This window comes from Rhamphochromis sp. 'chilingali' (assembly GCF_963969265.1).
Source record: "Rhamphochromis sp. 'chilingali' genome assembly, chromosome: 1".
Lineage (NCBI taxonomy): Eukaryota > Metazoa > Chordata > Actinopteri > Cichliformes > Cichlidae > Rhamphochromis > Rhamphochromis sp. 'chilingali'.
Window position 1 is genome coordinate 21,668,631 of NC_137929.1, and position 576,716 is coordinate 22,245,346.

Sequence of the window (576,716 nt, forward strand, 5' to 3'; positions counted from 1 at the left end):
GCAAACATCAGCTGATAGTAGAAATTAATATTAAATAAATTCTAACAACAGCTGATCAAGCTTAAACGTGTTGCTGTTGTTTAGCGCGACATCCGCTGGTTTCCTCTTTCTGGCGCAAAGTGGGCGATAAACAAACAAGAGAGACGATCAGCTGATCATTGATCAGTTTCATGATTGAAGTAGCAATAGAAGAGGCAGCTGTAAAGACAGAATAACTCCAGCTTTGTGTCTTTTTCCATCCTAGCTGAAGTACGGGACAAACTGTGTCTCTTCTCAGCTCAATACAAAATGCATAATATTTTCTCTGAATGAGGGACCATTCCATTTTTTAAGGAGCTGTTGGCAACTCTACTAACTAACCTTATGAATAAAATAAAGTTCACTATCAGTAACATCATAGTGAACAGCTGTATAAACTCGTCATGCTAGCTCACGCAGTATGAGGTATTGTAACTGACTGTAAAAAGTCAGCACAACGAAAATAAACTGCACCTAAACTTGGTTTATATCTGACCCAGATAGACTGCAGGTCATAACTTCTTACCTGAAGTTCAGTTCACCTGACACTCGGACCGGTGTTCCAGATCTACTGGCGTTTAGATCAACTGGCGTTGGTCGAACAGATGTGTGGCAGTCTTGCGTTTCAGTAGCTCCTACCGACAAACCAGCAAAAAAAACGCCAAATGTGTCATCTGTGACACTTGTGAGGTTGTCTCAAACACACTCCGTCAGTCTTGATGCTGTTGAACAACAAAATGTTTAAAAATGTGGCGAGTTTACCTGGTGATATCCTCGTGCGCGACGCGATCGCGAAAACAGCAAACAAGTAACACCACGCCGTTGTTGTTCATGGGACAGCAAGAGTAAACGATCGGGAGACTCTTGTCGTCGTTATCGTTCCCCTCGCACGGTTTATTTCTCCGAATTCAGCGTTTTTGCTTCACAACTACAGCGTGCAGTTTACTTTGTGCACTAACATGGACTCGAGTCAACCAGCGCCACCTCTGGCCAAGTGCCACAGCCTACAGCCAGATCAACCTGTGACACATCTGCACCACGTTTGAATTCGTGTCATGCACATTTGTACCTTTCAATTGTGTCTGTTTGTGCGTCATGCAAATAAACCTTTGGAAAGAATGAAATGATATCATATATTCCTTATTGGCCTACATTTGTACAAAATTCCAAATTATATACACAAAGTCATAGAAATCACCACTCCAATTGGTCATCATGATTTTAATATTCTCTTTTTCCATAACAATGAAATACGCCTTGGACAAATATGACACATCAATATTTCATTAGTGTCGTCACATCACATCCTGTAAGCATCGTCTGTCTGTGTCTTTTCCCTGAAAATGAATATTTCCAGCCAATATAGGCAATTCATCAACATGGCTGGAGTTATATACAGTCTGTATAAGTGTGGTTAATCTAATGAAGATTTGTAAGGAGACGGCAGTTACTGTGAATTCACAGCAGTTACACAGTGATTAGTAATAAACAGCCAGTGAGAGTGAGTGGATATGACTGTTCCCACCACTAACACATGACCATAGGCCACTACTAGATTAACTTGTGACACATCTGCACCTGCTGCTATGATCACATTGAGTAGAGGCTGAGTGGCTGCACTTACCCCTGGTACATCCAAATCTGCCCACAAACATGTTGAAAGATGCAATGCCAGCAATGTGGATTGTCAACACTGAAAACAATCAGTAAGCAAAGACAACAGGGATCACTTTTTTCTGTTTATTTAGCACCCACAACATTTGTAGTCGCCTTCTGCACAAGGGAAGTCCACACACACCGTGTGGTACCACTTTCCACAGAAGGTGCAATCTGCAAGATTGAATGAGATTGTCAGGGTCATTGTCTGACTGTTTATTACTAATCACTGTGTAACTGCTGTACATTCACAGTAACTGCCATCTCCTTACAAATGTTTATTAGATTGACCACACTTATGCAGACTGTATATCACAACCAACTCTAACATGTTTGTTTGCAGAGGGAAGACACAGGCAGACTATGCTAACGACATGTGATGTTACAACACTGGTGAAATATTAGTGTGTTCACGACATTTTTCGTATGGGCAAAAGTATTGATATCAGGATGGTGATTCTTATGTGTATGTCATTTGGCATTTTGTACAAATGTAGGCTGATAATAAATACATGATATCATTTCATTCATTTCAAAGGTTTATTTGCATGACGCACAAACAGACACAATTGAAAGGTACAAATGTGCATGACACGAATTCAAACGTGGTGCAGATGTGTCACAGGTTGATCTGGCTGTAGGCTGTGGCACGTGGCCAGAGGTGGCGCTGGTTGACTCGAGTCCATGTTAGTGCACAAAGTAAACTGCACGCTGTAGTTGTGAAGCAAAAACGCTGAATTCGGAGAAATAAACCGTGCGAGGGGAACGATAACGACGACAAGAGTCTCCCGATCGTTTACTCTTGCTGTCCCGTGAACAACAACGGCGTGGTGTTACTTGTTTGCTGTTTTCGCGATCGCGTCGCGCATGAGGATATCACCAGGTAAACTCGCCACATTTTTAAACATTTTGTTGTTCAACAGCATCAAGACTGACGGAGTGTGTTTGAGACAACCTCACAAGTGTCACAGATGACACATTTGGCGTTTTTTTGCTGGTTTGTCGGTAGGAGCTACTGAAACGCAAGACTGCCACACATCTGTTCGACCAACGCCAGTTGATCTAAACGCCAGTAGATCTGGAACACCGGCGGCCGCCTCGGGTCTCTCCTCCTGCCTCACCTTCCCTCATCCACCTGTTGCCTCTGTGGAAGCTCCGCCATAGCCACCACCAAACAACTGAGTTATTTTTACACATCGGCCAGCATCTGGCCAATCCACCACCTCTCATAAATAAGTCACCAGCCCACGTGCAAATGTCCGATGACTAGTCCAGCTATGTTAACTTGTTAATCTTTTGCCGAAAAAATGTTTTCTGCGGTGCCGTCTTTCGTGCTTGGCTCTCCTACCTTTGCTAACATGATGCGCATAGTGCAGAAGCCGGTGCTGCATTCACTTACCCTCGGATATCTGAGCTTCACTGTGAAACCATAATCGTACATTTGATATTTCATTAAATTTTATTGTTTTAGCTTCGGGGTGGCACCTGGGGTGGCCAGTCTGGTTGGGGGGGTGGCCTGTGCCCCCCCAGGCCACCCTGCTGGACACGCCATTGGTCTAGATGGGTTCTCTCTGGGTACTCCAGCACAGTCTAAACACATGCAATTAGTGAGGTGAGGTTAATTGGTGATTCTAATTTGCTCATAGGTGTGAATGTGAGTGGGAATGGTTGTTTCTCTGTGTTAGACCCATGACAGTCTGGCAGCCTGTCCAGGGTGTATCCCACCTCTCATCCTATGGAAGCTGGGATAGGCTCCATCATCCCCGCGACCCTGATAAGGATAAGCGAACGAGGATGGATGGATAATTTTACATGCATTTAATGAAAGCTTTGTGTGCTTTAGCACGGTTGAAAATATTAGTGGATGTTCGAAAGAACATATTTATTAATAGGAACAGTAGCATTTGACAGCTCTCGTACCAGTTTGCTTCTCGTCTAGGTGTCAGGATGAGTTTTCACTTTCTTTATTGAAAAATGCTACTTTAAGTGCTTGATGATTTGGTGGACTTCCACTATGTGGCTTAGAGACTGAAACAGTGTTGTGTATGTTTATTCTTTCTCATCACAAATTGTTATTTAACTTATTTGGAAAAAAAATCTGGTTAACACGATTTAGCCTTTGCCTCAGATTTGATAATTATAAGTATCCACCCTACAAATGGTGTATTATATTAAAATCTGGGATTAATTATTCTGAATTCATTTTAAACACTGCAATAGTTCATCCAACTATCGAAATTGATTTTGAAGGTAACATTATAATATGTACCCAACTGAAATGATGCTTACAAACGTGAATAGAGTTAACTAGAAGTAGCACATTCCTTTAATATTAATTGCAAGGCAATGTATGCATGACATTCTGACTGGGAGCTGAGCACCCCTAAATCTTTAAACCTAGATTCCCCCCCCTGGTGAACACGATTCTGACTGCTGGCAGACAGTAAACATTTATATCCTACAAAACCATTCAAAAACACAATGAAGTCTACAAAATAGATTAATAGTTGAGAAGCAGCAGATACTGCTATCAGGAAAGGAGTTTAATTTTCATGTTGTTGCTTTTTATATTATTGCTTTAATACTCTGTTGGATATTTGAAGTAGTCACCACTGGCAACCAACAAAATGCAATGTAATCACATAAACCTCAAATGATCTTGTATTCCTTCCCATAGACCTATAAATTTAGGCAAAATACCTTAGATATTATTTGTATATATGAGCTTGTATGGGATTTCTTTTTCAACTCTTGGGAAATATATTTTCTTTTTCTTTCTCGTTCTTGTTTCCATTTCAGATGTGCAGTAATTGGGTATGCAGCTTTAACGAAATTATATAGGAAATTGAGGACAGTTAGCCAAAAACCAGCTAAAGCTTGACTGTAAAGAAAAACAAAAAGATAACTGACTTTTTCAACAAATTTCACTAACACAAAACAAGGTTGATGCCTGGCAGATAAAAGCGAGAATGTCCATGTTATTGGCTAGGACCACCTCCTCCTTTGCATTTCTTATTCAATGTAGGAATCTTGGTGATTTACCTGACATACTTAAACTAGTTGAATTATGATTTGATACAGTCACAGGACGTGTGACACAGCCCTGGAGTTTGGGCAATTTGGTTTTTTCTTTTCCTTTTTTTTTTGCTTGGGAAATAAAAATCTTCATTAAAACCAAAAAGGGCAACAAAAAGAGAGTATTTTAAGCTTCTCTATTGTTATGTTATTCCTATCAGTCCAAATTCAATCCATTTTTTTATTCAAAGCAAACCATCTGCCTATCTATCATCTTTCATTTTTATTGGTCTTTAGATCTTTATTGGATTGAGAGTTTTCCAGGAAACCTTTTGTTTTGTCCAGTTTTTAAAATAATAACTATCTTAGCAGAATTGAGACAGTAATATGAAACAAGTAGAGCTGTAACTGAATATTAAACTGCATTATTATTATTTTTTTATTGTTTCAGTATTTGCTTTTTAATTGTAGGATTGAAATTATGCGTGTATGAGACTTGAATGGAGGTTTAAACATTGCTATCACTGATAGCCAGCACCAAAAATGCTAGTCGGTTGAATATATTCTAATTTAATGAGTGTACAACAGCAGTTACTGGATCAGAGGTATTACAATGCCAGGCAGTTGTGCCCTTCTCTCAGTATTTCTTTGAAAGGAAGCTGTAAATGAGCCAGGGTAAAATAAATAGAACACAGCCATGACTTTGATGTTAAAAAAGCAACCATATAGACAGAATTTTTTTTCTTTCATAGCAACTCTGTCAAGAGGCTCAGGGTTCAGAATCTGAACATATTTTATCTCTTTAATTTTACAGTTAGTTCGAGGTAGATGCACTCTGACACTGTCAAAGCAGTCCTCATAATTGGATTTGTCAGCCTGAGACTTGGCACACATGAAAATCTAAATGATAAGCTTCATTTTGCAGATGATGGTCAGTCCCAGTGGAAATGTGTTTATATTGCAAGTGATTAGCCGAGGATGATGTCTGTTTTTATGAGTCCACAACAAGCATCAGCAAAGCAGTAGTAAAATTTGCCGGCCATTTCAAGTGTGTTTCTACCCCATGGGGGAAAAGAGACCAACCAGGTCCACAAATGGAATAAAGACAGAACATGAATAATTTACTCACTTCAAGTGCAATGAATACAACATTGTTTCCCCAAAAAGTTGGGACGTTTGGTGAAATCTAAACAAAAGGAAAATGCACTAAATTTCCCTAACATTTTAGAAAGACATAGTCTGAAACAGAAGCTTTGTATTTATCTGTTTTTCACACACCACACACACATGAAACAGTCAAAGAGGCACAAAAACAGAGAGAAAAAACCAAAAGAAAGAAAGAAAGAGAGGGAGAAGAGAGTGAGAACAGAAAATGAGGCAGAGATGGACAGAGAACAGGTTGGTGTGCTGATCTAATATGTCTGAGGCCCCTTGAGAGAGCTAAGCCTATTAGCTAATAAAAGGAAGTGGAAGGAAACAAGACAGAGGTGGCCTAATCAGGTTGGCCTGAGGTATTGAGATTTAAGTAGCAGCGACTTTAGAACCCCAAATATGTAAGTCAAAGACCTCCCTCACAGTCTTCTCTGAAACTGACACCCGGGCTGAGCTACAGAATCTCTGCTTTTCTGAACTCGAAGGAGTTTCACGTTTAATTATTCCAGTGCTCTGTAAAGGTCAAATTCACTTTTCTATTTTCTCATTTCATCAACAGAATGGATAAAATAGCAAACATTGGGAACAACTATGGGAATGGAAACTCGTCTTAAAAGCATGAAATAAAGGCAAAGTCATAAATAACTATCTTCATAGACAACAAGAACAACAAGCTCTGCCTCCCAGTGTCAGTATAGGGTTAGATTATATTAGATGGCTGAGAAATATACACGTTAAATGCTTTTTAAATTATTTTATTCACATTATTTCACTAATTTGTGATCTTGTCTCAGTTCAGCACAGCGCAAGAATTCTACTATACTATATTTTTGCAGGTGATCTATGCAGTGAATTATATTTCTAACAAGTGGCAATTAATGTAAAAGACAAAACCTCCCAGTCTGATGGAAGGGAAGCTACTCAGGTAAATGGTACTAGAATTTCTGCAGCTGAACCACCCAGAAAACACAGGACATGCTTGGACCTGCACCTCATTTTAAAGACAGAGGACGCACCATCCAATGTTCTTCTGAACAAAAAACAGTGGGCTACTTTCCCCAAAGCACACAATTTCATTCCTCATAAGGACTGAGACAATTATCCAACACTTAGGTAGAACAACTCGCACCCCGTGTACCAAACTAATAAATCAAAGTTTGCCTGGCAAGATCTCGCAAGTCTCGCAAGTATCCAGATATGATCAGATGATGGGATCTGGTTTTGAGGATTCCACATTTATCATGTGATTAAAAAATACAAGCAATGAATCATGTGTTAAAAATAATTCCCATGTTCTATTACATTGTGTTGTCAAAACCACTTGATATTACCAATAAAAATAAAGAACGCACCCTTCATTTCTTAATGAATTATCACATAGTCCTTTCCTTTGTCATATTGAGACTGAAAAAACAAAACAGATGACAGCTCACCACAGGATTTTGAATCCATTGCACTAGAGCTCAAGCTGTAAAAGCAAAAAAGCCATTTTTTTCTGTCAAGACTTGCCCAACAGTGTATATAAGTTAAATTGTAGGGCAAATTTCCACAAAACACTGAAAGATATTAAAGACAAAATTGCCTAGTGTCTTTTACGTACTGCGCACGTGGACATTTAAAGCAAGTTCGTAGTTAAGACTTATGAGAGCACAACAGGCTGTGGCAAGACGAGTGCAGCTACGGCAGCTAATGCTTCCATGCATGTATAAGTACACTCCAGGAGAAGAAATGGCAGTTAGATCTTGCACCAAAAAAAAAAAAAAAAAAAAAGGCGCAATGAACTTCCAGTTCTCAAACAGGAAAAGGCACTCAGGGATCTCAGGAAACACTATGCATATTTCACTTTGTGCAATATAAATAAATAAATAAATACATAAAAAGGACAATCGTCATCTTCGAGGCATAGAATCCAGCACCACTGTCAAGGATTTGTCCACACCCCTTTAGTGCAGTTCTTAAAAAAGCATCTGAGAAATCGCATCCACACCCAGCTTCTCAGTCATTTCAGCTGGTTAAATAGGTGACTGTAAGTAAAATTTAAACTTTTGACTTTGAGACGATGACTCATTTGGCACAGTCACAGGAAAAGGGGCAACCATTAAAAATTGACACAGGTGCTTTTCCAGCAGACATTTGATGTATTACTTCAAGTGGAATGAAGAACTTTTATTTTGGCAGGTGAATAATCAATTTTTAAGGAGTCTTAACAATTGCCTCACCTTCTTTTTATGCCTTTCATCCTTTCATGTCGTCCATGTTGCAGTTAGGTCTACTGAAGATGTCTAAGAGCAATCTCTTGTTTTTGCCCTCAGGCGTTAAGGGCTGTAAGTTATATGCACCTGTGTGTAATTACAGGTACATCTCGATGCAAAATATTGACACAGTTTACTGTTTACAGCTCTGAAGTTCATAGAGTTGTGCTTTCAGATTCAGTCAGTAAGGTTGTTTCGACAGCATTTCGCGAAGAAGATGGACAACAACCCAAAACATACAATCAAACTAATCCGGGACACTTTAAAATCAGAAAAATTCCAAATCATTGGCTACGTCAGTCATCTGATCTCAGGATGTAATCAACCAGAACGTCACTTGCTGAAAACTAAAAGCACAAAGAGCCAAGAACAAACAAAAGCTCACAGTTGGAGTAAAGGCCTGGCACAACATCCCAAAAGAGCCTTCTTTTGTGTCCAGGGGTTCCACAAATTAATAGTCATAGCCTGCAAATGATTCTCAACAAATAATTAAGTAATAAACTAGGGCTGTTTTGTAACACCCCTAGAACATGTACTTAAAGCCTTAATTTACATGTCTGCTTTGGTAAATGGCTGAAAGAGCAAAAACTGTCCCAAAGTAAAAAAGAATAATAATAACTGAAGAAGTCCTCACCACCAGTCCTCTTTACTTCAAATGATCTTAACCGTGTTACTATGGAGATACTGTCATAAGGGTCTTTCATAGAGAGGTATACACTCGCTATCAACATACACTCCTTACATTCACTTTACACACACTTCTATTGATCTGAGATGTGGAATTTTACTTTTCTGTGAAACAAAACGAGGACCAGTGAGTGTATGTGGGGGGTTTTTAAGTGAAAAGAGCTTTTTTCCCCCCTTTTTTTTCAACAACCACAAGCCTCGAGCAGCCCCGAGTCTGTCACTGTTAATGTCAGCTGCAGTTTAAGCTACATTTTTGATTTTAAAGGTTCCTAGAGACAACATAAAACAAATGTATTACCATAATCTCTTCCTCCCTGTGAAAAACATCTTTCAACTTTCAACTTTCAACTAAATAAGCAAAAAAAAAAAAAAAAGGACAAGGAGAAGAGCATCAACTACACAGACAGCTGGAGCTGCTTTTTGCCCCCCTAGGATTTCAACTGTCCGTTGTGAGTGTGTGTTTGTTTGTTTTGTTTAGTTTTTGCTACTCTCTCCCCCTACAGTGTGTTTCATGAGCTTAAATCATTTGTCACACTCCACTGAATATGATAGTGGAAAGGTAAAATGTGATGCCAATGAAGAACTATGAATAATTCAAAAGTTTTATCCCCCCCACCCCCCACAAAGCATTTGCCTTTGTAATCTTTGAGCATACATTTTTCCAGGATTCATAGCTATATTTTGCTCCTGTGCTGTTAATACTTTTCTGGGGATGAACGCAATTAACTGCCATTTTTGGCCATAACTCATTGCCAACTCACACACCTGGTTCATGTCAATGATAAATTGTTTTGGAATTATTTATAAACCTAACATCACATTAATAAATTTACTCGGTCCCTGCTATTTTATATAATTTTTTATTTTATGAGCCGGCACTCCTCCCATCCAGGTCAAATTTGTGCTGTCCCTTTTTGATTTTACATGCACTTTGACACAGACAGTGACAGGAGTTCATTTTTGTGGTGCAGATTTCTTGTATTGCATTTATTCTAAAACATTTCTATCTTCTGATTATGGCAGGATGACACCGCTATCTTCAACAAGAAAACGGGAACAAAAACAGCCGACCCTAGATGACAAAATTTTAAATGTGACAGGTATAACATGTCATATCTTAGGTGTCGGGGTATGCTTTTTATTGGCTCAAACTTACACCTAGAACACTCATTTTAGTTCTTGCTGTTAAAAAGTGCCGTAAAACCATGTGTGTACTTAAATTTTACATGCATCTAATGTCTAATTAGATGCATAATTTATTTAGAATAAATTATTTATGCTGTGAATTTTATGTGTCATTTTAAAAGGCTAAAGCAACCACTTCTGTTGGATGCACATACGTTTTTACAGGTCTGTATAATGGCTCAGTCACACTGGAGGAAAAATACCAATGCAACCACTTTGGAGCTATAAAAAAAATAATTAGCTTTAAAAATGTAGTTATGGCGACTGTCTGACGTTGATCATGCAATATCCTCAATGCCTGGACAGCCACTTTTGATTGCAGGGTATCTGCACAGGTCGCCTGTTACCCAACAATCACAGTTTGTTTCCTATTGACTGCAGTCGTTCTCAGACAGATTGGCTAAAGTTTGCAAATTACTGGCATTTATTATATATATATCAGTCTGCACCAGTGTGTGCAACTTGTCTATGACGCATCTCTTTGCAGTAGGTAGACTTAACTCAGTTGGTTGCCAAATCAAATCTTAGTAGTTAATGTGAATTTCTATATTGATAACTAGCAAAAGAACCCTATCCCAGCTACTATAGGGCACACCCCAGGCTGGCAATCTGACACAGGGCGTACATGTCTCAGTATGAACAAATTAAAACAAACAAAGAGTGTACAGAAATATTTTTAACACTGGCATCAGTAAACCATGTTCAAATGACTTGTTGTGATCTTGCTGCAGTAGCTATTGACAGAACTTGGCTGCTAATTAGCTACTAATGTTTGATTATGTCTGGAGTCTAATTAAATGGTGCTTCCGAATTTTAACAGAGATTTGTTCTACATATCCTTTCCTGGTGGAACAATTACCACTTGCCAACGTTGCTGACAATATTTTGACAATTTTGACAACACTTTCTTTTATTAAATAACAAACAAGTTACTCTAAAAAGACTGTCGAGTAGACTTTTCAGTAATTCAGTGGATAAGGTGACACATAACTTTGTATAAATTGCAAGTAAATTCATTCATAATACAACAAATGTACTTTTATTATATTTTTTCAAATATTCACCTTAAAAAAATCCAGTCATGGCACTTCTAAAGCTTTTCATATGTTCATGTAAATCTCTCCTTTTTGGAGAAGAATTAATGGGTGGATAAAACACGAGTGTACGAGGTGGGGGCAATAAAGATGATGTCAATTTTGTAACATGAGCGCCTGGCCCAAGATCCCCTAGTGGAGGGAAACGGGGCCCAATCCAGGAGTCCTATTACTCTGTCTGCATGGGTAATGTCCTCAGATGATCCCTACTAGCAGTCTCTGGATGAAAATCAAATGACTAAACAGAAGAGAGGAATTAAGCGAGTGGAGGAAACATACTGAAAAAGACAGCAAGGAAACCAGTTCAGCTTTGGACTGAGTACTGTTGTCTGCAAGAGGAAAGCAGAATTAAGCCATTCTCTGACACATCCCTCCTAAAATAAACATCCAGATATTGTGATCAAAGCTATTACAAACTCTTCTGCCCCAGAAGAATCACAGTGCTATTCTAATCACCTGCCTGCTGTGGGTACAGCATCAAAGTGATACAATGAAAATGCCACCGGGCCTCCCAAATAATTATGCACATTTAAAATCCCAACACAAACAGACATGCGCGCACATCGCAGGTTGAAACACTGCCTTGCCCCAATTGAGCAGATGAAAAAGTGATAACAATGACTCCTTCAGCTGGATAATAGAAAGAGGTGTACTTACAAGTTCTTATCTTTCTCTCCATCTGCAGCTTTCACTCTCCCTTTCTGTGTCATACCCCTTCTCCCCTCAGCACTGTTCCCACTCATGTACATGTGTACACTGGGGGGAACCTGAGAAGGATCCATTACACGCACAGTAACTGATGCCAAATTAAGTTTATGCAAGCGTAAGCTCAAATATGTTTGTGCAATGAGTGCTAAGGGTGTAATAATACATGCATTTGTCTTGAACCATTCGCCGTGTGATTCAGTGTGAAATATTCTCAGATCGGTGCACTTTAAACAGCCCTGTGTACAGTCTACTCTTACTGACAAGTGTGCAGCATCTGGGAGGTTTTTTTCTTAGGGGAAGAATTGTGGTCATTTCAGACTCTTTTTATATAAAAAAAAATACATGCAATAATTTTATTCTTTTGTACAAAACTGTAACTGGATACTTCCAAGTGAAACCTAGGAATAAACGAAGAGAAACGCATGTTGATAGAGAAATCTTTAGAGCGCCGCCCACATCTCTAGAGGAGGTTTAGTTAGCAGAGAGCGAGCAAAGCTCATAAGACAAAGCCCTTCTCTAACTAGGTTAAAGGGTTTTCCTCTACATCCATTAGCCTGGTAATGAACCACTGGCCCTTTTATGACTTCCCACAGTGGTGCTATCTGTATCTCTCACCAAGTGTTTATGCTATATTCAGGGGGAAACGTTATTTGTTGAATTGAAAGCCTTACCTTAACAAAAGAAACAGAATAATTTATATTTTCACACTTTATATGCTTCAAGTTGTAACATGCAGCAAAGTCAATAATCTAATAAAAAAAAGAAAACTTATTTTCTTGCCACTGCCTTGTGATCACGCTTTTCTGTAGGAGAAAAAAATGAATGAAAACTCTGGGTACCATAATTCAGATTACTCAAAACATTATGCGCATTGTGACTAGGGAGGCAAGCTATATCAACACACCTCCCAACTTTCCTTATCTTACAACACTAACAACAAAAAAGTGAAAAAAGAGCAACATTTTAAGGCTACACAAAAGCTAGTGCAAGAGGTAAAATATGGAGAGTATATTACTCCATATCCGTCAATTCATACAAAGGAAAAGAGGACATGTCAGCGCTGACGTGACAAGATACTATCATCCCAACACCTGGAGTATTACTTACAGCAGTTTTACGTGGTGCTGTTTAACCCAGTCGGGCCTGTTTGATTGACCCATCTAGCAAAGTGTTGTTCCACAACCTTTTTGCACTACATTGACAGCAATAAGATGATAGGATCAATAGCAGGCCTGCAGATTGTTTGTGTGTTTGTGTGCTATGTGCACGTGTGTCTTTCTCTGCCATCAATCTGCAGCAGGATAACTGCTTATTCTGCTCTTAGGTTACATCAACTTCAATGGCTCACTGTGGGAGAAGGGTTCCAAACCAACATCGATACAGAGCATGCTGAGACACAGGGAGAATGACTGATTGAATGAAACCTTGGACTGGTATTTGAGACCAAAGTCTCTGACAACAACAGCTCAGGCTGTCAGCCTTCCAAATAGACAAAAAAAACCCTAACACAAAGCTTCAAGGTTAAAAGGAAGAGGGCAAAAACGATAGGAAAAAAAGAACAAGGATGGTTTGTTTGAGTAACTGCTAGCACTGTTAGCTAGGAGGTGAAAAAGGCAGACAGCTCATATAAATACACTACAGTGTTTTGAGGGTTTAATATCAACTACAGTGGTTTCTCTCCAGAAGACTAATCTGTGCTTTCAGTATGATGTCAACTGCTGAAACACTGAAAAGCCACTGGTGGCCTTAAGTATCTCTTTTTACAAGAGACATGCACAATATGCTGGATTGTAAATTTGTTACAAATTAACAAGAAATACCAGTTTTCCTGAACACACACACACACACACACACACACACACACACACACACACACACACACACACACACACTATAAAAGCATGAATGATTAACTTAAATTGCCTTTTCAGGGATTCCACAGGCATATGAAATACAGACACTCATCACTGGCATCTGTGCGGTGATGATGTGCAGAGTATTGGAAGATAACGCTCTCTTTTCATTTCATTTTAGTTTTCTTCAAATCATTCAAGTTTGTAAAAGCTTTGAACGAGTTTGCATATTGCAGATAACAACATTATGCTACTAAGGGTTTGTTGCTTTACTTGAGGTGTGCAGAATCGCAATATTTTAAATCAACATTCAAGCAAACCTCTTGCTAGACATTAAGAAAAAAGATTGCCGTTCCATCAATCAATTTTTTTTAAACGTGCCTCCAGCTAGGCTTAACTAATCAAGATCAGAATGCAATCATAATTTTGGAGATCAGAATCATTAAATAGGGGTCTTTTAAATACGTTCCTCTCTGCAGTCCTTTTACTTTTTCAAGCAAATGACTGAACGATTTCCAATGGCTGAAACAAATGAGTAAATAAGTGAGTATTCTACAGTATCATTTAATATTGTGTTCAGTATTTGTTTTTGCTATTCAGACCTTTTAATTATTTTTTTTTGGGGGGGGGGGGGGCTAAAGATGATGTCAGTAAGAGGGGGAGTCCTCTTATAGTGTTCTAATTAGGGCCAGCTCCAGGCAAGGCCATGAGAAATGCCTTGTGGCTGAACAATACATTTATAGCACCTGCACCAAAACTTACGAATTATGAATCAGACCTTGAGAGTGCATTTGTTTTCCTGTTTTTATTGCATTCTAAATGAAAATAAAGGAAGTTGTAGATGAAATACAAAATCTTAGTTTTAACAAATTAAAAAAAAAAAAAAACTCTGATAAACAGAGACATTCGTCATTCGTATTTGCCGCATGGCAGACAATTAATTCTGACAACATAGTAACTTCATTCCCTTGCAAAATCCTTCCATTAATTAATCTCAAATGCAACTTTCTCTCATCTCCATGTGCAATGCTGCTGCTTAGAGTTTGACAAGACCAGCTGTCTGGGATATTATAAAATCTTTTAATTACAGGTACTGACAGTGCAGTTTTCTTAAAACATCATTACCATGTAACAAGGTCTTTTTTGTTTGGCACTTTTTCCATTAATTTTGTAAATAAAGAAGTTAGGTAAGTGACATGATGTTGATATTCGTAAATTATTGTCTTATTTAAATTATGATTTTTTTCCTGTTAATGATCACATTGGATCAGGCTGAGCTTGCTATGGAACCCACTGAGAACAGTTTTAGGTTATTATTCCCCACTGACATCCACAAGGGTGGGATTGAGTGCCTTTCCAACAGAGACACACACACACACACACACAAAGTGGAGGCCTCAGTATTTGAAAGAGTTGTATCTTATTTGGATGATTTTAAAAAAGCGATAGTGCAACAAAAATGCAACAGCAGACTGTGCAAACAGATACAGTTTTTAAAAAAAAGCATTTTTACTTCGTACAGTTTAACTCCAGCAACAGTGTCCCTGTTCTAAATCTGTTACACTGATGCACAAACACTAAACTGCCCTGAAAGACAACCCTGATGCCAAAGAAGTTGACGTGGTGTATAAAGTGGAATTCACTGCAGCTCTCATGAACCTATATTTGATACACAATAGACTAGTGAAAACAGATCACATATTTAAGGAGACAAAATGTGGTAATTTTGAACTTCATGCCAATAACACTTTTTAAATTTTCATTTATTAGCCATTATTTATATAGAGCCAGTTTACCAGGCTCTATACTTATTTTTGGTTAATTTGATTTTGAAGCTTTGGACTGTTAATATAAGTTTATATAAAATGCTGTATTAATAAAATCATGTCTTGCTCTAAAATGAACCACTAAAAAAATATTTGCTAATGTTTTACTGAGTTACTTCCTGCATATTAGATGGCTCAAATTAAAAAAAAAGTAAGCTAAGTAAAACCAATAGTGATATAAGGAGAATGCTTCCGACACTGACTGCTACACTCGAAGTGCCAGAGTTTCTTGAGGGATCCCACGGGAAGGTCAAGCATAAAGCAGAAAGGTTCCTGAGGTAACTGAGCTGGTGAAGACCATGCCGTCATCTTTTGTTGTGCTGTTGCCAGCTAACTGCTAACCGTCATCGCAAGGGATTGGCACTAAGAACAGACAGCGGGAGAGCGGTGATGTCCAAGTTCAAGCAGAGTGACAGCTAGTGCCTTTTGAAAAACTGGCCGTGGTGCCACCAAAGGGAACTAGAGGATAGGCAGTGAAAAGTTCAGCCATCTCATCCTGGCTCACTATCACTCTCCCTCCACTAATCTGACAGCTGATTCATGCCAGCACAGGCCTATTTCTTTCTCCTTCAGTCTTTTTCTTTACATTGAAATATTGTTTCTCATTAAATAAAACTTTTATTGTGACTTCATGCTGTATATCTACCACTCAGACCAAACTTTCTGAACATGTCAAATGACATCACTATGAACCATTCTGACCAGCCATACATAAACTCAGCACAAACACAAACAGTTCATTAGACTGATTGAAAGACTGCCTAAGGGAAATGGCTCGGGTATAGCACCACTGACTGATCGATTCATTGACTGATTGATTTTAGGGAGTGGTGCCACTTTTCCCACTCTAAAAAATGCTGATGCAGTCCCCTCACTTAATCGCTGACTTCATACCTCATTGATTTATCCTTTTGTACATTTAAATGAAAACCAAATTGAGTGCACAATCACTCACACAATTCAGAAAGACCAGTTGCATTTATGCAGAGAAAATATTCCATCTCTCCTGATATCTCTTCTTGTCTTTCCCCTCTCTTTGCATTTCAGCCCTCAGCCTATCTGAACTATTCACAGAGGGACTGCTAACAAGATGTTACCTATTAGATCCTAGGATGGTGGAAGCCTTTAACTATGATGTGTCATCAACATGCCTGTTTTATAGCAGCTTGGTGATTGGAATATTCCCTACCACTTCTCCAATAGTTGGCTAATTGAGAATGAGGGAGTGATGATTAATTATCTACTCCCAGTGCACTGTTTACCTAGATGATCATGCTGATGAGGGGTGATTAAAACTGCACTGCCACTCAAATTCAGGCTTTGTGTCAAGCATTGTGTAGATCTGGCGATCTAAGTCATTTTTCTACTCCTTTTACCATAGCTGCTGTTTGTAAAATCCTCCTTTAATTGTATCTTCCGAGTCATGTTCAAGAAAATAGTGCATGAACAACCAACAGCTGATTTAAGAGTATTACAGTTTCATTCATATATTGTGAATTCTTGGAGAATCCTGAACAGCTTAAGGAAAGGATGACAGTACAGAAATTTGCTAGTCAGTACCAATACCATTGAATTACCAAATAAGTGTGAAGTGTGATCACTCCAACAGTAAACACACACGCATGCTCAAGTAGTGTGTGCGAGAGTGAGAGAGAGAGAGCTCAAGCGGTGAGCGAAGAAGGTGTTTGGTGTACACCCTGGACACAGTCTGTTTGACCTGCTCCCCTCAGGCGGGAGGCTCCGGTCCATTCGCACCAGAACCTCTCGCCATAAGAACAGTTTCTTCCCCTCTGCTGTTGAACACATGAACAATAACCGTATGACTGTTCCCACCACTAACACATGACCCTACGCTGTGTTCACTGCATCATTCCATGTTTGGCACTGATCACCACCTGCACTCATGTATATATCATGTATATATCTATCTATCTACTTAGCACTTTTAATTCTTATTCTCATTTTTATTTTCATGTCTATTTAAGCTTAATTTATAACAGTATGTTTGCACTGAAGCACCGCAGCAATTTCCTAATGTTGTAAACCTGCTCAACATTTGGCAATAAAACCCTTTCTGATTCTGATTCTGTAACCAACACCTTCTGCAGAGATCAAGCTGGAAAGGATGTGCAGCAGGTCAGGATGATTAAGGATAGAGAATGAAATAAGAGTATGCGGAAAAGACTGAAATAGTACTCGGAGAAGCTGTTGGATGAAAGAAATAAGATGACTGATGGACCATAGCTAGTGAATCAGGAAGAATCAGGTGGTTGGTCCAGATGTCATGCCTGTGGAGATATGGAGATGTCTAGGAGAGGGGGCAGTGGACATTTTATCAATGTTCATGATTGTTTAACACCTGAGGACAGTGTATAGCTCTGTCTTTTTCAGAAATCATTACTCTAGTAACCCCCATCACATCAAAAACTTCACTGACTTCACCAACAAGTTTCAGAAACCAACCCCAGGGTCCAAATGAAATCATAATGTTGTGATCTCACTCTTCACTTGCATACCTACAACTGAGGCCGTAGAGACTGTCAGACAGCTTCTTAGAAAACAGAACCAGCTTAACTCCTGATCAGATTTGCACACTGTTAGACCTTTGCTGTACCACTAAATATTAAAAAAAAAAGGGTTACTACAGACAAAAAGGCAGATGTGCCATGGGCTTCACACTGTCACCTATAGTACCCAACCTTTACATAGACGAAGTGGAAAGTAAAACTCTTAGCTCTTTCAAAGGGACAGCATCTAGCCACTGGTACAGATATGTTGATGATACCGGGGTCACAATCAAAATCCAAGAAGCAGAACTCTTCACTGTTCACATCTCAGTTTCTGTCCACTGAGTTCATCAACTCAGTGGACAGAAATATAAAGTTCGCCGGTGAGGATACAAAGCAAAATAGTTTACCATTTCTGGAGACCAGTACCTACAACACAAACTTAGAGTAATCAGGACGTATGGCTGTGAAGGTTCTCAGTCATCCAGGTCATCTTAGTCTAAGGAGCTTGGAAAGAAAAGCGTCTGGACTTCTTTGAGTTGCTTGAAGACGTTTCACCTCTCATCCAAGAAGCTTCTTCAGTTCTAAGGGTCAAATGGTGGAGAGTCCCACTGGATTTAAATCTGCAGGGTCAAGTAATCAGGACCCTGCAGCACCGGGGAAAATGTTCCCTCCAAGCCAGGAGGGAAAGAAAGGTCTTAAAACATGTGGTTATCCCATTTGGGCTTCTGCAAATCAGCAACGATACACCGTAAAGGTCAGACACCAACTAGGGAGAAATAGAATGACAAGCAGAACACTGTCATCCCTTATGTAACAGGTTTACCAGAGAAACTCGGGAGATTCTTCTCCAAGCACAAAATCCCAGCGTACTTCAGACCCAGCTGCATCTCAGACAAAAACTGGTTCATCCCAAGGAGACAACTCCCAAACACAAACTAAACAACATAGGGTATTCTGTGCAAAGCAGCAAGGAATGCTCAGACCTCTAGATTGGAGAAACCAAACAGCCACTTCATAAACAACATAGAAGAGTCATCTCGACGGGACAAGACTCAGCTGTACATCTGCATGTAAAGGACAAAGGTCAATCTTTGAGGATGGCAATGTTCACATTTTGTACAGAAAAAACTGGTTTGAAAGAAGAGTGAAAGAAGCCATGTATGTCCACTGTGTACGACCATCCTTGAACCTACAATCTAATTTTGAGATTCCTTCCCAGGCACCTTAACACCCACTCATATCTTCTTTCAGATCATCTCAGTAGGCCAAATGATAAGGTCTCACAACCTCTGCCGATAATGACCCACACCCTTTTTCACATCTTGGCTCTTGTCATAAGGCACATGATCAATAGTGGGTCAAAGACCCTCTTAAGGGACAACTCCCACTAGGGCTTAAATACCTGGGACTCTTCACCATTTCGTCCAAGAACTGAAGAAGCTTATTAGAGGTGAAACATCTTCAAGAAACTTAAAGAAGTGCAGATGGTTTTCATTCTAAGCTCAGATTTGTGTGAGAAGGTGCACTGCCAGTGCCTTACAAAATGACCTTCAGTTAGCTATTTACATGCATGTTTCAAACCAAACTGTCAGGCACTGTTTCCTTGAGGAGGGTATTACAATCAGACATCTTTTACAGGGACCTCTGCTCATAGACCAGTACCGCGCAGTCTGGGGAACACCAGAACACCAGAACTGGCAGGTCTGCCACTGTGACAGAAATGAAAGAGTCTGGAGAAGCAATGGCATCTGTCACATGTGCTCAATGTGAACCTGCTCTCATCTGTGAAGAGAACAGAGTGCCAGTGGCGCAGCGTTGTAGTTGCTGGGTCAACATGTAATTCTAGATCAGCTTCCCTGGCACTGATCTGACAAGTCTCTGGATTTGGAAAATTGGGACTTGATTCTGCTAAAATAGAGAGTACCCCATTTGTGGGGTTGTTGTTGCTGGTGGAAAGTTTTTTATTCACAGTGCACAATCCATTATTGTGACTGTTAAAACATTCGACAGTCACATCCAAATTAGCTGGGTAAGGGTGCACGCCAAGGACATAAATAGGACTTATTGGATTCTAATGTGCCTTCCAAAACAAGTCTTGAGGAGAGTGGGGACTGGCCTCTGTTTTTAGCCATTAGTGATTTGATGCAGGTCTTCAGCGATGCCACATAGAAAGGAACATGTTGCCCAAGTGGCAGCCAGCCATAATGACTTGCTTCAGATCATATAAACAGATCAGTCAATTGCCAAACCAAACAGCACCAAACGATGGGTGACAGCCTAGACTAACTGCTTCCATAGTTTATTTTTACCCCTTTTTTTAAAATTATACTGCTGTGCAATTCATTTCTTGAAAAAAACGGAGGAACGTGCATTAAACTGAGTCACTGTGGAATGACAGCACCACACCTGACCTTTATTAACACTCCATTACAAATGACACAGATGTTTATGAGCAATTTATTTTCTTTTATTCAGTTGCATTTAGGTAGACTGGAAATATCATCTAACATTTGTGGGAGAAATTCAGAGTGAATTGAATTAAGATGGAAAAAAAGAATATGAAAAAAGATACTGCTGTGTATCCAGTAGTGGACACTACTGAATTCATCACTCCACAACACAGTCTGTAAGACTCAAAGTACCGCTTTGGATCATCAGTCCTCACATAACACATTGTTAAAGTCTTGCTCAGTGGGGCAGGATAGACACAACAGTCAGAAAAGCCAGAAGAAGGGGACAGGAAAAATGGAAAGGCCAGCAGCTGAGAAAAAGCCAGAGGGTCTGAAAAGCACAGGCTTTTTTATTTGAATATTATTTGAATGTCAAATGATAGCAATTTTCTATGCCCATCTCTCCGCCAGGACTTGTGAACACAGAATACATTTGTGGAAATCACAGACACCCCAGTACATTTCGACTTTATTTTACTATGAGTTCCAATCTCCTCTCTCGCCAGTTTTTCTGTCTTCCTGTCCATTTCCTGTCCTCTCTTCCTCCTTCCTTCTGTCTGAACCAACCAAAGGGTCCAAAATTGTCATTTGTTTTCAGAGCTAAATACATTTTTTGTCATTAGAAATGTTGTAGAGGGTTAATAGTTTGTGTGAAATAACAGTTAATGATAGTCCATTATTTGTCATTAAAAAACAACAAATAGTTATTGTTTTAAAACAATCCATAAATTGATGTAAAATTTATCATTTGGTGTAGTTTTAGCAAAATAATGACTGACTATATACTGATTAGGTAGGCTGGCTCTGTGATTGGCTGCAAACTAGACACTCATGAAGCTGTGGTGGACAGCAGGTCACCGAAAAAACTATCCATCCTGATCACCACAGAATGATCATAGATACAGGACATTATTTATACCACATGTTCTGACCCTCTATCAATCACTTGCAATAAAATAACAATAATAATAATGTTCAACTGCAAGTAAAAAAGTAACAAACAAGTATCTCTTTTCTTATCTTAAGTACAGGTCTCATTAGCCCACTCATGCAGATCCATTCCATATGAGTGAACCCTCACTTGATAACAATCTCATCCATCCAATCCACCCAGCTAAGCACATGACCAACAAAATGATTTCTTCACGCTAAATTATGCACAATGACATCTTACACATGCATTATCTGCTGTGCCGTGGGGCCTGAAATGCTTGGCCTCCTCATTGTGCAAGTGTGTGCACAAAAATCCAAACCACAGCAGCGCCTCAACACTGTAGTAAGAAAGGCTCCCGACCCATCTATGATTTAATCCTCATTATACATGCTGACATCCTCCACAGTAACGCCTTTTCAAACCACAGTCTACCAAACCGATTGTAGGCCATTACAAGTGAACGTATTACAGCAGCCACATTGTGCGAGGGAGAAATGTATCTTAAGCATATTTGGTGTGATCTGACGCTAGGTTGTTATGCAAAAAAAAGGCATCCGGTGAAAGCAGAGACATGCAAATGCACCGATTTACTGACACACAGAGGAGATGTCTAGAAGGGCTGAAAATGCTGAAAAGAAACGTAAGGGAATTTGATGGATGAGCTGTGGTGCATTATCTCAGAATGATGTAATGCGGAAGACACAGTTGATCAAGGGAGGCAAAGTGCTGTTTAGCTGATATCTCTGAGTAATGGAAAATCTGCATACATTTTTCTTCAATCCTCAGGTGGCTATGCTAAAATATGCTAAACTGACAGAAGGCCGATTGAAATAAATGATTATGCCCCAGAATTTTCAGCTGTAGCCAGCACCTGTGGGCAATCGCTGTGCTCTGTGTGTTTATGTATGGGTTTGTGTACCAGCTTGACTGTTAGACCTTGAAAGTGAGAGCATTTAGGAAGAGAGGTATACCTGGCAGCTAATGTACTAGTAACTTAAATGAGAGAAATTAAGGAAAAAATCAAACCAGTCACCAAGGGTGGGTGTGAGAAAATACTAGGAAAACAGCCGTACGTTAGCACGATCTAATGGATGAGGTTAAACACCAGCATTAAAACTACAGTGTGTATATTGTGGCTCAAGAGTTGGGAGTTCGCCTTGTAATCAGAAGGTTGCCAGTTCGAGCCCCGGCTCTGACAGTCTCGGTCGTTGTGTCCTTGGGCAAGACACTTCACCCGTTGCCTACTGGTGGCGCCAGTGTCCGGCAGCCTCGCCTCTGTCAGTGCGCCCCAGGGTGGCTGTGGCTACAATGTAGCTTGCCATCACCAGTATGTGAATGGGTGGGTGACTGGATGTGTAAAGCGCTTTGGGGTCCTTAGGGACTAGTAAAGCGCTATACAAATACAGGCCATTTACCATTTATTTTTATTTGTGTACTTTGCTGTAAACACACACAATTTCAGATCCATTTGTCGAGGTTGGCTACTGCAAAATCATTATCTTTTTTGCATGCATGTGCAGAATATGCTAACACAAAGCTTTAGTGTTTGCATGTCTGTTTATGCCTTGAGGCAATTGCTATTGCGATTCGTTGCTATATAAATAAAAGTGAATAAAATTACATTGAATTGAACTGATTGAACGCACACTAAACACAGCTGCCTTGTACCATGCCTGAGCATGATTGTTCCCTCTCCCCCTGCTCCAAGGTCTGTGCTCATTCGGCATTTAAAAACTCAGACACAACCTGTTTCTGTCTTTCATGCACATGGACATTTGAAAATAGAGAGCTTTTTAAGCTTCACTGTGGAAGTGGTGACACGCTGTCCTTTAAATATATTTGTCAATTCTTTCACAAAGTGATAGCTGAGAGAATGTTGGAGTTCCATGCTTGGATGTGATTAGTGGTCACAGGTCCAACTGAACTGCGCCTGTTCCTACGTTTCAAGCAAGTGCATTGTGCAAGTGCATAGTAAGAAAATGCTTTTCCTGCACATCTGCAGAACACATTGTTAAAACATCTTTGAGTTTATATCTTACACTAATTTTCAGGCCCCCAGTGGGCCCCAGGTGTTCTGACTGATGGACACGACCACCAGCCACAGCTACAGGGCCTTATTATTAAAGAAGCATTACAGAGCACTGAAGTAAAACTAGTAGCCAGTCATTACATTCATACACATACTGCACATGGTTCAAAGGCAGGGCAAGCCTTGTTCAAGACTAAGAAAGTGAAGTAAGTAGTTCTACACTTTTTTTTCCATAATGCATACATCTCTGTCATAAAAAAGTCTATCCACTTTCACATGCAGTTCTTCCTGACCTCTTTTCATAAATCATGAGTGAACATTTTTGTTTTGGAAGTCAGCATAGCTCCAAAATAAGTCCTGGCACTAATGCAATTATGAGGCCTTCACATACCAATAGGCAGCAGCTGTGCAGAAGGAGTCTCCACTCTGAGACATCCTCTCCTTCTAAACAAGATTGTGTGCCCTACCAAGATCCAACGATGCAGGAATGCTTCCTTTTATTTCCTCATACCAAGACACACTACACAGCAGCACAAACACACACCTGAGTAATATGTTTCTGAGTTCAGAAAGGAAAGTGTATATCTAGGGATGACTGACCTTTTAATTTGGCACCGCTGGGCATTTTTTATTCAAGACATTGCTTGTCTAGTCATGACATTACCGATGAGCCAACACAGCTAAGTCATGGGGTTCAAGGCAGTGAAAATGTTGCTGCGGCTTTTAAATTAACTCCAAATGCACTCTAAACTCACATTTGAAACTAATTGCTTGTGCTGTTTTATAAAGTACAAACAGGATGCTGGTTTTTATGATCGTTTATATCCATTCAACCTGATTTAAATCAATTAGAGTTCATGGCAAAATCCCAAAACCAAGAGCCTGGGCAAAGGATGTTTCAAATATTCATTGGATATCAAAACAAAAGCTAGGATATTGTTGTTTGTTATTGTTATCACTTTGGTCAGCTGTTAAAAGCCCATTAAAGCTCAAGGATGCTTTGATTTGATGTCTTTTAAACCGGACTTGTGCAAACTTGTGCAAATGGGTCATTCTATCTACAAAAAAAATAAAAATAAACACTTTTCACTTAACCGTCAAATTTAAATGAAAAAAGTGCCTTGGGAAAGACACATTTTAACAGTTATTATGCAAAATTTCAGGTCATGAATGACATTAGTTTTCTGAGGAAAAAAATACTTTAATGGATGTTGATAGGAGCATTTTTCTACCATCCCACCATTTGTTTGAGGGGCCATTTTTAAAAAACGTTTATTATGCAAAGAACGCAATATTTTTTAAAGCACTCCAAATCAGGAGAATGATTTCACAAATATTATCTTGAATATGGGAAAGTGTGATATTCCCCAGGTATGACACCATGTATCAAATCCTTTTTAACTTTTATAAAAGGTTTTTTTAATGATATTCTGGGAATATTATATCCAAAGTCTGTAAATGCAACCTCTCTCATTTTCACATTATTAATATATTCATTTTGAAATTATACATCAAAAATAATGTGAGCAAAAAACATAAAATGAGCAATGAGAGGCAATTGGTCTAAGTCTCAAAACCCACACTGATACTGCTGAAGTTACTTTAATACTGTGAAAGAACCACAGGGTGTCCTTTATAAATGAGATGTCAGGGCAGACACTGACATAAGGTTACTAAAGAATCCCCCAAAACTGCAAAGACAAAAAAAAAAAAAACAGGTTGAGAAAACTGAATGTTTTGTGTTGGTTCAAAGCTGTTTGTGAAGACACACAGCACACAATAATTGACATAGTCAACGACACAAAACAAATCATAACTAAAGGCATGCTTATCGGGTTTACCATGGCTAGGTCTGCACCAAAATACCAGTGCCGATAAATCATTTCCAAAAGGCCAACTACACCTGCAAATCTTGTAAACTTCCCACTGCATGTGTATATGCTGACACACCCAACAAAGTGAGGAAGATCACATCCATTGGATTATCCGATTATTCCCTGAGATCAAAAGCACTTTTCACAACAGCTGGTTGGGAATCAAACTGTCCTGGCTCCTTCATAATTTTTTAGCATGTTTGCATTTACATACTGCTACACTTCTAATCGCAATAACACGCACCACTTCTTCCTTTAAAATGCATCTGTTCATTTTAAATGAAAGACATTACAGTTACAATCCACATACACTTAAAAAATCCAGCAGCTGAACTTACGTGAAGAAAGAGTGAAGCACATTTGCTTATTTCAAACCACATGTTAGCCTGTACTAAGTAGGAACCTGCCAATGTCAAGCTGTGACTATCTCAGTTAATACAGCCATGTTTCCTAAATCATCATCTTAAGAGGCTGACATAATAATGTCATATAGCCTATAGGAGAGGAAGTGACTCATTCAAGCAGATCAGTGGTGTAAGAAAGGTGCCTTTGGAACTAGATTACTGAGGTACAAGTTGGATCAAAACACTTGATTAAATATGTTTCTTTTTGATCAAAACAGTATTTTAAAACGTTCCTATATATTATATTGTTTCTTTGTTTTACTCAGTGAAGTCTTTATTCTCATTAACCTCAGACACAGTGGTAGGCACTAGACCTCTATTTTAAGACAATGATCATTTCCATGTGCTCTAAACCTCTGATTACACGTTTCATGTTGGGAAAGATAATAAGTTGAACTATCACAACATATACAGGTTATTTCCTGGAATAAACAGCACTTACTTACAGCATACTGGAGATAAAAAATGCACACATACACTGATACCACCTTTTAAAATCTATTCGTTTTCAATCAAATGAGGAATGGTAAACGGCCTGTATTTGTATAGCGCTTTTCTAGTCCCTAAGGACCCCAAAGCACTTTACACACTCAGTCATCCACCCATTCAGACACTGGTGATGGCAAGCTACATTGAAGCTACAGCCACCCTGGGGCGCACTGACAGAGGCAAGGCTGACTGACACTGGTGCCACCGGGCCCTCTGACCACAATCAGTAGGCAACGGGTGAAGTGTCTTGCCCAAGGACACAACGACCGAGACTGTCCAAGCTGGGGCTCGAACCAGCAACCTTCCGATTACAAGGCGAACTCCCAACTCTTGAGCCACGATCGGCCATCGAGGGCACATTTGATGACTTTATACAAAACAACACCCTGATGTTGCATCATATTGAGAAGGCAGCTGCGCAAGTTACACTGTGACAATCACCAGTTAACATGGGCAGCTGTCTACTGCCTATGTTAATGTGTTTGCTAAATAAGCAGCAGCAGGTGTTAACCAGCTGACAGAGTTAACAAGATATATGCAGGTAAACTCAAGTCTCCATTGAGTTGGTGGGTGGTGTCACACGGAAAGCACCCGCTTCTGAATTATGGCACGGAAAAGCACTTTTTTATCACTTTAAATTTATTATGAAGACAATAGTAGGACTATAGCATGAACTGGAGCTCAGTGAGCTCTTGAAACTTGTCAAACCTTATGATATACTGACAGGCAGAGGGGACTACTTATTGAAAATGATGAATCTGCGGATGCAACATCTGGAACATCGAGTGGACAATGTAAACAAATCTCAGCAGTTAACATGAGGATATCAGTTAAACTAAAATAGCAAAAGTTGACAAACACATGCTAAAATGAAAGCTTTTTACCTCTTCACTAACTTCACAGCTGGCAATATAAGCAACTAGAAAAAAACACCTCTGTGTGTAAAATTGTGCACATTTAATGTGAAATGACTTTTAGTATTTCAGTTGACATCTTGCACATTTTTATCCTTGAGCTTCATTTTCACACGTTGTTAGCTTCAAAACAATTAAGCTAGCAATCTGGGAATTCAATAGTCTACTTCAACACTGAACACTTAGCTTGTACCTATATGTATTTTTAGCATCCCGTTCAGTAGTTCTGTTCATTTGTCTCTGTCTGTTCGACCACCATCACAAAGTCAAATTAAACCATGTTAAGTACTATCTCAGCATGTCAGGTGAAGGTTGGACTGTACCATTACTGTATGAAGAGGAGCCACCCATTTAGCAGTGAACATTTTTGGCCTCGGTTGTGTTGAGGCCAAACAACACAATTTAAACCATTGCTTTACCATCACAATAGAGTAATCCAACACTGAGGAAAACTGTCAGTAATTTTCCTTTCTCTTAATTTCTATACACCCCCTAGCAAACCCATGCAATCAGTCCATCCTGTCAGTTTTATTCTACATTGGGAACCAATGTTGACACTAGTAAAAATATGAAATCCAAAAGCAGTTACATTGCAACTGAACTATGTTAACCTGGGAAAGACGGCGAGGGAGATGTATCTCTTAGCAATGTCAGACAGGCAAGCAGCTTTCTTTGAACCCAGTGCTCTGCCTCCTCACTCCTCCTCCTCCACTAAGGAGTCAGGCACAAGGAAAACACCCAAAGGGTTCAGAAAACCATGCTCTGCAGTAAGCAGAAACATCCTTAGCATTTAACACTGCACAAGAGATAAAGATCTGTCTCTCACAGTTTAGCCAATCTTTTCTTTCCTTCTCATTCTGAGCTTGTTTTCTCTGCCTCTCATCTTTGCCACGAGTATCACTATGACTGATGTTCCATCCTAGGCTGCCATATTCTGTCCCCTCACACTGACTTGTTGTCTCTCTCTGTTTCCTACTGGCAGTCCTCTGACCCCTCTTTTCTCTCTTAATAGGAACGGATACATTTTGCTTCCTCCTTCACATGGCCTTCCACAACAGTCCCATTGCCCCTGCACTATGAGATCACAATCCCATCTTCCCCTAGATTCTCTGTACCCCTGTTCACAAGATACATGTTTAAAAAGCACCATCAGTGGAATGGTTTGGTAGTGATAGTCCAAGCATGCAGGCAAGCAAATAGATCAGGAAGTGATATTTTAAACAGCATGTGGGATTCATCATGCTATTAGGATTACTTTGGTAACTTTCTGTTTGCTATCCTGGATTTTTTTAAACATAAAAAAAGAGATTTTCCAATTAAGACATTATATGGACCTAAAATAAAACTCTGTGGACACATAGCAAAGGTCATGATTTGAATTCAAACCTACTAAATGGTAACCAAATTGAACATGGACACTTGCTGACAAGACTACTTGGTTCCCTCTATGAAAGAACAGCTGTGGGGAATTTTGCAGCCACCTTTTTTCTTACCTACATAAACAAGTGCATTAGCCATTCCCAAGACCTCGGTAAATTCATTAAAGCAGCAGGGAGTGGACCAAGGGGAGACAGATAACCTCTCCTTCCAACTGTCAGACAGCCAAGGTTAGCCAATGTCAAACCACAGGTTGCACTCGGCACCAAACCTAATCTCCTCTCTGTCTCTGTCTGTCTTTTTCTCTGGTACAGTCTTACTGTGTTCAGTTTTTTTAAATGCAGCATTATTTCCCACCCTACTTTCTCAACTGTTTTAACCTCCTTCTTAACAAATAATTTCTCCTCATCATCCTCCCCCAGAAGTCCCCCATTACTTACCCAATTCTCTCCTTATTTATTTTTTTTATTGTTACCATTTCTCTTTCACCTTTACCTAATTTCTCCACCCTCTCAGTTCATCCCTCATTCCATCTGACTTCATACCCAAGCCCAAGCTAACAATGAATAAGAGCAAAAGCTCCTGACTGACTGAACTTTGCCCTTTTTGTGCCCTATGTGCATTTGTACAGTGGTGGTATATCACTGTACAGCACACAGAGATGAGGTCAGTGCAGCAGATTATAACACGGGGTGAACTACTGTGTGTTTTTTTTAATCATTGCGATATACTCAAAACAAATCTGTATGCAAACATAATGCTACGCAAAATCTGCAAAACTCACCTGACATATTCTAAGCGACCAGAAAACTCTGGAACGATAATCACAATTGAGCTCCTCTCCTCTTAAAGAAGTAGTTATTTTGCAGTTTCAGCATAACACATAAAAACTAGTGTCTCATAAAAGAGAGTAAACATGAGATAGTTTACTTTCCATAATGTAAAGATCACTTTAACTGGTCTTTATTCTCTTTGGGATGTTCATTGTCACAGATCACTAATATGTATGAAGTGGTAAGATAAAGTGGAGAAACAGTAAGAAGTAAATCAGATCATGCACTCCACAAACACAGCCACCTTAAACAGTCCCCTGCCTTTGCTTCTCTCACACCCTCTCACTGCTATCTCGTTCTGTTGCTGTGACACTCAGCAGCTGTCCCTGGGCCATGCCATGGCCTATCAGGACCATCTGCAGGCATGAGATGAGAAAGGCATCGGTAGCCACATGAGAATCAGCTGACTTTACTCAACCCGAGGTCACAGGTGGTGCCAGGGGACATAAAGAGGGTTTGCATATGAAAATAAATATGCATGCAAAACCTTATCTAAAACACATTCTATGGGATGTGATCATTCTTGTTGAAATTGGGATTAGATGGTGTGTTTTGTGCAACAACAGAAAAATGTATTTAATACTACATAGATAGCATTTTTTTTATTTGTTGCATTCACAAGGATGCATTCTATCACATTTACCTGCACAAGTGCATATTATGGCACTGGGCTCTTATTGCGCACTGAGCACAAATGCTTAGCTATGATATTCCATAAATCTCCACAGTATTTCCTTCAGTGAAAAAGTTCTGACGTTGCACATGCCATCAGACAAAATTTATGCACTTCAAAAGAGCTTACATAGATATTCTGCAGCTACCTTAAGTGCGCTAAGAGGCTTGGGCTTAACATTGCATGACCTCATCACTACATTTACACCATGACCTGACGAAAAACCAGCAGCCCAAACATCAAAGGGCTCCAGTCAGCAGTTCTTGCCCTGAGCCTCGATTATGCTTGGCTCAAGTCTAGTTCGATATAAAAACGAAAAAAATAAATAAGAAATGCTAGATGCAATACAAGACTGGGGTAAGAAATTGGTGCAAAGAACTAGGTGGAGATGAGAGCATGTGTGTGGGGGGTGGGGTAGGTATGCACAGTCATCACTAACACATCTGAGGACTGTAAATCACACATAATCATAGCAGTTTTATCCCACCGAGGCTTCAGGTCCCTCCCATTGGCATCACATAAGTCAATAATTCATTTTAAAACAACAACAGCTTAAGCTGTAGCCAGCCCAACACATACACTCACACACAAACCATTTTTGTGTTGTACTTAGAAATAGACCTGACTAGGTTGTTTCATGGTTATTTACTTCCTAAGAACATTCCCTTAATTTCTGCAACAGTGGTGAGTGAAAGTATTAGCACTGGCAGGAGGGTAAACAACAACAAATAATACCAGACTCAGAAAAACCTAGAAAGGTTGACATAAAGAGAAAAAAACCAGATCATAGTTGTAATGTGTGCAGTTAAGCACACACACACACACACGTACGCACCTCTAAACCATCACAGGAATCCTGCAGCAGTGGTTATGTATGGAGCTGTATGGAGCTCTACCAATAGCAAAGACAGGGTACACACCATGTCTGCTACACACACTTGCATTCATTCACACAGACACTGAGGATAGTGCTGGAAAGTTTGGGGAACGAGGTGCTGAATAAACAGCTCCTCTGTGTTTGAGGGAAAAAAATGGCAGAGGGACAGTGAGCGGCAGTCCCAGAGCTGGAGCTGTCCAAGGTACTGAAACCCTCTTACTCCCTCAGACACAATTGGCTGGTTTTGAAGAGAGCGGAGGCAGAGTGGGCTGAAGAGAGGAGCTGTCCAAGGTACGGAATAAACAGCATGCCTTTCCTTTCTGCACCAGATATATTTCCATATACAGAGTAAGCCTCTGTCAGACTGTTTCCTTATACCTTTGATACCATCCAACTGAATTTCCATGCAGCCATCAACGCTGGCTGTTCACAGACAAAATGGGCCGTCTGATGAGCTATAAAAATTATCCTCTGGCTGCATTAAATAGAATCAATAACAACAGAAATTTAACCTTATCTTAAGTTCTAAGAACAGGAATGGTGCTTAGCGCTTTGTTTGTTGACACATCATGTCTGTGTCAACACAGATAAATTAGAAGAAAAAAAACACTGTGTGTATTTTTTTGCTTGGTAAACAAGCAAAAAAATCTAAATTGTTAGAAGCAAAGCATCACCAGAACACAGCAGACGTAGTGTGCTTGCCATTATCACTGTGCCGTGTATCGATTCTGTTAAAAGATTTCTATTTAAAAAGTTGGTCTCATGTTCTCCAGAGCTGCAATGATGAAATATGAGGGCAACAGTTTACACTGGACCAATCGATGTTGGGCGTTTTGTAGCACAATTAATAGTCTAATTTTATTTCATTATTGATGTTTACGCTTTACCAACATCAGCTCTTAATGTGTTAGACTCTACATTTTACAGCTGGAAAATGTGAAACATTGACTTGCTCTTTCAACATCATTCAAATGATGTTTTAATCCTGAACTGAATCATTTATGGAGAATCTGAGCAATGATATTCAGCATAGGTTACCAGGGCGATAAGCTGCCATTAAAATGAAGGCATCTTCATGCAACAAGAAAGTCAGTGTTAAACCCAAGGTTAGCTGACTAACGTAATAGTCTGGCATTGTGAGACAGGCAGCAGTGTGGGAGAGAGGAAACAAAGCATGTGGGTAGAGATCTTTCCATGGTGCTGAAGCGACGGCAGCTCTCAAAACAGTGGCAGCACTAAGAGCTGTATGCCAATGGACCGTGTGCACAAAGCATGTCCTTCCTTAATAGTCATGGAGTCCTTGTGACTTGTGCGCCATGCACCCATTGTTTCTGGTTCAGCTGCACTGCTAAAGTGAAGAGGCAGGAGGTGGCAACGCACTGTGGAATGTGCCACAAACACTTAATGACATCACGGAAGGTCACTGAAATACTCAGAGCTAACACTCCACATTTGACTGCAGGCAGCAGATGGAGAAGATCTGAACTGACTAAACTCTGTAGCTTAAGGAATAATATGAAGGAAGACTGCACATTTATTCTGGACATCTCAAATTTTGGTTAAGCATTGTGGTTTTGGTTAAGGGCCAATTAAGAATTTTCATGTAGTTTGCACTTTAACTGATGAAGGAAAGCAAGGATTGAGGCTTTTGGTGGTCAGTTTCCTTTCAAGTACTCTGATTTACAGTTTTCCTGTTTGCCCACATAAAGTAAAAATGCTTTCTGTCGCTGACTCGATGAATACAGCAGTTACTGGGCTACAACTAGTTTTAGTTTCCATATTTCAAATGGTAAAAAATATAGCAGTTGTTATGAAATCCTTTTTTTTTTAATTTTCCACTATTCACAAACTTGGTTCCTGCCACAGATATTTGCATGTTTTAAACCTGTAATCCTAAGAATGCTGTGAAAACTACATGAGCCACTTCACCTCAACAAAACAGTCACTTCAAGGCGCGTTATACTGTAAGGTAAAAATCCTACAGTAATACAGAGAAAGGCCCAACAATCTAATGACTTCTCTGTGAGCAAGTATTTGTCGACAGCAGAAAGGAAAAACTGCCTTTTAACAGGAAGAAACCACTGACAGAACCAGGCTCAGGGAGAGGTACCATCTGCTAAAACTGTTTGGGGATGCAAATGCAAAGCAGTGTAAAAACACACAGACAATCAAACAAGGTGAATGAAGAAGAGACATTCAGCCCATCATGAGACGCTCCCAGCAACCTAGGCCTATTCGAGTAGAACTACTCCTGATCACCTGATCCAACCCTAACTATAAGCAGTATCAAAATAGAAAGTTTTACCACAAGTAACCCAGCTGTCTGAGAGCAAAGTGCTCCATTGGGGTGAGCTTATCTTAAAAACCTCATTGTGGTACTATGAGGTCTTTAAGATAAGATGAGACCTGGATATTTAAGAGTGTGTATGTGGTATATTCAATTGATCCAAAAATACAAAATGAAGCCAGAAATGCTTTTTGATGCCATGCCATTTGTAAAGCGAGGCTGTTCAGCTCTCAAATGCACATAAAATATATAGCACCGCTTCCAGCTTCAAAGCAGCATAAGTTAAACCTCCCCATCCATAAGCAATGCACCTCAGTGTCAACTTTCTACCAGCCATGTAGCCTAACAAGTGAAATATATACATCTTCTACCATTTATAATGTTGATTACAACTGCTGGATGTGATCACTTTGCAAATGTGTGAGAACTCCAAGAAATTGCTTCTACTCAGAGGAGAGAACAACACACTCTCTCACTCTACTCGCTGACTTGCTCCGGGCCACACAGGTGTGACTAAGTCTTACAGATTGAGAGTTGAGCTGGGTTAGCCAGTGAATAGTGGGTAACTAGAGCAAAGTGCACGGCTTGCAGCTAGCGGCATCCTTGGAGAAAATGGCTTGGCAAGAGTGTTAGCTTTCAATCGATAATGCTCTGAAGAAGTTTGATAGGTCTTTGGAACGGCTGACTTTTCAGCACAGCTTCTGTGTTTTGGAAAACCTAAGAGGTCCTCTGGGCTCCTGTAATCTGCCTCTGTTTCCTTCTTTTCTCAATTTATGTATTTTTTCCTCTCTGTTAGTATCTGACTCTCTATCAGCCTGGAAGCTATCCCCTGTGATGATGTTGGCCCTTCTTCTTACTGTAATGTGGGTGTTATTATTCAACTCCATCTCTGGTTTAATACTGTAAGAGCAAAATCAAATAAGCTAGCGTTTGTTTGTCTTTGTCTTTTAGTTCATGCAATGTGTCTTGTAACACTTACAATTAAAATACACAAGGTAATAAATACCAGTGAATTAAAAACAAAATAATACCCTATTGTGGAAATCCAGGTTTTGATGACTGCTATGTTTCTTCAAGACATGCCAAGGTGACAGGCTGCTGTGCCATATGAGAGGTGGAAAACACCAATACATTCTTAGGGATCTGCTTTGTCAAAACAAGTCCGAGCGTTTCTGGCGCTAATACCATCTGTGACACACATGCACACTTCCTGTCTCCCACACTCTACAGCTTGTTGTACACCGGGGGCCATGTCAAATCACATAGTTATTCCAGGGACTCGCTGGGGAGTGGGAGGAACGTGTCATCGTATATTCCAGTCCCGGAACACCCAGGCCAAATGGTGTGACACACCAGCTTGGAACATAGGGAAAACACTGACTGCTCCATTTGGAAATGGTAGAGAGACAGACTTGGAAACCTGGTAAGTGCTAAACCCCCATAATTAGCACCATTGCAAGGAAGAGTGGCTGTGATCCCAAAGCAGTCAAGTCTGGGCTTATTTAATATCCAGACCATGATCTGAGAGGCTGCAGCTTTGGACACCTTCAGTTTCTGCTGAAACCAATCCCAGAATGTCTTAAAATACAGATAGTGTTCAAAATCATGACAGTTCAGATTTTACACTCGGCATGAAAATACACACACTGTTGATGTGGTTTCAGTTAATATCATCTCAAATTAGTTGTTATTCTAATTAAAAAACAAATACCTGCTGGAAACGTGCAACATCTTTTTTTGTGCAGTAGAAGATGTTTTGCTGGGGGACAGCAAAAGCAGCAAAAACAAACTGCATCATTGTTGCACTATTATTGCATTATGTCTTTAAACAGAGTTTATAAATTGGGGCAACGACATATTTAAGGCATATTCAAGTCAAAATAGTAAGGAATGAGGATTTTATATTTCAGCTCACTGATTCACAACTAAATAGAAGCATATGGGACAGAAATGCAGGAAAAAACAGTAGACTGTGCATTTTCTTGGAGAAGCACACAGTCCGACAAACTAAATAAAAAGTCTGTACTGCATCTCAGCAGTTAGTCAGCAAGTCTCACTGAAGCTATTTGGATGGATGGCTGGACTGAAACAGCTGGACTAAGATGGAGGAAGGGATGGATGGCCTTCGACTCAGCTCTCCCTCTCCACACACCCTGCTCATTCTCTCTTCTCCGCCTCTTTTCCTCTTACCATCATTCTGACACATTTAGCCTTCACATCTTTGCTTTTCTCCTTCAGAACAGGAAAGTGGCAGCCAAAGTGGCAGATTGGCACAAATGTGACACAGGTCTCATTTGCTTTTGACAAATAGGAAAATGGGGAGAAAAAATCTGCATCGGCAACAGAGAAGTTACTAAAACGGAAATTTGAAAGAGTGCAAAGAAAAATTAGCACCGTGGCTATCAGTGAGATTGTTTTTTTACTACTAAAAACAAATATTCAAGAAACACAGTGCTTGAAAGCCTGATACATTACAACTATACAAATACAATAAAGCTAAATGTGACTGAACTCGATGCCTGTTTTATGTCTGTTTTTACTTTGAATCTCAAAATTGTGCCAGCAGTCATTGCTCAATGGTGCTTCTGTATTCCTGGCTCATTACAACTGAGAGAATAGTATTGGGTAATTGTTTGACCCTGTCTGCTCAACCTGTGCCCTTGGCTCCTGAGAGCGCTCGACATGAGAGTTCTGTGGGATAAATGGTGGCTAGTCCCACATTCTGCCCTGTGGCCGCCTGCGAAAAGAGTGCCATCGTATCAGTGACAAGAGAAGCCTGATGAAGGTACGCTGGCTGCACAAACCCAAAGCAAACCCCGGCAACAGCAGAACCACCTCTCTAAAAAGACCCATTGTGCCCTGCCAAAGCCTTTCCCTCTCTGCAGTGAAGTGGCCATTGTGGCTTGCAGAATAGTCACTCCTTTCCATTGCCTGGTGGGAAAAGTGCTGTCGTGCTGGGGTTGAGTGTGGCCGTGGTTGCAGGAGTAGACAGTATCTCAATATCATGACCCCCATCAGCCCCCGAGTGCCCCCTGTCGCTCAGTTCATTCATCCTGCACGTAGGAACAATCCAGACCTAATTTCAGATGGTGAATAAAACATAAGGAACAGCTGAATGCTGGGACTGGAAAATAGTTACACTTCAGAACGGGGCTAGAGCTGGACTTGTAGGCTAAGGAGCTTTTTGCACGAATAACTCATGTTTGAATATCTCGTATTGATTTGGCTGCAGGGATGGCTCCATGAAAATATGTTCATTTATGACAGTGCGGACAAAAGCTTTATGGATTTCTAGAAGAGGAATAAACTGTGGGGGAGAACAACAATTCTCTTAAGGGCACTTGACTGAGAGCAGTACTTACAGTTATTCAAGTTGGTCTGTTGAGATTCACGAAAGAAGGTGGGAGGAGGTGTACAGAAAAGAAAGAAAAACATGCACAGAGACAAGCTCGGTTAAAAACGTGGTCTGAGGAAACCTGGCTCGCTGGAACTCAGCGGCCAACTCATGAATGAATGGAAATATAGATCTGTGTTTGGGTTGACGCAGACGCATTCATATTGATAAGTGATGACTGAACTCTCCACACTCCCTGCATCTTTAAAAATGGTTAAAGAAAATAGCCTCATACTGTGCTTTGATGTCTAAATTGTGTGTAAGTGGTTAATGTTAAAGTCCAGCACTTATCTTTGGAAGTAAATGCTATTGTGTGCTTCGATATGCAAGTGTTATGCAAACAAACTGCATGATTATAGAGAACTAGCAATAGTGTGGATGACTGATATCCCACAGCATAAGGATTAGTTACTTACACCCACTCCTCAATTATGAGCATAAAACTCTTATGTGGGGTTTTTTTGTGTCCCATATCCCTGTTACGCAACCTGCTCCACTTCGAAATAGGATCCTTTCACGGCTAGCTTCATGTTAGCATACCCTGGAATAGATGGGTATAGCTGAAAGATGGAGGCAGCCTTGCTGTTTAGATATAAGGCTCAGAACTGTTCTATTGGTCTTACAGGTTCTGCAGTGCCAAAGACCTCCAATCATTGGCTGACTCTGAAAGGAAGGGCTAACTTTAGGTTGTTGATCATCATGTTTTCCCCCACAACATGCCTTTCCAAATAAGGAAGCAGCCATGATATTTTTAAACCTGAGAAACAGCAGCTACCTTTGTGCTGCTCGAGTAATTTAGGTTAACTAGCTCGCCTGCAGGTGCTAAAGAGATGTGTCCCACACCTGAAACATAAATTCTCAGGCCAAGAGTTCTTTTAGGTCTAGACTTGGCAGCACCTGGTGGAGACGACATTTGAGGCGAGCCCAAAGAAGAGACGGGAAGAGAAGTTTTATTTGTGTGTTACTGATACTTCACTATTCTCTTTAATGAATTCCAGCTAAACTGTAGCACCAAGGATCTTGGTTGAGGCTGCTAAAAGGCGAGCAATATGGTAATGCAAATATTTCACATCAAGCTCTCACTGGAGGCTACAAAGAACATCTTCATTAATTCATTGGAAGAGCCTGCTTTTCGGGGGTTACTCAGATATGAAAAAAGAGGTCTGGGATTACATTACTTTCAACAATTCGTGAGGGGGGGGGGGGGGGGGGGGGGGGGGGAAGAGAAAACCATCATCCAAGATTTAAATGCACTTGCAAGCTCTGCTGAATGAATTCATGACCCAATCTTTGTGGAATACAGTAGGGTATATGGCACAGTTCCAGCTTTTTTCAACATAAAACTCCTTCTCATTTAGAAAGACCAAAGGCAACTTGTTAAAAACCACACAGAGCTTTGAACTCAAACGGCTCCATCACATGACAATTTTTTTTCCCCTCTGCATCTGACAGCGCTCTGAGAGATGTATTAGCTTTGATATGCTCAATAATAAATGTCCTGCCAGGCTGACTAAGATTAGTCTCAATCTAGGCACGGATATCCTACCGGCAAGGCCACACAGGAGGCAAGGGCGTAAACTGATAGGATCGATAGGCCATACTGTATTCTCTCTCTTCAGTCTGTGTGCTGCTCCATCTCTTTCACTTGCAGATCCATTCATGCAATCACCGTGAGACAATGAAAGGTGCTTCACTCTGTCTTTGCCTCACAGGCTCTTCTTCTACAGACTTTATCAAAGGAGCTAACATTATAAGCAGAACACATAGCAACCATGCTTATCATCGTCCCCACAGCTAAAATGGAGGGCATGAGGGAGAGAGAAATCTTTCTTTTCATATTTCTGTTGCATTTCCTCCTTCTTTTCTAACAGAAGCGCAAGTTTCTACCTTGTTTCTAGCTCCCCTGTGCACCTCTATAGCATATAGCATCTCTTTTGTCCTGCACTGGGGGCGGATGGTGGACAAATGGACAGAAAGATGGATGAGAGCCACGCGGCAAGCAGCAGAATAGTGAGTTAATGAGGCAGATTGCTCTCTTTGTGGGATTACAGGCAGATTACCCATTCCGATTCTCTTCTCTTCCAATTTTACTCTCTTGGTCTCTTCGGTGGTAAACCGGAGGGGCCAGGCAGGGCAGAGGGGAGGCGTGGGGAGAGCATGAGTACCCGTGTTTAGTGGGAGGTGAGGTAGAAGACAGTTTCTCAGCTCTGTCTTGCTGTCAGAGGAAAGATGTCAGCTGCTCAAAACACTGACCTATGAGTATATAGAATTTCTGAGTGATGCCTCAGCCAGCTGCTTCAAGGGCTGGATCTGAGCTAAAATACACCCAACCTAAGACTGAATCTCTCATTAATCACATTAAGTCTAGGTCCTTTATTAAATCTATTCCCTGATAATAGCTCTGCTAATCTTTGTCTACAGATTTCTCCTACATAGAGTAGAGTCTTCTCAATAAGTCACATTATACTTTTGCAAAGGTTATTTTCCAGCATAAAAACAGGCTGATGGCTGTGTGTTGACCCAGAATGATGGCATTTGAGTTGAAAAGCTGGAGATTTGTATTCAGGAAAGTTGGTGGAAACCTCATGACAGAGGAATGAGCGAAAACAAAGAGAAGCACAGGACCTCAAATCCACTTTTTGCACTCACTGAATAACAAACAGTGAAAAGGTCTGGAAAAATTATTCAAATTGCAGAGGAATTTGCAATTATTATAAGTCATCTCTACCCACAAAAGCAATGTTAAGCACCCTTCATGAAGTGCACTGAAAGCTCTGAGAACAAAAGTGGAACTGTATACAGGCCCATTTTCTGTCGAAGGTGTCTGCTCAGTGTGTATTGTTATAAAATGGAGAAGCTATTTAGGTATTTCTAAAGCCATTGTCAAAGCTGGAGTCATTAGACTGTGTTGATGGTGTTTCTTTTTACAAAGTGGGATTTAACAAGAAACTGCCAGAGTACAAGTATTTCTGGGGAAAGACGTGTGCTGTCAGTGTTGATTGAATAACAATAATAATGACAAAAGATGGAACAAAAAAAAAGATTTTGTGCTGTGAGTTAAGTGCCGCTGGACTTCTGTAGTGTGGACTTGTGTCCTACATTTCTAGCTTGACAAAGTAACCAGGAAGTGAGTCATATCACCTTAGTGGATCTCTCCTGCAGGGCTTCATCTGCATTAAGAACATGGGTGGCTTCATAAGAAATACCACCTCATGTGTGGTCGCCCCTTCGAGGGTTTCATTTACTCCTTCAACTAATGAATCCAGGTCAGTGAGTAAGAGCTGGGACGCTTCTCTCTGTGTTCTTCCAACTTTGATAAACAGTGAGCATCTTCTTTGCCACTGATATTTCGCAAGGTCATAAAAAGGCAACATAATATGCCCCCCAAAAAAGAAAAAGAAAAAGAAATAGGACTCGTTTTTTATTAGTAATCAAGATGCAAGCAATAAACATAACGGCGAGCTAATGCTCTCGTATTTATTAAAAGTTCACTGGGCTTCATTTTAAAAGCACCGAGCAGGTCAGCTTCCCGCTGGCGTTCACACAGACGTTCATCATGTGGCGTCTGCTTTCCTCTCTCTGGTCCTTCCCATCAGCGTCCGCGTCTGCCTCTGCGCCGCCGAACAAGACAGAGCTCAGTGCTCAGTTAAGATATTGGCCAGTACAACTAACAACAACCCAGCCTTGAATCTGATAATCGGGGATTTTACCGATCTGTAGCACTTGTTAATTACTCTTTTGGCTCGGGGATTTTGTGCGGAGACACCGTTAAGCACCCCAGTGGGCGTTTGGCGACACGGTGGCGCAGGAGTCTCGTACGGTCGCAGTACACTACTCGGCGCAATATAGAGTCCAAAATACCCACGCACCTGCGTGCGTGCATTTCCAACTCGTCGTGCGGATCAGTTTTACTTGGAGAAACACTTCTGAGGTCGCTTTAGGGAGGAGAGTTACAGACCATAGGATTTCTGTCGTTTAACAAATAAAAAAAACCCCGCATCTGTTCATTCAAGAGTATACCCTCGGGGGGCACAATTGTCCGGGGCATCTTTTCCTTTTATCCTTGCATTTCTAATAATTTGAAGTAAAATGTTGCTGGATGAATAATTCCAGCGGATAAAGCCAAAATCAGAAACCGACTACTCAGTGAGAGGACTCCCAGCAAAATTCGCTCTTTTTGGACTGAAGAAGTGCGTACAATTAATCAGGCTGTGCGCGTGTGTGTAACGAAATAGGCGAGAAGTATTATCCCACAGCGTACACTCGCTATAATTCAACCATATATTCTGTTCTAAAGCCGAGCAGCTAATTTGAAACAAGACCTCGGGTTTAACGAAGGTCGGAACCTGTAAGAATAACCTCTCAAGTCATCTGCACGTTGCGTAAATACAGCCACAGCTCACCGAGGCACAAAAACTGACTTTCCAATTAACCGTCACCTCGGTGAAATAGAAAGATTTTTGTTCCCTTTATTTTATTTTATTTTATTTTACTCGATTCCCACACTCTGACATTGCTGTCACGCGTGGTTTCAAACCACATATGTCCATCATTCCCCCCCGCACGCCAAATTCAGCGTGTCTGCTCCAAGAGCCGCAGAAAACAAACAGCAGACCTCAAATCCACTCGCCTCCCAAATCTCCTCCAAATATTGACCCATTACGCATCATTTGCTGCTCGCTACATCTCAACAGCACAAAGCGAGGAGTGTTTTAGTGTAGCTTTTATTTTTTCCTGACATCACCTGTCACCAATTGAAAAGCCTTTCCACAGAAGGACAAATCCTTATGGCCAAAAGAAAGAAGGTAAAAAAGAGCGCACACGCACACACGGAGTGACACACAGAGCCATACAGTCACCAAAGCAAAGAAGAAAAAAAAGTCCTTACTTGTATTTTGCGGCAATCCCTTCGATATTATTCTCCAGACTTGGGGAGGTTTGTAAATATCCCTGGGTATAGTCTGGACGTAGTTCAGGCTTCTACGCTTATTTTCTGTTCAATTTTTATCCAGAGCGTTGAACAGACCCGAACGCAGGTTTTCTTCCCCCCCTCTCTCCTTCAAGACAGATGTGAACGGTCCTGGCCGAGCCGCTCCACCTGCATCCCTGCTGTCAAGCTAGCCAGAAGGCAGGAAACTCCGCTTTAGATTCTTCTTTCCAAATTAAAACATCCACGCTGATGTGTTCCGTTGTGACTTTTATTGTGAAGGTCCTGGCACCCCGTTTCTTGTGGTTGCTTTAAGGGCCTTTTGACGCACCTCCACCTGCATCCACTGGAACAGAAGACAGCGGCATCAGCAGCAGTGGCAGCGGCACCGCACTGAAGAGGCCGCCCACGGAGACACGCCCCACTCCGGCTGGACAAGGCTACTTCACCCCGGGCGAAGAGGGCAGGTGTATTGTGCAGATACTTCTCTCCCTCAGGAGTTACCACACATAGAGAGTGAAGGATTTAGAAATCCATAGACACGGTTATCAAACAACAAAACATAACCCCCTCCCCCAAAATGGGCCACAGATTTTATAGGTTGAGAACCATGGTCACAGGTTCATCCAGTAATGCAAAGATGAGAGCCAATAGACTGCCATAAGCTGTTTGTGAATGTAATATACATTACATTTGTCTGAGTCAAAATGGAGCAATAAAGCCCAGACTTATTTAAGATACAACAATAGAGTGCACTGCTGCTATTATTTTCTAATGACTGCTCGCAAACTGAAACATTTCTGCAGGCAATTATGTAAACAAAAGAGCGAGTCCACAAGCTCCTTTTGAACTTCATAATTAAAGGGAAAACAACATAAAAGGGATCTTTTTTCTTCTTCTGCAGATAGTTTGTTTATTTGAATCCACACAGAAAAATACCCCATAATAATTTATGATATCCCAAATAGGTGAGTTAAAACGAAATACAGCGTATATATAAAGAGAATATTAAAATCTTGGATTACATAAGGGTGTGCTTTTTTGTTTATGATAAAAAAGAAAAAGAAAAAACTGAATGAATGTAAAAGTATTTACTTCATCTTACTTAAGTGATTTAAAAACAAACCAAAACCTGGTGTTTGCAAATCTACTGAGATCTACAAGACCCTGGTCAAAAAGCATCCCATTCTGCCTGTATATCTGTATCTTGTTTGTTTCTTGGAGTATGGACACTCTGTAAGTCAGTTTGAAGGGATAAAAGGTGCATATGCTCTGAGCATGGTCTAATCACAGTTTTTTTTAAAAGCTATAACTCCTCACAGCAAAGGAACAAAATGAAAATTTCATGTTTTTCATAATCACCATTGTTAATATTTTCCACAGTGTCGGATGTACAGACAGATGCATATATTACTGTAATGTAAAGTAATTCTAAATTAAATGATCTATTCCTCGGAGTTAGCTCTTATTATTACTTATTGCATTTTTGTTTAAATCTTTGATGCATTTTGTGTAAAGTCAGCATCTGCAGTACTGCAAATCCATTCAATGAATGCAGAATAAATGCAGCTTTCTGCTACAGTTAAGCACGGATTTACTGATGTCAATTGATGATCAGGTAGCCACTTTATTTGAACATGATGAAGCTGCAAAGAAGTTATGTTTTGTTGACCATGATTATATTTGGAATCAAAGAGAACACAGATATCAGGGCAGACTAGGATAACAGTTAAGGATAAGAAGGATAAGTGTCTATGTGGTATAAATATACCATTAATAGTAAACATCTTACTCTGTGTGAGTCTACTAAATGTTTCCGCTGTTAAGCTTTTACTGTGATAAATATGTCATTTTCAAATTCACAGTATATTTCAGCTGGTCAAACATCAGCTGCATTCAAAGGTTTTGTAATGTTGAGAGGCAGAGCTGTTTGCTCAAGTGGAACTTGAATAATTTGCTGAGATGATGTGAATATCCACTCCTTTATAGCTTCCTTTTGTGCACCAGCAGGGTTCAAATCTTTGTATTTTCTCAAGTCAACAGAGCACTGATTATTTTTAATCCTACCAGTTAGTTTAATTGCATTTAGTTTACATCTAAGTGCAAATCAGCCCCCAATCAACAGCTTAAATTAAAACCAGTAGGGTTCTTAGCCACACTGGACTTAAACCCCACTGTTGTTGTTGTTGTTTTGTTATTTTAGACCACATGCAGGATGAGCTTTAGATAGCCAGGCCACTCTTTTTCTGCTGTGCTGTTATGTATTACCTTAAAGGCTAGCCCATTGCCATTGCTCCTGACAAAACCTAAGTGTCACCTGCACAAGTGGGAACATTTGATCTGGGCACAGATGAGGGTCATTTGAGTCAGGAAGACCACTGGAGGGTGAATGAACTGCATTTCTCTCTGCTCTTACTTTCTTTTTCATGTCCTTTGTTAATCATGTCAGACTCTGGGCTGACAAAGTTCCTCATTAGAAGCCTCCATTGCCTTCATGTGGTCCATTGCTCTGTCTTGCCTCAATGGAAGAACGGCTGTGTCTGCTCATCACATCCTACATCTTGTGAGCAAATTGTTGTAGAAGAAGTCTTCATTTCAGCCTGAGATACTCTTCACAGGAAATAGTTTTTCCTTGGCCAGAACACCGTGGTCTTTCATTTAAAACACATTGCTATGCTGTAGTTCAGTATTCACATATAAATATAATTTACTTATAGGATGGCTAACTGGCTAATTTATGTCCTCCCAAATGATCAATCAGAGCCCATTAGGAACACACATGCACGACTTACATGTAAGCCAGTAATGTGTTTTTTTAAGTAGTAGCAGAGTAGTTCACTCTGTCCAATCAATCTAACCATCAGCATGTTCTGCCTTGAAGGTCTGTCAACAATAGAAAAACCAGGGTGTCGACAGAGAGAAATCACAGTCCTAGTCAATGAACCTGGAAGGGTGGGTATCAATCAGCAGTTTATTGAACAGCATGGCGTGAAAGAAGCCTTTCAAAAGAGTACCAGAACCACAGGAGAATTGATCTCCCCAGTCAAAATGTCAGATTTAAAACAGTGGGATTTGAAAGCACATTACAGATTGTGTCATTGTCATTTCAAGTTTTTCAAAGTTACACCTGCTCGTGTTTGGAAGACAGAAACGTAAACGGTCAGCCCTCTTGTCTCTCAGTGTAGGATTTTAGAGGCCTCCTTTTGGGACGATCCCTCACTGTAATCTTGACCCAGAATATTCATCAGCCAAGGGTTCCCACTTCTGATACTAAATTGTTATAAAGATCTGAAATAAACAGATCTACAAAAACAGGTTGTCTTAGTGAGATTTGAATTTGCCTTTGCAGAGGAGTCAAACAACAATACAGAGCACAATAGCAGCCTGCGTGGCTTTTCACAAGGAAAAATAACAAGCATAGAATAATTTATAGAAACATGTTATCTAACCACCATGGTCGTAGAATACAATCAGAACATTAAGTAAAAAAGATAGCTTGTACAGTTGATTATATCTTGTATTACAAGATTATATAAAGACAAAGCATCATCATCATTTTTGCCAGGCCTGTGGCGTTTTTTCACATTCTTCATTCTGTATTTTTTGGTGAGTTGAACAAAGTTTTGTCACAGATGTTAGTGACTGTTAAGTTACGTACAGGCGGTGCATGTTGAACGTGACGTGAGGCAACCACAAATGGTTGGGGACGTGGAAATAAACATAAAATACAAAAAAATAATCCAAAGAATTTGTATTTGTAATAAATCTGGATGAAACACATTGAGATGTACATAATTTGTGTATTTGTGACGATGTAAAGCTTCATCCAGATTGTCCCACCTTTAAAGGAGCAGATAGGGTATAGAAATATGCATGCAGCATGTTGATTATAGTAAGATTACTAATCCAGTAATTGGTCAGCAGCCACTACATCCTGGAAACACAGTCTAACACAGACAAAGATGGTCATTCCCACTATAATGAAATAGTATTTTGGTCAAACTGCTCACAAACCTTTATTTGAGATGTAATTTGAGGTCACAAAGAGACCTGGTGAAGGGGCTTATCTTCCAAAAAGGCCAAAAAGCACCAACTTTATACATCCCATTGTTTGTTTGCAAAAATGCCCTTTCCCACAGCTCCAGAACGTCTTCTGATATATAAAAGTCTAAGCTATCATCAGAGAGTGTTTTTTATGAACAGTATATGACATTTGTCAAAGTCCTGTCTTTCACAAACTGCTGGTCTCTGCGGTCATTGTTAGATGTAACCATCAATCAAATGTGAGTCAGTGTTGTTTAGCCCAACGAGACTTTTCTATCACAAGCGCCATCTAAAAATAAATGAAAATATCTCACAGCAGACAGATGTCAGCTGAGTGTATAACACAGCAAATAGCATCAAATAACGACCAGCTTGTTATCATGATCTGATTTGAATCCAATAGAGATTTCATGCCTTTTAAATATCAGTATAACTCATTCCAGTCATATGTCTTCCAGCGCCTTGATTTAATATTCTCTACATATAAATCTGGCTGATTTGATAAGCTTTCACTCATGAGTAATTCATTTCATTGGAGGACCCAGTGAGGTTGTTGTTTTTTCCTCATTCTCTCCATTGAGCTAATTAAAACTAATTGAATTGAATTGATGGTACCAAGCCCCTGAATTGCAGTGCAACCATCTCGGTCCTGCTCATCCTTGAAATGAGACAAATCAAGTGTGCCGTGTAATCAGACATGAAAAAAAGTCAACACGCCAAAGAAGTTATCTCCCTTGTTTGTTGTTAGCACATTATCCCATTTCCATCAAATTCACAAATAATAACTTGGCAGAGCTGGCGTGGAAGTTGCTGTTTGAACACAAGTAAATGTTTTTTAAATTTTTTTGGTTTATATTTTCCTGTTCTTAGTATACCCAAAATCCTCCCTTAGTTACGCTGTGATAGGTCTAGGGCGCTGAGTGAGTCTTTCTTCTTCAGTCATCTTTTTCACTCACTATGTGTTTTTGCACCTCTCTGCATTTAATTATTAGTTATTATTAGTCTCTGGTGGACATCTTTGCATCTTTGTCATGTCTTCCTCCCCTCAACCAATCAGTTGCAGCAGATTGCTGCCCCTCCTGCCCCTCCCCTCCCGAGCCTGACTCTGCTGGAGGTTTCTTCCCGTTTAAATGGAGTTTTTCCTTCCCACTGTCACCATATGATTGTTGGGTTTTTCTTTGTTTTCTGTTATTTATTATTGTAGGGTCTTTATTCTACAATATAAAGCACCTTGAGGCAACTGTTGTTGTGATTTTCTACTCTATAAATACAATCATATCAAAATAAATACAGCTGCCTCATTAAACTGAACATAAAAAAGGGTACAAGCACCAGCTTATATTCTTTGATAATACATTCGAAGAAAGTTGAACTCAGTTACCCCAACAAACACTTAGAAGTTTGACCTGGTGCATATGTGTGGTGTCAGCAGGTTAGAACTTTAAATTATTACTTCAATAAATGAGCTCCTACAGGATACAGTAATAGTAAACAGGGCAGGACTCATTAAAGGAATGTTTACCGATCAATGTGTACTTACTGTAAATTGAAAGTGCTGTTGTTGTGGTGAGAAACCTAAAAGTTTCCTTCCAGATCATTAACTAAGAAGTGAAGACCAGTGCTGAGACACACTGGTCCAAAAAACGAATCTGTCTCCACTGTGTAAGAAGGATGTTGATTAATGGTCAACAAATGACAGAGAAACAGCAGAGAAGAGGTTTGCATGCTGAAATCGTTGAGAGTTTAATATTGCTGCAACAAATCTGTGCTGCTACCCTTTGAGATACATTTGCAGAATGGCTTCCTGAAAAATGGTGCAGTATTTGTTGTTTTAGTAAAAAGAGCCTCTGGAGCAAATGAGAAAATAGTGTTTGATACCATTATAGGGCCATACGTCCACATACATAGTTGTTTGGTCAACAAAATGTCACATATTGATTGTTTATTTTCTTTTAGGGTTATAAATCTCTAAACTTGGCAGAGTTATGCCAGTGATACTTCAGCAACATTTGCCAGATTGTTTCTGTAGCCTAAGCAAATTCACTCACGCCAATCCCAATGTAAGATAAGCAAATTATTTTGATTTGACTCTCTAGTTTTTTTGTTTGTCTTTTTGTGATAAAATTGATAGGATAGACAGATCATACAAAGGAGCATTTTTTATATAATTAGTAATAATAATGTATTATAAACAAAAAGACAAAAAAGTAAGGAAATTTCTATTTTCTTTTATTATTTCTTTCTTATAACAATGTCTCTTAGCAACCTTATAAATCCTGTTTATTTTCCTATAAATGGTGCCACTGAAATTGTATTTTTGGCTTGAACCATAGAATTGAGTATGTGAGTTGTGCTCATGACAAACTTGCCAAATCTTTCCAAATCAGCAAATGTGGTTGTGTTGGTCACTTTGGTATAAATGACATGTCCACGCTAATCCCACAAGTGTTCATTGGGTTTAAAGTCAGGACTTTAGGCAGACTATTCCATCCTCTCCATTCCCGGCTAAACCTCGCACTGTGAGGATGAGCATTATCATCTTGGAGGATGAAGTTCTGACCGGACTGTGGAGATATGGAATTGCCACTGATTGAAGAATCTCACCTCAATATCTCTCTGCATTAAGATCGCATCCAATCATTACTTGTTTGTTCAGTGAGGTAGATGTCACCCCACCATCACACTACCTTCACCAAAAGTTCTTACCCTATCAATGCACCACTCAGGCCTACAGGCACCCCTATGAGCCCAGAGATTGGTTATGTGCAGTCTGTTCCAGATTGGCTGGGTAGAGAGCAGTCGGCCATATCATCCTTCAAACCTCGACTGCAAATCTGCAGAAGACTCCCTATGATTTTTAAATTTAGAGATGGTACTTGGGCTCTTTCCAAATGTTACTACAACTCGGTTTTGAGGAACATCAATTTGAAGTTGCTCTATGGCATGGACTATATTCAGATCAGTAAAGCATGGCATGCGCCCAGCTCACAGGTGCTGCTGATCAGGCACCTGATTGTCAGTTACCTGTAGTAACAGAAGCTCAAAAAAAACCAACAACGAGAGCAACAACAGCAGGATGAGCAGTTTGGAACTGGCAGAGAGGATCTGGCAAGATTTTCATGGGCACAACCCACATACACTGCTGTTCAACCCACAAATGTGTTTTCCTTTCAAATGTGACACAGTTTTTCCAACAGTATAAAATTAATTGCCAAGAATCATTGGTACAACAAAGAAATAATCAACCAAGCACAAATTTTGTTACGTTTGTTGATAAGTTTATTAAATGGTACTTTATGAAAGACAAAAGCATATTAGCCTCAAGGAAATTAGACGGAAGATTGCAGTTAACAAAGACTGCTTTTGGAACATGCATGGCAATTCTCCTGACTGGGAACTGACTCATTATCAGTTTCATTACTTCAACTGATGCAACAAAGTAGACAGTAGCAGTAAAAGAAAAGGTATTTCTCTCATCAAGATATTTGTGGAAATTTTATTTCAGACTGAAAAAAGCACTTTAACTGAACAATAACTGAACATGTAAGCAAACGTTGATAGAGCTGTCCGATGTGTCTGAAGCAGAAGCATGAGATAGTACCTTTGATGGAAAAAGTCGAGATACATCAATTATCTTAAAAAAATTGTCAAAGCAGCACTTCATTCATCTGGCCACAGTAGCAAACCACTCCTCAGATATAAATCTGTAGTGTTGAAGGGCGTTGTGGGAGAACTGTGTGATCAGCATTTATGATGAGGCAAAAAGCAAGCATGCTCTCTCCAAAGGCCTAGTTATGATTAGATGATCAGGCACAATGGCTCCGAACATATTTACCCTACAGAGCCCTTTGGACATGGTATGTGTGTGTGCATGTGTGTAACGCAAGAGTGACAACATCAGCACATTTGCAGATAAACGCTTCTACAGAAGACAGAGAACAGAACACAGATATACAGCCGAAACAGTCTGCTGGAGATTTGTATCTGTTTCTATAAATTGTGTGTTTGCATGTGAAATGTGTATCAGTATTTTTATGTTCTTTTTCATTTTTTTTATTGTTTTTTACAGTGTAAAGAAAGGGAAAAAAGCCATATTGCTGTAAAGATTACAATCTGGACTGAGACCTAAATGTATTTATCTCTGCGTGGTGTATTTATGAGCCTCTCCAGACTCTGTCTTCTCACCACAGCGTGTGCACAGATGCACATCAGGGGGTGCTATTTTCCACGGGGCCCCTCCACTGATTGCTGTTGCTGCATCGAGCACAGACAGCAGTGGTCTGTGTCTGAGCAAGGTGGGGGCAGCGTGGCTATTGCTATCATCATCATCATCATCACCACTGAAGGGGGGATGCACTGTACACAAAGTGTGTTGGTTGACAATTATTCCTTCTCTCTCTTCTTCTTTTTTTTTTATCCCCATGAGGTGGAGACTGCCAGCCACTGGTGAACAATGCTGCTTTTGTGATGGACTATCAAGACTGAGAAAATCAGAGCCGAGCTTCCCTCTGTCAGGCAGCATGTGTACCTGTGCTGGTATTCATGTGTTTGTGTGTGTGTGTCTGTGTGCGTGTGGGTTTGTCTAGCTCTATTTAATTTAGAACCTTACATCTTCAAGGTTACACCATAATGTTGCTTCTGAGTGTTACAAAATTTCAAGACACAAGATATTTTTGCAAAATATCACGGCGTATCTGGTAGAAAGCACCTGCATTTTACCAGCAGGCTGAAAACGTTTACACTTGGTGTGTATGTGGTTTCTAGAACAAGAAAGAAATGAAAGAAAATGCAAACAAATAAACAAACATCATCAATAACGATACAACTGGTTACACTGTACCATAAACTTGATTTATAAGCTATCAATCCAGCTTCAGCTGACTGTAATTATCTGAAAGAACAGAGAGAAACGTTATTTGAAATTCTCATACGAAGTGAAAAGACAGCAAATATTCATATTCATGCTTTTTTTTAATTTTATTTCTGTCATACATGCTTTATCCAGTGGCAGTTATTGAAATTTTCAATATTTTAACGTTTTAAACAATGTGTTCAGCATTTTTGCTGTTAATCCTTGTCAGCCAAAACCAAAAGCAGTTTTTTTCTTAATCTTGGCCCTAATATGGTCTCCTCAAACACACAACTGACTGGAAGCACAGAAGCCCAAATCACCTGCTCAGCAAATCATAAGATATTTGGCTCAAATGAAGGGAGAGTGGAGGTAAAAGGACTTGTTCAATTCAATTCAATTTCATTTTATTTATATAGTGCCAAGTCACAAAAACAGTGGCCTCAAAGAACTTTATATTAGATAGATAGATAGATAGATAGATAGATAGATAGATAGATAGATAGATAGATAGATAGATAGATAGATAGATAGATAGATAGATAGATAGATAGATAGATAGATAGATAGATAGATAGATAGATAGTAGGGGTGCAACGATATTCGTATCGATATTGAACCGTTCGATACAGTGCTTTTGGTTCGGTACGCATATGTATCGAACAATACAACATTTGTAATTTATTTTATCAATTTTCCTTCTGACGATGCTGTCTGTGTTGAGCGCTCAGTGAATCTGCGTTCGACTACTCCGCCTAGGCTGCACTGTCGAGCGCAGATCCACTGAGCGTTCAACACAGACAGCATCGTCAGAAGGAAGAGCGCAGGGCAAGCTAGCGAGACAGAAGTTAAGCTCTCCTTGCAACAGGCAAATTGAACCTCATTCAGATCTGGCGTTTGGAATTATCTTGGTTTTCATGTGACGTATGACCCTGAAGGTAAGCGAGTCATGGACTAAAGTAAAACAGTATGTTGGATGTGCCATGCAATGCTCACTTACATTGGTGTGAACTAGTGTGTTGGCCGTCTAGCCCCATGCACGGAGCGATCGGCGGTAGCTCGTTAACGGAGATTTGCCGTGTTGTGGTGTTAAGGTCATTTCAACGAGATTAACCTGAAAGCACTAGTGGGAACACAACGAATATGACTGCACATTTACGCCGACATCATCCTAGTGCAAAGACCAAAACAACAAGCATGCTACTAACTTTAGCCGAGTCATTTAGACAGCTGTTAGCACATGATTCTCCTTATGCTGCTGAGAATATAGCCCAGAAGAAGCGGATAGTATAGCTTTTATTTTGGAAAGAGCCATTTCTCTGTAATAAACTCTCTTTTCCAAAGATGAGTGATTCCTCAATCAGATACAGGGCTTGCAATATCGCTAGCCCGACGTCCCGGGGCTAGAGATTTTTTCAGTCGGGCTACCAAAATCTATCTCTTCCCTGCCCGTCGGGCTATTGTAGGAAAAATATATGTCAATGCTTTTGCATTCTTTCAGAAATGTAGCTGGGTAATTATGTCATTGGCATCGGTGAGCCACTGTCAATATGTGACATATTGAAATCGCGTTTGAATTTGCGCTTGTTTTTTTGCTTTCACTTTGCAATCGTGCAAACTGTGTATAGAGAGCGACAGCACTGATCTGTGAGTGATGATAATTTGTGCACCAATTCCTCTGACATCGTCTTATTAATCGTTAGCTTACTATGCAAACATGACAAGTGAAATCTCCCGCAGCAAGCTTAAACATGTGAGAGGTTGATCGCGCAGAGAATCGCTGAGCTTATGTGAGTGCGTGTGTAAAAGCATTTCAGTTCTGCTGAGCCAAATAAGACAGGTCAGGGTGAAGAAGTGACAGCCAAAGAAAAGCTTACCACAAAACGGAGAAGTTATGACAAATCAGACTATAAGGCAAAAAGAAAGTGCAGCTTTATGGTTTCATGGACAAAAGAATTTCTGTGGCTGCAATATGACGAGCTAAATAACCAGGGCGGCACATAAGTGGTCCGCAGGTGCGCATTCGCTGTCAAAATAAAAAACACGCACAAGGGTTAGGGTTAAATTTAAAAACTGTACTTTTGAGTTAAAATATATATTTATAATTTTAATAAATGACAAATTAAAAATGCATGAACATTTTTTTGTATCGAAAAAATATCGAACCGTGACACCAAAGTATCGAACCGAACCGAACCGTGAATTTTGTGTATCGTTGCACCCCTAATAGATAGATAGATAGATAGATAGATAGATAGATAGATACCAATACCAACATTGAACATCTTAACACAAGCATCAAATGTTTGTGGAGAAACTGAAACAAGAGAAAGTACATAAGCAGGGGCGATTTTAGCCCATTTTTGATGAATGAATCAAAGCACCCCCAAAGATTTCTTCCTTTTTTTTGACAATATTTGCTGTTTGTGTGACACACTACTAAAAATATAAAAAGCTTACAGTACTGTACTTGTTTGAGACGTAACATTTTAACAACAAAAGTATAGATAACCCCCCTCCCAAAATGGTTTGTTCCAGCTCGCCTCTCCCCTACTCTGGCTCTAGCCTCTTGCTGCCAGAGCGATGGTGGCTGAGACGCAGCAGAGCTGAGGTGTTAGTGCCTGGCTTAAAACAGGACATATTCACTGCATTTAACCTTCAGTTACTCTTTATATAGTTAGGTAGGATTCAGACCATGTTTATTTTTAGCTGAAAAGCATTACACCAGGTAACCTGCTGGGTTGAAAATGTGTTTTCCGACAATGTTTGCTACCCTACAATCCGTCCTGCTGTGTAGTAAATTCAGCGACATTTGACCCTCCCGTTGCTTCCATTGAAATGTATACAGTCTATTTAAAATCTAAAACTTAAAATTGTCCGCAGCCTACTGTTGTTACCACTGTCCTGTTTGAAATGGATACTAACTAGCTAACTGACTGAATGCCCATTAACCTTATAACTCCTGTTGTGTGTGTGTGTGTGTGTACAGAGACAGCCAGGTTCATAATGGATATAAGGAAGTTTTTTCAAAAAAAGGAGCCACATTCAGGTGAAAGTGTAAAATCAAATGATCCGTCAATCAAGAATAATGTTGGATCAGTGTTTCAATGTTTATATCTTTTATTAGATGTTCATGTGGTTTGGTTATTTGCCTTTTGGTTGAAAGTACACTGAGAGAGGACTTTTTGTTAGTGATCTTAATAGAATTTTTTTCATATCAATGTAATTTTTCATCTAATTGAATACAATCTATTTGTGTATGATTGTCAGTCCAAAGAGGGAGAGAGGAAAGAGGGAACGTGAGGAGAAAGTACAAGGTCAGGAAGAACCAGGTAAGAAAACAGACAGGAAACAGTGACAGGCAAAACAGAAACTATTAAACTGACAAAGAGAAAAAAAAAACTAATTTTACTCACAGTGTCGAAGTTGTGTCCTCCCTATATTAAAACTGCTATACAGAATCTGCAAAACAAACTGGGTTGAAACATTTTTGACCCTCTTTAACAACATTCCAACATAACATTATCATTGATTGGGGAGATTAAAATTAATTATATATTTTTATGTGGTTCAGCCACAACTCTACTAAAACCTCAGACAGTAATAGGTAGACCAACTTTTGGACCGTCCACTTGTCTGTATGACTGCCGCAGTACATACGTCACATTTGTGCAATCAGAAAGTGCCAAACAGCCCTGGTGGAGTGAGGAGCTGTAAAGAGAAGCAGATGCTCTGTTTATATTCGAAAAATGTTTTAAGCTTGTTTCAAAGATTCTGTACAGCAGCTTTAAATGTTTTCCAAAAGCACACATACACTTCTCAGTGTTTCTCAAACTTTTTACAGTGTGTACCACCTGATAAAAATGTCAAGCTCTCCTAAGGACCACTATGAAAGCATGACAGTCATAAATCTTACAACACAAAGTTATTATTATTAAATTAGTAAAATTAGTATCTGCAGTAAAGATTTTTTCATACATTGTATAAATTCTACCACAGGCAAAGTGGCCTCCATTTTTATAGCTTTTATTAATATTTTGTAATAATTTATTCTGTTTTGGGAGTGTTTTTTTATGTGTCTGTATTGTATTATACATACACATTAAAAGTGAATCTCTGTCCAAAAAATGCACTCAGTTTACTTTTTACTCACTATGAGCATCATTCATTATTCTCCCACAGTAATTAAGGTTAGGTGATATTTTTTTTTTTATTCCAATCCATTCTTCTTTAGCAGCATTTAAAGAACCGTTATCAGATTTGATGTTTTTGTTACAGACTTTTCAAAAAAGTGTTTTGCTTTTCTTTCACAAATGTGGAGATTAAATTGTGTTAAAATGCACAAAACAGTGATGTCGTGTTTTGTGACGAGGACCCAGGCACCGAGAGACTTGATGAATTTAAGAATCTTATGATTTAATAAAGAAATTTGCAGACTAGCACAGAGATGGTAAAATTATGATGACTGATAACGGAGACTAAGACAACAGACGATGAGGACAGGGAGGAACAGGGGTTTAAATGCACCAAAGTGACAGTCAGAGAGAACTCAGGACAACATTTAAGGATGCAGGGACTGACAGAGACAGGTTTATCTTGCCTGGCTGGGCAGCTCTCTGGGTGCTCAGCACCCCCAAAGCTCTGATCCTAAAATCGTCCCTGTACATAAGCCTGTTCACAGCATACTTTGTAACCATGTTGTCTAATGTGACTGATGGGGGATGCACTTTCTGAATCTATGTCAGCTGCAGTCCTCCGCAGCAGATATCCTGAAGGGTTCATTTTAGCACATTTTCTGCTAAGATCAAAACTTCTCAAATAAATATCGCAACATGTTTGGTAAATTTCCACATTTCCTGAGATTTTTTTCCCCCAACGATTAGTTAAATTCTGTCATCTCTTTGCATAAATGCAGGTGTAACATCTATTACAGTCACACTAACTCCCCACCCTATTCAGCAGGAGTTCTTAGTGTCAGGAAATTAAAGATTGTTGGATTGTATGATGCAGCAATAAGCAGTCAGCTTGTAGCAAGTAATTATTTGCCCCTGACTCTGCTGTGTCATGCTTTATGTTGATTGCTACTAGGTATAGATTGGAGTGAGGCCTAACCTCATACTCAGACAGTGAATGTAGAGCTTATACATAGCAGATAAATGACACATGGGCCTTTAAAGTATAGGAAAGCAGACTTGCATGCATGAGTCTGGTTTTAAAGAGAAACTGAGATGGCCTCCTTTGTCCCTGATTGCAAGTCATTCCTTCAATCTCTCGGTCAATCTTTTTCTCCCCGTCTCACTTTCTTTCTTTTTTTTTCTCCGGGCCATCTCTCACTTAATCTCCCATTCTTTCTCTCTCCACCTTCAATTCAGTTTAATTTGCTTGGTTGGCATGGGAAGTATGCATTTATGTCAGCCAGGCATCTGCAGGGATAAATGATGGCGCAATAACCATAGGGAAACAATGCTCTCAAACAGGAGGGAGTAGGTATCGCTATTGAACCATTAAATAAGGGAAGGCTCAATGCTCCCTGTGACTTTCTAGGACAGAAATGAGTGTCTTTTTTCCTCCAAATGACTCTTCTATCTGCAGCAGGGCTGGCCTAAATCAAAGTGATGAAGTAACTTCTAATTTGTGCAGTTTTGCCGCCGTATCCTATGAAAACCCATTTATAGTGGAAGCTGAGTGTTAAACAGTGTGGATTTACTGAATGCATGAGTGCCACTGATGGATGGAGTGTGGCTCCATTTTGACTTAGAATAGGGATGCATGGATGGGTTTTGGATGTTTCATGGAAAGTGTTGTTAAGAAAAAAATATAATATAAATATAAGATATATATACATATACATATACATACACACACACACACATATAAATGTATGCAGATAGATAGACAGATAGATATTTTTCAGGAGACTGCTGTAAAGCACAGATTCAAAACCTTCCCCATGTGCTTCATAGGGTTAATAGTTTCTAAGAAGGCCACAGCATATGATTTACATTATTTTCATATTCAAATCAAAACATTTCTTAAACCCCCAATGCCCTAAAGTCTGTTTTCCATGATTCACACTTGAATTTTTAGAAAGAAAAAGTTCTGATGTAGAAGCATATTAGTGTTATTTTTATGACCTCTGTTTATTATATCATCATGATGAGCAGAAATGAATCGGGTCTTATTTACTAAAACTTGAAATATAAAGTGAATAATAATGAAAACATCTTGAAAGTATAAGATATTTATATTTACGGTATTTTCTACTTCCTCTGAGTTTACTTCTCGTGTCCACGTGTCTGTCTGGTCTCTCTGTGCCCATGAACACATCTGTACTCCTGTCCCTGTCTTTTCTCCCGTCCTGTTTCCATGTTTTTATCTCTGTGTTTTGTCCTTTTGTCTCCATGTCTGTTTATCCCCAGTAATGTGTCTTAGTTTGAGTCTCAGTGGGTGTTACTTCCTGTTTTACAGTCTCCTGACTCGCCGGTGAGATGTTTAGTTATGATTCTCTTCAGCTGTGTTCCCCATGTGTATCATCTTACCTTAATCAACCTCTTGTCTATATACTGTATGCAACGTCTTCTGGGTATTGTTCTTTTCTCCTGCTTTGTGGGGTCACGTGTCTGTTAGGTCAGCTCAGTTAGTAATTAGTTTGTATGTTTCCATGTTCTAATTTAGTTTTCTTTTCTTTTCTTTTTGCCAGTATTTAAAGTTCAAATTTTGAGGTATGTCAGTCTGCTAAGCCCCGCATCAGGGTTCACACCCTGTTTGCCACACACCTTTAATTTAATCATGTCTGTGGCTCTTCTTATAAACCTGAGCAGGTCCTGCACATTCATCCCTCCTGTACGCTGTGTATGTGAGATCTATTACAATTAGGTGATACTGCACTTATTCTGAGATAAGGATATACGCATCATTTTCTCTTAATATGATTTACTCACAGTGTGATTAAAATGGATTAAAGGTATTTTAAATTGGAATGAGGTGCAATTTGGATTGCACCTCATTCCAACAGCTCAGACCAACAGCTTTTTTGTACATGGATTTAAGATCCTGGTAGAAAAAGATCTTTAGTAATAATACGAGCCTTTCTTATACAGTTATCGTAGGTGAAGGATTTCCTGAGCATCAAAATATTTACTTTTATGCCAACATACCTTGTGATCACAAAAATTAAAGAGGGGATATAATTAGAGCCATTTCATCTCCAGCTGTCTGTAGTTAATACATCTTTTTAAATATTGAAAACCAGAAATGAAGCAAAGATAGGATCTTAATAATCCAGGCTCATTTTTATACCTAAATAGAATATGACTTCATTACAGGTGGTCTAATCAAAAAAGGGGAAATTCACCCTGAAAACACAATACACCATGTGTAATATATTCCTGGGCCCTTTTTGAGCTCAGTTGCATATTTTTCTTATTCCCTTAGATAACTGAAGTGATGCAGATGATTTGAATATCAGGCTTGGATATTTCCTAGGTAGATATGACAGAGTCTGATAACAGCTTTTGTTCAAAACTTCAAGTTAATGGCAGGTTGTGGTACCAAATAGCAAAAGCTTTTTTATAAAAGCCCCATTTCAAAGTGACATTTAACAACCACAATGTAGATACAGTTCAGAATATGCTACATTTCTCCAGGGACAGTGGCTTGTTGTACCTGGATTAAGTGCAGCTCTTGATTGTTAGCGGTGTGACATTTTCAGAAAATTAGACTTAAAATAATCTGTGATATCTGAAGTGTTTGTATTTATGCATGTGAGCGTGGCTCATAACAACATGCAACATGTTCTTACATACAGTTTTATCTAAGGTGATATACATCCACTACTTAGACCTACATACATATATTGCATATGACTAACAAAGTCTCATCTTCTGCAAATACATATTTGCTTTCAAACGTCATTATGGGTAATTTTCCCAGTAACCATATGCTGAAAAACACCTTTGTCCCTTTATCATTAATTTTACGTGAGATGCTCACACAAGCCAGTTATTAGTGACAACGTGGCTTTCGATAACTGCAGATTAGAAAAAAGAATTCAAAGTTTTCTCTGTACTTCTCTCAGTTTGCCTTTACAGGAAACCATAAACCCTGTTCGTACACCGCTCCAATTACTGCAACACTGAAAATGGTCCATGTATTAAAGTGTGCTGCGCCTCTATATTTTCCAATGTCATTTCATTTGTCCAGTAAAATTAAAATGACATTTCTCATACATACACTGGCTGTATGCAATCAAGTGTTCATAAAAGATGCCGATGCACGAATAGCAAATCAACTCACTTGAAATGCTCACTGATAACTACAGGTGCACTGAACCTCTCTTATAGACCTGGTACTTTGTAGCTGTGAACAGCAGTTCTAAAGCTTGTTTTTAAATAGAAGAAATACACACACGCACAATTCTATACATACACACATATATATGAATTTGAAATTCAGTGCCTGAAACTGTACCAGTGACCTGCACATCTGTTTAAGGCTTCTCTTGTGTTACTTTGTGAGTGAAATTTCAGCCTCACACTTCCCATGAGGCGCTTTCTGGCAGTTGCCTTCCCCATACACCTGTTAAATGTGCTGTAATTGTCTGTTAAGTACTAGTGAGCATTTTGGAAAGGCGTAGATGGAGGTAAGGGAACTGAGCCAAGTGGGTTTTTTGAGTTTTATTGCAGCTGGTTTGAGGCGAAGCAAGAAATGGAGAGATGGTGCCAGAGGAGGAAGATATGGGGAGGCGACGCTGTTAAGTTTTCATCTGTCATTGTGTCATGAAATGGAATTCAGAAAGTTAGAGAGCCAGTCAATGTGCTTACAGGTACAGAATGTCTGACACTCGCACACTCAGCGTCAAAAACTGCTCACAAAAAAATCTGGAGAAAGTTCCACATCCACTTTCCCAAACATTACCATCGCTCTGTTCCTAAAATGATATTTAATTCAGCTTTTTCACTTTTTATCCAGCCAGAAAATAAATAAGAATTCATATCGAGCAACCACAGGTGTGTATTTGTGCATTTTAAGGAAGATTGTATGTCTCCATATAATATATTAATATATTTCTTGAACTTTTGGAATTACAGTATGAATGCTTGAAAACAACCTTTTAGTAGATGCAATGTCTTCTTTTCCCTGACAGTTGTCAAAGAAAAGAAAACAGATGCAGGTAATAGCAGGATGGAGAAGACCCTATTAAGTGTAATGGGGCTCTTCTTTTAAGTAGAAGTAAATAGAGAAATATATGTACAGCAGAAGGCAGGTCAGAGCTGTTCACTGTTTTTGGAGTCATATTGGGTTTGCTTAGCTAGCAGGTCCAAAGCCAAACATAATCGACTGGAAAAATACCGACTTTTATCCAGTGTGAAACACTGAGGATACCAAAAAACAAGTGATAATTGACAGGCACTGAAAAACCTCTCAAAGAGGTGGAGCCCTCAGTAATGGACACCACATTGCCTCATATCACTCTTACCTGTCATTTACATCAGTACAGAGAGAATCCAGTAGACCTAAACTCTTTCATAAGATTGTGTGTCTAAACCTTCAGTAAGTGTCTGAACTCTCGGACCAATGCAGCAGATACTTTTTATCTTCTTTGCCAGGCAGCAAAAAGTCCAGCATTCAGCAAGTGCTCACTTCTGCTGAGACCAGGTGACTGAATCGGCCAATCTGCCCCCAAAAAGCTCTCAGGTTGTTTTGACTGTATTTTTTTAGGTTTTGCCGCCCAATGATTTTTGATGCATTTGTCTGAATGAGAGCACACAGAATGTTCCTGTACACCTCTGCATTCATCCTGTTTCTTCTGTCAGCAGTGAAATCATCAATAAATGGCAGAGTGCCAGTTCCATTGGCAGCCATACATACCCAAGCTGTAACAGAAGCACTGCCATGTTTGACAGATAAGGTGTTGTGTTATCTCATGAGCTGTGTTTTTCCAGCACAATTTTTCCTCTCTCCAATATTTTGATAGCGGCTTATTTTTGTTTCATCACTTTGTTTCTGCAACTCTGCTTCCTGTGTGTTTTGTAGGATGTGTGAACTTTAACCTGGTGTTTCTGTATTAAGGGAACAATTTACAACTTGTTGTGAAGCCCCCCTGAAGTTCTGATCAGGGAATCTTTCCTTGGTTGCTGGCGACGAATCATTCGCGCCCACATCCTGGAGCACATTCTTGACTTGTTGTGTAATTATAAAAGTTTTTTTCTTTTTCTTTTTTTTCACCATACAAATCATTTTCCACTTACCTACAAGACATTTGCTCTTCAGCAAAAGAATTCACTAGACAGCTTGCTATTTGAACATTTCAAAGTGTGCTAACCTTTAGCATACATCTCCCATACAGTCTATACATTATTTACTATGTGCCTTTATTTGCTGGAGACATTTTGCATTGAAAATGTAATAATAATGCTGTGACATGCAATGGATACCTGCATATAGTTGTTCAGTATTATTTAATATGCGGAAATGATATTAAAACTGAAAAATATCAACCTGCCTAACACTAAGAGGTACAAGGCTTTTATTTAGCCTTTTCCATTTCTCCAAAGCTGTGTTGAACAGCAGCTTTTCTGTCTTTTGTTGTTGAAACAAAGATCAAAATGCCTTTTGACTTGGATCACAACACGGATTCCCCTGTGCTCCTTCTTTTCCCCTTTTCCCCCTTCTGCTTTAAAATAGAGTCTGGAGGCTTACTAATAACTCCCATAAAGACTGCATTTTCACTGTAGAGGCATGAGGGAACAGGATAGATTTCATGCTCTGTGGCTTTAGTGGAATAAACAGGTTAGTGGAGTGAATTTTTGAATTGCTTTCACCTTGTCTGGCTGTAACTTTGACCCTGTTATTCCACCATAAGACACGACTAAAGTCAGCTGGGATTAGGGATAAGTCAGGACTTCTATTTAAAAATTTTACTGTCTTATCAGGCAAAATTATAAATCAGATCAGCAGTAGTAGAGAACTCTCCACATGACTCTATATAGATCCATCCATTCGCTTCCGCTTATTCTTTTTCAGGGTCGCGGGGGGCGCTGGAGCCTATCCCAGCTCTCATAGGGCGAGAGGCGGGGTAAAACCTGGACAGGTCACCAGTCTAACACACAGAGACAGACAGATTTGTGCTCACATTGACTCCCGCATTCACACCTATGGGCAATTTGGGTTATCCCCACACACTGCATATCTTTGGAGAGTGGGAGGAAGCTGGAGGTAACCCACACAAACACGGGGAGAACACGCAAAGTCCACGGCCTGATGGTGGAATTGAACTCAGGACCTTCTTGCTGTGCAGCAACAGTGCTAACCACTGTGCCACCGTGCTGCCTGACTCTATTAAAGAGTCTAATTTCTAAGGCTACGTTCACACTGCAGGCCAAAGCGCATCAAATCCGATTTTTTTGACCCTATGCGACCCATATGCGATCATGGTATGACAGTGTGAACGGCGCAAATCTGATATTTTCAAATCCGATCTGGGTCACTTTCGTATTTGGTACTGAATCCGATACATAGCCGATGTTTTAGAAAGCGACTGCTGTGTGAACGGTCAAGTCGCATTAAATCCGTCTTTTACGTCACCGACACAAGACAGACGCCAATTATCAGCGCCAGAGAAGCGTCCGAGAAGACATCGCGAACGCTTCCTGGCCATCCGGTGAAACTGCTGGGAAGACAGCGTTGGAGAAACGTTAACATTTTATTTGTACTGTATAATCTTCAGATTCTGACAGAAATCTGCAGCTATCCTTTGAAGCACTGCTCCTCTCTAAAACAGCAATAAGGTTATTTACATTATTATGTAAATAGCCTAATAACTTAAAGCAAAAATTGGGAAACGCAAAGTCCGAAGTCTTTATATTAAGGGCCATCAGTCAAACAATATTGTTTGCTCTGGGTCTAAACAGAGCGTGTTGTGTGTGACATCTTCTTTTGTGCATGCGGGCCGCTTTGAGGGTTCACACTAGAGCACGTTTGCTGTCGCATTTTATTTGTAGTGTGAACAGGCAGACAAAAAAATCGGATCTGATCAAAAAATCAGAATTGAGCATTAAGACCTGCAGTGTGACCGTAGCCTAATTCAGCCTAACTTCTAAAATGTAAACTGACTGGTTTACACAGAATCTTACTTAGTTTGAACATTTAAAGCAAGAACCGCGTCCGTGGAATCGTTAGTCTGCTTGTCTAGTGATTCCACTTATCAGTTCTTGGACTTGTGCGACAATCAGTTGATTTCAGTCCAAAATGTGGATATGGACATTACTTTTATTTTTTTGCACAATTGGATGACAGGGCAATGATAAAGTGGAAGCTACATTCAGGACATAAATAGCTGCATTGTGTTGCTAACACAATTTCGGTTCTTTGCAAGCATCTGCACAGACAGCATGCTAGCTAAGAACCCTGGGTGATGTTAAAGGTGAGTGAATGCCGACCCCAGCCCAGCAGCCAGACCCTGTTGTTGCTTTTGTTTTCATACCTCAATACTAAGAGAAAGATTATATTTTTTTCCTCATTTAAATCTCAGTTTTTGTTGGTTTGTGTGCCTCAGTTTATATTGGTTAAATGGTAATTATGAGACAGTGTGTTTCAGCTAGTTTACATTAAGATGTAAATATCTTAATATAATCAATTACTTTTTCCTGGAAGTAATTAAGTAATATACTGTTTTGTTTTTTTAACAAAAGCAATATGTGTAATAATTCCTTTTTTGGGTAATGACCACAACACTGATCACAACAAAGAAGGGAAATACCTCCAACATGGACAAACATTTGATCACACAGCATGCAATTAATCTGCACAAATGCAAAGTCTTTGATATGCTGATATGATGGTGGTGACTGTCAAAGCGGAGCCATTGAGAATCGGTAAGGAATCAAATCCCACAAACACAAACAAACACACTGATGGCCCAGGGATACTTCAACACATTGACTGAAAGTGCCATTTGTGTTTCAGATATGCCACATCATTACTGGACACATTTGAAATGACAATTCAAAAATTAAAAGCTGGACTGCTGCAAAACATACACGTTCCCAACCAAACTTCCCAAAAAGGTTTTTAACAATAAAACAAATATTTTAAACGATTTAATGGCAATTGTGGTTCAAAATCCAATCAAATTTGATTTGCAGCATTTTAGTAGTGGAAGTATTTGTTTCTCATGTAAAGCAGAGATACAGCAGAGACTTTCACACTACTCTACCTACTCTGTGTGTTTGTGTCTCACTAGACACCCAGTGTGATGTTGAATGCATCACACTATTAGCAGCGGTCTTCACACATTACAGCAATCCAGCACCACCGAAACTTTTTCCCCCCTAGGGAGTTAAATACCAGTGTGTGTGATGTGTGCACTCTTACATTTAGCTTGAAAAGATCAGACCTACAGGCATTTGTGAAAACAACTGTATATATAATCTACTACTCATGAAAACAAGAGATGCACACCACATGAGCAAAAACCGTGTGTCCCTAACCTGAAGTTTTTTCATTGAAGAGTTTTGACAATGACTGTATGAGTTGATTGTTGACTTAGCGAACCACTGTACTTGAGCCGATGAAGTACATGCATGTGTGTCTGTGTGTGTGTGAGCACCTTCACCTGTCTGACTCCCTCTCAGTGGTGAAAGAACTAACCTTTCTTCGACAGGTTTCCCATAACAGCTTTGCATAACTACTTATTATGCTAATTAGAAATGATAATGATCCAGTAGAGTACACTTTCCTCCATCATGGTGTGCAGTATGCGTTATCCAAAACCACCCCCGTCATCCATTTGTTTGTCACTTTTGTGGAAAACGCCATCCTAGGCATCTGTATCCAGCAAACAAAGAAGAGAAGAGCCGGAGCTGTGTAGACACACATGTGTGTGCTGAAGCAGCTGCTTCTGCTGCTGCTCGGCTAATGTGCTGCTCAAGCAACGTTTCCTGGGTAGACAAGGTGTTGGATGATGAATGCTTTTGCTTTAACATGGAGCCACAGAATAGCCTCACACACTGGATACTGTGCAAGATTCTATTTTTAAAAATGAAGAAATCTTAAGCCTAGTAAAAAAAACCAAAACAGTTATTTCAAGGTCAAGAAAAGTTGTGTTTACATGTATGGACATATCTGGCTTGTTTATCTCCAGTAACAACAAATACTAGTCATAAACAGTCTTGAACCATAATGTTAGGTTGCCAATGCCGTACTTGCACAGGCTGATTGAAATCAACTCTTTGCAGTATGTTTCCAATAACTGTCTGATTCATACCTGAAAAGCTAGTAGCATCCAGTCAAGTTCATTCAAGTGTATAGCTGTTATAACTTGTTACTTCTTTCTGTTACTCTCACTATCAAACTCATGCCTTCACTGTTTGTGAGGAACACCCCCACCTTGACCTCCTACACTGCACATGGTGTTATTGATTTAACCATGATTTAATGTTTATGTATGCTTTTATTAAGGAGGATTAAACTTTCTCAGCAGAGCCCTAGACACTTTTCTCCAATGTAAACTTGCTGTATGAAAAGGAAATGTCAACGACATGAAAACAAAAACAATGAAATCTGACATTATTGTGTTATTAATTGCTTGTAATTGCCACTCTCCTACTGCTCTGTTTACCACGTATAGCTACACTCTGCCATTCACTCTCACTGCAGTGCCTCCAAATAAAGAAGCATGGCCATACTGCTTGCCCCGTGTTCGCATTAGAACGAACAATCGCCTGAAGAGTGATGGGGCTTTCAAGGCAGCCACTGTAAGTGGAAGAAAGGAGTCTAGAGAGAGGGTGATGGTGGCAGAGGCGGTGGCGGGACTCCAAGATTGGTTGCAGAGGCGGGATGAAAAGGATTCTTCACTCACTCACAATGATGCACGCATACAGGTGCACACTTTAGTACACATGAAACACCACTTCCTGCAAACAGCAATATGCCCGAGATGAATGCTGGCCTTAAATAAGTAAAGGTTAGAGCAGTAGAAGGGAGGTGGTTGGATGTGTTCCTCTGAATATGCGATCATTTTATTTTGACCAGTGGTGGTAGTCCAGTCCCATTCCCTGTCCGCTCCTTGCTCTGTCTTTGTGAAACTGCTGATGCTTAGCTGTTGCCTCCATGAGTAGATACCGGTGGCTCACCAGGATAGAGGCCCTCTTTGGAAAGGCATTTTCCTGGCTCATCCTCAGGATGATTGAGGATTGAGGGTTGTGTTTCTGGGGCCAGTAAAGACGTCTCAGGGCACCTGTTCAAAGCACCAGGGACAAGGGCTGCTCTTTTGGCCACTGTTCCCAGGATCAGGCATCTTTCCAAGGGATTAGCAAAAGTTCAAGTTGGCTTGTCAGAACCAGAATGAAGGCTTTTAAGGCAATTAAGTCTCATGGGATCTACCTTCCTTAAGTGGGTCCACTGGTAACCCCAAGGCTGCAGTGTTAAGCCAACATGCAAAGTTTTAAATACAGACACAGGCTGTAGAATCAGCCATAGAAATAGGACAGAGAGAAAAGGGCATTCATACAGTATGCTAACATGCAAATAGCAGGATTACACAGGCAGACTAATCATGCTAATCATACTCTTTCCTCATTATTTCCCCTGGGTAAGAGAATAAGACATCTTTGGTGAATTTAGGTCACTACAAAGAGATTATATGTGAACCACAATCGCTCCCTCCTCCTCTCCCCTCCTCTGTTCTCTGTGCAATACAAACAACCACATTATTGAAAACAACAAATATTTTTGGCAAAACAATTCCCTCAGCAAGCTGGGAGCCTTATTGCCTTGGATGTCCTCTCTCAGCGGCATGTGGGGTTTTTAAAAAAATGATTTGAGATCCGGAGCCTCATTCCTTGTTGTTTCTTTAATTTCCTTCCTCAGAGCTCCTGTGCTGAAAAAGAGCCAGAGAGTATTATTGCTGTGATTATTCTGCCACATGATCTAGCTGAGAGCAGCGGCAAAATAAGGTCGCAGTCGCAACTATCTGTACCCTAACTGAGTGCTAGCCGCCCCTATGGACTAACTGATAGCTGCTGCTGTATATGAGATTTATGCTGGCCTCTGGCATCTGGCCTCATAACTGAATGGGCTGAGAGAGACACAGAAGCCAGGCTGGAGCTGAGGTTGCTGCTTGTCATACAGTCGTACCCTGATCAGACCCCCATCTCAACTTGAGGTTGGGGTCTGGTCATGGTCAAGGTTTCAGGGCGATTGCATATAGGTTATTTATTTGAAAGCGGCGTCCATCCACTGTGTCACATTTCCAAGGGAAAGACAGTAACTGCAGAGCTTTTGGGCTTGATGAATATCACAGAGGGTTCAGTTACAGATGAAATCCACTAACGGGTAATTTGATACAGATAACCTTTTTCTACTGTGATATTTTGATTAGATAAATAGCACTTGTGCCACAAAGCACACTTTAGTTGTTGCTGCTTAGTTGTTTGTAATATGGAGGTTGTTGGGACTTGAAACATTTTAGATAATGTTGGCAAAAAGCACGTTTATATTTGAAATGTGAAAAGATTTGACTTCTAATGGCAGTTTCACAACTATGACCACCAATCATCATTAACCTATTTTCGCCCCAATTTTCAAATTTTAGCTAAAATATTATAAAAGAAAAGAAAAGAAAAGAAAGACACTGTCATTAGTGAAACAGGTTTAATCTGCCACATGGGAACATTTGTTAAGGACCCCATAGCCTCTGATTGTGGTATTTTTAAATAATACCATAAAGTTCTCAGGGAAATTTTTACTGTGGTTTTCAATTCAATTTTATTTGTACAGCGCCAAATCACAACAGTCCCCTCAAGGCACTTTATATTGTAAGGTAGACCCTACAATCCCATATGGAAAATATATATATAAAAGTTTGTATCTGTCTTGTGTGAAGCATACAAGAATGAAAACAGATATAAGATCCCTAGAAAAATCATATAAATGAAACTTGTATGTTTTGGATACTTACTAAAACAATATATGAAAGTGGCCACTTTCATGAGTAAATCATATAAGCCTTATATGATTCACGATATGAAGTAGGCCACATCTGATGCAAATCTTTTATAAGTTTTTTCTATTTCTTTTCCATATGGGATAATACACACAGAGAAAAACCCAACAATCATATGACCACCTATGAGCAAGCACTTTGGCGACAGTGGGAAGGAAAAACTCCCTTTTAACAGGAAGAGACCTCCGGCAGAACCAGGCTCAGGGAGGGGCGGGGCCATCTGCTGTGATCATTTGGGGAGAGAGAAGTTAGACAGGATAAAAGACATGCTGTGGAAGAGAGCCAGAGACTAATAACAGGTAACAGATAAGTTACCAGGAAGCCATTTCACCATTCAGCCACACAACAACTTCTTTTTAGTAACAAAGAGTCACACCCTGCTAGACGTTTAAAGCGCGTCGATGTTTGCTTCTCTTTTCAGACCCTGAAACTACGTCCATCTAATGTCACTGGCATGTCTTAAACTAGAAACACATTTCACTGGATTATTTACATAATATCTATTATGTAGCTCCATAGTGGCTAACATATTTACTTAACATGCAAAAAATCCTTGCTTTGAGACCGGAAGGAAACCCAAATTTGTGGGAAGGCTGTGTCAGGAAGGTCATCCAGTGTAATTCATCCACTGTGACAACCGACTGCAAATAAGGGATCACCCAGAGGAAGCTTCTCTTTTCATAGTATTTATTTTAAAAAGTTGGCAGCCTACGTGCTTAATTTTAGTCAAACGTGGCTATGGAAATGATAAGAACATCTGAATTTAGTTATGAGGATGGATGAGTCAATACCGTGTAACACCTGCTGTAAAGAAGATACTTATGTGGCATAGAAAGACTCATATTCATATCTGCGTTTGAGTTGAACATTAATCAAAATACTGTACAGGGCAAAGGGTCCAGAAAACTCAGAAAAGTAACAGGGGTGGCTGTAGCTCAGGAAGTAGAGCAGGTCATCTACTGATCGGAAGGTTGGTGGGTCGATCCCTGGCTCCCCATAGTCTGCATGCCAAACATCCTTCGGCAAGATATTAACTTCAAGTTGCTCTCCGATGCATCCATCAGAGCATGAACGTGTGGTAGTTAGCAAGCACTTAAATGCATAGAAGACAGTGCTGGGGTGAATGTGGCATGTTGTATAGAGTGCTTTGAGTACTCTGAGAGAGTAGAAAAGCACTATACAGTGGTCCCTCGTTTATCGTGGTAGTTTTTTTTTTTACAATTATTATAGCTGTTTTAAGGCTGTAAGATCCCTCACTACACACTTAATACAGTTTTCTCAGACAGGCACGAACATTTTCAAACATTTCTCTCTTTAAACACTCACAACGTTCAAACCTTCGCAGAAAAATAAGTCCAGTATTACAGAAAGAAACCAAAGGCAAACATTTTGCCTTTGACGGTGCAAAGTGTTTCATCGAGATGTTGTGTTTGTTAGGGAGAAAACATAGAGTACAGCTCTTCAGAGTCACACTGCTCAAAGATTTATGTAAATTTGAAAAGCTGAACGCATTCTGTACTGTACAGGAGACATGGCACGAGATTGATTGACAATGGTCTACAGCCAATCAGGATGCAGAACACAATACGCATTTAAAAAAAAAAAAGCATGCGAGGACGCGAAAGGTGAACTGCGTTATAGCGAGGGAGCACTGTATGGGAATGAGTCCATTTACCTTTACCATGCTGGAAAGCCATATCCCAAAGCAACACAGACATAATATTAAATTAAAGTTAAGAGCTTGATAATAGCATATACACACTGAGGAGGATGATCAGGTGAGTGAATTGGGTAGCTGGAACAGATGCAATGGGTTTGACATGTAAGATACTACGCAGAGAGGAACACTGCCACATTTTACATGGCGCCTACTAATCCGAGCATAATCGGTTTAAAAACTCAAACTAAATAAAAAATCTCTGTATAAACTCAATCACGGGGAGGTAAAGCTTCCAAGCTGAACTGGTCCCAGGTGTAGAGTCTGTATTAAACAAACTCTCAAAGAATTAAGAGCAAGACAATAAATATCCGCGCTCAGGTTGCTGATCAAACAAGATAATAGATCGGCTTCACGTATTAATCTCGTTTACATGGATCACACTTTTCTGATTGGACGTCTGAGTGCGTGTAAACACCAGATTGTATTAAATCATATCACGTGTAAACATTTCTGCTGTCCCATTTTGCTTCCCTTTCAGAGAAGTCAAAATGTCTGCCACAAAAAAAACAGCATTTATTTATTTAATTGGGATTACTGTCAGAATTTTTTTTGTAAAGGTAACTGCAGCTACATCTTGTGTGTGGGAACAATTACCTGAACAACTGACAAACAGTAAGCACAAATATTATGCTAAATCAAGCAATAATTAGCTCAATTATGATCACATTAGCATAACGTGTGTTGACTAGTTGTAACATGTGGTGACTTTATAAGAATGTAGGGTGGCTCACGTCTGCTTGATCACTGAGAGGTGCAACACATCATTGTAACTGTTCATTGCATTCATTTTCATTCATTCACACAATCACCTTAAGCCACCATCTAAACTTAGCACAGTAAGGAAATTTGTGTTTTTTTTATTATTACTTTGTTGTAACACCTTATCCTATTGGAAAGACTGCTTATTTCCCTTTAAATTGCTCCAGTATGTTTTTGGATGAGATAATTTTTAATATTGTACCTTCAGTCTTCAGTTGCAGAGAATTTCTAACAAAATACTCATGAGAAGAACTCCCAGCACTCAGCAGATGGTCTGGAGGTAAACCCAGCTCGACTATGCATCACATCTGGAGACAGCTTCACATCAAGATATGCAGCAGGATGCTACTGATTTCTTTATGGCTTTTCACAAAAAAACATCTGCGATCCTGTGGATGTTTCAACATCGAGCAGTCAGTTGTCTAGAAAGTGAAAATGTTTAACGGTGATAGTAAAGTTCAGAGGTTCACTTTTTCATATCATAACCTCTAGAGTGCGTTCAACAACAGCAGTGCTGAGGCAGAATTTGATGCTGTTTTATTTTTTGTTTATTAAGAGAAACGTGGCTCAGGGGGTTGGGAATCGCATCTGTAACCGGAAGGTCGCCAGTTCGATCCCTGGGCTCTCTGTCCTGGTCGTTGTGTCCTTGGGCAAGACACTTTACCCTACTTGCCTACTGGTGTTGGCCAGAGGGGCCGATGGCGCGATATGGCAGCCTCGCTTCTGTCAGTCTGCCCCAGGGCAGCTGTGGCTACAACTGTAGCTTGCCTCCACCAGTGTATGAATGTGAGAGTGAATGAATAGTGGTATTGTAAAGTGCTTTGGGTGCCTTGAAAAGCGCTATATAAATCCAATCCATTATTATTATTATGAGCCAGCTGGAGCGCAGGCCAACCCCACCATGGCCCTAAGTTGTAGTTTGTTGAACCTGCTTTCTGCAAGAGACCTGTTAAAAAGGTGGAACACTGTACTGCAATATGATGTATTCACTTTACATGTAATTTGATGGGGTTTAAGCCATATTTTGGACCATTTTTAAGCTTTTATGTTTGAATTTCCTGTGTAGCTAGTTTTCACTAGATACTTCATTTAACCCATTAAAACCGGTCGGAGCGGGCACGCTCCGTTTTGCGTAACTATTTTTAAATCTCTGTAGAACTGGAACCACGTAAGCTAGCACAAGAATTTTTTTTGCATATGAAACCGGAGGAGTTGTACTTACATCTTATGCCATCAGCTTGTCCTAGGTCACGGTTTCCTTCCACATATAGCTTTGCAAAAACTGCATAAAAAGCACTTGCAGCAACACAAACATTATATTCCAGAAACACGCTTTGGCGATCCGATCAGCTGTTCATAACGCTTCCTAGGTTGGAATAGATGTCAGCGCGAACTATCGTATGTCTGCCATTACCTGGCCGAAACCGGAAGTGACATCATTTTCGAGGAAAATGTAGTTATTTTTTTTTCACCTTCAGGGCCTTATAAGCCTATACTGGTGTTTTTAAAAGTCATATTTGGCTTTATGCTTTTCTGTATAGTTTCTGGCATGCTTAGAACTCAAATTGCACTGCTGGAAATAGTTTATTTTGATGCACATGCTGTTTTTTTTGCAAATTTGCATTATGATATTTATTTTCGTTTTTCCTGCAGTATATAAAAATTGGTGTATCTCAAAAATATAACTATGAAGACACTCAAAATAAATTTCCTGTGATTGGAAACTATTTTGTGCAACTTTTTTGTATTTACAGTTTTGAGCAATCAACCTCTTAAATTTCTCTAACTAGAAATATATGTAAAAAAACAAAACAAAAACGATTTTTTTTTTTTTTTTTTTGCAATTTATGTAGTTTCTTTGGACTTAATGCATACATGTTTTTAAAATTTGGGCTATAACGGTTGTATTGATGTATAGCAACTTGAAATGCTCCCAAAAATGGCACTACAGCATGTAAAAATATAAAGATAAGCGCTGGCGGACTTGGTTCTATGGTAGGTCTTAAAGGGTTAAAGCACCAAAACTAACTAAACTGAGCAAGAAAAGTTTTTTCAAATTAGAGTATTTTGCTATGTGAACTGCATGTTTAAATTTCCTTTTCTTTTGCTGATGACTACAGCTGGCACACAAAATGACCCCTTTAGATGAAAACAGTTTTAGGAAGGGATGAAAGAAAATCTTTTTTTATGCAGTCCCTGCTGCTGCATGCTTTTAGCATATCAGACCTCTCTTGCTCTCCCTCCAGCCTGGCTTTGGGTCTCACCAATGCAGAATCTTGTGGCAGCTAGTTTTTAGCCTCACCGCTAATAATCCTGTGTACTGAGCCTTGGGAAATTAGTTGCTCATTGAAGCATGCCGCAAGTAGCCTCATGAACCTTTGTTGGAGGAAGAGCAGCCACACATAGGTCAGAGGAATCAATGTCCTTTAGGGACCCAGAGGCCAAGCTAGAGAGCAATGAACTCTCTCTAACCTCAAACAGTGGCTGTGGCGTAATTGCACTGATGCAATGAGTGAAATAGGGTGGGAACTGCCAAGAACTGAAGCTACAGAAAAGCATGCAGGATTGTTGTTTACTTGACGGCAGGATGCCACGGCAAAGACTTATGAAATTAAAACAAAACCTTGCCAATTGTTTGAAAAAAGAAAAACCCACAGGCAAACTGTGCTGTGCAGGACTCCTGAAATTCTTAGCTGAATTTCACATAATCTCTGTGCAGGTCAGACGTAGCATTAAAAAATATATAAATAAATAAAATCAACAACTTTAATTTCTTCTGAGAAAAAAAAGTTGAAGATGGTGTTTTGTAAAAGAAAAAGAAAATTAATTTAAATTACATAATTGTAAGAACAGAAAACAAAAGAACATCCAGTGCATTTTCAAAACCTATTATTTCCTCCTCGGGAACCATGTGTGAAGTGCAACTTATTTTATCCAAACTACAGTTTCTGGAAAGCATCATCGTATTACTGTCTTATAATGACAGTGTTCCTACCTGTAGCTGAAATCAGCACCAGACTACATAACTAACTTAAGACTAGTCTGAAGTTTTCAACTGAGAAAAAATACACAATTGTAATTTTTTGAGATCCAACAATCACCTAAAACCTTAGATTTCAAACATATTTGGCACGTACTTAAAGTTAGATCTATTCTTGATGCATAGATGTATTTCTTGACAATATGATTTCGTCCTGCATTGCAGCTGACAAGCTGCCCACGATCAGCTGATAAATGTGCTGAGTAAATGGCCAACAGTCAGCTCAGTTTTCCCTCTAGAGTGTTGGCGAATGAGCCATCCCCAAGCAAGTGACCTAGGCCTGGTCAGACTCAGTCACCCAAGGAAGCCATCTGAGACTGCCTCCACTCAGCCAGAAAGCACAAGGGAGGTGACTGAGGCATGGGCACATCAGTAGAACTGCAGCTCCCATAGGCCAACAGGGTTAGAGATCACAGATGCGGACAAGAGGTGAGGGAGTGTTTACAGTTTGGGGAAGCTGATGGAAATTAGAAATGATGGTGGCAAAGGGTAGGAATGCTCTCATCTCACTGATACAAAGAGACAACAAGTAGACACTGTACTATGAAGTGAAGTCTTTACTAAAGGAAGTTGAACTGCTTCTAAGAAATCAAAAAAATTCACTCCTGGCATCTAACGGTTCCTCGTAGACATTCATTTAATTTTGGAATAAAGCGATAACTACTGGGATTCCATTTTTAGACGGAAAATATAAGTGAAATTAACATGTCACCTGACCTTCATAGAATTCTCAATATTACTGATGAGAATATTATATACATATTAAATACTTGCTGCCAGTGATACTGGTTAGAGTTTGATATTTTTGGAGAAACCTTTTTATATCATTGAAGTCCATCCATCCATTTTCTGCTGGTTAACTGGGTCCTGGACACCCAGACTACCCTCCCTTCAACCAGATTACATCACCATTATGTTATAAATAGTGAAAAATAAATAAATAATAATAATATAAGTTAGAGTGATTTTTTTCTGTTGGTTGAATCAAATAAGGAAAAAAAACATGGCATATCATGTAACAAGATGCAATGCATATACAGCAAAATCAATTAAAATTAGAATTATGAACTTTATTCTTCTATTTGCTGCTGATGCCAGAAACTTAAGTAATGATTCTGAGGAAAAATAATAAAGAGTTTAATGTAAGATGCTTGTAATGTAAGAAAATCTTGTTATAGTATTATAATTCTTCAGATTCAACTTTAATGTTTAACGGGCATAGTATTGACTGTACAGTGTTTACTGTTTGCTTTTCATTTGATAGAAGAAATGTAATAATAACAATGCAGAGGATTAAACTCATGTGCTCGAGCCTGCTCTGGCAGATATGGAAAATCTAATAAAAAACACAAACCAAACTGTGCTTAAAACACAATAATTTTCATCAATAAGCATAAGCTTAGTGACTTAAAGTATACTTCTTCAGGGGTTTTTTTTTTTGCATCTAAATTTCAGCCACTGCAAAAAACTTTGTCGAAAATTACAGATTTAATCCTGCTTTCCACTCCTTTATGCATGTCTAGTTTGGTCTGTTTTTGAGACATTTCACGGGCAATATTTACTTCAGTACGCAATGCCCATGACCAAATTGACTTGTTTTAAAGCGTTAATCCTGTAACTACTAGCTCCTACAATATTTCAGCCTGCTAGCTATGCTAACAAGTCTACTGATGCTGACTTGAGTATGACTTACGGCAGCTCATAATCCAGTTTTCAGTCACGTGACTGACGTTTGGGAAAAACATTGCTCCATGGCCACTAGTGGACAGTCAGTAATACTGCAGGACAAAACTGATGTTTTTTTCCACTGTCTTGATCCAAGACTACTTGGATCAGCTGTCCATGGTGGAAAAACAAAGCTAGGAAGAGAAACCACGAATTTTGGGTACTTGTGATTCATATTGTGCCTTGGCAGCTTCATTTAAATCCCATCTCTCCCAGAGCTCCATTTTGGTGACATCTACATGTATCTTGTACAGAATCTATCACCTTACACTGCTGCCAGGAAGAAAGCTTTCAAAGTACGGACAGCTAGGTGTATTTTCAATCTGGATGGGCAAACTAATGCTGCTGTGTGAGGTGAAGAACAAGCAAAGGTAAGCACTTCATAGCTAGCTTAAACAAGCTAGCACACATAAGTCTGACTTTTACAGTGTTGTGCCAAAAAAAGTTCTGGTAGTATTAATTATAATTCGACTTTATTGTTAATTAGCTGGAAAAATCCCACAGCGAGCCTTTGGGCTAAAAGCATTAATTTTATAGACAGGACAGTATTGATTCAATGGCTCACCCACTTTCTAATGACCCATTACATCCAAGAAACCTGTTTGAACATGTGCAAATCATAATTAGCAGATCACAGACGTTTTCCTGTTACACTGAATCTGCTGCTTGCATAAGGATCAGTGAGGTAAGTAGATTTCCCTGAAAAAACTACAATTTATTTTACCAATAACCACTACTTTCTGAAAAACAGTGGAGTTAGGTCTTTGTCACCCATTAGAAGATGAAATACATTGACAGCGCACTTAGATATCGGCCCCTACTGTGCAATAAAACTAACTGCTGTTGTTGTCTTTTCAAGTTTAACAAAGAAGATAAAAAGACCCTGGGAGAATGTCAGAATTTTCTCTGGCATATCAACTTTAATGACTGAATTAATTGCACAGCACTTCACAGAGAGGCATGAACACGTTTCCCTTCATAGTCTTTGAAATCAATTACTGGTGCCCTACAAAACAACAGGTAAACATAACTCCATGTTTATTACTGTCACAGTGCTTAATGCTATCACTCCTCATGAAAAAGGAGTATGTTTCAAATCTCAATGGGAGCTATTTACCAGAGATACAGAACTAGAGATTACAGAACTAGACAGGCTCATTTGCGATGTGAATTATTTCTGGCAGTGTGATTAATAAGCTAGAGTTATATAGCTGCCATTGCAATACCAATGAGGAGATATTAATAACCAAATGGTGAAGATTGCTTTCCAAATCTTAGCTGCAGAAGTACTTTTATTTTGTAATACAAAATGTGTTTATTTTAAATTGCAAGGATTTCAATTGCCTCCAAATTCCTGCTGGCATGTATTTGAGTAAATATTGATTCACACAAATAAAAAAATAATAATTTGGAAGACTTTTTTGGTGACAATTTAATTGGCATATACAACCACAAGTCATGCCAGCGAATTCTATCCTGCATTTCTTCTTTTGCTAATTTTTTTCTCTTACTCAGCTCAGAAATGGCATCAAAATGTTCAAACCAGTGAGCATCAGCAGGCTTAGGAGGACATCTGCACCCTTTGTCAAGAAAACAGGTTGTTGGGTCAGATATCTGGGCACGTAACAAGTGTGATGAATGCTCCACTTACCTGAAACTTGGATTTAACTCGCCTTCCTCCAGTGCCTCATGGGCCCAAATTCAATTCTAAGATTTAAACTGTCTTCATATGGGAAACAAGAGAGTAATGCTAATTCAAAAACAAATGGCGTTTGAGTAGATTTTGTGCATCTAAGTGTTTTTTTTAACAGACAAATTTCAAACATTACAATTAATTGAAAAATGTTTTTTTGTACCTTTAGTAACTCGTTATTGATCCTTTAAGACTAGATTGTAAGAAAACAAAGATTCCCAGTGTTCGTTTTGATGACGCTGTAAGCCACTAGCCTGATGGTATTTATTGAAAATGCGCACCAGGAAACTAAACTGCTCTGCTCAGCCGAGCGCATCATGTGGATGAGTTTGTCTGTGGAGGAGAGAGAAACCCTCTTGTTGTGGTGACAGGGGTGACATTGCTGTTAGGCTGCCTTTTCTGATCGTGACTTCGCTTCCGAATGCTGCCTTTGACTGACTTACATTACTGTGCAAATGTCTTCAGCCATCATTTCTTTATATTTTGCTTCCAAGGAGCTGGACCCCTCGGAAGGAGTCTTATTTTTTTTTAAACTGAGCAATAGTTCTGTGGACTTTCTGAAGGTCCTTCAAAGTCTTTCTTTGGAGATTGGCAGCTTGTTTGTTTTCTGTAAGTTATACCACTTAACACTGACCTGTGAATCATTCACGACTTCCTTCCCTATGGGATGAACCAATGTTGTGTCAACACATAAAACACAGATTAGCAAAAATGTAAAATTTAATGATTAGACACTTTCTTTAGGTGATTCTTTGAAAAGTATCAGGTCTGACTGACATAAATTAATATGTTTGTCCTAATAAGGTTATTCCCAGAAAGCTACAATGCATCTGGAAAGTATTTAGTGCTTCACTGAGGGCATATTAAATACTTTTTTCACCTCACTATACCCACACAATACACCATAATGACAAATTGAGGAAATGATTGATTGAAATACTTGTACATTTATCAAAATTAAAAAACAAAACAAAACAAAAACATGTACGTAAGTATTCGTAACGTTTGCTCAATACATTGGTGAAGCACCTTTGGCACACTGAACGAGGGGAGGACACAGGAAGAAGTGTCAGGCCAACTATCTACAGCAAATGAACAGTATCATAAAGTGATGTCCTCAAGAAATAAGAAAAACCCATAAAGGTCTGACACAGGACCTGAGTGATGCTTTTGGCCTTTCAGCAGATCTCCTTACAAACAGTTAAAGAGTGACTGTCAGGAGGCTGTTTTTAAGGAAGGCAAAAAGGGAGGAAAACTTTGAGGTCTTGAAAATCAGTGTAAACAGGTTTTATAAAATATTGAACCCAAATTTGAAATTGTTGGTTTCATATGTAGAGATCAGGCGGGCTCTACAACAGTGAGTGTCTACAGTCATCTGTAAAGCATGGTGGAGGCCGTGTCATCGTTTGTGTCTGCATTTCAGTCAGTAGTTTTTGGGATCTTGTCAAAATGTAAGAAATTTTGAACACATTTTTATTTTGAGCTACTATGAAACATGTGTGATTGTCAATAGCTTCATTTTACAACATGATAATAACCCAAACACACTGCGTTGTCAGTAAAAGCATAACTGGATAAAAAAAACATAACAGAACACTCTCAGTCATAGATTGGCCTCCCCAGCACCCGGGCCTCAACATTGTTGAAGCTGTGTGGTCTTGACTGCTCTGTCTTGACACAGAATAGGGGAAAAGTCAGCCGACCTATGGAATGTCCTTCAAGATGTCTGGGTAAATATTTCTGAACACTATTTAAAGAAATTACATGAAAGCTGAAAATGCTGTTTTTTTTTTTTTTTACAATATTCATTCATTTACCAATTGGTGTCAAACAGTGTGTGGCTGTGCGTCTTTGTGGACTTTTCACTCCCATTTGGCCTTTAGATGATGAAACTGCTTCTCCTTTGTTCTGACACGACCTGTCCCTTCACATCAGGCTTCTGTGATGGAGACTGTCAGCGTGGCATGCTCGCATTTGTCCCTGACTCATAAAACCCTCTTACGCATGTGTGCTCTTTCTTTCTCTCTCTCTCTCTCATACACACACACAGAAATCACCTTTGCTCTCCAACAACCTCTTGTCTGTTTGTTTCCTCACATGACTGTCAATCACAGCCCCTGAGATGAACAGACCTGAGATGAGACAGTAAATACTTGATGCCTTGGACAGCCCTAAAAATGGACACACGTGCGCACACTTAGGCATATACTCATCTCCGTGTTTACGCCTGGCTTTGAAATCCAGTCGTCACGTTACTGATCACAGAGTCAGCCCTTTGCACAGAAATATTTCATGCATGCCTGCATAGAGTCAATTCAACATCTGGACGTTCTTATTCTTTTGAAATAATACATGGCTCAGTTGTGAGTGCTGCTTGATTGAAGCTGTGCCTGCTCTTCAGCTAATGACCGTTAAAAGTACCTTTCATCTCCCGGCAGCTTGTTGCCCAAACGTTTTCCTTTTTTCACAGCAGCGCTGTCTAAGGGGAAGAGCAATGATAGCATGGAGGAGGAGGACGGCAGGAAGAAGATGTGGCGTAAAAGCAGAGGAGAACCTTAATAGTAGCACAGTTGAAGTAAGACAGGTTTGATCATAAGGGGATGGGGGCGACTCAGATTTTAATGATTATTCCTTCCTGTAAAAGCTCCATGGTTTCAGATGTCAGTGCAGAGATCTGTATAGATCACTAAAATTGGACTTGTGTGAGCCACCGTCTATAACTGGGGAAATAAAACACAACTGGTCTCAGGCTGCTAACATTTATGCCCTAAATGCTTTTACATGTGTGGCTTCAATGAAGAATTGCTGATATAGTAGAAGGATTTGTTTTCACACATTTATTTGCTTTGTTCAAGCTGCAGAAGCTCATTAAAGACATATTGTAGAGAAGTGAGTGCCAATCACTAATGGTTGTCTTAAAGAGAGTGTGGAACAGTTACACAGGGTGAACAGTGTGAATTCAGTTAAGTGGGGTCAAGAGTTAAACTGGTAACCAACAACATCGATACATTTCATCCTCCCTTTATAGTCAATCATATAAAACTCTCTAAAGTCATTTAGCATAGATAAAAATAAGTAATTAGGGACACTTTATATAGGTCAGTGTAAACCCTAATAATACAGACGCAGATCAATAAGGAGCAAAGAGAAAAATTTGTTACAATGTGTAACATTTAAGTAGTTTTGGCAGTTGCTGATGACAAGTGACATCTTAGAGCAGACGCCCAGATAAAGGTAGGAGAAAGTGATTGGCCCACCCAGAGTCTTGACCCTAGTGGTGGTACAGAGTTAGTACATAGCCGATTTGCCAGGATAACCTGGATAAAATTAAAATGAGGCCTGATGGATGGATGTATTTTTTTTTTTAATTTGAGTGAGTGGTATTTAAAAACTATATAAAAAAGAAACACACATTTGTGGTTAGTGATTCTTTATTAGGTCATGAGCTGGTATTTAAGTCAACTGCTTGTGGAAGGTGAAGACACTGGCCATCCTACCTGTGTCAGGAAAAAGAACCTGAGTTAGAGCAGTTCATGTCGTCTCATTATCATTGGTCTGTAGCCTAAATTATTTTTGTATAAAGAGAAGTGTGTTAACATTACTCACCTTTCCTGGTTGCTTCCTTTGCAGGATGTGGAGCAAAAGAGTAAACACAGCTCAATCACCGCTTATGAGCTCCTGGAGCAAACCAAAGTGCCAGGTTAGGGGAGTGTTTTAATTTATGTAGTGGTGGTTGAAGTCTATATGTTATTGAATTAGATATAGGACTTGGTACAAATCTAAATATTTCTTTCATGTGTTGTATTGTGGTTTGATGTTTGCTCATGTGTTTATGTTTTCATTTGGTTTGCTAACCCCAGACTTGGGTATTCCAGATGCTCACCTGAATCGGTAGAGTATAAAAGGAAGTACGTTGGTTTTAGAGTCGGGTTCTTTTGCTTTGTGTTGGTGTGTAAACTCATGTTCTCTTTAATAAAGTCTTCCAGTTGCTGGATACATTTTATTCCAGTCTCATCCCATTTTGTTTGAATTGACACATGATCGACGGCCAAAACTGATAAGCACTGATGTCAGATTTTTGAATTAGGGATGGAAGTGAGAATGGCCCATATCGTGGAGGGGAATGGAGACTGAACTACAGAAAACAGATCTTTATTAAATTCAACATAGCAAGTTAAACTTATCACAAGGACTGTAGTTTAAGTTTATCTGCTGATTTGAAGAAAGAAAACTAGAAGGGAATGTAATGCGATTGTCGGTCTTACACACTATGGTTGTTATTTCAGCTGTAGCCATTTCTCTGTGGCAGTATATCTGTGACATCCTTGCTCTTTACCCACATATGTGAAAAGCCAAATGTGGTGAAAGCACACCTCACTGCCTTACACACGGATACCCAGCAAGCACCCTGGGCGACTGTTGATGTGAATTGGTTTTATATAAATGAAAATGAATTGACTCAAATACCTGGAACGCATAAAGGCAGGGCTAGCAGCAGAAAGACTCCCACACAGAACAAAGCAAGTCTTAATGACAATGCAAGATGTCAGAAAGTCAGAAATAGCTGAAAAGGCATGGATAGGAGGGGCGGCAGTGGAGGTGGGCTTGTGAGGCAGTTTGCAGAGGCAGCATCAATTGTATTCAGCCTTAAGCAACTTACAATAACATATCCAGTATAAGATTAACCAATAGAATGCATAGGGGGACATCATGTGATGCAGGCAGGAAACGATATTAGATTATCTCCGTTTAAATAATGTTGAGAAAAATTTGTACTAAATACAAGAAATATTTAAGAAAAAAAAACAGTTTTTTCTTTAAGTTTCATGAACAGCTAGAAGCTTAAAATACTTTGTAACAGCTTTAGATCAGATGTAAATTAAGCGTACACACAGATGATTTGCACCTTATTATTATGTTTCTGGATTTGACTGTTTTACAGCGCTCTAAACTTTTAATCCTTAAATTGCTTGATGTAACATTAAAGAGAGAGAGAGGATGTCGACACGTCTTTGTTTCTGTCCTGACAGGCTTCACCTGCTTCACCTGTCACCTGTTTCTCTGCTTCCCCAATTAACAGCACAGTGGTGTTTAGATGGAAAGGACTCTGAGTTTAGGGTTCATAATCTAAATTGTGCAAGTTTCCTCCTCTCCTTAATATCTCACTGTCTGGTGACAGCTACATTGCGAATTAAGTATTCCTTTTTTTTCTTATCCAGGTTTTGTCAGCAATTTGATGCGCCGCCTTGCTTGGCAGTGGAAGACAGAGCAGCAAGCAAGCACCGGCTTTGAGGGTTTTGATAGCTCATGTACAAACCCTTATGGATCATTCCTCGCAGAGCCAAAAGCTTTAATCAGTGCTCCTCCAATATGTTGGAAAGGGGCGGATTTGGAAAGAGCTTGAAATAGTTATTGAACAAACAAGCATGCTTGTTTATGTCCTCGGTGTAGGCTTGCCTCCCAGGGATGAATTACATGGATGTCTGCAAGATGGCTGCCATCTCGATAACATCCGAGTGTGGGAAAATGTGATGGACAGATTGTCTCACATGAACACGCTTCCACACTGCTCACCTCTCTCCCTGACAGTTTGAGAGGTGTCACAGTCTTAAGGATGCAGAGAGGGGGCAGGAGAAAGCAGGTTTCTGCTCACGTCTTCTCCCTGTGTGTCTGACATGTAACGCTTAATGAGAGATGCACATTTGGCACCTTGTTCTGTCTGTACATTCTTTTTCATCCTGGCTCACGTGCTGCTGAGACACTACGAGTCTGGCTTGTTGAGTGAGCACATATCAAAAGAAAGTGGCGTGTGCAGCGTTTGTTGATTGATGGTGTCTAGCCACTTAAAGTTGTGAGTTAAGCCTACATTTCAGCCCGATATGGGCTCTCTGTGATCTATATCTCTTTTTTAGTCAGACCCTCAGATACCTGGTGGAAGCTGTGATCATACTGGAACCCCAGTATGCCTGAGCACTGCACTTCACATCTCTGATCTCCTTCTCTCTCTCTTTTTTTGTGTGTGTGTAATTGCTGTGATCCTTTGGAGTGAGGTGGTGTGTTTATGCCTGTGATATTCAAAGATACTGTTAGTCATTTTAAAAAACCTCAATTTCAGAAGAGAGCACCCCAAAAAGCTTGTGTCAAGTGCAGATTTTCCTAAACAGGCCATTTATTGATGTGGTTCACTAATGATCACGCTGGTGTCACTCACTGCTTATTTTATTGATTGATAGCCACTGTTTCTTTCACTGGCAGGAATCTTGTTCTTTCAAATATAAATTCCAAGCTATCATTAAACTGATGGGTCAGTGCATACATTACAAACACAAAGGCCAGGAAAGCCTCAAGATGAGTGAGCGTAATGAGAAAAACCAAGCTCTAGCATCATAATATTAAGATGATGAGGGCACTGACAGAGGCACACATCTTTTTTTTTTAACAGTATGTTTATTGAGTTTTATATTACAGAACAAGCAAAGAATAATAGTACAGTTAACATGAGATTTATATTAAAGAACATAGTCCCCAAAATAAACAAATATAAATTAAAAGAAACAACAACAACAATAATAAAAATAAATAAATAATAAAATAAAACAAAACCGATGCACAGCATGGGTAAAACAAACAAAGCAGGACGTGAACGAAAAATAAAAACAACAAAAACAAAGAAACAGACAACAAAGAAAACAACAACAACAAAACACACACACAAACCCCCCCCCCCCCCCCCCCCCCAAAAACTCAGCACCAAGTATCGCTTCCTAAATTAATTCCCTTCATAATGTCTCAGAAACTCAGTTAAAGGTAACCATATTTCTTCAAAATCTACTCCCTTTCCTCTGACAATATAAGTAAGTCGTTCCAATACAATACATGATGCCATCTCCTTCACCCACATATGACTTGAGGGTACATCCACTTTCTTCCAATACAAAGATATTAAGCGCCTAGCTTGCAGGAGGCCAAAGTCAATCAATTTTAGCTGTCTGGTGCTAAAGTCACAGCTCTTTGGATATATACCCAACACACACATTTTTGCTTCAACGGGTATATTTACTCCAACAATCTTAGATAAAGTTTGCGTGATTAATTTCCAGTACTGTTGTAATTTTGGACAGCTCCATACACAGTGGAGCAGAGTGCCCTTCTCGTCTAAACATTTACTGCAGCTATCTGGGATGACAGGCGACCAGCGATTCAGTTTGACTGGGGTTATGTAAGTTCTCATCAACCACTTATATTGGAGGAGTTTCATCCTTGTATTAATTGATTGTCTTTGGGCTTTTAAACATGCAGTTTCCCAGTCCACCTCCTGCGTCCAAGTTGTCAGTGGCAGATTCCTTATCATGTGTTAACAAAGCTGTATAAACTGAAGAGATGTGACCTCTGCCCACTGGCTTTTGAAGTATGACATTCTCCAAGTGTGATAATGGTGGCTCAGATACAATCTGTTTATATTTTGACATAATGAAATGTTTAACTTGTAGATATTTAAAAAAATGTTTTTTGGGGATCCTGTATATTTGGCATAGCTGATCAAATGTAAGAAGGTTGCCGTCCTTATAAAGATCTGCCACCTTCTGTACACCTTTATCTGCCCAGATTTTGAAACCCCCATCAGCTCTTCCTGCTTTAAAACATGTGTTGCCCCAAATAAGTGAAAAACAAGAGATAGAAGACTTATTTCCCATATACTGATGAGCCCTATACCAAACATCTATTGTGTTTTTTTAAAAAAGGGTTGTAATTTTTTTTTTAAATTGGGGTGTCTCAGTGGAAAAGTAGAACATGGCTGAGCACAGTTGCACAGACCAGTAATACAGTCTAAGATTAGGGAGTTGTAACCCCCCTCTTTCATATGGTAGGTACAACAAGCGAAGTCTTAGTCTAGGTTTTTTATTATTCCAAATAAATCTATTAAAGATACCGTTTAGTTTATCAAAGAATTCTTTTGGAAGAGGCAGAGGAAGTGACTGGAAGAGATGTAAAAATTTGGCCAATATATTCATTTTAATCATGTTTATACGGCCAATCACTGATATGGGCATTGTCATCCATTTATTTAGAGATTCCTCCACTTCATTAATCAGAGGATCATAGTTTGTTGCTACAATGGTATCAACGTCTGGGGTGATTTTAACTCCAAGATACACAAATCCTTCTTTTGCATTAATAAACGGGGTTTGTATAATAGGATTTAGCCTTTCATCCTTGTTCAGAAATAGGATTGAGGATTTTGAATCATTTATATTATAGCCAGAGAATTGTCCGAATAACTCCATTTGTTGCATTAATTTTGGTATACTAATGGACAGCCTAGTCAGAAACACTATCAGGTCATCAGCATACAGAGCCAATCTATGCTCCTGATCTCCTATCTGGACACCAAATATGTCAGTTCTCATTCTAATTGTCATCGCCAGAGGTTCTATAGCTAAGATAAATAGCATTGGAGATAATGGACACCCCTGGCGAGTGGAACGCTCCAATGTAATAGGGTTAGAAACTATGTTATTTGTTAAAACACTAGCTTTGGGATTTGTATACAAAAGTTTAGCCCATTTGAGAAAATTGTTTCCAAATCCACATCTTGGGAGAACAGTAAATAAATATGACCACTCTATCCTGTCAGAAGCTTGATGTGCGTCAAGTGATAATAATGCTGTATCTTTAGCATCACATTTCTCGTGAATTATATTTAGAACCCTTCTTATATTGTGAAACCCGTGACGTTTTGGCACAAAGCCATTTTGATCATTATGAACTAAATGTGATATATAGGGGTCTAATCTTAAAGTATTTTAGTGTCAACACCCATCAGACTTATTGGTCTAAATGATGAACGCTCTGCAGGGGGTTTGCCAGGTTTCAGTATCAAAGGAATCATTGCCTGTCTCAGAGCGGGTGGGAGAGCTTCATTTTGATACGCTTCTTCATACATGTTAAAAAGTGGAATTAATAATTTGTCTTGGAAAGTTTTATAAAATTCAATCGGAAAGCCATCTGGCCCAGGTGCTTTACCACTGTTAATGCTTTTGATAGCCTGTGATATTTCTTCAATAGTTAGTCTAATTCCTGCTTTGTGTTTTCTGTTAGCGTCTGAAACTGAAGTTAATCTAAGAATATGTCCTGTTCTTCTGAGGTTTGAGCACATTCTGATTTATACAATTTTTCATAAAATTCTCTAAAGCTGTCATTAATTTCCACTGGATCTACTGTTACATTCCCTGAAGAGGTCTTTATACTATTAATTGCTCTTTCACTCTGCATTTTCTTAATTCTCCATGCCAAAAGTCTACCTGCTTTCTCTCCTTGGTCATAATAAGATTGCTTCAGCCACATTAGACTTTTTGCTGCTGCATCAGATGATAATTTATTATATTCAGTCCTCAGACGTAGCAACTCACCTTGTTTTGTTGAGTCGTCGCTAAAGTTTAAGTCTAATTCCAAAGATTTAATCTGTTTATCCAGGGTTTCCATTCACTTTCTTTGCTGTTTATTCTTTGTACTCGTAAAGCTAAGAATTTCACCTCTAATATGTGCTTTGAATCCTTCCCATCTCACTGAGGCACAAGTTTGATCTGTATTTAACTCAAAGTAATTTTCTATTTTCTCCTCTATAAATTTAACAAATTCTGGATTCTGCAGCCATTTTGTTTGAAGCCGCCAGTGAGGGGGGTTATGGATAAACTTTCCTAGATGGATACTCGGAGGTTACACGGAGCAACCACTTTATGCTGCCATCTTGGTCTGCGGCTCCATAGCGCCCCCGAGGCACACATCTTTGATGTCATTCAAAGGACACTTACTCTCTGACTTAATCTACAGCGTGAGATTATTTGTATGTTTTTGTGTGTGTTAAAGCAAGACTTCATTTTGCAGATTAAAGAATCTCTGTTGAGCATCTTCGTTCATTGTCATTTTGTATATGACTGTGTCGAACACAAAATTCCTTTCACTGCGTCAACACCACGGTAACCCAATAAAATGATGCAGGGTTAAAAAAAATGGTTCAAAGCAGCTATCTAATTTTGCATGAGCACATATCAGCCCTCCAGGCAGATCAATTTTCTGCCCGACCTCATCAGGTTTAAAGAGGTGAGACTCTGCTCGCAGTCCATTAAGCTCATTAGGAAATGAGTGAGAAATGCTATGTGAGAAGAGAGTAATCTGAGAGAGTATACGGTGTGGTATCTCAGCTCCAAAGCCTCCCTCTCCCTCTCCCCAACTTGATCCTGTCAGTCCACATAAACCAGTGTCATATAAGTCCCTTAGATTACTTCAAGTATGCACAATATTCTTTTCATCTGGCATGATGGAGGTGTTTGTCACAACACAGACTCACAAGACCCCTAAAAGGACGTCATTTGAATATTCTTTAACATTGTGTAATTGGACTAATGAAAGCTTAAAGGTCTGTTCAGTTCAGTTTCCCTAAACAGCTTCACCCTCCAGTAGGAAAACACTGGAATATAATAAAATGAAGTACAATAGTTACATGTGTAATGCAATGCCATGACCTCCTAGGACAAGGCATCCACATATGTAGACATTACATTTTAGGTTGTCTGGACCACAATACTAAATTTTGATCTACAAGGGCCTGGTATCCTCTTCTCAGAAACTACATCAGGTAAAAAGATAATTCTTTGTTTTTACATTCATCAGGTCCCAATCAGCCCAAATAGCAAAGAGAAATTGAAGAGTTTGGGTCTTAGGTGGATAAAGGTGTGTCGAAGTGTTGACTGGTCAAATTTCAGCTGCTTTACCTTTTTAATTTGTGGCTTTTTAAAGCAATGTGCAAAATCCAACAGCTCCAAGATATCAAATCATTTGTTTGTGTGGTGCTGAAGCTAGAACATCAAAGAACATTTGAGTCAAACTGCTTCCCTCAAGCAGGGTATTTCCTAGCTCCTTTGGTCTTTTAAGCATTTTAGTTGTTATTTATCACATTTTAGATCCTAGCATGTCAGTTTTCTGTCTAACTCACGATAAAGAAGCTCTTTTAGACCAACTGGCTCAAATTCTCTAACAGGATTATCTAAACAAAATAAATTAAAAGAAAAATGAAAACGTTTTTTTCCCCTCCATTTTTCCGGCATCAACCACAAAGAGGAAATAAAACAGAAAAAAGTAGAACGCAATGCAGACTTAAAGAAGCTTTGATGAAAACTTTCATCTTCAGCAAACATCTTTGTGTGTTATCTAATTATAATTTAAGGTCATATACATTAAACTGAACTAACAAAAACAACATATTTCCCAACTTTAAATGTATGTAAAAGTCACAACTGTAATTGAATATAATGCATTTCTGAATGTATTTCATTACAAGAGCTAGACTCTTTCATCCATACACATACAAACATAATAAGTGAACTACACTTAGACTCTGTGGGCCCAATTCATATGCTAAACAGGGAAATGATGGTAAAGAAGAGGTAATTAGGGAAGGAGCAGGGGAGAGGTGGTGAAAATGAGAAAAGTGGAAGCACTGAAGCAGAAAGACTGAGGCATTTTAAAAAGAGACAAATGCATACACACACACACACACACACACACACACACACCGCCCTGCACGCACACACGTACACATGCACATACATGCACAAACATTCTACACATGCAGTGAAAACTGAACATCTCCAGGGCTGAGTCCCAGACAGATGTTCTTCTGCAAAGCAAATGCCAGCACGCTGTGTAAAATTATTAATGAGGAGTAAAATGGCATTTAAAAAAATAGCACATTACAACAGCCAAACTGCACCCCTCACATTCACCTAGATTACCATAAAATGAACATTTGTACACAGATGATTGTACACACACACTCACACACACGCTCCTACCAGCACTCTCTGATGGAAATGCCAGTCTTGATCTGGCAATCTGGTGAAAATAAATTACAAAAAACATCAGTCATTTGCTGAAGTTCTGATAAGGCTGCCATCTCTCACAAGACAGGCCTGTTGGCTGTTGGCGTTCTCTGGCTGCATAGAGCATCAGCACAGATAACAATATCGTCTCATGTTCCTCTACACATGAGGTGAGTCTGTCCACCTGCAATCAATTTACCTCAGCTTGCCTCGCCTAGTTGCATGTTATCTCACTTGGTAAAAGTCTGAAGATTATTTACGTCTGTTTTTTTGCCGAGAAAAAAAGATCCTTGCGCATGTTAGGCATAAAGATTGTCTGACGCTCTCTCTTAAATTCCTGTTAAGTGAAAAACATTGTGCCTTTGGTAGTGGAAGCCACTACTTTGAAATAAATAAAAGAATTGCACAGCTCACTGAATCTCTCTTTTAAATCTTTTCAGTCTTTTATTGTCAATTCAAGTTTTAAAATATTAATATGTACAAAAATGATCGTGTCCTGATGTATTGTGCCATATTAACACAAATAATATAAACTAGCATCTCCAAAAGTTGATTCTGTTCATCTGGACGTAGCGTTTTGTGGGAGAAACGTTTCGTCACTCGTCCAAGTGACTTCTTCAGTCTCAGCTGACTGCAGGTTTCCCCAAATCTTATAAACAGTACATTTGCATAATGACTGAAACCAGCCCACTGAAGGAACAATGGGCTGGGAACTAGCATATGCAAGAAAAATGCTGTGTGGTATTTGGGTCATTTGTTCCTTTTTATTCATTTTATTCTTTTTATCCAGCAGATTTCAGCATTACTGCTTAGTGAATTCTCCAGAGGAAACTGGACCACTTCCTTGAACCCATTTTAGGGATAATTATTTACACTATTAGTAAAAATAGTTGTGCCTTACTCTCTAGCAAGTAAGCAGATTTATTCAGTCTGTAAGCAGCTCACTGCTTGCAGAACAGAAACTGCAAATGCAAATTTCCTGTTACTTTATTTTACAAAACAATGGCTAGTTAACATTTTGAAACCAATAGGCAGTTTTTAGTCAGTTAAACATGTAGCTTAAGTAGTAGCTTATGCTGATAGGGGGAAACCACAAGATGTTACATAAAGTTGTACATGTGTATCAGTTTTAATGATCCATCCATCCATCCATTCACTTCTGCTTATCCTTTTCAGGGTCGCGGGGGGCGCTGGAAGTTTTAATGATAATTACTATAATTAATCCTCTTTTAACTAAAATAGATTAATTTATGAAATGCCACTCGGGGGTGACATTTTTAAAGCTCTAAAGGTGCTGTCTCTGTTTTACAGTTTTTGCCCGTTGCTTGAACACTATAAACCCATGCTCAGACTAAAGTAACACAACGTGAAGCTTTTGTTACCATACCTCAAACACATGTACCCATACCTTAAACAAAAGCGCTGCTTTGCACCCCAGTACCAATTATGCAACACTCCTACTCCTTTATGCAACACACCTACCCCTTTATGCAACACACATGGTCCTGCATGCTACACTCTATTTCATACATAAGACACTTCGCTCACAAAATGAAATCTCAGGGTGCCATTCGGAAAACACATGTATCCAAAATACAAAACACATCGGATAATTGCAACCACTCAAATACACACCTGAAGGCACGTACTTGCAAAACCGAACACCAATTAGCCAACTACAAAAAGCCCTCAGCGTAGCCATTTCAAGAACTTTGCAAGCATGGATGGAGGGAGAGCAAGAGGAAGAGGTAGAGGAGGAGGAGGAAGAGGAGGAGAAGGCCGAAGAGGCCATGAACGGACCCATATTTCTGATGAAATAAGAGCAACTTTGGTGGACCATGTCATCAACCATGGCCTGACTATGAGGGAAGCTGGGCAGAGAGTCCACCCACATCTAAGCCGCTTCACAGTGGCATCTGTAATACGAACATTCCGACTAGAAAACAGGTCTGTCTTCACCTCCATACCTTCTGCTCTACTCAGATGGTTTCATAGCACTGTTCTACAGTATATCACATTACCATATCAAGTGTACGGGGTGCTAATGCTCCTTTTGCAGCCAAAGTGGCTGATTCCTTATATTGAAGTACAGTGTTGTACAGTGGATGACACAGTACATACAGTAAAGTACTGTAAGAAAAATAAGCAAACCGATGACAATATGTGGTTGTATTCCTCCAGAATGACCCGAAGACCTTCTGGGGGAGGACGGCAACGCCTGTTCACACAACAGCAGGAACTTGCCGTTGTGGACCTAGTGAGGGCAGACAATGCCATCCGTCTCCACCAGCTACGACGGAAAATACTTGCAGACAGGCGAGTGTTCAGCAACATAAACCATGTGAGCATCACCACCATCAGACGCATCTTGGGTAAACTCAGCATCACCATGAAGCAGCTCTACAGAGTCCCATTCGAGAGGAACAGTGACAGGGTTTCGACATGCAAGAGGATATTTTCCCCGGTGCCCAGCGGGAGAGGACACTGCTTGCGATGTTGATGAGGTCCTGTGGCCAGACCCCAACAGACGGCGGGATCCATGAGCCCACTTATGCACAATTGTCATGGTTTTTTGTGTTTACAGTATAGTGTTTTTTCTATTGCAGTATTATTGTGTTGTGGTTTTTTTTTTTTTTGCTTTATCTGAATTCATGGTACTGCGATGTACACTATTGAGTAGGTCTATTTGCGTTTTTGGTTGTTTGGAAATGTGTCTCCTGTAAATGTGCCTTCTGAATACACAATGGAAATCAAGGACGGCAGTGTTTTATGTAAAGAAGACTAGTGTGTTCCCCCTGATCTGTAAGTGTTTGCATATGATGCAAGTATGTGTCATTTTGTCAACAGAGTTACATTTTGACAGAGGAATGTTAGGTTTTGACAGCAGAGTTTAGGTTTTGGGAGTGGAGTTTCATTTTGGCACAGATGTGTATGGTATATTTCCCAGTGTTGTGTCGTGTTTACTTGTGTTTAGAGTTTTGGCACAATGAGCGACGTTTTGCCAAATGTGTTCAAGCAACGGGCAAAAACTGTAATTTCTAGTTATATTTTAGTGGAGCTTGTTTAGTTTTTCTGCTGGAACACTGCATCCCCACACTGCAAAAATTTGTAATATAAAAGTATTTTACTGTGTATTTTACAGTTTTGTACTGTTCTTCTAGAATATCATTAAATTTACATAAATAGACTGTGATTTCACATTTCAAATGTAAATTAACGTAAAATCACTGTAAATGTAATAAAACATAATTTTCTTGTTTTTAAATGTATTTGTCTGTACATATGCATATTTAGATATAATGCAATGCTATGGACAAATATATAAAATGATTCTTATAAAAATTTTTTTACATCAAATTATTATTATTATTTTTATTTAGGGCGATCGTGGCTCACGAGTTGGCAGTTCGCCTTGTAATCAGAAGGTTGCCGGTTCGAGCCCCGGCTCGGACACTCTCGGTCGTTGTGTCCTTGACACTTTACCTACCACCTACTGGTGATGGCCAGAGGGGAATTGTAAAGTGCTTTGAGGGTCTCAGAAAGCGCTGTATGAATGCAATCCATTATTATTTAAACCAACTGTTAACTGTATATTTCTGTACATTTAAGTATTATTATTCATATTGTCACATTCATTGACCTTGTTTATAGGTAATTTCATTGTTTAATCACATTAAAATGTTCCTAATTTAATGTTTAAAAGCACTTGAAAAAGGCAAAATCCCATGTAAAATTAGGGCAACAAACTGTATTGTCATTACTGAAAATAACCGTATTTTCATGTGAAAATTATTTTCTGTTATTTTCTGTTATTATTTTGCTGCCGGAATATTACAGTTTTTTTAGGATTTGTTTTTTTACGGTGCAGCAAGCATTTTGACAAAACAGAAAAACTTCTATCTGATCCACAATGACAGCTGTTACAGTTTTTTCTGATTGCTTAAGCCCTTTTTTTGCAACTATTGGCTAATTTTGCAAAACTCTTCACACAAATAAGAAAACCTGTCACCCAATAATCAAAACATTGTAGTTCTCTTGCAAAAGCAAACACAGCTAGATTAACTCTTCACACCTTCGTAAAAATGGTGTTTCCGTATCAAACAGTACACACAAGCCATCATCTACTAAGCACACAATGCGCCAACTGCACACTGATGGTATGAATACAAAACACATCTGGCATTTGCCTTCCCTGTGCACAAGGTAGGCTATGTCAGTTTGAGCTCATACTTCTGTCATAGATCCATAAGCATAGAGGGATCCAAACTTCAAGTACTGGTGTTTATTCAAACACATCAAAACAAACACAAGTGTTTATTTCCAAGTATAGGATTATTTGCAATCGCCATAATGACTATATGGGTTACGTGGTCTGCAGTGAACATGCTTCCTCTGCCCCCTCCTCATCTTCCTCTTGCTCCTCCTTGTCCTTGTCGTCCTCTTCATCCTACTTCTTCACCTCCACGTCCTCTTCCTCGGCCTCCTCTACTTCTCACTCTTTCTGCTCCCTCCATTGTACTCCGCACACACAGCTTACCTGTATTATAGTGCTTAGGCTGATTGCAAAGTGAACGAATTATCTAAAAACGTTTTGACATGTGAAAGTGTGCCAGACAGTTGGCAAATTAGTGTTAATGATAGCCATACATGTGTATACTTTTGCTAGGAGTGTGTTGGAAATTTGGAAATTGAGTGTTGTGCAGTGAATTGTGCCTACAGTTTTGCAAAGTGTGTGTTACGAAATTGCAAACTGAGTGCAAAGCAGTTTTTGTGCTTTTGGTTTTGCAAACTCAGTGAGTGGTTTTGCTATAAGTCTGAATAGTTTTAGGAATTGTGCTACAGGAATCACAGTTAGAGTTTAAGCATTCAGAAAAAACTGTAACAAAACAGCTGAATAGAACCTTTGTGAGTGAGGTTGTGAATTTCAAAATTCAGAAGTATTGTAATTTACAGTTTTTTCTGATTGCTTAAGCACATTTTTTGTAACTATTGGCTAATTTTGCAAAACTCTTCACACAAATAAGAAAACCTGTCACCCAATCATCAAAACATTGTAGTTCTCTTGCAAAAGCAAACACAGCTAGATTAACTCTTCACACCTTCGTAAAAATGGTGTTTCCGTATCAAACAGTACACACAAGCCATCATCTACTAAGCACACAATGCGCCAACTGCACACTGATGGTATGAATACAAAACACATCTGGCTTTTGCTTTCTCTGTGCACAAGGTAGGCTATGTCAGTTTGAGCTCATACTTCTGTCATAGATCCATAAGCATAGAGGGATCCAAACTTCAAGTACTGGTGTTTATTCAAACACATCAAAACAAACACAAGTGTTTATTTCCAAGTATAGGATTATTTGCAATCGCCATAATGACTATATGGGTTACTTGGTCTGCAGTGAACATGCTTCCTCTGCCCCAGCATCTGGTCATCTAGCAATTCTGTAAAAGTAACAATTTCAGTATTTTTACATCAATGGTATTGGTGTGTTTCTCATTGGCATATGGCAGTGCTACAAATCTTTGTGCAAAGTGACTGTACTCACCGATTCTCATTTCAAGATGTCCCTATGGTACTTGCTACAGTGTAGCGGCTCGAGTTAGGCTGGACCCGTTGGCCAGCTACCCTCAGGGTCATTCCACGGTTGATTACATGGTCCACTATTGTAGCTCTGATGTCATCAGCAATTCTATTTCTTACTCTTCCTAACCTTCCTCTCCCCCCTCCTCATCTTCCTCTCCCCCCTCCTCGTCTTCCTCTTGCTCCTTGTCCTTGTCGTCCTCTTCATCCTACTTCTTCACCTCCACGTCCTCTTCCTCGGCCTCCTCTACTTCTCACTCTTTCTGCTCCCTCCATTGTACTCCGCACACACAGCTTACCTGTATTACAGTTTTTTACAGTCGCTAACAAGCGTTTGTCCAAACAGTTGTCACATTTGCAAAACTCTAAACACAATTAGCACAGGATCGGTCTGTTGTGGCCATACCATTCACACATTTCATGTCGTGTTCACCCAATATGCAGTCAGTGAACACATTTCCACAATGCTTACATTTTCTTAACAGACAAGTTATACCTCCCAACAAAACTATGGACTGTTCTTGTAGTATCTACGAATGTTAACACACAACATCCCACAATAGCAAAAACAATATTCCAAACCGTAGATACAGTATAAAAACCTCTGCCCCTGCAATGATATCAGTACAAAAACAATATCAATATCAAAAATATATCTCAGCTGTAAACAAACAAACAATTGAATAATTGACACACAGCTGATTTATGTTGGGTAAATTGGGCCAACCACACCTTCTTCCATTCTGGCTTAGACTCAGTGGGGTTCATAAGGCAAGACCTTGAGGAGTGATGTTTTTGGAAACAAAAAAAAGACAAACACTGTAATGTCTGGTCGAGGAGGAGTAAGAGCAAGGGGCCCAGAGAGAAGAGCAGGCCCAAGGAGAGGGCAAGGTAGAGGTGTAAGAATGCGTGGTGGTGGCATTCCAAGGGCTGCAAGAACAGTAGTCAGTGATGAAATCCGTGCCACTATCATTGACCATGTAATCAACCATGGTCTTTCACTAAGAGAGGCTGGTGAAAGAGTGCAGCCCAATTTGAGGCGGTCAACGGTTGCCTCCATTATACGCACCTTTCAACAAACCAACAGGTAAGTATTGCATTTTACATGGATTGTTCCTATTCTCACTTGACATGTCAATATGGTCATACAGTAATGCATATGTTGAATTGTCTGTCTTTCTAAAGAATGCAACGTCTTCCACCCTCTGGGGGAAGAGGAAAGCTCCTCAGTAATGATCAGGAGCTTGCCATTGTGGAAATGGTTACTGCAAATAATGCAATAAAACTGCGTGAAATACAAACCAGAATTGTGGCGGACCATGAGATATTCGACAATATCGATAGAATCAGCCTCACAACCATTTCGCGGACATTGTCCAAACATAGAGTGCGGATGAAGCAGCTCTACACTGTTCCCTTTGAGAGGAACAGTGAGAGGGTCAAGGAGCTACGACGACAATATGTCCAGGTATAGTGTATATTCAATCCAATGTCCAGTTCTATAAGCTTTGCACTTTGCAAGTAGGTAACCTACACAATACTAGGTTACAGTACAGTATGGTATACAGTACTAACATGACTTACATAAACTTTGTTTCAGAGAGTTATGGAATTGGAGGCCAACCAGGCCCCTCATGAATTCATATACATCGATGAGGCAGGATTCAATCTGGCCAAAAGGCGTCGACGTGGACGGAATGTAATTGGAAAAAGGGCCACAGTTGATGTGCCAGGACAGAGAGGGGCAAACATTACCATGTGTGCAGCAATTGCAAATGCAGGATTACTCCTTCACAAATGTCAGGTTGGACCCTATAATACAGAGCGCTTGCTTGCCTTTCTCAATGATCTCCACCAGCGCCTGGTTCCAGAGCAGGGTCAGGAGGGTGAAAACATGAGGACCTTTGTAATTACCTGGGACAATGTGGCTTTCCATCACTCGCAAGCAATAACAACATGGTTTGAAGTCCACCCAAGACTGGTGAGTCTCTTCCTTCCACCCTATTCACCTTTCCTCAACCCCATAGAGGAGTTCTTTTCTGCATGGCGGTGGAAGGTTTATGACCATCAGCCACATGACCAGATGTCCCTCCTTGAAGCCATGGATGCTGGCTCCAGGGACATCACAGTTGACGATTGCCAAGGGTGGATCCGACATACCAGGCGGTTTTATCCCAGGTGCATCGACTTGGCTGACATCAGATGTGATGTTGATGAAAACATGTGGCCTAACCCTGAAGATCGCAGAGATTAGATGCAACTTTTTTGCCTTTTTTTAGCCCCCCTCCCCCCCTTTTTATCTTGGCTTTTTGCTGTTGTTTTTTTGTTCAGAATGCTCTTGTGTGTTTCATGGATATTTTGTTCACTGTAAGCAATACTGTAAAACTTTCTCTGTCCTATCATACCGTGTTTCTACTGTACCTCCTGTGGTAAACAGTAAAGAAACAAAAACTTGTTTGCTTTTTACTGGAATGCTTTTGAATGTGAACATTACTGTACATGTGGACATACAGTTACCAACCAAGACATTTCTGGTGTCAATATGGTGGATTGCATGTTTCGCATGCAAATACCTGTGAAACTGAAACATAAAAGTCTATGCAGTTTTTGTAATGTCAATAATAGCCAGTATTTTGAAACCTGGTGTACTTTGATTGACTGCATGTACCTTGTGAAGTGAAAACAAGTGTTATTCTTTGACAGACTAATTTCATTTTGAGTCAGATTTATAGTGTTTTTGTACAGTTAGTGTGTGCAGAGAACGATGTGTTCTAATTTTGAAATGAGGAGTTAGTATATATTTAACAAAGTGTATTTTTGGGAAGGATATTATCCATTTGGCCAATTGTGTTTTGTAGGTGTGGGTCTGTGTTAAGAGTTTAGAAAAAGTATCTGAAGTATGGGTAGGCGCTTGTTAGCGACTGTAAAAAACTGTATAGTGCTTAGGCTGATTGCAAAGTGAACTAATTATCTAAGAAAGTCTTCACATGTGAAAGTGTGCCAGACAGTTGGCAAATTAGTGTTAATGATAGCCATACATGTGTGTACTTTTGCTAGGAGTGTGTTGGAAATTTGGAAATTGAGTGTTGTGCAGTGAATTCTGCCTACAGTTTTGCAAAGTGTGTGTTACGAAATTGCAAACTGAGTGCAAAGCAGTTTTTGTGCTTTTAGTTTTGCAAACTCAGTGAGTGGTATTGCTATATGTCTGAATAGTTTTAGGAATTGTGCTACAGGAATCACAGTTAGGGTTTAAGCATTCAGAAAAAACTGTAACTGGTTTGAAAAAAACAACAAACAAACAAACAGAAAAAAAAGAGTAGAAGTGTGCCTTGGTGATGTACATCATCAGGACCTACATGGAACTGTGACAGTGAAGTCAGAGTCAAATAATTAATGATCCTAAAATGAAATCACATTTTAGTTTAACTATCTATCCCACTTTCGTCACTTCATAATTGGTTTCTTCAGTACATTTTAATAAAGCCAGTGTAGAATACTTATCAGACTGGGCTTTAGCTGCCTTTTCCTAACAACAAGCCACTTTGATGCCATAATGATTACCTCCATTGTCATTGTGAATGCTACATGGGAGGCTGTGCACCCTGCCAAGATAGCAATTGTCAAGCACTGTCATGCTTTGGTAAGTGCCAATCTACTGTTGTGAGGCACATTACATTTTGCACATTTTCTCTCGAAAATTGGCTTTAACATGTTTTTGGTGGCATTTGGTACACAAAAGAAATAAAAATCCACCATCAAAGACTCTATGGTGCTGAGCCAAATGGTTTCCAGGTCTATTTCACAGCACGTTTTTTTTTTTTTTTGTGGTTTTGTTTTTTCAGCTGGATAAGCCAAAGACCCTAAAAATGCCATTTTTGTTCAGATATGTCAAGAAAATGTATTTTCAGTTAAAACTATTTTCCCTTCCCATTATACTCATTTTCACTTACAGTGATATTAAAAAAAAACTTACTTAGTAGTTTTGCAATTGCCAGATATTTTCTACATTTTTCAGGAACTACCTAACTTTTAAATTTGCTAAGTTGTGCTAACTTCCCAGCAGACATTAATACATAACCACTGCATTTTTCCTTTTTTAAACATCTCAGTATGCTAGGATCTTTTTGTCATGAATCATTCAAAAATGATCTTACTTCTAATGACTTCAGTTTGACTGTTTCATGAAGTTATTTGCATATTCTCCAAAGTTGTACTTATCAGTAGGTAAACAATAATTTTGAAAAATTTAGCAGTATCCATGTAGGGCTCTTTCTCAACTCACTTTTTCTTCATCTTTCTCAGGGATTTTCCTCTGACATATAGAGCTTTCCCCCCCTCATCTTCTGATGCTTTCCTCTATTATTTTTCTGAATTTCATTCTCTAGTGCTCTGTGTATAACGAGACCCCTTTTTATCTGAGATTTCTCACTTTCTTAATAGACAACAATCCAACTTTTTCCTCAAAGGCGGAAGAGTCTAGAGCCATAAGTGGCAAGCTCTAGGCAAGTTAATGTTGAGCATTTTTACTTTTTAAAAGTAAAAATATACATTTTAAATGTATTTATGAGGGAATATCACACATTGTTTAAACATTGTTCTATAACTTGTACATGGATATATATTTACTGAATAAGTATTTATTTACATAATAAATAACTATCATGACAAATTAAGTGAAAAATAAGTATGCACAAGTACAATAAAATCTTCCCAACAAATGTTACCTAACAGTTACAACAAGAGTGCAAGTGAGAGTCAGATAGAAATCTACAGAGAAAGCTCTGTCACTGTAAGAGCTTTTGAGTCATGTCAACTTACTTGAAAACAGTTGGTGGTTGTGTCAAAAGCTATTGGAAACATGTAAAGAAATGTTGGTGAAGCAGGTCTGAAATACTCCAAGCTGCTGGCCCTTCACTCTGTGCTCTCCCACTAGCTACCAGTGTAATGATGATAAAACATATTTTAAAAAGAAATTCAGAAATTAAACAGACTGTACCATTGTCACTAATAGTGACCCAAACCAGTCAGGACTGAACCAATATCCAATTCAAATATTGGGCTTTGGTGTCAATGAAATCATAATTTAAAATAAAGGGAATTTGACCTTATGCAAAACTTTAGAAGTGCTAACATCATCACCTCCATAAGTGGACAGTGGTTTCAAATATTTTAACAGACCACATGACGGTGTTTGAGTAAAATTCATGGAGTTGGTAAAGTCACTAGGCTATTGGGACACAACATTTTAAATCCAAATTACTGGTGGTGCAAGTAGAGGGAACCTTTGGAAGTCAGAAGTTAATCCAGCATTAACATTTAATTTTTTCTGAGTTTTTGACCAGAATGTGTCCTTCAGCATACATAGGACAAATACATAGGACTGCTTTCATGCATTTGTGCAATATGTCTGAAATTATATTCCAACTCCAAAATTGGATTTAAAATCCTTTTTCTCACATACAACAATATTAAGACTTAATAGTTCCTTATCACCCCAACAGAGCACTTTGCTTTCAGACTGCAGGCTTTCTTGTGATTCCTATGGTATTTAAAAGTAGTATAAGAGCCTTCGGCTTTGAGGCCCCTCTTCTGTGGAACCAGCTCCCAGTTTGGACTCGGCAGACAGACACCCGCTCTACTTTTAAGATTAGGCTTAAAACTTTATTTTTTGAATAAGCTTATTGTTAGGGTAAAAACAGGTGACCCTGCATCATCCTATAGTTATGCTGTAAAAGACTGCTGGGGATCCCCATGATGCACTGAGTATTTCTTCTTCACTCACCTCTCTTAAGTCTCTGTGTTCATACACCATTTTGTATTTAATCATCACCACTCCTCACCCACAACCTGTCACAGCAGATGGCTGTTCTGACAAAGGGTTCTTGTTGTTAAAAGTAGGGATGCGAATCGAGAAACAGTTTTCTACAAAAACCAGTTCCGGTTAGTCTGCTTGCCTATCGATCTTGCTTATAAATTCTTGCACTCATGCTACAATCAACAAATGTCAGTTGTCGGCAGAGGAAACTAGTAGGGCAGTTTACTGCGTGGATATGGACCTTAATTTTTATTGCACAAAAGTACGAAGTGTGATTTTAAAGTGCAAACTCCATCTATGACAGAAACAGCTGCTAACACAACTTCAGCTCTTTGCAAGCACCTTCACAGATAGCATGCTAACACTAAGCTAGCCAGGTACCCAGAGTGATGTTAAAGCCGAGAGAACGCCAATCCCATTTTGTTGTGTGGCACTGTAGCTACAGCTTTATGTTGTTGAATGGTAATTATGAGACAATATGTTCCAGGACATTTTACAAATAAATGCAATAGCAATTCACAAATGTGTTACAAATTACTTACAGTAATGTAATGTAAGTAATGTACTGCATTACTTTAAAAAAAAGTGTTCTGTGCAATACGTTACTTTTTTTTTAGTAATGAGCCCAACGCTGATCACAACAAATAGGGGAAAAAACTCCAACATGCACAAACATTTTGCCCACAGCATGTCATTAATTTGCATGGATCTGGTGTCTTTGATATGCTGCTTGTATGCTGCTTTGATATGCTGATGGTGGTGACTCCCAAAGTGGAGCCAAAGAATCCATAAAACAAGCAATGAAAAATCCAATCAATAAGTGATATCGATAATGGAATCGGAATTCTTATCAATTCCCATCCCTAGTTAAAAGGGAATTTTCCTTTCCAGTGTTCCCATCGTTTGCTTATATAAAGTGCGTTGATGTGATTGTTTTAATGATTTGGAGCTGTAGAAATAAACTGAATTAAATTGCTTTAAAATAGTCAGTTTGAACACTGATGAATAACAACCATTATTATATCTGAGCATTAAAAATATCAATTTGATTAAAGAGTTTTCTGTTCTCCATTTCCTGTTTCAAGTATTTTTATGGCCTATTAGTAGTTATACATCTTACTCCCCCCCCCCTCCCCCCCCCCCCACTTTTGCAATAACATGGCTTGTCCTCATTAGTTTGACCTGTGCCTTGTTTCCAGATCAATTCCTTTGTGTTTGTGGTAACTTGTCAGTCTTGCTCTTCTTCTTTATAGATAGATAGATAGATAGATAGATAGATAGATAGATAGATAGATAGATAGATAGATAGATAGATAGATAGATAGATAGATAGATAGATAGATAGATAGATAGATAGATAGATAGATAGATAGATAGATAGATAGATAGATAGATAGATAGATAGATAGATAAAACTTTATTAATCCCTCGGGTGGGTTCCTCCGGGAAATTCGGTTTCCAATTGCACAGCACCGACAGAAGTTACAGAATGTGTAATGTAACTAACATTTCCTGTCTCTCTTTGTGCCACTTTCTTTGTTTCTTCACTTTTGCCTATTAGACTTTTGCCTTGTTTTCTTTTTGGATATTATTTTGTTCATTTTCTGAACATGCCAGCATTTTTGTTTATCAGTAAATTTAATTAAACTTTGTCTTTGTTCTTCTCTGCATCTTGTGTTTCCATTCTTAACCTGAAACCTTACAGAATTCATGCAAATGAATATGATCGTTTTTACAGCTACAGTCAAAGTAAAGATTCACACTAAAATTCTGCATCAACTGAAAATGTTAACACAAACAAATGTGAACCATTAAAGTAATTAAATCACACAGCGGACCCATGACATTCAGTAATTTCAGAATACAATATAGATAGTAGTCACAGTATCTGTAGAAACAGGAGCAATGATAAAACTGTAATGTGAATGAGGAAATGGGTTGATTGATTTGAGAACTGATTTAGAGCTAGTGAGAATAGGGCTACCTGATCTTAGATTTGCACCAATGATACACACAAGTGATATGAACAATACTATTAAAGTGACAATCATAAATTCAATTATGCTGCAAGTTTGTATTTAACAATTAAATAGACAACATAGAAAAATTTACACGCTGGCAACCTTCAGTGATAGATCACATAGCCAATCATCCTCATATAGCTATTTAGATCTATGAAGCTCTATAAAGATCCATTTACAGCAAACCTGTCTTACGTCTTTCCTCAAAGGGTTAACAGTTCATAAGGTTCCCCCATCAGGTCTTTCTAACAATACAGTGCATTGGCTCATTGTCTATGGAATACGGCGATAGAGCAGTATAAAATGCAACCATCAGATTCACAGGATTATCATTTATGTCTCGCAATTATGTCATCTTTATTGTCACCGAGTGTACACTTTAGGCACATTAAACGTATGACTGCTCAGCTGAAATTACAGATGGGACTTGCAGCTGACCATATGGTTTTAATAACAAAGCTGGCCAATTAGCATTTGCTTTAAAACTCATCCTTCAGCATGTCCTCCAAAATTGCATGTGAACAATAGGTTTGAAGCAGCAGACTTAGTTTCACCTTTATCTTCATAGACAAGGGTAAGATAAGGGCAGCGATATTAAGCAAAACTGTCCATCTGTCATCATGTTTTATTTTATTGTTTTGCTGATCTTTGCTTTATATAAGCTCTCCTCTCTGTGTGCCCCCTTCACTTTCTATCTATCTCCTGTCTGTACTCTGCGTACCCTAGGTAGAGGATTCTCGTGAAATGCCAGCTGTCAAAGTGACAGACGCAGTGTCACCTCTGTGAAGTCATGTCACAGAGGCGACAAGCCGTCAACATGCATGGGTGAAGCATTAAAGAGAGAGAGAGAGAAACAAAGCTTGATGCAGTGTGTGGGTGTTTGTTTGTATTGCTACATTTGAGAGGATGAGTTTGTGTTTGTGGTGTCAGAATTGTAGGAAAGAAAGAAAAAACAGGTCAGGATGAAATTAAATCTAGGGATTAAACATGTATTGCTCAGGGGCAAAGATGAGAAGGGGTTAACTAGAGTAATACAGTATGTACAGTATGCAAGGTGTACACAGCATGCATGTAACTGATGAAAAGGCAAGAGCAACAGCCTGGGGTGAAAGGAGGTAAAGTCATGACAGAAGTGGACAAAAGGGGGTTTCGGATAAAGGGAGGCAAAGTGTCTTGTTGCACATGGCAGCAGTGGACGAGGAATACATAACTAAAGAGGGAGAAAGTATAAAGAGATTAAAGACAGTGCATTTTAAGAAGGCACAAATTTAAGGAAAGAAGGAGGCTCAGAGAAAAAGAAAGAGATGAAAAATACACTAAATACAAGTTCAAAAGACTACAGAACAATTGGATAAAATGAGAGAAATGGAGTATACAATTTCAAGCTGAAGGAAAAGGCAGGGTGAAGGGATTAGAGTCTAAGTGAGTATAAAAGACAGGGAAGTTGGTGAGGTAGATGGATTAGAAACAAAAAGGACAAAGAGATGGGATTTGTTATGCTTAGAGAAGAAACGTGAGTGACTGACCAGCAGCTGAATTTGAACTAGCTTCCTTACCAAGCCTGTGAGCATGACCACTCACACATAACAGGAACATATGTTCTTCTTATCTTCACTGTAAATGTATTTTCTGAGCCACAGAGAGTCGAAAAAAGCTATTGCTATAGCCTACTATTGCTACCCAGCTGTAGGTTCTAACACAGACATGATCCTTCACTAATTTCTAGCATAGAGACAAATTTCAAGTAGAGTAATCTTGGTCAAGAAACATTTTTCATATCTTATTAACATTTTATTGGGTTGTATGGTATATGATGGCATACAAGGAGCTGAAATGAGCTTGCAGTGATGTGTGCCTATGCCTGTCCTTGGCGATAGGGTGAGGAGCGTCATCAGAGGTTTGAGCCAGTGCACCGCCACATAAACGAAACCAACCCCACATAGCAAGCTGGTCTGGCCCAGATCTGGTATAAAGCCGGCACTGCTGGCTGACTTCTGGCTTGGTGGTATGTCATCCAGATATGGGCCAGGCCTGGCATAGATGGCTCTGTCTATGTGATGGCATGCCATATCTGGCCCGATTGTGGTTTGGTGTATGTGGCCCAGGCCCATAAAAAACAGGTCTAGCCCAGATCTGGCATCAAGCTGGCACTTCTGACTAACTGGTGTCATGACAGAGTGTATGTCAACCAGATGTGGGCCAGGTCTGGCAATGATGGCACTGTTTATGTTCCTATTTTCCTGTTTTAGTTAGAAGATCCAAATGCCATGTTGCAATACTATACTGCTATGGTAGCCAACGTTTCAAATGCAGGTTTGACAGGTTTGTGAGTGTACACTTTATCCAATATCTAATATGGGCCAGCACAGGGCCAGCAGTGTGTCTGCAACTGGCCTTGTGCTGACCCATGTGTGGGCCACATCTGGCAAACCAGATCTGGGCCACCAAAGGGCCGTCATTCTTTGCGATGTGTGGGCCAGATCTGGGCCATACCAATTTTGCTATGTGGGACTGGAGTGATTTTTATGATTAAGATGCCTCCAAAGACAGGGTGCAGGCTGTATTTGGTAGGAAATAGTGGGTGAGACCTGCTGCAGGACAGCCTGGAGAGCTTCTGCCTCTTGGGTGGCATGGGAACACATTTGTTTCCCCTACAGAAGATCTAGAGGTGGTGAAAGGTAATGAAAGGGAAACCTGAGCAGCTCTGCTTAGAGACAGATAAGGAGTAGGAAGATGGATCGATGGATTCCAGACTTAATGTGAGATCAAGGCTCTTTGGTGGTTTGTATTTGAGGCTCATATGATGCTGTAGAATAATCTGAAATTGATAAGATTTTTTTTCCGCAATAATGGTGTATTAGGAAGAAATACAGGCGTGCCCTGTCTGGGGCACTCCTCAACTCTTTTCTAGGTGGGTGGCATGACTTGTCCTCTTTGGGCTTTCATACTCTCGGGTGGACTCTAGATGTCTGGGGCCTGGATCTCCTTCATGCCTGCTTCATGTCCTGGGGGGCAGGGCTATGCCCCCCTACACCTACATGGAGAAACCTTATGAATACAAGCGCGCTTGCACACACAGGTGTACAAACAGGTACTCACAAACACACACTAGCTTGGTTGGCTGCTGCCTCTAAACATATATGTGTTATTAGTCCTCCATGCTGCTCAGTAAATTTCAATATTTATTATTTACTGTTACTTATGCATATGTTGGTTGTTGCTGTGGTTTCCCTACTGTGTTGTTTTCTTTTTGCTTGTTTTGTTTTTAGCAGGTGGTAAAGCAGATTTTCTGTCTTTTCTCTTGATCCCCTTTCTCCTCTATTTTTCTTTCCTCCTCCTTTTGTAAACTCTCTTTTTGAGATCAAATAAACTATGACAATGAAGTGGACCAGTATAGCAAAAGCCAGTCCACTTGGGAAAATAAATCGGCCATTTTTGTGGCCTTCAGACAATAATGCTGATTGCTACTGTGTCAGACAGGACAGGCAAAAAAAGTGAACATATATTAATGGCAGACAACGACAATAACACTTCTGAATTTCTTCACTGCAAGTGCAAAAGTGCAAGTGAAAACTATTCACATAAGCTTATTTTACTACCTTATTTATATAAGAAAACCTGCATCACAGCAGCATGATGAAGCAGTCATAAAGACTAAATCATGAAGACTGATTTCCTCCCTTTGTCCAGTGTTCATCTAGCAGGACAACATTTCTGAGCCCATTTATCAAGCAGGCAGTTCAAAATAAATATATAAAAATCTTCTAGTGTATGTTAAGTGTTAACCTAATATTTTTTTATGACATTATGCTCCAACTGGGAAATCATTTCTTGGGGCAACATGATGAAAATGGGGTCAAATCAATTTTGTTCAGGAGGAAATGAATGTGTATAAATAATGACAAAGCTCTCACTAGTAATGTTTGGTCCTGTAGTGAAAATTTGCCAGTTGATTTCATTAACAATAAAGAATAAATAAATAACAAGTGTAGTCATTTTAATAACGTCTGAGTATTACAAGCCGTACGCCGCGGTGAGTGTCCACTTGAGATTAAAATCTTAAGAAAATAAAATGGAGAGACAATTTTTCTGCAGTCTCTGGTGGCATTTGGCTTATTCATAAGCAGCAATCACTCCTGGGTTACCTGACCTGGCCCTCCATGAATACTAATGACCGCAAAATGATAGAGCAGCAATTCACTTTCTTAGCAACCAAACAGAAGGGTAGAGCAGATATGAAAATAAGGCAACTGGCAAGTCAACAAAATGCCCCGACACTTCTCTGTGGTGTCAGACGACAACACTTTCCCCGGGGGTCTGGGAGGAAACCAACTGGCTTTTATTTACCTGGGAAACGCCGAAGTGCAGATAAGTGCAAAATGAGAAGGAGATGGTGGTGTGAGGAGAAAGACAGAGAATTAGAGAGAGTGGAAGATAATGATGAAAGGGCTCTTTTAGCCCCAAGAAGGCAATGAGTCATCCAATCATGCATCCTGACTCACTGTGGCCTGGATACAACCCAAGCCTCAGGACATCTTTGGTCACCGTGGTTACAGGGCACACGGGTTACAACACGCTGGAGGAGGAAGTAGAGTGGAAACTCATATGTCTATATTTATATGCACTTTACAATAAACACTTCCAGAAGACCTTGACTCTCAGACATGGTAAGGAATATGTAGGTTATGCATGGTGCCCAAAAGCACTTGGCAGCATTTATAATTGCTCTGTGGTCGGCTGTTATTTCAGTATCTGGCCAACAGGGATATACACCGTTAGTATTGACAGACAGACCCTGAATGACAGCTCTGCCTTCCTCTCTAGTCTCCCTCTTTCTCTCCATGACATTGCTCAGAATCTTCATCTCTCCCTTGCTCTTTCTCTCAGTGTTGCAGGGCCTTATAATGAAATTCATTACTGTTACAGATAGGAGAGTAACACCCGTTTAGAGATCTGTGTAGAAAATCAATCACTGGCTAGTTCAGTGTGGGGAAAGTTCACTGAGGTTTCTCTCTCACTGTAGTTGTGGTTAATGTCTGTGGCCTCTCCAGCTTTGGTATTTGGTATTATCAGAAAGGGGATTTCTTGCATCAGCAAAAAGATACCTTCTTTGACCTTGACCACCTCTGGTATGTGTCTGCACAAATAAATATAGAGTGCTGGGGGAACTATTTGATTCAAGAGAATGAGGCATGGTAGTCAGGTTTAATGCCGCCACCTACATTGATTTCTGATATAAAAGAAAGAAGGAGGGAAAAAAAGAATCACGGTCATGGTGTGGTTTCTTAAAATAAAGAGGAGAATGAGATTTTAAAGTCAAAGGTTTACTCTGCGAATGCATTTTTAATGAATCAAAGGGAACTGGCAATGACACACTGCTGTATACGATGAGTAATGGTGTCTTCTTAAAATGTAGGCAGTAACATCAGTGAAATACATCTTAGTTTTGTCTTGTATGTGTTTTCTTGAATCTCATAAACTCATGATTCATTTTGTAGCTGGTTGCTTGACTTCATGGCTCAAAGTGAGAAAATTATTATGTACTCTCTGGGCCTGTGAAAGATGCCGCAGCCGCTATTCAGCTCTGTATAGACGGCTCCCCACCTTAAGAATTATATTAACAACCACATATGACCAGAGGACCTTGTTTATGCTGGTCAATATTTTATTATTGCTTCTTGGCCTGGTCTAACAATATACAGCATCAATGTGAAAGAGGCTTGAAAAAATATTCATAAAAAAGCTTCAGTTTAAAACTTAAAAATATTAATGAAACTGAATAAAGGAATTATCAAGTGGTCCTAGTTGAGACACAGGTAGATATAATGATAAGCTAGCAACAGTGTGACCATTACATGTTCAACTAGAAAATGAAATATGAAATCTGGAATATATTTTCCACTCTGTCAAGTTTATTTCATTATCCTAACCCTAATCCTCCATTGTTAGAATAAATAATATAAAGTAATTGAGTAAAAAAAATTGGCCTGACAATCACAGGATAAAAAAACTCCCCAAAAAACCCCAACTTTTTTTTCCAGCTCTGCGTCAGGCTGGTGAAGTGTCCAGGGTGTAACCTGCCTCTCGGCCTATGATAGCTGGGACAGGCTCCAGCTTCCCCGTAGCTCTGATAAGGATAAGCAGAAGAGAATAGATGGATGAATGGATGGATACTTTTAACTTGTTTTCAATTGATATATCCACTGATGAAAATAGGTTTGAATTTATTTTGAGCTGAACATTTTAGGGCCCTCATGGAGTTTTGGTCCAGATAGGATGCTGAAGTGTTGTAGCTTTGGTGTCAATCATAGGCACATCTGAAATACCTGACTTTTTGTCTATTTCATACTAATCAGGACTATAACTTACAAAAAGAACATGGTGCTGATAAACTCATTACCTAGACACTGGAGTCATAGATGAAGTAAGTGGTGAATAATTGTGTTGAACTTACATAAATGTCAGTACAACAGGTTTTACACCTTGATAGTACCTGTTGGAACACTCTTTACCTTCAAAACAACCTTTATGCCACTGTCATGATGCTGGGCCATGTTGGCCCAGCATTCTTAGTTTTCCTGTGTTTTGTTCTTTATTTATGCCATGGTTTCTAGGTTGTTCTGTTAAGATGTTCCTTATTTGATTACCCCCTGTGTGCCCCTCTGTGTATCTGTGAGCCCTCGTTTCCCCTCCTTGTGTTTTATTCCATGTTTTCCCAGCCCGTTATGTCCGTGCTCACCCTGCTCCTGTCTGAACCTCTCTGTACTTCCTGTTTTACTTTGACAGTCTCCCGTTAGTGTTGCGTTTACTCCTGCCATGTCTTGTTATGATTATCAGTGTCACCTGTGTTCCCCGTGTGCTCCCACTTCCCTCGTTAACCCTCTGTGTATTTATGTCTGCGTCTCCCTCAGTTCTGTGAGCTGAACATTTTAGGGCCCTCATGGAGTTTTGGTCCAGATGGGATGGTCTCCCTCATTCATGGCCGTGTTTCTCTGTGTATTACGTTATAGTTTCCCAGTTAAGGTTGTATGGTTTTCTCTCCAGCAATAAAGCTGTGTTTTGAGTTCATTCCTGCCTCCGTGAGCTTGCGTTTGGGTCCTCATCCTGCCTGCACACAGCCGCATTATGACAGCCACAGATTTAACAAAGTCCTGAAAACATTTGGTATAAATGTTGGTCAATGACATTAACACCAGCATTACACAATTCCTGCAGATTTGTCAGCCCAGATGCACTCTACTTTGAGATTTCGTGACTGAATGGTCGACTTGTTGCCTTCTGAGGAGCCTTAATTCTTCATAGCATAGATTCAATGAGGTGCTAGTAATATTCCTAATTATAGTACATATAATTAGTAGTTTTGGTCCATACTGATATTATAACATCATGCAGTTGCTGCAGATTTCTAAGCTGCACATCTATGATTCAAATCCCTCATTCCACCACACCACTGGTGACTGTGGATGAGGTTTTAGTACAGTGAACTGACTGGAATGTTCAAGAAACCAGTTTGAGATGAGCTTTGTGACAAATTGGATACTCTGCTGGATATAGCCATCAAAAGATGGCTTTTAAATGATGCTCAGTTGGTCCTGAGGGGCCTGAAGAGTGCCAAGAAAATATCCCCTGAAACCATTACGCTACCACCAGTATAGTATCTGTTGTATAAGGCAGGATGAAGACATGCTTCTATGCTGTTTACACCAAATGGTATTATCTGAATGTTACAACAGAAGTCAAGGCTCAACAGACCTATCAGTGGTTTTCTAATTTTCTGTTGTATAATTTTGATTAACCAGCAGAATCTTGATTCAATGTGCTGTGAGTTCAGAGATGGTCTTTTGCATTCTTGCATATTTGAGTTCATGTTGCCTTCATTGAGTTCATTCTCCTTTGACCTCTGGCATCAACAAGACATTTTTGCCTAGAGAACTGCTGCACACTGAATATTGTTTTCTTTTTTAGACCATTCAGACAATTTTCTGTAAATATAGAGAAAAACATAAAGACCAGTGACAGATAAAGTGAATAACACTGACTATCTCTTCATCATGGCACCTCTTAGTGGGTGGGATATGTTGGGGAGCAAGTGAACATTTTGTCCTCAAAGTTGATGTGTTAGAAGCAGGAAAAATGGTCAAGTGTAAGGATTTGAGTGAGTCTGACAAGACCCAAACTGTGATGGCGAGGTGACTGGGTCAGAGTATCTCCTAAACTGTACTCTTGTGGGTTGTTCTCAATCTGCAGTGGTCAATATCAATCAAATGTGGTGAAGCAGCAACAGAGTCGTTGTAGAGACCCTTTCATGGAAATGGTATTCCCTGATGGCTCTAACCTTTTTCAGCAGGATAATATTCTGCCACAAAGTAAAAATGGTTCAGGAGTGCTTAAAGAGTACAATAATGACTTTGACGTGTTGACTTGGCCTCCAAATTCCTCAGATTACAATCAAATCCCGCATCAGTGGGATGTGCTAAACAAACAAATGTGATCGATGCAAGCCCGACTTCACAACTTAGGCTACGTCCACACTAGCCCGGATATATTTGAAAACGGCGTTTTCGTCTGAAAATGCTCCACGTCCACACTAGCGTTTTCAGTCGTTTTCACAGAGTCGTGCGTCCACATTGAAATGCCCAAAAACACTTGTGTTCCAGTCCTGCGTGTGCGTGAAAGCGAGTGAGAATTAAAGAATTTGAAGAAGCTGTCTGGAGCATGTAGAAACTGATATTAAACTTTTTTAGGGCTGTCAAAATTGAGAGCAATCAAAGCAACTGCTGTATTATGCACTCCGCTATCGTTGTTTGGTCACATGACTGCATCACATGACTAAAATGCGTCATCGTTTTAGAAAGTCTGCGTTTTCGAGTGTCCACACTGTGACGGGACAGCTCCATTTTGAAATGTATGCGTTTTCGAAACGCTGCGTTTTTCCTTGGGCAAAACGGAGAGAAAACTGTGTTTTCAAACAAAGACGCATTAGTGTGGACGTAGCCTTACAGGACTGAAAGGATGTGATGCTAACAGCTTGGTGTCAGATACCACAGCACACCTTTACAGGTCTAGTGGACCCCTAAAGGGTGCTAGGGTTAAGGCAGCAAAACCCAATATTAGCTAGGTGGCCATAATATTGTGCCTGATTGGTGTACTTTCATTAATGAGGAGTTACTCATTACTCATTACTCTTAATTGCCCCTTAGGGATAAATAAAGTCTTTCTGAGTTGCACAGATCGTATCTTTGCAACCAGAGAGGAGTCTCCCCTTCTAGCCAACAGAAAGAAATTCAGGTTTAAGGCAGCTGTCCATTAGTTTTACTTACAGTGCTGGAAGTGATGTTCCCCTTATATACAGTATGCACTTGGTATGTATCAGCCAATTTACACCACCTGTACAAATTTCACAGCTAAACTAACATCCAGTAGAAATAGCAAACTGTTTCTGCACAGATGAATAACAAAGAATAAATATGTGTGATATCTACCAGTTCAAGCTCTTTCTTACAGCCTTTTTCTGAGAAAAGATAAAGCCGGCACATAACATATGAGACAATGACCTGCTAATTTAAATAATAATTTTAATTTCTGTTCCTAGTCAGAAATTATTACAGTATCATGCTGGGCTGCACAAAAGTCCAGATTTCCAGCACAGCAATAATTTAAGCTGCAGAGACTCTAAGTGGTCTTTGTAGAGAGAGGAAGGGGAGAAAAACAAATTTAATTAGTGTGAAACATTTCTTACTAAAATGAGCTCAGTTATTATTTAGAATGTCAAGAGTTACAGTAAACAGAAACAAATGGACTTGAGTGTTTTGGGATCAGAATACGTAATTCTTCCAAATTAATCACTAAAAAATAGAACAGAGAAGGACAGCACAGCAATTGTTTTTCCTTTTCTTTTACACTGCTGTTTGATTGATTTTTGCAGTTATGTACCAGCGCAAGTTTCCTATCCTTGGGGATATTGTATTGAAAACTGTTACTTCACAGCAACCATATTTTCCAGTGCAGAAAGAGGGGGAAAAAGAGAGGATAATTGCCACAGCAAATAAAGACGTTCGGAGTCTTTTAGATGTTAAATAATTACAACACAAGCACATAAGTTTAAAACTGCACAACAGATTTTATTAAGAATGTATTTTTTAAATGGGTTCAGCACTAAAAGTCCTTGAAATTCTAGTCTGACAGACACAAAGGTGGCCATTGTTAATTCATTTCTTTTCTTTAAGCCCCAATCTGAATCTGAAGAGCTTGCCTGAGTCGAGTGACTCTGCTTTTTAATAACCGAGTGTAAATGTGTGATTCAGAACCTCAGCCTTATCAGCTCCCAGAGACTAAAATAGGGGCCATCACTCTGCCTGCTTAATACTCACCCTAGCACCTACAGGGACAGTCCAGGAAGTTTGTCACTGCTTGTCAGCTCTTCCATCAAATCCCCAGAGGGCTCTGCAGTCACAAAACTAAAACTATATTTCTTTTCTTTTTTAAACCCTATTGTAAGTCTGTGATGATAAGGGATCATGACAGGTCAGGACGCTTTTTTATCAACTGTACTTTCTTGTTGAAGAGGGAGGAATATAGATTTAGAAGTGATGCTCCCATGACACTTTGTGATTGATGGAATTAAAGCAAACATCTTATTTATTTATTTATTTACTTTTTTCAACAAGAGTGTTAAAAAAGAGTATTGACAGTTTGTGAAAAGTATGTAATAAATGTGAAGGTGACATAAACTGCGCTGTTTTCACTGTCTTCACTGTGAGCGCTGTAATATTTTTTCTTTCTCACCTTTTTTGCAAGATTCTAAAAGGGTATGAAGGGTTAGAGTATTGGACAGAAAAAAGAAAGCAAACATGCAGTCACAAGGGTCCTATTACCTGTATTACATTCTGTCTGTGATTAAGGATGAAATGCAGTTGGAAAAACAAACAAACAAATAAACAAAAAAATTCTGGCCTTCAGCTGAGTGGTTTGTTTGTGTGCTTCTGCAGAGAGCGGCTTGATTTACCAATCTCACTGATGCTGGCTGCTCTGTTCGAGTATTTTCCCGCCTCCACGGGTGGTAGGCTGGTATAAACTTTTCATCAGTTCAAATATAATAAACTGTTAATTGCATGGGAGCAACTTAATGCATTTAGACATGTAGGAATGGTGAAGACGTCCTACTCAACTAAAGAAAAATGACTTCAGGGACTTTGAAATTGCCATGAGTATTTCAGATGATCTGTTGGGATTTTCCCCACACAGTTATCTCTGGGATTCGTAGAGAATGGTCTGGAAAAAGAGCAAATATCCAGTGCACAGATGTCAGAGGAGAAGGACCAGAGTGCTGTAAGACAACAGTAATTTAAATAGACGCTTGTTCCAAAGTGATGCAGAAGAGCATATGTGAGCACACAACATGTTGAACATGCAGATGGCCTGCACGAGCAGAAGTCCACAGCAAGTGTCGCTACTGACAGCTGCTGTGACATTCAGATGGTAGGTTTAGAATTTGGTGTGAACAACATGTAAGCATGGCTTCTTCCTGCCTTGTATTAACAGATAAGGGAAGGAAATTTACTCCCTTAAGGTGGTGTCGGAGAGGCGGATGTTGTCCAAGATAAGGACGATGCTGGACAATACCTCCCACCCACTCCATGACGTGCTGGCCAGTCACAGGAGCATGTTCAGTGAGAGACTGAACTTACCCACAATGCACCACTGAACAATAAATATCATATCATACAGCAAATATAAAAAAATTTCAAATTCAGAGCCATTAACTGGAGTAGCAGTATTTGTACTATGCAAACGTCAGTATATGTTTATTTATCCCAAATCAAGCTAAGTTGCAGAATAGATGTATTGCAGGTGTATTGGCCCCTACAAGTGCTGTCATGGTCAACTAAGTTGATGACAGCTTAAAAGCTCTGCTAACAACATGTTTCTTGTTTTCCTCTCTCTCTCCCTCTCTCTCTTTGTCACGTTGTTATTAGATTTACTGAAGTTAACCACTTGCTGGGGCGATGTTATTTCATTTACGGCAACAAAACAAGTTTTCTTTAACTTGATTAATGTTATCTTCACTTAACCTGTGTCTTGCCTGCTTTACTCCATGTCTGCAGGGGTGCACATGATATAAATCAGAGATTAGAGAAGAGAGCGGAATTAGCACAACTATAAACTCAATTCAATTCATCCATTCAGTTCATTCACAATGATTAAATGCAGAGTGGTTTATAAACACATAATGAGTGAAAAAAAAAAAACACTCACTTGCAGCCTAGACCTATTACAGTGTATTTAAGGGAGGATTCAGGGTCATTTGATCCAGCCCTGACTACAAGCTTTATCAAAAAGGAAAATTTTAAAGTTAATCTTAAAAGGAGAGAGGGTGACTGTCTCCCGAATCCAAACTGGGAGCTGGTTCAATTTTTAAATACCTGAGAAACTACAAATTAGCCCACAGTCTGAGAGCAGTGCTTTAATGGGTGATATGCTGCCATTAGCAATTAAGATAGGATGGGACCTGATTATTCAAGACCTTTGATGAGAAGGATTCCGTTCTGGATTTAACAGGAAGCTAATGACAGCAAAACATAGTAGAGACTTTCACAATCAACTAAAGTGAAATTAGCTTAAATAAATTAGGTAAATAACATACAGACAATATCTTTGTCATCTATGCATTAGTGATAAATATCAGTAAATGTATATTGTATGTGTTACAGCTTCACTTTAACAGATGCGGCCATAAACACAAGCTGATACTATGTTGTGTATGCTAACTTATTAGAAAACAAAAGCAAGTCACAGCCATGATTTAAAGCTTTGATATATTTATTTATGTAGAGATAAATTATCTATAGAAATCAAGGCATGCTTTTTTTGTTCCTAAACACAAACAGAATATTTAACATGGTGATATAAGGAGAATTGTCTCACTTTTGGAGCCGTTCTCAGTGGACACTCAAGGAACTGTAGGAGAAAAAGTACTTTTTACCTCCACCTAGGAAGTTCTGCTTTTGTCAATGCTTGTGAAATCTTTTGAATGAATTCTGATATAACTTTGTAGGGGTCTAGAGGAGAGTCGTGTAAACAATCCATTAACATTACATTAACTTTTTGTCCTGTTGATATTTCTTTTACTAAACAATGAAATGATACACGAGTACTATATCCACCTAAATAAAAACCATAAAAACAAATCATTCTGAAAATGATGATCAAATACTGGTTTTAATGGGGCAAATAAGCAAAACAAGCACTTTGTAGTTGTTTTTACTGCACTTACTGCACTAAAAAAAACAAAGAAAACAAAATTAAAATGTACAAAATAAAATACTTTTTCCCTTAAACTGTTCCCAGAGCGAGTCACCTTGGCGGAGGTTTGCTTCTTTATTTTCAGTTTCGGGTTGTTACTGCACCACACACAGTATGAGGAAAGAAAGAAACATCTTTGCATGTATTTGGAATTAAACTGCTTGCAGTTGAAAGCAGATGTGTATTCATCACATTATTTAAAATTTAAACAACTGATTCTTTGTATTTGGGAATCATTAGTGTAGCATATGTGGTGTAAACATCATAGCATTTTGCATATTTCATGCAGGAGTCATTCCCTTTTTAATATATGCTAATAGATGCTGGGAATGCACAGAAACACGTATCAGTGAAATCTTGTCAGGCTAACATGCTCTCTATCCGCAGCTAAAACTGCCCTTTGAAACTATCACTCACATTTGCATTCGCACACTAAGGTCATCTCACATTTCTTGGGAAAGGTCATCTGTGTTTTGTTGCTTGCCTCAGATTTACATCTTCTCACATTATCACATATGTCGCTTTGGAAATACTCTTCCAAGCAAAGTGTGGAACACACTAAGGTGTTTGAGCTGAATATGCATGAAGATCACACGGCGTGTTCTGGATGCCTAGGTGTCAATGATTTCCTCCTGAGCCATTATCATAAACTGTGATTTATTGCAATAGTAGCACGGCTGCACCACTACATGATTACCCAAAGCAGTGGCATATAATATTCTAACCTGCATAATCAGAATCTCTCCCAAGAAGCAATATTACTTGAGAGGTTCTGACGCTTAGTGTTGTTTCAATTCCTCACTCTACCTCAAGTCTGCAGGGGAAGAAACGCCTGTCAATTTTCATATCGCCTCTTGATTTATTTTGAGCAGTTATTAAAGTTCACCTCCCTCTGAGAATCTCCATAATGATCTCTCTTACATTGGTATATATGAAGCACAAAGACTGCCTGGGCATACCAGCGCGTCTTTTATTAAATCTGTTGAGCTGTGAATTTACTCAAAGGCATGTATGATTAATGAAGGTAAGGATTCAATACAATATTGGAGCCTGTTTCACAACTTTGTTATGGCGTGGCGAGATGTGTAAGGGTGAGCAGACATTTCTCTCATCCTACCAAAATCATCTCAAGGCACACTTGCTGCTTTTGTTTCGAGGTCTCACTGGAACTTTCAACACCAGAACGTTATTAGTGTATCAAAAATTATGCTTCTTGTTCTCAGGCGGTTAAATATGCAAACCTGTGACCCGGCTGCCATTAAGGGGGGATGTGTTGTGATTTCGGCTACAATTTGCATTGCATGCTCTTTTTCATGTGTGCATTCAACGCCTTGCGTGCTTGAAACAATAAGCAGCTTCAGCATTCAGACGACATACAGAGGGCCAAATACAGTGATTGATTGCCCTGCATGTGTCCAGAGTAGAAAAGTGTTTCTGGTAGCAGGGGGATTGCCACTGCACTACATACTCCATTGAAGTGCTGAAAACTGCCTTTTTTTTCTCCCTTCCTTCCTTCTTGTCTGCCAGTCATCTCTCAGTACGAGTTCAATCCCACGCAGCGGACAGAAACAAATTAAGCAATACATAAATGCTCAGAACGCATATTTGCCACGGTGGGCTCCTGCCTCAGATTTGTCAGTGCTCCCCAGGAGGCAACTGGAACGTAAAGAGATGAAAACATCTAGACATCCAGATGCGCTTGCCTCAGGATCCCAAAGCCCCCTCCCCAGCCCCCATTTGATGCAGGAGGCAAGCCGTAGCAACTAATGCTTGCCACTACTCAGTCAATAAAACCAGAACCCCCGTGGCATCTCACTCCGTCACCTTTTAATTACAGCCCTTTAATTTTTAAACAGAATCGAGGGAAAAAGTTCAAGTCCAGGCAGAAGGCAACACAAACTTTTTAATGTGCGCTCTTTATCTGTCTGGCTTTCTCAGTTCTTGTCACGCTACTCCATCTCCTCTCCTTTTACCTTTTCTCACAGAGACTTTTATTCCTGCACTTCACTCTCACCTTTTTTTTTCTTGTTTTCATCATCCTCACTTATTCTGCTTGCCTGATTTCCCATCTTATGCCGTCTCCGGCTTCAGCTATGGTTTTATAAAGAAACAACAACAGACAGATCTTCACAGATGAGTATTTTGAGAGAAAGTCAGTGTGCTCACCTGCATCCATCAATGTCACCGTTCACAGTTGGTGAGCCCCTGCCAGCATCCTGACATCACAGCGGGAGTTACAAATGGATGTGACACTCTTGTTCCTTTTCTCACAGCCCTCTCCCTTTGCTCGCGTGCCTTCCTGGCTGCAACGTTCTCTGAAATACAGTGGGTATCTCTCACAGCCACTGCTGTGAACATCTACTTTTAATCTTTAACCTAGAGCATTTTAGAGATTTGAGGTTTTATCTTTGTCTTGGATACCTGTGCCGTGGTCCCTGCATTTGGGGTTTCATCAGCAGCAAAGGTGCTACTGATATCACTCCCTTCCTGGACGTTACTGAAAATTTGGATTCTGTATGTGTGGGATAACAGGGTGACCTTCGGGTGTAATGATGTTTGATTCTCATAGGAGCAAATTAATCTGTAGAAAAGAAGATGGAATGAGAACTTTGTGGAAAGAAGTAGAGCTGTAGAATCCACAAAAGGTCATGATTACAGTCACTAAGAAAACACAGCAGATGGAGGAAATGGATTAAATTACTGCTGTCAAACATATTTCTAAGAGGAAATGAACAGTTCAGATTCCTGTTGTCAGTGCTGGGTTTTGTCTTATTAAATCCCAAGTTTTTTGGTTGTATTTAGTTGATTTGTTGGGTTGGCAGCAATCACACCACCACACAATACTGACCCACACATATAGTTCTTACACACACACTGGACATTGTTTTCACTTCATCACTTAAATAACTTTAAGCATATTTGGACTGCACAAGACATAATGTGGATTGCACAACACTGGACATTATATTCTTCATTTCCAGTTAATACTTGTACAGCTGCTGTTATTGTGTATATATTTATTTATATTTCTTCATACATTCTTATATAGTTCTATATTGTGTATTTTGTTGTACAGTTATTTCATTTTCAACTTTAATTTATATATTTTATCTTATTCTTTCCCAGTTAAATTTACCCTTCATTCTAATTTGTGTTGTACAGTTATTTCATTTTTAACCTTAATTTATATTTTATTCCTTCCTAGTTAAATTTACCCTTTTTAATTTTTCATATTTATTTCCTATCTTATTCATAGCCTTTTCCTTTTTTTCTTTAGGTCACGAGCAGTTGTCCAAGCATTTCACTACATATCGTACTGTGTATGACTGTGTACGTGACAAATAAAATTTGAATTTGAATTTGAATTTGAATGATCATGAAACTAGGAAGTCTATGCAGTTTTCAGTTCCTTCTAAAGCCGCAGCTTTAAAGATAAACATGGTCATAAAGGTGCTGTAATTTTAATAGGATAGTTTTTGCAACTTATGGTTTCATCAGTGGACACATAATGATGTTTGGTTAGCTAATTACCCATTTTTCCATGTGCCAGGTAGTCAAAAAGACTAACAGTAATCCCTCTCTGAAAAGGATATCGCCAAAACCAAAAGTTCTCTACAGGTTTTGTCACTGTTACAGAACTTCTCCTTGGATAATGAAGCAAATCAAGAAGAAGCCTAGATAGGAGAAATATCCTTTCTGACATGATAAACAATGGGAACGTGTGCAGATTAACCAAATCCAGAGCGGTTTTGATTACTAAACTTGACCAAAACATAAATCAAATAGTCAAAAATGCCCAAAGTTAGGTCCTGTGCTATATCTCTCATGCGTATGGACATTTTTTTTACTTCCCTGTCAGATAAGCTGACATCTTAAACTAATTCTAATGAGGTTGATTAAAAAGGCAGTCTCTACCAGTCAGGGTGGGAATGTGCTCCATAAAATGCTGATGATGATCAGTGTGGTGTCAGCTCTCAGGTGATCTCAAAGATCAGCTGTCAAAGAAGCTACAAGCAAAAATATGATACAAATATGTCTGTCTTTCTGTTTTTGTACTTTTATTATTCTGAGGAATCATTCACTGGAAATCCAATTATGTGTCCAGGCTAAAAATTTGACTTTGCCAACTGCTTGTTAGCCGATTCACTTTCAGTCCAAATAACGATTTTACACCTCTGCACTTGGCACAAAGCGTTATCCACCATGACACTCTGCAGAATGCAAATGGAGACAAACTAAAGCTGCTAATAGGAGAGCACATCCTCCAGCATGGCTGATCCTCCGTTTAGCATTTTGGAAAATTCAGCCGGTTCTTGGTTTGCCCACAATCCACCTTTCCACTAAGTATCCTGAAACCTTAGCCGGTAGTTTTTTGCTGAGAGACAGACAAACATTGGATCAGCTCTTGGCTTGGTTGATGCTTTCAGTGTAGTGGGGAGCGGTATCTAATTTTGCCATTTAGTTTAGTTGTTCTCTTTTGACTAAAAGGCTATTTTGTTTTAATTCTAGTCTACTTTAAGTCGTTAAATACCATAAGATTAAATCCAAAGTTGATATAAATATAAAGTGTAAAAGTTTGTCCTGTTTTTATCATTGATTTAATTTCCATGAATTCAAATGTGAAATGTCTACAATTTCCTTCCTCCCATGCGTTGACATTTTGTTGAGTTTTCATGACAAACAGAGAGCATGGGATCTCCTCCGCCTGGCCCGGATTGGCATTTGTTGGCGACAGATCAAATGTGTGTATCTGTCCTCACTGCACAGAGAGGTTACTTCTGATTGAATCTCGTCTCTCCAGGACATTTTGACCTTGTTTGTACTTGTTGATGAAAGTGTCATATCATCTTATCATAGTTTTTGCCCTTAAGCATTCGTTTTTATTTAGTTTTTGTCTTGTTTTCATCAGGAAAAAAAATCGTTAATGAAAATTCTAAAGAAAATTATTAGTCAGTCAAATTAGCACTGGTGTGGAGCAATGGAATATCTGTTAGATGCATCTGTTTACTTCACTGTGTATCCAGTTCAGAGTAGCATGGGACTGAAGCCTGACCCACCAGTCAATCACAGGTGTGACACAGACAGAACTGCTGACACTCACAGTCTCACATAGGGCCATTAGAGAATCACCAGTTTACCTAACTGCATGTCTTTGGACAGTGGGAGGGAACCGGAGCACCCTTGAGAGAATCCACACAAGCAAAAACAAAACACACAAACTCTTAGTCTGTGTGGCAATTTAGTGTGGCAAAACAAGATCAATCAGTTAATCTGCAGTGATGAAACTGCAACGTTATTGAAATCATTTGCTGCTTTTTTTTAAGTGTTTTTAAATCATCTGTAGACTGGTTTAAAAGCAGAAATTACCGGTGCAAGGTCCATAATATTTTTGTAACTGAATGGCAGCTGCTGATTTAATATTTGCTAGTGATGATGTAGAAATGTTATCAGACATCCAGGTACTTCACTGCAAAAAAATAACATATAAACAGTATTAGTAATGGTGATGGTTGCTCTTGTCTAGGGTATTTCAAAGAATTCACTAAATCTTCTCCATCAAAAAACTGATGAGATGCGACTGTGAGCCTTCAGTCACCCACAGTGAGCATTACCACATCATTGCCATCAGATAGCAGTCACCTTGAATTAACAGTTGCCATCATACCTCAGCCTATTTTCCTATGCAGTGTGTGTGTGTGTGTGTGTGTGTGTGTGTGTGTGTTTTCTCACATATACATCTTTCTGAGGACCAAAAATTCAACTGTTACAGTACTTGTGGGGATCAACAGTCCTTTATGGGGCCAAAACTCTTGGCAAAATTCCTACAGTTAGGTTATGGTTAGGTTTAGGCATTCATTTTGGATGGTTAGGGTTGGGATAATTGGCTAGGGAAAGCATTATGTCAATTAGATGTCCTCACTAAGATATGAAGGGCACGTGTGTGTGTGTGTGTGTCTGTGTGTGTGTGTGTGTGTCTGTTGGGGCACAACGAAACACTGAAAGTAGTGATTTTAGATAGAGCAGCAGTGATAAAACTAAACAAATTCCCACATGCAAACACCTATATGTATAATTGCAGAAGACACGCTCAAAATCCTGTGATTTTGAGTGCTGCCATAAGGAGCCAGATGTTTACTGTAGTACAGCGCTTATGAAGTTATGAGTTGATGATTGTCTGTTAAATGTCTCGGTAGCTGATATACCACACACCCTGCTGTTACAGATGCTATCTAATGCAGATTACCAACTCCCTCTAGAATTAAACATAATTCTGAAGCATTCTCAAACCTTTAAAGATTATGTGCTACATCCTAATTTGTGCTTCAACTTTCCCTTGGAGTTCTGCTGCCCATAATGAATGCTATGGGGAGATACCCGGATCCCCAGTGCTGCCAGATGGTTGCCATTTTCCTGGTTGCTGTCTAGTCAGCTGTTCACAGAGCAGCCAATTGCACACGTGAGGAGAACAAGCTAACACCTGAGGGCTTTCAAATAATGACACATCCAGCGGAGCGCAGTCCATACAGCTTGCAATATTGTGTCCTTCTGTGTTCTTGTTGTGAAGGTCATCATTGACTATAGTCATTCTCTAAATCAAGATAAAGACTAGTGCAATTTACTGCAGCTTGGCCTAGTGTAATGGGCAAAAAATTGGTTCTCTTAATCCCTGACTTTAGGGCCCCTTGGCATCTCAAATTGCTCTTATATTTGTATTTATCTTCTCAAAATGTTATTCAAATATGGGTTAAATATGATTTCTGACATTCCAATGATGGCAATATTTCCTCTGCATGTAAGGCATCTCCAGTCCATATTTAGAAGCAGTGCACACAATTAAAGGAATCTGCAGGAAGTGGAGACTACAAGCTAGATCTAATTCAGATCATGTTGGTCCTTTCCTCTTATAAAAAAACTTCCTGGAACAAAAGAAAAATGTCAACAAATCTTCTGAATGAATTATGCTGGGATGTACATACATGCACTCACTGAAAACTTTAATAGGTACATCTTCTAAGTACTAGGATGGACTTGGAGACAGAACCTGAACTCAGACTTTATTGCTGGAGCTCAGAAAATGAAATACAAAATAACGGAAAACTCAAATTAAACTGGGATCTAGGACTCACAGTTACGTAACTGAATGAAAGGAGACATGACAAAGATCAGGGGAAAAGTCAGACAATAAATACACAAGAATCAGGGCAGAGAGGACACACCCGGGGCACAAAGGAATCTAACTGACAAGAGACAGGAAGCAAAGCAGAACATAACACACATGACGAGGAACTGTCAAAATAAAACAGGAAACACAATGTGACACAACTGTGACTATATTCAGAAGAAGGATAAATAAATTCAAACACAAACACACACTCAGGCTCAAACTTCTTTTTTAACCCTGTACGATGTCAAGCAGAGTGGATGTGCCTATGGTCATCTCAGACATGCAGAGCCAACATCCAGCTGCTGTGCAAACCTTTTGTTTACAAGGGACAGCCAATCAGAAGACAGTTCTAGACAGCGGCTGTGCCAAGTTTAGTTATAGTATAAATAAGGATTATTTAAGGGTCCAAGCGTAAAAATATTGAGCTGGAAAATGAGCATTATTTTCCTCCACTGTGGTGTTACATACGTGCAAAATTGCCTTCATGTATAGACAGACTTTCAAACTTACAGACATATATGGAAAAAAGGCTCAACATCTAAAACCTTCCGGATTTGGGGCTCCTCTCAGGAGAGACAAACCAATTAAAAACGACAGCAGAGTCTTATCCGATTTTTGTCTTTGTATTGCTCAAAAATCTCCCTTCCTCATTTCCTTCTCTTCACCCCTTTCTCCTTTCTGTCATTTGTGGGAGATGGTCTAGTTTTAAGGCCAGTGTAAGGCGGGGGTGGGAGTAGGTTTGGGGGGCATCTTTTGTGTCTTTGTTGCTCAGGATATTTGAGTGTAATTGCTGCACTTGCTACTAATTAACAGTCTAACAGAGATAAGCTGGCAAGAGGCTCAGAACAGTATCTGTGTGGATTCACTGATAAAGGGACACTTTCAAGAGGAAGCAGAAACCCACATGACAACCTATCAGACATGGACTAACTGAGAAGGAACACTACTTTTATTATAATTAGCTGGAATGCATTGGTTTTAGGAGAGCAGAGCTAAAAAGTTTTGGTTTATGCACTATTTGTTTAGAAGTGCTTTAAAAGACCATAAACAGTTGGTGGACTCAAACTTCTAATTAGTTTTGGTTGTCACAGCACGTGAAAGAGAACGTACGTTTTAGTACGACACACTGACTTACTGGGTTGAACGGGTCAGAAAGTCAATCTGAAGCAATGTGCTTCTAGTGCTGTTGTTACTTAAATGTGTTTTGAATTCCCACTCAAAAGCTCCTACTTCATCTTAGTACAAAAACACAAACAACCCAAAGAGACACTGTGGTGGCTGTGACAGTCAGACATGGCTCATAGTATGTTTTAGCTCTGCATCATCCCTGAGAAATTCAGAGGAATTAATCCATCAATGACAGCAAAGCCCTAATATGGAGGCCAAGGAGGAGAGGGAATGTGTGCTGAGGGATTATGGATAAGCAGATGAGCAAACATTAGACATTACAACAGTAAACACTGATGTATTCCTTCTTTCTTGAAAAGGAAAAAAAAAACAACGACTAGGGGATCAGAATAAGGGCCTCAACTGAAACTGGAAAAGGAGGGGTGTTGATGAAGTGGTTCCTCCTGCTGTTTGCAAATGTGAAAACGCTGTTTTTCACAGTTGCAATTTTGGATACTACAGCAATCTGGTAATACTCATCCCCAACTATTTCCAGTCATTACAAAGCAAATTATAGCTGAATGTCAAGGCAATTTCCAGATAATCACTGGTATTGCAGAGATAGACATTGGTTCCCACTCGGGTCCTTCTTTTTTCCTGCTGATGGCAGTACATTTCACTCCAGTAGAAACTCAAAGTATAGCTCCATTCTCTCAGCTGGGGCCTATTATTCCTTCCTTCGGTTTTGTAGAGATTCAATTCCACCATCAGTCTCCTGAACTTGGCATCAACAAATAGAGGCCCAATCCCAGTGGAATGCTGCTTTCTCCTACCTATCTTCTGTCTTTCACTCGTGGCTTTCCTCTTAACGGAGCCCCTTTCCTTCTCTCCATGATCGGAAGCGATAATGGAAATGAGCTGCAGCACGCTGATTATTTTTGTCACATTTTACCTCCACAGGGGGTTCAATTTTAGAGCTGCGATCATTATCTAGGAATGGAAGGTCCTATGGGCGACACAACATGACAGCGAGTGCTTAATTTGACACTCACTTGCTTTATATCAGATAAAACACAGGTTCTTGTATTTGCACTGATGAGGAAGATAGAAATTAAACATTTACGTGGACTCGTTCAACTCGCAAATGCTTTTCAGTGCGTAGCTGAGGCAGTGGAGGCAAGCTGGAAGAGCAATTGTGACAAAATGCTGTGACAAGACAGGGAGGAGGGCTAGTGCCAGTGACAGACAGGTGAATTACTCCTGAACCTGGACCTGGGGGATACTTGTCCCCATAGCTTACTGACTGGGTTAGGAAACAAATGTCATCATCACAGCACAGAGCAGCCAATCAGCTGTTGGACACTGGCAGGCTGTGTCAGTAAAAGGGGGTTAAAGAGACAGAGCAAAGTGTTTGTGCACCTGTTCGCAGGTATGTTAGCTCATGTGATCACTGTCTTGATACATAGGCAGTCGTATTGTATCACACTTAAAATCCAAATCCAGAGAAAAAAACCCTGCCCTTGCCATCTGTTTCTCCTCTACCTGCAGTGCCTGCTCCTTCCCCTCCACCTAGCTACTCGCTTCACATCTGCTCTCCCTGCAGTGTTTGTGTTTACTCGTTCTGCGGCAACAGTTTCCCTTTCCTTCCTCTCTCCTCTTTCCACTTCCATTCTTTCCAAGCCACTGGCTGGAGCCTTTAATCGTCAGTGGCACCTGTCCCCAAGAGCCGTAATGTCCCCCATCCATCAGAAGTAGATGACAGGCCATATGCCCCCCCCCCCCCCCCCCCCCCCCAAACAGACACACACACACACCATCCATGCCTCTGACCAAGCAAGGTGGGGAGGGTTCACACTCTACCAGACCAGAGCCGCTGTAAGGTGTTTGTGTAGTAGAAGAGGACACTCATGGTCATTGGACCCGGACTCTTAATCATTGAGGCCTGATGTGTCTGTCTCACCCCTCCCGCTCCAGCCACTACAGCATTTCCCCCACATCCCCACAGGATGAGGATGGAAAAAGGAGGTGGACAGAGGGTGGAGGACATGCAGAACTGTTCATCTGAGGGATCTGTGTGTGGCATTCACCAATGCAGTGAGTGATACTGTCTATGTCTTGCATTGCTTCATAAAAATCAATTAATTTATTACACACTAATTCTAGAATACACTGATTCCATATACGTAAACAGAATTATCTTGAATTTAAATGCTATTTTTAGATATTTCAATCTTGGCACCAAACATATTCCAGAAAGTAAATGGTTTAGTTCCTTATAAAGCAATTTTCTAATTAGTAACTCAAAGCACATTTAAATGCTTTCTATCTAGCAATGACAATGAATGCCAGGAGAGAAACTGGAGGTTTATCATGGTCAAGAATACTTTGGCATGCAGACAAGAGCAGCCAATGATCAACCCACCAACATTCCGCCTAATAGATTAGCTGTTCTACCTCCTGAGATACAGCCACCCTCAAAGCATGGAGACTCTTGCAAGTGGTGTTATAAGTGACCACTGACACTGAAATGAACGTAAGTGTTTGAAGGTGTTTTAAGATGGTTGCCAGGTTTCCAGACTTACTCTTTCCCTCTTTTAATGGCTTTGACCACATGGAAAAACACCAGATTGAGGCATGAATAATGCATATGCATTAATACACGCTTTACAAGTAGGTGTTGCTTCAGTGTGTGATGGTGGGGGAGCCTATGTTGTTTTTGTCTGTTTGTTTTTTTAGTTTTTTCGTTTGTTTCTTTGATGTGCATTTGTCATAGCAACAACAACCAATTATTCGCAAAGCTAGCAAATGAGCAGCACCGTTAAACTGATAAACTCCGTCAGTTTGATGCCAGACTTTTTAATTCAATTGCTCTTTATACTGTAAATTAAAGAACCTTCAATTATACAGATTAAACAGAAAAAGCCCCAACAATTGTATGACCCCCTCTATGAGCAAGCCCTTTGGTGAAACTCCCTTTTAACAGGAAAAAACCTCTGGCAGAACCAGCGAGGCAAGTGAGGGAGGAGCCAGTTGGGGTTGAGGGGAGGAAGATAAGACAAAGAGAGCCAGAGATGAATAATAACTCATTACTACAAAAGCAACGACTTCAATCTCGAGATATCTTCATAATGTGATCCAATTGGTTTATGCCTGTGCTTGCACTTGAAACGAGTGCTACAAGGCTATTTGTTGTTGTTGTTTTTAACTGGGGAGTGAATCATTAACTATATTCCCAGGCAAAATAGTCAGATAGAAAAATTATGTTTAAAGCTGAAAATTCTTTCTTTTTCTTTTTCTTTTTTTTTTTGCAAGCAGTCTCTATCTGTGCTTTTACCCCCAGGAAAAGTAATTTTCTACTATGAATATATACAAACAAAACTAAGGCTGTCCAACTGCTCGATGTTCTGCTTCATTCTGAATCATACTGATATACGCCTGCTCAAATGAATGAATTAGGTGGGTAAATTGGTTAGGATCTACAATTTCTGGAAATATAAGAATATGTGCCATAATATAATCAAAAATCATGTTGTTTGGCTTTTTTACTCAGTATTCTTTCAGCGGGAATATTTTCAGGTAATATGACCTTTAGTCAGATCAATGCAAACACAGTCAATAATCACCATAGACTTCGCTATGACTTGGTATGACTACAATTTTAATTCAGTGAAATTTATACAAAGAGTACAGAACCTCTACAGTCCAAATATGATTTTTTAAGAATAATAAAAATATAATTAAGGGCTCTGAATGTTTAATCTTCATAAAACTAATACAATAGGGTCTGAACTACTTTTTAGCTTTTTTTTTTAGCTACTTTTTTAATAGTATTGGTCATAAGTATATGAAGTGGAGTAACATCAGTCGAATGTTTAAACAGAAATTAGGTTGATGGGTCACTACTCTTTTGATTCATTTGAAAGAAGCAGATGCAGTATATCACTGTTTGCAGCTGTGGCAGCACAAATCATATCACCGTATTTTACAAGAGAAAGTTTAAAGTGACAGAATGTAGATATTTAGTGGTCCTAAAAATTACAAAAAAACAAAGTCTAAAAACAGTGTGATCAAAGCTGAGCAGTTGTTTTGAAAAATGGTATTTTATTTCATCACAATTAGACGTGTCTGGAAAGCACTTTCTCAGAGATATCGTCGCTTTCATCTGCTCTCTCACAGAAATCACATAAATAGATGATAAAAAGCTCATTAACTGATGTCTGCAGTGAAAACGGGTGCCAACAACTTCACCATTTGCTACATTACATGTCACTCAGCCATAATTGGAAAAATCAGCACAAAAAGGATGATCTGACAAAATGTGAGATGTTTCTCTTTCTCACTCACTCTTTTCCTCTATCTCTATATTTAGACCCAGGAGATGAACAAGAAAAAGGTTTGCAGTAGGAAACTTGCTAGAAATACATTTGAAAAAACATGGAACTCTCAGCTTGGCTGAATATACACAGCAAGAGAAACATTTTTAGGTCTTTTCCCCCATTTCAATCCTTCCTGTTACCATGGGGGCCCTTTAAGGGCTTTGTCTGCAAATTGCAAGCCATTTTTACTATGTGCACATAGTGTAGCACATACTGTGAAAATCCAAGCTGCTGCCTGATCCAGCAGAGATTATGTGAGGAAAAATATATATAGCATGAATAGTGCATGAGAGCTTGAAACCTCTACGAAGTTTCGGAGCTATATAGTTCATGGTAAAATGTCACTGCCTTTTAACATCAAGTGTTGTTCTATCGTTCTGTTGCGTAAGTACAGATTACTTTTACAGCATAGAACCCATAGAAACAAAACTATGAATGCAGAATAGTGTTTTGTGGTATTTCCACTAAATATTGATATTTGTACTATCTAGTAAATGCGAGGAGACCGTCACAGCCCTGCACAAGCAGAAGCAGTTAGTTAAAAGCAACCAAAGGGGTGTGCGTCGTGATCACTAAACTCGATATGAAAATAATCATAAAGCTGTAATATGTTCTACAATCAAGGACAGATGAGATGAGGGTGTTGTGGAAGTTTTCCATTTAAATAAAGCCTGCAGACAAGCGGTGAGCGGTAGCTAACATTCTTTAATCACAAACAAAGAACAGAAAACCAAGCTTGGTGGAGAGCCTGTATGATCGCGGGGCAGACGGTCAGCAGAGTCTCACCTGAGCCTAGCATGGCTCTCAGTTAAATACCTTCTCCAGGAACAAAAGGCAGTACACAGCTGTTTCACACCTTAAGGTTCACACTCCCTTGCTACCCCAGAGTCCTCGAAGAGACAAAAGACTCTTCCTGTGGAGTGTCTGCTTCCCCCCAACTTCCTTACCAAACACTGACAGCAGCAGCAGACCTGACCCTGGCTTCCAAAGCCTGTGACATTTGTGTTTGTGATTCTCGTGACTTACTGAGCTTTGTATATAGTGTGTACATTAGTTGTAAATAGCACATTGTAAATAGCCACTCACCTCATCTCCTGACTTAGCTTGTTTTGTTTGTTATTTTGGCCTTTGTTCACCCCAGAGCTTCATTTTCAGTGTAGACAAATAAACCACCATTCACTAAGAAATTGTTTTTTCTGTGTATGGTTTTGGGGACCAGGGCGGGGTGACTTCCTTTTTTTGTAACTCTTATGCTACGTTCCTGTACCCCTAGACTGGTGCGTAACCTATATTTTAGTGAATACCTTAAATTTCGATTATTTCCACAAAAGGTGGTGTTAAAACTGTTATGTTAAAGTAACTTTTGTCGACAGTGTACAGGAACATTCTGATGTACTTGTTATATGCAACCCCATGTAAAAGTATGTGTGAACTTACCCAGTTATCCTTTCAGAATAACATACTCTATGATACAAATGCAACAATGTCTGCAATTTACCCAACTGATCAGTTAGTCCAGTCAAATCATTCACTGTTATGACTATTTTTTTCCCTTGTCAAAGATAAGACTCTCAGGCAAGGGTGTGTGTGTGTGTGTGTGTGTGTGTGTGTGTGTGTGTGTGTGTGTGTGTGTGTGTGTGTGTGTGTGTGTGTGTGTGTGTGTGTGTGTGTGTGTCTTCATGTCTTCTGTTATCTTTGAACACAGGGACCATGCAACTCGTTCGCAAAATTGCTCAGCACTTATCTCAAAGTGTAGGCTTTAAAAACAAGCAGCAGTCATCAAGCAGACTGGCTTTTATAAAGCTGAATAGGAAAATGCATTAGAAATGGTGTTTGCAACACACACACACATTCATTTGAATAATTGAGTTTTACAATCCATCAAAGCCACATTTTGTTGTCTTGTTTCCTAGAAGAAGCAAGGTCTGAAACAAGGAGATGAAGGTACAATTTGAATTTTGACCCTGTACAGGGTTATGTTATTGATATATAATGAAAATATCAATCAGCTACATTTGTATAAACATGTTTTAATACCAGCATGCCAGTGTTATTGTCATGCAAATGTCTTAAAGTCTGGACAGTAAATCACTGGACAGTAAAACCTCACTGGCATGTAACAAACTATATGCAAGTTGGCTTGTGTTAGGGTACCAATGATTACTAAGACCTAAACGCTTGGTCTTCTGGCTGCAAGCTTTACCTGCTGAAAGTGTTGATTCGATATTTATTCCCCAAAGGGGGTACATGGATCATGTGTGCAATTTGATAGGATTTCCCACAAATCAGATCACATGTTTAATGGTGAAACAGGATCCCCTGTGTGGCACTATGTGGAACCGTGTGTATAAGTGTGTCTTGACAGTTGCTCCCTGGATGCCAGCTAATGTGTTGTCATCAGGGTTTTTCAAGGTGGGATCACTTACCCATGTCCTCCACGAACCACTCAGATGTGTGACCTTCACCACCGTAGGTGCCTTGGGTGCCGGCTAACCTTTCAGATTCATTCACTGTTAGCGAGGATGAAATATGTGTCTGTGTACGGTTACAATATTCAGCCCAGAACAAATGTAATTTGGAAGATCCTCATGCGCCTTTGGGTCTTATAACTTTAAACACATTGTAATTTAACATCATAGAGACCATGTAAATGCAGGTCAAGAGTAATGTTTGATCACTTACACTTGAAAATATTACCACCTTTAAAAAAAAGGAGGGAAAACTGAAAATATGGTAGTAACAAGTAACAAGAAAGAACATTAGGCTACAAAGTCACTCATCAGAACTTATTTGTGCTTAAATCGTATGTACAAACAATTTAAGAGAACTCCAGTTAGAAAATACAAGAGGTAAATGAGAAAATAGATAATGAAGTGTGTGTTAGGATGTGAAGTGCACATCTGTGCACTCTCATGCATGGTTGTCTCCTGCTAACTGTGGCCTTAGGGACAGAGTATGTGAATGTGTCCGCCTGGTGTTCACCAAGCAGAGTCGGTTAAAGGCAGACGCATCTCAAGGTCAACCTCCATCAGGAAACTAAAGCCAATCAGGCTTGACATGACCCCTCCATCGCCACATGGCTGGGCATCGGTACCACGGCCAAATTCTCTCTTTCTCCTCCGACTCTCCCTTCCCCTCTTCATTACCTCTGCCCACGAAAGCGCTGCTTCTGCCAAAAACCTGCTGCCCTCAACACTGGTGGAGACATGTCTCTCACTCTGTCTCTCACACTAACATACAGACTTGCTTACTCACTGGTTTGCTCATGCACAGTCATGCACTGTCACACACACACACAAAAGCAGCCACTGATTTTTTTTGTTCTCAGGTTATCCCTTCCAGATCCTCTGTTGCATTTCCTTCCCTCCTGTGCCTTACTCTGTTTATGTCTCTGTGACCTCTACACCATCCCCACTGCCACCATGACTGCCCACCATGTTGCCCATGAGCTTATTGTTCCTGACAGCAAGTATAAACACAGAAGCTTTGCTTAAGTAATTCAGAGTGCGTACTGTGAAAGGACTGCAGTTCAAAGTCGTTATTCTGACATGGAGAACTCTGAATGACATCTGAGTTTATATTTTTATAGCTCTACTATTTGTTCCTTTTCATTAGCTACTTAGAATTACGGATATACAATATTTTTACCATTAGAATAGCAAAAATGTACCTTACCCGAATCGTGGCACTTACTCATAGCTTTTAATTAGCAAGATCCCTTAACAGCTGTTGGATGTTGCAACTTCAGGTGTGTCTGTTTCCTGTGGAGGGTGGTGATTCAGTAAATAAACCCCAATGGGGAAGCAAAGAAATGACACCAAATGCTCTGGTTGTGCTAAAAGTTACATCCACATAAATAATACACCCAGCTGAAAATTCATTCATTTTCATTTATTTATTCATTTTCAGGCACAACAAATACCTATATTGAACATAAAATACACAAAACAAAAAACAAAACTTGCCTGAAAAAGGAGTGGGACGAAGAAAACTTATTAAATCCCACCCCTATACTCACTCATCAACAAAAAAAAAACAATAAACTTCCCGCAGCTACGCCCATCATTGCATACAGACCCATCAACAGCCCCGGGCAGATACAAGCATCTAAGCGGCAGCTCGCAACCAACAATTAGAGCCTTCATAACTGAATACAGAATATATAAATTATAAATTGCATTACCACAGGTAACAGGCAGTAATAACTACAAGTAACAGACACACATACATATACATACATATATATCTACACACACAAGTACATATATGTACATACATACGCACACTTTATTTTTTATTTTGGAATCCATACCAGCAATGGTAAGAGGACAGACATTACAGAGCACACTAAAACCCATCATTGAGTATACTGTGACCAGACCAACTGTTTGTAGAGAAATTTAAATCTATGAATATTTTTGCATTGTTTCAATTGTAAACTCAGACTGTTCCAGATTTTCACACCACATACAGACACACAAAAGCCTTTACGGGTTGTTCGAGTTCTGGGTAATTTGAATTCTCCAAAGCCTCTCACATTATAAACCTTTTCTCGAATTTCAAATCTAGTTTGTAAATTTGCCGGTAAAAGTTTAGTAAAAGCTTTATACAAAATTATGGATGTATTGTAATTAACCAGATCCTGGAATTTAAGTAACTTTGCCTGAAGAAAGAATTTGTGAGTATGATCTAGATAACCAGCCTTGTGAATAATACGCAGTGCTCGTTTCTGTACTGTGACTAATGGATTAGTTGTATTTTTATATGTATTTCCCCACACTTCCACACAATATGTAAGATATGGAAGAACCAGAGTACAGTACAGAGTACGAAGTGCATCTTTATCAAGGAATTGTTTCACTTTGTTCAAAACTGCGAGGCTTCTGGAAATTTTGGTTTTTATGTGTCTGACGTGGGGTTTCCATGAAATTTTGTTATCAATTATAACTCCCAAAAATTTGTTTTCACTCACATTATCAATTGGTACACCTTCAATGATAATTGGTAATTCTATATTATATTTTAAATTACCAAAAAACATTGCTTTAGTTTTATTTATATTTAATGATAATTTATTTATGTCCATCCATTTTTTTTATTAATTTTAGCTCCCTGTTTACAGTCATTACAAGATCAGTATAATCATCGCTACTGAAAAATATGTTGGTGTCATCTGCGAACAGTATGAGTTTAAGTACTTGAGAAACATCAAAAATATCATTTATGTATACATTGAAAAGTTTTGGTCCCAACACTGACCCTTGGGGAACACCACATGTAATACCAAGTTTCTTACCTAACATATTGTTCCCGACCTGTTAGGTAACTTTTTAACCAGTTACCAGCTTTCCCTCGAATACCATATCTTTCCAATTTATCCAGTAAAATTGAGTGATTGATTGTGTCGAAGGCCTTTTTGAGGTCAACAAAAATACCAACTGCATATTTATTTTTATCCAGTGTATCAGTAATTTCTTCTACTGCCTCAATTATCGCCATTGAAGTGGTTCTTTGCGTTCTGAAACCATACTGACCAACATTTATTATTTGATGTTTTTCAAGGAATTTTTCTAATCTTGAATTAAAAAGTTTTTCTAGAATTTTTGAGAATTGAGGCAGTAGAGAAATAGGCCTATAATTGGCAAAACTGTGTTTGTCATTACTTTTATATAGTGGTATTACTTTCGCAATTTTCATTTTTTTTGGAAAACAACCGGACTGAAATGATAAATTACAGATATATGTTAAGGGACTAGCAATATTCAGAATAACCTGTTTAACTACAGACATATTTATGTCATGATAATCCATTGAAGACTTACTTTTACATTTTAATGTGATATTTATTACTTCTTGCTCATTTGTAGCTGAGAGGAACAGTGAAAAGGGATTTGATTTTATATTACTGATATTTTCATTTTTATGACACGGGATGTCCGCTGCTAGTTCAGGGCCAACATTTATGTTGAAAAATGATTTCAAGCTGGTGTTTGGTTAATTTGAGTTCGTCTCTGTGGAGGAGGTACCAGTGGAATAAAAGTGTCTAAAGGAAATGTAGGTCTTTTGTTAGGTGGGAAAACATGTTTTTATTAATGATATAAAAAAATCAGTAAAATAAATGATGTGCTTGTGAATCAAACGAGGGTGCTGAATTGAGGGATCAGTGTTTCAGCATTAGATGAAAAAGATGTGAGGTAAACACATGCAGCTTATTTAACTGTTCCCCAGAATTCATTAAAAATCATGTTTAAAAGCGATAAAACTCGACAAAACCAAACGATTAAACTGCTTCAAATATTTTAAAGGTTTTAAATGCAGGGTAAAAGTATTGGCTCTCCCAAATTTATTCTCAAGCATGACAATGACCCTTAACATTACCACCAGAGTCTGTATGACCCCACAAAATGATACGAGCATCCTCAAAGTAAATTTGGGCTTTGATGATGATAAAGATGCATTTGAAAACAGCACAGATATGTGTAAGAATCTGGACAAATTATCCAAGGCACCCAGCAAAATAAACACATATTGCTGTGAGGAAGTGCTGACCACCATGCTGCTGCTATTAGACGCATTATTGTTTACACTTCTTACCTTTATTATTAATGCCTAAAACATTAAATGGTGCTAAAACTCAAATGACTCATTCTGGTGTTTATTTAGCAAATGTTAAGGCAGATTTTCTTTTACTATATTGACAAGCTACTAAATGCCAACTACTGCTACTGACTAAATGTGACAAATACACACGATCATCTGAAAAAAGCTAAATAGCCTTTTAATAAATGTGCCATGCACTGTTGAGGAAATAGCATTATTAACATTATTAAAAATCTTGGAAATGTAGTGAAATTTAAACGAAACAATTTGAAAAAGGTAATCATTGGCATACAATATTAGTTGTAATGATAGAATATGCTTGCTGATGGGACAGTGTTGTGTTTTTCTTTAGCAGACAGACAGAAAAGAAGAAAATAGGCCAAACAAAAAGAAAAGCAAGAATTTAATCACTTTTAGAGAACATAAAAAATAGTTCTGCAGGGAGGTTCAGGAAAATAAGTTCAGAACATAGAAGGAAAACAAGAAAAATAAAAACAGACAGCACAGCAACTGCACAGGTGAACAAAGTAAAGAATGAGGGAAGCCACAGAAGTAAAATAACCTTCAAAATAAAACAGGAACTAAATGAAAGTGTAACAAAGATGAAGCCCACACAGACAAACAGGAGAGCACAGAGAGGGCATAGAAACCATAACAAACAACTGTCCACAAAGTTTATGGGCTGAGAAAAACAGCATCAATATGCAGTGAAGTTTACCATATGATTGGCAAGTCAGATTCACAATTTGGTACATTTCATTTCAAACAAGGTGGGTGACATGGTAGTGTGCTGGTGAGCCCCACACATCCTTTTACTCTACAGGGTCCTGGGTTGAAATCTACCAACCCGCTGGAGCCTTTCCAGGTGGAGTTTGTTCTCCCCGTGAACTTTCTGTCATTCTGTGAGACAGAATGATGTTTATTCAGTTTAATATATTCACAAATGAAATGCAAAATCCAAACATGATGACATATTATAACAGTTGTTTGTGAAATGAACTTCCCAAAAGCTATAATTCCCAAGATACATTACCATAGTAACCTAAATCACTAAAAATATCTTAAAACTACCCTAAGGATGCTAACATTTAAATAACACTAATTCAGTTCACCTAGACAGTGGCACATGAACATTTTAGTATGAATTATTTAAAGTATGAACTTTAAATTGAAAGCTATTTGCATTCCGTTCCCCTCAAACGTTTTCCCATGTATCCATGTGACAGGAAGATTATATTGGGATAAGCTGTAGTTAAGCCTACATACTATATTACACATTGCACAGGCATTATGAAAACATGTTGCACTCAGTTAACTTCAGACATTAGTAGCGATGAAAGAGGATGACAGGGAGCATCTACCTAAGGCCGTGATATGGCATTCATTTGTTAATTCATTCATTTACTTTGCCAGGACGCCTCTGAAAATTATAACAACAAACAAACAACAACAAAAATAACAACATTCAATATGCCTATAATAAACAATTTTCTTCAGTTGTTTGGAAAGAATGAGTAGTATAGATATAGGACAGTCATACAGACCGATAGAATAAGAGATGGCTTTTATAATGTCACTACAAAAGCCACCCAGATCTGTTTAATGGGAGCTCTTCGTTGTCACGATTTCATTAATCAGTTGGTGTCAAGGAAAAATCCTTTAAATAATTAGCTTGAAGATATTGTTTATATATGAGAGTAAATACTAATAGTTTTAGAAAGATTTTTTTCTAAAATTGTCATTAAAATTGTTGGCAAGATTTTCATTCAGTTAATTTTGGGTATTTTCCTCAACTTTGGTGTGAGGGATCACAGAACAATGACGTCATTGGGCTTAGTTTAATGTTTAAGTGTATTAATTCAAAAAATGTGTGTCAGCATATTTATATTTTTTAATATATAGGTGTTTGACTTGGAGCTTTAATATGGTATTTTTAAAGTATGTTATTTTTAAATTGATTCTAAAATACCCCTTTTAAACCATTTTCATTTCATAATAATTTCAGGTATGGTAGAGTTTGTGGAGTCAGTTATTTCATCATTTAAAGTATTATGTGCAGCATCTTGACCTTTACAACTACGGACTGAATCCCAGTTTTATTAATTTTGTATTTTGGCTATTTTTGCTCTGGGCTTAAAGCAAGCTATCTTTTTTCAGTAGATAACAAAACACGTGGTACCTCTACTAGAGCATTGATTTTCCCGGCTTTGAACTTTAAGTCGATCAACTAGCTACTTGCACTGTATTCAAGCTAAAATATCTATATTTATCTATGTAATAACATCACATTTTGAATGACAGCGAAATGTCCTGCAAATATTTATGTTCCCTATATAGTCCTTCTCTTTTTCTTTTTTCTTTTTCTTCTTAGCTTAGATGCGTATTCCTCTGGCACAACCAAGAGATTTAAGAGGGTTTGAGTTCCAACTATATGTTAATTTACCATGAAATTTGGAATAGATATTCATGTCCCACATGAATCCAAATGACTGTGAAAGTCCCCTGACTTGCTGCCTGGTGCCACCAGCTGGCCAAAACTTTACTTGTCTAGGGAAATATGTCAATAACAAGCAGATGACACAGAGGAAATTTGTTTTCAGCAAACAGCCACGATTCCAAGAGGATACAGACATGACAGCTATTTAAAAGTGTAATGGATTTACACTGCAAAAAATGTTTAAAGTTTATGAACAAAGGAAGCTGTGTGTATTTTTACGTTATGATAAAATGTAACAAATTAAAATAAATGTCACTTTAAACATTGTGTAGCTTTGTGTATTACAGGCTCGTGGACACTGCAGCTATTAGAGCGAAATGAAAGTTTTGTTTTAGGGCACAAATTCCCTTAATTGCCTATGAGAATACACAGGTTTTGATTTCATTTGTGGTATACTGCAGCCTTTATGCTACTTATGACTTAAGGTTTTAAATCAATTCAGGGCAGACTATTATTTAGAAAACTCCCACCATCTCTTAGAAAAGAAGACTTATCTGAGTGTGAGATTTATGTTTTAAATCTTCGCCTTGATGTGGTTAGACAAGAACAGCTGCTTAGCGCTCCCTAATGAATTGAATACTGGCTTGTGATTCAGGAGATTCACTTAACCATGCTGCGTGTGTGAATCTGTGTCTTGCTCACTTTCCTCTTTCTACATGCATCTTTGTCTGCCTGCATATCACTGAGTGTGCTCTTGCATGTGTGTCAATCAGTGCCCGCGTGAGTTTAATGCTTTTGTTATTGTGTCTATGTGCTTGCCAAGGATAAAAGATAAACAAAGTGGGAGAATAATGACCCTTCCTCCTTCTCTTCTCCTCTCTCTCACCCTCCCACTTTGTCTCAGCCCCTGTGATGACAGTGCTGTCTGCTGGAGTGTGCTGCTTCTTGTCTCTCGGCACATTGTGTACCCATTAACAAGGCTGTGTGTGCATACACCCCCCCGCTGCCAGCCACTCCACCCCAACCTCCAGTCCCCTCCTCCTCATCTTCCTTTCCTCTCAGTCGTCACATCCACTGAGGGCTGACATGTCTTGGGTAAAGCTAAGTGCTCTGCCGCAGCGTACTTTCACGAGGGAGCAGTCCAAATGAGAAACTGGTAAAGGGGTGGAACGGTGGAAGCAGTGGGTCTGTCTTTAGTATTCAGTTTTATAAAAAATTTGAATTTGACAGAGTTCATGCTTGTTCCCTCCCGGGCCAGACAGCAAGAGCATTAGCATAGGGAAAAACTGCATGGAGTGCTAATCTTCTCCTTTAGACAGATGAGATAGAACTGAGAAGAGGGAGGTTTTGGTTTGGCAAGAGATGGTGACCTGACACGTAGTTATGTCCTTATCTTTGTGATGTGTAGTGTCAAGGGTGTAATTTGCTCGCTAAAACCATATACAATCAAAAATGCATCGATATCTAATACACCTTTTAAACTGTCTGAGGCACCCCAGAATTGTTTCTTTTATTTTAAAACCACCTCTAGTGGTTGATTTAGCACTGAAAAAAATAACTGGAACTTAAAAATGAATAAAGTGCCTATGAAAGTAAAAACACACATAAAATAATGACAAATAGAGAAAAGTGTTGCAGAAGAGAATAACAGCACATATTTGTTGTGCACTGCCCCTCCACTGGTATTATGAAGCATGTTTAGCAACAAATCAGGGCACAGGTAGCTGTCTAGAACAAAGAAATCCACTGTAGTGCCAACAACAAAAATGTGCCCATTAAACTTGATGTGTAACCTTTATTCATGCATTGTCATTTGTTAATATCTTAGACCGATGGGCTAGTCCTTCTCATTACATTTTTAGGGGAGCCTCTGAGATGGATGCAACAACTTCAATAAGTACACTTAAAATACTCTAACTGGAGGTATTAGAGAAAGCATGGGTAAATACATTAAAAGACTTAAAACTTAAGAAGGTCAAGCATGCTAATTATGCTCTAAATCACTACATTGTGGTGTTAGCATGTCTGTGTATTCTCGCTATCATTCAGTTTTAATGATGTATCACTGTTTTCCTTTCCCTCTCTCTCCCTGTCTTCCTGTCTTCTCTTCAGCTGTCACTATCTATTAATAGCAGAACTGACAAATAATAAATCTTTGCATAGATAATGTGTCAGTTTGGTTAAATAACTTGCTTTCTAATTTGCCTTCCCCCTAAGTTTCTTCTTATGAGTAGTCACAGTAACCCTTTGATTTTGTTAAGTCACAGTGGTGCGGATATCAATTTAGAGAAATTGAAAAAGAAAATATGGACTTTTGGCATCAGTTTATTGAATTGCAAGAAGATGCTAACCAGTATATTTTATTAGCCTTAATAGTCATGCATTCAGTGCTGACTCATGAGATTCAGCTGTGAGGTATTAGCCTGAATACAACAGCATGAATCATCTGAAGGGAGGGAGCACTAAGTCTTATAAAACTTTGGAAACATTATTTGTGTGTAGTTTACAGAATTGCTCTTGGTGGGTGTTATTAAATTGCATCTACAATTAGGTTTTGAGAAGAAAAACTTTCACCACAACAGTGTGGTAATATATAATAAAAATTCAGAAGGGTTGAGGGAAAAAATAACAAACAAACAAATCAGGTGCTCTACAAATATTGCTTAAACTTCTGGCTATCAAATACTATGAGCAGAGTTACTTGTGACTCGTTACTGTAATCCGATTACTTTTTTCAAGTAACGAGTAAAGTAAGGGATTACTATTGCAAAAACGGTAATTAGATTACCGTTACTTTCCCGTAGGAACGCTGCGTTACTGAGTTACTAAAACCTTGATTTTTTTGCGAGAATGTCTCATGACAGTGACGTAAGCGAGTGCGACGTTTGTGGCAACAGCTGTGTGCAGATCAACAATGGATCATATATCAAGTGCAGGAGAGAGTGTGAGCGTGCAGCGTTTAAAGCGTGGAAGTACTGACCTTATTTTGAGTTTGATTCCATAAAAAGTGACAAAAACATTAGTGTCCGTTGTGCGTGGGAAGAAAACTTTTTACAGCGAAAAAACCCCCCCTAAACTTCCAAGCTAGCACCGAGTGCGCTACGACGTAATGGGAAACTCACAGAGAAACTCGCGGATTCTTCCACTGATCGCTGCGGCACACCTGCACCAGGATAAACCTCCGCCTACGCCACTCCTGCTTTACAGGTGAAAATAGAGCAACAGGACCGCTAGTCTGTGACTTTATTTATTTTCTGCTGTGTTTTACTTGCATCTATTTGAAAGAGTGAGTGTAAACACACACAAAAAAAATATTTTATGTGCTGGAATGTGCAGAAAATCGGTTTAAATGTTAAACAAGTTTCTTCCAGTCAGAGAATGTTGCATATAATTACATTTTTGCTTGATGCATAAAGTTAAAAGACTAAAACTAACAAAACAAGTTTTAAAAAGAGACTTTTCCATTTGATTACATTTTGTATGATGGATTATGTAGAAAAAGTAGAATTGGGCTGAAAGATCTATCGATTTATCACCTATTCAGGTCGTAAATCGTGTTTTTAAAAAGTAACTAAGTAACTAAGTAATTAATTACTTTTGAAAATAAGTAATCAGTAAAGTAACGGGATTACTTTTTTGGGGAAGTAATCAGTAATTAGTTACTGATTACTTTTTTCAAGTAACTTGACCAACACTGACTATGAGTGACAAAGGGCTATCCACACATTAGTGAAAAGATATCATATTTGCAAGTGCCATTGTCCTCTCAATAAACAAAAAGGCAGAAACTACTGTTGCAGCATCTTTGCTGAGTTTCTACGATGACAACTAAAACTAAAACTAAAAAAATGCAAGTCACTATATTTTAGTGACTTGCATTTTTTTGACATATAAGAAGCTCTTGCCTGAGTATTTGGGGTCAATATAACCTGAATTTGAGAATGCTGTACTAGAGCGATCATGCTGCATGTTGCCTCTCTCTCCTTAACAACATTACGTACAAAAGCTCCCTTCAGTTGTTCACCAACAGAAACAACAAAGTCAGATGGGAGACTTGATAGCGTCACCCTACACTGAAAACGTGTATGCAGTCAGATTGAGAGATTTGCAATTTTGGAGTACAGTCAACTTGAAAGTGACTCAGGAGAGGCATATAATCTGCAGTGTTATCTGTGACAGGATTCAAAGGCAGCGATGAGAAGGGACCCCAGGACATTATGGGGACTAAATAGCTCTATCAGGTCTAAGCTAGATCAGCACATGGTGGTGTAGGGATGCTTTGATCATACACGCTCGCGCAGACACATACAGACACACACACATACACATACACACATGAAATACTAGGTAAAAAACACCCAGCATGAATGTTGCCTCCCTACTCTTGAATGTTTTGAAAGCAAGTGAAGAAGCACATGTGGAGAGGCATTTGTGATTTACATGTTATTTTGGACTGCAGTTAACAGCCCTGACATGGGAACAATGACATATCATCTATATTCAAGCGAAAATAAAGGGAAGACAAACAAAAGAGGCCTGAGCAATATCACCGCATTGTCTGTTGTTTAGATGTTTGCTTTTTATTCTCTGAACATTCTCATCTTACCAAAACAAAAACGCTTGTTTTTGTCTTTGATCCACTGTTTTGTGTACACTGAAAGGCACTTTGGTGCCAAGTTCTCTCTCAGCGGGGGAAACTCGACTCCTATCTTACGCTGAAAAAGTCACAATATTGTGTTCATACTGTGCACACCCAATCAGCAGAACACTCCTTTTTGTTTTTGATAAAGTTCCAAGTCTCTTCTGGTGATCGTTGTGTTATCCAGAGCAAAATGAGGCGAGAAGGTGAAAAAGAAATAAGGGATAAGATTAGACAGGGGTCTGGAGCTCGACTCACACTCATAATGACAGGAGGACATGGTATGTGCCTTAGCTTGAGGTTCAATTTCAGTTCATTTGGAGTTTATACACTTTATACACACCTCATTTAATGGTTTTTCTTCATTTTCATGACTATTTGCATTGTAGATTCTCACTGAAGGCATCAAACCATGAATGAACACATATGGAATTATGTAGTGAACAAAAAAGTGTGAAATAACTCAAAACCTGTTTTATATTTTTGTTTTATATTCAAAACAGCCACCCTTTGCTTTGATTACTGCTTTGCACACTCTTGGCATTCTCTTTGTGAGTGTCATGATGAGTCACCTGAAATGTTTTTCCGATTGAAGGTCCTTTTACCTTCAATCTTGGGTCCATCTCATCCCAAACCATCTCCATTGGGATTAAGTCAGGTATCTGGCGCAGCACTCCATCACTCTCCTTCTTGGGCAAATAGCCACAGCCTGGAGGTGTGTTTGGGGTCCTGTTGAAAAAAGAATGATGGTCCAACTAAAAGCAACTCGAAAGGGATGGTGTGTCACTGCAGGATGCTGTGGTAGCCATGTTGGTTCAGTTTGCGTTCAATTGTGAATAAATCCCCAAAAGTGTCACCAGCAAAGCACCCCCACACCATCACACCTCCTCCTCCATGCTTCACGGTGGGAACTATGCATTTAGAGACCATCCGTTCACCTTTTCTGCATCACACAAAGACACAGCAGGTGGAACCAAAGATCTCAAATTTGAAGTCATTAGACCAAAGCACAGATTTCCACTGGTCTAATGTCCATTCCTTTTGTTTCTTGGCCCAAACAAATCTCTTCCACTCATTGCTTTTCCTTTGCAGTGGTTTTTTAGCAGCTCTTTGACCATAAGGGCCTGATTCACGCAGTCTCCTCTGAATCTACTGGAATTCTGTGTGGCATTTATCTGGGTTCTAATCTCAGGTGCTGTTAACTTGCAATTTCTGAGGCTGGTGACTCTGATGAGTTTATCCTCAGAAGCAGAGGTGACTCTTGGTTTTCATTTCCTGGTGCGGTCCTCATGTGAGCCAGTTTGGTTGTAGCGTTGATTTTTTTTTTTTGCGACTGCACTTAGGGAGACATTGAAAGTTTTATCAATTTTTATTGATGTAGTATTGATGCACTGTCATTTTTTTTTTTACATTCTTTTACTCAGCTGATTGGTCCTTGCCATAATATAAATTCTAAAAGGTGTCAAATAGGGCTGTCAGCTGTGTACCAACCTGACTTCTGCACTAAGAAGGCATTTCCCATTAAGAAGGCAAGAAATTCCACAAATGAACCCTGACAAGGGCAAATGAAACCTTTTCAGCTCATTGAGAGACGGCCAAGACTTTGCAGCGCTGTCAACAAAGCAAAGAGTGGAAGACTGGAAAATATTCTGGAGAAAAACACAATCAATTCCAATTCCACAGTAAAAGAGTCTGATAGGTGAATAATAAAATAATAAAAATAAAATAAGACCAGTTTGGAGACATTCAGACCTTTATGTCTTTAAGAGATGCCTTTAGTTTAACTGTATCAATTTGTAGATATATAGCTGTGTACTATCTGTATTGTAATGAAAATGCAGTGTTTTCTAAAAAATATTTGCCTCAAGGAATATTATATCAAAAACATCGGTCCCAGTACGGAGCCCAGAGGAACTGCATGCCTGACTTTCATGTGTGAGGAAGACTCCCCGTTGACCTGCATAAATCGAAATCTATCAGATAGATAAGATTCAAACCACTGCTTTGCATTGTCTTTAATATCAACAGTGTATTCAAATCTTGTGTCAGGAGTACAGAATGCTATATTTGGGTTTAAGAAGACAAGCATATAGACATGTGGGCGACTGTGGAGAGACTGTGGGTGCTCCACAGCAACTGTCCCAGAATAAAATATGAATAGTAGACAGCAGGAATAAATAGCAAACAGGGGAAATATATAGAATCAATAGGGATATGTACAAACCCAAAGAATATATATAAAAATGAGAGAACAAAATTGTTGCAAGAAGAGACTTGGTCTGAATAGACTCTGTGTGTGAGTGGCCTGAGTGATGCAGGTTACACAGACCATGGCTCAGATTAGTGAGGTGGGAGGGCAGAGTCGTGTGTGTGTGTGTGTGTGTGTGTGTGTGTGTGTGTGTGTGTGTGTGTGTGTGTGTGTGTGTTGTGGGGGGAGGTCACTTGTTTGAGGTGGGCAGGGTGCAAAGGGTCACCTGTGGTTGCCCTGGTTTTCCTCAGACAGAAGAAGCTGGTGGTGCCTCCAGGGGTGGCAGATGTCAGCCAGTGATTTTTTGGGCAGTGTTAATTACTCTCTGTTGAATCACACTTGTTATAAATCTCTCTATTAAGCCCCTCTGTTCTCAGTACTGGCCCCTGCGTACCAAACACCCAGGCAGTAAGAGAACAGGCACTCCCCTCACACAGTGACAGTGGGCAGTCGAACTGATTGAGGCCACTTGAGGAAATCTTTGATCCAGGAGCAGGTGGCAGGGGGCATTATTTGCAGCATCATATGCAGTCAGGATGTGAGGATTTTAAACATGTATCATGAAATGACACATGTGGGACTTTTTCACTGAGGATTACAGATCCATGGGGAAGAATTTTAGTTTACATGAAAAACAGAGTGACTTGTGTTGGAAGGGGAAAAGGATGAAATCACCTGTGAAGGTATCTCAAGTCCTTAAAACATGATGGAATTTTTTTGCAAAACGGAAAAGCAAAATCATACACGAGAAATGCAGACACCATATTCGACCTTCAGACATCACCTAGAAGAATTAGAATTGAATTTAGTGGGTGCTGAGAGGAAGCAAACAACAATAAAATGTTCAATACAATAAACTTTAACAAAATAACCAAAACAAACTTAGTAGGAACAATTGGATGGAATCAGATCTTGCCGAGGGCAAGAAAGCAAAGAAAAGAAAAACTCAGTGGAAGTGAAAACTGAGGATACAATTTACAGCTACTAGATACTGTTTAGACTTGTCGTGATGTCAGAGTTTGCTGACAGTGCCAGCAGGGTTAGGTTTATCATTTTTAGCCAGTTCAGTGCCTTCGTTTGCTACGACCTTGTGTTATAGACAGGACAAAACTACTGCAAACTCTTGTATTCCTAACAAAGAATTCAGAACTCCAAACAAACATCCTAAACACAAAGCTATACTTTGTGCAAAAGATACGCAGTGCAAATAATGAATTGTGCTTAGAAAAATTATATCTCAAATTAGGAAAAGCAATTATTCCATATAAATTGCACACTGCTGCAATGTGCATTTAAAATAGGCTGTAATTTAAAACAATTTATTTCATACGACTTGCTCTGGAAAAATACACTTGTTCCCATAAGGCAAAGACCTGATACTGCAAGACACAACCGACTTAAGGTATTGAAACTCATCTGTTCTCATCTTCAGCTGTTTCACAAATAGATGGCTCTGCTGTGTTATTTTGACAGCTAAAAGAACAGAATTTATGTTTGGACAGTCTGAACACAATGGGAAAGTTTTATGGAGTGCCATTCAGTCAAGGCAGCTGCATGAGGGAACCTGGCTTGGATTCATTTAAAATTACTCCCCATTTTCACTATTTCTGTAATACTGACAATGCTTTTACTCATATTAAAATAGTATTTCTATGCACAAAACACATCAGCTACAAAAGAAGTATTAGTCTGACATATAATGAAAAAGAGTCAGCATGATTCTGTGCTGTGCCATGATGAGTTCTCTAGCTCTTCAGGCCTCTTGGAGGTGAAAGATGGTGGGTGTCTCACAGAGCGCCATCTGTTATGATTATGGAGACCCTGAAGGGGTGAACGGTGACTAAAGTGGGCTTCTAATTGAATTGGGTGTAGAGGTAATCTTGTCAGAGTGCCTGGGTGGCTGGCACTACTGCCAAATACTCCTCCAAAGCCTTCTCTTTACCCCAGTGCTGGTACAATGGATGACAGAACAGTTATGGTAGATCTATACCATACATGTATGAGTGGCTGTGGATAGAGAGATGTCTGTGTGAGTGTGTGGTAGAGTATTGAAATAAGCAAAAACTCTCCTGATTCTTTATGTCAGCCGAGACACATTTGAATTTAGTGAAGAAAATTCTCTTTTTTTAAGCTAAGCTACTTAGCAGTAGCAAATGATAATCGGGATAACCTATTAGTTTATTGTGAATGGATTCCTCTGAGATGATTTAGATGCACTGCACCAAGTTTAGTGAGGTGCAATAGAGCAGAAACAAATGAATATATGTTATTCTGCAGGAGATTGATAGATCATGTGTCAGTATACAAAATACATCACTGCTTAAAAGTTTGTGGTCTTCCAGAAAATGTCACAATTTCAGGAAAACTCATTCTTCCATTTATCAAATAAGTTTCAAAATGAATACAAAATATAGTCAAAGGGTTAAAAAAAAGTTTAATTTTTACATGCAAATTATCTTTAATCAAATAACCAATATTTTCCAACATAAAGTGCACAGCCTTGACTTTTTCTATTTCACTTATGGACTTATTCACCATTCATTCAAGTTCTTCCCACAATAATCCAATCAGATTCATTACATCACTCTTGTTTTGTCCAGTGTCTGTGTTCTTTTGCTCATCTTAGTCTTTTCTTTGTACTGGTCAGTGTTCTTTGCAACTTTGCCCAGAAGGCCAACATCCTGGAGTTACACCACGACTGTTGGTGTTGAGTCTGTTTATTTGTGGGCATTATTTCATGAAGCTGCCAGTTAAGGACCTGTGAGGCATCTGTTTCTCAAACTGGGGACTCTGATGTACTTATCCTCTTGCTCAGTTGTGCACAAGGGCCTCCCGCTTATCTTTTTCAGTCTGGTTAGAGTCAGATTGCACTGTTCTGTGAAGGGACTAGTAGGCACTGTTGTAATAAAATCAAGTAGTTTTTTGGGTTTTTTTAATCACCACAACAGTTTTCAGCCATACAGAGCTGGAACGGTGGTTCATGTGATGATCAAATATCCTTTTAACATGACAAATTTGCATGTAAGTAGCACTGTGTCATATATAACAATATTACTTTGCCGCTTCCAAAGAATGGTAATTAAAGCCAGGTACTTTAGAATGTAACTGAAGAGTTGTTAGCAGTGTTGGGCAAGTTACTTTGAAAAAGTAATTAATTATAGTTACTAGTTATTTCTTCAAAAAAGTAACTGAGTTAGTAACTGAGTTACAATATTCTAAAAGTAATTAATTACTTGAAAAGTAACTATCCCGTTACTTTAAAAAAAACATTTAACCCTCTGGGGTCCAGGGTATAATTGGCCATTTTTGACTACTTTTGATTTTCCCTCCACATTTTCCCTTTAAAAACTATTTACTTTGCCTTGTTTGGTATCATCCTTTTCAGCACAACCTCGAATGTCTGAATTTGCAGTTATGTTTTTATTTTGACATACTGTATTAACACAATTGATCTAAAATCAGACAAAAAATATAAAATCCGAGTAGAAAAATTTATATTTTTTACTGTAACAACCACAAACATGTTTATTGAATCATATTTCATAACTTTAAATGCAAACATAAATTGTCAATTTCAAAATCATATACACAAGTTTTGCAAACAACAAAGTTATTTGCATCCATTTACCTTTTACCCTTTTTTATAACCATTTCAAACTATTTACATAACAATCAGGTGTTCTACATTCAACAAGATGCCACACAAATTATTTGTGCCACTCCAAAAGAATTATTTGTCCACCATAAAGGAAAACATCACAGCCTGATACCTGCAGACAGCAGCTGCCTCATTGTTCTAACACACAACACAAAACTATCCACAACACTACACACTAACTACACGAGACAACACATTAACTACACACTCCAAACACACTAAACGTCACAAATCTCTCACATCTCAAAACTTACTCTCTTTTTCTGCTCTTTCTTTCTCTCTCTCTCTCTCCCTCTCTCTCTCTCTCTCTCTCTCTCTCTCCTAAAACTTTTTTTTGTTTATTTGAACAATTGAACAACAAATATACATAGTAATGTAGTTATAGAAAGGGTATGAAAAATTTCACATCTTGCAGTATCTTTTACAAGTCATGTATACAAATACAAATACAAATACAAATACGTAAAGAAAAAAGTACTTTAGTACTTAAAAATTTTGTACAATGTATGTGAAATTTGGCAAAAATAATCAGAAGATTGATAATATATTTTTTCCCTGGATTTATTTTATCGGTATGTGAGAGGCCGAATAGAATATGTTGAAACTTCAGTTTGCATGAGGGATCAATTTTGGTGTTTATAAAATTATTTAAATCAATCCAAAAAATATGTGTATACGTGCATTCCCCAAATAGATGACATATTGTTTCCTCTGCATTGCTGCAAAAAGTACAAAGAGTATCAATATTTTTCTTAAATTTAACCACATATGTCTTTACTGGATAACATCTATGGATCAGCTTAAGAGTAACTTTTCTTACCTTATTAGTGATAATAAATTTCCTTGATAGGATCCAAGTGTTTTTCCAGTCTAGTCACTCCTAAAACTTCCCCCTCTTCCTAAACAACCAAATGTCATGTTGCCATATCATTTTTTGATTGGTCGACATGGTGCATTTTTCCACCAACAGGAACGGGCTGGGTTTTTTTTTTGTTTTTTGTTTTGCTCAAAAGCAGACGTTAAACGTGCCGAAACTATTCAGGAAAAAACACCGTGTATATATTGTTTATCATGACTCTGGTTTTACGTGGCCTAACCCTTATATATCACCTTGTTGCTTTGTCATCTTGAAGTGGTCATGTGATTGGCTTACCACGACTACTTTATTTTTCCTCAGTCAAACAGCAGCACTCACGCAATTGTTTTGCCCCCCTAGCTACAGCTGTTGTGCCAAAAAGTGATCATGATTGCCGTCCGCGGGAGCGCGCAGCTGCTTAAAGCTGTAGCGCCCAGATTACTTACAGCTACTTCTGTGCAACTGATATAAGATGCGGTAAGATGAACTCAGCTTCAACCGTCTGTTTGTTGAAAAATAGTAACGCGACCCCACCGCATTTTCTTGTTAGTAACGGTAACAGCGTTGTAACGATAGGAATAGTAATTAGTTAGATTACTCATTACTGAAAAAAGTAACGCCGTTACGTGTAACGCTGTTATTCCCATCACTGGTTGTTAGTCTTGAGTTTACAGAAGTCTAAAGTCTTAATCAAAAGGAGAGACAAGAATACTAATAAATAATAATTATAAGGGAGAAACTGAGTACAACTACTACTCTAATTGGTAATTTGTTTTAGCATTTCTGTTGCAGTCTCTGATGAAAATGTATTCAAAGTTTGATTTGGTTAAACTAAATGTTTATGATATCGTGTTGGATGGAGGACTGATTCTCCTAAGCTAGCCCTTTTTCATTTGTTATGAAGCCCTGTTTACACTCTTTAGCTTTAGTTGACACACATGTATAATATGTGGCAATCCATCACTTCATGCGGATTCCATCACTTCATGCGGATACCCTCTCGGCGCCAGCTGCGGTCGCAAGGCTGGAGCCGAACAAAGAACACCCTGATAACGACTGTCTTTAGGCTGTTCCTTCCCATTCCATGCAAGGCCACCTGGGTTGGCTGGAAGACTGTTTAGGCAAGGCAAGGCAAGTTTATTTGTATAGCAAAATTCAACAACAAGGTGATTCAAAGTGCTTTACAGAGACATTAGAAACAAGAACAAATAAAAAGCATGATTTAAAATTGATTAAAACAAGCAAATAAACTAACTAACTAATTAACAAACAAACAACAAACAACAGTATATAAAATCAAAACAGATAAAATCAGAACAGTAGATAAAATCAGTAGTTAAATGTAAGTTTTGAAATTTAAGCTTAAAGTGTGGATTTGGTGCTTTATTCAAATGCAGCTGAGAACAGGTGAGTCTTCAACCTGGATTTAAATAAACTGAGTGTTTCAGCTGATCTGAGGCTTTCTGGGAGTTTGTTCCAGATATAAGGAGCATAAAATCTGAATGCAGCTTCTCCGTGTCTGGTTCTGACTCTGGGAACTGATAAAAGACCGGATCCAGATGACCTGAGGGATCTGGATGGTTCATACTGGGTCAGGAGGTCACTGATGTATTTTGGACCTAAACCATTCAGAGCTTTATAGGCCAGCATCAGAACTTTAAAGTCTATCCTCTGACGGACAGGCAGCCAGTGTAAGGACCTCAGAGCTGGACTGATGTGGTCCACTTTTTTGGTCTTAGTGAGGACTCGAGCAGCAGAGTTCTGAATGAGCTGTAGTTGTCTGACTGATTTTTTAGGTAGACCTGTAAAGATGCTGTTACAGTAATCAAGCCTGCTAAAGATGAATGCATGGACTAGTTTTTCCAGGTCCTGTTGAGACATCAGATCTTTTATCCTTGATATATTCTTGAGGTGATAGTAAGCTGACTTTGTTATTGTCTTAATGTGTTTTTCTAAGTTTAGGTCTGCATCCATCACTACACCCAAATTTCTCGCCTGGTTTGTGGTTTTTAGATGTATAGATTGAAGTTCTCTGGTGACCTGTAATCGTTTTTCTTTGGCGCCAAAGACTATTACCTCAGTTTTGTTTTTGTTTAGCTGGAGAAAATTGTGGCACAACCAGTCATTGATTTCCTCAATGCATTTACCAAGAGCCTGTACAGGGCCTCGGTCTCCTGGTGACATTGTGATATATATTTGTGTGTCATCTGCATAGCTGTGATAGTTTATTTTGTTGTTGTTTATAATCTGTGCCAGTGGGAGCATGTAGATGTTAAACAGAAGGGGTCCCAAGATGGAACCTTGGGGAACTCCACATGTGATACTTGTCTGCTCAGATGTGAAGTTACCTATTGATACAAAGTATTTCCTGTTTTCTACGTATGTTTTGAACCAGTTTAGTACAGTTCCTGAAAGACCTGTCCAGTTCTCCAGTCGTTTGAGTAATATGTTGTGGTCAACTGTATCAAATGCTGCACTGAGATCCAGTAAAACTAAGACTGACATTTTTCCACTGTCTGTATTCAGACATATGTCATTAAACACTTTGGTCAGAGCGGTTTCAGTGCTGTGGTTCTGTCTAAAACCTGACTGGAAGGCATCGTAGCAATTATTCTGTTTTAAGAAGTAACTGAGCTGTTGAGAAACTGCTTTTTCAATGATCTTACTTAAAAACGGGAGATTTGAGATCGGCCTGTAGTTGTTCATTTGTGTCTTGTCAAGATTGTCCTTTTTCAGTATAGGTTTGATTACAGCAGTTTTTAGTGATTCTGGAAACACACCTGATAATAAAGAAAAGTTGACGATCTGTAACAGGTCTGACTCTAAAGTCTTTGAGACCTTTTTGAAAAAACTTGTTGGCAGGACATCTAAACAGCAGGAGGAGGAGTTCAGTTGACCTAAGATGTCCTCCAGGTCTTTGCTGTTAATAGGTTGAAACTGTTTCATGGTGTTTAAACAGTTTTTTGGTGGACACAGTACATATCCTGGATCTGCTGTTGATGTACCAATTGCTTGTCTAATTTTTTGGATTTTTTCAGTGAAGAATTTGGCAAAGTCATTGCAGGCCATGGTCGAATGAAGTTCAGCTGACACTGACACAGGAGGGTTTGTTAGCCTGTCAACTGTAGAAAATAAGACCCGAGCATTATGGCTGTTTTTAGTGATGATGTCAGAGAAGTAGGACCTCCTTGCATTCCTCAGTTGTAAATTATAATTGTGAAGTTTCTCTTTATAAATGTCATAATGAACCTGGAGGTTTGTTTTTCTCCATCTGCGCTCAGCTTTCCTACACTCTCTTTTTTCATTTTTCACCAGTGTGGAGTTTCTCCATGGAGACTTTTTCCTTCCAGAGATAACCTTCACCTTAATGGGAGCAATAGTGTCCATTACATTTAACATGTTAGCATTGAAGCTATTGACGAGCTCATTGACTGACCCTCTGGGCAGGTCAGGTGTTAATGGGAAGACCTGGTTAAAGATCTCACTACTGTCTTCAGTTATACACCGTTTTGTGATCACTGTTGTTGATATATTTGTGTGGGCTGAGATTTTACTTTCAAAGAAAACACAGTAATGATCAGACAGGCCCACATCAGACACAGTAACCTTTGAAATGCTCAGGCCTTTGGAGATCAGTAGGTCAAGAGTGTGTCCTCTATTATGTGTGGCCTCTGTTACATGCTGAGTCAGCCCAAAGTTGCCCAGAGTGTTACTCAGGTCTTTAGTCCCTTTGTCCTGAGGGTTGTCCACATGAATGTTAAAATCCCCAGCAATAATAACACAGTCAAAATCAACACAGATCACAGACAGCAGTTCACTAAGGTCATTAAAAAAGTCTGTGCAGTATTTGGGAGGCCTGTAAACATTAAGAAACACAACTTTGGATGGGGCCTTCAGCTGTAAAGCCACATATTCAAAAAACTGAAAAATTCCAGGAGATAGCTGCTTACATTGAAATGATTCATTAAATAAGACAGCAACCCCTCCTCCTCTCCTGCTCGCCCTGACCTCACTGATAAAACTGTAGTTAGGAGGGGCCGTCTCGATGAGAACAGCTCCACTGTTACTTTGGTCCAACCAAGTTTCAGTTAAAAACATAAAATCAAGGCTGTGCTCAGTGATTAAATCATTAATTAAAAATGTTTTCCCAGCTAGAGATCTAATGTTTAATAAAGCCAACTTAAGTGTTTTAGAGGTATTACTTGTCCCCTCGTGTTTGGGAGCAGTCTGTGGCACACAAGGTATGTTTACTATGTTTAAAGATCTTTTAGAGTGCAGCTCTCTGTGTTTTGACCAGGCCACATGTCTCCTGTCACCTAAAAGTACAGAAATTTTAAAACCTTCTAGTAAACAGGGTCCCAGCTTCTCCTGGGAAAAGTCACCACTGCCATAATCCTCACAGCCCTTCACACATCACGCATCAGACTGCGGAGACAGGGCATGAAGAGGAACTAAGGGGGGCGAGGCTGGGCAATGTGACTTCGATTGCTCTGTTGAGGGTGGGGCTCGATGGCGAACCTTTGGCCGCTCTGGTGGGGGGTTTATGGGGGACAAAAAGGGATTGGGATGGGGGGTAGATCTGAGCCCAGCATTGACCCGCTCCATCATCTCCTCAGTGAATTTCAGGTGTGGGGAGGAGGGAGAAAGGGAGGGGGAGGAGGGTGATGGCCTGTCAGGGGTTTGGGGGACTGGGGAAGGTCGTGGTCCCTTGTCCTGGTCGTTGGTGTTGTTGAGAGAGTTGGAGGCAAATAGGGACCCCTCTTCTTGCCTTAGATGTCTCTCCTTTCTGAGGCTCTTCCTCAGATGCCATGGATGTCTCTCCTTTCTGAGGCTCTTCCCGGGTGGGGGCAAATGGAGCTCCTCCTCAAGGTTTCTGCTGGGCTTTGTCTGTTCTTGGAGTACTGTTTGTTCCTCTTTATGAGATAACTCCTCGTTTATCTCAGCCTTGGCACCAAGCACGGATGGATGACGTATGGAATAAAACAAGTTGGAGGTGAACAGTTTCACCCCTGACTTGTTAAAATTAAATCCATTTGCTTTGAACAGATGCCTGCGTTCCCAAAAAATATTAAAGTTGTCGATAAAGTGCACTGAGTGGTCAGCACATGCTGATATAAGCCATTTATTCAGTGTAAACAACCTGCTGAATCTCTCGTCTCCTCCTCTGACCGGCGGTACAGGTCCACTGATGAATACAGCTGCATTCAGAGAGTTTACAGTATTTAATAATCCAGTAAAGTCCCATTTCAGAACCTCCGACTGTTGTTTGGACACATCGTTTGACCCTGTATGCAGAACAATGTTTGTCACAGTTGGATATTCATCTGCAATTTGAAGAATTCTCTCCTTCAGGTTGTTGACCATATCGTTAGGAAAGCAGAGGACTTTAGTGTTCTTACCGCACATCCTTTGTACATCCTTTACGGCAGAGTCACCCACAATCAGAGTTTCAGGCCTAGCCTTTAGCTTTCCCTGTGGCCTTTCACTTTTCAACAGATTTTCAGACCTTATTTCGCTGCTTTTAGATGGATGGTTGTCCGATATAGATCCAGGGTCCTTTGATAGTGGAGCAAATCTGTTCTGCAGTTTCACATTCAGTTGTTTTGGAGGTTTGTTGTTAACCTTCCTATTCACGGTTGTCCAGTCCTGTTTCCTCCCGTATACAGGGGTAGAAGAGCTTCTCTGTCTCGTAGGAAGTGAAGGCCAGTCGGTTTCGGAGATTTCAGCTCGCTGTGCCCTGCCTGTGATACGTCCTCCCCCTTCCAGGAGACATGATTTATGTCTTGGTTTTGCACCAAGACAGTCTAAGGGGGGATTATCACTTGAGGATTTATAATAATGCACAGTCCACTTTCTTGGTCATGTTATCTGTGCTCCTTAGCTGTGTACTAGCTTGCTCATCGCCATTGTTTTGAATCAAAGGCAAGGTTGTTTCATTTCCACACAGTCCATTTACCTCCACGTTTACTTCTAAGCGATGAATTTTTGTCTCCAGTACTGCAATCTTCTGCAGGAGGCTGTGGTAGTCATCTGTGGAGAGGGAAGGCATCTTGTTGCTAGTTAGCCTAGCGGTTAGCACCTTTCCAGGCTATTGAGGCTGCTCGGTGCCCAGACGCTGTAATCAGGCTTCAGCTGTGTCTAGGCCACAGACACACGGAGCGCTGAGGACAAGGTAACCATAAAATGTTGCTGTTTCTGTTAAGAACACTTTAGTCCTAATGATCTACAAGTGTCCAGAAGTTATCGCAGGTAAGCTCACACGGAAAAAAGGGAAAAAATCAGCATAAAAATCAATAAAAATCAATATAAGAAGCAAAGCATTCAAGAGCAAAGAGATGAAGCGTCCACACTCACAAAGGGGAGGAGAAAAAAAGCCTAGCAGGGCGAAGGACACTGTCTCAGCTGAACTCTGGACACGCACACACATACATATACACTGATATGCACACACTCATCCCCCCTCCCTTTCCAAACGCCTTCGACGCTTATTCCCTTCCAATGTTGACGGTGGATCAAGGAGACCAGCGCACGCAGGCCCGGATGTACTGTCTAAATCGGCTGTCTCTCACCCTTTACCCACCCCTGTTGCTTGTCATGTGTTTCTTTGGTGTATTAAGAGTTTTTTCATGTGCTATGTGCAGAGGTGTTTTTTTCTGTTCTCAAACTGATCTCCCTGTTGGAGCTCAGTCTGGGGGGAGTTATTTTTTTCTCCTTACCTTTCCTCGTGTGGTGCATTTTCCATTGTTATACCTCTCTGACCTGTCTTCCCCATGTGATGTTTTGTGTTATGTATGTATGGTCGGTGGGTAAGATGGCGCCGCCATTGCGTGCAATAGGTCGGCAGCCTTATGAAATTTCCTCTTGTGGGACTAATAAAGGTATATCAATTCAATTTAATTCAATATTCGATTATCTTCAGCTGTTCTGCACACGAGGAGGGATTTTATGACAGGGTTGTACCAATAGGTGCAAAACATGGAGAAGATTTAATATGGTGTTTAATAATTTTCTCTGGCCACTTGGAGAAGTTTCTTTTGATTAATGTGCATAGCTCTCCTGCACCACTGTCCATGCTTGACCTTAATGTCAGCTCATTACCAGCTTAATTGAAAGCAGGAAGTCAGAGTTGAATCCCTTGACCATTGCACAACTTTTATGATACGTGAACAAGGTTTTCTGCTACACACAAACACATATGCACTCTTCTACACAGTTATTACTTTGCATCACACAGTTGGAGGGATGAAGAAGTGTCCTCATTAGTGTCCCATGAGTATGTGTGGGACTTGAAAATTGCTGATAATGATTGTAAGCCATAAGCTTGTTACTGCAGCTAAAGCACATATAGTTGTGCAGCAAAGTAGAGCTAGATATACAACAGTTATATTATAGTATAGATGGTTTATGCTGCACATCTACTGTATCGGTTGCTTGTCATCAGGACTTAATTGAATGCAGACGTACAAAAAATGCAAGTAAACATTTTGAGCACCACAAATAATTTAATGCAGGTGACATGAACAGTTTCCTGTTATTTTGGAAAACAAAAATACATTCAGTAACACCACTGAACGCACACATCTCATACCTCATCCACACTCGAAACTGACCTTCGTCTAAGTGTGTATCCTCCCAGGAGGCTGTCATCCAACTTTTGACAAAGTGCCGATGGCCTGGCTCCAGGTCTCCTCATTCATGCTGTCTAGGTAGGGGCTGCAGAGGCCACACTGTATTGTACTAAGTGAATAGTGTAAGTCATCCATGGGAGCATAATGCAGCAGTGGCTGAATGAAGTGGAGGTGATCACCCTGAACTTTCTCCAGTGAAACCCTTTTCATTTCTTTTCTCTCAAATGACCTTCATGACAGTGGCTTGTGTGGAGATGTCAAGCTGGGCATGGAGAACAATACCCAGTGGGTTGGTCAGATAAATGCCCTGTTGATAAACCTCCCAGGTTTGAATCATGACCAGTTTTACCCTATTCATTTTATTCATCATTTTATTTTGTCCTCAAGATCACACCTCTTGAATGTCATTTGCACTGCCAGCCTGCATTGAAATGGGACAAAAGCTCTGTTCTCTGCTTTGTGCCCCATATCTTTTTTTTCTTTGTTTCAACTGTGCTGTGTATAATTGTTCTTCGTTTGGGCCCATTTATTTGTCCTCATTTGAAAAATCAATAATTATCAGAGGTGCAATTTTCCTGTTCCTCCTTTAGCTGATCTCACAATTCTTTAAATTACAGTTTCTTTTTGATTGTCCCACCTGTAATTACTGAGTAGACGCGCAGAATCCACAGTTAACACAAAGCTTTTACTCCAACGAAAAAGGCTGGGCTAATTAGGAGTATTTTAAAACCAGAGTTATAATGAAAAGTTCAGGTTTTAATAGCGCTGAGGCTCATTAAATGCTGCACTGGGTGCTTTTCACTTCTGGAGAAAATAGAATCAATGTCAGTTTGTGTAACCGGTCTTGGTTAAAAACTCCACAGTGTGTTTGAGTGCTCAGAAAAAGCAGTCTCATAATCAATATGAACGAAGCACATGCAATAATACTGACCTTGTTATTCGGCCAAGCCTCACGTTTCCACACTCCATTGCTCATTATTCCCTTATTTTATTGGAACACTTCTGGAGAATGGATTCTACAGCTGACCACTCAGCACGCTGGTCCCTGAAGGCAGATGTGCCTTAGACTCACCAACATCTATAAAAGATGACAAGTTGAATCACTAAGGTGGAGTTCTGCTGCCCTAAGCAATCTTTAGACTGCCACTAATTGATAGGAGCGTTGAAAGCTCAGAATGTAATCTGATGGAGGGGAGGTAGCACCGGGGGTCCATGCCAATTATAAATGAATGTATGAAGTAGAATATTCTGATTCAGAGTTTGGAAGCCCTGCGGGGCCATAGAACCCCACCTCACACCCTACGCTACTCCTCTTTTTTTATTGACACCAAAGTTTGATGTTATTACGTGGTGAAGGGCACCTATTTTCCTCACATGGGTAGTTTGAGCTGGACAAATATGAAAAGATTTTAAAAAAAAAGAGGGTGAACTTAAAAGCATGTGTGAGAAAACACTGGGAAATGATTATGGTGATTTAGACCTCTCCTACCCACATGTCTCCTCCCAGTGGTTTTCAAGGAAGAACTGGAGTGTAAAGAAGACGGTTCGTCAGTCCATGTTTTTATTTAACCTCTCCACTTCACACAGTAGCTGCGATTAGGCACCTGTAGGTGCAAGTACATAGTGTACGTTTTAGAGAATCAAAGGGATCAATTCCTTTGTGTGCAGTATCTGTGCGCCCACAATCTCTGTATGTTGCTTTATATGTATGCATGCCTGTCTACGTAAATCTGAGCTTCATCTCTCCTCCTTTCCATTTTCCCTCCCTCTGTCTTGCCTCTTGTTTTAATGGCCACAAGCAATCGACTGAAACGACAGGCTTCAGGAGGAGCAGGAACAGAAGAAGCAGGCAAATTAATGTTCCCACATCACTGCTCAGATAAGGGTTACAATGTATTTCCCCCTAAAAGCTAGAAAAAAGAATAAAAAGAAGCCACCTGTTTTAGACTGTCTACTCACTTTTTCTCTAAAATCTTATCTGTTGTCCTTCTTCTCTCCCTTGATCATGCCTTCACAATGCACTGCTGCAGAACAAAGGCAAAGGAGAGGAAAACCTCACAAGGAACTGTTCACTCCATTGGTCCAGGGCAACATTTATTTTTACAGTGAGAAGATCTATCTATCTATCTATCTATCTATCTATCTATCTATCTATCTATCTATCTATCTATCTATCTATCTATCTATCTATCTATCTATCTATCTATCTATCTATCTATCTATCTATCTATCTATCTATCTATCTATCTATCTATCTACATCAAGTCAAGGAAATCTTTTTGATTGTCACTGTCGTACTCATATATGAAAAACAAACTTGTTTACTCACACCACACAGACACCTGCTCCCATAACCCTGCTCACCATGTCAGTGACAACTGTTGAAGCTACTTGTTTATTGTCATTTCCTAATACACCCACAGAAAAGCACAAACTCAGACAATGTAATGAAATACTTATTTTTACAGTATTTCTGCCTGCATGCCTGCCTACATGGTGTGAGCAGAGCCAAGGCAGTCTGCATGCAGCCATCTATGGCAGTGTATTGAGCACAGGGAGCCAAGTGAGGGTAGCCCCATGGCATAAATTGATTGCTAGAGACATATGTTGGCAACGTTGTATTTCACTCTGTGTGAAATCTCCCCTATGGGGCGGACAGACTGAAACAGGGAGGGTGGGAGGGAAGGGAAGGGAAGGGTGCAGTAGTTGTTGAAGAAGCTAGAAATGAACATGAGGAATGAGCCTCAGCACAGGCAGGTGTGCAGTGTGTACATGCATTTGTCTGTGTGCAAAAAGAAAAAAAAAGCGTGCACGCAGAGCCAAAGGTTTCTGAATGTGTATGTGTGTGCGGTCTATGCAAATCTATATTCTTGCATAAATCCACAGCTGTGTGCTTCTCTTTTTGTGTGCCGGTGTGATGTCTACGCAGAGAGCAGACCTTGATGATAAGCGAGTCATCTTGCCATGCTGAGTGGGCCATTTAAAAGACAGCCATTTTTCTGGCAGCTCCGTGGAGAGAAGTATGATGGAGGGGGAAGGATGGACAGGGAGGCTGCTCTGAAGTGTGTGTGCAGTGCAGAAGAAAAAGAGAAAATATAAACAGCCTGTGGGGACAGAGCACCAAAGAACACAGTTTTCCTCTGCATCAGACATGAGCACACATTTAGAACACACACATATTCACGTGCTTATACAGAAAATCACATACATGCAAATGACATGTCTCCACCCACACACATGAAGACAAGCAGACGCAAATTATAGATCGCTTTCAGCCACAGCACCCCCTCACCTTGGCTGCACGGGCACTCAGAAACCACATACTGCGCTTCCATTAGCTGCCCTTTTATGTTAACAGCTGTCATTATAGAGATCTTCAAGAAGTGTTTGTAAGTGATTGTGCTGAATCACATGGGAATTGCACTTACACAAATCAGCATATTGCTGATACTGGGCATGTTGGTAGCTTACCTGACTCTGACTCTGAATTACTGATGTATTCATATTTATAGACACTGTCTCTGGAGAGCACGGAAGTGTTCTATAAGTTGGCAGCCCTGTGATTTGGCCGAGGAAGTTACATGTTTTCAGCTCAAGTTGTTCTTAATTACACATGTTCAAGTACTTAAAAATACAAGTACACGCATGTACTAGCACAAGTAAGACAAAGGTGGACACATGTCAAAGTAAATGGATACGAATAACATGGATTTTATGCATGAGTTGTCAGGCGTCAGCCTCCTGGTGGCAATTACATGAATATTTTAAAATTCTTCTCTTCGCTTTCTTTTAGCTCATTTATGTGGATTTTATTTGCTGTGTGAAGAATTGAGCACCAGGCTCTTATACATGAAGGATTCCTTGTATTCTTTATGTAACCCAGAGTAATTTCCTGCACTTATTTCCTGCCATTGAACGCATCACAAATGCATGACTCCAACCACATGACTTTGCTCAGCCAATCGAATGGCATGTAGGTCATAGTAAGCCTGTCCCGGCTTCCTCCCGTCAGATGCGTGGAGGCAAGCCAGGTGACAGAGCTGTTGCAGGTGTGTATTGGCAAACATTTGCTTTTCCCGTTTTAATGCATTTTTTTAACACCAACTAACTTATGCAACTTAGATGCTGATTACTGTGAGCCAGAGCCATAATGTTGTTGTGCACTGAACAGAACGGAATTGGTGAGTTTGAACTCTTAATTGACTGTTTGTATTGCTACCAGCTGACCCTAATCGGCTGCTGCCGGTCCAAACAGTTTGATTTTGATGTGACTGATAGTTGTTGAATAACAAATGTTGTGGAGCTACATAGTATGTATGTATGTAGCAGTTGAAATGGTTTCAGTTAAATCCTTATTGGTTAGAAATATTATATTTAACCAATATATTGTTTGTTTATTTTTATAAATTGTGTACACAGGAACAAGAATAACTTAATGTATTTAGCTTAATTGGCTGACATTTTTGTATGTTATTCTTGTGATTTCTTATTGGCCTTGTTTATTTAATGCAGGCCAGGTGAACCTTTTTTGGGTATGGAAAAGGATGGCGAGCCAATGAACGGCTAGGAGCAGGACTCACTCTGCATTGAAGCTTCCACTGGACTGGTAGGAAGCTATCAAAGGCGACGCTCTGTCCCGTAATTTCCGAATACACTGATTTCCACAATCATACACACCAGTTCCCCCGTTTATGGACAATAGCGCTTGGACATCTCTCATGGATATTCAGATAAAACTCATGGACTTCAATGTGGATCAGTGTTTTCGATGTTAACATGTGTTATTTATGGGGAACTTTTTTTGAGAATCTATATTGCTTGGTATAAGCCAGAAGAATTTGCTTAGTTGTCTTTGTGCACCCCCACTGGGTTTTTCTATTAATTAAATAGCTACAGCAGGAATGATTATTTAAGCTTTCATTTTCTTTTCTTAATTTTCTTTGCTTTCGGTTAAATACATGGTACCTGCAAAAGCATTTTGTGTTGTGTGTATTTAATTACTGCCCATCAGCTCCAGTAGCATTCCTAAATCTTCTGATTAATAATAACCACAAATTCACACTCAATCCCTAGCCTGTATTAATTCATCAGCGCTACATCAGTGTTACATTTATATGGTAACAATTGAGGTGCTTGCGTGCGGATCACTCCTTTTTCATATATACTAGATTTATTTTTATCCAACCATCCTCTTATTAAAGAGTAAAATCTTTTTGTGTTATTTTTTTATTAGTATGGCTAAATAACAAACAATATATCAGTTAAACAGGGGTGGCTGGACACAAGAGGACCCTAGGGAGCTGCCCAGCTTAAGCCACAAAAATCCATTTAAGCGTCTTAAATTATTGTTTTAATAACAAAACCATGTTTCATTTTTTTTGTGCCTTTATAGTTCAGCGCTTTCACGAGAATACTCACTTTCCACAGGATGATGTTTTGCAGGAAGAAATGCACAGGTGTCATTAACAGCTTGGAAGCATTTTGGTTGTTTGACTGTTACAGTGAAAACAGTGTGTAGTACACAGTTATTCTAGTATGAGCGCCTATGGAGAAAGGAATGGATACCTTTCTTGCTGTGTTTACTCTACTATTACGACACAAGAAGCTAATGACAATTGCTGCTGCTTGCAATATTGACATCTTGATACAGTTTCCAATATTTAAATCATGTAGCTCTGTGCTTTCGAACTAAATTAAATTGACTGATGCTGTACAGCAGATACAGCAGCAGAAATTTCACACAGTCTATATTTGGGTTACTTAGTGTCAGAGGGTTAAATGGAAGAAGTAGGACATGAACAAATAATGTTTATGTCATGCAAGAAACAGCAAAAGGTGAGATACTAAACGCGGATCCACGAACTAGTGGGTGACAGAGTAATTTATTGGTGAGCCAGTATTATCAGCTAATATTTATAACAGACGATGAACAAAAATTAAAAATAAAGATGTGAAAATTCAATTACAGTTTTCTCAATTGGTTTGGCTCATTTCTTGAAACCGAGATGACATTCTCAAAATAACATGGACAAATCTCCAAACCACCTTGCAATTGTTCACAACAGAATGTCATTTTTCATTGGTTTTATCAAATTGCAAATGCTTTAGTACATGTCTCAAGTGACTCTGTGCATTTCTTTTCAAATGATTATGTACAAGTAGCTACAGTTAGCACAATGAGCCCACATTTAGCACATTTTCCAAATAAATAGATCTTGGCGATCTAAACTGATTAGTTGATTTTTCAGTGAAATGGTTACTCACTCCAAAACATATCAGCATGGTTTCATTGTGTAAGTCATCATATGCACAATTGTCTGTTCAACTGTCAAAATTAGTCAAAGATATAATACCATGAAAGAATATCTTGGAACATTTGATAAAGTTATGACAGTACTTGACAATCAATCAGGTGAAATTAGAACTTACGAAGGAGCAGTTTCCCACATCTCAGATGACCAATCAAACAGGTTGTTTAGATACCTGACAGGTGTTGTCTATGATTATGACTGCTGCCAAAAGTATATAGACAGAGCTTGGCCCGGGGCCAGTTTCATTTGCAGTGTGAACATGGAAGCACCTCGCCAAGTACAACCGCAACTTCCTGCTCGAGGAAGAGGAGGAAGAAGAAGAGGAAGAGGAGGAGTGAGAATGCGTGGAGGAATAGGGGGAAGAGGCCGAGGAGCACGGAGGCACCATGATGTCCCAGATGAAATCCGGGCCACCCTTATTGACCACGTTATAAACCATCGCCTCACAATGGCAGAGGCAGGTCGCCGAGTGCAGCCTAATGTGCCTCGGTCTACAGTCTCCTCCATCATCCAAACCTTTCGCAGGGAAAACAGGTACAGAACTATGCTATTGAACTATTCAGTGTTGGTGTGTGTGTAGGCCTAGAGTACTGTAATATCTTCATGTGATGTTATATGATACTATAAAAATGACAAAGAAAAAAAATTGAGAAAATACTGTGAATAGTATTCCAGTCACTGTGCAGTGCATCACACTTTTAGTACCATAAAACAGCAGTACAATTACATTGGTAACTCATTTTGTAACAAATTTACAGTGTTGACCTTTGACTTGTATGTCTAGGATTGGACGACAGCCTCAAGTGGGTGGCAGAAGTAAACTTCTTAATGAACAACAAGAACGAGAAATATGCAACATGGTCATTGCAAATAATGCCATCACACTGAGACAGATTCGTAATGCAATCCTGCTAGACAATGTAATGTTCCAAAATATAAACTCTATCAGCATCTCCACAATAGACCGGGTATTGAAGAAACATCAGATGACCATGAAACAGATTTACAGGGTACCATTTGAGAGAAACTCTGACAGAGTGAAAGGGCTGCGGTACCAGTATGTGCATGTAAGTCAACTACTGGTTGTCTATCATTGTAACACTATTACAGTAAGACATGGTTACCACTGTTTTTTTTGTTTTGCGTTATCCTTTTTACCTTCAGAATCCAGCTTTGTGTGACTAGAGCATTTTGCCTAGAAATTGTCTTCAGTTTTCCACTCCCTGTTTTTACAGTACTTTAGATCCTCCCTGCAGTATCTGTCTCTACTTGACTGATTAGATTTATTTCTATTCTATTGTAGAGAATAATGGCATTAGAAGGCAAACCCCTCACATCCTAGTGTTCGTTGATGAAGCTGGCTTCAACCTGGCCAAAGGTCGAAGGCGTGGCCGTAACATCATTGGCCACCGAGCCACTGTGGATGTCCCAGGCCAGCGAGGAGCAAATATAACAATGTGTGCCGCTATATCAGAAAGAGGTGTGGCCACACACATTTTCCCAGTTTAGGGCCCTACAATACACAAAAGCTCCTCAATTTTTTGGACCACCTTTATACTGATCTGATCCCAGAAAATGAGAGAGGTGAAGAAGGACCTCAGCTACCACATTATGTCATTGTGTGGGATAATGTGAACTTCCACCGCGGCCCACGCATCAGAACCTGGTTCACCACCCATCCCCGGATGCTAATGGAGTTTCTTCCACCTTACTCTCCTTTCCTAAATCCAATTGAGGAGTTTTTTTCAGCTTGGAGGTGGAGGGTGTATGAGCATCAGGCTCAAGACCAGAGGGCCCTGCTGCATGCAATGGATGCTGCATGTGAGGACATCACAGGGGATCAATGTAGGGGATGGTTGAGACATTCACGCCGTTTCTTCCCTCGCTGCATCGCAAGAGAAAATATCCGTGGCGATGTGGATGAGAATTTATGGCCTGACAGAGAGCAGCGCGTCGATGGCCAGGGGGATGAGGATGGTGGCCAGGAAAGAGGGTGACAATGGTGACCACTGAAAATATTACTGTACTATAGTTCTGAAACTTTATTTACAGTATGGTAGGCTAGAGGTTTTTTTTGTTTTTTGTTTGTGTTTATAACTGTTCACATTTACAGAATCCTGTATATGTTTTCTTTTCACAGTATGTTCTCTAATGTTAACATTTCTTTGTACGAATAAAAATGTTTACAGTTTCCTTGAGTATGAGTGGTTTATTGGGGGCTGATTTTACTGTAAAATCTTTTAGTTTTATTCATAGTGGTATTCTGTTGCTAGACCTGTGCCTCAGTGACATAACGTCTAAGCATTTTGACTTGCAGTGCTTAAACAATGCCAAAGGTATAATGCATTTTGGGGGCATTGACTATTTATATGAGAAGGATATTTAGTTCTGACACATGGATAAACTCTTTTGGGAGAGGTGTGAGCTTTTGCAGGGGATCCATGGTGTTGTGCTAAACCATCCAGGTTATTTTGACAAAAGCACTAAATGAATGCTATGTGCCAAGGCACTTGAGAAGGATCTGTGCTATTTTGACTGTACTGACCTTTTATATGGGAAAGGAATCTGCTTTTGAAGCATGGACGAAGAGTTTGGGGAAAGATATTTGATTTTGCTAGTGAGCTATAATGTTGGGCAGAACTGTAAGACTGTTTGGCCAAATGACCTTATGGTTTTGAGAATGTCATCTCGGTTTCAAGAAATGAGCCAAACCAATCGAGTGAAACTGTAAAGAAGAGATGGGAGAAACACCCTTCAATCATGTGATGAATGTTGACACTCCATAGTTTATCCACCAGAGGGCACTCTGCAGCCAGCTGATCCTAGCAGAGGTAAATAACTACACAAAACAAATGCAAGAAAATTTTCATGTGTATGATAGAAAAAATATTGGCCAATATATCAGATTATCAATTTTTAAAATCACCAAATATTGGTATCAATTTTGTTATTGATCGTAAACTACATCCATATTCCATAATCTTTCTATCCACCATTTATAGTGAACAACTGAACTTGCTTCATCTAAGAAAAATGAGATCTGAAACTCAAAAGACTACGGAAGATTTGGGAAAGATAATATTAAACTATTTTATGAGATGGGTTGAGTCAAAAGAGTGCATAAATAAATGTTTTCTAAAAATAATTTTAAAAATTAGAATACAAGAGCATGCAAATACATCAGGAACAATACTCACTGCACTGTAGTTCAAGATTAGAATGAGTATTTCTGTAGATAGAATATATAAGATGAAAAAGATGTGAAAAGTTGCTGTCAATTGGTGAAATCCTTGAAACAACAGATGTTTGGCTTGCTGCAAGAGAGAAAATCCAATTACTAAAATAAGATGGGGCACAGTGGAGTGTAGAGATGACATATGGAATGGCGAGTTGTCTCCTTTGTTGGTCAAAATACTTTCCTCTGGAGTATGAATCTGGGGATGGTGTGTATGAAGCAGAGATGAAGCAACTGGTGTAAAGAAGTGGGTGAAAGTGGAACAGTATTGTCAGGAAAATAAGTGGGTGGGGTTGGTGGAGGGATGTGTCTGTGATGAGAAAGGAGATGGGCTTTGAGTTAGCTTTTTAGATCTAGACAAGAAAAGCTAGTAAAAAAAAAAAAGGAGTAACGTGAGCGACAGGTGGAAGTAAAGTGATGTTGACAAATGCACCAAGGCACTCAGAGGAGAGAAAATTTTCACGCCCTTTTTCTTTTTTCTTTTTAAAACTGAAAGCTTTTAGTCATCGCTATCATGAGCGGTCACTCAGAGGAGCAAATATTCAAGGGGCAGGCAACTGAGAGCTACAAATTCCGACCATGCAGACAACATTTTGATTAGATGTCTTCCTAACGAAGTAAATCGTTAGGAAGCACTCCACACACTGCTTGCACTCCACACACTGTTTGGAAACTGTTTACAGGTAAATAACCACAGATAAGCAGCTGCCCACGAATGCTGATGTGACTTCCAGCCAGTTCTATAGCAGTGAATGTATCCCAAGACGTAGTTGGATTGGCTTCGACAATGACGGATGGAAGGTTTTTCTCCCACGGTTATAATTTCCATTTCATAAAAGAACACGGGCGATAAAGAGTGCTTTGTGAAATACCCCCCAGTGTCTGCACCAGCATAATGAAAAGCAGAAATCAATGGGAAAGGACTTACTCTGTTCATTTCTCATTGGCCACGTGAGTGAAACTATGCAGTGTCTCTGTATGTTCATCTCAAAGCATACAGTGTGAGCATTTGAATGTGTAGAAAACCCAATTAAAAGGAGAATTAAAAGTGGAAATACATAAATGACTGCTATTTCAGTCATACTGCCTTTGTGCTATTGAAGGCAGCAGCATGTGGTGTGAGTCACTAAAAACCGGTTGCGATAATGCTCAATCTGTGCTCTCAGAGCTGACAGACACGCAGGTTAATTTTGATCCTACCTCACTGCATTATTCTACCTTGAGGGAATAGAAGAAGTGATAAGGATGTTTTTAAATGAAGAGAATATGAAAACAGCATCTTTCTAGTGACATGACAAGGAAATGTTCCAATTGTTTTCCATTATATCAATGCTGTGGTCCCCTCTTTATACATATACTTGTGTGTGTGCGTGCGTGCGTGCGTGCGTGTGTGTGTGTGTGCGTGTGTGTGTGTATACAGGAAGATAGCGCTCCGAGATAAGCTCCTCTAAGAATGCCTCAGGCAGCTGGAGACAGACAGTGATGAGGAAAAGGAGGAGGAACTGACAATCCAACCCCTACATTGGATATATCATCGACAGATGGTATATCCCATCTGAGCAAGTAGCTGACATCAAGAAATCCTTACAGTGGCTGGAAAAGGCCAGCTTGAAGGACAGCACAGAGGCCCTCATCATGGTAGCACAAGAACAGCACTGGGTCCTTAGAGGCAGGAGTTTACCATAGCCTACAGTTCTAAACTTTGCAAAGGCGCCTCAGACACTATCCTACACATAGTAGTAGCATAGAGAAGGAGGCTGGGACAGCATACAGTGAGAGGCACAACCAAGTGGCAGGGAAGCATACAGGAACATCAGTGCAACATATGAACTAGAAGACTCCAAGTCCTGATGGGAAACACCACCAAAGATTGCTGAGAAAACCAGGGCTGTGGGACTGTTCCAGAGAGACAAGCAGCTGCTACCCAACCAGCCAGACATAGTGGTGGTGGTTGACATTATTTATTTATTTAATTTGCACTGATCAGCACAGAACTATTTGGCTGAATCTGAGCAGGGAGTGTCGCTCTGAACACATCGACATTACTTTACAACACTTCTATCAGCAGTGTGATGTCCAAACCCATGACCAAGCTCTAAAGTCACTAACTCTTATTTACTTTTATTTATTCCTTCATGACCTACCATTTATTTATTCCAAACAATGACCTACGTTAGTTTGCAGTACGTTTACTGATTGGTTTAAACACATTTGTTCTGTTTGTAAGCACGCACATTTAGTTTACCTAATTCATTTCTCTTTTTTTGGTTTGTGATTGTGACTAATCCTTGTTTCTTTTACTGGTTCCTTACCTACAATCATCCCTCGGAGTCGCCAGACAAAAGATGATGGCCAGGGCTTAGAGTACTTAGAGGGGACTGCACCACCAGTTCCTGCTTGAGGGGGAGAATGTGTATTTTCTTTAATTATCTAGCCTTTGTATTTAACTAAATATTTGATCTTTAATTAGATTTTTCTGTTTTTGAGAGTAACCAGCAGCGTGTACCTTGTTGTAAATCCATGCACACCTCACTGCACTGCACAGCATACACTGCATTGTTTAGCTTGTGTCTTTTGTCCTTGGCATAAACCGCTTTTTGTCTGATGGTGTTGCTTGTTCTGAAGTAGACTGGATTGTCATTCTTTAAAAAAAATTATTGAGTTTCTCTGACAAACCTGTCAGATAAGGGATAACAGTGTTGTTCCATTTGTCTTTGTGTTTCTCCCTGGCCAGTGTCTCAGGTTGTTTTTTATGTGTGTTGCTGATTTAATGGAGGTCTAGTTTGGATAACTACATGTTTTAAGTGTTCTATGTCCCTTCTGCACTTCCCTTTGACTGTATATGTCTCCTGATAAGCCTAGAACTGTTTTCCAGCGTGTGCAATGCAAATTTGGGGGTTTTTGTTACCAAGAAAATTCATCAGAAAGTTGTCTTTTGTGGTCTTTCAGGACTTTTAGTATTGTTGAGCTGGCTGGTACATTCATTCTTCTAAAAATGTAGCAAATTTATTTATTCAGCCACTACTTGTCTGATAGGTTTATTGTGGGCCTTTAAACTAATGGTGTGTCTTTGTCATTGTCCAAAAAGGGACCTAGCTGTAATTTTTTTTGATTAATAATAATAATAATAATAATAATAATAATAATAATAATAATAATAATAATAACTAGTGATTAAATCCAAAATGGCATATAAATAAAGCCTAATCTTAAAAACAGATAGGGTGTCTGTCTCCCAAATCCAAACTGGGAGCTGTTTCCACAGATGAGGGACCTGGAAGTTGGAGGCTCTGTCTCCCATTCTACTTTGAAATAACCTAGGAGCCACAAGTAACCCAGCTGTCTGAGAGTGAAGTGCTCTATTGGGGTGACACGGTGACATGAGGTCTTTAAGATAAGATGGGGCCTGATTATTCAAGACATTGCAGGTAAGAAGCAGGATTTTGTATTCAATTCTGGATTTAACAGGGAGCCAATGAAGAGAAGCCAGTGCAGGAGAAATATGATCTCTCTTTCTACTTCCTGTCAGTACTCTTGCTGTAGCATTTTGGATTAGCTGAAGGCTTTCCAGGGAGTTTTTAGGACATCCTGATAATAGTAGTCCAGCGCAGAAGTAATATATTCATGAATTACTTTTTCAGCGTCACTCTGACAGACAGATGTGATGCTGGATGTTTCTGATATTGCTTAAATGGAAGAAAGCAGCCCTGCATATTTGTTTAATATGAGCATTGAAGGACATCCTAGTCAAAAATGACTCCAAGATTTCTCACAGTGTTACTCAAGGCCAAGGAAATGGCATACAGAGTACAGATCTGATTTCATGGATATATAAAGCTGGGTATCATCTGTGTAGCAGTGAAAAAGTATGCATGTATGATGTAAAGAGAATTGGTCCTGAGAGAGAACACAAAGAAGTGCTTTCTTTTTTAAAAACAAAAAAAAAGCCCCTTAAAAAAGAGAAAAAGACAAAGACTGGTCAGACAGATGTTATTAGTTTAAAGGCCACAGAAAAACAATATAACCTTTTGCACAGATGCAAAATCACAAACATACAGTACAGTCTCCACAGCCTGTTTCCTACAGCACCGTGCCTATGCATATGCTCAACATCTATCAATTTAATATACCTTTATATCTGAGAGCAACCACAGCAACGCCAACACTATGGAACTGGGCAATTAGACAAATACATCAACCATGGAGATTCAACAGCACATGCTTTTTATGAGTCTCCTTACATCTACTTTCTACAAAATACACAGATAAACACTATTACAGGAGACATCAAAGTGCTGAGACTAGATATCGCTCCCCTCACGTATGTCTCCAATGAGTTGGTTGGGAGCCATTTGTCACTGATGAACCCCTCAGGCAAACACAAGGGAGAGATTTATTTGATGTACCTCTAACATGGTTTCTCCATTGCTAGAATGCTGTGAATGTTCAAAAGCATGACTATAGCTCTTGCAGCAGAGATAGAAAAGAAAGCCACATCTGGTCCATTTTCACTCATTCAGCTCATTTTTCCTTTCCCGGTATCTTGTAAAAAAAAAAAAAAAATCTTCCTACTGTATTATTCAATCTAAAGGCTTCACGGCTTAACATTTTTGTGGAATCCAAGCCAGCCTTGAAAGTCACAAAAAGATGTCATGATGTCAAATTCAGCTCTTATGTGTTTATGTTATTTTTCCTTCATTTTTTTAACCATTTTATGAAGCTAAATGTATTAGTGCGACATGTTCCTATTTCAATTGAAAAAGCCAATATCTTTTTGTAACTATTAAGAAAATGATTTTAAACTCTGCTGTCCTTCACATGTGCAACAAACCAGCATAACCAGGCCTAACTCTAATTTAAAACTGTGAGCAAGCTGATTTAAGCAGTTGGTGCTGAAATGCTTTATTCAGTGGAGCAGACTAATAACTTTACACTCGAAAATCTCACATTGAATTCTTTCATAGTTAGTTATTGGAACTAACTTAACCAGGCAGCTTTTAAGGTTTAAAATGGTTCCACTAAAATGAAAAGTAGAAAGGAGGAAATATACCACTTGTAATGATATATATACCGTCATCAACTTCAGAGTTAGTCCCATATTTAGTAAGGGTCTTCGGTTAGGATCTGTTTGTCTGGCACGACGATGGGCCACAAGGCCAGCCTAATTACTTGCTAATGGTGATGTACCAGATGTGGTTCCTTATCTGGAGAGTAGAAATGGGAGAGGATAAACAAAGACCATACTTGCTATGCTGTGTGTTTATATTATTTGCTCCATTTTCCATAAAAATGCAGTTATAGAAAACGCTATTTATCTACCCTTCCTGCATGATTATTTCTGCATGACAGTAAACCTTATCACATTGTCATTTCGATAATCCCGTAGGATTTATGTTATTATAAACTCAAATACTGTCAATAGTGCCTAACTGCTATAAAGCAGTCAAGCATTTTGAACATTATGAAGCGCCTTGAGGCGACTTTTATTGTGATTTGGCGCTATATAAATAAAATTGAATTGAATTGAATTGAACTTTTACATTTATTTGGAGCCTTTAAATATAACCTACAGCAACTGTATCGCTTTTTGCATTTCTTTGACATGACACTTTTGAGTGTTACCTGATTACCTGCCTCCTAAAATAAGTAAATATTGTCTTTACTGCAGCTGCCTTGTCAATGATTTGTGATTTTTGAAGGAGATGCACAAAGCAAGACTACAACAGTTTTCTGAAACTGTTTTTGTGAAACTATATGTTTGCACAACTCGGTATTTGCTGGCATATTGGACTGGTTGGTCAATCAGTCAGGCTCTGCTCACAACTGACATTTGAGGATTACCCGAAGCAATTCAGAGACATTAAGTCATAGCATCTGCTGTATTATGAGAAGTGTTGGGAAGGTTACTTTTAGAAGCTATTCCACTACAGATTACAGAGTACAGTATTCTGAATACTTTGGATAACTTACTATATTGTCATGCTTCTTACAACTACATGAATGTTACTGTGTGATTTATTACTATTACTGAATGCTACTCGCCACCAGGCTAACATTGTTAGCTGGCGTTAGCTGAGGTTAGTTCATAGATCGCAGACTGTTAGACTTTATAGATGGCATTAACAACCTGCTAGCTGCAAAAAATCACGAGCAGTTCTGAAAGCAATCCGAACTATTTTTAACTCCTAACCCTCTCAAGGCAGGCGTTGCCGATTTGCAACAGTTAAAAACTAACAACCTGATTACCCCACATACATATTTTGAGTTTTTTTTACTCAGAAGTACCACTGCAGGACTTGGTTGTGCCTTAGCAACAAAAAGTTTAATTTGAGCCTGAGAGGGTTAATATAAAATGAGTAACAGTAGGATGGACATTAGGTAAGGCTAGACTTTTTTGCAGTGATCTTGTATAGAAAACTATTTCTGTATCAGTAATATGTTTTCTTTTTGTCTGACTTCAGAACTGCACATTATTATTTGCAGCTAGCAGGTTGTTAACACATCCTTCAGTAACAGTAATAAATCACACAGCAATAGTACATCAAAGATACTGAAGTGGCACATAACCTGGGTAGCTATACTAAAACAAGGTACAGTGGAACCCCGGCTTACGAAGACCCCATTTAAACGAAAAATTCAAGTTACGAAGGCACTTAACGGCAGTATTTCTGCTTGTGGTACGGCAAAATGCCCACGTAACGAAATCCGCTGGCTCTGATTGGCTGAGCCCAGAATGCCCAGAATGCCTTCCGAATCATGTGATGAGCTCTTGGCTTTTGTACTTGCGTCGCTGTTCCAAGTGAAAGGCGTACTGTTGTTGCAGTTAGCAATTAGCCTGCCGTTCATTCATAATGAGGCCGTACACGTACATGTATGCATGCATACGTATGCTTTCTTCAGCCTCCACCACCTCCGCCACCTCCTCCTCCACCAAGAACTTTGTCTTCAGCCAGCATCGCCTCAAAATGGGGATGGAAAAAGGCGCTTCGATTTACGAACATTTTGACTTACGAAAGACCCTCTGGAACGAATTCATTTCGTAAGTCGGGGTTCCACTGTAGTTGCAGTAGGCTAACCTTGGTTTTAAAAAAATAACTTATTTCCAGATGTTTCTTTAGGTTGGAGGCGGAGTGTTTTGATGCTGAGAGCAGCTTGGTTGCTGGCAAACAGAGTCGCATGGTCAGCTTTCCCGTCGGAGCCTATTATTGTGTGTTTTCTTTGGGTTTCCGGCATTACCGAAATTAAAGAGGGCATAGCCTAACATATGAAACAGGAAAGGACTGCCATGTAATCCATTTATTTCAACAAAAGTAACTGTATTCTAATTATCACCTATTTAATGGAATACAGTTACTCATATTTTATATGTTAAATACGTAACACCAGTACATGTATTCCGCTACTCTCCAACACTGGATGTAAGTTGTATTTAGGTTCTACTTTATTAGAACTTACTGGAGAGTAGACATAGGAGAGGGTATACAAAGACCATTCCTGCTGTGTGTTTAGATTATTTGCTTGATATCAAGTGATATTTCATAAAAATGCAGTTATAAAAATCACTATTTCTGTTCTCTTTTTGCACGATTATTTCTTTTTGTTTGTGGTGTAGTTCGTTGAAATCTATATATTTGCTGTTCACCAGTTTGTAGTGTGCAGCCACTGTTTTTTCCATTAGCACCAATAATAAACAAAGTATGCTTGGAGCAATTATTATGAAATGCTCAACTCAACCTGAAATTTCATTTGATTGCAATTAAAAACAAAAAAAGATATAATGGTGGATGAGTGAATGAATGGAATGTAAGCTGAATGCATAGATCCTCAATGCAACCAAATTGCTGAGGGAGGCAATCATATTATATATGGAGCATTAAACACAATCCCATTTCTAAATGATCCTCAGCACATAAAACACTGATTTATACACATTATTTACTTTTTAGAACCATGTGACATTTGGCTGGCTGGAAATGTTGGTAAAATCATAGTTAAGTGTTAACTCTGAGGTCTCACGAGCAGCAAAAAACGGTTCTGACTCAAACCAGATCATGACTAAAATTATTTTTATATATATACCCCAACAGCTATTTCTTTAAGTAGCCATCACTGCATTTCCCATTGTGTCACACTGATTTTAAAGCTATTACAAATGGAGCTATTTGAGAGTCTGGCAGTAGTTCTGTGTACAGTGAAGAGATAATTGCTAAAGAACCCGTGATGCTATGTTGTGACAACATCACTGCTGATAGTGGATGAGAGGAATCACTTGTGTGTTAAAATTACCATTCAAACTTGGCCAATCAATCGTGGCAGGCATTTAAATGTTAACGGTTAAAAATGAACTGCTACACTGTTGGTGGACAAGTGGTGCTTCCTAGTCAATGCAGTGTTTATTCACAAACCGTTTAATTGCTGACAAGGGCATGTACCTTCAAGTGAAGTGACTACAGAACAAGAGATATTTACAGCTATTTTTTCCAACTGAGAAATCACCAAATAAAAAAAAAATCAATCTAAGAGAGGTCCCGCATTCATCATTATATGACAGAGATATATGTCATGCATGGGAATGGCGCAGAAAAAAGCCATTATCATATGTCATATCAGCCATGGAGTGCTCAGTTTCAATCTAATGAAAAATCTCACAACAAGATCTCAAACACACAGTTTCAAATGTCAGAGACTGCAGACCACTGCTTGTGAAGTGCACAGCCTTACAATACGTCAGAGCCAATTGAAATGATAGAGAAATGGGAAATCCTAACAACAAAAGGTCTTATATCAACAGTCATTTCATATTAGAAGCAATCCACCCTTACTTTAAGGCAGCGAGCTGTGACGAGGGTCAGGAGCTTGCAGTATAAGCTGTGGTGGACGGGAATGTGTTTCAGAGAGGATCAGAACGGAACAAGAGAATTCCATTAGCCTCAGCCTCTAAAAAGACATCATATTTATCTTTTGTACCATAAACTACCCTGTATCTTTTCCTTTTCCCTTCACTCAATTCACTACTTTTACTTTTATACCACCCTTTTCAGCTAAATGCTTTGCACTTGCCTGCCTTTTCTCACTTTTCCCTCAAATGTCATGTCATCCCTTCCCCTCCGCCTTAAATTTCTGTGCAGGAAGAATTCAACTTCCACCTACACTGAAAAAAAGGGATTGGTCATCGCTTGGATTTATGTAAGCATCTTGCGTGTATTTAACACAATTACCTTATGCTTTAAAGTTAAGTGTAACTATATAGTGTAGAAACTGCATGATATGCAGAGAGGGTAGATTAAATTGTTCATATTATGTTCGAGTGAAGTAAGTCAGTAATATAGCAATGTTGAATCTCGCGACAGCGCAAGGAATATCAGGTTTGAGGAAGGCATCCATCTCAGTCAAGTCGAGCAGCCGCCTCTACTTTTTTTGGTATACTGAAAAAAGTAAATTGGGTGGTTGTTACATTAAAAAAGTCTACCTTGTAATTTGAACACAAAAATTTCATGTTTCTATCTTGAACGTAACTAAATCATGTAGGATCTGTACGAAATTCAACAACAAGATGACATGATACAATCTAGTATGAGTGGTTAGTTGCTGGACTCGTGAAATTCACAAGATTGCACAAGATTTCAAACTGCAGGAAAATCACTGGAGTTATAAGAGGCAGACAACTACCACACCGCGTGTATGCTATCGCTATTTACTCTATTTATTGTGGTTTAACCTGTCAAGGACAAAAACACACAAAAGATTCTGCATCAAGCCTTGAAATCATAGCTTTCCTACTTTTGTTAAGCCTGGCTTGGTAGCATGATGGTTAGTGCTGTTGCCTCACAGTAAAGAAAGTCCTGGGTTCAAATCCACAATCTGGCTAGTTTGCAGTGGTTTCTCTCTGGGTATTCTAGTTTCCTCCCACAGTTAAAAGTCAAAAGAGTTAGGTTAGGTTAATTGGTGATTCTAAATTACCCATGAATGTAAGTGAAAATCGTTGTTTGTCTCTATGTGATAGACTGGTGAGCTGTCCAGGGTGTACCCTGCCTCCTGTAACCTATCACTTCAGGGTTATGCCCCAGCCCTTCTGCAACCAGGATAAAGATAAGAGGATGGTAGTTATTGTAGATCCATTTCATTTTTATGCTAACCAGACTCTAGACTTTGTTGAACATTATGTAATATGAAGACAACATGTAGTATTTAAGTGACCAAGTAGTACTGGGCTAAACGTTATTGAATAGTGTTGAAATAAAATAACAACATTACGAAGGATTAAAATATTCTTAGAGCTCACCTTACTTCATCTAAACATGTTTCAATCACGTTTTATCAACACAAAATGCACAGGTTTATTGAATATGAATAAGTTGTGTTGATTTAACTCAGTTGTTTAAGTTTCTGCCAAAGCAAAACAGTTGTGTGCAACCAATGTCCACTATTGAACTAAGTAAATCCAACATGGCCTTTTTTTCAGTGTGGGTTACATTTCATTTTGCTCTATAAGGTATTTTTTTCTGCTAAAAAAGGCAATAGTAAAACCTTAACAACAAATGGCTGGTACTCAGCTGAAATAAACAAAGGCATTTACATGAAGGTTGTTCTGTCAGCTTAATTAAAGCACTGTGGTTTTAAGCAGCTTTGCTATTTTTTTTTTTAAAACAGCACCACTAAAAATTGCAAAATGTTTTTTAAAATGTTCCTGAAATACAATCAAATGTCTGCTGCCTGTGATTTATCTCTGCAGAGTAGCTACTTTCTCAAACATTGCTTTCTTCTTAACCAGTGTTCTAAGTTCAGCTGCCTTTTTGCTTTCTATACAACAACATTATTCAAAAGGCAGTGACAGTTGTGCAATTCAGGAAAGCTGTGGCTGGCCCCTCAGTAAATCTAGTAGTGTTGGTAAACACACTGCTAAATTTAAAACTCATTTTCAAGAAAATATCTTGCAACCGCGACTGTAATTTTCATATGTGTGGTAAAAAGGAGAGAACCAGGAAGAACCTTTAGAGAGGAAAGGGAAAATGAAATAAAAAAATATTTATATTTAAGAATTCTATATTGTAACTGCATTAAAAGTGACACCATCATGCACAGTTAAAAGATATCTGTCATAGGTTTAACGACCTAATAAAACAAATCATCTGTCTTTAACTGGATCTAAGATTATTTAAATAAAATTTCAAATGAACAACACCATGTCAACATTTAACAAAAACTAAACCAAAATGCAAAAGCAATGTGTGTAAAATTAAATACACCCTTCAAAAGCTTGTAGAGCTACCTTTAACTTTACCTTTAACTTGATGTAATCACTTTCAGCACCAGTCAGGCTAGGTAGCGAGGAAAAAAACATTGAAATGTGTAACACAGAAGGATAATACAGGAATGCACAGATATCAACACACCATAGCACAATAAACACAGACAGCAACATGTGAAAGTGTTCCAGTGTGTACATCTGATCTGGGACCGCTGCAATCTTCAACTGCACCTCCAGCTGACCCGATGTCCACATCAGAGGGGAGGTAAACAATTAACACCCGTCCACCACTATGGTTTACAGCTGGTATGAGTCATTCGTGCTAATATGTTTTTTTTGTTTGTTTGTTTGTTTCCACCAAATTTGGCACCATTATGGTCAAATTAGATCACTCAAAAAGAAATTTAAAATCAGCAAAATGATTGAAAACTTTTGAAGCATAAAACCTCAAAAAGAAAGAACAAATGCAGCATTCTGAACTGCGCCAAAGAGTAAAACACTCAATTGTTTTGTCTCTCTTCCAAAGGAAAGAAAAATGACTCTCTTCAAAGTTTTTGTTATTAAATGAACTAATATTTAATCAACATATTGATTTATCTGCTCTTACAGAGACCTGGTTGTTGAATATGTGAGCGAGTCATTCATTTAACATTCCTGTGGATGCTGAAACCAACAGCCTCAACACTACATTTGATCAATTATTAGAGTCAATTGTCTTGATGCCTGCTCAATCATCCAGGTAAGTAGATCTCAAAAGGTTGATTCTGTTCATCTGGATGTAACATTTTCAGTGGGAGAAACGTTTCGTCACTCACTGCAGGTTTCCCCAATCTCATAAACGGCACATTTTCACAATGAGCTGTGAGGTCAGTTGCTTGATCATTAATTAATATGAAAATTGTCATTACCATTGATCAACAACAACTGATCTAAGCCCATCAGTCAACTGGCTTCTCTCAAAATGTAAATGAGCCCAGCTACCACTTTAATCACACTCTGGATGCTGTTCTGACATATGTCATAGAATTTCTTAACAACACTTACATTTACAATAATGGATAACACAGCAGTGGGCAATACATTTCAGTATAGTAGATGTCTTGCCAACAGTGCTACAACTATGTTTAAGGATACAGTTTCTCCAGTGCTATCTTCAATGCAATTTGCCAACACAAGCCAGAGCAGCTGCCTAAACTCTACTTCTCACTGCAACAATGGATACTATGGCTCACAAAAACGCAAACAAATGTGCACTTTGAATCAGATAAATCATAAGCTGGAGACGAAATAGCATCTCAGTAATTTAGAAGATTAGCCTGGAAAAGGAGTTTGTTGCTCTATAAAACACAGCCCTCTGTAAAGGTAGGACATCTTACTGTTTATCACTGATTGAGAAAATAAGAACAACTCTAGGTCTAACAGCTGACTGATCATCTGCAGAGGAATAGTTTATTTCTCTTATTCGTGAACAAGATCCCGAGATACTTAAACTCCTCCACTTGGGGCAGTAAACCCATCCCTGACCTGGAGTGGGCACTCCACCCTTTTCCGGCACAGGACCAGGGGACCAGACTTGGAGGTTTGAGCTCATTCTCGCCGCTTCACATTTGGCTGCGAAACTGGAGGCTACCACCTGATGAACCCAATAGAACCACATCATTAGCAAAGAGTAAACATTAGTAAAGTACATTACTTCGTAATTGTTAGCTGCAGCAGACATACCATATGATTGGTGTATGAACACTGGTGCTTCCGGCAGACTTTGCGTTGTGCTACAAATTTATGTCAAAAAATTCCTTCTCAATTCTACATTGATTCGCAGCTCTGCATGCACATTTTGATTAAATTGTTTGGAGCTAGATTACATGTATTTATTCCCCGTGTTTGTGGCAATGAAAGCGGGACAATTCTCTGTTTTGCGTTCGATTTGAGAAAATAGATCATGCAATATTTTCCCTGAGACATGATTACAACAGCCAGGTAATGCAATAGAATGTAACATCAACACAAAGGAAAGCTGGTGTTCACATCTGGAGGAAAAAGGGTTAAGTCCACAGTAAACAAGTTGTAATGAAAGACAGACGAGATGGAGAGATAGAGAGAGGAAGAGGAAGAAGGGGCAGGAAGGGCGTTCAAAGGGTTTGTTCTCGCATTTGAAAGGAGAATTTACAACAAGAAGGCAAACAACACACAGCAGCAGGGCTTTGAAGTGTCTGGCTATGTGTGGAGATGCCGGTGCTTACATGCCTTGATTAGCTGGAGAGAGTTTCACACCCCCTGCTGCACATGTTGTTGCTGTGATACCCTCACCAAGCAGGGGATGTGGTGATAGTCAGAGACTCAGCTGGAGCTGTCTTCATGAGTGTGTGTGTGTGTGTGTGTGTGTGTGTGTAGATGTGCATATAAACGTCTGCAGAGTTGGGTTACGCATTAGCATGTGTGCACGAGCAGCTCCGGTAGGTGATGTAAGGCAGTGGTGTGCAGTGGCGGAGAGTGCAAATGCGTGTATTTGTGTGTGTTCGTGGGCCAGACTGTCGGCATAATTGGATTGACAGCTTCAACTGTGAAGGGTGCAGCAGAGTCAACTGGTGTGTGTTCTTCGAGAGCTCTCCGTCCTCCACCTCCTCCTCATTGCCGTTCTCCTCTTTTCCTCCCACCTCTTTCTGCTGTGATCCTAACCCTTAGGCGTTCCTCGTCAAAAAAGTTACCCTTTTGGGTAACTTTGGATTTTTGATTTTCAATATATCAGTCATTTTAAAGACTAGTTGCATGAAACTGACTTATGATGTGCATTTTAGGATTATTTTTAAAATTCATTGATCCCCTCTATGGTGTGGTGTATAGTAAAGGAGATTCACATAAGTGTTACCTTTCGCATCCCTCGTACCCTTTTGGGTCCCATTGACTCCCTTTATAATCACATATTTTCGATATACTGTAATCCTGACATGTGATAATTTTTTTCTCGTGAATACCTAATGGATCTAAGCCTCAGCCTTCAAAATAAAGGAAAAATAGGTTTTGGATCCAATGAGCACAATATTAGGTACAGCACCACCATAGACATTTTCAGTGTTTTTGAATGCAGGACATGGTTATCTTATTATGCAAAATACATGACAATAAAACAGCTGACCACCATAAAATAGTCTCGATGTAGTGGAACTGATATAAGAGAGTGGTGTGAATGTGATTGAGAATATATTTATATTTTATATATATATTTATAATATATATTATGGGTTCCCCCCCCCCCCCCCAAAAAAAAATAAAAAAATAAACAGGGGTCTTTATGACAATAAAGCTATAAAAACATAAAAAATATTTACAAAATTATGAAAAACTTTATATCTGTGGTTAGGTCTGAAGTTGTTTAAAAGATCTGATGTGAAAAAAAATGAAAAAACAATTCATAAAATTCATTGCTATATCACCTTTTGGATGGGGACCATTTTGGGTCCCGAGGGATACCAATGGATGTATAATGCAAAAACTCTTATTGCTCCAAAAATAATAATGCAGCCAAATCAATTCTGTTATGAATTCTTTACCCATCCAAGGCTCTAATAACCTCATGCCAAGTAGTTCCATTTGCAACTCATTTTTTTGAAAATATTGCATATTATGGTTTTTTACCCCCCAAAGAAAATAAACAGAGGTCTTTATGACAATAAAGCCATAAAAACATAAAAAATATTAAGAAAATTATGAAAAACTTTATATCAGTGGATAGGTCTGAAGTTGTTTAAAAGATCTGATGTGAAAAAAACTGAAAAAAAAATTCATAAAATTCATTGCTATATCACCTTTTGGATGGGGACCATTTTGGGTCCCGAGGGATACCAATGGATGTATAATGCAAAAACTCTTATTGCTCCAAAAATAATAATGCAGCCAAATCAATTCTGTTATGAATTCTTTACCCATCCAAGGCTCTAATAACCTCATGCCAAGTAGTTCCATTTGCAACTCATTTTTTGAAAATATTGCATATTATGGTTTTTTACCCCCCAAAAAACAGGGGTTTTTATGACAATAAAGCCATAGAAACCTAAAAAATATTAAAAAAAATTATGAAAAACTTTATATCAGTGGATAGGTCTGAAGTTGTTTAAAAGATCTGATGTGAAAAAAACTGAAAAAAAAATTCATAAAATTCATTGCTATATCACCTTTTGGATGGGGACCTTTTTGGGTCCCGAGGGATACCAATGGATGTATAATGCAAAAACTCTTATTGCTCCAAAAATAATAATGCATCCAAATCAATTCTATTCTGAATTCTTTACCTATCCAAGGCTCTAATAACCTCATGCCAAGTAGTTCCATTTGCAACTCATTTTTTGAAAATATTGCATATTATGGTTTTTTACCCCCCAAAAAACAGGGGTTTTTATGACAATAAAGCCATAGAAACCTAAAAAATATTAAAAAAAATTATGAAAAACTTTATATCAGTGGATAGGTCTGAAGTTGTTTAAAAGATCTGATGTGAAAAAAACTGAAAAAAAAATTCATAAAATTCATTCCTATATCACCTTTTGGATGGGGACCATTTTGGGTCCCGAGGAACTTAAAAGGGTGTAAATTGTAAAAACTCTTATTGCTCCAAAAATAATAATGGGTCCAAATCAATTCTGTTCTGAATTCTTTACCTATCCAAGGCTCTAATAACCTCATGCCAAGTAGTTCCATTTGCAACTCATTTTTTGAAAATATTGCATATTATGGTTTTTTACCCCTCAAAAAACAGGGGTTTTTATGACAATAAAGCCATAGAAACCTAAAAAATATTAAAAAAAATTATGAAAAACTTTATATCAGTGGATAGGTCTGAAGTTGTTTAAAAGATCTGATGTGAAAAAAACTGAAAAAAAAATTCATAAAATTCATTCCTATATCACCTTTTGGATGGGGACCATTTTGGGTCCCGAGGAACTTAAAAGGGTGTAAATTGTAAAAACTCTTATTGCTCCAAAAATAATAATGGGTCCAAATCAATTCTGTTCTGAATTCTTTACCTATCCAAGGCTCTAATAACCTCATGCCAAGTAGTTCCATTTGCAACTCATTTTTTGAAAATATTGCATATTATGGTTTTTTACCCCGCAAAAAACAGGGGTTTTTATGACAATAAAGCCATAGAAACCTAAAAAATATTAAAAAAATTATGAAAAACTTTATATCAGTGGATAGGTCTGAAGTTGTTTAAAAGATCTGATGTGAAAAAAACTGGAAAAAAAATTCATAAAATTCATTCCTATATCACCTTTTGGATGGGGACCATTTTGGGTCCCGAGGAACTTAAAAGGGTGTAAATTTTGAAGATCGCCCAACTAATCAAGAGAGAAAAGCCAGCTTGTGGTCGCAGAGGATCTTACTCTCATGGAAATGAAAATAAAAAGGAAGAGGACAGACTTGAAACATACAAATATCTTCAAAACTCAAAGTGTGTGTTTGACATGGAAAACTGAAGAAAGTGTACCAAACCTGAATCTTGCAAGAAAACCAACTCTACACATGTTTTTAAACATACAAACATGGACTTTTCTAGGAAGAGGTGCCTGTAAAAACTGAAACATCCAATGCAGTTGGACGTTAGCTAGCATTTAACCTGCCAGCTCACGCTTAGCAAATTGGTGTGATGCTGGATTGCACTGATGGACAAATAGAGCAGGTAATCTGGTGGATATGCTACGAGTGATCGGGAGTCTTATGTGCTGCCTTTTTACATTCTTCTAAGCAGAGTCTAAAACATTACTTTCAGCAGCGCAAACTCAAGCGAAGTGTGCTATTTTCTGCTATGATCTGTAGAAAGGACAAATGTAGAAAATCCTTTGACCTGTTTGTCCGAAGTTTGCTCAAAACTTTCAGTAAATTACAGGGTGTTGCCTTGCTGAACGTGATAAGTTTGGTGTTACTGTTGCCAACAGGCAGTTTGACCAGAGCCAATACAAACCACAGTAATCGCACCAGAAGATAAAAAAGAAACGTTTATAGTCTTTTGTCAGCTAAATAGGGTGAAAAGCCAGAAGATGTGATAATTACTGAAATGCGTGCATACTTTTACACAGTCTCAGAGAGAAATGCACATGTAAAGAATGGAAAAAGAGCTGAATACAGAAGTCCAAACCACTTAGTTTTCCACATTTGTACACCTGCTTCACTGGGTGGTGTCAGAATATTGCCAATGGTTAGTGTATATTAGCAGTTTTTAACAAATCAAATATAATTCTTGCTTAACTTCTATTTCAAGTTTCTCATGCTAACCTTTTTACATGATGATAACACAAAATTTGCCCATGACTGTTGAAGGCAATCACATTTAGTGAAACACTCCTAATATTGATCGGCTAATTTCTTCAACTGTCGCACACAGTAGAGCCCACACATTTCTGCGGGTTCTTTCTGCTAAGTTACCCAAAATAAAAGAATACATGTAACGCAATTGCTAGACATATTGAACATATAATCCAAATATATTTTTAGGAGCAACCGAGGTCAAGTATTGTGTGTGGTGGCGTACATGGGTGCAATTTGTATCCACTGAGAACATTGCTATGGAACTTGTTGTATGTAAACATAAAAACATTTCTATCTGTGCTCAGATGGCTGTAACTTGTTGAAAAAAAGATAATGTATGAAAGAATAAAGGCAATAAAAAGTTCTACAGGACTACATGATATATTTGAGTCATGGCTGTGATTGAAGAGCAAAGCACTAAAATGGGTTATGTATGTTCATATTGGATCATGATCATTTTATTGTTGTGAGAGAAGTATTTCTCTAAAATGATTCCAGGGATCCAGTTAGTGGACAAGATTTAGTTTTGATGGATACATCTCATTGCATAAACTGGATTACTGCCACATCAGGTGACACGGATACTGGTTTGTGTGTGGACACTTTTAAATTCATGGTCCTTTTATTATATGCCTTTTTTCAACATTGGACACTTAAGAAGCAAACAAGGCTTAATGGAGGTTGCTACACAAGTCAACAACTCAGCTATCAGAACATTCCTGCCTGCATTTTTCTTGCATGTTAGACTTGTTACTCCCTGTCCCACCATGGCGTTGCTGTTAAGGCCACTCTCATATTGGCAATGGAACAGTGGGATGCTAGTTACCCGCTCTGCATGTGGCTGATGGCCGGAGCCTAACAAGAGCCATGGGTGATTGAGATGGATAGGATGGGGATTCAAATTCTTTTGCTTGTGTTCCTGCTTGCCAGGGATCTCCACTAACTGCCAAAAGGTTGGGAGGTTCTCTTTACGTTTGTTTGCTTATTAGGTTCTGTATGTGTTTCTCCGTTTCTCGGTATTTTTGTAAGTTATCCCCATTTTTCATATTTTCCCATTTAGCCTTGTTCCATCTGACTACTGGAATTTTAACCTCTGTAAACACAAACTTGTGTGCCCGCACTTTTTATCTGTACTTCCCTTAGCAAAGAGAAGCCTTACCCCAGATTGCCTAGTCACTGGGGGCAACACTGCTTACTACCAAATTGGCCAACATATGTCGCTCTAATGAAACTTTATGACAATGATGCATATTTAGTGATAGCTGTTTGACTCCTCTAGTCTACAAGTAAACTTCTAGTTTAAGTGCTTCTTGTCACTTTAATATGCTCTGTTTGAGTCATATAATGCAGCATAAAGAGTCGAGTGAAATGATAAAGTTCCTCTTCGGTTGTTTGGATATGTCAGTGCAGTACATCTTTCAGAGAGCAGTGCTGCTACAATAGATGCATATTTAGCTCTAAATGACTTGTCACTAATGTGTATGTTTTTGATTTAGAAGATGAATTACATCAATACATAGTCAATATGCTTTTGGAAGTAAAGCAGTGGAGCAAAGGCATACAGCACACCGTTGTCACTGCCATCAGCTTACTTATAATGGCTCTTCTGTCCCCCAGCTGTCCCTTCCACAGAGACTCTGTGTGTGTGTCTCTCTGTGCGCGTGTATGTGTGTGGTGGTTATTATGTTTCTCTCGCATGCTCTCTCCTTGACAACCTAATTACTACTTTCAGCAATACACTGACATACAGATCGAAAACTGCAATCTGGAATGTGGCTCATTTTTGACAGGGTGGTGGTTGATAAGATGTTTGTATAGGAGATTTTTTCCCCTCTTTTTTCCCCCCTGTTTTTGTTTTGCTTTCTCCGTACTATGCATAGTTATGTACATTGGCAGTGTCACTGAAAAGGATCGAGTGTGATTTGTGATTTAAAAAAAAAAAAAAAGACAATGCTTCCTCTTGCTGACTTAGAGTGAACTGCATTTACGCTGCATGCAATGTGGTTAATAGAGCGGTCAGTTTTTACCCATGCGACAGTGTTTTATCTATAAATGTGACATAACATCACTAGTGAGGTAGAAGTAGGTGCTATATACAGCATAATTAAAGAAAACACTATCATTTGTGCATGACTCTACACTATTACTGAAATGTGTGCTTTTTCTAATAAGAGATTACACTGTTTGGCTGTAGATGGAAGGGAGCACGTCCTAATCTAACAGTTTTTTCAGACACTTGCTGCATCTTCTTGTTGTTTACTAGGTGTTCTTTGGTGTTGGTGCTCATCAACCATTAGTCTTGGCAATATTGGTGACTGTGCATAACACAGACTGAAAGAATGGTAGATGGACTGGTTCTTAAAGTTTTGCACTTTTCTACTCTTCATACAACTTGCTTCATTCAGACAAGCACTTTTTTCCTGATACAAGTGCTTTCACACTCCAACAGATGCATCAGAGAGCATCATCTCAGGGTTAGCATCTTGCCCAAGGATATTTAGCATGCAGACTTGAACAGACGGGGATCACACCACCAACTTTCCAATCAATAGGCGATGTGCTCTACCTCCTGAGCCACTGCCACCAGAGCAATAGCTAGATGCCTGACCAAAAAATGACAGAATGACTGCAACTGACCAAAACTGAAATGAATGGTCTTGCAGCCTCAGCTCAATGCACAGAAACCAGGAGAACAAAAATGACTTTCTTCTGTCCTGCAGGTACAGTTTCAGGTAGGAACACACACAGTAGGGGGAACATGCACAAATGTGGTATTCTAAAACTGCTCCCAAACAGCCTAAGAATATACAAAGCACACAATGGAACATAAAATATAAAACTAAAACTTTAGTTGCTGAATAGTTTGTACTTTCAAACAGAACAAATGAGCCAAGATAGCAAAATAATCAAAGTGAAAAATGAGAAATAAAACTTGTGTTGTTCTCACAGTGAAAAGGGAAATTCTCCGGTGGGTCTTACTCTGAATACTGCGCACAAGAACTATACTTCTGGTGGCTGCCACTTTATTTAAAGAGAATAAACATTGGAAGAAGAGCAGTACTGCCACAGCATTACCTCCCTCTGCAACCCCATGGAAAAGTCCAGAATAATAGGCAGCTATTTGTGATCCCCATACAGAGTCAAAACGACTATGGCCCTAGTATAGAGACATAAAAGTGTTTATGGCCAATACACTGTTTAGTTGAAATTAAATTGTATATCACAGCAACCAGCATGTGTCTGCAGTTGTCATCCGAGTAAATGCTACACAAGAGAGTGTTTTTGTCCTTAGGGGTATGCAAAGATTGCAAATGAAATGTAGCGTTTTTACAAAAAATGGCAATATGCGCATTTGTTGCTTTAATCACGAAGTTAATGTTTATTGCACAATTTAATGGCTACAGGGACATAATTAGTGTTTAGATTCCACCTCACTTTCACTGTACAGCTCTAACAAAAGACCCATGGTGCAGCCAAAGAGGAAGAAAACTGCCCCTTTTAACTTTTGATTTGCTCTTGCTCTTAATGTCTGAGTTGTTAGAACTGACTTCATTTGTGCACCTAAACACTGCAAACACAGCTCTCGAGCTGTGTTGCGTGTAAGCCGTGATTTTTAATTTATTTATTTTGTGAAGCATCAGTGATGCGTTTGATGTGTGAGTTTGTGTTATACATGGTAACATGCGTAACACCCGCTCTAAATACCCCCGTTAATCTCTTTGGTCTCTGGCTGAATCCTTTTGACCTGCATTTATCACGGAGCGCAGTTACAGCATTAATCCATATTAACCTGTGTACTTTTCTTCATGAACTAACTACTCCATCTCCAGTCTATAGCCTAACTGAATTACTTCACTGCAGGCTGAAGGCCACGTTTCAGTTATTTGCATTAATTGACTGTGGAGGCATCACAGGGATTCGCTGTCCAGCACTGCCGTGGGTGTTGACTGAATATCTAAATAAATAACTGCATTCATGTCTATCACAGGAAATAAATATATTTGCATTCTGCCTATATGGAGATCATTAAATTGCAGTTGCATTTCCAAGCACATTTGAAACATTCTCCCACTGTAAGGTTGACAGGTCTGAACAATCAATGGGGCTTTAGAGAGACTTTTCATAAATGTTCCACTTCAGAGGTTATTTTTCTGCTTGCCTGCTTTTACTTTGTATTGCAGAAAAGAGACTTAAATGTGTGAGTTCAAACTGGATGCCACAGTTCAGCTTCAGCAGGTTGTTTTCAAAAGCAAATGTGCGGACTGTTTTACTTTACTGTACCACAAAGGTTATTCTGGTATAGAAGGATTTCAGCTAATCTTAGCTGGGGGAAAAAAGTTTTTACAAAGTAAGTTTACTGTAGCCTCTTGTGCTTATTTTATGGCTTCACAGATGATGTAATATTCCTTTGTAGTCTCATAATTATGTCACCATTCAGATAAAATGGTTTATAAATAAACATCTGAGCAAATATTGAACAGTCTGCTGTCACAGATCAAAGGCATCAGAGTTTAACCGCCGACTATGACTACGCCATACCTTTTCTGATGCTTAGAAACCTGACAGCGCTGCACTTGTAATTATTTAATTCTTTTGATTCACATAGTAATGGCTATTGGAAATATAGTTCAAAGCAACAAAGAAGCCAACTTTAGTGACACTTCAATAAAAAGCGGGTTCAAGGTTACAATAAAACAGGTTAGCAATCAAAGACCAGGAAACCCTGCTGAGGCAAAATCCAAAGACAAGTTTCACAAAGCAAGCAGAGACTATTCTAGATGTACCCTGAAAAGCTCAGGCACAGGGGGAAAGAGATATCTGGCAACTGAGCAGTGGAAAGCTAGGAGTGTATACACTGATGGGGCTAATTGGGAGAATGGAAACAGGTAAGTAGTTGGGTGATCGGATCAGGTGATTCAGCGGGCTGGCGGTGAAAGCGGCCGGTCTGAAGGGGTGAAAGAGTGCATCAATTAAACACAATAAATCAATGGCAAAAACCCAAACGTGTGACACTCTCGAGCACCGATTCAGAGATTTTTCCTTGTATAAAATGTTTGCCTTACACCTCTGTCCTTACACCTAGCATATATAGGAGGAGAAAAACATTTGTGTGGTGGTTACAATGCCGTGTTACGCTTGACTGTTCACGCATGTGTGGTTTAGGCATGGTATGATTTACCACGCTGATACACCACCATATGGGGTGTCGACTGTTTTCTCTCAGTCAGCGATCCAACAGGAAAACATCTTCTTGTCTGTGAGTCATCGGTATGAATAATGACGCTTTGGGCTGAATGTTTGTTCACAGATCCCCAAAAGAGCTGCAATTTAAAGAAGGCAACATGAAGGACAGCCCGCTCCTTGCCTTGAGTGTTTGAAGGGCGGCGGTGACGACAATGCATACATGCTGAGAGCACAGGTCTGATCAGGAAAGTAATGTGTGCTGCGGGTGGAAAATAGACTTGGAGGGTGCCTGCATGCTCGTCGGGCTAAGAGAAAGAAAACAGAAGCAAATAGGAGTATATACCAGGCTAAAGCTGGGGACTTGGATGCACAACTCCCTGCAGAAGCTTAGCTACTATTTTAACCACGGAAGGTTTAAGCGTTTACCTCCCTATTTTTGACTGTGTCTGTTTGTAATGTATTCATCTGTGATTCATAAACATGCTTCAGCTGTGTGTGTGTGTGTCTGAGGGTGTGATTGACTAAATCAGTGTGTACTTGTGTTTATTTCAGAACCACCTGAATCCCAGTCACCTCTCTGTGGCGAATTTTCCACTTAACATGATAGAAATGCCTTTGGCCATGAATAACACATTTACTATCAACTGTACCTGAGGCGAAGAACTACATGATCAGTTTCCTCTGCTAGGATATGCTAAAAATGAAAAAAAAAATTCTGTCTTCCTTGCTTAAGGAAGCAGAAGCTAAGGAAGCAGCACAATTTTAACGATTAAGAAAAAAGCTGGAAGAGATAGATCAACCCCCAAAAAAGAGAAAAACAGCCTTAGCAGTCAGTAATGATTTGTGTCGCCTTCAGAATCACAGTTGCTGGGAGGGTAGTGTGCATTTGTGCGTACTTGTGTCTGCCAGCGCAAGTGTGTGTCTGTGGGTGTCAGTGCATATGTGTGTCTTAGGGCTGAGTGTGGAGGGGCTAATGGAGTGTTGATTGCCTGGCGGTAAGCAGGCATCAGTGGGTAATTGCAGCTCTACGGTGTAACAGTTCTAAAATGAAGACGCATTTCACATTCAATCACTTTGCCTCCAGTATCGATGCATGTACATTTGGTGATTGGTGATAGAGGCTTAGAGTGTGACCGCGGTCCTATATCTACACGGAGCTGGGTGACATAATTGGCACAGTGATACTGAGCTGCAAGCCACACTTATACTCACCTTAGCTGCTTGGCTTGTATTAGAACAAGCAGTTTTTCAGGACGCTGCCAAACTGTAGATTTTAAATGGACTTGACAAATTTTTCTGGGAGTAAATGTAGAGCCGCGCGGAGAACAAACCGAAAGGTAAAAGAGCTCGAGGTGGAACCGGAGTGTCCTGCCCTTTCTTTTTCCTTCTGTTTTCTCTCCCTTCGCGCCTGGTTTAAGTCTCCCCTTGGTGAACCTCACTCGCGTTGCCAAGCGACAAGGTTGCCTGGGAGCAGGGCTTTGATGAACAGTCACAGTGTAATGGAGGTAGCCCTGCTAACACGCTGTACACAGGGACAGACAGGTGGACAAACACATGCATGTGTGCAAACACTGTGTGGCATGTGTGCAGCCAGGGCGGACAGGACACAAATACAGCCACTGGAATCGTGTCTGGTGTTTTTCTTTTTTTCCTTTTACAACTGCAGCTTTGACTCAGGCTAACAATCTGGACATAAGTATACAGTGATTGGTACTATGTCTTAAGATTAGTGCAAGAAAGGCAATTTGCTATTTAGTTTCCTCAATTAATTCCTTTGATGAATAGAAACTGATGTCGGGGCCAATGTCGAAAGCTACAGCGTGCTGAAATCTATTACAGTTATCCATGACCTCTTTAAGTAATTAGCCTTCTGTGTTGTAAAAGATGTGTTTAAAAAAGGCTATAAAACATTCTGCTGCTTTGGCAAATCCAGGATATAATTTAAAGTGTAAAAGGCAAAATTTTGTCTGACCATTACCTCAAACGGCTTTGCTTCCACATAAGAGAAAAACAAAAGATATACTTGTATTTACTTCCTCTATACGAGGCATGTCAGTGGGATTGAGGAGATCCTCAAAGTATGACTTCGAAGACCCAACTACTGTATATCCTTGGTTGAATTCAGGTCAATCACTGAATAGATGAATAGACACCACATTGAACCTTGAAGCAGATGTGCTGCAGCAGCAGAAGACCACACCCAGGTACCACTGCTGTCAATTAAAAACAGGAAACTGAGGCCCTACTTTGCATGGGCTCACTAAAATTGGACAACAAAAGAAACACCATTGCTTGGCCTACCTGAGCATAGTTACTGACCATTGTGACCACAGTGTATCCATCTACTGATGCCTGCTTCAGCCCTGTGGCAGAGCTCAAATCATTTCAAACTGCTTTCTTGACTATGACGATGAGTTCACGGTAGTGAATCCAACAGAGCACCTTTGGGATGCGGATGAACATCAGATCATGGATGTACAGCCAACAAATCTTCAGCAACGGTGTTATGCTATCACATCAATATGGTCCAAAATCTCTGAGAAATGTTTCCAGCACCGTGTTGAAACTATGCCATAAATATTTAAGGCCATTCTGAAGAGAAAAGGGATCTAACTCCACATCGGCAAGGTGTTTTTCTCAAATGCTACTCACCCTTTTACACATGATTTCTGGATCATCACCAAATGTGTTTAGAAGAAGAGACTGTGGCTAAACAGATGTCCAATTAGCCTGACTATTTCATCACAAACCTTAGTTAAGAAGGTAAGAAGATTGCAGACAGATACCTCAGTTTCCTCACCATGACTGTCACCTAATCCTCCTTCATACACGGAGCTGCTGCACTTTACGATGTCTCTTCTTGTCAAAACCCTATCATGTCTCTATTAGTAATATAATGAGAGCTCAATGGTAACAGCCATCGCAACAGGTCATCTGGGAGGTGATGCAAAATGGGAAAAGAGAGAATCATAAATATGGACCATCAGTTTCAGCCCTGTGTAACACTGACACTGAATCTGCACTGATGGGTCAACTAAACCGCATAAAATATGCACAAACGGACAGATATGATATCACCGCATGCAATCAAAGAAAAGATGGATGGAAAATGACACGAGCACAGTGGTCAACACCATCAAAGCTCAGTGTCACAGTCTGCTGTAACAAAGTGTCTGATTGAAGGGCCCCAGCATACCCATGGATGTGGTAATTAAGATTTAAAAAACGTTTGATCAGTCCAAGTAATGAAGTGTCTAACCCACACAGTCCACTGCCTGAAGCCCAGCTGCTCACATGTAGCTCCCCTATCTCTTTGCATTCTTAAAGTAATAGTCTAGTCTACAACTTTTTCAAATAATTGGCTATTTTCTCCTTCTTACTCTCTTTGTGTGGAACATGATAGTGATTCAAACTGGTTCATAAAAGCATTTACAGTTGCTCTAGGAAATGTTCCTCTGGCTCTCATAAGTGGTTTACATTTCCGATGACTGCAACAGTACTTCAGTTATAGCTGCAGGCTCACACCCAAAACTCTCTCAGCCTTTCCAGTCAGCTGCGTACATAGATGCACACACCATGGACTGTCATGTTTGGGGTTATGATTAAGGCTTGTGAGAGTGCCGCCTGCAAACATAAAGCTACTGGTGGAAAAATTGCTGAATCTGACTTTTAAAATTATCACTACCAGGGAATAAAACTCCCCAAAATGGCCCCGTAGTGAAGATTGTAATTACTGATTTTTTTCTTCTTCATAAGCTGTAAACATGGCACAGACATAAAGCAGATAGGGATTCACACTAGTATATATTTTGACTTAAATTTCTGGCCACCTGATAGATGAAAGCCCAACATTCACTCATCTTTTCATGGTTTGTAGCTAATCTGGTTTGGCCTCTGGCTTCTGAGGGAAATATCAGAACCACATTTTCCCGCAAGTAGCTGATTTTGCTGAGGCGATCAGGTAGCGTATGCTGAGGTTTTAGGACTTTTTCACCCGCTGTGGCCAAAACAAACAACAAAAAAACAAATCTACGAAAGCGAGTTAACAATGATGATAACAATAGTAACAGTAATGGGGCAAGCAATGAGCAAGGGGATGCTAGAAAACCTTGCACTGTACATTTATGACATGTCCTTCCATTGCTGGTATCAGTAACTGTTAGAAAAAACAGCATATAAATCATATAAATTGCCTTTTGTCACCATAAAGCTTCAAACACATAAAGCTTCAAGGACATTCAAGGACGGACTGAAAATGAAAGGAGAAAAACAGTCAAAGTAATCATTTGTTCGATAACTTTGATCGATCTTCCCTGATAACTTCCTGTTTATACAACCTAGATTGCTACAACATTGCTGTAAGACAGACATTTAGCTGCTAAACCTGGCAGTCCAGTCAGGTTGTGAAATAATATTTGCAATGCCTATATCACATAATAAATTGTCAGTCTAAATTGTCAGTCTAATATGTACAGATGGGGTGAAATGATGTGTGTATCTACTGCAATGCGAGTATTCATAAGTGTGTGGGGTTGTCTTTATCTGTCAGTCTAATTGTGATTATGGCATTTAATTAAGCCTGATGATTTGCACTTCTGTAATAATCATTAGTTGTGTGTGTGCATGCGTGTGTGAGTGAGTGTGTGTGTGTGTTTGTGAACATGTGTGAAAAGTTTTGGGCCGTGCCATTCCACTAAGACCAAGGATGAAACTCTCTGACTGTCTATCTGTCTCACTGCAGGATTAGCTCCGTGTCATCGCTCTTGGAAAAGAAAAACTCTGTTGACACTGAAATCCTCATCAAATCATCAAATGTCCTCTGGCTAAAAATAGTCACCTCATGTCAAGCCATGGAAACATTCACATCTTCTACAGCAGCTACAACTCGCACGGAAGCCACCGTGGTAAATGTCAGTGCCATCTTAGAACAGCTGCAACATCCACCTTTATAACCACATAACCTCTGTCAAAGGATTTTTCTACAATAATACAATGACAGCTTAGTTGTTTGTGGAATTTGTAAAAGCTTGACTCCCTTCTGGCAAACTAAATGACCTGTGAAAGCTGGTATGAGAAACACATAGTTGTGATACATAAACAGACTGCTAACTAGCCAAGTGTGAATATAGCTAATTAGAATAGCAGTGATGTAAACGTCCCCACCGCATATGCGTGGGCGCATTTGTGCATTTATGGGTTTGACACGCATGAGTGGAGAATTTAATGTTGGATTTCCTGTTTTGACTGTCAGCAAAGGTGTGATGTGGTATTTTAGCCAGAACCTCGTAATGTCCTCTATTATTTTCAGTCAACAGCACATGCACAGTCAGTCATTTACATAAAAGCTATAAGAACAAAACCAGCTGGCTTGCCTATTTTTTTTAAAAAGTATGCTGCCTGTAGAAAAACACAATACTTTGAAGTTTATATTTGGTATTATTGAAGTATTTTGAACACACTGAAAAAAGGAGAAGTAAAAAAAAATGTTCATTTTTGTTGTCTTGTTTCTGTTGAAATATGAAAGAGAAATAAGACTTCAATGTCCAGCATATATAATGTCCAAACTTTGATATGTAAATTGACACCATGTTTCATTAAGGCAGCAGTAAACAAACCAAGTGCTTTTCGGTTCTTGGAAGTGGAAGTCGTTGCAAAGAAGGTGCTGCACCAAAAATCTCCTCAGGATTGCTTTTAGGAAGTTGCTGTGGTCACCTAATGCAATGGGCATTTGTCCGCGTGGAAGATGCTGACTTGTCTGCAAAGTTCAAAAACTATTTGGAAACGGTTTGGAAAATGCTAGTTCCCAAAGAAGTTGCTAGGCAGATTTCAATGCAGCAGTATGCACCTATTTGCCACTATTTTAATGCTCGCAATTGCTAGCACTTTTCAACCGCTAACCAATTGGTCATACAATACATACTTTTCCCTAGCAACCACTGGTTGCCAGGGGTTCACTGACCAGTCTCTAGACCTAAGTGATCAGGGCACTAGCAATCAGTTTTGCAATGACTACCAGCAATCTCTCAAAACTGGTCAGGGGATGCACATTTTGTGCTATTGGCTGATGGTTTTTAGAGACAGTCACTGAGGGGCCTAAGATAGCGGACTTTTGAATACAAACTTTTCTTTTTACATTATATAATAAAACTAGAACAAATGCTGGCCTACAACAAGATATTGAAGGCCAAATTTATCCTGTTGAATACATACATGTTCCATACATGTGTGTTAATAATAATGGATTGGATTTATATAGCGCTTTTCAAGGCACCCAAAGCGCTTTACAATACCACTATTCATTCACTGGTGTAGGCAAGCTACAGTTGTAGCCACAGCTGCCCTGGGGCAGACTGACAGAAGCGAGGCTGCCATATCGCGCCATCGGCCCCTCCGGGCCAACACCAGTAGGCGGTAGGGTAAAGTGTCTTGCCCAAGGACACAACGACCAGGACAGAGAGCCCAGGGATCGAACCGGCAACCTTCCGGTTACAGATGCGATTCCCAACCCCCTGAGCCACGGTCGGTTGTTAGTTAAACTGCTGAATTTTGCTTCAGTAATCCATCAGACTAGAAAAACTAAATAAACATCATTTCATTCCTAAACCATTGTTTAAAAAACGAATTCATGGATTACATGTGATTTTTTCCTGATATGGTTTATATTTCAGTATAGTGATATCTACTACTATTATACTTAAACCCATACTAGTACTTAAACGCATCTTTATCTCTCTTAGCCACAACAAGTTGTTAAATATATATATTGCATTTCCTTAGGTAGTCAGTCAGGCCATCCTATTTGCTGAGACGCTCCCTCCCTGTGTTATGCTGGAGTCAGGAAAACATCTGGAAGTTAATTATGAGGCTTTTCCTCAGGATGTAGTCAGGCAGGTTTCCCTCTCGTTCACTGACTCCTTTGTCTTGCCCGGGGCTTGTGTATTGGCTGTCAGCAAATTGCAGTGCAATCTATGCTGGTTTTAATCATGTTTTGAAACAACTACAAGGTAGGCTATGTGTTCTCCTCCCCATATCTTACCTTTTCAGAGAGTATTGTAGTAGTATTTTATTCGCTTTTCCACATTCTTGATTGGGGTGTGATTGTCACAGAGGAGGCAGGTAGATGCTTTATAACCTGCGGTCGCAATACCGTGTCTCTTTATAGATAAGCTGATTTTGAGGGCACTTTGATTACATTGCACAGCCTGTTACATCTGAGCTAATGCGTAAATTTCATTTCTACTCTACTTGCTGTCACCTTTACAACGGTTGTATAACCCACAATGACCATTACATTTGTCCCCAAAGAGTTGGTGTCTTACCTGATACTGTCTGGCCTGAAGCTGTCTTGTATGGTGTTTGTCTGGTGATAGTAAGATAATGAGCTGGCTTTTGTTTCATATGCCCACTGATTAGTGCTGTCCAGCCATTCCTTCAGTAAGGTGGTCAGTCCTAATGCAAAAGAAATGTGATGTAGACGAGTTGTGTTCTGACTAAGCTCATTTGCAATGTGTGGCTGGACCGGAATTGTTTAGTGACAGGTTACCTGTCATGGTCCTGGGTCGTTGACCCAGCGTTTTGTGTTTTGTGATTATTTCCCTCTGTTCTAGTTATTCTGTGTCCTCCCCCCTTGTGTCCGGTTCGGGTTCTAGATTTCCTGTTTTGTTCTGAAAGTCTGTGTCTGTTGTCATTGTGTTCAGCTTGTGTCCTCCAGTCATCATGTGTATTCAGATCAGCTGTTCTTCCCTCCTGTGTGCGATTACCCGATTACCTTGTGTGTGTGTGTGTGTGTGTGTGTGTGTGTGTGTGTGTGTGTGTGTGTGTGTGTGTATATATAGTGGGTGTCGGTCTGTGTTCGTTGTCGGCTCGTCTGTGTTTCTTGGTATCCTGGTCCTTGGTCTGCGTCTCTCTGCTCCGCTCTCCGTTTTGTAAGATTTCAGGTTTGCTCTTTAGTTTCTCCCAGTTTAGGTTTGTCATTACTCATGCTTCATTGCCTGTCTTTGCCACTGCCACCGTGTAAATAAACTTCACTCGTATCATCAGTTTGCTGCATTTTGGGTCCTCCTTTTCCTCCACACCACACGGCTCACTCCGCCAGCCGTGACATTACCTGCCACCAGGTGACGTGTACAGTTGCCTTGGAAATGAAATTAATCACCCAGAGGTTGAGGCTCTTGCATGCGTAACCTCTGAGCAACAAGCTGGCTGCTTCAACTACTTGCAAATGGACTCAAACAGCAAAACAATTTCATTGCAATCACCAGGCAGCCATCAGTTTTTCCAAATTGCACCAAAGTTGCTGTCCTATTGTTACTTTCTGATTGTGCCATAAATGTAACTATTTCTGCTTTCCTTCAAACATTTGTGTTTTTAACAATCACAGAATTGTATTTTTATTGTAGCAGAAGATTTTAAAAACTTAATATCCTGTGAAGTAAAATATTAAGTTCCTTCCTTATGTTTATTATACTGTTTTACAATATTTCAGTAAGGAATTGTAGTAGATACTAGCTACTTTATTTGAAGAAAATATGACTTATGTACAAGTTATTTAAGTTTTAAACTTCAGATACATTTTACTAAATTGCTGTCATTATTTAATTGTTACTTAATATTACTTGCTTTTTTTGCCTTCTCAAGCAAAGTGGCGCATTAATAGATCCTAAGAGGTCTAGAACTCCTTCATGAGAGTGCACACGGAGCAGCTAACAATTAAGTAAGTTAATGTTAAAGGTCCTTATTTCTGTGGTAAGTGGCTGATTTCATTAATCAGGATCTACTAATGAATACATTTACAGTATATCAATTTATAGTTATTTAAGACAAATCATGACCTAATGTGTTAATGTGTGTCTGACTGAGTCATTTCTCAGGCATTCCCTAGTAACTACTTATTGAACACTAACAGTTTCACACATCTTTGCTCTTTCTTATTGGAAAAGATCACTTTTCCAATCTAATTAGTGATCCGCTCATATATAAAGGCCTCTTTACTTGTGTTTTTTCCAGAAAAGGAGAAGTGTATGCTCAAATATTTATCAAGCGAAATGATTTGCAAGCTGTGATTACATTTGCAACAGCCTTGACATCAAGAGCAATAAGAGATTTACTCACTTTATCGGCATGCTCCTCTAAAGGGAAGTCATACCTGCATTGCACAGTTTCATTTCATATTCCTTTTCATATAAAGTGCATTTGTTCACTGAATTATTGAACATTTTATGACTGTTGGGGAAATTGTTTTAGGTGTTAGCTGTACAGCATCGTTTTCTAAATTAATGTGCTATCTGTTTCATACTTTTTTTTCTACGTTTTCCAAGTGTGCATTTTACCTGAAACATTTAGCACATGTTCCAGTGTCTAAGAGACGGACTGAGCATTTGTTTAGAATAAAAAATGAGAGGAGTGAGAGGACCAAAGCGTATTAAACTCCAACATATATCCAAATTAGAATTGTAGAAGCTTTACTACGATTGCAGGTGAGTTTAGATATAGAATTGTGTGAGCCACAAATGTGAGCTTATAGCCAAAACTTAAGTTGGAAAATGATACAATGTCAAGATCAAAGGACACATTATAAAATCTAAAATGCTTCAGTCGTCTAATCTTTATTTAATTCTTCAGTTTAGAAACTTTAGCACCGAGCTGAAGAGCTTTTATGGGATTTATTAGGGATTAATGCGAGCAAATGCTATAGGAAAGTCAAGCAGTATGCCCTACAGCATTTCCAGTTTAAGTTCACTTCTAATTAAGAAAAACAAGGTGACAGCATTTCTACTTAAGTAAGATATTCTGGCAGTCTTTCCAATCAGCAGCACTGTCCTCCCTAACCCGACCCTCACTTGTTTTTCTCTGTCCTGTCGTCATCTGACAGCAACAACCACAGAAGTAGCAGTGGCAGCAGTTGTGACAGTGCCAGAGGCCACACTACTCTGCCACACAGTGATCTGGCAGTCTGTTGCCTCCTCTGCTTCGTCCTATCATGGTTCTCCTCCCCTTCCTTCCCCCTCACCACCTCTCCTGGCGCCCTCTCTGTCTAAGCTGATAGACACTGGAGCAAGACAAAGGGTCAGCCTGGCCACCAAGCATGTTTGCCCACTTCCACCTTTTCACGGAGCATGAGTAAACGTTTGTGTGTGTGTGTGTGTGTCTGCATGCGTGTGTGAGTGGTTGCTGTAATAAATGAGTGTATATATTTAGCATGCCTTTTTTCTTTCTGTCCTCTTTAATTTAGGCCCTTCCTGCTGCTCCTGTCCCATTCATTTACAGTAGATAAATTTTGTTAGTTTTGTTTTCAGGCACAGTTTAAATTTACACTTTATGTGCCTTTAAAGTACATACATGAAAAGCCAGAGAGTAAAACACTTCAACTGCTGCACCAACTGCAGGCAGACTAAAACGGTTTCATCTCACTAGATTTGGCTAAGAGTTCTATGCCAACCGTCTAAGATGCCAAAGAGATGAAATCTGAAACTGTTGCAGTGCGTATAGAAAAGACACTCAATTAGGTTCATTTTAAAATGTTATTATCTTAATTTGCCCCTCTTTTATGGAATATTTTTTTGGTTCCAAGTCTTTCTATTCATGCAATAGCCCTTTTCTTTGCAGGCATTATAGTATTTCATAACTAATTTTGAATCAAATAAAAGTTCTGTTTTTATCAGGTTTTTCACTCCTTTGCATTATCCCTGAATTATCATCTTAAAACAACCTGTTTTCCTTTTTGTTTGTGAAAGTCTGAAAGTAAAAACAGGAGTAGAAATGCTTTCTTTGCTCTTTAAGCAAGCACTATTGATGTCTTATTGGATCTTTGTAATTAATTTGTTTGTGGAATGCTTAAATGTTACAGACCATTAAAGAAATTTTAAAATAAGACAAATGTAATCTGAGTTAATACAAAATGCAATTTTTCAAAGAATTTTTCATTTCTTAAGTCTACCTGGCCACATAAAATTGCCTCCTCTTATTAAATCATGAAATAACTGTGACTAACCACATGTTTTTGAATAGCTAAGTTTAATTTCACCACCTACACCCAGACATGATTACTGCTGAATCGAGAAAAAGCTGAACCTGAACCTGTCTGAAAAGTCAACTGGGCTAAAATATCTCAAAAAGCTGTACAAAATGCTGTGATCTACAGAAACACAAGAACAGATGAGAAACATAGCTATTTATATCTATCAGTCTGGAAAATGTTACAAAGCCATTTTTAAGGCTTTGGTGCTCCAGTGAGCCTTGGTTTTATAAATAAAATTACATCGCTGATTACGTTGCTGAATTGTCGCATTTGTAAATTCTACATAGTTGAAGAAGAAGAAAGCTCTGCTTTTACTGACACGCTTCTACGATTGGGGGGTCTTTTGAACGCAATCTGTGGCAGCTTGCTCAAATAGCCCTTCATAATAGGGACAGAACATATAGTGTGCCAATACTTGAGAATAGTAGTGGCCATATATTTAGTCAGACGTGAATTTTGAATGGCACATGAAATCTTCTTGTCTATATTTGTTCAAATCCAAGTGGTGTTTAAACGTTGAAATTGTATTCTTGAAATGATTCAGGCTTGTTTTACCTGCTAATGTTTATATTCTCTTAAAAGTCTTTGTTCTACATCAGCCATTTGTGCTTTGAAATCACAGTGGAACTGAGATATAGAAAGATTTCTTTTTAAGGTATAGAAAGATATGAGTCATTATCCAGAAATGGAAAAATAAACTGTGTTGAACCTTCTCAGGAGTGCCCAACATATCAAAGTTATTTCAAAAGTGCATGGATGGCTCATCCAGGACTTCACAAAAGAACACAGAACAACATCTAAAAACCCGCAGGCCTCACTTTCTTCTATTAAGCTCAGTTTTCATGATTCAACAGTAAATGGTAAATGGACTGGTTTTTATATAGCGCTTGTCTACTTTACCTAAGCACTCAAAGTGTTTTATACCCATTTACACGATTATCGGGAAGGGGGTAAATACTTTTCCTTAACCGGTATGTTTTAAGTAAGGATGAGCACACCATTTGTGTTTGTGTTCTAAGGTGCTGTATGTAGTGTAATCTTATTTGTTTGCATGTGTTTCATCATTTCTGTTTTTCCTCTGTAGGATCCTCCTAAATGATGACATTGTACATCGTAAACCTTCTGGGAGAAAAATGCAGATAAAATGAGATGAAATGCACAGAGGTAAACACATTCTTTTATGCTTTTGTCAAAGTCTATTCTTTTTGCACCTGCATCCGTTTCTTGGGATCAAACACACTTTATTATTTATATAAATCTCCTAACATTGTGACAGATAAATCAGGATGTAAAGGTAAAAGCTCTTGAACTACACCTTTATCGAATATCTGTAATTATTCTATATTTTTACAGCAAATGAGCAGATAAGCACAGTGAGATATGCGATTAGACAAAAAGGGTTAAGCCACCTTGTAGGATCTCACCTACTTATGTTCAGGTAAGAACACTAAACACTGCATCACAATTCAACCAGCAGATAGTTATTTAAACCTCCATGCAATGATGATGCACTGAAAACATCTGTGTTTGTCAAACTTTAACTAAAGCTCACAGAGACTCATTTACATATTTTTAAAACCAAATATTTAAAAGTCTATTCAAATGGTCAGAGGACTTAAAGTGGCTTTTAATGATGGCCTGGACTGCACAGCAGTGACACCAGTGGACTCATTCAGCACTATCAACATATGGAGGGATTCTCATATTTTCTGTGAAGCCAAGCTGACAAAACTAGTAGTATTGTAATATTTTTCAGGCATAATGTTTTCTCAAGTTTATTTCACTATGCTGTATTTTCTTTACAGTTTAATAAGTTACATCCATGTTTGTTAAAATCCACAAACCACATCTAGAAGTACTGAGACGACTTTTCTGAAGGGGGCCTGCAACCCTGAACGTTTTTGAGTGTTGGTTGAGTATCCCCTGAATTTTTATAAATATCTACTGTGATTTAAGGTCAACCTCCACAATACCCTGTAAGACCTAGTTATTTACTTTCAGTTTAGCACTTCAGACATTATTAATTCAACCTGCTAGTACCACTCATCTCTTTTCTTTCACTGACTCAATGACCCAATTTGTAAAGCAATGAATTACATCTACAGCAGCGCAACTTTTTACTACTTTCCACATTTTAGATACAAACTGAAGACATGAAATATATGAAGCACAATATATGAAATTATGTAGCAAAGAAAAAAATGATAAATAACTACATGTGTCTCACATTTTAGGTTCCTGAAAGCAGCTCCCTTTGCTTTGTTGACAGCACTGCCAACCCTTGGCCTTCTCTCAAACGAGCTTTGTGATGTAGTCACCTGAAATGGTTTTCACTTCACAGGTGGTTCATTTGTGGAATTCCTTGCCTTCTTAATGGGGTTGGGATCATCAACTATGTTGTGTAGAAGTCAGGTTGGTACACAGCTGACAACTGTTAGAATTCACATTATGGTAACGTCTTGATGCATTCTCAATCATTCAGGAAAGTAAATCTCCAAAATGTTGATTCTGTTCATCTGGACGTAGCGTTTTGTGGGAGAAACGTTTCGTCACTCATCCAAGTGACTTCTTCAGTCTCAGCTGACTGCAGGTTTCCCCAATCTTATAAACAGTACATTTGCATAATGACTGAAACCAGCCCACTGAAGGAACAATGGGCTGGGAGGTCAGTTCCTTAATCTTAATTGCATAGCATTGTAAGATGGCGAAAGAAAAGGGAAAGACCATCTCTGAATCGATGAGGGGGCCTAAGGGTACATCTTTCGCCATCTTACAATGCTGTGATTGCAGCCATTCCCCAACTCTCTGTGAATGGTACTCATGGCCATTGATCAGTGGTCTTTGATCAGTGGGTTTTGGTCAGTGGTTGTTGATCAATGGTCATGAGAATTTGCATAATTAAGGGAAGGAAGACCAGGAGTCCCCTCTGGAACTGAGGATATATTATTATTATTATATCCGAGTCACCAGCCTCAGAAATCGGAAGTTAACAGCACCTCAGATTAGAGCCCAGATAAATGCCACACAGAGCTCCAGTAGCAGACGCATCTCCACATCAACTGTTGAGAGGAAACTGCGTGAATCAGGCCTTTATGGTCAAATAGCCACTACGAAACCACTGCTAAGGAAAAGCAAGATTTGTTTGGGTGAAGAAACACAAGGAATGGACATTAGACCAGTGGAAATCTGTGCTTAGGTCTGATGAGTCCGAATTTGAGATCTTTGGGTCCGTCCTTTACAGTCACCTGACCTAAACCCAGTGAAGATGGTTTGGGATGAGATTGACCTCAGAGTGAAGGCGAAAGGGCGAACAAGTGCTCAGCATCTCTGGGAACTCCTTCAAGCCTGTTGGAAAACCATTTCAGGTGACTCGTAGGAAGCTTATTGAGAGAATGCCAAGAGTGTGCAAAGCAGTAATCAAAGCAAAGGATGCCTCTTTTGAAGAATCCATAATATACCGATTTTATTTGTCACATAAACAGTACAACATATAGTGAAATGCTTGTGTCCTGAACTGCAAACAGGCTGCACTCCAGGGCTGTTTTTTTAGGATTAGGGGTAAACTCAATCAAACTTGCGACCCTCGCTCCAGAGGTGTGTAGTCTTACCACTACACTATCCAGCTGCTTAAAACTTACAACATGTTTTCATGTTTTGAGCTATATCACACTTTTTTGTTTATTACATAATTCCATATGTGTCCATTCATAGTTTTGATGCTTTCAGTGAGAATCTAATATGGAAATAATCATGAAAAACCATTAAATGAGAAGGTGTGTCCAAAACGTTGACTGGTTGTGTATAATATACTGGTCCTCTGCATTATATCCTCACACTACAAATGAGTGGAAGAATTTGCAGAAACAGCCATTGCTTTTTTTTTTTTTTTTTATACAAGTCTAATTTCCTTAAACTTTTTTGGACTTTGCACTGCAATGAAAATGCAAATAATGAAATTTCTGGGGAAGCTTTTAATTCCCTTGGACTGAAGTTGCGAGTACACTGGTTGGAAATGTGACTAAATTAAAATTTTTTACTGATGATGGTGCCGTATGCAAGAGCCATGAATATTTAAACAAAACTGTAAGGCTTTCTGTTGCAATAGCATTTATTTTTTTATTTTCAGGATTCAGCCTGTCTTTACCAAATTCCTTGAACAAAATATTGAATCTGCACTAAAGCAATAGACTGACTGGCACACCAACATTGCCATTCATTGACTCGTTCTTTTAGTAACCCAAGAAAAACTTGGCTAATGTAATTTGTTTTAACTGAGACATAATTATTACATTAATTAAGTTGTATTAATTTTCTAATTGCATTTACTTACTTCACTTTCTGAAGCACATTCACATGTAGATTTTGCAGAGCAATGCACCAGCACCTCTAAAGAAGCAATCTGGTGCTTTGCTCATGGTCACGTTGATGATGGTTGACGGTGCAGAGTAGGTTTTACACACTCATTTTTCCCTACCAATTTTTTTTCCAGGCTGATATGGGTTCCAGGAAGCCTCTAGTCAAAAGTCTGCATTTCTAATCTGCTGTGGGTCCTGCTGGTTCATCACACTCCCTCTGCCTCTTCCACTCCACCAGTATTTATTTTCTCTCCCTGGGCCAGACAGATGGGAGTGTTCAGGAATAAAAGCGTCAGTATTTACCATATTATTTACTACCATCAGTGCTAGCCCCCTTGGCCATGCCAGGCTAAGAAAAAACACCTCATTTTCCTCCTCCTTCTCTTCCTTTTCTTTGGCTTTCCTGGATCATTTAGGATTTATGTGGGACAACTATCCTGTTCAAGCCATTTAGTAGCTTGATCAAAGATGTGTCAGTGCAGCGATTCACTGCACTGACCCACGGGTTAAGAGTGGGTTTCATTCACTGTGTAGCATATATATCATACTGTGACAGATGAATGGTTTTGTATCTCTGTGGACAACCTGAAACCAAATACGGACACTAATGGATTTCTCTCTGCAACGGGAAAAAAGTCATATAAAGTGAGTGGCAGGAACGATATTATAAAGAATGGAGGAAGATATTAATCTGGGATTTTTATCAAATGTACACCAAACACTAGATGAAGACAGTCGATGTTGTGTCATCAGCGAGATGACAAGAAACTTGTACACAGTTTCACTTATGTAACAGATAGTATGCAGTGAAATTTTGATGTGCCTTTATGCATATAGTTGCATAATAGTGGGAAAACGCTGCTTTTCATTAATTCACAAGACTATTAATTCCAGAGCTCAAAGTCCTAATACCAATTTTCTTATACAACATTACTCATGCTAACAGAAAGACAACTTCTAATTAGAGCACGTTTTAGCTTAAAGAATGAGCTATGTCCATAAAAGTCTGTATTAAACGGAACCTAATATGCTCATTTTAGAGGGCAGATTTTCTCACCTAGAGTCTACTGGAACAGCTGTGCATGATTCACAGTTTAAAATAATCCTTTTTATCTCATACTGGGCCTTTGCTTAGCTCCTTGGTTAATCCACTGTCTGAAATAAGCTGCTTTAGCTCCCTTTAAGCCAGCTTTCTTCTGATTGGCTGTCCCTTTGGGAAAAAAGAAGAAGAAGAAGAATGGAAAGTGGGTGGGGCATATGCTCTTGCTGCCAGAGCCTTGGTGCCCATGTGAGGGCTATGATCGCTAACTGACATCATGCAGAGCCAAGAGTTTAAAAAAAAGTATTAAAACAGTCGGATGCCTGAGCTTTTGGCTCACACTGAATACTTGCACAGATGTTGGCCTCGTTATGTGAAACTTTGGCCATGCTTAATGAGCATCCACCTTTAGAATAGTAAATGTCACAGACAGACAGTTGCCAGTCCTTTGAAACTGTGGACACAAATTAGATTATTTAATTCACCACTGGGATAATGTCACTATCAATATAATCAATACCCTTAAGATAAACAGTTTTTGATGCTCAACAGGGTCTGAGTGAGTGCCTTTCTTTACATGCGTGCAGGAACAGCTTTGTGTTGTGCATATGTGTGTGAGATGCTGTGAGTGTGTAATTATGGGCAGATTATGGAAGAAGCGGACAGCATGAAGCAGTCTTTGATGGGATTAAACACTCAATTACTCAGCCAAGTCTGCCCAACCCCTCCTCCTACCAGCACCACCCGTGCACACACCCGCATGACTCTCAGGTTGAAACATCTGTGAGTACACAAAAACACATACACGCATAGATAAACGACAAATGATGCCATTCTCACTTCTGTTGACAGGAAGTGACAACAAGTTTAGAGCACTTTGTTTTTGCAGGTCAGTAAGTGTTGCCATGACAACAGTGTGGAAACATCCCATTTTAGAACAGGAAGTGGCGTTGCTCCCCTTGATGTTACATTAAAGGCAGTGTGTTTAGATTCTGTATTTTTTATATGTAGTCCAGATTCAATGCAGTCATTTAAACATTATGTTATAGAGAAAGGAGGCGCACACTTACGCGTGAATGGAAGGAGAAGCGTCTCTGGCAAAAGGAGGCTGTGCAAACTTGACCAGGAGATTCTAAGAAAATGCTTGTTCACTTCTTGCATTAGTTTGAGATTCTTTATGTTAACTAGTACTGAGGCTTTACATATCTGTGATAGACCTCTTGCCCCTTAATAGCAAAGATAAGCTTCAGCCCCTTGTAATCTTGAATTGGATAAGCAGTTTAGAAAATTGATTGAGTTATCAGCACACTGAGGAAGGTGAGTGTTTAACATCCACATTCAGACAAATTGTGTTATAATATGTTATTGTTCTGTGCTCAGAACACCTTAAAAACACAGTGGAGAAGGACTTTTGGAATCAATGCTACTAAACAGCATATCAGATTTTCTTTCAGCACAGTTACCCTTCAGACTAAGCAAACAGAGCTGATCGATTCTATCTTACTGAAAATATAAGACAAAATCTACAAATGTCATTTGTTATTCAAACTATCATCCCATCTGAGATGTCCATTTGCCTCATATTGCTATATCAAATCTTTCCCTTCCTCTGATAGAGGCGATTAAGGAAAGTCTTTGACTACATCCTTAAAGCTCTCTCCAGTTGTTGCAGTTTCAGAATTCTTTAAATGGGTTAGTCTCATTTGAGCACTGGGATAATGTGTAGCATACTCACCATAGCAGAGCTTAGGGGAGGGGCTATGTTATTCTGAAGGGTAGTGAGAAAGCTACAGTTCTTGGTGTTGTCTTTATTTCCCAAGTATATTTAGAGTTATAATTAGTTTTCTTATCCATTCACGAATGGTAATCCAATATTTACTATCCCTTTTATCTCTGTTTGTGGTCCATGATTAAATTAGTAATGCTCAGCCGAGTTCACCAGCAAGTTCCTAAATCTTTGTGCCTGCTGTTTGGTGGTAGGCATGTGGTTTACTGTCTATTTGTTTTTCTGATAGAAAGCATGTGCCTTTTGAGCTCTGAGATTGACCCAAAGGGAAAAGTAGGTGTAAAACTAAAACGTTGTACGTCTCTATAAAACAGACCTGTAGGGGTAGAGTCCAAATTTGGGGTGAAAACCACCTTAAACTAAGTGATGATGATTCCACAGCTGAAGGGGATGCTATCAGCTTCTCCTATTTTGAACCTTTTTTATTTTAAATGTAAATAACATACATAAAACAAGTGTTTTCATTCTTTTATTGATTGCTATATTTCTCTCTGCACAACCTCTACTCTACTGTCCTTTACAAGTTTACTTTTAATAACCACATTTCCACTTCCACTACCAAGCAGATATTGTCCCTGTCAGTGGCCTTTTACCAACAAATATACCTGACATTTGAATGCACACATTAAAGTGTGTGTCCTTGCCCGCCCTACTGTATAGATACATGGATGTAATAGGGACTTCTGAGAATGCCTATTATCTACCTGTATGGGTGTGTGGGTTGAGAAATTGAGGGCCAGCTACTGTGGAAAGGTCAGGTCCCCAGTCAGGCACAAGTGGTGGTCCTTGTTTATTGTACCCTTTGGAGTTACTCAAGTCCTGTAGTGATTTACAGTTACTAATGTTTTTCATAGTGTCTTACATATAACCCCATGACATTAATAGCAGTCACTTTTTCATAACATGTTACTAATAATGCCAGAGCCTTTGTTTCTTCTGTATCAGCAGCTGTTTAATCCAGCTGCCTCAAACTTTGCAGGTGCTTTGCAGGTAATTGAAGTAAACACAGTGATGAGGTTGTTGAATACTCACATTTCAGCTAAAACCTGTGTAACACTTTATAATATGGCTAAGGGTGTAATTACATGGAATTTTTATATACTTTATTTGAAATTCCAACTAATTATATTTACCTACAAATACTTAAATGTAAGTCAACTAGAATAAGGGGACAACAAGTCAGCTGTTTACAAGAAAGAAAAAAAAATTATAAGTACATTTAAATAGCTTGTCAGTAACTTTATTTAGCGCATGGGTGATTTAAATATTATAAGCAAAGTGTCATTTTAGGTATTTTAAGGAATGCACAAATTGTGGGTTTTTTACAGGAAATGAAACAAAAATTATACAATATATATATTATATATAATAATTATTGTGTTAGTAATTACAAGTATTGTGTATTTTCTTGATAATTTTGACAAAAAACAAACAATATTTTCCCATCTTACATTGTAAGTCTACTGTACTTTTTGATCTGCAGGCTGTATTATGGGGTGGCGTAATCTTGCCTACCTCCCAGGTATTTTACTATAAAAGTAGTAAAGGGAGAAAAGTCCTTATTACATTTATGTTGGTTAAATAAAAGTGCAATTGAAAAATGGAACAGCCATCATGCTCATCAACATAATGAATATTAAATATAGAGATTTAAAATTCAGATGTAAAAAAGGCAAAATTATTTCACTCCAAAAAGTACAAAAGGGAAATATTTTTTATTTGTCTGCAAAATTACCACGAATTACTAAAATTACTCCTTAAATTTATTTACTTACTTATTTGCTTACTGCTTGATACCCTTTTATGTCTGCCTTATGTTTGTAAGATTTGTAAATAAATAAATTACATTGCAATTTCAAATAAAATACATTGAAATTCAGTTCACTTACAATAGAACTGCGCCCCTTGAGGGCCATATCACCAAGTGTTAGCAAAAGTTATTCTGAGACAATTTAATCTCTTAGCTCACTTTAATTCCTCACTATGATACCTGCAAAAGTGAAAAATAGCTGTGTGTTTATTTGATTTCTTTTCTTGACACTTACTTTTCCTTGATGACTAAATGATAAATATACTGGTTTTATAAAGCCCTTTTCTACGTGAGCACACAAAGTGCCTTATACAACTTGCCTCATCCTACATTTAAGTGCTTTTTATCTATCATTCATGCTCCAACAGATGCATCAGAGAAACCTGTGGTTAGTATCTTACCTTTGGATATTTAGCATGCACACTGGAACAGCCAGGGGTCGAGCTACAGCCACCCCCAGTAAACAGTTTGCTGGAAAGCTTCACAACAACAAAATTAATGTTTTGACAGGTTTGGACAGAGGTGGCAAAAGTACAAACATTTTGTACTTACGTAGACGTTCAGATACTACTGTCCAGTAAAGGAACTGATTCAAATTCCAGATGCAAGTAAAAAACTAAAGCCTCTGAAATGTACTCAGAGTAAGAAAGTAAACAGTAGCTTTTTGGAGGATGTTTCTAACAGCTATTTTTGTGCAAAGCTAGCTGAGCCCTGTGCTATATGAATGTATTAATGTAATATTAAAATAATATTAGCATATGGGAATAAAGATTTTATTTCACTCTAAATTTTAATTCTAATAAATTTTCTTAGCTTGAATCATTTATGTAGAACATGAGAAAAATATTAAAATTAAATTACAATTAAACGGAATTAAATTATATAAATTAAAAATAAAAATAAAAATTTCTTTGCCTCTAAACTGGAAAATGAGTACAGTATTTTAATGCCAATTGTAAATAACACATTTAGTCTACCTCAGTTTGTTTTGCAGCACATTTCACAATCATAAACAAACATAATATCACTTGTACAAACCTAATATGTGATTTAAAAACATGAGCATTTACATGTAATCTTTACATTTCCGGTTTATCACACCTCACTGTGCAGTCCTTACCATTAAATCTAACATCTCTTCTTCCTCTCCTGTCCTGTCTTTCTTATCTTTCTCCATCTCTGAGTGAAGTCTCTCCTTCTTTTATCTCCCTGTGAAATACAGCAGCTGGACCTTTAGCTAGCGACACACTGTGTGACAAATTGCACACAAACAGTTTGCTGATGTTTTCTGAGCTGATAAAAACATTGCATTTGAAATTAATAAACGAATAGGACTGCCTTTCACGTGTTACTGTTTATGATGTGTGACGGCTCCCCTCTAAATGCATTAAACTAAAAGTAAAAAGAAGTTTTGAAAATAAGAAACGAGTAGAAACCGTTTGTTTAAAAATGTGGGGAGGAAAAGTAAAAAGAATATTCAAGTACAGATACCGAAGAAATCTACTTAAATAGACTAATAACATATTTGAACTTTGTTACTTCACACCTTTGGGTTTGAGACAGCCACAGAAACACACATGTAAGCATTCAGTGAGTGCATCCTTACAGCTGTCCTCTTTTCAGAACAGTACATTTATACAAATAACAAACCTGGGATTGAAACTGTGTCATGAGTCAGCGTGATTTAAACTCACATGTGATGTTATGGGCTGTAGCCTTACAGATTACAGACTCAGGATGAGTTCATCACAAAGCTAGTTTATTCACGTGGTTCATCTGTTCCTTGGTGGCTGTTTTACATACTTTTGAGTATCTCTGATACATTAAAAGTATCACTAGTTTAAAGTGGGTGGCTGTAGCTCAGGTTGTAGAGCAGGTCATCTACTAATCGGAAGGTTGGTGGTTCTAATTCCTGGCTTCCCTAGTCTGCATGCCAAATATCCTTGGACAAGATACTAACCCTAAATTGCTCTCCGATGCATCCATCGGAGTATGAGTGTGTGAATGATAGTTAAAAAGCACTCACAAGCACTTGCTTGGGTGAATGCACAAGTTGAGTGCTCAGAAGAATAAGAAAGTGCTATATAAGAACCAGTCCATAATACTAACAGACTGATATTTGGTGGTACTAATAAGACCAAGGCTGTGCTGCTGATGTTATTAAGCTCAGGTGCCAGCTCAGAGATGCATGTGATGATGTTTTTAACGGTGTTTAAGAAAATAATATGGAATTGTTATTGTAATGAATGAGTGGTGTTAACCAGTTAAATGCTACTATTTAGAAGAAAAAATGCTGTGCGAACACTGTGTTTTCTTTCCTGTTTGTCCCATATAGCCATTAAGACTTATTGTCCCTGACATGGTAACTGTAAAGCAGGCGCTTGCAAACCAATTCTCACTTTTCCCCAATCGACTTCTCCTTTCCACATTGGTGAACAATCGCTATGAAAAAATGCATGACCTTTGTTTTTATGGACCATTTGCGTTACAGAAAAAAATGCCAGAGTGTGATTCTTCTTACTACCTCTGGTACTAGAGGAAAAAGCCAACAGCCCTCAAAAGCTCTGGGCAGAAAAACGCCTATATAATACGTGTGTGTGTGTATTTGGTGTGGTCACCTTGATCCACAAGTTCATTTTGAACTTTCATGCACCATAAAGAGCCATCAGGCAGATACTGTAAACTCATGAGATTGAGGGGGGAAACAGCAAAACAGCTCTTGCATTAAAAGGTTGACTCCAGAACAGATGGGATGCTTCACTCGGCTGACAAAGCCCAAGGCCTAGGACCAGACTCAATCATGATGACCAGTCCACTGTAGCTTCCACAAGAAATAGCAAGTAAATCTTGACTGCCTGAGATCCAAACATCCAATTATTCAGTGTCAGGGAAAGCCTTTCCTCTACAGAGCCTGACTTTATTTGAAAAATCTGAACAGGCCAAACAGGAAATGTGCTTTCATTTCCAGAGGCAGCCAAGAGCTGAGACTGAACGCCATTTTAATGAGCTTTCCCAATGAGGTGCCACCTGTTTTATCCAGATAATTGGATGATTGGCCACCCTTAAACGACCCCTGCTTGGCAAGCAGTTTATTTCTTTCTTTTTTCTTCTTTCTTTCTTTCTTTCTTTCTTTCTTTCTTTCTTTCTTTCTTTCTTTCTTTCTTTCTTTCTTTCTTTCTAAGAATAACCTTACAAAAGCACGTAGATCTCACATTGTTATTAAAAGGCCTTGACAGATGATGATAAAACTAAAATCAGACTGCAGACAAACATTTGGCTTTTATATGAAGAAATTAGTCTTGCCTGCCACTGTAAACCTTCCCAAGCAGCTTAACTGCAGAACTTTGATTTATTCATAGTGTGACATCAAACATAAATCCATTCAGATAAGATGAAAAATACAAAACAAATGCTGCACATACAGTATGTGGTTTCAGCATTTGTGGAACAATATACGCCAGTGATGCAACTTTGTCTTCTTAATTTTAGAATAGCACGGTGGTGTATTTGGTTCAGCTGGACCACAGAGATGTTGCAGTGCACTGATTGCTTTAACAATTAATTTACAGTTGCTTTTGTCATTCTGAGTGCATTTGCTGTATAGCAGATATTAGACTCCACGCTGAGGCAAATGGCACGATTTAATCCATTTCACACTGAACAATTGGTCCACAGTCTATGATAACTTGATAATTTCATGATTTCACACTGCTCTTTTACATACAACAGACATAGTCAGCTGCTGCTCTGCCTGTGACTGTGAATGAAGCCAGTTCCAACGTCCTGGCATCTTATGGGGAAAGATTATTGACAAGAGACACACCAGGGAGATTCAATGTCAGTTATAAATGCAAATGAGCACACAGGAGAAGTTGTAGAGGTTTACCCACATGCATTTGACATTTAGAACTAGAGAATCTACTGCACATAAGGATTGCAGACATTTTGGCTTTATTACTTATTCATTCATTTGTTTTTCATGTATTCGTAGTGTTTATTTATTTATTTAACGACGTCTCTATTTGTGTTAAGTCTCATCACGGTCAGATTGTTCACTTAACTGAATGTTTGTTTTAAAAAATCATTTAACTTTTACTTTCAAATTGAAATATTTGCACAGCTTGAGCTTCAAGCTTAATGAGCTTTCCTGGATTCAATCCATTTTTCATGAGCACACGAAAAAACTAACCATCACATATTTGCCTTTCATATTATCACACACTGTAATTACACAACAACGTGAAAGTTAATTAGTGGATTCATATAGCAAAAACGAAACATGTTACATACGCATTTCATACGTATATCCTACTGAAGCAGCTATTCACATATATTTTACTAGGGGCGATACCTTTGTTGGGTTGACTTGTGATTGTGATCAAAAAACTAGCTAGCTAACAACTTGAGTTCAGCTTTTGATTACCTGGCATTATGCTCTTGTGTACCTCTGTGTACTTTCAAAAGCAATCACCCACCTGCTTTGGCAGTCAGCTTGCTTGTTGCCTTCTTGTGTGTATTCAACCTGCAGGCAGTACCTCCAGACACTGTCAGAGGTTTTATTTCTCAGAAATAAGCCACAATAAAACCTCATTTGTTATTTCATGGGCAGGATATATGTTGCTATTTACAACATAATAGATAGGAGGAGAGTGTATCATGTCTTAATGTGTATCATCTGGTTTGAGCAGAGTGATAATTTCAGACAGATTTGGTTCAAAATAACTATCTTATCATACCACACCTGTTAAAAATGGGTACCGAAAATTAGCAGAATTGCTCTGTCTCTGGTTGCTGTTTTTACATAGAAAAATAAACCTTGTGCAGAAAACAAAAATTAATGACACTCATATTTGATTCAAACAATAGCATCATGTCTATTCAGCCTACCTGTGTTTGCAGTGATGACACTAGCAGGCTCACTTGTTGTTGTGCTCCATTAAACAGTCCACAGCGTATGGTATAACACACTTTGTAGTGCGGAGGAGGCTTGCCTGCCCATACCACAGTCTTGTTTGTGTACAGTAATTACACTAAACTCTAACATCTGTGTTGTTTATTTCATCCAAAACAAGAGCATGTGCTGTAGCACCTTTAGGAGACGGTGGGCAAAGTAGCATAAATCCATGCTGTTAATGTTTAATTGCAATTAATGACACAGGTTTTTACACAGGATCCAAGATCAACGCGTTTTAAAATTCTTCAAATCATCACAACTGCACTTTGTGTCCAAACTTTATAGTGGCCTTGTCTGTCCTGTCATATGGAGGAAACCCTATAGAAGCCAGGTAAGGGGGCCAGGAGGCTTCCCCGAGTCATCCTGAAAAAGTAGGCCTAATCCTCCCAGACAGCGGGGAACGGCTGCTATCCTGGCCTGTCACAACCACTCTGGGCCCTCACGGCTGAGGCCGTCACAATGAAAGCCAGTGCTCCGCAGAGAAGAACAGGACATGGGGGAGAGGAGGAGGGACAAGGGGCATAAAGGAGAGGATTTAAATGCTTGGCTGTTCTTTTTATGCCACCCAGAGGACTCAGGTGGAGCAGGTGGATTTATGATACCACCGAGAGGATAGGAGGCTGCACTGGGCGTGAAGGATATTAATAGTTTTATTATTTTGTCTTTTATATATGATCCACCTTCTGGTCATATGGTATCCTTGTGTCCTTGTGTACTTCTGTGTACTTTCAGAAGTAATCAATGGCAATGCAATGGCCTCACCACAGACAACTGCTTGCACACTGAGATTTATGGCAGTGTTGTCTGACCATCATGATCCCGTCTCTTACACTTGTTTCCTTCCACTGTCAATCCATCCATCCATCCATCCATAGCAGCAGATAGGTGATGAACACAGTAAAACATTTATTGACTAATTTTCCTGAAGATCAGATGGAAAGTTCAACAAAGACAAATGAAATGTGCATTTTTGGACTTTGACATGACATGCAATGGGAGTACGGCCAAAGTATTGGCAAATATGTAATGTGGAGCAGCTTTCACTGCCCTGAACAGGTGCCAAAAAAAGAACAACCCATTGGGTGAGCGAATTTAAGCCCACTGGGGGCAAGGTGGGTTTTTCGTCTTCTGTCATATGTGAAAAGCTTTCCCCTGAGCAGTCAGTCACATTAGAAATTCCATCGGCTGTGGTCTTGTCTATACAAAAAAGAAGCCGAGTAAAAAAAACAAGAGGACGGGGGTTAGAATGAAGAGAGAAAAATAGATCAATATTTAATTTTCTCCCCAGGAGATATGTTCAGGCACTAATCAGCAGCGACTGGAAAAGATGACACCTGGAATAGCAAGCAGCAGAGCTGTGCCGTCCTCTCCTCTCCTTCCACCAAATCTTTTGCTTCCCATGTCAGTCTCTCACTTTGCCTGTACTGTCTCTGTCAGGATACGTTTCTTATTTATTCAGTCAAGTCCGTCCATCCCTCTTTGTCTTTCTTTCATATTATCCCAACACTTCGTTCTCTCACTCATCTACCTTCTGTCATCCTCTCCCTTTCCCCGCATTCATCCTGTGCCCTCGTGGATCTGCTTTTATTTCCAGCCGAGTCTCTTGCCCTTGCACCCCTCCCTCTCTTTCTCCAGTCTTCTCACCCAATCTCTTCTTTCTTACTTTCAATCTTTTACTCAATAACCGCTTGTCCAGCATGACAGAACAGCTGAGATTGGGGTTGCAGGAGAAAGCAGAGATTCACTTAACAAAATCACTATACATGGAGCAGGTATCATTCACAGCGGGCACTCCAGCTGTGTGCGGAATTGGTAATCCTGCATTGTGTGCTCTTTCTTCATTACAAAGCTCGGTGATTGAGCTCCTTGCACATGAATCTCGACTCATGTGCATTTACAGTGCTCTTATTGGCGGTATACATGGCTCTTTAGGATAAAATGAACTGTTACACTTGGGTGATATTTCCTGGAGAGAAGAATGTAACACAGCACTGAAGTGATTTCTCCAGACTGGTCATGATTTGATTTGCAAGGCTTTCACATTTTCATTTAGCAACATTGAGCAACCCATCTGTATTTCAAAAGCATTTCAAATTCATGTTCCTTCTCTCACTTGGGGTTTAACAAGACCTCAAGCGTAATGAGCTTCATTTCCAACTTGAACAAATTCATACAAATTGGGTGTTATCGCTTCAAATTACTGCTCTGATTTCAGTGCCAGAGATGCCTGCCTGATAGCAATAATAGAATTGTTTTTAATGTGCCAGAGCAGTTGTGTAGGAAGTCTCCAGATATTTTATTTAATCAATGTCATAAGGTAAAAATGTAAAGAAATAGTCCTGTATTTCACCTGTGTGTCCGTTATATATATAAACCTCTGAATTTTGTCAACTGTATAAAGCACTGTTAAAAATAAAGACCCCGCACTCTGTAGTCTGAAGTTTAGTTACATAGAAAGGTACTATATGTACAGTGGGGCAAAAAAGCATTTAGTCAGCCACCGATTGTGCAAGTTCCCCCACCTAAAATGATGACAGAGGTCAGTAATTTGCACCAGAGGTACACTTCAACTGTGAGAGACAGAATGTGAAAAAAAAATCCATGAATCCACATGGTAGGATTTGTAAAGAATTTATTCGTAAATCAGGGTGGAAAATAAGTATTTGGTCAATAACAAAAATACAACTCAATACTTTATAACATAACCTTTGTTGGCAATAACAGAGGTCAAACGTTTACTATAGGTCTTTACCAGGTTTGCACACACAGTAGCTGGTATTTTGGCCCATTCCTCCATGCAGATCTTCTCGAGAGCAGTGATGTTTTGGGGCTGTCGCCGAGCAACCCGGACTTTCAACTCCCGCCACAGATTTTCTATGGGGTTGAGGTCTGGAGACTGGCTAGGCCACTCCAGGACTTTCAAATGCTTCCTACGGAGCCACTCCTTTGTTGCCCGGGCGGTGTGTTTTGGATCATTGTCATGTTGGAAGACCCAGCCTCGTTTCATCTTCAAAGTTCTCACTGATGGAAGGAGGTTTTGGCTCAAAATCTCACGATACATGGCCCCATTCATTCTGTCCTTAACACGGATCAGTCGTCCTGTCCCCTTGGCAGAAAAACAGCCCCATAGCATGATGTTTCCACCCCCATGCTTCACAGTAGGTATGGTGTTCTTGGGATGCAACTCAGTATTCTTCTTCCTCCAAACACGACGAGTTGAGTTTATACCAAAAAGTTCTACTTTGGTTTCATCTGACCACATGACATTCTCCCAATCCTCTGCTGTATCATCCATGTGCTCTCTGGCAAACTTCAGACAGGCCTGGACATGCACTGGCTTCAGCAGCGGAACACGTCTGGCACTGCGGGATTTGATTCCCTGCCGTTGTAGTGTGTTACTGATGGTGACCTTTGTTACTTTGGTCCCAGCTCTCTGCAGGTCATTCACCAGGTCCCCCCGTGTGGTTCTGGGATCTTTGCTCACCGTTCTCATGATCATTTTGACCCCACGGGATGAGATCTTGCGTGGAGCCCCAGATCGAGGGAGATTATCAGTGGTCTTGTATGTCTTCCATTTTCTGATGATTGCTCCCACAGTTGATTTTTTCACACCAAGCTGCTTGCCTATTGTAGATTCACTCTTCCCAGTCTGGTGCAGGTCTACAATACTTTTCCTGGTGTCCTTCGAAAGCTCTTTGGTCTTGGCCATGGCGGAGTTTGGAGTCTGACTGTTTGAGGCTGTGGACAGGTGTCTTTTATACAGATGATGAGTTCAAACAGGTGCCATTCATACAGGTAATGAGTGGGGGACAGAAAAGCTTCTTACAGAGGACGTTACAGGTCTGTGAGAGCCAGAGATTTTCCTTGTTTGAGGTGACCAAATACTTATTTTCCACCCTAATTTACGAATAAATTCTTTACAAATCCTACCATGTGAATTCATGGATTTTTTTTTCACATTCTGTCTCTCACAGTTGAAGTGTACCTCTGGTGCAAATTACTGACCTCTGTCATCATTTTAAGTGGGGGAACTTGCACAATCGGTGGCTGACTAAATACTTTTTTGCCCCACTGTATGCTGCTTGATTCTTTTGTGTTCTGTTATGATAAGGTGCTTTTTGTACCAACATTTAAAATTAAGCACTTTTACTTGATTTTTTTACTCCACTAGCATCAGTAAACGCTAGCTAGCTAATTACAGCTCTTGCTGTCTTCGCCTGGTATCTCCACAGCTGCTTGAGTCTGATGTGTAATTACGTTGCTGAGAAGGCACAAATCAGCTACAGCATTGTCAGGCTACATCACTGCCAGTAAAATAATGGGGTGGGCAAAGGCTGCCTTATGGTCTCTGAATTAGTACTTAAAATGTGTTTATAGTCATTCTGTACAGTTTCACTTGAGGGCAGAGCGAATAGCCAACCATTATGAAAGGGGGGGAAACGTGACCTCCACAGAATGGAGGTCAGAATGGAAGAACTGTGCATGTTTTCCAAAAGTCTTGTTCACATACCAAGATCACTAAAACATCTTCTGCTTTAAGACTAACTTACTTTACCCAGTCGGTTAGAAAGATGGGCCCACCAGTTTTGAATCAAACACAGTTTGCAGTTCTATCATAACAGTCTTTGAATTATAACAAAAAAGCAAGTGTCACTGATCCATTCATTCATCTGCCCATTTTCTATGCCGTCCAGGGTGCAGGGCCAACAGTATAAGCAGAATTACCCACTGCTCCATCTTCCCAGCAACCCCACAGCTTTGCCAGGAGCACATTGTTCACGAGCCAACCATGAGAAAAAACCTCTCCAGCATGTCCTTGGCCTGCCTCGGGGTCTCCCTGAACCTACCACACCACATCTGGAAGTAATCCAGGAGGCACCCTGATCAGATGCCTAGACCACCTAAATGAATAGGTGGTTTATTCAATGAATGAATATCAATGAGGAAGAGAATCTACTGTCTCTATTATGAGCCCCTTCTGAATTAAAATCTGTAAGGGAGCCCATACACACTACTTTGAGAAAGCTCACACCACTTGTATCCACAATCTTATTCTTTCTGTCACTACCCACAGCGAGGTAACATTTTTCTTTTTTATATTCATCATAGGAGTCATTAGAATTACACTCTGTCTGGGCTTTACCCAGGACCAATTGGCTCATTTGGAGGCCCTATCAGGGGCAAATTACCCATGATAACTTAACTCTCGGGAAGGCTTGTGGCGGCTGTAGCTCAGGAGGTAGAGCCGATCATCTACCAACTGAGCCAGTTATGTTTTGATACCTTGGACCTTGTGCCAAAGTGTCCTTGAACAGGTTACTGATATTGAATGTGTTGTGCATGATAGGTAAAAAGTAGGGCTGAACGATATATCGCATTTGCGATAATATCGCGACATGATCAAGTGCAATTTTCTAACCGCAAAGGCTGCGATTATACTCTGGACATGTCCAAATTCATGGGCTGCATCCTCCTGAGGCCGCATTTGTAGACCGATTACGTCACAGCGACGTGCCGAAGGCTGTCCAAATTACTACCATATCCCAGAATTCATAGCGCGGCCCAGCCAAACTCCAGTTTCCAGCAATGGCGGCCGCTACTAAAATTACTCATACTAATCTTTCTGGGTCACAAAATAAACTTTTAACATATTTTCAGGCGAGAAAGTAGTTGTGTAAACATCAAATATCTGCTCGGTTTATCAAGATATCCCATATTTGCAAAAGTGCTTCGACGTTTTCAGAGGCGTCTGCTACCCACCAGCTCGACAGCTAGCCGGGAGCTCGAGGGTTACTGATGCGGCCGAGAACGGCACAACTCCCGGCACATCATTTTCAGATCACCGCGGAGTTTCGGTGCTCGGGTTAAACGTAATATATAAGTCACTTAGACAACCTAAAAATGTTATTGTTGGGCTTTTTTCAGTGTTTTGTTTGTTCGTGAGTAAATCGGTTTTGCTGAGATTAAAGTTATTAGATTAGATAAAATAAAACTTTATTAATCCCCCGGGTGGGTTCCTCCTTGGTTTTCACACAGCTGACTAAACGTCAAACAGAAAACTTATTAAACAGAAGTATGAGACAGTCGAGAATTTACGCCAGTGTCTGGTTATATTTTAGATAGCAAGAAGCAGACGGCCGAGTTTAATAAACTCCACCGAGACAGCGGTGACGCTAATCAGAACTAGCCTTCTGATTAGCTAATCAGAAGGCTAGACCGTCCAATTTCACGCCTTTAAATTTTAAAGGCGTGTTTGTGTGTGTGTTTATACAATTGCTATTATGTTTGCACTTTATGTGTAATGTTACTGACTGCAAAGATCAGTAAGATGTGTGTATTTTTTATTTATTAGTTTTATTTATTTAATATTATTTTTTAATTGAATGACTGTCTAGTAGTTCACAGATGTCGAAAAACTGAGTGTGGTAAAGCCACTGATTTTTTTTATGTATATTTCTGCAATCTGCACATTGTACTGACTTTCATTTTAATGTTTACACCAGGGTTCCTTGTCAGCACTTTATGCTCAGATGTTTGTAAGCTAAAAATAAACTATTGTGTATGTTCAAATATACTGTTGTGATTGAAGAAGTTAAATAAAAATGTCAGTCATCAATTCATGCATCACCTCATGTCATCATAACAGAGGTCTGTCTTCCAGGAAAGAACAGTTTAAAATTAATGTAATATAGTATTGGCCATACTATATGATGTATTGCTTGTCTTTGTTTAATAATACAGAAGACAAAGACCTTCAAAAATAATCGCATATCGCATCGCAATCGCAATATTGGGGCAAAAAATCGCAATTAGATTATTTTCCATAATCGTTCAGCCCTAGTAAAAAGTGCATAAAGTCATACAGTGAAGTGCTGTGTCAATGTCTGTCTGAATGGCTCTAAAGGTGCTTTGAGTCCTTGGTAAGAGTGGAAAATCTATATATAAAATGACTTTCACGATTGAAAGTGCAAAACTGATATGGTATCTGTAAAGCTATAAATGTTACCAGTACAAAATCTGGGTGATGCAAACCTATTCTCTACAAAGAGCAAATAACAGATTTGTTTAGTGATAGTACATTCATTATAACATTGGATAAGCATTTGATAGTGGTTAGTTTTCTTCAGTTAGTCAATCAAACTGCAATTCAAAATTCCTAACAAGTAACAGTATCCTGTACTGGTTTTAAAGCTTTCAAAAAGAAGCCACTCTGCAGTCTCTCTCCCCACTTTCCTCACTGCAGGGAATGAGTGAATGAGATAAGAGCTTTCGGAGGTAAGTGGACCTTATCCAGTGGACAGAAAGGTTGTTCAAGGTTGATCTGTTGTGGGGATTCTGACATTGGACAGCTAGCCAATCAAGCTGTCCTGCCGATATCTAAAAAGCATGCACACAAGCCCACACTCACATAACTGGAGCAAAACAGAAACTCAAGAGACTGGATTACCATACTAGACCTCCCTTTGAATATTTCACTTTACTGTATACTTCTTCTGACACTTAGACAACCATCTATGGCCTGTTGGTGGGTGTTGAATTGGTCTGCTATGAAGGAAGCGTGAGTGTGTGGATGGAAGTCTCTCCTGTCTACACAAAGCCTCTGGGGTGAAGATCCAAGAGACGCAAAGAGACGGGGAAGAGGGAAAGAGAGGCAGGAAACCTTTGGCCCCAAAGGGAAGTCCCAATACAGCCTCTGCCTGCCTGCCTGACTCCTTCTCTCTGACTCTGTGCATGCACTGTCAACCTGTCTGACCACAAACACACAGACACGCATACGTCATACGATAAAAACAGTCTATTACCTTTGCACTGCAGTGAAAGTGTGTATGTGATAGAGGGAATAGCAGTCACAATTCTAATGTAGTCGATTTCATCCTTAAAACCTCAGCTCGGTCCATGATGCAGACGGTTGTTGATCTCACACATACACACACAGCTCCCCCCCCCCCCCCCCCCCCCCCCCCCCCATGGAAACCAGCGTGTTTAATTAATACCGACACCATAGTCCTAGCAGGAAAGTCTGCATGTTTTGTTCTGTAAATTTATGTGAACGTGTGTGTGTGTGTGTGTGTGTGTGTGTGTGTGTGTGTGTGTGTGTGTGTGTGTGTGTGTGTGTGTGTGTGTGTGTGTGCGTGTGTGTCTGTGTGACACACGTGCGTGTAAGACAATATGAGCCCAGAAGTCTTTACAGCTACACTGTTTATAGAATAAGTGGCCATTAAATATTATGCAAAGCTCATTCTCACACAGAGTGAGGCCAATCTTCCTCTCAATGTCACCTACACAGTCTTAAGAAGCCTCAATTAACTTATTAGCAATTCTGCAGAGCTTAACATGGGTGCTAATGAAGGGAGCATTGAAAGGAAATGAACTTAATGATAGGAAACAGGAGTCTGACACACCGCATTTTGTAGTGCTCTACCTTGTTTTTGATGGGGTTAAAATGTCCTTTGCCTTTTGACCATTGTTAACAGTGCTGATTTGAATCCTTTGAATATTTAAAAGCAAAGAAATCATACTACTGTGATGCTTTTGAGGTTATGCTTAAAATTGTCCCTATTGCTAAAGCTAGGGCTGAATCAGGTGACCCTGGATGGTTAAATGATTCCCTGTGTTAGTGTTGTTTCTACATCATCCAGGATGAACATTGCAACTGACCTGTCACGTCATTGTGATTTGATAGCTTTAGAATTTGGTGCCATTGTTTATATAAAACACTCTTCTTGAACAAATGGTAAGCATTTCAAGTGTATTTAAACAAGCTACCAAATATATTATCAAGTTATGTTTGCTGTTAACCAGTGTTAGGTTACTCATGCTGGTTTTTATTGTTAAAATAGTTTTTAATCATATTAGCTAACGTCTTGGCTAATGCTAACTGAATGGTCAGACCAGTGTTTCCCAACCTTTTGAAGCCACAGCACATATTTCACATTAGAAAAATCACACGGCACAACACCCAAAAAAAACCATGTCACAAAAAGCATATTAATAAATTCCCCTGCACACTAGTGGAATTGGCTCAGTTTGTCCCCAGTATACCTTTTTTGCTTTCTTCTGACCACTACTCATGCTAGATCGTGTATAAAGCACCTTGAGGCAGCTATTGTTGTGATTTGCTGCTATATAAATAAAATTCAATTGAATTCAATTGAATAGCTCCTTCATCTGGGTTGGAATTTTCTCCAGGACCCAGGACAGATTTACTACTTTTTCTTTTCAAATATTTTTCTATTGCTGTCTCACAGCATGACTATCATGTAGTTTCTTCTTCGTCTCTTTCTGTTTTACTGGCAGTTGGCAACCCATTTAATTAGATGAGATAGTTGTACTGCCCTCTAGTGGAAGAGAATGAAATTGTTCAGCTCGTTGATCACACAGATCGCTTAGTACTAATCAGAAGGAACGAGATAATCTTCCATGGCATGGGAAACACTGGGTCAGACAATGTCATCATGGACCAGCATTGTTATGATGATACAGGAGCAACACCCAAATGGGGATATCAGATCCAGATCCTGAACCCTCCCTCCTGCAATTGACCTCAACTGCTGGGGGCTTCGCACGATGCACTCAGTGCTTTTTCTTCACTCACCTTTTTTCCCTCTCGTGTGTTTATATGCCTTTGGATTTAGTTATTATGATTAATGCTTATCTCTTCCACAGCATGTCCTTTGTCCTGTCTCCCTCCCCTCACCTCCAAACACCCGTGGCAGATGGCTGAACCTCCCTGAGGTTTGTTCTGCTGGAAGTTCCTTCCTGTTTTCTCTGTAGTATTGTAGGATCTTCACCTTACTATATTAAGCATCTCGAGGTGACTGTTGTTGTGATTTGGTGCTATAGAAATATAGATTTATATAGCACAATATTGAAATGGCCAAAAATAGCAACTCTATGAGATGCATCCCATTGGAATGGCTCAAGATGTAAAGAGATGACAGCGGCTATTAAGCAAAAATAAGGAAAAGAAACTATTCATTGTATGAGTACAGTTAGTGATTTCTGGCCACAACATTGTCATGGGAAATGAAAGAAAATATACACACCCTACTAAATTACTATAAATTCTTCCTCTACTTTAAATAACCTTATAATTTTTTATAGCATATCAAATATATAGCATTTTACTTGCATATGTGCAGTTATTCTTTAAAAATTCATTGCAGTAATGTTTTAATCATGCATGTTTCAAAAAGGAAAATTATGGATATTCAAGATAAACAGGAAAGTTTCAAAAGTAAGCCTCCGAATGACTTATCCTGTACATGATAACATCATCTAATTTCTCTCTCTCTCCCTCATTCCTGCACTTTCTTCATTGCTCATTACCATCCCTCTCTGCATCCTTTCCTTCTTTCTCAAAACTCTATCAGCTCCTCCCTCTTCCTCTGTTGCTTATTCATCTTCTCCTTCCTCACAATTTGTATCCCTCCTTTCCTTCTTCCGCTCTCGTTCCCTCCCTCTCCACCCCTACAGGCAGTAGCAGTCTTGCACAAAGTGACACGATGGTTGTAATTGGCTGCCCTCTGCCACAAATCAGATCACAGTTGGTGCTGGGAGTGCTCTGGCGATTATCCATAACCCCCCACCCCACAGATCAGTGGCTAACTCCAAAGAGACTTGGAGACAGGGAGGAGTGAAAGGGTTAGAGACTAATTTTGTTACTGTGTTTTTTCCTCTCATCAGCTTCCCTGCCATTTTACCACCGATATAGTGTTCATCATAGTGTTGTAGGTATACGAAACAACAGTTTCTTCTTAAGTGGCTCCTTTTCAGATTAGCATTGATCTGATCAGAAGGAGCACTGAAAGGGTGAACAATGTGGTTGTTTTTTTTAAACATCGGCTGTCCTTTACCTTTCTCCTCCCTTCTCTTTCAGTCCTTCCTCATTCCTTGTTCTAACACCTTCTTTCTGTAAAGCGAAAAGAAGGTGATGAGATCCAATTTACTCACAGGAGCAATTGACTTGGAATTGCTTGGCTTCTTAGACACTGCATCGACCCTCCATTCTCAGTAAGGGGTCACGCTTGATGTGGTCCTTTATTAGCTCAAATTAGGCTTCGGTGTCTCCAAGAAGGGAACATCCATCTCCTTATTCATTTGTTCTTCTTGTCCCATTTATTTACTTAGTTGGCTAGGCAGTGGGCTGTTTGGACAGAGAGCATTGGTCGCCCCAGGCAGGGACACAAATATCATCTTATGCACATTAGTTACAAATCACCAATGCAGGGTGAAGGTCAGAACATGGGGAATAGGTGAGGCTTGAAGAAGCATAGGAGGATGCGAAGTGGATTTGCTGAAGAACGTGCATTATCTGTGCAAACATTTGTAACATGACTTTTTAGACCTTTCCAATTAAACGCAGCTATTGGTTCATATTAATTATCCTTGAGCATGACAATCTGCCACTGTCATTTTATCAGTATCACACATCAGTGTGAGAGTTGTATGTTTTCTTGGTTCATGAATCTTAATTAATGTAAAAAAAAAGATCCTATTTTCTACATTTAAAAAGGGACTTTAATAAATATGCTTCCATTTGATGGTGGAACAGAATCAGTCTTAATAAAAATGTTCTTTTTTAAATCTAACTTTATTTAGATTCAGGTTTTTTTTAACTATTAACCAACATTGACTGTTACTTGGGTGGTTATTAATTTGTTTCTGATTATTTAGATGTAATTGTTGATGTTTAAGAAAATAGGCAGGCCGGGTAACAAGATAGGCAGCACGGTCCCGTGGTGGTTAGAACTGTTGTTGGTTCGAATCCACCATCTGCCGTAGGTTCACTCTGACTTCCTCCTGCAGACCAGAGACACTGGTGACTATAAACTGACCATATGTGTAAAGTGTCAGTGTGTGGATGGATGGATGGACGGATGGATGGATGGACGGACGGACGGACGGACGGACGGACGGATGGATGGATGCTGTTCTTGTTCAGTTGGCTTTCCTTTTTCACTTTCACCAGCTATTGCAGTAGAAATGGGCATCAAAAGTAGCAGGATAGTCTTAGGAAAAGCTTATGGTTTGCATTAAAATTCAAAAGTGAGACTAGTCTCAGTGTTGTCTTGTCATGTATCACAGCTACTACAACACTAAAGGGCACATTTGATGTAAGCATCTCTAACTGAGTGGCAGTATGTGAAACCCAGGAAATGAGGACAGGCTCAGTGACTGGTAAGGAACTTTTATTTATAAGCCACAACAACATTTGGCATTGAATTAAAAAAAAAAGTACACAGAATGTTATGAGCCTCTCCAGAATGTAAATGTATGTATCATCTATGGTACAATACAAACCACAGTTCTTATTTGCATCATGGACATTATTGAGATAAATATGAATCATGACATTACTGATAGTTTGAGACCATTATTAATTATTTAAATCCTTGTTAGCCATATAATAGCTTTTTACTGAAGTTTAATTAATTGTCAGTTTACAGTTCTTCAGCAATGGCGATCATGAAGTGTTTCCATGCACACTGGTGTAAGAAAAGCGTTGGTCTTTAAGTAGTTTATGCCTCTGGGTAATTTAATCCCTGTGACAGTACATATTTTATAAGCTCATTACATGGCTTTTAGGTAAAATATTATTCTACAAAGTAACTGTAGGAGCTGTCAGATATTTTATAAAAGGTGCAATATTCACTTTTGAACTGCAACAGAGTGAAGTAAGCAAAGAAGATCAAAATGCTGTTTAATTTGAGAGGACATCTGTGGATATTTTTAACCACAGGATCGAAGTAAAACCATTAGATAAGCAATAGGACCGAAGCGCTATTGTGTAAAATGACTGTGATCTTTAGCTGTTATTGTACTCACCTAATTATGAACACCAAAGTTTGCTTAGTTTTGCTGAAAACCTACATATACAGGGCAGTGTTTGCACCCTTTGTTTTCAGCTGAGAGGGCACAGATATTTCATCAGTGACTTCCTATTGCCCATTTCCATAGCTGATTATTGGCTCATGAACTCACCGTATCAATTTATAGATTGATGGCTATGAAAAGCACTAAACCCAGGGGTGCTGATGGATCCAGCTTAAGAATCACTGTTAAACATGAGCTATTTAGAAGATAGTGGAGCATTGCTTGTAAATTGAGGTTTAAGATGCCTCGTGGCTCAGCTGCAACTATATAGCGAAACAGATGGTAATAATCACAGGGACATTTCCACCACAAAGACTGATGTTTAGTATGTAGTTTATGTGTAGAAAAGTCACTCTGAGAACCTTTTGCATGTTTCAACCACAGAAAACGCATCAAACGGACTCCCAGTTATTTGTGGGTACCCAACAATAGCATTTAAGCCCCCATCGTTCTGATCGTTACAATGACAACAGAGTAATATATATTTGTCTTTACTAGCAGAATGCAAAACACTACCTAGCTGACATCACTCTTGCCTGGAGTTCATCTCAACACAGTGGGATGGTTTGGGACGATTCATGAAAGGTGAAGTAGCAATGAAGTGTTCTTGGTGTGTGTGCCGTGGCCATCTCCAGAAGGCAAGACTGTGTTTCTCCCTCAGATTTGGTTCCTTTTACAGTCTCAATTTAAATTTAGGTGGAGTGAAAGAGAGGTAGAGGGGGATGGTGGGAGCAGACAGAGAGCACAGGGGTTACTGTCAGACAGAGATCCCTCTCTCCTCTGCTTATCTCAGATTCTCTCTGTCTGATCACAAATCATAGCCCTGACTTAACTCAAGCAAAGAGGAGAAAAGCCAGAGCCCCTCAGCTATCTTTGCTGCTTATACCCCTCTTCTCTATTTTTCATCTCTGTGTCTGTCTGTCTCTCTCTCCCTCTCTCTCTTTTCCAGTCATGCAACTCGGGGCGGCGTCCTGGCCTTTAAAAAGGCAAACTTGTAATCTGATAATTAACAATCTGCTAAATTTCTCAAAACGAAAACAGTCATGAGAAATGTCTGCCTCATGCCTGTGAGTAGGATGACCTTTTGCCGAGGCTGGAATGGCAGGCGAGGCGACTCACTTAGAAGCATTTAATTAGCTCTGCTCACGGCTGTGTGTGCTGCCAACGGACAGATGAGGGAGGAGGAAAGAGATAGTCAAGGCCAGATGCAGACATGAAAAATGAAAAACGTTTCTTATTTAATACTTTTCCCCTCATCTTAATGCCGCAGCACCCTACTTATTGTGGAGTGAAGGTGGAGGAGGAATGGAAGCGACTCAGACAGTAGCAAGCTTCTCTGGCTTTTGCAGTATTTCTCTCTTTCTTCTTCTTCTTCTTCTTCTTCTTCTTCTTGACTCCAACAGTTCCCTTTTGCAGCCTCAAGGTGAGACTATAAGGTCAGGAAGTGCATCTTTTAAAGTTTTATGACTCAAAAAATTAAATAAATAAAGTCAAATAAAAGTATCAGGCCTCTCACTACTGACTACTTTCATTCTGTCCTCTTCCTCTGTGTTTGTTCTTGCTCTTTGCCTTTCTACGCCCAGGCTGACTTGTCTGGGTGTAGGGTACACACTAACCTCAGCAGCAGTGTAGGAACATTGCAGCCCTTTGGCATATTTAGTGGCTTTCCCCAGAATGTCAGTGTTCATCTGCTGCAAAAAAGAACAAAGCTTACAAAGCAGCAAGAAATGTTTTGCTCTCTTGCTTTATTTTGAGGAAGCTCTTCTGCAGTTTTTTCCAATTAGAATGCTACAATGACTTAATGAATGCATGTCTTTATTCTGTTCTTTATATATACTTTACATACTGTATCCTATTAGCATTGCTTTGTAATGACACAGCTCCCTCAAGCTGGGATCATTTAACTTTTGTGCTTCACTGCTTTCTTGCTTTATAGGACACAATAAGGAGATACATTCCCCAAATCAAACACAGCACAGTCATAATGGCAACTGCAAACTAAAGCTGTGATTTAGCCGCATGGAAAGGGAATAAGGTATTTCAGAAATCCAAGACAAAACACCCACAGGAATCCAATGGAAGTCAGTTCAACAAAGTCAATAAACGCTCACGATTCCACCTCATTTCAAGTACACATAGACAAATAGTGAGCGGGATATTACTACTGTGACTCCAAGAAGCAGCAGCGCTAATGCACTTAGAGGGTTAATCACTGCATTTGTATGCAAATATGTATTTAAGAGTGTCTGCCCTTACGAGAGGGTTGAATGAAGGAATTGGGCCCAGGCAGTAGGTGACATTCAGCACCAGTGTAACCTCTGCAGATAGCTTCCCTAGCGCTATTTGTGAATGTTAATTGCTTTTCGGCTGCCGTTGCCTCCCCAGCCTCCACCTGTCCCTCTGTACGGAGCAACTTGAGACTCTCGCTGTTCTTAAAACCAGAGCTTATTGTTTAAAAGAGCGAAAATCCTCCTAGGAATAATGTTTGTTGTCTTTGCGCATCACATCAAACTGATGCCTTTATGATAAAAGTGTCCCTTGCAGGAGAACAACAATTTTAACCAAAAGACAGGAGCGACTTCAATTATCAAATGTATATGTATCTATGTATAGGATAGGAGTGTGAAGGATTACATTATGCAAAAAATACCATATTTAGTTTAGGGGTTTTTATTTTAGATTTTTGTCATCCACATGTATATACAAAAACAGCAGGAGAGGAAGGGAGGAGACTGAAGAGTAAAGATAGAGATCTTTCATTTTCTGACAGGGTGCTTTGAATTGAGGTAATCCACAGAACTGTGGAAATTAAAACCTCATCTGTTAAAAAATGCAAATAGACCTTTTTGATTCAGCTGTAGAGGGAAAATTGCTGAAATCAAAAGATTACCCCCAATAGTTATAGATTAGGTTTCAGTTTTATTCTCAGCCTCCTCTCTTCCCCTTGCATTTTTTTTTTTTTTGCACCATTTCTCCTCCCTTCTTCCCCCAGATTTCAGTCGGGGTGTCTTACTGTTCCATAGACAGGTGGGGGAGAAAGGGAAATGGATACCTGGGATCTAAATTTGGCCTGTATCAGAATCAGAATCAGAACCAGAATCAGAATACTTTATTGATCCCTGGGGGAAATTATTTTTTGTTACAGTGCTCCATTTTAAACCAACATTAAGACAAGACAGACAATACGCTAACTAAGAATAGTACAATATATACATATATATACATACATACATACATAAGTCACTTATAAATAAATATTTGGAAAAGAAACATGTGTAGCTGTAGCAGCAAACAGTGTGTTAAGTGGATGCGTTGTACAGGGAGATGGCCACAGGCAGGAATGATTTCCTGTGTCGTTCAGTGGTGCTTTTCGGTAATCTCAGTCTCTCACTGAACGAGCTCCTATGACTGACCAACATGTCATGGAGTGGGTGTAACAGGGATATCAGGTACAGTCCATAGGCAGTTTATCATGCAAGCTGTCTGTTTAAGCAGCGTTCACATTGGAAAAAGAAATGTTAACCTAGAAAATCCAGATTCAATATCTTGCATTATTATTATTCCAATCAGTGTCTTCAGTTGTGACAGAAAGAAAGTGCCCATAAATAAACAGTGGATAAATCTTGAAATTACCCAGGTTAAAAGTGACACTAAACATTTATGAATGCCATGAATCTGTGTGTTAAAACACAACCATTTAGTCTGGAGTGGTGTTTTATGGACTGCGTCCAGTGGACAGCATTGCTAACAATCCTTTTTTTTTATTTTGTTTCTATCGCTTGCAGGCTCCCTCTTAGTGATATTCAAGTAAAAGCCATATAAATGCTAACAGCATTCCATTGATTTTCCTGGGTGTGCATGTGTGTTTATGTGTGTGGATTTGTCTAAGGCATCAATCTTGTTTACATGGGCAACTTAGGGTGGAGGTCTCAGCTTGGGACAATATCAGATGTAAATTTAAACCCCTTTAAATTAAATTTCCCCCCTTTAAAATCAAATGTAATGCATTTACTGAGAACAGTCTGCAGTTATTTGACCCCATCAAAGCATTAAACCTAAACAGGAGTAAACAGAGAAGAGAGGTAACACACATTTTGAAGCTGGAAGTTGGTTTATCTCTGCAAACAACTTCTAAATTTGCTCAGAAGTGCGAATGTTGCAGGTTGGTCTGCTGACATTAGAGAGAAAGGGCACAGGGATCACAGGGATCAGTGCATGTATTCATTTGTGTCTGTTGTGTAGGGCTATGTGAAAACAGTGTCCTGACAACAACCCTTTCGCACATTACTGCGCCTGGAGTATGCGACTCTGGTGGGTTGTCAGGCAAGATACATATCACAACAAAGGGAGGTTAGATAAGAGGTCATCACCATTTAGTTTGTGACAAAGATTGCCAACATATTTTTAAAAACACAGTTAAAATCAATTTTGATCACAATATTGCATTTTTAATAGCAACTCATCTTATAGATATTGCCCACCCACCCAAAACCTGTTGCAAAGACGTCTGACATGTTTTTGGCAAATGTTTAAGCCCACAGTGGTCAGCTGTGGGTAATCTGTGGGACTTTCTGGGTGGGACAAACCAAACACGTGGGTTAGTTAGATGTACTCGTATAGGGCTGACAGCAGTTTTGTGCTTTTGGTTTTGTATGGTTAAATCCACTATGGAAATGAACACGGGAGAACACATGTGGGGCTCCTTGTAGGCTAGCTTTGTTTTTGGGTTTTTTGGGCCCTCCTCTTTCCCAAGAGGGAATTTGGTGGGGGACCCCACAGTGGGCTTATCCAGAGAACAACCCATGTGGGGCCAAAGCAAGCTAGTCCACGTGGGGCCCATTGCAGTTTTGACGTTTCACTTCCACTTGAGCCTGTGTAAGGAATGAGTGTGGGTTTGATCTGCCCAGACAGCTTCACAGTTCGCCCACACCTACCCACTATTGGGTTAGCTTGCATATTTTTCAAATTAGAAAACACTACACAGAGAAAAGTGACTGCTGTGGAAAACATGAAACCATAGACTACTGATTCAAAACCTCAGTAAAATATAAGTTAAACTGAATATACTGATATACTTCATTTTCTCCAACTCCAGTGACTAGCTTGTTTGATAGGATTTGCATGCTGTGGGCATGTTTGGTGGGGCAATCTTCTCAAGTCATTGAAAATATGTTCATAGAGACGTTCCCTTTATATCTAAATGAGGCTGAAAAATGAAAAGACTCAACCTGCAGATTCAAAGCAAAACCTGTTGAATATCAAACATTGCATGAGATTTCTCATGAGATTCTGTGCAACAAATGAGAAATATAATTAGAGATATTGAAATGACAAATTCCCCGTCCACCAGGGCATGAAGCAGGTATGGAGATCAAGGCTCCAGACATCCAGAGCAAAGGAGACCAAGGAAGAAAAAAAGCATTATTCATGCACTAAATATTTTATATTCAATTTAATCAGCTGACAACTTTTCACCGTTCACTTTTGCACCAAAGACTGGTCAATCAGATTTAGCCCAGAACGTAGTGTCCATGGACTTCTAGTGGAGTCTGGCACCAAGACTCTACCAGCAGAACTTTGTGTCTCAAATAGCATCCAATGTGGGGCCTCTGAGTGTCTGGCTTGTTCTATCACTTTCCATTTATGCGGGCAGTTTGAAGGCTGCGTCAGCGCCCGGGGCTCTGATTTTGCAGAGTGGTGGGGCACATTGTCCTGCTGTTAGAGACAGCTGCCACTGGGGACCATCATTGCCACTGGGGAGTGTACTTGATCTGCATCAATGTTTAGGTGGGCAGTCTCCACATGAGCAGCACAGTCCAAAGTTTCCAAGCAGAACAATGCATTTGAATGAGACAATCAATCTTATCCACTTCACCTGACAGTGGTTTCAGTGTTGTGGGCCCTCTGTGTATATACACCCAGAGTCTGCCTATGCTACATATCTACCCAGTGAATCCTTGGGCTCCTTGTATTCATTACTAGCAAGCCATTTCATCAGCATGCTTTTTTTTTTTTTACATAGAGATCAGCAGCCATTGTTTTAAATCAGGGATCTAATATGTAATACGTGCTTGTAAAATCCCATAGGTTAGAAAAGAATCTGAGGTTAACTGCTGACTTCATCTGTGACTCATCTTTTTCATGTCTTTCCCTTCCCCCCTTGTTCCCACTGAATATGGAGGACAAACGCATCAAGCCGCTCATAAGCCTTTTTAATCAGCGTGAGAGATTGCCCACATATCTGTTAACTCTGTCACTAATGGCTATTCTTCCTCATTAGGGAATGTTATGCTCCCTCCACCACGTGCAGGCATGATCAATTCCTCTATCATTTAGGACCAGATCAATCTCACATGGCCCCTCCCTTTTTAAACTCCAATATCTCCCCCTTCCATCATGATGCATTAGAGCATCTAATTAGTCACATAGCCCAGGGAGCGAAACTGGAGCAGGGGAACAGGTCCGCACATTCAAGGTGGGCTCCAGTGGTGTACATAAGTCTTCATTAAACTAACTCCCATATATCCACACGGTAGTACAAAGGGAGGATAAGGAACATCTCTGGATGTGGATAGTTTGTGAGTCAGTGCATTACATTACAGTATTTATCTCTTTGGCTTCTCCCGACAGATGTATGTTTTTTTGACATTAAGACATATGCGCTTCACTTTTTGGCCTGTTTTTAATGTGAGTTGCTTTTGTGTTGCAAAAAATATTCAATCTTTAGTTTGAGTTGACTTCTTAAGTGTAAACGCAGATAATTTTATCTGTTTCCAGCACAAAAATGAACTTTTTTCTAAACTCAGATATACAGTATGTCTTGTTCAAGTATGCCAACTCCACTTTGTTCTGAAAATAAAGTGAGCCATCTCATCCCACCGGTAGCAAATAAAGCACAAAACAAAAAAACAAAAAAAAGTGGGTCAAGATATGCAGGCTCATGAACAAAAGCTGTTTCAATGACATTATCACAGTTCTTGATGTTTCCTTTAAGAGGAGGTCAAGACTTACCCTTTGGGTGCAAGTGAACGACGCTGGATGGGCAAGCTTTTAGTGAAGCCATTTGGGAATCATTGTTTCTTTGGCGTTTAGCTCAGTTATAAGGTCAATACAGCTATGAAAGCACACTATAAAGCCAAGGTGTGCATCTTGTCTTGCAGTGGAACAACAAAGCAAAACCCCAAAGCTCTTTGTAGCAAGAAAGCTTGTAAGACCTGAAGACGCTGGATGTACGTGTGTGTGCTTTTTTTCATGCCAAATGATAAATTTGTACTTTTTTAAACAAATATATCATCATTATTATTATTATTATTATTATTATTATTATTATTATTATTATTATTATTATTATTATTATTATCATGGTTCAATAAAGAAAGTACGATTATGCCTACTCCCTTAGAGTGCTGGATCTATTAACTGGCAACACAAGGTTAAAACACAGTCCTCCACTTTAAGATATTCAATAAACAAGGTAAGTTTAAATATGAGACCTGATAAAGGTGCGTTTAATGAATCCACATATGTTGTAAATTGAACACTGAGATTGTAGCTAATAGCAATGCAGAAAAGGGAAATATTTCATTTTTTCCCCTTTAACCTGTTCAGCCTCCTAAACCTTAGCAAGAGAATACTGTAGGTTACCACAACCTGTTGTTACCCCTCTGCCATGCTCCTCTTCATCTCACTGCAGTGTGCAATGTGTAGTGTCGACTGCGATGTGAAGAAAGAGGACAGAGGGGAGGTATTATTTATTAATAGTCAGTCTCCCCAAAGCTCTGTAAAACATCCTGTTGAGCTCCCTGAGGTGAGCACTCAGCTTCAAAGCAATTAAAACCAAAGCTATGAGAGTGGAATGAGAGCAAAGGAAAAATGAATAGAGCAGGAGAAAGAGAGTGAGATAGGCCTGGCCTAGCCACAAGGCCAGTGGGCTTGGCTGACTGCACAGTCACATACTGTAGATTCAGCTTTCATGCCTGGGAGAGCAGGGGCTCTGAGCAGAATCAACTCCCCAGGTCAGGGATCCCTTGTCAGGGTTTTCTACTGTATATTGGTGTTAAACTATATTGGCAACCCCTGCAGGGTGTTTACCTGCTTGCAGCCACATGCTGGGATATGCTCCAGCTGCCAACAAAAATGACTGGTCTCATAAAAACAAATGAAAATCTACCAACATGTTGGCAAAATTAGCCCAAAGGCGTCCAATAGCTAGGAACTACTCAACGCATTTGAAAGCATCACTCTTAAACACAAGAACGGTATGCTTCCTCATTGCATCCAAAGGATTTCTACTTATGAACCTTAAACCTCATAAACCTCATGAAGCAAGGTTAAGCCTATACCCATCTGCAAATGCTGTTAGGCATCATAAATGCAGCTTAAGTGGCCTTTAATAATGGTGGGCTTTACATGCCTCTTGGGCATTTTCTCATAAAAAACCTGGAAGGTTTTTGGCAAATCGTTGTCTCTTATGGGCTTGTAAATCCTTCGCATGCTCCTCTGACCACAATGACAATAATGTCTTTAGAAGACTTTCTAGGCCTTCAACAGCCTCATAACCCTTAGATTATTGGCCTAGGATGATGCTCTGTCCCAAAATGCCCTGTTGCCCCTCCACGTTTTTCCTACAGACCCTTGTGTTCCTCTTTGTTGCTGCACATCTAGGAGTATTTTTGTCATCAGCTTGATTTGATCAGCGAAGAAAAAACTGGAGAAAGAAAGATTCTGTGAATAACTTATGAGTGCTCCCAGCTCAAAACTGAGGCATTATGATACGTATATTAGTTCCACTGTTTTCCCATTCTGTGCCCGCTGTCAAGGTGGGTTATGCAACTGAACAGACTGAGACAAAGCAACTATTTTGGGCAGAACGCATGTGTTTGCCTCAGAGCCACAAAGGAGACAATGCCTTGCTTCCGCAAAAGTGAATAAAGTGACGTAGGAGAGGAATAGGATGCCACGTAATGGTGACGACAATTACAGTTATTGGAAGCAAACGTACTAAATGGAAGGGGAAACTGAGCGCTCATCCTTTTATCCCTTTCCTCTCTATTCATATTCTAGGTCTCAGTGGCAGAAGGCTGAGAAAGGAAGCTAAGAAATCCTTCTTCACATCCTCTAGCTCTTCCTGGGGCATCGCAAGGGGTTTCCAAGCCAACCCAGATATGTAATCCCTCTAGTGTGCTCCAGGTCTGCTCAAGGCTCTGACCACACTTCAGCAGGGAAGCAGGAGAAAGTCAATCATTTTCCCAAATCACCTCAACTGCTGACTGTTCTATTCTGAGATATCCCTCAGGGACAGTCCAGATATCCTGCTAGGAAAGATCATTTTGTTCTTTTTATTAAACAGTCTTGTTGTCAGATACTACCCATTTGCCATTACCTACTGCCACTGCCTCCGTGGTCTCTGAAAAAGAGATGGAGATTGTATCCAACAAGATCTCTAATGATGCCTCTTTTGCGGTGTGTGGGAGTTGTGTTAGGAAGTCTACAGATTTTTTTCTTTCCTCTACCTGACTATATCTTCAGCTGGGTTCAGTAGTTCTTGTCTCCTGCTGAGAACAGCCTTGGCAAGGCTCTGCATCCTTTTCCTGAGTCATCTGGTGGTTTGCCAAAAAGCAGCCCGTCGCTATAGCAGCCAGAAACCTTAGCAAGGCTCGAGTTTTTCCTTTCAAGACCACATTTGCCGCAATCTACCAATCCTCAGATTACCTGGGAATCTACCTAGAATACCCAAGTCTGAAATAACAACTTTTTCAGATTGATGGTTTTGTAGATACAGGAGGCTATTCCTCCTGATAGAAAGATGACATTCTGGTTATAGTTGTGAGCGGCTGCAACCAGGCAGCATCACAATAAGAGATATGTTTAAATTGGCCATTTTCCAGGACATATTAGGTGCAAAAGGACACTGAAATGAAACAGTGTACATCACTGAGCAACTAATTCTCCTGCTAAATAATCCAGGATTCATTTTCCGTTGGGTTTTATTTAATTGAACTTTTTGAGCTGACTGTGGAGGGCAGTAGGAACCCATCCAAGATATGATATGATTTTAGATCTCACACTGTGGAGCTGGAGCGGTAAAAGTCTACCATTAATCAGTTTATTCTGGAAATGAATCAATTAAATGAATAATCTACAAATTTATGCCTAATGAGAAGAAACGTTGTGGTCAGAAATGTCCACGAATGACTCCTTTTTAGCAGTCTTAGCCACAACTGACATCTACTCAGACAGCAAAGCTCTGCAGCGTGTCATTTGGATATAATGTATGAATAAATGTTTAATTGAAGTATTAACAACACTCTGAGATCTCCGTGTCATTATTCTTGGCGTTTTGTTAAATTAAAAAAAAGAAAAAGAAAGAAAGAAAGCAAACACTTTTATTCAAAGGATAACCAAGGATAATAAATACTAAATTCATGTCCTCCAGGTATAAATCAACTGAGTAACCTCCACCACACAGATAAGCAACACCACACAAATGAATAAATGACAGAAGGACAAAGAGCTACAAAGGGTAGAAATCACAGGACTGCTGAGGTGCTCTGGGCTGAAAGCAGACTATTTCATGCTTTCACTGATGAAATATAACTCACCTTTCAGAGCGATGATAGCCTGCATTTAGAGGCAGGTCTTTATTGCAGCCATTTATGCATGCATACTTTTATAGCCTATCATATCTGTGCTTTCATGAATACCTCAAAGCAGGAATGGTAGATGCGCTAAAGTGCTGCTTATAATCTTCAAAAACACCATGGGAATGAAAGGCATGGGGACTGTAAAGTACATCCAGGGATAAGCTTGTTGTCGTTCCTTCAGTTGTTTTTTTTAGGGGTCCCTTAGCAACAACGGTGACCCGGCTGTTCAGGTTATACATAGATAAGTCTCAGATGCTCCGCTGTCGGTGATGCCAGGGTCACGAGATACAATCTGCGGGTCTATCAGTCAAAACAGGTTTGCTGCTGAGGTGTGCTTCCCTGCCTCTCCTCCTCCTCCCTGTACCGCCACTTTAGGAATATTAAATATGCGAGGCGTCCCCCACTGCAGATGCAATGCTATTGATTTGGTGTCAATCCTCAAAGCCGCAGTAACATGATTTGGTATCAGCAATGGCTAAATGAGACTTCTCCCAGCAAGAATGGGAGAAGAGGTGAAAGGTTGTCAGGTTTCTCATTCGGAATGACTCCTTGTTTACAGGTAGCTTGATATTTGTCCATAGCCCTTTGGTTAAGGATTCAGTTGGTCTCTCATCTTACGTCTTGAGACAGCTGAGGCTGATTTTACATAGCATTTGAGTACATAGCATAACCTTGGCTACTTGGCTGTCTTCTTCTCTTCTCAAAAAAAAAAAAAGCCTTGAGAGTATTGAAACTGCAGAGATGAACCAGACATTAGAAGTGTTTCTCTAATTCTTTTAAAGTTACACCAGGTCCTGGCCACATCCCACTGGGTCTCTCTGGAGAAAGTCAAATTTTCTTAAAGCAATATTCATCATAACTGATTCTCCTCTAATGAGGATTCCAACCCCCTACAGTGCCCAGTGCTTCACCAGAGTCAGCAATGATCTTAATGCAATTAAGGCTGCAGCCTGACTGAGCCGCTTCGACTTTGAGACTGTTTGCCCGGCTGCTTTTTAAAAAATGTCGACAGAGCCAGATAAGCAGCGCTCAGGCGCTCGAGGCGCTTTCGCTGGAACCTATTTGACTTGCTTTACTTGGCATCAACTTCATTTATGCTGTTTGACTTTAAAGATTACTTTGAGCGAGGGACATCTGTGGATGCGATTTTAATACATACGTGGTTTCTTTGAATAAAACACATGTACTCACTCGTTTTTCTCTGCAGAGACACCTGCAAGCTGTGGGGTGAAAACATATTAAACACCGCTAGCATGTGTCTGCTGAAACGGTTCTGAGGGTATTTTATTTATTTATTTATTGCTTGTCTGTGTGCAGGTGAATAAGAAATACAAGTATAAGTGACTGCTTATAAAGAAGTAGAAGTCTATTTTATTTACAGTATGTATCTTCTTGGGCAGTTTCAAAAATGTTATTTTATTTCATTTTATTGCATTTTATGAGACGAAACATATAAAAGGCAGAGGAATCCAGCGCCGTTATCTGCATTGTGATGCTGCATTGTGATTCACCATGAACCCCTGACAGTGGCTCTGTTTTTGTCACATCACTGGCACGGTTCCCACCTCACTGCTAAGAGCCCTACATCGCTGCGTGCTCGATTACAATAGCTCAACATTGCCACCAAGTGGTACACAGCAGCCATGACCCCGGTTTGGCAGAAGGTTAACAGCTCCAGATGCTTGCAGTCAGTGCAGCACAAGGGGACGGCGCTGCAGATGCAGGTGTCACTGTGGGGCTCAAAGAGACGAGCAGACGTCAAATAATCACACAGCTTGGCTGCATTCCCAGTTTTTGATGAGCAGACATGGAATCAATGATCTGTTCATTAGTCCTACATGAGCAAATCTGAGAGTGATCTGCTGCCCAAAAGAGGCAAAAAAAAATCAATACTGCATGTGGATACTCTTTGCACCACATCCTTCTCTCCATACATGATAATCTTTTATCTCTGGCAACTGAAACGAATAAATGCCAATAACTAGGAACAAATATGCCTCTATAGTCTATCAGGGGGCTGTGGGTCGAATCTTTGTCTAATTGAACATCAGCTGGGGGGGGGGTCTTAGCTAGAATGTGTTTTAGCTTTCAGGCCCTGGAGTCTTTTTTTTCCTTGCAATCAAGGTCACAGTGTGAGAGCGTGAACAATGCACGAGGTTATTTCCCTCCTGCCTTCATTACTATACAATTAGCTGTGGTGGTATTCCATTTCCCTCATTTCAGACTTTGTAGATCGATATTGCTCAGGCTCCTGGCTAAGTAGCTGCGCTGCTGGTAGGGCTTTTCAATAGCTGAATGGGAGGCATCAGTCACTGAGCTAAAAGAGATGTTTGAGAGCTGTAGTCGGCGATGGCCACACACACACACACTTTGATGAGCGGTTGTAGAGACTTTGCAAAAACAGTCTCACAAATACGGGGGACACTGGGTGATTTTTAAAGAGGAGATTGTGCTAATGTCAAGTTTGAACAATGGTTCCACTATCATCATTATCAAGGTCATTTATTTGCTTGTGTGGGGTCTGTTGAATTTTGCTTTGAGTCTCCTTTCTTTTTCGGATTTTCATTCATTGCTTTAGTTTAAAGGTACAAAAAATGGGTACAAACACTTTTTTTGGTTTGGATATCATTAATTGGACCTTCTTGCTGGTGGAACAAGTGGCTACAGAAGCTGAATGTATCACAGTAGCACGGTTATGTGCTTAAACTTGAATGCATCTACAGTACAAGGCGGTATTTGCCCCTTGTCATGCTTAAATGTTACAGACTATCAAACAAATTATATTATTTCCACTAGCCACACCCCAGCCTGATTATTGCTAGATCTGTTTGAATCAAGAAATGACTTAAATAGAACCTGTCTGACAAAGTGAAGAAGGCTAAAAGATCTCATAAAGCTGCTTTTCAGTAGCTGAATGTATCAGTCATTGATCGACATGTGTTCGAAGACATCGTGCCACAATCTAAAGAAACTCAAGAACCAGTCTGGAAAGGGTTAAAGAGCCATTTCTAAGCCTTTGGTACTCCAATAAACCAGAGTTAGAGCCATTATCTGCAAATGTAGTGCACTGGTAATAGTGGTGAACCTTCCCAGGAGTGTAAACGTATACAAGAGCGCATCAACAACTCATCCAGAGGTCACAAAAGCAAAACAACATTTAAAGAACTGCAGGCCTCCAGGGTTCATGATTCGACAGTAAGAAAGAGATTGGGTCAAAATGATCTAATACTAACACAGCATTTGGCAAAAAGAGCAACATACCAACAGTCAAACATGGTGGTAGTGCTGTGGTGGTGTGGGGCTGCTTTGCTGCTTCATTACCTGAACCATGACTGAGATCATGATGGACCTGGACCATGATGGACCCATGAATTTGGCCCTCTACCAAAAAATCCTAAAGGAGAATGTGTGACCATCAATTTGTTCCCTGAAGCACACCTGAGTTGTGTAGCAGGGCAGTGAAACACACCAGCAAGTCCAGCTGTGAATGGCTCAAAGAAATTGATTGAGATGTTTTAGCATAACTCCAAACTGGCCATTCAAAAGCTTGTGGTGTGTGTGGCTGGATGAAAACAACTCTTCAAAGAAGCATGGGCCAAAATCCCTCCACAGCGATGTGAAACACTCATTGCCACTTACTGCAAGGGCTTGATTGCAGTTCTTGCTGCCAAGGGTGGCACGACCAGTTATTACGTTTAGGTGGCAATTACTTTTTCACATAGCTTAATAAATTAGATCATCATACAAAAAATGCATTTTATTTTTTTCTGGATGATCTCTGTCTCATTTTTTGATTTTGATTTTTTTGGAGGATGTGAAATATTTAAAGGTCAAAGAAATCCAGATGGCAGCAAATACTTTTTGTGACACTATTCTTGTGCGTGATAGACCAAGGTCAAAAGGCCAGGTTATCAACACATCACCTCTCCAATTCATCAGCTCATTTTTATTTGGCACAGTCCCTCATGAGAGCATTTAGCAGCATGATGACAGGAGGGATGAGATATGAGCCGAGCCAGTGGCTGCAGAAAGTCTACAGAAAACACGGAGCAAGGGCTGTGCAATCAGACACCACAACTGACTTCATCTCAGAGAATAATTACATGTGGCACTGACTCCGAGGCTGGTTATTAATGCCTATAATGGACAGGCAGCAGAGGGCACTGGATCATGGTCACATGAAGGGTGAATGAAATGTACAGTAGTACAGTAGTATCCTGTTTTGTTAAAAAGGACCTATTGTGCTCATTTCCAGGTCCATATTTTTATTTGTAAACTTGACTTGGGCAGTCAAATGAGCCATGGCTCATCCTTATTTACCTCACACCGGGGTGTGGTGCAGGCCATCAGTGTGAATCGAGTGACTTTAGCTCACAACCCTTTCCCTAGCCAACTGACAGAACGAGCTGTGTGCCCAAAAATGACCTTATTAGGGTTATCCACTGACATCACACAGAGTCAAGAGTAGAAAATAAAGCTTTTGAGTCACATGGGTTGCTTGTATATACCCTAATTGTATATATCCAACAGTTTATGCAGTACATTAAAAAACTAGGACCATAATAGGTGCAATATCTCAAAGACCTTTTTTCAGTTGCTGTTAAACTGTCTCTTGGAAAATACTTGAATTTGGAATCGTAGAAAAACGTTGCATTGATATTTTAATGTGCTGCAGGCCATACATGCTACATTAAACTGGGCCGTTTTGTATTAAATGTGAGAACGTGTTCTGAAGTTAAGCATGTTTGCAGCTAGTGTTAACTAAATGATTTTACACCTCCACTCTGCTAAACCTCTTTGTCTGTTTTACTGAGCTAAGCTGATCTTGAATGGACAGATTCAGACAGGGGAACAAAGAGCTCCCTTTTTATGAATTGTGAAAGAATATCTTTGATGTTTTACTTGACACAATTGTTCAATTTAAAAAAAAAAAAAGAATTTCTTCTTCACCAAAATCGCCAGCTTTCATTATGAAACATTATCTGTATTTATAGTAACAGCACAAAGTTTAAGTAAAATCAACCATCTTTAAGATCAAAGCAGCTGCTTTAATTTAAAGTGTTCCCTGCTCAAGTAAAAGAAGAGAAAGATTTATGTGAATACACCTTTGATTCAGCATACAAAGTGAAAAGAGGACTAAAGCAAGACAAATTTTACTGTTAGTATCATTATTATTATTATTAGTCACAGAATCTCATAACAAGAACACATATTAGAAAGATGCCTGCTGCATTTAATACTGAGGAATCATGTAGAAACAGACCACGAGGAATAGCATGACATCGTTCCGAATAACAGCAAACATCCAATCGTCAGGCAAGGAGTGGCACAGGACAGGCATATTCGTTTTTTTCTTTGTTTTTTTACCAAAAAAATAAATACCAGCAAACTGAGGAGCCTCATTCAGCGACAAACTGGCAGTTGAAGCAAACGCCACTCAAAGTCTGAAGTCATCTCTCCACAGGCACCAAGAGACAGAAACATTTCCTCTGTGTGGAATTTAAAGACATCATACTTGCTAAATAAACGAAAAGTTGGCGTGCTACGTAAAAAAAAAAAAAATTACAAATTTAAAAATAGAAAAAAATATCTGTCAGGAGAATACGAGGAAGAAGGAAGAAGCATGCAGATTATAAACAGCGAAAATACAACTTGCATGGAAACTTCTCAGGAAAATGTTTTTAGAAGCTGCTGTCAAATAAAAAACGGCTCCAGTTCTAATCTTGTTCTTTTGATTATTTCATTTATTTTTTCTTTAATGCTCTCAACGCATTTACTGGGAAAGAAAAATGGGCTTCTTCATGTGACAGCAGCATTCCTGTTTCTGCTACATTCACAGTACTGCAGGAGGATGGGTCATCTGTCACTGCAATGGTACAAGACAGTACTCTATACTGAAAATAACACCAACCGCAATAACTATAGTTACTGATATTCAGGTAAACGTGACGAAGAACAGAACATTAATTAAAGTCCATCCCAATTACAGCCGTCGCCACGGTTCTTTCAGCTGTTTCCTTTGCTGCCGTTGTCATCGCACTTCAGACGGGCACCACAAATATTTTATCTGACATCAAAATTGGTCCTATTATTGGTCCGCTGAAATGTATTTCAAAACAACAAACAAGAGGAGAGGGGGGGAAAAAAGTTGAGCTTCCCACTTAAAGGAGACTGTAGCTTAGTCTGGGTGGCAGCTTTCCATTCTTGGCAATAACAGCACCTCTTTTATGTTTTAAAGAAAAGACAACTGCGCCAATCTGCAGTGTGCTCAAATTTACAAACTCCACTGACGTGAACATTTCACCAAGAAAATACAATTTTGTGGATTTTCTTTTAAATATATATAGATATAGATATATAGAGAGAGCGAAAGAGTAAGTATTTAGTAAGTATTTTACAGTAACACTCGTGGCCGACACAGAATCAAAATGCACATCTTTTTTTTTCATAGAAATCATACAGAGACATTCGGTTCCCACTGGTCGTCACATTCCTGTGAGTCGGGCAGAGAGGAGTGCTGCTGCAGCGTGTGTCCACCGTGTGGCAGCATGTAGGTATCCTGGATCGTGTTCAGTGCAATTTCTCCTCAGCGCTGCGGGTTGTAAATCTGACACACTGTAGCACATTCTCCGTCTCGCTCTCGAAAGGGGCTGATTTGGCTTCTCGAACACCGACCGTAGGAGGGATTCTAAAAAAGAGCCAAAATCTGTCACCGGCCTGTTCATCAAAACCGCTCTTCAGTTCAAGACTCCTGCAAAGATTTGTCATACACTGACAGTCAGACGATGCTGTGTAAAGGCTGTGGGAAACTGTGGTAACGGTGAATAATTGCACTGTCTCTCTTCAAGGGAAGACCACGAGCTAAGCAAATCAGGCACGAGTCTGACATTCCCTGTGTGTAACTTGGTGTGAAATACTGTGGAAATGTGCACGATTTTATTGCACTACATCTGCAACGCCTTTAAGTGACCTTAAAGGAGTAAATATTATCATTATTATTTCAGTATTATTAATCTCCACATATTTGTTTACTTCTCACAGAGATCTCCAGGATGATCTCCAATACCATATCTGGTCCTTTTTTATGCACTCTGATACTTTTCGTTTTTGTCAAACTCAAACTAGTTTCACTTCTGTGGGAATAAGCTGAGAAGAGAAGTGAACTTTCATTTGAGGTTTCAAGCCAGAAAGGGATTAAACGGCAACACACTGGTGTGTTTTCTGTGCGGTTGCATGGGTTAAGTGGCTTTAACAGGAAGAGAAATGAGTTATGCTAGAAAACTGGGAAATATGTACGCATGTTTGAAGGTGACCAGCAACTCTGTAGCTAATTAACTAATTCCACACAATTTGTTATTTGTGAAAGAGCTACAGGTTGATAGCCAGGCTTTTAATGATTACTGTGGTAGCTGACAGACTGTGTCAGGTCCTGCTGACTTTACAGACAACAAGAATTCTTCCAGGTCAAAATGGAAGCTATGAACTCATTTAATTAATTAGGAACATAACTAATCAGCAAAAACATATAAAACAATTATCTATTAAACAGCAAATAAGCGGTCAAAGTGCACCTCTCTCACCTGGTTATAGATGGACATCAAATACTCCTTCCTCCACTGCCTCTATATCCTCCTCAGCAATTACTAGTGGGAACAGAGAAGGTGAGGGCAAAGAAATAAGTGGCGGTTTGGTCAGCCATCTGGAAATGCAAAGCATCGCCTAAAATCCAGAAATGTGTGGCCTTTGTCTATTTACCATTCCCAATTCATTCGTCTGGCAGCATTGTGCTGCCCACTGATGGAGCAGGTTTGCACTGATACAGAATTGAGCCAGGCAGGGCGCCACTTTTGCTAATGTCTGATGAAAACACTGCCTTTATGAGTCACTAGCCTCACTGTGGTGGACCATTTACATTTCCATTGCAAATTACACTCTATTGTTGGAAGAAAACACTCCAAATGTCAGCTCCCCATACACTCAAAGGAAGACAAAAGCCCCCATCAAAAAGTGGAGGTGTTGCAGTGGTGACATGAAGTCAAAATTCCTCCGGGCTACACTTGTTTATCTTTGATGCCTGCGATGGGAGATTCTATTTTATCAGCACGAGGGGTCAAACTTTAAGGTCTGTACACATATCAAGCTAGCTGGTACTGTATTCATTCCTGTGAGAAACAAAGATTCTAAAAACAAGTAACTCGATGCTTGAAAAATACACTTATTCTGTGGGGGCTTTTTGCTTATGCCTGTAGGCCACAACCAGCAGCAGGTAGTTGCATAAGGACCATAGATATATATATATGTGTATATATATATACACTAGAAATAGGAGGGCTGGCTCTATCCAAAAAGGCTGAAATTGATCAGAAATGTTATAAGATAAGAGATAAGAGATAAGATAACCTTTATTAGTCCCACACGTGGGAAATTTGTTAAAAGACAGTTATCAGTGGAATCACAAATCATTTTTTAATTTTTAATGTAATACGTATTTAGACATGTGTAGGGGTCCATTTCAGCAATCATCCTCTTGGAAACATGAGGGATGCTAGCTGCATGTAGATGCATCTTACCAGTGTTCTGCAGGCTGGGTGGGGTGTTAGCAGGAGGAGGGAAGCTGTAAGATCTGGCCTGGAGAGCTGGCGGCGCTTCATGGCTGATGCTCTTGGTCCTCTTCCGGCACTCAACAGCCAGCCGGCTTCGGCAGGCCTTATGGCAGTTGACCCCGCAGGCTGCAGTGGGAATGTTCGCACGATGGGAGAAAGATGGAGGCAGGGACAGGTTTCGGGAGAGGAGGAGAGGACGGGGGGATTGGAAGGGAGGGAGGGACAATCGGCGAGAGAGCAGGCGAGACAGGAAGAAAGGATGAGAGGGCCAGGGGCGAGAGGAAGATGGAGGTGGAGAAGAAGGGTCAGACAAAGGGACGGGTGCAAACTGATGAAACGGGGCAAACGGGAGAGCTAACGGTGACAGTAAAGTGCTTCGACATGCTGTACAGACACGCGAACACTGGCACATGCACACGGTAAGACCGACTGTGCCCGACAACAGCTCTGTCAGCTGTGGGTAGTCTACAAGGAGAGGAGTGATGGGTCACCCAGCAAGGCAGCAGGAAAGCAACTGAGTTACTGGAATCCACGGCAACAGAAATCTTTCCTGGTTCATTTCTTCACTGTCACTGGTGGTAGTCACCTGACTTTAAATAACTATAAAGTGTGCAGATAAGCATCATATCAAGAGAAGAAAACAGTAACAACCTACATAGTGGCAATATAACAAATTTTGATCATACTGGATTTTTTTATAATGCTTATTTCTTTAACTCACTATGAATTTTTCATTCTAAAATAATTATCACAGATATTCGTCAGTTCCCAAATAATGACACATACCTATCAGTCTTTGCTTAAACTCTCATGTACTCTCATGTCTTTCCAATGTATATGAAGCTATAAATGTTGCTACTATTCCCAGTCTTCATGCTATGGTGAGCAAAGCAGCTGGGGGATGACAATTCAAATTTAACAAGGAGATCTTAGAGCAGTCTTAAGGTCTAAAGCAAAAAAAAAGAAGCCTACCTGCTAAAACGTCAAAGAGATAGAAAGAAGCAAAGATGTTTCTGTGATATGGATGTTAGAATGCTGGCATGAGCACAGCCCCACATCTGTTCAGACAGTGAGAGGTTTCTGATTCAAATCTCAGTAGCTGACATCTACTACCCCATTACACACACCAGACAACCCACACACATCAAGAGCGCTCCTGCACTGCACTGCACTGCAGTGGGTGATTCATTTCAATTATGTGCCTGCCGGTCTGTCTACCTCCCTGAGTTTGGGCTAACAATGGTAATGGGGATGAATGGCTGTGGGGCTCTCTCATTGACTTCCCCTGGTCTCATTAATGGAACAAGCCAGAACTAAAACTCTCAGTCAGGCTCACAGAATGCACTCCTGTAGAGTGGAGAGGACACGGGAGAGTGTGAGGGTCAGTGGTGTGTATGTGTGTCTGTATACACAGAGAAATGCATCGATCTCTTTGTGTGGATCTGCTTGTGTTATTTTTTAAAGCAATCACATGCTTGTCTTTGTATTTTAACAACAAACACAAGTTAGTCTGAGGAGACTGCGGAGCGCACACATTCCCAGATCTCTGATGTTGAACTTCTACAACTGTGCCATCAGCAGCGTTCTGACGTATGGATTTCTAGTGTGGTTCCCCAGCTGCACCAAGGCCGATCAGCAAGCACTCCAGCGGGTGGTGAAAGAAGCTGGCAGAATTATTGGAACAAGTCTGCCAGAGATCAGTAATATCTTCCCCACTCGCTGTCTGAGGAGGGTGCACAGTATCCTGCGGGACCAACATCACCCTGCGCGCCACCTTTTCCATCTGCTGCCCTCAGGGAGAAGGTACAGGTCTATACAGGCCAGAACATCCAGACTGGCCAACAGCCTGTATCCACAGGCTGTGAGGCTCCTGAACTCTCTGCCCCCCTCTCACGGACAATAACCATATCCAACTTCTTAATAGCAATGAACTGGTCTGCATTGGTGCATCATATCTTTATTCTCTTCCCCCTCCTGCCCCCCCCCCCCCCCCCCTCTTTCTTAAATAGATAACTATCATATCTGATATCATATCTCACAGTACAATAATATTGAATGGGTTGCATTGTTGTATTTTGTCATGTTTCTCAGGTCTTTGTCTGAATTTCTACGAACATTATTGCTAAGGATTGTCTTATTGCATTGGAGTCACACTGGGTTAAATATGTACACTTGGGTTTTAAGGGGTATTTATTATTTTCTTCTTTTTTTTGGGTTGTATGGAAGCCCCAAACGCAATTTCATTGTTCTTGACAATGACAATAAATAAATAAATACTAAATACTAAAGATTTAAAGCTCCTTACATAACTTGCCTCATTCACGCAAGCACTTTTTGCTACACTTTTTCTATGTAGCAGTCACACAACAGAGAGCAACTTGGTGTTAACATCTTCCCCGAGGATGTTTGACATGTAGACTGGAGCGGCTAGTGATTGAACCACCAACCTTCGGATTAGCAAATGACCTGCTCTACCTCTCCTGAAGTACTAATCCAAGTCTCCCATCCAAGTACTAACCAGGCCCGACAAGATCGGTTGTGCTTAGGGTGGTATGGCCGTGACCTAGTCAACATGACGTCATCATGAAAAATAAGAAATTACTAATCCTTAAAGTTGTTACACTAATTCAAACACAAATATCTGTATTTGTTAACACATGTGTCCTTTTGTTCTCCTACTTAGACCTCCAAGGCTCCAAGAGAACAACAAAGCGTTACATCCTGCGATACACAAGGACTCTGCACACAATACAATACTACTGTGAGGTTTCTCAAGCTGTCATTGCATTAACACAATACTTAACTTCTTCTAAATAATGAGATATTCACGCTAGTAACTGAACAAACTGTGTAGGCAAGGCTGACTGAGAAATCTTTGCAAAAACCTGACGTGGAATTTAGTTTATGCAACACAGAAAAAGCAGGGAAACGCCATCTATGAAATATCTGCCCTACCTTTCTCGCTCAGATGTCTGAGCTGTATCCAATCACTCCTTAAAAGACTACAGCAGATGGAAACTAGGTTTATTTGCATTTTAGATCTGGCATCATGTCCAAACCTTTGCTTGACATCTGGAGAGCAACATATTTGTTGCAAATTATTTAGAGAGTTTAACGTCTGCAGATCATCACTCTGCTTTACAACATCAGCACGGACCACCAACAGCATGTCCACAGAGGGGGGGGTGGACAAGCTGCAAATGTGTTTAAGAAGGTAGCCGGCCTCTGTGTATGTGCATTTGTGAAATGAACCAGCTTCCTCAAACACAGGTCCACTTGGAGGCCTGAAAGGGCAAATAATTCTCCATTGTGTATAGTGTGCTCTCCGGTGATGGAGTTTATCCAGCTGCTTAAGCAGAGGGCTTTGAATATAATTAAATGTGTGATATGTTTGATGACATTTACTTAGCACTCAAAAATCTGTGGAAGGTGCAACAGATGGGAATCGATGGCTTCAAAAAAAAGGCACTAATTCCTTGAAGCTTGTACCCTTGTAGCTAGAACAAGTTTATTTGTGCAGAAAACAGCGAGCAAAAGCTGAACGACTCCTCTCTTACCTTTACATTTGTAGCCTTGCTTGTAAAATCCCCAGATCTGGAAAAAAAGAAAGAAAAGAGAGGGGAAAAGGAGTGGGGTTGGGCATTAATCCTGATTTTATTTTGTTTAGGACACAAGGCGCTTTATATAATGAGGTAAAGACCCTACAATAATACAGAGAAAACTGCAACAAACAGGCAACTGTGAGTAAGCACTTGGCAAAGCAAGGCAAGAAAGAGGTACAATGAAGCAAAGAGACACGTAAGGTGTGAGAGCGAGATAGAGGGAAAGAAAGGGGGAGAGAGACGGGAGGCCGGCTGGACAGAGGGGGTGGAGGGGGACCGAGATCAAGCGGGATGCAGGGAGCGCACAGGCAGTGGGGGAACAATGACATGAAAGAGCTGAACTGGAGATCACACACCGCACTGGCACATCTGAGGAGGCACAAAATATCCTGACCTCTTCACGTACACACATACAGACACACACAAACCTACATGAATGACAGCAAAGCCACATACACCTGTAGGTGCACATTTGCACACTGACACAAAGAAAGTCTCTCTCACACACACACACACACACACACACACACACACACACACACACACACACACACACACACACACACACACACACACACACACACACACAGCCAGAGGCTTTAAAACAAAGAGAAGTTAGTTCTGAGCAGAATATCCAAACACAACTATCATCACAGCCCTGCCTACGCTGACTGACCTTTAAAGCCTCTGTAGACGCTAAAACACAACACACTACAAACAACAGCTGGAAACATGCTGGTTTTAATTTAAGCTTTGCCACCTCTACTGGCTGTAGTTACACATTTGATATTTAAAAAATGCACCGGGAGACGTTTATGTTTCTATTTTTGAAATCATTTCTAGTGCCTCAGTGCTGAGTTTTGAACCAGCACTGACAAGCAGTGTGTATTTAATTTCTCAGGTATTTTAAGGCAATCTTTTATCAAATAGGAAAGTTCAAATAAGGGAAACTGTGCTGTCTTTAATGCCCCGACTGTAACAAAACTCAAATGTCATTCTGTTCCTGCTAAATTGCTTAACACAAAAAAAGTGACAGAAGGTAAAATTTGGCTTTTATACGACGAGAAAAGTTTCCATTTATCATTCTACTGAATTCCCATGAACCTTTTTTTGTTATCGCCATTTTATTTTAAGTATTTTCAAATGAGGGAACAAGTTGTTTTCTAAGTGACTGACATCAGCCATTATTGTGGAAGAAATAATGGAAGAAAATGTGCAAATTTGGAATTGGAATCACTTTATCTAGACAAGCTCAAAAGTACCCTATTTTTTGTCTCTAGTGGAGGAAGGGGGTTAACTGATCGAACTAACATTTTAGTCTGTCAGACAAAATAATTTGTAGTAATTTATGTCATGCACATAAGTAAAAAAAAGAGCACACATCCAACCCTTTCCATGTGCACACATGGAAAAACAGGGACAGGGAGAGCAGCAGCATGACCCTGTGCAGGACGCAGCAGGCAGGAAAGCCTGGTGGACGGGCACGCCTCTTTCACTCAATTATGTTTAAGGCTGTGAAATCATTTGCAGTAAAGCATCACTGTTCACTGTAAATGATTCTCAGAGTAGACGCGTTATTTTACATCTTTCAGAATCAGGCTCAGGACTGGGAGTTAAACTTAACATGTAGTTTTTAACCTCCATTATTATTTTTCAGTTTGTAGACCTTTATGCTAGTTTAAGAACCTGTAACCATATCAAACACATAATATGACGTCAATGTACAATTAACCCTGCAAACCAAAAGCTCATCGACAGCTCCAAACACTTAGTTTCAGACATTACATACTCTTACCAAACTCTGCAGTCCAGCAGGATAAGGTCACCCACACATGTCCATAGTAGGCTTGTTTAGAAATGCTAGTTTGCAGTATGAGCATACATGCATGTACAAATGTACCTTGGAAATCAAGTATATACTGCATAAGACACGCAGCCTGCAAAAGATCTGTGACTGTAATGAGATATTTTTATCTTTTGTCACAAGGTATGAACACTCTCGTAACTCAAAACAGAATAAGAGATGCAGCATGCGTCAAAAAGCCTCGATGCATCACTCTGTGTAATTTCTCTTCTGAAACTTGTTTGAATCTTTTCCAGAAGCCTGCTGCATCCTCCGGAGATGGAGAAGCTTGCACACGGTGCATTGTCGGCTTGCTTCTGTAATCTGTAAGCCAGTAATTAAAATAAAAGACCAAAGAAGAATGCAGGCACCACAGCACCAGACTGAACATCCTTGTGCGAATACCGGTGACTGGACGCTGGTGTTTACAGAAGGCCCAGCTGGAATTGGACAGCATGTTTTAGGCAAGTGTTGAAAAATGTGCTGCAGGAAAATATTTTGTTTGCACAGGAGCCAAGAGGAAAGCAGACAGATGAGGAAGTGGTTGGTGTACAGTATCTACCTCTGCCACACACACACAGATATATCCAAAGGAAGAGGCAGACTGCCAGGGTCCTTATCTTTCCCTGCTCTGTATTCTGAATTTCCCCCATGACGATTTAAAAGTAACAGACTTTCCCCAGAGTTTAACGTGCTGCTGTATACATGTTTAATTTTAATGGAAACACATACGGTTGTCTGTACGTCTCTCTCGAGAATTGGTCCGCTTATAATGCAATATAAAGAAATGAATGTCTCTACTTCAACATTAAAGGCCTGTTCTCATTACAGCTTAGTCACTGTCTGTGTCTCAATAACACAGAGATCCTTGGGGGACTTTTGGGAACGTTGAGGGCCAGAGGACGCACACTCACACACCCTTAACACTGCCACAGACGAGGGTTATCATCTCACCCAGTTAACTTCCTCTCATATTTCCCAGAATGCAACTTCAGCAGTGTGTGGCTGCAGCTCAAAGTGATTGCACTACCCTGACCTGACAGGAGGAACCTTAAAGAGTTGTGCTACCACGGCTTGACAGTGACAGCCAAGACAAATAATGAAGTGCATGACACTGGGGCATTTATAAATCCTACAGCTGAGTCAGTGCCTAAAATCGAGTTTTTCATGGACTGTGTTTCATGAACATTTTAGGATGGACTGAGGTCAAAAGCAGAATTATACACAAGCTGAAAAGATGGCTACTGTTTAAGTTTTAGGCATAGATGTTTACTCACAAAGCCAGCACAGTGTTCACAGAACGTGGGCTTGACATAGGTGGTCTCAGTAAAAGTGTGGATGAAACCCATCTTGCAGTTCAGCAGAGAGCTGGCTTTCATAAAGTAGTCTATCATCTCCTCCCTGCTGATCTTCCCGTCTCTGTAAGAGGACGCAGAAAGAGATGAATGTCATAGAAAGCAGATTGTAAGTTGGCTCAGTCTATAAAGTGCTTGTGAATAAAGCTACAGATTCTCACTGGTTCTTGTCCAGTTCTCCAAACTTGCTGAGGTATGGAAAGTTGTTCCTGATTGCTTCAAATTCATCCCTGGAGATATTGCCATCGCCATCTGTGTCAAAGTTCTTGAAGACTGACTGAAAAGAAGAAAGATGTGAAGTAATTAGGCTGTTTTAGGGAAAAGTGATTATTGTGATTGCCTGAAAAATAACACAAAAATTTATGTATTTAAAATTTAGATCCACAGATTTGTCCATGCATGAGCTCTGCACCAAGTTTCACAACATTTTTCTTTTCCATCTTTGGTCATATATCTGCATTTCACTTGTTTATTGTGTAGTTTTGATGAATTAGCAGTTCTGATACTAACACCTATAACACCTCTCAGAGCAACCTAAAAAACTAAATGTTCAAACTGGGAAACAAGTATTCCCTCCCTAAAAGGCAGAGAAACCCACAGCATCACAGCAGGTCACATTTATTAAATAATGTTGATTGTCTTTAAACTTTATAAATATATATACATACAGTAGATAGAACAAAGCTAACACTTTGACTGGGTGACAACCAACTTAACACATCTGGAAAATAACATTTGCTGAAACAGAATTTTACAGACAGAGTAGATCTGTCATGCAACTCATTTGCAGATGTGCATTTGTGGGGAAGAAGTTACCAAAACACATACGCCCTAGTTATGGTAGTTATGGTTTGTGCAAGACTAAAAAAATACACTCTGACATTTGCTAAATCTTTGACAAGCCCAATAAAATGTAGTAGATCAGACTCATGCAGTCTAAAAGATGATTTCATAATCCAGCAGTTTGATAATGAAGAGCACTGGTGAGCGTTATTGTTTTTGAATTAATCATTTTAGTGGTAAAAGCCTAGAGATGTATCAGTTTTTAAACTTTTGATCTCTGACAGTTGTGGTGGTGAGTACAGCCATAGCTCATTTTTATCCTTGTAGCACCTCTCAGGCTCTGAGAGATGTGAATATGAAGGGAGCAGAGAAACTCACTTCCACCATCTTCTCTATGTGTTTCTTGATGATCGTGGGGTCAGCGCTGGGCTTCACTGAAACGGCCCACTCATCAATCATACTGGGCTTGGGATCAGGTGCGGGGGCAGGGCTGGAGTTCTGCTACAGTTGATGAGAAATCAGAGACCATGAGATCAATAATAAACCAGGGAAGTGAAGCAAAGAAAGCTGCCACACAGGGCAGAAGTCAGGAATAACCTCGGTGGATCAGAATGAAAATACTTTTTGAAAAAGATTTCCAGCGTAACAATTCTGATATTTTAATATCTTAAGATAAATATTGTCTACAGTATATTTGTCTGAAATGCAGGCAATTTTAGACTGAGGTTCAGAAGGCGCGCTTAAAATCACCATTATCTATCATAGCAAGTCTGTAGAAAAGCAATATTAGTGCATGAGAGGTGAGGGGCTGGGAACACACGGGATGAGTATATCACCATGCTGCTTACCACTGGCTTGCGTGGTTCCCTCTGTAAAGACATCTGATAGATCTCCTCTTCTGTGTGGTATTGGTCCAGAGACACCTGCACAAACAGCCAATGTGAAAAAGGCACATGAAAAAATTCAAGTAATTTCCATTTATCAGGTAAAATCAGGTATTAACACCAGCAGTTATTTCAAATAAGAATACTTTTATTTCTTAAATGTAAAATACTTTTTCTATAAACATCAAAGTAAAGTTTTTTATAGAGTTACATTTTGGTTCATACCTTCCAAATCAGTCCTACAAAACCTAAACTAAAGGCTAAAATATTGTTTGCTAGCTAAAAATATGACATTTTGAGACATCAGTGGTTTATGCTAGCAGCCTGTGTCTAGTTAGCTATTAAAGCATGAACTGTGTTAGCAAGCTACTGGAGTTACCTAAGGCACTATACATATTTAAAATGGTAAATGGCCTGTATTTATATAGCGCTTTACTAGTGCCTAAGGACTCCAAAGCGCTTAACATATGCAGTCATCCACCCATTCACACACTGGTTTGATTTGATTTGATTTGATTTTATTGATTAGCATTCAAATATCTCAGTGAGGACAGAACAAAGATCTACCACAAAGCAAGAAAGCATGAGACAAGGCTAATCAAAAGGTATTGGCTGAAGCATTTGCTTATTACGCCAACCCTTTTAACAAAAGATCTTTTTGCATGCAGCTCCTGTACACAGGGCTCGAAGCAAATAATAAAACAAAGCAAAAACAAAACAAACAAACAAATAAACAAACAAGAAAAAGAAAAAAAAAACTTTCCACCTTAGATAAGTAACTACATCAAAGCAAAGGAATCAAGAGTTTTTTTTGTTTTTGTTTTTGTTTGTTTTTTCTTTTTTGTTTTTTGCTCGTTTCATTCTTGATTTATATATTTTTCTAATACTGTATTTTTAAACATATTTTTAAACAAGGAAAATGAACTACACCTTTTTAAATCACTGTCATAACTATTCCACAGGTTAACTCCTCTAACAGAAACACATCTCTGCTTTATATTTGTCCTCATCTTGTTTTTTTTAAAGAAATCTGTTCCCCTTAAGTCATATTGACTCTCTCTGACTTTGAACAGCTTCTGAGTACTGGGGCAAAGCAAGTTATTTTGTGCTTTATACATTATCTGTGCCATTTTATATTCAACTAAATCATACAATTTCAGGGTATTCAGATTAATAAACAAAATGTTAGTTGGTTCTATATAGTTTGATTGGTTTATAATTCTTATAGCTCTTTTTTGTAACTTGAAAATAGGAAGAGTGTTCGTTTTATATGCATTACCCCATATCTCCAGACAGTAAGTCATATATGGAAGCAACAGAGTACAATAAAGTGTGTATAATGATTTTTTGTTCAGGACATGCTTTGTTTTATAGAGAATAGCAATGGTTTTTGACATTTTTGTTTTCACATGGTTTATATGAGACTTCCAGCTCAGCTTATCATCAATTATCACTCCAAGAAATTTATTTTCGTACACTCTTTCAATTTCAATTCCATTAACCCTTATTTTAGATACATTTTTCATTTGTCTAGTGCCAAAAATAATCAATATTGTCTTCTTTATATTTAATGATAACTTATTTACATCAAACCAGTTTTTTTATATATTTAACTCCTTTTCCGCTGTAGTCAGAAGCTGTTCTAGGTCACTGGTGAAGGCAAGCTACATATTTAAATGTAATGAGAGGGGAAGACCCAAAAGTCTTTCGCTTTAATGTGCAGAAACATCATAGCTTAGAACTAACATTTGAGTTTGGAAAGCTTATATAAATTTACTTTTTGGTTCTTTGGTCTGTTAGCAATTTGCTGCAACACTTAGCAGCCTGCAGCCATTTATTGTTGCTAGCTGACGGAACTCAAAAGAAGTCACCTAATATTTCAGCTGCAAACCATTTCAGAACACTTGTCACCTGCTATATATAGTGATATAGAGTAACTGCATGCTTTCGTTCTGAAAAATATATTGCCACGTTGTCTGAGCGCACACCATTTATTGCAATCTTTTGCTAATTACTGCCCACATACGCACATTGAAACCTTTTATTTAATGGGCATTGATCCAGTTTCTTGTATGGTGCAATATATATATATGGTGCAATATAATACAGTCCTTAAGAGCGAGGAGGCTCTTAAGGACTGTTTTGAGTCGACTGTGTGGGAGGTGATCTGTGACGACCATGGAGAGGACATCGACAGCCTTACTACATGCATTACTGACTATATTAATTTCTGTGTGGATAACACCGTACCTACCAGGACTGTACGGTGTTTCTCCAACAACAAACCTTGGATTACCCCAGAAATTAAAGCTGTCCTCAAGCAGAAGAGGAGGGCCTTCAAATCCAAAGACAAAGAGGAGTTGAAAAGGGTGCAGAGAGAGTTGAGGGGACTGATAAGGAATGGGAAGGACAGCTACAGGCAGAAGATGGAGAACCAGCTTCAGCAAAACAACGTTGGTGAAGTCTGGAGAGGCCTCAGAACCATCTCAGGCCACAAACAGCAGAACTCTCTGCCTGGGAGGGATGTGAGATGGGCAAATGAACTGAATCATTTCTTCAACAGATTTGATTCAACCATGAGACAGTCTACAACATCGGCTGCAGACTCACCCACCCCCACTGCTGCTGTTCCACCTCTGACACCTCAGACACTTCACACCTCCTCTATTCACCCTGCTCACTCCTCCCCACCCCCAACAACAGCATCCAATACACACTCAACACAAGGCTCCAGCCTGTCTCTCTCAACCACCCAGGTTAGGAGGGAACTGAGGAGGATTAATGGCAAGAAGGCAGCGGGCCCAGATGGCATCAGCTCGAGGGTCGTCAGGTCCTGCGCGGACCAACTGTGTGGGGTGATGGAGCACCTCTTCAACCTGAGCCTGAGGTTGGGAAGAGTCCCACAGCTCTGGAAAACCTCCTGTGTTGTACCAGTGCCAAAGACTTCACGCCCCAAGGACCTCAACAGCTACAGGCCGGTGGCTCTGACATCCCACCTGATGAAGACCCTGGAGCGGTTGGTCCTGGCTCAGCTTCGGCGCCTAACAAGCTCATCACTGGACCCACTTCAGTTTGCCTACCAGCCTGGCATTGGAGCGGATGATGCCGTCATTCACCTCCTACATTGTTCCCTCGCTCACCTGGAGACCGCTGGAAGCACTGTGAGAATCATGTTCTTTGATTTCTCCAGTGCCTTCAACACTATTCTTCCCTCGGTTCTGAAGGACAAGCTGTAGAACTCTGGAGTGGACCATCACCTCACTACCTGGATTTTGGACTACCTCACCGACCGACCACAGTATGTGAGGACTCAGGGCTGTGTGTCGGACAGGGTCGTCTGCAGTACGGGGGCCCCACAGGGAACGGTTCTGGCTCCGTTCCTCTTCACCATCTACACTGCAGACTTCTCCCACAATTCCACCCAGTGCTTCCTGCAGAAGTTCTCTGATGACTCTGCAATAGTCGGCCTCATCACTGATGGGGACGACAAGGAGTACAGAGGACTGACTCAAGACTTTGTGGACTGGTGCCAGCTGAACTACCTCCAGATCAACGCCAGTAAAACCAAGGAGCTGGTGGTAGACTTCCGCAGGCACAAGCATTCTCCACTGCAACCACTGAACATCCAGGGTATGGACATTGAGGCTGTGGACAGCTACAGGTACCTTGGTGTTCATCTGAACAACAGACTGGACTGGACTCATAACTCAGACGCCCTCTACAGGAAAGGGCAGAGCAGGCTGTACCTGCTGCAGAGACTCAGGTCGTTTGGGGTGGAGGGCCCACTCCTGAAGACCTTCTATGACTCTGTGGTGGCTTCTGCTATCTTTTATGGTGTGGTCTGCTGGGGCGGCAGCATCTCTGCTGGGGACAGGAAGAGACTGAACAGGGTGATCCGAAGGGCCAGCTCTGTTCTAGGATGCCCTCTGGACCCAGTGGAGGTGGTGAGTGACAGGAGAATGGCGGCTAAGCTGTCATCCCTGTTGGACAACGTCTCCCACCCCATGCAGCAGACTGTGACAGCACTGAGCAGCTCCTTCAGTGGGAGACTGCGGCACCCACGGTGTGGGACGGAGAGATTTCGCAGGTCTTTCCTCCCCACTGCTGTCAGACTCCACAACAAAGACTTTAACTGAACAAACACACACATCCACACATGTGCAATAACACTAAGTGCAATAATCTTTTCTGGCATCGTTGTATTTTTACTCAGTTGTATATAGTATTCGTATTCTATTTTTATCTTATTGTATATTTTTATTCTATTTTATTCTACTGTATATAGTATATTATTTTATTCTATTCTGTACAGCTGTGTACTGTATTTATTCTTATTGTATTCTAATTTTTGCGTCATAACTTTTGCACTGTCCACTTCCTGCTGTGACAAAACAAATTTCCCACGTGTGGGACTAATAAAGGTTATCTTATCTTATCTTATCTTATCTTATCTTATCTTATCTTATCTTATCTTATCTTATCTTATAATATTGGATTCTTTAATGGAGGCAAAGGTTGTCATCACTTGACTTGTGTTAACTCTAAAGTCACATGATGTCAGCTGAAGTAGCTCCATTAAGTGACTTACTGTCAAATGTAGTTCAAAGCTGAGGATAGTCAATAAACATGGATCTATATGCATCTGTTAATTTGTAAGTTTAAAGACAATATATAAGCTTAATTACTTTATATTGTGAAAATTTAAAACAATAGCAATAATCCAAACACCTAAATCCAGGCATCTCATAACAACAATTTGTTGAATATAAATGTATTCACATATAGTTTCTGAACGCATCTGTCGAGTACTTAACACAAAGACCCTTTCACACAGAAACATATTTCTCAGAAGACCTGTTAAGCAGAGTCATCTCTTGCGTACAGAGCCATTATAGCAACAAGTGAGAGAGCAGCATCTATTTTTTGCACTTGTAAACACCATAGACATGTGGCATATACGGTCTATGGTTAACACATTTAGGTCTGCTGCTACACGTACTCGTCTACTGCATCCACGCTTGGCCTCGTACACTTTTGTTTTCCTTAAGTCCTACTCTCTCACTGTACTTGTGTGTCTTGTGTTTTAGTCAGCTGGGACAAAATTGCTAAATTATTTTCTTTTTATTGAACCGTGTCATTTCGAAGAATTCCAGACATTTCAGGGAAAAGGTTCAGTTGCAAAGCAAAGTACATCTGAAAAGCTGAAGAGAAAAATAACCTGCGTGGTTTGCTTATTTTACCTGTCTAAAATAAAGCATGCCTTCCCCTTTTCATTATTTTGAAGGATTTATTGACTTGCTTTCCATCTTATCGCTGCAAACCCAGCAGGCCTCATGCTAGATCAACTCCAATAAGCACTGGCATAAGATAATTGGATATTGACTCTGTCCAGCAAACTTTTTCTCTTGCCTCTCAGCTCCAGAAGCTGTCAAGTTATTTTCTTTTATTTTCACAGGAGAAAAAAGGAGAAACCAGCTGCAATCTCACAGCAACACCTGCTACCAGTAATTGATCTCCTTGGATTGTTTAAATTCAGAAAGCGCTTAAATTCAGGAGATTCTTGTCTGCATCTGCCAAAAATACTGACATATACACACACACACACTGGGTTGTGAAGTTGTAAAATGCCACTACCACCTCAGCTTTCAAACTAAAGAGCAGGTAGCAACAATTAAGGTATCATTCTCACTCACTGTTACATGATATTACAGTACATCCACTTTATTTCAAGTGGATGTGTAGTAAAATATTTGCTTAAAATATATTTCTTTATACTGACTTATTTAGTCATTGAGGTAAATCCAAAACATTGCCTTTTGTTTAAATTCCAGTTAGATTTTGGTCTGAATGCAAATCAGTTTAGTCTGTTTTCCCTGGGTAAATAAAAACAGCTGAGGATATCCTCACTGCTGTATATTTCCTGTGTGCTACTGTGCTCTCTAAAAACCCTCTCATTTCTCTCTCTATCAAAATGTTTGTCAACCACAAATTATGAGCCATTTCCTTTTGTTGTTGCAGAGTGCCACTAGTCAAAGCAGATGTCACTGACTGGCACCGTGGTAACATTGGTTACAGTCTTGCATTAGCCTGGTAGGGAGGTGTATACTTTTTACTTAGTTTTTTTTGTCTTTATTATTGTAAAACTACAAAACAGCCCAGTCCAAATGAATGTGGTCTCAATTAGTTATGTGTATAAAGCAAACATGTCCACAGAGTCAATTTCTTCCATTCCAGCCACTCTGCCAACATAGGCCAGACCAAAGATCTGTCAAAGGACATCAGGGACATGATTGCAGCCCTGCACATAGCTGGAATGGGCCAGAAGACCATCAGCAAGAAGCTTTGTGGGAAGGGAAAAGCTGTTGGTGCGATTTCTCAGAAATGGAAGAAATATAAAATTTCCATCAGTCACCTTTGATCTGCAAGATCATGCCTCACAGGGTGAGGATGATCATGAGGAAGGTTGTGGATGGGTGAAGATGGGTTGTGAATTGGTCTTCCAGCATAACAGTGACCCACAATATAGTCTCCAGACCTCAAAATGAAAAATTCAGCATTGGTTCAAACAATTAATTCCGCCACTGTATTTCTGTTGATCTGGATAACCAAGTAAGAATCGTATGAAAATGAAAATGTCACAATGTCACTATGTTACAATTTTAATTAAACTGATCCTAAGCAGGCCTTAACACAAAGGTCTTTGTTGTTACTTTTTACCCAAGCTTCACCTCTTCACTAAGTTTTATTTAAGCCTTTGTATCACCTTGCTAGCAAGTATAGCAATACACATGACAACAAACAGCAGTGAACGCATGCCTCCTCCTCAGTTCTTCCCTCAGTAAAGGAATAAATACAGCTGAGCTATTAGTACAGTGATCTCTTAGGTAAAGGGCTTTCTTGAAAAACTGTTCAGATTTCAAAGAAGAGACTGCTGCTACTGAGATCCCCTTGGGTACTTTCAAAGCTAAAGCAACCTGACAGGGAAAGCTTTTTAGTCTAAAGGAATAGACATGAGGTTTCAGTGCAGGTTAACAACTTAAAGTTCAGTGAAAATGATGCTGCAGGGGTTACAACTCTCTGTCCCTGATAAAGAACAATGAGTCACTTCAAACAGTGGAACTGGGCTAGCAGTGTTACGAAAGTGAAAACAACAATGCTGACTTAAATGCCCTCTTTAATGTTCTCTGCACCCAAGCGTTAGCATTAAAGCTAACGTACGATGCCTTTTTCTTTTTTACCCATTTAGTTTTGTGAATTTTGCTCAGCCTGTGACACATTTATTTCTTTCCCTCCTGTACGGCTGTACAACATCATGTAAGTGCAAATGTAAGTAACCCAGCTTGTCTCGCTTCTGCTTCATCTTGCTGTTCATTTTCAGTGCATTTCCAATCAAACGCTTAGTAACCATTTCTCTGTTATGCCACTGTGGACCACATCTGTAAATCCCATTTGCTTTGTGATTGAAGGTTCATGTTTTGAATCTTTTCCTCTACACATGATCTCTGACTTTTGTCTGTGCACAGATTTTGTCCCAGCTGGCTACAGTCTGTCTGACCACGAGCCAGTCGAATCACAGCAGAACAAAGTCAAACAGACTGCCTGTTTCACTGGCTGGAAATAAAATGTTTCCTCCTACTACCTCCTCACAGCCGTCTGGTTGACAAACAAATGCCACTTCATCATGATTAACTTGATTCGGGACCTGATTTGTCTCTTATTACTACCCCTTTAACTGCTTTCTGTAGAGGTAGGTAATTGAAGCCAAACATTTCTCTTGGACTCGGAACAAACTTTATACCCACTGTAAGTAAGTTGAGCAGGTCTGTGTTGGCATCGACGTTAGGTGGCGTGGCCTGAATGAGCGCCAGCTCTTGAAGGATAGCGTACAGCTGCTGGGTTTTTGCCAGGTTGACTCGTGTCTTCTCTTTGTCGGCCCAGTCTGGCAGTGCCACATGCACAGCTATCAGGTCTTTCAGGTGCACGCCAAGAATTGGGAACCGGAAGCCGGAGCATTCAGAAAAACGCTTGCGGTACTGACTGTAGTTGCCACATGATGTCACCAGTTCAATTAAGTTGTTAAAAACCTGTCGTAGAGTGAAAGGAATATAGGTTTGAGGAGCAGAAAAGAGAATGCCTGTCTCAGAAAAGATTGATTTGGAAGCATCACAAATATTGTCGAAAACTTTGCTCCAGATGGACTTGCATAACTGTAACTCGCCCAACTGTTGCATTTAACTTTCTAGTCATGTGACTCAAATTCATAGTTCTAAAAAGACACTGTGTAGGAGTAATGGGCACAGACAGGGAGCTTGGTACCGCTTACACAGAAGATGCTGAATACTCAATCAGGAAGCATTATCACTTATTAGCTCAGCGCACAGACATGCAGCGAACATTGAATTTGTCTGGTAGCGCCTGGTTGCGGTTGCCAGAAATAGATGACAGATGGCTGCAGCTACTGCACCTTGTTGGTCTCTGCACTGATGTGAGCCTGCGTGTCTTTGAGACGAGAGATGGAGCTGTTGCTGAGGCCGCCCACTACCGCCATGAGTGTATTGAAGTTCTGCAACTGTAGCAGCTTCTGTGAACGGAGGAGGAAGAAAAATTAGGAGTGAGGGTGAAAGAAGAGATATTTTATGAATGTGTAAGACACTGCCAAGAGCAACCTGGCCAAATTTTTTTTTTAAGGCGGAGAGAGAAAAAGATAAAGAAGGGTGGTATAAGTTAGGAAAAAAGACTTACAGGCAGTCAGAAAGATGCAGCTATGGAAATAAATGGTTACAGGGTGAAGAGACTTCTGGGTTAGATACTGAAAGAGTTTAGCAGGCCAAATACACATCCACACATAATCTGAATACCAAGAATTTAGTGAATGCTCTAACCTGTCTATGTCAAAGTTAGGCTAACTCTTTGTGAATGGCGCTCTGTGGGGCTGCTCGCTGCCCTTCAGACTGCTGGCATCTCAGTGAAAATCAATGAGGTCGCTGCTGCGTGGGAGGGCTGCCAGAGGGGATCATTTGATTCAGCTCAAACAACCTTTAGAATCAATTTGCAAAGCAGTATGGAAAGCAGGCCATCATTTGCAGAGTGTCGCTGCACCACGCATACATGTGTTCATCAGTGATGCCTGGGAAAGGTTTCACTGTCAACATGCCACACCTTTCCCTGTCACCTAAGAGTTAGCACACAGTGGACTGGTGATGCGGTATGCTTATCAAACGCAGGTGGAACATTCACAAAGAACACAATGTGCAATAAACTGAAGGCAGCCACGTTCACAATTGAATTTATAATGCAAGTGTGCAGTTGAGAAAAAAACACTAATGAGCATGAGTCATTTGTGATAGGCTCCCAGTAGGATGCCGAAATGGGACACAACCAGCAGAGGGAAGCTTTAGGAAATGTCAAGTGCAATAAGACTGCCTCCTGTGCTGCCTCTGAATACATCTGAAGCCAGCATGTGTTTGCCCTGGGATACATCAGAGAATATCAAAGTTTGTGGCATTTTAAATGGGCGGAAAATGAATGAGGAAATTTTGTGGAGGGTTTGATCTTCTCAGATGTGTATGCTCTAATTTTGGCCCACTCTTAGCCTTATTGGAGGACTTTGGGGCATAAATCGCCATTTAAGGTCATGCAAAGCATCTTAATCGAATTTAAGTGCAGTACAGTTTGTTTCAGTCCTGCATAATCCTGCACAAAGTGTGCTTGAGCTTCAGTGCACAAACTGATGGCCTAATACATTTGACTCTTCCAAAAGGTTCAAATTTTGTCTTGTCAGTCCACAGAATATTCTCCCAAAAATCTTTGGGATAATCAAGATGTTTTTCAGGTTTTTTTGTTTGGTTAGTTAGTTGATTTGGGGGAGGTTTAGATAAATGAGAAATCGGCCTCTGTGTTCTTTTTGGTCAGCAGTGGTTCTATCTTTCACGGCTCTGTACATTCAAGTGAGGAACTAGATTGTGTTAAGCTTTGCTGATGCATTGGACACATGTTTGCAAACTGGCTTCATTCACGGCACTGCCCCAGAATCTGAATATAAAGAAGTTGAAATGTGTGGAGTTGGTGTAAGGTGTTTCATGGGAAAGATAGTTACTTTGGTTTTAATCATTAACTGCATAGACAGCCATGCACAATCACCCTAAGAGGACCAAAAAAAAAGGGAATTTAACACTAAGCATTGGCTTCATTAAAATGTCTGCACAGATCAGCTGAAGTTCTGTATTCATGAATTCATTCTACTTAATAAAGCCACAAATTAACCTTCACCAAACAGGGTTAGCTGTGCAGCTCATGTTACCATGGTTATCTGCTCTGGTTGAAACTGAGCCAGCTTTGTATGTGAGGATGTTCTCAAGCACAGCGGTCCTTTAACAGTAAAATCAGAATCAAGCCGCAATTTCCAGGGATGAAAAATGAAGCAAACGGGAAATGTGAAACACTGCAGTTCCTATAATGGCCACTTGAAGCTGGCTCTAAAAGTCAGACTTTACAGAATTAAAAAGCATAGCCTGGGACAGAGAACTGTTTTAACCTCTGCGAATCATTTCCCCATCATAATAACTGTAAGGAGGGTGAACAGCTTCTGTTAAGACTGACAGCTGGGCTTGAGGATACTTTGATTAACAGGTGTGTTAGTACTTGTAGTTGGAGATACTCAGTCTGTGCTGTGTTTCACCTCCTGTAATTCCACTAGCTCAACTTGACATCTGGGTGATGTCAGTTTTGATTAATCTAGCTTTATATACACACTAGCATTCTGAATGTGTACACATTTGAGCAAAGTAAGTATAATTGCATTATCGAACAGCCAGCAAAAATAAAATGAAGCCTAATGGCAAGTCATTCTTTTCAAATAACTGAAGAACAAAGAGTTCTCTGGTGATGGCAGTGAGTCAGCAGTGTGGGGATCACCACCGTTATTACGAAGGATCTCATAACAAACGAGAATATCCACCTAGCAGCTGGAAGGCTGTTTCAATCCACAACCACAAAGGCCAATGTGTATTCAACACAACAAATGTCATCAGAGCACATTACAATTCATCCAAGGGATGCACACTTCAGTCACTGCACTGCTTTAATATTGTGGATAAGGAAACACGCTTTTTATTTTTGATTAGTATCAATCCAAATTAAACCACTGACAAATATAAAAGAGTTTAATTGGTGCACAGAACATCATGTGACCAGCTGACTGGCCAATAGACACCGCTGTTTGATGGCGATCTTTGGATCGGGCTGCACAGAAAGAGCTCATTATCCACCGTCTGCACAACCGAACTTTAGTTGTTCATACTGTCCTCACCTCTAAAGTATCTAGCTCCCTGAAACACTCAAACAACCTTAAGTGTTCAGTTTGAAACACTTGGGAGAGCTCTGCTGGGCTTCCCCTGATAAGAACCCTGCAGAGGTGTTAGATTGCTGGCGTACCTCAACAGAGCACATTATGTGCGTCTAGCATGTGTTCTGCTGAAGATGAAATAAATGGAGAACGGGAGTAGACCTAAGCGACTCATAAAGATGAAAACAAACCCACACTAGACTTGCAGTAAGTAATGAGCATGCATTCACAGAGCACTGCAGGCTATTAAGATGAAAATTCTTTTTCTGCACTTTCTATGGCTGACTGAAGCTTCCTCTTAACGGCTTAGATGACTGAGTTGTCGCGTGGAGGGGAAACTCAGCCCATCTGGCAGACCGAACCAAGCGATAACATCAAGCTGAACTGAAATCAATTACAGAGAAGCCCCGGGTGCCACTTAAAGACATGCGTCTGTAGTGAAAGGACGACAGTCTCCAGACATATGATTGGAAAACCATACAGCGCAGCTAGCTGGCAGTTTCTTCCAGGAAATTGTGGAAGTATTAAGATTAAGTGAAGATTAGGATTAGAGCGATCATGACACGCAGACGACCATAACGCTATAGCGAATGAGTACAGAAACAGGAAGGTGGGCACAGTTTTCAGTCATATTTCTCTAGTTGGAAACTAGATTCCTCCACTACAAAACATCATAATAATATTAATGAAGCATTTATAGAAAAGCAATTTTTAAAAAAAGAAATAATTGCAATAATTCTGTCAGTCAAGTGTATCTACAACTGTTTTGTGTGTCTGTTGTCTTTTTTGGCAAATGAAAAATGTTCAAAATACAAGTTTATGGAGGTGGTAAGAGAATCTTTAAGCATAAGTGTACAAAGGTAAACAGAAAGAAAAATCAGTTGTCTGTAGCATATGTGCAAAATAAATATTTCATTTTTAAATATCACCATTACCATAAATATCATATTTTCCTGAAACCCTCTAAACTCAAGGCATGACTGTAGGGCAACAGGTCAAGCTTTATGCTAAAAACTCTGCTGCAATTTTTTCTACTCTGTGTGATGTAAATATGAGAGGATATTTGTAATATGGTCATGTCAGACACGCAGCTCTTTCTGCATCACAGAAGCCCACCCACTGTTTCCAGGGGTCAGCCAGTCAGAAGTAAGCTGACTGAAGCTTGTTTCAGAAGGTGGATGAAGTCATGGACTGCACCAAGACTCAGCGTGAGATAAGTAAGGATTATTTGGTACTGTGAGTCACAGAGAACTACTCTGGTAAACTACAGGAACAAAAAAAAAACCATAGATAGCTGGAACTGAGCCCAAAGATCTCCTTTATTTTTAAAAGATGCAAAATTGGCAGCAGCATTATCTCACTGAGCAGGGAGCTTGGAATGCTAATACCTCCAATGCCATTTTTGAATTAATGTTCCCTTTTTCACACAGTTGTGCTGCTAATGGGAAATCCTAGTATATTTTGCATTTGTTTGCAAGTCATAAGAGATCCTCGGTGACTTTTCCACTTCTCTCTGCTCCTCCTGGTTTTCACAGTTGCTTCCAAATCACCTTTCCTGCTTTTTTCTCTCTGCCCCCAACAATCACCCACTAACACTCTGTATCCATGAACCCAGAACCGCCAAGCTTTCCCGATTGTAACAGACCCAGCAGACAGACCTGTGCCACTCGGATGAAATGGGAGATAACAGCAGCTCTCTGCGGGGCGGTGGGCTTGCTGAGCACCATAAGCTGGATCCATTGTGAGACGCTGTTAAAGAGCGTGATGAAGCGCTCTAAGATGGGGTTATCCACCGTGCAGCCATGCATCACAAAGCTGTGGTAGTCCTGAAACTAGAAGGAGAAGTAAAGCATTGAAAGCCTTTATCTATTTAAATTACAGTACATCATATTCACATCCCACAGCAATTCTGAATATTAGAAAATGCCTGACGACAAACATATATGCAAAGGCCTTTCTCTTGTTTTGTATATATTCCTCTTGATTGTAGACAGTCTCCTATGTCCATACAGTAAACCTGGATATGCAGTTGGTTTGCTTAGCTGAGCACAGAACTTTAAACAATGAAATAACAAGACTGGATACAAAATACAGACGCAGTCTGAAATGAGAAGTACCGTAAGCCTGCATTATTTCTAATAGTCAAAGCAGGCGGAGACTCATCTGTTTCCAAAAAGAAATATTATCCAGTATTTATAACCTCAGCAGATCCTTTCCCGATTCATTTATGGTCTGATTTGTTAGTTTCAAGTGTCTAATAGAGCTGCATGTCCAAGTCAAATTTGGATTAAAATTGCCACGAGACAGAAAACAATTAAGGTATTGACAACTTCCTATCACATGAGCATCTAATGCTGTATCAGTCCGATTAGCCCCACAAACACTGGATGACGCCATTACGTCTGTCTAATGCAATCTATGGGAAACAGCAAGCCTGGTTTATGAAATTATATTATTATATTAACTGTCTGTAATCAGTCAAATGCAGACAAATAATATTGTGTAATTACAGCTGTACTCGTTGTTAGATCCTCATTAATTCGATTTTTTGTTTCCTTTTAGGCAAAACTCTATTTTAGCAGAGCCATGAAGACAAAGACAAAAGAAACGCCATTAACACTGTCCCTACTGTGCCACGAGCATCATCCCACTGGAATAAATTATCAACAAAAAGAATCCTCAAGCGTTTAATTCTGCACAGACCCAGTCATTTCTTTTGCCTCCTGAAATAGCTCTCAAATTGAACACTATTTCCAGTCACTAAATATAATTACTGCCCAGTTAAAGTTGATTTTAACAACTATTGCTTAGCAACTGCAGTGAGCCTTGAATCATGTAAACACAGAGTTACTTGAGAATTTAAGAGCTGTAAACATCACAGTAAAAAAAAAATAAAAACAGAGCCATGGTCACACTGACCAGGATCTTGCAGAAGGATTTGTATTCCAGATAGGTCAGGTGTTCAGCCAGTTCACAGGAGTCGAGGTGATCAAACAGCAGGGACATTTTCCTCTTTTTGGACACAGATGGGACACGCTGGGTCACCTGCCGCTTCCATTTATATGACGGCCTGAGAGGGGAGAAAAAGCACGGTTGTCTCTTTTAAGGTCTTTTGGAACTGCACCATAAAAAACTACACAAGGATCACTTTTATAGCCGCTGCAAAAGTTACAGCTGGCCTTTAAAGGCTGTTGGGGAAAAAAAAGGAAAAACTACCATGAGAAAATGATGATAGTACAATGTGTCTACAATATAAAAAGCCCTGAGAAACCTCATATTTGTAGACTGAACTACAACTCTCCAACTATTGCTGTAGAAGTTATTTTTAGAAGGCTATTCCCCTGCTTATTCTAAGATATTCTGGCATAGAAATCAAATCAGCTCCACGAATTCATTTCCTTGGAGCAATAAAAGAAAGCGGAGCCATATAGAAGTGGCATTTCTCAGAAAAGGACAGGTCACTGGCCCTGCATAGCACAGCTCAGCAATTTCAAATAACAGGCAATAAAGGGCTTGCTGACATAAACATCGGCAGATGGGGACACTCATTCAAACTGTCAACAACACACGCAGCATTCAGCGGCCTATTCACTCACACGCTGTCCAAGTCAATGAGCTGACTCTGCCTCTCATTGCCCTCAGTGGTCAAGAGGTCTTTATAGTCTTTGATCTGGTCTGCCAGCTCCGGGTTCAGATTGAACTCTGCGGGAAACTCAGAAATCCAGTACCTGGAAGAAAGAATAAAGGGAGAGAGAGAGAGGTGAGCGTGATGGCATACACTGAAAGGACTGGGCTGTGGTCAACTCATAATTTAAAATAGCATTATAGTTTTGGTATTTGATGAAACAAAGCACCTAATTGGAGCACATGAAGAAGACCATAGAAAAAACTAGAAAGGATAAAAGGATAAATGGAAATGACACTTGGAAAGATCAAAGATCTCTTAGAAAAAGGCAACGAGACGAGCAGAAGTCAGAAAAGATGGTTTGTTACTTGACGAGGTGGCATATTTTTGTTCGGCGCTCATCGGTGCAGCCATCCTCTTGAGATCTGATGCTGAGGTCAAGGTGCAACCGAGCTGCTCCTCGCAACACTACAACAACTTCTTCAAAAATCTCATTTAGATTTCACAGATTTAGAAGGGGAACAAAGTCTGGCACTATTTCCATTGCTCTGTGCATTATGTGTGAAAAAAGATATATTCATAGGCAGCATTCTTAGAAAAACAATAAGCAAAAAAACACATAACATTTGTCACTGATGTAAGAACACTCAGAGGTGAAGGATACTTCAGCACGAGCTTCTTGGCCAGGTCAGCTGAAGGGATATACCAAGGGTGCATCATGAGGAACATGCGGACCAAGGATGCATCCTTCAAAGTGCCCTTCTCATCTATGAGGAAAAACAGGGAGTCACCTGTCATTAAGAAGATACCTCAGCATGTTCAATTTGTGCTTGTGTTTTTTATTCTACTGCCTCCCTTTACAAGCAGATGAATAATTCATATAAAAGAAATAATACTTAAATAACCAACCAAAGGCTTTGATGCAGGCTTCCACCAGCTCGTCCACAGTGGCAGACTGTTCCGATAATATGGACTCCATCGTAGCTGTCCTCTCAGTTTTCCCCCTCGTTTACCTCTCTGTGGTTTGAATCTGTTGGCTCTCACTGAACACAAAAGGAGATGAAAAGAGAGGGGAGTAATTATTAAGTAAACACAGGGGAAGCAAAACTTACTCTGGCTACTGCAGCACACTTAAAATAGCTGTGTGGTTAGTTCTTCTATATCCTGTTCAGCACTGCAGCATATTCATTGCAGTAAGTTAACTGGGACATGTGCCTGTCAGTGTCATCTGATATGATGGTTAAGTATGGCCAAAACACATTCATGGTGTCAATGTGCAAAATCTGCAATGAACTCATTCTACTTATAGAAGCACCTTTTAAGTGACCCAGTTTTCGGGGTTAACAGTTTAAAGTTTTTGCAGTCTGTTAGTGTTGTGTGTGGGGAAATGAGTTGGTGAATTAGGGCTTTAGTTTACAGGGAACAGTTGCACCAATCAGTCTTTACCAAGCCTGGTCCTCACAGCAAAGGCCGGATCTTGATATCAGGACCAATCAAACATAAACCTAGTCTTAACTACACCTATAGTGCATTACTGAATATGAATAATTAGAATATCAACATATCCTAATTAGCGATCCAAGCTGGCGGCACTGAATTTAAACAGAAGTAAAACTGCAAACTTTTAATCCGTACTGCCAATCCTGTTTATTTCTGACTCCCTAAATAAGTCGTACACAGAAAACTGATCAGGTTCTATCCATGATTGTGTTTTTTAAATATTATGCTGTATTCATAGTGATACCTGCATGGATCTACTTTGCTAAGAACCAAAACAAATCCTGCTTTTCCTGCCTTTGTCTGGAACCCACTAACTCGAGAAGGACATCACTTCCTAACAAAGGTTTCTGGAATGCAGTACTAGTCTTAGCTATTTATATGAAGGCTCATGTGACTATCATTATTGTCTAACAGCAAGCACTGTGTTCCAAATTTGTCAAATTTGTGGGATCGATAAAGGAATAAACAAAAAAAAAAGAAGGCAATACCAAGAAGCCAGGGATTATAGTCCGTTTGAGGTCCTCATGAGACATACGCACACCTGAGCACAAAATACTGTCAGCTGAAGAGCATGAAGGCTACTTGTGTAGATTCTCACCCACAACAAGAACACAGACTTCTATTAGGGCCATTAGCATCTAGAATGCCAAGATATGACCCACTGCTGCAACTGCTCCAGTGGTTGGTCATTTGCTTCTCATTGGCCAGACAATTGCTGTGATTACTTCTATCTATACTGCAAATTCACAATAGTAGATTTCTGCTGACCAACATTATCTTTGACTACAGCCTCATAGAAAATGTTTTATATTTTGATACACTGGTGGCAAAATGCAGAAACAATAGGTATTTGGACCCATGTGTGTAGCTTGTGTCCGCTGCAGCGAGTAATCAAATGACTATTTACACCGTTAGTAGATGACCAGCTCTACTTCCTAAACTACAGACGCCCAATTTTTACACGATTGATTACAAAATATGACCCTTTTAAAATTGTTTTGCCCAGAAGTTTACATAAATATTTGCGTTACATCTTAACCAGCTGAACAAATTACTGCTTCGATAATAAATTGTTTTCAGACTGCGGCAATGCTAGTTTTGTATCAGTAAAGAATCAGATCTATAATCCTGGCTGATTGTTTCGTCAAACTAAAATCAGTTTTTACATTTACACACCAATTCTATGCTTTATAACTGCACTTTGGAGCCAAGCATAATAAACAGTTTTCACCGATGTGTGTGGCTTTTCTATCAGACAGATACTAAGCCACAAGCCCAATCAGCAGGAAACCACTATTTATCTTTTCCTGACATGCTGTAATGCTGTCTGCAGCAGGCTATAAAAAAGTTTGATGAATATTTACGACACAATAGCAAATATTTTGACATGCGTTTCATTCTATCACATATTCATAGGAAACAAGCTAAAAATTTGCATCTGTGCTTTTCTTGATTTGGTAAGGTCTGGCTCCAAGTAACCATGGCAACAACAACTTAATGACCAGTTACTTTTTAACAACATATACACACACCTGAGCACAAAATACCTTCAGTAGAAGAACAAAAAAACTATTTTGGAGTAATCCCAAATTCTTTACTTGTGTCTCGATCAGTAAAATATACCATCTTCCAAGTTATGACATGATTAATTGGTCAAATGTATCCATCCATCCATCCATTCATTAAAGAAACTAGTAATTTTGATTCATTTTTATATAGCCCCAGATCAAAACATTGACGGCCCAGTGCAGTGAAAAAAGGATTTGCCTTCCCTCCTGATTTCTTACTTTATTTCATATTTGTCACACTGAAATGTTTCAGCTCATGAAAGATAATTGTAGTATTAAATAAAGATAACCCAAGTTAATCTAAAATGCAGGCAAACAAAAGGCTCCAAACCTACCTGGCCCTGTGTGAAAAAGCAGTTGCCCCCTGAGCCTGGTTGCACCACCCTTGGCATCAAGAACTCCAATCAAGCTTTTGCGATAACTGGCGAGGAGTCCTTCACATCACTGTGGAGGAATTTTGCCCCACCTTTCTTTGCAGAATTGCTTTCATTCACCCTCATTGGAGAGTTTTCAAGCATCAACAGCTTGTTTAAGGTCATTCTTTGACAGTCAGATTTTGACCAGGTCGCTCTGAAATCTGTTTGGTTTTTTGGGAATTCTTTGAGGCTTTAGGAGCTGGACTTGCAGATGTGTTTCGGATCATTGTCCAGCTGCATAATCCAAGTGGGCCTGAACCTCCAGGCGCAAACTGATGACAGTCTCCTGCAGGATTTTCTGGTCGCAAAATTCATGGTTCCTTCAATTACAGCAAGGTAATTGAAGGAACCACCTTCCAGGTCATGAAGCAGCAGTGGACGATCACACTTCTACGGTGTCTGACTGTTGGTGGGATCTTCTTTTTATGAAATGCTGTGTTATTTTTATGTCAGATGGTTCTTCCCAGTCTCTTTCTTATTACTGAATCATGAACACTTTCTTTTAGTTGTTCTGGGTTCTGAAGTAATTTTGGGATGGTTCATCAGCGCTCCAAGGTTTCTCCATGATCTGATATCTCTTAGCCTATTTTTACTGTGTCAGACTCGACTCAATTCAATTGAAATTATTTCTAAATAAAAAAATAAAAAAGGGTGTGGCTGTAATCAGGCCTGGGTGAGGCTAGTCAAACTAATTTCATGATAGATATTTTTTTATCACATAGGGCCCGATAGATTTGAATAGCTTTTTTTTCCTGACTGAATGAAATTATTATTTAAAAAATATTTGACTTTGGTTGACTTTGTCTAATAGAAAAATTTGTTTGTGGTCTGTAACATGTAGGTGTGAACATTTTTTCATGACACTATAAGTGTAAAAGTGACACTAAGGTTAAGCTCAAGTAACAAAGTTAGGTAACAAAGTCCCCAACAACACACTGTGCACTGCTGTAACTTTATTTTAATGTGGTGGCTCTGTGAGTGTGAGAAGGGTGTGATGTGTATGTGTACGTATCCATTGTGCCTGACACAATGAAGCCTTTCACTGCACTGTCTCTGCCGCAACGCGGTGGGTGGACACACTCAATTACAGGCTTCACAAGCTGTCTCAGCCACGTTCTGCAGGGATGGTGGGGGAAGCAAACGTAGAGAAAGAGATAAAAGTATAATCCTCAACCGCAATTTAAATCATCACATTGTTAGGGCGATCAGCCACAGCGCTGATCAGTAGGCAAGATTAAACTGCTGAAACGATATGGTCAGATTACGGGAAGATAAATGGCGAACAACTAAAAAGGCTTTTGTGTTGCTGTAAATAGATATGAAAGTTTCAAGGTGGGTTGCTAAAGTCACCACAGGAAGTAAAGCAGTGTTGCATGTGAGTATTAAAACCTCAGCAAACAAACACCAAGACCTGTGATGCCTAGCTCAGAAAAAGGAGCCTACACTCCATCAGTATTGGCTCTGTGCACTGGCAGTTACGTCTGCTTGCATGTCATGAATATAATGAGAATGAAAACTGCCTTGAAGTCAATTGTTTCCTCACTGCAGTAGATAAGCCTGAGGATCATCTAGGTTTGAGCTGAGATGGCCTTGCCTGTGAAAAAATGTGCTCTTCTGTTTCACTTCTGCATTTTCAGTGTTTATTACAAAAGTGTCCATCCTCAAAACTGAATGAGGACCTAAAACCACTTTCTCCTTCTGTGTGGGGCCCATCTCTCAGGGGCTAAACAAAACAAGAAAGGGAGAAGCAGAGGTGTTTTAAAGTGTCACCAACGCTTTAGCAGAGTCTAGTCTGGCGCTGCTGAACACACTGTGCCCATCTTGATGATGATGGTATCTTCCAAATACACCATTCATCATCCTGCTGACAGGAACGCTTTGCCATTACCCAGAGAACAATTTTCTCTAAGTTTTTATATGAATTAAGACTGATCTGTCTTAAACAGGGTCCCTCCTCCCTTCTTTTCTAGACATTCTTTAAGTGTTTTTCCAACAGCGTCTTTCTAATACAGTCCCGATATCTGCAAAGCGGCGAATTGATTGTAAAGAAGCACACACTGCGAGAGCTTTAGTGTCATCCTTGGTTGCCTGGTGACGAGGACCCGGGGCCATCGATCAGGCAGATTAAGGGGTGGATGGGGCTCAGCGGGGATAAAGGGAAGTTGACGGGTGCCTGGTCAATCCTGGCCATGCAGAATCTGCTGTGTGCTGCTGCTTTACTGGGCAGTGAAAAAGGTCACATCCTCCGGCTAGACGCAGTCAGACCCCCTTCAGACTACTGCCTCTCTCGTTTTCAATATCACGGTCACAGAATAACAGGCGAGCTGCTTTTCAGCTCATTCTCATCTTTACACCAATGCTTTTGAAGTTTGACCCATAACAGTGAATTCACGCTGACATATTATTGTTGCTACTGTTTAAGAATTGATGACTCCTGTTGGACACATTTAAAAGCACCTGAAATATACATGTAGTTAAAATAATGAGGTTAACATAACTAATAATAACAAATAGTGGTTTTATAGGATGTCTGTGAAAACTGATATTCCAAATATGACGGCTTCTGTTCTGCTGCTCAAATGCAGAGTTTATGAGCTGACTTAAAGCAGCAGAACTCTTAATAAAAGGAGCTTATGCTAAACGCACACTTTTTCCAGCTATAGACATTAGAAGAAAACCAAGAGCTTAAATCTTTATTGACTTTCACGTCTTAAAGTACTAACTGATGATAAGGCATTGACAAACAGGCAATAATCATGTCCATCGTCTTATCGACACTCCCATATTATAATGGACTCAATTCCACGCTGATAAATGCTACATGCTAATTCACAATCATTGATTTAGCTCTATCCTCTCTCATTGGCGTTTGGGAAAAACACGTTTTTTGTGGATAACAGTTATAAGAAAAGAGACACAATTTTAACAGAATTTGATTCTTTATTCAAATTGTCAATGCCATAGCAAGACTGATTGGACAGAGTCCCGTTTTTCAAGTACGTTTGGATGGATTACTACCAAATTGTACATTTTGGGCCTCATATTTTGTGTGCTTACAACTTTTGTCACAACTTTCTTTAAGCAGACACACAAAGATGACCTCGGCTCTATGTTGTGTTTGGTGTGAATCTTCAGATATAAGCATGTGACATACTGAACAACATGGCAGACACATTATTAATTAATGGAGCACATTGTCATGCTGATGCTGCTTATAGCTGTCAGTCTTGTATGAACCTCAGTGTATGAAATAAATAAGTTAAGTATTCTTCTACTAAAACTTTAGCAAATATATAAGAGCTCTGAATTTGAGGCTACCGTGTAATAATTGTTTACAATAGTAAATGTTTCTTACTATTGTGTGGAAGAAATGCAAAAACAACACTAAAACATAGTTTTATAGTCTAGTCACATACTTTATGAATGACTTAAATAGCTACCGTGTTTTAAAGAAGAAAAAAAAGAGGCCAGATTTCCTATAAAACCTTTGATTATTTTCACCCGCGCGGGCTTTTCCTCCTATCTGCCTCCTTTTTACTTTTGCTGTTCCATTTTCCATTTTTGTGAACCACTTACTGGTGGGTAATGATGCTAAGACAGTTTTCCTTTCATCATATGTTACAGCTAGAAACTGTAATAGCATTACGTTTAGATTTCCACTAACAAATTTGGCCATGGAAAATGTAACATAACAGCAGGCACAGGCAGACAACCTTTTCTAATGATATTAGCTTTTAAAAAAAAAGTATATGATATTAAATCATATCTTCCTGTCTTTGACAGACTGTAATACGCGTACAAAAACCAGTTCTTCATACACACCACCCTTGTTTATTCCCCTACATCCCCCAGTTGTAGTAAGGGTGTTGCATGATGGGACAGATATAGTTCTTCAGAGTAGCTGGTGGCAGGCTTCTATTTAGAGACTGTAGGGTACTGAGAGCAGGAAGGGAAACATTTCCCTTTCCCTGGACACGCAGAATGCCACATCAGTGGGGGGGCACCGGCTGCAAACTGAGATTAGCAGCTACAGTTGCTCCTTAGGGAGGGAAGGGGTTGAAGCAGAGGGAGGAGAGGAGGAATGTTTGAATGGGTGATAAAGAGAGAGACTGGGAGGCAGGAAGAGTGTGCTTCAGCTCAGTAAAACACAAAAAGATACTGTTGGCCGAAGGAGGAAAGAGATTAAGTATAGAGGGTTAGTACTGACAGAAGACACAATGAGATATATGAAATTAAAGTGCAACTGGGAAATTTCTATAGGCACATGGAAGCACTCATGCTAATGCTTCTCAAAAGATTGAGAAAAGCAGCACTTCTTTGTAATCTTGAAATAACAGAGAGGGGAAAAGGAGAAAAATATGTAAATGTCCTCCTGCTGGGAGACAGCAGCTACCCACGTGGGATGTTGTGTTGTGTCCTTTAACAAATAAAGTCACGCATCCTGCTCCACATCTGGCTCAAATTAATATCTTATATCTCCCATTTCTGACTTCAAATGAAAAACGTAACGCAGGAGACAGAGAGGACATCGTGGCTGATTTCATGTGTTATAATGTATGCCTCCTGCCACCACCCCCCCAAATGCGACAATGCATCATTGTGTCAGATTGTTTTCACTGCTTTGTGTTCAAGCTTCCTGCTCAAATATGGGTCCTTTACCAGATGTGAAAGTTTGCTTCACAACAAATACCGGAAGGGTGTGCTGCTATGTGTATGTGAGATGTGGCAACTTCTTCTGTTTGTCCACACTTTTCTCTTTTTTTGCTACCTTATTACAAACACACTTGTACAGAGCGGCTTGAGTAAGTGTTATGAATAATTTTTTTCACACATATTTCCTCTATATGCTAGAGTTTTTCCTCGCTCTGTCATTTATCCCTCTGACACACAAAACTTCCTTTTCAAACCTCACTGCGTGATGAGTAAAAGATGAGGCCACATGGCGTATTGTGTGAAAGGCCCAATGTGATACATCATTTTATGGAATTCTGCATTTGGGTTTGATTCCTGCCAGCTGTCTATTAACTTCAAAGCATGCCTCGGTCAGGGTTCGTGTTCTAGTGTTCTGCTGAAGTCAGGGATATCACTTCCTGTTGTTGCAAAGTGTTCCATCTCCAATGGCCAAATTTTAAATTAAAGGGGAAATACATTCATTCATATATTTGCCAAGAGGAATTTACTCTACTTGCATGTCTCCACAGTTAATATGAGGATATTGCTACCTATAGTTAGCTTACAAGGGTTTAACTTAGCAGATTTTATGACCTTGAATGCAGCCGGGCTAGCCTTTTTTTCCTGATCAGAGTTGTGAGTCTTCTAAACAGAGCGAAACTGGCACATTTGCACTTTTGTCAGACTTTTATGTAAGAAAACCTTTATGTGAAGCGGCGCCAAGAAACTACTTAGCTTAGCATAAAGAATAAAATAAAACAAAGAGCTATCTTAACAGACAAGAACCTCTAAAGCCAGTTAGTTGTGTGATTGTGTTTTCCCTTTGTGCAACACACAATCATGTAATCCCCCGTTTGCCAGGCAATACTGTCCATCTTTACTCAAGGCTATGCAGCTGCAAGCTGTTACATACTATATTTACCTTCTAGAGCAGAAAAATACGTTTGTGGTTAAGGCTTTCTGTATTTTTTACATGAGGTTAAAGTTAAACCCTAGATTAAAAGATGTAAAACATGGGTGTAGTCACAATGATAACACCCTCTGGTTAGTGCATAAAAGCCTCAACCTGGGTGTTTTTGCTGTCACTATCTTTTCACTACTGATAAGTGATAGTCATTAGCCAATAAGCACATCCTGGATGACCATGCTTTCTCGCTCTAATAGTAACCTTCATTTGCAATATGAAATTATGAACTTTGACCTGGAAGTAGTGACTGAGTCTATTGGGACAAAGTTTGGTGGTCACTGGACAAGGTTCGTTTTGCATAGACTTTTAGAGAGCCGGAAGTCTTGTTGCAAAAAGAGCAGTTGCCCAAAACCTAAGAAGCTTTCCTTCATAAATCCTGTCTAACACAAAGCCTTGAATGTAAACGTTGACCAACAGTCAGCAGTAACGTGCTATACTCAAGCAAGAAATCATCCGAACAAAAGAAAACTGAAAAGTATTTTTTAAGCCGCTTCACCTTCGCAATATAAATCTCAGCTACTTATATTGCCCAAAGGTGCTGTTTTCCACCCTTGACTCAGAAACAAGGAGGCACAGCTGTGCAGCTGCTGTAAAAACTGCTTCTGGTTAGGGCCACATACCAAGTGATGCTGCATGTTTTAATTCTCACAAACTCCGATCTTCGAAGAAAGGCCTGCGGTTTGCAGAATGAGGCACAAACTGCAGTTCTGGAGGCCAATTTGTTCTGTTCGCAATGTTTATCTGCTTCATTTCCTCCTGCCTGTCAGAGATGTGCTCACTGAGCTGCACAGTGGTTTTATACAACAGTCATTTTGAACTAGTTGTGAATGCTGGGAGTTTCACATTCAAACAACCACCCTCCTTTTTACCCCCGCAGGCTTTTTAACAGCCCTGGCTAGTTCCTGTTTATGTATTCCTCCCTAAAACAGCACACATCCATGAGCACACCACAAAGCCCTCAATTTCCTGTAGTCATAACACACCAAATATTATGCACATTCGGATAAAAAGCTTGACAGATTACAGACTGTAAACAGAATGAGTGGGAAAACAAAGGTAGAGACTACTTGGTAGCAGATGTGGGATAACAGGCACTTTCGATTCCCTTTCTGAAACTGAGGCACGCCTAACACCTGTTCAGTGCAGAGCGACCCCACTCAGCCCAAACTTTAAATAATGGTGATATTGTAACCACCTGCTAATTTCTCTAGTAATCAGCTTTGGATTTGCCCACAAATGCCTTTCACCCTATCTGATTGAATTCAAAGCCTCAGCTTGATTTATAGCTCTTCAGGTCTGTCACTTTCCCACCCCCGCTACCTTCCCCTCCTACAGAATGTCTCCCTCTCCTCTGCTGCCGCCTCTCTTTCCTGTGTTCCCGCCATACCTTTTTACAGAGTACGTGGCCTTTGCTGCAAGCTGAAGAGTTGAGTAGGGAGCAGAGGAATCCAAATATCCCAGATGACCGCTTAATTATTTGCAGACCATTTGCAAAACAGTTTGTGAAGGCTGATACATAATTAGAAGTAACCCTGTTCACATCTATTCACAATTAGATCCTTAGTTGTCACAATTTTGGGATTGCTGTTCTTCTGCCAAGTTAGTAGGAGTCGTACCAAGTCTGATTCCAGCTCTGCCTACGCCGCGTGCCTTTAAATTCTCCTTTCAGGTGTTTAAATCAGTTAAAAGCATCACCAAACAAACAGCTCAAAAAAAGACTTCAACATTCAGGCGGCCTCCGTGGTGGTAATCAAGGAGGATTAAATTGGATTAGCTAATAAAAAGCAAACTTGAGAAGGTAGAGGACAGACAGAGAGCACAGGACCATCCATCCCGGTGATGGCAAATATCCAGTGCACATGTCTGAGCTGCTGCTCATTGTCTGCTCTCTGTAATTATTTTCTCTCAGCTTGATTTTCCTCCACCCCCCACCCCCCCCCCCCCCCCCCCCCCCCCCCGTTCTGTTTTAGTTCTTGCCTTCCTCAACTCACCATCCCTTCCTCCCTAATTTGTTGCTGTCGGTCCTTTGGCATAAAGCAGCAAAGCTTTTTACAATACAACCAATTATAGCTGGCTTTCCTGATAAGTGCACCACCACTGCAGGTTGAGGTGGAAGGAGGCAGCTGGAAGTGATGCTAAATATCAAGGGTGTCTGCTCCACAGGCCAGAAGTAATTGCACTGCAGCAGCAGAGGAGAACGCGAAAGAACAGAGATGCAGAGATTTCCTACTTTAATCTCTTCCACTCAGTTTTTTCTACACTCGGTTTTTTGGAGGCACTTTAATCCTTGAAATCCCGTCTTTTTAAAGCGCTCTACCTTTCAAGTCAAGCACCACTTCAGTGTTTGTGTACATGAGATCACAGAGGCCATGGGTGACTTTGAGGTGACTGATGATCAAATGAGCCAGCATGTGACAAAATGGACTTTGGACTATTTTTTTTTTATTATTGATTTGTTGGTCGCTGACAGAAGTGTGTAAGTGGGAGCCACACGCATGATGGTTGATGCTGAATGTCTGCCTCATTTGCATTCTCCAGATGAGCAGCTGCTAATCTGGATGAGCAAGTGCACAAAAGCAGGCTTGTCCAATATTCAAAATAGCAGCGGGAGCTACATCAGCAACGTGTAGCTCCAGCCAAATGAGCTACACACTGAAAACACTGAAGTGACTTCTCTGTTTTAGCCTCTCGCATGCAGCAAAAAAACATCAGTAGGGATTCCAGCTTACAAGTGAAATCCCACGGCTCTGACACCACGGCTCAGGGTGGATAAAGCTGGGGTGAACTTGGCGAAGACGCTGCAGTGTGAGTAAGCGTCCACACACTCCGAGATGCCTCCTAATCCCTGCTGCTCTGCACGCATTGGCACGAAATCACCTTGAATCATTACATTTAAGACAGCTGCAGTCTGCACAAGAAAACAAGCAATGAAGAGGTTGACTGAAGGCTGAGAAAGCTACACCTGACCTGTCACTCGTTTGACTCACCACTCGGGCCTGCTGAATCACAATCAGCTGGGATGTGGCCTACAGTGTTGCGTTACAGTCGAGGTAAATTCCTTTCAATGCAGGTATCATTACATCCGTTGGTTTAGTAGTAGAGCAGCCAGTAATCCTGAGACTCAGTGCATGTGCAATATAAAGCACACCTCACTGTGCTGTCAGCTCTGAAAGATGCATAAGGTTTAAAGAGAAGAACTCAGCTGGAGCTTTGGCATCTTGAGCTGTAACTGTGCGTGCCAGCAGACCTCTGTTAACCATCATTCTCATGCCAGCTGAAGCAGGACAAAGATTTTAGATTTTAGAAATAGGCATCCCTCTACCCCCGCCCCAACCACCGCCAGTGTAGCTGCAGCTCTAAGCATCTCAGCTTTATATTGTGGTTATAGTGAGTCTATTAATAGCCACAAAGATAATGCATTTCTTCATTCATTCTTACACACAGCCGCCGACGCTTGTTGTTTGCAAGCTAGATATACACAAACACACAGTCAGTCACACACTGGGCCCTGTGAATAGCACCATCACTGTCTGAACACTGTTCAACAGGTAGATGTATCTGCAGCTGCAAGTCTGAGCCCAGCAGCACTAAGTTCACCTCCTTTTTTTCCACAATGAATCGACGTGAAATTATCAGACAGACAATGCAGTTGTTGATGGTGCAATCAGGCATGCCCATGCGCAATTTCACTGTTGCAAAAGAAGTAACACTTGCACTCATGCATTAGTCAGCCTATCTAGGTTGTGAAAGGCTTTTAACAGAACCAGAAAAGGACGTGTAACGTTTCAGCAGATTTCTTCAAGAAATAGGTGCCGTAGTTGAGCTCCACCTTGCAGATTAAAAAGGAAAAAAAGTGGCACCAGTGGCACCATTTACTAACAAGTAAATAGGAGATTTCTTACCTTTAGAGTTTGAAGCGTCCCATGCTCTGAGAGGAGAGGCTGGAGTGACAACAGTTGTGGAGTGAGCTCTGATATGGGAAGCGTTACATCACCGTAACACTGTCGAACTCACAAAGTCTGTTCGGCGACCGAGTGTTAGAGTCGGCAAAGATGGGAGCCCGCAAGAAGTCATCAGATGATAAACAACTGGGGTCCGACCTCGGGGGATTAATGCTGCTGCTGTGAACGGGCCATGCGGCTGTCTCCAAGTTCTCGAGTGGCGCACTCGGAAGCACGTTGTGGATGTGATGCGTGTTGGTGCAGCGGAGGCAGCCGAGCTCAGTTATCTGCTCGCAGCTGGAACGCGTGCCAGTCTTCTAGTGTTCCAGCTGTGCAGCTCACAAACACACTGCAGAGCCACAGTCCCGCCTATTGGTAGTATGACTGCAACACCGCCACAACCTGTCCACGGGGCTTTTCATCGTCTGATCGCTTTTCTGAGAGATCGAGGCGTCCTATCAGCCGGGATCACATATTTATTAAATGTGGACGTGTGTTACCTGAAAAAAACTCATGAAAATGTAAATGTTTTGGTGAGTGAGTGCTGTTTAGCAGATATATATATGATGTATATATATATATATGATATATGATGTAGTTGTTTTTTTTGAATTTTGGTTTATGCGTTGAAAGTTCAAAAGTCCTCCCAAAGATCCTTCAGGATATTTATTATTTTATACATAAATGTATTCATTTAATTATTTATTTCAGTCACATTCCTACAGCCCAGCTACCTGTTGCTGTAGATCACAGTTGTGTCCCTTCATTACGTCACGCGTTGCATTCAGGTCTCGCAGGAATAAGTATAAACAACAGAGAAAACATTAAATACTAAAAATACAGTATTTTGCTGAAGTAATTTAAGCACAGCCACCAAAAATTGTTTATTTGATAAGATTTTTTAGTAATATTTAAAAAAAAATCTGTTAGACAGTATTTTATAAATAAGCGGGACGACAGGTATAAATAATAATATAAATAATTTTTTATTTTCTTCTTATAAATAGAAAAATAATCAGTTAAATAAATCATACCACGTATTTTGATGTTAAGTCTAACCTATTTTCTTCATGTTCGGGTTTTACAGACCAAGGTTTAAATAATGCAACAAATATCGTACGCTCCGGGGTACAAGTTTGATGTTTCCGAAAACTTTGAAAGCAGCATTTCATGATTCCGCCCCACCAGGAAGACGCAGGGAGCAAGAACTAACCATAGGTGCGTTTAAAAAAAGAACTTTTCATACATTTTACATGAAAAGAAAAGAGATAAATACTTCGAGGTTAGCCACACTTAACCGAGGTGTCTAATTACGAATGTATGCTAATTAGCTGTAGGCTAAGTTACACTGAATAGTGCAGAAATACTTTCTGTGGTTGGGGTTTTTCAAAAAGCAGAAATGCACTGTATGGTGTATTGAAATAACATACGTACAAGTATATCATATACATATATATACATATATACACATATATAGATATATATCTATATATATATAAGAGGCTGAAGAAGTTGCTTAGATTAGTGACCAAACGTTTTTCACACTGAAAACCTTACGTCCAGATGATTGAGCATGCGCCAACACAACATATGAAATTGCAGTTCGGTGAATAGTGTATGTTTTTTATATAGTTTGAAATCCGACATATTATTGAAGAATTTCAGAATATTCTTACTGAACTAAACTTAGGTCCGTATGCATTCATTATTATGTGTTATAAGCAAATTCTTTAAAATGAACTAGATGAGGAGTTTTTGAAAAGTCCTGACAAATTAGGCCGTTAACACTATATATTTAGTCCCCTTTTAAAAGTATACAAGTTCAATTTCATCACGCGTTTTGTTGACTTATTTGTGTGTTTGTTTTTTTACATTTTTATCGTAATGTTAATGTTTTAAAATATTACAAACGGGCCGGATGTGGAGCCGCTCTTTCTCAACAATATTTCAACAGTATTGTCATTTCATGGAATTTCCCTCTCTTGGATCACTCTCTTACAGGAACAGGGTGAGGAGGCCAAGAGAGAAGGATTTTTTTTCCTTTCCGAAAACAGCTAACTGCGTCTGTTTGCCACAATGGACAGTCGAGAGGTGGGAGATTTACTGGACGAGTGCCTCGGGGCAGCAGAAGCAGCAGGTCGGCAGTCCACCGGGGTTTCTGAGGCAGGGCCCACCACACAAGAGCGGCTGAATTACTGCAGCTGCAGAGGTCAGACACAAGATGGTGCTGTTTAGTGTTTTTTGAGCATGTGAGATACTCAGAGATTTGGGTCAGGATCAAAGGTGAGGTGGAATTATGCTTGCATAAGCTCTGTACAGCTCTGTAGCTTCCATGGCATAAATTTGACACTTTGTGATGTTAAGCATGTGCCTTTAACTAATGCGGGCTGGTGTCTCGCATCTTATAGGGTCAACACACACGTACTGTTACATGTCACTGCTAAACAAGGGACAAAACATGCTCCATTTCACTTAGATTTTTCATATAAATGATGTTTTGCTGCTTATTTTAGAATCTTAGACCTAAAACTGTCCAAGGCAGCTTAAACTAAGTCTAAGTAAATTAAGTCTTCCTTTTGGGAACTTCCTGTTATTGGTTCAAACAGCAGTACATTTCTAAACAGCAATCCATCCAGCTTTTCCTTGTGTTGCGTTGCGTTGATGTGAATCTTTCATGCTTTTTTTTGTATATACTTTTTCTAATGGTGGATGCTAATATTAACCATGGTCAAAGTTTCAAATAAAGAGGTCAGTTTATGTACTAGTAATCCCCGTGTAGCTTGAATGTAGTCACTTTAGGTAAAGATATTCTTTTGTGAATACATTTTGAAAGCATCAGTGTATCTTAAGCCCAATACTGTTTGCTCATCTGGATTTTTATTTCCTGTAGACTCGCTGTGTGCCGAACTGGCCTCCCTCCTGCAGGAAGCCATGGACATGAAATGGCCTTTTGCACCGGAGAAGTGGCAGTATAAGCAGTCTGTCAGCGCCGCTGACAAAACCAACCTCAATGACCTCATCAGCAAACACTTGTCTCAACTACTGGTAATAATTAAACAATAGCCTATTCAGCTTGGCACCCTGTGGTGTCATTGTAAATAAAAACATAAGCACAATCCCAAACGTCGTGTTTGTGTCTGCCAGGATCTCCTGAAGGCCTGCATCAGAGCTGAGGAGGCACACTGTGCACTGGCAGTTGTCTTCTTAGTGGACCGTTACCTCTACTGGACTGATGATTCAAGCCGTCTGCTGAAGATTGCCAAGCTTCTCCACAGACGCTACCCCGAGACCCCCATAGCCCCCCAGCTGGTCATACGGCAGGCCAGGGTCTATTTTAACTCGGGTACAGTGCAGTGAAAGATTGGGATCGATGCTTTTAAAGTATTTTTTGTCTTCTCATCTCTGTGTGATATCAGTGACACGGGATTTATCTAATATGGTAATTTCAGCTACGCTGCGAGCACAGAAGCTCCACCCATCAGCTGTTCAAATCTTTTGTCTGCAGGGGGCAACAGATCAGTTTGGCATGTAGGGAGGGGTGAAAGAGCTAAAGCAGCTTTTTTTTCAGACAGTGGCTGGACTAAAGCAAAATAAGAAAAACATAATTTTTTTAAACTATAAATCAAAGCCGTTCTTGGAGAGTGAAATAATAGCAATTTGGAGCTGGAAACGACTATATAAACTCCTGTTTGATACATGTTAGTGCTAATTATTGTTTGGAGAAATTATAGTGATTGACGTAAACTCATAACCTGGAAATTGCACATGAACGGCTCTCACTCCTTAGTTATTTTTGCCACATTTCATTAAAGGGTTATTTTAAGTAAGGCTTGTGCAGACCTGGGTAAATGCAAACATAATCATTATCTGCCCCACAGGAAAACTGCAGAAGGCAGAGTACATCCTGAGCAGCCTGATTAACAACAGCGGGACGACAGGTAGTTTCCTGTCTGTTCCTTTTCACGGACATTTATTGAGGATTAAACTGAGTCCACAAAGTAAACAAATAATGTGCCTTTATCTTTTATATGCAGGTCATTGGATATACCACTCTGAAAGTGACCGGGTGCTCGTGCAGGCTGTGAGTGTTCAAGTGCGTGGCACGATTTTGCAAAAGCTGGGTAAGATCACTTTTGTGAAGTGAAAGATAATTGTCATTATTTTGTGATTATTTTTTATTGTCTTTGTGTTGTGTTTTAGGCCTGTGGTTAGAGGCTGCAGAGCTAATATGGGCTTCCTTGGTTGGGTACTACTCGCTTCCTCAACCTGACAAAAAGGTACCACAGACAATACTATCATTTGGTTGCCATAGTTGGCATAGTTGGTTGAGGTTTAAATCAGGGATGTCAAACTCATTTGACATTGTGGGACACTCTGCTTTGTGTCAGCTTAAAGAAGTTTAAGTACACATTTTATCTCTGGGATATTTGAATATAAGCAAAAGAAAGGTAACTTCTACATGATGAAGAAATGCTGCTGTGTGCTTTAATTGTAAGAAATAAAAGTGTAAAATTACAGAAAAGATTCTGTTAGCTCAAACTTTCCTGTAATTAAAAAAATGGAAAATCTTTGTTAATTTACAGAATGTGCTTTGTTTTTATTTTTACTCTGAACACACTGTAAAAATACTGCATTTCTATAGCAGATAATGATTGTGTCATTTAAGTGTTTATCAGATATTTGTTTTACTTTGGTGTTGTATGAATGGCCATGATGAAGCTGTAAAATCTATGAAAATACATTTAAAATATAAAACTTTTGTCCTCCTTCACATTTTCCAAAGCCATTCAGTGGACCAGATTGAAGTCTTTGACACACTGATTCTGGTCCCCAGGCCTTATGTTTAATGTTTGACTATCCTGGTTTAGATGTTAGTCGGCCCAGTTTACACACTGTGATAAACCTCTGACCTGCAACTCTGTTTATTTTATAGGGTATTGGAACTTCCCTTTGTATACTGGCCAGTATATTGGTATCTATGAATAATGAGGACTTCCATGCCTTTAGGACTAATCCAGATATTGATTTTGTAAGCCCGCCTCACAATCTCCATTCATTAGTTGTTTTTTCTAAAAAAAAATTTGCTGCATTATTTATTCTGTCCATTTTTTCAGACGTTACTTGGGGATGGAAATCATCGTCTTCTCTCAGCAGCCCAGGCTGCTAAGATGGCAGTGGTATACACTCAGTATACTTCACTGTATGTTTTGACTAACGTGGTAAGTTACTTCTACTGAATAATCTCTGTCTACTTGCCTGCAATTGACCTTTAGAGTTCTAGTTTATCAGCATAGGTTACTGACGCAGATAACTGAAACTTCCCCAGCATAACTAATTTGAACTAAGTTTTATTTCCTGCAGTGATAGAGAATCCTCATAGTCCAGCAAAAGTTTTATGTTTAAGCAAGTAGTTATCAGGCAATCCTCCATTGAATGTGTTTGCTGTTTTGTTGATAATATTGAAATCTTCCTTCCTGCAGACTTATTTTTTTGAGTCTGTTAATTAGAACCCCACTCAGGCATGAAATTGGTACTGCTGACTGATTAAATAATAGATAAATAATAATGACAATTATTATTATTGTTATAAATACCTATGCAAAAAGAATGTATGTCAGATTTGTAGATAGTCTTGTTGCGGCTCAGTTACACCAGAGTAGTCTAACAGCAAACACCTTATGATTTTTTTACCTCCAGAGATGACCCTAAGTGACTGCGTTAACTGTCTGATCACAAAACAATTGCACAAGTTGCCTGGTGGGAGGCAACCTGTCTCCAAACAGTTGCGAACAGACTCAGACTGCCTGCAATCACTTTCAGACACACTGTTAAAGGTCTGCAAATAACTGCTGTCTAACTTATAAACACAAACAGCCAAAATGTTGCAATCAGTATGAGTCAGTCTGCTGTGATAAGTGCAACTTGTCCTTGACACGTTTCTTTGCAACACTGGGCTCAACTCAGCTGCTTGTATTTGGTTTTATCCTGGTGATATTCCTATGTAAAGGTAAGGTTGCAGAGCACCTTTGTCATTTTGCAGTTAATCTGCCACCCTGCGTCACTATTTGAGAAGGAATTTCCATTAGGTTCTGGTTGGACTCTTAATGTTAAGTAGTTGCTGCATGAATTTCTGTACTTATGTACTAAGGTTGAAATTCATTGCAAACCATGGCACATGTTTGCAATAATTTTGGTTGTGTTGTGGTCTTCAACTACTGTTTTCTCTATCCCCTTGAATGCAATGCTCCATCAAAAAAAGGGATTTTTAAAATGTTAATTAACTTCTTAACGATTTTTAAAGCCTGTATTTAGCCTGTGATAGTTTTTGCGATTTTGAATTCAGTACCACATGAGAACTGAGCAATGTTAACTACTGTGGTTAATCAGCTTGTCTTTCAACACTATCTGTGTTTGGGAACTGACGTGGAGGGCAAATAATTTTGTTGCTTGATAATAGGGCTGGGCATTTGCGATAATATCGCGACATGATCAAGTGCAATTTTCTAACCGCAAAGGCTGCGATTATACTCTGGACATGTCCAAATTCATGGGCTGCATCCTCCTGAGGCCGCATTTGTAGACCGATTACGTCACAGCGACGCGCCGAAGGCTGTCCAAATTACTACCATATCCCAGAATTCATAGCGCGGCCCAGCCAAACTCCAGTTTCCAACAATGGCGGCCGCTACTAAGTTTTAAAATTACTCATACTAATCTTTCTGGGTCACAAAATAAACTTTTAAAATATTTTCAGGCGAGAAAGTAGTTGTGTAAACATCAAATATCTGCTCGGTTTATCAAGATATCCCATATTTGCAAAAGTGCTTCGACGTTTTCAGAGGCGTCTGCTACCCACCAGCTCGACAGCTAGCCGGGACCTCGAGGGTTACTGATGCGGCCGAGAACGGCACAACTCCCGGCACATCATTTTCAGATCACCGCGGAGTTTCGCTGCTCGGGTTAAACGTAATATATAAGTCACTTAGACAACCTAAAAATGTTATTGTTGGGCTTTTTTCAATGTTTTGTTTGTTCGTGAGTAAATCGGTTTGGCTGAGATTAAAGTTATTAGATTAGATAAAATAAAACTTTATTAATCCCCCGGGTGGGTTCCTCCTTGGTTTTCACACAGCTGACTAAACGTCAAACAGAAAACTTATTAAACAGAAGTATGAGACAGTCGAGAATTTACACCAGTGTCTGGTTATATTTTAGATAGCAAGAAGCAGACGGCCGAGTTTAATAAACTCCACCGAGACAGCGGTGATGCTAATCAGAAGGCTAGACCGTCCAATTTCACGCCTTTAAATTTTAAAGGCGTGTTTGTGTGTGTGTTTATACAATTGCTATTATGTTTGCACTTTATGTGTAATGTTACTGACTGCAGAGATCAGTAAGATGTGTGTATTTTTTATTTATTAGTTTTATTTATTTAATATTATTTTTTAATTGAATGACTGTCTAGTAGTTCACAGATGTCGAAAAACTGAGTGTGGTAAAGCCACTGATTTTGTTTATGTATATTTCTGCAATCTGCACATTGTACTGACTTTCATTTTAATGTTTACACCAGGGTTCCTTGTCAGCACTTTATGCTCAGATGTTTGTAAGCTAAAAATAAACTATTGTGTATGTTCAAATATACTGTTGTGATTGAAGAAGTTAAATAAAAATGTCAGTCATCAATTCATGCATCACCTCATGTCATCATAACAGAGGTCTGTCTTCCAGGAAAGAACAGTTTAAAATTAATGTAATATAGTATTGGCCATACTATATGATGTATTGCTTGTCTTTGTTTAATAATACAGAAGACAAAGACCTTAAAAAATAATCGCATATCGCATCGCAATCGCAATATTGGGGCAAAAAATCGCAATTAGATTATTTTCCATAATCGTTCAGCCCTACTTGATAAAGCATTTTACTTTACTTGAGCAAGACGGAGTCACCTTTGCCATATTTTATGTTTGATAACGTGTCAGGTGATTCTATTAGTGACAGCTTAGGACTCTTAGCATGCCAGTTAAGCAACCACAGTGCTGCACTGTGCCGCTGACATACCTGAAAGAATGTGGTTTGGCCTTTTCATTCTGAAATAAGCGAGGCCTTCCTGAAAAGCAATGTGTTTCTCCAAAACCCAAAATTATATTGATCCATATAAGGGATGTTTCAGTATTCTTTTACTGATGATAACCATGATATTTAAAAAACTAAATATTTTTATGTGGTTTTGTATAGTTACTTAGAGATTCTCCACTTTCCAACGCTTGTTTTTTGATTGTGATTCATTTGCCCCCCAAAAAAACACGAGTTAGAGATGAATTTGACTAATGCTTCTTAATCTGTAATTGTGGCTTTTAGCACTGATAATAACAGAGTAAAAATCTGGTGTCTGACAGCCTTAGTTCAGCATAAATAAGGCCTTCACAGAGATGCAAGTTTCACATGTGCATAGCAATGTCATTGCTTTGAATAGTGTCCAGATCGCAGGCTGGATGGTTCCTCTCCTTTTAACCCAAAGGATGCAAAGTCAGTGATTCAGTCAGAAATATAAATTTTGATTAGTCAGTCAGACCACAGGAAAGTTTTCCCCTTTGCCTCAGTCCCAGAGGTAGGGGATATTCTGGATCCTGGTTTTCATGCATAGTTCCTTAACCCAGACAGTGGTTTCTGCTAATGTCTAATAGTTCAAAGATCACAATCATTCAATACTGGTTTTCACTTTTTCTCCCAAAATGACCTTTTTTGAATATCATCATTTCGTTCTGTCTTGATATGATATTTTCAGGTAAATAGAGGGTTTAAATGATTTGTCAACTGTTGCATTTTGAGTTTGCTTATACTTACATACAGTGACCCAACTTTTTTTTGGATGTATAGCACTGCGCAAAACTCTGAAGCCACCCCTCATTTCTTTATATTTTACTATGAAAATAGGAAAACCTGCAGTGAATTATTTAAACACATGTAAACATACATGGCAATATAGTACAGAGGGCGAAACAGTACAATTCCACATTTATTCTTCAACACAGCCTGCACGCAGCTTTCTTCTGATTTGTTTAAGGAATTTTCGGGAACAGCTCTTCAGCGTTCTAAAAGGACATTTCAAAGCTCTTACTTGGATGCTGGATGGCTTTTATTCCACTGACCTTACAGTGTTTCAGTAATGTTGAGGTTTGGGTTCCATTATTTTGACAAGCTCACCAACACCACTGGCTTAAATGCAGCCCCAGTGACAGAGCCTACAGATGGCCATAGACCCTCGCTGTTGTACCTCTCTCCTGGCCTACTCTGTACAAATTGATGACAATTTGAACCAAAAATTTCACATTTGGATTTGTCACTCTGGTCGCCACTGATTTTCAGTGCAGTTTGTGTGTTATTTCCATTCCTATTCCATTTCCATTTTTGATGAGCAAACAGTAGCTGGATCCACTAGTGGGCTAGATGCATCCCTCAGCTCCTATGTTAACCTTTTGCTGGATTTTTTCGTATTTCTTAAAGATAAGACTTTCAGAAAAAGTTCATCCACTGTAGATAGTTTTTTAGTCCTGATACTTTTTCTCTTCTCCAATTCTCAGTTTTTTTAATCACAAATCGCACACCATGGCAAGATATGCTAAGTAAAATAATAATATATGCCTGTCGAGCTGTGTTATCTTTGACCTTTTTCGCAGAATTAACCAAAATAATGGGAACAAATTATGTGTTTTTGTGACAGACCGCTAATAACAAAATGCCTAAAGATACAAAATTGGTTCTATGATAATTTGTCTGTTATGTGTAGACACAGTACTAGTACATGCATTGCATTAGGTTCTTCTTAATGCTTGAATACTGTCAGGTACAAGAACGGCACTGAAAATGAGTGAGTAAAGAAATGAGGGGTGGCTAAAGACTTGCACAGAATGTAGGATCGTAAACGAGATCTTTCCTGTGGTTATGTAATTGTTCCTCTGTTTGTGTTTTTCTTTAGACAACCCAAGGTACCTGCTTGCTATCATACAGTTTCTCTGTGGAGTGTCCAGATTCTCAAAGACAGTCATTTCTCCAGCAGGCACAAGAAGCATTTACAATTGGCCTTCTCACCAGAGCAGAGGGTGATCTGGTAACCAGCAAGCAGGAGCTTCATACCTTTCTAAAAGCTGCCTATTCCCTCACTGTCACTCACAAGTGGCTTGGAACTCCTTTGGAGGTTGTAGCACAGGCAGTTCAAGCTTGTCAAAATGCTTTATCTAGTTTTTACAGTTACTGCCATGCTGGTACCCAAGACAAAGACAGCCTGTGCACTGAGATCATGCACCTGGTCACCCAAGTCAAGCTGCTTCTCCGAGTGGAGCCTTTCCTTAATTCAGACAAGGGGTCTTTTGTCCCTGACAGCTACAGAAATGTCAAAGACACCTCTGTAAATTTTAATCATGCAGGTTTTGCTAAGATAATGAGGCGGTTCCAAAAGTATCACGAGTCACTGTGTGAGACCACTAACACACACTGTAGGGATGCTAAAGATGAGATAGAGATGGACAGAGGAAGGCTGTGTATAACAGCGCTTTGGACAACCACTGGCACACTCAACACAGAGGCTCAGGGAGGCTCACATTCATCCAGCGTGCATATGCCTCAAAAGCCTGAAAGCACAGATATCCTTGGCTCCTCGTGGCAGGAAGTGTCCATAACAAGTTCAGGCTCTTCTCAGCCCAGCAGAAGCTATACAGGAAGCAGTGCTATTGGACATAGAGAGGGAGCGACCAATCAGAGCTGTCTACCCACAGAAGATGATGAAGAAAGGTCAGACGACAAGTCACAGTCTCCCCATGAAAACAAGAAGCGAAACTTACAGGGTTGTAACTCTGGTGTCAGTTCTGCACTACCTGCCACTTCCTCCTTCAGCATGAGCAGGGATTCAGAAAACTTTCAGATGATAAAAGCTGAAATAGAAACGCTGACCTCTGAAGAGGACGTGATGTCTGATGCTGCTGAGGCAATAGCTGAAGGAGTAGTGCAGTCCTTATCCCAGCTATCTATAACATCCTCTTGCTCCCTTGGGGACAGTTTCGGTTCCCAGTCATCATGGGAAAAACTTTCAGCTGATCTGAATTCTCCCACATACAGGAAACCACAACCAAGTAGTATTTCCAAAGCAGGAGCTTGCCAAAACAGCGATTCACCAGATTCAGATGGGAGCTTCTTCATTTGTGAAACGGTCGATTTTGAAACAGATGATTCCCCTTCTGATCACATGAGCAAAAACCAGAAAATACGTGCTTTATTAAAACCACAACCGATCAAAAGCCCCAAAGTTTACCAAAATGCGGAAACTGAAGTACAACCTGCAACAAACAGCACTTTAGCAATGCAAAATAATCAATCCCAAGCTGTCACAGAACTGTTACCTGTCACTGAAACCTCTACAAAGAGTTCATTTGGAGTCCTGGAGGTAAACCAAAGTTGTTGTCAACAAACTGAGGTGCAGAATGTGCCCCAGAAGAAGAACTCCATGTGCTACAGCTGCCTAGACCCAAGCACTGTAGCTGATGCTGTCCCTATGAAACCATTCTTGTTGTCACAATGGGATTACCGAGCCCTTCTGGCTGGCATTTGCAATGATTGTCTGCTGAAGAGGTTGCACAATGATGAGAAAAAATTCAAGTTGGAGCAGTACAAAACTGCCCACAGTAAGTTTACATTCCTGCTCTTCCTTTGTCACCATCAGTACTTTCTGTGAGCTACAGAAGAACTATGTCTCTAGGGTGTCAGCATCATTCTGTCACTCTAGAAAAAAATATCTTAAATGTAAAATATATTATGTATGATCACGCGTTGGATGGATTACTGTGAAATTTTAAACACTCACATTCCCCGTCCCCAAACGATATATTCTACTGTCACTTTCCCTGTAGTGACACCATGATGTTCACACTTGCTGTTTTGAGTGAGGTGTCTCAACGGTGACTGGATGGATTCCAGCAGAGTTTGGCACAGATATTTATGTTCAGCACTCGTGATATTTCCATTGCTTTGATTTCATTTTGCACCATTTTTTTCCAGCTCCCCTTTTAAATTTATACTTGGAATCTGATTCTATAGTTTTGCATGATTCACATTTATGACAATCCTTATTTTCTTTCTACACTGGGCTGCACCTCACTTCATACATAGCAGTTCTGACTCCTTTAAGCCTCCCTCACTTTCTTCTGATTAGCTGCACTCTCATAAATAGGAGGTTTAAACCATATAAGTAGGGCTTCTGTGCTCACACCCAGATCTATATGCTATATATATATCATACAGATCTGGCTATATAAGAATTAGACCAATTACCACCTTCACAGATGGCTTTGCTTTAGTTTCTTATTCAATGGGCTACATCCATCCATTTTCTTCCATTTATCTGGAACCAGGTTACAGGGGCTGCAGCCTAAGCAGGGAAGCCCAGACCCCCTCTCTAGCTACCTCCTCTACCTTATCTAGGGGAAACATGAAGGCGTTCCCAGACCAGCTGAGAGATATCATCTCTCCATTGTGTCCTGGGGCTGCCCCTCCCTCCGGAGCTCACCCAGGAGATGCCAAGGAGGCTTCCTTATCAGGTGTCCAAAGCATCTCAGCTGGCTCCTTTCGAGCTCAGTCATCTAGGAGAGGCTCTGAGTAAACCCGCTACTCTACCACATCGAAAGGAGCCAGCTGAGGTGCTATCTCTAAGGCAAAGACCAGACACCCTACAGAGAAAGCTTATTTCAGCCACTTGTTCGTTCAGTGTCTACCCAGAGCTCGTGACCATAGGTCTATGTCCCCATTTAAGGGGCTGAGATGATCTTTTTTTCCATGAAAATGAGCACCAATGAGTTCAGCAGGCGGGTAGCTTTTATATATCAACCCCAGCCTTGTCTTACAGAACAAAAAAGCTTGTAATTGTCTGTTGATCTCTATCTAGGTGCTCTCCATTTAAAGTTCTCCAAGGCCACCGGACTGTGGACAGCCATGGAAACTTGTGTTTACATTGGTGACTCAATGGGGGAGAAGGGCGCGCAGAGAACAACAATATGGGTGCAGTTTTTACACCAGGAGGAGCGGCTAAGCAAGTATGGTAGCAATCTTGGTTCAACCTAAATATGGTGACTTGAAGTCTCATCTTTTTCCTGTATTTGTCCTTAGTTATGTGGGGAAAGATTACTTGAACCCAAAGCAGATCCAGTTTCCTCTGAAAGATGTGGAGCGACAGATGACAGCCCAGTACTATGTAACTGAATTCAACAAAAGTCTCTATGACAAAGAAGTTATGGCTCAGATCTTCTTTATTCCGTCAGAAGCCCTGTTGGTGAGGGACTGCTGGAAACACTTATTTAAAGGAATTCAAGATAACAAATGTTGCATTCAAAGTGCTTACTTTGTAAAAACAGCTTTAATAGAAGCCCATATCCAGAGTTTGGTACAGACTGCAGCAGCTTGAAATGTAATACTTTCAGTTTAGAGCTAGAAATCTGTTTTGTGATATAGTCAAGCAATTATTCTGTAGGTTATTAGTCTAGGAGGTGCTATGATCTGCAAATTTTTACAATTCTGTGTGGAAAGTATTTATTGATTTGGGCCAAAGACAGAGAGCCTTTATCATTATTCACTGAGTGTAAACCAGACTGTGTACTGCCATTTATCTTTATAAACACAATACAACAGTACAGCAATGTGTGTGCTGAGAGCCAATCACAAACCCAAAAGACACATAGAGCCAATGGATTACTGAGATTAGTAACATTTAAATACAAAGATTTATTTTAGTAATATTGTTGCTACCAGTAGAATCCAAACAGTCTTCAAATGTTACAAAATATCTCTCTTGTTTTCCGGTGATCAGATTCTGGATGGAGATGAGATTGTGGGCTGTGTAACCGTGGAGCCCTACATGCTTGGAGACTTTGTCAAACTGACCAACAACACTGAAAAGAAGGAGAAGATGTTCCATGCTACAGATTATGGCCTCGCATTTGGACACTTCACCTACCTGTTCTCTGGTGGCCAGGAAGTCGTTGTAGATTTACAAGGTGTGTGACATCTGCTGCTTTTCACTGAACGCAATATTGTCACATGACAAAGATTAGTAGTCATCCATTTATTTTTCCACAGGATGGGTGACAGCCAACGGCAAAGGACTGACCTACCTCACAGACCCACAGATTCACTCCACCAGGATCCCTAAGGGTCCTTCTAACTTTGCTGCCAGAGGGCTCAGTTTGTTCCTGAAATATCAGCATGGACCTGAGTGCAATCAGATTTGCCACCTGCTCAAACTACCTCCACTGGACCCAAACTCAAACGTTTCTCCTCAAAAACTTTGAGACGTTGGACACTATTTATTGCTATCCACAAAAAATTGAAAATTATTTAAGGGGCTTGTTTTGGCAAGTTTTTGGAACTGACTGCTTTTCTTTTTTTTTTAAATGTACCGATAAATGCATTGTGCACCCTTTTCTTGGAATGCTAGAAGTGTAACAGATTTACAAAGAGCTTTTGGGTGCTACATTTAGTTACAAGAGATAAGAGATCATTCTTTTATAAGAGAAGGATCTGAAAAGACAAATGCTACAAAATTGTTTATGTGGTTTCATTATTGTCAGCAGATTATCAAACAGTTAACATCTTAGGCTCTTTTCATCAGGTGGTCAAAGATCTCACGCCTGACAGAAATTTTTCTTATTGTACCTTTTTTTTTTTAATTGGAAGTTACAAAAACCATGTGACTGCAGTCACAAGGAAACATGATTTGATAAGAGAAAAAATATTTTTTTAAAGATGTTATCCATCACTGTCTCCTCTCTATGAGTGGATTGCTGCCTAACTGGAAAGGGAGTGAATCACCTGATGCTGTTTGAAGTCATTTTGAATGCTATTATGGAAGATTTTAAGTAGTCTGTCCTTTTACTGGGATATAAAAACATGTTGTGTTTGGGGTCTGGGGCCTTTATTTGTGGTGCTGTCCCCCGATCCACTCCTCTTAGACTGAAAAATGATCCAATATCCCAGGGCTGTAAAATCCCTCTATTGCTGTGCTTGCTTGGTAATGTTGCACAACTTGACAAAATGTCTCATAATGCACATCCGCATAACCACACAATGCGTTCATGCACATGTGACTCCCACACAATTCTAATGACATGTAAAATATGCAAATATGTGCAACTGTTGTATTGTCTTCTTTTCTTGTTTGTATCACTGCATATTTTGTCCTTTTGTAACAATATAGATAAAAAAAATAATTAACTTTGATGATAAAAGCCAGCAATGTTTAGTGAACTGTAAAATCTGTGTAAACAGGCTACATGAAGATGATTATTGTGCAGTCTTCTCTACTGAAATGTTTTTGGTGCATATGGTCCAGTAAATGAGTGATAGATAGATGTTTGAAAAAGATACTTTATTGATTGCACAAGGGAAATTGATGTGTTACAGCAACACGATGAAGGGTACAGTCTACAATAAACAGCACAGTTAAAAAAAAGGGCCACAGGTGCCTGGTAAGGGCCTTATACTATGAGATAGTGCAGGAATTTATATATTTACAACAGTGATAAAAAACAAAGAAAAAGAAAAATGATGTTAGTAAGACTGACATTTGTAAGGGAGAAGTGCAAATTGCATTAATAAATAAAATGTACAAATTAAATCGTGAGAAAAAGCTGCATGAAGGTATAATACAAAAATGTGTTTGGGACCATACGCCTGACAGGTGTGTTCATCTGTCACAGAATGAAGAGTTATTATACAACTTTACAGAGAGTGGTAGGAATGAGTTCCTGCAGCGTGCTTTATGGCAGCGAGGTTTATGTAGTGCAGAGACAATCAACTAAAAATGGCTTCTGACAACAGAACAGTACCTTGTGTAGCAGATCCACCATTAGTTGTGTACCTGTGTGTGTGTTAATAGGTCAATAAATGGAGCCCTTTGCAAAGTGCTTTGCAAACTGCCAATGGGGAAACGTGTAATGTAAATATAGTCCATTTATCTTTACAAGGGGTGTGCAACATGGTCAAGGTGAATACAGTAGAAAGACCTGACTGACATCATTTCAGTGCGACAAATGACCGCTGCAGGTCTACACCTGTAGGTCAGATACCCTTGTAACTGTTGGTGTTTGTTCAATTTCCAAATGGAAAATGATAACAGTATAGAAATGCTCTGCTCGTACACATTAAAAACATCTCACAAGGTGCATTACTGAGTCAGCCAAGAGTAGAATTATTAAGATGATGACAATGATGAAAGCAAAAATAATTCGGAGAATCTACACTGTAATACTACACATAGCATAACTTGCAAAGGATGTGTGTGAACTGCAATATTAGAAACGCCTTCTTGTATAGCATAACTACAAGTTTTGTATAGGCTTATATGTAATTAATGCATTTTAAAGTAGTAGGTTTGTAAGTTTATCTAAAGCTGTCAGGTGGTTAGGTCTGCTGACAGCAGTCACACACCTCTACAGTCACATGACAGTGATGTCATTCATGCGCACATGTTTACCCGACTTCTGCCCAACAGAGATGACGTCGAATGGAGAGAAGCCTGAAGATTTCACCAGCTTGTTCTTTAAGCTGCAGTGAAGGCTTCGGCGGGTTTTTATCTTACGCAGTGCACTGAGATCACCAATGTTGGAAATTGGCATTATATAAGTAAAAATGAATGGCATGTAATTGCATGTAAAATGCTGTCTCCCCCGTATTCCTGTTTAAAACATGGAGGACGAGTTTGGCCTCATTGTTCTTTCTGTGTATCTCTAACCGGGATGAACTTTGCAATCTTTTTGGCATGCAGAAAATGATAAAGCGGTTCGACAAATCATCTGGTTTGGTTTGGTTTTTTTGTAACAGGTTATTGCCTGTCATATTTGCTTTTCTTACTTCCCATTTTCTAACACTGTGTTGTGGCCACATCTTGTGTTCATCAATATAAATGTAACGCATGAATGCATGCGGTGTATTTCTTGTTTCATAAGAAAAGGTAAAGAAGGATGTATTCTCACAATCTGTCTATTGACACAAAAAAAACAACATGTGACTTAATGGTTTCAAGAGAAAAAAAAAAGTCCTGGAGGATCAAAAGTCTTTATGTTTAATGCCCACCTTGCTGGTTTCCAGTTGTTACTTGCTTTCTGGGTTGGTTCACCAGAGAGGTGACACTAGTCACCTTTACCAGCAGACATAGTTTCTAGCTTGTTAAAGTAGTTTGTGTACATATGAAGTGGGAGTGGTTAAGGTTACAAATGCTGCTCTTTTACATCTACATGCAGTCTATCCTCTCAACTTTCTCTTCAGTCAGCCTTCTAGCTCCTCCCCTTGGTTTGTTAGTTAGGGGTCAAAACAGCTAAAACGCAGTTTCTACTATTAAAAGACATTCCCCTTGACTTTTATTCTCACATAACTGGCGTATTGAGAAATGACAAACAAAAAACTTGGCAGCGAAAACAGAATGGGAGTATCACCTGCTTGTTTTTTAAGGAAGTGATATTTTTGAAGCAGTATCATATGAGCAGCTGTTGCAGAGGAAAACATTCAGATCTGCAATCGAACAGCATGAAGGTCCTCGTCCTGCTTGTGTGCCTGTCCGTGGGCTGTCTCGCTCAGAGACCACGGCATTGCAGTGAGTACGCAAACATCTGAAGAAAGTCCTCTTTCTTCAAATGTCTCCAAATGCAGCAGTTCTCTTGCTTTAGCATCAGAACTGATGGTGCCGATTTGTTTTTGCTTCAGTGTAGAATGACCAAGTTAGCAATGTAGCACATCTGTAGTGTAAATCCTCCAAAATGCTTTAATTTTCACAGGATACCCGCCACTGATGAGCGGAAGCCTGTCTGTGGTAAGTCTCCTCTCATATCCCTCGATTACATTTGAGTGTTGCAATAACAACTGATACTTAATGCAGTTGTTAGTTATTCAGAGTAATCTGTGAGAAGTAATCTGCAATGACGAACATTTGCCTCTGTTTGAAAGTCCACTGCAAATCAGAAACTGCTGGCATTCTCCAAGTACATCTATGATGGACTGGGAGAGCGCATCCGCTTCAGACAGTTTGGACTCTATGACAATAAGACCTACCACCTTGATGTGCTTCTACTGTACAGAGAGGTAGCGACGGCACAGCAGTAATATTTGCATTCAAGTTTATCCTGGATACCATAAATGACTGTGTAATGGTGCCCTGTCCTCTAGGGTGTTATGTACAAAATAAACAACAAGAACCGCACATGCACTAAGCAGCATCTGAGCCCTGACTTCCATCCGCTGGCAGTTCCAAGAAATGCCACCCTGATGGGCCAGGTTGTGTTGGGCGCCTCCTCTGGTCCTGGACAGGGAGTCCTGGTCAACAGTTGGTACGGGGAGGAGAAGACGAAGACGGGATCAGGTACAATAAGAGGAAATCAAAGCGAAAAATTGCAAAGTCATGTGTTAGTTTGTAACACATGACATTCTCTTACATAAGCTTGTGTTGATCACAAACAAACCTGCTTGTCTGGTTGCGCTGCCTCGGCTCCCATGTGATCCACTTCTTGTTTCTGCAGCCAAGTACTTTACCACTGTCACCCAGTTTGGATGCATCCCCGTCAGTACTCTGTACCACACCAGCAGCGGTGACTGGGTGGTCAACAGGTCAGTGGGCAGAAGGCTTTTAATATTGTTCTAGAACTTTCATGCATGTTTCCAAAACTATTTGTCACGTTGCGTTTTTTTCCTTAATATTTGCCAGTAAACACTGAGTAGGGCACTGGCTTTTTCTCACACTCTAAAGTCTCTGAGAATCTGTGATCCTGGTTGAAGAAAACTGTTGGCATCCTCTGATTCATTTTTGCTTCATTTGTTTCTGTTTTTCAGCTTCTATAACAATGTCATTGGATTAGTCGATCCCCAAAAACTCAACCCGCCATTTTTCTGCATGAATGCTGAGCAGGGGGATGAAGACGAGCCAGTAACATTTCTCAGCTTGTTTAAAGAATGATTTTACAAATGGTGGTGACAATGATGATGATGATGAGTCACTGAACTGCGTTGCTGCCATTCATAAACAAGCTTCATTTGGTTAAAATTCATGCTAATATTTAAATCAGAGTATTTTCATACATATTTTACATTCATCAGATTGAGCAGCGTTTCCTCTAAAATCTATTTTTAATCACACTGTTTCTCTTTTTTAATATTTTCCCATAACAGTTTATCGGTTAAATTAGTGTTTTAACATTTATGTCATAAGAAAATAAAAACAAATTCAGAAAAGTCGAGCCTGATACTTTGTTCCTGATACTTTTTTCACTGATCTGCACAAACTGCAGTAGGAGTGTGGCAATAATCAATACTCACAGACTAACAACGCAAAGACTAAAGGCCACTGGTATGTCCCACTGGGTGGCATGTTGGCAAAGTTCAGGAGTATCACACCAAAGAAGATCCTGAAGCTGAAGAAGCATTTTGCCATTCCCACTTCAAGAAGACTTCAAATGAATATTTTAACCTCACACCTTCCACAACAAAACTGGACAAATCAAGAAATAAATCTAATGGCATACATTCTGCTACTTTCCAGATGTTGCAGAGCGTGGTGTAAGGGTATTGCTACACCCTGTCATCCACTGATTGACTGGGGGGGTAGGCAAACTGAGGGCTATCAGCAGTGTCTTGGGCCATGTGGTTGATGTGTGTGAGAACCAGTTTTTCGAGGCATTTCATGGCAATTGGTGTGAGTGCCACTGGCCTGAAGTCGTTTAAGGTGGACATGTCCGGTCTTTTGGAGACTGGTATGATGGTGGAGGATTCGAAAACGCATGGGACTACTGCCTGACAGGTTGAAATGCACAATGCACTGTTACCTCCCAACAAGCATCCCTCATCATCATTTCTTTGTGGCGTTTCTCTCTGTGTGTGAGTAGTCCAGCTTCTTCCCACAGAGGCATTAAAGCCTCAGTGGGGTTAGGTTGTTTTGCCCATAGGTGTGAGCGGTTGTGTTTGTGTTAGAGAGACACCTTTTCCACCCACCCACCCTCCCAAAAAGCTAGAATTGGATGAACCGAATGACATTTGTAATGCATTATGTAAAGCTGCAAGGTATTTAGATGTTTCTCATAAATAAATCTGAGTAACATGAATTAATAAATCAGAAATAATATCTGAATGCGGGAGATCCATCACTGCCAAAAAATATTAATTTGATTGGAAACCATTAATGTGTCTAGCTGATGTTTTTTCTTCCCTTTTCTTTCTTCCCTATTGTAGTGCACTGTAACTTTGGTACTTTGTACCTAGAGCTACTCTTCTGTTTACAAAGAGGAAATGAGCAATGTGGTCGCGACCTGGAAAACACACTGCCACAACATCACAACAACTTTGCCTACTTATCTCTCTATATATAAGTTAGATATATATAGAAGTACTTCCATAATATGATCGCCCAAAACTACTGGGCTTTAAACATTACTAACGTGTACCTAAAACTGCCGTCTCCAGGCCTGGAAATGTTTCTACTCTACTCTACATGTCTTTAAAATATTTCTCTAAAAGAGGCATATGTGTGATGTAAGTATAGAGAACATTTACTTTGCAAATTGTATCACAGTGTTGTGTTCTGCTGGATGGGATTGAAATCCTGGATGCTGGGTGCCTGCTGGCCACTAGATGGCAGTGTGTGACAAGTAATGAAAGAGAGAGATTTCCAAATCTATGCAACTCAAACATGAAACACTGATTTACAGTTCAGAGATGATATTACAATTGTGTTGTATTATTTTATTTATTTATTGGAGTAAAAAGTTTCAGTTATAGAGCAGGATGAGGGGTCACCTGGTAGCAGTAGTAATGGATCCCCCTTAGCTCTCCAACTTCCTGCACCCCAACATCTGCTGTCATCACTCCCGGATCCTGTGCAGCCGTCTCCAGCCAAATAAGCCTGGAGTCAGGGTCCTCATCAGAAAACTGGAGCAAGGACCCTGAACTCCGCAACACCCTTAAACACTGCTTCAAGACCAGGCTGGCATTTCGCTTCCCCTCCCTGGACCTTAACAAGGCATCAGTGGTCCCCTTGTCAATTATAAGGTCCACAGTACTAGGACTGAAGCGTTTATCAAGCTGTGTGCAGTCCAGCTCTACGAACTCAATTTGAGAAGAACAGCTGTGAGGTTGAATGGCTTTAGCTTGAATGTGTTCCTGCATTAGTTTCACAGCTATGGGGGAAATGTCAGCACAAGTGACATGGACGGAGACAGGAGAGTGCCTGTAGATAGAGGGTCCCAGTGCTGACGTACCACAGCCCATATCCACCACCTGGAGCGCAGCGTCTGGGCGAGACATAGTTTGCAAGAGGGGCATGATGAAGTCTCGGACAGAATCGAAACCAAAAAACCACTCAAAGTTTTTGAAGGTGGCTTTCCCGCTGCTGGTCTCGGTGTAGAAGCGGTCCCAGGTTGCTTTCTTATCCATGTTTTCAATCAGTTCAGCTACAGTGAAACAAAGATGGGACACAGGAGTTATCAGTAATACACAAAACATCGGTTATTTTAGCATGATCATGACTGAGCTCTTTTCTTAGGTTATAAATAGACATTAATAGTTTCTTTTGAGGAAGTTCCCTCAACTTTAATGTGATTTCCAAGTTTATACAACAGCAGTGTGTATAAGATACATTTATGCATTGCTGATATTGTTGTAAAGATGCACAAAACCTTTCAGTCAAATCCACGTGATAAACATGCTTTGCTGTTTGGTTCAGCTTTTCGGAAGCTGCGGTTTATGATGTTGTTGACAGGTGTTTGGCTAAGTGTTGCCCAACTGTGGTCTGCACAATTGTTTAGAAGGCACACTGCGGCTGCGATTAGAGACTTTAAGCACATCTTTCTACACAGCTACGATGACCTTTAATGGGCTTTAATGTGTAAACTAGCAGCCGACTGTACTACAGGACTACCTCGTGGTACAACTGCTTTTTTTTCAGTGAATACGTCACTAGCTTGCACCCCAGTCACAGCAGAGTCCTTCGTCTCTGTGAATGGCTAAGGTGTTGTAGCTAGTTGCTAGCTGTAGCTTATTAGTCTGCAGTGACGTGTAGCATGAAATGTCATGAACACATTTCAGTCAGGCTAGCCTGGTATTAAAAAAGTATAACATGTTTATACATACCAGTTAGAGAAGAATGATACCGCAAATAAGCCCCCAAAACTCTTCTGCCTGACAGAAATGACTTTAAAAACGGAGACATCTTGCCTTTCACTCTAACCTTTAACGTAAGAGTTCTCACTTTGGTATTTTTTCTTGGTACCAACAGGACTCAACGTCCATAAAATGCTAAAGAGCAAAGTATTTTATGGTTATAGACGATCTTTGGTTCGGTTATGCTGCAGTGACGGAACTGCGCATGTGTGTGAGTGCAAGCGTAAACAACATACACCCACTTAACCATTCTGTCAAAAAGCAGCTGTCCGTGTACATCACTGACATCTGTATATTGAGAACTACATATCAAACGCTTTCTAGGTACCAAAAACCTTTTAACATGTACGTTTTCTCTTGTAGGTCATATACAATTTATTACTGTATAGTCCCATATTCTTCTTTCTCCTCTCCCTGCAGGAATAATGCAATAATGCTTTCAATTCAAGTATGGTTATACCAGGTTCCTACAGATGGATGCAGCACAGTTCACAGTTGACATCAAATATTCATCAACGTGCAGTGTTGTTTACACAAAAAGATTTAGAACGTTATTCTCAACTTTCAATATTTAACTGAAAAACAAAAATCATACTGACACAAGAAATAAGATGTAAATTGCTTTAATAAAACTCAATGAAACGCAGTGTAACAAAGGAAAAGAAACAAAGCAAGTAGATAACATTTACAACCACAAAAGAAAAAAAAACTCTGTACAACTCTAAATGGTTGGAGTCACTTCTATATTTCCAAAGATTTTTTTTTTTAATTTAATCATTTTGTCATGACTGAAGGTAAATTTGGGGGTTTGGGGCAAGAAGGGCAAATGAGGCAAGTAATGTGATTTTCTCTCTCTTTTTCGTTTTTTTTTTTCCAAATACACGAGTGTAATCTCATACACAGATGTACGTTTCATCAGCATGGCTGCTGGTAGGATTTCTTGAATGCGCTGCTGCGGCACACAGCAGGAGATGCATGAGATGGGCTGTGGCCAGGAGTGCTATTTGTACAAGATGTCGTAATGGCCAGGTCTATAGAGGAGGAAGATGCGGGGGTCTCCGCCTTCGGGAAAGACGTGGTGATTGACTGTTCCTCCCTCTCCTCTATCCATGTACTCCACCAGAATGGATACGTCCAAGGCCTGAGCTAAGGCGATGATGTGAATGTGGTCACTTTCTTTAGACATTGGCTCTACCTCCTTGGAAAAAGAGAAGAAAAAAGCACATTAGGTGCGAGTTTCAGACAATAAAACGTGTTTTTTGTACCAGAATGGCAAACAGTCATAACATGTCATAACAGTTCAACAGTTATGTACATTATATTTAAATTTAAAAGCAGGAAAATGATTATCTACGTAGGGAAAACCTTCACCTGCTGGCAGAACTCCTTGACAGTGCGCCCACCCTCTATGAAATGCTGAAAGAAGGTATGCTGTCGCTGCAAGTAGCCTGAGGTGAGCAACCGCAGGTACACCACCACATAGTCTGATACGTTCTGGTCATTGAAGGAGTTCAGCAGCTCCTGCAGGCTCGGCTGTTTCTCACATAGCTCAATCAGGTCCATGAACTAGCAAGAAAAACAAGATTTACATGTTTAGACTCATGTACTCAGGCCTCAGCTTGCCAACTTTCTATTTAACTGGCCAAAACATGTGCTCTGGCAGATGGCCATCTAAAATTGGCTAATCAATAAGGAAAAATCATTTGCACCTTAACCAACATAACAAATGATAGGCTGTCAATCAGGTTGAGGGTTTTACACCTCTTTTTTTAAGCTTATTTACAGCAACAATGTAAAAAAAAACCAGACAATAAAACAAATGTATCTAACTAGATGACATCCATTTGCATTTGTAGCAACTTCACAAAAATAGTCATTTAGGTTTGCCAGAATACTCACAGTATTGTGAAAATCTTCAATAGTAAACTCAGTGAAACCTTCGTTAACCAGATCCAGTTTACTTTTAGCTGCAACTGCTTTGAACCTGATGAGACAAAATGTGTATTTAAAAAGTAAAAATTGTAAATATTACAGCCGCCTATGTGCTTATCCGAATTTTAAAATATTGAAAACAGAACACAGTGTACTGCCCACACACACTCATACATCCGATGAACAGACAGAACAGCAGCAGAACGCATTTAAATCGTCTGAGATGATGATGAAGTGTGAATTTGAGCATAGACACTAACAGCCAGCAGAGCACACACAGTAACCACTCTGGCACTCACCTCTGAAGTTCTTTGCTGTCATCTAGCAGGGACTCGAGATGTGCAAAGCCAAAGGCTCTGTAGAAACAGTTTCCATCTGGTCGCGTCTTGCGAATGTACGAGTATTTTTTGTGCAGGTCCTGTAATAACAATAATTTTAAAAAAATCTGTAACACCAGATCCAAAACAGTTTTTGCGAATTTAAACAGAGAAACTTTGGATTGACGTGTGGCTGCAGTAACCTGAGAGGTGCAGCGCTCTGACTGACCTTGATCTTGAGCTGATAAACCGTGTCATCCTCAGCGTACTCGCTCTGCAGCACCGACAGGTCCTGTCTGTCTGACACTAAAGGGTTACTGTTGGCTATCTGCACAACCACACACACAAAATTGTAAATTAGTCATTGCAATCCATCTCAATACTTGTTTTTAGACTTTTTATTAAACAGTATGTCAGTGATTATGCATTAGTGACATTTCTTTTTATGCTCATCATAATCTCACAGCTGTGCACATAAAGCCTGTTACAGGTCAAGGTCAGTGTAATTACTGCACAGATAGATTCTCAAAGAAATGCATCTCATTTGTGTTCAGAGTGCAAATGATGCTTTTATAGCCCTGTCCACATGTCATCTGAGATTTCTGAAGTTGTAACTGTGAAAAAAAAAAAAAAAAAAAAAAAAAATAAAGACAGTGGAATAGGGCTGCCACAAACGATTATTTTGATAGTCGACTAGTCACCGATTATTTTTGCGATTAGTCGACTAATCAGATCATCATCCATTGAACGTAAAAGTACAGCTTATTGCACCAGCAGCATCTGCTCTTATATAACTATCATTAGCTTACAGCTTTAAGTGTTTAAGGTCTGTGCTAACTAAAAATAAAGACAAGATGATAGTTAATTGAATTTTAATTAAATGTGCAGATTGTTTCGGTGGAGTTTAATAAACTCAGCCGATTTACTCAGGAACAAATAAAATACTGAAAAAAGCCAAACAATAACATTTTTAAGTTATCTAAGTGACTTATATATCATGTTTAACCTGAGTAGGGCGGTGGGTTTGAAAACGATCTGCCGGGAGTCCGGTGCTCTCATGGCCCCCGGCTCGCTATCGAGCTAGTGGGTAACAGACGTCTCCGAAAACGTCGGAGCGCTTTTGAAAATATGTGGTGACCTGATAAACTGAGCAGATATTTGAGGTTTACACAGCTACATTCTCGCCTGAAAATATGTTAAACGTTTATTTTGTGACCCAGAAAGAATAATAAGAGTAATATTAAAACTAACTAGCTGCCGCCATTGTTGACAACTGCGCTGGGCCGCGCTATGAATTCTGGGACACAGTTTCTTCTTCTTCGGGGTTTAACGGCAGCTGGCATCCTTGTACATGCAGTGCTGCCATCTTCTGTTTCAGTCCGTTATTACACTCTTAAATCCTGCTACTTATTCCTGCTTTTGGGATCTTACAAAGCTTCAAACGACGCGTCGACTATTAAATCAGTCGTCGACGATTTTGATAGTCGACGTAATCGTGACTAGTCGACTAATCGTGGCAGCCCTACAGTGGAATGTGGAAATTTGCTCATCCGGATCCCGAGAATAACACAAAGTCATCTTTATTTCTTTTTGCTTTCCAAACTAAAGGCTTTCTTACCTCCTGCTGAATCCGGTCCTGTTGAGCAATTATGGCCTCATCATATGCTAGGCAGTTCACTCCTGTAAGACAAAGGTGACATATTTAAGAGGCTTCAGGAGTAGAGTAGTACTTAAATGACATACTGGCCGACATGGAGGATGGTGAAGCTGTGGCATTGGGATTTTAACTGCACATCAGACTAGAAGCAGATTTACAATACCATAAATGTAGTAGCATTTATGGTGCTATATACAGACAATAGCACTGTAACAGTTCTGAAACTGAGACTGAAACTGCCCTACAAACATCTACAGTATCAAAGCACAACTCCATCTTCCCAAACTGTGCAAGCTGTATAGAGGTGTTAATGTTTCGTCAAAGGATGCTAGTCTGAGAAAACTCTAATGTTTAAAAACTGATTAGGTTAACGTCTTTAGTAGAGGGACCCTAATGTGATCTACTGCCCAGATCTGTGGTTTAAAAAAATGAAAAAATTGAAAAAAGGATGAACTGAAAGCTAGTTCCACCTTCTAGTGTTTCAGAAAGTTAGGATGCAAGCGTTTGCTACTAGGAAAACAACTGTTGCACAAATTCAATATTTGGATTGGATATTGATCCGATACCAACCGTGAAAACTGGACCGGCTATCAGTGATAACGAGCCAGCCCATTCGATTCACTTCTGTGTTGCTCTGTGTTTACTTTGCCACGTGTATCCTAGAGCTGTTTTCTTTTAATTCACTAACAAATACCAAAAATTGTATAGAATTATATTTATTTATTCATTCCTTTTTAGTTTTTTCAAAGTTAGGAAATGTTTTAACTTGAGTCTCGTGTTTCCTGAAACATAAAAGAATACTTTCTAGTCTCTTGCTCACATTGATATAGATTATTCATTTAAAACCGGTATCCTATCGCTAGTCAGTATTAGCAGTTAGCAAAGCTAAGGTATCGGTATTGGATGGGATTCAGAACAAGCCGATTTGGGCTGCATTCACTTTTACAATTGGTGTGTTTAAGCAGATGTGACCTAGTGACACTGTCAGTGTACCTGCATTGCACCTGCAACGCTGTGTGACAATGTAATACCCGAACAAGCCAGGGACTAAAACTGAAATAACTTTATATTACTTGGTTATTCTAGGATATTTTTTAAAAACGCCTAGCTTGGATTTAGCAATCACAATTAAATGCGACTACATTATCTTGGATGTAAAAATAAATAAATAAACTTGATTACCCGTAATACAGTGTAGGTAAGGAACTAGTATCTTAATAAAAGTAACGGTGCCAGGTCCTGCATGTCGTTTTGCTTTAAATGTTTGTCTTTTGTCAAAAAGCCCTTTTAGCTCGGTGTTTTCCTTCTCACTGGCGAAACCACTGATTTCGTTATAATGCCAGACAGCTGCATGTAAACAAAATGTAATAAAATCTGGAATAAATCAATTGACAAAGACACACTTCCCCTTTCCGTTTTCGTCACCTGCCGACACCAATAAGCAAACAAGAGCGCATTTAGCCCTTGGTCAGCATTTAACATGAAAACAAGTTAACCTACAAGCTAACGTCAGTCAGCTAAACTTGGCTAGCGCGACTTGTGCGAAAACAAAACAAATTTTAGCCACGACGACAGTCGCAGTTTTACAAACTAAAAATACGACGTCTTTTCTTTAATATTAAGTACACATTTTAAGCATTTCCAAAAGTCAAAACCTCTGGAACTGTCACTCACTGCTGCCCTGACATTAACTAAACAAGCTTTTTTTTCTTTGTGTAGCAGTGGCAGCTAGCTAACGTTAGCCCAGAAGCTCTGGCCTCTGTGTGCCCCTCACCGCTGCACATCAGCCAGATTCAGCACGGAGGAGGTAACGGCTGAAACGCTTTACAGATGCTCGTGTGAATAAGAGCTTTGTTTAGAAGAGAAATGACAGCGCACTTTGCTTGACATTTGTTGGTGTAACTGTTTCTCTCACCCTCCATCTCTCCCTGTGATGACTCTTGCTGCTCCTCCGCCATCTTAGCTGCTGAGATCGGTTTCCTCCCTCCGCATGACATCACTCGTCGCACACTTCCGAGCGCAGGTCAACGGTAAACTTACTTTATTTACTTACTTATTTATTTATTTATTCATTCATTCATTCATTCATTTAGTTGGTGGGCAACCTTTTCGCATGAATAATGACTTTGTTAACAAAGCTAAAGCGTCGTACGAGGCTTCCAGTAAATAATGCATTTATTTATATAATTACAGTATTATACCATATTTAATATACATTTATTTCTTTATTAATTAAAAACTTTAACTAAAATGAATAGAATATTTGGTAGTGTTGTCAAAGGGTTCGTGTTGTTGCTCCACGCCATTATAACAGGTTTCTTTTCTGAGGGTCAGGCAGGATTATGAGGCAGGTGAAGTGTGCAGTCCTTCCACAAAACCATGGACCCTCACAGACCTGTACAGTCACTGGTTTGGGGTCATTTGTTTAATTGCAAACATGGGGAAAATTATGCACTAATTCACTCTAAAATTAGAAGGGCTAAGGAGTTAGAAAATCCCTGCATACGTTAGTTCTAAATGGCTTGTTTTTATTTATTAAGTTAGTGGCTGTTCTTTAGTATCTATGATGAAGGTAAAAATACCACAAACAATTCGTTTTGTACATTCATCCTCTGTGATTTTGAGTTGGCCCTTTCCTGTCAGTATAAAGGTGTTTAACTGCACATTTGATCTTAGTATTAGAAAAAGCAGAGCACTTTCAACAACATATCTAAATATAAATACATAAATGTAAGAAATCTCTTGCGTCTCTCTTTGGGCATACATTTTAAGAAATAAAAGTGTCAAATTACATTTCTAAAAAAAATGGTAGCTCATTCTCCAGTCTGCCCTGTTATTACAAAACAACGTTTTTCTTAATTCACAGGAAACATCCTGTTTTTTAAATGTATTTATTTATCTTTTTTGTTTTGTTTTGTTACTATGGATGAAAAAAGAGACATTTTGATAGTATCAGAATCAGTAGTTAAAAAAATAACAGAAAGGGTCCTGTCATCTAATTGTTTATCTATTAGTTTTGATGCATGAATTTCCATAAGGGAGGGGAAAACATTAAGATGCATGGAAAAATTAAACTCCATCATATTTATCATAGCTGTCCAGTGGTCTGAACTGGAGTCTTTACCAGACCGATTTATGTTTGACACCCTTGCCCAACAGTACTCTTAGGAAAACCCCAACAATCACAACAACAAGCGCATATGAGTAAGCACTCTGTGACAGTGGGGAGGAAAAACACCCTTTTAACAGGAACAAAGTAGGGCAGAACCAGCCTTGAGGAAGGCTGCCACTCCTCCTGCTGTGCCTGTGGTTCGAGGACTCTGACAGTTAGCATGACTCAGTGGGTGCTGGTTCATTTAAACATATTCATCCTGTTGCAACCAAGATGACTACATTAACTCTGATGAAGCAATTGGATATATGGACAATGCACAGTGATAGAAGCCATTGGACAGGAACTAAAAATATAGTAAATTATTCAGTGGCCAAGATGTTTCTTTAAGGTTTAGTTTGCTACGATAACTACAACAAAAGAGCAAAAACTGTTGGTATCCCAACGTCCCCGCTTTGAGCAAGTTCTGTTTCAAGTGAAAAAACCCATCTGATGTGATGATGAAGCTCCTATTACAAGGAGAGCCTCTGGGGAAGGAGACCAGAAGTCCCAGGAGCTGCAGTGAAAAGGTTAATTAGCCTCCTAATTCTGCAATTAACAGTACCTACTGAGTGAGAGCACTGAGACTGAAGAGGCAAGAATTGGCGTTACTTGAACATTTTTTGATTTCAGCTGTGAGGGCAGATGGGTTTAAATACCTGGGATCAACCAAAGCAACAGACAGTGAACATAGGCAGCAAAAAAACCCATAAGGGAAGGTTTAAAAGTGAGACCTGCTGTGATGTATGATTTGGAGATGAAGTCGGGAGGCGGAGGTGGCAAAGATGTTCTTTGGGAGCAAGACTAAAGAGGGGGATTATGGATGAAGTAAAGGAGGACATGCAGACGGTTGGTAGAGACAGACTGGAGCAGCTCAAAGAAGAAGAAAACTACAAAATGTAATAGTTTCTGTGCCTTCAGTTTTTTCTACAATATAAAAAATAGTTTAAAAAATGAATGAACAGGGGTAACTAAAGTGCTGTACACCTGCACCTTTAGAAAAACCACATACATTTATTTCAACCCATCAGTACTAGCTGATAACCATCCAAAGCTCTCCAAATAATTAGAAATCCAGGCAAATGTCCAAAAAGATCATCTGGATCACAATCTTTCATAGTTGGTTAGTTCTGCAGTTTGTTGCCTCAGTCAGGCCCCTGCACTTTCCAGCAGTATACACCAGGGGGCGCTGTCTGCAAATGCATTTGCTTTCAGACATTATGGCTTCTCATTTGTTAGGTGCTGCCAGATAATAGTCACACATCACTTTAAGTTTGCCACAAACTGTCCCAGCACACTTTTTACACAACTAAAACAACATCAGACAAGTGTCTCGGAAAAAAGTCGTATTTACAGCAGATAACATAACAAAAAGGAAACAATACAATTATACAATTGTACAATAAAATGTATGTAACAAACAATATAATACTTCATATTTGTCAGAATAGCAAACCTGTTTTTTTTTTTCATGTTTTCCCTTTGGCACATTTTCCCCAATACTCATAACAGATATTTTTTTTTTAAAATGTGTACAGAGATAAACAATACATGTTTGGCTTTTATGCTGCAATCAAAGGCTGTAACATGTCCCTGTGAAACTCCTTTTGGAAAGACACGGTCCTCTTTTGGAGGAAATGTTCCAAACTGTACAGAAAGTCCATGTGTGGCAACCTTTTTTTCATTTCTATGATCTGCTTTGTGAGAATCCAGGAATACTTACAGACTCTGATCAATTCTAACTATGTTTTCCAAATGTTTGGCAGCTTTTCCAGATTCCATTGACGTTGACATTCATACTGTGTGTGTAAACATCGACAGACTGAACATAAATGCACTCTAATGTATTAAGTGTGCATGCTTCGTATATGCTTTTTCATCTCTAATCTTATATATGTATACATCAGTATGTTTGCAGTACACATGTACTATGTGCATGTGAAAGAGGCCACTGAGGCAGAAGGATGCGTGACCTGGCAGATGGATGCAGCACATTTTATTTGTTGTTGTTACTATGCTGTGTCTTTGTTACTTCAGATTTAAGTATTACAGCTCCATTTCAAAGGCGTTTGTAGTTTTCTTTGTTTGGTTTTTTTGTTCTTTGTTTTTTTAAGAAAAGGGAGATCACTCGTGTATTTGTACAGATTTACAGATCACTACATGTAAGGGACATTAATCTTGTTTTGGTATTAAGGTTTCATCTGATTCAAACTGTCTCAGTGCCTACGGCGGCAGGACAGTAAGACAATATGAAGGTATGGAGGTTGCAGGTGTGGCCAGAGATGAACAAGCCAAAAAAATCTGGATCAGGTCCCAACCAATGTTGTGTAAGAGAATGTAACACAGGCAGTTACTCTTACACTCACCACAATCTCTTGCAATCTCCTTTTTAGATTTACCGACTTTCCCACAGCCTTGTTTACTCCTCCTGTATTTCCTGTTTTTTCCACAACAAGTGCTTTCGATATCCCCTCATAAGCTCGGGCAGCTGCATTCACCTGCAGCTGGTTAGAGCAACAGCTGTGTTGTGAAAGCTCAGAAAGGAATATCATCGGTGATGATGCTGAATTTGCTGCACTGGAAAATGTGTGATATTGTCTTTGGTTTCCAGTAGCTCTGCAAACATTTGGGGAATACACCCAAACAGCAGGCAGCAATAAGAAATGCCCTAAAGATGCTTTGGAGTCAACCGCATCCACAAAAGCGGTGCAGTTCTGTAGTTTCACGTATTATTTTCTCACCAGCTGTTAAACTATTTGAGCCTTGTGGATTATAGAGGCGTGGGGATTGACCGGATGGGGGCTTGGGATCCTTTTGTATTTTAACAGGCCATTACTGGGGTGGCAGGGCACGCTGTGACCCTCAGACACCTGAGAGCTGTTCGTCTCGCTGTCTTGATCAAAAGGTTGCTCTTGACTGGCAGGACCGCCCAGCCCTTCGTCCACTTCATCATCGTCGTCCCTTATGGGTGGGCAGGTGCTGCTCACGGGAGGGTGTTGGTGATTTCTGGTGATGCTTCCCAGTCGCAAACCCACATCCAGTGGGACAATGGGGCTGCCGTTCATCGACCTCAGAAAGTCGGGCGTTTGCATTCTCTGAGGCATTTGCGTGAGAGGAGCGTGGTAGTGAGTTTCCGGCTACAAAGACACAGAACAGATTTTGATTGCATCATCATCAGGTTAACTATGCAGTGGTTAGTAATATGGAGCCGAGGCATTCCACAGTTTGGCGAACTCAAGCCTTGACACGCACACTAAGACACACTTACCAAAGATAAAGAGCTGTTTTTCACATATCTCTCCACTCTGAGACGGCTTTCCTCGTCTCTGTCCAGAGGCCTTTCTCTCCCCCTCCGGGAGTTGTTGTATATGGCTGGTCTGCCCAGAGAGTCATACGCAATTCCTCCTCCCCGACTGCCTGAGATAGTAGATCGGCTGTCACGGCAGTGAGGCTGCTCCTGTTTATGGCATGGAAACAAAACACTAGTAACTATTATTCGACACACTGATTAGGTGCATAGATTGTAGCAATTCTATGCTCAAAACAACAGAATTGCTACAAACATTCTCCCCAAATTCACATAAAAAACACATTTTTTAAAGAATCCCTGATTATAGTTAGATCATTTACTTACATGTATATTAAAAAAAAAGTGGTTTTAAAACAATAGCTTAGCATTAACTGGGGAAATGTGCTGTCTTGCTGACAGATGAAAAAATTGGTATTACTGTGTAATATCCCTTTAACCATTATAAAGCTAAACCTGGAAGTCTTCAATAAAGTCTTCCAAAAAGGAGTTGACATAATATTGATGCCAATAGTTTGATGTTAAATAAATAAATAAAAAAAATGGCATAATTAGTTATGTTAAAAATAATTTAAAAAAATAATAATAATAATAATAAAATACATTCAGTTTTAATGGAAAATAGTCTGTTATTTATTTGCATTAAATTAGTCACCGTTTCCAAGAAATTCGGAGGACAGTATTGGATAATATATAAGGATAATATATATAAAAAAAAGGATAATATATTAGATATAAGGGATTTAATTTTAGGCCCCAAACTTCACTCCAGGTCCTGATTGAATCAGGCCTGACATACAATTAGGCAATGAAAGCTTTAAAAAGTAGCTTTTTGGGCCTAAACGTTGGGCTGTAAAAGACAAAAAAATGGGAATAGCCACATACAAAATGTTACTTTTCTTTTCTCAGTAAGCTGCATTTGATGACACTACAGATGAAATTAAATGGGTTTTCTGTTGTTTTGGGAAATATGCTACAGCGTATTCTTCCTGAAACATAAAAGCCTGCCACTCCCATGTCTTCATGCTAATTACAGGAGCTACAACCAGCAGTAATTTAGCTCAGGAAACAGAGCACTATTAAACCAGTCTGATCTCACTAAAATGTGAAAGGTAACTACTGACTCTTAACACCACATTACATAGTGACATATGTCTGAGCTAAACATTGTCATTTTAACTCTCTTTAAAAGAATCAGCCACTATTTTTGCTCTTCTGATAAAGTTGTAAAGGCCAAATCATGGACTTATTATCAGCCTAGAAAACCAACTAAGCATCAAATAAAAATGAGCATGAGGACAAGAAGTATAAACACGTGAACCCAAACTTCTTCTCCCCTCAATTTTGTTTGCTTTATACCTTATCTAAAGGAGGAAATTCATCTGTCCACAGTAACAAAGTTTCTAACCTCCCAATTGCACCACGCTACATTATACTTCACCAATTAGAGCTGCTGGCTTGCAGTTGTAGTTGGTTGTAGTTTAAAACAGCCTAATGTCTGGCCTAATTCTCAGCATGAACTTTAGGGCCCATTGAGAGGAACAGAGATGTTAAAAGAGAAAGAGAAAAAGAGCTGTGATGCACTACATGCAGATTCGAAATGTTGAAAGTCAGAACTTAGCCATCTGGCATCTGGCTAGTAAAGCCTCAGTCCCGGGCCCTGGCCCTGCATGCAGATTTATATAGATACGTAGACTGACCCCAAGGGAAGACAGGCTGTTCCTCAGTGTTCCCTCCACCCTCAGAGGGATGTTTTCCTCTGTCTGCAATCAAAAGAAACACAACAAAATTCTAAATCGTGAAAAAATCTGTGCATTCAAACCTTACCATACTATGCTTTGATTACTTTAAAACTGATGGTATTATTGATAGAAGATATGAATATTTATCTGTTGCGACTAACAGATGCCGGTGGTTATATTGAAGTATTTGGAGTTAGTCAGAGTGAAATCTGAACGTTGAAAACAGGTTTGTGTGATACAAGTGGTCCACTGATTTGGATCAGTGCTGAGCAGTGTGAGAGAATAATCATGCAAACGTACCGTTCTCCTGGTGTCTGTACTCGTGGAGTTCATTCTCCTGATAGAGGCTTGTCTGGAGAGAGTGTGTATTTCCTCCCTGTGAGAAAAAAAAAGAGAGAAAAATTAATTTCTAAATGGCACTGAGGCTTATAATGCCACGTGTGTTATTCTCTGGCAGCTCAAGTTATGCTAAAGCTTCATTTTTGAAATTTAGATTTCATGCATATTTGTGCCTGCTGTTAATTTACAAGTCCCCCACACAGAGTCATTTAGCCTGTGCATTTTACACTTTATGCTCCTCTAATTTTACACGCTCCGCTGTTGTATCTGTCAGCTGGAATATTCTTAATAGCTGTGATTTGCCCCATTTTTATATATATTCTTCTCAGCCTGCGGATATTATTAATTCATCTCATCTTTTTGCATCTTAATTAAACATCACATTATCTCATACTTTTTCTCAGTCAGCTGTCTCTTTAGCTTCTTGTTCTTGCGCTTGTGGTAACATGTGACAGCAATGATGATGGTGAGCAACAAGACCAGGAGCCCAATGGCCACGCCCCCCACAATGAACATCAGCTCCTTTTCAACACCTCTCGGCTTCGGGGCAATTTCTGTGAAGGTAGAGTTAGAAAGATTAGAATTAAACGGATATGCACTTCTATACACATAGTTTATATTACTTTGAGAAGTATGTTGATACTGCTGCCATCTACCTTCCACATTAATCTCCACCTCTGTCTTTCCAACTCCCACTTTATTCGTTGCCACACACTGATAAGTGCCCGCATCTGAAAGGTTAAGGGGTCGCCCAAAAGCTAGCGTTCCATTCGGGTGTTCGATGACGCCTTTCGGCAATTTTCCATCCTTCCTGTAGAGAGAACGTACACAGACAATACTACATCACAGTCAATCCACACCAATTAATGTCACCTTCAATCTTGAACTCTCTGGACAGGTTGTCAGTCTGTTTGAAGGCTAACAGATAAGAACCCAGAGAGAGCCCATACAAACATGTTTACCCTATTAGGCTCAAGTGTCCTAAAAAAAATGCAGTTTCGCTCCAATAAATGAGATAAATTAGAGTTTATTTGCTGAGTGTCCGAGTCGCTAACAATGTTAGATCCACTTCAAAGAAAGTTCAGTGACACCGGCTTATAGCAAGAGCAAAAACAGAAGTGCTTATCACTGTCATCATGCAGAAGTGAGTTTCGCTGACTAATCGACCTGTATCAGACTCCTCTCACAAAGATTTATAACCTCCTGCAAAGTGGATGCTCCACCCCCAGCATTATAAGTTAAGCAGTGATCCGACAGCCTAGACTCACTAGATAAAAGCCAGCTGGAGTGTTTGAGGTAACTCGGGGACAAAAAGCGAAAATATCACAAAGTATTTGTCAAATATTTGTTTTTCTTATTACTGATTTACTTCCATATTAATCTTCGTTAATATAGTGTGTACATACAAAAACAGTAGTAGAAACACGCTAGCTAGCCACAACAGCTATGGGATATAAATGGTTAACAAGCTTGCTAGCATTAGCTGATAACTGTCACTCCACCCTCCGGTCCTAAGATGCTGAATAATGGCTGTAAACAAATGATAGCAATAAATAAATAAATAAATAAATTAATAATGCCAAGGCTTCAACGTACAGCCACCTGAAAGCAATGGGTGACTTTGGTGTACCTTATACCATCTTTTATAGTAAAGACTCTTTCATAGCTTGCAGCCTCGTATTATTTAGATAATAATTCAGTGGGACATGGCATGCTCGCATAATGATAACAATCAATTCCACAAGATCTTAAAGAAAATTGAACACCCCATCCACCAGCAACACTAATTATACTTCTGTACCTTCTAGAAGAGAACTTAATGATATAGTAGCTGAACACATTGTTTATCTACTGTATCATGTCAAAAATCAAACAGCTACCTGTGGGGCTGAGAAATGCAGCCACAGAGAGAACTTATTCCCCACAGACAACCATGTTAAAATACCCAAATTAGTTAGCAGGGATCTGTCTGTACATTGTACCGGAACAGTTTATGAATGCAGCTTGCTAGCCAAGCGTCCTAGTATGAAATAATAATTTATCTCGCAAAAATGGTTACTTCTAGATCCAATAAAGTAGCGCGATAGAGACCAAAAGACAAACAACGAGGCTTCAAAGTGCAAAGCCCCGAAACTACTGGGTGACGTGGTTGCATCTTTTACATACAGTTAAAAAAGGACACAACTTGAACATTCTCAGAAATACATCTTCTTTTGTATAGAGGCCACTCTATAATGTAATCTATATTAGAGATGTCATAAGTGTGTTGCATAGAACTCTTGTTTCACAGAGTCGTTTCTTTTAAGCAGAAAGGAGGAACCATATACTTGTACTACATATGCAACACATTTTCATGATAACATCTCACACAGATCTCACGCTGCTTCCTTTTCCTCCACCCTCCACCCCTGCCTACCTGCTCCTACTAGTTAACTTCTGATTATTGCTCATCCCTTTCCCTTTTACTTCTCATCCCCCTCCTGCTCCCTCCTTCGTGTGAAACTGTCTCATCTGTCTGCTCTCGGCACAAGCCGGAACATGACACTGTGACAGCAGCTATTACTTCACCTGCCGCCATTTACTAACAGGTTTTCCCAGTGTGTGCGTGTGTGTGTGTGTGTGTGTGTGTGTGTGTGTGTGTGTGTGTGTGTGTGTGTGTGTGTGTGTGTGTGTGTGTGTGTGCACGTGCATACACAGTCATTCATAAGTCTGTAAGCGTGTATACACGGTGTGTGCCTCTTAATCTTTACTCACAAAACCTCCTTTCATAAGGTATGTTCCTGTTTTGATAACTATTAAAAAAAAAAGTATTAGATGCTTTACTTTCTGTCAAAACAGCGAAGACATAACCAAACATTTGCTCTTTTTCTTGTTGTTTCTTTCAAAAACTTCAGATAGATAAACATATTTTCTGCGTGTTTTTCCCCCGTGAAAGCCTAACTGTCACATGCCTAGATTTAATCGGTGCCATTCCTCTTCCAGCTTTTCAAGGCCTGCATTTTTTCTAGCTACACCACACCCTGAGAATATATTAATGCATTGAAACAAACAGCTTAAAATGACAGCTGGTGACTCAAGCAGAAGAACTGAAACACCTGAGTCAAACCCTCAGCTGGCTGAAAGCAGGGCTTCTCCTGAATGAGCTGCCTTCCAGCCTTCCATTGAGGCCGCAGAAGCAGGAAGTGACAGTGTAATGAGGTTGTTTGGTTAAGACTACGTCCACACTAATGCGTTTTTGTTTGAAAACGCATCATTTTCTCTCCGTTTTGGCCTCCCGTCCACACTGAGACGGCGTTTTTGCTGATGGAAAACGCAGCATTTTGAAAACGCTCTCGAAAACGCATACATTTGGAAACGGTGCTATTGCGTCGCAGTGTGGACACTCAAAAACGCAGACTTTCTAAAACAATGACGCATGTTAGTCATATGATGCAGTCATGTAACCAATTAAACTAAGATAGCGGAGGGCATTATACAGCAGTTCTTTTGTTTGCTCTGAATTTTGACAGCCCTATTAAAGATTAATATCAGTCTGCACATGCTCCAGATAGCTTTTCTTCAAATTCTTTAACTTGCTCACTTGCTTTTGCAACTTTGTGCTTTTGTGTTACTCGCAAAAAAAAATCACTTCACACAGCTAAAATCTGTTAGCTGTGTGAAGTGCTGGAATAAATTTGACAGATGTATGATGGCAAAAGCACACTATGAGGATTTCATGTAAGGCCTTCACAATTATCAATGCAAAAACACTGATGCTAATGATATCACCACAATATTTAAATATAATTCAAATGTAAGTGCATGAACTGTATATTTTAGATATGTAAAATATACAATATTTAAGTTGATTTTAGTCCATTTAACTGGAAATTCAGGGTTAGTTTCCATAAATTCATAAATTAGACACAGACATTAGATTTAATAACATAAGTACGCAGGAATTATTGGGGAGGAAGCACTAGCTACACATTTCCATGAAAAGAATGTCAAAAGACAAGAAACTACCGTGATGTGTAGTCTACTGCCGGCATTGTGTAACTCCAGTTCACAGTTTCACCTATTCACAGTGGTGTCACCATTCCTCTTTCATTTTGCCATGTATGCACTTGTGCACATGCAGTGCAGTGTGTACCCAGCATAAGAGTATTACAGTAGTAATTAAAAGTTTTGTAAGTTTAATCATATTGTCTGGTGTCTTTCTGTGTGTTTAAGTAAACTCCTAATGTGTAAACAACAGTGACTGTTGCTTCTACTAAGCATTTTCCAACAAGACTTGCTGTATGTAATAGTAACTAATACATAATTAATAAGTAATAAAGTAACTGTAAGTTGGTGATGACCTGAATTTGCTTTCACCAAACGTTAAATTAAAGTGGTGAAATCATGGGACACAAAACTGGCATCACAACTGGCACTTCTGATTAAAGTAACCATGACCAGACAGTTAGTCATACAAACAGCAGACACCCGGAGAGATAGGTGGATCCTACCATACCTGATCCAGGTGAAGACGTGTGGTTTGGGGTTTCCTCCACTCACGCAACTCAGGGCAGCATTCTCCAGACCCACATACCAGTTTCCATTGTAGCCAGATACCTCTGCGTGCGGCGGATCTGAGAGAAAGGATAATAATTTACCAACTTTAACGCTTTGAGATGGAATAATCAGACTTACAGCTGATGCGAATATGAATGCAACATTTTACAAATAGTTAAAATCACTGCCACGGCTTAACGTCAGTGTAAGGTATTGTGAATGATAATGCATTAAAAATTAAGGAGGGGAAGTACTACTATTTTTTATGTATATTTAACACACTCTTCATCTTGAAAATGAAAGGTGAAGAGAGTTTTATAGATATAAAATGTAGGTAGTGTGAGCTAGACTTGCTAATATGGAGAGAAACGTGTGTAGCAACACAGTGTTCAGAAAGTCTCTTGTGACTCTGAAGGGATCACAACAGTGATAAAAACAGGAAGTGAGAACATCGGTCCTATTACTGCTTTAACTCTACGTATGCTTGTGTTTTTCATGATTTAAATGTGTCTCATTTCTGCACTACTGGATCATCTCAACTCTTTTGATTTTTAAAACATAGTCCAGTTTGGGTGTAATGTGGAGGGAAACTCACAGTGCACTACCAGCTGGTTTTTTAACCTGCGGGGTTCCGAGTAAGTCGGATGCCAAACCAGGCAGTCCAACTTCTTTCCATTCATGCCTCTCAGGGGATACAGGGAGAAGTGAGAGGAGACTGCCCCGGTGTCTGAGGTGCGATTGATCGACTTCCCGTTCAGTTCGGTGTCCCAGGAGAGCTGCGGCAGGGGTCGGGCTACGGAGCGGCAGGTAGCAACCTGGCTGAATTCCTGTCCCTCCACCACAGTCACAGAGTCCACTGTGGAAATGGGATGAGCTGGAAGAGGGGTGGTTACAGTGTTTGATCAGGGAGGAGATAATGATGGTTAGATCAACACACTCAGCAGCCAGTGTTGAAGGCAGCTGTACACTTAAACAGATATTTAAAGGTCTTTCTAAGTAAGCGTGTCTGGTCTTATGCAACATGCGGGTCACAGCAAAAGTTTGCTCACTAATTAGAAGAGCGTGTGGCTACGTTTTTAGAGAAGAAATAAGATACATAGTTTCTTTCTTTCCTCGCTTATCAGTATTAAACAACTTTATGGTAACAACAGCAATAACTGCTTATGCTTAAATATTTAAAGCTCAAATAAGATTTGAATGCTTTCAGGGTAATAAAATTAAGTGAGCATAGTTTTTTTTTCAGGCAGTCAGAGTTCATTTAAGTCTGCAGTCTTGTTAGATCAGCTGATAACAGCTGATCTCAGTGTTGACATCTCAGCTGATTTACTACTGAGCAAATCTCATGTAAAGCCATTTATTTAAAGTGCTTTAACCTGCCTACAGTTTCTTAAAGCTTATGCAAGCAACCTTCCTCCACCCCACATCCTCTTGATACTGTATCTATTTTAATCAGTGCCATATCTGTTCAGTACTGTGGGATCTTGCTGCTGCTGTCACGGTCAGACTTTCCATGTGTGGTAAAGTAAAGAGGGACAAAAATGAAGCTATATCACCAAATATCAATTATTGTAGGCAGTAAAAACAATTTTCTTCAGAGTTAAGTAGAGCTGATGATGACTGATTTTGCTGTCGAATAATGCAGTTAACACTAATGATACCATTATAATAATAACGTTATTAGTGTTGATTTGCCTCCTAATGAGTTATAAGCAAATAATCAAGAGGTAGATTCTGGTCTGAATTCAAACCAAAGCAGAAAATCTTCAGTGCAACCTGATCAAGGCTTCTTTTGCTACATACTAGAGGAAACGTGTTGTTAGAGGTTGAATCCTAGAAGCACTTGTAAATTCTATATACTGATTATTACTTGCACTTGATCAGTTTTATTAATTCAAAAGTGTAGAACCATATATATCGACAGTAAGACAATAAGTTAATGTGAACGTTGGAAACACGACAAAATATACTTCTGAACAATAAACTTCAATTACAACCTTAAATGTAAAAACCTGAAAATACGACCACTTGTAATGCCTTATTAGGTGCTACAAATGCTTAATCGAGTGACAAATACAGTCATGAGTAAGTGTGTTATTCATATTTTGTCTGTGTTACTACATTATTAGTCATGTATTAGCTACGCCTTAATAAACTAACAACCTGGTGACAATATGAATTAGTTTCCATCCTTGAGAAGACAACATATTGTCTCTTCTGTTGTGTATTGTATGCCAGAGTCATGATGGAAGGACTCACTATACACAAGGAGTGACAACTCTGTCTCAAAGTTTCCAAAGGGGAAAGTGCTGACATGGCAGGTGTACTTCCCCTCATCAGAGATCTTTGTGATCTTGATGACCAGAGACGAGTCCTTGGTGGGTTGGTTGCTGTTAAACTCCACGCGATCGGCCCACGGTCCGAACGCTAAGGACAGACAGAGACAAAAAGAGAAAGACAGTTTAGGGAACCCAAGAGGAAGGATGTCACACAGAAAGTTAAATCCAGCAAGTTCAAACAAACCTCAGGCTTTCTTTTTAGCATTTTCAGTTCCGTACACATGTCTGAATCCCTCTCTTATAACTGAAATTACGTTACGGCGTGGGCACTAATGCCTTCTGTGAGCAAAGACTCCAATATCACCTAAAATTACACCAAACTATAAAAATCTCTGGCAAACTGCTTTTAGACATTTATGAGCTCAAGCCTTGGTGCATGATATGTTTACTGGGAGGAGAAACAAAGCCACTAAATAACTCTTGTCAGCTAAAACAGACGCATTAACTTGCAATACAAGGAAACTTTGTGAGGGATTGATAAAGAAAACATTTCCCACTGTGAGGAAAAGGGAAGTAACTCAATGTGACAATTTAGTTTTTAGCACTTGGCAGAGGACGTAAAGACAAGGTCGAGGGCAGAAAGAGAACTGGAGCTCAGACACAGTGCCAGTTACCTGTTTTTCCATTTACATGATGTGCGGTGATGATCTGCTCCTTGGTACCATCAGGTTTCTCCTGAAACCAGGTGACCTGCACCACTGTACTCTCGGCATCTGGCTCGTAGCGACAGGGTAGGATGGTCTTTTCCTCCGCCAGGGAAGTTAAGGAATAGTTTGGAGGAGGTGCCACAAAGTCTCCTTTTATCACTGTCACTGGAAGAGAAAGATAGGACCATAAATTCATCTGATATAAGAATCAAGTACTTGCAGCTAATTGACGGCACGGTGGCTTGTTCATCTCTAACACAGTGACACTGAGCTTGGCACGCTGGTCGTAAATACTAGAATCCCATTACAAGTGCCACATTTTTAAAAGTTTTAACCAGAAAGTGGAACTCCTGAGACTCAGAAAACACAAGCAAACTCTTCACAGAAGGACTCTGCCTGGGCTCAAACCCCAGACTCTTTTGAAGTGATCTACAGGCTTTCTGAAGCTCTTTTTTCTTTGCACATTGACTGTCTTTTCAATCATTTTCAGTTGACTCCTTATTAATAACAATTTTAAAGGAATGCTTGTTTCTTTGTTTCTTCATTAAGACAACTAACAGCAATTTATTAATCACTGAAGCCACCTAACTTAATAGAAGAACCAGGGTTGTCTCTACAAATAACACACAACATAACAAAGAAAAACAATTTTAAACAGTGTCTTTAGCAACTTGTTAATCCCAGCCTGTGGCAAAAGCAAAGAATTTTTTTCCAATGTCTTTAATTGAATCTACAGAAAATGCAAATGAAAACACAGCTTCATTGCAATTCTGCACCAACAGGCTGATTCCAGAAGAGCTAGAAGCCGAAATCTTGGCCTATCTCAGAATGGTGAACTGAACAAGCGGCAGGCGTTTAAAAAGACGTACAGCAGATGAACATGAAAATGAAAACCTTAACTGTTTGATTTTAATCTCAAAGTCACATCCATGAGAAACAGAAAAATGTCCAACAAAGAAGAGATAGGACCTGAGAGATGGATCAATATGTACAGAGGACATCAGGAGAGAGGTACAACATCTGTGCACCACTGCAGAGCCGCTGTCAAGGTTTGGGGCTGCATTTCAGCCACTGATGTAGGAGATCGGGAATACTGATGGAATTATGAATACAGAAATGTACCATCTGGAAAGTGTCTGATTGGCATTGCTTCATTTTTCAGCATGATCCCAAACACACTGAGAGTGCAGCAAAAGCATTTCTGGATAGAGAAACACACAATGGAGAACTATCATCTCAACAGAGGATGAAACAAAAGGCAGCAAAAAGGGTTTTGAATGTCCTTCAAGAAGCCTGGAAAACTATTCCTGAAAACAACATCAGAAAATTAGAAGAAAAGAAAGAGTTCAGGATGTGTTAAAAAAAATAAAGTGACCAAATAGTGACTTTAAAGCTTGTTAGAAACACACAATCTCAGTTTTTTCTTATTAAATCTATAAATACACTATATAAATAATTCCATCTATTTTAAATTTTCCTGGCAAAATATAAAGAAATCACACTTTTAAACAGTGTTGTATCTTTAAAAAGAGAAGTCTCAGTTATATGTGCCAGTAACTACTGTAACTTGTGTGCTGTAGTGGTGATAAGGCTTTTAACTTGTTTTCTGTTTTCAACTTGCTACCTAAAGAAAAGTAAAAGCATACAGTTTTACATTAATACGAAGTTGCATCAGTTCTACAGTAACTTTGCGAAGCTGCCTTATGCCGTGCGTCAAAAGTCCCAGTTCAATTAAAAGCATAATAGTGTGGAAAATGGTGGCCTGGCTGTGCCGGAGTTATATATTATTTGAGTAAGCAAGCTGTGGTTATGTGGGGTGGCTATTTTGTCCGAGCACAGGAAGCCAGAGCTGCTTCTCGTACTGTCACGCTTTTCTGTTAAGCTGAGCCAACAAGCTGCAGGGTTTAATGCAGCTCTGATAGTAGTTTTGTCTTTTTGCCAAACTGTCTGGAAGGACTAAGCAACATTTAAAATGATTTCATTAATATAGTGTTTCAGGAGCAGAGTTTCGGTAGAGACAGGTGTGCACTAGTCTGACTGGCAGCAACATAGTTTTAAAAAATGGCAGTGTTTAAAGGCAACGGATGAGGTTTGAAGGCACAGAGTTAGTACAGAAAACAAGCTGTATATCATAAGCATGAGTCAGTACAAGTGAAGATATGTCGTATAACTAGTTGTTCAAGATAAGCTTTCAAAGAAACTAAATGCTCAGTGTCTGCACACAAACAAAGGGACCCCAGAAAACATAAAGTTAACACAAAGTGCATCGTATCACATGTCTCATTGTCACAAAGCAGCATTATTTAGTGCAAACCACAAGTTTACATAAATATCTTGGTTTTTTTTTTAACTTTTCTCCCCTTCCTCCTTTCAGTTTGCTAACCTGTTTGCTCTCAACAGACTACAATCCTTCACGTTACCTGCAATATGTGCAGCGCACTGTTACACGGTTTAAAACTGTATTTAATGCTTCTTTGCATTTGTGCATGTTCACCTTGGCACAATGCTAAAATAAAACTGAATTCAATTTTGTGGAAGTTTTGCCTATACGCACAATGCCTGCTGTCATATTGCCGCTCTTAGATCAAGCTGGAGTTGATTGATACTACGATGCCACCATTTCCGGTTGTCATCTAAAGGCTGAAAGCTAAAAACAGCTTGCTTGCCTAATAAGGTTACAAGGTGTAGTTTTGTTTTTAATACTCATATATATCTGGAAACAAGAACTGAAAACTCTGGTTGTTTCATTTAAACTTTTCAGCTGGTTTCTAGCAGCTAGAATAAGTCAGTTTATCCACATAAGTTAGTTTTCATTCGAGCTTTTAGTAATATTCATATTTTCATTCATGGCTTCGTTCGGACGCTGTTTCAGTAGCTGATGTGGTAGAATCTGTTCAGATATGTCGGTGGGTACGATGTGAATCATGCATTTACCAGCAGACCTGATGACTCTTCTCATCAGACAGGTGTGTTTTTTTTTCCATGAATGTGTCTGTGTGTATGTGTCACCCTGATGTTTAAACCTACTTTGCCTGTGCTGCATTACTGGAATGATGCCCAGCCTACCCTGCTTTTATGGGATTGAAAGGTTTTCTTCAGTCTAGTGTAGCATTATCTGTTCATGTTAACTTTTTCCAAGTCATTTTTGTCCATGAATTACCTGCAAAGTTCTCATCTCATACAATATTAGGTTTTTTGTTTTTTAAGCATGCACCCCAAGTCTCACAAAAGATGTATAATAGCACCAATCTATAAACTTAAGGACTGATTCAGGCAAAATTATGATGTATTGTTTAAAAACAAAAATGTCCATGGCTGAAGCAAAGACAAAAAAGCCACATAAATTACACAAAAAACACACTAAAATGCAGTAGAAACTGGAAGGGTACTCAGAGTCATGACACAAAGCCCTGTGTCCACTGTTGTGATTTAAAGATAAGAAATCGGGATCAGGATCTCTTACCTTTAAATCACATACACATCTTACATCTCTACAATGGTGAGATATGTATGTAGGTAGATGAGGGCAGACTGCCAATAGTGAGATGGTGACAGACAATAGCACCCAGCAAAGAAAGCTTAGACAAAAATCAAGAGGAAGTGCAGCGTCCACAGAAAGACTGCGGACACTTTTTAAAGTGTCATTGAGTTTTATTGTTGAGAAAGATAAATATAAATGACTTATTTGATAATAAATCAATTTGATGTCCATCTCTCAAAGAGTTCCTCCCCTTTCTGATCGCTGCACAGCTTATGGGCTAATGTGCAGTTTTTACAGTGACAAACGGTATATAATATAAACCACAGCCATTCACACTTTGAGTAAACAGTGTTTGACAAACACTGTAAGAGTGAAGTAAGTAAGAACTAGCTTTCAGTAAGGTTTTCAAACATATGTGGCTAATGACCTTACCTTCTATCTCAGATCAGTCTGACTGATTCTGACTCACAGGCCTTATCCCCTTTGAGCTTTAAGCGAAAGTTTAAATCACTTAGACCTCTGGAGTACCCGTATAACATGTATTTTGTAAGTGCATCAGCAGCTTCTGACATGTTTTGCATACATTTGAGTAGTGATGTTTGTACATAGTATTTAAATATGAAATGAATAGTGGGCCCAGGATAGAGCCTTGCGGAACACCTGTAGACAACATGGGAGTATTTGCATTTCTGGGTAAATTTAGCAACATTATTTTATAACGTTGAGTGTTGTGTTTAAGTATATGTAGTAGAAAGTCTTATGAAGGCTGTGTGGATATTATTTATCATATCATCACATTTTTGAATGACATATTTATACTTAAGCAGCGCACACACATACACACTAGGAGGATCCACAGAGTTCATATGAATGCTGCAGAAAGAAGCGTATTGATCAACAGCAACCAGTTTTTCCAGAAATAGAAGCCAGGAGTGTTTCCTAACAGCCCTCCTCTATGTATTCTTGAGAAAACTGACTATGCCTTTAGAGGTTGCAAAACATAGCTCATGAATATGCTTCAGATACTGTATTAGGCCTTAATAGGGTACAGGAAAACCAAAGTGTGCATCATGATATTTTTAAAAAGCCTTTTTTAACTTCCGATGCGTTTGATGTGTGACACACAGCTGCTTTATCGCTGCGAATAGTGGAGTACAGCGGCGCATAGGCAACACATTAAACAATCACAGCACAATAAAGGGGTCAGTAAAGGCAGGGGATAAAGATATATAGTATTAAAAGAACACAAAACATGTTTAAATATCATTTTCATCAGACTTCATATGAGCGCTTATCTTACCAAAGACACGGAGGACAAAGAGGCACAGAGAGAGTCTGTTCAGCAGAGATGTCATTCTCTCTGGGAGTTGCTGTTAACTGTGCACAACTTTTGACAATTTCAGCAGTGGAAGAAAGCTCATAAGTCCAGGTAATATGATCCTAACTGACAGGCAGGCTCGAAGCATTGAGGCACGCTCATGGCTCGTACTGCCGGATCATCCTTGGAGATGGTTTTTCTTTGAGAACCAGATCCCTTTGAGAAATGGAAAAACTGTGCGTAACCCCGTCCTTGTGAAAAAGTTAAATCCTTTGAGTTTAGAGTCCTGTATGGTTGTTAAGCCCACGCCATCATGTTTGCCCTTTAGAGGAAAATAAGGCGCAGCTTTACCTGTTTGGGATACACCTGTTTGAGCTACACCCCTCTCTCTCTCTCACTCTCTTGCTCTCGCTCTGACATACACACACACCTAACAACCCGACAAGCCACAAACACACACTCACGCGCACACAGCTGCAGGGAAAAAAAGTCACCTTTCCGGTTTGGTTGAGGCAACATGACAGTTATTTTCTCGTCTTTACTTGCTCTGCTCAGAGGAGAGGCAGGTGAAAAGCAGGCACAAAGACGCTGTTTAAAAGAATGAATGTTTCGCTTTAATACTCACCCTGATACTAAACTAGTGCCTCCTCCCTCATAAAGAAAGCAAATTAATCCTTTAATTTAAAGGGATCGTCACAAACATCAGTACTATGCAAAAAATTCCTGTGAAGACTCCCTCAATTTAAAAAGAAAAACACACAAACACACACAATAAAACACCACCCTGCACATAATGGTATTTGTAATCTTGTTAATTTGCATACATGTAACTGGCATATTCACAGCTTGTTACAAAATAAATCTGAGCAGCTGTAACCAGCTAAACCAACAGGACGCCAGCAGTAAAACTACTGCCAGTTACTAATCATTATTAGTATAGTATAGTAATGTTTTGTTTTATTATTTTGGGGTTTTAAATCACAAGGTTGGAGGCTTCTTGGAGACACAACATTTAATGTTAACATAAAACTTTTAATAGGTTTGGTGTGTATGTACATGTGACAGTTTTAAGGCAGAAGTTTACTTACAAAATAACATGCATGATTTTTTTCGATAGCACACAGGTGAGGACCAAAGACAGCATCGCTGCCATCCTGTGGTGTACAGGAAACACTGCTCATTAAAGAGAAGCACGATTATGTTTTTCTGTACTCCTCAACAACAATTGAACATCTTAAACTGCAGCATTTTTTAAAACAGTCATGTCTTCTTCTGTTCTGTTTTGTTGTTGTTTTCTTGTTTTTTGAATAGCAGAACTTGGGAGGCTAAAACTAAAACACACAATTTCTCATGTTCACACAAACGGGCAGCAAAAAAAAGAAGAAAAGGAGGAAGTGAGATGGACAGTACAGCTTGTCTATATAAAAAAAAGAGTTTATATTTATATATATAAAAATATCAAGCAAAAATCACTCTTTTTTCAGTTACTGGGTATAAAATATACTGGATATATACTGGATATAAAATATCTCTGAAGCTTTACCGCTGTCAAACTGAGTTTGTGTTAATGTTAAATATACGAGCAATCAAAGTATGTCATGCAACAAGGAAAAAGCATTTCTCGCAATCTCCCCTTTCTGGCCTCAACTTCCCTGTTTGTGACTCCTTCCAAACTTCCTCTAGAATCTCTAAAAGCAAAAGGGAAATAACCCGTGATGTACAAAATCTCATACATTCTTGAAGACCTAAGCTGAGTATGATGTGCAACATTTAATTACAAAGAGAGAAAGAAGTCATTCGTCATATCACTTCTTCATGCCGATTGTTTCATATGTGTCCGTTGCATGAGGAGTGAGACCCTGAGGGGGAGGATGAGGAGAATTTCAGTCCATAATTCATTAAATATAATTATAATAATAATCCAGCATTCGACTATCTGCTGGTTTTCTTCTCTTTGACATGTTGATAGCACAACAACTCACCGTATATATGCCCTCTTCAACATTCTGACAAGGAAAGAGGAGAGAAAAATGTCAGATACAGTAGAAATTAAAGAAATCGGACATTGTAATGACGGGTTTTTTTGGTTCTTAGTAACTAGTTACAGATCTGAGAAAAAAAATAGAAGCCAGTAAGCAACACATGAGTGGCTTAGGCGGTGCAGAGTTTGTGGCTAGCAATAGGAAATTAATAGACTTAAAAAGGGGGTGAAGCAGCGCACCAGTTTTGCATGAGAAAAAGAACACTATCTATCTCTGTATCCTGTGCAAGTCAGATTTTTGACAGAAAGAAAAAAAACTGTCACTGAAGCTGCTGCTTGTGGATTAAATTTAGAACTACGGATATTTATAAAACTGTCTTGGCTTCATGTAAATGTTAAATGTCCACATAGCTAAAACCAGATTCTTTGGCTCTAAGTGACACCCTGTTCATTTTCTAAACCTTCCCAGAGCGACAGATGTCTACACGAGCTCGAAAGTAAGCTGAGTAGTAAGTCCTTAATAGAGATTTGGATTAAATATGTCATGAACTAAGTAGACGTGGTTGTATGCGGCTATGGTGTGGCAGCTTCATCCTTCAGTTTCTGCTCCATTTTCAGACCTCAGGGTTTGTCCACTGAGGTTTGACCTGGCCAATGAGCTCATCTTTGTCTCTGGTGAAGTTCTGCCTTCTGGTTGTTTACCGAAACGCTACTTTTGTGCTGTGGTGTGTATGTGTCGCTGCTGTCTGCAGTTTAGACAGTGTGTTGCTTCTTTGTGCCTGTGTCAGTAAGGTATGCACTTGTGTGTCTGCATCCATTCTCACCCCCTTCGGCTTTCCTTTCCCAGCGGCCTCTTTAGCATTGGAGATCTGTAGAAGGCAAAGTTAGGGATCATTAAAGAAAAACTACAGTAACGTTTGAGTATAACCCTAAAGGTATGGTAAGCTATACGTGCATTTCCTGTTGTCACTTTAGAGTTAGCAACATTACACACGCTTTAGATATATCTTCTTTCGTTTGTCACAAATAAAGGAAGTGCAGTGCAGTAAGATAATGACCAAGTACTTGTGCTGCAAAAATAGTTTAAATCTAAAATCATCACTGTCAGCATGTAGAAGTACCACAGTCAAGAGAATATTTTTATAACCATCTTAAGAGTTTGTGTGCTTACTTTGCTGATGATAGCCTACTGTAGATACATTTCAACTTTCTTGGATACAACTTTTATGAAAACCTTATATTAGTGTTGATGTAGGCTTCTGCAAAGATATATACATTGATATCATATGCAAACCTTGACTTTGCAGTAGAGAGCTGTCAGGATGATCCCGTACAGAAACAGGATGCCATCCAGGATATAACAGATCTGGGGCTCAGCAAGAGCCGCTGAGAAAACACAAGGGAATGTCGTTAGCAGATTAGATTAGATCATATATTCATTTAAAATGATTATATATCATTGATATATCACTTATATCAGCAATAACACGGTTTTGTTGGGTAATGGCGCTGCCACCACTTTAGACTGAGAAACAGCGATGGCAGCAAGTTCTGTGCAACTGCAGAACGCTGTCTGTCGGTCAGTCTGCAACATGTAACATGTTTAAATGTATCCATAAATACATTCAAGTAGCATAAGATATGGGGTGTGTTGCCTTTTTTTAATGCTGTGTCTTATCTGTGCTCTCAGTTGATCGACTACTGTGATTAACAAACAGCATGGGAGGAAAACTTCAAATATGCGCTACACAGTACTCAACAGATAGTTTTAACACTATAATCATTCAAAAACCTTTCATATTGCAAAAATTACAAGCAAACTGTCTACAAATAACTAGAAGGACTGGGTCGTATCTTTCAATGACCAACATCTGCCTGACTGACTATAGAAGATACAACAAAAATCCTTAATGCTGTTATCTGTGCTCTCAGTTGATCGTCTACTAAAAGAAGTGTGACTAACAAACAGCATGGGAGGAAAACTTCAAATATATTCAGGCCTAAAGTTTAAAGTGAATAAGAACCTACGCTACAATATTCAACAGGCTCTTCTCGCTGCATGTTTACCACATAATGGAAGCACTGAACAGTACTCAACAGATAGTTTTAACTCTATGATCATATAAAAACCTCTTTTATCTTGCAGAAATTACAAGCAAAGTGTCGACAAACAAACAAAAGAACTGGGTCATGTTTTGACATCACAAACATCTGACTGACTATAGAAGATGCAACAAACGGCCTTAAAAAGCATTGATCTTACATTACAGTACTTTGAAGGTTGTGTGTAATTTCAATATTGCGCGATCGTGTCATATTCAGTCATTTATAATCCATAAAAGTGTTGATAAATCTAAAACTGTTCTGGATATAAGAAATTCAAGAAACTGACCTTTTTTAAAATAAGTATTTTTTAGAATTATAAGTAATTATTGCCCAAATAATTCAGTTTTTGTACTAGTCTCTCTTTTTTTTTTGACAGCTACTTTGTTTTTCAAGGAACTAAAACTTACGTGATTACAAAGATCCCGTGTAACTTTAGATTGGGTAGATGAAAAGAGAAGTTTTGTCTTATGACTCCAAAAACAGCTATTGGCCAGTCAAAGCACAGAGTTGGATTTCTTCAAATTTGCTAAATTCAGATGGAAAAGATGAGATCATAGGAAGAATTCATCAAAAAGTCTGAATGGTTTATAATTAACTTTTAATAATGGCTTTTCTTATTAAGGCTGAAAGTATACACTGAAAGTATATTATGGCCTTTAAAACTTTGATGTGTACACAGTTATTTGCAGTTGGATGAAAGGATGATGTCTTCATTGTGAATTTCCCCAGACAGCTAACGTCATTTTGGTCTGTTCCTTCCTTCACAATTTGTTTCGCTCTTCTCATAAATTCACTTCTCTAAAATCTCTGATCACATGACGGCTGTGCACACAGAGACTCGCTTCCAAACAGTGTGATGTAAAGTTGGACCGCCACTAAATTTCTGCCACACGTGTAACAGACATGCTTGCTCTCAGGTGTATCCATTACGTTTGCATGTGATCTTAAAATGTTGCGGTTTATCTTTACTTTTTCTTGGCATCTTTGGTTTTTCATAAGCAGTGTTGGGTTCTTAAGAAATGTAAGTCGCCTGACAGCTATTGGTTTGATAGTGATGTAGTGACAGTTTTTTCTTTCCTGACTTCTGGGGCATCAGCAGTGAGCACAGCAATTCAAAATAAAAAATAAAAATCACTGAGACCCTTTTACTTTTTTTCCTTTTGCATTAGAACTGCGGGGTACTCAGGAAACATGAAGAGATTTTTTTCTTTAAGAATTTTATACTAGTTGTAGACTAGCTGTAGGCCGCTCAGATGGAACCAGACATTTGCACCTTATTTAAGGTGCAAATGTCTCTTACACGGTTAATCTGTTCAGTTTTTTGAGACAAAAAAATGCAAACTGCAAATGTTTAGGGATAAAAGTACGAAACTGTTCCCTGCTACCTTCTCACTTATGTTCTTTAAATAAATAAAACATCTTTTTTCTTTAAAAAAAAAAATAAATCATAATCCACATTTGCATAAAGACAAACATCGACATTTGACAACCATTAAAAAGTCAAAAAAATATCCCAGAATGATCTCACAGCAACTTCACCAGACGCGTTTCCGTCTGCAAAATTAATGGCCGATTTAGGGGCCGACAACCTGTACGTGTTTCAGCTTAGCCTGTAAAAATGTGTTTATTTGATCCCATTAACTGTTGGTTGTATTTGATTAAAAACGGAACAACAGTGTGATTTTATTTTATCTTTTACTTAACAAAAAAAAAGAAGAAGATTTTTGCACATACACCGTCAGAGACAAGTTTCCCATATTTGGAGGGAGCTGAATTTGTTACATACGCAGAAGTGGCTGAACAAATGCAGAAGCTGCTACTGGCCATATAGACCAGCATCCACACCCCTTGCCACAAGCAACAAACTCAGCAGGGTCAGTTTCTCTTCTCACAGGAACTAAAATGTGGTAAATACATCTGCTGCCTACACTGAGCGGAATAAGGCCAAATGTCAGAAAACCTCAGTGTTCTCTAACTTTCGGTAAACAGGATAGTGTAGTTAAAGAAATGCTGTTTAATTGAACAGCAGTGTTGAATCTAGTCAACCACATAATGAAAACACATCATGTTCATCCTGATTAACTTTACACCTCCGTTCACCCAAAAACTGTTCATTTTTCTCGGAAACTGAAACCAAGTGCGAGATCTCTGGACATTAAATCTGGTGACATAAAAACAAAGCGTTCCAGTATTTGTGTCAACTCACCGGCTTTCCCAAAACACATCCACAGAGGAATGGCCACCAGCATTTGGTTCCTGCACCACCCAGCCATGATAACACAGGCTCGACACGGATAATCAGCTCCTTGAACAGCGAGCAAACACGACTGCTTGGTGCGTTTTTTTTTTTCCGCTAAAGACTTCGACTACTGCATACCCAGCTTTACAGCTCAGAGGGGAAGTTGTGGTCTGAGCTCTAAGTCCATTTGTCTCAGATCTCATCAGACCACTCCCCCTGTTAACACCAACCAAGAGGAAAGACTTCACTCAGGCGTCGGTGTCTGCTGTCATCTTTAATACTTTATTTGTTTTCAGGCGGCACAAGAGCGTGGAAAGAAAAAAAGAAAAAAAAAGAGGGTGTTTTAGACTTTACGAAGCCTTAAGATGTCAACTTATCGCAGTGGGACAAAGAAAACAGATGCGTTTACTGTTCAGACATAAAATATTTATTAGGTTGATTTGGGCATTGTACATGAATGGTGATAAACGAAGCCGCCTGTCAAAAAGCTCACTACAGTGAAAAGAGAACAGGAAGAAAGCCCGTCTGACAAGATAGTGGTGTGACAGAGAGAGAGAGTCCTCGCTGGGGAAGCGACACATTAAGAGTATCGCTTTAACGGTCCACCTCTCCAAACACTATGTCCTGCGTACCTGCAAGAAGATAACACTCGATGTGAAGCAGCTCCGTTTGCACGCTCGCTTCTGCATGTCTGCAAGTATTTAAGTTATTGTGACATTCTCACCAATGATGGCCACCACATCTGCCAACATGTGTCCTTTGGCCATTTTATCCAGACCGGCCTAGAAAGAAGCAAACATGAAGTAACATTTAGAGCAAGTGAAGCTTCCAGTATGCACGAGAGCACAAAAGTTGTCTTAATTCATGAGATTATAGCCTCGAGTTATCACAGTAACGACTCAATTAGTTTGTTTATGCAACTTCAAACACATTTTTAGCCTTGTAAACCCAAATTCTAATGACGACGTTCAACTGCATTAGCTCGTTTACCCATGAGCTAAGACGAACAGGAAGGAAGCCGAGGAGAGCTTTGGACAAAAAAAAAACAAAAAAACAACTGCTCCGTAACGCTTAATAAAATATAGTTAATGAACTCAAAGTAGCCTAGAGGACAAGCCGTTAAATGAGCTGAATAATTGATGGTGGGAGTATTTAATATTTCACAGTGTCGTGTGAAATTTTTAAGTACGCACCAAGTGAGCGAATCCAGGGGCTTTGATCTTGCAGCGATAGGGTCTGCTGGAGCCGTCTGAAACCATATATACACCAAACTCTCCCTGCAAGCCACACACACGCACACACAGACACACACACTCCAATAAGCATATTACACCACAACAAAGTCCCATCTAATTAAGACTCAAAAAGCCTTAGTCGTACACTTTGATGACTGCACAATTTGTCCTTATACTCTACACTGAGTGCTCTCACCTTAGGTGCCTCTACAGCTGTGTATGTGGCCCCTGGGGGGACCTGGTAGCCCTCTGTGTACAGTTTAAAGTGGTGAATCAGAGACTCCATGGACATCTAGCAAAATAACACAAAGTTTGTGGGGGGAAAAAAAGCATAAAAAGAAAAGAGCATCAGTGTATATTGAGGGAATGTTAACATTACAACAGTGAGGGGAAGTACAGGTGGTTTCCAGCCTTAAGTGCAGCCAAATTTAATTGAGTTTTACAATAAAACTGTCCTAACTCTGAAAAAGGACGAGTGAACACAAATTAACAAGAAATTGAAATAACACACGAGTGATGAAATACAGAGAAGAACGTAAATAGCCTGCAGGCTGCACAGCAAAAGAGGAAACCTCTCTACTCAACACACCTTCATCTCAGACCTCTTAGGCGGAGCCACTTTGGCATCATCCACCTTTATCTCGCCCTCTGGCATCTTGTTCATCGCCTGGTGCATGATCCTCAGGGACTGCCTCATCTCCTCCACTCTGCACAGATACCTGAGCCGCACACATACACACACAAGTAGCAGTAAACCACAGGACTGATGTTGCTCTACGCCACTACACGATATACACCTCAAACACTCTGCAGAGAAGGTGGAAGGCAGACGTTAGCAGCTCAGTCTGGCATCATCATGCTCAGAGTGCATTACACAACTACAGTACTACGGCATAGTATAGTACAGGAAATCGACCTGAAGGAGAAAAAAATAGTTCCCAGGGCCATTTTGACTGATTAAAACAGAAGTGGATGTGTTCCACTCATGCCAGTGAGACTGGTGAACCACAATGTGCTTTGTACGCAGCCACATGTTTAGTCACTCCAAGAGGGTGATCAGAAAATAGGTCAAACTCTGTGGACAAACGAGGTCGCCAACTTCTGCCGTCTGTGAGTGACGGCTCATTCTGATTATTTATGCTGCATTCATGAAAGCCAGGAGCATCAAGCTCTCACCGTGTAGGCACGTAAACCAGGATTCCTTTTAAACACAGTTGGCCAATAATGTCTCTGTGAAGCTTTCTGTTGCTAGGCTGAACGTCTGAGTTTTAAACTGGGTGACATATTTACTGCTAAATTTACATTGTGTTGCTTTGATCAGAAACAGAGATATGCGCCATGGCAGCTGCCGAGTGGTAAGACCTGGTTCTATAGGCAGCCTTTTGTAAAAAAGCAACAGATAAACTCACATAAATCACAAGTATTTCATTTCAAAAAGACTAAACTGCTCAATAATAAGAGACAGTAGAAGAATATATATAATAAAGAGACCAAATATTCTTCTGGTGTGCTCATACCCGGGCTGCTATAGAGAAGACTCGGGCTGTTTGTCTGGAGGAGTCTTACCTGTCATAGCAGTCTCCATTGCTTCCAATCGGAACGTCAAATTCCACTTCATCGTACTTGTCATAGGGCTGAGACTTCCTCAGGTCCCACTTGATTCCAGACCCTCGTAACATGACTCCACTGGTGGTGGGAAAAGCAGAGTGATGCATTTCAAGGTTTACAAACACATGTATTTCTAGCAGCTTCCAGAAGGAGACTATTTAAATGAATTATACAAACTGATTTCATAAGTTTGTGGCAGATTGCACCATTATTAAGACTGAAAACACGCGTTGCCTCTGACACAGCAGTGTCACTTCCCTTTAGGAGGGTTTGTTTATTCATTTAGAATGCATTTATAACAGCTCACTACTGTGCAAGTGAAGCCATCATTGTCATCAGTGTAACTTAATTTTCTAATATGTCAGTGAACTTTCATTTATGGGTTACCTGAAACCGTAGTTGAGGGCCTCCTCAGCAGAAACCACTCCGATGTCCACAGTGCGATTCTTCCAGATACGATTGTTGGTCAGCATCTGCATGAAGGAAATCCAACATGAATGTCACTTTAAATTTATTGCATCCACAAGCTCCACACACCTATCGTGCTTGAGCTCACTGAGAGCTTGTGGAGAACTGAGGAGAACATGGAGTCATTCACCTCTTCAACTTCATCAATCCGAATGGAGAAATTCTTACACCACTCATAGATGTCATCCATCAGGCCAAGAGGCAAATCCTGAAACATATTCAAATGCAACAATATTATACTGATCTTTAGATTGCATCTCTCATCTATCTATCTATATAATCTACAGTGGGGCAAAAAAGTATTTCGTCAGCCACCGATTGTGCAAGTTCCCCCACTTAAAATGATGACAGAGGTCAGTAATTTGCACCAGAGGTACACTTCAACTGTGAGAGACAGAATGTGAAAAAAAAATCCATGAATTCACATGGTAGGATTTGTAAAGAATTTATTCGTAAATCAGGGTGGAAAATAAGTATTTGGTCACCTCAAACAAGGAAAATCTCTGGCTCTCACAGACCTGTAACGTCTTCTGTAAGAAGCTTTTCTGTCCCCCACTCGTTACCTGTATGAATGGCACCTGTTTGAACTCATCATCTGTATAAAAGACACCTGTCCACAGCCTCAAACAGTCAGACTCCAAACTCCGCCATGGCCAAGACCAAAGAGCTTTCGAAGGACACCAGGAAAAGTATTGTAGACCTGCACCAGACTGGGAAGAGTGAATCTACAATAGGCAAGCAGCTTGGTGTGAAAAAATCAACTGTGGGAGCAATCATCAGAAAATGGAAGACATACAAGACCACTGATAATCTCCCTCGATCTGGGGCTCCACGCAAGATCTCATCCCGTGGGGTCAAAATGATCATGAGAACGGTGAGCAAAGATCCCAGAACCACACGGGGGGACCTGGTGAATGACCTGCAGAGAGCTGGGACCAAAGTAACAAAGGTCACCATCAGTAACACACTACAACGGCAGGGAATCAAATCCCGCAGTGCCAGACGTGTTCCGCTGCTGAAGCCAGTGCATGTCCAGGCCCGTCTGAAGTTTGCCAGAGAGCACATGGATGATACAGCAGAGGATTGGGAGAATGTCATGTGGTCAGATGAAACCAAAGTAGAACTTTTTGGTATAAACTCAACTCGTCGTGTTTGGAGGAAGAAGAATACTGAGTTGCATCCCAAGAACACCATACCTACTGTGAAGCATGGGGGTGGAAACATCATGCTATGGGGCTGTTTTTCTGCCAAGGGGACAGGACGACTGATCCGTGTTAAGGACAGAATGAATGGGGCCATGTATCGTGAGATTTTGAGCCAAAACCTCCTTCCATCAGTGAGAACTTTGAAGATGAAACGAGGCTGGGTCTTCCAACATGACAATGATCCAAAACACACCGCCCGGGCAACAAAGGAGTGGCTCCGTAAGAAGCATTTGAAAGTCCTGGAGTGGCCTAGCCAGTCTCCAGACCTCAACCCCATAGAAAATCTGTGGCGGGAGTTGAAAGTCCGTGTTGCTCGGCGACAGCCCCAAAACATCACTGCTCTCGAGAAGATCTGCATGGAGGAATGGGCCAAAATACCAGCTACTGTGTGTGCAAACCTGGTAAAGACCTATAGTAAACGTTTGACCTCTGTTATTGCCAACAAAGGTTATGTTACAAAGTATTGAGTTGTATTTTTGTTATTGACCAAATACTTATTTTCCACCCTGATTTACGAATAAATTCTTTACAAATCCTACCATGTGGATTCATGGATTTTTTTTTCACATTCTGTCTCTCACAGTTGAAGTGTACCTCTGGTGCAAATTACTGACCTCTGTCATCATTTTAGGTGGGGGAACTTGCACAATCGGTGGCTGACTAAATACTTTTTTGCCCCACTGTATATGTATCTATAGATAGATTTTAAAAAGCATGTTTAGAGAAGTGTTGAACTTTCTAGTTATAAAAATGTAATGAATTCTTCTCCTACCTGATGTACGCCACCAGGCCTGACGTATGCAGCGTGCATCCTTGCTCCAGACACTCGTTCATAAAACTCAAACATCTGAGAGGAGACAAGAATTAAAGATTTAAAGAGGAAAGAAAAAGAAAAAAACCCCACACATTTCCATGTACAGTAGTGTCACAGTCTCAGGATTAGTGGCAAAACTCATACGCTGGATTAGACGGCCTATTTTAAAAGAAAAGCTACAATCGTATGTACCAGTCGATCACGGTGATAGGTTATCATTTCACTGATGAATGCTGTTACAATCAAACAACTGAGACTCTCAATGAGTAGACTGAGGCTGGTGCCACTGCAATCAAGTGTCTAGTCAACAGACACTGAATGCAAGACGTTTGAAGTTCAGTGTGAAGTTTCTAGACTTTGATTATTCGGGGTACCATTGTTTTATCAGCATATTAGTACTTTATGCAACAGTGTAGCCGTAGATTTTGGAGGACTGCGTATTCCACCTGTTGTCAGGATTTATGATGATGCAGTTTTCATTTCACTAACACCAAATCCTTTGATGACCACTTACTACTGTGTTTGCTTGACTTGGCTGAACCCCTTAGTGAATCTGTGGGGTATTGTCAAAAAGAAGATAAGTAACACTCTGACCTAAAAACACAGACAACCCGAATCTCACTATCAAAGCAACCCGGAATTAAGTAACATCACCGTGGAGCCACAAACTCCTCATTTCATGCTACGCTGGATGCCATAAACCAGGATTCTCTTCAGATCATCACATTGTATCGCCAGCAGAAGATTCAGACTCAAGCGGTTGACTCATTTTACAGTCCTGTCATTTTTGGGACACTTTCAGTGACTCAGTGAAAATGTGAAGTCAGACGTGGCCCACATCCTGACTCACACACAGGATATTGTTGAGTAAACACCTGAAGAGCTGAAGGTCACTGTGCCACTAACTGATGAGAACATAGCTACTGTTTATGAATCAAAGATACAGCGATTTTGGGAGCGGGCTTGACTCAACAAAAAAAAACTAGAACAATCCCCAGATTAGAACCACAGTACACCTTGTGATTGTTGTTCCGTTACCTTCTCTCGCTCCTCGAACATCCAAAAGAAGGGAGTCATGGCGCCAATGTCGAGAGCATGTGTGGTGATGGCCATGATGTGGTTCAGGATGCGAGTCAACTCTCCATACAGCACTACAAACGACACAGAACAGAGCTCAACAAACTGGAAACAGGTTCCAGCTGCTCACTGGTGAAGTTTTACTTTACTTTCAGTTCAACATGTTTTGTTAGCGTCCACGTAAAATAAAATAAAATAAAAAAATCTACTTAAACACTTCAATGCTTCTTGAAATTAGATTGGTGATTACTTGGTCAAACAATCAATTCAATCAGATAAAAAAGCCCCAGGAACACTAACTGAGTGCAAGAACAGAGGGCATGTTAGCTCTAGATAGCTCGTATGTCAAGTTAACTCTTCACAAATAGAGCCTAAACATTAAAGGCAGGTACACAACACAACAGTCAACACAGTAGTTGACGCTTTTTGTTGCCAGACACGACTTTAAAGTGATCCTCTTTGAAACAAAACTACGGCTCTGATCCTTGGTTCTCACTGTTTCCTGTTGAGGAAGAATCCAAGCAACCACAACTACATTTTCCAATTCTCCACATTGGAAAATGTAGTCTTTTCAGATCTTCAAGTTCATGTACGTTGTGCAATTGTGGCTGCCTGATCTCTACCAGAAACCTCATTTGTTCCGTACAAGGCTAAAGGTGAGAGGCACGTGTCTGTGGCACAGAAACACACTGAGCGTACATCTCCGTGCAGCCTATGCTGTGAACTTTGTAATGGACCAATAGAAGACAGTAGCAGCGCTTATGTTTAGTTAGCGCCCCCTAGTGTGTCATTTTTAACTGCATCTTAAAGCAAAGGGTCAAAAACAAACATACCAGACAAAGAAAACTGCTGTTGGAAACTCAAAAAAATGTAAACGTTTGTTAAATGCTCATGAAATCAAGCTTTAAAAGGGGTTTTTTTGCCCAGTGAAGGTCTTACACTTCCAGAGAAAACAATGCTGCGCAAGTACCATGAAAGTGCACAACATTAAATTTGATTCATCTTACAGTCATAACAATAATGTAATGCATACTTTATTAATCCCCATAGGGAAATTACTCATCTGCATTTAACCCATTCACTCAGTGAATGGGTACCTCGGGGTAGCCGTTTAGTAGATTCAAACCCCCAACCTTCCAATCATGGGGCGACCACTTTAGGTCACGAGCAGTTGTCTAAGCATTTCACTGCATATCGTACTGTGTATGACTGTGTACGTGACAAATAAAAATTTGAATTTGAATTTACCCACTATCCCTGCTCCTAGCTATATTTATATTTATTTCATTTATAGCATTTTTATTTTTTTCTATTTTCTGACAGACTTAATAGTCTGTCAGAAAATAGAAAGAAAAAAAAAAACAGTTTCCTTCAGCTAAATACACAAACTAAAGATATGTAGATATGAGTACATAAGTGCAAACTACATTGTAATTAAATAAAAAAATTATAATAATATAATAATAATATAATAATTTATAAATTATTACAAATTGTAATAATTTATAAAATGCAAATTTGGCATTAATAGTGGTTAAATAAGACTTCCAGAATAATGTTTTTTTAAATATTTTTTCTTCAGGAGTTTTCATATTTGACCACTCATGCTCAGTACCTCTGATCCACTGTGCACGGGGTGGGGCCTGGATGTTGAGCAGCTTCTCCACAGCCAGAGAGTAGGCTTGCTCATTACACATCATGGAAACATAGTCCAGGCGGTCAAAGTAGGGCAGAGCCTGCAGCAGAACGTGTTTTATTTAAATGAGGATGGTTACAAAAATAATACAAACTGCCCCTACACTTACATGCATACAAAATAATTTAACAAGTATGTAATGGCTGGAAGTTGGCGAGTACAAAGACCACTTAAGTCATCCCATTGTTCAGTACCTGCAGGTATGTCTTATACTCGATTAGCTTTTCTGTGCCACGATGCAGCAGGCCAATGTGTGGGTCACATTTCTTGACAGACTCCCCGCTGAGCTCCAACACAAGACGCAGCACACCGTGAGCTGCAGGATGCTGAGGGCCGAAGTTAATCGTCAGGTTGGACACCTCCTTCTCTGCAGGAGGATCTTTGTCTGAAAAACAAAGAGCACAAAACAGCAAACTAAAGTTCGACCAGTCTGACAGACCAGCACGTTTGTTTTCATCAAACAAATAACCATAATGCGGAACAAGCTGCCCAAACTATGAGCACATCTTAAATCAAGTGCACTGTGGAAATAGAAACGCGTAAGTCAGACACTGAATACCTGCCTCCCATCTTAATGAAGGCTGGCAGACAGAAAACACAGAGGACAAAAATGGAAATAAGTCAAACGTTTTACCGTTGTGTCTCTGCCAAAGGCTGACATGATACATTTAGACTTGGACTGTGTTCAACTCTCCCGCAGTCTTGGCAGCTCATTATTTTCCCTTTCAGTTACAATTAAAAGAAAAAAGTAATATTTGAAACGAGTAGATGTTGGTGAACAGCAGTCTTTACCATTCCACGGGGGCGGTGTCCACTTCTCATTAACAGCAGTGGGGTACATGACTGCACCAGCGAACTGCTCCGTCCACTCCACATCTGGCTGCCATTGTTTCTGCCTGTGAAACACAGCAAGGTTATTTTTAAGGCGATGTAGGTATGAGGCTGGGTGGCGACCTTTATCAGTGCTAACACGATCCTGCAGTACAAAAAGGTGGTGCCTCAGGCTACCTACGCGCTGCTTAAAGCCTTAACCTCATTATCAGATGTTACTTGGAACTGAGCCTGCCAACCTGAGGACTGATCGTTAGAAGTAGCTCATCAAGGAAACATGCAGAGATGGAAAGTTTTCTTCGTGAAAAACAAAATATGTCAATGATTCAGTAGTTTGGAGGGCCACCTTTTGCAGAACTTAGGTCGAGTAATTGTTTTGTGCATCACTTTATCAGTCTCTCGTGTCATTGTGGAGGAATTTTGGCCAAGTTTTTTTTTTTTTACAATGCGGCTTCAGATCATTGAGGTCTGCAGGCTCTCCTAAGATCTCCCGACAGTGTTTCAATGAGGTTGAGGTTTGGACTTTGAAACTTTGTAGATTTACTTCTGCGACTGGAACAGCTATCCCTCATTTACTCATTTTAAGTTTTCACTCATCCATTCAGAGTCAGCGGATGCTGAAGAGTGTGCAGATGTCACCAACTTTCTGCAGAGCGAATCTCTACAGACCTCCATACTTCAATGGGCTTCGGATTAGCTAAAGAACAGTGCGTAAAGACCTTCATGGAATCGGTTTTTATCGTCGAGCAGCTGCATTGAGTGGTATAAAACTCTCCATCCCTGGAAACTAGAGCAGTGGAGACGTGTTCTCTGGAGTGACCAATCACACTTCTGTCTGGCAATCTGAAGGATGAGTCTGGGTTTGGTGGTTGACCGGAGAACGGTACTTGTGTGACTGCACTGGATTATGGTGTGGAGTTGTTTTTCAGGAGTTGGGCTCGGCCCTTTAGTTCCAGTGAAAGAAATTCTTAATGTTTCAACATATCAAGACATTTTGGACAATTTCCTGCTCCAAACTTTGTAGGAACAGTTTGGGGATTTCCCATTCCTGTTCCAACATGATTGTGCACCAATGCACAAAGTAAGGTCCATAAAGACAAGGATGAGTGAGTTTGGTGTGGACGAACTTGACTGGCGTGGATAGAATCCTGACCTCAACCCGATAGAACATCTTTGGGATGAACTAAAGGAGAGACTGAAACCCAAGCCTTCTCGTTCAACATCAGTGCATGACCTCACAAATGTACTTGTGACAAAATGATCAAAAATTCCCATAAACACACTCTTAAACCTTGCGGAAAGCCTTCCCAGAAGAACTGAACCTGTTACAGCTGAAATTCTGTGCAGACATAATATTAAATCCTATTGATGAATTTCATATGTGTGTGAAGGCAGATAAGTACGTATGGAAACACTCTTATCCCACGCAAAAACAAACACACACTCAAAACTACCACCAGGTTTATGAAATGTGTGCACCGGCCTATTTTGGTCTTGCCATTGTGTGTATGTAAGTAAATCAGAATCACTCTGAACCAGCAGGCTTGTGCACTCTGCATACTGCCAAGGCCCCATGTCTACATAAGGAAATACGCTGAGCTCCAGGTAAAGTGGAAAAAGTGGTAATAATGCAAGAAAGAAGCCTGAAGACACTGAAACAACTGTGTACGAAAAGGAAGCCAGAAAAGGTACAGCCTTCCAAAGACTTTGCATGAGAGCAACAATGCAATGAGAAAAAAACCACAGATCCTCCAGAATATGTGGGACAATGCCAAAACTGTAAGTGATGTCATTCAGCAAATCACTGATTTGTGCGTGAACTTACATACTATTATTAAATGATAATTAAATCTTGTGGGGGGTTTCAGAAGCAACTTTGCAAACTTTTTCTCTGGGAACTGTCATGAATTTAAACACTTAACATGCTAACTCAGGCCTGTACAGTCTAAGATGGAGCTCTTGGGATTTTCCAGTTCCTCTGAGCACTGCACAGCCTGACCGTGGATTGCATTCGTTGGGATTTCCACCCCTGGAAAGAATGTGGCGTTGTATTAACACACACCTGAGTGCTCTAAAACTAGCAAACAGCTAGTTTGGTAACATTTGCGGATCAGTTATTCAAATGCATTTGATTAGCACCATCTGGCTGCTCTGTGCCCTCCTAACTCCTATAGAAGTAGTAAGCATGTACATGTTTTTGACAGCACTGCATGAGTCCTGTAACATACAGCCACGGTAATAAAATAGCACGTATTAATGCTGAATATTACAAATATACAGAGGCATAAATATGTCAGTAACTAGCATTGCATAATGCTAGTTACAGGTTTATATCCCCCTGAATTTGGTTCAGAGACCTTCTGAAGCCCTGAGCTGAGTTAAACATAGCGTACTACACCTCCAAAATCATCCAAATTATCTATTTATTTTCATCCTTGTGCCAAAACCTTTAATTTTCTGTCTATGCGTTAAAACCATTTTGACCTCACTGACCATGAAACACCGATGTAGTAAACACTGACACACGCTGACAGCAGATCTCCAGTTAACCCGACAGTGGGAGATGCGGACCTATGCTCTAAACAAGCTGCTGAGGGCACTCGTTATAGCCAAGCAGCCAATAAATATGTTTTTCATTTATTTTCATACTACTAAACTGCACAGGGCGAGCCCTGCGATGTTTTATAGCAGCAAAGCCGGATTATGTAGCGTTTTGCTAGCATGAGCCTCTCGGCATGCACATCTGTGAGGAGCTAAGCGAAGACCGTCATGAGGACAAAGATAACTCGTGGAGTCACGGTTTGTCTTTTTGCTATCATACCTGTTCTGCAGCAGCGCACAGCCAGGGCTCAGCACATTATGGCCTAATAACAATTTTGTTGAAGGACGTCCGAGTTTGCTAAGCGACCTCAACATTGTGGCCGCCATCTTGGCTGTTAGACAACCTCCGGCCAGTGACGTAGAAGAGTTTCCTCTTCTGTAGTCGTGGTGTCGTGTCTGCCACCTGTCGGTAAATGTAGTTCAATTCATTGTTTTCTATTCTTATGTCTACGAAGATTTAAAAATATAAAGAATTATTAATATTGTATATATATATATATATATATATATATATATATATATATATATATATATATATATAATAAAATGAAAGTAACAATTTAATATCATAACTTACATTTTTACATCAATAATTCTCACTTCTAATTCTCACTGAGGTCTTTTAAGTGGATTTGGCATGTTCTCCCAGGTACTCTGGCTTGCTCTCACGGTCTACAAACATGCAGGTGGTTAATTTGTATTGTATTGTATCTTTATTTTGAACATGTTAAAATAGTACAAAAACAGAAAAACAAGACAAACAAAAAAAGCAAATCAAAAGGAAAACAAAACATTAATAATAATAAATAACTTACATGTTAATAAAGGAACAGGAAGATGCATAAACTTATTTAATCCCAATCCATCATTTAGTTACTAATAGTTATACTAATAGTTAATTGGTTATTCTTAATTTGACCACAGGCATGAATACAAGCTTGAATGGTTGTCTGTCTCTCTGTCCTGGATGGATATTGCACTTATATTATCATACAATGGTGCATCCAGTCAATAATCCATGTGCAGTCTTGGTTGTATTTAAACTTAACTATAATTAGATCCTAATAAATATGGGAAGAATTTGAATGATTACCCCCATGCTGGTAACCTCTAGCAGGTACATTGGATATAAAACAGCAGTGGAAGGTAAAAAGAATCACAGGCTATTGAACTTACTCAATGTTTTTACAAAACCAGCCAAAATTAGGACCCCAAAATTAGATAAAGTATTAAAAGTTTATTATTATTTTTCTAAAACACTTTGTACTGCCATCTATAAACATACTACAGACTTATAATGGACTCTCCAATGAAGAATTGAAGCTCCAGCAGTGCATGTTAAAAAAAATCTCCACCTACTCAAAGATGACAAATGCCACACTTTATAAAAAACAGTGCTTTTATTTATGTAATACTGTGGAAAAATAATTACATACCATTTTTAAAAAATATTGAAGGTAATGAAATTAAAAAATGAGAGTTTGATAACGTTCGTTGTACATCTTTTGAACAGTTTTCTCTGCTACGAAGAACAGTACAATAAGATAAACATTGGATTTTTCTAAATTCAAAGACACAATAATACAGGATACAGTCCTACCAGAGGTATAAAAGTACTGTAACAGGATTGTGAGAGAAATGATATGGACGTATACTTTAAACACACACACACACACCCACACACTTTTAGACACAGACATGCACACACGCAAGTGCATACAATAGTGACGCGAGCGCTCCGATTGGGGCGCCGCGTGTTTAAAGTATGCTTCCCGTACACGCGCAGTCATTCACGCATCTATACAAACACGCTGTACAAATCGATGTGCGCGCCTACGCCCACGCACTCCCCCTTGATCCTTCTCTCTCTCGCTCTCTCACACACACACACACACACACACACACACACACACACACACACACACACACACACACACACTCGCACGCCCACACGCTCACAGTCATACACTACTACATGTCAATATTGTGGACAAGCCTTCATTAAACCTCTCCTTACACATTCTCCTCTGGCCATTTTTGGCAGACGGACGATGAGGAATGATTCAAAAATGGAAATGTATGACATGTTCCTCTATAAGGCCACTCTAAACCCAACATCTGTGTTTTCTCTCTCCGTCTGCACCAGGCTTGTAGTTCGGAGCTCGGAGATAAAGGCTCCAACCTACAAAAAACTGTCTGGGAATGACTCAAGGCCCCCAAGCCTGGTTTGTAAAGCAACAGCCGCCAATAGTAGGAGCTTCTACTGCATATACATGGTCTAAGGTGAAGAACAACATGAACACTTGGCACTAGGTTTCTTTTATACACTGATACAGCCTTCTGATGTGAAACACAACCTGAATTCAGGCTCTTCTGTTGGCACTCTTGTCTCAGTGGATTTCCCTCAGGCCCGAGCTACGTGCGCTCTCGTTCAAAGTTTTGGTCCGTACGTACACATTACATGTTTTTACACTGACAAAAATAATTCTGTAATGTTAAAAAATAGAATACAAAGCTCTAGTCTTGTGTGCAAATAAAAAGAAGACATAACACAGATATAGATGTCTAAGACGTCTAAGCATGAATACTGTTGATGCAGTGCAAAATGACGACAACCCCCCCGAGCCCCCCCGCCCCTCCCCAGCCCAAGAGTCCCCTACCCTGCCTGACAGGCATGACGGCCAAGTGCCACTGTACACAAGGGCGCGCTGGGCTACTATGTATATGTGCTCTATGATCACTGAATAAGTCAACCAGCAAAAAGGAAAGTTAAAATGACGGCCAGGAATGACTTCCACCGGTTGAGGTTTCTTCCGATCAGTTTGTACTATGTTTTTCAGTTTGCTTTTAAGACGCTCTCTCATCATTTTACAACGTCAGTTCACAGCAAAGGCTATGGGCTCCAAAGATCAGCGATCTCTTGTCCTCTCTCGGGTTCTTGCTCTCATTACCCATCTTGATTGTGACTTGCACCGTCCGCTCTTTCAGAGCTCAGATTTACAAACGCATCGGGAGTGAGGGAATTCCAGACTGTGGAATTTCCCTTCCCTGTCTCATTAAGCTCCTTCCTATCCACCCTCTCTTTTGCTCGCTCCTTGCTTGTTTCCCCTACCCCCGTCTCACGGGCATGGTTGTCTGACTTTGTGCCTGTGTGTGTGTGTGTCATGTTTTTTTTGTCTTCTGTAGTTGTGTTTGTGTTTAGTAGGGTGTGTTCATGTTAGTGTGTGATAATGTGTGCATGTCAATTTGTGACTGAGTGTTTTCAGGTGTGACTCTATTTATAAGATGCTTCCTCATGCGCAGCTAAGACTGTGAGGCGGGTATGCATCTCTGTCTCACACGTGAGTCTGCATCCGCTGTGTGTGCCGGCTGTGGGAGTAGTCAGAGTGTTGTGAGGTGTAGGAGAAGCGAGTGGAGCTGCCGTACTTTCCTAGTCCAGTCTCTGATCCCGAGGGAGCTGGGCCTCCTGGGCCAACCCCAACCCCAGGGCTGCCCACCCCAGATCCTACCCCGTACATCTCATAAGACGGGCCGGCTTCCAGAGGAGCCAAGCTGGATGGTGCAAAACCCATTCGGTAGGTCTGGTAGTGCGAGGGGTATCCATAGTTGTCGTAGGCCAGCTGGGAAGTGGAGTCCAAGAGGCTGCAGTCTCCAGGGAATTCACTGGTGGCAGGGGCAGGGTTAGCCGGGGGCTGCTGGCTCTGGCCCCCGCGGGTGAAGGTGTTGAACTGGGCGTAGCTGATGTGGGACAGTCTGGAAGGCGGTCGCGGGTCGTAGCAGGCTTGTGGGCGTCCGGGTGACGTGAGGGGGCCAGGGGGCCCTGGGGCTCCTCCGCTGGCTGTGGCACCTGAGCCACCGGTGCTGCTGCTGATAGATGCAGCTCCCCCTGGTGTTCCCGTGGGGGAGCGGTAGTCAGAGTAGTGCATGGTGGAATGGGAGGCAGGACGGACTTCATCGTGGGTGGAGGCTCGCACATTGTAATAGCCATTGGTGGGGTCCTGAAGAGAGAAACAAGACAGCAGGAAACAAAAGAAAGAATGAGTAAAAAGAGTTCAGAGAGTTTATTTTTAATGATTTTTTAACAATTTAGCAAAGTTCAAAGGTCTCTGTAGTAAATCATGTTCCTTTCTGTTCTCTCAGAGACTTTTCTGTAGTCGTGGAAGGTCAGAGGTCAGGGCTAACCGCAAGTTTTAAGCTGTTTAACATCAAGGTGAAGATTCATTAAAATCGTGCTGTGTGGCCAGTTTGCTCCTTAATCGTGACTCAGCTGCTCGAGTCCTTTGCAGAAATGAGTGCAAATCGATTTCTTGGGAGTCTTCAAAAATGACACTCAAGGCTAAAGCACCCTGCATGATTCGTCTGCAGCACGGCCCTATCAAACCCGACAGCTGAGAGAACCGTGACATCGTGTCACCCTGCTTGTCAGTTTTTACATTTAGACTTTTATTTGCATGCGTAATAATTTTAATGAAAAGCTGGAAATTATGCACATAAAAATGTGTAACCAATATTTAACCAGTGGTCAAAATTATTATAGAAAGGAAGAGGATAGCATGTAAGAGTACACTGAGTATATCTCATTAGTTTCAGTTCAAATATTTGCTAACAGAAACACACGAGTTTCACCGTTTGTTTTATTGTTATGAATTTCACTCAAATATAAAATAACAAGAAAATGCACATTACACTAACGGTGTCCTAAAAAACTGACGATAACTGGGCCATTTAAAAATGAAATATCAATGATTTGTCAAAAATGAACCGATGATAAAACTGCAAATAACTGTATAATTTGTACATTATTCTACAGTTATGTTTACAGACTCTCTCTCACCTCCATGTGCTTATATTTTAAGTTTCATTTGCCAAAAAAGACAACACATAAGAATCATTTTTTTAAAGGTTTAGTAGCTTTAGTGCTATTATCTCTCCACCGTCTATATCTGGATGTTTTTAACTGCTGTTAGCAGCTCACAGAGATATCAACTTTCCAGTGTATATACAGAATTTGGGCTTTTATTTGGCAGGTATTCTTATTGTGTATTTTGTATCCCAGGAGACCAGATTAGTCAAGTTAACAATAAGAAGAAATTCTGATTCTTGCTGAATTTAAGCGTCCATGAGCAGCAGGACAACACGCAGGGCTGACCCCAGGATGCCTGCGTTAAAAATGAAACGATGCTTTCCTTGCTCACTACATCGCAATTTGCTCTTCAGCTCAATCTAACATGTTTCTGCAATTTCATTGTCTTTCAGACTTCTCTCCCACCCAACTTTGCTTCACTGTTTTGCTGCTTCAGGCAGCAGGAAGAACAAAATTTTTTTAAAAAGCAGTTGTCGGGGTGATCTAACAACCTCCTGGGGCGGATTCATGTCTCTGTTTCTTCAAAGTGATCCGAGGCAGCACTTCAGCTAGTGGGGTGGTTTGTTTGCCCTCACAAAATATTCATGGTGGGTGGAGGGTGGGGGCGCGGGGAGTTCAGAAGAACATTTTGGCAGCTGTTTGCGTGAAAATTCATTCATCACCTTAGCCCAACCCCACAGTGTCAAAATGTGTAAATGATTCATGCCAGCTAAATAGGCAGAGTGTGCTTGAACCTGGTTTGTTCTTTTAAACATTTCTTTCCAATTTATGGAGTTTTTGTCTTCTTCTGTGTTTTGTCTTGTAATGACTCTGCAGCCAGCTCGCTATGTAATCAGAGGGAAGAGTTACATCACAGTTGGACTGAGAGGGAAAGGCAGAAAAGACCAAAAGAGCTCCAGCAATTAAGGCCAGCTGCACTGAAAAAATTTGATCTTAAATATCCTACTCTAACATTCTCACAGATACTGAGTACAGCACTTACACTATTCCCAGCATACCACCAGCAAATGAGGCAGAACACATCTCTGCTGAAAAGACGATTAGCCCAAAGGAAAAATCTGGCTTCAGAAATCATACTTTTTTCCAACGTTTTGAAGAACACTCATTCCTGAACTGACATACGCAAATGTTTCTGGCATCTGTGTGATCTCACCTTGAGGTCATACTCCTGGCGGGTGTCCAGGGTGTCACTGCGGAGGTCAGACTTGAGCTCTATGTCATCTTTAAAGGGCTGATTGGAAGGAGAGAAGGACACAGAGGGGAGAAACTAAACCGTCAAACAACAAAACAAAACAAAAAAACAAAAACAAGGAGGAGACAGGAAAAGGGAAGGAGGCGACAGAGTGTGACAGGAGAAGAGAAAATGGGATTGAAAGTGTTAAAAAGGGGAGATTAAAAGGGAAAAAACATGGTGTTTTTCTTTAGTCAAAAGCCACAGTGTGGTGCAGGAAGAGGTTACCGAGTTAATCTGAGGGGTTTTTTCTACAACTACAGGCTGTGTAAACAGTATCCAACCCAAACACACACACACAGACGCACACACCCTGCCGCTTCTCACCGAGTACATGGCCTTGACCATGCGCGAAGCTGTGGACACGCTGCCGGAGTCCTCCTCTAAGCTGTGGGTCTCCTTGTTTATCGTTTCTACCTTGATGTCGGGCTTACCCAGCGTGACCCCGCGCCGACCTGGAAGCAAAACACGGCGAGGTTGAATGCAGCTTGACACACGCTTGTCAGTCGGTGTGTTTTCGTGAGCTGAAGGGAACAAGTTCAGAGGGGACCTGCATCCATACGGTGGAGAGGAAGTCGTAGGTGTTTGATTTTCTCTGGTTTGCTGCCCGTTTTTTGGCATTAAATGAAGCATTTAATCTGCGATGCTCCCTTAAAAGGCATGGGAAACAATGGATTTGCAGATTTTCTTTATAATGTACGTGAAAGCATATGGAGAGTACGACTCACTGCCTTTGCGTTGCCGGTAGAAAATGAGAACGAGGACCAGCAGGAATATGAACAAGAGGATGGTAGAGCCCACGGTCCCACCAGCTATTAGCCCCACTGGAACCTCCTCTGTAATGAGAGGGTGAGAGAGAGGAACAGTGAGTTACAGATGTCTGCTCTTCGCTGCAGCAGCAAGGCTTTAATGGAACAAATATTTTATGAAGCTACATAACAAGACATGTAAAATTTAATATATAAGCAGGAAACATCTTTTAGTCGCTATATGCATACACACAATCAGCTTTTACTATGATTTATGTGCATATTTTGTTTTAAACTCATACTCTAATCATTGTCTTCTTTCCTTGTGAAACTTCTGAATAATTGTGTTCACTTCTCCTTCCCACTAGATGGTCATTTCATTGAGATTTTCTCCAGAACACTGAAAAATGTTCTATAAATATATGTGAAACACACCGGTCTCCTCCAGCGTGATGATCATGGTGCCCGGGCCGAAGGAGTTCCAGGCCGTGCAGTTGTAAGTGGACAGGAAGTCGGACTCCATCACGTTGTTGATGGTGAGGGTGGAGAGGACGCCACCGCCCTCAGATGACAGTTTGCTCTGCTCCACTGTGTACCTCTCCAGCAGCGTCCCCTTCTCCTTCTCCCACACGTTTTCCTTCCACGCCCACACCTGACGCGCACGCACAAACCCCGTTAGACTAAATCAGATTCAATTAAAAGGCTTCAAGAGCAGATTCATTGTAGTCAGGAAAGCTGTGTAAGACCTGCTCAGTATAGAAAAAAAACATCACACTGTGTTTTGCACTAATGTCATGATTTTTTTGTAGCCGTGCAGGAGTCACTACTTCATTTCACTCCATAATAAAGTTACATAAATACTGTGACGAGTCCTACTCTTGCAACCATTATAGCAGGAGTTGTCCTGTGATACCGTCGTTACCATGGGAAACATATGAGGATATTATTATGACTTACTTTATGATTCCCACCCCAGCTATCAAATCACAGTCAAGTCAAATGCTTCCAGTTATGCATTTGTGCACAAATACATATTAATGTGCTGTATTCAAGCACATTAAAGGGTACCTGAAACAGAACTGGTTACATAAAAGTGTTCACAGTATGGCTAATAAATGCAGAAGATCTAAGTAACTGGCAGTTTAATGATTTGTGCTATCGCCACACTACATTTTCAGTTTTTCAAACATGAATAAAAAAATTGAAATTACCGCTGTTTAAATATTTGCTTTTCTCAACACAACAGGGTGATCGTAGCTGTTAAGATATTTCTTTTCAAAAATGCCAACTGGCTATAATGTGTCACACTAACATTGTAGAATGACATGACAGTAATAGATGAATGAGCTGGTGAGAATCTTGCACACCCTCCAACCTTAAAGCCACTAAAAGCAGCTGTATTATTCAGCACTGAAGTACTGCGCTAAGGTGAGTTAATTATACATAAGCCCACATGTTTCCATAATCTGCCCACTTATTCGAGAGAAGGAGATTCTCTTGGCTGTGGCGTTTACTGGGACAACTGTTCTTCCCCAGTCTTTTATATTTTATAAATCTTTCTCTGCCCAAACCACCGCCACTTGCATTAGAAGCGTGCAACGCAAGTCAGGATGGATCAGTCACAGAGGCGGGGGAGCCGCGGAGCTACTACTGCTGCGTTTCTGTGATACAACCAAGCAGGGAAAGCATCCAGGACGATTTCTGACGCAGAGCTAAAAGCGGGCCGGCTTAGTGTTGGTTTGTTTATGTGATGGGATGGAAGAACATTCTAGGAGAGTTTAAGGGTGAGTCACCACTCAAATAGATAAGGGGACAGTGTCGGTGCCTAAAAGCATTCGCCATGCAGGAAAAGAACCATTTACGAAAAGGAAGGTACAGTAACCATAAAATAGATACTGCTGTCGGACTAAAAGGCACAACCTTGTTGTCTCTGTGACCAAAGCTTCTCCTGGTTTGGCGTTTTTCTCGGTCTGGACTAAAATGTAGAAAAAATTATCTTCGGGTTTTTTTTGCCACAAATGAGTCACATTTCCTTTCACTTACTATCTTATCTGGAGGAGGTGTACTAGCTATGTAGCATTTCACCTCTCCTCTCTCCCCTCTCCCGGCATACTGGACTGGATCACTGGAAATGATGGGTGGGCCTGCAGGGAGAGAACATGTGGATGCATTTAACAAAAATGTAAAAGAAACTACTAAAAACCGCTAAACCCAAGCTTATCACTCGTTTCTTTTTTTAACTGTTGACCTTACGGACCTGTTCAAAAGGAGGTGTAGGATGGTCAAAAACAAGTGCCCACCACTTTAGACATATAGCAATTTTTTTTTTCTTTCAATTACAGAGACGCTGACCTTTTCGAAAGTACAACATTTTCGTTTACAAGCAGTGACACATTAAACTGTGTTGATGTTTGCTGACCGTTGACTGTGAGCGTGACCTCAGTCTCTCCTACTCCAATCCGTGGGACGATAGCCTTGCATACATACTGGCCAGCATCCGCCTGGCTTACCGACTTCAGAAACAGCTGATTGCTGTTACTCAGAACCTGTGGGGGAGTGAAAAAAGAAATATAAACAAGGCATCTGCAAAACTGCAGCAAGGAATAAACAGAATAAAGGTCCACATGTACAGTGTATAGGGAGAAAAAAGGTCCATGTGTATTATCTCAAAAGATCCCATCGTAGATAGTATTTAAGTATACGTGTTCTTCCACTCTGACTCTAAATTGCCAACAATGCAAACATGCACATCCAATTTTAACCTATCACAAAGGTTTTGAAGACGCTTAGCAACCAAATCCAAAAAATTAGCCATGTTAAATTATGTCTAAATATGTAAGCATGTAGAAAGAAAAACACCTGAATGAGTTTGATTATACAGATGTGGTTTTTGGCCAAGGCAGACCACAGTTTCCAAACAAAGACATGTAACAAGCCCATTTCTTTTACTGTCTTAGTGATGGTCTCTTCCCCACTGTAAGTCACCGCAGCTAACATAAACAGCCTTATTGCTAACCAAACAGTGTACCATAAGTGTGCTGTTGCTACACTTATGGTAGCAACAGCACAAAGAGGTAACTGCTGATCCTCAAAAATTCAGTCAGATATAAAGCCAGAAACTGCAGTGTGCCGAATAACCATTAGAGGCTGGTTCCAGACGCAAGTCAATCCTCAAAGAGCCCCATGTTGAGCCTCTGAGATCTGAGCTGTCATTGGTGCCCACCATAACTCTAACCCTAGGCAAAACAGAAGCATTATTTTTGCTTTTATTAAAAGCTTGTGTTAAAGTTTTGGCAAATAAAGAGTCAAAGTGACACACACCAAAATTCATTCCATAAATGCCTGCTTTACCTTTCTGCAAAGGTTAGAATAGGGTTCCCTCTATAATGGCTTAGATCTCAGATCATTTTAAACTCAAAAAAGAAGAAAACAAAAAAAGAAACAGGGTGTTGGCCAAAAATATGGAGGTCCAGAAGACTCAGAGATCAAATAAAGCATTTTGTGATGTTTATTTTATTTATTTAGACAGTAATTTAATCAACATCCAAAGGAGGAATTATAGATATTTAAGAAAGAATATATAAGAAATATAAATACTTCTAAATTAATTATTATCCCATTAATAAATACTTCAAATAGAAAAAAGGATTTACAGAACAAAAATAACTCTCAATAAAAAAACATTTCAAATTTACAGTGTAAAAAATTGATTTTCAAAAATGCTATTTAAAAAGAGGAATTGTGTGTAAAACAAAAATGGCAGTAGACACGGGCTCATCAGTCCAGATGTTAACACATAATTTTCTGATACTTGAAGCCTTAAAAGACTTGACAGGGCGATTATGTCTGTCAGTCCTTGTATTGCTGCGCTCTATCAAGAGAAAGGCTAAAGATGATGCTATTGATTTCAGTTCATTTGTCTTACTTACACAAGTGCACGCACTTTGACACAAATCTAAGCAATGAAAACCATTTAAGGAGCACTGTACACCTAGCCATCAAAGGTTTAATAACATACCGTAAGTCCTGCAAAATCACACCACATCTGATGTATGAGTTTGGTAGATTTGCTTATTGTCAGTAAATCTCAAACCATTTGAAAGCCTGTTTATTTTCCCTTAAATTGTGCCACATTTGTAAAGAAAATGCATTTGTCGGTTGAGCAGCAGAGTTGTGTATGTGGGTTGCACCCATGAAAAATCTGCCAAATCTTCTTTTATACATCAGAGTTATTCAAATGTATCAGCAGTTGGATGTCACTGTTAAGTGAATGGTGAAAGTGACCTGCAAGTATTTTTGACTCTTTCTTTTTAGAATTCATCAGCAGCTGCTGAGGAACGTATTTGAATATTTCCTTGAATCTCTTCTATGCCACTTTCCTTCACCTTAAAGCTGAGGGATGGCTTAATCCTGGCGAGGAGACAAACATCAGTGTTTTGCATCCTCTGTGCAACAACCACTCATCAAGATCAGCCAGAAGTCTATACCTGTCTACAGCTCTGTTGAGCAGCACAAGATATAGGAACAGACAAAATAATGAATAACTCAATTTCAGGTAGATGATGAACAGACAGAGTTTTCATCCCTGAGCTGTACCATGCCCTGCTCTGCAGAACTGATCAATCCAACTGTGCAATTTCCAGAAACAATACCAACATACAATTGGACAGCTTGCATTCTTTGAAAAATGCTGGGCCATTTATGATCCGTCTATCAGAAATCACGTGTCCTTGGCTTTCCTGCACTTTCATAATTCAGTGTTTCATACTTTGTTGAATATCAATAATAAAAGAAATGACTGAACTGCTGTTCTGTCATTGTAATCACCCTGTCTAAAGTCTTTTAAGCATCAGAACGTTATGTGGTAATATCTGGACTGATGAGAGCATTTTAATAATTATTTTAAAGGTTGTATGTTTCAGTGATTGCTCTAACACTGTGTGTAAATGTGACAGGCTTTTTGTTTGTGAAAAGCAAATTAGCTTACTAAAAACGATAGCTAGCTAGTGCTAGTAATATTTTCAAAAGCTAACATGAGGCTAAAAGTGATGCTACGGTTAGCCATGTTAGCACGTTATTTATAACAGGTGGTCAGGCTGAGTTCACCAGAGCACACTTAGAGGATCATTTCACTGCAGTGTCCCTTTGCATACTTCTTATACAGGCTCAGTCATACACGAGGTTAAGTCTCCTTAAACAAGCACAAACATTTACTTAAATGCTAACTGGAGCAGCTAATCCAATAGCTTAACTACATGAGGTTAAATGAGGTTTCCTATTGAGAGTTTATTGAGATTTTTTCTGTAAATCCTTTTTCTATTTGAAGTATTTATTAATATATTAATAGTTAATTTAGAAATATTTATCTATAATTCCCATTTTTATTGTCCATGAAATGATCAGATAATGAATTATTGTATTAATGTCTTATTTTCTAGCTCATAGTTTTTTCCACAAGTCAATATTAAATCATGAAATCATCATCTCCCGATCCTCCATAAAAAATGGTACTTTGTAAACCAGTGAGTGATGTCATGATCACTACACTCATTTTTTACATACAGGTTATTATTTGCAAACACCAACTAAATTTACCATTTTTGGGGGGGAAATACAATAGATGTGAGCGACAAGTTACTAATAGTTAACCAGACATTTGTCAACAAACAGATTTTCTAAAATTCAAATTGAAAATAACTTTATTGACATAATTGAAATATTAAATATTATTAATACCTTTTGCTGATTATAGATTAGGATAGAGTTACTAAATTGGAATCATATTACTATAGACAACAAATCAAAACCTAGTTTCATGTAAGTTATAAATATAAAAGATGGTGTTTGAAAATATAACATAATGCTTTTCGATGACCGGGCGCTTTTGTAAACACTTGGGAAGAAAGTGTGACCTGTAAAAACAGTGTGAGCACAAGTACAGAGGAAAATGTGCAAAGCGTGGGCTCTTAGCTTCTTACCATGTTTGAACCCTTTTTGAACCAGGTGAGTGTGAGCGGAGGGTTTCCAGCCCATTTGCAGTTGAGGGTCACATCAGAGTCAACATCTACTGTTTTTGGCTGTGGCTCCACCAGCAGGATTGGACCGACTGGAGACAGAGATTGAAAGAGAGAGAGAGTAATAATGCAGTAGGACTAAAAGGGGAAAAGCTACTCGGAGAAAAAGAAACACAACAACGGTGTGTTTTATCCCTCTGACTCTGGACCGTAGTGAGTGAAGTGGGCCGCAACTTATTGAACATAGTGAGATGACTACAGTGTGACTCACAGTGAACGTCCACCAAGATGCTGACGTTGGTTTTTCCCACAGCATTGAAAACAAGACATGAAACCGGCTCGGTGAAGAAGGAGTGGTCGGCCTTGGTGGTGAACACGCTTTCCCTGGCACCCTGCAGCACCACACCGCCCTTAGCCCATCTAGGATTTAATACAGTGCGTTAGATGTACTAAAAAAAACCCGGAAAAACACAAAGATGAGTAGCATGTGTGACATGAATTGAAACCTAAAATTGTTTGATAACTTAGTTTGAAACTAAAATCTGTCACTTTGACTTTGTAGCAGCTACTTTAAGAAGCATGCTGAAAATGAGAATGAAGCCGACCTGTAGCCCATGATAGGAGGGTTGGCGTGAGCCTGGCAGGTGAAAGTGACTCTGTCCCCTTCTAGGACAGAGCGAGGCTCAATGGACAAGGTCACTATTGGTGAATCTGGAGGAGAGAGAGAGCAAAAGAGACTCACATAAGACCAGGCCCTAGCACATCTAATGCATGCAGCAATCTGGAGGACAGGCTGATGCAAAATGGCTGCCGCGCATTACTTAATAGCTGCTATAAAAGCTTTTATCTGGTGGCAGATGGTATACATTCAAAATTATGATGCTTGTTCTTTTTTGTCATAAAAATAATAATAATAAAAGTAGCAGGGGGAACAGTCATTATATTTGTGTTTGTCTCTGTAGTAAATATTTGCTGTTAATATATGCATTTATCCTTCAGTCAAGGAATCTGAATGAGATGTGGAATACATTATTTTTCTTCTCAGTTTGCTAACTTGTCTGTATTAAGAAAATCACTGCTTACGGTGCACGTTAAGAGTGACGGTTGTGCTTTTGCCAGTGGGAACAGCCAGATTGGTGGCCACACAGCTGTAGTTCCTCCCAGTATCGGTGTCAACCGGCTGGATAGGCAGATAGCTCCGTGTGGTCACCCGCTTCCTGTCTGGAAGCACTTCCTGATGATTGGAGGATAGGAAGACAGAGAGAGATACGCACATATAGGAGTGTTAGAACTGCATATACTGTGTATGTGTGTTCAGTATTTCTAGGCTCATGTGTGGGTTTGTCTTTTTAGGTTTACAGTGATGCTGTTAGCCCCCTCCACAGGTAGACCATCTTTGAGCCACTCGATCATGGAGGGCGGCTTTGCCCCTCGAGACACACAGCTCAGGTTGTAGGACTCCCCTGCATTCAGCAGTACCTCCGGACCCCCATCAATCACTGGGTCGTCTGGGGGGACTGCAGCAGAAAAAGAGCGCAGTTAGAATCAAACACCGTCTCGCGTGCATCCCATAGTCATGTGCAAAGACACAGATGCACACAAACATACTGAGGACAGTGAGTTTGGCCCTTCTGGACCTCAGGGCAGCATCTGGCGCCTGGCACTCATACAGGGAGTCATCGGACAGATCAGCTGACAGAATTTCCAGGTTGTACTGGCCCAACTCCTGGACCCGCAGCACACGGTACCTGGGCCAGGCTGGGAACACACATACACAAACCAAGGATATAGCTTCACAACAAACAAAGAGTGCATATTATATTATTGCTTGCTTTGTATATCTGTTTAGGGTTCCGGCACATCTGAAAACAATAAAAAGACAAGCAACAGGGACATTTTTAATCTGTATTTCCACTCTTATGTTGACATTTTAGCTGTAGTCTCAAATCTATTCCCACGTATCAATGTTGTCTTGTGTGCTTATGTTTTTTTATTTTATTCATCTTTTATATTTGAACCTTCAAATACTAACTACCCATAGTCACATGCTTCAAGGGCCCAACATATTCTGCAATATCTTGCAGCTTGCTGAAGTTCACGCAGATTTCAATCATCAGATATGTGTCATACGTGAGGTAGAAATTGGACCTTTTAACCATCAGCGTAAAGGACAACAGAGCAAAGCACGGCCACATGACGTGACTGATTTAAAAAAAAAACAAGCATGCATTCACTTAGTTTCACGATGCGCATGCACAGTAAAACACACACACGAGACACAGCCTTGTAATCTTCCCTTCCCCCATCCAGCATACAACCCAGTTGTGTGACAATACACTATACATTCTCACCATTAGGTGGCATCCCTGCTCTCTTTACCCAGCAGGGGGAAAAGATGAATGCATTATGACAGCAACGTTTTAGAGGACTCACATCGACTCTAGTCCATGGTGCAGAATTCATGTTTGCTGCCCAGACGTAGTTCACATGTGAAAAAATAGATCTCTGCTGCCGTTTGCATGTGCAGCCTCTGAACTGAGCCTTGCAGCTCGCCTAACCTTGCGCGTCCTTCTTTCTGCATGCATTTGTGCATGCGTGTGCCTTGTATATGCGTGCATTTGCATGTGAAATGTTGAGGGCGAGAAAGCGTATGAAAAGCCCAGAGAAGCAGGGATGGTGGTGGGGGGCAGAGGGACAGTGCTCCATACACAAACAACACACACACACAGTGAGAGTATGTGTGCACTAAGTGGCCAGTGTTCATTCACGTTTTTGTTTTTTGGGGGGGGGTTTGTTTTTCAAGCTTTAGGCACTAGACTGTTACAGTAATAATATGAATCAACTAAAGTAAGGAGGAATGAGGAAAAGGCAGGACAGACAAGGACAGGCCGAAGGAGAAAGAAATGACAGAAAGGATGACAGAAAGAGGAGGGGATGAAATAAGAGTGTGTCAAGCTAAGGAGAGACGAGCCCGACAAGTTAAAAGAAGAATATGAGAGAGGCCTCAGTGCAACAGTGGCAGCTGAAAGAAGGAGAGCAAAGGAGAAAGAAAGGAACAAGGGATCTTAGATGGGAAGGTCACAAAGGAATAAGATGACAGAGGAGAGGAGAGGAGAGGAGAGGAGAGGAGAGGAATAAATGGTGAAACAAAAGTAATCCAGAGCCAAGCAGAAAAAAATGTGTACACTATAAATTGACAACATCTGCAGAAAAACAATAACAACAAATGCAAGGCAACAACATGAGACAGATGATGCAGTGCCCCTCTGGACCAATCAGTTAAAAATGTACCCACTTGTTTAGACCAGTAATTGCACAGCCCCAGCATTAGTCCCTTTGGGCTAATCAGTGCAGTTCTGACAATGTTAGAAACAAGCGATGAGATGCATCATTTGCCCCCGAGTTTTGCCCAAGTCAGGCAAAATCAGACTAGGAATCATGTGAGGTAAAAATGGAAACAGTACAGGCAGAGAGCTTCATAACAGAAGGAGGGTTACGTATATAGCGATGAATCGCCCTTTCAATAAAAATCAGCAGGCAGCTAATCAGTGTCACCCACTGCTAATAATACAGAGGTGGTGATGTTCCTTAGTCAAAATGAAGGGTGTCTACAAAACCTGCCCAAGGGAGTTTAGAAATTCCCATCAAAAAAACTGAAGATATGTGGAGGAAATGGCTAAAAATATCATAAGCTGAATGATGTACACAGTGTGCCACAACAATCTGATTCCAATTCAATTCTGGTGTATTTATACAGCACCAAATCACAACAAATCACCTCAAGGTGCTTTGAATTATAATGCAAAGACACTTGCAGGATTCTGGAGAACAGCCCAACAATGAAATGAGCCCCTATCAGCCTATACTTGGTCCAGCCTTAACTTTATCAAAAAGGATATTTGTGAGTGTAATAAACAGTAAGTGATGCGACATCTGTGTCTTTTTTTTAATATGACAGTATCCTCTTTTATCACTGTGGGAAACTCGCGCAGGCACACCTGTAACCAACATTTTCTCCAGCAAAAACACTTAGTAACCAGTAGATACCACAGTTACAATGAGACAGGCTTTAGTAACACTGAGCAAGAGTGTATCATTCACAATGTGGCTTTATTAACAAAACTCTCAAAGTCCACAAGAGAAACAAAAGCAACAATGTTTCTACCATGCCACAGCATAGACCCGGTGAAAGTCTAACTGTTTTTCTTTAGCATACACAGCATCACACTGAATGGATGATGTTTGGTGGTTACTGTTGGTCAACTAAAACCATGTGAATATGTGGCATTGGGTTATGGAAATTATTACCAGTTTACTTTTAGACAAAGCGATTCATTACCCTATCAAGAAAGTACTCTGCAGATTAATTCATTACAAAAACAAATATCAGTGGCAGTCCTCAGTGTTAACCAGTCCAATTGAAAAACCCTTTCAAGGCCATGATGTTGGAGCCAGGCTTCTAGCAACTTTGTCTTGCTAACTATTTTATTTTGTGAGGCCATCATAGACGGTAGTTTTGTGCTGATGATCACATTTAGCCCAAAGCACAGCTGAGACTCACATGGCTTTAAAGAACTTTTAATAAAACCTCCAAACTTTAAGAGCAAATCACTGCACTATTTCTATAGCCTTTCAACATGCTATCAAGCTATTCCAATAACTGCCCTACTACTCGGACTTTGTGGCAGGTGCAGAAGCTCTCATTAAGGTGGAATTCAGTCATCCCGTTTGCCTTGCATGTACTTTGGTTTGTGCATTTCCAATTTTTGCTGATTGTCGGAAAAAGTCACACAAACAAAACAAAAAGAAACTAAACAATTGTAGCACCTTGATGCCTTCTGCAGTCCCACTTTTAGCTCGGTGCCATAGCACAGTACAACTTTACCCATGTGTACTGTAAATATTGTAGGCCAGACACCTCATGAATGGAGAATCAGGGGGGGGGGGAAAGTCCAGACACTATCAAAATTTCTGCTTCTCTAAAGACGCAGCATGAAACGTAGCCCGAGAGCTGCTGCGATCCAAAGATATCAGAATCAGCTTTAATAATAAAACAATCTTAGTCACATGCTTAACTGAGTGAAAGAAGGGCCTCGGGAGGCTGTATGATGTCTCACCTCGGAGGTCCTCTCCAATGCCCAGAGCCAAGCCATCTTTGGTCCACTGAACAATGCCAGAATAGTTGAATACAACACAGGACAGGATCACCCTCTGGCCCCGCACCACCGACTGGTCTGCTGGCTCCTGAGAGAATCTCGCTGTCCAAACTGGTGGAGAAAACAGAGGGATAAGTTATGGAATTATAAGATATTTTTATGTGTACACTCTAAAGAGAAGCTTAAGTAAAAATCATTCGTTCAAGTGTATCGGCCTATACCTTTTATGGCTAATTGATTCAAACTTTATTCTCCCAGCAGCAACGGAAGGCCATAATTACCACGTTTGATCACACAGTGGCTCGTGGGCATTAAGTGCAGGGCAGCAAAGAACAGCGTGGTGAGACAGGGGTGTCAGAAAAGAGCAAATCAGAGCAGAACTGGAGAAGAAAGAAAGAGAAAGAATGAAGTGGAAGAGGCAGTCAACGCTCACTCACGAGAGGAGATCAAACTGACAACTTCAGCCATAGGGTGTCTCACACCCCCTTTTCTCCCTCACTCCTGGCTTTTATTTCTCCAAAACTCCCCGATCCTCCCTCTCGTTTCCCTCTTGTTTCTCCCTTCTTCATTCCTGCCTATGAGTCATCTCCCAGGCTTCCACTCCCCAACCAAAACTACAGTGGCTGTCATTGTCTACCACACTCTCTCACTCCAGTTTGTAGCCCACTACCACCATGAGGAAAACGGGTGTGTGTGTGTGTGGGGGGGGGGGGGGGGGGGGCTTCAGCCACTGTTTCATGCAGTACAATGACGAGTTGTAATTAGGTGTCCCCTGAAGACATGGTGCACGTACGATACACGAGAGACAGCCGCTGCAAGATTTGCTTCAAATCTTCAGTCTTTCCATTCGGTCTCTCGCCTCCATTTTTTCCCTCTCTCCCACTTGTTATTTCGAAGAATCTCGTACTGTAGATCATTAACCCACTGCTGCATTGTACACCCCCCCCCCCCCCCCCAGCCCCCACCTTCCTCCTCCTCCTTTGTCATTGCCTCTCTTCTTCTGTTCTCTCTCTGTAACGTTGTACGTCCTTTACCCAAATTGCTTCGCGTCACTCCCTGCTTTTGGTGTATATGTATGCATCCCCACTCGCCTCCTTCACTTTGTACATCTATAATTCTGTCTATAACTGTCCTTTTGCTTCCTCCACCTCTCCTTTCCTACAGTGTGTACACACCTCTCTCTTTCTATCTACATACATAACGCCGTATATATCCTTTTACCCATAATGCTTTCTATTTCTGTGTTGCTTCTCCTTTGCTGGTTGGAAGGGGGTTTGAGGCGGACTGTCACAACTCATTTATCACATTAAATATCAGCCCTCTAGCACTTTCTCTCTCCCTCTCTTTCTCATCCCCCCATTCACCCATCTCTCTCTCCTCTCGCTTTTTCCCCTCACTCCTTTTTTCTTCACCTTCTGCCATTTCCATCTCTTCTTCTCACTTGTCCACGCCACTTTTTTTTATCACTTGTTTTGGCCTTCTGTTTCCCTTACACCCTCTTTCTCACTCATTCCCTCACACTCTCTTTGAGCCCTCCAGCGCTTTTCCAAAGGTTTCCATCTCTCTCACTTTTTTTAACAACTGCCATATGCCTCCGCACCCCACCTCCTGCCTCCCCATCATGACCCTCAGTGCCCATCTCTCGCATTCCCCATCCCTTTCACAAACACAGACATGCACTCTCTCCCCATCATGTCATATTTGGTGTGATCTGCAGAGGTTCAATATGCCTGATAATACAAAAGAACCCAGTCATGCAAAAAGATTTCTGTACCAATCACAACAATGGCTCCTGACAGTGCAGCACATTAATATTCTGAAGATAAAGGAGGTGTGCAAGGATACACGGTGAAAAGGGAACTGGATGCAGATGGAGCTTTGCAGCATGCATACCAAGAATAATTCAGTGTGTTGCCCCAAAAAACATATTCTAGTCCTTAATCTGCTCCCTGAGGACCCCAAAGAACTAAATCGATGAATTAAGATTAAAAAAAGATGACAGAGCAAAAGTGAGTGGCCATGAGAAGAAGGGAGTAAAATGTTCTTAATTAAAGGCTTTTAACTAAGAATAATGAAAAGTCATCTCTCAGTAGTGAGCAAGCACATTAGTCCAAAGCTACATGATCCTCCTAATGGGCACTCAATACAAGCCTGACTCACTGTGTTGAGATAAATAAGGAACTTGTGATTGCTGTCTAACGCTGACAAATCAACAATCAAACTAGAATCTACATCTGTCTGTTTTGAAACTAAAAGAACATCAATTCTTAAAGGGCCTGAAATCATCCTTCAATATCCTCTTACCGTAAGCAACAGATTCCTCATTAACACACACGAAAACACGTTTGTGTTATTTGCATTATTAAAGATTCGTATCCATGTTTTTCTCTGTATGCTGCCTGACTGATTGAAGTGGGTGCAGCTTCGTTGGAAAAAAACTTATGTTACATACTCCCGTGCACGCAATGCCAGATTAATGTTCTTTTTAGATCTGTTTGTTTTCTAACGGGTTTTCATTGCTGTGATTTAAAAATCAAGCAAAGTTGCAAGCTGCACAGTCAAATCAATGTGCTCAAACCAAGCAGAAGACACTGCGAGTGAAAAATGAACCTGAAAAATTAAGTGCCCGCAGTTCCTCCCATCAGGAGGCTGGTTCTAAAACACTGACGGTATATAAAAGATGGATGTAGCTTCCAGGTTCTGAAAACCTGCATTATCACTAATGGGCTACAGTTATAGACTCCTTACATTGCTAAAAGGCTTGTACTAGTACAAAGGCCTATGGATAAACTAGGGTATGCTGATTGCAATTTGCAAGTTCTTAAGCAATGAGAACAGGGCGTTCCCCAGCTTCACAGTCGGATTCACATCATATCCGGTTTGAAAAAACCAAGACGTTTAAGAAAAGCCAATAAAAGATCTGGGCTTCACAAAAGAATCAGCGAGTAAAATCAGTGTAACAGTGGTTACATCCAGCTTTTGTATACATGTTCCAAAATGGAATTAGTCAGCTGAATTTCTTGTGCAATAGATCTATTTGCTGAAAAAGTCTGCTTTAATTCTGGTGAGTAAAAGTCTCAAATAGGTATCTATGTCTGGAGTGTAGCCACACAGCCAAAAGAGTACCAAAAGATGCAGACTGAGCTAGATGCTCTTAGATATCCTAGAGTGTAATAACGGACTGAAACAGAAGATGGCAGCACTGCATGTACAAGGATGCCAGCTGCTGTTAAGCCCCTGAAGAAGAAGAAGCTGTGTCCGGTATCGTAGCTATGTCCAAATTCAGGAACCACATCCTCCTCTGCCCACATTTGTAGGCCAATTACGTTACAGCGACACGACGAAGGCTGTCCAAATTCGAAGACTCCGACAAATGCGCCCTTCATTTCTCCAGATTTGAAGGATGGGTCGGATGTATACTTCATGGCCCAACCTATCCCAGAATTCATAGGGTGGCCCAGCGCGGCCCTGCTCAGTTTCCAACAATGGTGGCAGCTAGTTAGTTTTAATGTTACTCTTATTATTCTTTCTGGGTGACAAAATAAACGTTTAACGTATTTTCAGGCGAGAATATAGCTGTGTAAACCTCAAATATCTGCTCAGTTTATCAAGACACCACATATTTTCAAAAGCGCTCCGACGTTTTCGGAGACGTCTGTTACCCACTAGCTCGATAGCTAGCCGGGGTTCTAGGCTCACTAGAGCCAGTGAGAACACCGGACACCTGGCAAATCGTTTTCAAACCCACCGCTGTCTTTCACTACTCAGGTTAAACATGATATATACATAACTTAAAATGTTATTGTTTGGCTTTTTTCAGTATTTTATTTGTACGTTTTACGTCCAATGGATGCATGATCTGATTAGTCGACTAATCGCAAAAATAATCGGTGACTAGTCGACTATCAAAATAATCGTTTGTGGCGGCCCTATTGTCCAAATATATTTACATTTGGCTCCAGGAAAAAAAGACTACCTGACAGCAACCAAAATACTGCCATCAAGACTTCAGGAGATTTCATAAAAAAGTCTGTACAGTCTATTGCCGAAACACACAAAACACAGCAGGGATAATAAGTCTCAGTGGGATTGTCATTATGAACAACGTCTTCGTTTCCATTGGAAATAAAGAAATGCTGATTGCAGTGCGTTGGTGTGGCATGCTCTCTTTGCACAAGATAAATCAAAGGAGTGGCTGGAATCTGTTTCTCATACGCCAGATCTAATGAGATGGTACAGTGTGTAAAGATCCAGTGTGCCTTGAGCAGTTAATGTAAATAAAACATTAATGCAGAGGTGATTAAGGTAGAAAAGGAAGAATTAGCTTGGATATTGCCTGCCATTACAAAAAAAGATCACTGTCGATGGCAGATTTTTGATGGTAGATTTGTCCTTTAATTTTCCTGCATGCACCCCAATTAAATGAAAGTTGCACTTTTCTAAAGCTAATTACTGGGATGCGGAGTGTGGATTTATAGCGTCTTAAAAAGCGTGACAAGCCTTTCTCAGTTATACATGGTGTAAAGAGAGTTTATCTGGGTTTAAACTACCCCGCAACCTCGACAGTAGCCTGAGGGCAAGTAAATCCTTCCTTCCACCACCTCTGCTACGGTAGCTGAAGGTATTCCCTCAGTAAACCAAAAACATAATCCAAACTGAATACTCCTGAGTGGAGGCTACACAATCTGCAGAGAAAACACCCATGCAAAGGCTGAAGACTGAAAACATTGACTCATTTAAACATGTGCTCATCGCCTTCTGATTTCCATATTACACAGTTAACACTTGTCAACATGAGTGTATGTGCTCGTCTCTGTGTGTTTAAAGAAGGAAATCTACAAGCGGCGAGTAGCCAGAGTGAAGGAAAGACAGGAGAGTGCATGCAAGAGAGCTTGTATTCTCTCATTATGTGGGTTATGCTGCAGTGACAAATTTAGAGTGTGTCCTGATTTCTTTGAGTCACCGATCCCCAAGACACCACCGGGAGACTCCGAGCACCCTGTCCCCACACAAACTACGGTCACAAAGGGATGCTTGCAGACACGCACGCGCCCGCACACAAATAGGCTGCAAGGATGACCTAACCTTCGCCACATGGGCAAACCATTTCCTGTCAACACACACATAAACACAACCACTCAAAACCCCAACCATATAATTGACACACAGAGGCGGTTTCCTGAACATGGATCACACCACAGCTTGGCGTAAACCATCAAGCCAGCGGCGCATCTTCATCTCCGCTGGGAATAGGTCTCGGTTTGGTCTGGGATTAAGTACAGCCCTAGCCAAAGTTTGGAAAGGGATTAGGATTAATCTGGGGCTAAGGACAACAGCCCCTTGCAGACACTGAGACACCAACCTCTGCTTGTCAATGCACACACAAAGCCAAAGGCGAGCGCATGCTGCCTCGTCGGGTGACTCACCAAAAGCATGGCCACACATCGCCACAGTGTGAACTACTACAGCAGTTTCCCCCGGGAGCACCTCTCGCACCACGCAATGGTGTTTTAATAGCAAGGTAATGAACCATCCATTTGAAAATCACCGAAAAGGTTTATGCGTGCAAAGACGTTCAGAGCTATTTTTAGCGAGTGTGCTCCTTATACGTCCCCCATTTCTGAAAGTGCCGCACATTCTGCTGTTAGGTGGCGACTGTCAAAACTTGTTTGCACCTTTTAAACACACGTTTGCTTCACCTCAGTGGGATATGAGACAAAGCTGGAAGTGATGCCATGCAATCCACAGTTCTGGCAAAGGCTTGACTGGTGGCATTCAGTCTCATTGAATTAGATGCTATTAAATAAAAAGCCATTTGTATGGATTGTTATGCATCGATCTAATTATCTTTGTGTCTGGCCCCCTCCCCGTACCCCTCCGACAAAGTCCCCCTGCCTTCCTCTCCCTCGCTCTCCTCCAGCCAATCCCCCGCCTCGGCTGGATCACGGACTTGCGTCACCATAGCAACAGCTGACGTGTAAAGTAACTGCCCAAAAAAAGTTTTCTGTACAAACGCGTCTACGAGCGCACCCGCGTATGTGCATCTGTGTCTGATGAAACCCTCCCTCGTGCTTGGTACACCCATTTTCCTGAAAAAACATTTTTCAATGACCTCATCCTCCCTCCACCTATTCAATTAATAGCCAGACGGCTATGCTGGGCTCTCATTATTTCTCTGTTTCAGCCCTCACTCCCTCTCTGTTCGCCATTAATCAATCCCCTCTAAATTGATTCTGTTATCTCTCTAATTCCATATCGCCGCCGTGTGTGGCCGATGCGTTGGTGCTATGGAGGGGCTGCCGAAAATGAGATGCAGGAGCGGGAGAACAAAGAGACGGCGAGGTCCACAGACACCGAGCTGTGAAGTGTGATGGAGGATGACATCATTGTTTCAGGACAAAGTTGCAGCCATAGGAGTCGCACTGGCTCACCCTCTCGCTGTTTGCTGTATATAGCGTACATGTAGCTGTGTGTGTCGCTCTGTGATCATATTTGTTTTTTCTTCCTGAAAAACTGATTTGGATATATGAGGTTTTAAAGCCCTACCGCACCGTGTAAAAATACTCAGACTATGTAGCCTACATACATTTTAATTTACTCTATATGCGATGAATGGCAAGAATTTTTAATTACATTAAATAAATATATTTATTCAATGTATTTATTAATTGTCTCTTTGTTAGGTCAATAAAATATACTCACATGTGAGTCTATGGTGATTCTTTAAAACTACTTATTTCTTTCAAACAATAAGCAGGGAAGCACCTGTTGTGTATTTCTGAACCCACATCAGTGTTTAAGATACTGAAATAACACTGTGTGTTTGTTATTACTCACCTCATGTATCCCCATCACGTGCCACTGAAATATAATAAGTATTTTTATGTCTTTTTTTGGTTCTTCAAAAGTTTTGCCAGCACAAAATGTATGTGATGCAAGAGATGAAACGTCTTGTCGTCTAAAGCACTTTGGGTCATCAGTAAGACAGGAAAACTGCCATATAAATCCTGGTCTATTCCATTGCTACATTTCCACTGAGGGGATGTGTATACCGAAGCATGTGTTTGGCCCATCTAGTAAGTGCTTTTCAGGCACATGGAGGCAGCGGTAGACCCACTCAACAGTGACATTAACATATCCTTCAATCTTATTCAGCACTGTTACAAGCAGGATGTGACGTTTGGTTGGTATAGAATTCGCCTTCCTCCCCTCACTGTGATTGGACATTGAGTAAAAAATGATAATCATAACCCAAATTAATAATCTTCCATGGCCTGACAGGAGATAATCAGCTCACCGTGCTTTTTTTATACTAACTGAGTGATCTGCTTCCATGAAAACTCATGGCTAAATTGAAGTCTCCATTCTTTTTGCTGAATTGAGATAGAGACTAGCATATGAAGTCCTGTGTAGACCTGGTCAATATTAAATACCATGAAGCAAAGCACCAGTTGCACACACAACTCTTCAAACATATATGTAGTCACCAGTTGTTGGACAGGCAACGTCAGATTGGCAAATTGGGCAAAAACATATCACCCAAACCTAGCGCAGACAGATTCAGTTTATCCTCAGACCAAACCCTGATACTTACGCAGCTGAACACCTCCCTTCTTAAATAGTTCATTTCTATAGCACATTTTACCCTGCAGTGCTCAGATTGTTTCAAATATTAAAATTAAAGACTAAAACAAACCTTCCACTATCAAAACTACGATCAATTAATGTCTAATTGATAAATCAGCCAAAGCTTTTAGCGCTAACTCAAGTGTATTCACGTTCTCCATTTATTTAGCTGGCTGTGGGAACTCTACCACCTGTGCCTGTCTTCTTTCAACAACATGGCCGCCTGGCAGGATGGCCATAATAACCCATCACCATGGTGACGGCGCTATAGGAACAAGCAAGTCACATAGATGGAGAGAGGCAGCGAATGAAAGGAGGCGACCCGCTGCGCCTGCTGACACCGTGTCACTCAAACACAAAGGTGTCTCCTGGAGGTGGGGACGGAGCACAGGGAAGATTAGGGCAGAGGGGAGAGAGAACAGAAAGACTCAGAGACTCCTTCCTTTGTTTGCCGCATTGTCTGCCCGCTCACTCCTTTCCTCTGTCACCTTACCTAGCCGTCCTCCCCCTTACTTGCAGTTAGCGACCCCTCTTTTTCTTCCTCTCTTTTGTGGCCATGCCCCTTCCTCATTGCTTATTCACTTTCTTTTGTCTGGCAGGCATCTTACTTAGAAATTATTACTCCTTCTCCCCTCCACCTTCCACCTTATCCCCCCCTTTCTATCTCTGTGCACATCTTTCTTCTTCTGGAGGCAGGTTTATTTGGAAATAGCAGGTGGAGAGGGGGGGTGAAAATTATTCCTCGGTCTTTGTTTGTCCGTTTTTGATACAACTGTGTGCACACGTGCTCCTGTGAAGGTGTGCAGAGTCGTTTTTCCATGAATATTTGCGCTGGGAAAGTGTGCGTGTGCCACCCTTCCATTCTCTGGGGCTCCACTCATACATTTCACATCTGAAGAGCTTTATTTGTACCAAACCTCTGTTACAGACATTGTTACCATGGCTACAGCCCAGTGAGGACCACTGACACAATGATAGACACAGTGGCCATGGCAACCCTATGATCACTAGTGGGTAATATGATAATTCACGGATGAGGCTTCTGACACATTACGGCCACATGAATATGCTCAATCGCTGGAAAGCCGGCCTGTCGCTGGTAATCCACAAGCCTTTGTGCAGCCAGCGTGCCGAGCGACTGACAAAAGATACTCTGCTGTAACCAAGGGTGAGCAGAACTAACAATAGCTGTCCTCTGGATAAGCTGGAACAAGAGGATACATACATATCAAGCTGCTACTCTGCAGATATGCACTGTGTAGCTTGCGCCACATGGGTCGCCACCGAATTCAAATGGCACAATCAATATCATAATGAACCTGTGATTCCCAGCAGTGGTTCCACATTGACGATAGTTAGCAGCCACACTGCCTCCGAAATCCTCGAGATCGGGCAAGCAGGCAAGGTCCCTCAATCCACCTCGTGTTACAGTATGGTGCAGAGACAGAATCCAGCAAGACTATTTTACAAGCAGCATCCCATCAATAAATCAGCCCTTCCAAGGTCTGCTTTAATTCAATCCAGAGCAATCTAATTTTATTGGTATGTACTGTAGCCTCTTGCAATGTCATCTGTCAGTAAAAGCATCCCATAAAAGCTGGGGGCCTTGACCTGCTAGAGTGTAATAATATTCATACGTACCCCCACCCCCTTCCCCCCTGTCCAATATCACCTCCAGTGTCTCGTGTCTCTTTGAAAAGAAAGCTTCTTTGTTAGCAGCAGATACCAAAACACACTAGAAAGCGAGGATTTCTGGGACGAGGATAAGAAATACAGAAAACGATTTTCACAAAAGCAAACATCTGGTTTTTTTAACTCACTGATCTGTATCGTAGCTTTCTACGTGGGCCAAATATTTGTGTTAGGCAATATGTTGCAATGCAGTTGGAAAACTTAAAAAAATAACATAAAATTTTTAAAAAAAATTAAAAATCATTCCCACCAAAAGACAACAAAACAAATGGTGGCCAACTCAGCAGACTCCAACAGCAAGATGTTGAGCTGTTCCACAACTGCAGTTGACTCATGGTTTACTTACCTAGTCAGATTCTTAAGACGACGTACAAAAAATGTCAAATATGATGCAAAAGCATGGAAGAAAAAAATAACACAAAACAGCAATAGACTTTGTCAACAGCTGGTATAGTCCCCAAAACTGTAGTGCACTTGTGTTTTTGTTCTTTTTAACTCGTTCCAGTTAGAGAAAATGATTTAATAACGCAGTGGTGTTTTAAACACCTTTTTGCCAACAGTTTGGGAAAGACACATTCCAGCTTTATCACATTATCAGTTTGTTGTGGAAGAACTTTGACCAGCCTGCACAGAACCCTCCATCCAATCAGCTGCACCCCCCACCTTTGGGATAAACTGGAAGATCGCCAAACATCAGCGCCCAAGATCTTGAGGAAAGATTTCCATAAAGCAGGGGTTGCGGGGGACTTCAGGCTTCAAGAATCGGTGTCCTACAGGTTTTAGATGTGTCCTTGATCCAACACAGCTCATTTAAATGGCTAAATTACCTCCTCAACATGTCTTGAAGTCCTCCAGAGGCCTGGTAATGAACTAATCATCTGATTCAGGTGTGTTGACCCAGGGTGAGATCTAAAACCTGCAGGACACGGGCCCTTGAGGCCTGGAGTTCCCCACCCCTGCCCTAAATTGTTGAAGTCCACGTACTTTTGGCTATACAGTGTGTCTTCATATAAACTCCTGATGACTTGGCAAAATGTAAATTGGGTTAATCTGCTTCTAAGAACTTGGGCACACTGGGTTATGGTAAACATAGCCTTGAGGGTAGAGCATTAAGTTGGCAGCTGTAGTCTGACAAAAGTAAAGCACGCGCAGAACATTGTTTTAAGGACTCGACTCTGAAGCCATTGATGATTATTATAACTAAAAGACGGCTCGCTCATTATTTGCAGTCCGCAACATTTTAGCCTGCAGGCTGTTATAGTCGATGACATGAGGACAGCGAGCGTTGCCGCGCTGTGGTAACCGATTTAGTTGGACGGCTGACCCTAATGTTTTTATCATAAAGGAAAGATGGATGGAACAAGTCAAATCTCTCTCTCTCTCAGACCCTGTCCCTGCAGAGCAGCAGAAACTGGGAGAGCAGAGAAATGAAGTGACATCATCAGCGTAGGCCACATTCCTGAAGAGGGAGGGGGTGAGGAGGAGGAGGCGGGGGAGAGAGGGAAGAAGAGGAGGAGGAGGAGAATGTCCCAAAACTTTTGAGGTTACAGGACCCGCACCCCCCAAAAACACAGACACACTAACACGCTCTCCCTCTGTGTGTGTGCATGTTTTCTAGCACACGTTTCTTTGTGTGATAAAGTACATGGGCTCCTCTTCCTCATCATGTGCTCCCTGTTTTAATTCATGTGCTTCTCCTCCTGTCCCCTCCCCCCACTGCCTCCCCGACTCATACACTCTTCCCCCAACCCCCTACCCCCACCCCACCCCACCCCCCCCACACACCCCCCCACCCCGTCTCTTTCTCTCTCCACCGACCAGAGGAATGCAAGAACCACATCTGGAACTTATTAGAGAGCGAGCAAGAGAGAAAGGGGTAGATGGAAAGAGAAGAAGTAATGGTGGTGGTGGAGGTGGGGAGGGGAGTGAAAAAAAAAGAAGTCCAGGAGGGAACAGAAAGCGAGAAAGAATGAACTTTGGTAAGCAGAAAAGGGATCACGCTGAGACAGAAAGTCAAAGACGAGCAGAAAAGAAAGTTAACGGCGACACCGGCTAATGGCAATTAACCTCAGTGGGGACGGAGCGGGGGAAGCGCTCGGCTGGCACCTCAGATGTGGGTTCAATCAGTTGTGATTCCAGCGCAAACGTAGCCTTTGAACCGGACTCGACCATATTCTGTGTGAATGAGCAGCTTTGCTGTCCCCACTGAGGGAGCAGTCAAGCCTGAGTAATAGTCCCTTTCTCTATGCCGCTGGCCTCCCGACCACTCCTCCTCCTTCGTCCTGGTCCCTCTCTCCTCACTCCCGGCTCGCTTTTCTTTTCATCCACAACCTCGTCCTACACTTCAATACTGCCCCGCCACCCACCCACCTCACCACCTCTAAAACAAACAAAAAAAAAGAGTGCAATCACTCTCGATTCCTGCTTCACCCACCTGCCCAAAGGACGACCCCCCCCTCTCTCTCTGTCCCCCTTCCTGCCTTCCAAAAGTTTGGGGGTTTTTTCTATTTTTTTTCCTGTAACCCCTCCATCACCTCAAATTGTTTCTTGCTACAGAAATGTGGCTGTGCCATGTTGGAAAATAACAAGGCCAATAGATTCAGTCAGATGTGATAAAGTGTTCCTCTCTCTTGCTCGGGGGACTGTGCATAAAGAAACATTTTTAAGGGGAAGTTTTTTTTTTCTTTTTATAACTTGTTGGCCGCCGGCCTGTCAAACACAATCAGATTATGAGGCCTTTAAATCCTGGGGCTTCACTTGAGGAACATTTACGTGCATAGCTGCTGAGGATGCTTGCAAGTAAGCGTGCCCGCTTTTGACCGAATTCATCTCGGACCACAAGTCTGACGGCGAATTATCCAACTGCATACTTCTTCGAGGTTTTCGCTGGATCATCCGAGAGCAAGCGAGTACGTTCCTCCTCCCGAGCGCCACTTGAAAAAACATAATAGGACACTCGTGTCCAGAGGAATGCCCTTAAACAAACATATCAACTGAGAGAAGCAATCAACATGTCACACATTGACAAACACCCGCGGGGGACAGAGATGCCAAGAATTTCTTGATTGAATGGAACCCAATGGGGAACAACGGGCGTACATGTACATTATATCACAGCTGGTTCAGTGATTGCTTTCAGTGGCTAATGTCAATTAGAGATGCTTTTTTGGTAAATAGGCTTCATTCGAATCACATAAAAACCGTGACCTCAATTCGCATATTAACGGTGGGATGCAGCAGAGCTATATCTCTGCTCACTGGGATCAAAATTAAAAACAGACTTCTGCCTCGCTACATACAGTCTGTCACTCCGGATCTACACTCTGAGCCACAGAGAGCTCAGTATAGGGGAAAAAAACTGGTTCGTTAGCCTCAAAAACCGTAGCAGCGAGCTTTCAAAAAGCATCATATCGCTATAAATAGTTGTGTAAAGTGGTAATCCACTTGGAGGACAAGTTTCTGTAGGTGGAACTTTTATTCTTCATCAGTTACTAGTGCTGCGCTCTCTTTTTTTAATTTCCCGTAGCCATCATCTGAGTCGAAACAAATGAATCGCATCATTTTGTGGCAAACTTTTGATCCCTGGATATTGTTTTCCTAGTATGCATTCATGTGCTAAAAAGTGAGGCTCGTCTATGTGAGATCAGCCCAGACTAACTACAGAATCCTTCTTTTATTTATTGTGAGGACAATAAAAAAGCGCCATATGTTGTGTGATATGGGATATTCCCATGCTAATGAAAAAGAAACCATGCCTGAATCAGAGATAAGAAATCTGTGAATTTATTCAGAGGGAGGAAATGCCACAGATTATTACTGGCAAGAATGTATGTAATGTTGTAAATCAGCAGTTTTAACAGAGTGTTTTAGCACCACACTGGATTCTTTATGAGCCTTTCCCAATTCTTCATTTTTATTTGAGCTATTACAGCCCACTTTGAGTCATTAACATATCGCAGTTGAACCACTGCTTCTCTGATCAAACAACCCCTGAGGAACCCTTCTTTCTCTGGGTGTAAAATCCCCTCTGAGTGTGTCTGACTCTTCCAGCATGTGAATATTTTCTTAGCTGAGGACAACACAGGAATCCGTCTGAGGTCTGTGATTCACAGCCCGGCTGTGTGATTCAGGGCTGGAGAGTACAGTACAGGCAGCAGCAGCTCGTGGCTTGGATGTGCACAAAAGGACAGAGGCTGACAAATGGCACTGGAGCCTTTGTCCGCGTCAGCATTTCAGGCCCGAGGTCTGGCTATAGGTGCAGTGCTGCGAGTCCAACCTCGGGGCTTGAACGCTCATTAGTAAGTTAAAGGAGCGAATTCGCAATGATTGATTATGCAGTAACATTTAACAGCAGCATTAATGGCAGCGCTTGCTTAGGACTTATTACTAGGCTGGTATTTAGATACAAGGCTGGGATCCTGAATCAATCACTCCTGCTGCTAGTACAGACAAACTAACGCTTGCATTGACTTTAAATACCTTAGAACATTCTGATATTCCAAAGCTTTAATTAGCTGCTCCACTAATAACCATCCAATCATTAACACTAGCAGGCAATTATATGTGAGCAAATTGCAGGCTATGGAATACTGTTTTACCCATCTAATGAAGAGATAAGAGTGGGGATCAGAAGCAAAAGAAATTGTGCTCCCAAACCGAAAGCAACTGTTATCTCTTTGGAGGTGATATGAATTCCAGCTCTTTCTGGATTATGTCAACTCCTCTTCTGTTTTTGTAGCCCAGTGCAAAAAATTTTTTAAAATCTCTGGGCAACATTTGAGCTCTCATGTACGGCCCTGCTAATCACGTCGCGGGGAGAGCCTTCAGAGAGCAGATATCTCCTGGTTTGAGAGCGCAGCGTGGAGTAATAATGGATTATACAGCTGTAGCAGACAATGGGACGCAGGGCTTCACACATGTAAAACAGGCTGCGAGCAAGTGTGTCTCATGCACATTCAGTCATGTGGACTGAATGGTTTATGAGGGGGGAGAAATGGGAACGGCATGTGACAGTAACAAGGGGTCAGGGTGGCGAGGAGGGGGATCGGTGGTGGTGGTGCTGCCGCATCGGTTGGCAAATATGTAGACGAAGACGAACCTGCTCCCTAGTACGTGTACATCCTCGCGTGCTTATGTGAACCCTCAGCAGCACTTACTGGGTGGATGCTGAGCAGAAGCAAAAAAAATAAAAAATACAAAGCCTGGCAGACTAGGTGACATCATCCTTTTCTATACCTTCCTTTCCTCCAAACACGCCCCCTACCTATGATGAAGTGGTCTCCTGGCCGCCCAGCAGCCAGCATTGCATTACTCCCCGGTCATCCAAGGTGAGGGAAGGGGTGTGTGTGTGTGTGTGTATTGGGGGGGGGGGGGGGGGGGGGGGGGTATAGGTGGTCTGCTGTGGCTGTGCAATCACAAAGACACACAGATATGCCTCAATCAAACAGGTAGCTTAGAGAAATTATCCTCTCCTCATCCTCCTTCAGCCTCCTGTTTCCTAGCAACTCGGCTACAGCTGTGATTATCATAAGCCAATAGCATACCTGGCACCCCACAGGTACGGTGTGTGTGTGTTGGTGTGTTGGGAGGGGGTGCAGATGCATGGCGGCTACTGCTGCTTAAATGCACAAAGGACGCCAAAGGAGAGGGTGAAATGGATGAGGCGCACAGGTAGAGCAGGAGAGAGGTGTGTGTGCGCGAGGCAGACAGAGGGGAAACGGGGGGGAGACGGCTGCCTCTCAGCACAGAGGATCACTACAGGAGATGGTGGCAGAGCTCTCATTGACTGACACGCCATTCAGAGGCGATAGCAGCGTGGAAGTGCTGCTGGCATGTAGAGCAGCGCTGGTCAATCACTGTCATTCCCGTCACGTCCTCAGCGCCTCACAACCCGTCTGAGTAACGGCGCTGGCAGTTTGTCAAATACGCAAAAGGTCATTTAGGCCGGTGAGCGCGCGCCACACCAGTCATGTTCAAGTTAGACGCACGCGCGCACACAATCGAACGCCTGTAGTCGCGACAATAATCCTAAAAAAAAAAGAGCGTAATTGCCGCGGTGCAGTCACGCGCGCGCGCGTTCTGCGTGCTCGTACGCAGCTACACGCGCTCACAAGGTGATCCATCGCTGCGGTTCATATGGGAATGAAATCATATCAGATCCCCTCTCGTTAGTTTCTACACACACAGACCGCACAGTAAAAACTAAAGACAGGCTCGGTGTGCATTGAGCTTAATGTACACACACACACACAAACATTTGAGTTATTCGAGCTCGAAAGAAAGAGAAAATGTAGTCTTACCAGTTTGAAAACTCAGCACCAAACTCAGGAGGAGCAGCCTCTGCATGGTTCAGCCGACCAATAAGTCCGTTATTGGCTCAAACCTCCGTGAGGACAGCATCAAAAAGCGGGAGTTTACAGGACTTTGACGGTAATTACAGACAGAACAATAATCCTCTGGCGTTGTCCCTCCTCGTCTTCCCCCTTACTAGGCTTGCACTGGCTCGAGTTTTATACCATTTCACTGCTTTTTTTTCTTTACCTCTCTCCTGCTCTCTCAAGCGGCAGTCCGTTTTCTACTACACCGAGGCGCTAAGCGAGCGGCAATGACAAACCTTACTTCCGGTTAGAGCGTCAAAACAAAATAAAATTCGAAGCAGGCGGTTTTAAGTAGCTATGTCATTGCTTCCTAAGCATTTACTCAGAAGCACTGTATGAAAGGTCTTTATACTGTTGGGTTTACTGTGACTTTAAGATTTTTATTTGCATTACTATTACTTTTTAGGGAACTCTGACAAAATGTGAGAGCTCATTTCAAATAATAGACGAGTAGAAATAATATTCTAACGGCTCGAATGCCGTTAATTTCTTCTTAACTTTCTATGATACGTAAAAACAAAAATGATAGTGAAATACAATAAATGTAAACGTTTACTGAGTATGACCCTGCGCGCTACTTCCGGTGTTGTGTAGTAATCTGTCCGACTTGACGTCATATTCTCATTAGCGGCACATTCCTCTCTCTCTTTCTATCACGTCAGCAGAGCCACAGCACTGCCCCCTTCTCCCTCTCCCTCTGGATCTTTAACAGGCCAACACCGTAAAAAAAAAAAAGGGGGGGGGGGGGTATTAAATAAATAAAAAAATAAAAAAATAAACCCGCTTAGAGAGGCATAATCATTTTTGACACATTTGCTGTAGCCGGAACTGCTTGTTTTCTCCTGCTTACTGTGTGGAATTAGGTAATGAAATAAGCTGTAACCCTAAAATTATCAACATGTACACATTAAGGTCAACGTGAGGTCATCTGTTTGAACAGAAACGTATTATTACACTAAGGTAAATCCAGACGGCTTAGAGTAATAAACTGATGTTATAGTCAAATGTCATGACATTGGCTGTAGTGTACAACTAATGTTGTTATGACCAACATATAAGCACAGTGCACCTAAAATAAAAGAGGAGATACTACAAGCATTGGGTTACAGCAAGGGTTTTTAGTTTTTCTGTTATTATTATTATAGCAACAGAATCCGCAGCGACATCATTAGAATAATACTGACTGCGCAGTGATGCCACTGTGATGACTAAACACCCCATGTCCTTATTCTTGCCACATCATGTAGGAGAGTGGTTTTAGTGACGGATTCCCGTGACAGGCCTACTGTAGCTGTCACAGCTCAGTAGGTCTCCACACTGAGCTGGTTCCTCCCGACTCGCTGTAAGTAGCGGGGATTACGCTGATGCTGGAGCGCCCCCTTGCGTTCAGGACCCAGACCTACCCTGCGCGTTCTTTGACCACTTGAAACGTAAAGGCAAATAGGCGGAGCGGTTAGTGCTACGTTTGTGCAGATTTGAGCAGGTAAAATTAGCGTTTGTGCTGCTACGGTTTTTGAGATATTAAACATTATTTTATAGGTCATTCAAAGGTCACCATCCCCCCAGACTGCTCCAAAACAAACCAAAATGGTCTACTTTTTTAGTGCTACGTTTGTGCTGATTTGTGCAGGTAAAATTAGCGTTTGTGCTGCTACAGTATCTGAGATATAATGATTTTAATTATTACGGCCTACGCTGTATAACACCAGTGTCTGTGGCAGTGACTTTCAGCAGCTGTGGAGTTTTGCACTTTTTCTAGGCTTGCTGCATATTAACTTTTATTAGTTTACACTTTAGTAACACAATTTATTCAGCGGAAAGGTCGATATTTCTTTTGTTACTAGTGCAGAAACGTACACAAGGTAGGCTAAAGTTTTTATTTTATCTGTGGCAAAACTGAGTTTCATGTGAAGTGATTCACGTATACCTAAATTATTATTATTTTTTACATACCCAGTTGGCCTCTATGATTTTGTTTTGAATTATATATGTTCATTATTATTAATGTAGCTGTCTCAGAAAAAATGAAGTGTTTGCTTTGATAGGTTGTTACCTACGTGTAGAAAACTGAATATTCCACAGCACCTAGGCGAGGGATCTTCAACTTGCGGCTCTAAAGCAACATGTGGCTCTCCGGCCCCTCCACTGTGGCTCTTATAAGACCAAGTAAGTCATTTTTTTATTATAAAGACAACAAGAAAGGGTTCTGTTAACAGTTTTTTTTTTTAATGAAATATCTGCATTGACTTTTCACTGAATGTACAAGGCTTTTAAAAGTGATTTAATGTTTCTTAGCTTCAAATCTGTTTACTGTAATTTTCAAGTTGGTTGCCCATCTTTCCTAATTTTCAATTATTATGGAAAGGACTCACGTAGCTGGCTTCATTTTAACAAATACTTTTTTTCGTTATAAAGCTTTGATGATTCATTGTCTTATCAAATCTAAAAATAAACATTTTTATTTACATTTCCATAGCTTACACGATACAACAACTCATTTTCTAGATATTTATAGGCTCTTTCTTTTTTTAGGCTCTAGACAGGTTTTGTAGCAGCAGGGGGAAAAGGGGCCCTTTGAAATGAAAAGGATGCTGACCCCTGACTTAAGCCACCAGGTAAACACAAAACAAATACAGAAAAATTATTGACAGAAAAATGGAACGGGTACTTTCAAGGCTACGGGTGAAGGTGACTGGGTGTGTAAAAGCAAATATGCATCAGACTGACAAAGAAAAGAGTGTTAAAAGATTTTTAATTTAGAACTTTAACTTTATGTGCAAAACTGAACTTACTGATAACACACACTAGCCATTTGAACACATGTAACTGTAATGAACCAAATAAAACAGAAAAATGCAGGCAGCACTCATTATACTGTGTATAACACAGCATGGGGTTGTATTTTTTTCTTTTCAGATGCTCCTGTCACTCCATTTCCCAGGTCATCATAGCACTCCCACACACATGGAGCTCTCCTGCAGTATGCAGTGTAATGCCCCAAACCATCAGTGGTCATCTTTCCATGGAAAGCAATTACTTTCCATGGAAACCAGGATGGCAGGAGAAACAAATGGCACTTCCCTTGTCATCCCTTTGCTGAGCTAGCAGTGCTGTGAAGAGCAGTGTTTGGTAAAATAAACACTTGAGATGTTCCTCATTGTCTTAGCAATTACAGCAGAGATATTGCACTGAGCATCGATTTGGATCGCAGCAGACCTCAACGAGACAGCTTCAAACATTACACTAAGCAGCTCTGCTCTCCTCCTGTAGGTTTGTTGGGTCACACCATCTGTGGCAATGGCTTTCACCAGCTGCAGGACTGGGTTTTCACTGTCTTTCAGAACAGCATTTTGAAATGTGGAGCTGTCACAGAAGGCACAACATAAGCACTGAAAAAATGCATCAAATGCACAGGTATTGAGCACAGAGATTGTCGATTCCCCCTAATCTAATAGGCTGATGGAGGTTTCCATTTTTTAATAATCCCACTTTCACTCTTTTGGCCCCAAAAGTTTCATCTGCATGGAGCCATTCGGTACATGAAGAGAGGTAGGAAGTCCTCTTCCTTTTTTTGGGTGGAACAGCTAGGCCCCTCCAGTTCTCAACTGCATCCCCATCAGCCGGAAGAATGTTTGTGGCAGCATCAGATCCCACAAACGGGTGAGCATCCATTTTTATTTTATCTTCTGCATTGTGAGTCGTCATGGATCCAGAATTGGCATCTGTGACTTTCAGTGGTCCCACTGTTGGCTCATCTTTGACCTTTTCTTTTGCAGAACAAATCCGCATATTTCCCTCGATGAAGGAAAGATGACGAGCAATGAAGCGATCGACTCGAAGAGGCAAGTTGTCATGTTTGAAAAGGCCATGTTTTATGTTTTTGAACTCAGCTTCAACAGTGGCTGAACTTGCTGTGATGCTGGTGCTTTGGAAGAGAGGGACCATTATTCCTGTCCAGAGTGGCAAGTAACTTGCCAGTCTTATTATATGAGGAATAATCTCAGGGAGAAAGTGAATATTATCTCTATCCCCGTTTGCTGCAGCAAGTGACCTGCTCTCCTCACATTTTTCTGTTACCCACTGTCGTAGGTCAGTCTGGATCTCATCCACTGAATCCACTCTCTCACTTTCCTCCGTCTGTTCATCTGGAATGATGATGGAGTCTTGAGCAATTTGGGCTTTCAAGTATTTCTTGCACCTTTCTGAAGGAAGAGGGGCTCCAGAACTGTCATCACCTTCTGCCTCACTGAGGGCCACAACAGTGATAGCATGTAGGAGCTGTTTTGCATGGTCCAAACATTGAGACTGAAGAAGTTTTGCTAATGACCTGAAAAAGAAATCTTTAACACGATGTGTTTTCTTCTTCAGGCAGTTCCACTGGCATATCATCTTGATGCAGTGCGCAACATCAACCCTGATATAACAAGAGGGGAGTTTGGCAGACTGGGTTCCAAGAAGGACATGAAAGCATTCATTAAGGTATGACTTCAGATCAGGATGAGGAGTGAAAGCCTTGACCAGAGCTCCCAGAATTGCCAGAGAAAAGTCACTCACAGCTTCCTTTGGCACAGGTGCACCTGCACGAATCCATTCTGTCAACCAGTTTGCGATGGCATTAACATCATGTTTCTCTGACAGCATTTGCACCACTGGGACACTGCGGCAATTGTTTTCTTTCAGAATACCTTGATAAAGGAATATATGGCCAGATTTGCCATTTGGTCTCAGCAGTTTTTTCACAACTGAACCGGTTGCATCAAAACACACAGTTGGGGGAGATTTTTTTGACAATGTCTTATAAACATTCATCTGTGTTTTACTCCAGTAGTGACAGAAAAACCTGTCCAGTCCAATATCTCGGATGCTACCACTGTGAGGAACACTATATTTTAACAATTGCAGAGATGCAATGGGGTCCTTATCTCCTAATTCCAAGTCTTTTCTCTCTTGTTTGGCTTTTCGCAGAGTGGCTAAATTTGGAAGGTGGCTTGGCTCAGGATCTCCAACATCCATCAGATCTGCTGCCCTCGCTGACCTCCATACAGCTGGTTCCATTCTGCCCTCACACAGCTCTTTAGCGATCACCCAGGTTTCCAGACATGAACCGCTTGGAGTGGCCAGTGTGCAGGGAGAAATCTGTATTTCTCATGAAACACTGGAGCACCATTGGACTATTAATTGCTGGCTGTCTGTCACATGACATTTCTAACTGGCCATGACACTCCTTACAGTCGCCTCTGATGTCCAGATAATTATTGTTGACAATTGGATGGACCTTTGCTCTACGGAACACAAGTGTACATGTATTTTTGATCTTCTTCCATATAAGATCGTTGATGATATGAGTCCAAGTGCCAGGTTTCAAAATTGTGTATTCCCTTTTTTGGGTAGGAGAAAACTTGTCATTGTATTCAACCTTTTCAGGAATAAATTTAACCCAGTCCTCAAAAGGGACTTCTAGTTCAAAAGCTTGACAGTTTTCTTGTCCAGGAGAAATGCAATGTGAATCTAACTCTCCTTCACTATTACTTTCCTGATCACTGATTTCCAAAGCTGACCAGATGTTGTGTCTATTTAGCTTCACAAAAGTGTACAGGGCCTTTGCTGACATCTTGTCTTCTAGCTGCTGACTCAGCTCTTTCCAGACTGATGCAGCTGGAGTGGCTATTTTGCCATTTTGGACTATGGGCTCTTTTGAATTGCAAAGAATTGCAAAAATGGAAACCTTGTCTACAGATGGCTTTCGAGGCATCTTTAAAAAAAAAAAAACCCACACTATGATTATGATGGAGCAAAACGTGATTTCTGAACTATATATACAACCAGGAGCAACCCCTCCCCCAAGTTCTCCACCAATCTACACTTTCATATTTTGTGGAATTATTGTTTTTAAGATGGAGCTATTGAATTTGTGAGTTTATTAAAGAGTCTGAGTATTTAACCCATGTACTGTACAGCACTTTAGTCCAGTGTGCTACATGTTTTAAAGTGCTTTAGAAACTTTTTTCTTGGACATTTTTGAAAATGTTTAACATTGAAAAAAAATCCTTTTGATCCAAACAGTTAGCTATATCATGTATTAACTCAGTAACTAAAATCTCAGTATTTTAAATGTAAGCTTACCTTGTTCAGAAATCAGATGAACGCTGTTCTAAGAATCCTTCAGACACAGTAATGCCAAAAAATAGTTTTTTCTGCCAGAAAATGTGTATTTGATGCAAAAGACTGCGAGCTTGTTCGTTTCTCAAAAAGTGTTCATGGGAGTGTAAAATGTTCAAATGTAGTTTTCAATAAAGTTTTTTTAATCCACTCTAAAAAAAATAAATACTCAAGCATTTGCATCGTGGTTTTATGAACAAAAAGTGATTGAAGTAAAGAAATTGAAGTTTAAAAAAAAAATACACTCATTACAAATTTAGCTGATTAAATACGACAAGAGGGTTTTTTAACAGAACTTTATTGAACAAGTGAACACACAAAGTGAAAGGTCATTTGAAAAAGACATTTTTCAGCAGTAAACCATAACAGAATATCTCAAATCATAGCAGCACAAACGCTAATTTTACCTGCACAAATCAGCACAAACGTAGCACTAAAAAAGTAGACCATTTTGGTTTGTTTTGGAGCAGTCTGGGGGGATGGTGACCTTTGAATGACCTATAAAATAATTTTTAATATCTCGGAAACCAGAGCAGCACAAACGCTAATTTTACCTGCACAAATCAGCACAAACCTAGCACTAAAAAAGTAGACCATTTTGGTTTGTTTTGGAGCAGTCTGGGGGGATGGTGATGTCATCAGCAAAAAATATAACTTTTAATATCTCAGATACTGTAGCAGCACAAACGCTAATTTTACCTGCACAAATCAGCACAAATGTAGCACTAAAAAAGTAGACCATTTTGGCCCGTTTTGGAGCAGTCTGGGGGGATGGTGACCTTTGAATGACCTATAAAATAATGTTTAATATCTCAAAAACCGTATCTTGCTGAGCAAGATGCCCGAAAATATATGCGCGCGCAGGCACACATTTCACCGGGGGATGTTAGAGGCGAAATGTAGTAATGATAAAACCTGAGGTAATCATATTTTGATAACAATAATAATAACGATAATACTAATAATAATAAAGTCATCTACATGCTGGCTGATAAAAGCTTTTGCGGTGCTATGAATACACTGCACTGGCTACAGTCAAAAGTCTAAATGTTTTCACATTTTTTTTAAATAAAAGACATTAAAATACATACAGTGCAGTATATACAGTAAAATACATTGCAAAGTTGGATTAGGATTGTTATGTTTGGTCATAGGTACTGGAAAATGACTTTCATCAAACTCTTACTAAAGCTTTTAAACACAGAAATATAATGGGGGGAAAATCCCAATGTTTAAAATCCAAAATGTTATGGCTATATATATACCTATAAAATCTATTTTATGGGTTTTAAGCTTCTTGAAAATGGAGACATAAATACTAAATCAGTACCAAAGGCGTGAGGACTTGAAAGAGGACATAAATAAGGTAACGTAAGGAGAGCATAAACTAATCAGACTGGGATATCAGAACAGAACAGGCAGGCTCATGTTTGCAGCTCCTGCATTAAATCTGTACTAGAGGTTATATTTATGTTTGTGTGCTCTGTGTAGCTGAACATCAACCTTCTGAGCTCCCAGTTAAGGCTCACTATTAATAGCATGATCATCTGCAATCAAAATGTCACCCGCACAATTTGATAAAAAAAAATATCGCAGGTCTGCCGTGCGGCACACAGAGTGACTCATCTCTGCCGGGACTCGAACCCGGAGCCTCTGGATTAGAAGTCCAGCGCGCTATTCCATTGCGCCACAGAGACTGCGCCAGGATTACCCCTCTCTGCCAAGGTTTACATACTTCACATCCTCTCATACCGCCGCTCTCTGCATCCCCGCAGCATCAGGACCACTCTGAGCCGACATATTGGCAGTGCCTTGTTTTGACCACGAGAGGCCGCTGTTGTACAGCGATGAGGGGAGGAGTGCGTCAAGCTAGCCTGTGTGTAAGCGGAAATCCAGACTTAGTGCGTTAAAAAATAAAAGCCGCGAAGCCTGCAGATAATAATTTAACGTGTATTCGTAACTGGGGCTTTAATTTTGAAACTGCACCATCGAGACGCTAAGCGTTATTATTGTATCTTAGCGCAAGCTATTAGAATAGCCCCACAGAGCGAAAATGGTTTTTGTGGGAGCAAAATAACCAAACGTTTTATTTTTTAGGCTGAGTGTCGGTAAATTGACGGATTTAGTAACGAAAACGATTAAAGGCTTTTCTTAAGCGTCACATAAATTAAGCGTCTGTTTTAGCGGGCGGCCTTTAATACGCTTAAATGAAATGGCTTTCTAATGTCGGCTGTTGCGTGTAGTATTTCATATCTGTGTAATGTCAATTTTACAGGCCACCGTCACCGTCGTTTTTATGTTTATGAGTGGAAATGGTGCGCAGACTCACTAAAGAGACTGACATCCTGCTGGCATTACACCAGGGTTGCATCAGAATCCAGTTGTGCACGTCCCCAGAAACCACAGAGTGAGACATCTCGATTCATTCCATGTCACTCCGGGTTTCGTCCCGTCGTACAGCTGTGGAGACACTTGTCTTGCTGACAGTAGGGTTGGTTGCTACACTTTTTGTTCTGCATGAATTGCTGATCAAGCAGTGGTAATTATTGTGAATTAAGAGAAGTAAAATTAAGGAATTGACACAAAACGACTTCCACATTCCATAAAAATATCAATGATAACATTTATATTTATTATTTTTTAATGAAAGCAGTTGTCTGTATCTTTTAAAAGACAAAAACAGTCTGTGCAAGATTTCCCACAAGGTAACCTGCACAGTAGTGAGCAAGGCAGCGTAAACACGAGAACCACAGTGAATGACATCAATATCAAACCGACTCTAAACCTTTTTAAGTCTCCACGTGTGCTCGATCATCCAGGTAAGCAAATTTTCAGGGATCTCCATTTTAAGGTTGCTAGTCTTGATCTAGATTCTCTCCCTGAATTGCCAGGGGTAATCACAACACATAATCAGTTCTGGCACACAATACATCAACATCATACTTCATTTGGTGTATGGCTCAACACAAACCATTGTTCCAACAAAGAAACAAAAAAGAAAGAAAGAAACAAAAACATTTCTCTCAACGTTTTAACCTTTAGCTGGCTAGTGAAAAACTGATTTAAATCAAAGCTTTTTAACAAGTGACCATTTTATAAAAGACTAATATTGTCTCATCTTTTAATACAATAACATCAAAACCAAGAAAACTTACTCTGACCCATGAAAACTACAAACTGTATGATATCAATAGAATTCCACAGTGGCCTCTAAAGTGGCAACACCCAGCAATGTGACAACCAGCCCCGGTTTCCCCACATCTACCCTGCAAAGGAACTTCCACCCAAATCTAATGTAACTGGCATCCTTAAAATGGATACAAGACTCAGAGTCCACAAGCACAGACACGTCCCTCAGCTTGAAATTTGAGTGCTGATATTTGGACTTTGGATTAATCGCATGCATGCAGGCTTAGAGACCGAAAGATTAACAGAAGCTAGCCACTTCACAGAAAACGTAAGGAAGACCATTTATAGAAAAGAATCTTTGGTTTCTCCAATGTCACACATTTTTCTATTTAAAGCAGATTACACAACTTCCTTCTTATACTGAAGAGAAACATGTTCTTCTGAAGTTGTGTGATGCCATTACTACTAAGGGGATCTGAAACTTCAGAGAGGGAAATAAACCGTTTACGTCCAGCAGCAGACACATGGCGCTCTTTGAACCCGCTATACCTCGGTTTTGATTTCTGTTAGATCAGCGACCCTAATCAGTGAAACTTGATCTGCCTTTACTCGCTTTGCTTCTGAATCTTTGCTGGTATTGCCTAAGTTTTGACACTGTCTCGACACCCTTGAAAAAATAATTTGCAGAAGTGGATCTGAGAAACCGTTTGCTACGAAATTCAAAATTGTGAAATTCCGATCACAAAATATTATGTGCTGGTAATACTCGTACAGACGAATGAGGTGCATGTTGGTTACAGTATAATGACAAAATGACAGAAGGGGAAAATAACTATATAAAGAACACAATAGTATATTAAGGAAATTTGTTGCTGTTGTTCAAAAATATTTGGAAATCCATTTAAAAATGTAGTTATTCGGAGAAAAAGTGGACACTAAGGCACAGTTAGACATTTTTCGAGATTATTGAACAGGAAAAAAAACATGTTTTACTCATGCTCACTGATTTGTGTGCAGTTACATCTGCACATGACATACATTTCAAACATACTCAGAGTTCCTCGAACTTCTCTGATTAGCTGTTCTGGAACTGAAATTGCAATCTCAGAGGTAATAAACTCAGAGTTTATTTTTAAAGTCGAAGTTTTGTTGAACCTCCCTCCTGGAACAGGGCCCAGGAAGAGTGCAGCAAGCTGCCAGGAAGCATACTTTAAAGAATAAAAGACAGACAGCATCAAATGGCTTGTTTGGTCCAATCTTGTGAAACAGTCGAGGACAGAAACATAAACAGTTAGTTCTCTATATCTATTATCCGTCTATATTTCACACAATATTAAGTTTGCATTATTTATTATACAGTCTTCTTAAAATTAACACGATGATAAACATACTTACTCACTTTTTTTGCTGAGACTTAGAGCAAAAAAAAGTAAGTATAAATATGTCTGTGAAGGTTCTCAGTCATCCAGGTCATCGTAGTCAAAGGAGCTTGCAAAGAAAAGCGTCTGGACTTCTTTAAGTTGCTTGAAGACGTTTCACCTCTCATCCGAGAAGCTTCTTCAGTTCTAAGGTCAAATGGTGGAGAGTCCCAGATATAAACCTAGTGGGAGTAACCCCCCACAGAGGGACAAAAGGACCCCCTGATGATCCTCTAATCGCCTGAGCCAAGGTGTGAAACTGGGTGTGGGTCCCAATCAGCCAGAGTTTCGGGTGAGTTCATTGTGAAACCTGGCCCCACCTTATCATGCGAATTCCTGAGATCAGATGGCCCAGGATGTGAGTGGGCGTTAAGGCGTCTGGGAAGGGATCTGGGATCTGGGTCTGGGAAGGGGTCGTAAACCACCGAAAGATGGTTTACGACACCAACTCTCTGCCATCTATAATCCAGTTTTGAGATCCCTTCCCAGACGCCTTAATGCCCACTCACATCCTGGGCCATCTGATCTCAGGAATTCGCATGATAAGGTGGGGCCAGGTTTCACAATGAACTCACCCGAAACTGGCTGATTGGGACCCACACCCAGTTTCACACTTTGGCTCAGGCGATTAGAGGATCATCACGGGGTCCTTTTGTCCCTCTGTGGGGGGAAACTCCCACTAGGTTTATATCTGGGACTCTCCACCATTTGACCTTAGAACTGAAGAAGCTTCTCGGATGAGAGGTGAAACGTCTTCAAGTAACTTAAAGAAGTCCAGACGCTTTTCTTTGCAAGCTCCTTTGGCTAAGTATAAATACAGAAATCAAATTTCTTAGAGGAGAAATTAGATTTCTGTATTTTCCACATGAAGTCTAAGCTCAGTTAGCTTATCTGGAAGTCCCACACATGAACCCAAACAAACACGAGAAAGACTCAATACTTCATGAGAAATGTGTAAAAACCACAAAAAAGAAAAAAAGAAGAAAAACAATCTTACTTGTGGGACATTAAAAAAAAAACAGATCAGAGGAAGTAAAATAAAGTCGATTATAAACTTATTTTCAGCATTGAACACTATAATAATTTCATCAAAACATTTAAACACTATCACACAAAGACTTCTGTGTTTTTACACTGCGTTTAAGTGTCCAGGAGGAGAAGCCAAACTATACGTTCGACCGTGAGCACCACTGAGGTGACGAATCAGCCGTGTGACTGGCTACGGGGCAAACGTGGAAGCATTAGTTAAAAAGAAACTTAAGAAGGTGGTTTATATCTCTACTTGAGAAAAAAGTAAAAAGGTAAACAAGCACAGGGTGTTCCTTTCATCAAGGCTGATATCCTCTGTTAAAGGCCTGCTGGAGAAACATGGTGCTGTTAAAAGCTAAATCATCAGCCTCTGCTTCTGATAAAAAGTTCACCATTTCCTTCCTCCAAGAGCATGAGGTATTTCCCAGACTACTGTCCACTAACAGACCAAACAATGAGGCTGATGATTCATAAGGACATGTGGGTATAACCTTTCAGCCTTCTGGCCGTCTAAAACAAAAGACAGCAAATCTGTTCCCTGTTTTTTTGTTTTTTACTCTTAGTAAAGTAGGCAACTAAGTGATACATTCATTACATCGTATACTCTCAGAAAGCTGGGCATGTCTTTGTTTCTTATGTACAGCATACCAGGCTGCAAGAAATCCAAGGCAGTTAATACAGTTAATGGCAGCTGGACAGGGACAGTGCTCACAGGTCAACAGCAGACTGGCTCAGTAAGTCTTCCATATATATGAAGTAAAAACATTTAAGCTGTGACAGTGACACCATTGGGGCGGTGTGAAAAAGTATTTGCCCACTTAATGATTGTCACACTTACATATTTCAGGCCATCCAACAATTTTTTAGTTACATTTTAGTTACTTTTTTTTACATAGGAAACAGTAGTTTTGGATAGATTTGTTTCCTTAATGAATGAAATCATTATTTAAAACCTGCATTTTATATTCACTTGTGTTACCTAATGCTAATATTTCCTTGATAAAACATTTAAGTGTGGCAATCGGGAAGGGGGCAAATGCTTTTTCGCAGCCCTGTAAGCGGTGCAAAGGTAGTAAGTCTGTTGGGATACATGCGTGGATGACGCTGTTCTGATTTGACTCAACATTCAGGCTCAGCTCACGACCAACCGCCTACTGTCTGCTGCCGATGGGGTTGCAGTTGTTGTTGTTTCATCTGTATCAGCAGCAGACGGGTCCAAAGAGCCTCACAGTATCTGACACATGGCGGTGCAATGCAAAGCTGTGACCCTGCACTAAAATGGACGTTTGTGTTAGGCTCGATTATGTAACCGACATGATTTCCAAAAAAGGAACCACTTCGGTGTGCAAACAAAGCATGTTGATAAGGGATCAAAATGCCATGGGAGCATTGCTGTGAATACAGAATCAACTTAATGCGTTGGTATATGTTGTGTGTCACTCCATAGGGATGATAAAGACATGCAGTGTTGTATTTCCCTGTGAGATTCATGGCATCAGATTTTAGCAGCACTAAATACAAAGTGCTGAAGCAGCAGCAGCTGCTTCTAGTTGCTCTTCTTCTTTGGGAGCACGAGGGGACGTCGGGCACTTATCACCAGTCTGGCTTGTTGATTTTGGGCTCTACCACAAGAGCAATTTTACAGTTGTCTTCTTCCACCGCCATGGCCTGAAAGTTGCACAGGGCCGTCTGAAAAGAGGAAGAAGAAGAAGTAGAAAAGAAAATGTGATAGTGTTTAAGAGAAAGCCAACTGTAGCCTGGCATTCAAAGAAAAACAACAACAACAACAACAACAACAAATGCAGTTCTAAGAATTTGCAGTACCTCGGTGATTATGAGAAGCATGCACTTACAAAGAAAAAGAAAAGGAGAAACGAGCACACAAGTACAGCTAAGAGCAAAAAACTCACCTTATTGTTGTTGTCGCAGATATCACTGAGGAGATCCCGAGGCTCTGGTACTTTGGGAAAGATAGTATCCTTGTTTCTACACAGAGACAGTTAGATATCAGAGGTTAGCGCAGCCCCAAAAAAACAGAACAAAATAAAACCAAAACAAAGCCAACGAACAACAGGATCCATTCAGTAAGAAGAAGAGACTTTTTACTTACTTCTGGTAACACATCACAGTCAGGACTGTCAGGGTGGCAACCACCAATGGGACTGTAATCGCAAGAAACACTAATGGACTGAAGCCCGAGTCTGCTTCTGCATGCAAACACATATAAGCATTCATTTCAGCAACAATGAAACTGTTTCATGTTTCAGCCTTTGATGTTACTTTCCCCTTTCAGCTTTTTTTAATAGAGAAAATAACATGTCGGCTTCATTCATCCATTTACACCCAGGGATAAAACTATCTTCTGATTAGCAGATGACCTGCACTAGAGCCACCCCAGAGAAGAATGTATGGCCTTTATAATTTAAAAACAAATAATAAGTCAGTGCATTCTGTTTTTTATTAACACAAGATTAGAAAAAAGACACAAAACAGAAAATGACTTTACCAAAATACTGTTGGTCGGTCCACGGTGTTTCTCCTTTTTCTCCATACTTTGCTTTGATAGCCATGCTGTAGCTACAGTGAGGGACCCGGTCCAGCTCGTGTGATGTTTTTTCTTTTAGTATTATTGGACTCTGTGAAAAGTGTTTGAGGGAAACGATCGATTTGAGCCTTGAATCAGTTGATTAAAACTTCATCCTGAGAGAAACATCAGTGAGTTTGCAAAATTCAGCACGTAACCATAAAGGACAAATTTAAATATTTAATTTGGACTCATCTACTTGGGACCCTGTCGATTTCTGCCAAATATAATAACAACCGCCACTATAACTGATGAGGGTTTGGTTTTTTTTTAAATAAAAAGCTGCTTTAGCTGCTTGGAGAAAAGTCTGTAATTTTCTCCTTATTTTCTCTTCTTATTTTCTCTGGATATGATGGCTACCATTATTCCCAAACCAAGAGCTATCATGCTAGCATGGCTTAAGGTTGTATTTAAGCTAAGTCCTGTTCCAGAGGGAGCCCTGGAAGCTGATCCTTAGCCACTTCCTCCTCCCCCTCTGGGATTCCAAGACTTTCCCAGTTAAAAAAAAAAAAAAAAAAGGTTATATAATCTGTCCACTGAAATATGAGTTAGCCTCTAACAGATGTCTTTTAACACAAAGGACCCCATGTCTTATATGAGCTCCCACACAATGTTTTGAACTCCTTACCGTGTCCTCCAACTTCACTCTAATGCTGGAACTCATTCTCTAAGTCAGGGGTGTCAAACTCAAATACACAGTGGGCAAAAATTCAAAACTGGAACAAAGTCGCGGGCTAACGTTAGTATTTTTTGAAATATATTTATTCCTCCAGATATAAGAATGAATCTTTTCTTATGTGCTCAAACACGTTTTGCTGAAAAACTGAATATGGAACAAGCAAAGCTTAATACTAAACAATATATATATATTAGCTGTATAATACCAGTGGGCCAGCTCTAATAGTAATTTGGTATGGCTTCGCGGGCCAAATGTAATTAGGCTGCGGGCCAAATTTGGCCCGCGGGCCAGAGTTTGACACCTATGCTCTAAGTGCTTTCAGTTATTCGTTTTTTAACACAATCGTAACACACATTACTTTAAACTAATGGACGTGACAGACAAAGTAAGATAGTATTGTTGTTATTCTTACTTTTAGTTGACCACACTTAGTGTAATTTATTATATATTCCCACTCGTCCTGTGCAATCACTTCAGGAGGGTACCAAGTAATATTAAATTGATTCCCACTTTTCTCGACTTTCCAGTTAAGGGGCGGTGGTCTCACTGCACAGAGAATAACAGACAGATGTTGCAGTTAGTACAAGCTAGCCAGAGGTGCCTTAAATGCAAATCATAATGCAAAACAGTGTGTATTTTGCCTTTCGAAAAGTTGGTAGTTCTAGATTGTGTCATAAAATACACAGTGCTAGATACACACAGATGCATGCCACCCCCCCCCCCCCCCCCCCACACACACACACACACACACACACACACACACACACCATGATAACAGCTAAAATATTTCCAAGAAAGGAGAGAAAGAACAAATTATACCCCAGAAACTGAATGAGGAAGCACAAAATATTTCAACACAAGTTTCCTCTCGCATTACTTTTAAATTCTGAATTAGCACTGACCACTACACAGCTTACCAAAGCGAATGAGGCGTTTAAGGAAGGTGTTCCTGACAGTTTTGTTGTTCAGTGTTGTGTTAAACAAGACGCTTATAATATGTTGTGTGCTCACTGGCAGATAACAGCCAGTCCTCAGATCATCAGTGTAAGTATACGATGGGCATTCTTCTATTCCACTGACGATTTCATTCCACTCATCCTCAGACCTTGGAAACATAAAGAAAAAGGTGATTTACTTTTCTACCAACACACGGTATATTCCAAAAGGAAAGGACAAAACAATGAACTAATAATAAGACACTGGCATGCTTTTGCCTCTCGGTGCTGGTGAATAGAATAAGCAGGGGAAATGTGTTTCTTGCTAATGTGCAACAACAGCATCACATAGACTGTGGGACTCAGCCACCGAATAAAATAATAAAATTTGAAGTATTTCTTTAATCTCGTGACATTTTGTTGGATATTTTAAATGCAAAATGTAATAACTGTGTTTAACAAAGAAGCCACCCGGTGGGAAACAGCCAGTTATCAATACCATGTACAATATTTGTACCTACAGTACAAGTTTGGACACAATTGTGACGCATGAATGTGTTGAAACCTAGAGTGTCAACGCATTCATTAGAACTACAGCCTTTTGCTACGTGGACTAGCGATGCTGCAGTTTTATGCAATGTTTTGTAAAGTTTTGTGATGCAAAAAACAAAAACATTTTAATTTAAGATACTAATTTAACATCTATGAAACTGTATAATTAAACAGTTTCTTTTACTTCCTTATTTGTGCTCTCACTGGGAAACAAAGAAGACAAAAGTTCATAGGAAAATGGGTCTTTGTTGCAGCCTAACAAAACAGGAGTGACTTCTGGATTCAGTCTCGTCTTGGTAACAATATTGTGCAAATACCATGATGTTCACATAATAATGTCATTGTCACCTTCGTTATCTGAGACACTTTAAAAAGTTTATGTTGACAATGAACTTCTCGACGATGTCGACGGGTGAGGCAATAGAGGCGCTATTGTGAAAGTTAGCCTTTGTGCTTTGGATACAAGAGTGCAGTCATAACACATTTGAAGCAACAACTTAAACACACAATTCTCACATCTTTGAGTAATTTCAACAGCATCCTGACAAAATCAGTGGACAGTGAGGAATAACACTCTCCAAGTGAATGCCAATATGTACATACAACCTTCCCAGAGGTCATCTCAATCAACGAGTCAGAGGGGTATACTGCAAGTAAAAGTTTGAACCTAAAACCCCTGCTGGAGATCAAAGTTATCACTGTTAAGCAGAGCTTTCTGCTTCAGCTTCTGAGCGTGCTCATATAAAAAGCAGCATTTCACAGGTCATAAGACTCTTCTTCCACAAAAAATGATCCCCGTGAGCGCCCCCTACCCATTCCCTTATAATGATATGAGGATATAATGATTATAATTCCTTATAATGCTAGTGTAACGGGGGGAAATTCACATTTAGATTTAGGTCTGTAGAACTTTACTGTTGGATTTAGTTTGACCTTTTCCTTCTTAGATGAAGGATGTGTGTGTGTCAATATGACCTGGTGAAAACTTCTTAGATATGCTTAACGATGTTTCACTAAGTTAACCTCTAATTGTTAGGGAAACTCACAAGAAGACCAGTGCCAGGTGCTGCCTGGAAAATAGATAGTGGGAAAGTCTTCCCTGGCCAGCAACAGCCCGGGTGGGACAAAAGACTGTTGTAACTGAAAAGATACAAAGAGTGTGTGTGATGTTATCAAAGGGACGCTGGGAAATCCCAAGGTTAGCGCTCTCGTGACTGTAGAACTGTGATGTTTGATGTGTGTTAGCTTTCCTGCATCCAGCAATTACATTAGCTTGACCACAGCTGACTGTGTTGCAGACTTTAATAACAGAAATTTCACCCACACTAGGCACAGTTTGCTCTTCACTCAGTGGTTTTAGTATTCACGCCTAACAACCTGCACATATAAAACACCATTATATATATATAGTAGAGAATTTATAATACACTTGAAATGATGTAAATAAAAGACTCAGTGAAAATGTGGTGCTTATAGCCGATTTACAAAGAAATGCTCTGCTCCTGAACTTGTTACGTGTTCGCTACAAGTTAGTGTAGTGATTTAGCCAGTTAAAAACAGAGCCACTTTCGTAATACAGAAACCTCTCACTTTACGCTCGACAGCTCGCGAGACATTTATCTAAGTTAGTTGACTCCGCAGGGTGTGGTAGGTTATTTACAGCAGAAACACCTCATTTAAGTGTTAGGGTCATGGATAACAGTGGAGCTCTGTGGCCCAGACGGATTAAACATATACCTCTCCAATATTATCTTTGATGCACTGGCTACCGGGCAGTGTGGATGAAAATTTAAAATACCTTCTTCTAATGCAGGTGCCCTTTAAATAATCACCAAGCTGCACATTAAATGTACCATTTTACCCCAAAAGAGCACTTCTGTGTCAGAGCACAGACCTGCCTCCAGGTTCCTCCCCTGGGACAGCCCTAGGTAAGAGCAGGGGTGAATAATTCTGGTTTTGTTCAGCCAATGCAAAAACTGAGTTAATGTGTAACTGAGTCCTGCTGCTCATTCTAATAAGAAATGTTCTTATGCTCTCTCATGACACATCTCCCCTCCCCTTTGGTGAGGCTCATACATTTAATATAAAGTCATGTTGCTGTTGATGTGACAAAGAGAGTGAGAGTGGGAAGCTGCCACTTCCTTTATATGTGTGTTAAATTATTATTTATGATAATTCTGTGTGCCCTTTAAAACAAAAGAGGGCAATAGGACTACACTGAACGAGCAGCAGAGTTTCTCTTTGTACAATTCAGCAGGTCTTGGGTTTCCTATGTAAACTGGTAACATATCTTATGCTCTGGATTGGCAATATAAAAGTTAAATAAATAAAAATGCGTTTGGATACATGATCCCCACTTGTGTCCAAGATCACTTCATTTTTATGGATTGTCATGCAGAAAACCGCTGTGTTGCTTTAGTTCATTTCAGTATTTGCTTTTGGGTTTCTTTGTTTTTTCTTTTTTTCTTTTTCTTTTTACTTGCAACATATTTGTTTCAAGTTTGTGAAGACGTTTACTTAATTTGCTTAGGTTTTGCCTATTTAAATACATGACCTTAAACGGCAGTCCATTGGGATATCAGGGCTCCGGCGTGTTACAGTTGGCTTGAGTTAACACTTAACCCTCTTCATTTAATGTTACATTGCCAAATATGGTTTGGTTTTGTATGCATAAATCCCCACACCCCCAACAAACAGCCTGCAGCTGGCAAAAAAGACAGAGCCATTAAACACAAGAATTTAGCCCTGATTGAACTCTGGCTCATTACTTCCACTTCAGCTCAGAGTGACCACTGACTATCAGGAAGTGTTGCAAAATTACAAAACTACCTGTACTGCGTAATGCTGAATTTCTATTTCTTTAAACTGCATAATAAAAAAGCACATACTTGTAGAAGAAACGGAGATCTGCGGCGATACCGGTTGGTGACCATGAGCAGTTTGTTTGCTTTGGGGAGTGGACGTAGCACTGAAAATCTGTCACCAGCTCTGAGAGCGACAGAGACACAGACACAGATTAATAATCAAACACATAGACAGCAATTTGCTTCATATGTGGCTCAAAAGCATTTTTTTACAACAAAGCAGAGTCAGTGGTGAGAATTACCTGGATTAGTTTCACTGACAACCACTGGCTCGCTTGATGACTTATTCCAAAAACTTCTGATAGACACATTTAAGACGTTTCCATTCATTAACCCCTTCAAAACTAAGGAAGTGCCCTGCTATTAAGAGAAAAAGAGAAGAAAAAAACTAATTTGAGTAAACAGTCTAAACCAATCCCAGATCTTTTGTTTGAAGAACTGGCTAACCAACCAGACATAGTTGTGGTGTACATGCAGAACAAAAGGGCTGTGGTAATAGATGTAGCAATACCGAGAGAGAAACATCAGGAAGAAGGAACACAAGAAGCCCGAGAAACACCAAAGGCTGAGAGAAGATGTGGAGGGTGAAGACAACAGTGGTCCGGTTACCACGCGAGATCTAGAAAGCCCAGGACTCAGTGCCACACATACACACAGCTATAGCTGTCATGGCTTAAAACATGTGAGGTCCACAAGAGTGCAGCTGGAGAAACGGTACGCTGCAACACAACACAGTCTTCCCCTCAAAACTTAAAATAGCGGTTGTCTATACAAAATCTAGAAATTACTCAAACCTACTTTTCATATCTGAAAATGTTTTTCAGCAGTATGCAAATAATGAGCCTCTACTTCCAGGAGGTGGTTGAGATTACTTGCAGTCTCTTAGCAGCGGTCTTTCCGGGAATTATTGGTTATTAACTGATGAAAGACTTTTAAATTATGGGGTAAACGTTGTGTAATCACAATGAATATACGAGGTTTTAAAGTAAGCATATACACATATAAGCGTACTTACAGTGGATTCATATTTTTGTCCGTTTGTATTTGTAGACACTTTATACTGGTAATCGACAGAATTCTCTGGTCGTACCCAGGTCACGTTATGATCAAAGTCGTTAATCCTCCGCAGGGACACATTTCGTGGTGGTAAGATTTCGCCTTAGTGAAGAAGGAGAAAGAACAGAAAATGAGTCAACATCTGCAGGATCAGCGAATAAAGACGCTTTATGTGGCTCGCCAAGCAAGCTGTTGCGCTGAGCCAGTCACTCAGGAGGGAAAAAAATCTTTCCCTCAAGGCTTAGAGAACATTCACACTTCTGCGTAACAGCTGTTACGCAGACTGCTGAACAGTCTATTTACCAGATCTGATCCTGCTTTCGGATTTCTACGTGGATAATTTAAAAAAGTCAGATTCCTCCTGTTTCTGTCACGTAAACAGAATCCGGATTGGAATACTAACATGGGGGTGCGCTGAGAGGATTTACACGCGCGATTTACACGAAACACATTCTCCCACAAAGTTTTCTCTTTTTCCAGAGTCCGTTTTACTGTTCCGCTACACAGTGGCGAATGCCAGACGTGACGTCACTAGTGGGAATCACCGCAAATGACCCGAGCGAGAAAACTGGGAAAAGGTGTCAAAGAAGCAGGCAATAACAAAAACCCAGGTAAATGTGTTGTAAGCGTGGACGTGTAGATCGTCTTACCGTGACTGGACTCGATCGTCAGAGACAGGCAGCACAGAACTAACAAACTTGGGAACATCCTGCTGATCCCGTGTGTTCAGCTCTCCCCCTGAAAACTTTCTATCTCCTGAGTTTCTGTTGTGAGGAGAGCGGGGGAAGCGCTCTTGAAACGGGGTCCCCTGCTTCTCAGACTCTGTGTGGTCACAGCTGTTCAGAAGGCAAAAGCAGAGAGACGTCTGCCATGTCTCTGATCTACTTTCGCTTCCAGCTTCTTGGGAGGAAGGCACAGAAAAATAGTGGGAGGCTGGAAGTGGGTGGTACGCTTCCTCCTTCTGATGTAGACACGCTGACGCACGCACTGACATGTTGTGCTTTCTTCCTTTTTTTAGGAGTCATATTTTTCAGTACACATATTCTATTTTTTATGTAAAACAAATAACCTATGATAAACCTTCGCACAACTACTAAGACACATTTGTAAGTTTCAGAACTCTAACCAAACAAAATCTAACAAACAGGGGCGTAAAGACAAAAAAACAAACAAACATTGGCTGCTGCTGGTCCCCCAACAGTAGAATGTGCTGTGTGGAGTGAGAACGTGTTAAGACCTGCAGGTAGTCTGTAAGTATGTGAAAACGTTTAAAGGCTTGGACAAAGATTCACGTTTTATTGTCATGTACAGATAAAAAGTATAGCCACATTTATCCATAATGAAATTCTTTGGCTTGTGCTCCTCAGCTTTACATGAGCATATAGAGAGTGTGCAGAAAAGGAGAGAAAAAAAGTATTAAATATTAGAGAGTTGAGACGAGTTGGTATTTACGCGTTTGTGCAAGAGTATTTACAGGTTGTGCAAAGTTGTGCAACGAGCATTTAAGTGGCATTTGTTGAAGTGATGGTGTGCAGAGTCCTGTAATTGTAGTGAGTGTGTAGTGGTGTGTATGGAATATCAGCAGTTCAAAGGTCTGATGGCTTGTGAGTAAAAACTGTCTCTGTGTCTGGTAGTGCGGGTCTGGATGCTCCTGAGCCGCCTGCCGGACGGCAGGAGTGTGAAAAGTCTGTGGCTGGGATCCGCTGCATCTTCCTTATGCAGCATGGCTGGCAGTTCACCTCTCACCAGCCTCTGCAGAGCTTTGCGGTCCAGAGCATTACAGCTGCTGTACCAAGTGGCGATGCAGCCAATCAGAATACTTTAAATGGTGCATCGATAGAAGTTTGTAAGTATTCTGGGGTTCATTCTGAATCTTCTGAAGAAGAGCCGCTGTCTTGCTGCTTTTATGATCACGCCAACATGGTGTGACCAGCTCAGATCCTCGCTGATGTTGATGCCCAGGAATCTGAAGCAGCTGACTCTCTCCACCTCTGGATGGGGGTGTGGCCTCCTCTCTGCAGTCCCCTGTAATCCACGATGAGCTCCTTGGTTTTGCTGACGTTAAGCAGCAGGTTGTTGTCGCCGCACCATGATGTCAGGACATCTGCCAGCTGGTGGGCACATGCTTTGAAAACTCGACCTGGAATGTTGTCTGGTCCAGGAGCTTTCAGAGTGTTTACTTTCCTGAAGTATTTACACACGACTGCCTGAGATATCTGAAGAGGGCAGCACAAAGGTCACAATACACCAACACAGTGTAACCATGTGCTTACATCAGGCTCTGCATCTCTGCACCAGTTGTAGACTAACATGGTCTTCTTGCAGCCAAGCAGGCGTAGACAGCTAACAACACTAGGTTTGCACAAGTCATTCACAAGCATCACTCCAACAGGATTAAAACTTTATTTTTTAAAAACAATATTTTACTGTAAAGTTGATGTTCAGTTATTTAAGAAGACAACATGATCAGATTTCTTGTTATGCTATTCTATCCAAGTTTATCAGGGACATTTTACCTTTTTAATGCTGCAATGTCTGAAATGTTGTGTCATTGCGTTTTTAGCTTGTGATGCCTTGTAGGACCTGGTGTCCTGAGTGTGATCACGTATTTATGAGCAAAAGGCACACGGGAACAACAGCTGTTGTTGCTTTCTACACATGCTATTGTTTTTGTAACCTTGAGATGTTTCAGCGTGTCGCAACATTAAGAGACATTTTTTTGTTTTGCAAAGCTACCATCTGTGACCATTACACCGTGGTGCATGCAAATAATATTTTAATGATGTCTTGTGAAACTTGTACCTTCATATTTCATGTTTTTTACATGTTAGCGGTGCATGCCGTGGCTGTAGACCCAATTTAATTGTTTATACATTAGTTAAAAAAATAGAAAAATAACACCTCTCATGTCATTCTTGGCTGGTGTAGTCAAAGAAACGGGGCAGTGAGAGAGTCACACATGGCCGTTTTATATTTAATTTTGACTGCAGGTGGGAAGCAAGGTCACGTCATGTATGAGCATATTTACAGTAGTTTCCTCGCTGCCTGCCTCACTAGTTTTCGTAGATATCTGCAGTTTCTGAGTAAATGCCGCTGTGGAGCCAAATTCCCAAAAAAATGTTGAGACTCTGTTTAACAGTACAGATGTAAATGGGAACCTCGGGAATCTTTTCTTCGGAGGAACTCTGCCTCTTTGAAAATCCAGCTGAAAACAGCTGGTGGAATAAATGCGCTGCATCCAGTAACACTTGCTTTTCTAGTCTTTTGTTCCTATTTATTTATTTTTTGCTTTTTTGGGATGCGTTGCTGCCAACAAATTCAAACTGAGTTCATATTTTTCTTTTCATGAAATAGTAAAGCGTCTCAGTTCACTCATCTGATGTTTTCTTTGTGCTATTGTGAATAAAACATGTTTGAGATTTCCGCTTTTCTGCCCATCAGTCTTATTCCTTTGTCCTCTCAAAAACTGAAAGCACAAACACGCACGTCGGTGATAGCAAACAGGTTAAATGTTTGACACCCACATAAAAGTATTTACTTATATGTCCATTATCTTCATGCTACGTGTGGTTGGTTTATGTTGACCAATGAAATACGTTGCTGAGAGAGAGGAGGGTGAGGAGAGCAATTGAGGATGTGCAAATGAGGAAGGTCAAAAGACTTCTTCAATAATCTGAGGGGTAGGGTCAAGATTTGGAACAAATACCATGAAAGCGTGGATCCATCTTGGTTTGTATGGGTATTTCAGGGTTCTGGTGGTGGTGTTATGGTTTGGGGATCATTTTGGGGACTTTGGGCTTTTTTTTTTTAAGCCAAATGTTGATTTAGCTGCCACAGCCTCCTTGAGAATTGTTGCAGGCCATGTCCATCCCTTCAAGACCACAGTATTCCCATCTTCTTCCAGCAGGATAACACGCCATGTCACAAAGCCCAACTGGTCTAAAACATCGTAAACTTAAACTTGAACATAACGATGAGTCAAATGACCATCACGGTCAGCAGATCACTGTCTAATAGAGCATCTTTGGGATGTGGCTAAACAGGAAAGTCACATCATGGATGTGCGGCCAACAAATTTGCTGCAGATTTGATGTTGTTGTGTCAATATGGACCAGAATCTCTGATGAATGTTTCCAGCATCTTGTATCTATGCAATGAAGAACTGATGCAGTTCTGATGGCAAAAAGAGGTTCAACCCACTATTAGCTATGTGTAAGCAATGAAGTAACTGATGTCCGACCCTGTTCTCCAGGCAGAGAAAGAGCATGGACAGCCACTCATACCTTCAAGCAAAGACTTATAAAAATGGACTGTCGTCTGTGGCACAATACATGGTTTAGTGGGGTAAAAAAGTTCTTTGTCATTGTCACCTCAGTGTTTTGAAATCAGCTGAGCAGGGCTGGATCTGACAGATAAACAGACACTGTGTGCTCATACAGTATTCACATGCCCAGCCTAAAACCTTTATACACTTGTTTTTGCAGCAACTCCCCCTGCTGGCCAGTAGAACAAAGTGCAGGTTTACAACTCCATTGCAATGGCCTCACTTTTTAAAGATTTCACGCAAATGCGTCAGTTTATTTAAAGCCTATTTTTGTTTGCTATGACTTCACAGCAGCCAAAAAGGGAAAAATAGGTTGATCATTAAAAAAATGATAAAAAAAAACCCAAACTCAGTGTCTGAAGCCTCATATAAGCTTTAGAAAGAGCGTTATTGTTCTGCCCTTCTTCACTTACATCATGAGATCCTGTTTCAGTGCTCATACAGGAACCTGACTATTGTTTTAAGAATGAGCTGAAAAACTGAGCTTCTGTACTTATCCTCGGGGAGTATCTCCCCCTGCAACCTCCAGTTTAATCTACAATGGGTAGGTTTTTTTTGTTTCCGTCTTTCAGGAACAAAAACATGTTAATGATTCAGGTTAATACCTGCTCACTGAAAATACACACATCCAGATGCTGAGACAAGCTGCTCATTTCTGTTTGAGCAACTATTACAAGAAAGGCTGAGCGGGTTCCACATTATCACATCCAAAACACAGATCAACACACATGTTTCCCTCCCCCAAACAAATCCATGTTTTTAATCTGTCTCAAAAAGTCTCTAAAGCTCAAAAGTTGTGTTGGAAGCCCCCATTTCCCCTGGAGCTACTTTGGACTTCACCTTCCTTCCTTCCTTTTCAAGGAAGAGCATTTCCCTCTCAAGGTGATATTTCCATTTGGTTGTGTTAAATGCCAAGTCAAAATAGCGCTGCACGGAGTTGACAGTGTGACGTCGAAGTTTGTAATTATTTTATTATATGTTCAGATGTTTACAGTTCTTGGAGTACTTACATCACTTCTCTCTTTACAAAGTTTGAAAGTTTTGTACAAAGACAGAAAACTCTTAATGCCACACATCAAAGATCTTTTATACAGCTTAACTTTAGTAAGAAAATGCCATCCAAAACATGTCTGCCAGCAGAGTTCATGCAAGTGAATATTTAGACTGACAAGGTGAAAGTTCTTTTCACATGCACCAACAATGGTAAAACAGAGAAGTATACGTAGGCTGTCGCAGTCACCCAGCACTAAAGCCCAGCAGTGTGCTCTCATCCCGACGTGTTTTCCACAGTTTGGGGCTTTTTTTGCTACCAAAACCTTGCATCCTAGTTAATTCCTGCACAGGTGACTCCGGATGGCAGTCAAATTTTCATTTGTAGAAATAAGGTTCATGTTGTGACAAGATTACACTTGTTTTTCTTTCCATTTTATGAGTTACAGCAGATATCCAGGGAAAAGTCAGCTCTTGTTACCACTAGAACATCTTCCAGATTAATCAGCCTCCTCTGGTCTTCTCTTTCCAACGGGAATGCAAAGCCTCCCCTTATCTTCCTCTGCCTCAGCATGAGGATATCAATCCCACTCACATTTCTGGGTCCACGGTCGGGCAGCTTTTCTGAAGCAAATTCCGAAGATTTACTGCATTTCTTTATCCTGTCCACAGCACGCTCAATCAGCGTGGATCTGCACTGTCCCACAGAGTTACTTATTAGCAGGTGAAATTCCTTTTTATGCAAACACGGACACAGGTGTTCACCAGTGCAGCAGAGGTGCCCCACAGCACACGTCAAACCTGCAACAGGTATGAAACTTTCAACCGAAAAAAGGCAAGTGAAACTAAATGTTTTCAACCTGCTGTTAAGTTACTATGTATATGTTCCTTCAAGTCCATCTGCACTGCGAGCATTCCTCTGAACATGTGTGATTAGGAGATTTCCTGAGGAATTGTGTTTTCAGATACAAGGATGATGTGTTCAGTGGATTCTGGCTCCGCTTTGTACAGATCTCCAGGGATGGACTGAAAAACACAGCAGTGTAAAAATGAGTATTTATGAGGACAGAAAGAGCATTTGACTAGACTTTTTTTTTCAAGTATATACCTTAGAATCTCTGTTTCCAGTCATCATCATTTCCTTGAATATTGTTGAAGGATCAGGTATCCTGGGACAAAAGATTTCCCTGTTCCTGCAACACACACACACAAAACCCCAACACATCATGTTTAGGCATGACTCTGACACTGGAAATACCTTGGAAGTACCTTGTGGTGTGAAATCATGTTACACAACGTCATATGGAAAATTTAAACCATCATTCAAATACTTTTCAGGGAAGTAGTACAGATACCTGCAAGTTCTTTCATTGATTTCAAGAACCAAAAGTGAGAACTAGGTTTCTTTGGTTTTTATTCCAGTATTTTAGCCAGGTAAGATAACACCAACTGAGATTCAAAGCAGAGTCGTTTTTATGTCTTGAAGTGAACCAATTCACCTTCTCCAAGAAAACAGCAGCAGAAAAGGAAGATGGTGGAGTTCGTGTAAAAAACAGGGACTCTTTGAAGGTCTAGTGTTATTTCTGTGTGTCTGCATGTTTGCTGTTTTATCAACATTTATTATAAATCTGGATTTCTTACAGGACAGTGTCTATAGGAGTATATAGTCTTTATTTTTGTCATTAATTCTTATCAAGAAAAATATTATATTTTTATTTAAGTTTTTAACTAATTATTAAAGATCTTAAATCTTATCTGAAAACATGTTGCACCTTTTACATGATTCACTGGCATTCAGTCAGGACAAACAACACACCCAGAGCATGTCAGGTGAACTGTAAAAAGCAGACCTCTCCTCAAACGTGCATGTTTGGACCCATCCTTTACACCACTGCCATCTTGAGGCCACCAGTGGATATGGTCTCTGGAAGCACAATTAACACTGAAGCCACTGAAATCTGGACTGGTAGGTGTTCAGCAGCTTGCAGTTGGTTAGTTTTTTGTACATGTGCATTGTGGGTAAATCTTTGGTGTTTGTTGGAAGACTGACAAAACATTAGCGTGCTAGCTAAGCTGTTGCTGGCTCTGCTTTCACTGCTCTGAGATCAGTTACCAGAAATAAGAGTTGTAGAAATAAGAGTTAGCGCTCTCATTTATCATTGTAAGAGAAGAGGTTTTTTTCTTAGTGACCACTTTGGCCGACATGCGTGATGTAAGAAACGTTTAAATTTAATAAAGTTAAGCAAGCTGACCAGGTGATGGTTCTACCGTGCCGGTAGAACCATCACCTGGTCAGCTTGCTTAACTTTATTACTTTTAACTTTTTATACCAGGGGGTTTCTCAGAGATATTGAAAGTGCCTTTCAATATCTCTGAGAAACCCCCTGGTTGACCTAACGTACAATTAACCCAGCTATTTTACTAATACACAACCTTCATTTTTCATTAATTATTTAATCCCACATATTTTCTTAAATCAAGTTAGACCATGCTCAGGTCTTTCATTTCAGCTCTGATTCTTTTTGAATAGATGAATATTAAAATACATGCTAAAATCATGATGAAAACCTATGATTTGATAGGATATGAGGCATTAGTGTAGATTAAACAGAACATGTATATGAAAGAAAGTGTTTAGAATAAGTCCAACCTTAAACATCTGCAGCAATAATATTAATTCATTTAGCACTGATGGGAAACATATTTCTGCAAAGTAAATCCTTTGATTTTTGATACTTTATGTGCAATTTTACAGTAATACAGTTTCATGTGAAGTATTCTTTTGCTACTTTTGCTAAAGCAGCAGTTTTAAACAGTCCTTCACTCCTCATTACAAGCTAGTGCTAAATAGTTAGAAACTATAGTAGTAATAAAATATTCAAATTCTATAGCCAGGATGAGGGCAGAAAGAGGCTGTCACAGCAGTATGTTTTGTAACTTCAGACGTTCACACAGATACGATATGAAGCTCCAGTATTAGATAAATATTATTTCCAACTATGGATCATGCACAGCTAGTCGAGTAGGTCCATGAATACAAATCCACAGCTGGAAAATGGCAGAGTAGGTCATATTTTTACCTATTTTATCGATGCAGCTCTACCTGACACACCAGTCTGTTGTGCTGGGAGAATCACTTTAGGTCTCAGTATAACCAGCTGATATTAGCTACTTGCCTATCTATTAGCATTGGCATTAATAGCGGCCAGTAAATGACACATGGGAAAAACACCCCACAACCATGCCATGATGTTACAGAGTTTCTTCACCAGAGGGCACTCTGAATCTTCCCTCTTGGCAACACATCACAAACACAACAACCAGCTTATCCAGAGTCATGTAGAGCACAAAAGAGTAAATAAGTGACTACATAAATGTAAAAGAAATCTATTTATGTTTTGACAACAAACAGAATATCTGATTTTTAAAATACCAAACATGAATATCAGTTTTAAAGATCCTGCATAGGCCAGGCTCTAGTCTGAACCTTTATTATTTTACCCTGCACATAGATCACGCCACAGACTCAATAAAGTTATGATATAAAAATGTGTGAAAGCTTTTCTTAGAGTAAATAAACTAAGCTGCTAAGTCATATGAGTTCATAGCACTATGGGAGGTTATAGTGCTTTCACTTCTGCTGTGTCTGTGTGTATAAAGGCACAGTCTGGCAGGAGAGGGTGAGAGTTTTTAATCATTTGGGCCTATGACTAAGCCTTCTGCTATTTGCTACGTGTTTGCTGCAGGCCACACCTACTTGCCTGTGGCTACAGGTGGGGCAGTTTTGTCAACCTTTCCACTCAGAGGCATCGTCATTCTGTTTACTGATTAAACACTAGTCCTCAAGAGTCCTCAAGAGTAGCCACTCGCCATGGTCTATCAATTCTATTATCTTCTTTTCTTATAAAATCAAATTACACCAAAGTCACATCAGGAGATATTTTCACTACATGAAAAGCAAAGAGAAACTCAGCCCTCTCCCCGGGGCAAACATTTACTGACAGTGAGGAGGGGAAAAAACTTTTACAAGAAGAAACCTCCTCAGGTAGCTTCCATGCTAGTGTTTATTTGGTTAACTATTGCTTGACAGACGCAGTAGGAGAAGCTTCTTTTGACATTAGTCTTTTAATGTCTCTCTGAGTGCAATGAGGCTACTGCACAAATCATTCTTGACACTGACTAAATCAACTCAACAATACTGTATGCTGTGCAAAACCATTGTTTAAAACATGGATTTTGCAAAATCTGCACTTGCACACAAACATTCACTTTTGAAATCATTCTGGCACATACCTCTGGAAGCAGTAGCAGGACAGAATGACGGAGACAGAAAGAATAATTGGGACGACGATGGCGATCACAGTCAGCATCTCATCTGGAGACCTATTCTCCCCTGGAGTGAACAAGAGAGACTTCCTGGTAAAGCTTTTAGGAGATTTTCAACATTTTTGCACATTGTGTTGCACATAATATTGTGTATCACAGTGGTTTGCTAGTGTCTAATTTCTAATTGATGATCCAAATTCAGTGCTCCAAAGTTTACAAACAATACTTTTTGTAAATTCATTTTAAAATGTGCCATTAGACATGATGGAGAACAGCTAAAAAGCAAGGCTGTATAGAGCTTTCATTAACTAACAGATAGCTCAATCACCCATCACATGAATGCTGGGATTTTCTGCTTCTAGCCGTGTTCCTGTTGTACAACATAGCTCGAATTAGTGAGCCAGCACCTGCAAAACTATTCTTTTTTGTAGCACGGTACACTGCAACATCAGACACAGGCATTTTAGTTATTTATTTGTTTTATGGAGTGTGTAAGATTAATGTGTGATCCTTAAAATATACTGTTTAGTATACGACAGTGTTGCTTTGATTCCTTGTGTCCAAGTGACTGTGAGTTATTTTCTTGTAAACGAAGTTCCTGATGATGATGAGTCATTATTAAAATGACCCGACTTCACCCACCCACAGAACTTTATACACTAATTGGTGCATTTCCGATTGCAGCCTCACGCTGATTTGGCCTACATTACAATATCTGCACCAACATGTAGTTTGACACAAAATTTAAAGATGAAGTGAAACTTGAATCATTGAATCAATATGCTGTCAGTGATGTGATTAGTACATGATAAAAACACGAACATACAACTCTGTGTGCACATCATGGGATCTCATGATAATGTAAATATAATTATTTAAATATACTCATATTAATAATTAGTAATACTGGTTAGACAGTTACCGTGAGTTATGACTTCACTGAGGTCACTGGACAAAGGGATGCAGTATTGATCAGTCTGCACACTGTATTGGAATTTGTATTGGCAGTTTTTGTTATAGAGGATTTTCAGAGGTGGCTCTTTAGTGTGGAGAGTCTGAAAAATAAGAAGCACACAAAACCAATGTTGCACTTTGTCAGTATGGAACAACTGTAGCATTGACATAATATCTGGATTTAAGACAGACAAATGTGAAAATAATTTTTTTTCTGATATTTGATAGAAATGTTCAGCTATGAGATTATTCCAGCGTCTCATAAAACACTTAAGCAGAACGTCACAATGTGAGAACTTACTCTGACTTTATTGCACTCGGTGATGCAGACACTATAGTTTAATCCACATTTTCCAACAGCCGGACCTCGATCTTCCCATGTCAGGTCGAGATAGCCTTTATCTTCTGCGATGTTCATCTTTGGTAAAGGTATCACTGAGGAAATAACAAAACACTTGTTAAAAAAAAAACAAAAAACGTTAACATTTCGTATTCATTTTCACAGCTTGGAATGACATTAACAATAAAAAAATTAAAAATAACACCAACCAAATTTAGGTTTGAGGGTGTTGCGTCCAGTTTCAGTCTCCACGAGCACATAGATGCCAAAGTTAAGATTATTCACGTTTAGATAACAAACATCCTTTTCATGGCTGGTGGACCCATCACATGCTCTGATTTTATCATGTTCCTCTGAAGTCCTGTAATAACAGAATGAGGAGTTAACAAGAGAAGTGAAAAACATAAAAAGCTTTTTCACTTCAGCCAGTGACTCATGTGATTCCTTCAAAGTTCCCAGATTAATATTCAGATGAAATGTTAAATAATTCAAATCGGCACAAGATTCTGACGAAGCCACAAGCAGGTTTTAACAAAATACTGCTGTCCAATATTTGTCACTCTGTAACATCCATACACAGAGTACTGCTACAGAAATGTATTGCAGTAGTTCATTTTCACAGAACCCCTGACTAATGATGTGCTGATTCACGGCACTAATCCTATATTTTTTCTTTAGATAAAATTTCGCTCCACACAGAGACTGCGTTACATTTCTTTTGTTGTTTGCAGCTTTTATGCTCACCTGTAGCTGATGTTCAGCTTGACTGACTCATTGACTGGTTTCCAGAAACACTTTGTTCTGTGAGACTCAAGTGAACATCTGAAGTCCGTCACCAATTCAGCTGTAAGTACAACAAAAGAATTAAGTCACACACATAGATATATATTTAAAAAAAAAATTATTCTAGAAGGACTTAAGTTATTATATATCAGCATTTCAGCTTTCTGGTACTTACTGCGGCGCTTTGAAGATTTAATGGTTTTGATCACAGGTCTGCTTTCCTTCCAGTGACTACACACAGGATCTAGAACAGCTTGAATGCTGATATTCCAGTGATCAGAGTGCTCATCTTCTGTGAAGTACTTCACTGTGAAATGATTAACTAGGCTTCGGGGCAATGGCTGGAAAAAAAAAATATATATATTTAGTGAAATTTAAATAATTCTTAGTTCTCCAGCACTCTGTCTGATATCCACTTTAAGGGCACTTTATTTTCATAAATAGAAAACATTTTTTTAGATAAATGACGCTTTTTGTGTTTTTTTAACTTAACTTTAGGGTTATTTACAGCGCTGTATTGTTCAATATAAATGATGTTTTATTTATTTATTTATTTTAACTTATCAGGTCAATAAATTCACCATTGTGAAAAACTAGAATTTGATTAATATTTTGTTTGTTTTCATATTATCATTAAACATGTTTGGACTAATTTGCCATACGTTTGATGATAGTAGGTCTATGGTACATGAAAAAAATGCCAGATAGGTCAAGTGGATATTCTTTATAGATTTGAAAACTGTCATTACACATGGAAAAAACAGTTATTAATAAGAACTAATACCAAATACAGGTTAAAACTTTGTTTCACAAATCTAATGTCAGCCTGTCTCACTGCTGGCTTTCAGTTCAATATTACCTCAACTGACTGCGGTAGTTCATATCTGGATACTGCATATTTGACTGTACAGTTTTTCGGGAGATTGTCTGGCTTCTTCCAGGACCAGGACACGGTCACTTGAAATTGGTCATCCCACCTATATGTCACATCTGTTGGTTCGGGAAGTTGATAATCTGCAGGTATAAGAAGAGCCGTTACTCCCAGCTTTGCATAAATGATCAATGCTGCTCAGAAACGATCGTGGTGGGCTACCACCGAAGCCAGAAATGACATTTCCCACGAACTCTTTCACAACACTCGCTGCAGTCTGCAATTAGTTCCTTGTGACACTCATTGTGACACTGATGTGTTTTGTAATACCTCGGACTGAAGCTGAAGATTGTAAAGCTGTAACTGTTGTCATCATTATACATCATTATATATATCATTTTTTGTGCTTCTGTTATGCAATAATGGTAGTTGATTGGCAGTAATTTGGCAAAGTCATCTCCAAAAACAGATGATCAGATTTATTACCAGCAAACTCACGGAAAATGTCATTGCACCTAGGAATACCTAGGAAAAATGAAATCATTTAATTGCGCCAAATCAGGGAAATATCCAGCATGAAAATCACCTGACTGTACATGAACTGGAGGACATTCCTCACATTCCCCCTCCACCTCTGTTTTTACTATTAGATTGGTTGGAAATGCTCTTGAATCATATGCAAAATGTCCTCGGCACCACCCACACATGGAGTGTTAGGGTGTAGTAAAATGCGCTGATATCCACACTGGGCATGGAAAAGGACAGCAGTGATTCCTAGTAGTTTTTAAACACATGATTATAAATATGAATGTGTCATTTTAAATTCATTTGTCATAAAAATGAATGCGTCTTTAGATTTATCTTACAATCACACAATAAAGTGCAGCTGCTCGGCGTTGAAAATGTGACGCTGACGTTTTCTTCGGATTACAGTATATGTGCACAGGCTTTTTATGCAAAGTGACACAACATAATGGGGGATATCATATCTTAGACAGATGTCCTGGAATCAAAAATAATGGGGGAGATGATTTAATTTAAATGCTATGAGACATCCTTTTAAATTTTGCCTCAGCTCTGTCATTGTTACACTTTCACTTGCGCAGGTTACCCCGCAACTGGTTGCGCTGCGCACCTGTAAAGTGAAAGACAGCCTCTTTAAGCGCAAACTAACCGTTAAGGTGCACTTGGTAAAATCGAGGGAGACTGAGTGAAGTCATAAGAATAAGAAATATACTCTGAATTTATACTCAAACAGAAAGACATCAGCGAATGTGTTCCAAAGAGCTCTCTGAATTAGCCAGATCCTTGGAGATAACTACCCTAACACATTAACACATTTTGTTACTGGGGATTAGAATTAACAACGCAAAACCACCGAGGTCAAGTTTAATGTGCTTTCCAATTCGTTTATTCATAGCAATAATTCATTACATGCCAATAATAACAACAACAATAATAATAGTAATAATACCACTTGGTGTAATAGGGTCAAGACCCTTAAAGTAACACTTCACCAAGTGTTATTAGTGCAGCGGAAAGGAAATGCTCCTTGAAGAGGAAGAAACCTCAGGGTGGGATTCCCGGATAAGGTGAGAGGAAAGCGGAGACAGAAATAACTATAAATAAATAAAAATAAAAATACGCACTTACATTTAAAATTTAAATATTATCTGACTTATGCGTTAATTTATTATTTTTTACAAGGGCAAAAACACACAAACTACAACCACAAAAGTGCTTTAATTTAATTGGCAAATAAATAGCAAGTTGTTAGAGAGCTCGAGACGCTCGGTTAACGAATAACGCGCGTGCGTCTAAAACATGCTAATTAAAGTCTGGTTTGACGGGCTGGGTACGCTCACCGACAGGTTCCCTTTAACCGAACAATTTTTAGATGTAGACTATTATTAAAACTGGGATAACAACTAATGAGTGTTTTACCTGCTTTACAGTTGAAAGTCATGGTGGTCGCGCAGAGAAAGATGAAAAACTGCTGAGCGACAGTCATGTTGCCTCCAAGCGTCCGGACTTTATTCCTGGAAGCGTTTCAGGAGCTCGTTTGATTCCCTCTAGGAATCAAAGTAGAAAATAAATGTATATATATATCTATGTAAAAGGAAAAAATACCGGCGACAGACCGTCTAGGTTAAAAGAAAAAAAGGTTGTTTTTTTTCTAAAAAGTGAATGGAAACCGGGAAACGAGAAAACGAAGCCAAAACTCCAGCTACACCTTAACTGTCTCCGTGCCCACTGAACCTTACCGGGAAGGTCGGGGCGGAGTTGTTTCGAGTGGGAGGAAACTGTAATGACAACGAAGCTACGACATGTCACGGAGTGAAAATGCGTCAGCCTCGGTTACCAAACGCTGTCGGAAACGGGAATCCAGCGTCCATACAACAAATCGTTTTGGGGAATAAAGGAAGCTGCTCCCGTCGCTCTCTTAATGGGGGCAACATTACGCATGCGTGTGATCTTAAGTGCGATATATCAAACCGCAAGTGTCCATCCATTCCTCCAGGAAGTCGTCAGGCCCTAAATGAGTCTGTGAATCATTAAGCTTATTATGTGGTAATGGCTTTATGCTGCAACAAACAATATAGAGTGGGCCAAACTGATAACACGGGTGCAGGAAAGGCCAAGAAAAACATAGATAGTTGTGTTAGACTTCAGATTTATTCGGTTATGGGTCAAGCTCAAAGCCTCCGTGGATGATATTAGACTAAATTAATGCTACAGTAATTGCGGTTGTAAAGAAAACTGCTGAAAACTTTGTGGTGGATTTCGCCTGTTTCAACATGCAGAAAGCAGCCGGTGGTTGAAAGAGGAACAAGCAAACCCCAGCGAGGGTTTCCAAAGAGCGCATGAAGCCTGAAAAACCAAAACCTGTGAGCGAGCTGCTGCTGCGACACTTCATGTGTGGTGTGAGACGTGATAGTATAATCCAGTCATAAACCCTGTTTCTCACTAGGACAAGCAGAATCGAGTGTGCAGACAAAAGCCATACATTTTTTTGTTTGCACGCTGTACTTGCAGTGATTTGTGAATAATTTTATCATCTACGTCTTCATGCATTTGGAAAGTTTTATCATGATCGTCTCATGTAGGATTTGTTCCAGGCCTCATTTCATGATGGCTCAAGTGTTTTGAACAATGAGGCTTGCTGACAGGCAGTGTCACACCTAACAACTTTTGTTTTTTAACTTATGAAGCGAGGCTGGTATATATATGAGGAATGTGCTTTGGTACTGTCTTGGTGAAATATGTTTTCTCTTAAAAAAAATGTTGCTGACATTAAATGAGCAAAAATCAAATTTCTCATTTCATCGTTTGATTCAGTTACTGACAATTCTTTTTTTAAAAGCCTTTTAAATAATATCCAGATAACTGGGTTTTGCTTGTACTTACACTGAACACAGCCTGTATACGCTCCTCCTGTGCTTTCCCAGCTGTGATGGAAATGAAAATGTTTTGGGAGACTGTTTATGTTGGCTTTAAAAGGCCAGTGCGGCGTCCTCAGCCACATCTGCGGAGAAAGAATGTATGAGCGATACTAAAAAAGCCCCACAGAGATCTTTTCAACTACTGTCTTTAAGTTCAAACATCATTTTAGGCAAACGCAATGAGTATTTCCCCCCCACAGGTTTTATTGAAAAAGGGATTTTACAAAGGAAGTTTGACAAGCAGCTTCACCTCAGTAAACAATGCAATAAAAATGACAAACAGAAATCTCTGCTAGGACGGATTCTGGACCAACAAGAGTCCAAAAAAGTGGCTAAATAATACACCATACATACAATACATATAAACATACATGGATACAGAGTTTATTTTACAGCATGTTGACAAATTATGTACATCTGCTTAAATATTATTTATCTGTCTGCTAATTTCAGTGTAGCACTTGTGAAATACTGTGAATAACCAGCATGTGAGGCTTCTTATTACTCAAGATAAAGGAGTCTTTTCAGAAGACAGAGCACAAAGGCACTGGATCCAAAATCAGGTCTTTAATAACTCAATGCACTGAAGTAAATCTCATCACAACGCTGTCATCGCTTTGTCAATTTCTCATTTCAAATGTCCAAAAATAATAATATTTCAATGATTGTTTTCAAGCTGTAATAGAATTAGCAATCTATATTATGCATTCACGCGCGCACAGTCCAGAACACTGTTACTCCAAAGGGATTTTGTTTTGTCTTAACAATGCACTTGACAACTTTTAAACTACACAAGCCACTCCTGTCAGATTTATTCCAACCCTGAGCTCTGTCTTGTCTTCACTGTGACTTTGGAGCAGTCACAAGAGGCCTGCCATTGAATAAACAAGGTAGTAACTTTGCCCTGATGCTCTATAAGCTGTTGCTCTTTAGTTGTGACTTATCTGTTTATCACCTTCTCCTCAGTCGTCAGGAATGCGCTGCTAGCACATAAACATCGACCCTTTGCCAGACAGAGTCTCGAAATGCTTTCGGTTAGTGCCTTTTATAAAAGAGTTGAACTAGTTGAGCCGGTATGGTAGCACGAAACCTCTCGCCACAAACACTGAGACGCAATCTAAAGGTGCTACTGTCTTTAAAAAGGTGACTCAAGTTGTAAAAGTTGGGACGGAGCGCAGTGTCCTGCATAGATCTAAAGGGCGGCATTGCAAATAGAAAATAGAAAAACTGTTTAACCAGCAGTCAGTCTGGCAGTTTGCTGTAAAGGTGGGGGGGGGGAAAGTGCAATGCAGCTGAGCGTAACACCTAAACCTGACATGCAGACACGTAAATGGTGTTGCTGTAATACATTCTCAGAATTACTGCTGCTGTGGTTTGAGGACTAAATCTGAGTGCTGTGCCGCAAGCTGTTACCCCCACCGTCCACTGCACATCCAGCAAAGATGCCGTTGATAGCCAAATGGCATCTTCACCAGGGGGAATGTTTTGGCATGCATAGCTGGGCAGATTTGCACTGACAAATTCCTTGTTATAAACCAATCCAGGTCCTCAAGGGAGAAGTGCAAGGATATACAGAAGTGTGGGTGGCCGCAAGAGACGGAGGGTGGTGTGCAGGAGGTCAACCGAGGTCAGTGGACGTCCCGCTGATGGCACGGAACACATGGAGGGAGTTCTGTAGTAGCGATCGCATCATATCCTCCGGGTATATCTGGGGTCAAAGCAAAACAAAAGCACAATCAGTGTCAGACACACACTTTGAGTACTGTGAGTTGGTGTTCTTCACATGCAAGCTGAGTGCACACTAAAGCTGGACTTTATAGTACTGCACAGTGGCCTACACCACAGTGGGTGATGGTGCACCTGCATCGCCCTGCCCTCACCAGAGACTAAGATCAGAATTTTGGCCATAATCTTCAACAGTGGGGTACTTTTTGTCAAATGCAGAATATTTCAGAATGTACTGAGTCAAAGCGCAGACTGTGGGAGATGTGAAAATGGCATAAGTCTGCACTGGCAGAATAATGGCTTAATGGCACTGTGAGCAAGCTAGATACATTTACAGGATAAAACATTGTGTTTAACGGATGCATTATTCTATGGTTGATCAATAAACTGTGTTTATGAAGCATATTAATTCCAAGCAGCAAAAACACAGTTTTTGTGTACTGTGTTGCCACAAAGTGCAGATAGTTTTCTGAGAAGGTCATGCAAGGCAAGGCAAGGCATTTCATTTATATGGAACCAAACACTACAGTCATTCAAGGTGCTTTACAAGAAAAATGAAAAACAAAAATAACAGGATTTTTAAAAAAAGAAGACAGAAATAATATAAATAAAAACGACAATGGTAACAATGATGGAACAGCTACTCGGTTAGTTGAAAGCAATAGTGAATAAAGCTGGTTTAGCTTCTTTTAATTTCAATGGATACAGTTGGAGAAGTCCTGACCTCAGTGGGCAGCTGGTTCCAGCTTTGGGCATCACACTGGCTAAATCACCCCATTTAGTTTAAGCTCTGTGACCACTAGGTGACCAGATCTTGGAGAAGCCTACCACATCTGTATCTTAGACATCTTAGGCATACATTTAACAACCAGTAAAAAATTATTTTTATTTTTTATTTAAAATAAAAAACTTTAAATTGAATTTTGTATTTTAATGGAAGCAATGCAGGGAGCTGAGAATTGGAGTGATATCCACTCTCTTCCTGGATTTTGTTAAAATTCTAGCAGCACAATTCTAGGCTAACTGTAAATGTCTTGTAGTCTTTTTAGCCAGGCCAATAAAGTCAACTCTATAAGAAATAAAGGCATGAATGAGCTTCTGTAGATCTTGCTGAGGACATAATCTCTCAGTTTAGCTACTTTTGTGAGATGCCAAAAAGCTGATTTAGTTACAGCCCCAATACGCTCAGTGAATCTAAGGTTCTCTTCCATGATTTTTTCCCACACGTTGCAATCGTGTATCCTTGTGTCCAAATAGGATAATCTCTGTTTTGTTTTCACTTTTTCAAGGCACAAACATAGATAGCCAAATAAATCTGAGTATCATCTGCATAGCAATGATAGGCTGACTTGTATTCCTGAATGATGTCACACAAAGGAAGCATACACAGATTAAACAAAAGTGGCTCAGGAACGGACCCTTGTGGGACTCCACGCAGTATTTTATGCAACTGAGAAGTATTAATAAAGACAAAATAATCTATATAAATAAATAATAATTATACCTTCAAGGTATGAACTAAATCATTTAAGGATTGTTCTTGTGGGACCAACTGAATGTTATAATCTAATAGTATGTTATGATGCACAGTGTCAAATGCTGCACTAAGCTCTAACAGTACCAGGGTAGTTAGTCTGCCTGAATCCATATAAAAGCAGTTTCTGTGAAACTGATGAAAGCCTGATTGAAAGACATCAGGACAACAATTAATAATCATCAAGAAATTACTAATTTGATTTAAAAATACTTTCTGAATATTTTTAGCATAATAATAATCTCTTTTTTCAGCTGGGGTTTTACACCAGCAGTCTTTAATGACACAAGGAAAATAACAGGGTGGATGGAACCATTCAGAGTGTTCAAGAGCTTAGGGTCTATGCTGCTGTGGTACTGTAAATCAAGCTTGACTTAAAACCGCAGCAAAGACATTGTTTTCTTTTAAAATGAAGCATGTAAAATATATATATAATTAATTCTAAACAAATAGCATGAAACGAGGACAACGACGGTCACAATTTCTAACTCTGTTGTTCATTGTGTTTGGTTTTTGCTGCAACAAAACCATAAAACCAAAGAGTTCCTCTCCAGCAGAGTAGGAAGAGTTACTAGCCATTGTCAGGACATCAACACTGTGCACACTGTTACAGTCATGCATGTTCATAATAATCCTAAATTGCAATTAATGAAGTCAGTGTCTGTGCAAGACCTTTTAAAATGCTCCATTTCAGACTGTTTTTTGTTTTGTTTTTAAATCTTGGCTCCGTGTGATGTCAGTGAGAACTGATCTTCTCAAGGACACAACTGCGGTTGTGCTCACAGAAGCCCCACCCACCTGCTGTTGAAACTTTATGTTTGAGAGTCTTGCAATAAGAAGAAAGTAGGTTTAAAGTGAGAGTGCTTCACCAAGGCGCATGAGAAAAATAAGGATTTTTTTTGGCCTGTCCCGTTTGCTACTTTTACAATCAGAATTATTATGTGAAGGCCAAGAAAGATGCCCAATGGTGTTTTTCTCAAGTGGATCATTATGGCTTAAGGGTTCTTTTGTCTTGTGTCTTAATCCTGTCCAAAAACAGCAGATGGCTGCCCCTCCCTGAGCCTGGTTCTGCTGGAGGTTTGTTCCTGTTAAAAGGAGGTTTTTCCTTCCCGCTGTCGCCAAGTGCTTGCCCAAACTTGAATTGTGATTTCAGGTAAAGCTGCTTTAATAGAATCCAAGAATGTAAATGAGCACAATAGGTTCCCTTTGAAAAATTTGACATACGGTGACATATATATTTATAATCTAAAAAATATTCATATAAAAATAATAGAATAATATTAACTAAGAGGCCCTGTAATAAGTCAAAAACATCATCCGTCATTCCAATGAAAACTAAACACTGGAAAGGGTGATGTCACTAAAATCTGCACTCTTAGTGAAAAAGGTTATGAAGAATAATGTCTTATCGACTTAAAATGCATGTCACTTTATTTATTTTATTAAAGATAAAATGCAACAACATAAAAATTACTTTAGCTAGCAGATATTCATCCAGGCAGTGTCAGAGCTTTCATAAATCAGAGGAAGGTCGTCGACAGCTTGGCATTACTATGATCTATTTGAGCCTCCCCATATGGAAAAGAAATAGAAAAAACTTATGAAATACTTGCATAAGATGTGGCCTACTTCATATAGTGAATCATATAAGGCTTATATGATTTACTCATGAAAGTGGCCACTTTCATATATTGTTTTAGTAAGTATCCAAAACATACAAGTTTCATTTATATAATTTTTCAAGGGATCTTACATCTGTTTTCACTCTTGTATGCTTTTCATACAAGTTTCGCACAAGACAGATACAAACTTTATAAGATATATCTATCTATCTTTTCCATATGGGTCAACAAGCTATGTCGAGGAATATTTACAAAAAAGGTGCAACAGTAAAGCAAACAAAAGCAAATATTTCTTTATTCCACAGATGATTCAGCAGTCAGTGAGGCTGCACAGCATCCTCCGGGTGTTCCCCAGCTGTCGATGACCCCGCAACAACAGCACCTCGCCTCAAATCAACAGGATCAAAACTTTGACCATTCAGTGCAAAACTATATTTGTTTTATTCTAACAAGGAGAGAAGCCTTCCTACTAAAAACACACCCATGTGACATAAGACACAAGGTGACAGATGGCAGCCAAGTGGATGGTATGTTTGCCTGTAGTCTAGTTTGCTTGGGAATAATTCAGATGGCAGAAGATCCCTTTTTTTTAATTGGGATTCTGTTTTTACATATGCGGACACGCAAATAGTCAAACCTTAACCAGGACACCAGTGTGACTGTAAACAGGATTTGATTAAAGATGTCTCTCATTTGCATGGTTTTCAGCGCCATCAGTAGTGCTACTGATGACAGTGTGTCCCAGTGTGATCTGACAAGTTTGTCAAAGGAGGAAGTAACTGTGTGCAAAATGTGTCTCGTCTGCCAAACCACTTTTAACCTCTGAATGCATTATAAAGATCTTTCCAGCTGAATGCATTTTATTTGACATTAAACAAGCATTTGTCGGATCCATTCCTTTTAATCCCGTTTTATTTCTAATTAGGACCTGACTATTAACCACCCAGGTATCGATTGCTGCTGGAATGTTTTTGGGGATCCAGATAAATGTATTTAGATTACTTTTAGATTTAACCATAAGGTGTCTGGAAGAAATTAACCGCAAAAGTGCACAGTCATCATTAATGTTAATCAAACACATACTTTAAAAAAAAACAAAATCACACACAGTCGCACATTACCTTGGGTTTTTTCCTTAAAGCTTAAGGCCAGCATAATGGAGAGAAAAAGTCAGACCAGTTAGTTTGGTTGCATCAAAAATCGGCAGGCACAAAAACAAATGAAAATGTGGCCTAACAATACCAACGGGATGTGTGGCAGCTGTGCAGCAATACATCATGACTTATCATTTACGGGAAGAGACGTCAAACTAATGCACAAATGCGATGAGCAACACCGACCAGTTTTTTCATGCATAAAAACTCATTTATCGCTGTTACAGTTGCAACACAGACGTGTTTCACAAGAGCCGACTCATTTGGTTTTTTTAAGCCGAACATTTTTTGGTTTAGCCTAAATTCTACTGTCAAGGATTTTGAAGACCGTGCAACTAGAAGGCAAAGGACACAAGCAGTGTTCTGTAACGCTGGGAATAATTTTTTCTAGGAACTGTTTCTTCCCACTGTCACTCATCACATCTCACTTCCAGTTTGGTTGTGCCCAGTGGTGAAAATGAGGAATCAAAAGTCTGCTTCTGAAAACCGCTCTGTGAGTTATGTAACCGAAAGGGTCAAATAATCTCAACATACGCTTTCACAAAATCAGGCCTGTGTTCATGAAACTTAACTTGGCTCACGTTGAATGATAAGCGCACCAGCATTCCCGTTTATATCGAGCATGAAGCACAGTTTTTCATTGTTGACCCTGACTAGGGTAACTCTGAATATCAGCCTAAAAACAGGCAGCTCTTTTGCCGATGTGGACATTTGCCCAGCTTTTCAGATATCCACTCTCCACACCGGTGCAAAATCCAGCACACAGGCATTGCAACAGGAAGTGACTTTTACACATGAATCTTTCAGTGTGTGTCCAGCATATAAAGGTTTAGACTCTAAGACAGACTCTTTCTGAAGTGAATTGGGATCGGTCCCTGGAAGTCCTGTTCTGACCTTTTACAGCTGCGTGGTTTCATCCTGCACCTGACAGCTGTCCAGCAACGACCCAGAAACAACCCACTGCACAAAGTCACTTTTGGACATACAATTTTGCTCTACTGAAGGGGTTGTTTTATAACGGCAGGCGTCTATTATACTTCTAGTGTTGATGTCCATACAACCTCCGTGTTCGGGGTATTTATAGTCCAAACATGGTCGTTGTGGACGCCTTTTAAATGTCAAACTTAGACTCATTTTCGATATCGTTTTCGTAATGCTTCCACATGTATAGACTCTGTATTCCCATGTTTCCAGATGGGCTGTTAAACTAAACAACAGTGAGCAGCTGCTCCGGGGAGCAGAAATGTCCTGAGCTTCTCACAGACAGTTTGCAAAACGTGCACATCGACAAAGACTGTGGAGCAGATAGTCCAGTTCATACAAACACACTCGCACGAACTTCTCGGACTTTCCATCACAACTCCTCCCAGTGCTACTTCCGATCACACACTCACTTCCTCTGACAAGACTCTTTACAATAAGACAGGATACCAACCTCACTAAAATAAAAACAAACTATATATAATGCAAATGCACTTTTGAACTTGTTAAACACATTGTACTCCTATTGAAATGAATTCCAACATTGTTCTAAATACTTTAACCATTATTATTTTATATTTTAACATATATTTCAAAGTTTTTAATATTAAAAAAAATAATGAATCCCAGTTTTAAACTGGTTACAAACAAGTAAGTTGATGAATTAAAATAAATAAACCAGTTAAAGCAGGAAAATTAAAAACCACAATAACAAAAAAACCAACCCACATGTACTGAATAAATCAGTAGGCTAACGCATAATAAATTGTGTTTGTTTATAAATAATCCATGTTGTAAATGTAAATAAAAAGATTTTACATTTAACAATCATGTAAATTCCCTAACCCTGTCATAGACGTCCACATGATGTCCCAAAAAATTTCCGAGTCCAACGTTCAAATGTTGAACGTCATATTGACGTCCAAGTTGGGTCACGGCAGGATGTCCAATTTTCTGACCTTGGACGTCGTGTAGATGTCCAGAATTGGTCATGGACCGACTGACCTGATACAGACATGATCTGTACGTCTTTCCGACCTCCATTATTTAATGGGAAGGTTCAAAAGGCTCATGAGTGCCTTTGCTGCCTATGTCATCATGGGACTGTTTACCATGATTTTGAAAATGAACATCAAATGGTGGTGCGGCGCCCTGATGCATCGCAGGGAAAACATTTAGTACAAAGGCCTGACATTTTCATAAATGCCATTGTGCACACATTGTTGTATCTGGATATGATAGTGAGTTGTGGCTCACCACCAGATCTCACTTACCAAATGGGAATTTGTTCTGCTTCCCAAAAGTGATATTCAAGTTTCAAGATAGTGGTTTTAAGTCGGTTTAAAAACGGTAGACCAGAGCGTGTCAACAAAGTGCTTCTGTAGGCAGTCAGAACAGGACTATCAGGGCAGGATCCAAATGTGGCAATAGAGCTGGAAGCGGTGCATTTCTGAACCATTTAATGACCTTAAAAGGTTGCAGCCAAATTTAAATTTGGTACTTTTGTCTTCAAACCTTATTATGAGTGTGGTCATTTTGATTGCACCTGTGTGCACCGCAAGCGGAAAAATAAATTTTTAGTGAACTACATTTTGATTTGCCTTGCAGGAACCTCTCTGCCACACACCTCTTCAAAGCGGAACAAAATATAAAGGTTAAATTAATGCACTGTGGGATTTTCCCACTCCTAACACAGACAAATGACGTATGAGTTGCGCTCGGGGAAATAAAATTACCTGCTCGTGGATGATGTCCGACAGCTCTTTTACCATTTCTTTGAAATTGGTTTTCAGGCCCTCGTGATACTCAAACTGGTCCTCTTTGATCAGACGCTCGTTTATGTCCAGCGCCATGCTGCAAGCCTCGACAAAACGTCTGGAATCAGAAGAAAGACATTATGTCAACAAGTTAAAGTGAGGGTAAGCCAATAAGCCCCTTGCGATTTTTTCTACTCATAAAGCAGACATATACCTGAAAACATCCTTGAGCTCTTTTACTTTCTTGTTGCCGGATTGGTTGGATTTACTGTCATCCAGGAATGCTCTGGCATACGCCATGGGGCCTGCGTTCACCTGCAGAAAAACATGCCTCAAAATGTAAGGCATTCTTCTTCTTCACTGATCAGTGCACGCAGATAACAACTGGTACACGCCACTCACTTTCTCAGCAGCCCCCCAGCACGGTTTCACCACTATAGCTTCTTACTAACAACTCATGAATTTTCTGTCAGTCTGTTCATCAATCTTTCATCCAAGCGTCAAACGTGGTGGGTGGATTGCAGGGAATACAAGTGATTTTATGACTGTCTGCAAGTGATGTGTAAGGAACGTCTGTATTTTCTAACTACAAACAGCAATAAAACAGCTCTGTACTCGTTTTTTACGGGGACTTATTTAATAATAAAAAATACACACAGTTAACACTTGGCACTCTGCCCAAGTGAGTCATAAAATAAACACACAACAACAAACACATTTCACTGATTATCATCTGAACGCACTTTCTCGTAAAGTGCTAACGCAAAGTTACTCGTCAAATTTGGTGAAGCAGATTCTTACAAGATACCAGGAAGGTTGCACTCAAAAAAAAACTATTTACACCCAAAATGTTGACTTAATCTGATTACATGTAACATTAGCAATGGAATCAGGTAAATGAAATTTACTTCATCAGTATATCTCCAGTTTATGTCAAGCATACATTAAGAAAAAGTATCATTAAGAAAAATCATTAAGAAAAGCAGCAGGGCTGCGCAATTAATCGAATTTTAATCTCAATCGTGATTTTGGCTTCCCGGAATTAAACGAACACGATCGAGCGATATTGATAATGTGTGCACCACCGACAGAAGGCGAAGCGAAAGCAAATCGAGCGCTCCCTCAATCGCCACCTGAAACATACTCGCATGAACACTGTGTTCCTTCCACTGTGTAGCGTTAACGTTATCCTGAACCATCTGGAGGAGGAATGCAACAAACTTCAAATGCTTAGAAGTTCTTTGATGTTCCACAAGAACAAATCATAAGCAAAGAGTGCTACAGGACTGTGTCTGCACTACAAAGCACCTCAGCTCATTCAACCGCCTGGAAGTATATGGCAGACTAAGGATGCACGAAGAAAAGAGAAGCAGCGTGGAGGTCGCTAACGTGAACTGTCCGACATCGAGCCTGTGGCCATGTGGCCAAAGATAACTGTCCACCAATCACAGCGAGGAACAGAAGTTTCAGGAATTGTCAGCTTACTGGAAAAAAGAGACGTTACCCTCACGGGCAGAAACAACTGAAATGCCACATGTTACAGGGCAAATAGAGAGCTATGAATTTCAGTCCCATCCATCACGCAGGTACAGTGAATGATGTACTTGTTTTTAGGAGGTGCACTCAGGTCGGGTGGATGAACACCTTATTTGCCCCGCATAAGAGCTTTAAAGAAGACCACAACAACAAAACCTGTTGTAAACATTCGAGCTGGACAAATGGTACATCAAAACAGCAGCCGCTTCACGAGCACATCTGTTTGAAGTCTTACTTCAGGTGACTTTAACAGGAAGGGGAACTGGAGCAGCGCCAGCCTGTTCTCGTCATCAAAAACTGCACATTTGTAAACAGGGGATCTATTCTCAGCATAGTAGTGGGAGTGTTTTGACAGAAACTCCTACACGAAAGGAAACCGCTTTAATTCCATTAGGGAGGTTGTGGGAAGTATCCATAGATGCAAAGCAAGGCTTGACGGGACATCCAAGGTTAAAGCTGGCAGACTGCCTGACCAGGCCACACATCCTATATGGTGTTAATAAAAAGTGTGGCCGGGTCCAGACCGCACAAGAAACGATGACACACTGTAGTTGCTCAGTAATTACATTTGCAATGTAAACGTGATTTCTAAGAAGCTTTCAAAAGTCCTGCGTGTCTTCTCTGATGGCAAAGTCTGACTTCTTTAAAAATGCTAGCTGACTGTACAGACAATAAGCTTCGGGAAATGTTTGTTTAGTGTGAATGGTTTCAGGAAAAGTGTGTTAGCCTCTGGTAAAAACTGCAATATTTAATTTAATAACTAATAGTTAAACTGCAAAAGCTAAAAGGAGACTGTTGGAGGGAGTTTCTGGAATCAACCCTTTGAATTTCCTTCGGTGATCTACAAGAGTGAAAACGTGAAAGACTGCGGCACTGAGAGAAATACCTAAAGACAGTAAAACAGGGGTTTCAGACACATTGCCAGCACAGCCTTGTTCAAGGGTAATGTCCACTGGGTGATTGTAAAAAATGAGGAAAAAAACACAAAGCCAGCAAAATTATCAGATTTTCAGTTTAGCACATCTTCTGCCTGGTTATCAGTTAATCTATTCCAAGAAAGAGCTCTGAGTCATCCTTAGATTTACAGCCCTATTACAGACAGAAGTTCAGCCATGGAGCTGTTACTTTGTAACTACTGAGTCAGTGAGGATTTCCCAGGTAACTGCACGTTTTCATCCTGTGCTCTGTATGACTGAGGAGGAGGGTCAATCACCCCCCATCAGCATTTTCACTCAAGAATGACACTTATAACTCATCAACATGTAAAAGAAAGAAATAATACAAGTCAACTACAGATACAAGTCAACTACAGACAGAAAACTGAAATATCTATTTATGCGTAAATCTTGTTATCTCAACTAATCTGGAGGTACCTATGGCCAGTCAACTGAGGTTTCACCCCCTAAAGAATATATGCTTAATAAGTTATAAATACTATTTTAGTGGGAGTGTGCAAGAAATGCCATAGAACAACAACAATGGACAGTATAGCAAGTGCGGGAGAGAGTACAACAGTGCAGCGTCTAAAGCGTGGAAGTACTGACATTACTTTGAGTTTGATTCTGTAAAAAGTCACAAAAACATTAGCATCTGCTGTTCACTCTGCGTGAGAGGAAAACTTCTTTCTACAGCAAAAAATTTAACTTCAAATCTGAGCAAACAGCTAGCACGCTGAATGTGAAACCCCTGGATCCTCCCACTGACATGACCGCTGGGTCACTGGGCAAACCTCCGCCTGCCGCACTCCTGCTATACAGGTGAAAATAGATTTAAGAGCCGTTGAATCTTTGATTTTATTTTTTCTCTGCTGTGTTTTACTCGCATCTATTTGAAAGAGTGAGTATAAACACAAAACATTATTTTATTTTCTATGCTGGAATATGCAGAAAATAGGTTTAAATGTTAAAGACATTTCTTCCAGTCAGAGGCTGTTGCATATAATTTAATTTTTGCTTGATGCAATGTGCATAAAGTTAAAAGATTAAAACTAATAAAACAAGTTTTAAAAAGAGGCTTTTTCATTTGATTCAATTTTATATGATGAATTATGCAGAAAAATAGAGCTGGGTTGAAAGGTCTATTGCTTTTTTATGTATTATGTATCATGTTTTTAAAAAGTAACTCAGCAATACTTTTGAAAATAAGTCATCAGTAAAGTAACAGGATTCCTTTCTTGGAGAAGTAATCAGCAATTGGTAGCTAATTACCATTTTCAAGTAACTTGACCAACACTGGTAATCTGTAAACTAAAACAACACAGATTTTAGAATGACCTTTCTCTAAGATTAAAGAAAATCTGTGAAATTCAAAACAATTCATCTCCCTGCCTTATGTGGTGTGTGCTTCTGATAGCTAGAGATACAGAGTGATGAGCAGTGCTGTCTTGTACTGGACCTTTTTATTAGTTAAGATGGGCTAGCGCTTATCGTTTCACTCTTCACAGAAAAACCAATGTAAAAATAATAATAAAAGTGAGTGATCAGCTGTGCAGCACATCTGAGAAAGTTTACATTTTGTTTTTTTTTTCGCCTTTACCTGCACAGAGACGCAGCCCTGCAGTTTGAGCTGCAGCTGGATCATGTCCACTTCCTGGCTGGAGCAGAGCTTGATCAGCTCCGCCGTCCGTGCCTTCATCTCATCTATGGCCACATCTACCGGCTTAAGCTCCACCTGCTTCTCAGCCACCACCTCCACCCGCTTCTTAACATATGGGAAAGTGTTGGCAGCTAAAGACAAGAGCGCAGGCAGAACCTGTTAGGTCATGTTACGCTGCAGATACAACAAACAATGAAAGAAAAATCAACAAAAAAAGAGACAGTGACATGTTGTAGGGGTGAATTCAGGTGAATTCTTGTTGTCTGACATGCCCGAGCAGAAGTGGACATATGAACTTTTGTGTGCGCAAACAATGAGAGATACAAGCATTCAGCATACATAAACAGAAATAGATAAATAGATAAAATAAAAGGTGCTCTTCATTGCTCAGAGGAGACTAATGTCCAGCTGTCACTTGCTACAGTAACCAGCTGTTAATACAGTTCAGTATTTATTGATAATTCAGTAGGCAGACGTGCAACTACAAAAAAAAAGACCCATGTTTCTGCACACTGCTACTAGGTGTTTTTTTTTGCCTTTGAAATGTGCAACGGCGGAGGAAGAATGTGTTACTAATGTGGCGTATCCACATGCAAAACTCTATGAGACGTTCTTCTCGTGTTTGCTTTCTAAACGTGTTCTATGTACTTATGAGGATGGTCCTCCTCTTGCACTGCTCCTCCACCCCGCCGTGCTTCTTCCCCGACAGCGTGTACGGCGTCTCGAACACGAAGCGGCTGATGTTGTGGCACTTCTCAAAGTCCGTCTTCTTCTCTGGCGCTTCCTTCTCCTCGAAGTGGGGCTTGACAAAGGTCACTTGGATGTAGGCAAACTTGGGGTCAAGGTCTTTGGGGTTGACCTGCAGGGAAGCAGTCAGCAAGCTAAATGAGAACGTCATCCAGAAGCAACATGAAGTCTTGTTATTAAAGAAAGAAAGATCACTAGATAACCCACTGAATTCTTCTGAAATCAAAAGCAGACAAAGAAACTGTCTTTAAAACCACCAACTGGGACTTCATTGAAAATCCACGGGGTGGAAACTGATCACTTTATGTTGGACAAATGATATTTTCTGAGTAAACACCCGAGTGTGGCTTCACTGCCAAATTAATTATTTCTATTTCTGCTACTTTCTGCTTTCCACAAAAACAGGAGCCTGCCAATTAAAGTATTCCAACCGTCTCCCACCCTTTCCTTCCTCCATTTATCTACTGTACCTTATTTGAGTCTTGAATTATCTTGACATTTTCTGGCCCAAACTTTTCCCCGTAGAGCGTCAGCAGCCGCTGGGAGATTTCGGACAGGCCGGTCAGTTTGGGTTCTTTGTAAATGTACTCCTTCCCGTCCTCCTCCTCAAAGAAGCCCTGTTCAAAATACACATTTATATTGGAAAACATCTTAAAAAAACTTGGCAAAACTGCTTAGGACTAAATTTTCAACTTTTTCTTCAATACAAATGTCCTTACTGATTAGTAAATGATCATAAAAGATGCAGTCACAGACCACATGGCGCATGCTGAAGGATGTCACATTGTACATGTTTGCTTTATTTTCCTCAAACTTCCTCAAATCTTGCCTATAGTCACTTTCTAACCGTTATAATTTAAGATTGTGTAGGTGACTGTTTTTACTCACAGCTTTGAATCACACAAAGCAAAGTTGAGAAAGTTGAGAAACTGATTCACAGCTCTAAATGGGGCGATCGTGGCTCAAGAGTTGGGAGTTCGCCTTGTAATCGGAAGGTTGCCGGTTCGAGCCCCGGCTTGGACAGTCTCGGTCGTTGTGTCCTTGGGCAAGACACTTCACCCGTTGCCTACTGGTGGTGGTCAGAGGGCCCGGTGGCGCCAGTGTCCGGCAGCCTCGCCTCTGTCAGTGCGCCCCAGGGTGGCTGTGGCTACAATGTAGCTTGCCATCACCAGTGTGTGAATGTGTGCGTGAATGGGTGGATGACTGGATATGTAAAGCGCTTTGGGGTCCTTAGGGACTAGTAAAGCGCTATATAAATACAGGCCATTTACCATTTAAATAATCCTCAGTTACCTTCAACTTTGCCTCATTTATTCTTCTGAAAAAGTACTTTTTGGTTCCTCTTCCTTCAAGCCAAATGTCTGATTGGCTGATTGGCTGTCCTCACATAAATAGAAAGACTAGGCAGCAGGAGGGTGGGGCTTCTGTGCTCACAGATCGCCATATTAAAGACATCATATAAAGCCAAGAGGGAACAAACTGTCTGAAGCAGAACATTTAGCTTAGTAGTTCGCAGACCAGGGTTAAAGTCTGAATTTGAGACATTTTCCCAGAAAAGTGAACACACAATAATGTCTGACTACCCTAGAAATAAGGAGAAGCATTTCAAGGCCTAATTATCTCCCATCGAACAATTTACTTCTTTTACGTTCAAAAGCATAACGTCTTTTTCCTTACATGGACTGGCTGGAACATGACAGCTTCATTCAAATAAAAAAACACGGAACATCCTGCTTTGTATTTATATAACTGCAATGCTGAAATGTCCATCAAAGAGATTTGTACAGCTTGTAATTTCTTCCTGTTTGCTCTCCTGCACATGAGCACAGACAAATTAGCAGGCGTGCTGTTCCTGCTAACTGCCTGCTTTTGTAGTTTGAGTAAATAGATATTTGAAACCTCTGACACATGAAACAACTCTTCTTTTGCCTAATAGAGAAAAGCATAACATGGACACTTTTGAGGAAGCTCTATCTATCTAACCCAACTGGGATGGTGTCAGAACAGAAGAAATGAATATCTGATACATCATTGGCTTCCCAGCCAACGATAACATAGCTGTTAGCTTAAACATGCAAAGAAGCCAGAAGTAGCCACTAATAAACCTAACAGGCGAGAATGACCAAAAATAGCAAAGTTTCACACATAAGTCTGAGGACTCCCAGTGGGGGAAATAATTATTTGATCCCTGCCTAAATTGCAAGTTTGCTCATTTACAAAGAAATGAACAGCGGCTAATTTTTATGGTAGTTTCATTTTAAAGGAGAGAGACAGAATATCAACTAAAGAAGTGAGAAATTAATTTGGATGTCAGCATTTTATTCTACAGTCGTGTCCCTGATGTCCTTTGACACATCTTTGGTCTTGCCCAAGGTCGTGGAGAGGTTAGACTGGAAGAGACGCATTACTATGTGAGATCCGGAGCATCTGTGACTGACTGACTGACTGAATGAGTGACTACTGATTGCAACCTGCGGGCACACAGCCAATCTGCGGTGGGAGCCAGAATTCTGTGTTGCAGGGGATCAAATGTTTATGTCCTTCAGTGACATGCAAATCGATAATGTGTTTTTTTCTGTGATTTTGGTCTCTCTCCATTAACATGTAAACGCCCACAGAAACTAGAGACGACTCTTCACCTCTTTGTAAGTGAGCAAAGAGGTGACAAGACTATTAGTACTGTTATTTATATTATTTGAATCATCACCAGGCCCCGTATACACTCAACATTTACATTTCACACGGTCTTCGTGAGTGTGTGGGTGCTTTCGGAAGCTGCTTGTTTACCTCACCTGTCCATAAAAGGCCACTCTGAAATAGGTCCCGAGCAGCCTGCGGCCCGACTGGATCACCTCCATGATCTTATTGTACGCTCTGTGCAGAGTTTCGTACAGTCGGCTTAGTTTCTGGAAAAAGTAGAACAGATGCCATCAGAGCTCGCCTGTTGTTAGCGATTGTTTGTTTATCGCAGCAAGTGGGCCGTACACACAAAGCCGGCACAGGAATTTGAGTTATGCAACTCGGCAAAACACACACGAATTAAAGTCTATTTGTTTTTGTATACAGAAAAAAAACAAAACTGCAAACCCACGGCTCAAAGAAGCAATTCTGTATATCAAGACAAACCAAAATATTATGACAGCTCTGCCAAACATGTCGCTGCTACATCGTGTGACGCCAACCATGACCTCCCTAGGCATGGACTCTGGACACCAGTCATGGTGTCCTGTTGTATTTGGTTAGCCGCTCATCCCTGATGTAGGTTAAGTACTGGAACGTCTGTGGATCAGACTTGTTCCAGCACAGCCCCCAGTAGACTAACGGCGCCAAGAAGGCATTGCTATTTCTGAGCCGCACACACATCCAGTGCAGGAGCCAACGCACTGCACACATTGTCATTTTGACATTTGGTTCATGCTGTTTTTCAATGCTGTTACAACATGTTGCCGCAGTGGAGCACAGTAAAGATATGACGGAACCGGTTAAGCAGGTACTTAAAAAAAAAAAGGAAAAGAGTGGGATGAAATGCCGCGAAAGACCTCCTCCATTCAGAGCAAAGAGCTGCTAAAAGCACAAAATATAACCAGATATACTCGTGAGAGAAAGTGTAACACTGGGCGTTTTGAAAGGTCAAATTGGTATTTGACAGACTGAAATGAAGTTATGAAGCAGTAAATAATCTAACACAAACACCAGTGCCAGTGGCTCCTCGGGATTGTAATGCTGACATCTCTGATTTCAAACTCAAGATGCTTCCTGCATTTTTTAATTGTTTTTCTTGAAGTTTTTAAACACACAGGAACGTTTCGGTGAGCGCTCACAGTCCTCTACCATTCAATGCTTCAGACTGGTGCGCACTGAAGTAAAAGGAGATGTTTCATGCATCATATGACTCTTCTTCTGCACAAAATGATCCCTATTAGTGCCGCCTGCTCCAGTCAGAGACGTTATCAGATGATGATGATGATGAACTGGTGGTAAAAATCGACAGAGAAGATAAATATAACAGTGAAATGCAACACTGTTGCAAGCAAGACAAGAGGTTAACGCAGCAGGAAATTGTTAATGCCACCTTATCCCATAGTCCAGCCAATAATGCCTACCGTATATACGCAGCCAATCAAGGTCGTTGACAACCTATGACAGCGTCCTTATGTGCCGACACCAGTGTTTTAGCTGGCAAAGCGGCGTGGCTGATGTGGAGTGAAGCGACGTTAATGACAACGTGTACAACCATTGGAGATGTGAGCAGGACAGACGGAACAATTGAGGGAAAATGTGTGGACTTTATACCAGTTTTTAAATTGTGTTGATCGGCCACGTAAAACCAGAGTTGTGATAAAAAAAATGCAATGTTTGGTTTTCTTCCTGAATACTGGTTGTTTATATTTACTGCGGGAAGAAACGATTAAATCGGCGTTAAAAAAAAAAGGCTCGAAAGCACTCTCCACCTGTGAGCAAAAACAAACTCCAGAGTGATACATCTCCTGTTGTCAGGCCTGCATCAGGCTGTTGTTCTTTTCCTTTATCTCATAGTGGACAGAAATAATTTTTTGGAGTGGCACAAATAATTTGTGTGGCATCAGATTTGATGCAGAACAGCTGATTGTTCTATAAATAGTTTGAAATGTTTATTTAAAAACGTCTTGGCTGCATTTAAAAAAATAGCTGCAAAAAACTTTGTTTGCCAAACTGAGTTACTTTTTTGAAGAAGTAACTATATAATTAATTGCCCAACATTGGTCATTATTTACTGTATTTTGCAGACAGAGAGTTACAGGACACTCACACAGACTCATAATACAAGCCAGAGCTTTATATATATATATAAAAAAAAGAAGTTGTGTTTTCGAAATTGGAGTTCAAGTTATTTTTGCTTCCAATAGTGTTAACATATTGGAATACTAGGTCATGAACAAGATTTTTTAAATTTTCATGGTAAGTGGGCTAAAGCAGTTAATTAAAAGTAGTCTAACATAAATGTAAATGCTCTAATTTGATTATTTTAATAAACCATGTAACTTGGATGGATTCGATGCCGGCGTGACCACAGTGCACACGTCTGACGTCGCTCACAGTGGTCAAAGGGATCGCTCAGGAGGTTTGTGTGTTCGCTCAGACACGTGAAAAATTAGAGGGAACTTTGCTTCTAAGTTCTAGCAGCTGAAATTCCTTTACAGCAGATTAGAATCACCTATAACAACATTTAGGCATTTTCTGCATCATTAAATGATTACATGCAAGTTCCAGTAACCCTGCGATGCACAGTTTGCATTGAAGTCTTGTTTGCATTGAAGTCATTTGCAGTTTTGCGCAGTTTGATATCACACTTAGAACACGCTTATGAAAAGGTGTCATTTCTGGCTGATTTTAAACTGAAACTCTCCGTGGCAGGTCTTCAGAGAGCCACTTTCATGACTCCCAGAGTAACGCTCCAAATCCACTAAAGCTGCATTTGTCAAACCGAAATAATCATCAACCACAAATTCTTACAGGGTGAGAAGGTGCGCAAAGTGAAAATATGCACTGTGAAGGGATGAAATGATGTCCCGCTGTGCAGGTAAAGTTACTGAGAACTTCATGTGAAAGAGGACACTTCTGTAAATGCAGGCCATTTCCTGACACTCACAGGAACACAGCCTTATGCACGACGGATGCGTGTAAGGATGATGTCACGCTACCTCATATTCGTGGCGCTTCTCATAAATGGGGATAACAAGTTTGGCGATGTGTGTGATGACTTCGTAGCGCTCAGCTTTCCACAGCGCGTCCACGCAGACCTCCAGGTGTTCCACCAACACTTCCTAAACAATGGCAGAAAAAGAAATGTCCTTAAAATGTTAACACTGATTCATAAAACGGGACCCATTATGCTCATTTCCTCTTTTATTTGTGGACTCTGGTAGAGTAGCTTTGCATCATTTACAGTTTGTACTGAGCCTTGGGGCAGCCCCTCAGTTCATTCTCTGTCTGAAACAAGCCAATTAGGCTCCTCCCCCTTGGACCAAGTTTTTCCTAGATGGTTCACTCTCACAGCCAGTGTTGCATATGTAACATGACCAAATTAAAATTAAATTAAAATTTAAGTTTAGCTGCTCCTGCTAGAAGTCTTATTATTTTTAACACCTGTTTGTGAATGTTGACTCTTCCCATGACAGTAGCCTATTCAGTCTGACACGTCTTCACATCTTCGGTGCTGAAACATTTGGATCCTAAAAATGTCTTATATCTGCTCATCGTATTATTTGAAAGGTCTAATATAAGTATCCACCACTGTAACGGTGCTGAACACACTGATTAGGAAACCCCATTTGTTATAAAAACAAGAAAACTCCAAATATTTTAGAAATCTAAAACTAAAAATTATGTTGTTTTTTATTAGATTAATAAACTGAATTCACAGTTTTAACCCTTTAACCCGTAGTGGTCACTACAGCTATTCAAAGGCTGTTTTCTGGTATTTGTGTCAGTGTTGATGGTATACTCGCACATAAGCCAGTACATTGGACACTGATGTGTCACTCCTAACACGTTCTCACTCTCATAGCGTAACATTTTACGCTAGGTGACAAATCGTTGGTATATTACACTTCCGGGCACCTAATACGTCCCTATATTACGAGATCGGAAACATGAGAACCATTTGGAATGAATCTACACATGTATGTTGGTTTTACTTAAATAAGCATTTTTCCTGAACAGGTGCCACACCTCAGTGTAATAGACATCCTGCATGCCGGCGTCTTCCTTCATGGCAGCTTCCTCGTCGATGTTAAAGGTGATTTTCTTGAAAGCTGCCAAGCCGCTGGGGAACAACTCTGGTAAGCAAACAGCAAAGATGAGTGAGGAAAACAAAAAATGTTTCACATAAACCTCCACTAGAACATTTTCTACAAAACACATTTCTATTTATTTATTTATTTATTTCCCCCAGCAGGTGTGGCAGGTGTTTTTGTGACACTGAGAACTCACGAAAATCCAGATAGGTGTGACCCACAACCAAATGAAACACATGAAAGGTGGATATTCTTCGATTCCCAACATGCTGTAACTGCCTGGTGATAGTTAATCTACCTGATGGAAGGTAGCTTCAGTTCATACGTACCGCTGGACTAAAACCTAAACAAATTTTCAGAGATAAGCTTTGTCGTCTACCAACTGTTGTCAGCATATCCACCACACATTTGTTTGGCGGATTACAGAGACTTACAGCCAGTTTTGCATAAGATAAAGATAACCTAAAAAAATAACATACGGCATTGTGAGAATTTGCTTTTGCGACTCCACTGTGCTGTGGAGTGTTTGCACATTGTGACAACAGCGAGCCACAAACAAACTGCCAAGTATATCACCAGGAGGTCCACAGTAAAGGCTGCTTCACGAGTTTCTAGCAGATCAGTTACACTAGGCACACAATGCCAAGAAGGATCAAAGTATTTCTTGTGTACAGAAGGGCGGGGGACCTTACTTTTTCTGTTCAGGTATTCCGCAACCAGCGCAGCCACGTGAACATAACACATCGCAGCCTGTGGAGACAAGAAGAGGCCATCATGAACAGAACACACTGAAAAAAAACTTTTTAACACCAGGGCACACTGTTTAAATGCAGCTGGCAATTGCTCAATAATATTTCAAGCAACATAACATCATTACACATGATTTTCGAGGCTGCATTTAATGACTTTTTTGTGTTCAGTCATTCAGGCAGATATCTACAGCCACACCTACCACTGAAACGAAACTGTCTTCTCAGACTGTGCGAAATAGCTGTAAGGCATGAAAGCCATTTTTGACTTTCTCTTATCCTTTACTGAAGCATAACCCAATATGTTTCTCCACAGGAAGAGACGTGATGTGGAATAGACAGTAGCTGAAAAGCTCAGCAGTTCTTTTCACTTCACTCATTTAATTGTACATAAAAATGTTCATCCTGTTGAAACCCATGTGGATAAACTTGACATGATTTGACGTGTAATTAGTTTTTGTGTGGCTACATGTGCAGCATTCAATTCATTATTTAAATATTTAGTAATAAACATCAAGTACAAAAAACGTATTCAGGAACACTGCACATAAATGTGTATTTAAACTGTTATAACCTGTTACTGTAATGTATGTAACAAGGCCACAATAAGCTAACACGATAATTCTACGCCTATATGTTGCAAATAAAAAGAATAGCAGCTCTACATAGAATTATTATCATGTTGACCCTCACATCAATAATAAATCAATAAATCACTGAGCTGACCTTGAACACCTCGATGTCTGCTAAACTGCATCGCTAATTTGACCGCTGTCCACACACCTACAAAGTCCAGAACACACGCACACAACGCTACCAAAAACCTCGTTGGCAGAGATAAAAACAGATCTAATGTTACAATCCCTCTGGAGTGTTTAAATTAACTGGCTCACTTTATACTGAAAAGTTTGAAAAATCCTTTGAGAAAAGTCCTTATATAAATATCAACTTTTAAATAACCAAATAAATACACTTGACCTGCACTTAACAGCGCATCACCTGCACGACCCAGGGTCAAGTTCTATATCAGTCTTCACCTTTGAACTCGCTTTCCCATGATCTAATCCTGACCAAGCGTTTCCTTGTACAACATCGGGACTGGATGTATTCACGGTATTAATATGAAAATTTTCATTTGAGTTTCATTTGGCAGAGGATGCAGCATTCAGTTTTGTTTCTTAGTCACCCTGAATAACCTTTTGCTGCAGCATCACCAAAAACACAAAAACAAAAGAAAAGGGGACAAAAAGTAAGTGGACTTGTACGTTTAAAGTTTCATTTAATAACAATAAAAATACTAAATGCTGAAAATACTCAAATACATGTTGAGCTGGGCCTATAGATATTACAGTGTCCAGTTTGAAATGACAGCATCTTGGATTAACTTGAACACCACTGCAGCTGAGAAAGGAAAACATGGCCTGCAGGACTAATTCTGCAGGTCTCATTGTCTGTGTACCAGACAGCGTGAATGTGATTGATGTGCGATCAAAGATGTCTGGTCAAACAACACAACCTGCCTGTCCGCGTTATTCTCCTACAGACCGCTATCCACATGACTGTAACAATACAAAGATAATGACTAAAAAGGGAGAGACACAGACGTCAGAATCACTCACAGTCTTCCTGTTCATACCTCTGACAAATCTCCATTTTTGAGGTGCGCTCTGGCCATGCTGTCCAACCAGGTCCGCCTCAGCTCAGGGGTGCTGGCGTAGGACCGGGCCAGGCTGTACTGGAGGTCCAGCAGCATTTCAGGATCTTTTTCATGCTCTCGCATCTGGGCTGTAGCCATCAGAACTGTGCGGATCCGCTTGGTCAGACCCTTCACTTCTGAGGGGAAAGCTGTGGACTGCAGCAAACATACAGACACTGGTTAAAAAGGGAACAAATCTAGGAGGAAACAGGAGCTTCAGATGTGGCCTGCATCCTGCTGCTAGACTAAAATTAACTCCTTTAAACGTTTTAAGTGCAGCGTGGGGGATGACTTTCTAATCTTCTAAAAAAAGGCTCTTATTCTGATAGGAGCGACAGAAGACAACATGCAGGTCATCCATATTGTGTTCCAGCCTTCATTTTATGTGTGTTACTGCTTTGTTACATTACAGTTACATTACATTACAATCTTACCTATGCATATGGTTGGCTCGTTATGTAAGGTCCTACCCACAAGAAGGTGCAAGAGACGTAGGACCAGATTTACTCTGCATTAAAATACTAATATTGGGGTTTACTCAACAGCAATGCACAGAGACAATTTAGTGACTACAGGTGTGAATGCAGTAGCTTTTGCTGCTGCCTGTGCTTCCTGTGTATTTGTTTCCTTTTCAGAGCATCGTATCTGGGGAGGAAGCTATTTACAGGAATCGCACGAAAGCGTTTTTGCCGAGCAATTAAGAGCAAGTTGAGCCAAAACTTGTCGGAATTTGCATCTTTGATAGTTGCCATGAAGGCCAATTTGTTTGAAATGCCGGAGGGGGGAACAACACCAGATCACCAGCTAGTCAGAGCAAATCAGAGTCATCATTTAGTCATTATTAACCAACTGTTGTATGACACTGCGTGGAGGAAGAATATCACCGAGTTACGCAAGTGGCACAGCAACGCCAGCTCATCTATTATGGACTTGTCCGTAGTAAAGCAGCATTTTTTCTGGGTGATTGTTAGGGTCCGTGTGAGGTGTGAAATGTATCCAGATGAATCCAAGTCTCCAGCAAGCTTCATGATGCTGCAGAGTCCAGTCAGTTTCTCAACAAGCTGGTTGTTTGTGACCTCTTATTTGTGCTAGATTACATTTGCCATTATTGAAACGTAAACTTTTTATTCTCATCGTCACTTTGTTCTGCTAAGTTAATCAGTAAATACTATACGCCTTAAAACACTGCGCCATACTTCACACTAGTAGTCCTAGCAGTAACTTGAATCTGTCATCTAAACCTCCTGAGCGGTATTTACTGTTTAACCAAATTACATCACTCAAGCAATGATTCAAATTCCCATGAGGAGTAATGTTTCACAAGTGTGATTGTGTGGCTGCTCTTAAGAACACAAAGAAACAACAAGGGGAGCGAAACTTGCTCCCTTCAATCGCTCATGAAAGAACAAGAGAAACGAAGCAGGAACAACCTGAAGGTTAAGTCAGGCTCGATTAACCTTCAGGTCATCGAAGATCGTCGAAGGCTAATTCACAGTCTCTTCCAAACAACTCGTGACAAAAACAGAGATACTTTGGTGGTTAATCATCCACTGCTAACTAGACTGTCTGAATCCTGATTAACAAGTTAAAAAAAAACCCAAGTCATAACATCTTTAATACTTTAATACTATAATTACTGTTTTTGAATTATAACACTAATACCTCGGGATTTCCTAATCATCACATTCTGTCCTGATAAGTGAAGTGAAGCACCGTGCTTTGTGTGTACTACAGAAAAATGGTGAATTATAGTGAAAAAATCATGAAGCAATGAGTAACGACTTGTTGTGACACTTCATTTACACGAAAAGAGCATAAAAATAAAGCTCATTCGCTGATTATTATCATCTATGAAGAAAGTGTGGATTTAGATCAATCTACAGATTGATTTTACAATACATCCACCTGGAAACTCCTCAGTGAATAATGGTAACAATGAATGTTTGTTGGTGCCAGCTGTGATTGGTTGTCTAGACTTCCACAATACCTTCATGGCCTTGTCGCTGTTTGCAAAGTTGTTGATGATGGAGAGAGACTCCTGGAAGCGTGAACTGCCGGTCAGCGCCACGTCAGAAATCAGCTGGCTTACTGCAATGATGATCTACTCGGGAAAGAAAAGCAGGGGAAGGTGGAGGGGGTGGGGCAGTGGGCACGGAGAAAGATGAAAATGAAAGGAGGAAATGCACACACGATCCAGTAAATAGTATGTGCACTAATCACTGCGAGACAACAGAAAGAGAAACTCAGCAGACCGTCTGCAATTAAACACGCTTTACATTCTTCTCCTCCCTTACTGCACGTGAATTGCTCAGAGGAGCGTGCTTGGAGAAAAGAAAACCGAGTGCTGAACGTCAACAGTTGTCAACATTAACACTTTACCTGCAGGTGTGTGCGTAGGAAGGTTTTCCTCTTGGTGTACTCGTAGTTGTTCCTCATGAGCAGGTAGAGCAGGGCCGACGCCTCGGCCCGCAGAGAGGCCAGCTTGGAGACGCAGCACTTGAGCACCTCGCAGCACAGAGCCTCGCACAGCGTCACGCGACCCTTGAACAGCACCGAAGGGAACTGGCGGGACAACGGGTTAGTGTATTAAAGACAGATTCAGGACAGGGCTGGAGTTAGAAAATAGAGTGAGTGTGTAGGAAAGACAGCAGGAAAACGATAAATCACTTGATACACAGTGAAGATATCACATTAAAACTTTGTGTTATGGTAGATACTAATAATAAGTCCATTTAGATTTGGCTGAAAATAAAAATAAAACCACAAAAAATAACTAAAAAATAAAATAAAAAATAAAAAACTTTATATTACCCACAATTTTTTATGGATCATCTTCAAACTTCACAAAAACATAGTAGACCTCCTGGGCTAAGTACCTAGGTTGGCTAAGCATTTGACCTTCATTGTTAGCACTCAAGGTCAAAGTTCACCTTGAAAAAAATTTCAAGAAACCATATTGAGTAATAACATGAAACTGCATGGAGAGAGTTGCACGACAACTGGGTAAAGGAGATAAGAAAAGACGCTTCTCTGGTAAATAATCCTTCGACGTCATAGGTCAAAGGTCAGACATTAGGGTGCTGTTAAAAATAAGCAGGATGGCATCAGCACGTTTCAATCAAAACATCGTAAAACGTCAAATTTATTCAGGTTTTGGGGGGAAATCAAAGGTCTAGAAAACATCTGCATCATCAACCTGTGTATCAAACATGATACACTTGGCGTTAAAAGGTTATTGCAAAGTTTTGCTTGGGTTTTTTTTTGTGGTGATTTTATTGTCAGGAAGTAACAAAAAACGGACCTGTTAACATTTTAGTTCTTCTTTCACATTGTAATGACCCTGACTGGTTTAAACTAGTACATATAAATTGAACTAGTACATATAAGATGAACTAAAGGACACTATTGCAATGCCTGCCTCATGAGTCTTGTGTACCAGCTAAGTCTTGAGTCGTGTTTAGACTTGAATTAGTCTCGATGCGCTATGTTGTTACCAGTGTTTGTGTGGCCAAGAACAGCAAAGGTTTGGCTGTTAACAGGAAAACACGGCACGCTGCTGCCAGGAATTACGATTGCCGGTAAGAGTTTTAATCTAGTGCAGTTACAAATATAAACCTGTGACGAAATAAATAATAAAATGTCACAAAAACTGATATTCTGTCTCTAACTAATGAGGGGGGAAATCTGAACTGTTTATCTACATTTTTTTATTTACTGCAAAAGAATGCTGCTGTTAAAGTCCTCGCTGCCCATATCACCTTTCTCCAGTTTTCAGGCAGTCACAATACTCACAATAGCAAAAATCCACTTCTGGAAGTGGAAAGTTCTGTTTGTCTGCTAACAAAGGCCTAATTTCTACCAAACGCAGCATAAATGAGTGGATCAAAAACAAGCAGACCGGATGAGAGCGCGGCTAATCCCTGATTAAAATAACAGTCGGCACAAGTTTCACGCATGTGTTCCACATGTTCAGCAGATGGCTGAGTTTATTAAACTCCAATGAAACAATCTGCAGATTTCATTAAAATTTAATAAACTATCATCTTGTCTTTATTTTTAGTTAGCACATACCTTAAACACTTAAAGCTGTAAGCTAATGATAGTTATATAAGAGCAGATGCTGCTGGTGCAATAAGCTGTACGTTTTACGTCCAGTGGATGATGATCTGATTAGTCGACTAATCGCAAAAATAATCGGTGACTAGTCGACTATCAAAATAATCGTTTGTGGCAGCCCTATTAGATACATTTCAGAGCATTTTTCTAGCCAGTGGCTGGGAATGAGGCAGAAAACACGAGAAACACTGAAAAGCCAGGTTACTTTATTGGAGCAGTGTGACCTATGGGTTTTTTTTAGCTATTGGATGGAATGAGAGAGAACGTCTGTGTGAAGGCTGGAACCAGACATCTCACTCATCTCATTGTTCACAGTGGAAAGGCAGCGGCAAAAACAAAAACAAAAATGTATATCAGCTCCGGTCATCAAAAACACAGCATGTTTACCTGCTCCAGGCATCATCTGAGTCATACTGATTTTACTACTGCAGCAACACTTCGTACGAATGTGAACACATACCTTGTTAATGAAAGCACGCAGAGCGGCGAACACGTGTCTGAGGGCAGCTTCTGACTGGCCAACTTTGAGGAAAGTCAGGTAGACGTCAAACACCTTCTTCATCAGTGCGTTGTGACCGTCGCTGTCCAGCAGCTGGTTCTGAATCACACACACACACATAAGAATAGATGCACAAAATATCAGTGCAAACTATATTCATCAATTTCCTACATCACTGTTGATGTGTGAGCAGATTTATGAGCTGAACGATGCTGATGACGTTTTAGGCGCATCTCATTCTGTTCTCATCGACTAAAAGCAAACGAGATGACAACGACTGATGGCAGCGGCTGATTTTTACTGTGTCCCATCAATTTCGGGACCCTACAATTTGGGATCCAGTGTCAGTATCGGTACTCATGCTCGCATCAGATGAAGCCATTGATAAAGTTACTGTTTCGAAAAAAAACCCACAGCTAGAGCATGAGGATACACCCAATAAAAGCTTCTATATGTGAGCCTGCTTGTAATGTGGCAATGCGAATTGCGTAGGTTGTTGGTTGCAACTTTCTTGAGAAAAACCCAGCCAGACAACAGCTGCCAACAAATAAAAAGAATGACATCTAAATATGTCCAACTTCACTCCATCCACACCAAAGGACTACTTGAGAACAACACCAGATGTTCAGTAGGCTGGCTGGGGTCCAGAACTGTCTCGAAAGCATATCTCCACTTAAGGATAATAAGCAAAAGGACCAAGTCTGGTGTTTGGGTTTGTTTTGTTGTCTTTAGGTAAGCTGCGTTAAACAACACCGAGCAGTTGAGGAAGCTGTGACGTCAAACAAAGGCAGAGCCGATAAAACAGAGAATCAAACTCTCCCAGAATGATATGAACCTGCATGAAGGATGAAAAAATTAGCTCCACAAATCCAGCAAAGACATCCATCCACTGTGAAGCATGAGGTCAAGACTAGGACTTGGGTTTAGCTTGGCACTCAGGAGTGATGGTTAAACTCGAAGGAGCTTTAAATGCTTGAATAGCCTCTCATAAATACAACGACAACAAAAAATGGGCCCAAATTCCAGGCCCCACAAGTTTGAACACATTTTTGAGGCTCAAAATGTGGTTACTGTTAGGTTATGATTCGATTTATGCTAGGGGTTAGGGTTATGCATTCATTTTTGATGGTTAGGGTAAGCCGCTAGTGAAAGCATTATGTCAATTAGATGTCCTCACTAAGACATAAAAGGCAAAAGTGTGTGTGTCCCGCTACACACAGAGTGGAGCAGGCAGAGCCACGAAAGGTTAAACAAAGATAACAGAAAACTGTTTAAAATGTGTTCATTTTTTAAATCGTTCATTTAGACAACATCAGACTCAGCACTTACTCGGGTGACTTGCAGAAATATGTAAAGAAAAGATGAGCATACATATTAAGATTTCTCTGAGTGTTATTAAGAGCTGAAAACCTCTTAAACATCACGGAGGCTGACTCAAAATTTCATAACAAGCACATCACTTATTTAAGGACTCAGTGACATTTGAATCACTTTAAAAGCTTATCTACCATCTTGGTTGGACTGTGTGTGCAGTGCTTACCTTGAAACACTGAGTGAACAGACTCAGGATGTCCAGGACGCTGAGGCAGACCTCGGTGGAGGTGTTGCCTTCAAGCAGGGCCTGATGGTGGATTTCTGCTTCTGACAGCCCTGCCCCTGAAACACAGAAACACACATGGAGACATAAAGAAATCCTGAGGTGCTGTGCATGCTAATGGTTCACATTGTGGTGTAGAACAGATTCTAATTGTAACCCTTTTATCCAGAAAATACTGATGACTGCAAAGTTATTCTTAAGTATTGTTGTGTTTGCTGATTTCCTGCTTGCTTTGAAATGGTAATTTACATACAGCTCATTAGGCAAATGCTTCATTGACTGATTTAATTGCACAAATCAACATGTAATTACATCTTGTTTAAGATACTCCTAGTAGGTACCAAATGTTATTAAAGAACATAACATCCAGCGCAAGTCCATTTTTCATTATTAGCACAGAGCCAGAGATAAGAACAACTTGTTTCTCGGTAAAGTGCAAAATAACAAGGAAAACACATGTGACACATCAGTCTATAGGGTACATGTACAATCATTTTATACACAGGTTATTACATGCAAATCTTTTGAGAATCCTGTAAACAGCAAACACTGCATTAAAGCCACAGAGAATTTTTTATAGAGGATTTTATGTTTAAGATTAAGATGCAGCAAAGAAAATCCCTGTTTGTATGCGGGTGAACGCGCCCATTTATTTTCTGCAACAGCGTTTTCCGTGGTGATTCTACACACTGTTGCATTAATCTAGCATTGCTGCAAATCCATTACGTGAAGACCAGAGAGGCCTTAGAGCTCGACATACTGCGGTCAGTGGCTCAAGATAATGTCTGTTTAGAAAGCACAGCCTGAGAGTCAGTTGGCTAGCTCTGTCTTGGAGGAGCGGCATTTCAACCCATGATGAACTGTTTCCTTTCAGTCGATTCACTCGGTACAACACATAAGTATGGGATATCGCGCCCTTGCATTTCCTGGCTGAAGAAACCTTTATTCACGCCTTTAAGGTGGATGATCTGTGACGACATACACACAGCCCCTCCTGCGCATATACCCCCTGTCATCCCTCAGTTCTTACGCTCTTCATCTCGCTGACAACACATCTTTTTTTTTTTTTTTTTTTTTTGTGTCCCGTTTGGATCTTTAGCCAAGTGGATCATCATGGCTTTGCCATATTGGTCCATTTGATTGACCTTTATTATAATTATGAATTTATTTTATTTTCAGTTGCTACAAACGGGACAGACATGACTGGGGGATAGGACAGGGAGAGAGAATGAAAGAAAGAGAGGGAGAGAAAGAAAACCAAAGGGGAGAAGAGACGGTGAGAAGGGGGGGAAGAAAGAAAAACAAACAAACAAACAAACAAAACACCTGGATCACCTGTATGGAGAAAAAAAACAGAAGAGAAAGCAAACAACAAAGAGCAACATAATAAAAAAAACGGCACCATCACAATAAACTAGCTAGCAGTAGATAACAGTAGATACTAAATAATAAACGATATTGTGCAGCATGCAAGATAGACAGCGCACAATGTGCTTTGAGGCAGCAGCCAAGAAAGCTGTAGTCCGCGTCTGTGAACACCCATGTGTACACCTGTGTGGATCAGCACGCTTGTATTCCAAAGGTTTCTCCATGTAACGATCTGCTAGGGAGTGTGGGGAGCCACAGCCCCGTCCTCCAGGGTATGAAGCAGGTATGGAAGAGATCCAGGCCCCAGATATCCAGAGGCCCCAGAGTACAAGGACCCGAGGAGGACCACCAAAGGGGGGGGAACCATGCCACCCTCCTGGGAAGAGCTGAGTAGAGCCCCAAAGGAGAGGTCACCCCGCAGCTACGGAGCAGAGGCCAGAGGGGGTTGCAGTGGTGTGCCTGCGGGCTCTGCCGGCAGCCAGCTGTGCCAGAGAGGACCGAGCTTCAGGCCCAGAGGCCAGAGGCCTGAGGGCCCCCCACCCCTCGGAAGGAGCCCAGCCGGGCCACAGGCGCCCGGCCCCGCCAATCGGCCACCAGGAGTGAGCCGGTACATACATGAGCGCCCAGTCCCAGACGACAAGGACCACCAACACACCAACGTCTGAGGGCATCAGCCACCGGCAGGGAGTGTGGTGAGGGGAGATAGGCCTGCGTACTTTAGAGGGCCTGAGATGTACCCAGAGAGCTCGAGTCTAAGACCCAACCTGACATATAGACACAGACGAACAGGCACACGCGGACACAGACGTGCATTCCCACCCCATATGCACAACCAAATACTCGGCACTCACCCAACGTGTAGACAGACACAAATAGACACTGCACAGACAGGTTGAGTTCATTCTCCACCTCTCCTATATCTCTCCCCCCACCTGCAGAGTGAGCTCCTGTAGTGAGGTGACCACCTGCAAAGATATAACAACCTCCCCACCAGTTAGAGAGCCCCCTAGTTGGGCCGATGCACCAGAGGTCCCCTGCACTGGGGCTGAGCCCCCCTGCACCCACCTGCCCACTGCTCCGGCGACACAACAGCCAGGACCCAAGCCCCCAAGCCCAAGGCCCGGCCAGCACCCCAGACCGGGGGGCGGAGCACCCCTAGACCCCCAAGCCTCCACGCCCGTCCCGGACCCTCCCAGGGGCAGCCAGGCTACCAGGCCAGTAACCAACGTCCGCCAGCACAGACCCTCCCCCATCTCCGCTGTATGCAGCCACAAGGAAAACACCATCCAAGAGCCCCCAGAGCTCCTAACCAGGTCATGGCCACATCCCCCAGGTTAGGGGGATGTAGATGCACACGTGGATTCATGTTCTAAAAAGACCTTCTTCTGACGATTCACAGATACAATTTTCTTTGGTGATTTTCACACTTTAGCACTTGTGAAATCAGTGGTCACACGGTTGAGAAACTGCTGCTCTGCAACAGAACTGATAGTTTCTAATAGTTCTTTAAGTAGCACTTTGTAATATGGTCGGCGACTAACAGCGTAGTTCCCCTGTAATCAAATGTCATTTCAACCAATGTTATTTGAAATTACAATGTAATTACATTTACCTATAAATACCTAAAGGTAGAGGCACTAGAATAACAAGTCAGGTTTTTACAGGAAACAAAGAAATGACTATACTGTAAATAATTTTAAGTAGTGTACAATTTCATGCTAATTTTGTAGAAAAATGTAAATAATCATAAATCGTAATCTTGCCTTTTTACAACTTTATTTAATTCATTATGCTGATGTGCATTTATTATTTATCATTCAACTGTCTTTTTATTTTACCAATATAAATGTGATAAGGGCTGTTCTTCTTTACCAGTTTACATTTGCAGGCCTATGTGACCTTATACAATAACCCCTTCATAATACAGCCTACAACAGGGTAAGATGGGAAAATGCTGTTGTTTTTTCCACAAATTACCAAATAATAAAGAAGTATTACTTACAGACTATTAAAATTTACTTTAAATTAGTTTAACTATTTGTTTCCGGTAAAAACCTGACTGGTAGTATTAAGTATTTGCAGGAAAATCTTAATTACCTTGTAAATAAAATACATTTAAATTCCTTTTGATTACAGGGAAATTAGTGTCATACTAAGAAGTTTTCTTTTTCCTCGTCCACATGCACAGAGAAGAGCTGAACAGTTAGGTTGTTGACACACTTTTTCAACTACTCATTGCACCAGCAAATATGACACACAGCAAACATCCTACCAGAGCCTACACAGCTGGTGTGGTGGAAGGATTGAAGCAACAGGCAGTGATGCAGCAGCACTCACATGACAGAGGTTGAGACAGAACATTTTTTATCTTTTTAATGCCAAAATTGGAACGTGCACTTGGTTTATGATGTGATGGGAGTGTTAGTGTGCATGCTCTATTGTAGCTCCAGTTGCCTCCAGTTCCTTGCATCTGATTCTACTACTTATAGATTTTTGTGTCCTCAAATAATACCAAATAAAACAATAACAAAACTAATAATTTCACATTCATACATTTCTTAAATTAAACACTTTCATTTCAACAGAAAAGGTGAACATAAGGATAATAAGGACTGTCACTACAGACTAGGCGTGCCACATTAGGAATGTAACCGCCTCTCTCCAGATTCTCCTGTGAATCTTTCTGCAAGCCTAATCTTTAACAAACAAATCATTGGTTGTGGAATTATTGTCTTTCATATGAAATATTCCTGTGCAAACCTCAACTGTATGCAGACTCCCTCGGCTGGAACACAAATGCAATCTATATCACTTTACCCGCATGATTTCTTGACGATTAGTGCGGTGCTGGCAGAATTAACTGTTCCATTACGACTTCAATTCCTGTAAATTTCTAGGAATCTTAGATGTGAAGTGTTTTGCAACCTGACGTTTTGCATGTGAACTAGTGGGAGTGCTTACATATGTTGAGTGTGAAGGAGGCTTCCATGGTGTTGAACTGGTGTATCTTGCTCTGCATGAGGCTGGCACGGTTGCAGCGCATGGGTGGCATTGTCTGAGACTTTCCACCTGACGAGAACAGCTTCGACACACATGCCTCCTGGCTCCTATATCGATAATAACAGGAGCAAGAAGGAAGGAGGAAGAGGAATAACATAAGACCCTGTTCCTGTAACTCTCACTGAGCTGGATGTATTACGATATATAACAAATATGTTAATACCTGATAATTAATAAAAGATCGACACAAGCTGATTAATACCAAACAGAACATTTTAATACATTTAAAAAAAGAGAGGAGTAAAGGTGTATTTCATTGGAACATGACCTGGCACCTTGCTTCCTTAAAACTCAACTAAATTTATTTGGGTTTCAAATTTCAGGCGCTGACAGATAAGGTAAATATGACACACAATACAAAGGCGCAGCTTTGTTTTCCAGCCTTACCTGCCGATGTTCCTCTTTCCAATGTAACGGAACTGAGCCAGACAGACCCTGCGGAGAAAACATGAAGCACGAGGCGCCTTTTGCATCCACTTAGAATGTTGACTGATAGAGCAGTTAAAACACACGTATAGTTTTGTTTAATATTTACATATGGCTGTTGTTTCATTAGCTACTCACTCGAGCAAACTGAGGAAGTTCATGATGTCTTGAGGGCTGATTTTGTTCCAGTAGGCCATCAGAGTGTCTGTGGGCAAAAAGACAAAGTGGACACACTTGGCTATATGGTTTTAGTCCCCCAGAGCGATCACTGTCAGAAATAGCAGAACAGGTAGCCGAGTCACGTTCTGAGTAAGTGATGTGCACTGTGGCTATAGAGCCTCACTGACCTTCTGACAAGGTCTTGGCGATGTGCAGGAAAGAGAACAGTAGGCCTTTGATTTCATATTGTCCCAGTCTGCCGATAGGAGGCATGGTGCTGCTGCTCATGGTTGAGGCGCGTCTCTGCAGCTGGAACAACACACAGAAAACGCTCGTTAACTCATTTTAAAGCACTCCTACTTCCTGTTTGGTTAGGACCAGCACTAAAGGAAAATCTTTGAGTGTCAGAGGATCTAAACGGTCGTATTTTACAGAAGGAGAATGATTTATTTATACCCAGACTTGAGGACAGGCTCACTGATGAAACCTTTGTTACCAAAAAAAATCCTGAGCGCAAACAGTATGTGAGAGGTTGCTTTCGCAATTAATATCTCTTATCAGCAAACACACAAAACAAACATGTTATTGCTTTTGATTACACAAAGCAGTGACAAGAAACAATTCTTAGAATTATGCTGATGAGGTGAATCGTGGATGTAAAAATATACAGATTTACAGATAAACCAGCAGAAAAGCTAAATTTAGAGCAAAATTGCACAAAAACCACTGAGCAGAATGTCATCAGTCCTGGAGGCGAGAAGGAGACGGAGAAAAGGAAGAACCTATTCATTTTTCACTTGTCTTTACACCTTGGCCTTAGGGGGACGATATAGCTTCAGAGTGCTTTTTCTGTTTAAACGTCATTATGTGTTTTTCTTCAATCTGTCAGGGGTTTCATCTAACTGTCATTTACAGGTCAAATCCACATGACTAGCACTTTCTCACGTTGCGACTGAATTGTAAGCACGGGCGCCTGCTCATCTGGCATCTCATAGCGAAACGCGAATGATCGCTGGTTCACATGAAGGTGGCGTTTTCCAGTACAAGCCACGTCACACGTTTCCCAAATGAGTCATGGTTGAAGAGCAGGAGAAGAGTTTATGTTGGCTCTGAGTTTACAGAGGTTTCCTGCTGAGAAGACACCGCCATTGTCCAAAAGTAACATGCAGCTGCTTTTTAACATCATTGCCAGAAAGTGAGCCGTGAAGGCTTCAGATGTAACGCCGAGGCCGTGTGTGTACGTGGCCTACACGAAGCCCACGTCCGGTGAGTAAAATGTTAAAGTGGAACAAAGCAGCGCAAAAGTTTGAGCACTTCAGAACTAATTAGAATTTCCTGATTTGGGAAGTGACAACAAACCTACCAGTGAACAAAACACTTAAACCGAAATTTGCATATCGCATGTTTCAAGGCTGCTTTGCATACGGTATGTTTAGGTTTCCCGCACAGTGTTTCAGAAGTGCTTCCGTGAGGTGACTCCAAAGGGCTCAGACTGCATTCTTAGAAGTATTTAAAAATGCATATAAAAAGTTTCAGGGCTGCAACGCAAAACCGTGATAATCAGACATTGTCAGACTTGTCTTGATGTCAACAGTTCAGCATAACTGACATTTCTGAATGACATTCCAGGTAAGGGAAAAAACAAAGAAGAACAAACCAGTGTCCAGCTTGTCGGTTTTCTGGAACTTAGAGAAACCACAAAGTTTATTTATCTAAAAATGAACTGACTGACAATCTGCCCTAAATATGTTTAACCTGTTGGGCTAAAATGAAATGTTACCTCACCTCATTGCTGTCCGGTGTTCCTGGGTCCATAAATAGAGAGCCTCTGGAGTCTTCCCTCCTCACAACGTGGCCATTCTGAGTTGGCTGACCTGCAACCAAAATAGGTTTGTTGGGGTCCAAAGACTGCAGATTTGGCTACACTCCATGTCTCGTATTCACAAAGCTTCCTAACAGTAGCTCCTAGTGAAAAGTTCTTTATATTTTCCAATAAAATTAAACAAATTCATAATTCTAAATAAAAACGTATGAAACCATTCTTACGTCAGGACTCTCAGGAAATGTTTGGGCCAATATGCTATACAGGAACAACACACCATTACTCATTCCATTGAGCCTGTGAACATCATTGTACGCAGTAGTCCAGCACCGTGATGTCTGAGAACACAACCCTTGTTGTGTCACCAGGGAATAAGAAGCTAATGAACTCCTTTTCTGGAATAAACAAAGGCTTTCTACTTGAGACTACAGATGATTACATTGTTGCTTCTGCTGCTTTGATTTTCATATTTGTTTACTTTCAATCTGCCCATTTTGGCCTGTTTACGCTACCGAAATGCAAGACTACGTGGTCCCTGTTTTAAACATTTAACCCTTTTGGTCTCGAAGAATAAAACCTGTTTAGCCTCCCAATCTTCTCAGGTCAACGTGTATTTGAGCTAATGAGCAGCTGCTATAACTCAGTAAAACACCCACGTTCACTGGGTTTTCGAGGATTCTGTTTGATACCGATCTTATTCATCTGATTTCAACATCATGTTGGTAGTGAATAAAATACTAGAAATGTTGTAGGATTGGCTAAGAAGTTTGATGTCTGTCTGGCCAACAGCTGCTGCTTTCAGACAGAGTGCTGCTAATGGATCAGTGGGTGTTGAAGCCATATGTTTCTATCATAATGAATAACGTAAACAGGAAGACGCCATATGTACGGTTTCTATTGTTCTCTACTCACCGTGCTCTTTCTCGATCGCTGTGCTGATCCTCCTCATGTCTGTGGATATTAGGTCATCTCTGGAGCCCTGGCCAACCACAAGATGGAGCGAGTGAAAACTGTGTTGCAAAGAGGTGAGCTGGCACATTCCGAATATTATAATCAGACCAAGAGCAGATGTTCGACATTCTATTTCCTGCAATTTGAGGAAATATTTTAACGGTGAAAACAAAACGTAACAGTTCTGGCACCTTTGTTCGGAATGTATTGTGCCACTTTAGCTTCCTCGGAGCAATCTTTTACTGTTTACTCACTCAGTCTGAGAATTCCTGCATTACACAGGAGGGATTCCCAGCACGTACGGTGCTTAATACATCTATTGGACCACCAATTTATTATTCTACAGCTGCCCTAAATTAACAGTAATTACCAAAATAATTGCTGTACATTTTTGTAAATGCACTGGGTTTTAACTGATCTGTATACCAGACCAGACCAGTTTTCACAAAATCCACTGCACTTGGCACCACGGTACACTATTTGGCAACAACTGAATTGAATCTAAAATAGAGAGACTGACATTAAAACTTTTATAGTCTGTAGGATCCCATGAATGTGTGCATTTTGTCATAAGACAAAATGCTGCAAGATTTTGTCTTATGATCACTTCCCTGGGATGGAATAGTTGTGAAGCTCCGGCTAGTAATGCTAGTAATCCCAGTACTGGAGTGGCGTCAGCGACACTGCCCATATGGAAAAGAAATAGTAAAAACTTATATGTGATTTACTCATGAAAGTGGCCACTTTCTCATCACTTTCATATATTGTTTTAGTAAGTATCCAAAACATACAAGTTTCATTATATAATTTTTCAAGGGATCTTATATCTGTTTTCACTCTTATATGCTTTTCATACAAGTTTCACACAAGACAGATACAAACTTTATAAGATTTATATATATCTTTTCCATGTGGGTGGGGTTTGCAGTCTTCTTGAAACGTGCTCCTTCAAACTACATGACATTAAAGTCATCTGCCAAGGAAAACAAATAATAAAGCTAAAAGCTACTTTTGACTACTCTCTTATCCACAGGAGGTCACCAAAGCGGGTAGCTCTGCATGTTTGATTTGGCAGAGAGTATTTGTCCTGGGATCAAGTCGGGGATCTTTCTTCAGCTATCTTTGTAACAACCACTTTGAGTTTCAGGACATCAGAAAGATGAATACGTCTGTTTCTTTGATCCCTGGACCTTCAGTTTATATCCCCCCCTCCCGTGTTTCCCTGTTAACTCTCACTCGCTGTTTGGTGTTTTGATATTTTTGTTGATGTGTAGTTTTGCCTCCCCTGTCTCATTGCTGTTGATCAGTTTCAGCTGTGACTTGTTACCCTGGTGTTTCCCGTCTCCCATCAATTTTTCAAAATAGCGTTGTGTTTGAATTGCTCTGTATTTGTGTGCGGTTTGGAGTATACATTTGTTAGCACTCAAAAATGTGCACACAAATCATTGTAAACATTTGTAAATGTTAGCTTGTGTTTGTGGATTAGACCACACGCACATTTGTAAACCTTTTGAGGCTAATTTCACTCCAAAACCAAGCTTTGCAGGCCACGCTGGTCCTTGGCAGACGGTTTCAAGCCAGGTGTTAAGACTCTACCTTTGCATTCGCATTAACATTTTGAATTTTCACTCCACATCCACCAAGAGGCCTCACAATGTTGCTGAACTGAAAACAGGTCAACAGCGACAGCACAGTAGGCTGGGCCCTATTGTATAGCACAGGTAAACTAACCTTTTTAATTCATTTGTCATTTTCAGTCCTGTCAGACAGGCTAGTTTGGACACGTGCTGGAGAAAAATTCAAGATTCCTTACCTCGATTTTACATCATGTATCTGGCTTTGTTTAGTACTTCATACGACAAGTAGCTGTCATATTAAGGATTTTGCAACTAATTATTTGAAACTGGAAAACTGTAAATGAGACTTTTTGAACTGAACTGAGAAACTTATGAGGCCCTAATTATAGATGAAATCAGATTTTTATTTTGATAAACACGGTCATAAAAATAGACTGGTACATACTGTACAGTATGCTTCATGATTCCATTGAATTACAACAACCACTCCTGAATAAGTCTATGCCTGACTGAAGATCTTACAGCACAACAGCCAATTCATATGTGAAACTGACTTTGAGTTACATCACAGAAATCCCCAAGAAAAGGAGCGTTGTGAGGTGACTCACGTTTAGGCCCAGCCCAGGACTGGAGATGAGAGGCTGAGCGGAAAGCTGCTTCAAGTTCTGGTAGAGCAGCTCATAAAGTGGGAGGTACAGCAAACAGATCCTGGCCTGCTGGTTCTGAAACCATAAACATTTGAAAACAAGTAAAAGGAGATGATTATTGTAGGTTAATGTTAGCTACACATAGCCCTTACCTTTCTGTGGCTGCACTCTAACTTAGGTGGTTTGCATAAGAGACAATCTTATCTAAACTAAAATAGAAAGGTATGCACAGGTGGTGACCTGTGTCACATACTTCATTTACTTTTATGGGTAAAAATGCTGAGCTCACTTGGTAGGACATTTGGCCTCTGTTGATGATTGATGTATTACACTTTAAACAATATCTCCTTTATTTCTTATTCAGACTCTTCAGACTTTTGTTTCTAAGATAGGCGTTGTTTTTAATGCAGGTGTGTATTGTGTAAATGCCAAATCAAATACTTTAATCATTGGAACTCATTGTTATTTTGCATTGTTCCCAAACAGAATCGTTGAGAACAATAAATCATTGTTCTGCCCTTTTCTCCGTCCACATTCCTGCTCATCCTGCCTCTGCTAGTTCCTTTCTGTTTGCATGCTCCTAACCTTGAAAGCGGTGTAACGATCATCCATGGCGTGTTTAATAAGAAGGTTCTTGAGGATGCCCACGGCCTGTTGCCTCACTTCGGGCGCTTGCTGCAAGGCGTCAGCCACCTCTCTCAGCAGCAGCCCCACCAGGAAGTGGTTACGGCAGTATTCCTCCGTCAAACTGAACTCCAGACTCTGCTCTGTGATTGGGCCAAACAGGAAGTGAGAGAGCATCAGGATGAGCTGAAGTGAAATTTCCTAACAGTAAATTCTGGTCTGGTAAAAATCCGTTTCCAATCTAATTGAATCGACTTCTTACAACATTTTTTTCCTTGTGAGCAATCAGTCTATAATGTAACAACGTAAGCTGCAGATGTTAAAGGGAAAGCCTAAATCCTCGACCTCAGCAGCTGTGTAACACACTCTGCTAGCACACTTTAGGCCCCTTAGGGCAGTGCTCTGAACTTCATTTGGTATGCTTCACTTCTCAAACCACAAAAAGTCTGCACGACACATTTAACTATTGTTAGTTATTAACAGGAAAAATGGGAACAAAATTTTATTGAAACAAAGGTTAGCATGATAGAATCAGCCCAGCATCATCCAGCCCTGCAAAACCCAGTAAAGGCAGCTGAAGGCTGGAAAGGACAGACTTGCGTAAAAACTGTGGACAAGCTGCAAGAGTGAATGACAAAAAAAAAAACGGGAATCCCAATAAAAAGATTTTTTTGGATATGCTGGGAGTTACAACTGGGTTCCTAGAACTACTGGTGAGGTTATTCTTTTCTGTCGTCTCATCGGCCAGGAAGTGATATTCCCATATTTTCTCACACCCTTAAAACACGATAGAATGACATATAAAATTAGGTTCTGAAACATACTGAAAGTAAGCATGAGTAAATAAGCTTTATTTTATTATAAACACATGCTTGAAACAATGCATTTTGATTGGATATAGGAGATTTTAGACCAGTCACGAATGCTGAAATCAATGTTTCATAAGGGAAACAGTGATCCGGCTAATGAACTGTTTTTGTTTGTTTTTTTCCTTTAATTTCTCCTCAGACTGCATATTTTTACTAAATAACTATAAATAAAAAACATCCTGGCTTAATAGTGCACAACTTGGCCCTCAAGAGTTTTACTTCCTGGCTTTTCTCTTTTGCGGCGCCTTGCAAGATAAATGCTTCAGAGCGCTTTGCATTAAAAGCACCAAACAAGCACCGACACAAACACAGCAGATTTATACGATATGATGTGTCTTATTCAGTAGTTATAATGTTTGATAGAAGCAAGTGTGGCAAATTCAATCATTCAAAGTGCATCACTCCAAACCACTATGCAACAAACTCACGGAACACATTCATCAGGACATTAACGTTTCCACAACACACAAAGCGGAGCGGACTTGAATAATTCATCAGGAAATCTGCTGGAAATGATCTTTCGGTGTTATTCAGACAAGAGAAATAAACAAACAGACCACTAAAAAATGAGAAGTTCAACAGAAACAATGACATGGAGTTCAACAGCAGCCCTGGGTTAATATTAACACAGGCAGTGCAGCCTGGAAAACAGAAACCATCTCCAATTATCTCCTCTAATGACAGACACGGGCAGGCAGACAGAGAGACAGACGGGCGGAGGAAAGCGAGAGAGAACCACAGCTTCATGAGAGATGCTTCTGACTGGTGTTTACAACAATCAAGTGAATTAAGCATTAGGAAAAGAGGATTTGTTGATTCCCATAACAGCCCAGCTGCTCTCCTCTACAGCACGCAGGCTCGGGCCCTGGTAGGAAAATGAAGGCAAGAGCCCAGAATTAGCATTATTCCGAGTGTGAGGGGAATGAGTGCCCTATGAGGGTGGGTGGGAGAGAAAAAAATCAGGCGGCGGTGTGGTTAGTGCAGGTGAGGACAAGGAGGAGCAGTCATGTGCAAGGTGTCAGCAAACGTGGTGGTGTCAATGGGTGCGGTGGGCTTCACCTACCTACGGGCCCAAAAAGCTCCGTCGCATACGGAATAAAATCTGACCACAAGCAAAAACACACAAACAAACAACAAAAAACAGAGAGGGGTGGAGTAAAAATAAAGACATTCGGGGTAAAACTGTAAACAATCCATGCAGCATTTCCACAGCGCGCACTCCAGTGTTTGTTTTCATGGTGTCGTGTAAAACGGGTTGTGCGATAAAGTGTTGGCAAACCTTGTTCACCAGAGATCCGACTAATGCGGATAGGTGTGATGTAATGTGTGGGTGTGTGTGTGGGTGTGTTTGTGGGCCAAACAATCAGGCGGGTTAATAGGATCAGTGTGGTGGATGCATGTCAGAAAAAGGTCAGGGGCTGGGGTCGTGTGACAGCAGGTCAGTGGATACATGTGCGGTAAAAAGTAGGCCTACACAGCGCGCTCTTACCTTGTACCCTCTGCAGCTTGGTGCGCCCGAAAGCCATGGGCAGGTTGAGAGGGATGAAGTGCTCGTGGTTACACAAGGTCATCAAGAAGTCAAACTTCATCTCGGTCAGCACCTGTGGCCAACGGGCGAGAGTGCGGTTCGCACACAAATATGCAAATTTCGGCCAAACAGAATTCTCAATGTAACATCAAAAGCTGCCCGCGGCGGGGCGTCTGCGAGAGCAACACATTTGACTAACAAATCCAAACAACATAAACAGAGAAGGCCGGGAGAAACTGTTCAACATCAGACACAGCGACAGGTGAGCATGAGACAGGGCGCGACTACACACACATCGTGGAGGCGCTCACGAAAACGCCCCAGTGCACGCTTCAGTTCACTTTAGATCTTTGTCCTTTAAGGTGGTTAATAATAAATAATGAATGCCGTGAATCTGCAAACATAAAGGTGCAACTGATGCTTAGAATGCAGCAGTGCTGATGCACGTGTTTAAGAAAATTCAATAATAAATTGCTCCAAGGGGGAAAAAATGTCCCCTTTTTGGATAAAATTTTTTAGGCTAGTTTGAGTAGTTTCACTAGTTTTTGTTTTGTTTTTTTAAACTTAAAAAAAAACTTCCTAAAAACCTAAATTTGCCTCTGACATATGCCCTCCGTACAGTAATAATTATAAAGACTCAAAGTGACACTGAAGCGAATAAAAACTCAACTAAAATTAAACATTTTCAAACAATTAAAATTAAACTGAAATAAGAAGGGCTGCCCTCAAAACTAACTAAAAACAAACATTTAAAATGAAATTAAAAATTAATTATATATAAATATATATAAAACTAATAAATATAAAACTATAATAACTCATTTTTCATGTTTCTGTAATGGTTAATCCATCAGTAATAATATTTTTAATGCGAATATAATTATTGCAATCATGCATGAATTTTTCAAACGCACAGTTTTACAAGAAAGCTGCTAAAAGAGTTTAATATTGCATTTAATTCATTTCTGATCTCAGAGAGGAAGAGTATGCCTGCACAAAGCTGAGTTCAGAAACATCCATTCAGTTTATTTCACTAACAAACAACAATATGATTTTAAGATTTGTAAACAATTTGTCCTCAGGTTTGTAAAATATTTACGTTCTTGTGTTTACAACAGATGGTTTAATACGTTTATGAAATTTTGTACGTGACAGGAAACCTCTGAGCAGGAAGCGGCTTTATTAGAACTGACTCACTGAGAAGTAATAGAACCTTTATTAGAAAACATACTACATCAGCTATAATCAATAACAGTGTGTATGATTCATAAAATTACTTTTATTAACATTTTATTGAACAAATAAATTAAATATTATTGATATGTGCTATTTATTATTGAATTATTGAAGCCTTGGGTTGTCACACATGTGCTACACCTCCACTCTGACGTTGTGAGGTTGCCCAGCTCTGTGGAACACGTACCTTGGGATCTTTAGGGCTGAAATGACACATGTAGTGGTTGACCAGGCCGAAACCGAAACCTCTGTTCATGACAGTCAGGCACCTCTGAGAAGAGAAAGCAGACACGAGAAAACAAGCTGCTGAAATTCATGCAAAACGATGGAGATCTCAGACAAAACAATGCACTATTTTGTCTGAGATCAGCATTTAAAGGCGGCGCTGTCGTGTCCTGAGGCACAGCAGTAACACATAATCTTACGGATCACAACAACACTGCTAATACAAGTTCAGGCTCGTAATACACCCTGAACTAAAATTACAGCAAACCTGTTTTGTTTTTTTAATTTTCTGTCATATATAAATTACAGTGATCCCTATTAAGGAAAGGGCCTCAAAGAGAGTACCTAAAATGGTTATCTTAGGCTTAAAGAGCTGCTTAAAGAACAAAGCCTCACCAGTTTGCCGTTGTAAACAGTCTGCTTATGAAGGGCTGCCAATCAGAAGGAGCTAAATCAGCCTGTTTAAATCAAGGGATGCCTTGAATGACTACAGCAAGGCCCAGTAAAAGGCCCTACTCTAGCAAAGTCCATGAATAAAAATAAGCAGCTGGAAATGAGCAACAGGTCTTCTTTGAGCTGGTTTCATATTTAGCCTTTGGGGTTCACACCTTGATGAAATTCGCCAGGCTCAAGTTGATGCAGCGAGCCTCCTCTGGGATTTCTGAGTGGCGGATGGTGATGTGCGGCATAATGGACAACACCAAGGACTGCAGAGCCTGGTGGAAACTCTCCGGAAAGCGCTGGGCCCGTGGCATCTAAAGAGTGGGGAGGAATAGCATGTAATGATGCATCACTTTAAAGTCAAACAGCCACCCATATTATGAAGACAGATCATTCCCAGCATATAGATAAGACTAAAAGGTTTATACTGTCTCTAACTACTTCTGTGTAGCAGCAAACAGCAGCGCAGCTCGGCCTGCTGCTGAATGTTTAGGATTTTTGGCAAAGACTCAGATGTAACACAGGCTCGCGGTATCAGAATGCCAAGTACACAATGAGTTTTCTTTGGGTGTCTGTGTTTTGTGTCATCGCATGTGGTTACGCGGACATAACAATATGTGGACTAGGTCTTATAACAACATCCAGTCCACATAAGACTTTCAGTTAAAGACTACAAACTCTTGAACTGCTCAGCGTTATTGAGCGAAAAACGCTTTTTACCAACCTTCATGCGGTTCTCCTCCTGCAGGTACTGAGCCATGGATTTTGCCATGGTTTCAAAGAAGAACCAAGAGTACTGCAGAAAAGAGCGAAAGGTTACCCATTATGCAATCTTCCTAGGAATATAATGGGAGTACATTACAAGCAGAGTGAGTCAGGGGAAACTGGAAGAGAGATAAAAGAGACATGAGAAGTGTAGTGTCCTACAAGCAGCTACATGTTGAACAAATTTCTCTTTCGAAACTGGTGACAACTGCTGTCAGAACCCTTCGTTTCCATTCTTAGAGAGTTGCACCATCTGCTGCTTAAAGTTGGTTCTACGTGTGGACGGATGCATGAATTATCCGCGCGACTGAGTGCGCACCTTGAGCAGTTTATTGCTGGTGTTGAAATCAGCAGTTTGCTTGAGGGTGGCTGTTACAGCTGTGGCCAGCAACTCGTGAGAGGTCACTGAGTTTCCTGATGCAGGATTGTTGGTTACAAACACGTACTACGAAGAAGAGAGAGAACAGTAAAACAAAAGCACTTTAGTTTATAGACACAAGCAGAAACACAGGCAGTGTTTGCGGCAGCTTACCTTAACAAAAGAGCGCAGGTAGTGTTCCAGTCCCTCCTCGTGGCATTTGGAAACTATATGTATGATCACACTGAGGGCACAGAGCATGGAAATTCAATCTATGTCCTTTTATCAGGAGTAAAAGCAGTAAAAGTACAAAGAATTTGTTTTTTAGCTGACCGCAAAGAGTTAACGGCAATCTCGTGGGCTTCTTTGGTGGCGGCTGTGAGCACCTCAAACAGCTGCATCAGCACTGTTGGCAGGAAGGTGATGATGACATGAGTCTCCATGGCATGTAGGCACTGAGGGAAAGAGGCCAGACAAGATCACTTTTACTTCTGACTCCCAGATATTTACAAGAATCGTGATTACACGCCTCCACACAATATATATATATCGCCCTGATCTTGAAAAACTGTAGCCTATTAGATATAAAATCAGCGCTCGGCATTATTTTATCTGATAAGAAATATATGTGGAAAATCTGTCTTGATCTGTAGCTGAATCTCTGTGCTTGATGTAATGAAATTCCCTGTCAGACATTGCTGACACATTTCCTTCATATTCACAGCATAGACTGTATAAAAAAGATGGGCTTAGCCGCAGTGACATTCTGTTGGTACCACTTATGCTGCCAAAACAGCAAAACTTTGACCTGCAGCAGTTTGCCTGCTGGGTCGGACCACCCGGGCCAGCCTTCATTTCCCACACATGTTAATTGCTCCCTAAAATGTTAGTCATCCCATAAAAATGTTTTCCCAAAGGAAAACCTCTCAAAAATAAGACAAATACTTCAACTGATTTCCTCTAGCATTTAAATAGTTATGATTTTTCATACAAAATTCAGTACAAAAGAGGTTAATGTCTAAAAAGATTTAGTTTTTTGGCAATATCTTTTGTCATTGTTGCATTTGGGGTTGCCATCATCCATCCATTCATCCATCCATATCCCTTATTAACTTAATAAACTGTGTTATAAGCCTTTTATTGCTTTAATGGAGGCTGTTGTATAATAGCACTGAAAGGTATTTTGATTGTTGAATGACTGTGAAAGCTCATAAGTAGTCATAATGATGCATGCCCTACAAAAATGATCGATCTGTTAGTGCATTGCCGAATGACACATATAGTGGAAGTACTGTAAATGATCAATAACTGCACATGGACCAAAGCTAAAAAACTGACTGTGCACTGCCTCACAGCATCTTACCTTCAGGTATTTGATCAGTTCTGCTGGGTTGCCCTCTGATGCTGTTCTCATCAGCTGGCAGTGCTGGAAGAATTTGTGTAGGTGGAGGTCCTGCGGCGAAACAAAACAGGACATCAGTGTTCCTGAAAACCTTCATTTGTGCATAAAAAAGCAAAAGAACCAAATTGTACCTGAGGATATATCGTTGATGCTACGTGGGTCCTCACTTTAAACAGTGTCTTGGCGTTTTCCACCCACTTGATATCAGCCTGAGACCATTCGAAGAGAATAATAGACAAAACAGAGTCAATAAAGTATCTGCAAACTTTTCACATTCCCTCAAAACTCCAATAACCTTCAGGGCTAAAACATGAGGGGTCAACGTTCGCTTTAACATCGTGAGCATGACAGTGACAGAGCTGACCAGATCGTTTTCATGGCTACAATCTAACCTTCCTGGTGTCCTGACAAAGATATCCAGCAGGCAAAGTGGCAGCCACGGGCAACTGGAACTCCAACGACTGCATCCTCCCATCTTTAAGCAAAGGCATCCAGGAGTAGCCCACTGAAACACGCGAAAGCAGCCGAGCTTTAGAAGAAGGCATTTTAACAAGCTAAATAATGTGCTCACCAACATTTTAATAAAGCTTCATTAAGCCAAATTTCTCACCAAGTGACTCCACTCCGTCCCTCTTCTTGCTGCTGGCTTTGCTGCTGGATTCACAGCTGATGTGGTAAAAGGTGAAGAGGATATGATGTTTCTCATGCACGTGAACCGGCAACTCGATCTTCACCTGCACACACAGAGGAGCAGGTCGCTGTTTTAATCTTCTTATGTCACCATCAGTTCAATCTTCACACATAAACAAGATTAGAGGCATTGATTCCAATAATGGATACCATATAGGTATTACATAGTACTGCCAAGGCAACGTTTTAAAGGATGTGCCACATGCTGTGATTTCCTTGTTGTCTTTTTTGATGTTTTTTTGCTCAAATTAAGGGAGTTACATTAACCATAATGGCGTTAGTGTTTCTCTAAACCTGCAAAAATGTACTGACAGTGAGGGTTTCCTTCAGCCTCTAAATTATTAAGAGGTAAAATTAACATAAAATCAACAAAAGGCATCTAAAAATAACCATCTTGTGTATTTTCAGCTATCTGTACTTTACTTGAGTAGCTTTTTTGGACTACTTTTCATTTTTACTCCCCACATTTTTAAACAAATATCTGTAGTTTCTATTCCTTACATTTTCATAACAGACTTGTTACTTCAGCAGTATCATCTATAGAGTTGGGAGTTAAAGTGGGCGCAGGTGAGTGCAGGTGTAAGTTGTGATAGCAGTACTTCAGAATCTAGCTTGTGCTGCAGAATAGGTCATTTTAAATGCAACGCTTCTACCAGTTCAGCGAACATCAGCAAACACACAGTGTGTTACAAGCTACAGGGCCACCTGCTGGATTTCACAGGGAGAGAAGAAAGAGAGCCAGCTTCACTCAGAGATGGAGAAGGATAAGAAAGAAAGTCAGAGTTAGGTTACATCAAGTGTAGCAGAGATGCATTTGCATTTAAGCTGATGAAGATTAGATTCATGCACTGAATTCCAACTTTATACCAACTGTGTTCTGTCTGGTATAAAGTCAGGATAAACAGTTTAGTGTCAGTGTAAGGGACGGACATCTGCCACAGTGAAACTGCTGACATCTTGTTGAATTCAGTTGTTGTTTCACTGCATCTAATTACATTTACTAAAATTTGAATTTAAATTTGAATAATATGTACTAATATTATGATATTATTATATTAATATCGGTTCAGTTACCTTTGTATGAAAGTTGTTAGTAGAACTTCAAAGAGCTACTTTCTTACTGTGAGTACATTTCAGAGCCTGTACTTTGACACTTTTACTTGAGTAAAAAAGTTGAACATCAATGAAAATGATATTTTTTAGATGGCGAAAGGCTAACAGCATTGTTTTGGAGTAAATGTCACACACTAAAGATGTCAAATCACCTTCTACAGAGAACGACACATGTACTGAAGCAGAAACTGGAGCTGTTTGGAGACGTTTGGGATGTTTTTGTAGTGTAACAGTTCTCTTTTTGAGTGTTTCTGGCATGAATTTGAACACTTTGTGCATTTTCTCTCCATGAAGAAAATGAAAGGGGTTTGCTTGTGCTTTTTTATTTATGTGTTTATCCTTAAATTAATGTTTAGAATGAAATCAAAAAAACAAACAACAGCAAAAGCATTGTTTCATCTGGGAGTTGCTGCTGTGACACTGAGACACCAGAGGGCAGCAACAACAGGGAGATGGATTTTCCCTGCAACCACACATGCTGTTTTTTATTGACAGGAAATGACACAAAAAAGTTTTGATGACATGCACAGACCCACATCGTCATAAACAGCCTCTCAATGCCATGACTGAATATCACGGCTCTTACATTTATAACACCAGAACACGTGATTCATGCATCGTTCTGTTTTAAATTTACTCTTCTCGGTAAATTAGACAAAAGTCTAAAGACCAGACAAGATATATCCTTAAGATATAAAAGTTAACAAATTTTAGGTGTGAAAAACAAAATCAGAACCCTTTATATAATATCAGTAACTATAAATGTGTCCTACATGTTGCTTTTAAATGCACTTCACTATGGAACTAACAAGACTGACAGATTTAGAAGCACAAAGATCATCGTTGCCTTGCTGAAGCAGAAATTTTGGTTGATGTGACTGGAAGCTGAACAATGTGAAGGGAAATCCCACAGAGTGCACTTCTGTGTGTTCCTGCATGCATGTGGGTGCACACAGGGGGAGCTTAAGATCCTAATCCGTTTGATATCAAGGCCATATGGACCCCCTCTGCTCTACCGCTCTAACTGTACCTCTCTCGCTGAGCTGTATTTGTGTGTGTGTGCATGTGCATGCGTGCACTGACTGTCGGGTCAGTTTAGTGCGAGATCACAGCCCATTCCTGAGACAGATTTATGGGATTATCTCAGTGCTGCTGAGGAATGTCAGTACTAAAGACGGCCAATTAGGAAAAAAAAAAAAAAAAGATTTAAGGGCATAAACTAAATTTCTTTTTAAAATCAAACTAATTTCTCAGTTTTTGGAAGCACTCAACTTCCTCTAAATCTGCTAACTTGATCTAATTTAATATGAATTGAAAGGCGATGCCATAGAAGAAATAAGGTCGAGCCTGCAACATGAGCTCACCTCATCGTAGAAGTCAGGGCTCTGATTGTGGTGCAGGACGGCTGCATAGGTGCTGCTGGTGAAGAGTGAATCTCCCGGCTTGCCGTAGATGCACTGAAAGGCAAAGAGGCACATTGGTTATTGGACTCCTTTGATTTTACGGGCACAGTGATGAGTAAGCGCTCAGGAAGCTGTGGTTACTGCCATAATTTGTACAAAAGGCGAGGGAGTGAGCAAGCCTGTATGGATCATGCATTACACTTTGAATCAGCAATGATTTAAACATAGCCTGAGAGAAACTACAAAGGACGACCTAAGATCGCAAAATGTTTGGGCTCTGACTAGACAGATGCCACAGCGCAAACCTTGCACAAAACTCACGGACTTATTTTATGTGAGCAGCAGAGCCCTTCCTCCAGGACATGATGACACAAACAAGTCAATTCAATTCAATAAATGACAACAAGAGTTGTCTCGAGGGCTGCTTCATATTGTCAGGTAAAGACCCTACAACAATAGAGGGTCTTTTATTGGGTTCTCTAATAATAGAGATCCCACCCCGTTTCCATGAGCAAGCATTTGGTAACAGTGGGAAGGAAAAACTCCCCGTTAACAGGAAGAACCCTTTGGCAGGACCAGGCTAAGGTTAAGGTGACTTTTGACCTCTGATGATCACTTTTGAGGAGGAGTCAGTGCAAGAACTCTGTGGGAAAAATTAAAAAATCGCAACAAGCTCAAGCTTGACCAGGTCAGGATGTTTCTAATGAGGGGTGACAAAGGGGAGGGAAAAAATTCCAACCTCTTGTGATGGCTTCATACTGTAATTAGGATGCTAACTATTGTTGTCATCTCTAATGAGCATGAATGTGCAGTGCTAGCCAACAGGACGGACAGAGCTACAGGAGCCAAATGCCTGAAAGCCTCCGCAGGAGACGAGCCCAGAGGATGGGAGAGGCTTCGTGAGAGAGGACAGGGTTCACAAATGCCAGAACAATCTGGAAACAAGCTGTAGGTGGAGCAGGAAAGAGGCGGGGGAAAAGATCTGAGATTCAGGAGTGCAGGTGGTGCATGGTTTGATGTGTACCTTTAGAGCCCTCACTGCAGAGGCAAAGAGGCTGATGGGAGTTACGATTGTCTGAGTCAGGATGGGGGCCGAAGGAGGTCTGGAGGAGCTGCTTCTGATATTATCTATCACAAAGGCTGGCATGTTAGCACATGAACTGTACCACACATGACTTAAAGTGTCGGCCACTGGTGCAAAAATGAGAGCACTCCAACCATGAACTCAAGGATTGAGGAGCAACTGGTCTCTCAACGATGAAATGGAAATGAATGCACTTTAAATTCCCGTCCTCTGAGAATTCCATCCTCTTCAGCCCTCACATTCCGACTCCATAAGGCTTTGAATGAATTTCCTCTCAGTCCGGCTGTGTCTTATGTAAACCCCAGGACCTTACTGAGCTTCCGCTAACTCTGATTAAATCTCCCGAGAGGTGTGCCGCCTGCTCCTGTTTGTAAACAGCTTTCTGCCTCACAGTACTTTGAGCGTTGTCTGGAACGCAGTCTGACCCACGTCTGGGTCAATCTGTGTGTTTTCTAGCTGCGGTGTAATATGTCTGACTGCCCGCTGATTGAAAATTCTCAATGTTTTCGTGGTTAAACTCAGAATTTCTGTTTCTCTCCCTCAAGAAACGTGAAAAGAAAAACAATCTGCAGCGCTTTGATGACTATTTCCGACCACAAATATTTGAAATGTGTGGCCAGAGAGAAAAAGAGTGACCATTCATTATCTTCTGTTGCCAGCTATAATAACTGGTTGCTGCGAGAGCTTCCCTTCTCCTCCTGGGCCCCTCAGCTGCAATCTCAAGTCCACTTTGTAAAAAGCAATAAAAGGAAAAGTTTATCATATCTGAGGCCCCTGTCACTGATCGAATCTCTCCCAGGACATTCCACTGCAGTGTTATTGTTTCTCAAACAATAATCCGGGCTTCTGGTGCGCCTCTTCAACAATCTTCACTTTTTTTGTATTGGTCTTCCTCTATTTGTTTCCTTGTGTCCTTTTTATCGTTATGTTGACTGTAGCATTTCAAAACCTTTCCTATGTTCTTCTCTCCATTAGCTTTGCTGAGCTATGTAGAGAGCCAGGATATCACCCTAAGCCTGTCTTTTGACAAAACTATGAGACACAGATGTGAGTCACTCTCTCTTCCATACATTATTCCTTGTCTATAAACTCTCCTTTTCAAGCTCTAGAAGTAATAAGGCAAAAACAGATATTCCATATAAGACAAGAAAAATGATGTACAGAATAATGTCAAAAAAAAGCTTCAGGGTCTGTAAAACTGAAGCCGATGCATTCTTTCTGGCAGCCAGCAGAGGGGCGATTCCTGGCTGCAAAGAAGTGTACCGTACTTTCTGGACCATAAGCCGCTACTTTTTCCCTAGGTTTTGAGCCATGAGGCTTATACAAAGGTGCGGCTATTCTGTGGATTTTTCTTCCACCACTAGGGGGACTCTAACCAGAATTAGAATAAAAAACAAGATAGATGAAAAATCAATGCAAAGAAGAATACACTACTTTTTCTTTAGCAGATAGAACACGCACAACAAATTACCAACTAGTAATTATTTTCAAATCCTCGCCCCTTCATCATGGAAACCACACGAAGAAGTTCGTATGATGCAAGTTTTAAGTTGAAGGCCATCGATCTTGCTATCCAGGAGGGAAACCGCGCTGCTGCACGCAAGCTTAGCGTCAATGAGTCTATGGTGAGACGTTGGAGGCGGCAGCGGGAAGAGCTCATGCAATGCCAAAAGTCGAGAAAAGCTTTCAGAGGACATAAAAGCAGGTGGCCTGAACTTGAAAATGTCCTGGAGGAATGGGTGAACACACTGAGAGCAGGTGGCCGAGGTGTATCCACTGTACAGATCCGACTGAAAGCCAAAACAATCGCCCGCGAAATGAATATTAAAGATTTCAAAGGTGGGCCGTCATGGTGTTTCAGATTTATGAAACGTAAAAACCTGTCCGTCAGGGCACGGACCACTCTCTGTCAGCAACTCCCCCCTGACTATCAGGAAAAAGTTGAAAACTTCCACAAATTCGTTGAAAAAAAGATACAAGAAAACTCCATCGGACCAGACGACATAATCAATATGGATGAAGTACCTTTAACATTTGATCTGCCTCTGACCAGGACCGTTAACAAGACAGGTGCATCATCCGTGTTGTTGAAAACAACAGGCCATGAGAGGACGCACTTCACCTGCGTTCTGGCATGCACGGCATCCGGACAAAAACTTCCACCGATGGTGATTTTTAAGCGCATAACTATGCCGAAAGAACAACTCCCGAAAGGCATAGTGGTCAAAGTTAACACCAAAGGGTGGATGATAGAAGGTCTAATGAAGGAATGGTTAACGGAGTGCTATGGGAAGCGCCCGGGAGGATTTTTTCACCGGAAAAAAGCACTGCTTGTTTTGGATAGCATGAGGGCCCACATCACAGATTCTGTGAAAGCAGCGATCAAGAAAACAAACTCCATTCCAGCTGTGATTCCTGGAGGTACAACAAAGTTTTTGCAGCCACTTGACATCAGTGTAAATCGGGCATTTAAAGCTGCACTACGGGTTGAGTGGGAGACTTGGATGACAAGCGGTGAAAAGTCATTCACAAAAACTGGCCGCATGCGAAAAGCATCCTTTTCTGATGTCTGTCAGTGGATCCTAACAGCGTGGAGTGCTGTGAAAGAATCCACCATCACCAATGGGTTCCGAAAGGCTGGACTGCTGCGCGAAGAGAGCGGCGCACCTTCAGAGCCAACTTCACCGGAGGATGACAGTGACACGGAGAGCGAGACTGATGGAGACAGATGTGATGAAGCGCTTCTGAGCCTGTTCAACTCCGACACTGAAGAAGACGACTTCATGGGTTTCAGCGAAGATGATTAAAGTGACATGTGGTTTCAAATACAGGAAAAATGGAGGTAAATAAATAGCGGTTATTTTCTCTTGGTTCTGTTACGTTTTAATCAGCAAAGTTGCTGCCGTGTTAAAAGGCATTGTTCGGAAAGAATCTGTTCAGGTACATACTTGTACATTTGCACTACAAGATTGTTCTGTACATGCAGTAAATATCTATTTTTTCATCATAGATATCTGTGGCTTATAGCTGGGTGCGGCTTGTATATCTTTTTTTTTTTAAATTTTTTAAAAATAGAGCGGATGCGGCTTATATACAGGTGCGCTCTATTGTCCAGAAAGTACGGTATATTAGGGTGGGTTTAGATTATCGATTTTCTGATTAAAATCGATTTTAGCTTGAATAACACGATATCGATTCATTAAAATCCTGAATCGATTTTTAAATAAAAATTTATTTTGCCCAAAACGACAGAATCTCAGGTTAAACCTCACAAAATTTCGACAACCACCAAACACCAAATGAGAGCAGGTACACGGATTCTGCACAACACATCAGAATCAGTGAGATATCAGGTTTCTCACCCGACGGCACGTACGCAGAGATGCCATCGGGGCTAAAAGCCAAAAGCTCACAGATTCTGATGCGTTGGCGGGTCCGTGCTTTGTGTTTACGTCCTTTTTTTGCACTAGACTCTGAAGCTGCAGTTTTGTCTGTCTCCAAACAAAATTGACTGAACCAGCAGCAAAAGAAGATCCAAACTACGCTTCACATTTCGCTTCTCATAAACATCCTCATGAATTCCCTCTTACTTTTGCTGCTTTGCTTCCACCACGATATAATGAAACTTCCTGCACAACTCTCTCTCTCTCTCTCTCTCTGTACTTTAAGAACACTTTCGCATCTAAAAATCTCTGTTTTCTGCATCATTCGCTTGCTTATTACGCACCAGTCTACCGTTATGTACAGCGCTGTCGGCCACTTAATTTAACTGACTTCTGACAACAAAGCCTCATTTCTGCTGTTCACTGAAGAAAATTAAACTTCTTAAAATGATGCCAAATTGCAAAACACTTAGCTGTGCCTCTAATAAAACCTCTGTAACTCTTTAACCTCTGTAACAGGCCAGGAAAATCTCTGACATGTTTTTCTGTGTTTTGTCCTCAGCTACTTTGACATAAAGGCATCTGCTGTGATGCTCACACCTTTGATAAAGTCTCACAAGTGTCAGCTTTCTTTTTATAGACATAAAAATATGGATATGTACTGATAAATGATCAGAATTATAATATTTCTGACAGTCTGAGGCAAAATTTCCCCGATTCAAATCGAATCTGATCACATTGAATCGGGACCTTGTGAATCTGAATCAAAATAAGTGACGATACCGAGCCCTAGTGCATATAAACGTCTCTGAAAAAACGGACCTCCGTTGATCTTTGAGCTCACAAACAACTTTCCTGATGAGTTTATGGTCTCAGCCGCTAGCTTGAAATCTTATTTCATACAGCACAATGTTCATTTTGTAAACAACAGTCTCCACAAAGGTAAAAAAGATGGCAAAACAGGGTTTGAATTAGAGTGGGCCTACCTTGTAAGTAATTCACTTCAGTTTTGTTTATATACAACAACAAATCACAAGAAAAGTTGCCTCAAAGCATTCTGTATTATAAAGACGCTTCAATGAAAGAGTGAAACCCCCAACAATCAAACGACCCCCCCGTGAGTGAGCGTTTGGCAAAAGTGGGAACAAAAACTCCAGTTTAACAGGAAGAAACTTCCAGCAGAACCAGTCTCAGGGAGGGGCAGCTATCTGCCGTGACCCCAGCTGACCCTATTAGGCTTATAAATTATTAGTGTGCAGCGTCCTTTCATTCATCCACAAGATATGCAAATTACTCATCACATCCAGTTTTACAACAGCCAGGTGGCAACTGTAACAATACTCTGAGGCTTCACAGCAGCTCTTTGCTAGCAACGGCTGACGTCACAGTGGCTGCTTCTCTGTCCTATATATGGCTGCCAGCGGTGATTTAATGTTGCACTTGGTTAATGCATTTCTGACCATCTGCTATATATAACAGAAACAGTGGGAACAGCAAGGTCATATAGGTGCAGTACTTCTCAAACACACTGGACAGATTGCATGAACATGTAGCGATGAGTCCGCTCCAACCCCCAGCCACTGCTACACATCTGGTTATAAATTCATACATCAATATATCATGTCAATGATAGTCTGAAGACAATCACAGTTTATTGGTAAACCTGAAAAATGTTTGACCTTTACCATAACAGCATCTAGAAAAAGTCACATGTTGCAGTACACACTGACCTTTAGAGGAGCAGCACCTTCCTCATCAGAATCTCGGAACTGGATGCAGATGGCAATGTTTCTAGCCTGCAACGGAGGAAAGGTGACATTAGTCAGCCAAGCAGACGATCGGTAAGAACGACTGTGTCTCTGAGCTCAGTCAGTCACGCACGCTTCGTTCTCAGTATGCACCAGTAACACACAAACGGGCAATATTTAAAATGTACCAGCACCATCACCCATCACATCTTTTTCATCCTAACTCACGCACCTTAGTGAAGGTCTTCTGGTTGTCATATTTGAGCTGCAGGGGGTAGACATACAGCTGGTTCTTGTAAGTGGTGAAGGGGTAGTTGTACTTGGCTTCCTCGGGGAGGAATTCCTCGATCTCCACCGACACCCGCTCACAGCCGTCCTCGAAGGGCTTGACAGGAATGTAAGAGGACGTCACCGTGTCTGGGGCACAGAGCACACATCGTGTCAGAGGACCAAACCTCCACTGCTGTGTCCCTGCCTCTCGTGTCATGTCAGTTAACGTCATTTCTGAGCTACAAAACAAACCCTTCACTGTGCAAACCCAGACATGAAACCTGACGCTGCCTACACGCCGTGTCACATGCTCTCTGTGGGAATCATTGCATCTGATAATACGGATGATCTAAAAATTTAACTTCTCAAAAGTTCTCAGATTTAACAAAATTTTAATTCAGGAATATTTGATTCTGTTGTTCTTCAAAGAACATGCTAACAAGGCTTTTACAAGGCAGCATCCAGCATGCTAATAGCCCAGTCTGATCGCTCTTAGTGGAAATCTGAAGGAACAGAGTGTCTGCTCCAACCTGTGCTTGTGCGATTTTTGCTTTAGCGTCCCACCCTGCGGCTGTTTCAGCAGATCTACGGAGACCGACGTACACACTGGCTTAATAGTTCAGGCTTTATGGATCAGAAAGTGGCTAAATAATCATTTATGTCTCTTATTGAACATCACTGGGATATACTAGGCTGATCAGAGGCAGTGACCACTGCCTATCTGCAGGCTACATTCATTCAGGAATGGAGATCATTTCCTCAACATCAGACCCAGACACTCGACAGACAGGTAGCTGCTTGCATCCCGCGCAGAGATGGCCAATGTAAAATCATTTAATGGAATTGTTGGGTTTTATGCAGTGAACACCACAAATCTGCTTACTTGAGAAATCAGGCGGGACACACTCGATGGTGACGTTCAGCTGTCCAGGGATGATCTGAAGTTTGCTTTTCTCTGGTCTGACAGGGAAAAGGAGATTCAGTACAAGATCAGTGTCCTTTTAAGGGTTAAGTGTGCTTTAGATGTGATGACCTCCTTAATGACAATCCTGGGTGAGTAGTACTTCCTCTTAGGCAATGGCATGTGAAATATAGACCTAAAGGCATAAGTGTACCCCTGGATGACGGTTTTGTGCCACAGTAACTAAGCGCTAGCTTAAATAGCAGAGGAGTGGTGTTGACTCACTTCCTGATGTCGGCCAGCAGCTTGATGAGGTCATCGGTCGAGATTTTGCTGCTGTCTTGGCGATAGAGAGGAGAAAACTTCCCATCCATATCCAGGCTGCCCTGAGCGTCTTTGAACACCTGCCTGCAACCACAACACACATGGTTCATTACAGTTCTCGCCTCATATGTGCAACCAAATACCAACATTTCAGTATAAAGTATAAAGTATGAAGTATAAAGGAATGTTTTGCTTTCACTGTTTAAAAACACTTGTTTTCTTCATGTGTTCTATTAAAGAGTTACTTGCTCCTGTACACAGACTCCCCTGCTTCCCTGTGTTTCCATATTTTTGTTGCTGTTGTTCTTCTTCCAGATTATAGTTTAGAACAGTTGTATGAAAGGGGCTTTTTGTCTTTGTGTGATCTCTACTGGATATTTGGATATATGTCAGCGGGTTCTAACATTTTTGAATGACGCCTGAAGTCCCTTAATCATTTTTCACACCATTTAGAAAAAGGTGTGACTTCTGTGCTGGCCTGGAGTATTTTTATAGCTCACAGCATTACCAGTTACATGTGAAAGCCTCCACTAGGCCTGGAGGCTTGGGGTGTGGATGAGGGTGGAGATGGGGGTGGGGATGAGGGTGGAGATGGGGGTGGGGCGTGAGGCTTGTAAAATCTGTCACAGATTCTAATTTCACGTCAAGACCGGACAGTTCCTGGAAGTTTTCTGTGCTGCTTTTCATTAGCTGCACTTCCAACAGCAGCTAATAAAAAGCAGAACTGTCTGCTCTTCATTATGAATGTTGAATTCCATAACTGGGATAACGTAATATAATGTTTATCAATATAATCCAGATCAAACTAGATCAGCAAGCAAGTAAATGTTCTTTTACACGAACTTTATTTAACCTCAAAGTTGAGAAATTCCTAAACTTTTGGGGTCCAAAAAGTAAATATTATCTTATTTTCTCCCTCTATGACAAATAGATGAGGCTTTACACCTAATTGTATGATGTTATTATGCTCATGCCTTTGCACATGTTCACATGAGATCACTCCGAGTTGAATCAAAACAGATTATTTACAAGATTATGAGGTTTGACTCATGAATTATTTCTGTCTTACTTGGCAGCCCAAGCAAACGGCATCCTGTACTGGCCCAAGCGTTGGCACGTCTGCTTGGCAGCTTTGAGCACCTTCTGAGCAGTCTGAGGAGACACAGGAAAGACATCATCAAGTCAACACCGGAGCGGTTTCCACCGTCTCCTCCACGAGGTCAAAATCAATGGCAGCGTACCTTAGTGATGTCAGAGGTTTTCATGTATGGCTCAGCGCAGTGGGTGATGCCATTCTGTAACACCTTCTCCACACGGGCCACCAGGAAGATATCTGCATGGGGGTTAGTCACTGAAAAGATACCCTGCAAAAGAGAGGGAGAAATGAAGCAATCAAGACATGTGGTTGGGATTTGATTTGGCAGCTTTCGAGGGTCTTTTCTTAGAACGCTCTTCCGAGAAATCTGCTACTGTGAATGGAGAGGAGAGATGCCGAGTTCTATGGAGAGAAACTCTGACTACAGACGTGGCCAAAGTTTCAAATGATACGCCAACCTATCAGACTGCTCAACACGTTCTCACTCCCAAAGTCTGTTCACGGCTCTGTATGATCTCAGTGAAAACAGATATCCCTAACGTGCTCATGCCAGGAACACAGTTGTGGGCACAGAAGCTTGAACGGTTGCTGACTTCCTGTTTGGAAGGGTCATCCAATCAAGTGGTGTGTGTGAGAGAGGTAAAAGGAATTTAAAGGTGTGGAATAAAGCGCTGTATGAATGTGTGATAGTGTAAAAGTCACTCTTAAATTCATCACCTGCTTCTGTGTGAGATCGATTCAGGGGAAATGGTTGATGCTAAAGCTGTACAGGAAAACCACATGGTGCTCACACGTCTATTTAAGGGCCGATGAGATGCGTCTGCATTTAAGCTTCCAAGTTCAAGTAAAGCAAACAAAGGCGACAGTAACTACAATCAGACTAAGCTATGCTGCTCGCACTGGTATGACTAATAAAAACTTCAATAGAAATTTCTGGAAATAGAAAAAAAGCATAAGTGACAAAACTGAATGACAGTACCAAGGAAGCAGCTGATTCAGATGCAGACATAACAATCTGGACATTACTAACACTTATCTTTAAGGAGGCTAGCATGCTGCCAGTCACAGACACACACACAGAGCAGGGTTACTCTCCAGGCCATAAGCCTATCCATCCTCTGTCCTCATTCACAGCCCTTAAAACCACACACAGCTGCTTTTGCTTTCAGTTTTTGACGTTATTTGCTCCTCACCGCTCATCGTCGACCAGTTCTTACAGTGTGGTTAAAAAAAAGCTTGTAAATGCTCCATTTGGGCATTAAACTTTCCTCATAGTTCATAAACAGTGTCACATCCTTTTTGTGCAAAGATAAACCATCTCACTGCTGAAAATGCTGAAACTCAAATGGGTAAGATTTGTGACTTGCGTAATAAAGAGGGTCCAGAGGTTGTGGCGTCCTCCTGAGAGCTACTGCAGAGATGAGAGGTGAAGCCTGTGTCCTTGGAACACACCCAATGCACCTAAATTAAACTGCGGTCTGCAGACCTATAATAGCACACTAATCACAGAGGCAGGAGCCGCTCTGTTTGTATGCATATATTTGTGTGTACATGTGTGTTCTGCTGGTGCTGCACAGATGTTTCTGGCAGAGAAGTCCAAAAATGAAACTTTTTCATGCCTGTAGCTTTAAGGCGGCCCTGCTGCTGGTTTGCTGGCTGCAGAAATCCTGCGTTTGTCACTCTCTGCCCTGATTCATCCCCTCGTCTCTGAGCTTTTTCCTGCTTTTTGCTGCGCTGTTCATCAACTCGTTTCTCCCGTCATGGAAATGGAAAGTGAGCTTGTTTTATAACCGCTGCTGGTTTATACCAGGCACCGGCCTTGTTTAGTGACTTCATCGCTGCAACGGGCCAAGCGGCAAGAGGTAAAGAACAGGCCGTGTGTGCGCCGAACTCACAGCACCTGCAAATGTTTGCAGAAGGGCCTGAGCCAAGAGTAACGCTCACACATGCACATTATTTCTCCCCAAATAAACTCTAGACTTAAAATACTGCAAAACAAAGTGACAGGACATAAAGCTTACATCCCGAGGCCTGAGCTCACATCAGGAAGCAAAGTGATTCTGAAATCACTTGCAAATGTTCGCCGAATGAGCCGAACGGGATCCTTTCACAGTTCTTTAGGTCTGGTTGGGGACCAAAGGCTGGCTTGTGACACACTCAGCATGACAGTGGAGAAATGAATGAAAAAACAAAAAAGATCATGCACTGGCCAAAACAGCTAACTCACTGCACACACAGTGTCAGCAGTCCTGACTGAGGCCAGGACTGTGCTGGGCCAGCTGCAACCAATATGGCAAAGCTGAACCTATGTGACAGAACCAGATGAGAGCTCAACAGTGTGTAGACATTTTAAAGACTAAGCATGACAGAGGGCCGCCTCCAACCATCAACTTGGCTTAGAAAAGTGCAGAAAGTGATAAAAACAATGCAAGACAAATGATTTCTATAAATTCTAGCTCATAAAACCATCATTTTCTTGCGTTTGAGTCAGTCTCTCATTACTTTTTAGTTTCTGCATGCTTCTACCTGCTCTGTCGAAGGAGAGAGTTACTCAAAGACACGTTTTCCCTCTTCTCGTAAGAACGATCGACTCTTCGTGTTTCAACATGTTAGTTTTTTAGGGTTTTTTCAGCTTTCAGGGTTTTTTCATATATTTCCTGTTATGGATTTCACATAATGACATCGCCATCTTTATAAATAAGGACAGCAGCTTAAGTTCAGATTGTTTTACTCTTCGATCTGTGTGATGTCCTACGGTCATTAGGGAAGCCCCACCCAAATAAATTAACACTCATTTTCAGTGTATTCTATATATAAGCTAACTGACCATAGGTCACGTAAAACCAGAAGCAGAGTTCAGTCTCAGTTTCACATCAACTAAACCTGTAACGCAGCAGGATGACAAACATGCTGGATCTCTTTTTAATAATCCAGCTCCAGCACCAAAGTTTTGCAAAGAGCACAAAATATTTTGTTTTCCACACAGCAAGATCTGTATGACCCAGTGTGACTCAGCTTTCACACCCAGGTCTGACTGTGTGACTCAGCTGCAGTCACTTTCTCTATCAGACACCTGTCTACATGCTATTATAGTTCCTACCTGAGTGGGGAAGCGCAGCAGAGCCTCTGACACCCTCTGAAGCAGCGGCAGGCCGTTTCCTTTCCCTGAGTCTCCGTTCACGAGGACTCCTCCCTGTCCCCCGTCCTTCACTCCACCACCACCGTCCGAGTCAGATGAAGGAGATGCTTGAGCGGAGGTGTCGGTGAGCATCTCCCTGACAGATGGTGGATTGAGCTCAACGTGGAAGTCGGCCGAGATTTTGCAGCTCTTGGAGACATCGAAGAGAGCGAGGCTGATGAAGAACGGTTCCACCTGCGAGTCAGAGGGACGGTTACAGGCTGCAGTCCAGCACGTACCTTTATTACTTTACAACATTTCACTTTAGGACAAAATCTCAGAAATCAGGTCATATGACTCTTTAGTTTTAGCATGAATTAAGCAATAATGCACACTCTTCCCACCAGTAATGCAGCCTGCTAACATCAGCTAGCAACCTTTTGCCCAAATATGGTCACTTCTGGGTCCAACCAACATGCAAAGTTTTACTAAATACAACATGAGAGTCGTATGTGTGAGCTCAAGAATATATTTATAATTATTATAATAGGATTCAATGGACAGGTTTAATCTGTTTAATCTGAAATAATCAAAATTCTAGATTCAGACAAAATATTTATGGATAAATGTCTAAAAATATTTGTATTCTCTCAGTGTGTCATCCTCAAGCACAAGCAAAAAGTTTTCTATTTTGGAAACCTGCAATTCCTGCACGATGGACAAAAATCGCTCCATCCAGTGAACTTTAAAGCTGTCTGAGACCGCCGAGGGAAAGAAGGGATGGAAGAAGAGGAGGGAACGAGAGCGTGTGCTGCTTCCAAACCACAAATGAGTCAGATGATTTCTCCTGCCAGCCTTTCTAATGCATCAGCAAGCAGGAAAAGGAGGAGGGGGAGAAGTTGGTCTAGCTCTGTGTTTTATATCTAAAGCGATCTAAAGCCCTGACAAAGGCCGAGCTCACATATGCTCAAAAATGCTACCTCACGCTACTGAAAGCTCCTCATCCGGCACACATTAAACATTTCTGCATGACCCTCCATGCCTCAGGCTTAAATAAAGAAAGATTTGTTTTAGTGCTAATGCAACAATATCGAGTTGCGTTATCCTAGTTTGGCTACTTCCGTTGCTTCCAGCCAGACTGACATGAATTATGAAGGTGTATTATGTGGGGCAGCACTACAGAGGGAGAGGCTGGCGGAAAATCTGCAGTGTGAAGAGGAAAGCTATGTACTGCAGTTAAGAAATGTATCCTCAGGTTCAGGATGTAATTCACTGTCAAAGCCATAGATTTCAACCTGGCGACATACCTTTAGAAGGAGTAGTGATGTACTCTGTTGAACATAAGTCTTAATCTATAACGAGCCATTATGCTACCTCACAGTCTCAGCACGAAGAGATAATACCTGGTTTCAACTCTCTTCAGCTCTTGATGCTTTAAAGAGCAGGTAGATGGAGCGACTGTGCTCAAAGCCATCCTATTTAAAACTGCGGCCATGATTCATCTTTTTTTACCTGTTTAATGTAACAGTAGCACAAGTAGCAAACCACAGAACAGCTGTGTTGTGGAACAAAGGTGATGACATACATTGGTAAGGACACCGTCGCCCTTCTCATTCACGCAGCCCTGCAGACTGAAGGTGAGGTCGTGGCAGCTGACCACTATACGTCGACCAAAACGCTCCTCGAAGGGCTTCACGTCTGGCTCGATCCCAGAGAAGTCCAGCCTCTGGATATCAGGGAGGAGGAGAGTGAGAAAGCAGGAGAGGGGAGAGAGTGATCCCGCGGAGAGGAGGGAGGATGAGCGTGAGGAGTTGGAAGGGGGAGGAGAGATCAAACAGGGTGAATCAATAGTGAAATAAATAAATCATAGGAAAGCTAAGCATTTTAAAGGAATAACCTTTTGTACCTGTGTCTCAGGATCCAGAGAGGAGAGCTTCAGCCTGCCTTCGTTCCTGTTCATCTTACTGAGCTGGTCTGTCTCCCTGGTGTACTGCAGACAGACAGCAGCGATGTAAGCGAGCTAAAAATCCATCAGGTGTTTCTTTCTTCTCTTTTTTTAACTGCAGAATTTTTTCCCCCATGAATTTATTTATCTATACAAACAAATGGTGTAAATTTGAAAACCTACATCGCCTCGTTCTCGAGGTATCGAGTTCACAAAGTTGCGCTGGAGTGATGACAACAATACCCCAATCACCCTTTCAGGCTGAGGGATAAACCACACAACAAAACAACATGAAGAAACTGTTTCCACAACAAACAGCATTCCCATCTGTTTCTGTTCGATCCACATCCCCGCCAAAACTCTAAATTAAAATATTCAATGCCTTCATGGGCCCTGGCCTCCTCAGGACTCCCCGAGTTAGAGTTATCATAACGAACTGCTTAACACTTGAAGCAGACATAAACAGGAAGTTATCAACTGATGATATGTTTTAGAGATAAAAGACAAAGTCTGGCTTTTTTTTTTTACATAAATATCCAAAATATGTATATTACTCTCACATTTTAAGAAAAAAATCTGTAACTATCTCTGATACCTTTTGTGAACTCTTCTAACACATTAAACAGTAGCACTTCAGCCGCTGCGTTCCTTCTCTTTTATTTGCACACTTTATTGCAACAGATTTTTATAGCTTATTTGCATGGACTTCATTTATGAATGAGGCAGGAACTGCAGGTAGAAGAGCAGCCCTTACTGTAATGGTCTGGTACAGTGTACTCAGTGAGCTGCTTGTAAACTTACACAAACAGAAAAAGACAGGAAGGTTGATATGTAGTCAAGGGACAAAAGGGGGAAAACAAAGGGCGTCCAATGGAGCACAATCAAAGCCTCAGGTTTAGGTAAGAGCCCTCAGAGTCCATTTCTCTCCCCTCTCTTCCTCGTGTTCGCGCCTCTGTTCTCACTGTCTGCTCAGCCTGCAGACAAACTCGACCTTGTTTTTACGTGCACAGAGAAAAGCTTTGCTGCAGTGGCCCAAAGCAAACAGAGTGGAACAGCAGCAACAGAGGGCTTTGTTGCTGCTGTGTAGTTTGGGGTTTATAGACACATCAGAGCGGCTCTGTCTGAGCACCACAAATAAAAGAGATGCTGAACTTGTTCTGCTTCCGATTCATTTTTTAGATAATGTCTCATTAAAATCATCTCATATGCTTTCTTATTATGTCATTTACTAAAGCGCCACAGTGTGATTTAACAAACCACTGATCTGTATTCAGGATTATGCATCTGTAGCTGTAGCCCACAGGTGGCTGTGAGTCAGACTGTTCTCCTTTGATTTTTGCAGATATCTGCAGCATCACAAAGAACACATGCAAAAACGAGATGTACATTTAGTTGAATTTAATGCCTTAAAGTTTGCACACTTCTTTTTTTGTTGTTGTTTTATGTTATGCTAAAGGTTGATAGGGTGACAAACCCCCTTTAGTTTCTAATGGAGGACTTCACCCTTATATTTTAACACATGCATGGCTGTTTGCAGAGAGCAGCTCTGTGTAGAATTTGCTGATGGTTACTGAAAAGACCCGTCTGGGTCTGTGTTCATAAATTAGCGCGGTGTTAATAGCCACAGAACTTTCCACTCCCTTCAGCACATTTCTGCAGCTTCACACTAATTTGACCCACTTGGTAAGTCTGGCCCAACTAACGCAGCTTCATTAATCATCTATCATTCCTTCATACCTTGATGAGTTCAGTGTGCAAGCTCCTCCCCGAGTTCTCCAGCATGCTCTCGCCTTTACCTTGGCTGGCCGTGTCATCATCTGAGAGGAAAAGGACAATAACCAGACATCAGTACATGTAATCCACATGAATGCCTGTTCACCAAGAACCATGCACACTACAAGTCCCTATAAAGCTTCCCTCCCTTAATGCTAATACTTCTTTTGTTCTCCTCTTATCTAGTTTCCTCAGTTTTCTTTCTTTCCACACCATTCAGTAATATCAGAATCAGAATACTTTATTAATCCCTAAGGAAATTATATTATGCCAAGTTTTTGGCTAATAGCTCTTTTGATATCATCTTGGTTCAAAACTAGTATTTTATGCCTGTCATCGTGTTATCTTTGGCACTTCTCGTAGATTTAACAAAACAAATGGGAATACATTTGTTGTTTTTGCAACAAAGTGCCTAAAGATACAATTTTAAAATGTTTATTTCCCTCTGTCTGCTCTATGTAGACACATTTACTTATCCTAAGTGTCTTTTTTATGGTTGATCGATTCACACGTCCGTGTAAATGACTTAACAAAAAAAATACTCCTCTGACAATGTTCAGGATTGAGTCCAAGAAAGACTTTGAAGGACCTTCAGAAAGTCTTGAGAACCATTATTCAAGTCCACTTGAATAGAAGTGAGCGGTGGCTCAAGGTTGTTGCACTGTCCTGTATACACAAACTCCATTGTTCCTCAGTTAGCTGATATACTAGCATGTTATTGTCTCAGGGGCTACAGGTGAAGGAGTCCGCCTGCTAATTGCATATGTGTGACTGTAACGTGGAAACCAATGGAAAAAAACATGATAGGCCCGTGGTTAGAATCAGTGTTTAAAGTAAACTGACTATGAAACTATAGAAACCTTTAAATAAGACTATAAGTACTATGTTGACTGAAAGATAATGTGGACATGTAACTGCTCAAAGTTTGGTAGAACAGCTCACCAAGGACACAGTCCAGCGACTCAGCACCGTTCCTCCTGTCCTGGCCAGCCTCTGTGCTGCTCTGCAGAGCCTGTTTCAGTGTGGCCACCCATTCCTCCATCTCTGCCTCACTGTCTGCAGCCAGGAAGTGGCTATAGCGGTCTTGCATCTTAAGCTCAAAGCCATTCCGCCGCATCTTGGGACTCTGAGGAAGAAACATCATATTTGACTGATTTTTGACTAACAGGTGGAAACTGATGAGAATTACAGGATCTTTGGTACAACTAAATAAGCCGTTAAAAGCACAGCGTAGGGAATCAAATGTAATCAGAAGAATCTCAACTTAAATTCAGAAACAAACTGAGAGTCAATGCTATTCGGCCATGACCAAACAAAACCTGATTTCCATGCTAAACTCAAGCTTCCTCATTAAATCCGTGAGCCAGAATGAACTCCCTCACTCCCTCCATTCATATTCTGAGCGTGCTCATTAAACTGAAAGCTTCCTGGCTGCTTTCTCAGCCAGGTCAGCTCTGCCTGAGGAGCAATCAAGGTACTAGGCTGTGCCATGAGCCAGCAACAGCTCTTCATAATCTGCTAGAAGCTGACGTTTCTGCCCAAGTCACTGGAATGCAGCAGATCTGCCCAATTAAAGCAGCCAAAAGCCCCCAAGGGAAAGTAAGACACAGAAACACGCTGAATTTCACGAGGGTGGGAGCTCGTGCCAAGTTCTGAAACCTCGCAGAGAGCGCACGAGGGAAATAAACACAGTGAGTTTAATTAAGCACACCAACATGGTCACAACAGAGAAAACAGCTTTATCCACTGCTGCTGGGATCCTAATTGTACTGAGTCTACCTGGATGACATCTATACAGGAGTCCAGGTAGATGGATCCTTTGGTTTCCTTGCAGTTTTTCTCATCCTTATAAGAGTTGAGGATGTAGGAGCCATCGGGGAGCTGAGACAAGTAGAAGTACCTCCTCTTGAACACCTGCAATCCAGAGCACATCTCATATGACTCATCTGACAACTCATGACAGCAGAAATATGACACTATGACATGTGACTTCAAGCTCATGTGCTGCCTTCCTAATGTAGTTAAAATTCCAGAATGAGGGCAAATACACTGGATACTGCAAGTTATACAGCTGTGTCTTTCAGCAACAGCCTTTTGTTGTTACTGTCCCAACTTTGGAGATGAGTTGCTGTTATCAAATTCCAAATTAGCAAATATTATTCTTAAAATGGTACAGTTTATCAGTTCCAACAGTTTATATACTTTCACTATCTGAGACCATATCCTCATTTAGGTTAGACAGCATTTCTAGTAGATAATGGCAGACAGCTTGTACACAAATTAAGGATGCGGTTTGGGGAAAGCCTCAGAGTATTTCTCATGTATTAATGAGAAGTGAATGAATTGAAAAAGAGAGGGAGGGGCACGAAAAAGAGAACAAACAGGGGTTGTATGTAGAGAGAGAACTGGAAGGGGCATGCATTGAAGCGTGGTCCCAGTCCTTAAATTCATATAAATTATCTCCAACTCTGCGTTCCTTTGTTCATAAATGACAGATTCATGTGCAAATCATTACAGTCTGTTTTTATTTACATTTTACATACCACCCCAACATTTTCAGAGTTGGGTTTGTATGTTTCTCATGGCGCTACGTCTCATATGTTGCATGCTGAACTTATTTGCACGATCCTGGACATTCAAAACATTCTCAGTTCAATTCAGTTTAACTTTATCCATATAGCACTGGTTCACAGTAGCAGCAATTTCACTGGGAAAGTAAAATGATGTGGGCTGATTATTCAGGACTGTGAAAGTGAGGGTTTATGCTGGGTGGGACGGTGTTACAGGATAAAGTCACGTACATCGATGCAGCTTTAACGGTGTATCATTTTTCCAGCATTACAAATTGCAGCTGCAGCTACGCTCCTATTCTGACCTCTACATGTTTGTGTTGTTTCACTTGTTGCTGTTATGCTGTGATAACAGACAGGAGGTCTGGTGCTGACTCACCCTCATGGAGACAGACAGGCTGCTATTGATGTTGGCTTTCTGAAGCCAGCCCTGCTTCAAGATGCCTCCCCTCTGGGAGCACAGCGATGCCGAGTCCTGACACACAAACACAAACACTTGGCAATCAGCAAAGACGGATTTCATTACTGCGTTCAACTCACGTTAATATCGTTGTTTGTAGTATTTTCTGCCATGAAGAAGCAATTATTTTTTCCTGTGGTTGTGAGAACTGTTTGTTAATTAGAGCAGAGCTGTATTAACTTTGTCAGTGAGAAAGCATGAACATAAATCAGTGTATGGGGAGAATTTCTTTGGGATCCCATGAAGCAGTTCATCATAATTCAGGCTTTGTCCTGTCAGTGTAACATCTCCATCTCAACCAGTAAATATCATGGGACTGTTCATCACCACCACAGAAAACAAATCTGTTAATGATCACGCTCATACACACAAACGCACACACACATAATGGTAATGCATCGGGCCACTCGAAGGAATACAACATGCAGAAATCATAACACAGAGCAAGAAGGGTTCTTGTACCTTCTCTGACACACAGCTCTCGTTGTCCTGCTGACAGCTGCGACTCAAGTCTATACCTGCTATTATCATCTACTGACTGAGTGCTATTAACCCATAAACTGGCAGGTCTGTAAAAAGGTGCTACTATTCTTATCATCTTATCAAAACATGGATGCACAAAGATGCAGAGATAAAATAACAGAAGCCTGAGCTACCCTCCCTGTGCAGCCAGCAGAGCAGCAGCATTTACTTGCCTTCAGTTAAATTTCCTCTGTCTAAGTTTATCTGCATCCGGCCTGAGGGTAGCAGGGGGAGGAGGGTTGATGAGAGCTATTTATAGAAACTATAAGGGTTCTGGTTTCACTGGCCTGCAGTCAGTCTAAGAAGGGGTCGAACGACAAGCCGGAACATGCAAGACACGGGTAATACCTGCTTCGCTGAGCAGAAGGCTTTGAAATTCTAAGCAAGATTTATAGAAGAGCACTAAAAGCTGTGCACGTGCACGCGACACAATGTGTCCATAAAGGGCCCAGTGAGTCAATAGCCTATCATTCCTCCTCCCTGTAGGGAACGACGTCTGTGATCTAACCACGCTCAGGCCGCTCTACTCACCTCGTCTTTGGCGTCTTCATCGATTTCAAACACATGAGCTGGCAGTTTGTCCGTCTTCAGGCCTTTGCTTTAAAAACACAAAACAGAGGGTGAATGGATGAAGCTGGCCTTCTCCCCCTCTGCTGACAGCTACGTCACATATCTGGGTTCTTTATGTCTTTCTTGTTTGTAACGCTAGATCAGATTACAGCCTCCTTCATGTATTTTTTATGTTCAAAAATACTTCTCAAAATTCATGGTTGCAGTGATAAAGTCATTTCCTCAGTAAGATTTATCACCATGGAAATAAATTCTTTACATCTGGACTGCACCTGCTGTGTGGAGGAACATCTGGCTGAACATCAGAGCTGCACTAACACATTGATCCAGCTGAGGAAATCCGCTGCATGTTACACATCTGGCTGTTTTACCTTATTTTAGCCTGTATGTTTTCCCATATATCCAAACTACATTTTCAGTTTATTCCACTCATTTCTGTCTCATGTTCCTTACCTCGGCAACATGCGGAAGTCTCCAGAATAAGCCTCGTATTTGTAGTTGATTACGTGCCAGTCAGTGTTGTACATCTTAATGCACTGCAGAACACAGAGAGCTGGATTAGCAGTGGATACGTTCAAATGGAAAAAGCGAGCCATACCAGCAAGCAGACCTTTTTTTAATGACTGTAAATCACGGAGGAGGATTTTGGGGTGACGAATCAACTTCGATCATTTTTCATGAACTCAAAATACAAGTCTGCAAAGCATCAGATACTTTTAAGTGGACTTTTTGTGTTTTTAATTCAGCATAGAACTGCAAGCAAAAAGTCTCCTGCAAGTCATCTGAATGGATCTTTGTTCAATAAATGCTGAGCAAGCCCAGAGTCTGTTTTAACTGCCCCTATGACAGTTGTTTCCGTGCTACATCGCAGTCATGACGGCTGGCAGATGAACACAGATTTAAAGCCTGGTAGAGCAGCAGTGTATGACTGCATCGTGCCAGAGAAGTCTGTTTTTCATTGCTAATACAATATTTCATCAGCGTAGCTCGTGTTTACGACTGGACGGTGAGTACTCCCGTTTCTTTATGAGCTCCCAAGGAACACGTCAGGGTCAGTATCATGCAGGCTGGTGTGAAATCATCAAGACACAGCCTGTTTTGTTGATCATTTTTACTCGTATTCTTTACTGAGCAGACTGTATTTAATGACTATATGATAATATAATGCAAAATAACTGTGGTACCTCTTTGGCAAACAGACTCCTAGCCTCCCGCTCGGCATTCTGGGGCACAGAGGGAACAACGGTCCTCCTCTGCCGGGAGATCTGAGACTCCTGTACGCATGCAAACACAAAATGAGCCACATGTGGATTCACATGCATGGTGCATGATGGAGATATTTCTCATAACATCAAACACGGGAAAAGAGAATGAGAGAAAACAGAAGACAAATATACAAAGAAACAAATTCTCTCAGTACGAAGGAGAAGAGTCGACACAAACAGATGCACCACTAGAACAAAACCACATGTGTCTGAAGCAACAGCAATAAATACCTGACTGGACCGTATGTGAGAGCTGGACTCAGCCGTGAATAACTGGGCCTAGTGTTTTGAGGATGTTCAGTGATTAATGATGGGAAAACGTCCTTTGGAAAGTAATAGTTCACAGCTCTTTGACTCGGACAGACTGAAAAAGCAGCTGATTTTGGCTGTTTACTGTGGAAATTTCAGCGCAGGTGCTTTGAGCGTAACATATTTGTAAAAGATCCATAAATCACAGGCCGTAGACGGAGCCAAAGACAGAGGCAACATATGTGACGGGTTAAGCCCTGCACTAGTTTATATTGCAAATGAGCACTTCCTTTAACTTTAACCTTCTGGGAGAATACTAGTGTAACTCTTGAAATAACAGGAATGACTTGAGATTCAAAAAATTTACTTTAAAAAGTAACTATGTTCAAATTGTTACTTTTTAAAGTGTTACAATGGTAATTAATGTCATATAGTCCTTGGATTTTTGCTATTTTAACGGTGTAACGTGGTTTTGGGGCCCAAAACAGGGTTCAAGTTTAGCTAGCAATGGGCCACCTGTGATAATAAGAAATAAACTGATAAGGATACTAAACTAAGAGCATAATAACAACTAAGCACCTGACAATATTGTAGATCTAAAGCTTATATTCCATGTAGCACAATAAACAGAACTGTTGCAGATTACAGAAGAAATCTATACAAAATAACAGTTTACACCTGTTATAAAAAATAGCTGACACATGGTTATTCTGATGGCGTGGACTCACCGAGACATCATCCACAGGGCAGAGCAGCAGGTCTCTGTGGGGGTCACTGTGGATCTGAGCCTTTCTCTGAAACACCACAGCCTCATAGTCGAGCGGTTCAATGATCTTTGGCTGCTCCTGAAGGGGGAGGAAGGAAAGGACACCAACACATGTCATTTCAAATAAACTTTTTTTCTTTTCATTTTGATCTCATGCGCCAATTATGTTTGTCTTTTCTGTGGTTCTGGTGGGCCCTGCACACCCCTGCTGTTTGAAAGCAGCTAATGAGTGTTCACCTCTGGAACTCCTCACCACCCATGCTTCAGCAGAGCCACAAGAGATTAAAGACACAACCACAAGGTTCAGAGGGCTGTCACAGTGCAGGAAAACAGCTGCTGGGAGAAATGTGGGCTGATGGGAGGGAAATAAAGCAAAAGATGACCAAAAAGGAAGAAACTGAAGATAAAGTCTCAGGTAAGGACTGAAAGGGTAGCAAAGGCAACAACTTCATCGATTCATGAAGTCTGATAAAGCTTGACAGAGACATAATGAAACTAAAAAAAAGCAAGTTCAACCAAATACCACAACAAACTATCACGACTTCCTGTTTTAAGTTTCATAGAGAAGTAGATGACAACAAATGGGCCTTTCCACGGTGTCTTAAAGAGGCATGCAGCCTCTGTTCACTGTAGCTTTCCACAACTGGGTCAGAATGTGATCTCACATATAAATCTAGCCCACTTGGAAGGATTGAAAATTAATTCCAACAAAGTTCCATTTTAAGCTCAAGTTAAGCAGAGAGAAAAGTGATGAAAAGCTTAGCCCGACAAGGCTCTGGCTCAGCGACACCACGCTGCTTGGAGGCAATCAGACTGTATGGATTTGATCAGCGTCTGTGCCCCATTAGTGAGCCGCTGCTACATAGTCTGATACACGCTTAGTGGGCAGACGCAGTGAGGAATCTAAGGAGCCGAGGTTGTAAAGAGCTGACTGAGCTTTGCAGCTGGAAGAGACTGACTGAGCGATTTTCCACCTTGTACTCTGTCATATTTCCATTCATGTAGCTGAGATTAGAGCTTTGTGCTTCTATTGCAACAGAAAGGCAGTAGTTTGGCTCCTGCTTGCCCCCCTCTCTCTTCACTTTAGGTTAAGCCTATCATTAGGATTGTTTACCTGTGCAATTATTCCGGCTGGATCCAAGCTCTCACATAGGCCTTTTGGAAATATCCAGCTTTATGATCAAATATAGCATTCACCCCTTTGATTGCATGAAAAGAGCCTTAAAACATATTTTGCTCACTTTGAAAAAATATATATGTCTTCAGCAACATCTCATATATTGCTATACACTCCCTATTTAGGCTGTATTTTTACAGTGTGTGAAAAAGTAAAGTTGAAGCTCAAAACCAAAATGCCAGCTGTTTTTTTGTATCGTTTCCTCAAATTTCTTCCTGACATATTGGATATTTTGGGGCATATTACAATTTTCGAAAGTGCGCTGGATTTAGACAAGTGCAGGCTTCTTCAGTTTAGTTAAGTAAAAGGTGTGGGACCACTTTGCACTTTGTTTATTTTTTGTTTTTTTAAAGAAAAGTGAAAAGGCAAAAAATAAGAGCTCTGCTTGTTTGCTTGTTCAAAGAGCTGAGCTCAGAAAATCCATCCAAATGTGTTCACAGATTTGCAGACTAGCTCTAACTAGAACAGAGGGGAAAGTGGGAGACCCCGAGGTAAGACTTGTAATAGATGACTCCAGGCTCAAATGATAACTTTATTAACTTTATTTTTAAAGAAACTAAAGATGATGCTCCAGACAAACAACTAGCTACATCCACTTTGGACAGGCTCCTGTTATACATGAGCGCTACTGAGACTCTATCACTGCAGCCAGCGTCACAAATCATCTGATCCAGCTCTCCTAACACTTCCACGCTCTTACTTTAGAATCAGATCTTAAACTTTGAACGTTTGTTTCAAACTGCTGCTGAAAACACATTTTTACAGGTTTGCTTTACCTTAATCTTTTCCCCTTGTTTTGGGCCACAGTTTACACCTATTTATGAATGAATCTGTTACCCTACAGCTGATTGTGTGTCTGTATGCTGGAACATGTATTCTAATCTTTAACATTTGGCTTTTATTGATACCATGAAGCACTTTGTAATTCTGTGTTTTCAAATTTGCTGTACAAATAAAGTTGTACAGAAATAATTTCAGATGTGCTAACACAGTCAGTTTGAGTTTTAACATGGTAATTATTGCCATTTTGATCAATTTTATTTCATTTTAAACCAAAACAAATGCTTTTCGTTTTCTCCAAAACCCTAAATCTTCAAATCAGGGTGCATGTTTCAGGAGTGCATGTCGGCTTCTTGAATATGGTGGCATCTGTGCATGAGCCATAAATGAAGAGAAAGTTCTCCCTTTTGTAAGTAACCAGTAATTTAGCCTGTGAAAGAAGTGTGGTACATGTACATGTTCCTCCACAATTTTCCACCAGAGCCTGACTTTCTTGGCAGTCCACACAAACCCTGTGTCTCGCATTTTTTAAACCACTAATTTAAATAAAAACTTCCTGACCCTAATGGTACTTGTGCTATGTGGATTTAAGTATTTTCCTATTTATGCTGCTATGTAGCATCTGTGCTATCATTTTACATGCAGACCCGGCGGCAGCAAAACAACACCTACAAGTCTGGTAAAACCATTACATATGGCTGTGCACCGCCCCTGCACCCAACACAGCAGCTCTGCTTCCTGTCATGTGCAACAAGCCTGAACCGCAGCGCTACAAGTCAGAGGTGACAGGCTCGGCAGCACGCACTGCCTCCACTGCAACGGTGATCACGTTACAGACAGAAGGAGGGAGTAAGAGGAAGCAAGTTGTGAAGGAGCAAGTTCTGCTTTTACTGAAGAAGCTTTGCAGCCACAGGCGGTGTCACTGATTGAGAAACAGAGAGGCACAAAGAGAGCTGAAAACAATCAAAGGGATGTAGCGCAACACTTGGGTGTAGCTTGAAAGCAGTCGAGGCTCTTTAAACTGTTGCCACCTCCAATTAGGACACACACTCACTTCTCTCAGCTATCAGTGAGCTACATTCACTGAGTACAAAGCACAACTCCCAGCCCGCCTCCATAGGACTACAATGATGACGATGATGTTGGGCAGCATGCATTTCCAGATGTCTGTGTCCCATTATGGTTCTGCAGATGTAAGGCACTCGCGACTCCAGCGTGACCGAGTGGATTTCATTACTTTTAAGAGGGGAGCTTACACAGTATATACACACACTGACATTAGAGTCACATACAGCATAAAGCAGCTCCACTGTCCCACAGCTGACCCCACTAAGTACTCCAATCTGTGTGTAAGTGAGACGCACAGGCATACGTCTGCTTAATCTTTCTCTTACTTCCTGTCTCTTTAAAAAAACAAACAAACAACGACTTGATCTTTAATCTTTACTTAATCTAGAAAAAAGCATATCTGTTCTTAGTTACACCTGTCTCTGTTCTCTGTTTTCTCCGTAATGTCATGGGTTACAGGATATCTATAGAATTTATTAATAAATGAATCTATTTATTTATAGATTTCTGTATCGATTGTCTACAGAATATCTGACAACAATCCATGGAAACAAGATGCACTCAGGCATCTTGTTTTATTTAGATACCCTGATTATGACAAAGCTATATTTAAAATACCAATATGACTCATATCACATGCCAGTACCAATTCTTTTGTTTTTTGTACAGTATTTCCCACACATAAAAACTTGCTAACGATTAAACTTGGAATTAGGAACAACTTTTAGGGATCTTTTCCTCCTTTTTTAGCCATCCACAATCGATTTATTTTGAAAGTTTAGTCACTGCCAATCAGCTAGGCCCGACTCTTCCCACTTTGTGTTTTCACTTATGACTGGTTCTCCAGTCTGACGGCTTTTGCGGCAGTGCTCGGTATCATTTAGCCACTTTCCCACAGAGTCTATCACCCTGCAGTCAAATGGAGGCTAATTGCCAGCTGGCAATAGAATTCCTTCTTTTGCTCCAGAGATCTGCTGGGAGCTGGCGTGCTGCTCTAACCTGCAGTCCTTGGAGAGCTAGCGGATATGCAGCAATGCTCCTATTGGGACTACCATCAGATGCACTCCAAGACCCTTAGAATGGGATCCATCTGAAGGATGATGCTCGGCTATTAATTTTCAATTTGACCAATCAAATATCTCTTTTTACGAGGGGGAAAAAAAATTCCATTTATAAAATAGATTTTAAAAAAATCTCTTCACTCTTCAACAGATTAAATGGCCACTGACTTTGGAAAATGCTACCTTATTTGTAGAAACAATGACATGAGTCATCAACCCCCATATCTGCCAAACCGACATTCAGCCAATATATCGATGGCTTCCTGTGCCACTAGTCCAAAATCCAAAGATATTTCATTTTCACATTTAAAAAGCTGGATTCCAACATTGTTATAGCTACTTCCCACTTCCTTTATTTCCCCAGTGGGGCACTACAGCAGATGGATCCTTATATTGGACTTATTTTTTCATCCATTGCAACCAACACCTGGGACACACTACCTTCTGACCCCCTGAGGCTGGGTTTATGACTCCTCCTGGTCTCAAACCAGGGGACTTTTGCATGAAAGGCAAATGTGTGAACCACAGACACACCACAGATCCCAGCAACTCCCAGTGGCTGTTTTCTGAAATTATAAATCACTGTGTACTTGTTATCAGATTACCTGAGAACACACAGCAGGACTCACGTTTATCAAGTCAGATTAAATAACGCCAGAGACACCGGCACAACACAGAGCGGTAATCACACGGTTTCAATTTTAGGATTGGTACGTTATCATTGTCCAATTGGTTCAAAGCAATTTAATATAATAGAAAACAAAACACACACACAGATGTGGATTTGATAGCAGGACTTTCTAGGAACAGCAGGAAGCCCAATAACCACTAACACATCTCTAATGGGAATTTCCATGGAACACAGTTGGCTCAAGGCCAGACAAAAACCCACATGTTCTCCATTGTGTAGTTTCCTTTTAGTTTTTCTATGTTTTATGTCATATATAACACTGTGCAAAAATCTTTGGCTTCCAAGGATCCAGATTCTGTTGCATCTTTTAAACTGGTCTCGACCGATAGTTCTCTGAGCTTTCTGAAGATCCTTAAAGTCTTGATTTGGACCCTGGGTGCTTTTTGTTTGTTTGCTTCGTTAACCCAGATAACGCTGGCATATGAATCATTCAAGCATAAAACAGGTACCTAATCAGGGGATGTCTGCACAGACAGCTTAGCAAAGAGCCAATTTTAATGTTGGTAATTACAGCCTGTCGCAAAAACATAGAATTTGTTCCCATTTCTTTTGTTGAATCTATGAAAAATATCAAAGATAACACAAACATAAAACTGTAGTTTTTGTACGTCCATTCCAACAAAAGCCTATTAGCCAAAAACGTGGTATATTTCAACATAGTTTGCAGTATGTCCTTAAAAAAATGAAGGAAAGTGGACAAATGGAGGATAAGCGAAAAAGTATCAGGACTAAAAAGTTTTTTACACCAGACGACCCGTATCTGAAAGTCATGTCCTTAAGAAACAGGAAGTCCTATGTCCTGTTTAGGACCTGAGAGACACATCTGGGCCTTCAGTTGATTCATCCAGTGTTCGCTGAAACATCATCAGCAATGATCTCAATAGAAGAGGGACTGTCATGAAGCCACTCTTAGAGAAGGGAAATGGGGAGAAAAGGCTGGAGTACGTCAAATTACACAAGGCTCAAAATCAAACAAGCTGTGAAAACAGATCTTCTAAAGAGATGAGAAAAAGTCAGACGGCTTCAAGAGAAAAGTCCAATAGTGAGTTTTTACAGCCATGTGTAAAACTCAGCAGAGGCTCTTATGAGGGTTTGGGACTGCATTTCACTCACTGGTGTTTGGGATCTCGTCGAAATTGATGAATTTATGAAGGCAGAAAAGAACTATTAGATTTTAATCCACCATGCAATACCATCTCACAAAATAACTCTAGAAGTCATGGATGTACCAATACCCAGACCTCAACATGACTGATGCAGTGTTTCGACACTTCGACAGCGACCGATAACCACAGCAGAGCTCCGAATGTTCTTCAAGACGGTTGGAGAATTTACTACTACTTTAGGAACAAACTGTTTTTGCCTTATGCACTCTAGAGAAGAGATCAAAACAACTTGCTTCAGATAGTGAGGGGCTTCCCCAAGGCCCAGCAGAAATACTGATTACTTGAAATGAATTACAGAAATCTAATCTAGCAAGAATAAAAATATGGAGCCTGTAATGAGTATCATAGCCCAACTTTAAGTTTTATTCAACATTCTCCTTAGAAACTGATAAGATAGTTATTTTTTTCCTGTTGGGGCCCAGGAGTAGAGTCCTCTTCCTATAAGACCAACTCTCCTGAGACTAAGCTAAGAATGAATCCGCAGACACAGTCACAGAGGATGCATTGGTCACAGCATGCCCAAGGGAATCCCCATGTGAAATTAGCACAGGCCATGCACCCTCCACAAAACAGCATTTGTTCTCAGCTGCAGCCCAACCTTAAAACAGGAAACAGTAGACATACACACAGCCACACAACACTCTCACCTCTGTAAAAAGAAAAACAATCAGTGCCTTATCACAGGGTTTTTAAACTTGGAAACGCCTTACATCACACAACTCAAGATGAGCATCATGAGACTGATCTCAAGGGGAACAAGAGTTTATCTCTTATCCAAACTAACCTAGAACTAAAAGGAAAAAGATGCAAGAAGCCGCAGTCACACAAACACAAAGCGGATGAGTTGGCAGATGCATTTTGTTAAAAGAAAAAGAAAACAAGTCATTATTAGGCAAGTGTTAATGCTGCGCTGACATCACTGTGGTTTAACTTCAAGACAAATGTCACGCCTTCGATTTACTGTTATGAAAATCCTTCCCCTGACACACAAATGCTGCATCAGCAGGATACTAAACGCTGTTCATTTCAAGCCACTGCGCCTAATCCCAATGACAGCCACCAGCATCGACATTCATTCAAAGAACACCTTCTGCTTTGCACAACCATCGAGACAAATGTGATAAAAAGCAATTACGGAGACAGGCTTCTCTATGCACAATGTGAGCAATTTCCAGCAGAAACAGAGAGGCGAGCACTCACAGCCAGACACACACACACTGCTCCAAGGCAAGGACAGGGAAGCCATGCTGCTGCAGCTGTCCAACTGGCACTGCTCTTCATCCGCCAGCACACAAAAGGAGCCGCACAGAGCTGAGAAAGCGTGTGTGCTAGAGGACGCTGTCATTTTATTTATTTATTTCAAATAAAGGCCGTTTAGAAAAACCAAGCCACCACGTGGAGTGGATTTAAAGCACATACCTGCTCCCACAGTGACCCTGGTTTATAAGCCTTTGCACAGGTTGCAGCAGTGGCAGTTATGCAGACATACCAGGGCTTTACAGAAAGATGTAATAATGAGGACACGGACGGAGCGCGAAAACTCACAAAACAGACATAAAAGTCCAGGAAGAAGAGCAGCCACCTAGAAAGGAGGACTAGTCCGTATAGGCTTATCCTCCCCGAGGAGGGCAGAGTGGAGGGGGGTGGAGGGGGTCGGCTATGAGTTACATTATCCCTGGTGGCTAAAATGACCGGTTCACAGCCAGCCTTTAAAAAGCTCCGCTCACCACAAGGTCCACGGTGGTCCTCACAGCCTCCGACACGCTCTGTCTGACTTCCGCGGCCGTCCCGGGTTTGCTCAGCCTCTTTGTGAATTTTCGCACCTCAGACATTTCGCTCCCCTTTTAGATAAATAAAAATCCTCTTCCTCTTCTTCTTCGGATATGAGCATGCCGCGGTACCGGACGGAGCGGCGGGCAGCGCTGTTTCCTGACAGCCAGATGTGAGACGGTGCTGGAGGTGAACCAGCCAGCGGTTCACGTCGCGAGGCGGGGCCGTTGCTGCTGGTGGTGCTGCCACCGTTGCTGCTGATGATGCTGGAAGGAGACCAAAGAGGGGCTGACAGCGTGAGATGCTTCACTCGGACCCACTTCCGTTTCTCCCGCCCCGGCGGAGAGCAGATTCAAAGATCGTCAGTGTGAGATGATAACACGGTCCACATACAAGGACTGCAAACACAGGTCGCATTTGGAGAGTTTATTACATTTTTTTTAGCGTCACAGGTGGGCTTTTTAGGTATTACTTATTCTTGAAAAAAAAAAAGCCTGACATTTACATTACTAGGATAAGCGACAAAAAGAAGTAGAAGTCCATAAATAAAATATCACAAAAACGAGATTTAATAAGTGATGTACAGAAAGGCACATTAACAATCAAGACTTCCAAAAACAAAAAACAAAACAAAATCAGTTTCAAAATATATGAGAAGCTTAAAGCTGTGTTTTGTTGTTTTAACTATTTATTGTGGAAATTAGAAATCGCAGTGATTTATTGGTCATTAAAACGTATTCTGAATTTTCAAATTGATAATTATTCGTCTCATAAGTCAGCTCTACCAGCTATCTGTGCAACAATTTTCTTTTGAATCTTATAGAGGAGTTTGTTTTTGTTAATGATGTTTATCAAGACACACAAAAAGAACAAAAAAAGCGGTGCTCAGAAAAGGAAGGAAGGAGAGAAGAGATCAGGATGACTTTAGACTTTAGTGGTGTTATCAAGGGCTGTACTGAGTGCAAAGCTGAACAGATGAAATTCTGAGAGATGATTATAGAAGACTGAAACATAACCATTTCCCCTTCATCCAAATATAAACACACACACACAGAATGTGGTATAACGTGGGGGCAAGGGCCCAGAAAAATATCCTCCCCTGGCCCATCACAGAATTGTTACGCCCATGGTTTGATGTCTGTATACGTTATGTTTCTGGTCACATCCACCCACTTAACAAGGGTACAGCGCCACAGCAAATTGTCTGTTTGTTTCTTTGTTTCTTTGAAAATTTGAACTTTGTGATGTTTAATCTTTAGTTTTTATTGTATATCCAACATACTGTCAGTGTGTCATCTATCTATCTATCTATCTATCTATCTGTTGATCAAACCTTTTGTTTCAGAGGGGCAGCCAATGGGAAGAAATTTGGTTTAAATGGAGGAGGAAGGGAGTTAAGAAGGGGTTGTGACGAGGTCAGGAATAAAACAAACAAGGACTATTTTGAACTGTGCAAAACTGCTCTATAAGAGTTAAAGAATGCCGGGAATAAATTAAGTATGTGTCCCCTTTATATATATTTATTAGAGCGCATCTTGTGACATCTGAAGTATTAGTACGCAGGAATTTGGCTCATTTGATGTCTTGGATTATAAAACATTGTTCCGAAGATGTGAAACAGGTTGTTTATCAGTTACCGAATCTCATCCTTCAGGTGCGATAGCTGGCTCCAGGTAAAGCTAATAGTACACTGCCACCCTGTGGACTATTCCACAAACTGCAGCAAACGAAGTGCCACCTGTAGTCTGCAGCGGTTCAGTTTTATGTTTCAGGAGTCCTGTTATCTGAAATAATATGGACATGCTACAAAGTTACTGCAGGCTAAAGGCCCACAGTTTGTGTCTGTGGCGTGAATAAGGCACGGCGGGACCACAGAGCAATGTTCAGAGCCAACTTTATTTGATTCACGTCACACCACAGTGTCCAACAATTAAAAGCCAGCATGTCATTCTGTGGAATTCCAGAGCGGGATGAGGGCAAGGCTGGCATGTGTCAGCATCAGATATGCCCTTCACTTAGTCGTTATACTGGGTGAATTCTTTCAGTGCCCAGTTCTTCATCTCCATCTCCTGCCGTAATCTGCAGTACTCCTCAGCCAGCGCCTCAAAGTCTTTGCCCAAGATCTCGAAGGAGGCCAGCTTTAACTCGACAGACTGCTTTTCCGCTTTACACGCCTTCAGCTCAGACTCCAGCTTCTCCCTGAAAATGAGATCCGACGAGCTGGTTAGGTTTGGACAAAGGGATCAGTCAGAATGTAGCTTCAACAGAAGAATTTTAGTCTTGCCTTATTTTTCTGTGAGCAGAAATCGAGTCAGGCGTGTATGTATCCAGCTGGATTTCCACCATCTCCGCCCTTTAAAAATGAACATGAGAAACAGGAATGTGTGTATAGTTAATGCATCTCATTTTTGACTATGAGTCACGACTGGACTATCAGCACTGGATTAAAACATTCTTAGTACGAAATGCAGTCCAACTATCTGATTTACGAGAGCGTTAGAGTAATGCAAATGGCCTTATATAGAAACCAAGTCTGATGTACTGAAGCACTGAAAACGGCTTACTTTATCTTCTGCAAGATTAATTCACATTTGCCTTCAAAGTAATCCAATTTCTTCCTTTCCAGATCTGTCTGGATCTTCAGCCTGTGGTTCAAGATGAAAGACTGGAAAAGCTGAATGCACTTTGTCAGCTCCTGTGTATGAAAAGAGCAAACAGTGACTAAGCAAACAGAACACATTTACGCATTTCATGCAGCTTAATGTGGTGAGTACATTTCCTCGAAGCATATCCTTATTCCCCCCCTTCCCCAAGTGCCTCGACCAATTCATGCTTGCAGTGCTATCACTTTAAAAAGAAGCTAGTTAGCACTGTGACTTTGTGACTTGCAAGCTTGCTTATTACTACTAGCGCCCCATGTTTTTGGCTTTCTGACCCGAGCATTTTAAAACCATGTTTTATCAAATCTGACTGCGGTTCAAGTTTGTTTATATAATAGTTTAAAATTATATGTGGTGTGGTGACTTGCTCATATCAGAACTTTGTAATACATTTTAATTTCATCAAAATAAAAAAGCAGAACCAGACAATGATGGGCTGATGCAGTTTTTCCTCAAGGATACCTTATAAATGTTGGTCTCAGGATAATAACCACTTAGTCAAGTCAGAATGAGCATTTTGATGAATGATGCAGTGTGCAGAAAATCACAGGTGCAGGAATTCATGGATCCAGCTTTTTCCACTTCTAATAAGATACCAATACTTTGGCTTCAGGTGTCTGCTAATCCACTGTCAGTGTTAATGTAATGAGCTGAATCCCTCACTCAAAGAAAGAGCCTGGGATGATTGATGAAAGCATAAAACTTACTTTTTTTTCTCTTAATTTTGTAGTAAAAATTTAATGTGAGAAATAAAATGTAACAAAATTAAATTGAAGAATAGTAATTCACTATACTGGTATTCATTAGTAAAATTATAGCGTTACAGTAAACACAGAACTGCATGAAATAGACTGGACTGCTGATCGATATCCCCACTAAAAGCATTCCCTTACAGTGAGGTAGAGCTCAGTCTGTCTCTGCAGAAGAACCGTGTTTTCTCTGCACGTCTCCTTCAGACTTTCTGCTCTTTTCTTCTCTTTGTCCAGCTGTGCTGACAGATGAGACAGCTTGGCCATCTTTAGACCCTCGCTCTCATGCTCTAGAAGAAATCACAAAACAGCAGGTTAGTCGTTGTGTCGAGTGAACAGAATGACGTGGTATGAAGCCATGTGGTGAAAGTGTTTGTAGCTGCTGTACCCCATTCAGGCTGATAGTAAGAGAGAAGGCTCAGACACTTTTCTTTGAGATGTTTCTCCAGCTGTCTTGGTAGACCCTGTTTCAGACTTTGTACATTCTAGTAAAGAAAATACAGCGTGGGCATGAGGAAAGCATTTGTAGTTTGAATTCATTATCAAAAAAAATAAAATAAAATAAAATAAAAGGAATATTAAAAGAAGTTTCCCAAACGGTTCTGGTGGTGTGCATGTTTTTATGGGTTTACGCTAAACAGATGCAGCACATCCCAAACAGATTTTAACTTGCATGTACTGAATTTTATGATTCACCTTCTCGGAAGGCATGAGCTCCATCACGAGCTGGGGGGTCAGGCCCAGGACCGACGGCTGGTCCTGGTTTGTTGTGTTACTGGGATCCAGCTGCCTGACACACTGAGCCACCAGTAGACACCTCTCCATCGTCTCATAGAACTATAAAGGAACAAACGCAAATTATTTGTTTTATTATATGTATTTTTTTTTAAGATCATCATTAGTAAGAGTCTCCTAATCGATTAAAAACTCCATGTGATAAACTTTTGTCTATAAACTTTTATCTGACCGTTTATCTATAAAAAACATTCAATAAAGTCGTTTTAGCCGTACAGCGAGATGAAAATCTGCTCAAAATTTGACAAAGAACATACAATGAATGCTTGTTAGCCTGTCCATAGCTCACTGATAGCTCTTTATGCACTTTTAAACTGTGTAAAGAAGTGAAATGTACCATGTTCTGGTCAGGGGGTACAGTGGCATGGTGCTTCCTGACACAGTGGTTCTGGATCATCTCCTGCAGCCCTCTGTGCAGGCTCTCGGAGCGCAGCCATTGAAGTTTCTGAATCTGCAGCTTCTTTTCAGCCTGGGAAAAAAACCCCAAAACACTCACACATGTAAGGACTCACACAGTACCTCACAAAATCGGTCAGATCCTGTCCCAGTTCTAGAAAGAAGGCTTAACAAACTTGGAGCCAGACCCTAAACACTGAGACAGGAACCTTTGAGATTTGGAGTCGAGAACAGCTGATCAGGCTTAGGTAACGATGAGTCGCTCCATCTTGAATTAAGCACCTTTATGGGTGCTGGAAAAATAAACCAAAGCATTAATGGTAACCCCGTCAATAAAGATCAGGGTCTCTATTTGAATTCAGTTTCATTTTTAAATGCAATCGTTCACCTGTTACGTGACGAGGTTATAGGAGATGAAAATAAAATGTAATACAAATATGGACCAAACATAAAAGACTTCTGTGATTTTAACATTGTAGTCCAACCTGAAACTTCCACTTTACATGTAAAAATCTGACTCTGTGGCTTCTGATGACCAATCCAATGCAAATAAAGCTTTTGAAATGAAATATTGTTACAACATATTCAGACTGCCTGAAGCCTGTATTCACAAAACCCATTGTAAGATACATTTAGTCCAGCTGTTTAGTCCATGTAGCGCTCACTACATGTCTGGCTATCCACACAGCTTTTTCAGGTTTTGCAGGAGAAAATTTGCCAGTGAGCAGGTTATTCGAACATAATCTGTTTCTCTGGTAAACGACACAGAGGTTAAGTTAGCTCTCTTAAAACTATAAATAAACAAACAGCTTCTTTTATTGCAGTATTTTTCAGTTTTTTTTAAAAAAAGACTGTTCTCTTGAGCAGAGAAAGGGTCGATCCATGTTGTTGCAATTCTTAGTTCTCGCCAGTAGAGGTCAGTAAGTCACAGACTATTTATTGAATCATAATGAGTGGACTAAAATCTCATTTCCATAGAGGTGTGACAAATTATGACTCCTCATTTCTGAATAGTACAAGACAAAAAAAATACAAGAAAAACTGTTCCATGACCCAGTTTGAATTATTTTTTAAAACTCTACACTGATTAACTTCTGTGTTGATAAAAACAAATAGGAACAAATAGGAACAGGAACGACAGACACCTTGTCCAGCTCTGTTTTCAGCGGAGCGGTGAGTCCGGTTTGATCCACATGCTGTGCCAGAGTGGCCAGGAGTTTACAAAACTGCGGGTTCTGGATCAGATCTTCTTCAGTCATGTGACACAGTGGAAAGGAGGCGAGGACTGAGGGGAAAGGCACAAAATGCAGAGAAGTAATTAAGGACGGCCAAACTAAACGGACAATAGTAAATTTGGCAAGAAAATAAAGCTAAAAGAGCCTACTTTCGTATTTAACAATAACATCGTTATTTATACATTAATAGATAATACTTTAAACTACGTTAATTTATTACATCTACTTTCTGTTATTGCTACAATATAGGGTTACTAGTAGATATGCAGTCCACTTGTCTTCTTACCCTGTTGATGCAAAGTGTCACCCTTCCCAAGCGACGATATGTTTGCTGTCTCGGTACTACCGGACATTTTCCAATTAATTATTGTCCTTAGTATCCAAACATACAGGAGGTTTGTGGATTTGTGAACTATTTCTTTCAAACACGAAGACGAGCTGAAATCTTAAACACGTACTTCCTGAATCAAGTTGCGCGCGTTTGCCGGAAGCCTTCTTATTGGCTAACTGGACCACGTGGTCATACAGCGGTCCCTGGGTGACGGCAACGTGCTATTCACGAGAGCGTGAGGTGTTGAAGCGGAAAATATCGAGATTTTAATCTTTTCCCACTAACAACTAAACGTCCTTTGACATTAATATTAATAAAGTGACATGGCTTAAGATAAAACTGAATGTTTGTTGTTGTTAAACAACAATTACAGTAACAACAACTAGAAGCTAAAGAACGCATTTGGCCATTATGACACTATCAGAATATTCTCTTTCTTTTGTGTCTTTTGCTCCTCGATATTCTTTTTATTTTCAATTTTCCTGTTGTACTTTTAATTGTATCACATTTTTAGTTCATTTCTTGTTCATTTGTTTTTTTTAAATTAATTTTTAATCTTCACTTTTTGCTTACTGCTCACTTGGTTTGTTTGCTTCACTATCTGCATAACCTCCGATTAAAGATGTTGGACTTTTGCTTTGTCTCCTCTGGGTTCTCTTTCCCTGTGTTCCTTATAATTGGCATCTTATCCATCTACAAACAGGTATTTCACAACCACATGACAGAGGATAAGGCATGCACTGCTGTGTCTCTGGGCTTTCCTTGAACAAGCAGTTAATAAAATTGACGAATAATCAAAATGTGCTTTGACTCTTATAGCTCGATGTTGGGGAGTAAAATCAATAAATGACTCAAATTATGTGTATATGGTCAAATTATATATGATCAACTATGTGCTGCAAGTTAGGTGGAGAGGGTGTTCATTGGACAGAGATGGGGCTCTCGTGTTTTCATGCTGACTGTCAGTCTCCTCGTCCTTAAGATGATTTTGTTTTCGTGCCCTGGGCTTGTATGATCACCTCGCACCACGGCGGTTGCTGGCAGCGGAACTAACATCGCTTTGAACCTCCAAGGAGATATGATATTAGAAGCAGATGTCTCGTTGTGCTTTAATAAATGACAATCAAGTTTTTACATTCCACTAAATTTGGGGGATTTTTGGCTGTGGGATTTCTCCTGCTTGCTTTTTCTGTTTTTGATTATACAGCAAAGAAAATGGATTCAAAGACGTGGAAATATCCTTCTACATGTCAAGCAGAACATTACTAGCAGGGGGTGATTGGCAGGACTATGGCGCACACTGCCCTGTTTATTTACAGGCAATAAAACCCAGTATGTTCATCACTGTTAAAGTAGATTATTTATTTATTCTTTTATTGGGCCTGTCAAGTCTTTACAGGCTACATCAGCCCCTGTATTTATCAGTTTCTCTTCCATACATATTATATGTACATATGGGGCTGCACAATACTGGTATTCTTGTAGAGTGTCTTTTCCACATGAACTCTGACTTCTCATGTTTGCTTCTCGCAGCTGTTTCCTCGCAACAGTCCCTGTCCATATCTGGTCTTCTCAGTGAAGGATTTCTTACCTAAGATTTGCCAACACTGCGTGTACTTCTCTCCCAGTAAGCGTTAGCCAGCTTTAAACTTTGTGGATCTCCACTGGACGGAAAGGTTTGCGTTTCCAGTCTCAATGTGGCTGTTTCAACAGAGTAATGTAACTTTGAATGGTCCACAAATAGTAACTTCACTCTACTGCTGTTTACACAATAACTAGTGGTCCTCACTCATCAATGAGTGGGCAAATTTAGACATGGGAGCCAGTCAATTCGAGTAAAATTGTAACTGACAAGGGATAAAACCAATGGATTGTGCTGGGATGCGACTCTATGGGTGTGATTGGTTGCGCTTATAGACCAGCCCTTATTCGCTTGATCAATTAATGAAAGCTAAAGCTAACCGACAGCTACTTCGGCCAATTATAACGTTGGACTTCCCGGTAGGTGGGTCTCCGTGTAGAGGGGTGGGGTGTTCGAGGTCATTCAGTCCCTCTCTGATTCACTCTATCGGCGTGTGTGTGTGTTGAGGGAACGGGTAGTTGGAGTAAGGAATCGCCGGGCGCTAGTGCATCACGAATGCTTTTTTTTGGGAAAGAAACGCCGCTGAAAAATTACACCATAGACCGAAGAAGCGACCCCCGGTGACGACTTCTGTGAAAAGAATCTTTTCAACGCAGCGACTGCGCCACACGCACAGCCAGGCAAACGCAGCCGGGCTATCAAATGTTAGCCTACTAGCATCCCTGAAAACAGACGGGATCAAGGTGTTGATAGCTAGCCTCCCAGCTAATTGCCCATCAGCTAGCATCCTCAGCGGTAGCATCATTAGCTCGTTTCTCCTCGCGCACGTCGAGACCTCGCCATCGCTCGTGGCGGTCCCTTTTAGGTCGCGGCAATCAAATCCGACACTGAGACAAAAACAGAGAGCGGTTCCTCCTCACTGGTGCTGGAGACGGCGTCTGCGTTGCATTAGTTGACACCATCACACCCAACCCCATCACCTCTGCCCCTCTTCCTCCACCCGAAACACTGGAAATCCACAAGCGGCCGGGTAGCGGCGAGGGGCCGGCGAAGCTGGGGGTGGTAACGCTACCGGACTCGCAGGGAGTCACAGCGGCTACAGACAAGCACAGCCGTGGGGATCTACCGACAAGTATGGACGGGCTGGCCGTGGAAGTTCGCGGCTCGAACGGGGCCTTCTACAAGGTAACCAGGTTACAAACGTAGTTTCTAGCTGTCCCAGTTAAAGTTTTGTTTCCTTCTCAAAACGTTAGGTTTCGCTCTTCTGAGCTCAGCTCTCGCTAACTGGTACTCTGCTAATGCTAGCGTGGGTCCACTCCTGACGAACAGGGATGGTTTTGCGTTCAATTAGGGCTGGCCATTGTGGTGTAGGCAGCTAGCCGTAGCTAGCAGTTAGGCTAGGCACACTTGACATCACCATGCATGGCCTATGTGTGTTCATTTTCTTTTATCACATGTCAGCGTGAAAACACGCTGTAAACAGTTTTGAAGCGACACACGGCAGGTCCGCTAATGAAACCCTGGATGGAAACATTTAAAAAGGGCAGCGAGCTGCTGATCAGACAGCTGTTGTGCAGCTCCTACGTGCAAGTGTGATGTGATGCTACATCAAAGCTCACATTCTTCATAATTGCTTTGTAGCCCAGCCCAGGTTTCAGCTACAGCGCTGTCTCATGTTTATTGCCCTGACTGACGCTTTTGGTTTCAATTCTGCCTGATTTTAAACAGAAAGATCACTTTCACATGCAGACACATGACTTCAGGTCTTTGTTGTTGCTGTGTCACAGCTTGTTTACGACGTAACATTAAGATGGCAGCCAAACTATACTATCAAGCATGTTTTGGTTTGTTTTTTTTTCTCAGATGTCTTAAGTGGTCAGGCTCACAGGTTTGGTTCTGCGAGAGATTGTAAGGTTTAAGGGGCAGCTTCAGACTGAGGAGACACTAAACCGTTTTGGGGGATAGGGAAATAAACCCTACTCACCCTCACCAACTCTGTCTAGTTTTAGAGAACATCTTTGATTCAGCTTTTTAGATAGCCCATTTCTTTGCCTGCGTCTTCAGTCTTTTTTTTCCTCAACCTTTCAGCTGGCCGGTGGAGCACATGGTGGGTTAGTGATGACCCTATATTTACCCTCCTCATGCTGCCTCACCTGTTGTTCTGGTTTACGGGGTGACAGTTTGGCTCTGGCGTCAAACACTTTCCACGAAACTCTGCTGTGTCCATTATTTCACAGCTCTTTCGGCCGATGTCATTGACACATAGCTGCGATTCTCTTTAGTGTATATTTTTGCCCTTGATGGAGGTGAGTGGGGTGAAAGCTTTGCTACTTTCCTCCTTTCCTGTCGTGATTGGCACATGGGTATAAAAGGATTTTATTCAATTCCACCACCATTCACCCCGTTACCACTTTGTTTTCTGTTGAGCTATGAATGGGCATCGTGTTTATTAAAGTGTCAGGAAAGTGGCACTCTATATGGTTTCTTTTGCAGCAGAAAACACAATGGGAAAACTGAGAAGACTAATTTTTAAACATTGTGACATTCCCTTTTTTCTCTATGTCACTGAAGCTTGTGCATTAAACTGCCTTCTTTTCATCTATTTATATTTTATTATAAGCCCAGTCTGATCAGTGGCTGGTTATATTGAAAAATCTGTGAGAGGAATATTGCAGACCTGGCATCTTTTCTCCAAATGATCTTAGTGACCACATGTGTGTGCTGGCCTAAGGCTGAAGTGTGGACACGGGCAACTGTAGTACAAACCTAGCAGTGCCTTGTGTAAGGGGCAGTTAACTTGACAGGGCATGCACACAGCTGTCTCACCACATGTGATCTGTGGAAACTGAAGGGTGATTACTTTGTAACTCCGATCGGTTGGCATTGCTGACTTCTGTGATAAAGGCCAATCTGCTCTGAAGCTGGAACCCTGCGATGACGTATAGTATAGAGGGATGGATGGTGTGAATGCTAACCAGGACCTTCTCAAAACTGAGGCAGTGGTGGTTAGCATTAATATCTGAGAGTAGACTGCAAAAAAATAAAAATGGTGTGACATCTATGCAACCAAAACCAAAGTGGCTTTAGAAAACTTTTAATGTGGTATCATGTTTCTGTCTTCCTGTATCATGATTCCCGTGTGGAGCTTATGTGTTCTCAGCATTTCCGTACCCAGGGCGCACACCCACACTTTGTTAAATTATTTAATAATTAATGCTATACATACTTTGTGACAGTAAATAATGGAGCACAAATCAGTTGCATCTCCAGTAATTGTCTTATCTTGCGGCTAGACCACAGCTGTGTCGTCTTGGATTGAAGGTACAGACTTAATTTCTGCTCTGCAGCCTTGATGAGCTACAGTGTAGCAGGTACTGGTGAAAGATGCCCCTCCAACACCAGAACCAGAACTATGTCACCGTTTGCTGCAGTCTAAGTCAGCAGGCTTGGATTTTGTCCTGTAGCCGGATGACATCAAACTGCTGCAACAGTGACCTGACCATCTAGCTGTAGGGAAAGTTGAAACAGAAAGGATCGGAGGCAAACTTTGAAATAAAAATGAATCTTGTAATTTATACTTAAATTAGGTTTTTTTTGATAGGTATTTTTGTTTTTAATTCATAATCAATGAGAAACAAAATACTGCGGTATAAATTTATACCTCAGTATTTTGGAGCATCAGGATCTCCCTCGTGTCTAAACATTTATTTTATCCAGGTTCAGGTCAACATTAGCATCTTTCCAGCAGGTGAATCCCCACCCCCTACAGTACAAACCATCAAGAATACTTGTACAACCCCTCTGTCCCATATATGGTCGTGTCACACCGAGAGACGTGACACACCCACACCACAAATGGGGAGTAGGTTGCTTAAAATTTATGGCATGCTGAGACAGATCTGTGGACAGCCATGATGGACGAGTAGTAGGTTAAAGTGATCTCTCGTAATGGGCAGGCAAATGATTGTCCCCTATAGGCTGGCCCGGATGCCTGTACACGCACTCATTTGAACAGTCCTGTGTAAAATTGTTGTCTTTAAATCTCCCACACAAACACACAGTGAAGAGGGCTCGCTTCTGGATTTTAATTCTGTTGTTGTTTGCGCGTGTGTGTGTGTGTGTGTGTATGTGTGAGAGAGAGGGAGTGAGCGTGTGTGTGAGAGATTTCCCGGCTGTCTGTGCTGTCAGGAGGAGTCAGTGTTCCTCGTCACTTTATCCAACACAGAATTCACAGCCAGAGAATTGTGTCAGCGATGTGATGTCTTGGCTTCTAAAAAAGCCCAAGATGCGCTTTTTTTTTTTTTCCCTTTTGTATTTCCAGTCACAGTATCAGTCTAACATTGCTCACAGCCGCCTGTGTTGTTTACATGTACACAAAAAAAAAATTCAAATGCTCACAGCCCCACCCATCTGTCTTTCTGTTGTGCATTCATGGGAATAAAAATTCTCTCTTTTGTCTTTTAGGGTTATATCAAAGATGTCCACGAAGACTCGCTCACAATTGTGTTTGAAAACAAGTAAGTATGCTCTTCCTGTGCACCTCTCCTGTTTAGCCTTAGCTGCAGTATGCCTGGTTTAGGATGTTGCAAGGCATCAAAAATTGTCCTGTTCAGCACCTGTGTTTGGCATGCAGCTGTCCATACATGTCTCTAACAGTTTTTTCACCTCCTGCTCTAACCCCCACCTCTCGCACCACCACCCTGGTGGCATGCTTTCCTATATTCCAAGCCCCACCTACTGTCCCCTTCTACCACCCCTCCACCACCCAACTCGTCCCTCTTTATCTACTTGGCTCAGCGTGTAGATCAGGGAGCTCCTAAAAATAGTGACCCATGGTATGTGCTTCGGGAGGGGTGGCAACAGGGTGGCCTGTGTCATTTTTGGGATCCATCCTTCCTTCTCCTTTTACTTTCCCTTAGCACACGTAGTTGTTGGAGCAGCTGGTTGTATAAGATGGTGAATGAACTGTACACGTTTTTGGTCTATAGTGAAAGATGAGACCCATTTGGGGTCACCACAATTTGGTTGTGAAAGAAAATCAATGAGAAGCCCGGAATAATTTTTTTTTTTTTTTTTTTTTAATAAATGTCATTTTCTGTTGTTTGTGATTAGAATATAAATGTTAAAAAAGGATGACTCATTTTGAAGGGTCCCTACTCATCCTTATTCTAAAAGGCATTGAATTCATCAATCTAAAAATAAATCTTTAATAGAAGCAAAAGGTCTTACGTAAATCCATCAAAGGTCTTAAAAAGAATTAAGACTTGGTTAGTGGAAAATATTTTTTGTTCTGATGTTGACTGATTTAAATTTGCACTGAAAATCGTGACTTGGTTGCTTAAGGCAGATGCACTTTGCTGTCTGCTATCTACCAACAGAATGAATGGGGAGGCAAAACTGATGAAAATATCAAACTATTCAACCAAGTGTTTCAAGTTTAAGTTTACTACACATTTGAACCCCAAGGCAATCAGAAGTACTTCATAAAATGTAACAGTCTATGAGCTAAGTTGAGAAGCATGAGACGGTGTAAGGGCACTTATAATTAAATTTATGGTTTAAATTTAACCAATAAAACAATTAGAAAAGGAGTAAAGGTAAAGCACAGTTTAAGAAGTTAGTTATTAATTTATTTAATAGTGGTAAACAAAGTGCCTCAGGCTTAATTTGAAAGGTCTGAGTTAATAATAATAATAATGGATACTTTATTGATCCCCATGGGGAAATTACTTGTTTTTCTCTGCATTTGACCCATTCACTCAGTGAAGCAGTGGGCAGCCCACTAAGCAGGCGCCCGGGGAGCAGTGAGTAGGGACGGTACCTTGCTCAGGGGTACCTCAGGGTAGCCGTAGTTGCAGCAGTTTGCAGTTTCTGGGAGTTCATTGATAATTTGTTCGGCATAAAAACTAAACATTGCATCTCCATGTTTAATTTTGACTGAGCATAAATGAAACTGGCCCTCGATGACCTGCAGAGTCTGTATGGTTCATAATGTAGCAACTGAAATGTTCACAACTTAAGGATGGGAAGTAGTCTTAAGTCAAGCTTTAGCCGTCAACCCATCAAGGCTTTATAAACCAGCGGCTTTCAGATAACTTCTTTGTTTTGGCATCTTGGGAGCCAAGGTAGCGAAATTCTGTGCAGGTTACCAGTTCGAGATGTTCCAAGCCAACGAGTGAACCACACAAGTTAAATACCCTATGCCTCTAACTCAAAGAAAGTGAGGTTATTTTTAATTGAATTTAGAATAACTGAAATCCTTACAAAAATCTGGACTCTAACCTTTCTTAATCTGAAAGGATTCTGCTTTAATAGAGTGGCGTTCACAGCTGCAAGCCTTTCAATGGACTGGACTGAATGAATATTTGTTTCTCTGTTTATCACACATAAAGGCAAAATCAATTGTGCAGTTGATAAAGATGAAATAGACTATTATTTTTTTAAAAACGTTATTTAACCAGGAAGTGAAGTGCTTGATAAGCCTCTTGCCAGAGTTCCTGATCTGACACGTGCAACATTAACTCTGTTTTTATTTCCAATGGTGTGAAAAAAGGGATCTCCCGGCGAGAACCTGCGTAAGCAAGGACACGTGCACAGTTATTCTATCAGTGTATGGAAGCATCAGCATTTTGTACAGTAACCAACCACTCTGTTAGATGCATCTCTTCAGCTCCTCATTAACAGATATCTAATTGGTCAATTACATGGCAGCAAGTAAATTTATATAGGCATTTAGACTTTGTCAGGTAACCTGGTGAAGTTCGAGCGTTTGAATGGGAGATGAAAGGTGATTTAAGTGATTTTTAACATGGTTTGTGCTGGATGGGCTGTTCTGAGCGTTTCACAAACTGCTCATCTACTGGTATATTCCTCACAGCCATCTCTAGGCTTTACAGAGACTGGTCAGAAAAAGTAAATATTCAGTGACCCAATGCAAGAGGTTTTTGTTTTGTTTTGTTTTTTTTGTGTGTGGCCTTTTTCAGCCTTACTGCACAACGCAGTGAAGAGTGACAGGAAAGCGGAGGGAGGGAGGGAGGGGGAGGAGAAAGGGGAAGACATGTGGCAAAGGGCCACGGGTCAGACTCAAATCCGGCCATTCGCCCTGCTCGTCCCGGTGCAAGAGGCCTTTGGGTGAAAATGCTTTGTTGAAATCAGAAGACGATGGCCAGAGTGTTACACAACAATAGAATGGCAACAGTAACTAGTAATAACTGCTTGTTCAAGCAAGGTATGCATAACCTGATGAACCTTGAAGCACACAGGCTACAGCAGCAGAAGACCACACCAGGTGCATCTCCTGCCAGCTAAGAACAGGAAACTGAGGCTGCAGTTAGCACAGGCTGACCGATGGCAGATTAGAGAAAATTGGAAAATCACTGCGGAGGAGTCCAAGACTGAGGAGTCTTGGATTTGGTAGGGCATAAACAAAAGGATGGATCCCATCCTGCCTTGTGTCAGGGAGTCTAACCCAATATTGGCACGGTGTATCAAAGAGAGTGGCTGGTGAGTGTGGTTTGGTTGGTTTGTTGTAGCTCAAGTATAGTACAGCTGGATTTTGTGCTTATGTTGTTCTATTACACAAACACGAACAACAAGTCTTGATACTCTTTGTCCTGGGGTGACTGTAGAGGATAAAAATTTAAACATCAGGATATTTGTATGCCTTTGGTTTGTTTTGTTATAGATGTTAAAGCATTGTTGCTACTTTCTATAATAAAAGCTCCACCCACACCACATAATAAAGCTCCACCCACAAAAAACAAAACAAAACACAAAGGAGGATGGAAGCTCTCAAAAGAAAAGTCCTATAAAAACTTAGTTGAGAGATCAAACTGAATGAGCTGCTATATACTGTATATTAATCTCAAGCTTTAGGTTTTGCAAGTCTTTCACTTTTCTGCTTCTGAGTCATTTTTAAATTCTTGTTGAGTGTAAAATGACAACTTTTCCACTTACTGACCAGCCACGGTCCCTGGGCTTCCTCATTAAACCTAATGAACCTTTAAAACTGTTATTGTTATTATGTCTGTAAATGTGCTACACAGCAGTGAGTGGGTAATACGTACCCATACCATTACAATCCGAGTGTGACGTGACTTAGAAGAGCTTCAGCCAACAGCGTTTCATTTACCTGTGATTGTCGGTAGGTTGACAAGTGTTTTGTCTCCTCCACAGCTGGCAGCCAGAGAGACAGTTGCCCTTCAGTGACGTGCGGTTGCCTCCTCCAGCCGACTATCACAAGGAAATTGGTGAAGGAGAGGAGGTGGAGGTGAGGCCTGGCTCTTTGCATATGTCTGACTCAGCTCATACACATAAATTTTCCGACATTATGTCTCAAGGCCTTGTTTTTCACTCCGACAGTCAGATAATTATTCGCCGATACTTTTCACCTGTCGTTTCAAAAATCCTGGAAAATTCTGAAGTCTTTGATAGGTACACATTTTAGATCACATATACTTTTTTCCACATTATTAATTGGAAGTACTTACAGTTTATGTTATGTGATGTATATTATCACATAGTCTGCTATACACCCAGTGATTTCAGACATGACCTGAGTTCCTGAGGCTCATTTAAAAAGCCTGAAGTTTGAATCATGGATCTTGATATAATGATTAAATACGTTACAGGTCACATCTAAAACACATTGTATATAAAATGTGTGCATATGTGTTTCTATTGCTGTGGGTGATGTTGTATTCAGACCCAATAAACGTGTTTTTGACCGTTTCTCTAACAGCCAATGAAAGAAGCAGTTCCTTCCAAAGTTAATCCGCTAGCTGGAATCATTTAACAGTAACAAACAGGAAGTTGTATAAAAAGCATCAAATACTGTGTGGCAGAGTTTATTGGACTGTTGAATATGTGCTTATCCATCAAGTAACTGTTTAAATGTGTTGTGTTCAGGCTTTTATAAACATGGTTTGGTCTGCAGTCTTTTACGAAGGACTTAAAAAGCATTTCTAAAACGATAGCATAGATCCAGCCCACACGCTTTTTACAGAGTGACATAGTTAAATTAGAATTTTTGTCACTAATGTGAGTTTAACAATCCTGACTGAGATCTGAGGACCCCGCAGATCATTTAAGTGTTGCATTCGATTGTTTTGAGATGTCTCCATAACTGAAACACGTCCCAGTCGTGGAGACCTCTCATCTGCATCTATTTAGCATTAAGAGTTTTGTTTTTGTTTTCATGGAAATGCAAGTTTAAGGACACGTGGCTCTAGATAAAAAGTACCAGAAATGTCTCGTTGCAACGGTTTTTTAAGGTGTGCCAAAAATCTTTTAAAGTTGGGACTATGGGAGTTATAGATGTGGAATCCACATAATATTAGTGGGAGCTGTTCATACAAGTGTTTCGTTAAGTTTTTACTAACCACTAAACTAATACCTGAGGTGTCTTGGGTTAAATTAGTCCCATTCAAAGTCAAACAGCTTCATTCTCTCTTTTCAAGGTGATGCTTTTTATTTATTTATTTGATTTTTAGTCTTTTTTTTTTTTTTTAAGTGGATGAGCGTGTTTCTGTCTTTTGTCTGTGGTTCAGCTTTTATTCGCTGTCTCTCCAGGTTTACTCCAGGGCCAACGAACAGGAGCCATGCGGCTGGTGGCTGGCGCGGGTCAGAATGATGAAGGGAGAAGTAAGTGTTTGCTGAGAGTAAATCTTTGAACAAGTGAGATAAGTGGGTAAACACACAAACTGAAATTATATTTCCTGCTCTTATATAATAAAGCAAGAGTGACTAGTATGTATAACATCCTCTACCTTTGCGTTTCAAGCCCTGTTTGAACGTCTGCCCATCATTAGACAACACTTCAGTACATTTTAATACACAGTTGTTCTTTTAATCCAGCCTAATCTTTGTTTTGTGGATATGTTGAAAACTCAATAGTTACTTCCTGTTTCTAAGTTCCTGAGGCTTTCACTGAGCTGTTCAGCTGAAAGGAACTATCATAATTGAGAAGACGATATCACGCAGCGGTGATAGAATCCACCTAGGTCAGCTTCCTCTCTGTTTATTAATCAGTAAGCAGTCGTCTTTCACTTTGCCTCTGGCTGTACTGCCAGTAAGTCTTTATGGAGCTCTGAGTACTGCAGTATGCTGTGTGTAAAATAAATATAGGCCAGTAGTAAGAAGTGCTGCTGGGTAATGGGCCCAAAGAGTTTGTCCTAATCGACTCTGACATTGTACATTCAAATTACCTGTCCCGTTCACTCTGTGTGTCTTCTGCACCCTGACCTATTGTGTCAAAGTGGATTTGCACGGGACCAGTCTTTTTAAAATTTTTCAGATAATTACAAGGAGCTCTGACTCTCAGGCACCAGCTGCAGGTTGAATAGTGGGTCAGTGGGATATGGAAAGGACAGCTATGCAGGGCTAATGTGCCAAGGGAGCTGCTGCTGCTGCTGTAGTGCTGTTATTTGGAGCAGTCTGATAAGAGCCTGCAGGAATGTCTAGCATTGACTGATGGCTTTAATTCAGTCCTTTGAGCGTGGAGTGTGCAGTGTTGGTCTTGCTGCTGCACTTTTTCTGCACTACTTGTCGTGTTTTTCTGTATCTTTACTCTCATGCATCTTCTTTCACTTGATTTTATGTATATGAAATAGAAGAAAGTAGCAACAGAGTGTAGTTTTATTAGCAGCAAGACGCAGAGGTGCATCTCGAGACATCTTTGACTCCATCGGAGCTTTATATATCTGTGTTTTTGTCTACTTTATTAAAAATCTGTATCTCCCGTGTTGTTTTCAGTTCTATGTGATCGAATATGCGGCGTGCGACGCCACGTACAACGAGATAGTCACGTCAGAGCGCATCAGGCCTCTAAACCCCAACAGCCCTGCCTCTCGAAACACCTTCCACAAGATCCCCATCCCCGTCCCAGAAGACCTGAGGGACATGTGAGTCCTGCATATAAATAACCCCTCACTCATGCCTCTACACATCCAAGCACTTTGCTCCCTTAGAGTTCTCATATGTTGTCAGCAATCATGCGTGTAATGATGATTCGGTGCTGCCAAACGAATAACGAGATCGACCCTGCTCTGGATTGTTTTATCGACAGCTGTGCAAACGACAACATTCACAAAGACTTCAGGAAAGCAATCGGAGCCAACTGCATCTTCTACAGTGCCCAAACACATGAGCTCATCGTGCTGGTTAGTACTCTGAACACACACTTCAGCAGACGCCTCCTGATCAAGTTAATGGCCTTGTTTTATGTCATCACGTGAAGGAATGATGCAAAGCAGCAGCAAAAAATCTCACTCGCAAATGTGAACATCAGGGAAGGCAGACAGACGAAGAGATGTGAATCCAGATAATGCTGCTAACATTATATGCACAAAAGTACTGTACCGTATACACACACTGCTACTTTGTGACTGAGTGTGTAGACATTCATTCACAAATGTTTGTAAAGGCTATAGGACTGTATACTTCTGCTAATGCTTCTGTATTTAAGAAATATAAGCGATCCCCTGAAAGTAAACAGTTTTAAGTCGAGCTCACTAGATGACTAACTTTTAAAAACATCTTAAAATCCAAACTCCTGGATGTTTGGGCCCAGCGTAGGGATATTTGAATCATGGAATAATTCAACTACAACTGTGTCATAGTGATGGCAAAGAGTTTACATTTCAGCTCCAGAAAGAGCATTTTAGCAGTGCTTTGGATTGTGGTCAATAAAGAGAAGTGTGAATCGTAAATTGCGAAGACCTTAAGTCTTATAAATTTGCTAGAGCTGAATAACTTTACCAGAAAAGTCTGGCCACACAGCAGCCGTTCTGCAATGCTTTATTTGGGCAGTTATTTTAAAGCATTATCTCAATTAAAAAAACATCTATGGGCCTGCTAGAGAACTCTGATAAAAGCCACTTAAAAATGTGAAGCCTTTGGCCCAAAATAAACTTTTAAAAACCAAGGGATCATTAACACCGCCCAAAAGATCACTGGCTGCCCTCTCCCCACACTGGAAGTTCTACACAACGCCCACTGTTTTAAAAAGGCCCAAAACATCATAAAAGACACCTCACATCCTGGCCACTCCCTGTTCGAACTGTTGCCCTCAGGCAGACGGTACAGGGCAATCAGAGCAAGGACTAATAGACTCAAACACAGCTGTTATCCAACTGCAATAACACATCTGAATACTACAAAAAAATGTCCATCACGCCACTCTTGTGTTAATCTATGCACGGTCTGAAGCATGTGTGTGGGAATGTATGTGAATGTTTTACTGTTATATCTTATTAGTATTTTAAGTATTCTATCTATTTTATTTATTGAATTTTATTGTTTTATTTATATTTTGATATTGCTAGGGATGATGCAATGATCGGGGACCATTCTTAATTTCGTTGTTCTCATGACAATGACAATAAAGTTTCTGATTCTGATTTAATTTCCCTCTCCTTAAAGTTTGACTTCTACCACCATCTTTTACCGCTGTAGAATTAACCCAAATTTCAGTTCAGGGCTCTCTAATAAGGGGTTCATGCCCTACACATCCCGGATGACTGTCTGTTGTGGTTTAGGAACATGTTTTTCAAAGCATTTCTTGCTCTGGGCATTGAATGTCTGTTCTGTCTGGATCGTCTTTACGAGTCGGTTATGGCTTTTGTTGTATTAGTTTACCTGATTCTGAACCTTTGTTGCCTTGTGTGTCTTATGTTGTGTCTTCAGTCCACAAATGAAACCACAGTAAAGCGTGCAGCTCTTCTGAGCGACATGCATTTCCGGAGCATCCGTACCAAGCTTATGCTAATGTCCCGCAATGAAGAAGCCACCAAACATTTGGAGGTAATACATTCTGTCAACTACATGTGTCTCCCTGATCATTTAAATCCTAGCCATGCATCTTGGCAAGCAACCTTGCGTTTCCCCTCTCCTAGACAAGTAAGCAGTTAGCATCGGCGTACCAAGAGGAGGTGAGGGTCAGGGAGGACCTGATGGGCCTCGCCATCGGCTCCCACGGTGCCAACATCCAGCAAGCGAGGAAGGTGCCTGGTGTTACAGCGATCGAGCTGGAGGAGGAAAGCTGCACGTTCAGGATCTATGGAGAGGTACGCTGGTTAAGGAGGCTTTCTGCTGCTGTTTTTGGAGAAGCAAGCAGGAGAAAACAAATGATCCTTTTTTACATACAGCACTGACAGTTCACTGTTAGTGAATGTAGGTGGGCAAATATCATCTGAAGCACTGAAACCATAACATTTGTTTGGTTCTCTTTTACTATTTTAAAACTTTAATCCTGATTGGATCAATGGAATAACAATTCAGTTGATCCATTCAGGCTGTTGCCAGAGTGAGATGGCAATTATAGGCTAATTAGCGACATGAGGTGATTTATTGGATGTAGGGATGTCTTAAAACATAAGATTATGAGTGATGGATTGAGAATATTGACTCTTCACAGTTTTTGCCAGTGCGTAGAAATGCAGAGAAACTAAACTGCCTGCTTGTCAAAGTCTGTGTTCAGATTTGGACTTTGGTCACCCCCGCCTGCCCCAGAAGCCACTGGAGATAATAATTTAAAAACATGCATAATAATAATGAAACAGATTTTAATTACTTTATCTAATTAATGTGAGAGTTGCATTAAGCACTAACTTTTTAGATTGTATATTTGGTCACTAGACTTGTGCATGTGGCTGTTATTGAATGAGAGAGGGCAGCACAGCAGGCAGAAGTTAATGAGAACTCGCTAGCTTACAACGAACGGATAAATGCAGAAGTACTGCAAACATCCGAGTCTGAGCAAAGCTGTCAGAGTCCTGGCTAGAGCAGCACTGCTTCCACAGTGTGTCCGTCTTCCCCCCCGACATTCAACCGGTCACAGTAGAATGCTGCACCTCTCTGAGCCTGGTTCTGTAGGAGGGTTCTTCCTGTTAAAAGGGAGTTTTTCCTTCCCACTGTTGCCAAGTGGTTGTTGAAAAGGAGTCATTTGATTCGTGGGATTTTTCTCTGTATTACTGTAAGGTAGAGACACCTGTTGATGGGATTTAGTGCTGTATAAATAAAATTGAAACTTCATAAGGGCCACGGTTCTTTTTTAGTGCAGAATAATGCACTGAAACGGAATAAAAACTTTTTGCTGTGCATACTTTCATTTTGGTTCTTATGTGCCGTACACTGCATTGTTTGTGTTGTTACAGACCCCAGAGGCAGTGAAGCAGGCCAGAGAGTATCTCGAGTTCAAGGAAGACTACTTTCAGGTACCCAGGAACCTTGTAGGTGAGTGAACAACATAACATTCCTGAGTTCATTTTGCTGCTGACATTCTGCTTCATCACCACACCATATTCCTGATTGGAACATTCTTTACACCCTTTCCGCTTTCCCCGTTGCGCAGGCAAAGTCATCGGCAAAAACGGCAAAGTCATCCAGGAGATTGTGGACAAGTCGGGCGTGGTCCGTGTCAGGATCGAGGGAGACAACGACAAAAAGCTTCCCCGCGAGGAGGTAGGCAGGCAGGGGGCTGGCAGGGACGACACTGCCAGCAGCAAAGAGGTGAATGGACCGATCGGCTGCTCTCCCAGACCCTCCTATAACCTCCCCAACCCTCCCCCCTCCACCATCCATCTTCCCTCGTCTCTCCAATCAGAAAAGCTACTTAACTGCAGCAGCGTGCAAGCGTCCCATGTGCTGTCTGCTTTGACTCTGTTCGTTCTGCTGCTGCTTTGTATCTTGTTTTGTCACAGAGTTTGCTTTGCTTTCCACACACAGCCCACTGCACAGCATATATGTTATACTGGGCTGGTTAGCCAACTGTGGTCTGATGGGTTGGTATGCTCCTGTTGAGTGTGCAATTTAAGTATATAGTTGCTCATTGTTTAAACTGATGATTATCTGTTTCCTTTCTTTAAAAAAAAAAAAAAAAAAAAAGACCTTCAGCTTTTAATTCCTCCCCCACTCTCTGCTGTTGTTTCAGGGCATGGTTCCCTTTGTGTTTGTGGGAACCAAGGAGAACATCAGCAACGCTCAGGCTCTGTTGGAGTACCACGTGTCCTATCTCCAGGTTTGTCAGTCTTCCATTTTTACCAGTAGATGGCACCACTGCTTTTTGTTTTTTGTCTTTTTTTTGTGACAGAAAAAGATAAAAACAGTGTATTTTCTGTCTCTGCCACCTCGACTTTATTTGAATACATGTGTTCATCCCACAACAATTATTTCTTCTTCTTTGGGAACGTGGAGTAGGTGTGTATCGGTCACCTGTCTCTCGACTTTCCAGCTCCACATGAGGAAAGCTGCTGAGAGCTCCTTATTTTGCCCTTACCTCATGTGCTTTTATAAATAGCTCCTCTCTACGGGATGGGGTGGAGAGTATGCCTGAGTATAGATTACCAGCTATCTGGACCCTCAGTGTTCAAAAATAACATCAGACCCCCTCCTGTCGCCCCTCCCTTCCTTCACACTTCCCTTGAGGTTCAGCTGTCATTGGTGGAGACAGCTGTCACACCGTGAACTGAGACCTTTCTCCCCACTAAATCCTCCTCTAGATCACCCACTTCTAAACTGCCATTAGTCACCACTGCCCACTCATCTACTATTTAAAAAAAAAAAAAAAAAAAAAGCTTTTAATTTATTGAAGGTATCATCAAATTTGATAAACTGATACCTTTAAGTTTATCCCTGCTGTCAAGTTGTTTTATTAGAGGGCTGTGGGAGAGGTTATCGGTTTATTGGCTGTTGCTTATGTGGTATCCTCTCCAGCAAGATGATACAGAGATCCAACCAACTGGACAATCTCTGCAGAACCACTCAGCATCTGTGACTTGAACTGACTGAGAACATGTGAGCAAGCAGACTGTGGAGCTCTTTGTTATCCTTTAGAGATTTAGTAAAGGGGGGGGGGTGCATTTCTAAAAGTGTAAAGGCAGCAGTTTGCTTAAAAAAAAGAGACTGTAATTGATGGCAGGCATGCCTGTGTCTGTGTGACAGATACAGCTGCTTGTTCAACCCTCGACTATGAATTAATGTTTATCGCAGTCAGCCGGTCCATCTGTTAAAAATCACTAGGTGAACACAAGTGGGTGTTCTGTGAGAATGCTCAGGTTGAACTTCACCAATTGCTGCCACCTAGTGGTGAGCAGTAGGCTTATTAAGAGAACCAAAGCAAAGCAAGGCCCACAACGGATGGGAGCTCTAGGCCCAACAGAATAATCTTGTGTGAGTGGACTCTTGAGTCCTTTCTGTTCGCGGAACAGGCTCTTAAATGCGATTTGTCCCCGACCTGTAGGAGGTGGAGCAGCTGCGCCTTGAGCGCCTGCAGATTGACGAGCAGCTCCGTCAGATCGGGGTTGGGTACCGCGCGCCTACCGGCCGAACCGGGGGCCCTGGTGTTGATCGAGAGAAAGGCTACCTGACAGATGAAAGCACCAATTCACTCCACACTCGAACCTACGGGGGCCGCGGCAGAGGGCGAAGGGCCTCCAACAGTCAGTACTCCGGATATGGTGAGAGTTACAGAGTTCAAATTTGACTTTAATGTGCGGTTGTAATAATACAATACAGTAATAGTACAACATAAGATTCAGTCATGAAATAAATTAAAAATAATTTTTTATTTGATTGTCTACCTAATGCAGGCACAAACTCTGAGCTGTCCAATGCCTCTGAGCCAGAGGACCTCACCGAGCGAGACCAGAGGCCCCGTGGAATAGGCAACGATGAGAGGGGATCCCGACGGGGTGGTAGGGGCCGAGGATCCAACTCAGGACGAGGTCGCGGAGGGCCAGGATCCAAGCCTTCGAACTCAATCAGCTCAGGTAACCCTCTTTGTACCTAATGACACATATGGCATCTCTTTTCTCCCAAAAGATCATAACAAAGAATGGGAGAAACAATTTTCTTCTCTTTACAGCTGTCTGAAGCCTGAGCTTGCAGCTTACTTGAGCTGACTTCTTTATTTATGACTGCTAAGTTTAACATGAACATCCACCTTAGTAACAGTCTATATAAGAACTTTAAGATTAAGAAACCAAATGTATTTTTGGTGCAAGCAGCTACTGAAGATTTTCCGAGAAGCAGCGGGCAAGCAGTTTTTTGTAATTGAGCCTGAAAGGTGTGGTCCTCTTAATGAAGTGAAGAGGAAAAACCTGAAAAACCTCTAAGCTTCATCCTTCAGTCAGAAAAGGTTTACTGCAGGTCGTTATGTTAAAACTGCACTCATTAAATGGAAGAAATGATACACAAGTGTTAAACTATTGTTTTGTCACCTGAACAGTACTGAAGGACCCAGACAGTAATCCATACTCCCTGCTGGAGGGTGAAGGAGAGCTGGCTGACGCAGACATCAGTGAAGGCATGGGAGACCGCCGCAGACGATCCCGCCGCCGCCGGAACGACCAGGAGCCCAGTGTCATGGACGCAGCTGCAGAGTCGGACAGCCAGGCCGGCCCGAGTGAGAACGGACTAGGTGAGAGTTGCGGTGGTGCGTTCTCCTTGTTGAAACTTGTTGCCGTGCGTTCGTGGTTAGTCGAGCAGAAATCCGAAACTTTTGGAGGGAGATGATCTACATTTTCTAATTTGACTGTTAGATGAAGAAGCCCGGCCTCAGCGCCGCAACCGAAGCCGCCGCCGCCGTAACCGTGGCAACCGCCCAGAGGGAGGTTCAACCAGCCGTGACAGACAGCCAGAAAGTGGTGAGTTGCTGTCCTTTTACTAGTTTAGCTATTTTACTTTCCACTTTCAGAATGAACACACCCCAGCTGCTGTTCTAGCTAACAGACTTCAATGTTTCCAGTGACTGTTGCTGACTACATATCCCGCGCCGAGTCCCAGAGCAGACAGAACCTGCCCCAGAAGGAAAACCACGCTGCCCCTGAGCCCAAGGTACAAGCTGACATATGCACAGACACTATCCCCCCCCACCCCCGATGTTTCGGTTATATATCGGCTACATTTTGAAGTTCATTTTGTCATTTGCGTTCATTCTAAGTGAATGAGGTGATTGATTCACCAGGGGACAGTTCCTCTCACAGAGCAGGCTGAACTTAGCCAGGCTATCTTTGCTTTTGCTGCCATGACAGAAACTAAAACGCCCCTCAGAGATAATCTCTCACAGCATTGGTTATCACCTTTCTTTCTTAACGCTACGTTCACCAAGGCAGCAGAGCAGAACAAGGGCTACTGCAGTTTTAGCTTGTTCATGAGATGAAGCACTCAGGGTGAGGGCAGCTATTATGTACTTAAAAAAAGCATAGTTACACCGTGTTCCCCTCCTGCTTGCAGAAAAATGATCTAATTCTGTGGTAAACAAGGCAGTGATCTCAGCTTTAGCTCAGTGACAATTCTCACTTTGATCTACGTTTTGCACCCACAGGAGAACGGCACCACCGCCAAGAAGGAAGAGCGAACGCCCTCGAAGCGTTCCCCCAGCAAAGGATTGACCTCGCCCAGCGAGACCCTGACCTTGGTCAACGGGGTCTCATAAAGAGACGAGCGAACCCTTGCGAACCCAAGTCTAGAGCAAGACTCCATGGCAAACTCTGTCCCTGCTTGCATTAACTTAAACCTTAAACAGATGAGTGAAAAAGTACCTGACAAAATACCTGAGTTCATACTACGAGAGTGAAAAAGTACAAAAAAACGACAAACGCATCTACTTAAAACCACACGTTAACGGTGTATGCTATCCTATCTATCAGTACTTAGTGCTTATTTAAAAGAAAAAAAAGAGGAAAAAAACAACTAGCTTGCCAAAAAAGAGCTGGTGGATATGACTTGATTTTTAAAAATACTGAAACACGAGAAACAGGACGAGACGTTTTTTTTTTTTTTTGTTGTTGTTGTTGTTGTTTGTTTTTTGTTTTGAACTGTTTGTCTTTATTTCTGTTAATGTTAATTTTGTTCATTGTTTATCACTGGTTTCGACTCGGCGGTCGCTCTCTCAACCAAAACAGACGCATCTCTTTATAACGGTGTTTAAAGTGCACACAGGAGAGATGTAAAGCTGTATGAGCAGACAGTCCGGCTCATGTGACGCCATGTTCGCACACTGAACCTGGGAGTGAAGACGGATTGGAATACAGATAGACATTGTGCCTTGAATTTGAAAAACAAATATATATATATAAACACATAAAACAAAAAAACAAAAAAAACTTGAGTTTTTTTTTTTTTTTCCATTAAGTTTGTTTTTGAGGGGAAGAAAATGAGTTCTTCTTCCAGGTTTTTTTTTTTTTTTTTCTGTTTTTGGTTTGAAGGAGAGAACAGATCTGTGAGGGAGTGATGAGGAAAAACAAAAAAAAGAGGATGCAGAAACAGATGGCGTGGGTGGCCGATGTGAGGAAAATTCAATCTGGTGCCAAACGCGAAATTCAAGGCGCTTGTTCTCATTCCGCGTAGAACGGACGGCGTTAGGGGAGGTAAGTGTGGGAGAATGGAAGAGGAGCGGGGTCGGCGCGTGTGTCTGTCTGTGTGTGAACAGTTGAGACATTTGGCAACAACAAAAATTTTAAACAGAGCGGATGACGTGGGGAAAACCTAACGTAGCCCCGAGGGGCGTTGTCACGGCATGCGTCTCTTCCTCCTCTCGCCTGTTTCAGGTCCTTGGAATTGTTCCAGGGCCGGCACCCCGGTGCAGCCCCGCAAACAGGATGGGCTGAGACCAGACCGACCGCACACTTGAACTGTTAAGATTTCGACTTAGAGAGAACTACACCGTGCCTCTTTCTGTGTCAGAGGGGCGGCGGCGCTAGCTTCCAGCCACACTTAGTGTCTTGATTAAAACCACTGCAGTGCACAGCTCCAGACGCACACGAAGGGGGGGGAGGGAGCGCGACCACCTTTTCTGGGACGGGTGCTGCTAGTGACGTGGGAAGGGGTGGGGAGGGCCTGGAGACTGCAGACTGTGGGAACGGGACAGCTTAAAATGACATGAGAGCCACACGACACACAGGCCCACATTTACAGGTACACACACACCAGGTCGGCGTGGTTGCCCGCGTAGTGCAAAAGTAGAGGACCCAAAAACTCTGAGCGAGCGAGGTTGTCCGTCTTTTGTACCTGGTGGTTTGGGGTAATTTTTTATTTGTTTTCTTTGTTTTCGGCATACGGAGTAAGAGACGGACTCGAAAACCTCAGCGGCTCTCTGCTCATGTTGTTACTGTTGTCTTGGTTGTCGCTCTCAAGTTCTTTTTGTTGCTCTTTCCACATCGTAGAAAATATGAAATAAAAAACTGAAGTGAAATCAACCTCTTCTGTGGAGATGAACTTTGATTTCTCTTGTCTTGTGAGTTTGCAGTCTATTTTTCTAACTTGCATGGCCATTCGAGTAGTAGGTGGTGCCTGTCCTGTGCATGAGGAAAAAAGGGGTGTTGTTAATCTGACTTACAAAGCCATTGTTTCATTCACTAGAATTGCTGCTAATGTACACACTGAATGTCCAACTAACGTAGAAACTCTACCATGAAGAGAGGAAAAAGAACTATTTGTGACTGATTTTTCTGTTTTTTTTCTCTCTCCCCCTCCAATACTTATATATCTGCCCAGACCCCCAACCCCCCACACACACTCTGTTGGCGGGTACGAGTCAGGAAGGGACCGGTTCCTTTTACTTACAAGTTTTCAGAGTTTCAAAAGTGTTAAATTGTGAAATTACAAAGGGCGACATTGTGCATGACAAGCAAGCATCCACATGACCAAAGGTTTTGAGAGACAGACGAATGGGAGTGTGGTTGACTCAAGATGACCCAGATGCTGCTGTTTTACATTTCTGCTCACCTGTATGTTGTGTTTTTAGAGGATGATCGAACACTTGAGTATTTGTACCTTGGTTCAGTTGCATGTGTGCGAGTGGAGGATGAAGCCTTGCGTGGTATGTTTGTGTTTACCTTTATACCTCATTGTGTGAGTACTGTATTCCCTAATGTATCTGTATCCCTCGCGTCCTGTTGAAAGACTGCTGCGTGTGTGTGTGTGCGTGCGCGCACGTGCGTCTGCGTGGATGCTGGTTGTACAGTCGACTCCTCACTCTGTCAGATTTTGTCTCTGGTTTTCTCACTCATGTTCTGATGGCAATAAAGGACTTTTCATTGTTTGGTATACATTTTTTTTTTCTTTTTAACATATACGAAACAAACCACATTAGATTAGGATGTTATGTTGATGCGAGTGTACTTCAGTGTAATAATTAGGGGACGATCACAATGGTGTCTTCTGAGTTGTAAAAAGAAAAATTATGGATGATATAACTGTTCCTACTGCAGTGTTAAATTTGTCCCAGGCTATTTTAAGCAAGCCTATTTTGAATTTAAAGAAGCATCGTCTGTTATTTCCAGTATTTGGTTGGCCATTATCTCACACCCCCCCCCCCCCCCCCCCCTACCCTCTTTTTCATTAAAAATTTTTCAGTAAATGAGCATAGTGAGGTTTAATTAGATGTGAGGAAAATCTTTCAAAGAACCATTTTTGCACCTGAAAGAACAGATTTTTAAAGGGATTTAAGACCTTTGTTCAACTCTACCAACCGTTCATGGCAGATAGTCAACCCTCTCTGAGCCTGGTCTTCTCCTGCAGGCGTCTTCCTGTTAAAAAGTTTGTTTTTTGTTTTTTCTCCCCACTGTCACCAAGTGCTTGCTCATAGTGGGTGGTCTGCTGTAATATTTTAAGTTTTTTATTTTACAATATAAAGCATGTTAAGGTGACTTATTGTGATATGGAATAATTAAAGTAAAATACTTTAAATGTCTAATACAGATATGAGACCCCACCCTCTATCTGATCAAATGTCTCTTTAAAACGTGTACTTTTACACAGTAGTGATTCAGCGGGGTATTTACAGCAACATAGTTTCTATTTGCCCGTACAAATGGTGAGTCATCACCTCTTTAGTGACCGGGTCAGCCCATCTTAAGGATGAGTGCAGATCGCTATAAATGAAAACGCAGCTGATCAAATTTCAAAGCAAAAAGAGACAAATGTGTGATTAAAAGTGCTTGAAATAAACCAAGAAGAGAGAAATGTACTATAATACAAGAATATGGCTGCTTTCTTTGATAGACAGCAGCTTCTGCATTAAAACTGATAGAAGTCACAAGCTTTTAGAGACAGGGTGGTGGAGAAACATCCTTTCATGGTTGTGTTTGCAGAGTTTGACTTTACGTACATACATAAATCTGATGGTGGATACAAAAAGGATTTTTTTGGGGGGAAAATGAAAGACTTTATTCAGCAGGTAAGGATATTAGTATATTATACCCAGAGTTTCGCCAAATTAGTGTCCAGTATAATCCAGGATTTGATAAAGAAAAGAAGTGATTTTATCAAAACTGGGGTGTCACCTGATTAGTTACCCTAAGTAATGATGAGTCAACTCCTTTGCGTTTTTCTGTCTGCGTCTCCCTCTACTGGAAGTTTACTGTTATGTCACATTTGCAGACTAACTGCTAAATAAATGTCTTAAGTTGTAAGTTTTTAAGGGGCATTTTAGCAAAAGTAAAGCAGTGGTTCAATGATGAAAAACAGTCTTAGTTTCACTCATAAGAACATGTCATTCTAATAATCTAATGCTGATGCTAAATAAGTAATGTTTAATAATGCACTGCAACCTCATGTAAAAAGATCTAGCTACATTAGTAATTGCTTTTTGTACACAGATGGCAATTTGAATAATTCTATAATTTTATATACTGTGTTTAAAAAAAAAAAAGCTAAATTACACAAGATCATATGATCTTAATGTTGTTATTATTTAGATTTTAAGATGTTATCAACATGCCCTTCAAATACTTGCTACTGATAAGAGATAATGATGTGAGTTAATGATACTTAGCTAAGGAGAAAAAAAATATTCAGCTTTAAATTTGAAGGAAGTTCCATTGAGTATTATAACACAAGTTTCAGACTGACCCAGTGGTTATTATCTAAGCCGGTTAGTGACACCAAGAATTTCCAATTTCCATAATTTGACGTGCAGCAGTCACATGAACTGTGAAGGTAAAGCAAACACAGGTTCGGTGTTAGAGAAGACATGAAAAACAAGAGCAGCGCCTTATTTTGCGTACTTGTTGTTCTCCTTTGCTGCTCACTTATGTCGGGTTGTGAGACATCGATTCTGCGCAGTTTACGACATTTTTACTCTCATATATTAAACTTTTAACTTAGAAATAAGTTCTATATGGAGAGAGTGAGCAGCACCAAGTTCTTGGGTGTGCACATCACAGAGGATCTCTCCTGGACGTACAACACCACAGCACTGGCCAAGAAATCACAGCAGCGTCTCTTCTTTCTCCGCAAACTAAGAAGAGCAGGAGCTCCAGCCCCCATCATGTACACTTTCTACAGAGGCACCATCGAGAGCATCCTGTCGAGCTGCATCACTGTGTGGTTTGGAGCCTGCAATGCGTCCTGCCATAGATCCCTCCAACGCATAGTGAGAGCTGCAGAGAGGATCATTGGTGTCTCTCTCCCCTCCCTCCAGGACATTTACAGCACCCGTCTCACTAAAAAAGCCCTTTGCATAGCGGCTGATCCCACGCACCCAATGCAAAGCTTCTTCAAGCTGCTGCCGTCAGGGAGGAGACTGCGGAGTCTCCAGGCCAGGACCAGCAGACTGAAGGACAGCTTCATCCATCAGGCTGTCAGGAAGCTAAACTCCCTCCCGATTCTGCCCCCCTCTCCCCTCTTCTCCACCACGGTCTCACTGAACTCTGTCACACACACACACACACTCACTCTCTGACGCACTCACTGGCCTGCTCCAGTCACTTTGTGGAGCATTGGACTGCTTAAGCATTGGACCTCATAAGACTCTGTTGTTACACTATCTCTTACCGTACACTACTAAATCCCCATTTGCACTATTTGCCTATTTTGCACCACTATGCCTTCTTACTTGAATATTGTATATTGTATATTGCATAGCTTTTTTTTGTTATACGTAAAATTGTATTGTATTTATTTAAATTTTTACTTTTTAATTATTTTATTTGCATTTTTCTAATCACTAGGGTTTGAGAGTAACGCAATTTCTATTCTGTGTATGTCCTGTACATGTGGCAGAATTGACAAATAAAGTTGACTTGACTTGACTATAAGTTGTCACTATTCACTCACTGCGTTTACTGTGAGCAATACAACGAGAGGTTAAGGCCGTCTTTTTTTAAGCATTTATTTTTAGGGTATTTTTAGTGTCCGATTTAGATATAGAAAACAGAAACTTGGTTTCGGTTTTCGACAAGCTAAAGGCGCTCGTTACAAAACACTCGTTCGCGCTACGCCCCGTCACTCTAGTGCAGCGGAAGCGCTTTCAGAATAAAACTAAACCCGTCACCCAATGGCAGCCCGGACTTATTGAGAGACACACCTTCCCACCAATCAGATTCTTACGTGCGCTTCTACCGCCAGCAGATATCTACTACTCATCTTTGGAGTTTCGACCTCGCTGTTGCACAGTTCACAATCAGTGAGTATGGTAGTTTTTGGTGTTGTTCTCCTGTCCTTTTCCTAAGGTGTCATCATTTTACTTTTACAGACTCACAATTGCAACGTCAGACATTTTCAGTTGTTAAAGTTATTTTTTATTTTGCTAGCCAGTTCGCATTCGCGTGAGTGTCGGTAACGAATATTAGCTTGCTAACAGCAACCTGGCTAGCAGCTTAACAGCCAGGAAGTGCAAACACGAAACTTACTGAACTTAGGTTTTGCTGAAGTCCCCCGAATTTGACCGCTTTAGGCTAACGCTGGTGGCTAATTTTAAATACGAATGCAATGAAAGCTAAATATGGGCGATGACGATAAATGGAGTCATCGCTTTACTGTGGTGGCCCTCCTCGCTCGACTCCATTACAAGCTTTCTATTTCCTCATAATGACGTTGTACATTCACTATTGGGACTCAGAAAGCTTTCTCTAAGCTCCCTTTTTGTAAAACCACTATGAACCGCGCCTTTATTCTGCCCCACCTCGCTTTTAAACATGTACAGCAACGACCTGTGTGGAGGGTGGGACCAGCAAGGAACCGAAAGTCAGTATGAGCTCGTGCGCTTGTTTAGGACCGCGGTCAAGTGAGCCTCACATGCGAAGTGACAGTCAAGCTAGCCGCACAGTCAGCCGCGCCTACGATGTTGTTGCACTTTTCTTACGGATATTACGGTACAGGTGCCGACAGGCTTAGAAACACAAGTCTTCTTATTCATTTTTCACTATTTCACAACTCATTCCACTTCTAGCTTTGAAATATTAGCTAATCATAAATTATAATTCTTACACTACACATTGAAAATAACAACAACAAAAAGTACAAATTCTGTAACAGTGCAGTGTTGTCAGAGTTATCTACCGGTTGCACCTGTTGCTCCACTCCCACAAGGCTGGTAAGCAAACTGAAGAGGGTTGACACTGACAACACTGTATTGGTTGGGTGTACTGAGGGTGGGCAGAAATCGGAGCACAGGAATCTGGTGAGGAACTTTTTTGAGTGGTCTGCATGAAATCACCTCTTCCATCTGAATGTCAGTAAGACAAAAAAGATGCTGGCTGACTTCTGAAGGAAAAAACTGGGACTATGCCCATCGACGACATGGTTGTGGAGGTCAAAACATTGGACAGCTACAGGTATTATGGGGTTCACCTGAATGACAGACTAGACTGGATGACATAGGTCACTGAAAAAACTGCTCTCCATCATGGACAATCCATTACACTTGCTCCATTTCACCCTTGTGAAGCAGCAGAGCTCCTTCTAACTGATCCAACATTTCAGCCCTGAAGAACACTTCAGGAAATCATTCCCAGTGTTCTCTCTGTAAAAGTGTACACTAACTTTTCAATATGGTATCTGTTTATGTTTAGTTTTCTGTCAAACCGTACAGTTCATTAGGAGGAAGAGTCAGGGTGACCTAGGGTTAGAATCCAGTGAAATATTTGTGTCACCTCATACGGGTTCCCTGTATTATCAGCTAAAAAATGAAATTATTCAAAGTACAGTACAGAAATTTCTCAGAAACCGTACAATTCAGAGAGCTGTGAGGCGGAAGAGGAAGAGTGAGGGTGATCCAGAGTAAGAATCCAGTGAAATATTTGCATCATCTGTAATAGTTTTCCTGTAATAAATGCTAAAAAAAAAAAATACACAATATCAAAAATACCGTTTTGCAATTTTATTAAATTGGGGATAAGATCAAGTTGAATAGAAATGTACAGTATAGTGAGAAAATTGCAAATATTTCAAAACTCTTGATTAGACTCTTGTGTATATAAGCCAGTCGGCACCCGTACCGTAATATGTATAAGAAAAGTGCAACAACATTGTAGGTACGGCTGGTGGTGCAGCTTGCTTGACTGTCTCTTCGCATGTGAGGGCTCACTTGACTGCAGTCAGCAAAAGTCAATAACAGGGTCCCTGCACGACTCATCGTCACTTGATGTGACATCACGTGGACGTGGGGCTTTTTTCTGACAGACACCCTTTTCTTCTATGCCTTGCAAACACAGTTGCTTGGTGTAAATTGGGGGGAAAAAATCATAGTCTGGGTAAAAAATGCAGTCAACAAGGCAGCATTTGAGTTATTCTATTTCTTTCTCTCTATTTGTGTATTTATGAAAGTCTTAATAAACATATATATGAGTTAATCCCTCATACTGGAACACCAAATATTAGTTGCTTTTTTTTTTTTTTTTTTTTTTGGAGCAGGCACTCTGCTTGTTGGTCTTGTCAAGCCAGAATAACTTGTGGTTCCTTGTTTTGTTGCGTATGCAGTGAATCAGGGTGAAGTGTAAGAAAGTTGAAACAAAGCAAACAAACAGGGTTTATTGTCACTGAGGGGCACTGTCTGATGATTTACTGAATGAAGCAGAATTTTCTTTACACACAGAAGGCTGTTGGAAGCTGTCTAGCTTACTGCTGCCTTTTGTCTCCGCCCTCTGCTGTTGTGAGTGGCAGCACTTACAGAACATGTGTATGTCATGTTAGTTTGCTACCTGTTGTAGACGAGCGACACCGTCTTTATTTGCATTGGAAAAGTGACGTACATATATCCTTCTCAAGACTAGTGTTAACACCCTTTAAGGTGTTCTGCCACATTAATCATCAACCCATTTGTTTTGTTACTTCTGATTCCTAAAAAGCAAAAACACCCACCCAAACTCTTCAGTAAACGGTACTGTGTTGGAGATCAGGACAGAGGCTTATTTTATTCTATTGTGGATTCTGATGACACATCCTGTGTTTACCTTTTGTAGGTACTACACTGGAGCAACAATGGTAAAGATCTTTATCGGTAACCTCTCTCAGAACACTGAGAAGGATGAGATTGAAGCTCTGTTTACTCAGTACGGCACAGTAACAGAATGTGCCAAGTACAAAAACTATGCTTTTGTTCACATGGAAGACCGCAAATCTGCCACCAAAGCAATCCGTGAACTGCATCTTCATAAGCTGAATGGCAGACCCATCAACGTAGAGCCAAGCAGAAGCAAGAACCAGGGCCCCGTGAAGCTTCACGTGGCCAATGTGGAGAAGGGCTTTGACAAAGAGCTCCGTGACCTGTTTTTGGAGTATGGCAATGTCACGGAGTGCTCCATCGTCAAAAACTTTGCCTTTGTGCATATGCCTAATTCTGACGAGGCTATGGATGCCTTGCAGGGCCTGGATAATACAGAGTTTCAAGGTAAGCGTAAATGTTTGGGTCTATAAGGGGTTTTTCAGGGGTTCCTTACTTTTTAGATTTGAGGGACAATGTTTTTCTCTCTCGCAGGGAAACGCATACACGTTCAAATATCAAAAAGCAGACCGAGAGGGGAACCAGAGGAGGAGGAGTATCCACCTCCGCCTGTCAGAGGAGGCTATTTTCCTCCTCCCTTTCCAGGGGAGAGACCCGAGCCTCCCTACAGAGGCCGCATGTCCGCTTACCCTCCTCCTCCTCCGCCCCCGCCACCTCCCCCTCCTCCGAGACGAGCAGCGTATCCTGATCGTGGCTATGGCGATCGAGAACCTTATGGGGTGGTCGATTTCTATGAGAAATACAGAGCCCGTCCTTACGCCCCGAACTTCGATGACAGGCGTCCCAGTGCCATCCCCCCTCCACCCCCTCCTCCCTCTGCATTGGTTAGGGAGCGTCTCGGAATGGGCTCTCTTGATCCGTATGAGCGGCGTCCACTGCCCGCTCCTGCAGGTTACATGGCGAGGGATCGAAGCCCTATCAGAAGAGCCCCCCCTCCGCCTGCTCCTGCAGCTGGTAATGGTTACTCCTACGAGCGTTCTCGATTGTCTCCGATGTCAAGGGCGCCAATGTACGCAGTTCCCCGTCCCCGGGAAGCCTACTCGGCGAGAGTGCCGCCGCCGCCGCCACCACCGCCGCCGCCTCGCTATGCAGGCTATTAAGACACCTCGAGTGTAATACAAGGTGAGAACAAAGAGTGGATGCTTCATGAACTCATTAATCACATTGATAACAAGCAGAAATGACACGGAAACAAAAGTTATAATAGACATGAGAGCTGAATCCGTTAATTGAGGTAGAATCACGCTTTAAACCATCAGCCAAAACTCAAAATTTCCTTCAGGTTAATAATAAAGGAATTTAAACGGTGCTGCTAGAATCCTAAAATATTATTGCTTGAACTTCTCAGATCAGTGTTGCGCGAATCCTAAGTAAAACGCGCTCCTTGACATGTGTGGTGTGCTCTTTTTCCAGGTTTAGAATATGACAAGATCGTCGTCGTCTGCTGATGCACGTGGCGCTATACGCACCCCTCCCCCCTCCCATGTCTATGGCGGATTGCGTTGCGTTTGCTGAGACTTACTGGAAGATACTGTATTGCGGACAGCCCCGTATTTAAAAAATATACGATTTCTTTGTCTGCAGTTCTTCTGAGCTGATCATGCCTTTTTCTCCTCCTCTCTTTGTTTTCCTGTTAAAAGCTTTCAAAATGTTTTGCAGAATAGGTGCTTGGACTTCCAGTGTGACCAAAACTGGACACTCTGCTTTTCAATTTTTCTAAGTGGAAAATGTAATCTGGGAAACTGTGACCTATTTCTTCTTTTTAGAACAAGGGATTCATTTAGATACAAATACGTGTAGGCTTTGTAAGCAAAAATTGTTTATTTTAAGATTGTTGGTTGATTACAAAATGCTTATTGATCCAAGTTTTAAAGAAATTTCAGCATAGTAGTTCTTAAATACAACACCTGCTGTTGGAGGTTGTACAGCAATCTTTAAGATTTGCGACACATGTTAGCATGAAGTTTCAGTGTGGTTTTGTTCTTTTTACACTTTGTGTTCTTTTCATGCGACAGTAGACTCCTTAGCCACCATTTATGTATGATTTTTATTTACTTTACAGACTGCTTTTTTTGAAAGCTTTTTAATAAATGAATAAAACAAAAAAAAAAACATTTTAACTGTGAAATTATTCCTCGTTGCGTTGGCCTCTTAGGACGAAAACCAATTCGTCAGATAAGATTTAGCTTTCTTTACTCTTGAAACACTTTCAGTTTCACTCTTCAGTCCTGATATTATCAGCATGACACATGGTAGGTGTTTATTTTTTTTTTAATCCTCAGCTCACTACTAGAAAACCTGCCAGACTGGTTTTCCATGTAAAGTGTGAAAAACTATAATGCTTATTAACCCCCTGCCCCTCTCCCCCCTTTTTGTGACACACCCGAGACTTACCACTGCCTTCTTGAAGTCTTGCCAGGTTAGACTGCAAAAAGAAACCAAAAGTTGATTTAACTTTAAAGCTCAAATCCAGCGCAGTTAATGAAGTACGGAAATGTCCACTCCCAAAAGTCGCAAAAAAATAGGCAACTTAAACTTCCGTTCCACTCTGTGGCTACACAAAGACTTTTTTAAAGCTGTGTACACCGGCTTCTCCGTGTTTTGAAGTCACATTTCGTCAGTCATCTCCCATTGCCTACCTTGGGTTTTTCATCGATGGCCCCATGCTTCTGTCCAAAGTTTATTTATTTGTATCATCCTTCATTTCATACATTTTAGTCATTTTTCTACTATTTCTAAATTAATATATGTAACACATGAAATGCGCGTGTGATATTCTTAGCCTGTGTGCTCTTTATAGGTTGTTAGATTCAGTGCAGGAGATGCCAGCTCATGGTAAGTCCTCAGAAGATGTCCAGCACCCAGATTAAAACAGGTACATGCTGCTTAAACTGTGGTATTGCAATAAATGATCACACTTTGTCTTCTTGGATTCATACTTTTTCTGCTGTTGCAGTTTTGAAAGTAAAAAAACAAACAAACCCTGGCACTTACAATAATGGTAATAACTTTTAAAAAAATGCTGTGGTATTTTGTTTCAAAGCACTTTAATATTAATCTTAAAAGGTGCCATATAAATAACATTTTACTTAATAACATTTTAGCAACACTGTCTCTCTTTGTTAGAATTGATTCATGTAGATTGAAGGCTTGTTATGGAGTCTTTGAATCTGTGTCTTTGTTCACAGACGTGTCTTTCCTCTGGCACTTGCTCCGGGTCTAGAAGTGAATTCAAAGGGGATTACAAGCTGGGAAGGACCTGGTTAGAATGCAGTTTAAGGTAAAGGGACTCTTCTTTGATCAGTTCAATTTGTGAACCTTGTTTAAAGTGTCTGCTCTTACAGGGTATGGATTTTTGTCCCTCACTGAAAGTTTGAATGATTGGTTGATGAGTTGGAGTGAACATCATGGGCGATGGGACGGCTGTGTCGCTACATCTCTGCTTTGATTGGAGGGTAAAAAAAAAAAATGTGGGAAAGAGGGAAATACGACAACTAAGTGGTTTTCCTATTTCCCTCTTTTAAATGTAATTGAAAGTTATTGTATGTTGCAATTGACTACAAGGACCTACTTTTTGTCTTCTTTTTTTTAACTCCCATTTTCTACCTTTTGAATTTTAGCTATTATGAAATAAACAATTTACATTTGAAAATGTTGTGATTTCTTTATTTCTATTTTTAAAAGTTAGCATCATACATCATACAGTACGTTAGGGTTATATGATAGTGAAGTTTTTAATTATCTTTTTTTAAGTTGCATAAATTCAACTGCTCCTAAGCAGCCCATCACATGGTAGCGACTCAATGCATTTACGCATGTAGAACTGGTTAACACAGCCTGCTAGCATGGGTTGTTCTGATCTACTGGGATTTAAAACAAAACCTTTTTCCAGGCAACTATCTCTAGGGTGTAAGACATTAAAAAAACAAAAAAAAAAAAACCCAGTTCTTTGTATTATAAATAAATATTTTTGTTGGTGTCCAGTGTCAGACGAGAATTAAAGTATGCAGAAGAGAATCTCTGAATTCTCAACATGTTGAACTATAAAGCAGATGGGCCACAGTAGCAGAAGACCACACCAGGGGTCATAACAGGAAGCTCGGGCTGCATTTTGCACAGGCTCACCAAAGTATGACGATAAAAGACTGGAAAAATGTTGGCTAGTCTGATAATTCTTAATTTCTGCTGTAACCAAATATTGGTGTAAACATCATGAAAGTGTGGATCCACCCTGCCTCATGTCAAAGGTTCATGCTGCTTCTGATGCTGCGAGCATGTGGAGAATATTTCTTGGCACACTTTGGGCCCTTGAGTACCAAGTGAGAATTGCTTATATGCCACAGCTGCCCAAGTATTGTTGACCATCCATTTATGGTAGTAGCCATCTTCTGATGGCTGCTTGTAGCAGGATAACATTTCATGCCTCAAAGCTCAGATTATCTCAAACTGGTTTCTTGAACGTGACAGTGAGTTTGCTGTGCTCCAGTGGTTGTCAGTCATCAGGTCTCAGTCTATAAGGACACCGTTGGAATGTGGTGGAACCGGATTTTTACAGCATACATTTGCAGCAACTGTGTGATGCTATCGGTATGTCAATATGGACCAAAATGTCTGAATCTATGCCATAAAGAATTATGGTTCTGAAGGCAAAACTCATACTAGTAAGGTATATCTAATAAATTGTCAGATGACTATATATTTATGCCAAATCACAACAGCAGTTGCCTCAAGGAGCTTTATATTGTAAGGTCTACAATAACATGGAGAAAACCCCAACAATCAAACAACCACTTAGTGACGGTGGGAAGGAAAAACTTTCCCTTTAACAGGAAGAAATCTCCAGCAGAACCAGGCTCAGGGACGGGGGCCATCTGAGATGTCTGGCTGGAGATGAGGAGAGGAAGAACTTTATAAAAAAGGAAAGTTTTAAGCCTAATCTTAAAAGTAGAGAGGGTATCTTCCCCTGAATCTAAACTGAGAGTTGGTTTCACAGAAAAGGGATCTTAAACCAGAAGGCTCTTCCTTCAATTTTACTTTTAAATATCCCAGGAACCACAAGAACCCAGCTATGTGACAGCAATGTGTTCTTTCGGGGCGTTATTATGAGATCTTTAAATGTCACATATCATTAATTACAAGTGGTTGATTGATTTGAGCACAAAGCATCTATAAAAGTCAGACTTCAGCATATAAACTGACTTAGACTGATGCTGCTTTGGTTTCAGGCCGAGTGCAAAAGTGTAGTTTTTGAGCTACAAAGTGTTATCTTCACCAGAGGGGTGTGGAACTGCCTGCAGCATTAAAACATACAGTCATCACATACTCCCTCCCCAAAAACCTAAAGCACAATGAGTCAGTGTGATTTTATTTGCACAATTCCACAGCTGTGCTTATTCAGCACTCACTAACATGATGTTATTTGTGAGAAACCAGACAGTTAAAGCAGAGGAGTGTTGAATCCAGGTTTTAAACAGATGTTTCCACTGAGTGAGGGGCAGAATGCATAGATGGATACTATAGTTGCCTAATCAATGAACAGTGAAACTGGAAGTGAGTTCATTGGATCTGCTAAAGAGTGAAGTATCATTTCCTCTAGTCCCTAAGTCACTTTCCCCTAAATCAAACAAATACTTGGAAATCGTGTGCGCTCATCCAAGAAGAATTTTTTTTTTAATACTTAGATTTTGAATTGTTATTTCTTTACTTGTTATTCTTTATCTTCAGTCTTTTGTAGTGGACATCAAGTCTTATTTGATCACAGAATTATATTTTGTCTCATTTTTATGTGGATTTATGGCAAAGTTAAATTTTTAGTTTATTTCACGTGAATTACAACAGATCAATGAAACATATTGGAATACTGAAAACTGGTTAGGTCATGTCACCAGTGGCACTTCCATGATCATAGCTGGTATGACAGAGTGCTGAGTGAAGCATTTTCCTCAAACTGTTGAAGGGGGACAGACATTAGAGCTGGAAGGTGAAAGTTCAGGCCAGGGTTTGAGGAACTTGAAAGGGGCAGAATAACAACACCCAAAGTCCATTATGGAAGCTAAGGCTTTGAAGTTGTGGGATTTGGTTTCTTAGTTGCCATACAGGACACCAGCCAATGAAGGGACTCGTCTTTCCATGACAGCACTGTTTGAGAGAGTTCTCACCTCCCAGAGGACGTTCTTTCAGAGATATCAAGATCGTTACTTTGATGGGCTGCCTAATCTTGAAGAATCTGCCTCGATTCATAGCTACAACCAGAAACCTGTAAATTCAGATCTGAGGTTATCCACATACACAATGTTTTCATGCCTAATGCTATCTTCGTAGTTGAGGACATCCCTCTGGTTTGTGTGCTCTGACCTTTACGTTTCTCTGAAACTTGGATGCATCTTTTCTGTTTGACATAATTAGAGGACCAGCTGTCTTGGTAGTTGTGGGCAGATTTTTTCCTGTTTTCATGTTTCATGGTGAAAAACCATTTTCACCATTTCTGAATAATTTGAACTCACTTGATAAAGACAGGAGAGATACAGTTAAATGTACTTTTAGAACAGTAATTAAATAAATCAACAGGGGGAAGAAGAAATCTATTCATTCTGCTCAACTGATTTCTCCTGACAGTATATAGGACTCGTATAGATTGCATAAATGATGTTTTAAGTAGTGGTCTCACACAATTACGTCCTCCACAGAGCACAAAAATACATTGCTAGATATCATTTAGAGTATGTGAAACTCGTACAACTACCGCCTGCATGGCAGCGACAGTGACCACATTCCAGACTAGGAATGCCTTTTTTCAACTCTATAAATGTGTGTTGTAGTGGCGGCACTCCGTCTCTATTTCACTCTTCTGTTCCACCTTTAGGAGTCAGTCCGGCAACATGCATTTGAAACGCGAGCTAGTCCAAGTACTTTTCTTGCAAAAAATATGTTTATTGAAACTTTTAATTTACATGGCAAGACTCGTTCAAAAACTGTGTTGCCTCCAGCTTATCCGACTCCCCAACTACGTAATTACAGTGTGCCGGAAGCCCAAAATACTAAAAAGCGCATTAGAATGTTGCACTTCTATATTCTATACATTTAACAAACAGTATTTTAAAATCAACTAGAATTATATTCTTAACATCAAACATGTATATTTCTCCTCTAATCATTTTACCAGTACCAATAAAATTAACCTTTAATTGGCTCTTACATGTGTTGTTTCTAGAATAGTGCTGTGTTTTCCCCTAAGCTGCCATGGTTGTGTGGAGATCTCATATTTCTACAGGCTTGAAAGGTTACCGCTTCATCTCAATGATTTCTAGAAAAACCTGTTTCTGTCTTCAATGCAAAGCCACACTTTTTTCATTCTTTGATTAATGATTGCCTTAGAGTAAAGGGTTCCACCAAAAAACAAAAACAAAATAATCAACATGCAGACAACTGTATTCCAGATAAACTGTTTATTTCTCAGTCATAACTTTCAAACTTTGCACTTTAACAGTATTTGCAAAATTAACAATGCAGCTTATGTAGACAGGATACGAAAAGGGTGCAAAATATTGATTTCACATATACAAAGAGGGATTTCTTGTCTAATGTAATAAATGCACTGAGCATTAAGTCGAGTAAATAACAACAAAAAAAGTCACACGTGAATAAGCAGTAATGGTTGGTTATGAATAACAAGGGAGAGTCTCATCACTCTCCTGGGGGCCAAAGGAGCTATCTTTGGGTGACAAACTAATCCTACTATCTGAGCATGTCTCCATGACTGGAGGAAGAGACATGGATGTCTGCTCGTTCCAGAGAGACGTGGATGTCTCTCTGGAAGGAGGTACTGCCAGCACCTCAAACTCTACCTCAAAGTTGGCCATGGCCTCACCAGACTCGCGGATGATCAGGATCTCATACTCTCCGAACCGGATCAGAGCTTTGTCTGGCAGATCCATTCTCTCCAGGTATCCCAGCGCTGAGGTGTTCACAGACAGTTTCCCCCTCTGGCTCAGATTCTGGATGATAAACAGCATCTCTGAGCTCTGGGGAATGTGGTAGGCGTAGAGCGCCAGCTGCTTACGGGACACCCGGGGATCAAGCAGGATGTAGGCACAGGCCTGGTCGTCACGGCCCAGCCTGAGAGGGTCATCGGCAGCATGTCTTCTTCTGGTCCCCAGAGGAAGCCGATCATAAAAGTCGTTACAGCTCTGCTGAGGATGGTAAAGCTTGATTTGGAGGCAAGTCAGGAGGTCCTCCTCCGTCTCCATCGTCATAGACACATTCATTGTGAAACAATAACTCCAGATGAAAAAAAGAAGACAGCTGATAGTTAAAGAAAGGACAAAAAATAAAAACCAAACAACAAAATTAGTCATACAGTGAAAATAGACCATCTTATCTGTAAAGCAGGGTTAAATCGTATTGCATATAATCAACAAACATTGTTTTTTTAGATGCCTTACCTGAATGTGAAACTTTCTTAATTAAAGAACGAGGTTTTTATTCCATTCACGGGACAGAAAGAAACTGAGTTAGAAGAATCTAACGGTGCTGCTACTGCTGCGAAAACAGGAAGACTGATTGCTGCGCTTTGCAAGCTGTTGCCTTTTATTCAGCCAGTTTTCCTGTTGGTCCAACAGTGTTGCTTTCAAGTGCAAATCCGGAAATTTTACTCTCAGGTTGAATTAAATTTTGTGAATGCAACATAAAAGAAAGAAAAATACAAATTTTCATTCAAAAGCTGAAAAACATAGCATCCAAGAATTAGACACTACAATACACAGTACAGTTATTAAAGTAAAAGTATGTCCACTGTTAAATCAGGAGACTGGACAGTAATGGCGTTACGCAGATCTGAAATATTTATGTATGTTTGATTGCGAAGTCAATGCAAACAGTTTGCCACGTGAAATTAAAGAAAATGAAACAAAATGCTAATAAGAAAAATACTAATTCAACATAATTCACCGAAGTCTTTGTTACAATTTACATTCTTTTCCGCTGGTTTGCTGTACTGTGCGATTTTTAACGCGAGCACCTGAATGTAGCATTACAACACTGAAAATTCCATGATGAGTAGACAGAAACGCTTTTAAAACTTCATTTGGAGCCGTGTATTATGATATCGCCTCTGTCAGTGCGCCCCAGGGTGGCTGTGGCTACAATGTAGCTTGCCATCACCAGTGTGTGAATGTGTGCGTGAATGGGTGGATGACTGGATATGTAAAGCGCTTTGGGGTCCTTAGGGACTAGTAAAGCGCTATATAAATACAGGCCATTTACCATTTACCATTTATTTACAATACTTTTTATGTAAACAAAGCAGAGAAATAAAATACAGACATGCAAACATACAGAAGAAACAATTAGATGTGAAACAGAGGACATTAATGATGTTTTGTAAAAAAAATAAAAAATAAAAAAAGTAAATGAACCAAAAAAACAACAACATTTTTTTACAAGAGGATTGATCAACTAGTGATAATTTTTATGTTTTGCATATCTCGGCAGTCTTAACAAATTACTTATAGGGTTTTTTCAGAAGCAACAATGTTTTAAAATACAAAATGAGATGTGTTTCTTTAAACGCAGTATAACAGGGTAATCTGTTAAGGAATGTAATTTTATGTATGTCAAAATTTAGCTACTTATTTCAGAATGAAAAGTCGCTCTTCATTACTGGGGTGGCTGGGGTTAGTGAAAAATAATAATAATGTCATCAGAAGTGTCACAACCAGTTACTGTAAACAGACTCAACTAAAGACACTGCTTCCCACCCTGCGGTATTTACAACTATAACGGGAAGAAGCAACCTCGTAAAATAGACCGTTACACATTAACCAAGTACGTTTAAAACGTACTTAACTCTCTTTTCTTCACCATATAAATGTAGTTCTGAAATGTTACTGGTTAATAAATACGAAACGGGGTGACTTACAAAACATGGACAAAAGTGTACCGTAAGATAATGTAGGGTATTTATAACAAAGCACAGTGCTATAGCTAGTTTTTTTTATATTGTTATTATTTTTATTAGACATGCAAAGTAGAAAAATAGATATATTGTAGACTACTGGGTGTATAATATGTAACATTTAATGCGGATAAAAGTTGTAAAGTTGTAAAATTGTTGTTTTACCCGAAGACTTTAGATTACTGCGCACGCCCGGGCGGAGGGGGCGGTGCAGCTGGCTTTTTGTATGCCACAGGCAAGACACAACCGGAAGTTAGCAAAAGGAAACCTCTCGAAGGGGACTTCAATTCCTTTTTGTGAGCGCCGACTAAAAGGTAATGAAAATAGAAAATTTACGTCTTTATATAAATGCACTTGTGTGGCGCATAGGTATGTGTGGAGTACCCTGTTAACCTCGGTTCCTTTGTTCGCCCGCTAGCCTCGTTGCGCGAGAATATCGACTGCGCTGCTTTGTCTGTTAGCGTGGCTAACCGGGGCTAACAGGCTACACGAGCGGCGTTTAAACTCTGCTCATTTGTTCTTTTTGTAGACATATACAGATATGAAAGAAACGATTTATTGATAATAATGATTTAAAGTTGTTAAATTGTTGGTACTTGTGCCGCCGTGAACGACTCTAGGTTTTTACTATGCGCGGGCCTGTTAACAACGCTGCTGTTTTTATAGACTCAGAAAGGGTCAAACGTACTCTTCAATAGTATGTACTAAAAAAATTGTAACTATATGTTTTTCTCTCTCTTAACACTCTGCATTATCTCGAAACAGATTTGTAATCATGGTGAAGATTTTCGTGGGAAATCTGCCCAGAGCGACAAACGAGGATGAGATCAAGGCACTCTTTACCGAGTATGGCACTGTGACAGAATGTGCCATCATCAAAAACTTTGCCTTCGTCCACATGGACGACCGCAAGGCTGCCACCAAAGCCATCAAGAATCTGCACCTCTACAAGCTGCATGGCACGCCAATCAACGTGGAGGCCAGTCACGGAAAGAACCAGGGCTCAGTCAAACTGCATGTAGCAAATGTAGAGAAAGGATCTGATGATGAGCTGCGTGCTTTGTTCGAGGAGTATGGCACGGTCACAGAGTGTGCTGTTGTTAAGAATTTTGCTTTTGTACACATGTCCAACTCTGACGAGGCCATGGATGCCATCAAGGGACTGGACAACACAGAATTTCAAGGTAAGAGAGATTACCAACATTTATAAGGAGGTCAAGAAGAAACCTTAAAGTGTTGCCTTATTATAAACCAGCCCACATAACCTGTGTTTTTACTTTTTATTTTTTAATGTAGGCAAACGCATCCATGTCCAGATTTCCAAGAGTCGTCCCAGACATGAAGAACGGGATGATTACCCCCCTCCTCCCCCAGACAGGGGTGGCTATTGGCCCCCACGCTATCCAGGAGAGTGGCCCGAGCCTCCTCCACCTGGCTACATGAGGGGTCGTCTTAGCCACATACCCCCAGGTTACCCTGCCCCTCCTCTGCCTCCCCCTCCCCCTAGACGAGCAGTTTATCCAGATCGCCCTTACGATGCTGAGAGGGACAGATATGGCGTGGTAGATTACTATGAGAAGTATCGAGCCCGTCCGTATGGCATGGCCACCTACGACGACCAGCGTCCCGGCGTGCCTCCTCCTCCCCCTCCCCCGTCAGCCGTCGTCCGAGACCGTCTTCCGAACTCGTCGCTCGACCCATATGAGCGTCGGCCCCTTCCTCCACCTCCTCCGTCCTCATACTACGCCCGAGATCGAAGTCCGCTTAGGAGACCGCCTACCACACCAGTGCCCCCTGCCAGTAACGGCTACTCCTATGATCGCTCTGCATACGGAGTTCCACGTGCAAGGGACCCCTACGCAGATCGGCTGCCTCCGCCACCGCCTGCACGCTACGCTTATTAAGCAAGGGCGGCGCATTTTGAAGGTGAGGATAGGTCTGAGGTAGACTGGTGTTGCTCTTTCCTAAAACAGCGTTCCTGTAACGGCAGAGGCAGCCGGGGATTTGAAAAGCATGCGTACAAGGTGCTGTTCCACAAGTAAATTCGTTGGTAATGCACGTCGATCCATTTAACATGGCTTTTCAGATAACAAAATAGTACTAAGTGTGTTATAATACGACAAAGATGCACTGTTGAGGATGGAATCTCTGAATTTCGGGAAAAACAAGTCGAATTAGAAATTAACCTGGAAAAACGTCCTGTATTCAAGAGTTGCAGATCGTTCATTTCTGTCATTTGCTCTTTTTTTCAGGATTGTCGTCCGACTGCGTCGCCGCTCGGCGCCTCCTGATGCACGTGACTCTATCCTCTCCCTGTCAGTGGCTGAGCGCGTAACGTTCCCCTGCGATGCTGACAGGAGGAACCGAATAGCCGACGTCCACGTCTCTTTCTGTTTTTATTACTTTGAGGCAATTTTTACACTCGTATTTTTCCTCCTGGTTGTTTTAATATGTAATTGTGCTGTAGTACTTTTACTGCTTGCCGTCTGGAGTAGGTGTTTATTTTTTATTTTATTTTTTTTGTACTTTTTCGTTTGAGTAATACTGATGTTGTTTGTGACCTTAGAGAAGCTGAATGAGTTCAGCAACAGTTTCTAGGCGATACTTGTGACTGTAGATTTAACTGAACTTAACTTTGTTTGGTATAAAATCTAATCTGCACGTTGACTCCATCATGTAAAACTTTTACACCGCACAACAAACCGCTGTGAAAAACTTAAACTGCTCAAATGTAGGAGTTCGATGCATGCAGGAAGTAACTGTTAACTTACAGAAAATAAATGTCAATCGGAAGCCTCCTCAGAGCGTTTATATGTGCATTGTCAAACACTTCTAATTAACCTGATTCAAATATTGTTGTAGGGTCACCGGAAATATCATTATTTTAAAAGTTATCCGTTTGTTAGCGATGAAATACCGTGAGACAAGCTTGTTAAAATCGTCACGCTGATTAAAAAAAACACGCCCAAACTTTCCTCACTGGTCTTGTCTGAAATGCTGCAGCTTTTATTCCTCAGCAGGGCGTCTGACGTCTTTCCTCAGTGCCAAAGTTGAAGGCAAGTAAAGAAAAGCTAGCGAGCTAGCGCTCTCTAAACCTACTGAACCCACACTGGTTTTGATAGGTGAGACTGGTTTACCTTGAGTCATATTGGGGAGGGGGAGGGGGGTATTACCTCAACAACTTCTGGACACCTTCGCAGTGAAAAGGTAAGTGACAGGTTACTGGATTGGAAAGAATGCTGATGTAGTGCTGAAACACATTCCACATTTGTATGATTCTTTTAGATGAATTATTACTTTCATTCAATAGTTTTTTGTAGTAGCCAGAAAAAAGTTGGGGATTTCTTTAGGCTCTTTATGCCAAAAAAGTCCTGAAAGTACCAAAGGTAGATACAGGGAACATGAATAAGAGAAAACCATCAGGTGTGGTCAGTTATTTAGTGATGGAATGATCCACTCTTACGTATCTTTTGGGGAAAAACATCATCATGCTGGAAAATCTTACACAAATGTCTTAAGCTAGATTGAACAGGTGAAGGAAAGTTGAGAACAAACGTTAACTCAGTTTGGTTTTGTGGAGTCTGTTAAGGTCCTTGTGCTTCTCTGAAGGTTAAATGAACTTCCACTGTCATCTGTGGTTTCTATAGCTATCCGGTGTGTGTAATAGTTTCACCACTTTGTGAAAACCTGGCATGTGAGTGTAATTATTGGTTAGTACGCCTGCTTCGGTGTAGACCACAGGCGTTGAACTCCAGGCCTTGAGGGCGGCAGATTTAAATGGCTAAATTACCTCTTCAAAATGTCAGGTATGTTGACCCAAGATGTTATCTAAAATCTGCAGGACACTGGCCCTCGAGGCCTGGAGTTCGACACCCATGGTGTAGACCGTTTAGGGCAGGGGTCTCAAACTCCAGACCTCGAGGGCCAGTATCCTGCTTGTTTGTGAGATATCCCTGCACTACCTGCTGTTGATTACCTGGATCAGGTGTGCTTTGCCAATAAGAAGCTACAAGGGCTGGTTAGTTTGAAAAGAAGCAGGATCGTGGCCCTCGAGGTCTGGAGTTCGACACCTGTGGTTTAGGGATTCGTAACCCACTTCCACTTAGGTAGTATGGATCAGCACTCAGTATATCTCACCCTCCACTCCAATGAGTAAACAGTGCTAGTGTGGATTTGGGCCATGGGCCGGCAGTTGAAAGAACGGGTCATTTTTAAGTAATCAGACATCTGTCACATTCTCTAATGTTGAATCACAGCATGGAGAAGAACTCGACTGTCGTCTGCCTGTCTGCAGTTTGCTAATGATGATAGGGACAAGTGAGAGGGCAGCTGGGGCAGGGGGCAGTGGGGTTAAATAAGAACAGTGGTGCTTTGGTTTGTGTCATTCCATCGCTCATAGATGGCTAATACTGGATCACTTATTTATTTGGGTTCTCTCATCTATTTTAGGGAAATCTGAGGTTCAGAGGTGTTAGCTAGTCTGCAAAACTGTCCGGCTGTTCTTTATGTACACTGTACAGACTGTGAGCGGTACGCTTTGCTGCTGACAGATTGGATGCCAGCTGTAGGGTTTCAAATGCATCTGAATTTTAAAAAAATGATGGCAGCTTTTAGGGAAAGTCGAGGTCTTTTTAAAATTGGAAATTTGAATAATTTATTTTTACAGTTTTTTCTTTTTGATTGAATGAATGTGAAGGATTTACCACAGAACACTACATTTGGACTTGAAGATGTGATATTTCTATATATGATAAATATAGATTTTAAACCCTTGTAAACATGAAGTTGGTTAAGTGTGTGGGAATTTCACAGTAATAATTTCTTTAATGTATTGTTAGTTTTTGGATTTTTGCAAATATCAATAAAATATTTAAAAACAACAACATGGACTCTGTTAACTTACATGCTGTGTGTCTAGTTACTTGGCTGGTTGCCATTTGAGTCACTGTTTTCACTGCATTGTTTTAGTTCTGTTTGCTACTGCACATTGGCCCTGTCCAAATTTATTTGTCTTCAAACACGTGCACAAGAAGCAATTTCTTAACATCCTGGTTTTTAACTGGACAGTAGCAGAGCTATGATACCTCATGGGAAGAGCTCTTTGCTCAATTTTATATGGGAAAGTAAATCTAACATAGATTTTATACTACAAAACTAAATTCAGGCTTTTTGTCATGGAATGGGGAAACACTTTTTTTCTGTCCCATAACCAAAATCAGTTAAAAATAAGGATTTCAATTTTGCTATAAAAAAATTACACTTTAGGACAGTTTGTGTACATTAATTCCTACTTTTGATATAAATAAGTGCACAACTAACTTCATGTGGCAGGATTGGGTGTAAATTGATCCGTTTAAAAAGTTGTTTCACTATGCCAGCAAACCTTAGTGAGTGATGTTTGCTGTCAGGACAAGGCTTTAGGTTACCATTAACCCTTTCAGCAACAATATTAATATTTTAGTGAGCATTTCTGGCAAAGTTCCTGAAGGCAAACTTATGTTGTGTGATGTTATGTATAGTAAGTGTTCAGAGCAGTAACAGCGTCCTGATACTTCCCCATCTTGACTAATAAATTCCAAACAGCGGTAAAACAATATCTGCAGAAAGTTGCAATGAGACAATAAATACTCTTCTATCACCAGAGTGTGGAAGCTGCATTCAATAGTCACTGAGTAACCAGAAACTTCAAACTCATCAGAGGATGTTTCCCTGTTGTAAACCTGACACAAGTGACGCAGTGATGGGGAGAAAGAGCCCTCCAACTTGGTCTTAATCATATTGTGTATTTAGGTTTGATTCTTATTAATTTAACTCCTCATCTTAATGAAGTTAAGGTATTTTTAAAAACATATAATGCTGTATAGAGCAGCATAGTACATATATATCTTAAAAAGTGACTTTAACTTTTAGTTTCTATATATGTATATAGTGTGTGTGTGTGTGTAACACTGATTTTCCCAGTAGAACACAAAGGAGAATCATAGTAAAACTGAAAGTAAAATATCAAGTTTAGCCAAAGAATGAGAAACATAATTTTATCTGCTTTTTCTGGGAAATGTCATTTAGTCATAGGCGTGCTGGAGCATCTCCACCTCATCTCATGTAGCACGAGATAAGATAACAATCTGATACAGCTTCAGCAGAGTTCCCCCTTTGTAAATTCAGTAATGTAGGAACATGAACCTTTAGGTTGGACTTTGCTCTACGACAATGAGAACTAGTTTTTGGACCTGACCCAGAGGTAACAGATGACCCATGTGTCTCTATGGCTGGCTTACCTAATTCAAATTATATTTTCTCACTATGGCAACAAAAATGTTGTTTTTGTCTGAACCTGCCATACTGGCTAGTAATGATGCAACAACAGTAGCCTACATTCCCCAAAGTATTTTTTCTGTTTTGACCTTCCTTGATATGTTTCACCAAACACCAAGCATACCGGCACACACACACTGAAACTGGAAACTAGCCAGCTGACACACAAAGTTGATGCTGAAGGCAGACGGTCTAAAGAGAGCATTTTGGCCAAGCTGAAGCTGAAACAGGCTTTGTGAAGCTTACAGAAATATGTGCAAGAGCAAAATGAAAGGTGAAGTGAACTGTTCTGCAGTAACATTAGGATGCATTTTGCTTCATTTCAAGCCATATACTGTGGGTATTTTTCCTATTTACACTTGTGTAACCGGTGTTTGTCAGACTGAAACTAGAATGCAGTATGCTGCTTCACCAAACAATCTGATGGCTAAACAACTTCTTGTTGACACTTTGAGGAGTTTATGTGGACTTATCTGAGACTTTTGCAGTACCTGCAGCTACGGATGTCATTTTTATTTCCTTGCATGGCCCTGAGCTGGAAAACCATGTTGTAACTATTACACTGAAGACACACAAAGGAAATTAGAATTATAAATTATATTTAATTATATTCATCTGACAAAATGTCAGAACGCTGTGTCTGAAACTATTCGGGTTTGCACTTTGTCGTGTATGTAGATAACTTTATAACTGTAGCTGTTTTATCTGATCTCTTGATAAACCTGTCTCAATAAGCCAAATTGGTTTGTGTTCAAGGTAAAGGCCTCTATAAACCATTTCCATAAACTCAAAGTGTGTATAATTGGCAGTCACATCAAACATTATCTAAAACCATGTGCAGAAAAACAGTTTAATTTCTTACACTGAAAATATAGAAACAAGTTGCTTTAAGGTTCTAAAACATTTGCATTTAAAACGCTTTAAATGTAGCTGTAATCATATTATGATAAGAGTTTTTTAATATCTACAGGGTACAAAGAGGGCAGATTTGTCTCAGCCAGCTTGAACTCTAATGTAACAACACCACAGCAATTTGCCTGTAAGTTCGCTAAGTCATTAACATAAACAATATACATGTCAGTAAGGATAGTGCATCTCATCACTCTCCAGAGGGTTGCGTACACTGAGCTCAGCTGAGAAGTTGTTCATCATACTCATGGGTGTCTCTCTGGAAGGAGGTACTGCCAGCACCTCAAACTCTACCTCAAAGTTGGCCTTGGTTTCACCAGACTCGCGGATGATCAGGATCTCATACTCTCCGAACCGGATCAGAGCTTTGTATGGCAGATCCATCCTCTCCAGGTATCCCAGTGCTGAGGTGTTCACTGACAGTTTCCCCCTCTGGCTCAGATTCTGGATGGTAAACAGCATCTCTGAGCTCTGGGGAATGTGGTAGGCGTAGAGCGCCAGCTGCTTACGGGACACCCGGGGATCAAGCAGGACGTAGGCACAGGTTTCGGTGTCACGGCCCAGCCTGAGAGGGTCGTCGGCAGTGTGTCTTCTTCTGGCTCCCAGAGGAAGACGACCATAAAAGCCCTTACAGCTCTGCTGAGGATGGTAAAGCTTGATTTGGAGGCAAGGCAAAAACATAATCTTAGGTAAGAATGTGACTTAGTTTTCAAATTGTAGAAGATTGCTGCTTTTAACCGGTAAAATGGAAAACAAGAAATGCAAAGTATCTCAGTAAGAAGATTCAACTAACTGTGCTGTCGCCGCCAGAGAAAAATATGAATGAGTCTTTATGACTATACTGCTCTTTACAAGCGGCTGTCTTTGTTTCAAGGAAGTTTCCTCATTGGCTCTGCAGTAACCCTGCTGGTTTCAAGTGCAAATCTGCAAATACCACAAAGACTGTTCTGGATGAAGTAAAGTTCACGTTATTGGAAAAGAAAAAAAAAGTTTATTTGATTTGATTTTGTTAACAGTGTAGAATTTTGGGTAGGTGTCTGTAAGACAAGTCAGGAAAATAGAATTTCCCTGAAAAAACGTGTTTAGTGAAGAAATACTTAAGAGAGGACTCTGTGACTGCATGGCTACTATTGACACAGTATATTCTCATAGCTTGGTGAGTAGTCTAACACACACTCTGTGGATGAGCGTATGAATGTCACACTACACTGGTGAAATCTCCACCTGGAGTCCATGGATGAACCTTAAAGTTGACATTAAGGCACAGCATCTGTTTCACAGTATCTAAAACTAGAGCGGGAAGAAGGAACTCTGCAATATTCAACTGTTACACATTAACTAATCCTCTGCCACGATATGAGTCAAGCAGAGAAAAGCTAATGTTAATAAATGTCGGAGAGGTGGATATGACCAAACATGTACAAACCATTTCATACCACAGCTTATGAAGTCACTTACTTAAGGGCCACGGTATGATACAGGAAGTTTGTTTAAGGCTGTTCAGACAGAAAATAGTGCAGTATTATAATTTTTAACTGTACTGGGCATATTGAATAGAAAGTAGATTATATGTACCATAGAGTTATTAGTTATCATTGGCTTGAAAGGTCTAAAGTACTGGTTTACTTTTCTTTAAATTAACCAGTCCTTCAGTAGATCAATGCGCCCTCCTATACACAGGGTGGCGCTGTGTTTGTCATAGAATCTAGCTTGTATCGTGGCAGGCAGGCAAAAAAGCACCGGAAGTCGGTAAAAGGAAACGTCTCCACGGGTTTTAAATCGCTGTGGCGGCTAAAAGTAGCAGGGCATGTATATCGTCTTGTCACGATATTTACAATTGGTCGCATTTTAAAAGCTGGATAGTTCCTAACCTCAGTGTTTTTCCGCCGCTTTTCACCTCTGCAGCGCTTAGGGTTGCCAACCGTCCCTTAAAATACGGAATCGTCCCGTATTGAGCTAATAAGGGACGCACTTTGTCCCGTAATACAGTGAGAATCAAAAGTAGTCTATAACTTTTAATGGAATTAACGCTTTGTTTGAAAACATAATTCCCAGCCCCTCTCCTGCTTTGTGACCAATGAGCTGACAGCACACTTACGAGTATGACAATTCAGATTACCGCTCATCTCATTGGTCAAGGAAAGGTCGCTTACGGAGAAAATACCGGAAGACAACAGATGACCACAACAAGAAGCATGGCCAACAGGGAAACAAACGCCGACACTGCGGTGCAAGTCTCGGACGACAGTAAACCTAAAGCTGGGCAAACACTGTGCGATTTTTTCAGTCACGTTATTCAGCTCCTGCTCAAACTGCACGATTGACTCGCAGGGTTAGAAGTTGGTAGGTCACGATGCAGGTCTCACACTATACCGCCCGATGCTCTGATGCGACCTGAGTGCTCACACTGTGCCTCCATAAAATGAAGGTTATAACAGAAAATCTGTCGCGCTCTCTCTCTCCGTCTTTCACTCACACAGACACGCACACCACCACCATCAACTTTGCTAAATTGCTAATGAAAAACATTGATCGGGCAGCTGTGACTGAGCAGCAATGTAAATCCAACTATTTTCACGGTTGTGTGCCTCCATTGCTTGTGTCCAGATCACACGCTGCACAGCCGTGCTGCTCCATCTTTTACACCAACGTTTACGTGTTTGCGCGCGAGCAGTGTGAGCGGCTCACGAGCGATTGATGATCGGGAGCTGGTCGTGAGGTGTTAATCACTTCTCGTTACCCCACGTATACTACACGATGCAGGCCAAAATCGGTCCGATCACTCAAAAATCGGCTAAAAATGGGCCTAAAACCGCACAGTGTGAGCCCAGCGTTAGAGCAGCAATGTTTGTTCAGAGAAAGGGAAAAATGGGAAAAGGAAAACACCTGGCTGGAAAAAGTTAATATGGGCATGTGCAGTGAATATCAGCGCTATGTGGCCAGAAGTGTGATAATATAATTTATTTTGTGTAATAAACAACTGTAAGGATAGATGATTACAACAAATAGATGACTAATACATAAAAGTAATACATAGATGAATAATGATGATGAGTTAAGATGCGTAATCATGGGAGCAAGTGGGTTTACAAACAGGAGCAGCTGATTAGCATTAAGCCAATTGTACTAAATGCACTAAATGTGCACTGTTACAAGAATGTTTTTCTTTCTATTGTTTTCTATTATTTTAAGTTAAGCAGGACAGAGTTCTTTTAAAGAAAGATTTACTTATATTCTCAAAAGTTAAGCATGACAGGCTTCTGTTTAAGAAGGAGACCTGTTTTACTGTGTTAATGTTGTCATTTTGAGCTAAAAATAAATGGCTAAATGATCATTTGTTTCACATGTGTTCATATCACAAAGAATACACATCTACTTAAATCAAATTCAAGTCAAATGGTTAAAAAAATAATTTCACACACAAAAAAAGAGCTAGAAAATTCACCACACTGGGAAGGGTGAAGACAACTGGGTCGTCCGGCCCTGGCCACGAGGTGTCCCTTATTTATTTTTCAGGGAGTTGGCAACCCTAGCAGCGCTGTTGAGTGTTAGCTTAGCTTTGCTTGCTAGCGGACTGTTTTAAGACGCTTGTACGCTTTCAAAGTGTATTTACCACGCTGTAGATTTGGGTTCACAGCTATAACTAGTCACCCATCAAAGCCAGAGCTGTCCAAAAATGCTGCTCTCCCCTCTGTTTCACAAGCTCCATCTTTGTCATCTGATCACAACTACCTCCCCAGAAAAGCTTTCAGATGCAGTACCTGCTTGTGGCCACAAGAGTGCAGTAATTTACAAGACAAATACAAAAAAGTAATATGCGATCCTGCTGCTGTTCTAAGACATCAGGACGACTGTTGCTTTCATTTATTATTTTAGTTTTTTATTCAGATATTTAACAATGGTGAAGATATTTTTGTGGGAAATGTGCCCCATAGTGATGGCCAAATGAAGCTTTCCGAAGCACTGAAGCTTGTATTGAAAAACGGTTCATTACTCGAAGCTTTTCAACACAGTCCTCTCCGGTGACATCTGGTGGTGAAAATTTTGAAGAGCAGCTTGAATCTGCAAAATAAAACGGACTGCTCAATCATCACTGCTCACTCAAGAGTGGAGTTCTCTCTGATATTGGGCCACCGTTCCGTTGCTTTGAACATGTAATTGGTTTTGTTTTCTCGATTGGGGGGCTGAAAAAAATGTAATGCGTATTTGCGTAATACATTTTGATCAATAAACTTTCCCTATTTAAACATGCACTATGGTGTGGCCTTTCTTTGCTCATAACTCCTTGATGTTGGTAAATACAATAAGTGAGCAATATATATAATATACATATGAGAATGCACAGCACATTATGGAGTATGCCCCTGCTGTGAAGTCCTGCCTCCATCTACTTGTCGTTTAATCACTGGAAAGCTTGACAGGTTCATACAAAATATTAGATTAGGCCAATTGTCCTATACATATTTTTGACCTAGGGGTGGGATTGATTGTGAACTGGAAAGGGAAAATGCTTAGGGAGCTGAGTACGGCTGCATCGTCACTGATTTGTAGAATCATTTTGATTCGATACAGGATCCGATTCAATTTGATTGGAATCTGGAAAGTTTTGCCTCAGTCAGAAATATTACAAGTCTGATCATTTAACAGTATATATCCATAATTTCGTATCTATTAAAAGAAAGCTGACACATGTGAGACTTAATTAGAGATGTAAACAGAGAGTTATGAAACCTGCAGCTGCAGAAGCCAGCGAAGAAAAAAGAGGCAAACACAGCGCGGACCCGCCGACACATCAAAATCTGACTCTGACGCGTCGGGTCCGCGCTCTGTGTTTACGTTTGTATGCAGAATCCGTAAACCTGCTCCCAGTTACTGTTTTAGCTGCATGGTGTTTGACGACATGTTGTGAGGTTTAACCTGAGATGCTGGCGTTTCAGGCATAATAACGTTAATTTACAAATCGACACGGGATTTTAATGAATCAATATCACTTTATTCAATTTAGCATGGATTGTAATCAGAAAAGCGATAATCAAAACCCATCCCTAATCAAGAACTTGCAAAGTAAAAACATGATCTATGTCAGGTAGCCCTTTTGTTATTTACATTTAAAAAGAGGATTAGTGTTACTGTGCGCTGGCTGAGTCTGTTTCTTTTCTTAGAAATAGTTTCTCCTGCCCTGGAGAAAATCCACTTGCATGGAACAGAAGAGGCTGTGGAGTGCAGGAACTACACTGCAAGCTGGTAGATATGCAGGTATTCCTGGGTCCTGCAGACTATCACCTAAAAACAATAAACAAAATGATTTTCTAAACTGTGTAGCAATGTAATGTACGTATAGTGTCAAATACATTTTTGTAGTCTTCATTAGCTTTAATTCACATGGAAGTGTTCCTAAAGTCATATGCTGTAATGATATTTACATTATGAAAACATGATTTTGGACATTTCAAGTTTTTCACTTCGGCAGATAAAATGAATTGAGCAAAATCAATTCAAAATATTCCCACACGCCAGAACGTCCTCTCTTCCTCGCTGGCTCCATATCTGTCAGTGGAATGATCACCTCGTCGCTATCTGTCACCATCAACACACTCCACGAATCCCGTGGATGATTCACTTCCTTATATCTGTTTGAATCAGGTACCGAAGCAGTTACGTGCGTAATGAAGCTTCGGACGTCACTGGTCACGTGACTTTTGCCAAACGAAGCAAGCCTCGACACAGTGCTTCTGAACCAGTGTGTTGTTTTTTTCGACACACGCTCCGGAGCGTCAGCTTCAAGCGGGCCATCACTAGTGCCCCAAAAGGCAGATGAGGAAGAATTCAGGACACTCTTTAGCGAGTATGGCACAATCACAGAATGCACCATCATCCAAAACTTTGCCCTCTGTAAGTCAAAGGTAAAAACCGAGGCTTAGTGAAACTGAGTGTCACGAATGCAGACAAGGGATCCGATGACGAGCTGTTTGATGACAAGTAAAACACAGTAGGGTCAGGGCAGTGGTTCATTTACTTTCTGGCGAAAAAAGACATTTGCAATTGTTCGGTCACTCGTCTGATTGACCTGATCTGTTTGAAGGATGAAGATTTTCACCAGGAGATCCACGATCATCACTACAAGAACAGCAGTCAAAGCAGTTATTAAACATGCCAGCTCAGTTATTAAACTAGAACATTGCTCTGCTCGATCAATAAAGTGGACAAAACTTAAGAAAGCTCTTAAGAAAGGAGATGTTGGCGCTCATGTCAAATTTTCCGTTTTGAAATCCACGACAGAATGCTGCATCACCACTAGACCAGTGCATAGAGGTGGTGCTCTGATCTTGTTTCTGTTAACATCTATTCTGGACCACAATGTGTAAGGTATAACTCTGGAGATGTTGGAGCACCTCAGGGTGACCTCTTAATCAGGCTGGACCTCCCAGTCTGAGACTCAGAGGTCAAAACAGTCCGAAACAAACAGTTTAATTACTATTTTTATTATTTTAGCTGGGAAAAAGAGCAGTTATCATTCCGGTAAATAACCCAACAGTTGCACTACAGTAATTCAGTTTGCCTGGGACTATCTTTGAGATCCTGTACATGTTAATTTGTTTACTCAAACTGGACACTTCAGTTCAGTCTTAACCAGTGAATTAACAAGCTTTACCTACCCTGGTGTTCTAGGTGGACATAGACCGTGGTCACCACAGTGCAATGATTAAGTCAACTGATAACACTGGTTTAAAAAAGAATGCAAAAAGGTAACAGTGTTTAATTGTAATGCAACTTGATTTCTGAATGTATTTTATAGGGTAAGGCCTATTTTCCTATATGGAGACAATATCTTGCAGCCATTTGCTGAAATTTGAAATAAATTGAGTCACACACACTTTGTGAGTGTTATTTAATTCTGTAAAGGCTTCAAACAACAGTACAGATAACATGACTGCAGTCTGCATGCTTTGTGACAAAGAGGGGTTGTAAGTTTAGAATATCTGTAGAGACAAGTTATCTGCCATGGGCACCAAACAGTCAGAAAGATGACTGTGACTTTAGAACCTTTTCTTTTTGTGTACTGTTGGTTATATTGGAGTAAAATCCATTCAGTAAACAATATTAAAAACCTGCAGGACGTGAAAGTGTTGCATGTCTGATCTTTAACACATTCTCCAGAACTAATGGACCACCATGCTTGAGAAAACAGCATGAGCACAGTCAGTTATTACTTTATCTACTGTCCTTTGTGGCTAAATTGTGAAAGATGCAGGAAATGCTAGCATGCTGGTGAACGCTCTTCTTCCTGTTGTTTAGAATACAGCATAGACCAAACCACACACTGTGGGTAAACTACTGCAAATTGTGTATGTGTGCCTGAATATTTGGCTCTCAGTAATCTGTGCAGTTTAAAAAGGGTTTCCGTTACAGAATTGTAGTAAATATCACCTGCACCAGTTTGGCAGTGGGGCGGTGATGATTTGGGGAGACACATCCATGAAGGGACATACAGACCCCGACCTGCTACCCACTGGTACCCTGACTGGGTGGTACTGAGTGGTTCCTCAGGCCGTAGAGCTTTTTTCAGACCTCATTTGGGGCAGCTGACTCTGAATTCCTTTTGACCGAGGACAGTGCCTGGTCATATGTGACCAGCTGGGTGGGCAGTGCAGAGACATTAACTGGGTCTTAATTTCTTTAGACCTAAAATTGAAAGAATCTGGGATGTTACATATCACATATCCAATGCTGCCAATACACACACTGTTCAGGAGATCACTCATCACCTCTATCTGAATCTGGGAGGAGATCTCCTGTGACATCGTGTGTTATCTTATCAGGAGAATACCCAGGCCTTGTCTCATGCTAACGGCAGTGAAGAACAGTGGCAAAAAGTAATCAATCAGGTTTACGGGACTATATGAAACAAAGACATGTTCTGCCAGTGAGATGCCATTACTAGAATTATAAAGAAAAAACATGCAATTAAAATAATAGCACATAGTAAGAAATTAAAAAACAATTTTTCTTTTTGTTCATTTTTGTCCAACTTTTATTCATAATTTCTTTTTTTTTTTCCAGCTATGGAAATCCACCAAACAAACATCAGAAAATCAATAATAAAACCTCAGTTCCACACAGTTCCAGATGTTTTCTGATTCTATCTAGTGGAGGAATAAATAACATCTGAGTCCACTTCTCTGACTGATGCCAGCCTGTGGTGACTTTCTGTTTTTGGATGAAATGTCACAGCAGCATAATCCGGGTCTGAGCTCTGGCTCTGTGAATGAAAGGACTGTCAGTCTCATAACTAAGCGGGTAAAGAAAAAGAAACATCGTAATCTAGGAAGGACACAAAATGAAACGCATCACCTCTTCCTGTAGATTCTGTTCTCCAGTGTGAGGTACTGCAAAGCACAGAAATAAATTGTATAGTCATTTTAGTTGCAATGTTTCTAACTAATGCTATTGAAGGATTTTTTTTAAACAAGAAGAAAAATGTTTCTCTTATATAGCAACAGTATATGTGAAAGTCTGTGGAAACAAAAATACCTTTCTGGAGATGTTTGATTTTAGCAGCCAGATAGATGACGGCCACAATGAGAAAAACTGTCAGAGCACCCAGGACCACACTTATCATCTTTGGTAATCCATCAAACACATCTATGAGAAACATAAGTGAATTAAATAACAGTGACACAGTGTGCTACAGTTATAAAATAAATGCTAAGTTTAGTGTTGTTAAGTTTTAATGCTAGGAAGATTTTCCAACTTCAACATTCCGAATCTAAAACTTAGATCCATGTTTTCATGCATTCATCAAAATGAAATCAATATAAAATTCCTACCTTGGACCTCTACATTTGTTGCATGAACAATAACTGCATAATTGCTTAAGTATGTTCCACAGAAATACAGCCCCGAGTCCAATAAATCCACTTGTTTGATTTTAAGAAACACCATGGATATGTTGGTGCTCATTTCAAATTTTCCACTTTGAATTCCTGTGCAGAATGAAGCAGGTTCATGAGGCTGGGACATAGAGCAGATACAGTGGAGTTCAGATCTCTTGGTCACTCTGAACCAGAATATCTCTGTGGGAGAACTGGAATAGTTGGAGCACAGCAGCGTGACTTCTTCTCCAGACTGAACCTCAAAAGTCTGAGAATCAGAAACAGAGACGGAGATCCAACCTGAAAATAAGAACAAAACAAAACAGAAATTTAAAAAAAACTCCAAAAAACTGGACATGCAAGATAAAGTTTTGGCAAATGAATTAACGGAATCGTATAGAAAATGCAATCAATTCTGTGTAAATGAATTCCACTCACTGAGGCTGAGGAGAAACAAAACTGTGAGAGAGGGACAGCTCCACATTGTGCATACGATGCCCCTGAAATGGAGCTCTACACAAAGGTCTGAAAAGGTGTGGTTTCTACTATAAGCACACACATATGAACACGCCTACACACAGTTTAACACTGATGATTTGCTAATTAGTCTCCAGTGCTGCTTTCTTCAAATTGTTTGTATAAATGTTACCGTTTGCTTTGAGAAAATTAAATGTAAGAGACAAATTACATGATTGTCCACATATAAACAAATTAACCAAATTAAAAATAAATCTTCAACCTTGAAAGTATGTTGTACACACCATGTTTAATAATTCATCAAGCTTTCCATTAAAAGCAAAAAACAGTTAATTGCACTTAATTTTGACTTAAATTGTGAGTGCCAACTGAATCGGTTTGGGCCATAGACAGTATAAAATATGGATGTCAGCTTCTGGGTTGGGGAAGGGAAGGCAATGTGTAAGTCCATTGCCTGTATTCTCTCAGAAAGCCACCAGATGGCAATAGATGCTGTTGCAAAGAAAGACTTTGGTCCTGTAGAAGTCTAGGGCGACCGTGGCTCAGGGGGTTAGGGAATCGCATCTGTAACCGGAAGGTCGCCGGTTCGATCCCTGGGCTCTCTGTCCTGGTTGTTGTGTCCCTGGGCAAGACACTTTACCCTACTTGCCTACTGGTGTTGGCCAGAGGGGCCGATGGCGCGATATGGCAGCCTCGCTTCTGTCAGTCTGCCCCAGGGCAGCTGTGGCTACAACTGTAGCTGCCTACACCAGTGTATGAATGTGAGAGTGAATGAATAGTGGTATTGTAAAGCGCTTTGGGTGCCTTGAAAAGCGCTATATAAATCCAATCCATTATTATTATTACAGGAAAACAGCTTAATGACTTTTGAATGAGCTTATGGCAGGGGTCGGCAACTACATTTGTCCAAGGGCCTGAATTTTTCTTGGCAGACATTGAGGGGCAGATGCTGTTGTACAATAAAATAATACAGTATCATTGGTAATATGTGATTATTTCATTATATTTTTCCTCCCAAGTTGATGTTATTTCTTCACCTGGTCAGTGTTGATGGACTCATTATCGGTACTGCAACAAGCCACAAGAGGGCGACTGTGATATGTTAAGCTTCATACTTGTGAGGCCCTCATGTTGTCCATCACTGTCACATGCAATGTCATGGTTTGCAAAGAAAACCTAACCTTAACCTTTACCTCAACAACACAACCTCAAGCGGAAAGTTGATGCAGAAAACCGCTGCTATAATGAAGACTGAACCGATATGTATTCATAGGGCAACCTTTAGAAACACTGTACCTGTAAACCTCATTTGCAGTGAAACTGTCGCTGTTGCTGAAGAATATAAATTGAGCTACCACAACACCACAAAGTATTTAAACCTCAAAGCGTCATATCCTGAACAGTCAGAGACCCATCAGAGAAAAAAAAATGATGCTTTGAAACTTAACTGAACTTTAACTGAACAAGAGAGGGAAAATAACCACGTCTCAGCAGGCTGCCTGGGTTTTCTCCAAGCACAACAAGCCATATACTGGCCTTGACGAGGCAGCTGTTTGAAGTGAACTGATTGACATCCAGGCCACTAGTGACATGAAGGCTGCTCTCCAGAGATGTTCTGGTTCAGAATGACCAAGAGACCTGGACTCCACTATCGGCTATCGGAAAGCTTGAGCACCGTTGGGTGGCTTGTCCCCAAGAGTATGATACACGTTGGCCATGTATGTGCTCACCATGTTTGGCTCAACATACACCTGTGAAGCTGCGTTCTCAAAAATTAACTTTATAAAATGCATTACAGGAATAGACTGTCAAGCCAGTCTTTGTCTATCTGTCACTCTCCTTTGGAGATGCCTTTGTGCAACCCGCCTCATCGCTCAGCCTCCATCTTCATCTCTACCACCACCAGCGTCTAGACTCTGAGAGGTCCGACTCTAATACTTATCACCGCTGGGGTTCTGTTGTGCTGAGACGGGCTGTTGGACTCTAACCGCCAAAATTTAAAATTCTGGACATCAGTAAAAGCATGTTGCTTTCATTCTAATGATCTGTTCTTATTGAACTGCTTTCAGGGCTACAGTCAAACAAAGCCTGATCCACCGCTGCTTCCTTATTAAGCTGCCCAAATGAAATCATCAGAGCAAGTGTGTTATTGCCACCAGGTGTGCGAGCCTGAAGGCGGGAAACTCCTCTGGTCCTGACAAATTGGCTGATAGTGATCACCTGCTGAGGCCATGTGTCCTGAGGTGACCTATCAGCTGTTAATGGACCTATTAAAAGGGAGCTGGCTGAGTACTAATGCCAGTGTGAAAAAGAGGGACCTCCTGCCTGATTGTGAAGTGTGGCGACTCATTTGGAGACTGACCAGTCAGTGTAACGTGGCAACCCAGTCCTGACAGTAGGAGACAATGCGTGTGATTGACAGCACGGCAGAAGTACATCTGTGAGTAGTGTCTCCACTGTTGTTCACCAGGTGCAGCTGTGCTGGGAGAGGGTCGCCACAGCTATTAGCCATGCCAGCTTCCGGGATGATGCTTCTGGCCAATATTTGTTTACTTGCAGGGCGATGCCACGAGGGGAGCCGCAGTGGCATAGAGCGACAGACTCCAGTGCAGAGTGTGAGCTGGGCTGGGATGTGACGAGCCCAGTGGAGGGACGATTCGATTCAGTTTTATTTATAGAGCCAAATCACAACAATGTAGAAAAGCATTTGATCAGTGTAGTGAGGAAAAAATCACTAAACAAATACGTGAGGTGAAAGATCAAGTCCATTATTATTCACCTTAATTGGAAAATCTTAATTTAAGGGTAAGTTAGGCTTGGTTAGAGAGACAGATAAACATAATTTAAGCGGCAAACTTCCTTGTAGACTTTCAGCAAATGATGAATTGCTTGTTATGGGATCTCTGTTTGTCTGAAGAATGGGTCCCAACCTGCAGAACTTGAAACACTTTTCAGAAACGCAACAATGTGCTGTGTATTAAGAGTTGTAGCTCATTGATTTCTGTCATTTGGTCTTTTTTTTTTTTTTTTTTTTTTCCCCTCCCCAAGTCTTGTTGTCCAACTGATCCTGGTGGATGCAACACCTTCCTGTCCATCACTGAGTACTTAATGTTCCTCTGCAATGCTCACAGGATGGACCGTTCCTCCCTGTCAATGAAGTGCACAACCTGATCACTGAAAGAGTGGCTAGTCCTCTGTTGGTGTAAATAGACTGCAGAGTCCCGGCCTGAGGAGGCAGCTCTTATTTGTCGTGTCATCTGCTTAGCCAGGGGTTGTTTGGTTTCCCCAATCTACACGTTTATGGCAATGGTCCTTGCACCTTGTGTACTGTACTACTGTTTGTGCTGGGGAACCTGGTCCTTGGAAGGCAATATGTCTGTGAAGGTTCTGCACTCTCCACCAATTGCTCTTAGAACTGAAAAGAAGTTTCTCAGATGAGAGGTGACATCTTCAAGAAACCTAAAGATGTCCAGACACTTTTCTTTCCAAGTTCCTTAGACTGGTCTTTGGAGTGGACCAAGTTTTGGAGTAGTGCGTTTTATGGTTTGAAAGCCGCAGAAACAGTGTTTCAAGAAAACACATCTCAGATACTCCTACTGAACACAAGATCCTCAAAAAATGCAAGGGTTCTGCTCTTGGTGAATGTGTTGTTGTTCATGAACTACGTAACATCATGTGGAGACAAAAGTAGGATCAGTGCAGCGATTCGTTTACTACCTACCGATGGTGATCACTAGAAATACAGCAGCCAAAGTAGCCATCATCAAACATGCCAGCTTAGTTATTAAACTGGAACACTGCTCTGCATGATCAATAAAGGAGACAAAACTTTATGAATTTAAAATGTTTACATTTTACACAAATTCTCCTCAAGGCAAACACATTTAAGAGCCCTTAAATATCAGTGGCATGACAAGGCTCCACAGTCTCAGACTCAGAGGTCGAAACAGAAATCCAGTCTAAAAGAAACTGTTCAGATTTGATTTATTTTTAGCTGAGAAGGGGACAGCTAATATTAAACAATTCCTAATTCAGTACTTACTCTGGCTGCAGGGAAATAAAGCTGGTATCCAGATGAAGCTCCTCATTGTGTGCGTTGCCTCACTGCTATGACACTTTATCTCTGAGATCTTTTGCTTTAAAGAGGTGGAGTACTGTACATGTTTATTTCTTCATTCAAACCGGGTACATCAATGTTTGAGCAGAAGCGTCTTGATGCATTCTCAATCATCCAGGAAAGTAAATCTCCAAAAGTTGATTCTGTTCATCTGGACGTAGCGTTTTGTGGGAGAAACGTTTCGTCACTCATGGTCATGAGAATTTGCATAATTAAGATTAAAGGTGAAAGTTAATTTTCCTACATAATTTAGCATTACCTCCACAAAATGTCACCAAAGCGCTGTGATGAAACATATTTTATCACATATTTTTGTTAATTTGGGTCTCATTTAGTTAGAAATGTTTATTTATCAGATGGACATAAATGATTATTGTGAGCTTTTCTTGACCCTACGTTTTGACTAGATGGCCTCAACAGGAAAGAGGTTCTCTTATGCAGCCAGGTTAAAGGAAACCTACAGATTAAGGTGTAAACTAGAGGGGCAAAGATGTTGACTTTAGCATGAAATGACATTAAACATTTTCTTTTCGTGCACTGTTGGATAGGTTAACAGATGCATGCCTTACTCATCCTCAAGTCTGTACACATTCTGCACGACAAACAGACGACTATGACTGAGAAAGCAACACATGTACAGCTGGTTACAGCTTTATCTGATGATGTAGCCGCTGCAGAGTAAATTGTGAAAGTTAGACACAGGAAATGTGGCTGAATACTCTTTCCTGTTTAGAATACAGCATACATCATACTGTGAGTAAGCTGAATATCTTCTGTATGCCATTAGTAACCTGCTCAGCTTACAAACGAAAGCCAATATTTGGTATGATTACTTCTATTCTTCAACACAGCCTGCAATCTGTTGGGCAGCTTTCTTGTAGTCATGAGGAATAATTTTCCAGCCTTCCTGAATGATATTCAGAACTCTTCTTTGGATGTTTACCATCTTTTGTACCCACACTTCTTCAACAATGTTAAACTTGGGGAGGCCAAATGATGATGTTGCAGTTTGTGTTTGTTTGTTTTTTAAATCCAGACATGCTTTTACTGCATCAGCAGTGTGTTTGGGACCATTATCATATGTTTGGCAACTGCTTTATTTTTGAGGATAAATAAATGTGCCAGTCAAACACTTTTCAGATTGTATCACGTGGCAGATCACTTTGTGAACTGGTGCCAGCAGAGCTACCTCCAGATCAACACTAGAAAAACCAAGGAGCTGGTGGTAGACTTCCGCAGGCACAAACATCCTCCACTGCAACCACTAAACATCCAAGGCATGGACATTGGGAGTGTGGATAGCTGCAGGTGGTTCAGGTCTTTTGGAGTGAAAGGCCCACACCTGAAGACCTTCTATGACTCCGTGGTGGCCTCAGCCATATTTCATGGTGTGGTCTGCTGGGCAGCAGCATCTTTGCTGGGGACAGGAAGAGACTGAACAAGCTGATCCGGAGGGCCAACTCTAAGAGCCCCCTGGAGCCAGTATAGGTTGTGAGTGACAGGATGATGGTGGCTAAGCTGTCATCCCCATTGGACAATATCTCCCACCCCATGCAGGAGACTCTGACAGCACTGAGCAGCTCTTTCAGTGGCTGCGGCACCCACGATGTGAGACGGAGTGATTCCACAAGTCTTTCCTTCCAACTGCTGTCAGACTCTACAACACCTTGCAGACGACTACACATGTGCAGACACACACAGACATCAATACACCAGGGTCACCCTGACAGCACTGGACAGCTCCTTCGGTAACACATTGCTGCACCCACAGTATGCGAGGGAGAGAGTTCGGAAGTCTTTCCTTACAGCTTCTCTAAAATGTACAACAGCAGTGAATGCACACATGTCAAAACACATGTGCAGACACTAAGGTCCGTACATATTTTTGCAATATTCAATTTTAGACTTGGCATGTTTTCTTTTGTCCTTCACTTGTCCAGTTTCCTCAAAATTTTAAGGAGACACTGCACATCATACTGTGTTATACTAGTTTTTTTTTTTTGCTCAACCTCTTCGGGAATCACCTTGTTGGTGCAAAAATACAATTGTGTGTTATCTTAGGCATTTTTCACAGTTTCAAATAAAGTATCACAAGATAAATTGTAAAATTGGTTCTTGAAACGCTGTAGGTTAGAGTGGCCATAAAAAAATCTGCACAGTCTTATTTGAAATGTATCTGCCACCCAACAGTAGTGGTTAAGATAATCACAACATGAATATCTGACAGCTAGATGCAAATGTCCACGTTTGGGCAGTTCATTTCATCTTTCACATTTTTCATCTGTCACAAGTAATTAGATGCTACGGTTAATACTACATAAATTAGAATGAATCAATAGTGCTTGGCCAGTTTGGGTCATAATAACTGGGCCATACAAGCAAACATAGATACATGGAAAAGTAAACTAAACAGGATTACCCCCATAAAATGGTCTGGAGATGCTGTAGCAACACCTATACTGCTACCAGTAAAGAAAGGACACTAGCAAAAAGCAAAACTAGACAAAAATTAGTCCAGAGGGACAAGGAGAAGGGGACAGCCTGCAGCCACTACCTGCAAATCCATTCCCTTTTTACTGGTTGTGTTGTCTTATCCATTTACATCAAAAGAGATCAAATTGATTCACAATTATTTATGCTTCCCATATCGACAGAATGATATCCCTGAGGTTTAAAAGTGCATGTTGAATCACTGCACAAAAGCTTACAATTTGTTAAAATGATACATATTGCAAGCCTTGCAAATCTAAAGAAAAAAAAAACGAAACTTTGCTATACATTTGAACTCTTACTGTTAATGGGAACCATCGTAACGCTAATGTACCTGATCTGTTCAGTCTGTATCAAGTAGTGAATACTTCCTGTCAGCCTGTGCAGAGTGTTTTCACAAGTTCTAAAGGCGCTCGTATTTGTCATGACTATGTATAGACGTCAAGCAACCACTGACTCTGTTGTGGTTAACGGTCAGCAGTTGCACAGCTTTGAGAAGATGGGCATGAAAAACAAGTTGTGAACTTGTCATTATCAAATTATTACTCTTTTAGAATTTAGCGGAGGCCTTTTCTAGGCATGTCAAATATATTTCTATGCAGTATCGATATGATTTCATTAATTTTTTTATTTATTCTCACAACCCCCTATTATTTATTAGGAAACAGGTACATGAGTTCCTCTGCCTTTACCAACATAGTAAGATGCAGTGAAGCTATATGAAACACGAGAAGATTTAAGATGAAAGGCCTTTATATTTGTACTGATATTTAAGATTGATTACAGATAAAAGAATTCTGAGAATAAGACCAAAATAACTGTACAAATGCTCACTGTATCATAACACTGTCCCATCTTTCTGTGCCATGATATTCATCTAGAATTATTAATACCGAAGGAGGAGGAAGAAACCTATAAAGAAGAACAGCCACCAGCCAGAAAGCTCAGTTACTTTCTGAGTCTATCGAGCAGAGGAATAACATTTGTGTCCACTGATGCAGGGCTGTGGTGACTTTCTGTGTCTGGCCAAAATGTCACAGCTCCATTGTGCCGGAGTCCTGAGCTCTGCCTCTGTCGATACAAGAACTGTCAGTCTCACAGCTGAGTAGAAAAGTAAACAACCATTAACTGATAAATAGTGAAAGACACAAAACTAAAAACTTCACCTGTTGTTTCAGATTGTCTTCTCCAGTGTGAGCTACGGCAAAAAATATAATTCAAAAATAAATTTTCTAATGTTAAAAATATTTGCATTATAGGATTAAAAAACAACAACAAAAACCTGGTAATAACTGGTAACAAAGAGGCCTTACAGTGGGAAGCAGGCGCTTCCCACTGTAAGGCCTCTTTGCTCACCTGTTTGAATGGGAGATTAGGGTAATGCTTTAACAGATGCTGTAGATTTTATATCGCACCTTCTCTGAGGCCTAAGGCAAACTGATCACGCATGTGCAGGTCAGCACACCAAGGGTCTTGTGGCTCCGTTATCTGCAGGCGGTGACTTCTCTGGAACGTAAAGTAAACTTTCTAATAGGCTCTTCTGGCCTTTGTCTGCAATTGTAAAACATGGCATGCAAGGTACCCACAGCCGTTTTATCCCCATACGGTTTTGCACTCAGCAGAAAATCACACTGCTGTACTACAGACCACTTTTGAGACCATGTTAACAGTTTTGGATAATTCATCTGCCATATTGATCACTTTAAGGCAGGTGGTTTCATATACTGGCCACAATCCTGTTGACAATGCTAAAGGGGCCACAAAAATGGCATCATCACAGGAAATGAATACGTTCTAAATAGTGAACTGTGGAAAACCACCACATTCAAAGTGAAACTAGGGCATACAAGATTTTCCTCTGAAGCAGACTAGTGGCTGCAGACACAGATCTGGCCTGCAATCCAAGGTCCAAAGCCACCATGGTCAAAATTGTTAGCCTGGTTAAAAACAGGAAAAGGTGGTCACTGAGAAAACACAGCCAAGCACATGTCAATATTGCTCTTCCTCACCAAGTCTTGAACAGTTTCCTCTCATCGGTTACCTCTAATTTCGGAGTAGGCTTTTCCTCTGTGAACTCCCAGAATATGCAGGTCCAGCACACCAACAGTCTCCAATCCAGTCTTTTTTTTATCACAACAAATCCATATAAATAATAATTGAAACAAATCCTCCACCCACTGTCATTTGATCACTTTAACGCAAAACCCTGCAGGCCTGGAGGGTTTTGCTCTAAAATGCTCACCTCTCTGTGACAAAGTGGTTAGGCATGAACTCATTTACCACTTATCCCTTAACCATATTGATAATTTCTTTCCTTGTTATTTTACAGTCAGCCATAATGCTTTAATTTAGACATTGCTGCTGTAACTTTGCTTAACACACACTATCCCGGGTTTTGTTTGTGGTAGCAGTAGTTACATCCATTACATCCATGCATGTGTTTTTTTAACCATGTTTGTCCATGTTGTTTATTCAGGTCCTATATTTAAGACAGGTATATGGGAAGAGCCGCCCCAGTACTTCGTGTTTATATAGGGTCATGAGGTCAACTTCATGCATGATCTTATTCCTGTTCTTTGTTTAGAATTGTATTGTTTGGTCTGACCTATTTGTTTCAATGGTAGAGACTAACGAGGTCAGGTGTATAAAGCAAGTGGGATTTTTGCATACCAGGTTAATTGTTTTATGGTAGAATGGAGATGCCAGAAATAAAGGATACTTAAAAGAACTTAAATGGTCTGCTGATGCTATTTACTTATCACCTTCCTTGCTGTTTAAGTTATGCTACCTCACACGCTCTCACTGGAGTCAAAAATTTCAACCATCTTCCCCACTATAACTGTGTCCTACAGAAAAATCCCCTTCCTTCCTGTTTTCTCTCCCCTTTATAGAGAAGGATTCAAATCATTACCAGTCAGCTACTCCCTGTACTCAACTCCAAATAGGTGGCAGTTGGACGAGAGTGGAATCTCCACTCCCCACAAAACACTAAAACACCAAAGCATGCAATAACTAAAATGGAAAATCACTGAATCACTGCACAAAAGCTTACAATTTGTTAAAATGATACATATTGCAACCCTTGCAAATCTAAAGAAATGAAAAGTTATACATTTGAACTTTTACTGTTAATGGGAACCACCAGTGCATAACGCTAATGTCCCTGATCTGTTTAGTCTGTGAAAACACTCTGCACAGTCTGACAGGAAGTATTCACTACTTGATACAGAGTCAGCTCTGTGGTTAACGGTCAGCAGTTGCACGGCTTTGACAAGATGAGAATGAAGAACGGCTGTTAACCTGTCATTATCAACTTATTATTCTTTTGGCATTTAGCAGATGACTTAATTATTTATTTTTATCTTTTATGCTCTGCCTTTACTAACATTGTAAGATGTTGTGAAGCTATATGAGACATGAGAAGATTTAAGATGATGAAAGGCCTTTGTATTTGTACTGATATTTAAGATTGATTACAGTTAAAATAATTCTGAGAATAAGACCAAAATAACTGTACAAATGCTCACTGTATCATAACACTGTCCCATTTTTCTGTGCCATGATATCGATATAGAATTGTTAATACCGAATTAAAGCCAAATGGCAACATCCAGGACTAAAATAAAACTTTGCCTGCTTAGAAGTGCAGTACCTCCAATGGCCACCTGAGGCTGGCACCAAAAATAAAAAACACAAACACTGTAGTGGCAACCTTCGGTCCTTCTTTGCCGCTTCTGCAGGACTTAAGTTTCTGACTCGTGCTCTTGTTGAATCGCTTGTATGCCTTTCGGTAGCAAAAACAAGGCGCTTGTAAAAAAGGAAAAAACATTTATTCTCCATACAAACTGAAAAATACAAACAAAGGCCTCTGGTGGGAGCTCCGTTTACATTCCTTTTATGTTACAACGAAAGCACAATAAACGGTGCCGGTTAGAAAACTGTTGCTCCGGGTCCTGCTTACTTGACTAACCTTTCATCCCCCCTCGTGCTTAACACACCCCCTTTACGACACCTACCAACACTTTACAACAACACAAAAGACTAACAAAGCAGGATCAATTTATGAAGCACGGTATATTACACTATAACATAAAATAATGAAAATTATAATTAGAAACTCAAATTAAAGATCACAGCAAAATGTTGGCTGAACTGTCTAAGCTCCAACAAACACTAAAAACCATACTTACAAAAAACATATGGCTCGACAAAATACCTTCATAACCTCTTGATATTATATTGCATAATATGAAGCAGACAGAAATACATTCATTCCTGTTACCTTTGTTCAAATTATTTCCTCTTGCACTGATAATTCTGAGTGATTGATACGTTTTTGATTAGTGGCTGACACTAATATCAATTCAATTCATACAGCTGCACATCTCAACAGCAGTTGCCTCGAGGTGCTTTCTGCTGTAAGGTAAAGACCCTACAATAATACAGAGAAAACCCCAACAATGACATGATCCCAAGTACTCGGCAACAGTGGGAAGGAAAAACTCCCTTTTAGCGAGAAGAAACCTCCAAAGAGGAAAAGGCATCTGCCACAACCAGTTGAGGTGAGGGGAGGAAGATAGGACAAAAAACACAATAAAGATTGTGGAGGCTAAAATGTTTTGACATATGACATATAGACCACTTATAACAGTAACACAGGACACCAATAGGATTCATGTACATTTTCACTTGTGATTTCACAGCATGACAATATCCACCAAACAAACATCAGCAGATCAATAATGACGCCTCGGTTCCATGAAGTGCTCGGTCACTTTCGGAGTCTATCGAGTAGATGAATAAATAACATCTGGGTCCACTTCTGTGGCTGATGCAGGCCTGTGAGGACTTTCTGTTTTTGGATGAAATGTCACAGCTGCATAGTGCAGGTGCTCTGAGCTCTGCCTCTGTGAATAAGAGAACTGTCAGTCTCACGGCTGAGTAAAAAACTACCAACATTAACTGATAAAGAGTGTGAAGGACACAAAATGAAACACTTCACCTCTTCTTGTTGTAGATTCTTTCCTTCAGTGTGAACTACGGCAAAAAGTACAAACAATTTATGAGGTTGGTTGAATTATAATGTTAAAAATATTCCTGTTGGGGGATTTTTAAAATAGAAAATAGCTGTTGTTCCTTTTTAAGTGTAATCATAAAAGACATGTAAAAATCTGTTACAATAAAAATACCTTTCTGAAGCTTTTTGATTTTAACAGCCAGACAAACGATGACTGTGATGAGGAAAACAGTCAGAACACCGAGGATCACACTCATCATATTTGGTAATCTGATAAAAGTGTCTGTGACAAAGACAGATTATAATAAATGAAATGACAGCAGCTGCAGTTTATTAAATGTGTGGTTCAGAATCTAACATCTTAAACTTTGACTCTTATTTTCATGAAATTCAATAAAACCAAATGAAGAGGTCATTCTTACCTTGGACCACTAAATCTGTTGCTTCAACAATAACTGGATTGCTGTGTATTTTAAATCCACAGAAATAAAGTCCAGAGTCCAATAAATCCACTTGTTTAATTTTGAGAAACACAGTGGATAAATTAGTGCTCATTTCAAATTTTCCATTTTGAAATCCAGTGCAGAATGAAGCAGGTTCATGAGGTTCGAACATGGAGGCGATACAGGTGAGTTTGGCTCTCTTGGTCACTCCGAACCAGACTATGTGTGTGGGAGAACTGGAAAAGTTGGAGCACAGCAGCGTGACTTCTTTTCCAGACTGAACCTCCACAGGTTGTGATACAGGGATCCAACCTGAAAAACAAAAGAAAATAAATAAACACAAACATTAAAGCAACAGAATCTTAATCAACAGAATCAGCTGGTTCTGTGGAGTAAATGAGTTGCTGTACTTACTGAGGCTGCAGACAAGTAAAACTGTTAGAGAGTCAAAGTTCCTCATTGTGCACACGATGTCCCTGAAATGGTGCTCTACAAGTTCATATAGGGTAGTCTGAAGAGGTGTGGTTTTTAGTATCTGTATGTGCTGTACAATACATCTGTGAAAGAATAATCACGCCCCCCAGAAAGTTTAACCCTAACAGTGAACCAAGAGACAAAGATTGTGATTGTTCGCATGTAGACTCTCAAACCACTGTTGAAATATTTTATCACATCTGCTCATTAAAAACAAACCTCTCAGAGAGTCCCAGTACAACTTCACATTAACGCTCTTGGAACTGGGGTTACAGATGACCTTGAAGGATACAGCAACCAAAGCGATCCTGACAGGCTTGAGGTTTTGTCTGTCTCCCTCTGAAAGCCATCTCTCTAAGGCCTGATTTACATATTTCTGGAGGATCTTTGTGGCTGACCTTATTTTGTGATTGTTTCCTGGCATTTTATACCAGTCAATAGAAAAAAATAAAATGCTGCCACTTTTCCCCTCCTGGCTCCCAACTTTCAGTTTATTTTAGGGGTGTTACTCTGTCACTGCTATATTCAAAAACTGCAGTGAAGAAGTAGCCAAAAATGCACATGAAGTGTGGACAGTACTGAACACGCTGCAGGCTGCATCGACCTGGTGTGGATTTGTGGACTTGAATTGATGCTGCCTTCTGAAGTATAAATCCCCAGTAATTCTCGGGTGGAGCTGTGGGCAATCATTCCTTGTTCTTTTTTCTGAAGGTTGTTATTTCTCACCATGGTGGCAAGCAGGCCCCATCTGAAACATGCTAATGCTAGTGCTGTTTGCCAGTAACTTTGTCAGCCTCCTGGTGCTCCTGAGGATTTTCACAACCACTGCTAGCTATTCTTAACTGAACCTTCCAGCTGATTTCTGAACCTGAAAAGGAAAGTACTTCCCAGTAATTTACCTGCTTTGCCATTCTCCTGCATTGCACTCTGAGCAGCGGCATTTCGTCTGCTCGCCAGTTACTCCAGATTCTCTGATTAAAAAGCAAACAAGTAAGGCCTCAGAACCAAATCACAAATATTTCAAGAACTTTTTGAACTCACCTTGACCATTCGTAACATTTCTTCTCTGGAGGAGCTCTTTGTTTCATTCCTGTTGGGTAATAAATTTATTCAAGCCACTTCCCTCTTCCTATTAAACTCATTCTTTCTTGTAAATAAGACTTGTGACAGTGCAGTTGCTCTGAGTGTTTTCTTAGTCCAATAAACATGACAGTCAGGTTTACACATTTCATTAGATTAGATTAGATAAACTTTATTAATCCCTCGGGTGGGCTCCTCTGGGAAATTCGGTTTCCAAATAGCACAGCACGTGTAGACCAGAGGATTTTTTTTGGACTGCATACAGTCCCACTGCAAACCTCGTCTCTCACAGTATCAGGAAGTCATCTGACTGGTCCCAAAGTCAGGGTTGTAAAAATCTGAGACTTCATCATAAAAACTCAGAATGTGAAATGACTGGAATCTACAGAAGATTTATAAAGGCACATTATTACAGTAAGCTCATTCTGACAGTACAGATCATCCTCAGACCCAGTTATCACAATAAATCCACATTATCATGAACGATATGCCAATATTCAGCAGTCTGGCAGGCAGGAAGTGGACCTGAATGGAGAATTTAAGAGGCTGAACAAACTTAAAAGGACAGAAAGAGACACAGACAATAAGCACTCACGAGATAACAAGGGGAAACAGGTGGGAGCACAGCTGAGGGAAGCTAGCATAATGACTCAAGGTGAAGTAAAACTAAACACAAACTAAGACAGGGCAACAGTCAGTAAAATAAAACAGTAAGTGAGACATAACTGAATGGAGAGATGAAACTGATTAACCGATAACTAAATGGGGAAACGTGAAAGACACCCACAGAGAGACAAAACCGAAGCAGCGACAAGAATGAATGAATAGAATAGAAAACAAAAGAGAATTAACAAAGCTGTAAGCAACTTTTATAATCAAACCCTTTTCTGGATTACTTACAACCCCCCTCTGTCTACATAGAAGTTAAACTGTGAGCTTCAGTTTAACAGTATTGTACTGTAGGGAGTAGTGTGTTGCTACAAATTGCATCTGTTCATTAATGTGAGACAATGAATATCAAATGGCTTGAATGGGACACTAGTGGAGAGGTCAGTCACTGTGGTGGTAGAATCAGCTCTCTGTGACACTTCTGTTTTCACTCTTTGACAGAAGGTCACTGCTAATCATGTCATCAGAGCCCCTCTATTGCCTTTAAATTTAACTCATGCTGGTTATTGACATACTCATGAACTGCAAAGTTGACTGTGTGGAGTGAAGAAGAGGACCCAAGTTTAATAAGGCTGGTAAAACATTACAAAACAAAAGGCGAAGCTAAACAATAACCAAAAGTGGGAAAACTACACAGAAAACATGACACATCTTAAACATGAAAAACCCTTAAACGTGGCTACCTGGCTAAATACATGAAGACCTGGGACATGGCATGAAGTGGCAGGATAGCAGACGATCTGACAAAGACTGAATGACACACACACAGACTAATTATACACAGGCGTTGCTGTAACGTATTCGACCTTCAAATGCGGCCTCCGAAGGATGTAGTCACTGAATTGAGACACAGCCAATGACACCACAGGGGAAGAGTAAAAATAAGCACATTTAACATAGAAACACCAGACTTTCAAAATAAAACAGGAAACAATTAAAGACTTAGACATGGCACACAAGCTTGACAACATGAAGCACGCAGACAAGGAACACATGACATATTGACACAAAAGACAAGAAACTAACAATGAATCAGGAATTATAGGAGAACCAACCCCTAACTAATAATGTCAACACAAGAACTAAGCATATATTCAATATAATGTAAGAAATCACAAAATACAAAATGAACTTAAAATGCTGGGTCACGGACTCTGCCCTGACACAAGCAGCGTAAAATCAACAAACATTCTGCTCATCGCATTTCTTCGCGATTATTCCTTGAGGCCTTTTCAAATAGGACACAGCATGTGCTGTGCTGACCCAAAATTTGTGGTGACTGCTGCATCCAATGTGAAAGGGCCTTGAGCTGTCCATCATTTTAAATTACCCACCATCGCACTATGAAACTTGGGATAGTTTGGGCCATGAAGCATACACCTAACTGTCCTTCAAATCTGGGGAAAAGGAGGCTCTCCCAAGGCTCATCACCTCGCTGTGACGCAATCAGCCTTCAAAGGCACCCTTCAGAAGGTGCAGCCCCTGAATTACGACAAAGCTAACAGTCGATGTGGGTGAAGGTTTTTGTTTTTCTTATTCTTTCTATTTAAAAAAAATAAAAAAATGTCAAGATGAAGGACTATGCCTGCTTTAACTGTGAGTTGTATTGATATGTGAGCTGTTGCCTGTAACTACAGACCTCACCAAATGCACTAACGCAGAGGTGTTTATTTAGAGCAGGGGTGTCAAACTCAAATACACAGTGGGCCAAAATTCAAAACTGGAACAAAGTCGCGGGCTAACGTTAATATTTATTGAAAGAAAAATCTTCCTCCAGATTTAAGAATGAATCTCTTCTTATGGACTCAAACAAGTTTTGCTGAAAAACTGAATATGGAACAAGCAAAGCTTAATACTAAACAATATATATATTAGCTGTATAATACCAGTAGGCCAGCTCTAATAGTAATTTGGTATGGCTTCGCGGGCCAAATGTAATTAGGCTGCGGGCCAAATCTGGCCCGCGGGCCAGAGTTTGACACCTATGATTTAGAGGAATCTTTTTCTGCCTTCAGTTACATGTGTCTTGGTTTTTAGTTATTCAAATGTTCATAATCCTGATTTTTTTTTCTATTTTGCATCATGGCATCAACCTGCTATTGAAGCTTATTTCTCTTACTGCAATAAAGAAGTCACATATTTGGAGTTATGGATAGCAATGTTTCGTTTTTGGTGGCAGAAACAGACTAATCGTATGTACTTCTTCATTAGGAAGATTTCTAAAGACCTTCATATGAGTTCAGCTTTAACATTAGCTTCCAGTTCAAGGTATACTGTTGTAAACAGTGTTTATGTGTCTTTGGCCCCCTTCCTGAGTTTTAATTTTTTTGTAGAATCAGTTTAATTCAACTACCCTGGAGAGATTTCAATGATTAGATTTGATTGGTGGCTGTGGTGGTGTGTGGTGACTTTTACAATAAGACAAGCAGAAACTATTCCAGTGACAGTGGCCAACTGGGGCCACAAGATGTCAGTGATGTAAAGGATGGATGCAAACAGGTATGAGAGAAGCTTTACAAATAGAATGCTGTTTAAAACAAAGGACATCTTTAATTTGGTGTTTATTTATGATTTTTTTTTTTTACACTGCTCAAAAAACATAAATGAACACAATAACCTCTACCTCAAAGTTAAAACCCAGAGGACAAGTTTTGAAACGATGATCGAAGCTGCTCACCTTCACAAAATTTACTAATGCTGACAGTTCAGGAATTGTCTACTGTTGAGCCAGGGTTAAGGTTAGCAATTCAGTCTTTAAATGTTATCCATATTACTCGTATAAGTCTTACGAATACATAGGAATTTTTTTATTACAAGTGGATTTCCATTTAATGTTCATATTCAATATCAGCTTAATTTTATAACCACTTATGTACTTAGGGCCATAGTGTATGGATGGCTAGGAGTGACAAAATGAATGAATTAAATATCCCATTAATAATTACTTAAATGCCCTTCTATTTCATTTAAGCATTTAATAAATTATTAATTAATTTATTTCTATTATTAATGACACATTTATTTTATTTTTTATATATTTAATTTATTCATTATCGACACATTTAATTAATTATTTAGTTATTTTAAATTTGAATTAATTATTGAAGCATTAAATTAATTATTTAATGCTGTATTTATTTCATTCATTTTGGCACTCCTGGCCCTGCAGCTGTCATCATGAATTAATTTTATCTGTCAGTCTCACTGATCAAAGTCGGGGGGCGGGGTTAACACTGCCACTGTGGCATGTCTAAAATCTGATTGGTTAAACTGCACAACAAGTCCACACAGGTCCATGCCAGATAATAGATTGATGTACACCCAGTGAATTACACTCTGCTCCTTTAGGAGGCGATATTCATCGTTAACTTTGTTTGAATAGTTAAATGCTGAAATACTGAATGCTTGAAAAATCAAGAGGATAACTTGATAATAGTTGTGTGCGTCACTATTACCATTCGCGCATGTGTGGTACCGCATGCGCGAATCTTACATCACTTCCTCCCTTTGCCAACATTGCAACAGTTAATATATTTAAATGACACGGTTAGCACCCAGTCAGCTCCTAGCGTTTCTCGACAGCTCTGCCTCCTTTTCAACTGCCCGAGACATTTAAACAATGGATACCGCCGTATACAAACAAATTCATGCTTTTCTTCTCAACGGAGAGCTTCCTCCGACTGAACAACAAGCCGAAAAATAAGAAGAATCTTGTCAGAGGTACCAGAAACAGGGTTGTTGCTGGCTATTACTAGCCAACATTGAACCAGGACATCGGTGAATGGACATGGTCTTATTTGAGTTAACAAGAGAAATCAGAACCTCTTCCTAATTTTTTCTAAAACATTTGTTAACTATATAATTCTGTATGAATGTGTTTACTTGCACACTTACATTTCAACATTAGTTTCTGTCTTTTTATTTTATTGTTATCAATTTACATCAACTGTTTTTTCAGTATCCTAGAAATATTGTTTGGAGTACATTTTTCAGGTCAGATGTCATCATCGCTGCCAGATGAAGGACCAAATCAAAACCGTGGCACCAGGATTACATCCCATCAAGGTACATCTTAAAGCCTGTTCACCCTTTTAATTTACATGTTAAAAAGCTTGTGTGCTCCAGGGTAGCTTTAAATTTTAATTTGAAAAGTTCTGTGACCTGCAGGTAAAAGAACTTTTTCGAAGTGCTGCGCATGGATTTAATTGGACCACTCCCGGAAACATGTCTAGGGAACCGATATGTGCTAACCATGACCGATCTGTATACTAATTGGCAATGCTGATTGCAGAACTTCTTAAGTCCAAGACTGCAGCTGAGGTCTCTGCAATCATGATCTCTTAAGTTATACACATTTGGCATGGTCAGGAAAATCATGACTGACCAAGGAAAGGAGTTTGTGAACCAGGTAAAACTTGTGAAAGTGTTATTCGTACCTTTACCTATGATATGATGTATTTAGGCCAAGTCTGCTCATGTAACTGCAGCTCAACAACAGCATTTTCAGCAAGCTCAATATTAAACATGCTGTGTCCAGTGCATACCACCCCCAGACCAACGGGCAGGTTAGCATTTGGATGTCTAACCTTCAGTAACTCAAGTGAAATCAGTCATGCTTATTTATCTATTCTACAATACAACTCAATGGATGAGAGGACCAACCAGAACATTAAGCGTGCTCTCAGAAAATGCATCAACCAGAACCACGATGACTACTCGTGATGCTTTACAGTGTATCATCGTCTTAAGAATGTATTTTTAAACTTATTTAAAGTTTAAAAGTTATTGACAAGTGCAAGAGATAATGAATTAATGAAGAGATTTTATGTGATCAGCACTACACCCACCACAGTCCCTATTTCCTGCTCTTCCACCGACATCCACGTCTTCCTGCTGTGACAAACGCCTGTCCCATGGATGATGACCTTGCAGTTGCCAACCCAGAAGAGGACATAAAGACACAAGACTTGAGGAGATGACGATTCTGAATGAAATGGTCTGTACATTTAAGAAGGGCTGACTGACAGGGAAAGGAGATT

General features: G+C 40.4%; 19 protein-coding genes and 3 long non-coding RNA genes across 34 annotated transcripts; 8 read left to right on the forward strand and 14 right to left on the reverse strand.

Moving 5' to 3' along the window:
- Positions 1-2,313: 2,313 nt before the first annotated feature.
- Positions 2,314-384,593, forward strand: LOC308395676. Its single transcript, XR_013971437.1, has 9 exons — positions 2,314-2,557; positions 381,995-382,115; positions 382,482-382,564; positions 382,866-383,078; positions 383,220-383,363; positions 383,462-383,609; positions 383,726-383,791; positions 384,039-384,220; positions 384,318-384,593. It is a non-coding gene; the product is annotated as an uncharacterized lncRNA (long non-coding RNA).
- LOC308402848 (uncharacterized protein) lies at positions 94,090-96,627 on the forward strand. The gene is made up of 3 exons (XM_080891957.1): positions 94,090-94,806; positions 94,905-95,187; positions 95,320-96,627. Exons 1-3 carry the CDS (start codon positions 94,544-94,546, stop codon positions 95,971-95,973), a joined length of 1,200 nt encoding a protein of 399 aa, XP_080748083.1. The 5' UTR covers positions 94,090-94,543; the 3' UTR covers positions 95,974-96,627.
- LOC308396481 (RAS guanyl-releasing protein 2-like) lies at positions 242,029-281,784 on the reverse strand. 2 transcript variants are annotated; one of them, XM_080881813.1, is made up of 17 exons: positions 281,396-281,784; positions 269,281-269,414; positions 269,036-269,138; positions 268,740-268,796; positions 268,343-268,474; positions 267,666-267,816; positions 266,405-266,578; positions 261,867-261,983; positions 261,205-261,486; positions 253,367-253,441; positions 252,897-253,016; positions 251,897-252,012; positions 251,658-251,799; positions 248,493-248,529; positions 244,903-245,061; positions 243,913-243,975; positions 242,029-243,020 (listed from the first exon to the last, which is right to left on the reverse strand). In XM_080881813.1, the coding sequence occupies exons 2-16, from the start codon at positions 269,348-269,350 to the stop codon at positions 243,917-243,919; spliced, it is 1,794 nt and encodes a 597-aa protein (XP_080737939.1). In that variant the 5' UTR covers positions 269,351-269,414; positions 281,396-281,784; the 3' UTR covers positions 242,029-243,020; positions 243,913-243,916. The 2 variants fall into 2 exon arrangements, with proteins under 2 accessions (XP_080737939.1, XP_080737938.1); XM_080881812.1 differs by having other exon boundaries at positions 252,897-253,019; positions 281,396-281,782.
- Positions 283,422-298,166, forward strand: alpk1 (alpha-kinase 1). 2 transcript variants are annotated; one of them, XM_080887644.1, is made up of 13 exons: positions 283,422-283,643; positions 284,325-284,479; positions 284,579-284,777; positions 285,313-285,372; positions 285,469-285,555; positions 285,635-285,711; positions 286,368-286,463; positions 286,549-286,653; positions 291,417-293,115; positions 294,372-294,519; positions 294,593-294,755; positions 295,290-295,476; positions 295,559-298,166. In XM_080887644.1, the coding sequence occupies exons 1-13, from the start codon at positions 283,511-283,513 to the stop codon at positions 295,768-295,770; spliced, it is 3,321 nt and encodes a 1,106-aa protein (XP_080743770.1). In that variant the 5' UTR covers positions 283,422-283,510; the 3' UTR covers positions 295,771-298,166. The 2 variants fall into 2 exon arrangements, with proteins under 2 accessions (XP_080743770.1, XP_080743771.1); XM_080887645.1 differs by lacking the exons at positions 294,593-294,755; positions 295,559-298,166 and having other exon boundaries at positions 295,290-295,456.
- epdl1 (ependymin-like 1) lies at positions 298,859-301,422 on the forward strand. The gene is made up of 6 exons (XM_080892608.1): positions 298,859-299,069; positions 299,251-299,285; positions 299,420-299,554; positions 299,639-299,831; positions 299,989-300,076; positions 300,299-301,422. Exons 1-6 carry the CDS (start codon positions 298,955-298,957, stop codon positions 300,420-300,422), a joined length of 690 nt encoding a protein of 229 aa, XP_080748734.1. The 5' UTR covers positions 298,859-298,954; the 3' UTR covers positions 300,423-301,422.
- On the reverse strand, positions 302,186-303,769 carry cskmt (citrate synthase lysine methyltransferase). The gene is made up of 2 exons (XM_080892200.1): positions 303,587-303,769; positions 302,186-302,907 (listed from the first exon to the last, which is right to left on the reverse strand). The coding sequence occupies exons 1-2, from the start codon at positions 303,663-303,665 to the stop codon at positions 302,231-302,233; spliced, it is 756 nt and encodes a 251-aa protein (XP_080748326.1). The 5' UTR covers positions 303,666-303,769; the 3' UTR covers positions 302,186-302,230.
- Positions 304,224-309,530, reverse strand: otub1b (OTU deubiquitinase, ubiquitin aldehyde binding 1b). Its single transcript, XM_080892894.1, has 7 exons — positions 309,438-309,530; positions 307,484-307,545; positions 306,095-306,193; positions 305,848-305,966; positions 305,516-305,600; positions 304,988-305,182; positions 304,224-304,814 (listed from the first exon to the last, which is right to left on the reverse strand). The coding sequence occupies exons 1-7, from the start codon at positions 309,517-309,519 to the stop codon at positions 304,617-304,619; spliced, it is 840 nt and encodes a 279-aa protein (XP_080749020.1). The 5' UTR covers positions 309,520-309,530; the 3' UTR covers positions 304,224-304,616.
- Positions 312,007-328,790, reverse strand: nectin4a (nectin cell adhesion molecule 4a). Its single transcript, XM_080891880.1, has 11 exons — positions 328,362-328,790; positions 323,548-323,745; positions 322,854-323,021; positions 321,193-321,471; positions 320,557-320,674; positions 316,718-316,872; positions 316,456-316,615; positions 316,023-316,098; positions 315,681-315,743; positions 313,942-314,130; positions 312,007-313,810 (listed from the first exon to the last, which is right to left on the reverse strand). Exons 1-11 carry the CDS (start codon positions 328,414-328,416, stop codon positions 313,421-313,423), a joined length of 1,851 nt encoding a protein of 616 aa, XP_080748006.1. The 5' UTR covers positions 328,417-328,790; the 3' UTR covers positions 312,007-313,420.
- Positions 329,181-334,881, reverse strand: fcer1g (Fc epsilon receptor IgFc epsilon receptor Ig). The gene is made up of 5 exons (XM_080880191.1): positions 334,673-334,881; positions 331,655-331,746; positions 331,185-331,229; positions 330,362-330,385; positions 329,181-330,238 (listed from the first exon to the last, which is right to left on the reverse strand). The coding sequence occupies exons 1-5, from the start codon at positions 334,737-334,739 to the stop codon at positions 330,185-330,187; spliced, it is 282 nt and encodes a 93-aa protein (XP_080736317.1). The 5' UTR covers positions 334,740-334,881; the 3' UTR covers positions 329,181-330,184.
- On the reverse strand, positions 335,110-346,596 carry ndufs2 (NADH:ubiquinone oxidoreductase core subunit S2). The gene is made up of 14 exons (XM_080880182.1): positions 346,461-346,596; positions 343,601-343,704; positions 343,003-343,193; positions 342,728-342,848; positions 341,074-341,186; positions 339,994-340,068; positions 338,147-338,224; positions 337,936-338,021; positions 337,507-337,626; positions 336,530-336,659; positions 336,137-336,232; positions 335,899-335,982; positions 335,430-335,487; positions 335,110-335,337 (listed from the first exon to the last, which is right to left on the reverse strand). The coding sequence occupies exons 1-14, from the start codon at positions 346,565-346,567 to the stop codon at positions 335,300-335,302; spliced, it is 1,401 nt and encodes a 466-aa protein (XP_080736308.1). The 5' UTR covers positions 346,568-346,596; the 3' UTR covers positions 335,110-335,299.
- Positions 347,602-380,170, reverse strand: kirrel1a (kirre like nephrin family adhesion molecule 1a). 4 transcript variants are annotated; one of them, XM_080898604.1, is made up of 15 exons: positions 379,872-380,170; positions 364,216-364,365; positions 360,707-360,856; positions 360,458-360,615; positions 360,182-360,332; positions 359,704-359,809; positions 359,370-359,518; positions 359,063-359,190; positions 355,504-355,630; positions 355,128-355,228; positions 353,520-353,736; positions 353,067-353,171; positions 352,663-352,790; positions 352,258-352,371; positions 347,602-350,238 (listed from the first exon to the last, which is right to left on the reverse strand). In XM_080898604.1, exons 1-15 carry the CDS (start codon positions 379,915-379,917, stop codon positions 349,576-349,578), a joined length of 2,493 nt encoding a protein of 830 aa, XP_080754730.1. In that variant the 5' UTR covers positions 379,918-380,170; the 3' UTR covers positions 347,602-349,575. The 4 variants fall into 4 exon arrangements, with proteins under 4 accessions (XP_080754730.1, XP_080754732.1, XP_080754731.1 ...); XM_080898606.1 differs by having other exon boundaries at positions 347,603-350,238; positions 352,258-352,335; XM_080898605.1 differs by having other exon boundaries at positions 347,603-350,238; positions 352,258-352,335; positions 353,064-353,171.
- A 6,789-nt stretch (positions 384,594-391,382) lies between the features above and the next one.
- il13ra1 (interleukin 13 receptor, alpha 1) lies at positions 391,383-402,985 on the reverse strand. Of its 3 annotated transcripts, none has more exons than XM_080875864.1 (10): positions 400,314-400,421; positions 400,097-400,216; positions 399,541-399,658; positions 399,323-399,422; positions 395,865-396,052; positions 395,360-395,493; positions 394,191-394,320; positions 393,795-393,891; positions 393,595-393,670; positions 391,383-393,373 (listed from the first exon to the last, which is right to left on the reverse strand). In XM_080875864.1, the coding sequence occupies exons 3-10, from the start codon at positions 399,626-399,628 to the stop codon at positions 393,278-393,280; spliced, it is 909 nt and encodes a 302-aa protein (XP_080731990.1). In that variant the 5' UTR covers positions 399,629-399,658; positions 400,097-400,216; positions 400,314-400,421; the 3' UTR covers positions 391,383-393,277. The 3 variants fall into 3 exon arrangements, with proteins under 3 accessions (XP_080731990.1, XP_080731989.1, XP_080731988.1); XM_080875863.1 differs by lacking the exon at positions 400,097-400,216 and adding an exon at positions 401,005-402,985 and having other exon boundaries at positions 391,384-393,373; positions 399,541-399,655; positions 400,314-400,456; XM_080875862.1 differs by lacking the exon at positions 400,097-400,216 and adding an exon at positions 401,005-402,972 and having other exon boundaries at positions 391,384-393,373; positions 400,314-400,456.
- A 2,649-nt stretch (positions 402,986-405,634) lies between these two features.
- LOC308412054 (interleukin-13 receptor subunit alpha-1-like) lies at positions 405,635-415,383 on the reverse strand. 2 transcript variants are annotated; one of them, XM_080906135.1, is made up of 11 exons: positions 415,207-415,383; positions 414,887-415,014; positions 412,931-413,085; positions 412,247-412,412; positions 412,033-412,132; positions 411,498-411,649; positions 411,250-411,383; positions 410,917-411,049; positions 409,962-410,061; positions 406,777-406,861; positions 405,635-406,694 (listed from the first exon to the last, which is right to left on the reverse strand). In XM_080906135.1, the coding sequence occupies exons 2-11, from the start codon at positions 414,951-414,953 to the stop codon at positions 406,602-406,604; spliced, it is 1,185 nt and encodes a 394-aa protein (XP_080762261.1). In that variant the 5' UTR covers positions 414,954-415,014; positions 415,207-415,383; the 3' UTR covers positions 405,635-406,601. The 2 variants fall into 2 exon arrangements, with proteins under 2 accessions (XP_080762261.1, XP_080762260.1); XM_080906134.1 differs by lacking the exon at positions 415,207-415,383 and having other exon boundaries at positions 414,887-415,197.
- Positions 415,384-416,554: 1,171 nt separating this feature from the next.
- On the reverse strand, positions 416,555-496,165 carry dock11 (dedicator of cytokinesis 11). Of its 3 annotated transcripts, XM_080906109.1 has the most exons (55): positions 495,848-496,165; positions 488,140-488,256; positions 487,082-487,171; positions 486,351-486,433; positions 485,859-485,925; positions 484,725-484,820; positions 483,555-483,689; positions 482,718-482,901; positions 481,740-481,819; positions 479,964-480,047; positions 479,643-479,783; positions 478,040-478,312; positions 475,085-475,207; positions 474,913-474,995; positions 473,805-473,927; positions 473,502-473,578; positions 472,581-472,765; positions 472,331-472,396; positions 466,095-466,187; positions 463,538-463,661; positions 463,320-463,432; positions 463,059-463,136; positions 462,889-462,978; positions 461,859-461,980; positions 461,700-461,769; positions 461,487-461,612; positions 461,127-461,198; positions 460,570-460,716; positions 459,924-460,007; positions 458,462-458,573; positions 458,036-458,074; positions 456,065-456,246; positions 455,441-455,554; positions 453,217-453,283; positions 452,268-452,356; positions 450,671-450,791; positions 450,462-450,528; positions 450,285-450,332; positions 449,799-449,944; positions 445,413-445,528; positions 443,834-443,971; positions 441,637-441,819; positions 441,245-441,358; positions 439,198-439,413; positions 437,505-437,562; positions 436,748-436,854; positions 435,718-435,840; positions 432,829-432,942; positions 430,507-430,653; positions 429,938-430,148; positions 429,230-429,420; positions 425,373-425,473; positions 425,138-425,276; positions 422,388-422,407; positions 416,555-418,093 (listed from the first exon to the last, which is right to left on the reverse strand). In XM_080906109.1, exons 1-54 carry the CDS (start codon positions 495,950-495,952, stop codon positions 422,402-422,404), a joined length of 6,180 nt encoding a protein of 2,059 aa, XP_080762235.1. In that variant the 5' UTR covers positions 495,953-496,165; the 3' UTR covers positions 416,555-418,093; positions 422,388-422,401. The 3 variants fall into 3 exon arrangements, with proteins under 3 accessions (XP_080762235.1, XP_080762233.1, XP_080762234.1); XM_080906107.1 differs by lacking the exon at positions 422,388-422,407; XM_080906108.1 differs by lacking the exons at positions 422,388-422,407; positions 458,036-458,074.
- Positions 496,166-497,767: 1,602 nt separating this feature from the next.
- Positions 497,768-502,223, reverse strand: haus4 (HAUS augmin-like complex, subunit 4). The gene is made up of 9 exons (XM_080900173.1): positions 502,012-502,223; positions 501,636-501,775; positions 500,432-500,563; positions 499,996-500,136; positions 499,688-499,784; positions 499,444-499,589; positions 498,455-498,585; positions 498,175-498,243; positions 497,768-498,089 (listed from the first exon to the last, which is right to left on the reverse strand). The coding sequence occupies exons 1-9, from the start codon at positions 502,076-502,078 to the stop codon at positions 497,906-497,908; spliced, it is 1,107 nt and encodes a 368-aa protein (XP_080756299.1). The 5' UTR covers positions 502,079-502,223; the 3' UTR covers positions 497,768-497,905.
- Positions 502,224-504,106: 1,883 nt separating this feature from the next.
- On the forward strand, positions 504,107-524,683 carry fxr2 (FMR1 autosomal homolog 2). 2 transcript variants are annotated; one of them, XM_080875362.1, is made up of 17 exons: positions 504,107-504,823; positions 508,103-508,155; positions 511,814-511,907; positions 513,209-513,280; positions 514,391-514,539; positions 514,704-514,797; positions 516,323-516,439; positions 516,532-516,702; positions 517,792-517,870; positions 517,989-518,146; positions 518,568-518,654; positions 519,876-520,092; positions 520,225-520,404; positions 520,863-521,054; positions 521,176-521,280; positions 521,382-521,470; positions 521,961-524,683. In XM_080875362.1, exons 1-17 carry the CDS (start codon positions 504,773-504,775, stop codon positions 522,069-522,071), a joined length of 2,019 nt encoding a protein of 672 aa, XP_080731488.1. In that variant the 5' UTR covers positions 504,107-504,772; the 3' UTR covers positions 522,072-524,683. The 2 variants fall into 2 exon arrangements, with proteins under 2 accessions (XP_080731488.1, XP_080731489.1); XM_080875363.1 differs by having other exon boundaries at positions 517,989-518,098.
- Positions 524,684-527,986: 3,303 nt separating this feature from the next.
- On the forward strand, positions 527,987-533,331 carry LOC308410488 (RNA-binding protein 4.1-like). The gene is made up of 4 exons (XM_080903824.1): positions 527,987-528,044; positions 530,821-531,248; positions 531,336-531,983; positions 532,275-533,331. Exons 2-3 carry the CDS (start codon positions 530,840-530,842, stop codon positions 531,959-531,961), a joined length of 1,035 nt encoding a protein of 344 aa, XP_080759950.1. The 5' UTR covers positions 527,987-528,044; positions 530,821-530,839; the 3' UTR covers positions 531,962-531,983; positions 532,275-533,331.
- A 265-nt stretch (positions 533,332-533,596) lies between these two features.
- Positions 533,597-534,513, forward strand: LOC308410493. Of its 2 annotated transcripts, none has more exons than XR_013974195.1 (2): positions 533,597-533,736; positions 534,050-534,513. It is a non-coding gene; the product is annotated as an uncharacterized lncRNA (long non-coding RNA). The 2 variants fall into 2 exon arrangements; XR_013974196.1 differs by having other exon boundaries at positions 533,623-533,696.
- A 3,778-nt stretch (positions 534,514-538,291) lies between these two features.
- On the reverse strand, positions 538,292-539,460 carry LOC308404666 (TRAF-interacting protein with FHA domain-containing protein A-like). The gene is made up of 2 exons (XM_080894816.1): positions 539,303-539,460; positions 538,292-539,162 (listed from the first exon to the last, which is right to left on the reverse strand). Exon 2 carries the CDS (start codon positions 539,123-539,125, stop codon positions 538,520-538,522), a length of 606 nt encoding a protein of 201 aa, XP_080750942.1. The 5' UTR covers positions 539,126-539,162; positions 539,303-539,460; the 3' UTR covers positions 538,292-538,519.
- Positions 539,461-541,006: 1,546 nt separating this feature from the next.
- On the forward strand, positions 541,007-543,788 carry LOC308387803 (RNA-binding protein 4.1-like). Its single transcript, XM_080868092.1, has 4 exons — positions 541,007-541,127; positions 541,579-541,997; positions 542,110-542,739; positions 543,066-543,788. Exons 2-3 carry the CDS (start codon positions 541,589-541,591, stop codon positions 542,715-542,717), a joined length of 1,017 nt encoding a protein of 338 aa, XP_080724218.1. The 5' UTR covers positions 541,007-541,127; positions 541,579-541,588; the 3' UTR covers positions 542,718-542,739; positions 543,066-543,788.
- Positions 543,789-547,972: 4,184 nt separating this feature from the next.
- On the reverse strand, positions 547,973-548,718 carry LOC308407522 (TRAF-interacting protein with FHA domain-containing protein A-like; the record flags this gene model as incomplete). Its single annotated transcript, XM_080899204.1, has 1 exon — positions 547,973-548,718. One exon carries the CDS (start codon positions 548,716-548,718, stop codon positions 548,206-548,208), a length of 513 nt encoding a protein of 170 aa, XP_080755330.1. The 3' UTR covers positions 547,973-548,205.
- A 7,475-nt stretch (positions 548,719-556,193) lies between these two features.
- Positions 556,194-556,640, reverse strand: LOC308404896. The gene is made up of 3 exons (XR_013973233.1): positions 556,570-556,640; positions 556,390-556,424; positions 556,194-556,297 (listed from the first exon to the last, which is right to left on the reverse strand). It is a non-coding gene; the product is annotated as an uncharacterized lncRNA (long non-coding RNA).
- Between the last annotated feature and the right edge of the window lie 20,076 nt (positions 556,641-576,716).

What these genes read in the sequence shown, in the direction of transcription:
- cskmt (XM_080892200.1), bottom strand. Translation starts at nt 303,665, where the DNA reads ATGTCTCCGTTTTTAAAGTCATTTCTGTCAGGCAGAAGAGTTTTGGGG. An exon ending in GTATCATTCTTCTCTAACTG is followed by an intron (nt 302,908 to 303,586) that starts GTATGTATAAAC and finishes GTTTCACTGTAG; the next exon opens with CTGAACTGATTGAAAACATG.
- LOC308412054 (XM_080906135.1), bottom strand. Translation starts at nt 414,953, where the DNA reads ATGACTGTCGCTCAGCAGTTTTTCATCTTTCTCTGCGCGACCACCATG. An exon ending in TAAATCTTCAAAGCGCCGCA is followed by an intron (nt 412,133 to 412,246) that starts GTAAGTACCAGA and finishes TTGTACTTACAG; the next exon opens with CTGAATTGGTGACGGACTTC. An exon ending in CTGGAAACAGAGATTCTAAG is followed by an intron (nt 406,695 to 406,776) that starts GTATATACTTGA and finishes TGTGTTTTTCAG; the next exon opens with TCCATCCCTGGAGATCTGTA.
- il13ra1 (XM_080875862.1), bottom strand. Translation starts at nt 401,062, where the DNA reads ATGTTCCCAAGTTTGTTAGTTCTGTGCTGCCTGTCTCTGACGATCGAG. An exon ending in GATCTCCGTTTCTTCTACAA is followed by an intron (nt 396,053 to 399,322) that starts GTATGTGCTTTT and finishes TATGTTTCCAAG; the next exon opens with GTCTGAGGATGAGTGGAATG. An exon ending in CTAAGTGTGGTCAACTAAAA is followed by an intron (nt 394,321 to 395,359) that starts GTAAGAATAACA and finishes CACTTTTCACAG; the next exon opens with AGTCCAATAATACTAAAAGA.
- kirrel1a (XM_080898603.1), bottom strand. Translation starts at nt 379,917, where the DNA reads ATGCAGAGGCTGCTCCTCCTGAGTTTGGTGCTGAGTTTTCAAACTG. An exon ending in CACCTCCTCCAGATAAGATA is followed by an intron (nt 353,737 to 355,127) that starts GTAAGTGAAAGG and finishes CGTGCGCGTCAG; the next exon opens with GTGTGGGCGTGGAAGGAAAA. An exon ending in CTACCGGCAACGCAAAGGCA is followed by an intron (nt 352,791 to 353,063) that starts GTGAGTCGTACT and finishes TTTTGCTTCCAG; the next exon opens with GTCGGCGCGGGGTCACGCTG.
- alpk1 (XM_080887644.1), top strand. Translation starts at nt 283,511, where the DNA reads ATGGACAGTCGAGAGGTGGGAGATTTACTGGACGAGTGCCTCGGGGCA. An exon ending in GAATTACTGCAGCTGCAGAG is followed by an intron (nt 283,644 to 284,324) that starts GTCAGACACAAG and finishes TATTTCCTGTAG; the next exon opens with ACTCGCTGTGTGCCGAACTG. An exon ending in CAGGAGGAGCGGCTAAGCAA is followed by an intron (nt 294,520 to 294,592) that starts GTATGGTAGCAA and finishes ATTTGTCCTTAG; the next exon opens with TTATGTGGGGAAAGATTACT.
- LOC308404666 (XM_080894816.1), bottom strand. Translation starts at nt 539,125, where the DNA reads ATGAATGTGTCTATGACGATGGAGACGGAGGAGGACCTCCTGACTTGC.
- fxr2 (XM_080875362.1), top strand. Translation starts at nt 504,773, where the DNA reads ATGGACGGGCTGGCCGTGGAAGTTCGCGGCTCGAACGGGGCCTTCTAC. An exon ending in GTGAAGGAGAGGAGGTGGAG is followed by an intron (nt 511,908 to 513,208) that starts GTGAGGCCTGGC and finishes CTGTCTCTCCAG; the next exon opens with GTTTACTCCAGGGCCAACGA. An exon ending in TTCGAACTCAATCAGCTCAG is followed by an intron (nt 520,405 to 520,862) that starts GTAACCCTCTTT and finishes TCACCTGAACAG; the next exon opens with TACTGAAGGACCCAGACAGT.
- LOC308396481 (XM_080881812.1), bottom strand. Translation starts at nt 269,350, where the DNA reads ATGGAGTCCATATTATCGGAACAGTCTGCCACTGTGGACGAGCTGGTG. An exon ending in AATCCTTCTGCAAGATCCTG is followed by an intron (nt 266,579 to 267,665) that starts GTCAGTGTGACC and finishes TTCTCCTTCTAG; the next exon opens with TTTCAGGACTACCACAGCTT. An exon ending in GGGAACCACGCAAGCCAGTG is followed by an intron (nt 253,020 to 253,366) that starts GTAAGCAGCATG and finishes CATCAACTGTAG; the next exon opens with CAGAACTCCAGCCCTGCCCC.
- epdl1 (XM_080892608.1), top strand. Translation starts at nt 298,955, where the DNA reads ATGAGCAGCTGTTGCAGAGGAAAACATTCAGATCTGCAATCGAACAGC. An exon ending in TCAGAGACCACGGCATTGCA is followed by an intron (nt 299,070 to 299,250) that starts GTGAGTACGCAA and finishes TAATTTTCACAG; the next exon opens with GATACCCGCCACTGATGAGC. An exon ending in TGCTTCTACTGTACAGAGAG is followed by an intron (nt 299,555 to 299,638) that starts GTAGCGACGGCA and finishes CCTGTCCTCTAG; the next exon opens with GGTGTTATGTACAAAATAAA.
- nectin4a (XM_080891880.1), bottom strand. Translation starts at nt 328,416, where the DNA reads ATGACATCTCTGCTGAACAGACTCTCTCTGTGCCTCTTTGTCCTCCGT. An exon ending in AAACCAGCTGGTAGTGCACT is followed by an intron (nt 320,675 to 321,192) that starts GTGAGTTTCCCT and finishes CCTTTCTCTCAG; the next exon opens with ATCCGCCGCACGCAGAGGTA. An exon ending in ACAGCCTGTCTTCCCTTGGG is followed by an intron (nt 314,131 to 315,680) that starts GTCAGTCTACGT and finishes TGCCATAAACAG; the next exon opens with GAGCAGCCTCACTGCCGTGA.
- fcer1g (XM_080880191.1), bottom strand. Translation starts at nt 334,739, where the DNA reads ATGGCTGGGTGGTGCAGGAACCAAATGCTGGTGGCCATTCCTCTGTGG. An exon ending in GATGTGTTTTGGGAAAGCCG is followed by an intron (nt 331,747 to 334,672) that starts GTGAGTTGACAC and finishes GTGTTTTCTCAG; the next exon opens with CGGCTCTTGCTGAGCCCCAG. An exon ending in TTGAAGAGGGCATATATACG is followed by an intron (nt 330,239 to 330,361) that starts GTGAGTTGTTGT and finishes CCTCCCCCTCAG; the next exon opens with GGTCTCACTCCTCATGCAAC.
- LOC308402848 (XM_080891957.1), top strand. Translation starts at nt 94,544, where the DNA reads ATGTCTGGTCGAGGAGGAGTAAGAGCAAGGGGCCCAGAGAGAAGAGCA. An exon ending in ACCTTTCAACAAACCAACAG is followed by an intron (nt 94,807 to 94,904) that starts GTAAGTATTGCA and finishes GTCTTTCTAAAG; the next exon opens with AATGCAACGTCTTCCACCCT. An exon ending in TACGACGACAATATGTCCAG is followed by an intron (nt 95,188 to 95,319) that starts GTATAGTGTATA and finishes ACTTTGTTTCAG; the next exon opens with AGAGTTATGGAATTGGAGGC.
- otub1b (XM_080892894.1), bottom strand. Translation starts at nt 309,519, where the DNA reads ATGTCATGCGGAGGGAGGAAACCGATCTCAGCAGCTAAGATGGCGGAG. An exon ending in TTTATCAGCTCAAGATCAAG is followed by an intron (nt 305,967 to 306,094) that starts GTCAGTCAGAGC and finishes TTGTTATTACAG; the next exon opens with GACCTGCACAAAAAATACTC. An exon ending in TCAAGGAGTTCTGCCAGCAG is followed by an intron (nt 304,815 to 304,987) that starts GTGAAGGTTTTC and finishes TCTTTTTCCAAG; the next exon opens with GAGGTAGAGCCAATGTCTAA.
- haus4 (XM_080900173.1), bottom strand. Translation starts at nt 502,078, where the DNA reads ATGTCCGGTAGTACCGAGACAGCAAACATATCGTCGCTTGGGAAGGGT. An exon ending in TTACTATCAGCCTGAATGGG is followed by an intron (nt 499,590 to 499,687) that starts GTACAGCAGCTA and finishes GATTTCTTCTAG; the next exon opens with AGCATGAGAGCGAGGGTCTA. An exon ending in TCTGCTCACAGAAAAATAAG is followed by an intron (nt 498,090 to 498,174) that starts GCAAGACTAAAA and finishes TCTCATTTTCAG; the next exon opens with GGAGAAGCTGGAGTCTGAGC.
- LOC308387803 (XM_080868092.1), top strand. Translation starts at nt 541,589, where the DNA reads ATGGTGAAGATTTTCGTGGGAAATCTGCCCAGAGCGACAAACGAGGAT. An exon ending in GGACAACACAGAATTTCAAG is followed by an intron (nt 541,998 to 542,109) that starts GTAAGAGAGATT and finishes TTTTTAATGTAG; the next exon opens with GCAAACGCATCCATGTCCAG.
- dock11 (XM_080906107.1), bottom strand. Translation starts at nt 495,952, where the DNA reads ATGTCTGAGGTGCGAAAATTCACAAAGAGGCTGAGCAAACCCGGGACG. An exon ending in ACAGCGACAAGGCCATGAAG is followed by an intron (nt 439,414 to 441,244) that starts GTATTGTGGAAG and finishes TGTTTGCTGCAG; the next exon opens with TCCACAGCTTTCCCCTCAGA. An exon ending in GAGCTCAAGGATGTTTTCAG is followed by an intron (nt 425,277 to 425,372) that starts GTATATGTCTGC and finishes TTCTGATTCCAG; the next exon opens with ACGTTTTGTCGAGGCTTGCA.
- LOC308410488 (XM_080903824.1), top strand. Translation starts at nt 530,840, where the DNA reads ATGGTAAAGATCTTTATCGGTAACCTCTCTCAGAACACTGAGAAGGAT. An exon ending in GGATAATACAGAGTTTCAAG is followed by an intron (nt 531,249 to 531,335) that starts GTAAGCGTAAAT and finishes TCTCTCTCGCAG; the next exon opens with GGAAACGCATACACGTTCAA.
- ndufs2 (XM_080880182.1), bottom strand. Translation starts at nt 346,567, where the DNA reads ATGGCGGCCACAATGTTGAGGTCGCTTAGCAAACTCGGACGTCCTTCA. An exon ending in TGTGCGCTGCTGCAGAACAG is followed by an intron (nt 343,705 to 346,460) that starts GTATGATAGCAA and finishes TGTGTTTCACAG; the next exon opens with GCAGAAACAATGGCAGCCAG. An exon ending in TGTTCGAGGAGCGAGAGAAG is followed by an intron (nt 340,069 to 341,073) that starts GTAACGGAACAA and finishes GTCTCCTCTCAG; the next exon opens with ATGTTTGAGTTTTATGAACG.